The 456,362-nt window shown below is 39.6% G+C and overlaps 3 protein-coding genes, 3 long non-coding RNA genes and 2 pseudogenes across 29 annotated transcripts, besides 37 other annotated features; 5 read left to right on the forward strand and 3 right to left on the reverse strand.

The window, feature by feature from the left end:
* Positions 22,573–23,165, forward strand: RPL11P2 (ribosomal protein L11 pseudogene 2; annotated as a pseudogene).
* Positions 26,937–28,990, forward strand: LOC402229 (SURP and G-patch domain containing 1 pseudogene; annotated as a pseudogene).
* LOC105379172 (uncharacterized) lies at positions 52,587–101,244 on the forward strand. Of its 3 annotated transcripts, none has more exons than XR_007058928.1 (5): positions 52,587–53,008; positions 55,761–55,890; positions 60,932–61,077; positions 69,014–69,090; positions 100,955–101,244. It is a non-coding gene; the product is annotated as an uncharacterized LOC105379172 (long non-coding RNA). The 3 variants fall into 3 exon arrangements; XR_948781.2 differs by having other exon boundaries at positions 52,587–52,710; positions 100,955–101,242; XR_948780.1 differs by lacking the exon at positions 100,955–101,244 and adding an exon at positions 84,794–84,832 and having other exon boundaries at positions 52,587–52,710.
* Positions 97,160–97,718: an enhancer, noted in NCBI's record as "NANOG hESC enhancer chr5:130400159-130400717 (GRCh37/hg19 assembly coordinates)". NCBI's record gives its function as "activates a minimal SCP1, AML or CMV promoter by ChIP-STARR-seq in naive H9 embryonic stem cells {active_cell/tissue: H9 hESC(naive)}" and the evidence as "EXISTENCE:reporter gene assay evidence [ECO:0000049][PMID:30033119]".
* Positions 144,687–145,187: an enhancer, noted in NCBI's record as "H3K4me1 hESC enhancer chr5:130447686-130448186 (GRCh37/hg19 assembly coordinates)". NCBI's record gives its function as "activates a minimal SCP1, AML or CMV promoter by ChIP-STARR-seq in naive H9 embryonic stem cells {active_cell/tissue: H9 hESC(naive)}" and the evidence as "EXISTENCE:reporter gene assay evidence [ECO:0000049][PMID:30033119]".
* Positions 188,690–188,984: a silencer, noted in NCBI's record as "tiled region #1831; K562 Repressive non-DNase unmatched - State 18:Pol2". NCBI's record gives its function as "represses a minimal TATA promoter and a strong SV40 promoter by Sharpr-MPRA in K562 cells {active_cell/tissue: K562}" and the evidence as "EXISTENCE:reporter gene assay evidence [ECO:0000049][PMID:27701403]".
* On the reverse strand, positions 191,721–197,950 carry HINT1 (histidine triad nucleotide binding protein 1). 8 transcript variants are annotated; one of them, NR_134494.2, is made up of 5 exons: positions 197,789–197,950; positions 195,266–195,370; positions 195,056–195,171; positions 193,350–193,578; positions 191,721–192,305 (listed from the first exon to the last, which is right to left on the reverse strand). NR_134494.2 is itself a non-coding variant. In NM_005340.7 (3 exons), the coding sequence occupies exons 1-3, from the start codon at positions 197,897–197,899 to the stop codon at positions 192,141–192,143; spliced, it is 381 nt and encodes a 126-aa protein (NP_005331.1). In that variant the 5' UTR covers positions 197,900–197,950; the 3' UTR covers positions 191,721–192,140. The 8 variants fall into 8 exon arrangements, 3 of the variants coding, with proteins under 3 accessions (NP_005331.1, NP_001424878.1, NP_001424879.1); NR_073488.2 differs by having other exon boundaries at positions 197,754–197,950; NR_024610.3 differs by lacking the exon at positions 195,056–195,171 and having other exon boundaries at positions 193,350–193,538.
* Positions 196,679–197,339: an enhancer, noted in NCBI's record as "H3K27ac hESC enhancer chr5:130499678-130500338 (GRCh37/hg19 assembly coordinates)". NCBI's record gives its function as "activates a minimal SCP1, AML or CMV promoter by ChIP-STARR-seq in primed H9 embryonic stem cells {active_cell/tissue: H9 hESC(primed)}" and the evidence as "EXISTENCE:reporter gene assay evidence [ECO:0000049][PMID:30033119]".
* Positions 196,679–198,059: a biological region, named in NCBI's record as "H3K27ac hESC enhancers GRCh37_chr5:130499678-130500338 and GRCh37_chr5:130500339-130500998".
* Positions 197,130–197,769: a silencer, noted in NCBI's record as "silent region_16300". NCBI's record gives its function as "represses an Ori minimal core promoter by ATAC-STARR-seq in GM12878 lymphoblastoid cells {active_cell/tissue: GM12878}" and the evidence as "EXISTENCE:reporter gene assay evidence [ECO:0000049][PMID:35858748]".
* Positions 197,340–197,999: an enhancer, noted in NCBI's record as "H3K27ac hESC enhancer chr5:130500339-130500998 (GRCh37/hg19 assembly coordinates)". NCBI's record gives its function as "activates a minimal SCP1, AML or CMV promoter by ChIP-STARR-seq in primed H9 embryonic stem cells {active_cell/tissue: H9 hESC(primed)}" and the evidence as "EXISTENCE:reporter gene assay evidence [ECO:0000049][PMID:30033119]".
* Positions 197,980–198,059: a silencer, noted in NCBI's record as "silent region_16301". NCBI's record gives its function as "represses an Ori minimal core promoter by ATAC-STARR-seq in GM12878 lymphoblastoid cells {active_cell/tissue: GM12878}" and the evidence as "EXISTENCE:reporter gene assay evidence [ECO:0000049][PMID:35858748]".
* Positions 198,070–198,119: a silencer, noted in NCBI's record as "silent region_16302". NCBI's record gives its function as "represses an Ori minimal core promoter by ATAC-STARR-seq in GM12878 lymphoblastoid cells {active_cell/tissue: GM12878}" and the evidence as "EXISTENCE:reporter gene assay evidence [ECO:0000049][PMID:35858748]".
* Positions 198,270–198,319: an enhancer, noted in NCBI's record as "active region_23040". NCBI's record gives its function as "activates an Ori minimal core promoter by ATAC-STARR-seq in GM12878 lymphoblastoid cells {active_cell/tissue: GM12878}" and the evidence as "EXISTENCE:reporter gene assay evidence [ECO:0000049][PMID:35858748]".
* Positions 203,312–203,501: an enhancer, noted in NCBI's record as "active region_23041". NCBI's record gives its function as "activates an Ori minimal core promoter by ATAC-STARR-seq in GM12878 lymphoblastoid cells {active_cell/tissue: GM12878}" and the evidence as "EXISTENCE:reporter gene assay evidence [ECO:0000049][PMID:35858748]".
* On the forward strand, positions 203,638–238,122 carry LYRM7 (LYR motif containing 7). Of its 3 annotated transcripts, NM_181705.4 has the most exons (5): positions 203,638–203,732; positions 212,789–212,861; positions 214,923–214,993; positions 219,722–219,803; positions 232,225–238,122. In NM_181705.4, exons 1-5 carry the CDS (start codon positions 203,715–203,717, stop codon positions 232,293–232,295), a joined length of 315 nt encoding a protein of 104 aa, NP_859056.2. In that variant the 5' UTR covers positions 203,638–203,714; the 3' UTR covers positions 232,296–238,122. The 3 variants fall into 3 exon arrangements, 2 of the variants coding, with proteins under 2 accessions (NP_859056.2, NP_001280664.1); NM_001293735.2 differs by lacking the exon at positions 219,722–219,803; NR_121658.2 differs by lacking the exons at positions 214,923–214,993; positions 219,722–219,803.
* Positions 204,412–204,461: a silencer, noted in NCBI's record as "silent region_16303". NCBI's record gives its function as "represses an Ori minimal core promoter by ATAC-STARR-seq in GM12878 lymphoblastoid cells {active_cell/tissue: GM12878}" and the evidence as "EXISTENCE:reporter gene assay evidence [ECO:0000049][PMID:35858748]".
* Positions 241,962–257,165, reverse strand: LOC124901061 (uncharacterized). 2 transcript variants are annotated; one of them, XR_007058932.1, is made up of 2 exons: positions 257,055–257,165; positions 241,962–242,847 (listed from the first exon to the last, which is right to left on the reverse strand). It is a non-coding gene; the product is annotated as an uncharacterized LOC124901061 (long non-coding RNA). The 2 variants fall into 2 exon arrangements; XR_007058931.1 differs by having other exon boundaries at positions 256,643–257,165.
* CDC42SE2 (CDC42 small effector 2) lies at positions 242,746–427,366 on the forward strand. Of its 11 annotated transcripts, XM_047417396.1 has the most exons (11): positions 242,746–242,857; positions 258,450–258,540; positions 265,616–265,768; positions 287,789–287,923; positions 288,771–288,886; positions 291,589–291,666; positions 348,670–348,838; positions 391,903–392,241; positions 418,237–418,338; positions 423,687–423,802; positions 424,523–427,366. In XM_047417396.1, exons 8-10 carry the CDS (start codon positions 392,188–392,190, stop codon positions 423,783–423,785), a joined length of 255 nt encoding a protein of 84 aa, XP_047273352.1. In that variant the 5' UTR covers positions 242,746–242,857; positions 258,450–258,540; positions 265,616–265,768; positions 287,789–287,923; positions 288,771–288,886; positions 291,589–291,666; positions 348,670–348,838; positions 391,903–392,187; the 3' UTR covers positions 423,786–423,802; positions 424,523–427,366. The 11 variants fall into 11 exon arrangements, with proteins under 11 accessions (XP_047273352.1, XP_047273349.1, XP_047273350.1 ...); XM_047417393.1 differs by lacking the exons at positions 265,616–265,768; positions 291,589–291,666; XM_047417394.1 differs by lacking the exons at positions 242,746–242,857; positions 258,450–258,540; positions 265,616–265,768 and adding an exon at positions 285,713–285,823.
* Positions 245,445–245,584: an enhancer, noted in NCBI's record as "active region_23042". NCBI's record gives its function as "activates an Ori minimal core promoter by ATAC-STARR-seq in GM12878 lymphoblastoid cells {active_cell/tissue: GM12878}" and the evidence as "EXISTENCE:reporter gene assay evidence [ECO:0000049][PMID:35858748]".
* Positions 257,105–257,164: an enhancer, noted in NCBI's record as "active region_23043". NCBI's record gives its function as "activates an Ori minimal core promoter by ATAC-STARR-seq in GM12878 lymphoblastoid cells {active_cell/tissue: GM12878}" and the evidence as "EXISTENCE:reporter gene assay evidence [ECO:0000049][PMID:35858748]".
* Positions 257,525–257,624: an enhancer, noted in NCBI's record as "active region_23044". NCBI's record gives its function as "activates an Ori minimal core promoter by ATAC-STARR-seq in GM12878 lymphoblastoid cells {active_cell/tissue: GM12878}" and the evidence as "EXISTENCE:reporter gene assay evidence [ECO:0000049][PMID:35858748]".
* Positions 296,031–296,080: an enhancer, noted in NCBI's record as "active region_23045". NCBI's record gives its function as "activates an Ori minimal core promoter by ATAC-STARR-seq in GM12878 lymphoblastoid cells {active_cell/tissue: GM12878}" and the evidence as "EXISTENCE:reporter gene assay evidence [ECO:0000049][PMID:35858748]".
* Positions 296,201–296,270: a silencer, noted in NCBI's record as "silent region_16304". NCBI's record gives its function as "represses an Ori minimal core promoter by ATAC-STARR-seq in GM12878 lymphoblastoid cells {active_cell/tissue: GM12878}" and the evidence as "EXISTENCE:reporter gene assay evidence [ECO:0000049][PMID:35858748]".
* Positions 296,281–296,330: a silencer, noted in NCBI's record as "silent region_16305". NCBI's record gives its function as "represses an Ori minimal core promoter by ATAC-STARR-seq in GM12878 lymphoblastoid cells {active_cell/tissue: GM12878}" and the evidence as "EXISTENCE:reporter gene assay evidence [ECO:0000049][PMID:35858748]".
* Positions 296,361–297,010: a silencer, noted in NCBI's record as "silent region_16306". NCBI's record gives its function as "represses an Ori minimal core promoter by ATAC-STARR-seq in GM12878 lymphoblastoid cells {active_cell/tissue: GM12878}" and the evidence as "EXISTENCE:reporter gene assay evidence [ECO:0000049][PMID:35858748]".
* Positions 297,209–298,026: an enhancer, noted in NCBI's record as "H3K27ac hESC enhancer chr5:130600208-130601025 (GRCh37/hg19 assembly coordinates)". NCBI's record gives its function as "activates a minimal SCP1, AML or CMV promoter by ChIP-STARR-seq in naive H9 embryonic stem cells {active_cell/tissue: H9 hESC(naive)}" and the evidence as "EXISTENCE:reporter gene assay evidence [ECO:0000049][PMID:30033119]".
* Positions 305,546–305,625: an enhancer, noted in NCBI's record as "active region_23046". NCBI's record gives its function as "activates an Ori minimal core promoter by ATAC-STARR-seq in GM12878 lymphoblastoid cells {active_cell/tissue: GM12878}" and the evidence as "EXISTENCE:reporter gene assay evidence [ECO:0000049][PMID:35858748]".
* Positions 321,963–322,022: an enhancer, noted in NCBI's record as "active region_23047". NCBI's record gives its function as "activates an Ori minimal core promoter by ATAC-STARR-seq in GM12878 lymphoblastoid cells {active_cell/tissue: GM12878}" and the evidence as "EXISTENCE:reporter gene assay evidence [ECO:0000049][PMID:35858748]".
* Positions 344,475–345,283: an enhancer, noted in NCBI's record as "H3K27ac-H3K4me1 hESC enhancer chr5:130647474-130648282 (GRCh37/hg19 assembly coordinates)". NCBI's record gives its function as "activates a minimal SCP1, AML or CMV promoter by ChIP-STARR-seq in naive H9 embryonic stem cells {active_cell/tissue: H9 hESC(naive)}" and the evidence as "EXISTENCE:reporter gene assay evidence [ECO:0000049][PMID:30033119]".
* Positions 345,024–345,245: a silencer, noted in NCBI's record as "fragment chr5:130648023-130648244 (GRCh37/hg19 assembly coordinates)". NCBI's record gives its function as "represses an EF-1alpha promoter that drives an FKBP-Casp9 reporter gene in an ReSE screen in phorbol 12-myristate 13-acetate-treated (for megakaryocytic differentiation) K562 erythroleukemia cells {active_cell/tissue: K562(+PMA)}" and the evidence as "EXISTENCE:reporter gene assay evidence [ECO:0000049][PMID:32094911]".
* Positions 369,927–371,126: an enhancer, noted in NCBI's record as "BRD4-independent group 4 enhancer chr5:130672926-130674125 (GRCh37/hg19 assembly coordinates)". NCBI's record gives its function as "activates an origin of replication core promoter dependent on BRD2, P300/CBP, MED14 and CDK7 cofactors, and independent of BRD4, by STARR-seq in HCT116 cells {active_cell/tissue: HCT116}" and the evidence as "EXISTENCE:reporter gene assay evidence [ECO:0000049][PMID:35650434]".
* Positions 386,617–386,915: a silencer, noted in NCBI's record as "fragment chr5:130689616-130689914 (GRCh37/hg19 assembly coordinates)". NCBI's record gives its function as "represses an EF-1alpha promoter that drives an FKBP-Casp9 reporter gene in an ReSE screen in phorbol 12-myristate 13-acetate-treated (for megakaryocytic differentiation) K562 erythroleukemia cells {active_cell/tissue: K562(+PMA)}" and the evidence as "EXISTENCE:reporter gene assay evidence [ECO:0000049][PMID:32094911]".
* Positions 390,427–390,476: an enhancer, noted in NCBI's record as "active region_23048". NCBI's record gives its function as "activates an Ori minimal core promoter by ATAC-STARR-seq in GM12878 lymphoblastoid cells {active_cell/tissue: GM12878}" and the evidence as "EXISTENCE:reporter gene assay evidence [ECO:0000049][PMID:35858748]".
* Positions 390,567–390,646: an enhancer, noted in NCBI's record as "active region_23049". NCBI's record gives its function as "activates an Ori minimal core promoter by ATAC-STARR-seq in GM12878 lymphoblastoid cells {active_cell/tissue: GM12878}" and the evidence as "EXISTENCE:reporter gene assay evidence [ECO:0000049][PMID:35858748]".
* Positions 390,667–390,716: an enhancer, noted in NCBI's record as "active region_23050". NCBI's record gives its function as "activates an Ori minimal core promoter by ATAC-STARR-seq in GM12878 lymphoblastoid cells {active_cell/tissue: GM12878}" and the evidence as "EXISTENCE:reporter gene assay evidence [ECO:0000049][PMID:35858748]".
* Positions 390,737–390,826: an enhancer, noted in NCBI's record as "active region_23051". NCBI's record gives its function as "activates an Ori minimal core promoter by ATAC-STARR-seq in GM12878 lymphoblastoid cells {active_cell/tissue: GM12878}" and the evidence as "EXISTENCE:reporter gene assay evidence [ECO:0000049][PMID:35858748]".
* Positions 393,973–394,527: an enhancer, noted in NCBI's record as "H3K27ac-H3K4me1 hESC enhancer chr5:130696972-130697526 (GRCh37/hg19 assembly coordinates)". NCBI's record gives its function as "activates a minimal SCP1, AML or CMV promoter by ChIP-STARR-seq in primed H9 embryonic stem cells {active_cell/tissue: H9 hESC(primed)}" and the evidence as "EXISTENCE:reporter gene assay evidence [ECO:0000049][PMID:30033119]".
* Positions 394,528–395,082: an enhancer, noted in NCBI's record as "H3K27ac-H3K4me1 hESC enhancer chr5:130697527-130698081 (GRCh37/hg19 assembly coordinates)". NCBI's record gives its function as "activates a minimal SCP1, AML or CMV promoter by ChIP-STARR-seq in primed H9 embryonic stem cells {active_cell/tissue: H9 hESC(primed)}" and the evidence as "EXISTENCE:reporter gene assay evidence [ECO:0000049][PMID:30033119]".
* Positions 408,253–408,302: a silencer, noted in NCBI's record as "silent region_16307". NCBI's record gives its function as "represses an Ori minimal core promoter by ATAC-STARR-seq in GM12878 lymphoblastoid cells {active_cell/tissue: GM12878}" and the evidence as "EXISTENCE:reporter gene assay evidence [ECO:0000049][PMID:35858748]".
* Positions 412,478–412,707: an enhancer, noted in NCBI's record as "active region_23052". NCBI's record gives its function as "activates an Ori minimal core promoter by ATAC-STARR-seq in GM12878 lymphoblastoid cells {active_cell/tissue: GM12878}" and the evidence as "EXISTENCE:reporter gene assay evidence [ECO:0000049][PMID:35858748]".
* Positions 412,758–412,807: an enhancer, noted in NCBI's record as "active region_23053". NCBI's record gives its function as "activates an Ori minimal core promoter by ATAC-STARR-seq in GM12878 lymphoblastoid cells {active_cell/tissue: GM12878}" and the evidence as "EXISTENCE:reporter gene assay evidence [ECO:0000049][PMID:35858748]".
* Positions 427,334–455,396, reverse strand: LOC105379173 (uncharacterized). Of its 2 annotated transcripts, none has more exons than XR_007058929.1 (3): positions 454,704–455,396; positions 447,765–449,871; positions 427,334–440,901 (listed from the first exon to the last, which is right to left on the reverse strand). It is a non-coding gene; the product is annotated as an uncharacterized LOC105379173 (long non-coding RNA). The 2 variants fall into 2 exon arrangements; XR_007058930.1 differs by lacking the exon at positions 454,704–455,396 and adding an exon at positions 450,099–450,653.
* Positions 428,717–428,916: an enhancer, noted in NCBI's record as "active region_23054". NCBI's record gives its function as "activates an Ori minimal core promoter by ATAC-STARR-seq in GM12878 lymphoblastoid cells {active_cell/tissue: GM12878}" and the evidence as "EXISTENCE:reporter gene assay evidence [ECO:0000049][PMID:35858748]".
* Positions 441,413–441,594: a silencer, noted in NCBI's record as "fragment chr5:130744412-130744593 (GRCh37/hg19 assembly coordinates)". NCBI's record gives its function as "represses an EF-1alpha promoter that drives an FKBP-Casp9 reporter gene in an ReSE screen in K562 erythroleukemia cells {active_cell/tissue: K562}" and the evidence as "EXISTENCE:reporter gene assay evidence [ECO:0000049][PMID:32094911]".
* Positions 455,397–456,362: the final 966 nt, after the last annotated feature.

Below are 456,362 nucleotides of genomic sequence, written 5' to 3' on the forward strand. Positions count from 1 at the left end.
TATGGAGAAGTACAGAACAGCACTTCCTCATTGGTGTCTCAATTGCAGTTATGAAGCCAAAAAAGCTAGGATTTTGAAGTAAAAGAATTTATATTCTCAATGACATAGCATTATGCTAGAAAATATGTTTCCATATCCTATTCAGGAAATAGCTAGGTACGAACAGTTTCTCACTGTGCTCCAATCTACTGAGCAATAATTTTCTCTAAATAAAAAAAGGAAAACTGCTGTCAGAGTAGGGTGGGGTTTTTTTAACCAAGAGGGAAATAAAAGAGTAAGTAAGGAAGAAAGTAGTCATTCTGCCAGTTTTGCCCACTGGGTTCTAATCCAAAAGCCATACCTTTAAATCTGCTTCTTAATTTGTGAGTTCAACTATTAAAACAAACAAAATAATATTTTCTAAATAGAAGTCAAGCAACAATATTATTTTATTTCCTACCATAATGAGGTTTCACCTGGAAGAGGGGAAAAAAACTCTCTATCCAGTATATTGACTTCTCCATTGTTACTTTTATAAAAAGTATTTTTCTTTTTTAGTAATTGAATGCTTAAATGGTACAGAAAATTATTCTAATTATATTAGCAAATGTTTAGTATTACATACCCTTCAAGTGGGTGCTAAATAAATGCTAGGTTCAAAAACTATTTTTAATGAATAACAGCAAAGATTTATTGACACACATACATTTTCAGGAACATTAAAACTGATACTTTTCAAAAAGCATCTCCTTGGATTTAATCTCACATATGGGAATTTAGCCCAATATAATAAAAGAAAGAAAAATGTATGTATATATACACCAAAATGTGTAATGTTGTAATATTTTTGACCTAGAGGATAAAAAAAATTTTTATTATACTTTAAGTTCTGGGGTACATGTGCAGAACGTGCCGGTTTGTTACACAGGTATACATGTGCCATGGTGATTTGCTGCACCCATCAACCCGTCATCTACATTAGGTATTTCTTCTAATGCTATCCCTCCCCTAGCTCCCCACCCCCCAACAGGTCCTGGTGTGTGATGTTCCCCTCCCTGTGTCTATGTGTTCTCATTGTTCAACTCCCACTATGAGTGAGAACATGCAGTGTTTGGTTTTCTGTTCTTGTGTTAGTTTGTTGAGAATGATTGTTTCCAGCTTCATCCACGTCCCTGCAAAGGACATGAACTCAGAGGATAAAAAAATTAATGTATAAATGACCAGCAGTAGTTGACAGGCTTAGCAGATTATAACGAGTTGACACAGTTAATTAAAAAGATAATAAAGAATGAAGTTTTGTGCCAAATGTATATAAAATAACGCTAATGTTAAATTGTAGAAAACAAAACATTTTATATACTAGAGACTATGGTCTGAATATGTACCGCAAAATTTATATGCTGAAACTTAATTTTCAATGTGATAATATTAGAGGTGGGACCTTTAGGAGGTGATTAAGTCATGACGGTGGAGCCCTCGGGACTGGGTTTAACACTGCTATAAAAGAGGTGCAAAGGAGTTAACCCCCCTTCCCTTTCACCCTGTCATCGCTTCTGCCATGTGAGGACACAGCATTTACGGCACCATCTTAAAAGCAGAGACCAGGGCCCTCACCAGACACCAAACCTGCTGACATTTTAATCTGGGGCTCCCCAACCTCTAAAATTGTAAGAAATAAATTTCCATTATTTATCAATTATCCAGTCTTGGGTGTTTTGTTACAGCACCACAAACACACTAAGATTCTAGATTAACAAATATTTTCAACACATTCTATGGGAGCCCACGCCTCCAATTTCCTATCTAACAGGATATGAGTTTAGTTAAGGGCAACACTGTGTCCAGCTGCTTAGGATGAAGCATGATTGGTCCAGAGCAGCTGTCACTGAGCCATTTATCCTTTGCTACTATTATTTCCCCATCTATGTGACCCAGTTCTAGTCAATGGGAAGTGATATATAAAGGGAAGTTTTCTAAAGACAGGAAATCCTTCTGAGAAAGTGTTTTCCTCCCTGATAAAACAAAAATCCCTTCTGTTACCCATGTCTTTCGATCCCTAATTGGAATTCCAGTGCTATGGTGTGAGGTTTGGAACTGTGGGAACCATCGTAAAATGAGGCAACAAACACAGGAACCAAAAGACAACATGCTAAAGGTGATGGAACAGAAGTAAAAAAGAGTGTGGGTCCTTGATTATATTATTGAACCTCTGCACCACACCGAGAAGGGCAATCTCTGCACTTTTAAGCAAATAATAAATGTGGTTAATCCACCATTAGTTAGGTTTTCAGGTAATTGCAGTCAAACACATATTATCTAATAAATACTCAAATGTACATGAAGACTGGTAAGGATCAGAAAAATTAAAGTAGATGCTTTAAGGTAGCAGAAATATAGCTCATTTTTTTCCTTTCAGAAAATACGGAAAGTATGGGTAGCATGGGAAATTAAAACTATTTGTTCTTCCCAACTCTCCATACATTACTATTAAGAACATTTTTGGCATAGACCCTTTCAAGTACGTATCTAGCAAGGGAACTTAAGTACCACCTGGTTTCCCCTCATTTCAGGAATCAGCCCCAAACTTGAAGGCATAGAGACTGTAAGTTTCCCCACATTGTACAGAGAGTCTAAAATGATTTTGGCAGACATCCCCTCCAAGGTTTACAATAGGTGGAGGAAAATCTCAAGAGGCTAACAGCTCCTTTTAATGTCTGTCCATTAACATTTTTCAGCCTCACTCACATTCCCATCTTTGAAATTTCCTAGAGCCTCCAATTCCTCAGTTTTTCCAGGACTTGTTTCTTGGCTTCTACCTTTTCCAAAACACCTTGCAGGCTGATGTTTCAACCTTCTGACGTGCTAAGTTAGTTACCTGTTGTTTGTTCTTATCTCCCCATTCGTCCTTGGAAACTTACTTTTTAAATCTCTTTTCTATCATTTTAGTGGGTTGTGGGGTGGTAACAGGGATAAATGTATGTGTTTCATGATGTACACAAGGCATTTCATACATTTTCATGGAACTTACTATTGATTGACAAATGGCCTTTCAAAAGGGTTTTACCATTTACCCATGATGAGCTGGCTTTAGGGACCTTAAAATCAAATGTTAACAGAGTAGAAAATCTAATCAAGAATACAAAAAAGGCCAGGCGCGGTTTCTCACACCTGTTCGGAGGCCGAGGTGGGCGGATCATTTGAGGTCAGGAGTTCGAGGCCAGTGTGACCAACATGGAGAAACCCTGTCTCTACTAAAAATACAAAATTAGCTGTGTGTTGTGGTGCATGCCTGTAATCCCCACTACTTGGGAGGATGAGGCAGGAGAATCACTTGAACCTGGGAGGCAGAGGTTGCAGTGAGCCGAGATCACACCGCTGCACTCCAGCCTGGGCAACAAAAGCAAAACTCCATCTCAAAAAAAAAAAAAAAAAATCACTAAAGAGACTTTAGGAGGATAAACTATTAAAAGTCTCCCTTGCTTAGAACACATACTTTCTACCATACTGTCTCCTGTTTGTGGCATTTAAATAATGAAACGATAAACTAATACAGAGATCTGTTAGTCTACTTTGCATTGCTATCAGAGAATACTTGAAGCTGGGTAATTTATAAAGAAAAGAGGTTTAGGCTGGGCAGGGTGGCTCACGCCTGTAATCCCAGCATTTTGGGAGGCTGAGGCGGGTGGATCACCTGAGGTCAGGAGTTCGAGACCAGCCTGGCCAACATGGTGAAACCCCGTCTCTATCAAAAATACAAAAAATTAGCCAGGCATGGTGGCAGGCACCTGTAATCCCAGCTATTCAGGAGGCTGAGGCAAGAGAATCACTTGAACCCGGGAGGCGGAGGTTGCAGTGAGCCGAGATCACACCATTGCACTCCAGCCTGGGCAACGAGAGTGAAACTCCATCTAAGAAACAGAAAGAAAAGAAAAGACAAAAGAAAAGAGAAAGGAAAGGAAAGGAGGAAGGAAGGAAAGAAGGAAGGAAGGAAGGAAGGACGGAAGGAAGGAAGGAAGGAAGGAAGGAAGGAAGGAAGGAAGGAAGGAAGAAGGAAGGAAGGCAGGAAGGAAGGCAGGCAGGCAGGCAAAAGAAAAGAAAAGAGAAAGAAAGAAAGAAAGAAAGAAAAGAGATTTATTTGGTTCATGGTTCTGCAAGCTATACAAGAAGCATGGCGACAGTATCTGATTCTGGTGAGGCCTCAGAAAACTTACAGTCATGGCAGAAGGCAAGCGAGGAGCAGTTGTGTCACATGGTGACAGAGTGAACAAGAGAGAGTGGCAAAGGTGCCATGTTATTTAAACAACCAGCTCCCACATGAACTAATACAACAAGAACTTACTTATTACCACAGGGCAGGCACCAAGCCATTCATGAGGAATCCACTCCCATAACCCAAATACCTCCCGTTAGGCCCCACTTCCAACATTGGGGATCACATTTCAACATGAGATTTGGAGTGAACAAATATCTAAACTATATCAAGAGATAAATAATATTCCCAAAGGAAATCAGATAAAACAGGTAAAAGAATCTCCAAGGGTAAAATCTAAATACACACAAGATAATAAATGGAAAAAAATGCTTTATTGTCCAAAAGTAACTAGACATGACCACAAAAGCAGTATCTATCTCAGACCATTTCTTTCTTTACCACTAAGGAGACTGGAGAGATGTTTTTAGTGGAAATAGATACAGGAGTGAGAAAGGCTGGTCCCAAACTTCTGGTGGTAAACAAAGGACAAGCAAATAAAGACATCCATTCACTCATTCAACAAATATTTATTCAACAACTATCTTATTTATGACAGACACTGTGCTTGACTTTAGGACTACCAGTGTGAACAAAAGGGATATGGTCTGCACCCTTGTCTGGAAAGTCTCTGCTCTCTGCTTTGGTCTGGAGTTCATAGTTCAGGAAGGATGAAAGATAATGAAAAAAACATAAATAATTATTTTGTCTACATTTGCCATAATCCTATTAGAGATAATAGTATGAAGCCGGCATGAGATGCAATAGAGGACCCAGCCTAGACTATGGACTAGAGAAAATATCATGTAAGATGTCACATTTAACCAGTGATTCTCAAAATGTGATTCCTACATTAAAATTTGAGAACCACTAATGTACACTGCAACTTGAAGGGTATGGAGGAGTCAACAGGGAAAGAGGAGGTGAAGAGCCGAGACAGAAGGTGTAAAAGGGATAGGAAAACTTCCATGGGATTTCAGAGGATTAACAGACTAGTTGGTGCGTGCAGAGATCAAGAAAGTTATGTCAATTTCTTCCCATTTTTTTCTTAATTTTAGTTCTTCTATTTGCCCTGTGTAGACCACCAAAACTAGCTTTTCCTTCATGCTAAGGTCAGGGAGTGATCTAACACAATTCTCAAATTTTATATGCATCAGAGTCACTTGTATATCTTCTTAGACCACAGATTCCTGGAGTTTATGATCCTGTAGATTTAAGTAGGGTCTGATAAGTTGCATTTGTAACAATTCCCTGGCTGGGCACAGTGGCTCACCTGTAATCCCAACACTTTGGGAGGCTGAGGTGGGTGGGTTGCTTGAGCCCAGGAGTTTGAGATCAGCCTGGGCAACATGGCAAAATCCTGTCTCTACAAGAAATACAAAAATTAGCCAAGTATGGTAATACTAGTAATACTGCTAGTTAAGGAACCATGCTTTGATAATCACTGCTGTAGCATGTGTTTCTAAAACTGAAATTCTGATTAAGAAGTCTGTGGTGAAGCCCAAGAATCTATATTTTAAACAATGGCTACGGTGATCCTTTTGATAAAGCAAAACTGGAAAACAAAGTTCTAGTTATAATTTCGCTTCTGGAGCCTCTCCTATAAAAACCTCTGCTGTTTGTTATTTTTCCTTCTATATTTAAATTACAAATTACTAATTTATCTACCCATGATGCATTCTCTTCACATTCAACAACAAGTAGAAGCCATTTAACTAAACCCTTGGGTTTTGCGTTTTACTTACTGTATTTTTCATTTCCATTAGTTTTATTCTTTTTCACATTTGCTTGGTCAGGGATTATACTTGGTGAGATTGTCATTAACATCTTTTTCCTTTACACTTATCATACATACTTATTTTATATTCTATTTTCAGTAATTCCAGTATCTGAGGTCTTCAAGGTTCTAATTCTGAAATTGGTTGTTTCTGGGTAACTCTTATTTATACTTGCTTGTTCCTCCACATGTTTGGTAGTTGGTGTGTGTGTGTGTTTGTGTGTGTAGGTGTGTGTGTGCACACATGTGTGTTTGTCTATGTGTGTGTCTGAGAGACAGAGGGAGAAAGAGTTCATTCTTATTGAGAGTTATCTTGTTAGATATCGTTGAAGCCTCAGTTGAAGGTGTGATCCTCTAAAACAGGATTTGTGTTTGTATAACCAGGTTAAACTAAACACTTGGCTTGGGGTTTTCCTGGGCCACATAGGTAAAGTGAATTCTGGTCCCCAATAAGTGTGAGGATCAGCTTACAGTTACAAATTCTCATGAAAGAAGTTTTGCTTATATTTGGGCCATGGCCAAGACAAGCAAGATTCCTTACTATCACCCTTTGTGGAAATTTTTTTCTGGCTCTCTATTTCGCTAAAGATGTCACTTTTCAGAAATCCTGATTTCTCCTCTAGTCTCTGATAAATCCACTGATCTCTCTGTGTTCCTATCCTTGACCTATTAAAACTAAAGCCTCCAGGCCACTAGAAATCTGCAGATTAGCCCAGGGCAGCTGCTGGCTTCAGTGCTGACCAAACGTGAGGATTTATACTTATCATTTTGAACTCAGAATTTCCTTTTCATCCTTGCCAACCCAGCTATGCACCTAAAAATATGTATGTGTGTGTATGAGAGTGGTGCATTTATAAAGCTTTGGGGTATTTATGAACTATCTAGTCTACAACATTGCTGGAAATGGAAGCTCCCCTCACTATATTTTTATATTTTATCCTGAGGCAGAACCCTTTTGATCTCTGAGCCAAGGAAAGAATAACCTTTATCCTCCTCTATCTCTGGCTATGCTTGTAGAAAAAAATTATCAAAATATTCATCTTTGGTACTCTTATTTCAATTTTTTTCCATCTCCTGGCATCTTCTTTTCTTACTCATTCTCCCTTCCACTCTCTCTTCTCTCTAAGCACATGGGTCCTCCCCCTCACAGCAGGACTCTACTGAAGTTCTAGGAGTAACTGTCACTTTCTGTCATCAAAGTTCTACTTCTCCTTGAGTCCTCTTGAAACTTCAAGTTATTGCCCAACTTGCTTAATCATCCAGGTTATTAATGCTCCCAAGAGTACTTTATATATGTAAAGTATATTTCCTACATATTCACAGCACCCCCAGTTGATAGAATTCCAGGCAACTTTTTAAAAGTAAAGGTAACACTAAAGAAATAGCTATTTTCCAGCCAGTGATTTCTCCCCATATTCCATTTAGAAACACAGAGAGGAATCTATTGCCCATGTAAGACCAGCACATACTCATAGCTAATGTGAAAGTTGACAGTCTTTAAGAGTGCACATTTAAATTACAGAAAATGTCAAGAAGAGTTAACAAGAATAAAAATTGAAAGCCACAGAATAAGTTGTAACATATGGCACATTTGTTTAATGTCTTTGTTAATGAAACCAAAAATGTAAGCAGCAAATTAATTACCATGTGCCAATGATACAAAATTAAGATGTGGCATCAGTGGCATGAGGAAAGAATACAGAGGTTCAAAGTTAAAAATATGGGCAGAAAAAGAAAATGGGCTTTCGGATGAGTACAAACAAGCTACCACATCATACGAAACATAACGACCCTTTATAAAAGAAAACCTTAGAACCAAGAGGCAGATAATGGGAGGGGAAAGACAAAAGTGGTCTTAAAGCAGCCATTTGCAATGTGAATGAACTAGAACCAAAGTAACAAAAATGAAAGCCTCTAACAATGACATTGCAGTGTCGATAAAGCACCAAATCACAACGTACCATTATTTTGGACTTTATAATATTTAAGCAGCAAAAGCAGCAACATAATGTAGAGGGAAATTTTCAGAGAAAGCTCTGACCCTACACTTCAGTGAAGGTTTATTTACAGAAGCACAGCTTTCTGAGTGGTTTAGTTTTGTTTTATTCTTATCTTAGAGAACACCCAACAAAGAAAGCAAACACCTTTGAGACTAGGCACTTTGCCCACAGGGAAAACAAAAATCAAGCCTTGCTGCGTGAACCCCAGTACCTTCCTGACCTGACTGGGGCTTTCCTTGCCTCATAATGACAGACAACCCAGTGGGAAAAGCAATACAAAAGCTCTATTCACCTTCACATGCCAATACCTGGGTCTAAGCGGGGTACTTACTGGCCTACCCTGTCACTCACAAAGTTTTCCCCTTCTATCTATCCAAAACTCCCTTTCCCTGTATAGAAAAGCAGGAACCTCTCTCCCACTACCCCACACTCCCAACCTCCAGTCTTTCTCAACTGTAGATCCTCATTTGACCCACAGAAAACAAAAATAATTTGAATGATTCTTTTCTCAGTTCTCCCAAGGAGAGTACTAACTAATAACATTCCAAAAGCATAAGAGAGAAATTAACTCATTACATACAATGACTGCTGTTGGACATTAGAGCTACATTCTCAAGGTTCTCGTGTCTTTTTTGTATTATTTGTTCTTCTGCATGATTCCTAATTTCCAGGACAATCACCAAGAAACAAGCCTAGCCTTGGCTCCTGCAGCCCACACATTGTTTCCCCAGTTACTCACACCAGCTCCACCTCCCCACACCTGGCCTTGTAAAGTCAGAATCACTCTGAGGGATAAGCATACAGCCAAACTAGAGTATTCAAGCAGCTTAAAGCTATCCTACAGAACAGAACTAAATGTTTTTTGTTTTTTGTTTTTTTCATTCAAATGTCAAGAAGTCTTTGAGGACTGACTGGGATTCTGAAATGAAGACAAGTCTCTTCCTTGGGTAGCATGCCAACTGGTTGTGCAGCAGCACAGTGGTACAGGGAAAAGATCATGGGCTTTAGAGTCAGCCAGAACTCGTCTTACTCTACAGCTTTGCCTCTTGCTTTTTATGTGACTCTGGACACTTCCTATAATTTTACAAATCTTAGTTTCCTCTTCAAAAAAACATGGAAATATTAATCCTATCTCACTAGTTTGTTTTGAATAAAAAATAAAATGGAATTATACACAGCAGCAATAGTATTGCACACATCATACACAAAAGAAGTATTACACAAATCAATATGTAGCAGACAGAGCAGAAATAGTAGTGTACATAAAAATGAGTGCTAGCTCCATGCTTTCTAGAGAAACAAAGCATGCCCACCTGGGAGAGGTGTGCAACAGTGCAAAGCAATTACTGGTAAGTGTCCAGTGATAAATGATGTAGTCAGCAAATATGTTATTCTAAGTACAATTATGGATCTAGGAAGTACATTCTATTGTTGATAAGAACCAAATGATAAATGGTCTACTTAGCAATATTCTTTCAGAGGAAGAAAAGAGAAACTCAATGTGGCCTGGAATGGACTAGAAAAGTAGTTGTGGGAAAGACCAGAGCTTGAAGGGTAGGCATTATTTGTTCTGTTTCTGATTTTGTTTTATTTTTATTTTATTTTTTAATCAACATGCCATGAAATTTAACTTTTTTCAGTGTACAGTTCTATGAATTTTAACTCAGGTATAGATTTGTATAAACATCACCACAATCAGGACACTGAATAGTTCCATCACCCCAAAACATCCACATTCCTGCTTCTCTAACTCCTGGAAATCACTGATATGTTTTCTATCACTACAGCTTTTCAAGGTTACCATATAAATGAAATCATACAGCATGTAACCTTTTGAGACTGGCTTCTATTTCATAGTGTAATGCCTTTGATTCATCTGTCTTATTGCAGGTACCAGCATATCATCCCATTCTACCGCTGAGACGTATTGCATTCTATACCTTCTATGGACATACCACAATTCTATGGACATACCACAATTTGGCTATCTATTCACCCAATGAAGTCCTTTAGGTCATTTTCAGGTTTTGGCTATTATAAGTAGAGTAGCCATAAACATTTGTGTGCAGGTTTTGTATGGACTAGGCACTTGGCTTGCATTGTTGTTTACCTCCCTTGGGCAGGCATGTTATTTTCTTTAGGAAGAATGGAACTAGCATTTATTATTATGTAAAATACTATTTTGTTATATATACTATGTATTGTTGTGTATTGTTTTCATGTCTCTGGACAAATACCTAGGAGTGGGACTGCCAGGTCATATGGTAAGTTACTGTTTAACTTCATAAGAAACTGCCCAACTGTTTTCCAGATTGGTTGTACCATTTTACATTCCCACCAGCAATGCATGAGATTTCCAGTTGTTCTGTTAAGTCAGCACTTAGTACTGTCAGTATAGATTTAACTTTAGCCATTTTAACAGCTGTGTAGTGGTACTGTACCATGGTTTTAATTTGCATTTCCCTAATGTTTAGTGATGTTGAACATCTTTGCATGTGCTTGTTCACCACATGGATACCCTCTTTGGAGCATATTTTTATCTTTTAAAATTTTTCTTTTATGACTTTTATTTTCTTTCCTAATTATAAAACTAATTTTGTTTGTTTTTTGAGACAGGATCTCTCTCTCTGTCACCCAGGCTGGAATGCAGTAGTGCAATCACGGCTCACTGCAGCCTCAACCTCCTGGTTCAAGGGATTCTCCATGAGCCACTGAATACAGCCCCTAATTATAAAACTAATGATTTTAAAGGGGATGTTTAAAATATAGAACATTTTTCAATACAAAAAGAATTCTGTCATTTCTATTGCCATCTTCTGTCCCAGCCAGTGACAAAACAAAATGAATAATTTGGTGTGTTTCTTCCCAACTTCTGTAATGTATCATTGCAAATGTAAATATGGGCCTAGATTTGTGATGGAGTGTTTTTCAGCAAAATCAGAATTATATAGTAAATACAGTTTTGATGCATGAAAGTAGTAAATTCATCACTATATATATCTTTTTGGAATACAGCAAATTTTCAAGTTCAGAAAAGAAGGAATATATAAAGAATCAGGTATCAAATGACAACTTACTTTCAAAACAGGTAATTCCATTTTACTCCTAGTAATGTAATGGTGTCCCTGTATATTACTCAAATAACAAATTATGCTACAATAACAAATAAATCCTGAAATCTCAGCAACTCCATGTAATAAAAGTTTCCTTCTCACTCATATCACAGACACTGTAATATGTACTGCTCTCCTTTAACAGTGACTCAGGGACAAGTTATGTTTCCATTTTGCAATACGCTATCTTACACTTTTTCTTTTTCAGCTGCCTGGAGGAGCAAAGGAAAGGTTTATAATACTCTAACTGCTTTCAATCAGAAATGGCACATTATTTCTTCCCACTTTCCCATTGGTGAGAATAAATCCTGTGACTCACATATAGGTGCCTGGGGTTGAAATGCGGAGGAGCACACAGCAATCAGGGTGCACAAACCCGTCTGCCACTGCCTGAAATGATGGTAGAGGCGTAATATCTGACTAATTCTAATGGTGACAGAGGCATTCCAGAGAGACAAAGTTCATTCTAGCAAAGAAATATGTATATAGTTTTATTAAGCAATGATTAAAATTTTGCGTCCACTTAAAAGACATTCCCATGAAGGAGATAAATGCAAGTTATTTAAAATTCTAATTTAAAACATATTTTTTAAAAGCCGAATTATCTTAGGTCAGACGTATCACAGTATTTTCATCTTTTGTTGTATGATTGATTTTTGCAAACTCTCTTTCATTTTAGTTGCAGCTCCCTTAAGAATAATAGACTTCTGTTGTCCTCATGGCTATCCCAACCACAAGCATTCCCTTCCAATTGTATATACACATATAATCACATGACCTTGTCTAGCCAACATTAAGAATTTGCCATTCCTTCATGCCCTATTTCCTTCAGCCACAATAGTGGTTAAGTACCAACCAGTTGTTAGTATTCTTTAACTGATTTAAGAATTAATCTCATCAGATTTTGAATGTTCACAACACAAATGGCTGTGATGGATATGCTAATTATCTTGATTTGATCATTGTACATAGTAGACACATATAAAAACATCACTCTGTATCCCATGAATATGTACAATTATTGCTGAATTAGTCCTCACACTGCTACAAAAAACTACCTGAGATTGGGTAATTTATAAAGGAAAGAGGTTTAATTGACTCACAGTTCAGCAAGGCTAGGGAGGCCTCAGGAAACTTACAGTCATGGCAGAAGGGGAAGCAAACACATCCTTCTTCACATGGTGGCAGGAGAGAGAAGTGCTGAGCAAAGTGGGAAAAGCCCCTTATAAAACCATCAGATCTCATGAGAATTCACTGACTATCAGGAGAACAGCATGGGGGAAACTGCCCCCATGATCCAATCATTTTCCACCAGGTCCCTCCTATGACACATAGGGATTCTGGGAACTACAATTCAAGATGAGATTTGGGTGGGGATACACCAAACTATATCATTCTGTCCCTGGCCACTCCCAAATCTCATGACCTCACATTTCAAAGCACAATCATGCCTTCCCAACAGTCCCCCAAAGTCTTAACTCAACCCAGCATTAACTCAAACATCCAATTCCAAACTCTCATCTGAGACAAGGCAAGTACCATCTGCTTATGAACCAGTAAAATCAAACACAAGTTAGTTACTTCCTAGATACAATGAATGGGGGTACAGGCATTGGGTAAATACACCCGTTCCAAATGGGAGAAGTTGACCAAAACAAAGGGGCTGCAGGTCCTATGCAAACCCAAAATCCAACAGGGCAGTCATTAAACCTTAAAGTTCCAAAATGATCTCTTTTGACTCCATGTCTCACATCCATGTCACACTGATGCAAGTGGTAGCCTCCCACAGCCTTGGACAGCTCTGCCCCTGTGGTTTTGCAGGGTTCAGCCTCCATCCCGGTTGCTTTCATGGATGGGTGTAGAGTGTGAGTTTTCCAGGCACGCAGTGCAAGCTGTCAATGGATCTACCATTCTGGGGTCTAGAGGATGGTGGCCCTTTTCTCACTGCCCTAGCTACACTAGGCAGTGCCCCAATAAGGACTCTGTGTGGGGGTTCCACTCCCACATTTCCCTTCCACACTGCCCTAGCAGAGGTTTTCCATGAGGACTCTGCCCCTGCAGCAAGCTTCTGCCTGAACATCCAGGCATTTCTATACATCCTCTGAAATCCAGGCGGAGGTTCCCAACCCTCAATTCTTGACCTCTGTGCTTTCACAGGCTCAACACTACATGGAAGCCACCATGTGTTTGGGTTTGCACCCTCTGAAGCAATGGCCCAAGCTGTACCTTGGCCCCTTTTAGCCACAGCTGGATCTGAAGGAGCTGGGATGCAGGGCACCATGTCTCAAGGCTACACAGAGCAGGGGGTGCCTGGGTCTGGTCTATAAAACCATTTTCTCCTCTGGGCATGCGATGAGAGGGGCTGCTGTAAAGGTTTCTGACATGCCTTGGAGACATTTTCCCCATTGTCTTGGTGATTAACATTCAGCTCCCAACTACTTATGCAAATTTCTGCAGCCAGCTTGAATTCCTCCCCAGAAAATGGGTTTTTCTTTTCTACTACATCATCAGGCTGCAAATTTTCCAAACCTTTATGCTCTGCTTCCTCTTGAATGCTTTGCCATTTAGAAATTTCTTTTACCAGATATCCTAAATCATCTCCCTCAAGTTCAAAGTTCCACAGATCTCTAGGGCAGGGGTAAAATGCCACCAGTCTCTTTGCTAAAGCATAGCAAGAGTGGCATTTACTCCAGTTCCCAACAAGTTCCTCATTTCCATCTGAGAGCACCTTAGCCTGTACTTCATTGTCCATATCACTATCAGAATTTTGGTCAAGGACATTCAACAAGTCTCTAGGAAGTTTCAAACTTTCCCACATCTTCCTGTCTTCTGAGCCCTCAAAGTCTCCAGGAAGTTCCAGACTTTCTCATATTTTTCTGTCTTCTTTTGAGTCCTCCAAACTGTTCAAAGCAATAGTGGCAGGAGGCAGACAAATGCCTAGGCAGATAGGGACAGATCCCCAGTGAAAATCCACCTATAAGCCAAAGACTGTTTAAAGCCTGAAACCCTAGCTATAAGTCAAATCCACAGACTGGATTGAGAACCTGTCTTCCCGTTTGACACACTCCTCTGACTGATCCCCACCCTTCACCTATTTTACATATACCTACCCTTTCCTAATTGGTTTTCTACACTGCCATGACCATATTTGAGTTGTGCCTTTGCTTTAGTCTTTTGCTTTAGCCTTGCATACTCACAAACCAGTCAGCACATACTCCCATAGTCTAAGCCCACAAAAGCCCTGGACTCAGCCACACTGGGAGAAAAACCACCTGACTGTGGGGGTGAGGGACAACCCCCATGTCCACTCTCCACTAGAGCTGTTCCGTCACTCAATAAAATTCTTCTCCGCTCCCATCACCCTTCAATTGACAGTGTATCCTCATTCTTCTTGGATGCAGGACAAGAGCTCAGGAACCACTGAACACAGGTACAAGCTATAACAGAGGCAGGCTGGGGCATGCCCAGCCCAGCTACAGGCTGAGCCAGCGCACAAGCCAAACTTAGCCCAGGTCAGGCAAGTGGGCAGGGTGCCTCCTGCAGCAGGTAGCGGGTCTGAGTGAGTCCCAGTGAGGGGCGTCACCAGCCAGAGGTCCCTGGCTGGCAAATTGACTGAGAAAAATCCTACATCAAAACCTCTGCCTGTTACCCAGTTCCAAAGTCACTTCCACATTTTCAGGTATCCTGATAGCAGCAGTCCACTACCTTGGTACCAATTTACTGTATTAGTCTGTTCTTATGCTGCTATAAAGAACTGCCCAAGACTGGGTAATTTATAAAGAAAAGAGGTTTAATTGATTCACAGTTCTGCATGGCTAGGGAGGCCTCAGGAAACTTACAGTCATGGTGGAAGGTGAAGCGGGAACCTTCTTCACAAGTCGGCAGGAGGTAGGGAGTGCCAAGCAAAGGGGGAAGAGCCCCTTATAAAACCATCAGATCTCATGAGAACTCACTCACTATCATGAGAACAGCATGGAGGAAACTGCCCCCATGATCCAATCACTTTCCACTGGGTCCCTCTCACAACATGTAGGGATTATGGGAACTACAATTCAAGATGAGATTTGGGTGGGACACAGCCAAAGCATATCATTTGTCAACTAAAAATAAAAGGGGAAATTTAAACGGCGCCTAGAGCAGGCAGACAGGAGCCTTCTACACATGGTGCCAATTAGACAGAGTGTTTCTCCTTGTAAAAAGAAAGAGGAATTGGTGAAGGTGTGGGTCAGAAATGTTAATTAAATGAGACTTTCTTTCTACAAATGTGAATAGTTCATGTATTGCTATCTTCTAAGTAAAAGACAAAAGACAGGAAGGACTGACCTTTAACTTCCTTTACAGTGTCATATTCCTAAAGAAAACCCATGAAAGTGATATCACCAAAAACAGTGGAGTAGGAACACCAGGGCTTTTTCCCTCCACAAAAGCAATTCATGAGCTGGCAAAAACTGAAATAACTTTACACAATTCTGGAATCAACCAAAAACTTTCAACAACCAGCTGAAGACTGGGTGAAAAAATAAGCTGCTGCTTTGTGGTAAGAGAGTGTCCTAGCATGTTAAATTGCCCACTTGCCATCCCTCACATCTCATGTTGGCAGTAGCCATTCGTGTAGCAGCCCACACTCCTGGCACAGACTCCTAGTACCAGGTGGAGTAACTCAGAACTTGTTCTTAAAGAAATATGATTGCCCATTTTGTCCTGTGTAGTGGCCCCCTAAGGAACTGGCAAAGTGGCTTGCCTTTGTTTAGCCACCTCAGAGTGTTCTCAAGGATGAGTGGCTTTCTGGGTAACATTTGCCAAAAGCATTGAAGGCAAAAGTACTGGCCACAGCAGACTGGAGCAAGGTACAACACTTGGGCCAAGCAATAGACAGACTATAAAGAGAAATCTGAAGTAAGTTCAGAAAAGAGATGTAATGGAAAAAACAAATTGGCCTTCTTGGGCATATTTTATTATCAGGATTTATGGATTATCAGACTTTACTTAGTTGTAATCTAAAATGTGGTGGCCTCCCAATAAATGGTTGTTTAAATGATTGATTAGTGGATCCGTAGATGGATGGAATAAAAATGGTCTACATCCACTGTTTCTTATTTATTAAAAGTTAACTTTTTATCCTTTTCCATATTTTTGTGTTTAATTCATATTTCTATAATAAGACCATAAGACCCTCTTATACTACTTTTAGAATATTAAAACAATCAATAATAGCATTATACATATATATCATTTTTAAACTGTTATGATTTAAAAATCATATTATTTAAGTTATGAAAACATAACTTATTAAAGTTATGATTTCATACTGAAAATATTAATGTCACTGAAATAGTTTAATTATATCAGATTTTTCAGACATTTAAACATAAACTGAATTCACTTGGTATCAATCCAATGCAACTGTTTTTAAACAAACAATAAAACCACTTATGAAGACCTGTTCCTATTCTCCAGATTCCTTATATTCTATTAGACATTATTATCCAGATAGCTTGTTCTTTCTACCAAACTGGATATTGTCCTTTTTTTCAAGTTTTTAATTGATACATAATAATTGTATATATTTAGGGGGTATATAGTTTTATTTAGTTTTGTTTTTTGAGATGAGGTCTTGCTCTGTTGCCCAGGCTAGAGTGCAGTGTTACAATCATAGCTCACTGTAGCCTCAAACTCCTGGACTCAAGCTATCCGCATGCTTCAGCCTCCTAAGTAACTGGAACAACAGGCACATGCCACCATGCCTGGATAATTTATTTTTATTTTTATTTTTTCACAGAGTGGGTCTCACCATGTTGCCCAGGCTGGTCTCAAACTCCTGGCCTAAAGCAATCCTGTCACCTCAGCCTCCCAAAGTAATGGGATTACGAATGTGAGCCACTGCGCACAGCAGTACATAGTGATGTTGTGACACATGTAATGTATAGTGATCAAATCAGGGTAATTAGCATATCTATCATCTCCAAAATTTATCATTTCTTTGTGTTGGCAACATTCAATATCCTCCTAGCTATTTGAAACTATATAATATATTATTGTTAACTATTGTCATCCTACATCTATACAACACTATAACTTATTCCTCCTATCTAGCTATAATTTATATCCTTTAACAAGACTCTCTATTTCCTCCTTCTCCATGCCTTTCCCAGCCTCTAGTATTTTCTGTTTGACCTTTTACTTCTATGAGATCAAAACTTTTTTAGCTTCCATACTGAGTGAAGACATGCAGTATTTAACTTTCTGTTACTAGCTTATTTCACCTAACATAATGTCCTTTATTTCCATCCATGTTGCCATGAATGACAAAATTTCACTCTTTTTATGGTTGAATAGTGTTCCATCGTGTGTGTATGCATTCGTTCATCTGTTGTTGGACACCTAGGTTGATTTCATATCTTGGCTATTCCAAATAGTGCTGTAATAAACATGGAGTGCAGATGTCTCTTTGATATACTGATTTCCTTTCCTTTGGGTAAATGCCCAGAACTAGGATTTCTGGATCATATGGTAGTTCTATTTTTAGTTTTTTTGAGGAACCGCCATACTGTCCTGAAATCTTGGACCATGGCAGAGTGTCACATAGGATGAGTTCAAAGTTTTCATGTGGATTAAACTGGCATGTACTAGATTTTTGAAACACTCAAAGCAATCAGAATGCTGTGAATCTTCCCAAGATGTTGTAAAGGGTCAAAATAATGAGACTAGAAAGAAAACGCATCAAGGCAGGAATAAGGAAAGAAAAATTAAAACTACTCTAGTCCCTCATGCACACTCAGTTCAGACTGTTCAATAAACCAGTTTTATAAGTCTAAATATAAATGTATTTACTCTAGGAAAAATAGATTATTAGTATGATTATCCAATGAATTGCCATGTAGTACATCTCCTCTTTAGTATTTATCCCACTGGCAACCAGCTTATGATAGAATATAACAAATAAGCAAATAAACTGCCCCTAACCTAGCTATGTTGGCATTATCTTCATTTTTACTTTTAGAAGTCAAATCTAGTGTAGTTCAAATCACGTTTCTCACACCTCACTTTTTCCTCCCCCTCTCTTGGGACTTCAAATTCATCTTCAGGCTTCCCATTTTTATCTTCAAAGACAACCTGAACCCTTCAATCTCTTACCTTTGCTCTCCCCAGTACATGTTAACCTGCTGCACCTTTAAATGTGTTGCCTACTGTTAAATAAATGTAAGAAACATCCTACCACTCAAATTTACCTCCTTATAAGCTCTTCAGAAATCTTTCTTCTAATGGAAATGTTACTACTGTCCATTTTATCTCCTCCAAGTTTGACAATCAAACACATTACAAAATGCAAAAAGAAAAGGCAAAACTTGTACAGCTAGTAATTTGATCTTTTTCTAAATGTGTATATTACAAATTTTACATAAATACTTGCTTAATCAAATAATTTGCTTCCTGGGAAGTGACCTGGTCTTTTACTAGAGGGTTGTAAGTGGCAAAGGAGCCCATAATTGGGACAAGACACCAGGAAATACCAAACCAGGGCCATGTGCCAGGAATACGAGAGCAGCACTTACTCTAAGAGCACACAGACAGCCATAGATCTTGTCGTTGGGCAGAAATCTGAGAAGTGAAGGTACAGGTTTTTCTTAAGAGATTTCAATCATCTGAAGGGTTTTCCAAACAAAATTACATGGTGTACCTATAAATTTTCTAAATTCTCTGTCCCCATTCCCAGAAATGGGAGAGAAGTTGATGGGAAGGCAGAGAGAGAAACTGAACTCTCACTGCTACTATCAATTCTGTGCAGGCCTGAAACAATAAACTTGTCTCCCTAACAGTTCAGAAATCTAGTTGAAAAATGAGCACTTGTAAAGGGAAAGCACCCTGAAATGTTAGGAAGAACTTGCAGTTTTAGAGCCAGAAAGATGTGAATTCCAGTTCTGTCTCCATCCTTCCTTTGATATATGTTCCTTGGCAAGTTGTTAATTTCTCAGAGACTATAATATCTCCCTGGCAGGACTGTGGTAAATAATAAACAAAATACTCTCTGTAAAACATTTAGGTCTATGCCTGGCACACAATAGGTACTGGACAAATGGGGATATCTTGAGTGTCTCTGAATGACCTTTTGAGAGTTCCCCCCTCTGGGCCTAAGTTTTGTTATCTATAAAATGGGTATATTAATATCCCATCACTATGTTGTTACAGGTAATAAACTAGACAATCTGAATGCAATAACTAGTATGATAAAGAGTGTATAAAAGTATTAAGTAAACATCATTTATTTTCCTTGTTAAATCAATTTTTTCAAAATGGTTTTTGATTAATGTGAATTGAGTAGTGAAACTGGAGCTAATGACAGACCAAAAATTGTATAGGAGACAGGCAATTCATCCTCCGACAACTGGGTAACCAGGAGAAAAGACCCAACATTGCAGATCTTTGACACTTGGGAGTCTAAAGCTTACTTTTCTTCCCACAAAAGTTCCAACTAATGGAGAAGTCCTACAAAGAATGGATGGCCAAACAGGAATCACAGTGTCTGCTGTATTAATGGCTGGGCCAGCACCTAATAACTTCCAACACACAGGGCCCAACTGTCAACTGTGAGGAAGAATAAATTTTAAGCCTTGGGACAAAATAATGGTCCTGACTCCTCCCAAATCTTGGTCCAAACTATGGGGAATGCAGTCTGTAGAGCACACCAAATCCACTTACCCAGCCAGCTTCAAGGAAGACAGCATCCTGCCGCATGGGTGATCACCTGGAGAACATTGCAGCTAGAGAGTTGAACTAAGAGGCCAGAGATGGCCAGGCGCGGTGGCTCATAACCGTAATACCAGCACTTTGGGAGGCTGAGGCGGGCAGATCATGAGGTCAGGAGATCGAGACCGTCCTGGCTAACACGGTGAAACCCCATCTCTCCGAAAAATACAAAAAAATTAGCCGGGCGTGGTGGCGGGCGCCTGTAGTCCCAGCTACTCAGGATGCTGAGGCAGGAGAATAGCATGAACCCAAGAGGTGGAGCTTGCAGTGAGCCGAGATCACACCACTGCACTCCAGCCTGGGCAAGTGACAGAGGAGACTCCGTCTCAAAAAAAAAAAAAAAAGAGGCCAGAGATGTGAGCAGGCCCACGGCACCTCAGGTTAAAGAGAGGCAGGTACAGCGCCTCAGGTCAAAGAGAGGCAGGACAGAGCCAGTTTCCCCAGCAAAAGGCATATTGATCACACTCACTAGTAAAATTGCCTGATCAATTAGCTCCACCCCTCCTCCTCCCTGGGGAGAATTGAGCACTGAGGTAGAGAGGAGCAGAAGAGACTCAAACACTCTCCACTCCTGGGAAAAGAAAGCTTGAGGAGAAGATTCCTAGTTGCATAAGGAAGAGGATAAGTGTCCCCTCCTTCCCCTCCCCAGGTCAAAGCTAAAACAAAGGCCAGGCGCAGTGGCTCACACCTATAATCCCAGCACTTTGGGAGGCCGAGGAGGGCAGATCACCTGAGGTCAGGAGTTCGAGACCAGTCTGGTCAACATGGTGAAACCCCGTCTCTGCTAAAAACACAAAAATTAGCAGGGCATGGTGGCGCATGCCTCTAATCCCAGCTACTTGGGAGGCTGAGGCAGGATAATCACTTGAACCTGGGAGGCGGAGGTTGCAGTGAGCCGAGATCAGGCCAATGCACTCCAGCCTGGGCAGCAAAGCAAAGCAGTAATTTGGGAATTAGGCAGATTGAAGAGGGGTCACAAATAGCACCAGAACTAGAGGTTGATTGGGAAGCCACCAAGATGTTTAAGGAAGCTACTGCATGTAGCCAGAGGCAAGGAGATTGCCAGGAGGCTTTGACAGAAGAGCAGGTCAGGGTGGGCCTTCTGCCAAGGCAGGAAGCAGGTCCTTAATATGAGAAACCCAGAGTCTCAGGTAGATAGAGCAAATAAAAGTGTGCCACCAAAGAGGCTTATGAATACAAAATGGGGAAATTAGCACTAAACAAAGGGTCAAGATATCTGGGCAGTCATTGCAGCCATTCTGACTGTACTGCTAACTAGCCATTGACCTCTAAACGTATCATTTTTCATCTCTGGACATCAGTTCCCTCAAATATAAAAATAAGTATCTTCCTTCTCCAACAATAAATGATCATAGAAAAGGAGATGTGCATTGTTTGGTGATGCATTCAATCTGTCCTGTGTCACCTGGATGCAGAAGACATGGGAACTATTGTCTTCTCAACAATGACAATGGAGCACATATTGAACAGAGGATATCTGTTCAAACACCACCCCAAAGTCCCAGAAATGCTGGGTGTGTTCTGCAGCAGGATATGAAAAGTGAAATAAGAAACTTTAAACTATATAAGCAGGCTCGCCTTCTTTTTCATATTTTTCTAGGAAATCAGTGAAACAAGAGAACAGCTCCAAGGACAGAACTTGTATTTGAAAATAATGATAGATGATACATTCTGAACAATTACTTATATGATTTTTTTTCTCTGTCTTCGTTTTCTCTCTCCCAAGCCCACACTTATAAAATATTGCAGTAAAGAAAAGGTCTTCCACTACAAAAAGTGCTTCAGGAAAGAGAGGACATTGTCATTTTTTTCAGGCCCTAAAAATATTGTGTATTGTAGAACTCAGATCCTGGAAAGGAGATTCTAACTTATCTATAAAGCTGAAATCTCCTCTGAAGGAGATTATATACCGCAGGATAGAGCCATATCTTTTCCTTTCTCTGGTAGAGAAAGAAGGCTTCATATTTGAATCTCTAAATTGTACCATTCTGAAAATCCACAAATAAAGAAATGCTTAGGAAAAAAGTGGGCTCCTGCTGACTAATTCTGAAATTGTAAGATTGTTCTCATTTTCATTTCCAGCAACCAAAAGAAGGAACACTTCTGGCCACATTCTCTCTCTATTTAAAGGATATGTGGCCAGTCTATGGGAACACCATGGTGGTAACTATGTGATTCTGAGTACTATGACTAACATACTTCTGAAAGCACAGATTTTTGGGGGCTTTTAGAAGATCCTGACAACATTTTAATATTTTATGGAGATATTAAAAGGGATTTCTCTCTTTCTGTATCACTGTAAAAGGAAGAAACAATTTAAAGCAACCTGGCACTCTTAGGAGCATATAATTCTTGATGGCAGCTCTTGCCTCTGCAGTTGTTTATATTTCACAATGAGGATTATGTCATTACCCTACAGGTAGCCCCATCCAAATACAATCTTATTACTAAAAGATTCTAGAATTTAATGGCTATCCCACAATAGACTGCTTTTCAGACATCAGTAGGATTTTCCAAATATCAAGGATATAATTTGCTGCATTGAAGTTGAATGAACTGCAAATTTTATTTACAGGTTTTTCATATACAGATATTTCTTGCCTGATCAGAGACTGATGTAGAGCTTCTGAAGCTGCCCAAAATATATCCCATTTGATGTTTCCTAAAGTTCTTTTAAGAGAACCTGAGCTCTTCCTGTTCTCTATCATGGCGGATCAAGGTGAAAAGGAGAACCCCATGCAGAAACTTCACATCTGCAAGCTCTGCCTCAACATCTGTGTGGAGGAGAGTGGAGACAGACTAACCCGAGCAGCCAAGGCATTGGAGCAGCTCACAGGGCAGAGTCCTGTGTTTTCCAGAGCTAGATACAATCAGATCCTCTGGCATGCAGAGAAATGAAAAGATTGCTGTCCACTGCACAGTTCAAGGATCCAAGGCAGAAGAAATCCTGGAGAAGGATCTAAAGGTGCAGAAGTATGAGTTAAGAAAAAATAACTTCTCAGATACTAGAAACTTTGGTTTTGGGATCCAGGAACACATCGATTTGGGTATCATATATGACCCAAGCATTGGTATCTACGGCCTGGACTTCTCTGTGGTGCTGGGTAGGCCAGGTTTCAGCATCACAGACAAGAAGCACAGGACAGGCTGCACTGGGGCCAAACACAGACTCAGCAAAGAGGAGATGATGCGTTGCTTCCAGCATAAGTATGATGGGATCATCCTTCCTGACAAATAAACCCGTTTCCATCAAAAAGGCCAATAAAAAGTTTTTGGTGGAAAAAAAAGAGAACCAGAAAGCTCAGCCTTCCTTAGACTTTATTTGCTGGGCACAGAAAATCATGCGCAGCCTTGCCAACCTTCTAAGGAATCAGAGAAAGCCTCATCCCACTGACTCATGACATTTAGAAATAATCTGCCAATGTAGACCTGGTTTCCGGTTTGAGGCCTGAGTCCACTATCATGGTCTTGCATCTGCTGTATTGACTCAGACTATGTAACCACAGTTCAGCCTCGACTTCCCTACTAGAACCTTCAGTTCCTTACCTGGGGGTGATGAGAGGATGGGCAAAGGGGAGTGCTCCCTAGGTTCTCATTCTCCATCTGTCCACTGGGTCCTGTTGCAAGGGGGTAAACCCTGGGAATCCCATTGTCTTTGCCCTCCAGACTCCTGATGTTGCTCCCTAACACTGACCTGTTGATCATCCTCCCTAACAGGGATTAATTCTCATGGACAACTCCAAACTCCCACTTGAGGCAAGAGGCAAAATTGCTATAGATTAGTGCCTTTTGGAGATTTAATTACTAGTTTTTCCAGATATTTTCCTGAAGATGATAAAGAGTCAAAATAGCTGAGCAAGGTGGCTCATGCCTGCAATATCAGCACTTTGGGAGGCTGAGGTGGGAAGATCACTTGAGCCCAGGAAGTCAAGGCTGCAGTGAGCCATGATCACACCACTGCACTACAGCCTGGGCAATACAGCAGGACACTGTCTCAAAAACAAAAAACAAACAAACCAAAAAAAAAAAAAGAGTGGCAGAGTGGCTAAATAGATTGTTTTGCTTTAATTCTCCTTCTTGACAAAGTTCGTTGATGAGTGAATGACTGAAGTTAAAAGTTCACAGGGAAGCAAAAGGAAAAACGAATGAAGTAATCTGGGTAATCAACTGCTGAATAATTTAGAAAAGATATTACATGCTGACAAAATGGGAAGTCTGAGCATATCACTTGTTTGCCTTTTGCTGCAATTAAACTTGTGGTATAATGCCAAATCAAGTGTTGTAAGATTTGAGAATGATACATTTAATTCCATGTGCTTAAACCTTTCTTTTTTTTTTTTTTTTGAGACGGAGTCTTGCTCTGTCCACCCAGGCTGGAATGCAGTGGCACAATCTCAGCTCACTGGAACCTCTGCCTCCCAGGTTCAAGCAATTCTCCTGCCTCAGTCTCCCAAATAGCTGAGATTACAGGCACGCGCCACCATGCCCGGCTAATTTTTGTATTTTTTCCTAGAGATGTGGTTTCACCATGTTGGCCAAGGTGGTCTCAAACTCCTGACCTTGTGATCTGCCCACCTCGGCCTCCCAAAGTGCTGGGATTACAGGCATGAGCCACGGCACCCAGCCAAAATTTTTAAAAATATGAACGGAAGAATAAAGTTACCCATTCAATTAGATTTATCAAAGACATTATGCCTTCAAACTGAATAACAAAAAAATAATTGCACGTTATTTTATCATAATTTGAAATTAAAATGGACATCTATGCCAGAATACTAAATAGTACATTTGTTTCAATGTCATTACATTTTTTTGAATATTATTTTTGCAGAGTAAAAGGATAAGGCAAAGTGTAGTTATTTCAACTGTTATGGTGCCCTCCTCTCAGAGCCATGGCTATACAGGAAGTTATTATTCTATTCTCCCTATTTTGTGTGTGTTTAAAAATTTACATAATAAAGGAAAAAGTTTTTAAATTTCTTGTGAGACACAGATGAGTCAGACCTCTTCACTTTAATTCTCAACAGATGCAGCCTTCCATCTCTCTCTAAAAGCATTCAGTTTCCTGGAACATTTAACATCACCTTCAAAGAATGCTAAGAGCTCTGAACTGCTCTTTCTGTGTCTTATCCCCTCATTCTCTCTAACACCCTGCGTCTTCCACTGACAGCCTGGGATGGCAAACAGACTCTACAATCATCGTGTCTGTGGTCTCAGTTCAACTTTTTACCAGTCTATATGGCGAAATGGCTGCTTGCCACATCCAGCTGTAAGAAAAGGCAGGCCCTTCTCCATCGTTGTTTAGCCACTAGAGAAAAAAATGCAGAGATGGTGCTTGCAGGCTTAAAGGGGTTTCAGGGAAGTCTCTTTTATCAGCTGAGCTACACAATGATCCCACAAAAAGAGCCAGGTTTTATATCAACCTCTTCTTTTGATCTTCTGTGACCTAGAGACTCACATAACAATAGTGTGCTCTGGCCCCAGACTCTCCAGATTGAATGAACCCTTTCTTTTCTCTTAGTTCCCACTTTGTCTTACTTTTCTTTTTTAACAGCTTTATTGAGATATAATTTATATATCATACAATGCACCCATTTAAAGTGACTAATCCAATGGTTCCTAATATGTTCACAGAGTTGTGCAACCATCACCACAATCAAGTCACTGATTCCCTTCTACTTTGTAAGTATCTCCCTTTACATTATAAGAGATTCTCCCTTTGAATTATAAATCCCAGAGTGCACGATGCCCCCTCCCTGTGTCTATGCCTCCCCTATAGCATCTAGCTCCAGATGTCAATATCAGTCATTCTAGATGCTTGTAGTATTATCACTCCCCACTTCTGCCCTTGTTCTACCTCTCTATCCTATGTTCAAATTTATAGAAAAAAGACAAATGTAGGCAGAAGAAAAATAATGTAAATACCATCATCAAACTGCTAATCAAAAAACTCTCTTCTTCTAGCCATGTCCCAATTATTAAGGTTTTGTTCTAAAAATAAAAATTAAAAAAACACTAAACAATTTTGGCTAATATCGTAAAATATGTGTTTCTGCAATGAGGCTGATATGACAGATATCACAAACCAAATATCTTATGCAGCTGTACCAAGTAAGAGCCCTACCAGAACTTGTTTCTGACTCTTGGATCCCTCAGTCCAGTCAAGGACATAAAAGAGATTGGAGACACTGGTAGGTTGAGAATATGGTGACAAGATCTCTTTGGAGAGGGCTCTCCTCTCCTCATCTCTAATACTTTAGAGGATGGGTTAAGGTATGCTGCCTTCTATCGCCAAACCTAGTTGGGGAGTCTCAGGGAACCCCTGCAACAGCTTGGAAATGTGCTCCCTGCTATTGGAGACATGAAAGACTGGTGCCTGACTTGGCCTGATGAAGCTCAAGTGGTCTGGGGACTAGGAAGTCTGGAAGCTCATTAACTGCTTGGATGGAGAAGCCAAGAGACCACTACGGCATCAGGACCGAGCCGAATGATGCTTTGTGTTTCACAACAGGTGTGTGTCAGGAAGGAGAGAGTGTCAGGGAGAGGTTATCCTCCTTCGCAGTCAACAGGACTATTTACAGGAAGGAAGAGCAGAAAGAGGCTGAGGTGTGTGGTGGATGCCCAGGAAGCAATCCATCTAAGTCCAGGGAGCTGCATAAGAGAAGCACCCAAGAGAGAAGCGTCGGCTTCATCATCTCCAGACCCACCCTGGAGCATCAGCTTTAACCATCCATATGTCCAGAGAAGCCGAAGCTTCCTAGCCAAGCAGTGCCCTCCCCTATACCTCTGCTCTCTCCTACCCTTAACACTGGCAGTTCCAAAATAGCAGTTTCTGAGATAGGAAGGAGGTGAGATGAGAGAGAGCCAGGAACTCACCCTGTCCCTACAGCAGGGAGCAGCCTGGAGCAGGTACAATCTGGGAAACAGGAGAAGAGGCGACCAAGGTCAGATCTTTGTTATCCCATGGTCAGGACATTCTAATTACTGAATTGTGAGTGTGTTCATGTCCTAAAGTGACTATAGGATTGTCACATGAGACTGAGTAGAGAGACTGTGGGACTGGATGAGTCTCAAGATGGACAACCGGGACGTTGCAGGAAAGGCTAACCGGTGGTTTGGGGTTTCTCCCCCTAAATCTGGAAAAATGAACATGAACATCCTTCACCAGGAACAGCTCATCGCTCAGAAGAAAGGGGAAATTGGATCCAAAATGCAACAGAAAGCCAAGCAGAATGAGGTGGCCAGCCCACAGCCCCCATATCCCGGCGAAATCACAAATGCACACAACTCTTCCTCCGTTTCAAACAAGTTTGCCAACGACGGTAGCTTCTTGCAGCAGTTTCTGAAGTTGCAGATGGCACAGACGAGCACAGATGCCCCTCACCCCCAACGCCAGGGCGCCCAGTGCCCCTCCCGGCACGCCTACCTCCTGCGCCGGGAAGAGGTCCCTCCTCATCAGCAGGCGGATAGGCCTAGGGCTGGCCAACCCGCCAGGCCGGTGAAGAGCTACTCTACTCGCACGCCAAGCAGCTGCCTGTGGCGCACCGCCCGAGTGTCTTCCAGTCCCACGACGAGGGTGAGGAGGAGGACTAGAAGCAGTGGCTGGAGATCAAAGTTTCACCCCCAGAGGGAGTCGAGACTCGGAAAGTGATAGAGAAATTGGCCCCTTTGTGGCAGAAGCAGGCCCCGAGTTAGAAAAAGTGATTACGGAGGACTACAAGGATAACCTGGCGTTTCCATTTTTGCACGGTAAGAATAGCAGGCAATTCCTCTACCACAGAAAGGAAGTGGCTGAGATAAGAAAGGAAGAGCAGAAGTCGCAGGCAGCCTCTCAGAAAGTTTCACCCCCAGAGGACGAAGAGGTCAAGAACCTTGCAGAAAAGTTGGCCGAGTTCATAGCGCGCGGGGATCCCGAGATGGAAACCATCGCCCTCCAGAAAAACCGCGAAAACCAGGCGTTCAGCTTTCTGTACGAGCCAGCCCAACAGCCAAGCGTCCAACTGCTACTGACAGAAGCTGGAGGAGTTCCAGAAAGCCAAGGCCGGCTCCACAGGCACCCGACCCCGGCCTGAAGCGCAGGTCTCCTCCTGAGGCCCGACAACCACCTGCCCCGCCTCGTCCTCGCCTGTGTCCCCCCCGTCATCCCCGCTCCAGGCGCCCCCGGGGAGCCAGCCTCCGCAGCCACCGTCAAGAGGAAGCCGAAGAGCCGGTGGAGGCCTGAAGAGAACAAAGTAGAGCTCTCACCTGCTGAGCTGGTGCAGAGGGACGTGGATGCCTCTCCCTCACCTCTGTCAGTTCAGGACCTCAAGGGGCTCGGCTATGAGAACGGGAAGTCCGTGGGTCTAGCGGGCCTCACGGAGCTATCGTGCTCCCAGAAGCAGCAGCTGAAGGACCAGCAGGAGATGCATCAGATGTACGACATGATCATGCAGCACAAGTGGGCCATGCAGGATATGCAGCTGCTGTGGGAGAAGGCGGTGCAGCAGCACCAGCACGGCTACCACAGCGACGAGGAGGTGAGCAGCGAGCTGCGCACCTGGGAGCACCAGCTGCAGCGCATGGAGATGAACAAGACGAGGGAATGGGCCGAGCAGCTGACGAAGATGAGCCGAGGCAAGCACTTCATCGGAGACTTCCTACCTCCAGACAAGCTGGAGAAGTTTATGGAGACTTTCAAGGCCCTGAAGGAGGGTCGCGAGCCTGACTACTCGGAGTACAAGGAGTTCAAGCTCACCGAGGAGAACGTGCTGATGAAGATGGGCTGGAAGGAGGGTGAGGGCCTCAGCGAGCCAGGGCATCAAGAACCCGGTCAACAAGGGCACCACCGCAGTGGCTGGTGCCGGCTTCGGCATTGACCCGCCAGCCGCTGTCTCCAAGGAAGACGGCGAGAACTAGGCCTTCCTCAAGAGGATGATGCCGGCCTACCGCTTCCGGCCCAACCCCCCGGAACAACCCCAGACGGTCTTACTACTGAGTGTTCTGGAAACACGTACTTTCTGAATGACCAACCGTCCCTGGACTGTAGCATGTTCCGACCTGTATTTCTGCCCACCCCTCCCGTTGTCACGAGTGCCGTGCTGTGTCATAAAGTCCCAGTGCTCATCCAAAAAAAAAAAAAAAATAGAATGAGTAGAGAAATCATGGGACTTCTAGAGTTTTCCTCCAGGGAGAGGAAATTATCATCACCAAATGAAGTTTAAACACACAGTGGTAAGATTATTTTTATTTAAGCTGTGTGGTTATCACCACACTTGTTCAGCATACCAGTTGTATAGATATTGTAAGAATGATTACATGTTTTCAGTCTTCTTAATGATAAATATCACTGTGTTGGACATTTATTATGTACAAGGCAGTATGGTAAACACATATTGTACCAATCAACATCCCAGAAAAAAAAAAAAAAAAACAAGGAGACATGGTTAAATTGGGATTTTCTTAAGAAAGTTTAATAAAGGGATTATTTGCAAAGATGTGGCAGGTTGTAGAGATGATGCTCTGCCCTGGAGCTAGTAATGGCAGGGCTGTTACCTGTCCTTAAGCCTGAAGGGAAGAGGGTAGGGAGTAGTTTTCCAGAACACAGAAGGAGAGTCTCCTAGAAAGCTTCTGGGGAGGAATAGTGACAGCCTAAGGCAATGCTGCAGGGCAAGCATTCAGAATAAATCCCCAGCCTCACTCTCAGCCCTCCCTCTCATCTTCTGTCTGGGCACCCTATTGGCTAAACCAAAAAAAAAAAAGCAAAGGACAAGGGAGCCTCTAGTGGTCCATGCAGGTCAGCCTCCTTGGGAGGGAGACCAAGGAGTAGCAGGTGGACAGTGGATCTGAAGGAAAAAATGACAATATCTAGTATAAATACATATCATTTAATTTGCACAAGAACACTCATTATTCACATTCTGCAGATGAGGAAATTGAGGTCTAGAGACTAAGTAACTAGTTCAAGGTCAGATAGTTAAGTTAAGGAGTCAAATTAGCATCTAGCTCTCTCCAGAGCCTATATTCAAAATCATTGGTGTACTTTCAATGTCTTATCCTCTAAACATAGAGTCTTTATAAATATTACTATTTTAACTGTCAGTTAAATCATGTTTGCACTGATGTGGTGACCAAGGAAATATTGGCCACAGAACAGAATAGCTAGCAAGTCTTTGGAACAACATAGTTGTTTAGCTGGGCTTTTTTTTTTTTTTTTTTTTTTTTTTTTGAGACGGAGTCTCACTCTGTCGCCCAGGCCGGACTGCGTACTGCAGTGGCGCAATCTCGGCTCACTGCAAGCTCCGCTTCCCGGGTTCACGCCATTCTCCTGCCTCAGCCTCCCGAGTAGCTGGGACTACAGGCGCCCGCCACCACGCCCGGCTAATTTTTTGTATTTTTAGTAGAGACGGGGTTTCACCTTGTTAGCCAGGATGGTCTCGATCTCCTGACCTCATGATCCACCCGCCTCGGCCTCCCAAAGTGCTGGGATTACAGGCGTGAGCCACCGCGCCCGGCCTTTTTTTAATTTTTAACCAAAGTGCTCAAATCTGGGAAAAATCTCACAGATGAACTGGAAAGGGAGAGTGATCATTAGAACCTAATTTAGGAATAAATCCTTGGAATTTTTCAATCTTTCTTTGGTAAATGTTTCTTATGTGCTCCCCCATCTGACAAAGCCTATAGATGTAGATTGAGCATTATTTTTCTTTAGAAAGAAAGCACTTTAAACTTCCAGGTGCTGGAATTAGATATGCTGGATATCACATCAAACCAGATGGCAGCAAAGGTGGCATGATCAGCACAAATGTAAAACATGCAGTTTAATTCTTACAAAAAAAATCCTTCCTGCCAGGTGATTCAAAACCAGCCATGACATGAAACTTTTTTTTTTTTTGAGAAGACAGAGTTCCTTTAATCAGGGAATCAATATCCATAATTTTCATTCAAAATGGTATTATGTTAAAGCAGGTTTTAATTCAAAAACTCTTCTGTATACTTATTTATATGTACATGTTTTTATACTAAGTAAAATTTTTCCTCATATTTTTATAATGCTACACACACAAACTACATGTGCTGTACATTTAAATTTTTACATACATAAATTTATTATAACATAAAAAGTAAAAGTGATGAATATTGTTTAAAACAACTAATATACTATTTTTAATTTGGGGGTTACATAGAGTCTCAAATATTTAATTGTGATTTTAAAAGATCTAGTAAAGACTTCTAAAGCTAAAACACAATTTGAATTTAAAAAAGAATGATTATTCTTACACAATTATAAATATTTGCAGTAAATATTTTCATCACAATGCTGTTTTGACCCCATTTTTCAAGTATTAGAATATATTCCTTTGATCAAGTGAAGAAAACTGAATCATTATAAATGACTAGCTGAAAGTAAATCCTGTTCTTGTGTTTATTTAGCAGATTAAAGATTTGTCCTAGGGAAGATGGCTGGCTTCAGTTCCAAACATAAAAGTCAGGTGTGTGCACACCAACACATATGTACTTATACTGTAGCTCCACAGCCCTGAAATGTTATTGCCAGATGTTTTTCTATGCATTTTTAGTGATACATTGATTTCCTTAAAAGAATAATTTGGTATCATCCAGGTGTGCCAATAAGATTAAGACACTGCTGTTCTAGAAGGAGGCCAACAGTATTTCTTTAATGTAGCTCTTACATGGAAGCAAACATTAGGCATGCAAAAGAACAATCTCTACCTCCTCCCCACTTTATCACACCTAGGTGTCCTAGTTCTGGAAGTCAGAATTCTGAAATGGATCTATGAGGCTAAAACCCAAATGTCAGCAGAGCTGTGTTTCTTCTTGTTATTTTAGGGGAGTAAATCTATTTCAATGTTTTTTTCCAGTTTTTCTGTATTCCTTGGCTCAAGGCCTCTTCCTTGAGCCCCTCTGCCTTCTTTCTCTGTTGTCACATCACCTTCTCTGTCTGTGATACTTCCACTTCCCTCTTACAAAGACCCTTGTGATTACATTGGGTTTGGCTCATCCAGATAATCCAGAATAACCTCCTTATCTCAAGAGTTTCAACTTAATCACACCTGCAAAGTCTTCTCTTGCCACCTAAGGAAATATATTCCCAGGCTTGAGGGATTAAGATTTGGACATCTTTGGTGGGCCATTATTGTGTCTACCACGGGGTAAATTTAAAAAGTATTTGGGAGGATTCGTTAATTTATGAAGATGGTGTGGGATGAGTGAGGGAGACAGTAAATTCTCCCAGGTATATAATTTACTTAATTTTAAGAATAGTGGTGGTCATCCACTAAGGTGAAGCATATTAGAAAAAAATCATTCAGCTGTGAAGATTATAATGTTGGGGCATGTAAACTGTATGTGACAACTACAAAACATTTAAGATTACATATGTGGCTTCTGTTTTGTGGCTCATATTAGATTTCTGCTGGTCAGAGCTACTATAAAAAGTCCTATTTCAAATACACTTGGCCTGTGAAAATTCAAAGCCTCTTCATGAACTCTTCGAATTCCCAAATATTACATAATCATGGGACTTTCTCCAAATATCTGCTCTATACACAACATAAAATTTGTGCTCTGTATTAGCCCAAATCTCTCTATTTTGCTCTATATTAGCACAACATAAAATTCAGAACCTTTATCCATTATTTAAAGAAAAAGATATGTATGTGTAGAAACATTATTGGCGATATCTGAGTCATAGAATCACACCATAAGATCTGCCTTCTCTTTTGCTACCCATTTTTCTCCCTTAATTCTTTGTTCATTCTTTCTTCTTTCTTTTCAGAAACAAAACAATTTCTCTCTTTTTCTCCTGCTTAGTAGTTCAGTAAGCGTCTTATTTTGTTGGAGCATGCTTTTGAGATTTGTCTCTCTTCCTGCAATCAGGCAGTTTTCTCCTAAGATAAGGTCTAGTGAATAAAATTTTCTTCATCTTTTACACTTGCAATCAAAGATGTAAGTCACTGGAGTGATTTCTTAGTGTACTCACAGCTCTGATTTTAGTGAGAGGTGTAGAGTCACATCTATTTACTCCTCTCTGCTATTACAAAATGTGGTAACCCCTAGTGGGACTTTGGGGAGCACAGTGTAAAAACCATTGTTCTGTTCTCCTGGCTCCAGAGACACCCTACTATCCTAATTTTTCATTTCTGACAAGTCCTCCTCAGTGAAGGTTGAAGGCTTCTCAACTTCCAAATATCTCTAAAATGCTGGCTTCCTGTTGCTCTCCTCAATCTTCCTTGTGTGTTTTCATCCAACAGTGTTTCAACTCTGCTCCCTAAAGGCTACATTCATTCAACAGTGTTTCAACTCTGCTCTCTAAAGTCTACCTCCATTCAAATGTAAACCTCCAACACAATTCCCATAAAGGCTTAAGGTTCAAATAGCAGCACACTTGCTAGGTATTTCCTGTTGGCTTGAGTTTCCACAGGCACCTCAACTTCTTAATAAAGACAATTTCAGAAGAGCATCTCAGTTTTGAACCTGGCATGCCAATCCTGGGGTCTGACTTGAGTGCTGAAATTGCCTTATCTGGTTTAGATGCAGTGTTACTGAATTGATTACCGAGTCTGGGAAATCCCGTGAAGTCCCACTGCAAGCTGGAGACCCAGGAAAGCCAGCAGTGTAGTTCAAAGGCCTGAGAACGAGAGCTAATACTGTACATTCTAGTCTGAGTCTGGAGGAGCACTGAAGCAGAAGATTTATGTCTCAACTCCAGCAGTCAGGCAGAGAGATTGGATACTAAACTTATACTGAATTATAATGTAGCATATTTATATCTATTTTTTTAATTCCTCCAGGCATCAATTAACTTGTGTCCTGGAGAAAAATTACAGTGAAAACCACAGGATACCCTTCAGTAACACATAAAAAAAATTAATGGGTTTAAAACAGTACAAATAACCTAGATTTCAAGATCTAGAGAAAACAAGTAATTTGCATACATGTGGTTCCTTGCAAGCAAAAATTGAGACAATTAAGAAAAATAACTGAATATGAAAAAATTAAGTTCTACACAGCTACAATCTAATTTCCAACAGTATATCAAAGGAATAATTAAGACATGCTTCTTATTTTTAGAAATGTTTTAAAGGGTAAGCTCATCTGGGGCTCATAAGAACATTTTCTTAATTTTTAATGAAACAAATACAAATATCTAAACACTGAAGAACATTGTGCCAAAGGCTTGAGTTTGCAGTATTAGTAAAAATTTGTGCATACCCTTCTAAGCAACAAGAAAAGACATTGCACATTATTACAGAGTGCCTGTCTTCCAATCTGCTTAAAAGGCTTCTCAGACCTTACAAAGTGTTGGCTTTTAAGTGCATAAAACTTGGAGAGGGGCTTGAAATCACAGACAGATAAGAATAAATTTCCTAAAGATGGATTTATCCATGTCTCCTATTTCATAAATTTGACCAGTCAGAGATTCACCTGGCCAGTGGCCAGCTGTTCCAGCCATCCACGATGAGGCTCCAGGCATGCAAGGGAAGAAGCCATCTTGAATGTCCAGTGAAAATTGCTGAGATAAGCACAATCAGTGTACAGAACTGTGAAACAGTAATTAAATGTTTTGATTCACCACACTTTTTGCTAGTTTGTTACATAGCAGTAGATAACTGAAACACTGTATATAGCCTATCTTTGGAAGAGTATATACAACTTTCAATCCCATCTAATTATTCTTTACCAACAACCATGAAAGATATAGTTTGAGGGAACATATTTGGAAAGATTTAAATAAGGCATGACATTTCTCCATTCAACATTTAAAGAATTTGAAAGATAGCCTACTGACAAGTTATCAGTTGGCCCAACAGGACACCCAAATGAATTAGATGGGCAAAAAGTCAACATGTACATTCCTCTTAATATTTATGATAATAAGGTAACTGAAGATGCTTCCTTCGACAAAATCATAAGGAACCATCAGATCTCCAACTGAGAAATATTGATCGGTAATTGGAGTTTGGCTCCATCAAACCTAGTACAAAAAGCAAACAAGATCTGCTGATCAAATTCACCTCTCCAAAATAGAAGCTGTTTTTTATATGAAAAGAGATCCAGTTAATTATCTCATCTTCTAGCCAAGTAGTTGACAGGGAAACCACTGGGCTGATGGTCTGATTTTGGTCTTGTTGTATTTGCTAGTGAAAAGAGTTCATTAAGTGGATGGGAATTTTGAGTTACCTCAACAACTATCATTGCTCAGCAAAAAAAATGAATTAGAATATTACCTAACATCAATTCTAAAGAAGCCACTCTGTAAAACCATAGGATCTTACTTCTGTAACTGTTTCTTCTGTGGCTTAGTTCTGGTGTTTGGGGAGTAGGAAGGATAACTCTTAAAGATCCCCCCAAGAATGGTGTTACATAAGTGTTTAAGGAGCTGTGAACTTTCAGTGCTGCACAGAAAACTGAAGAAGTACCCAATTATTTTTAAAATTGGAGGGTTGTCAGTGGGATTAGTACTATTAGTGCTCAACATCACTAATTTCTGTTGTCTCCTCAAGGACTCAGTTTTAGAAAGGCATGCAAAAATAACTAATTTGGATTCCTTGACCATGGTAGGGGTTCTCTATGCATGAAATCCTTAATTTGTAGAATTATAGGGATGTTTGGGGTCTGTTATATTTAGTAGGCTATTATTTGCCTTGTAGGCTAGCATGGATTTTTTAGTAACAAACTAACATTTTCAAATAATGTGAGATTTAACTAAGGAAAGTGAGTGTATTCCAACTAACTTGAATGTTACACTGGTTTCATCACACTGAAGTATTTCATTACATACTGACCTGTCAGAAGTAACAGTATGCAGAGAATTTACAAAATTTATACCATTAAATTTAAGACATTTCTGTTTTACTTTCAACCAAGAGCCCTAAGGACTAAAGCATCATCTGATATTAATTTTCTATTGGTTTCAGAATCTGCCACAGAAATGATAGGTTAAAACACTGGGAAAACATCATAGGCCAGCACAGTTAGGCTCACTATCAAGGCTCTACTTCATTTATTTGAGATAAACATGACAATGTATTTTTCCTCTGTCTTTTCTATGCAAAAGGAAATCAATTTTCTTTACAAAATTGGGAATGTGCTGTACCAAAATAAAAGATGTAAGTATATATGGAAATTGAGTATGTAACACCAAGATGGCATTTCAAACTAATGAAGGAAATGGACAGTTATTTTCTTTTTCTTTTTTCTTTTTAATGTTTTTAATTGACAAAAATGTATGTATTTGTGATATACATAATGTTTTGATATATGTATACATTGTAGAATGGTTAAATCAAGCTAATTAGATTTGTTCTTTAAATGGTTGTTTCAAACAGCTAGCTGTTAAGAAAAAAAAAAGCAAAGCTAGACCTACCACTCAATAAATTCTAGACAAATTAAATATTTAAATATTAAATTATGAAATTTAAAAAGACTCAAGGAAAATACGGAAGACTTTTTTTTTATTTAATTTTTCATAGGGGAGGAAGATGGCTGAACAGAAGCTCCCACCAATTGTCCTCCCAACAGGAACACCAAATTGAACAACTATCCACACAAAAAAAAGCATCTTCATGAGAAGCAAAATCAGGTGAGCAATCACAGTATCTGGTTCTAACTTCATATTACTGAAAGAGGCATTGACGAGGGTAGGAAAGACAGTCTTGAATCACCAGTGCCACCCCTCTTCCATCCCTCAGGAGTTGCCTCCTTGTACAAGAGAGAATCTGTGTGCTTGGGGGAGAGAGAGTGCAGTGATTGTGCGACTTTGCATTGGAACTCAGCACTGCCCTATCACTGTGGAAAGCAACACTGTGCAGAACTCAGTTGGCACTCACAGAGGGAACATTTAGACCAGCCCATGCCAGAGGGGAATTACCCATCCCAGAGGTTGAAACCTGTGTTCCATTCCTGGGCAAATGCTAATGTTATGCTGGGCTTGCAGCCGTTAAACTTAGGGGCACGTGACCTAGTGAGCCACCAGCCAGACTAGCCAAGGAAGTGCTTGCACCACCTCTCCCCCAACCCTAGCCAGCACACCTCGCAGCTCCAGGAGGAGATCCTTCCTTGCACTTGAGAACAGGAGAGGGAAGAGTACAGAGGACTTTACCTTGCAACTTGGGTACCTGTGCAGCCTCAGTAGGATAGGGCACCAGGCAGAGTCCCAAGGCCCCCATCCTAGGCCCTAGCTCCCAGACATTTCTAGACACATCCTGGGCCAGAAGGGAATCCACTGCCTTGAAGGGAAGGATCTAGTCTTTGCAGGTTTCATTTCCTGCTGACTACAGAGCCCTTGGTCAAAGCAAATGCAACAAAACCAAAAATAAATAAATGGAACCTAATTAAACTAAAAAGTTTTGCACAGCAAAAGAAATAATCAGCAGAGTAAACAGACAACCCAGAGTGGGAGAAAATATTCACAAACTATGCATCTGACAAAGGACTAATATCCAGAATCTACATAGAACTCAAACAAATCAGCAAGAAATAAACAAATAATCTCATCAAAAAGTGGGCAAAGGACATAAATAGACAATTCTCGAAATAAAATACACCAACAGCCAACAAACATATGGGAAAAAATGCTCAACATCACTAATTATAAGGGAAATGCAAATTAAAACCACAATGCAGTATCACCATATTCCTGCAAGAATGGTCATAATTTAAAAATCAAGAAATAATAGATGTTGGTGTGGATGTGGTAAAAAGGAAACACTTTTACACTGCTAGTGGGAATGTAAACTAGTACAACCACTATGGAAACTATGGTGATAAAGAACTAAAAATAGAGCTACCAATCATCCAGCAATCCCACTACTGAGTACCCAGAGGAAAATGATTACATGAAAAAGACACTGCACTTACCTGTTTATAGCAGCACAATTCACACTTATAAAAATATGGAACCAACTTAAATGCCCATCAACCAACGAGTGGATAAAGAAAATGTGGTACATATACACCTTGGGATACTATTCAGCCATAAAACTGAATGAAATAATAGCCTTTGTAGCAACCTGGATGGAGCTGGAGGCCATTTTCTAACTGAAGTAACTCAGGAATGGAAAACCAAATATCATATGTTCTAACTTATAAGTGGAAGCTAAGCTATGAGAATGCAAAGGCATAAGAATGATATAATGGACTTTAGGGACTCGGGGAGAAGGGTTGGGGTTGGTGAGGCATAAAAAACTACATATTGGCTACAGTGTACACTATTTGGATGACAGGTACACCAAAATCTCAGAAATCACCACTAAAGAACTTATCCTAAGATAAGATACTATAACTAAAAACCACCTATATGCCCAAAACTTGAAAGTTTTAAAAAAGAGCCCTTGGTCACTGAATAATCAGCAATGGTAGGCAGTAATCATCATGGGCTGGAGTAAGACTCAAAGATGTGCTGGCTTCAGGTGTGACCCAGCACATTCCCAGCTGCGGTGGCTCAGGGAGAGACTCTTTTTGCTTTCGGAAAGAAACAGTAAGAGTGAAGGAAACTTTGTCTTGAGCTTAGGTACCAGCTTGGCCACAGTGAGGTAGAACAACAAGCAGCCTCTTGGGGCTCCCAATTCTAAGCTGTGACTCTTGGACAAGATTTCTGGACCTGCCCTGGGACAGAGGGGAGCACAATCCCCTTGAAGGGAGAGACACAGGCCTGGCAGCATTGACCGCAAGCTGACAGAAGAACCCTTGGGCCATGAGTGAACCATCAGCAATAGCCAGGGAGTACTCACCACAGGACTGGGGTGGTGATGGCCATGGAGAGAGATTCCTCTGGTTATGGAAAGGGGAGGGAAGAGTGAGAAGAACTTTGTCTTGCAGTATGGGTGCCAGCACAGCTTCAGTAGAAGAGAGCACCAGGTAGATTCCTAAGGTTTCCAACTCCAGGCCCTTGTCACAGACGTCATCACTGGACCTGCCCAGAGATAGGGGGAGCTTGCTGTCCTGAATGGAAGCACGCAAGCCTGGCTAGATTTGCCACCTACTGGTTGTAGAGTCTTAGGGCTTTTAGCAAACATAGGCAGTAGCCAGGCAGTGGATACCATGGGCACTGGGCAAGACCCACTGCTTTGCTGGTTTCACATCTGACCCAGTTCAGTCCCAATTGTGGTGGCTACAGTTGTGCTTGTGTCACCCCTCCTCCAGCTCCAGACAGCTTAGCACAGGAAAGAGATTCTGTTTGTTTAGGAGAAAGTAAGGGAAGAGAAGAGTCTCTGCCTGGTAAATCAGAGAATTCATCCAGATCTTATCCAAGACCACCAAGGCTCTTCCTCTAAAAGTCTGCAAGAGCTACAGTATTACTGGGCTTGGGGTGCCCCCTAATGCAGATATGGCTGTAGTGACCAAAAACTTAGATCATAACACCCAAATCCCTTCAAATACCTGGAAAGCCTTCCAAAGAATGACAGGTACAAACAAGGCCAGACTGTGAAGACTACAATAAATACCTAATTTTCAATTCCAAGAAACTGGTGAATATTCACGAGCATGAAGGCCATCCAGGAAAACATGACCTCACCAAACATAAGTCACCGGGGATCGATCATGGAAAGACAGAGATATGTGCCTTTCAGACAAAGAACTCAAAATAGCTGTTTTGAGAAACCTCAGTGAAATTCAAGATAACACAAAGAAGAAATTCACAATCCTATCAGATAAATTTAACAAAGAGATTGGAATAAATTAAAATAATCAAGCAGAAATTTCATAATTGAAAAGTGCAATTGACATACTGAAGAATGCATCAGAGTCTCTTAACAACAGAATTGATCAAGCAGAACTAGTGAGCTTGAAGACAGACTATTTGAAAATGCAGTCAGAGAAGACAAAAGAAAAAAGAATAAAAAACAATGAAGCACACCTATAAGATCTGGCAAATAGCCTTAAAAAGGGCAAAGATAAGAGTTATTGGCCTTAAAAAGAAGGTAGAGAAAGAGATAGGGGTAGAAAGCTGATTCAAAGGGTTAACAACAAGACTTCCCAAACCTAGAGAAAGATATTAATATTCAAGTACAAGGAGGTTATAGAACACCAAGCAGAGTCAACCTAAATAAGACTACCTCAAGGCATCATATAATCAAACTCTCAAAAGTCAAGGATAAAGAAAGGATGCTAAAAGCAGCAAGAGAAAAGAAACAACAAACAATGGAGCCCCAGTACATCTGGCAGCCGACTTTTCGGTGGAACCTTTACAGGCCGAGAGAAGGTGAGTGGAATGACATATTTAAAGTGCTGAAGGAAAACACTTTTATCCTAGAATAGTATATCCAGTGAAAATCTCCTTCCTTCAAACATGAAGGAGAAATAAAGACTTTCCCTGACAAACAAAAGCTTAAGGATTTAATCATCAGACCTGTCCCACAAGAAATCTTAAAGGGGGGCCGGGCGTGGTGGCAGGTGCTTGTAGTCCCAGCTACTCAGGAGGCTGAGGCAGGAGAATGGCATGAACCCGGGAGGCGGAGCTTGCAGTGAGCCCAGATCGCGCCACTGCACTCCAGCCTGGGCGACAGAGCGAAACTCTGTCTCAAAAAAAAAAAAAAAAAAAAAGAAAGAAAGAAATCTTAAAGGGAGTTCTTCAATCTGAAAGAAAAGGACGTTAATGGCAATAGGAAATCATCAAAAGATAGAAAAGTCACTGGTAATATTAAGCACACAGAAAAACACTAATGTTATAACACTAATTGCAGTGTATAAACTACTAATATCTTGGATAGAAAGACTAAAAGATAAACTGATCAAAATAATAACTACAACAGCTTCAACTTTTCAATACATGGACAGTATAATAAGATATGAATAGAAATAATAAAAAGTTAAAAAGCTGCGGGACAAAGTTGAAGTGTAGAGTTTTTACTTATTAGTTTTCTCCTTGCTTGTTTGCAGGTTTGCTTGTTTGTTTTTGCAGTTTTCAGTTGTTATCAGTTTAAAATAATGAGTTGCAGATTATTATTTGCCAGCCACAGGGTAACCTCAAATAGAAACATACAACAAATATACAAAAAAGGGCAAGAAATTAAAATATGCCACCTGAGAAAATCACCTTCACTGAAAGGAAGACAGGAAGGAAAGAAGGAAGAGAAGACCACAAAACAACCAGAAAACAAATTTTAAAAGGCAAGTATACATCCTTACTTATCAATAATAAGATTGAATATAACTAAACTAAACTCTCCAATAAAAAGACATAGAGTGGGCACCGGTGGGAGGTAGGCGCGGGGCTCGGAGTGCGGCAGGCGGGCGGACCGGCGGAGGCAGTATCGCACCGGCGGCGACGGAGGGCTCAGGGGTAGTCGGTTGGGTGGGGGCCCGCTGAACTGACAAGCGGCATTTCAGCTCCTTTCTTCCACCAGTCGGAACCCCAGAGCAGGGACCCGCCCAGCCGGTGTCACCATGACCAAGGCAGTAGCAAGGGGGGGAACCTCCGCGACAAGCTGGACTGCAACGAACTGGACCTGTGTCTCAGCGACCTGAATGAAGTCCCAGTGAAGGAGCTGGCTGCCCTTCCAGAGGCCACCATCCTGTGGAGTCCTGCCCAACTTATGTGGCTTCCATAAAATGGCAACAGTCCAGGCTCCTTGCCTCAATTTTAGAGTATTAACTCCCTAATTGCTAGTAAGCAAGGAGGTGGATCTCTGCAAACCTACACTGTCTATGACTGCTGTAGTTGTACTTGGTGTGACTAAATACCTCAAAGGCAACCTGTTTTTGCGGGTTTTGAAGTGTCAGCTTCATAAGACACTGAGGTTTAGAATTGTTTGATTCTAGACCATAACTGAAGGGAATAAATGGAAACAGAGGAAATGAAGGGAAACAAGTAGCTTCACGGACCTGAAAAGTGGTGTATCACCCAATGACTAGCACAAACAAGGATCGCACTATCCATTCTCTTGTCTGCTAGATTAAGCATTGTCTTGCCTCCTTTGCTTCATCTTTTCACAACAGCTGGATGGAGGGATCAGAAATGACTGTGTCATGGTGCTCATTCACTGAAAACTCCCAGTTGCAAGCTCCTTGCCTCCCCCGGAGGGAGCAAGAACCTGTCATAGTTCAGAGACAGAGAGGGCAGGGTCCAGCCTTTTAGCCCTAGTGACCTGTTTGGATGGGACTGACACTCATGACTGTCCTGATATTGGAAGAAAGGACTTTGTTAATCTTCTCCCCTATAGCTCTGCTGTGTAGGTCTACACCTTACTCAGAATCACTACACATTCCTTTAGTCTTCCTCCAAGCTCCAGAGCCACTGGTACAAATGCTTTATTGAAACTAAATACATAATACATATAATGAGATCAAGACAACATAGAAGTCCTCATAGTCGTCATATCCCATTACTTGGCCAGTTGAGGCAGCTCAGTGGCTGAGCCCAGTCAAGCCAACCCACAGCTTCATTCACAACTTCAAGATTTGATGCTAATTCTTTTGGATTTCTACAGTTATTAAATATATGTCTGAGAAAAAAAAGACATAGAGTGGCTGAAGAGATTTTTTTAACACCCAACAATCTATTGCCCACAGGAAAAACACTTCACCTACAAAGACACAGATAGACTGAAAATTAAGAGATGGAAAAAGATATTTCATGCAAGTGGAAACCAAAAAAGAGGAGGAGTATCTACACTTACTTTAGACAAAAATAAATCTCAAAACAAATCTATAAAAGAGACAAAGAAGGTGATACTATAATGACAAAGGGGTCAATCAGCAAGAACATATAACAATTATAAATATATATGCACCTAACATTAGAGCACCCAGATATATAAAGAAAATATTACTGGAGCTAAAAATAGAGGAAGAACCCAATACAATAATTAGCTGCAGACTTTCAGCATTGGGCAGATCATCCAGACAGAAAATCGACAAAGAAACTTCAGACTTAATCTGCACTATAGACCAAATGGAATTAATAGATATTTACAGAATATTTTATCCAATGACTGAAGAATACAAATTGTACTCCTCAGCACATGAATCACCCTCAAGAATAAACTCTGTATTAGGCCACAAAACAACTCTTTAAAAAATTTAAAAAAAATAATAATATCGAGTATCTTCCCTGACCACAATGGAATAAAACTAAAAATCAATAACAAGAGGAATTTTGGAAACTATACAAACACATGGAAATTAAACAATATGTCCCTGAATGACCAGTGGGTCAATTAAGAAGTTGGGGGAAATTTAAGAATTTCTTAAATCAAATAATAATGGAAACACAACATACCAAAATCTACAAGATACAGCAAAAGCAGGGCTAAGAGGAAAGTTTACAGCTATAAACATCCACATCCAAAGAGTAAAAAAAAAAAAATTCAAATAAGCAACCTAATGATGCATCTTAAAGAACTAGAAAAGCAAGAGCAAACCAAACTCAAAGTTAGTAGAAGAAAAGAAATAATAAATATCAGAGCAGAAATAAATTGAAATGAAAAAAATACAAAAGGTCAACGAAAGGAGTTGGCTTTTTGAAAAGATAAACAAAATTGACAAACCTTTAGCCAGACAAACTAAGAAAAAAAAAGACCCAAATAAAGAAAATCAGGGATTAAAAAAGGAGACATTATAACCAGTATGCAGAAATCCAGAAGATCATTAGAGGCTACTATGAATAACTATATGCCAATAAATTGGAAAACCTCAGCAAAAATGATGAATTTCTAGACACATGCAATCTACCAAAATTGAACCATGAAGAAATCCAAAACAAGAACATACCAATAACAAACGACAAGATCAAAGCTATATTAAAAACCTCCCAACAAAGAAAAGCCCAGGTCCCAATTGCATTGCTACTGAGTTTTATCAAACATTTAAAGAAGAACTAATATCAATCCTACTCAAACTAATCCAAAAAATACAGGAGGAGGAAATACTTGAAAACTTATTGTCTAAAGTCAGTATTACCCTGATACCAAAATCAGACAAAGACACATCAAAAAAAAAAAAGAAAACTACAGGCCAGTATGTCTGACGAACATTGATGCAAAAATCCTCAAAAAAATCCAAGCACACCAAATTCAACAACATATTAAAATGATTGTTTGTCATTACCAGGTGGGGCTTATACCTGGGATGCAAAGATGGTTCAACATATGCAAATCAATCAATGTGATACATCAGATCAACAGGATGAAGGACAAAAACCATATGATCATTTACATTGATGCTGAAAAACATTTAGCATTTGATAAAATTCAACATCCCTTCATGATAAAAACCCTCAAAAAACTGAGTAGAAAAGAAACATACCTTAATACAATCAAAGCCATATATATCATACTGAATGGGGGAAAAACTGAAAGCCTTTCCTCTAGATCTAGAACATGACAAGGATGTCCACTTTCACCACTGTCATTCAACATAGTACTGGAAGTCCTAGGTAAAGCAATTAGACAAGAGAAAGAAGGGCATCCAAATTGCAAAGGAAGAAGTCAAATTATCCTTGTTTGCAGATGACAGGATCTTATATTTGGAAAAAACTAAAGACTCCACCAAAAATCTCTTAGAACTGACAACAAATTCAGTAAAGTTGTGGAATACAAAATCAACATACAAAAATCAGTAGCATTTCTATATGCTAACAGTGAACAATCTGAAAAAAGAAATTGAGGAATTAATCCCATTTTTAAAATAGCTACAAATAAAATTAAGCACCTAGGAGTCAATTTAACCAAATAAGTTAAATATCTCCACAATGAAAACTATAAAATATTGATGAAAGAAATTGAAGAGGACATAAAAAATTGTTCATGAATTGGAAAAATCAATATTTTTAAAATGTCCATCCTACTCAAAGCAATCTACAGATTCAATGCAATCGCTATCAAAATACCAATGATAGTCTTCACAGAAATAGAAAAAACAATCCTAAAATGCAGATGGAACCAAAAAAGACCTAGCATGGCTAATGCTATCCTGAGTAAAAAGAACAAAACTGGAAGGATCACATGACCTGATTTCAAATTACATTACAATGCTATAGTAACCAAAACAGCATGCTAATCACATAAAAACAAACATATAGACGAATAGAACAGAGAGCCCAAAAACAAATCCATACATCTACAGTGAACTCATTTTTAACAAAGGTGCCAAGAACATTCATTGGCAGAAAGAGAATCTCTTCAATAAATAATGCTGGGAAAACTGCATATCCATATGCAGAAGACTGAAACTAAAACCTCTGTCTCATAATATACAAAACTCAAATCAAAATAGATTAAAGACTTAAGTCTAAGACTTCAAACTATGAAACTGCTAAAGGAAAACTTGGGGGCCTGGCACAGTGGCTCACACCTGTAATCCCAGCACATTAGGAGGCCAACGCAGGCGGATCACTTGAGGTCGGGAGTTCAAGACCAATCTGACCAACATGGCAAAACTCAATCTCTGCTAAAAATACAGAAGTTAGCCAAGCATAGTGGCACATGCCTGTAATCCCAGCTACTCAGGAGGCTGAGGCACAAGAATCACTTGAACCTGGGAGGCAGATGTTGCAGTGAGCTGAGATCATGCCACTGCACTCCAGCCTGGGCAACAAAGTGAGACTCTGGCAAGAAAAAAAAAAGGCCACCAGGTTATATTAGAGCAAGAAAAGAGAAAAAAGAAAACATTGGAAAAACTCTTCAGGACATTGGGGTGGACAAAGATTACTTGAGCAATACCTCACAAGCACAGGCAACCAAAGCAAAATAGACAAATGGAATCACAACAAATTAAAAAGCTTCCTCACAGCAAAGGATAAAATCAACTAAGTGAAGAGATGACCCACAGAATGTGATAAAATCTTTGCACACTATCCATCTGAGAAGGGATTAATAATCAGAATGTATAAGGAGCTCAAACAACTCTATAGGAAGAAATCTAATAATCTGACTTGAAAATGGGCAAATAACTGAGTAGCCATTTCTCAGAAGAAGACATATAAAGGGCAAACAAGCATATGGAAAGGTACTCAACACCACTGATTGTCAGAAAAATGTAAATCAAAACTACAATGAGATCATTTCACCCAAGTTAAAATGGCTTTTATCCAAAAGATAGGTGATAACAAATGCTGATGAAGATGTGGAGAAAAGGGAACCCTCATACACACTGTTGGTAGGAATGTAAATTGGCACAACCACTATGGAGAACAGATTGGAGGGTCCTCAAAAAACTAAAAATGGAACTACCATATGCTATTTCACTGCTAGGTATATACCCAAAAGAAAGGAAATCGGTGTATCAAAGAGATATCTTCACTCCCTTGTTTACTGCTGCACTATTCACAATAGTCAAGATTTGGAAACAACCTATTTGTCCATAAACAGATGAATGGATAGGAAAAATGTAGAACATATATACAATGAAGTACTATTCAGTCATAAAAAGAATGAGATCCTGTCATTTACGACACCATGGATGGAACCACAGGTCATTATGTTAAGTGAAATAAACCAAGCACAAAAAGAGAAACTTTATATGATCTCACTTATTTGTAGGAACTAAAAATTCAAACATCTGAACTTACAGAGATAGAAAATAGAATGACGGTTACCAGAGGCTGGGAATCGTGGTGGGGGAGGAGTGGGGATGGTTAATGGGTACAAAAATATAATTAGATAGAATGAATAAGATCTAGTATTTGATAGTGCAACAGGGTGCTTACAGTCAACGATAATTTATTGTACATTTTTAAATAACTGAAAGATTATAACTGGATTCTTTGTAACCAAAGAAATCATAATTGTTTCAGGTGATGGATATCTTATTTATCTTGATGTTATTATGCATTGTATGCCTGTATCAAAATATCTCATGTACCTCAGAAATATACACACCTATGTATATATGTAAAATAAAAAATTAAAATATCTAAAAAAGCAAAATAAATTAAAAAACTATTTTCACATAGAGCTAAGGTTTTTCTAATCAAAGCTCAAAACCAGAAAGGAAAAAATTCTACTAAATAAAAACATTTTTATTAATTTTTTTTATTTCCATAGGTTATTGGGGAACAGGTTGTGTTTACTTACATGAGTAAGTTCTTTAGTGGTGATTTGTGAGATTTTGGTACAACCATCACCTGAGCAGTATACACTGCACCCAATTTGTGGTTTTTTATTCCTCACCCCCTTCCCCCTCTTTCCCACTGAGTCCCCAAAGTCCATTGTATCTTTCTTATGCCTTTGCATCCTCATAGCTTAGCTCCCACATATGAGTGAGTACTATGATGTTTATTTTTCCATTCCTTACTTACTTCACTTAGAATAACAGTCTCCAGTCTCATCCAGGTCGCTGCGAATGCCATTAATTCATTTCTTTTCATGGCTGGGTAGTATTCCTTTGTGTGTGTGTGTGTGTGTGTGTGTGTGTGTGTGTGTGTGTGTGTGTGTGTGTGTATGAAACTGTGACATATATATGTGACATATATAGGTATATACCCAAAATATATATAGGTATATACTCATATATATGTGATATATATATATTTGTGACATATATATGTCACAGTTTCTTTATACACCCATTGATTAGTGGGCATTTGGGTTGGTTCCACGTTTTTGTAATTGCAAATTGTGCTGCTATAAACATGCATGTGCAAATGTCTTTTTCATATAATGACTTTTTTTCCTCTGGGTAGATACCCAGTAGTGGCATTGTTGTATCAAATGGATATATTTTTACTTCTTTAAGGAATCTCCACATTGTTTTCCATAGTGATTGTACTACTTTACATTCCCACCAGCAGTGTAGAAGTGTTCCCTGTTCATCACATCCACGCCAACATCTATTTTTTTTATTTTTTTATTATGGCCATTCTTGGAGTAGTAAGGTGGTATCTCACTGTGGTTTTGATTTGCATTTCCATGATCATTAGTGATGTTGAGCATTTTCTCATATGTTTGTTGGCCATTTGTATATCTTGTTTTGAGAATTGTTTATTCATGTTCTTAGCCCACTTTTTGATGGGATTGTTTGGTTTTTTCTTGTTAATTTGTTTGAGTTCATCATAGATTCTGGATATTAGTTATTTGTCAGATAGATTGTAAAGATTTTCTCCCACTCTGTGGGTTGTCTGTTTACTCAGCTGACTGTTCCTTTTGCTCTGCAAAAGCTCTTTAGTTTAATTAAGTCCCAGCTATTTATCTTTGTTTTTATTGCATTTGCTATGGGTTCCTGGTCATGAAATCCTTGCCTAAGCCAATGTCTAGATGGGTTTTTCCAATGTTATCTTCTAGAATTTTTACAGTTTGAGGTCTTAGATTTAAGTCCTTGATCCATCTTGAGTTGATTTTTGTACAAGGTGAGAGATGAGAATCCAATTTCATTCTCCTACATGTGGCTTGCCAATTATCCCACCCCCATTTGTTGAATAGGGTGTCTTTTTCCCCACTTTGTATTTTTGTTTGCTTTGTCAAAGATCAGTTGGCTGTAAGTATTTGGGTTTATTTCTGAGTTCTCTATTCTGTTCCATTGTTCTATGTGCCTATTTTTATGCAGGTACCATGCTGTTTTGGTGACTATGGCCTTAGAGTATAGTTTGAAATCAGGTAATGTGATGCCTCCAGTTCTGCTTTAGCTAGTCCAGATTTTCTTTAGCTATGAGACTCTTTTTTAGTTCCATATGAATTTTAGGGTTTTTTTTCTAATTCTGTGAAGAATGAAGGTGATATTTTGATGGGAATTGCTTGAAAATTGCAAAATTGTAAAAGGGGTTGAGTTCTTGATTTGGTTGCTGTTGGTGTATAGAAGAGCTACTGATTTATGTACATTAATTCTGTATCCAGAAACTTTGCTGAATTTTTTTTTATCAGTTCTAGGGGCTTTCTGGAGGAGTCTTTAGGGTTTTCTAGGTAAACAATCATATCATCAGCAAACAGCGACAGTTTGACTTCCTCTATACCGATTTGGATGCCCTTTATTTGTTTCTCTTTCCTGATTGCTCAGGCTAGAATTTCCAATACTGTGTTGAAGAAGAGTGGTAAGAGTGAACATCCTTGTCTTGTTCCAGTTCTCAGAGGAAATTCTTTCAACTTTTCCCTATTCGGTATTATGTTGGCTGTGGGTTTGTCATAGACAGCTTTTATTACATTGAGGTATGTCCCTTGTATGCAGATTTTGCTGAGAATTTTACTCATGATGGGATGATGGATTTTGTCGAATGCTTTTTCTGCTTCTATTGAAATGGTCATGTGATTTTTTTTTTATTCAGTTTATGTGGTGTATCACATTTATTGACTTGCATATGTTAAACCATCCCTGTGTCCCTGGTGTGAAACCCACTTGATCATGGTGGATTATCTTTTTGATATGTTATTGGATTTGGTGAGCTAGCATTTTATTAAGGATTTTAGCATCTATGTTCATCAGGGAAATTGGTCTGTAGTTTTATTTTTTGGTTATGTTTTTTCCTGGTTTTGGTATTAGGGTTATACTAGCTTCATAGAATGATTTAGGTAGGGTTCCCTCTGTCTTTATCTTTGGCATAGTGTCAATAGGATTGGTACCAATTCTTCTTTGAATGTCTGGTAGAATTCTGCTGTTAATCCATCTGGGTCTGGACTTTTTTATGTTGGTAATTTTTTTATTACCATTTAATCTCACTGCTTGTTATTGGTCTGTTCAGAGAATCTGATTCTTCCTGACTTAAGCTACGACAGTTGTATCTTTCCAGGAATTATCCATCTCCTCTAGGATTTCTAGTTTATGCACATAAGGGTTGAATGATGTTTTGTATTTCTGTGGTGTCAGTTGTAATATCTCTCATTTCATTTCTAACTGAGCTTATTTGAAGTTTCTCTCTTTTCTTGGTTAATCTTGCTAATGGTCTATCAATTTTATTTATCTTTTCAAAGAACCAGCTTTTTGTTTCACTTTTGTATTTTTGTTCGTTTGTTTCAATTTCATTTAGTTCTGCTCTGATCTTAGTTATTTCCTTTATTCCGCTGGGTTTGGGTTTGGTTTGTTCTTGTTTCTTTAGTTCCTTGAGGTATGACTTTAGATTGTCTGTGCTCCTTCAGACTTTTTGATGAAGGTGTTTCGGGCTATGAACTTACCCCTTAGTACCACCTTTTCTGTATCACAGAGGTTTTGATAGGTTGTGTCGCCATGGTCATTCAATTCAAAGAATTTTTTAATTTCCCTCCTGATTTTGTTTTTGACCCAATGATCAGAAGCAGGTTACTTAATTTCCATGTATTTGCATGGTTTTGAAGGTTCCTTTTGTAGTTGATTCTCAGTTTTATTCCACTGTGGTCTGACAGAGTGCTTGATATAATTTTAATTTTCTCAAATTTATTGAGGCTTGTTTTGCAGCCTCTCATATGATCTACCTTGGAGAAAGTTCCATGTGCTGTTGAATAGAACGTATATTCTGCAGTTGTTCAGTAGAATGTTCTGTAAATATCTGTTAAGTCCATTTATTCCAGGGTATAGTTTAAATCCACTGTTTCTTTGTTGACTTTGTGTCTTGATGACCTGTCTAGTGGTGTCAGTGTAGTATTGAAGTCCCCCACTATTATTGTGTTGCCATCTATCTCATTTTTAGGTCTATTATTAATTGTTTTATACATTTGGGAGTGCCAGTGTTAGGTGCATATATATTAAGGGTTGTGATATTTTCCTGTTGGACAAGGCCTTTTATCATTACATAATGACCCTTTGTCTTTTTTAACTGTTGTTGCTTTAAACTTTGTTTTGTCTGATAAAAGAATAGCTACTCCTGCTCGTTTTTGGTGTCCATTTGCATGGAATGTCTTTTTCCATCCCTTTTTCTTAAGTTTATGTGAGTCCTTATGTGTTAGATGTGTCTCTTGAAGGAAGCAGATGGTTGGTTGGTGAATTCTTTTCCATTCTGCAATATGTGTCTTTTAAGTGGAGCATTTAGGCCATTTACATTCAACACTGGTATTGAGATGTGAAGTACCGTTCCATTCATCATGCTATTTGTTGCCCATATACCTTGGTTTCTTGTTTTGGGGGGGTTCTATTAATTGTATTTTTGTTTTATAGGTCCTGTGAGATTTATGCTTTAAAGAAGATCTGTTTTGGTGTGTTTCCAGGATTTGTTTTAAGATTTAGAGTTCCTTTTAGGAGTTCTTGTAGTGCTGGCTTGGTAGTGGCGAATTCTCTCAGCATTTGTTTGTCTAAGAAAGACTATATCTTTCCTTCGTTTATGAAGCTTAGTTTCACTTGGTACAAAATTCTTGGCTGAGAATTGTTTCATTCGAGGAGGCTGAAGATAGGGCCCCAATTCCTTCTAACTAGTAAGATTTTTGCTGAGAAATCTGCTGTTAAACTGATAGGTTTTCCTTTATAGGTTATTGGGTGTTTTTGCCTGACAGCTCTTAAGATTCTTTTTTTCATCTTACCTTTAGATAACCTGATGACAATGTGCCTAGGTGATGATCTTTTTGTGATGAATTTCCAGATGTTGAGCTCCCTGTATTTGGATGTCTAGTTCTCTAGCTAGGCCAGGGAAACTTTCCTCAATTATTCCCCGAATGTATTTTCCAAACTTTTAGATTTCTCATCTTTCTCAGGAACACTGATTATTCTTAGGTTTGGTCATTTAAAATATTCCCAGATTTCTTGGAGGTCTTGTTCATATTTTCTTATTCTTTTTCCTTTGTCTTTGTTGAATTGGGTTACTTTGAAAACCTTGTCTTCAAGCTCTGAAGTTCTTTCTTCTGCTTATTCATTTCTATTGCTGAGACTTTCCAGAGCATTTTGCATTTCTGTAAGTGCGTCCATTGTTTCCTGAAATTTTGATTGTTTTTTATTTATGCTATCTATTTCATTAACTATTTCTCCCTTCACTTCTTGTATCGTTTTTTGGATTTCCTTACATTGGGCTTCCCCTTTCTCTGGTGCCTTCCTGATTTGCTTAATAACTAACCTTCTGAATTTTTTTTCAGGTAGAGCAGGGATTTCTTCTTGGTTTGGATCCATTGCTGGTGAGCTAGTGTCATTTTTGGGTGGTGGTAAAGAACCCTGTTTTGTCATATTACCAGAGCTGATTTTCTGGCTCCTTCTCATTTGGGTAGGCTTTGTCAGGGGGAAGGTCTAGGGCTCAAGGTTCCTTTCGTCCCACAGGGTGTTTCCTTGATGTAGTGCTCTTCCCCTTTTTCTAGAGATCTGGCTTCCTGAGAGCCAAGCTGTAGAGATTGTTATCTCTCTACTGGATCTAGCCTCCCAGCAAGTCTACCAGGCTCTGGGCTGGTACTGGGGGTTGTCTGCACAGAGTCCTGTGATGTGAAACACCTGTGGGTCTCTCAGCCATGGATCCTGGCACTTGCTCCAGGTGGATGTGGCAGGGGGTATAATGGACTCTGTGAGGGTCCTTAGTTTTGATTAGTGGACTATTTTTGTGCTGGTTGGCCTCCTGCCAGGAGGTGGCACTTTCAAGAGAGCATCAGCTGTGGTAGTACAGGAGGAAGGGGCAGTGGGCAGGGCCCTAGAACTCCCAAGAGTATATGCCCTTTGTCTTCAATTACCAGGGTGGTGAGGGAAGGACCATTAGGTGGCAACAGGACTAGGCGTGTCTGAGCTCAGACTCTACTGGGTGGGTCTTGCTGCAGTTGCTGTGGAGGATGGAGGTGTGGTTCCTAAGTCAATAGAGTTATGTTCTTAGGAGGATTATGACTGCCTCTGCAGTGTCATGCGGGTTGTCAGGGAAGTGGGGGAAAAGCTGGCAGTCACAGGCCTCACCCAACCCAGCTCCCAAGCAACCCAAAGGGCCAGTCTCACTCCCACCATGCCCACCCCCACAACAGCACCAAGTCTGTTTCCAGGTAGTGGGCAAACAGGAAGTTACCCCAGGCTACCCACCTCCCAGCTGCAAAAGTAAGTAGGGCATTCCTTCTTCCCCTGCCTGTGGAGTCTGTACGCCAGATTCACCCCCTCCCCAGAGTTCTGGCCAGGAGACTTCTCGATTGGTTCAAATTGTTACAAAGTTCAGCTGGAGGTTTCCTTCTCCCTGTGGCCTTTTCCCAGTGCCTCTGGCAGCCCTCCTCAAGGACACCTGTGAGGCGAGGCAGAAAGGGCCTTCTAGGGGATCCAGCAAGCCCGCAGGGATTTTCCTGCTGCTTCCTGTACCCCTGTATTTCTCTCAGTTCTCTAAACTGACCCAGCTCCAAGTAAGGTAAGAATCTTCTCCTGTCATCTAGACCTTCAGGGTTCCCCAGTGGGGGTGTGTGTTTGGGGGCAGACGATCTCCCTTTCCCACTTCCACAGTTTGGGCACTCACAGTATTTGGGGTGTTTCCTGGGTCCTTTAGGAGCAGTCGGCTTCCTTCAGAGGCTCTGTAGGTTCTCTTGGCTTTCCTAACGTATTCCTGCAATCGTTCTGAAGCAAAAGTTCATGATGTGAGCCTCCACACACTGTTTTGTCCGTTCAAGTGGCTGCAATCTAGTCCTGCCTCCTGTTTGCCATAATCTCCAGCTGTATCTCAAAACTTTTTATATAGTGTTATAAAGAGTTTTTAATGGTCAAAAAAACTTAATCAAAGTTGAAAGACAAATGACATATTGAGAAAAAAATCTTCAACCAATAAAGGATACATTTCTTCAATATATAAAGTGATTTCATAAATCTATAACGAAAAACACCAAGGACCCAATTTTTAACATGGGTGAAAGATATGAGCAAACCTTTGTCTCTCTCTCTCTCACTCTCTCTCTGTCTGTCTCTCACACACACATGTGCGTGCACACGCATGCATATGTATAAATATGCATAATTAAAGATATATAAATTAAAATAAGAGTAATACACCTTTTAACCTATCTGACAAAGACTTAACATTTTCTAATACACACTGTTAGTGAAGGAATAAACAAATAGCCATTCATATATTGTTGATTAGAGTATAAATTATTACAGACATCTTAGAAGTCAATTTGTTACTATCAAATTTGCAAATACAATTGATTCTCATTCTCAGTACTTATGATCTGTAAAGTCTCCAGAAACATTGAATTGGCAAATATTAAATCATTGCTCCTAGCAGAAATACTGAATAAATCGCCCCTAGGGCTAGATTTCTGCTAGTGTCTGGTCACCACCATTTTATCAACTCACTGGTCAATATACAGCCTTCTTTTACATGTGTTTCTGTTTAAAGCACCTTATTGAATATACATTGTTGACTCATTAACACTGAACTCATGGCCAACAGGAGTGGAACTCATGCCTGAACTAAGTTTATCTAATGCATCTATTTTCTCCACAAGGCACATCAGAGACTTCCTATGACTGGGAACACTAGGCCACACTCTACCACTATGCTTGGGGCCACTTTAAACAGTAAAATCACCTCCAAAACACAAAAATGAGGAAAACATGGCACTAAATAGACCCTGAAAAGGACTCTTGTTTCCAGTATAAGAGCTGGAACAAGAAGGTAGAGCAAGCCCAGCTGCAAACAAGCACATCGAGCAACTCAAATATGTTGCTGCTCTGTGCATATCCACAGATGACCATGAGAGCACAGCAAGTATTGGCTTGTATCCATTAATTTATGGTAAATTTCTGTTAGAACATCCACACTTTAAGACTACAAAGTGGGACCAAGGGCCCAGGGTGGGGAGCTCACTTTCCATTCTTCTGCACTGTTTGGATTAAAAGAATAATCTAATGGGAACTGAATTGTTGACATGGCATTTGCGCAACACAACAACTCTATTCTCTCCTTGGCTGAAAAGAGAACTAAGAACAGAACTTTCCCATGATTAAAAGATTGCAAAGAAGGGGAGAAAGCAGAAAATTTGAGTAAGCAGGAAATGAAGGAGGAAAATCAAGAGTTTGCAGAAGCCAGGTGAATTAACTGCGTCATGTGATGCTGCTAAGTCAAATAAAATACAGAGTGAAAATTAACCACAGGATTTAGCAATGTGGAAGTTACAGATGCCTTTATTGAGATCAGTTTTAGTGGAGTGATGGAAACAAGAAAACCTGGATTGTAGTAAGATTAAGGGAGAATGGAAGGAGAACTGGAAATAATAAAAATAGGCAATGCTTTCAATTTGCCAAGAAAAGCAAAGAAATGGTGTGGCAGTAACAGGGAAAGTGAAATCAAGAAAAGAGTTTTATTCAGATGTGAGGAATAATATGTTTATAAGCCGATGAGAATGATCCATAAAGAGAAAAATAAAAATTGTGTGAGAGTAGGCAGAATGTCTAGAACAACTAAATGAAGACCAGTGACACAATAAACAATAAACAAGTAACTACCAAGCCTTAAAACAATTTGATGTCTAATTTTTGCTTGTTCTTCTCCTAGCACAGTCCTTTAGGAAGACCACAGAATTGAGGAGACAGGATCATTACCTCGAATCTGAGGAATATGAAACTGTTTCCTGATGGAGCAAGAGCACAGTCCAACAGAAAAAACTAGAAATATATTCTGTAACAAGCTTAATAAGATGCAAACAAGGACATTAAAAATATGTTAGGCTCTTTCCAATTACGATGAGATACACGAATTTACCTGAGTAGGTACGATTTATTGTAAGGACAAGAGAAAGAAGATGAGACAGAAAACATTTTCAAACGGTACACAGCTGGACTGTTGGAAAACTGAATTTTTTTTTAAGATCACAGAAGTTGTAGTGTCTTATCCATCCATTCTCATCCTCTGCTTAGTACTTCCACTACGGCACACCTGTGGCAGCTTATCTCCTGTCTGTTTCCCCTATACTGTGTCTACTTCCCCTGCCATGGTTAATATCCTCTCTCCAGTCTCCTTCTTGCTATCACATGAGGCATCCTTATTCCTTTCCTTCTGGGAGTTCCCTTTACCCAGCCCCTTGAATGCATGTGTGTGTCTATAAGTGTGTGCCATTCAGACTTTTAAAGTGCAATTGAGTAATCCTTACATGACTCCTTTTATCAAGCCCTTGAACCTGCTTGCCTCAGTAACCATGGCAAGTCCAGATGGCTGCCTTAGGATCAGATGTAAACCTTGGAGAAACCAGCTGTGGCCAGTATGTCAAGTTTAAGCAGACAAATGAAGGTGACCTGTGGGTAAGAAAATGTATATGGACTGTTCTTTAAGTAAGGTTGGGGGTATGACAGCTTGGGATTGTTGGAGAGAGTTAGACACTAACAATGTCACATGGAGAATTACTGCTAGGAAGAGCAGGGGAAAGAAAGCAGTCAAAATTCTCCTTAGGCTGACTCTGGCACACTGCCTAAGAGTTAGCCCTGCTCTGGAAGGAACAGAAAAAAAAAAAAGAAAAAAGAAAGTCTCCTTCACTATAACAAGCAATGGAAGACTCACATTTATTAATAGAGAAAATAGTTGTATATAATACTCTCTTTTAAAAGTAGAATGATTTCATAAGTCTCATGAAGGCCTGCTTTGTACAAATTGGTGGTAACAAGCTCTAGACTGCTATTTTTTTAAATCATTTTGTGTGTATGCATTTTTCATAAGCAATCTGAATTTTGGAAATTTGGAGGATATATATACATGTCGCAATAGTGGTGGTTCACAGTTCATCAAGAATACATCTGCTAAGTATGCTTGAACCCTTTTCAGATTTTAAGGCCCCTGGAACCAGCCCCAGGGAGTAGATCCAAGGTGGCGTATCCTCAGGAAGAGAAAAAATAATACTCCAATCTGCCCTTTGGAGAAAAGAGAAAGCTAAGAAAGAGGCTGGAGACAAAAAAGTTACAACAGAGGTAGAAAAAAAAATTAGAGAATCTAGAGAGAGAAACAATGATAAAAATGTAGGGCAAGATAAGAAAATAAAATGAAAGGGGCAGAAACTGAAAAAGAGAGTACATTAATAACCTATTCAGAAAATATTTAAAATCCTGATAATAGCTCATGAGGGGAAAGCATTTGCATAGACCTCTTAGTAAAGTATGAAGTAAAATAATTTTTGTAAGGAAAATTTGGAAGCACCGGTCAAAAATTTAAATTATATTTGCATATATCCAAAACTTTCAGAACTCTCCATGAGTGAAGATTAGAATGGGTTGCAAATGTGGAAAAAGTAGAATGTGTGATTTAAACAGTACAGAACTTTCTGTCTTTCTCATCTACTGGTCTGGAGGTAAGAAAGCCAAGACTGCCCTGGTGGTTCTGGCCCATGATGTCCTGAAAGATCTAGGTCATTATCAGCTCTTCCCTAAGATACAACTCTCATGCTTATGGTCCAAGGAACTACTCACATTTCAGGCAGCAGGACAGAGGAACAAATGAAGAAAAGAGGAGCAGCGTGCACGTGCCATTTGTCTCTGAAAAAAAATGTTTCTCGAAATTGGTACAAAATACTTCCGTTAGCAATCCACTGTCCATAATTTAGTTATGTGGCCATAAAAAGAAACAAAGCAGGCTGGGAAATGAAGTCTTCATTCTGGACAACTATATGCCCCACTAAAAGTTCTAAAAGAGTAGAAAAGGGGGAAAAATATTAGGAACAGCCAGCTATCTCTGCCTCAAGCTGTTTCCTACAGAATTATACATACCAAGTGCCAACATTCATGTTCAAGCATATTTACTATGTGGGATAGGGAATGTTTGCTTCCTATTCTGTGTGCTCCTGCAATGTTTGTGTATGATAAAATAAATACTTATTACTTCCACAGTTTTTAAAATAAATCAATTAAGTAAATAATTTTAAAATAAATAATACTTTATTAATAAATCATTTTATTTTTATTCTTAATACTTATTGAAAATTTTTAAATTTAGTAGTCTAATGCTCTCTGGAATTTTAGTGATCAGGCATCATGAACTTTTTGCTCAGTCTTCTTTGTGGGGATTGTCCAATCTTATTCATGCTACTAGATTACATTTATATCATTAACCCACTCAGAAGACTGAATGGATGGACTTAGAAATAATAATGATATAGCTGTAAAATTAATTTACTTCATTTTAGCAAGTTCAAGTGCTTTAAATTTAATGTATAAACTAAATTCTAAAATACAAGAAATAAAAATAGTTTAGCTTTAAACCTACTTTCTGCTTAAAATAGTTGTAGTGGCATGAAGATACAAATATACCATTAATTTGAACTAAGAATCTCTTTGGGAAACAGAACTCAAAAACATTTGTAGCAATCCTTCAAGTCATGACTTTATGTAGCTTTGTAACGAGCTTTGTTTTCTATCCAAGTAAATGAAACCATTACAGCTGACCCTTGAACAACAGGGATTTGAACTGCATGGGTCCACTTATGCATGAATTTTTAAAATAAATATATTGGAAAAATTTTTGGAGATGTGTGACAATTTGAAAAAACTTGCAGATGAACCATGTAGTCAAAAGTATCAAAAAAAAAAGTTAAGTATGTTGTGAATGCATAAAATATATGTAAATAGTAGTCTATTTTATCATTTACTACCATAAAATGTATACAAATGTATTACAGAAAGTTAAAATTTATCAAAACTAATGCACAGAAACATTTACATACCATACATGGCACCATTCGTTGTAGTGAGAAATGTAAACAAATGTAAAGCTGCAGTATTCAATCATAACTGCATAAAATTAACTATAGTACATACTACATATACTACTGTAATAATTTTGTAGCCATCTTCAGTTGCTGCTACGGTGAGTTCAAGTGTCGTGAGGATCCGCTTAAAGTGCAGTGTGACACTGATATCTCCAAATGAGCAGTTTGTCTCTCTGGTAAATTGCTGTCACAGTAAAAAGCGATCTCTTGTGGTTCTCACATATTTTTCATCATGTTTAGTGCAATACTGTAAACGTTGAATAACACCATCAAACCCATACAAAGTGCTACTAGTGATGCTGGAAGTGGTCCCAAGAAACAGAGAAAAGTCATGACATTACAAGAAAAGGTTGAATCGCTTGATGTGTATTGTAGATTGAGGTCTGCAGCTGCAGTTGCCCACCATTTCAGACAAAGGAGTCAACTTGTAAGCAGATGACATAAACTTATGGGATCAATAAAAGCAGTATAGTACTGGAAATGTATTTTTATCTTCCTTATGATTTTCTTTTCTCTAGTTTACTTTATTCTAAGAATACAGTATATAATACATGTAACATAAAAATATGTGTTAATTGACTGTTTCTGTTGTTGGTAAAACTGCTAGTCAACGGTAGGCTATTAGTAGTTAAGTTTTGGGGGAGTCAAAAGTTATACGCAGATTTTCAACTGTGTGGGAGTTAGCACCCATAACCCTCCCCTCCATCCGCCATTGTTCAAGAGCAGACTGTAATAGCTAAATTCATATGAATTAAGAACATACTAATCAACACTTCACAAAAATTACTTACTGAGGTGAAGCAGAATAGTTGTTATGCCAACCATTATTTAATCTTTCTGATTTAGGTGCTGAATGTAATTAAATAATACCAGTAGTTGGCATTTCATATCATCTTCCTTTGTTCTCCATCAAAGCACTTTATAAATATTTATTTCTATAATATCATTATAACTTAAAGTAGTTTATTATTCCTTCTTATTTAGAAAGATGAGGAAACAGGCCCCAAGAGACAGCAAGTTTTCAAATGTTGTATTGCTTTTTATTCATATCTGGGATAACAATTCCCAGAGCTAGTGACCAAGGTGACTTAATTTACTTTCAAAGACTTCCAATGAAGGAATAGCTTCGAAATTAGAAGGATCTGGCAAAAAGTTCATGATTCTGCAGTCCCCTTATAGCCATTAGTATCACATGCCTATTGTTCTCTGTGAAGAGGCATTTCCAAAGAAGGGTCTTTATTACTATGAAGTTATCCCATGGTCCCAGTCATCCTCACTTTGGGGGTTTTAGTAAAATTTCCATTTTAATTATTTTTTATGCATAACTCTCACATACAAAACTTTTCCTTTTGAGGATAAATACATTAATATATCACTTGATGGATAATTATTTTTACATTTTGTTATACATGTAAAACAAAGAAAGCAGAATAACACTACTTAAGGTAAAGAAGAAAAGTCATTCTCTGCATTTGTCTTGATTGTTTCATAGAGCTTTCATGAAGTACACCGATGTCACCAATCTCTAACATAAATAGTAATGCTTTCCACGCTTAACAAGGGACATAAGTTTTCCCAAAACAGTCAGTGCTTTGGCTGACCTAGAGAGAAAAATTATATACTTCCTGGTATAAAAAAGATATAAAAACAGATCTTTAGAGGGATCTACATACAGTCTTATCAGAACATTATTATCTACAGCAGAACTGCTATGAGATGGGCACATCCTGATCCCTGAAGAATAATCTCCTAAAGAACGTGTTACAAAACAATGACTTCTGCTGAGAAATTCAATAGCATGCCCTCTGGGATTCACATTTTTTAAATGTGCTCTAGCAAGTTGGAAAAAAGCCTTACAAATCATTGAATACCTTCAACCATAACAAAATAAAAACAGGACATGATTTAGTGTATCAAATGTATGAACTGTTATTAGAAATGAGATAAAAATTATAATAGAAATTACTGTATTTTCCTTTCTTAACAACAACATGCATGTAGCCTAAGTAATACACAAATGTCATAAATTTGAAATCTGCAGTTATAGACAAGCATTAAAAATTGATGAACCCAAAGCTATTGAAATAAAAAAAAATTTAAAGAAAAATATATGGAGATGAAAGGCCCCAACTTCTTGTTGAATTTTCAGCTTGATACTTCGGAAAAAAATTAAAATAGTTTGATTAAACCTTAATAGATTCTTACAAGGTTATATCACTAAGTATTTTTTGTTTTGCTTTTTTTGTCTTATAAGTGAACAGATTAGGTTCTTCTTATTTTAAGAGTAAATTTCAAGTCCCAACTTAATAAATAATAAATGTTTGTTAAATGGTGGAAAAGTAAAGATCAAAGAAGTGAAGTAACTTGTCCAAAGTCAGCTAGTTAAAAGGCAGAAAATTCCACATTTGAGCACAGCTCTATATGAAGTTATTTCTGTTTTTAATCCACTATATGAAACTGCTGACAAGGTTTACTTTTCTCAGCAAATAAGTCTGAAGAAATAGCAAAGTCTCCATTTCTCATTTATTGCTGCTCTGTTTCCACCTCCATATTTCTACCCCACAAAGTCAGCCCTTCTTTTCTTTCTTTAGTGGGAATACACATTTTGAAACTGAAAAGAGATGGTATGTGGGGATGTACGGAGAACTTGTTGGAGTCTCTGTTGTGGACAACGCTTTATGTGGTTTCAAGCTTCACATACAAAAAAAAAGAAGGAAAGTGGCAGCACCCAAAAAAGGTATGAAAACATCCAGAAGAAATTTTAAAATAATTTCTATGATAAATTCTTTTTGAAAACTATCTTCAAGACTATTAAGATAATATAAAGAGGTACAAATAAAAATGAGATATTAAATGCAACCCTAAAAAGTATTTAATTCACCCAAAAAGTGGCAGAAGAGGAGGAAGAGAGAAATAAAAAGCAGATGGGACAAATAGAAACCAAACTTGTCAACAATTGTGTTAAATGTAAAAGTTCTAATTATAACAATTAAAAGACAGAGACTGTCAGACTGGATAAAAATTCAAGACCCAATTATGTTTTTTATAGTAAGCACAATATCTTTTTTTTTGGAATTTTTTTTATTATACTTTAAGTTTTAGGGTACGTGTGCACAGCATGCAGTTTAGTTACATATGTATACATGTGCCATGTTGGTGGGCTACACCCAGTAACTCGTCATTTAACATTAGGTATATCTCCTAATACTATCCCTCCCCACCTCCCGACCCCACAACAGGCCCTGGTGTGTGATGGTCCCCTTCCTGTGTCCACGGGTTCTCTTTGTTCAATTCCCACCTATGAGTGAGAACATGCGGTGTTTGGTTTTTTGTCCTTGCGATAGTTTGCTGAGAATGATGGTTTCCAGCTTCATCCATGTCCCTACAAAGGACATGAACTCATCATTTTTTATGGCTGCATAGTATTCCATGGTGTATATGTGCCACATTTTCTTAATCCAGTCTATCATTGTTGGACATTTGGCTTTGTTCCAACTCTTTGCTATTGTGAATAGTGCCACAATAAACATATGGGTGCATGTGTCTTCATAGCAGCATGTTTTCTAATCCTTTGGGTATATACCCAGTAATGGGATGGCTGGATCAAATGGTATTTCTAGTTCTAGATCCCTGAGGAATCGCCACACTGACTTCCACAATGGTTGAACTAGTTTACATTCCCACCAACAGTGTAAAAGTGTTCCTATTTCTCCACATCCTCTCCAGCACCTGTTGTTTCCTGACTTTTTAATGATCTCAATTCTAACTGGTGTGAGATGGTATCTCATTGTGGTTTTGATTTGCATTTCTCTGAAGGCCAGTGATGATGAGCATTTTTTCATGTGTCTTTTGGCTGCATAAATGTCTTCTTTTGAGAAGTGTCTGTTCATATCCTTCGCCCACTTTTTGATGGGGTTGTTTGTTTTTTTCTTGTAAATTTGTTTGAGTTCATTGTAGATTCTGGATATTAGCCCTTTGTCAGATGAATAGATTGCAAAAATTTTCTCCCATTCTGTAGGTTGCCTGTTCACTCTGATGGCAGTTTCTTTTTCTGTGCAGAAGCTCTTTAACTAGATGCCATTTGTCAATTTTTTGGCTTTTGTTGCCATTGCTTTTGGTGTTTTAGACATGAAGTCCTTGCCCATGCCTATGTCCTGAATGGTATTGCCTAGGTTTTCTTCTAGGGTTTTTATGGTTTTACATCTAACATTGAAGTCTTTAACCCATCTTGAATTAATTTTTGTATAAGGTGTAAGGAAGGGATCCAGTTTCAGCTTTCTACATATGGCTAGTCAGTTTTCCCAGCACCATTTATTAAATAGGGAATCCTTTCCCCATTTCCTGTTTTTGTCAGGTTTGTCAAAGATCAGATAGTTGTAGATATGCAGCATTATTTCTGAGGGCTCTCTTCTGTTCCATTGGTCTTTATCTCTGTTTTGGTACCAGTACCATGCTGTTTTGGTTACTGTAGGCTGGTAGTACAGTTTGAAGTCAGGTAGCGTGATGCCTCCAGCTTTGTTCTTTTGGCTTAGGATTGACTTGGCAATGTGGGCTCTTTTTTGGTTCCATATGAACTTTAAAATAGTTTTTTCCAGATCTGTGAAGAAAGTCATTGGTAGCTTGATGGGGATGGCATTGAATGTATAAATTGCCTTGGGCAGTATGGCCATTTTCACAGTATTGATTCTTCCTACCCATGAGCATGGAATGTTCTTCCATTTGTTTGTATCCTCTTTTATTTCATTGAGCAGTGGTTTGTAGTTCTCTTTAAAGAGGTCCTTCACGTCCCTTGTAAGTTGGATTCCTAGGTATTTTATTCTCTTTGAAGCAATTGTGAATGGGATTTCACTCATGATTTGGCTGTCTGTTTGTCTGTTCTTGGTGTATAAGAATGCTTGTTATTTTTGCGCATTGATTTTGTATCCTGAGACTTTGCTGAAGTTGCTTATCAGCTTAAGGAGATTTTGGGCTGAGACAATGGGATTTTCTAGATATACAGTCATGTCATCTGCAAACAGGGACAATTTGACTTCCTCTTTTCCTAATTGAATACCCTTTATTTCCTTCTCCTACCTGATTGCCCTGACCAGAACTTCCAACACTATGTTGAATAGGAGTGGTGAGAGAGGGCATCCCTGTCTTGTGCCCGTTTTCAAAGGGAATGCTTCCAGTTTTTATCCATTCAGTATGATATTGGCTGTGGGTTTGTCATAGATAGCTCTTACTATTTTGAGATACGTCCCACCAATACCTAATTTATTGAGAGTTTTTAGCATGAACGGTTGTTGAATTTTGTCAAAGGCCTTTTCTGCATCTATTGAGATAATCATGTGGTTTTTGTCTTTGGTTCTGTTTATATGCTGGATTACGTTTATTGATTTGTGTATGTTGAACCAGCCTTGCATCCCAGGGATGAAGCCGACTTGATCATGGTGGATAAGCTTTTTGATGTGCTGCTGGATTAGGTTTGCCAGTATTCTATTGAGGATTTTTGCATTGATGTTCATCAGGGATATTGGTCTGAAATTCTCTTTTTTTCTTGTATCTCTGTCAGGCTTTGGTATCAGGAGGTTGCTAGCCTCATAAAATGAGTTAGGGAGGATTCCCTCTTTTTCTATTGATTGGAATAGTTTCAGAAGGAATGGTACCAGCTCCTCCTTGTACCTCTGGTAGAATTCGGCTGTGAATGTATCTGGTCCTGGACTTTTTTTGGTTGGTAAGCTATTAATTATTGCCTCAATTTCAGAGGCTCTAATTGGTCTATTCAGAGATTCAATTTCTTCCCGGTTTAGTCTTGGGAGGGTGTATGTGTCCAGAAATTTATCCACTTCTTCTAGACTTTCTAGTTTATTTGCATAGAGGTATTTATAGTATTCTCTGATGGTAGTTTGTATTTCTGTGGGATCGGTGGTGATATCCCTTTATCACTTTTTATTGCCTCTATTTGATCCTTCTCTCTTTTCTTCTTTATTAGTCTTGCTAGCGGTCTATCAATTTTGTTGATCTTTTCAAAAAACCAGCTCCTGGATTCATTGATTTTTTGAAGGGTTTTTTGTGTCTCTATTTCCTTCAGTTCTGCTCTGATCTTAGTTATTTCTTGCCTTCTGCTAGCTTTTGAATGTGTTTGATCTTGCTTCTCTAGTTCTTTTAATTGTGATGTTAGGGTGTCAATTTTAGATCTTTCCTGCTTTCTGTTGTGGGCATTTAGTGCTATAAATTCCCCTCTACACACTGCTTTAAATGTGTCCCAGAGATTCTGGTGTGTTGTGTCTTTGTTCTCGTTGGTTTCAAAGAACATCTTTATTTCTGCCTTCATTTCGTTATGTACCCAGTAGTCATTCAGGAGCAGGTTGTTCAGTTTCCATGTAGTTGAGTGGTTTTGAGTGAGTTTCTTAATCCTGAGTTCTAGTTTGATTGCACTGTGGTCTGAGAGACAGTTTGTTATAATTTCTATTCTTTTCCATTTGCTGAGGAGTGCTTTACTTCCAACTATGTGGTCAATTTTGGAATAGGTGTGGTGTGGTGCTGAAAAGAATGTATATTCTGTTGATTTGGGGTGGAGAGTTCTGTAGATGTCTATTAGGTCCGCTTGGTGCAGAGCTGAGTTCAATTCCTGGATATCCTTGTTAACTTTCTGTCTTGTCGATCTGTCTAATGTTGACAGTGGGGTGTTAAAGTCTCCCATTATTATTGTGTGGGAATCTAAGTCTCTTTTTAGGTCTCTAAGGACTTGCTTTATGAATCTGGGTACTTCTGTATTGGGTGCATATATATTTAGGATAGTTAGCTCTTCTTGTTGAATTGATCCCTTTACCATTATGTAATGGCCTTCTTTGTCTCTTTTGATCTTTGTTGGTTTAAAGTCTGTTTTATCAGAGACTAGGATTGCAACCCCTGCCTTTTTTTCTTTTCATTTGCTTGGTAGATCTTCCTCCATCCCTTTATTTTGAGCCTATGTGTGTCTCTGCACATGAGATGGGTTTCCTGAATACAGCACACTGATGGATCTTGACTCTTTATCCAGTTTGCCAGTCTGTGTCTTTTAATTGGAGCATTTAGCCCATTTACATTTAAGGTTAATATTGTTATGTGTGAATTTGATCCTGTCATTGTGATGTTAGCGGGTTATTTTGCTTGTTAGTTGATGCAGTTTCTTCCTAGCCTCAATGGTCTTTACAATTTGGCATGTTTTTGCAGTGGCTGGTACCGGTTGTTCCTTTCCATGTTTAGTGCTTCCTTCAGGAGCTCTTTTAGGGCAGGCCTGGTGGTGACAAAATCTCTCAGCATTTGCTTGTGTGTAAAGTATTTTATTTCTCCTTCACTTATGAAGCTTAGTTTGGCTGGATATGAAATTCTGGGTTGAAAATTCTTTTCTTTAAGAATGTTGAATATTGGCCCCCACTCTCTTCTGGCTTGTAGAGTTTCTGCCGAGAGATCAGCTGTTAGTCTGATGGGATTCCCTTTATGTGTTACCCGACCTTTCTCTCTGGCTGCCCTTAACATTTTTTCCTTCATTTCAACTTTGGTGAATCTGACAATTATGTGTCTTGGAGTTGCTCTTCTCGAGGAGTATCTTTGTGGTATTCTATGTATTTCCTGAATCCGAATGTTGGCCTGCCTTGCTAGATTGGGGAAGTTTTCCTGGATAATATCCTACAGAGTGTTTTCCAACTTGGTTCCATTCTCCCCGTCACTTTCAGGTACACCAATCAGACATAGATTTGGTCTTTTCCATAGTCCCATATTTCTTGGAGGCTTTGTTCGTTTCTTTTTATTCTTTTTTCTCTAAACTTCTCTTCTCTCTTCATTTCATTCATTTGATCTTCCATCGCTGATACCCTTTCTTCCAGTTGATTGCATCAGCTACTGAGGCTTGTGCATTCGACACGTAGTTCTCGTGCCATGGTTTTCAGCTCCATCAGGTCCTTTAAGGACTTCTCTGTCTCTGTTATTCTAGTTAGCCATTCGTCTTAATTTTTTTTGAAGGTTTTTAACTCTCTGCCATTGGTTAGAACTTCCTTCTTTAGCTCTGAGTAGTTTGATTGTCTGAAGTCTTCTTCTCTCAACTTGTCAAAGTCATTCTCCGCCCAGCTTTGTTCCATTGCTGGTGAGGAGCTGCATTCCTTTGGAGGAGGAGAAGCACTCTGATTTTTAGAGTTTCCAGTTTTTCTGCTCTGTTTTTTCCCCATCTTTGCGGTTTTATCTACCTTTGATCTTTGATGATGGTGACGTACAGATGGGGTTTTGGTGTGGATGTCCTTTCTGTTTGTTAGTTTTCTTTCTGACAGCCGGGACCCTCAGCTGCAGGTCTGTTGGAGTTTGCTGGAGGTCCACTCCAGACGCTGTTTGCCTGGGTATCAGCAGCAGAGGCTGCAGAAGAGCAGATATTGGTGAACAGCAGATGTTGCTGCCTGATCATTCCTCTGGAAGTTTTGTTTCAGAGGAGTACCTGGCCGTGTGAGGTGTCAGTCTGCCCCTACTAGGGGGTGTCTCCCAGTAGGCTACTCAGGAGTCAGGGACCCACTTGAGGCAGCAGTCTGTCCGTTCTCAGATCTCCAGCTGCATGCTGGGAGAACCACTACTCTCTTCAAAGCTGTCAGACAGGGACATTTAAGTCTGCAGAGGATTCTGCTGCCTTTTGTTTGGCTATGCCCTGCCCCCAGAGGTGGAGTCTACAGAGGCAGGCCTCCTTGAGCTGTGGTGGGCTCCACGCAGTTCGAGCCTCCCAGCCACTTTGTTTACCTACTCAAGCCTCAGCAATTGTGGGCGCCTCTCCCCCAGCCTGGCTGCCGCCTTACAGTTTGATCTCAGACTGCTGTGCTAGCAATGAGTGAGGCTCCGTGGGAATAGGACCCTCCAAGCCAGGCACAGGATATAATCTTCTGGTGTGCCGTTTTCTAAGACCGTTGGAAAAGCGCAGTATTAGGGTGGGAGTGACCCGATTTTCCAGGTGCTGTATGTCACCCCTTTCTTTGACTAGGAAAGGGAATTCCCTGACCCCTTGCGCTTCCTGGGTGAGGCGATGCCTCACCCTGCTTCGACTCATGTTCAGTGCACTGCACCCACTGTCCTGCACCCACTTTTTGACACTCCCCAGTGAGATGAACCTGGTACCTCAGTTGGAAATGCAGAAATCACTTGTCTTCTGCATCACTCATGCTGGGAGCTGTAGATTGGAGCTGTTCCTGTTCGGCCATCTTGGCTCCACCCCACAATTTCAAAATAAAGATATACATAGGTTGAAATTTTAAAAGGAAAAAAACTATTTGCCCTCCCATGACTATGCATAATAAAGCTAATGTGGCCATATAAATAAGAAGTAAGGATCCAGGTGGGTATTTAAAGTAAATATTATCAGAGACAGAAAGACCTAACAAAAGGGCGAATTAATCAAAGTAATGCAAAAATACTAAATGTGCTTGTATTTAATATTAAAGCTCCCAAAAATATAAGGCAAAAAAATGGTAAAACTAAAGGAAACCATAGACAAGTTCTCGTTCATAGTTGGAAAATTTAATGTCTCTCTCCTATTAATAGAAAGAACCAGTGAACCAAAAAGAAATCAGTAAAGATACAGAATATCAGAACAATATTACCAATTAAATTGCCCTAACTTTTATGGAACACTGCATCCAAGAAGAACAGAATGCACATGAAACAGTCACCAAAATAGACCGTGTAATGGGCCACATAACAGGCCTCAGTAAATTTAAAAGGTTTGAAATTATACAGAATATGTCCTCTGATTACAATGGTATTAAATTAGAAATCAATAAGAAACCTAGAAAATCTCCCAAATGTTTGAAACTTAAAATACACTAATAAATAACACATGGCTCAAAAATAAAGCACAAAAGAAATTAGAAAATATTTTGAACTCACTGAAAACAGAACATGTTAAAATTTTTATGATACAGCAAAACTACTTCTTGGAGGGAAATTTATAGCTTTAAATGTCTATGCTTTTTAAAAGAGTAAAGATATAGGCCGGACGCGCTGGCTCACATCTATAATCCCAGCACTTTGGGAGGCCGAGGCAGGTGGATCACGAGGTCAGGAATTCAAGACCAGCCTGGCCAAGATGGTGAAACCCCATCTCTACTAAAAATACAAAAAATTAGCTGGGTGTGGTGGTGGGTGCCTGTAATCCCAGCTACTTGGGAGGCTGAGGCAGGAGAATCGCTTGAACCTGGGAGGCAGAAGTGGCAGTGAGCGGAGATTGTGCCACTGCACTCCAGCCTGGGTGACAGAGTGAGACTCTGTCTCAAAAAAAAAAAATGAAGATATAAAATCAGTTTCTTCTGATTCTAATTTAAGTAAGAAGGTTTGGTGTTTGGTGAGGGCCTGTTATCTGCTTCCAATATGGCAACTGGTTGCTGCATCCTGTGGAGGGGGCATACTTTGTCTACTCACATAGCAAAAGGGACAGAAGGGCCAAAAAAAAGGGCATAGGTAGTTCTCTCAAGCCCTTTAATAAGGGTAATAATCCATTCATGAGAGCTCATGACTTAATCACTTCCCCCAAAGACTCCACCTCTTAATACTATTGCATTAGGGATTGAGTTTCAACATAAATTTTGAAGAGACACAAAACATTCAAACCATTGCGGCATCTAAGTAAAGCCTATAGATAATATTATACGTAACACTAAAGTAATAATTTTTTTCCTTAGATCAAAACAAGGCAAGGATCTCTGCTCTCGACCCATCTATTCAATATTGAACTAGAGGTCCCAGATGGTGCAATAAGGTAAGGAAAAAAAAAAAACAGGCAGAAAGATTCAAAAGATAGATATAAACTGTCTTTATTCTCAGATGACATGGTTGTGTTTGACAAAAATTATAAATAATTTACAAGAATACAGCTAAAAGTAATAAACAAATTTAGTAATGTGGCACAACATAAAGTCACTATCCAAAAATAACTACATTTATTTACCTATATACTAGTAATTAACCATTTGAAAATGAAATGAAATTTTAAGCTGGGCACCAGTAGCTCATGCCTGTAATCCCAGCACTTTGGGAGGCCGAAGTGAGTGGGTCACTTGAGGTCAGGAGTTTGAGACCAGCCTGGCCAACATAATGAAACCCCATCTCTACTAAAAATAAAAAAATTAGCCAGGTATGATGGTGCATGCCTGTACTCCCAGCTACTAGGGAGGCTGAGGCAGGAGAAACCTTTAACCCAGGAGGCAGAGGTTACAGTGAGCCAAGATCAAACCACTGTACTCCAACCTGGATGCAGTGAGATTCCCTCTCAAAATAAATAAATTAAATTTTAAACTTTACAAAAGCATCAACTATTTAGAAATATACTTAGCTATAAAACGTTACTGACAGAAACTAGAGAAAACCTAAATAAATGAATAAATACTATGTTCATGAAGCAGAAGACTCAATATTAATGTCAGTTCTCCCCAAACTTATCTTCAGATTCAATGAAATAACAATTAAAATCTATAGAAGTTTTTTTAATTGGTGAGATAATTTTAAAATTTATCTGAAGAGACAAAGGATGAAAATAGCTAAAATTCCCTTTAGTGGGAAAAAAAGAAGAAAAATGGAGAACTTATGCTACCTGACTTTAAGACTTCTTATAAAGCAACTGTAATCAAGAGGAAAATAGCACTGGAAAAAGGAGATAAATGGAACTGAATAGATAGTACAGAAATAGAGCCTTGGTTTTAGTAAGAGCAGTATAGCTAATAATAAAGAGGGGTAAAGGAACCCCTCTTTAATAAATGGTACGGAACAACTGAATTTCCCTTTGGAATAAAATAATTTTGATACCTACTTCACACCATACTCCAAATCAAAGATTGATAATGGACTCATATACAAACACTACAACAATAAAGCTATTAGAAGAAAATATAGGAGAAAAACTTTAAAAGCTTGGGTTAGGCGCAGGTTTCTTGGCAAGTGCACAGAAATTACAAATCATAATAGAAAAAGAATTTATTTTTATAATTTATCTAAATTATATCTAAAACCTAAGAAGTTTTGCTCTTCACAAAACTTCGTCAAGAAATAAATATAAAGCCATGTCTGTGCGATACAATATTCATAATACATAAAACTGACAAAGTATTTATAGCAGAATATACAAAGAACATCTGTATCACCTAACAAAAAGACAAACAACCCAATTTAAAAATTAAAACACTTAAACACATCACAAAAAAAGATATGTAAATGTTGTGTGGCCAATAATTTGTAGAAAAAGTGTTCAATATCATTTGTCATCAGAGAAATTCAAGTTAAAACCATAATGAGATATCACTTCATGCTCATCAGATTGGCTAAAATGAAAAAAAAAGTGCCAAATGTTGAAAAGGACATGGAGCAACTGGAACTCTCATTCATTGCTAGTGAAGTATAAAATGCTACAACAACTTTAAAAAATCACTTGCCGTTTTCTTAAAATGTTAAACATAAATTTACCCGATGATCCAGGACTCATATTTTCCTTCTAACTGTTCCACTCCTATTTACCCAAGAGAAATGAAAGCATATATGCACAAAATCACTTGTACATGAATGTTCACAGCAGCTTTATTAATAATAGCCAAAAACTGGAAACAACCCAGATGATCGTCACCAAGTAAATGTACAAGGCAAGGATCCCTGCTCTCGACCCGTCTATTCAATATTGAACTAGAGGTCCCAGATAGTGCAATAAGGTAAGAAAAAAAAACAGGCAGAAAGATTCAAAAGATAGATATAAACTGTCTTTATTTTCAGATGACATGGTTGTGTTTGACAAAAATTCTAAAGAATTTACAAGAATACTACTAAAAGTAATAAACAAATTTAGTAATGTGGCAGAACATACAACAACTATGGTACACTCATATAATGGGATACTTCTTAGCAATGAAATGGCATGAATTACTGACATGCATTAAAACATGGATAAGCCAGGTGCAGTTGTTCATACCTGTAATCCCAGCATTTTGGGAGGCTGAGGCAGGTGGATTACTTGAGGCCAGGAATTCGAGACCAGCCTGGCCAACATGGTGAAACCCTGTCTTTCCTAAAAATACAAACATTACCCAGATGTGGTGGCACATGCCTGTAATCTCAGCTACTTGGGAGGCTGAAGCACGAGAATCACTTGAACCCAGGAGGTAGGTGGAGGTTGCAGTGAGCTGAGATCATGCCACTGCACTCAAGGCTGGGTAACAGAGCAAGAATTTATCTCAAAAAATAAAAAAGGAAACATTATGAAATTATTATGCTTAATGAAATAAGCAAACACACAAAAAAAGTATATCTGTATGATTCCAGCTAGAGTATATGAATTCTAGAATAAGCAAAACTAATCTTCGGGGATATAAATCAGTTTTTGCTCCTGGGGAGGTTGACTGGGAAAGGTAAAAGGAATTTTCCAAGATGGAAATGTTCTGTTTATTGATATGCATTCATCAAAGAGGATTAAATGGTACATGTAACATCTGAGCATTTCATTTTATATTATCTTTATCTCAGTTGAAAATGGGGAAAAAAACTATTTTCAGGAATAAATTAACCATGAACTCCAAGCCTTTTTCTGCTACCATTCTGATTTTTTTATATGCAGCACTATATTTTAGCCCATATTACCTGAGAAGAAAAAAAGACTATTTCCTTATGAATATTGTATAATGCAGCTAATATTCAGATGTGTTTTCATACACATCTAAATGCAACTATAACACTAAGACTATTTTGCAGTAAACAGTTCCAAAAACTGAAGGTTTCAATTGAAAAATTTGTAGGTTTCAATTCAAATTTTCAATTGAAAAATTGAAAGCTATGCCTTTCTTAACTGACATGACTCTTTCCTGCAATCACAAAAAAGAAGGCTAATATAATGTGATAAATTGAAAACATTATACAACAAACTATACATAATAAAAAGGTATTTTAGTAATAATATTTTAAATCTCCTAATGTATACAATTCAATTCAATGCAATAATTCTTTGATTTCAAATAGGTTCATAGCCACATCCAGGCAAATTAATCAGGTGACATTTTATTGGCCTGATATCTTAATGGCTCTGGTTTAGTACAACAGCAACAAACACTGCTGGAACGGTTCTTCAGGATCTATTAAAATCAGGAAAGACAAATTCAGTTAATTGGCATGCCAGCATTAATTTGCCCAAAAGGCCTATTACTTCCTCAATTTTTGTCTTAGTCTTGGCCTCATGTCTTTCTGTCCCAAGATATTTTCAGAGCAAAGCTCCTACAGAATTAAAGAGCTAGAATTCTTTTGTTCTACATCAGGCATACTCAGGAATGCCATCAACTGGTTAGATGGCTAATGATCAGGTTGCACCCTTATCATAGCTTGGTCTATGATCAAGCAATCAACAGAACCATGACCTGTATAGAATGCAATCCCATGTTTTGAGAAAAGTGGTAAGAAATGATCTTAAAGGCAAATTAAGTATCACCCTTTTATTCATCTTGCTCATATCAGTTTCAAAAGGATACCAAGCCCCCAAAAGACAATTATTCTTACATTGTAACATCAATGTCTCAATGTATTTTAGTATAATAAGCATGTGTTAACTAAGATTCACTAAAAGTAAGAGATGATTTTTATAAGAGATGTTGATAAGGTGCTATTCTCTGAATCCTATGTTCCAAGGGCCATTTACTATAGAACATAAAAGATTCAAGAAATGAATTGTTATGCCCTGAATATTTTGTCTCTCTCCAAAATTTGTGTGTTGAAACCTAATGATCAACGTGATGGTCTTAAAAGGTGGGGCCTTTGGGAGGTGATTAGGTCATGAAGACTGAGTCTTCTTGAATGGGATTAGTGCCCTTACCTGAGAGGACTCAGGCTATTATCAAAAAGACCAAATATAACAAATGTTAGGAAGTTTGTGGAAAAAGAAAACCCTTGTATACTGTTGGTGGAAATGTAAATTAGTACAGCCATTATGGAAAACATTAAGAAAGTTCCCCAAAAAAATTAAAAATAGAACTCCTATATTATCCAGCAATTCCACTTCTGGCTATGCATCCAAAGGAAATTAAACCAGGATATCAAAGAGATATCTGCACTCTCACATTCACTGCAGCATTATTCAAAATTGCCAAGATTTGGACTCAACCTAAATGTTCATGAATGGATAAATGGATAAAGAAAATGTGATAGATATATATACAAAGGAATACTATTCAGCCTTTAAAAAGAAGGGAAACCTGTAATTTGTTATAATATAGATAGACCTGAAACAGTTATGCTAAGTGAAATAAGCCAGGCACAGAAAGACAAACACTGCGTGATCTCACTTTTGTGTGGAATCTAAAAAAGTCAAACTCATGAAAGCAGAGAGTAAAACAGTGGTTGCCAGGAGCTGGAGAAGGGGGTGTGGAATGGGGAAATGTTGATTGAAGGGCACAAAGTTTCAGTTAGGAGGAATTAAGTTCTGGAGATCTATTATACAGCACAGTGACTGTAGTTAATAATAATGTACACTTGAAAATTGCTAAGTGTAGATTTTAAATGTTCTCACAACAAAAAAATGATAAGCATGTGAGGTGATTCATATGTTAATAGCTTGGTTTAACCATTCCACAATGTATACATATATGAAAACACCACATTGTATACCATAAATACATATGGTAAATCATGAGCTCAGGAGATTGAGACTATCCTGGCTAAGACGGTGAAACCCTGTCTCTACTAAAAAATACAAAAAATTAGCCAGGTGTGGTGGTGGATGCCTGTAGTCCCAGCTACTTGGGAGGCTGAGGCAGGAGAATGGCGTGAACAGGAGGCAGAGCTTGCAGTGAGCTCAGATTGCGCCACTGCACTCCAGCCTGGGTGACAGAGTGAGACTCTGTCTCAAAAAAAAAAAAGAGGCCTCAGAGAGCTGCCTTGCCCTTTCTACCATGTGAGGACACAGCAAAAAGTCATCAGTCTGCAACCCAGAAGAGGGCCTTCACCAGAACCCAGTCATGACGGCACCTTGATCTTGAACTTCCCAACCTCTAAGACTAGGAGAAATAATTTTTTGTTGTTTATAAGCCACCCAGACTATGGTATTTTGTAATAGCAGCCCAAATGGACTAAGACAAAATGTAATGTACTAGGCCCACTTTCCTTATTTATTACCAGTGGAGGTTTTGTTCATTGAAAGAGTCATGCTTAAGAATATGCACAGAAAATAACTGTTTGATCCTTCTAATTAACATAATCTCAGTCACTGTTATCCCAACTGCACCAGTGTCACTAGTTTGTCTCTAAACTGGCTATGAGACCTCACATAGACCATACACCTGCTTTAAGCATCTTGCTCCTAGGTTGTCCTAAATTGCACCATTTCTAGATATTGAACATCAAGCAAGTATTTAATTTGCATTAACTACCAAGCAGCTCATTTTATAAAAGGGCAAAAATTTTAAGTGCCCAGAATGAAGTTTTCAGAAAATAAAGTTTTCATTCTGCATAATAGTTGGGCAATTTACTTATTTATGATAATCCAGATTGCCTTAGAAATATTTTTTCTTCCCCAAGTACACACAAACCTTAGACAGTGCACAGTGACCTAGACAGGCACAATCAAGGTCATGATGTTGCAACAAGTAGAAACCTAGGATGCCAAGGCATTCACCTCACACACTCTCATTGATTCATTTATTCACCCAGCTGTCATTTATTGAACATTTGCAATGAGCTCGGAGTTTTTTGCTTTTTGTCCATGTGCCTCATGTTCAATTGCACATCCACAAAGGGAATTGCCTGCATGATTCACAGTAGCCTCTTTTCCTTCCTATATTTGCTTAAGAGTTTTAATTCCTGTAAGTGAAAAACTACCACCAGTTCCAAAGTCTTCTCTGTTTCAACTATGAAGTCCAGTGAAATGCAAGACAAATAGGAGGCTCATACTTTAGTTAAACATCTGAACATTCTGCAGATGAGCATGCACATGAAGCAATACTCTCCCCTCTGCTATCCCATTGTAAACTCCTAAGTGTAACATGAAGCTACACACAGAGGTGTCATTGCTGTTCTGTTTTATCACAGTACATTTTGGAATGTTTATTGACTAACAAATTGTTATATCGAACAATAAAATAATTTTGCTAAAAACTATTTGCAAGAAAGTGGGAAGTCAATCCACAGGATGGCAGAAAATATTTCTAAATCATAGAGCTGATAAGAGACTTGTATTAAGAATATATAAAAAATATTTACAACTCAATAATAAAAAAAACCTAAAAAAAACCTAATGTTAAAATGATCAAATGATTTGAATAGACAGTTTTCCAAAAAAGATACATAAATAGCCAATAAGCACATGAAAAGATACTCAACATCATTTGCCATTAAGAAATGCAAATCAAAACCATGAGACACTACTCCACACCCACAAGGATGGCAATAATGTTTTTAAACTGGCAAATAACAAATGTTAGCAAGGATGTGGAGAACTTGGAACACTCATATGTTGCTGGTAGGAATGTGAAATGATGCAGCTACCGGAAAACAGTCTGGCTACTCCTCAGAAAGTTAAACATAGAGTTGCCATATGATCCAGCAACTTCACGTCTAGATGGATCCCAAAGAGAAATGAAAACATATGTCTTTATGAAAACTTGTACATGAGTATTCGTAGCAGCATTATTCATAATAGCCAAAAGAAGAAAAAATCCAAATTAGAACTCAGGATTAAGAAACTCACTCAAAATCACACAACTACATGGAAATTAACCAAGTGAATGACTCCTGGGTAAATAATGAAATGAAGGCAGAAGTCAAAAAGTTCTTTGAAACCAATGAGAACAAAGAGACAACGTACCAGAATTCCTAGGATGCAGCTAAAGCAATGTTAAGAGGGAAATTTACAGCACTAAATGCCCACATCAGAAAGCTAGAAAGATCTCAAATAGACACCCTAACATCACTACTAAAAGAACTAGAGAAGCAAGAGCAAATAAATCCAAAAGCTAGCAGAAGACAAGAAATAACTAAGACCAGAGCAGAATTGAAAGAGAGAAAGACACAAACAAAAAACCTTCAAAAAAATCAATGAATACAGGAGCTGGTTTTTTTGAAAAAAAAAATAATAAAATAGACCACAAGCTAGACTAATAAAGTAGAAGAGAAGAATCAAATAGACACAATAAAAAATGATAAAGGGGATATCACCACTGACACCACAGAAATACCAACTACCATCAGAGAATACTATAAACACCTCTGTGCAAATAACTAGAAAATCTAGAAGAAATGGATAAATTCCTGGACACATACACCCTCCCAAAACTAAACCAGGAAGAAGCTGAATCCTTGAATAGACCAATAATGATTTCTGAAATTGAGGCATTAATCAATAGCCTACCAACCAAAAAAAGCCCAGGACCAAATGGATACATAGCCAAATTTACCAGAGGCACAAAGAGGAGCTGGTACCCTTCTGAAACTATTCTGAACACGTGAAAATGAGGGACTCCTTCCTAACTCATTTTATGAGGCCAACATCATCCTGATACCAAAACTTGCAGAAAAAAAAAAGAAGAAGAAGAAAACTTCAGGCCAATATTCCTGATGAACATTGATGCAAAAATCCTCAAAAAAATACTGGCAAACTGAATCCAGCAGCACATCAAAAAGCTTATCCACCACAATCAAGTCGGCTTCATCCCTGGGATGCAAGGCTGCTTTAACATAGGCAAATCAGTAAACATAATCCATCACATAAACAGGACCAATGACAAAAACCACACATGATTATCTCAGATGCAGAAAAGGGCCTTCAATAAAATTCAACATCCCTTCCTGTTAATTCTCGATGAACTAGGTATTGATGGAACATATCTCAAAATAATAAGAACTATGACACCCACAGCCAATATCATAACTGAATGGGCAAAAGCTGGAAGCATTCCCTTTGCAAATGGGCACAAGACAAGGATGCCCTCTCTCACCACTCCTATTCAACAAGTATTGGAAGTTCTAGCCAGGGCAATCAGGCAAGAGAAAGAAATAAATGGTATTCAAATAGGAAGAGAGGAAATCAAATTGTCTCTGTTTGCAGGCGACATGATCCTATATTTAGAAAACCCCATCATCTCAGCCCAAAAGCTCCTTAAGCTGATCAGCAACTTCAGCAAAATCTCAGGATATAAAATCAATGTACAAAAAGCAAGCATTCCTATATACCCACAATAGACAAGCATACAGCCAAATAATGAATGAACTCACATTCACAATTGCTACAAAGAGAATAAACCTAGCAATACAGCTAACAAGGGACATGAAGGACCTCTTCAAGGAGAATTACAAACCACTGCTCAAGGAAATAAGACACAAACAAATTAAGGAGCATTCCATCCTCATGGATAGGGAGAATCAATATCATGAAAATGGCCCTACTGCCTGAATTAGTCCATTTTCATGCTGCTGATAAAGACATACCCGAGACTGGGAAGAAAAAGAAGTTTAATTGAGCTTACATTTCCACATGGCTGGGGAGGCCTCCGAATCATACAGTACAATACATGAGGCCTTGAATCAAACAATTCAAGTTGAGATTTGGGTGGTGGCACAGACAAACCATATCATTCCACCCCTGGCCCCTCCAAATCTTATGTCTTCACATTTCAAAACCAATCATCCCTTCCCAACAGTCCCATTTCAGCATTAACCCAAGAGTCCACAGTCCAAAGTCTCATCTGAGACAAGGCAAGCTGCTTCTGCCTATGAGCCTGTAAAATCAAAAGCAAGCTAGTTACTTCCTAGATACAATGGGGGTACAGGTATTGGGAAAATACAGCCATTCCAAATGGGAGAAATTGGCCAAAGCAAAGAGGCTACAGGGCCCAAGCAAGTCCAAAATCCAGCGGGGCCATCAAATTTTTAAGCTTCAAAGCAATCTCCTTTGACTTCAGGTCTCACATCCAAGTCACACTGATGCAAAAGGTGGGTTCCCATGGTCTTGGGCAGCTCCACTCCTGTGGCTTTGCAGGGTATAGTCTCCCTCCTGGCTGATTTCCCTGGCTGGCATTGAGTGTCTGTGACTTTTCCAGGTGCACAATGCAAGCTGTCAGTGGATCTACAATTCTGGGGTCTGGAGAAAGGTGGCCCTCTACTCACAGCTCCACTAGGCAAAGTCCCAGTAGAGACTCTGTGTGGGGGTTCTGATCCCACATTTTCCTCCTCCATTTCCCTAACAGAGGTTCTCCATGATGACCCTGCCCCTGCAGCAAAATTTTGCCTGGGAATCCAGGCGTTTCCATACATCTTCTGAAATCTAGGCAGAGGTTCCCAAACCTCAGTTCTTGACTTCTGTGCACCTGCAGGCTCAACACCACATAGAAGCTGCCAAGGCTTGGGTCTTGCACCCTCTGAAGCCACAGCCTGAGCTGTAGATTGTCGCCTTTCAACCACAGCTGGAGCAGCTGGGACACAAGGCACCAAGACCCTAGGCTGCACACAGCAGAGGGACCCTGGGCCCAGCCCACTAAACTGCTTTTTCCTCCTAGACCTCCAGGCCTGTGATGGGAGGGGCTGCTGTGAAGGTCTTTGACATGGCCTGGAGATGATTTCCCATGGTCTTGGGGATTAACATTAGGCTCCTCGTCACTTATGCAAATTTCTGCAGCTGGCTTGAATTTCTCCCCAGAAAATGGGTTTTTCTTTTCTATCACATTGTCAGGCTGCAAATTTTCCAAACTCTTATTCTCTGTTTCCCTTTTAAAACTAAATGCTTTTAACAGCACCCAAGTCACTTCTTGAGTGCTTTGCTGCTTAGGATTTTTTTCCATCGGATACCCTAAATCATCTCTCTCAAGTTTAAAATTCCACAAATCTCTAGGGCAGGAGCAAAATGCCACCAGTCTCTTTGCTAAAATATAACAAGAGTCACTTTTGCTCCAGTTCACAAAAAGTTCCTCATGTCCATCTGAGACCACCTCAGCCCGGACTTTATTGTCCATATTACTATCAGCATTTTGGGCAAAGCCATTCAACAAGTCTCTAGGAAGTTCCAAACTTTCCCACATTTTCCTGTCTTCTTCTGATCCCTCCAAACTGTTCCAACCTCTGCCTATTACCCAGTTCCAAAGTCGCTTCCACATTTTCAGGTAGCTTTTCAGCAGTGCCCTACTCTACTGGTAACAATTTACTGTATTAGTCTGTTTTCACACTGCTGATAAAGGCATTCCCAAGACTGGGAAGAAAAAGAAGTTTAATTGGACTTACACCTCCACATGGCTGGGGAGGCCTCAGAATCATGGGGGGAGGCAAAAGACACTTCTGACATGGTGGTGGCAAGAGAAAAAGGGGGAAGAAGCAAAAGTGGAAACCCCTGATAAACCCATTAGCTCTCATGAGACTTATTTACTATCACAAGAATAGCATGGGAAAGACTGGCCCCCATGATTCAATTACCTCCCCCCCCCGGTCCCTCCTACAACACTTGGGAATTCTGGGAGATACAATTCAAGTTGAGATTTGAGTCAAGGCACAGCCAAACCATATCACTGCCCAAAGTAATGTATAGATTCAGTGCTATTCCCATCAAACTACCACTGAGATTCTTCACAGAATTAGAAAAAAATACTTTAAAATGTATATGGAACCAAAAAAGAGCCCATAGAGCCAAGTCAATCCTAAGCAAAAATAACAAAGCTGGAGGCATCATGCTACCTGACTTCAAACTACACTATGAGGCTACAGTAAACAAAACAGCGTGGTACTGGTACCAAAACAGACATATAGACCAACAGAACAGAATAGAGACCTCAGAAATAACAACACACATCTGCAACCATCTGATCTTTGACATACCTGACAGAAACATGCAATGGGGAAAGGATTTCCTATTTAATAAATGATGGTGGGAAAACTGGCTAACCATATACAGAAAATTGAAACTGGACCCCTTCCTTACACCTTATACAAAAATTAACTCAAGATGGATTAAAGACTTAAATGTAAAACCCAAAACCGTAAAAACCCTAGAAGAAAATCTAGGCAATACAATTCAGGACATAGACATGGGCAAAGATTTTGTGATGAAAACACCAAAAGCAATTGCAACAAAAGCAAAAATTGACAAATGAGATCTAATTAAACTAAAGAGCTTCTGCACAGCAAAAGAAACTATCATCAGAGTGAACAGGCAAACTACAAAATGGGAGAAAATTATTGCAATTGATCCATCTAAATTTATAAGGAACTTAAACACATTTACAAGAATTAAACAACCCCATCAAAAGGTGGGTGAAGGATACCAACAGACACTTCTCAAAAGAAGACATTTATATGGCCAAGAAACATATGAAAAAAGGTCAACATCGCTGATCATTAGAGAAATGCAAATCAAAACAACAATGAGGTACCATCTTACGCCAGTCAGAATGGTGATTATTACAAAGTCAAGAAGCAACAGATGCTGGCGAGGCTGTGGAGAAATAGGAATGCTTTTACACTTTTGGAGGGAATGTAAATTAGTTCAACCATTGTAGAAGACAGTGTGGTGATTCCTCAAGGATCTAGAACCAGAAATACCATTTGACCCAGCAATCCCATTACTGGGTATATACCCAAAGGAATAGAAATCATTCTACTATAAAGATACATGCAAGGGCCAGGCATGGTGGCCCACGCCTGTAATCCCAACACTTTGGGAGGCTGAGGATGGCAGATCACCTGAGGTCAGGAGTTCAAGACCAGCCTGGCCAACATGATGAAACCCCCATCTCTACTAAAAGTACAGAGTTACCAGGGCGAGGTGGCATGCAACTGTAGTCCCAGCTTCTCAGGAGGCTGAGGCAGGAAAATTGATTGAACTTGGGAGGTGGAGGTTGCAGTGAGCCAAGATTGTGCCACTGCACTCCAGCCTGGGTGACAGAGATAGACTGCATCTCCAAAAATAAAATAAAGATACCTATACACATATGTTTATTGCAGCACTATTTACAATAGCAAAGACATGGAATCAACCCAAATGCCCATCAATGATAAACTGGATAAAGAAATTGTGGTGCATATACATCATGGAATACTATACAGCCATAAAAAGGAATGAGATCATGGCCTTTGCAGGTACATGGATGAAGCTGGAAGCCATCATCCTCAGCAAACTAACACAGGAACCAAAAACCAAATACTGTATGTTCTCACTCTTAAATGATAGTTGAAAAATGAGAACACATAAACACAGGAAGGGAAACCACACACATTGGGGTGTGTCGGGGGTGGAGAGGCAAGGACAAATAGCTAATGCATGCAGGGCTTAATAACTAGGTGGCAGGTTGATAGGTGCAGCAAACCACCATTGCACACGTTTACCTATGTAACAAACCTGCATGTTCTGAACATGTGTCCCAGAACTTAAAGTAAAATAAAATTTAAATTTTAAAAATGTTAACCCTCTTTACTGATGACCTAAACATTAAAGATGACATAAACAGAATAAGTGTTCTTGATATACTTATGTATTTAATAATTTTCTCAGCTGACATTTGTTTCTAATGTCATGTGCACTGGCTGAATTATGTTTTCCAAAAATTCATATCTACCCAGATGCTCTAAATGTGTGAAGTTATTTGGAAATAGGGTCTTCCTAGATGTAATCCAGTTAATGTGAGGTCATGCTGGATCAAAGCCCTCAATTCAATATGACTAACGTTACATTGTTATCTTACACAAAGAGGGCAATCTGGACATAGAGACATAGATGTGCAGGGGATATGGCCATTTGGAGATGGAGACAGAGATTGGAGTGTTGCACCTACTAGCTATGGAAACCCAAAGACTACAGGCAACCACTATAAGCTAGAAGATACCATCAGGATTCTTCTCCAGAGACTTCAGAGGAAACATGGCCCTGCCAATACTTTAATCTTAGACTTCTAGCCTCCAGATCTATGAAAGAATACATTTCTAGGTTTTTTCAAAGCCACCCACTTTGTAGTAATTTGCTACAGGAGCCCTTGAAAATTAATATACTGTGTAACCTAAGAAATGTATCTTTTTCAAGTAGGTTATACTACTGTCAACACTTTCATTAAAAATTACCTGCAATTATAGGCCAATAACAGGCTCTGAAATTGAGGCAATAATTAATAGCCTACCAACCAAAAAAAGGCCAGGACCAGAGGGATTCACAGCCAAATTCTACCAGAGGTACAAGGAGGAGCTGGTACCATTCCTTCTGAAACTATTCCAATCGATAGAAAAAGAGGGAATCCTCCCTAGCTCATTTTATGAGGCCAGCATCATCCTGATACCAAAGCCTGGCAGAGAGACAACAAAAAAAGAGAATTGTAGACCAATATCCCTGATGAACATCGATGCAAAAATCCTCAGTAAAATACTGGCAAACCAAATCCAGCAGCACATCAAAAAGCTTATGCACCATGATCAAGTGGGCTTCATTGCTGGGATGCAAGCCTGGTTCAACATATATAAATCAATAAACATTATCCATCATATAAACAGAACCAAAGACAAAAACCACATGATTATCTCAATAGATGCAGAAAAGGCCTTCAACAAAATTCCACAGCCCTTCATGCTAAAAACTCTCAATAAATTAGGTATTGATGGGACATATCTCAAAATAATAAGAGCTATTTATGACAAACCCACAGCCAATATCATACTGAATGGGCAAAAACTGGAAGCATTCCCTTTGAAAACAGGCACAAGACAAGGATGCCCTCTCTCACTACTCCTATTCAACATAGTGTTGGAAGTTCTGGTCAGGGCAATCAGGCAGGAGAAAGAAATAAAGGGTATTCAATTAGGAAATGAGGAACTCAAATTGTCCCTGTTTGCAGATGACATGATTGTATATTTAGAAAACCCCATCATCTCAGCCCCAAATCTCCTTAAGCTGATAAGCAACTTCAGCAAAGTCTCAGGATACAAAATCAATGTGCAAAAATCACAAGCATTTCTATACACCAATAACAGACAAACAGAGAGCCAAATCATGAGTGAACTCCCATTCACAATTGCTTCAAAGAGAATAAAATACCTAGGAATCCCACTTACAAGGAAGGCGAAGGACCTCTTCAAGGACCAAGAGTTCTCCTCTTCAAGGAGAACTACAAATCACTGCTAAACGAAACAAAAGAGGACACAAACAAATGGAAGAACATTCCATGCTCATGGATAGAAGAATCAATATCCTGAAAATGGCCATACTGCCCAAGGTAATTTATAGATGCAATGCCATCCCCATCAAGCTACCAATGACTTTCTTCACAGAATTGGAAAAAACTACTTTAAAGTTCATATGGAATCAAAAAAGAGCCCACATTGCCAAGATAATCCTAAGCAAAAAGAACAAGCTGGAGACATCACACTACCTGACTTCAAACTATGCTACAAGGCTATAGTAACCAAAACAGCATGGTACTGGTACCAAAACAGAGATAGAGACCAATGGAACAGAACAGAGCCCTCAGAAATAATACCACACTTATAAAACCATCTGATCTTTGACAAACCTGACAAAAACAAGAAATGGGGAAAGGATTCCCTATTTAATAAATGGTGCTGGGAAAACAGGTTAGCCATATGTAGAAAGCTGAAACTGGATCCCTTCCTTACACTTTATACGAAAATTAATTCAAGATAGATTAAAGACTTACATGTTAGACCTAAAGCCACAAAAACCCTAGAAGAACACCTAGGCAATACCATTCAGGACATGGGCATGGGCAAGGACTTCATGTCTAAAACACCAAAAGCAATGGCAACAAAAGCCAAAATTGACAAATGGGATCTAATTAAACTAAAGAGCTTCTGCACGGCAAAAGAAACCGCCATCAGAGTAAACAGGCAACCTACAGAATGGGAGAAAATTTTTGCAATCTACTCATCTGACAAAGGGCTAATATCCAGAATCTGCAAAGAACTTAAACAAATTTAAAAGAAAAAATCAAACAACCCCATCAAAAAGTGGGCGAAGGATATGAACAGACACTTCTCAAAAGAAGACATTTATGCAGCCAAAAGACACATGAAAAAATGCTCATTATCATTGGCCATCAGAGAAATGCAAATCAAAACCACAATGAGATACCATCTCACACCAGTTAGAATGGCGATCCTTAAAAAGTCAAGAAACAACAGGTGCTGGAGAGGATGTGGAGAAATAGGAATGCTTTTCAACTGTTGGTGGGACTGTAAACTAGTTCAACTATTGTGGAAGTCAGTGTGGCGATTCCTCAAGGTTCTAGAACTAGAAATACCATTTGACCCAGCCATCCCATTACTGGGTATATATGCAAAGGATTATAAAACATGCTGCTATAAAGACACATGCACACATATGTTTATTGTGGCACTATTCAGAATAGCAAAGACTTGGAACCAACCCAAATGTCCAACAATGATAGACTGGATTAAGAAAATGTAGCACATATACACCATGGAATACTATGCAGCCATAAAAAATGATGAGTTCATGTCCTTTGTAGGGACATGGATGAAGCTGGAAACCATCATTCTCAGCAAACTATCACAAGGACAGAAAACCAAACACCGCATGTTCTCACTCATAGGTGGGAATTGAACAATGAGAACACTTGGACACAGGAAGGGGAACATCACACACCAGGGCTTGTTGTGGGGTGGGGACAGGAGGGAGGGATAGCATTAGGAGATATACTTAATGTAAATGATGAGTTAATGGGTGCAGCACACCAACATGGCACATGTATACATATGTAACAAACCTGCACGTTGTGCACGTGTACCCTAGAACTTAAAGTATAATGATAATTTAAAAAAAAAACAGGCAAATGACAAAAAAAAATTACCTGCAATTTTTATAAAGTTGAATTATGCAGTTAAGAGATTTGAAATTTCTGACACCTTTGATTAACTCATGGCCAGACACTGTGGCTCATGCATCTAATCCCAGTGCTTTGGGAGACTGAGGGCAGGAGGATCACTTGACGCCAGGAGTTCAAGACCAGCCTAGGCAACATAGCAAGATCCTGTTTCTACAAAATAATAATAATAATAATTAGCCAAATGTGGTGACATGCGCCTGTAGTTCTAGCTATTCCAGAAGCTGAGGTGGAAAGATCGCTTGAGCCCAGGAGCTTGAAGCTGCTGAGAACTGTGATTGCACCACTGCACCCCAGCCTACACAACAGAGCAAGACCCTGTCTTTTTTAATGGTTTTAATTTATTCCTCTCTTTAGATCAAATTTTTAACTGAGAAAATATGCTCTCTACAGGTGCTGATTTACCCAGTAAACTCAAACAAATTTTTCGAAAAGAAAGATATTGTCAATTCTAAATTTTTCCTTTTGAAATGTATAAATGTTTCAGGCAAATATTTTTATAAGTCTTGTCCTCTTTGTATCATTCAGGATAATTTTCTTCAAAAAATATTTTTACAAGCCAAAACTCATCTAATAAGATCCTAATTATGATTACGTTGAACATTTTACCAAATGTAGATATTACAATTATAGGCTTTCTCAATTTAATTTGAATAGTGCACAAAATAATAATTTGCTGAATTAAAAATAAAAGCTCCTAGATGTCAGCAAAAATGGCAAGTAAGGAATTCTGAAATCTCCTCTTTCATATAACCTGCACATTGTGCACATGTAGCTAAAACTTAAAGTATAATAATAATAAATAAATAAATTTTAAAAAAAAATGGGAACAAATGGGGGAAAAAAACCAGAGCTATGAAAATTAACCAAAAGCTTGCAGCAATCTGAGAAGTGCTCATTCAGGAAAAAAAGACTGAATCTCAATATGAATAATAAGCTTTGTGATGTTTCACCTTACTGTAATACCCTCACTTGCTGTCTTGAAAATAACCACACACATTTCTACCACCAGAGGAAACATAGAAGATCTCATTAATTTACAAAGAATTGTACATTTTAGTCTATCTGGTGGTTGCCTGGAAAACTAGCTCAATGGGTTTGAATTTACCTCACTAATTTGGAACTCATCCAGTGCTAAACACACTATAGAGGGCATTGGTTGAAAACATTTACAGACAGTTCTAAATTAAGATGGTTCAATAGAATTTTTTTTCCTTCATGATGGTGCAAAAGCAATACACATTCAGTAGAAACTCTACTTTGATCTCCTATACAACCATTCTTTTTTTCACTTTCAGTACAGTATTCAATAAATTACATGAGATATTCACACTGTATTACAAAGTAGGCTTTGTGTTAGATGATTTTGCCCAACCACAAGCTAATATAAGTGTTCTAAACATATTTAAAGTAGCCTAGGCTAAGCTATGACATTCAGTAGGTTAGGTGTATTAAATACATTTTTTGACATGATATTTTCAACTTACAATGGGTTTGTCAGAGCATAAACCCATCATAAATTGAGAAGCATCTGAACAAAGCAAATGTTTTAGTCACATCTGCCTGAGGCAATGATAAACAGTCAGGGCAAGCAATAGACTAATCAAAAAGCTTGAAGTAAAAGGCTTGAGAATGTGATGCTTCGGGGAATAAGGGCTTTGGAAAGCTTTGACATATTCCTGGAAATCTAGAAGGTCACACATATGTCAAGGATTGTACATATGCTCAAGAAAGACCTAAGAAGGTCCAAGCCGGCCGGGCGCGGTGGCTCACGCCTGTAATCCCAGCACTTTGGGAGGCCGAGGCGGGCGGATCACGAGGTCAGCAGATCGAGACCATCCCGGCTAAAACGGTGAAACCCCGTCTCTACTAAAAATACAAAAAATTAGCTGGGCATAGTGGCGGGCGCCTGTAGTCCCAGCTACTTGGGAGGCTGAGGCAGGAGAATGGCGTGAACCCGGGAGGCGGAGCTTGCAGTGAGCCGAGATCCCGCCACTGCACTCCAGCCTGGGCGACAGAGCGAGACTCCGTCTCAAAAAAAAAAAAAAAAAAAAAAAAGAAGGTCCAAGCCTTTTACCTATCCTGACTTCAAAACAGAAGTGTCAACTGCCTGGCAGAGTGCTATAGATTTGTCCCAAAGCATATATGAAACAACTCTGGAAAGACTAGGTTTTTTTGTTCTAGAAATTTAAGGTAATCTCTCTCAAATTATTCACTCACCACTAAGTTAACAGAACAAAGACTCAGTGACCACCCATAACAAAGAATATACACTTTAAAATATTAGTTTGGAAAATTCACTAAACAAACAAAAACAGTCTTTCAACAACAACAAATCATAAGGAAAAGAGACAATCAGATATGCAGAGATACTGCATTATAGGATTCAAAATGTCCACTTCTCAGCAAGAGAATAACCCATATACAGAATGAAAATAACTCATAGAAATTGTCCCCAAGGAAGCCCAGACATAGAACTTGCTAGAGAAAGACCTTAAAATTGACTATTTTAAATATATTCAAAGAGCTAAAGGACTCCCATGTCTAGAAATAAAGGAAGCACAGAATGATGTCCAAAACAAAAGAGAATATAAATAAATAGATGAAAATTATGTTTTAAAAAGAACCAATTAAATATTCTGTAATTGAAAAGTGCAATAAATAAAATGAAAATTTTACTAGACAGGCTCAGCAGCAGATTTTATCAGGCAAGAGAAAGAATCTGTGAATTCAGGAATAGATTAGTAGAGATGATCCAGTCTGAGGAATAGAAAGAAAAATAAATAAAATTGAACAGCACCTAAGGGACCAATGGAGTAAAAATCAAGCATACAAAAATATGCATTATGGGAGTCCTAAAGAGAGAGGAAAGAGAGAAAGGAGCAATGAGATTGAAGAAATAATGGCCAAAACCTTTACAAATTGGAGAAAATACATGAATCTACAAATCCAAGTAGCTCAACAAAGTTCATGTAGAATAAATCCAAAGAGACTCATGCTCAGATACTTTATAATCAAACTGTTGAAAACCAAAGACAAAGAGGAAAATCTTTAAAGCAGCAAGAGAAAAGCAATCTGTCACATACAAAGTATCCACAATGAGATTATCATCAGGTTTCTCAGTAGAAATCTTACAGGCCTGAAAGTAGTGGGATGATATAGTCAACATGCTGAAAGAAAAAAAATGCTGTCAACCTAGAATACTATATCTGGCAAAGCAGTCCTTCATGAATGAGGGAAAAATTAAGACTTTCCCAGTTAAACAAAAACTCAGAAAATTCATTACCACTAGACCTGTCCTATAAGTAATGCTAAAGAAAGTCTTTTAAGTTAAAATGAAAGAACACTAAACAGTAACTTAAAGCCATATGGAACTATAAAGTTCTCTGGTAAAGGTAAGTACATGAAAAAATATACAAACCAATATTATTGTAATTTTGGTTTGTAATTCTACTTCCTATTCTCCTACAGCATTTCAATGACAAAAACATTAAAATTGTAGATCTATGTTAATGGGTATTCAACATATAAAAATGCAATGTATTAGTCTGTTCTCATGCTGCTAATAAAAATATACCCAAGACTGGGTAACTTATAAAGGAAAGAGGTTTAATTAACTCACAGTTCCACATGGCTTTGGAAGCCTCACAATCACAATGAAAGGCAAATGGGAGCAAAGTCATGTCTTACATGGCAACAGGCAAGAGAACATGTTCAGGGGAACTCCCCTTTATAAAACCATCAGATCTCATGAGACTTATTCACTATCATGAGAACAGCACAAGAAACCCTGCCCTCATGATTCCATTACCTCCCACTGAGTCCCTCCCATGCCACATAGGGATTATTACAATCCACCTAGGGATTAGTACAATTCTGGGTGGGGACACAGAGTCAAACTATATCATGGAGTTCAAGACCATCCTGGCTAACATGGTGAAACCCCGTCTCTACTAAAAATACAAAAAAAAAAAAATTAGCTGGGCATGGTGGCAGACACCTGTAGTCCCAGCTACTCAGAAAGGCTGAGGCAGGAGAATGGCATGAACCTGGGAGGCGGAGCTTGCAGTGAGCTGAGATCGTGCCACTGCACTCCAGCCTGGGCAACAGAGTGAGACTCCATCTCAAAAAAAAAAAAAACTGGGAGGGCTATAAAACAGTAGATTTTCTTCATGTGGTTGAAATTAAGTTGGTATCAGTTTGATATTGACTGTTATAACTTTAGAATAATATGTGTAATCCTTATGAAAACCATGAAAAAATCTGTAGAATTTACAAAAAAGGAAATGAGAATGAAATCTAACATGTCACTATAAAACATCAAGTAAACTCAAAAGAAAGCAGTAATAGGGGAAATGAGAAGCAAAAAAGCTACAAGATATGCAGAAAACAAATAACAAAATAGCAATAGTAAAGTCATTCTCTATCAGTAATTACTTTAAATATAAATGAACTAAACTCCCCAATCAAAAGACATAGACTGGCAGAATGAATTTTAAATTAAAAAAAAAAAAACAGGGTCCATCTAGATGGTTTCTATAAGACACTCATTTTAAATCTACGTACATACATGGGTTGAAAGTAAAAGAATGGAAAAAGATATTCCATATGATTAGTAACGGAAAGAGATCTGGTGTGGCTATATTAATCTCAAACAAAATAAACTTTAAGTTGAAAACTGTTACAAAGGTAAAGAAGAAAATTATGTGATGATAAATTGGTCAATTCACCAAGAAGATATAACAATTACAGTCACGTGTCACTCAACAAAGGGGATACATCCTAAGAAATGCATCATTAGAGGATTTCATCCTGTGAACGGCATTCAAAGTGTAACTGTACTTACACAAACCTAGAAAGTATAGCCTACTACATACCTAAGCTATATGGTACGGCCCATTGCTCCTAGGCTGCCAATATATACAGCATATTATTGTACTCAATACTGCAGGCAATTGTAACACAATGGTAAGTATTTGTGTATCTAAACATAGAAAAGGTCAAGTAAAAAATGCTGTATTATAACCTTATGGGGCCACCGCCATAGATTCAGTAGATTGTTGACCAAAACATTGTTATGCAGCACATGACAGTATAACCATATAGGCACCAAACATCAGACCCCATAAATATGTGAAGAATGGAAAAAATTGAAGGGAGAAAAAGACAGCTCTAAAATAATAGGAGGAGACTTCAATTCCTTACTTTTAATAGTGGATAGAATAACAAGAAAGAAGATCAGTAAGGAAACAGAGGACTTAAATTTGAACACTATAGACTAATTGGACCTACCAGATATATATATAGAAAATTCCATCCAACAGCAGAATATGCATTTTATCAAGAGCACATGGAACATTCTCCAGTATAGACCATGTTAGACCACAAAACAAATCTTAAAATATTTTAAAAGATGGAAATCATACAACATATCTCTTCTGATCATAATGAAATGAAACAAAATCCACGGCAGGAAAAAAAAACTTAAAAAATCATATATATGTGGAAATTAACACATTGTTAAACAACCAATGGGTCTGTCTTAGTCCATTTATGTAGCTGTATCAAAAATACATACCATAGGCTGTGTAGCCTACACAACAAATACCCCTGTAGGCTGGGGAGTTCAATATCAAGACATCAGTATACTCAGTGTCTGGTAAGGGCCCACTTCCTGTTTAATAGATGGCCACCTCCTTGCTTCTCATAGTAAAAGACTTAAAGACCGAAGAATAATCCTCTTGCAATAGATGCTCTGCCTTCCAGGTCCATTGGAGTGGCAACCTCACCCTCACTACTTGAAAGGAGGGCCCTGCAGTGGCTCTCTGCCTGAGCCCCATCCCCAAAACAGTTATCTGCCAGAGCCCCACAGCTCTCCTGGTCTGGGGTCCCACACCCGTGGCTCCAGGCAGCCTCATCCTTTGAAACCTAGGTTGAAGCAACCATGCCACTGGGCCTGTGCACTGTGGCCTATGATGGGAATGGCAGCCTTGATGATCTCTGAATCACCTGCAGGGTCATTTTTCCATTGTCTTAAAGAATAGCATCTGACTTGTGTTGAGATGGCTTATTTATAATAATTTCCTTATCAAACAGTCACTTGGACACTCTGTTAGTGTTCTAATTTTTTGCAATATGATTAGGTGGAGGATTTTCCAAGTCTTTGAGTTCTGCTTTCTTTTTCCTTAAAAATTCTGTCTTTAAGTCATTTATTTCTTCTTGAATTTTACAAAAGTAGTCATGAAAAGCCAAGCCCCACCTTTAACCCTTTGCTTAGAAATATCTTGAGCTAAATATCCAATTTTATTGCTCACAAGTTCTACCTTCCACAAAACGCCAAGAGACAAACATAATTCTGCCAAATTCTTTGTCACATTATATCAAGTATTACTTTTCCTCCAGTTTCCAATGACATGTTCCTTATTTCCATCAAGACCTAATCTGAATGGCCTTTACCGTCCATGTTTCTACCAACGTTCAGTTTATCATACTTAGGGATTTGTTGGGAAGGACAATTTATGCATGTAGTCTTTTTTGACCCCTCACTCATCTGCAAAATAATGGGCCTTGGGCCTGGAATATTTCCTTATCAAGAGATAAAGGGTCCATTCATTCTGTCATAGGCATATTGCCTTGTGTGGGAATATCTTTCCCTGTTTCAAGCTCAATGTACACTCCTTTGTTTTGCTGAAGTACGTACATCAATGGCCCTAAAGCATGCCTACAGCTTTCAGTATTTCAGACAGCACAGGGGAGGAGAGGGGTCCTTCTACTGTAGCACAAGAAAGGTATACGTAGGCCAATTGCCCTGTGTCGGCTACTGGGGTGACCCACTAGCCATGACAGACCAGTGCATACTATGAGAGCTGATCTTCCTCTGTCTTTTCTCTGTGTGAGTGAAGTATTGTTCCATCCAGTAATTTATTGTGTTGTGTTTTCCTTGGTGACTCTGATACCAAGTTGCAGTGGGCAGAAGTGTTGGGACTTCTATTCCTGGTGGCTGGTATTTTGATGACTTTTGCCATCCTCCATGTAATTGGAGTCCTTCCTTGGCTTTGGTAATCAGTGCCCAGTGCTCTGACAGTATTCTGTAAGAAGATTGAGGCTTTCCTTCCAGCTCTTCTCTTTTCTTTCTGCACTCTAACTAGAATCACCCTTAACATCCATATTGCTAAAATGCTCCTTAAAAACTCTTCCACCCTCTACTGTTACCCAATTCCAAAGCCGCCTCCACATTTTTAGGTATTTATTACAGCAGCACCCTACTTCTTAATATTACTCTTTGTCTTAGTCCATTCAACTGCTATAACAAAAACCGCACCATATTGAGTGGTTTATACAGCAAATGTTTATTTCTCACAGTTCTGGAGACTGAGGAGTCCAAGATAAAGGAGCTGGCATATTTGAGTCTAGTGAGGGCTTGCTTCCTGGATAATAGAAAACCATCCTTTTTCTGTGTCCTCAAATGGCAGAAAAAGGCAAAAGAATTATCTAGGGTCACAGGAGTTGGAGGCTGCATAGCACACTATTTTTTGACAAGGGCACCAAGAAGATAAAATGGAGAAAGGACAGCCTCCTCAATAATTGCTGTTGGGAAACTGGATATCCACATGTAAAATAATAAAAATGGGCCATTATCTTTCACTATATACAAAAAAAACTTAAAATTTGTTAAAGAGATAGATGTATAACCTGAAACTATAAAACTCCTACAAGAAAACAGAGGGAAGAATCTCCTGGGCCTTGGTCTTGGCAATATATTTTTTGGATAGGACAACCAAAAGCAGAGGCAACAAAACCAAAATTGAACAAATGGGGTCCATATCAAACTAAAAACTCTCCATAGTAAAGGAAAAGAACCAGTAAAATAAAAAGGTAGCCTATGAATTGGAAGAAAATATTTGCAAACCATATACCTGGTAAGAAGTCAACATCCAAAATATATAAGGAACTCAAAAAACTCAATAGCAAAAAAGAAAATTATAATTCAATCAAAATATGGGGAAAAGACCTGAATAGACATATCTCCAAAGAAGACATAAAAATGGCCAATAAGCATATGAAAATGTGCAAATGTGCTCAATGTCACTAATCATCAGGGGAATGCAAATCAAAACCACCAGATATGACCTCATACCTGTTAAGATGGATGTTATCAAAAAGACAAGAGACAGTAAGTGTTGGTGAGGATATTTTTTTAAAGTGAACCCCGGTACACTGTTGTTGGAAATGTAAATTAGTAAAGCCTCTATAAAAAATAAGGCCGAGGCGGGCAGAGCACTTGAGTTCAGGGATTTGAGACCAGCCTGGCCAACATAGTGAAACCCCATCTCTACTAAAAATACAAAAATTAGCCAGGTGTAATGGCGCATGCCTGTAATCCCAGTTACTCAGGAGGCTGAGGCAGGAGAATTGCTTGAACCTGGGAGGCGGAGGTTGCAGTGAGCCAAGATTGTGCCACTGCACTCCAGTCTAGGCAACAGAATAAAGGTTCCTCAAAGACTAAAAATAGAACTACCATATGACCCAGCAATCCCTCTTCTGGGTATATAACTAAAGGAAATGAAATCAGCACTTCACAGAGATATCTGTGCTCCCACATTCATTGCAGCATTGTTCACAATCACCAAGATATAGGAAAGACCTAGGTGTCCATCAACAGATAACTGGATAAAGAAATTGTGAGATATAAATATATATAAATATTCTTACATTGTATGTTCATATATGTGACTATTATTCAGTCTTTAAAAAGGAGATTCTACCATACACAGAGTGAAAAGTATTATATGGTCTCTTTTATATGCAGCATCTATAAAGAAGTCAAACACATAGAAACAGAGAGTATAATGGTGGCTACCAGAAGCAGGTGGGGAGGGAAGGAAAATTGAGGAGAGATTGCTCAGATGGTGCAAAATTGCAATTATGTAGGATAATTCTAGAGGTCTAATTTACAGCATGAGGTCCATAGTTAATAATAATGAATTGTATACTGAAATTTACTAAGAGAGTAGATTTTAGGTGATCTTACCACACATACACACACAAAAATGTAACTGTATGAGATGATGAGTAGGTCAATTGGCGTGACACTTAACTATGTATACGTATATCAGAACATCATGTTCTATACCTTAAATATATATAGTAAGAATAAAATTTAAAGATAAAAATTGTTTTAATGGTTTAAAGGGAAATAAAAAGGATTATAAGAAAGCAGTATGAACAATTATACACCAACAAATTAGGTAACCTAGATGAAATGGCCAAATTCTAGGGAGTTATGTCACAACATGGTGGAGTAGGAAGCTTTGGATCCTCTTTACCCCAAAAAACACACCAATTTTTTTTAAGAAACAGGGGCTCACTATGTCACCCAGGCTGGTCTCAAACTCCTGGGCTCAAGTGATCCTTCCACCTCAGTTTCCTGAGTAGCTGGGACTACAGGATGTGTCACCATGTCCAGTTAATTTTGTTTATTTTTTTGTAGAGACAAGGTCTCACTATGCTGCCCAGGCTGGTCTCAAACTCCTGGACTTCAGCTGTCCTCCCACCTCAGCTTCTCAAAATGCTGGATCACTGGCACAGGCAACAAATGAAAAATAGATAAGTTGGACTTCATGAGAATGTTTACATTATATGCATCAAACGATAGTATCAGCAGAGTAGAAAGGGCAACCCACATAATGGAAGAATATATTTGCAAATCGTATATCTGATAAGATAATTAATATCTGTAATATATGGAGAACTCCTACAACTCAACAACAAAAAACCAAAAACATTTGCAAATAGGTAAAGGATGTAAAATAAGCAAAGGGCTTGAATAGATATTTCTCCATATACAAATGGCCAAAAAGCACATGAAAAGAAGTTCAACATCACTAATCATCAGAGAAATGCAAATCAAAACTATTATGAGATACCACCTTATACCCATTAGGATAACTACTATCAAAACACAGAAAAGATGCCAGGCACCAGGGCTCACACCTGTAATCCCAGCATTTTGGGAGGCTGAAGCAGGCGGATCACTTAAGGTCAGCAGTTCCAGACTAGCCTAGCCAACATGGTGAAACCCTGTCTTTCTTCCAAAAATATAAAAAAACATTTAGCTGCATGTGGTGGCCCGTGCCTGCAATCTCAGCTACCGGAAGGCTGAGGCAGGAGAATCGCTTGAACCTGGGAGGTGGAGGCTGCAGTGAGCCAAGATCATGCCACTGCACTCCAGCCTGGGTGACAGAGCAAGACTCTGTCTCAAAAAAAATAAAATAAAATAACAGAAAATAGTACGTATTGGCAAGGATATGGAGAAATTAGAACACTTATACACTGTTACTGGGAATGCAAAATGGTACAGCCACTGTAGGAAAAAAGTATGGTGGTTCCACAAGCAATTAAAAATAGAACTACAATATGATCTATCAATTTTCAAAGAATTAAAAGCAGGGCCTCAAACAGATATTTGCATACTCATATTCACAGCAACATTATTCACAATAGCCTAAATGTAGAAGCAACCCAGATGTCTATCAGTGGATGAATGGATAAGAAAACTGTGGTGTGTGTACATATAATGGATTATTATTGAGCCTTAAAAAGGAAGGAAATTTTGACACATGCTACAACATGGATGAACCTTGAGGACCTTATGTTGAGTGCAATAAACCAGTCACAAAAAGACAAATACTGCATGACTCCACTTATATGACGTACTTAGAGTAGCCAAAATCTTAGAGACAGAAAGTAGAAGGGTGGTTGCCAAGAACTAGGCTGAAGGAATGGGAAGTTATTGTTAATGGGTATAGAATTCAGTTTTAGGAGATGAAAAGAGTTATGAAGATGGATGGTGGTGATGGTTGCACAACATTACGAATGCATTTAATATCACTGAACTATACATTTAAAAGTGGTTAAGATAATAAATTAGGTATTATATATATTTTACCACAATTGAAAAAAATTTAAAATGACCATATGATCTAGCCATTCCATTTCTGAGTATATGCGCAAAGTAATCGAAAGCAGGGTCTCAAACAGTTATTTGCACACCCATGTTCATAGCAGCCTTATTCACAAAAGCCAAAAGGTGGAAGCAATCCAAGTGTCCATTGATAGATCCGTGGGCAACAAACTGTGGTGTGTACATAGAATGAAATATTATTCGGTCTTAAAAAGGCAGGAAATTTTGACATGTGCTACAATATGAATGAATCTTGAAGATATTATGCTGACTGAAAGAATCCAGTCACAAAAGGACAAATATATTATTCCACTCTTATGAGGTAATCAAATTAGAGCAGACAAATTCATAGGGACAGAGGTAGAAGGATGATTTTCAGGGGCTAGGGGTGAAAAAGAGAATGGTGAATTATTGTTTAATGGATACAAAGTTCCAGTTTAGGAAGCTTTTTAAAAAGTTCTGGAGATGGATGGTGGTGATGGTTGCACAACAATGTGAATGTCCTTACTGCCACTGAACTGTACACTTACAAATGATTAAAATGGTAAACTTATGGTATTTTATCACAGTTTTTTAAAATCAGTCATATTCTTGGGTGCTACAACAAAGATATGAAACATAATCATCTGCTGAGTCTTCCAGTATCCCCACTCCAGCATGCCAACTTCCCTGAGTCTCCTAATCCCTTCCTCTGTCATCTGCCACAGAAGTCATGGCATTTCATCTTTGTTCAGCATGGGCCCATGTTCAGCATGGGCCATCGCTTTTTCCATGTATCCTAATGGCAAGTTTTCACCATCTCTGAGGACTTTGCAAGGAAAGCAAACTTTGATCTTGGGAGAGTACTTCCAAATCAATAAACTCTTTCTTATCCAATTTTATGTTCTGTTCCCTTGATCAAGCACCTGTCAAATCCAGGCCTATATATGTTCCCCAGTTCTTCCTGGTACATGTTACCTAGGTCTTGCAGCTCCTTTGAGATATGTCCATTTCCTCCTTTATCAGTCCCAGCACATCCCTAGCTGAGGTGTACTGAGAGTTGAGTTAAAGATTCAGTGGCTAGAAAGGCAGGTAGGGGCAGATCCTGACAGGGGCAGATCTTCTTTGTCTTTCAAAGGAGAAGACTTCACATTGTTTTCTAACACAGGGGGGTGTTAGCTTTTACTAGAAATGGGTGGACCTCTTCTGTAGATTCAAAAGGTTCAAAAGTGTCTGGGGAGTCGAAATCTTTGAGAACAGTCATGCAAATATCTCCATCCTACAGTTCAGGTTCTGAGGTCTTCCAAAACAGAGGCCTGACCTTGGCATAACATACCTGCCTTGATGGGGCATTTAATCTTCTTTGAAGTTCAGCAATCAGACTATTACTAAGTCCCAGCTTGGCCCTCAGCTTTGTTTGCTTTGCCTTTGTAGGAGATGAGAGCTTTTTGTCTGCACCTGAAGAGGCACCCTGTCTTTCACACCTGGCTTTCAAGTGTGTATTACTTACACTCAGTGGTTCCTTTTCTTCCTGAAGAGCATCTGTGGTTCTTAGCAATAAGCAAGCAATCAATTTTTCCTTATATCTGCAAAATTTATCTAAAACTCTTAAATACTTGATACAGTGCATCTGCAAGTGCATTCCCTTCTGACAAACCTTCCCAATTCACCACTGATGAGTTGTAGCAAGTACCATGGGCTGTCTGTGCTCCACTCACCACCAATATGGGGTCCTCTTTACCAGACAGGCAGTGAGTCATCCAGTTTCAAAACCCCATCTGGTTTTTCAGACAACTCTTGCTAGCAACCACCACAAGTTAGGTTTTCTAGAAGTAGATGCTGAGATAGAGTTTGGGGTATAAGATGTTTAGAAGGGATAAATACCTGTGAAGGAAGGGTTGAGAGACCAAATGAGGCAGAAGTTGAACTGTGATGCAGGCCTGACAAAGGCTTGGTCAACATGGTAAAGATCTCTGGAGCAAATATTACCAGTCAGAATGCAGCACTGATATGGTTCGGATTTGTGGTCCCTGCCCAAATCTCATGTCAAATTGTAATCCCCAGTGTTGGAGGGGCCTGGTGGGAGATCACAGGGGCAGATTTTCCCCTTGCTGTTCTTGTGGTGTTGAGTGAGTTATCACAAGATCTGCTTGTTTAAAAGTGCAAAGTACCCCTGCTTCTCTCTCTTCCTTCTTCTCCAGCCATGTAAGACATGCCTGCTTCCCCTTCCCCTTCTGTCATGATTGTGAGTTTCCTGAGGCCTCCCCAGGCATGCTTCCTGTACAGCTTGCAGAGCTGTGGTCAATTAAACCTTTTTTCTTAAAAATTACTCAGTTTCAGCCATTTCTTTATAGCAGTGCGAGAACAGACTAATACAGAAAATTGTTACTGGGAGTGAGGCATTGCTATAAAGATAACTGAAAATGTGGAAGCAGCTTTGGAACTGGGTAATGGGCAGAGGTTGGAACAGTTTGGAGAGCTCAGAAGAAGACAGGAAGATGAGGGAAAGTTTGGAACTTCCTAGAGACTTGCTAAATTGTTGTGACCAAAAGTGCTGATAGTGATATGGACAATGAAGTCCAGGCTGAGGGGGTCTCAGATGAAGATGAGGAACTTATTGGGAACTGGAGCAAAAGTCACTTTTGTTATGCATTAGCAAAGAGACTGGCAGCATTGTACCCTACCCTAGGGATCCATGGAATATTGAACTTGAGAGTGATGATTGAAGGTATCTGGCAAAAGAAATTTCTAAGCAGCAAAGCATTCAGGAAGTAGCCTGGCTGCTTCTAACAGCATTTGGTCATATGCATGAGCAAAGAGATGATCTGAAACTAGAACTAATATTTAAAAGAAAAACATAGCATAAAAGTTTAGAAAATTTGCAGCCTGACCATGTGGTAGAAAAGAAAAACCCACCTTCTGGAGAAAAATTCAAGCCAGCTGCAAAAATTTGCATAAAGAGGAGCTGAATGTTAATAGCCAAGACACTGGGGAAAATGCCTCAAAGGTATTTCAGAGACCTTCCTGGCAGCCCCTACCATCACAGGCCCAGAGGCCTAGGAGGGAAGAATGGTTTTGTGGACTGAGTCCAGGGCCCTGCTGCCCTGAGTTAGGGTCCTAACCTCAGGACACTGCTCCCTGCATCCCAGTTGCTCCAGCTCCAGCTATGGCTAAAAGGGTCCCAAATATGTCTCAGGCCACTGTTCCAGAGGATGCAAACTATCAGCTTTGGCTGCTTCCACATGGTGTTAAACCTGCAGGTGTGCAGAGGGCAAGAGTTGAGGTTTGTGAGCCTCCACCTAGATTTCAGAGGATGTATGGAAATGCATGTCCAGGCAGAAGTCTGCTGCAGGAGCAAAGCTCTCATGGAGAACCTCTACTAGGGCAATGTGCAGGGGAAATGTGTGGTTGGAGACCCCACTCAGAGTCCCCACTGGAGCACTGCCTAGTGGAACTGCAAGAAGAGGGTCACCGTCCTCCAGACCCCAGAATTGTAGATCCGTGAGAAGCTTTCTCTGTGCACCTGGAAAAGCTACAGGGACTCAACACCAGCCATGATTGTGAGTTTCCTGGGGCTTCCCAAGCCATGCTTCCTTTATAGTCTGTGAAGCTGTGAGTCAATTAAACCCCTTTTCTTATAAGTAAACTGGTTTCTGGTATTTCTTTACAGCAGTATGAAAACAAACTAATACAGGGACCTCCCCCATTAGGGTGAAATGGCCAGGACTTTATTCCCCCACCTCAGTCAGTCACCAGACACAGGCTGGCTTGGAAAAGATATGACCTTCGACAATGCAGTTCACTGCAGCTCAAGCAAATCCCAAAGAAGCTGACAGCTGGAGGTTTCTGTTGACTGCACTCCACCAGCTAGAAAGCAAATCCTTCCTGAAAGGTAGATTTTGGCAATGTATATCCATGTCCACCACCACAAGTATTAATTTTTTAAATTTTATTAAAAAATGAAAAGCCTGAGACAAATACTAAACTACACTGGATGCAAGACAGCATATTGAAATTGTGAATCTTCCAGAAAAACTTGGACATGTGGTCACCATAGTTCTAAATAAACCAATTTCTGGTTCTAGGTCCTCTACCCTGTCCCTCACCATGCAGAAGAAGCTGGACTTATGCAAACATGCTTTATATCCTTTCCAGCCTTGCCAGATATATGGGAGGACACCTGACCCAAAAGAATGTTAAACCAAAAATTGCCAACAAAATACAATGTGTCCTGGGAGTCCTGGGACAAGAATTGAGATCAGCTCATCAATTTCTCTTCCTCAGGAATTTTAACCAAGGAAATAACAAAGGAAAGGTGAGGTCAACAAAATGAAGCAGAAGTGAGATGATCTAATGTAGAAATTGAGCAAGAAAACCACGACAGACCATGTTCAAACAGAAATTACGAGGGAAACAAAACTATGAGTAAGCAGAAGTTAGGAGGAAGATTTAAAAAATTAGAGCAGAGGATCAAGGAGATATTTCTTATCAAAATAGAAGCAGATGGGCAAAGGCTAAATGAGTCAAATTAAGGGCAGGACACTCCTATTGCTTTGACTGTAGACCCAACTTCCCATTCCTGTTCTTCCAGAGGCCCAGCTGCTTATTTCTAAGTGTGCATGAATCTTTCACCTCCAAGTATATTGATTCCCTCATCAAAAAGGTTACAAACTAGTGCTTCCCAAGCTTCTGTTGCAAAGTAATTCTCTGGCATTTGCATTAAAACCAAAGATCTCTGTTCAACCTCTCCATTTTTATTTAGAATAAATTTATGGTGTCATGAGGAAGTTTCATCTTGCTAATATTGCCAAATTCTATACTCTTATTTCTCATTCCCAAAACAGAAAATAACTCCAACTCTTTCAAAAGAGCTCATTTAGTGGCAATTCTTCCTATTTCATCTGTTACGGCTAGTGAGTTCTGCGCTTACTGAAGCATCTCCTGACCCTAGAGACAATTGCAACCATGGCAAGAATACCAACAATGTTATGCTAGATCCCACGGCAAAAGGGTAACAAAATTGGATTTTATGACTCTTTATCATTGAATCACCCTCAACAACACCAATTCTGGGAAGTTCTGATAATACATTTCTGACTGCCTGACCTCATAATGTACAATAGATTCCCTTTCTAGTAAAAGGACCCAGCACCAGATTTCCCTATTTGAATTATATTTCTACACTGTCCTTACAAAAATATCATTCTCGGCCGGGCGCGGTGGCTCACATCTGTAATCCCAGCACTTTGGGAGGCCGAGGTGAGCAAATCATGAGGTCAGGAGATCGAGACTATCCTGGCTAACATGGTGAAATCCCGTCTTTACTAAAAATACAAAAAAAATTAGCCAGGCGTGGTGGTGGGCGTGACTCGGGAGGCTGAGACAGGAGAATGGCGTGAACCCAGGAGGCAGAGCTTGCAGTGAGCCGAGATCGCGCCACTGCACTCCAGCCTGGGCAACTGAGCAAGACTCCATCTCAAAAAAAAAAAAAAAAAAATATATATATATATATATATATATATATTCTCAACTATTTCAGGTCTAAGGAGCCATCTACTGTTTTAAGAACAAACTGCAATTAATGATCATTTCTCAAACCATAAAAGGCCCAATCAACTAAATTACATTCTCTCTCTCTCTGTCTCTCTTTCTCTGTCTTCCCCTTCCTTGGCCCCCTGCCTTGTTGTGGTGGTAGTGGTGATGGTGATAATAATGGCTCTTTGTTCTCAAGAAATTATGCTGTGCCAAATTCAAGACAGTGTTTTTATTGTGGTTGTGTACATACGAAAAATGCCTTATAGTTGTTTATTGAATTTTGAATTTTTTATACACAAGAGTCATTCCCTGTTGGAAATGAGAAGCAAGTTTTCTCTTTGTTGCTTTTAACTGAAGAATATATTATAAGCTCTTTCTCTAGATACATTCTGAAACTGTAAAAAACACTTTCAAAATAAAGGTCAGCCATGTCGTCTGTGCAATGTTAATTGCTAAGTGCTGAACTAGCACTGTAGTCAGTCTTTGAAGTGGAGCCTGGCTGGGTTGACAGCCTAGGGTGGCTGCCCCATGCTTTCAGAGCAACACAGGATGTTGCTTGGTCTCTTCAGAAAGAGGCTGCCAGGAAATGAAGTTTCACATGAGAAACTTGCTGCTCTAATGCATTTCAGGCTATTCTTTTCCATTTGAAAGCCTAGGTGCAATGAGTGAAGAAATCTTTTCTTAAAAACTCCAAATAGGTCTTGAAGTACATGCATGTTCACTGAGGTAGTGATTTCCTCTCCTTCTAGTATCTTGTGCCCATATACAAGAAAAAGAATATGTGTAGTTAGTAAATTTTTAAAAATCATCTCATGTTTATTCCTGATGGAAGATTGAAAAAGCTAAGGAAAGAAGAGATGCCTTGGGCTCATGTTAAATGCACTCTGGAAGAACAAAATGTAAAACCACTGATTTTCAATTAAAAGATAATGATTCCAGTGGGTGGTTGCAGTTAAGATGAAGTAAGATGCACCCTGCCTCATTCAATGAAGCAACTAAAAACCCTGCACAGAAGGCAGGGAGCAGTTATCTAGGGACTCTAAAAAGTAAATAATAGCAGACTGGTTTGAGAGACAAAACAGAACTCAATGTAAGATCAATCCACTGGTGAGTTTTGTCCTCCTCTCCCGCTATTTTCTGGCCTTAGATTCAAAAGCATCCCAAAACCCAGAACTCCACAGTAGGTGCAAATAGAAAGAGCTGCAAGAGAAGTCCTCTCATTCTGGTCCAAAAAGCAGAAAAGGGAGCCTTTAAGGATCAGAGTGAAGAAAATCCCTTGGGGTGTTCTTTTCTGTTCTCTCTTATTGCTGCCCCCAGGCAATCCCCTGGAGCAACAGACATAGAGGCAGTGGCAGCTGTGCAAGCACCTGAAACTCTAAGGGAAGAGAGCTCTTCTCTCTGGCCAGGACTTGGGTCCCAAAAGCATGGGGGAAATATATGTTGCTTTTTTTTTTTCCCCCATCTTCCCATGCCTTGGCTGTGGAAGCAGAGACAGTCACAAGAAGTGAACATAGGAGCAGAAAAACTACATAATTTTCCCAGCCACAACCCTACACTACTTACGCCTGTAATTTCAGGACTTTGGGAGGCCAAGGCTGGTGGATCACCTGAGGTCAATAGTTGGAGACCAGCCTGGCCAACATGGTGAAACCCCGTCTCTACTAAAAATACAAAAATTGGTCAGGTGTGGTGGCGTGCACCTGTAATCCCAGCTACTTGGGGAGGTTAAGGCAAGAGAATCACTTGAATCCAGGAAGTGGAGGTTGCAGTGAGCCGAGATCACGCCACTACACTCCAGCCTGGGCAACAGAGTGAGACGCGAAAGAAAGAGAGAGAACAGATTATTGGCGAACATGTATGCAACTCCGCCATGTAACTATGTTAACTAATTTTAATGTACTTGATTTAACAGTTTCTAGGGGGAGTGATTATAGATTTGTCCTCTGAGTAATTCTTCTATATTTTTGCCTTATGTATTTTTTTTTTTTTTTTTTGAGACAGAATCTCGCTTTGTCGCCCAGGCTGGAGTGCAGTGGCGCAATCTCAGCTCACTGCAAGCTCCGCCTCCCGGGTTCATGCCGTTCTCCTGCCTCAGCCTCCCGAGTAGCTGGGACTACAGGCGCCCGCCACTACGCCCGGCTAATTTTTTTTTTGTATTTTTAGTACAGATGGCGTTTCACCGTGTTAGCCAGGATGGTCTCGATCTCCTGACCTCGTGATCCACCCGCCTTGGCCTCCCAAAGTGCTGGGATTACAGGCGTGAGCCACCGCGCCTGGCCTGCCTTATGTATGTTAAGATTATATTTCTAGGCACATATAGGTTGTGTAATTGCTACATCATCCAGGTAAAATATTATTTTTTCATTATATTTTGACCCTTTTTACCTCTGCAAAGTTTGCTCCAGTTTGGATATTTGAAAGGACTCACCAGACTTCCCAGAATACAGATGGCTCCTGACTTACAATGGTTCAACTTAATATTTTTTTTTACTTTATGGATGGTGTGAAAGTGATACACTTTCAGTAGAAACTGTACTTTGAGTACCCATACTGTTTCTTACTTTAAATACAGTATTTAATAAGTTACATGAGATTTTTAACACTTTCTTACAAAAAGGCTTCATATTAGATTATTTTGCCCAACTGTAGGTGTTAGTAAGTTTCTTTCTTTCAATACAGTATTCTGTTTCTTACTTTCAATACAGTGTTTAATGTTACATGAGATTTTTAACACTTTCTTATAAAATAGGCTTCATATTAGATTATTTTGCCCAACTGTAGGCATTAGTAAGTGTTCTGAGTACATTTAAGGTAGGCTAGACTAAGCTATGATGTTTGGTAGGTTAGGTATAGTAAATGCATTTTCAACATAGAATATTTTAAACTTAAAATAGGTTTATTGGGACATAACCCTATCATAAATTGAGGAGCATCTATATATGCCTGTAGGCCTTTTAAAGACAAAGAACACAGTGTAGCAAGAGAAAGTGATTGCAGGCAAGCTCCTCAGGGCCCAACTTTAACCACCAAGATGTGTGCAAGGAATTTTAGTTTCAGAAGAACTCAAAGAGAAGTTTTCAGTAGGGGGGCTTTAAGTCCTTCTGGCCACAATCAAACCAGCTTGTCACACCAGTTAAGCCAGCTGGAATTCATTGGTAAAGAAACTGACCTTGAGAGTCGCTACAGGAGTTTTGGACCTTAAACGACACATCACAAATTCCACTGCCCTTATCTTGACCAAAAGTCAAAAACCAGACAGCCAATCATCCCCAGAGATAAACATGATGGTTTTCCTTTCCAGCTGTAAATTAATTCTATCTCCACAATCTCTGATACAGATTTTGCCTGAAAGTCTGTTTGGTGTGAAATTAATATTGCTCTACCACGTTAGTCGTAGTTTGTTTTTTCCAAGTATGCCTTTTTTCATTTCTTCACTCTCAAACTTTCTGTGTCATTACAGTTGTGCCTCTTATAAATGGCATATAGCTAGATATCATATAAATCAGTCTCAGTTTCTGTTCTTTAACTGATAAATCCAATCTGTGAATATCACTATATTAGAATATTCCTATCAATATTTTTCTGGTTTGTATCCAGCATTGTTGTCTTTGCTCCTTTTTCTTCTTTCTGCCTTATATCACTTTAATAGAGGGTTTTTTCCTTTGTCTCTCTCCTTGCCATTTTTACACTTTTCTGCTTTAAAAATTGCATATACTCTTTCTATTTAGTTGCTGATATTCCTAAAGTTTACTTACATACTTCATTTAACAAAGCATACCATCTATCAAAAACTATAAAGACCTAAGAAATCAAGAGACCTCTCCTCTCACATGTAATTGTTATAGACAATTTGTATTTTAGTTCCACTTTATTTTCAAATCCTCCAAAATTAATCATTATTATTGTTATTTAGAGTCAATACTTATTAGTACTAGGTTAGACCATATTAGTTTTTTTCTGAGATGGAGTCTTGCTCTGTTGCCCAAGCTGGAGTGCAGTGGTGCAATCTTGGCTCATTGCAACCTCTGCCACCAGGGTCAAGTGATTCTCCTGCCTCAGCCTCCCAAGTAGCTGGGACTACAGGAAGCCCCCATCACACCTGGCTAATTTTTGTATTTTTAGTAGAGACAGGGTCTCACCATGCTGACCAAACTGGTCTCGAACTCCTGACCTCAAGTGATCCATCCTCCTCGGCCTCCCAAAGTGCTGGGATTACAGGCGTAAGCCACTGCGCCTGGCCTAATTGCTATTTTTATATTTGTTTTTTTTTATTATACTTTAAGTTTTAGGGTACATGTGCACATTGTGCAGGTTAGTTACATATGTATACATGTGCCATGCTGGTGCGCTGCACCCACTAACTCGTCATCTAGCATTAGGTATATCTCCCAATGCTATCCCTCCCCCCTCCCCCCACCCCACCACAGTCCCCAGAGTGTGATATTCCCCTTCCTGTGTCCATGTGATCTCATTGTTCAATTCCCACCTATGAGTGAGAATATGCGGTGTTTGGTTTTTTGTTCTTGCGATAGTTTACTGAGAATGATGGTTTCCAATTTCATCCATGTCCCTACAAAGGACATGAACTCATCATTTTTTATGGCTGCATAGTATTCCATGGTGTATATGTGCCACATTTTCTTAATCCAGTCTATCATTGTTGGACATTTGGGTTGGTTCCAAGTCTTTGCTATTGTGAATAATGCCGCAATAAACATACGTGTGCATGTGTCTTTATAGCAGCATGATTTATAGTCATTTGGGTATATACCCAGTAATGGGATGGCTGGGTCAAATGGTATTTCCAGTTCAAGATCCCTGAGGAATCGCCACACTGACTTCCACAATGGTTGAACTAGTTTACAGTCCCACCAACAGTGTAAAAGTGTTCCTATTTCTCCACATCCTCTCCAGCACCTGTTGTTTCCTGACTTTTTAATGATCACCATTCTAACTGGTGTGAGATGGTATCTCATTGTGGTTTTGATTTGCATTTCTCTGATGGCCAGTGATGATGAGCATTTTTTCATGTGTCTTTTGGCTGCATAAATGTCTTCTTTTGAGAAGTGTCTGTTCATGTCCTTCGCCCACTTTTTGATGGGGTTGTTTGTTTTTTTCTTGTAAATTTGTTTGAGTTCATTGTAGATTCTGGATATTAGCCCTTTGTCAGATGAGTAGGTTGCGAAAATTTTCTCCCATGTTGTAGGTTGCCTGTTCACTCTGATGGTAGTTTCTTTTGCTGTGCAGAAGCTCTTTAGTTTAATTAGATCCCATTTGTCCATTTTGGCTTTTGTTGCCATTGCTTTTGGTGTTTTGGACATGAAGTCCTTGCCCACGCATCGTCTCAGCCCAAAATCTCCTTAAGCTGATAAGCAACTTCAGCAAAGTCTCAGGATACAAAATCAATGTACAAAAATCACAAGCATTCTTATACACCAACAACAGACAAACAGAGAGCCAAATCATGAGTAAACTCCCATTCACAATTGCTTCAAAGAGAATAAAATACCTAGGAATCCAACTTACAAGGGATGTGAAGGACCTCTTCAAGGAGAACTACAAACCACTGCTCAAGGAAATAAAAGAGGATACAAACAAATGGAGGAACATTCCATGCTCATGGGTAGGAAGAATCAATATCGTGAAAATGGCCATACTGCCCAAGGTAATTTACAGATTCAATGCCATCCCCATCAAGCTACCAATGACTTTCTTCACAGAATTGGAAAAAACTACTTTAAAGCTATTTTTATATTTCAAAATTAGCCAAATATCAACAATTTTAAGTGACTCCACTTAATATTTACTTTGCATTTTACATCCCACTCCTTCCTTCTGTACTCAGTGCCCCACTTAAGAGTTATTTTTTGTTAGGGTCAGTGAATGTATTATTTTTTGTTAGAGTCAGTGAGCAGTAAAGCCTTTCAGATTTCATCTAAAAATAGCTTTATTTTCACTTTATTCTTAGATGATATTTTAGATAGGTTAACAGTTATCTCCCTTCAGTCTTTTGAAGATATTATTTCATTGCTGTCTAGCCTCTACTGTTGCTGAGTATTGATAGGCTGTCAAATTGCCATTACTTTATAAATAATGTGTCGTTTCTCTCTCATTGCTTTTAAGATTTTTCATTTTGTCATTGGTGTTCTGCAGTTTCTCTGATACATCAAAGCATGAGTTTATTTTTTATTTTACACAGAATTAGTTGTGTTTATTCAAGAAAAGTTTCATATCTTTCATCAATTTTGAGAAATTGTCAGTCATTATTACTTTGAATAATGCTTCTTCCTTATTCTTTCTATCACCTCTTTCTGGATCTTCTCACTCTACGCTCACATTTCTCATTCTTTTTTTTTCCCCTTCAACCCTAAATGCTATATTCTATTTAGTTTCCTTAGCTGTCTCTGATGCTACATCTAATCTGCTCTTTAATCCAAATTATTGCATTTTTAATTTCTATGACTATATATTTTTATTTCTAGAAGATCTAGCTAAGGCAAGGCATGGTGGCTCACGCCTGTAATCCCAGAATTTTGGGAGGCCAAGGTGGGTGGATTGCTTGAGTCCAAGAGTTCAAGACCAGCCTGGCCAACATGGCGAAATCCCATCTCTACTAAAAATACAAAAATTAGCTGGGTGTGGTGGTGTGCACCTGTAGTCCTAGCTACTCAAGGGGCTGAGGCATGAGGATCACCGGAGCCTTTTGAGATTGAGGGTGCTGTAAGCTGTGATCACACCACTGCACTTCAGCCTTGGGTAACAGAATGAGACCCTATTCCCATTTCCCCCAAAAAAGATCTATCTAGTTATTTTTCACAATATTTATTTTCTATTTTTCACAATATTTATTTTCTTACCCTTTGCTTCAATTTATTTGTATACCAATAATCATATAAAACATGCTTATTTATTTCATGTGGTATGTTAGTCCAATTGCATCGCTATAAAGGAATACCTGAGACGGGGCAATTTATAAAGAAAGAGGTTTATTTGGCGCACGGTCCTTCAGGCCATACAATAAGCATGGCACCTGCATCTGCTCGGCTTCTGGTGAGGTCTCAGGAAATTTTTAGCCATGGCAGAAGGAAAAAGGAGCTGGCATGTCACATGGTGGAAGAGGGAGCAAGAGAGAGAGGAGGAGGTGCCAGGCTCTTTTAAACAACAAGCTCTCACATAAACTAATAGAGTGAGAACTCACTCATTACCATGGGGAGGGCACCAAGCCATTCATGAGGGATCCACCCCCATAAACCAAACACCTCCCATTAGGCCCCACTTCCAACGTTGGGGATCACATTTCAACATGAGATTTGAAGGGGACAAATATCCAAACTATCTCATGTGGTTTGTAATTTTTGACTGAGAATTCAACTATAAACTTTTTAAAATAAAAGCTTTATGTATCTTTCGTAAAAATATTTCCTCAAAAGTGTTTTACAACCATTTCTTCCAGATGCTCCAGAGAGTTCACTAATCTAGGATTGTTTTTATATTAATTTGTTGGCTCAGGTCTCCCACACCACATAAGAACTATAAATTCTGACTAAACCTGGGCATAGTATAGAAATAAGGCTCAGAATTATCACAGGAGTCTTTTTTCTATACAGATCCCGAACCAGATAAAAGCTTTCTTGCAGCTTTATTGAAATACTGGGCAGCTTTTCTTCTCCCTTTTCCAAGAGAGACTGATATTTCTAAGTCCTTGTTTTATGGAGAGATCTAAGGGTTAGGCCCCAGCTTTGTGAGGTTCTAACAACACATCTTCTGTCCAGGAGGGTGTGATAAAATTGTAGCCTCTCATTTCCAAAGCCTGTATTTGGGTCCTCCAACCACATGGGTAGCCAGAGAGACAGCTCCTGCACTTTTCATTCCAACTATCTTTTCCCTATTCATTTCCTTGGGAATTATATTTATTTGTTTTTAGCTTTGCTATGGATTTAATTTTTTATTGTAGTTTTTCAAACATTTCTATGTGATTGTAGTGAGTCCATGCTAGTATAATCAGCCAATTTAGTCCTACAGCTGTCTTCCTATCTGCTAGTTTGAATTTTTTACAATGTCAAACATCACCTATACCAACCCCTTACATTTATAGGCTCAGCAATTGAAGCTCAAAAAAGTTAAGTGTCTTGCCAAATCATACCAAAATTTAGTAACAGAAACCAAATAAACCTACACATCTAGGTTTTTTTCCTCATCCTACAAATTTAGTACTTATTGTCATGTAGATTAAAAGACCAAGTTTCTATCCAGATGTTTCAAGGTAATATATTGAAGAAGTTGAGCACGTTGGGAAGCTATATTAATTTATACATATCACTAGCATGCCAAGTAACATATTATCTCTGTAGGGCAACTGACCGCACCTTGAAAATGAAAATAGATAATGAGGCTTGGTTTGTAACCAACTTTTCAATAATTTTGATTTTCTTAACACTAAATATGAGATCCTTTGTTTAATTTTTTTCAACTTCTATTATCACTTTCAGTTTCTATTTAGTGTGAAAGCTAAGAAGAAAAAAAGACAACCCTTTTTCATCAAGCATAATCATTCTATGAAATAAAATGCTCTCATAGAATATCATGTTAATTTTGCTTAAACCTACAAATAGGTTTTAGAACATCTGTTCACCATAATTAGGTTGACTGAATATCAAAATTACCAAATTTCTTTCCATTCTTTTATTCTATACCCATGAATGTACTAAGGCTTTCAGGACAAAAATGCGAGAGAGGGGTGGTTTTTTGTTGTTGCTGTTTTTATACTTTACACTTTTATTTTTTTACCCAGACAGAATATATAAAGTCATACATTGGTGGTGACTCTTCATTCATTCATTTGATAACTCTGTATTACATTTTCTACTATATATCATTTGTTTTATAATCTGCCAATGTTAGAAATCACTTTCGTCTTTAGTCACAATTAGATGGACACTTCAGACTCTAAGAGCCGGAAACAGGTATACCATCCCTTTATATCCTCTCCGACACAATGCCAAAAAAATACTCAAATGTTTGCTTGCCCTCTGCTATAGGTAGGACTGCTTACTGCCAGAGTTCTCTGGGTCCCCAACCTAGAAGAGCTCAACTGGTTATAAAAACAATGAGAGAGATTTGCTTAAAATCTTAGTCAAGCCATGTGGTCACAACCAGGTAAAGGGCTTCAGGGACACAAGGCATTTTGGCAATGTTAATTTTTGTTAGGTTAGGTTAGGTTAATGTTATGTCTCCTTGGGCAGACATGATGAGTCTATGTTCTAATCCTATTACAACATTTAGTAAAAGTTTAATGGTTATATCCTATCACAAATTTGTTACCTAATTTGAGGCACTAATGGATAGGGCTCTTTTATTTTCTTATTTTTCAATAGATCAAAGTCAAGCCAGTACAACATACAAAAAAAAATGCTAGGATTCAGCAAGATTTATATTTCTCCATTTTAGTGTTGTTTATCTTCTGGGAAAGGGACACACAAACCTTGGTTTAATAAGTTACAATAATAGGCAAATTAAAAATAATAAACAACAGTCACAGTCTGTTAATTATACCTGCTTCAGGGAAAACAGTAGAATTATTTCATGAGTGACTAAAAATCTTTAAGCTCTTATGAAGGATTTGACAAAAGATTCTCATAACCAGGGTAATCATAATTTATCATCACAACCAGGGGGCTGTGGGAGTGAAGGGAGTTTGTGCTGGGAACACTGGCATAAACTAGGACTATTCTGATCAAACCAGGACATAATCACTTTACTGTGCATTAAAACAAATAACTGGGGTTACGATAGAGGCCCTGCCCTCACAAAATTCAAAGGCATAGGTCATTAGATGTCACCATGGTGCAATATGGTAAGTAATAAGATAAAGGAATTGTAGAGAAGGGGCTAAGGACCCAAAAACCCTGTGTTGGGGGTCAGGGGTAATAAAAGAAAACCATGTGTCATCCAATAGTTCCAGAACCCTGTTTATTATCAGAATCACTTAGGGAACTTATTGGAGAATACAGATTCCTGCCTGCCCCCATCCCCTGCCAGAGTCTCATTTAATGGGGGAATGGTATCCCAGGGAGAGGAAATAGCATATACAGAGAGTCTGAGGGAAATGAACACCTATCCAATTCTGGGACTTGAAGGCATCAATTATAGTCTCAAAGCCTCGTTTACTCTTCATATTTATGTCCTAATAGCATACACAACCATAATGTGGATACTCTGGATGTTACTAATATTAACAGGCAAGTGATTAAACGCTAGACTAGTAGTCAAATGATAATTCTTATTCTGAATTGTCCATAGACTACTGCTTTTATGTTAAGGATTTTATTTTCTTTTCCTTTAAAGCAGGCCTGTTGACTTACAAATTCCAGTCTGACATGTAAAAAGCTTTGAACTTATCAATCCAGTTCTCATAACAAGAAAAAAGCTGAACAAACTGAAAACTAACAACTCTTCTTTGATCCGAGAATTGAGCAAACAGGTCAAACTGCTGCTTGGAAAAGAGGAGAGACAGACAGGCATATACAGAGAATCACAGCTTAGCAGGAGCAAAAGCCTGCAGCTGGAGCCAATATCACCAGGAACACTTTAAACTAAAACTGACAAATTGCTCGAGACTCAACTGTAGACTAGCTTGAGAGTTAAAACTCCAAGGGAACCCAGGCTTAGGGAGAGCCCAACACATGAGAAGGGGAAAAGTATCCATTTTTAAATATGCCCAGAGCTCTCTGTTCTCCTTAACAAGGTCTACCCTCAAAGAAAATTTACCAGAGCCTGACTGGGGTTTTACCAGAGCCTAGCCAACCTGGGAGAAGGGAAATAACATCCAGCCCTCTCCAGCCTTTCATGTGAGTTGGTTTAATGAACCAACTCAGGTTCGTTAAAAGACTGAGGCCTAATCACAGGCCTATAGAATGCCTTCCCCTCACAACCTTACCACCACATTAATAGGGCTCCTCTATAAAACAGAGGATTACCACTAAAAAACACTGCATGCCTCAGCTTCTGTATAAAGAGTCTCTAGGAAAACCCAAAGACAAGAGGGAACACAAAAACAGGGACACCAGAGGAAATTGTAGCCCCTGACACCATAGCCACAGCAAACAATAAATACAGCCTAACTCTGTCTTGCTCTGTTACCCAGGCTGGACTTCAGTGGCTCAATCATAGCTCACTGCAGCCTCCAACTCCTGGGCTCTCAAGCAAGCCTCCCACTTCAGCTCCCAAGTAGCTGGGACTACAAGTGAGCACCACCATGCCTGGCTAATTGTTTTTAATTTTTTGTAAACATGGGGTCTCATTATATTGTCTAGACTGGTCTTGAACTCCTGGCCTCAAGTGATCCTCCCACTGCAGCCTCCCAAAGCACTGGGAGTACAGGCATGAGCCACTGCACCCAGCCTGTTTTTCTTATTCTTAGTTGATCTAACAGTTAACCGTTTATTCAAAATAATAGCAGCAACAATGCATTCAATGACTATAGCTTACAGATAAGTGAAATGAATAGCAGCAAAAAAATTATGAAGGACAGTAGAGAGGAATTGGTATACTCTATCATAAAGTACTTGCACTATTCATGGAGCAGTACAGTATTATTTGAAAGTGGAATTGGATTAGTTGTAAACATACACCGCAAACTGTAGGGCAACCGCTAAAAAAAGTATTAAAGAAGTATAATTGATATGCTAAAACAAGAGAGAAAATAAAATCATATAAAATGTTCAATTAAAACCAGAGAAGGCAGAAAAAGAGTGAAAGGGGGAAAAAAAGAAACAAAGAACAAGGAAATAGAGAACAGTTAAAATGTGGTCAGAGATTAATCCAACTATATCAAAAATCACTTCACATTTGAGTGGTCTAAATATACTACTTGAAAGAGAGACTGGCAAAGTGGATGGGAAAAGACCCAACTACAGATTGTCTACAGGAGCAGACCTGTAATAAACAATTAAAGTAAATCACTTCTCCATCAGTTGATTTCCTACCTGGTTTAAATAATATCTGTTGGTATTCACCTGAAAAAAAGGTCTAACATTAAAAATATATAAAATTCCAAAATTAATGCATAAAAATAATATCGTTTTTGTTTTTGGAACAAAAAGAGAAACATACTAAATATAAACATATTAAATTTATGATAAATCCAATGCAATCAAAAATAAGAAAAAGATGAATAGTTGCTATGTGGAGTTGCGATAATTCAGACCAGTTGGCAAGATGGGTTTGAATATCCCTATGCTATTTTTCAAAGATTACAACTCCTTTATAAGTCTTTATAATGTAAAAGAGTTTGTAATTCTCTATTTAAATAATCCAACAAAAGGTATTCACTAAAATGTCACATGAAAGGATGATTAAGGCAAATTTTTTCCTGTTAACGCCACTCCAAAAAAGGACTGATATTATAAGAGGGGAAAATTGATTAAAAAAAATGTTTATTTGCAAAAGTCTGTACTGTTGTCCAAGAGCGTGACTTTTAATTCTCTGCCACTGACTTATCTGGTGATTTACTGATTTGATACGTACATTAGCAGAAACTGAATTTTCATATTCTAGCACCCAAACCACATCTACTTTTCCCAAGCCAAAAGGACAGCATCACAGATTTCGTAAATCAAACAGATGGAATGCTACCCAGGAGAACATAGCCACATGAGCACATAAGCACAAGGAGTTTGGCAATAACATATGACAAAGCAAAGTTAAAAAAAAAAAAAGAGAGAGAAAGAGAGAGAAATCATCCAGCACACATTCACTATTTGTCTAAAACAAGTTTTCTATATCCTTTTAGTACAGAATCAATACAGAGTCATATGAAATCTCTAGCAGCAAATATCATGCTGGGTTTCAAGCAAATACTGCATCATGAGATCTGAACTGATAATGTCAGACTCATCCTTCCTGGGGAAAAAAAAAATGAAAAGTTCCCAAAAGTTGTATCCATCAGCTGAGTTAAGAATTGGCCTTTGCCTTCTTTCTTCTTCATTCCTCCGCCTCAATTCATTCCTTTTAGGAATATGTGGGTCATAAAATTTGTGTTAATAACTTCAAGCTGAAAGAAACTGATCTGTGATTCAGACCTATATTATAATTACGGTAGTTTAAGGCATAAATAAATCCCAATCTACATGATGAAAGTGCATATATTCATTCTTTCTAGAGCTAAGGAATAGGAATGCATGTGGTGGCTGTCCCTACCCTTTCAGATTTTACTGTGTAAAATTTTACTGCTTTAATTCATCCAGATTTTTATGATCACTCATTTCAGGCTTTGGCATACCATGAAAGTTACACATAATTCCCTGAACAGTAGTGTAAGTCCAGCCTGATTCCCACACATTAGTGGACTAGGATACTTCTGTGGGAGGCTGCTGATCTAAGTGTTAGAGAAAAACATGTAAGTAATTAATTTCAATAAAGTGTTAAAAGTTCAAGGACATTATAATCAAAACCAACAGACTTTCCTATCCCAGCCCACTAAGGAACTTTGGTATGTCTCTTCCCCCACCACCACTCAACCCTATTGTGCAGAAATAAGTCATCAGTGAGCACAGGAAACTAAGGAATCTGACAGGGATTCAAAATCCATGGAAGCAGGGGGGCTGTGAGAGAACTGGAGGGTGAGAAGAATGGGAAAATAACTAGCTTTAAAAGTGGTCCTGTGAATTTTGAATTGGATCTCCATTAATTATCTTTGAGAGGCATAAGTAAAGGTTTGAATTAATTTTAATTACATACTTTTGACTGATGAACTCTTTCTTTCTTCCCTTTTTTTTTTTCTTTTAGATAGGATCTGACTCTGTCACCCAAGCTGGAGTGCAGTGGGGCAATTATGGCTCACAGTAGCCTCAATCTCCCAGGCTCAAGTGACCCTTCCACCACAGCCTGCCAAGTAGCTGGGACCACAGGCGTGTGTCACCACACCTAGCTAATTTTTTTTATTTTTTGTAGAGATGGGGGTCCCACCAAGTTGCCGAGGCTGATCTCAAACTCCTGGGTTCAAGTGATCCTCCCACCTCAGCCTCCCAAAGTGCTGAAATTACAGGCATGAGCCACCATGCCCAGCCTGATCAACTCTTTCTTTGAATGTGGCAGCATGCTGAGACTGGGCAACATGGAGCCTTTGGAATTTACTCACATTACAAGAGAAATGTATTTGGACATTGTCTAGGACATGGTAAAGAGAAAGGGTGGAGAGGAAAAGTCAAGAGGTATAGGCCAGGGTTTAACCATGAGCAGTAGTAGCTCTCAGTCACCAGGTTTCTTTTTCTCACTTTCTCTCTACAAAACCTCATATTTTAGTGGATATGTTCTGGGGACACTATCAGGCTAGGAAGAAGCAAAGCCACCTAGAAGGAAGGATAGTGGCCCTGTTAAGTGTAGGAGGGACTAACTGTGCATATTTGATTGTCCTAATATATCTCAACCAAAGCATGTGTAAGCCTGGCACAATACAGTCAGATTTTGTTCTTCTTATGAAAAAATAACCATTCTCTGTAAACTACCAGAAACTTTACCTGGCCTCATAGGAGAGATAAGAAGAAGCTAAAGTTCTGTGCCTAGAGGAAGCAAAAACTACTAAAATAGGATCCTGGGCATCAGTCTCAGCTGCATTTAATGGTACCAGGAAACTGAAATAATCCTCTTTCTTCTTTCTTTGACAAGTTTTAGCAGCCCTACACCTTTCTGAAATTTGCCCTTCCCACTTTTTTAGAAATGTATTTATCATGTGCAATATAATGTTTTAGAGTATATATACATTGTGGAATAGTTAAATCTAACTAATTAACAACTGCATTACTTCACATAGTTATCATTTTCATGATGAGAATGCTTAACATCCAATATTTTTGCATTTTTCGAGAATGCAATATATGTTCATTAACTATAGTCACTATGCTGTACAACAGATCTCTTGAATGTATTCCTTCTATCTAATTATATTAATATATCCTTTAACATCTCCCCATCCTCCACTCCACTTAAGCACGACAGCCTTGGGTAACCACCATTCTGCTCTCTAGTACTATGAGTCCAACTTTTTTAGATTCTACATATGAGTGAGATCATGTGGTATTTGTCTTTCTATGTCTGGCTTATTTCACTTCGTGTAATGTTCTGTGGGTTCATACATGTTGTCACAAATGACAGAATTTTCTTCTTTTTATAGTGGAATAGTATTTCAGAGTATGTATATACCACATTTTCTTTCTCCATTTATCTGTTGATGAACAAAAGTTGATTCTCTACCTTGGCTATTGTGAATAGTGCGGCCATAAACATGGAAGTGTTGATACTCTTCAACGTACTGACTTTATTGCCTTAGTCATTTCTTTGAATAAGCTTTCTACCCCTTGCTCTTGCTCAACTCCTTCTTGAGTACCAATAATTCTTAGATTTGCTCTTTTGAGGTGAATTTCTATATCTCACAGGCAATCTTCATTCCTTTTCATTCTATTTTCTCCTCTGACTGCATTTTCAAATAGTTCACTTATTCTTTCTTCTATTTGATCCATTCCGTTAGTTTTTTAAATTATTTCAACCCCTTTGTTAAATTTCTCCAATAAAATTCTGAATTGTTTTTCTGTGTTATCCTGGAGATCACTGAGTTTCCTTAAAACTATTTGAATGCTTAGTCATAGAGTTCAAATATTGCCATCTCTTTAGATTCAGTCGTGGGTACCTTGCTTTGTCTGTTTGAGGAAGTCATGGTTCCTTATTTGCTGCTGTTTCTTGTGGATATACATCTATGTATTTGCATTGAATGATTAGTTATTTATTCCAGTCTTCTCTATATGGCTCATGTTGGGGTATATTGGGGATTTTTTGTTTTGTTTGTTTGTTTTAACATATTTGCTTAGAGTCTTTATATTTTACCTCGTGATTTGTTTTATTTTATTATTTATTTATTTATTTATTTATTTCTGCTAGGTCGCTGCTTCTTTTTCAGCACTAGATAGCACATTAAACCCAAGTTTGCCTCAGTTCTAGTATACAATCAGAATGCTGCCCATCCAAAATGGGGGAGATTGCAAATTGGTTATCCCAGTAGTGTAGGAAGGCTGGCTAAGGGTCTCTGCCCAGGCAACCTGTGAAATGAACCTCCTACAACATGTTGCTGCTAACAGTCACTCTGATTTGTCATCTCCTTTGGCCAAGTTACAGAGCAGAGTTTCTACAGCTGGGGTTGGTAGCCCCACTCCCTACTTTGTCTCTGGCTGTCCTCAGGGATATTTCTCCCTTCAGGCACTCCCACTGATTCCCATGGATTGAGACAGGAGAAGATCTCCTGCCAAGGAACCCAGGTGGTGAGGGAGCTCATTGTTCATCTCAATCTTACTTTGTCCAACGTAGAAACCACGAGTCAGGAAAAATTTTTCCGAGTGCTGGTGCCAGGTAGGTTGGGGAGACAGGCACTGCAGATACGGAACTCCAATTCTCTTACCATCTGCTCAGTTTTTTTACCTCTCGGTGGCCCCAGGAACTGTTTCCTCATATTAAATTCTGGGCTATTGCTGGTGATACACTCAGCTATGTATATTTGTTTTGGTTTTCTCAGGGGCAGTGAATCCAGCTTGCTTCTATGCCATCATTATAGAATCAGGAGCTCTTTATTTCATGTCCTTTAGATAGATAGACATTGCTCCCCAGTAGCAAGATTTCTGGATCTTATCATAATTTTATTTTTAATATTTTGAGGAATCACCATATTGTTTTCCATAGCTGCTGCACCTTTTTACGTTCCTACCAACAGTGTGGAGGGGTTCCATTTTCTCCACATCCTTGCCAAAACTTGTTATCTTTTGTCTTTTTTATCATAGCCATTCTAACAGGAATTAGGTGATATCTCATTGTGGCTTCAACTTGCATTTCCCTGATGATTAGTTATGTTGAGCATTTTTTCATGTACCTGTTGGCCATTTGTGTATCTTCTTTTGAGAAATGTCTTTTCAGGTCTTTTGCCCATTTTTAAATCAACTTACCTGTTTTCTTGCTATAGAGTTTGAGATTTTTATATATTTTGAATATTAACTCCTTGGCAGATTTATCATTTACAAATATTTTCTCCCATTCTCCCTGCTGATTCTTTACTGTGCAGAAGCTTTTTAGCTTGACGTAATCCCATTTGTCTGTTTTTGCTTTGGTTGCTTATGTTTATGCAGTAATACCCGAAAAATCATTACCCAGATCAATGTCATGGAGTTTTTCCCCTATGTTTTCTTCTAGTATCATTGTTTCAGGTCTTAGCTTTTAACCCTTTAATTCATTTTGAGTTTATTTTTTATATAGTGTGAGATACTGGTCCAATATCATTCTTCTACATGTGGACATGTAGTTTTCCCAACACCATTTAATGAAGAGACTGTCCTTTCACATCATGTGTTTTTCCCCATTGTGTGTTCTTGACACCTTTGTAACTCAGGGAAGTGGGCATGCTGGAGTGGATATAATGAAGGTAATTGGAAGATCCACCAGATGATTATGTTAAATATCTTTATTGCTAGCACATAAGAATATGATTAATTTTTGACTGTGGTAAAATATGCATGACATAAATTTTAACATTTTAATCCTTTGTAAGTGTAAAGTTCAGTGGCAGTAAGTAAATTCACATAGTTGTGCCACCATCATTACCCATCTGCAGAACTTTTTTATCTTCCCAATCTGAAACTGTGTACCTATTAAAAAAATAACTCACTAGTCTCTTTCCCATCCTCATTCTCTGAGAACCCTCCTTCTACCTCTGTCTCTATGAATTGGACTGCTCTAATTTGATTACCTCATGAGAGTAGAATGATATAATATTTGTCCTTTGTGACTAGATTATTTCAATCTTCATAATATCTTCAAGATTCATCCACGTTGTAGCATGTGTCAGAATTTCTGTCCTTTTTAAGGCTGAATAATATTTCATTGTATGTAATATCACATTTTGTTGCCCATTTATCTTGGGGTTTCTTTGTTTTGTTCTTTTTTTGACATATTTGCTTAGAGAGTCTTTATACTGATGGACAGTCAGATTGCTTTTGCCTTTTGGCTTTTGTGAATAATGCTGCTATGAACACGAGTATACAAATATCTGTTTGAGACCCTGCTTTAAATTCTTTTTGGTATATACTCAGAAATGAAATTGCTGTATCATATGGTAATTCCATTGTTTAATTTTTCTTTAAATCTTTAATCATGATAAAATGTAATGTAACGGGGGTGGAGCCAAGATGGCCGAATAGGAACAACTCCAGTCTACAGCTCCCAGCGTGAGTGACACAGAAGACGGGTGATTTCTGCATTTCCAACTGAGGAACCAGGTTGATCTCACTGGGGAGTGTTGGACAGTGGGTGCAGGACAGTGGGTGCAGCACACCGTGTGTGAGCCAAAGCAGGGTGAGCCATCGCCTCACCCGGGAAGTGCTAGGGGTCAGGGAATTCCCTTTCCTAGTCAAAGAAAGGGATGACAGACAGCACCTGGAAAATCAGGTCACTCCCACCCTAATACTGCGCTTTACCAACAGGCTTCACAAACGGCACACCAGGAGATTATATCCTGCACATGGCTCAGAGGGTCCTACGCCCACGGAGCCTCACTCATTGCTAGCACAGCAGTCTGAGATCAAACTGCAAGGCAGCAGCCAGGCTGCGGGAGGGGCGCCCGCCATTGCCAAGGCTTGAGTATGTAAACAAAGCAGCCTGGAAGCTCAAACTAGGTGGAGCCCACCACAGCTCAAGGAGGCCTGCCTGCCTCTGTAGGCTCCACCTCTGGGGGCAGGGCACAGACAAACAAAAGGCAGCAGTAACCTCTGCAGACTTAAATGTCCCTGTCTGACAGGTCTGAAGAGAGTAGTGGTTCTCCCAGCATGCAGCTGGAGATCTGAGAGCGGGCAGACTGCCTCCTCAAGTGGGTCCCTGAACCCCGAGTAGCCTAACTGGTAGGCACCCCCCAAGTAGGGGCAGAATGACACCTCACACAGCCAGGTACTCCTCTGAGACAAAATTTCCAGAGGAATGATCAGGCAGCATCATTTGCGGTTCACCAATATCTGCTGTTCTGCAGCCACCGCTGCTGATACCCAGGCAAACAGAGTCTGGAGTGTACCTCCAGCAAACTCCAACAGACCTGCAACTGAGGGTCCTGTTAGAAGGAAAACTAACAAACAGAAAGGACATGCACACCAAAAACCCATCTGTACGTCACCATCACCAAAGACCAAAGGTAGATAAAACCACAAAGATGGGGAAAAAACAGAGCAGAAAAACTGGAAACTCTAAAAATCAGAGTGCTTCTCCTCCTCCAAAGGAATGCAGCTCCTCACCAGCAATGGAACAAAGTTGGATGGAAAATGACTTTGACAAGTTGAGAGAAGACGGCTTCAGAAGATCAAACTACTCCGAGCTAAAGAAGGAAGTTCGAACCAATGGCAAAGAAGTTAAAAACCTTGAAAAAAAATTAGACGAATAGCTAACTAGAATAACCAATGCAGAGAAGTCCTTTAAGGACCTGATGGAGCTGAAAACCACAGCACAAGAACTATGTGATGAATGCACAAGCCTCAGTAGCCAATGAGGTCAACTGGAAGAAAGGGTATCAGCGATGGAAGATGAAATGAATGAAATGAAGCGAGAAGGGAAGTTTAGAGAAAAAATAATAAAAAGAAACAAACAAAGCCTCCAAGAAATATGGGACTATGTGAAAAGACCAAATCTACGTCTGATTGGTGTACCTGAAAGTGATGTGGAGAATGGAACCAAGTTGGAAAACACTCTGTAGGATATTATCCAGGAGAACTTCCCCAATCTAGCAAGGCAGGCCAACATTCAAATTCAGGAAACACAGATAACGCCAAAAAGATACTCCTCAAGAAGAGCAACTCCAAGACACATAATTGTCAGAGTCACCAAAGTTGAAATGAAGGAAAAAATGTTAAGGGCAGCCAGAGAGAAAGGTCGGGTTACCCACAAAGGGAAGCCCATCAGACTAACAGCTGATCTCTCGGCAGAAACTCTACAAGCCAGAAGAGAGTGGGGGCCAATATTCAACATTCTTAAAGAAAAGAATTTTCAACCCAGAATTTCATATCCGGCCAAACTAAGCTTCATAAGTGAAGGAGAAATAAAATACTTTACAGACAAGCAAATGCTGAGAGATTTCGTCACCACCAGGCCTGCCCTAAAAGAGCTCCTGAAGGAAGCACTAAACATGGAAAGGAACAAACGGTACCAGCCACTGCAAAAACATGCCAAATTGTAAAGACCATCGAGGCTAGGAAGAAACTGCATCAACTAATGAGCAAAATAACCAGCTAACATCATAATGACAGGATCAAATTCACACATAAAAATATTAACTTTAAATGTAAATGGACTAAATGCTCCAATTAAAAGACACAGACTGGCAAATTGGATAAAGAGTCAAGACCCATCAGTGTGCTGTATTCAGGAAACCCATCTCACATGCAGAGACACACATAGGCTCAAAATAAAGGGATGGAGGAAGATCTACCAAGCAAATGGAAAAGAAAAAAAGGCAGGGGTTGCAATCCTAGTCTCTGATAAAACAGACTTTAAACCAACAAAGATCAAAAGAGACAAAGAAGGCCATTACATAATGGTAAAGGGATCGATTCAACAAGAAGAGCTAACCTAAATATACATGCACCCAATACAGGAGCACCCAGATTCATAAAGCAAGTCCTTAGAGACCTACAAAGAGACTTAGACTCCCACACAATAATAATGGGAGAATTTAACACCCCACTGTCAACATTAGACAGATCAACAAGACAGAGAGTCAACAAGGATACCCAGGAATTGAACTCAGCTCTGCACCAAGCGGACCTAATAGACATCTACAGAACTCTCCACACCAAATCAACAGAATATACATTCTTTTCAGCACCACACCACACCTATTCCAAAATTGACCACATAGTTGGAAGTAAAGCACTCCTCAGCAAATGTAAAAGAACAGAAATTATAACAAACTGTCTCTCAGACCACAGTGCAATCAAACTAGAACTCAGGATTAAGAAACTCACTCAAAACTGCTCAACTACAAGGAAACTGAACAACCTGCTCCTGAATGACTACTGGGTACATAATGAAATGAAGGCAGAGATAAAGATGTTCTTTGAAACCAACGAGAACAAAGACACAACATACCAGAATCTCTGGGACACATTCAAAGTAGTGTGTAGAGGGAAATTTATAGCACTAAATGCCCACAACAGAAAGCAGGAAAGATCTAAAATTGACACCCTAACATCACAATTAAAAGAACTAGACAAGCAAGAGCAAACACATTCAAAAGCACGCAGAAGGCAAGAAATAACTAAGATTAGAGCAGAACTGAAGGAAATAAAGACACAAAAAATCCTTCAAAAAATCAATGAATCCAGGAGCTGGTTTTTTGAAAAGATCAACAAAATTGATAGACTGCTAGCAAGACTAACAAAGAAGAAAAGAAAGAAGAATCAAATAGACGCAATAAAAAATGATACAGGGGATACCACCACCGATCCCACAGAAATACAAACTACCATTAGAGAATACTATAAACACTTCTATGCAAATAAAATAGAAAATCTAGAAGAAGTGGATAAATTCCTTGACACATACACCCTCCCAAGATTAAACCAGGAAGAAGTTGAATCTCCGAATAGACCAATAACAGGCTCTGAAATTGAGGCAATAATTAATAGCTTACCAACCAAAAAAAGTCCAGGTTCAGATGGATTCACAGCCGAATTCTACCAGAGGTACAAGGAGGAGCTGGTACCATTCCTTCTGAAACTATTCCAATCAATACAAAAAGAGGGAATCCTCCCTAACTCATTTTATGAGGCCAGCATCATCCTGATATCAAACCCTGGCAGAGATACAACAAAAAAAAAAAGTGAATTTTAGACCAATATCCTTGATGAACATTGATGCAAAAATCCTCAATAAAATACTGGCAAACTGAATCCGCACCACATCAAAAAGCTTATCCACCATGAACAAGTGGGCTTCATCCCTGGGATGCAAGGCTGGTTCAACGTACACAAATCAGTAAACGTAATCCAGCATATAAACAGAACCAAAGACAAAAACCACATGACTATCTCAATAGATGCAGAAAAGGCCTTTGACAAAATTCAACAATGCTTCATGCTAAAAACTCTCAATAAATTAGGTATTGATGGGATGTATCTCAAAATAATAAGAGCTATCTGTGACAAACCCACAGCCAATATCATACTGAATGGACAAAAACTGGAAGCATTCCCTTTGAAAACTGGCACAAGACAGGGATGCCCTCTCTCACCACTCCTATTCAACATAGTGTTGGAAGTTCTGGCCAGGGCAATCCGGCAGGAGAAGGAAATAAAGGGCATTCAATCAGGAAAAGAGGAACTCAAATTGTCCCTGTTTGCAGATGACATGATTGTATATCTAGAAAACCCCATCATCTCAGCCCAAAATCTCCTTAAGCTGATAAGCAACTTCAGCAAAGTCTCAGGATACAAAATCAATGTGCAAAAATCACAAGCATTCCTATACACCAAGAACAGACAAACAGAGAGCCAAATCATGAGTGAACTCCCATTCACAATTGCTTCAAAGAGAATAAAAGACCTAGGAATCCAACTTACAAGGGACTTGAAGGACCTCCTCAAGGAGAACTACAAACCACTTCTCAATGAAATGAAAGAGGACACAAACAAATGGAAGAACATTCCATGCTCATGGGTAGGAAGAATCAATATCGTGAAAATAGCCATACTGCCCAAGGTAATTTATAGATTCAATGCCATCCCCATCAAGCTACCAATGATTTTCTTCACAGAATTGGAAAAAACTACTTTAAAGTTCATATGGAACCAAAAAAGAGCCCACATTGCCAAGTCAATCCTAAGCCAAAAGAACAAAGCTGGAGGCATCACGCTACCTGACTTCAAACTATACTACAAGGCTACAGTAACCAAGACAGCATGGTACTGGTACCAAAACAGACATATAGACAAATGAACAGAACAGAGCCCTCAGAATTAATGCCGCACATCTACAACTATCTGATCTTTGACAAACCTGACAAAAACAAGCAATGGGGAAAGGATTCCCTATTTAATAAATGGTACTGGGAAAACTGGCTGGCCATAGAAAGCTGAAACTGGATCCCTTCCTTACACCTTATACAAAAATTAATTCAAGATGGATTAAAGACTTACATGTTAGACCTAAAACCATAAAAACCCTAGAAGAAAACCTAGGCAATACCATTCAGGACATAGGCACGGGCAAGGACTTCATGTCTAAAACACCAAAAGCAATGGCAACAAAAGCCAAAATTGACAAATGGGATCTAATTAAACTAAAGAGCTTCTGCACAGCAAAAGAAACCACCATCAGAGTGAACAGGCAATCTACAGAATGGGAGAAAATTTTTGCAACCTACTCATCTGACAAAGGGCTAATATCCAGAATCTACAATGAATTCAAACAAATTTACAAGAAAAAAACAAACAACCCCATCAAAAAGTGGGCAAAGGATATGAACAGACACTTCTCAAAAGAAGACATTTATGCAGCCAAAAGACCCATGAAAAAATGCTCATCATCACTGGCCATCAGAGAAATGCAAATCAAAACCACAATGAGATACCATCTCACACCAGTCAGAATGGTGATCATTAAAAAGTCAGGAAACAACAGGTGCTGGAGAGGATGTGGAGAAATAGGAACACTTTTACACTGTTGGTGGGACTGTAAACTAGTTCAACCATTGTGGAAGTCAGTGTGGCGATTCCTCAGGGATCTTGAACTAGAAATACCATTTGACCCAGCCATCCCATTACTGGGTATATACCCAAAGGATTATAAATCATGCTGTTATAAGGACACATGCACATGTATGTTTATTGAGGCACTATTCACAATAGCAAAGACTTGGAACCAACCCAGATGTCCAACAACAATAGACTGGATTAAGAAAATGTGGCACATATACACCATGGAATACTATGCAGCCATAAAAAATGATGATTTCATGTCCTTTGTAGGGACATGGGTGAAGCTGGAAACCATCATTCTCAGCAAACTATCCCAAGGACAAAAAACCAAACACTGCATGTTCTCATTCATAGGTGGGAATTGAACAATGAGAACACATGGACACAGGAAGGGGAACATCACACCCCGGGGACTGTTGTGGGGTGTGGGGAGGGGGGAGGGGTGTGGGGAGGGGGGAGGGATAGCATTAGGAGATATACCTAATGCTAAATGACGAGTTAATGGGTGCAGCACACCGACATGGCACATGTATACATATGTAACAAACCTGCACGTTGTGCACATGTACCCTAAAACTTAAAGTATAATAATAATAAAATTTTAAAAATGTAATGTAACACGTAATTGACCATCTTAACCATTTTTAAGTTCACAGTTCAATAATTTAAATACATTCATAATGTGCAACCATCACTATCATCCATCTTCATAACTCTCCTTGTCTTGTAAAACTAAAACCCCATACTCATTAACAATAACTCCCATTCCTCTTCTGCCCCAGCTCCTGGAAATCATCCTTCTACTTTCTCTGTCTCTGATTTTGACTACCTTAAGTTCATCATGTAAGTGGAATGATACAGCATTTTTCCATTTGTGACTGATTTATTTCACTTAATATGTCCTCAAAGTTCCTCCATGTTGTAGCAAATGTCAGAATTTCCTTCCTTTTTCAGGCTGAATAATATTCCATGTATATATCACATTTTGCTTCTCTGTTCATCCACTGATGGATACTTAAGTTGCTTCCATCTTTTAGCTGAATGTTTGTTATGAAGTGAGTGTACAAATTATCTGTTTGAGGCCGTACTTTCAGTTCTTTTGAGTATACACCCAGAAGTGAAATTGCTGGATCATGTAGTCATTTGAGTTTTAATTTCTTGAGAAACCACCAAGCTGTCTCTACAGTGGCTGTATCAATTTATATTTCAACCAGCAGTGCACCTGAGTTCCAATTTGCTTAATCTGTGGCCTCAGCCTCCCAAGTAGCTGGGACCACAGGCACATGCCACCATATCTGGCTAATTTTTTTTCATTCGTAAAGATGGGGTCTCCCTATGTTATCTAGGCTTGTCTCAAACTCCTGGGCTTAAGCAATCCTCCCACCTTGGCCACCCAAAATGCTGGGGTTCAGGCATGAGCCACAGTGCCCAGCCTTAAACTTTTTTAATGGATTAGTCTCTTATATCATGTAGAAAACACAAAGTGGAGTAACAAACTGTTGTTACAATAATACTAGCTTTTATAATTGCCCATGTCCTTGGCTTTTAAGTTTGAATATCATGTGTCTTAGTGTGGTTCTCTAGTAAATTTTTCATTTTAGTTACTGTAATTTTCATCACCAGAATTTCTTTTGGTTTCTTTTTAGACGTTTTCTCTTTATTTATATTTCTATTTTGTTCATACATCATTTTCCTGACTTTCTCCACATATTCCTTAATTCTTTGAACATTCTTTAAGACAAATATTTTAAAGTATTTCTCTAGTAGATTTGCCAAATCAAGTCTTTTTATTGGTCAGTTTCTGTTTATTTTTTTCTTTCCTTTGAGTGAGCCATATTTTCCTGTTTCTTTGTACGCCATGTGACTTTTTGGTTGAAAACTGGACATTTGAATCTAATATTGTGGTAATTCTGGAAATTATACTGTATCTTTTCCCCAGGGCTTGCTGCCTTTTGTTGTTTTTATTATTGTTGTAGGCTATCTCTGTGCCAAGGATTAAACTTGTGAGGTATAAACTTCACTGAGGTGCAAACTTAAGGTCTTCTCAATTCTTTTCTGAGCCTGCACCTTTCTCTGGGCACGTGCAGTCACTTTCTAATTCTCTCTGTATATGCAATTGCTTTTTAATGTCCTAGTCTTTAATGTGTAGCTCCCGAACAAAGAAAAAAAATAAGCAGGGAAAAGGTACCAGCCCTTTAAATTCCCTGGAAGTTGCTTCAGCCAGAGAGGGAGAGGCTTGCAACAATGTGGGGTGAGAGGAATGCAACCACAATGACTGCCTGCCTCTTTATCTGCACCTGTCTGATCAGAAGCAGCAATCAGCAATCAGAGCACAGATCCCCAACATGTGGAGCACGGGGTCCTTTTTGCCCACTCTGGCTCTTGCAAGTTGTGTGCAGGTTCCTTCAGAAACACATGCATGCCTGCCTGCCATGTAGCTGAGGGGTAGAGAATGAGTAGTTGCAACCTTACTAAGCCAAAATTGACACAAATTAACTACAATTTACTATTTAAGCCTTCCCCAGAAAGTTGCAAGCCTTCAATAGACTTCAGACTTCCGAAATAGTTGCATCAGATGATTCTGCCAGTACAATTGTTGGTAGGTAGAGAGACAGATTCCTGGTGCATCCTACTCAGCCATCTTCCCAGAACCCTCAGATTTCATGTATTTTCTGTTACATTTCCAGTTGTTGCCAAAATTCTTTTTTAATTTTACTTTTATGTTCTGGGAGACATGTGCAGAATGTGCAGGTTTTTTACATAGGTATACATGTGCCATGGTGGTTGGCTGCACCTATCAACCCATCATGTAAGTTTTAAGCCCTGCATGCATTAAGTATCTGTCCTAATGCTCTCCCTCCCCTTGCCCCCCACCCCTGACAGGCCCCGGTGTGTGATGTTCCCCTCCCTGTGTCCATGTGTTCTCATTGTTCAACTCCCACTTATGAGTGAGAACATGCAGTGTTTGGTTTTCTGTTCCTGTGTTAGTTTGGTGAGAATGATGGCTTCCAGCTTCATCCATGTCCCTGCAAAGGACATGAACTCAACCTTTTTTAGGGCTGCATAATATTCCGTGGTATATATGTGCCACATTTTCTTTATCCAGTCTATCATTGACGGGCATTTGAGTTGGTTCCAAGTCTTTGCTATTGTAAATACTGTTGCAGTAAACATACGTGTGCATGTGTATTTATAGTAGAATGATTTATACTCCTTTGGGTATATACCCAGTAATGGGATTGCCGGGTCAAATGGTATTTCTGGTTCTAGATCCTTGAGGAATCACCACACTGTCTTCCACAATGGTTGAACTAATTTACACTCCCACCAACAGTGTAAACACATTCCTATTTCTCCACAGCCTCACCAGCATCTGTGATTTCCTGACTTTTTAATAATCACCATTCTGACTGGCATGAGATGGCATCTCATTGTGTTTTTTATTTGCATTTCTCTAATGACCAGTGATGATGAGCTTTTTTTCATGTTTATTGGCCGCATAAATGTCTTCTTTTGAGAAGTATCTGTTCATATCCTTTGCCCACTTTTTGATGGGGTTATTTTTCTCTTGTAAATTTGTTTAAGTTCCTTGTAGAATCTGGATATTATCCCTTTATCAGAGGGATAGATTGCAAAATTTTTCTCCCATTCTGTAGGTTGCCTGTTCTTTTTATTTTTATTTTGTTTTAATTTTTTTTTGAGACAGGGTCTCACTCTGTTGCCCAGGCTAGAGTGCAGTGGTGTGAAAGCAGCTCACTGCAGCCTCAACCTCCTGGTGATCCTCCCACCTCAGCCTCCCAAGTAGCTGGGACTACAGGCACACACCGCTACACTTGGCTAATTTTTCAAATTTCTTTAGAGACAAAGTCTCACCATGTTTCCCAGGCTGGTCTTGAACTCCTGAGCTCAGCCGATCGTCCCACCTCAGCCTCTGAAAGTGCTGGGATTACAATTGTGAGCCACTGTGCCCAGCCCTTAATATATTTTTATTTTAGAAAGCAAAAATGAAAACTTAATTTTAATATTCATTTCCATTTTGCTTTTAGGAAAAAAAAGCTAACAGATTTTACAGAACCTTTTAAATTTTTTCTTAAAAAGAAATGAAAAGCACACTACATTACCATTCATGTTCTTTCTACTTTTAAACTTTGTCAGACTTTGATGTTTTAAACCTTTCATAAGCAAAAGTGAGTCATAGCACTATAATCAAGTTAATACCTGACTCCTTCTTGATATCAAGGGGTTTCTCTTGTGCAATTAGCTTCACCTGAAGTGGAGTCAGTAGGTGGGAATGGAGGTGTACAGCTCTTTGTTCACTCTGATTAACAAGTTCCACTTCCCAACAGTTTCTTGAGAAACCCAGTAAATTATCAAGACCAGTCAAAGTTCTAGTCCATTCACATCAACATTAGTGGAATTCCTGCGCTCTAACCAAAAGAAACATATCAAATGATCTACAAGCATTTAAGGAAAGAGCCTCTACTGTCAACCACTCTTTTAAAGACCAACAGGATCAAGTGAAATGACAAAGCCAGCTCTTAGTCTCAGACATCATCAAATGGGGCTAGACATACAAATAGTACTTAATGGTTGATCCTCCCTCTCTCTCCTTTCCTGCTTCTGTCACTCTCCCGCCTACCATCTTTCTCAATCTGTGTAAGTTTCCTATGGCTACTGTAACAAGTTACCACAAAGTTAGTGGCTTAAAACAACACAAATGTACTATGTTACAGAAGATCAAAGTGGGTCTCACTGGTCTATAATCAATGTGTCATCAAGGCTGCATTCCTCCCAGAGCCTCTGTGGAGAATCTGTTTCCTTGCCTTTTCCCACTTCCAGATGTCATCTGGATTCTTTGGCTTGCAGCCTTTTCTGCATCTTTGAATAAATGATCACAACACTTTGACCACTGCTTTCATCATCACATCTCCTTCTCTGACTCTGACAGACTCCTTGAACTCTCTCTTCTATTTTCAAGGACCCTTGTGATTACATTGGGCCCACCCAGATATCCAGAATAATCTCCCCATTATTAGCAACTGTAATTTCATCTACAACTATAATATCCTTTTCCATGTAATTTAACATGGTCACAGGTTCCGGAAATTAGCATGTAGACATATTTGAGGGGCCATTATTCTTCCTACCACATCATCTTTCTCCCTCTTAAGCCATTACAAGGCAAAAGTACTTTTTCAGGTCAAAAATAAGTCTAGGATTATGAAAATGTTCTAAAATTACATAGTGGTAAGAATGGCACAACCTTGTGAAAATCCTAAAAAAAAAAAAACACACAAAAAACCCACTGGGTTGTATACTTTAAAAGGGTAAATTTTATGTTGTGTGAATTATATTTCAATAGCATATATCTCAAAAAATACATTTTAAGTTGACTAAGTTCTATCCATCTTGCTGTTTGCTGTTCTATTGCTTTACCTATAGCAAGAACTAATACTCACAGTTACTCCTTCTCTAACTTCATCCAATTCAACTCTCTCCTGAGTTGGAATAAGATTATTGAATCCAAAAGTATCAAATTCTAGAAAGATTAAAGAAGAAGCAGATAAGCAATAATATAGTGTGTCTTGGAACTCCAGGGAGGTTTCAGCTAACTGACGCTTTCAGACCCAGGATCAAACTCAGTCATGCTCTAGCAGACCTTCTCATTGGGCTCTACGTAATTTAGAATAATCCCCAAGTAAATGAAACACATATTTGAAAATGTCTTGGGAAGGTATATGGAAAAGTTTGAATGGTACATGGTAGTAAATATACTGAAGGAGGAAAAAGATACAGTTACCTATCAGCTGCAGCCATACCCCAAAATAAGCAAGTGAAAGTCCTATGTAGCCAGGAAGAATCTCAGGTGGGTTTAATGACACCAAATCATCAAGAAGATACAAGGAGGAAGAGAAGGAGAGGGAGAGGGAGGAGGAGGAGAAAAGGAGCCCAGGAGTTCTTTATCTGAGACCACAGACTTAAATCACATAGACTCAACTGGTAGGCTTTATTCTGACAACAGAACCTGAGCATAGATGGGAATGTTGATGCAAGTATCCCAGGGATGGCGGGGAGGGAGAGATAAATATGATGTAGATAAGAGGTTTAGAAAACTTATTGCTATACACCTCAAAAATCTATACGTAGAATATGTGTGGTAATTTGGAGCAAGCTCTCCCAGCTTCATGTGTCTGGCATCAACTTGGTTAGAAGGAAGAAAATATTACAAATATGTAGGGAGCATAACAACAGAGAAGGTGCAGTGACAGACAACACTGAAAACTGAACCCTTGGACTGCCATCCATGTTGGGGTATCCACAGTAAAACAACCAACCAGTTACCCTGGCTGTCTCCCTTATCTGTCTACTCACCTTAGGGAAAATTCAAAACTGATGTTGAGGAAAATGGTATTTGTATCTATTAAAACTACTTTTATTCACTCTGAAAAGTGCCTTTATTCTTCAGAAAATCTCATAACATTTATTAATCCTCCCACACTGCTGTCATAAAAGACAAGCCTGAGACGAGCTTTTTTTTTTTTTTTTTTTTTTGCTTTGAGTTTGCATTTCAAAGAATATGATGATGGAAAGGAGATTTTAAGAATTTACAATGAACTCGGTAAGTTATTTACTGCTGAACTTTTCCTTCACTCTCACCAAGGGAGCACATTTATTATGTTTTCTCTGTGCATTTACATTTCTGAGAAGCCTCCAGAAATGGAAGTGGAGAATTAGTATATTTACTCTGCAGCCAGGAAGACTCTTCATTTTTCAAAAGCTCATAATACCAATGGAATACTTGAGTCAAATGTATTTCTTGGCTAGAGGTTGTGTCAGTCTAGCTTGATTTTTCAAACTGTGATCAATCCATTTCCACATTGCTCCTTCAGCTGGAGCAATTGCTCATTGTACTTTGCCCCTGAAATCTCCGAAAACATAGGTTACAAATTTTCTAGTTTTAGATGGGGTGGGAAAACTCTTTGATGTTTTTGAGGTGAAAATTACCCATCAAAGAAGTGGAGTTAAGTATATACTCCAGAAAAAAATTATATCCTAGTAAAAAATTATATCCTTTTTAGAAAAACAAAAACCAAAGTTCCTGTAATTTAATGAACACATTTTATTTATTTCAAACTAATTTTATCCCAGTCTCTCATAAATCCAAGGAAATGTTAAGACAATCAAACCAAAATTATCAGTAGGTTTATCACCCAAGTTGTGACTTACCCAAAACAAATTAGGAAACCCCAAATTGCTTCTGCATACAATATTTCTGCCCTATTCCACCTCCCCACCCAAAAAGAAAAGCTCACACACATGGTGTCAATTTGTTAGTCTTTCTGGATTGTAATAAAGCTTCATACAGTAAAATCCTATTATGGGATAACTTGCTGTCCTACAGATTTGAGGGACAACATGAAATATATAAGTCATTTCTTTCCCAAACACAAGTAGTTGGGTTTTAATGCAATTAGCCTAAGCTGTAAACTGTCAGGAAAATAAAATAATAATCAGTTTCTCAAATAGGTTATCCAAAAGCAGGATTTCTCAACCTTGGCACTATTAACATTTGGGGCCAGATAATGCTACATTGTGGGGGCTGTCCCGTGCATGGTGGGATGTTTAGCAGCATCCTTGGCTCCCACCCACTAGATGCCAATAAAACCTCCTCAAGTTGTGATAACCAAAAATGCATTCAGACATTACTATAAATCCTCCAAAGAGCAAAATCACCCTCTGTTCAGAAGCAGTGATCTAAAGTAATTCAAATATTAGGTCATTGATTAGGATCATCAACCCTACTGCTCTTCTTCCTTTGCCTACATGAATAACTGGAAGTACATTTTCTCATAGAGTAGTTTAAGTGTTAAAGTATATTTTTGCAAAATGGGTTCCTAGACCTACGCAGAGCCCAATTCCACACCCAATGGCAATTTCACAGGGCAAACACCTTCTAGATTGACGGTAAAATTGCTTTGCTCGGCCGGGCACAGTAGCTCCCGCCCATAATCCCAGCACTTTGGGAGGCCAAGGCCTGTGGATCACAAGGTCAGGCATTCCAGACCAGCCTGGCCAACATAGTGAAACCCCGTCTCTACTAAAAATACAAAAAATTAGCCAGGCATGGTGGCGGGTGCCTGTAATCCCAGCTGCTCAGGAGGCTGAGGCAGGAGAATTGCTTGAACCCGGGAGGCAGAGGTTGCAGTGAGCTGAGAATGCGCCACCGCGCTCCAGCATGAGCGACAATGCAAGACTCCATCTCAAAAAAAAAAAAATTGCTTTGCCTACAAATTGTTCAGTAATTCTTTCCTTTTCTCATGTAAGCCCACCTTTTCTATCAGGACAATTAACAAGCCTTTCTCCCTGTGATGCCTTTCAGAACCTTGGGCACCTCTTGCAAATCTCACCCCATACTGTTTCTTGGGCCAACACTGGTTGCCTTACTTTGTAAGCTGTACAGTTCCCCTCAGTTGATTAATATTCAAATTTTCTTGGGAGACAGTTTTTCAGTAAAGGGTCTATTAGACACATCATGTGTTACAGTTTAGAGTTTTCTTTTGGTTAGTTTGGTGCTTTTGTAAAATATCTGTATCCTTTTCATTCATGATATACATGTATATATATGTTATCAACCTAATAAAACAACAGAGAGAGTGGCTCTAAAATTAGCTTATTCAGGAATAAATGACAAATTGCAATCCAGGAATACACATGCCATGGTGAACCATGGAGGGAGCACAGACCTCTAAGGAGGCAAAGGACGGCAACGGTTTTCAAAGGCAAAATGAGGAAGGTTAGGTACATTATTTTGAAATAATTATCTTTGGCTACAGGGATCAATAACAAGGGTGGCATCAGTTCAAGGCTGACTAGACAGTTGTTGGGCAGATGCACTTCCAGAAGTAGTCGTTGTATAAAGTTGCAGTGGCCTTTGTGCAAGGTTGTGATTTTCAGAGAGTCTTTCTAATAGTTTTCATCATAGGAATGTGTGTGTGAGAGCCCCTCCTTTATGGCCTTCTGACTTCATTTTGTTAGGGTTTGGCATAAGTGACTTCATTTTGATTCTAACGACTTTCATTGTGTGCGTGTGTGTGTGTGTGTGAATATATATCCTGAGATTGCAAAAAGATGTTTTTCTCAGATCTCCCTAAGCCTTTTTTTAACCTTTTTAGCTATTCCTTTCTTTTTTTCTTACAAATAACTGCAATCTATACTAGTACTTTTTCTGAATTTCAGTTTTGCTATGATTATTTTTTTGTTTTCCCTTTCACTAGAATTGTCAGAGGTGTGTAAACCAGAGCAACTCCATCTTGAATAGGGGCTGGGTAAAAAAGGCTGAAATGTACTGGACTGCATCCCTGTCTCTACTGAAAATACAAAAATTAGCTGGCATGGTGGTGGGTCCCTGTAATCCCAGCTACTCAGGAGGCTGAGGCATGAGAATCACTTGAACCCGGGAGGCAGAGGTTTCAGTGAGCCTGTTTCCCACCCCTCTGTTTCAAGCTCAGTGTATGCTCCTTGGCTCTGCTTAAGCATGTGTGTCAATGGCTCTCAAGCATACCCCCATCTTTCAGTGTTTCAGAGTCCACAGGGGCGAAAAAGGGGTCATTCTACTGTGACACAAGAGAGCTGTATGTAGGGCAACTGCCCTCTGTCAGCTGCCAGGGGACCTGTTAGCCATGGGAAGCAATATATACTATTGGAGCTGATCTTGCTCAATGTCTTCTCTGTGTGAGTAAAAGCACTGTCCCATCCAGTGCTTGACTGTGTTGTTTTCCTTGGTGATTCCAATGCCAAGTTGGACTTCTCTTCCTGGTGGTTGACACGGTGATGATCTTTGCTATCCTTCATGTAGTTGGTGTCCTCCCTGGCATTAGTAACTAGTGCATGGTGTTGTGCTCTGTACAAAATGAAAGAAGGAATCCTGGGGTGTGATTCAGCTGAAAGAATATGTCCAACATGGATGATCTAGAACTTCAAGGTTTATCTTCAAACAAACATACAGGTGTAGGGAAATAGGGCTTAAAGGAACCCTAGCAGCAGAGCTGTTATCAAACCTGGTCAGAAGAGATGAGGGAAGAAGGGTACTAGAACCCAAAAGGAGAAAGAGTTCAATAGAGAAGGCCAGCTTGAGAGATGCAAGGATCTTAATTGAAGGAAACAGCCCTTGTAGTGAAGAAGCCAGGAGAATATCAGCCTAACCTCAAACTTTTTCTCCCATCCCCAGATGGGTGTTCTTCACACCCTACTGGAAGCCAGAGAGCCTAGGAACCCTGTTTAATTAATCATACTACAGATCAGCCTCCTAGGCTGATCCACAAGATGAATCTCTAGGAGAAAACAGAAGACATTGGTATATATATATATGATATATATATCAGATATATATCATATATATCTGATATATATATCATATATGTATCTATATATATATCATTTATATATATATCCTAGTTGGCCTCCTTGCTTTTAACCTTCTTCCACCCCCACCTCTTTACAGCAATCAGAATGATTCTTCAAAATTAAATTTACTACCCTGATTAAAATGGACTGCCCTTCAGCCTGTCTCATTCCACTTAGAATTCCATAATGAACAATTTTCGTATCTTGCCCTTCAAGATTCTCTCTAAATAATTTGGATCCCACGCATCACTCCACCTCACCTAGTTTCACTTTTCCCTTTGCTCGCTATGCTCTAGTCATATTCATCTGTCAGTTTCTAGAAAATGCCAACATTTCCACCCTTAAATTAAGCCTTTATACTTGCTGATGCATCTTCTTGGGAAGCTCTTCCTTAACTTTTCATGCATCTAGCTTTCCTATGGCCATCAAGTTTCTGCATAAATATGTCACCTCCTCAGAAAAGACTTCCATGATCGCCCAATTGCAATGCTTGGTTATTTCACTAATAACACAGTGGAATGTGCAATTATGTTATTTATTCACTTTTCTACTTGTCTATTGTTTGTCTTGCCTATTAGAACATAAGATCCAGCCAGGCGTAGTGGCTCATGCCTGTAATCCCAGCACTTTGGGAGGCCGAGGTGGACAGATCACCTGAGGTCAGGAATTCAAGACCAGCCTGACCAACATGGCAAAACCCTGTCTCTACTAAAAATAAAAAATTAGCTGGGCGTAGTGGTGCACACCTGTAATCCCAGCTACTCAGGAGGCTGAGGCCGGAGAATCGCTTGAACCTGGGAGGCAGAGGTTGCAGTGAGCCGAGATCGTGCCATTGCACTCCAGCCTGGGCAACAAGAGTAAAACTCCATCTCAAAAAAAAAAACAAACAACAAAAAAAACGTAAGATCCACAAATCTAAGGAATCTTCCTAACTTGTTCACCAGTGCATCCCCAGTTACTACCATAGTGCATAAAGTAGGTATTCAGAAACCATTTGTTAAAGGAATGAGTGATTTCTAGTCAAAAGGGTCATCTTTAGTAACCCACCTTCATCTTTAATCAATCATTTATTGATGTTACTAATTTCTTAACGAGGTGCCTCTGTCACCATTGTGGTACTGATATTAAGTAGTCATCTGTTTAAAACTAACAAAGATTCATTAGAAGTCATGGTGCCCTGGAAATTCTCAAAGACTGGAAAATGTAATACAGTTCTACAGGGGGTGTTTTTTGAGGGAAAGACTGAGTAAACCTAAGACTTCTGCTTGAGCATTAAAGAAGAAATAGAAGCAAGTCTCAGAAACATTGATCTTCAGTGAACCTCCTAAGAAAAAGAACAGAGGAATATTCTCAGGCTCAGAATACCTACCTGAGAACACAGAAATAGTGTATATATTCTTTGGTTATTGTGAAAGCCCAGCCTCACACTAAACCACAATCACATTGTCAGGAAAAGGCTTTTATCATTCCTCTGACTCACAAAAAAAAAAAAAGCGTGCAAAGGGGAAAAGGAAGTCTTCTTTCTACTGCAGTATAGAAAACCAATTATAGAAAGTTGTGTAATTAGAGCTTCTACAGAGTCAACTTGTTTGGCCAACAATCACATAGATCCTAAGCAGTGGATGGTGATGAAAATTTGGCCAAGGGGAAATATCTTAACCATGTACACAACTAACTGATTAGTAGTAGAATGAAGGTCTTCAGACAAATTCTCCATTTCACTTTTTAACCACATCACAATAAAACAATCTTAAAATAAAATGAATAACTTCTTAATATTTCATCATGCTTACTCCATACAAATGTACAAGCCTACATGGTACATATTGTCAATAAAGAGGATACAGAGTTGGCCGGGTGTGGTGGCTCATGCCTATATTCCCAGCACTTTGGGAGGCCAAGGCGGGTAGATCACCTAAAGTCAGGAGTTTGAGATCAGCCTGGCCAACATGGTGAAACACCGTCTCTACTAAAAATACAAAATTAGCCAGGCATGGTGGCAGGTGCCTGTAATCCCAGCTACTTGGGAGGCTGAGGCAGAGAATCACTTGAACCCAGGAGGCAGAAGTTGCAGTGAGCTGAGATTGCACCACTGCACTCCTGCCTGGGCAAAAAGAGTGAAACTCCGTCTTAAAAAAAAAAAAAGGATACAGAATAAATCAGTTTTCCTCTCACTTCCATTACGTATAGAAAGTTATTTAATAGACCCTTTAAGTATTCTGTTGACTTGTTTGTGTGCCAATCTGGGCAGATAAACTCTTAGCTCCGAACCCCAAGGTAATCCTAATTATGCCAAGCCTTTGAATACCTCTAAGAATGTGGCATCCCATACTGCAGCTGACAGTTCTAATGATAACCATCCAATACAGGTCAGTGAATATTTTTCAAAGCCTCTTGACCCAGTGCAGAGGAATGCTTAGTGCCTTCAAGGCAGAGGCATTTCCCAAAAGTCTGGAAAGAAAACTGGAAACCTTTGGTTTTCCATTTATTCCAGACAATGAAAGCAAATCCTGAAATCTTTTTATCTCTCTGCAAATGTCTACAATATTCACAACATATTCAGAGACTTGAGATTCATAAGGATGTAGGACTACATATACCCTTTGGGCACTCCAACAGAAATTTCCTGACTAACTTTCCCAGCCTCGAATTTCTTCCAGAGGGAGAGATGATCTCTTCTTCCTGACTTGATTACAGTCCAGTGTAAGCATTTGGGAAGAACATAATGCCATTCCTAAAGTTTTCAGTGGTCAAAAGTCAGCTTGTCCCAGCTCTTCATTCATTCTCCATTTACTAAATCATTAATTCAGTTGGCTAGTCAGCAGGCACTTACTGAGAGCTGCTTTATCTGAATGAGGTTAGGGATATAGAAAATAATGGGCAGCCTCCATTTAAATAGGAGAATTATAAACATCACACATGCAGCAAGGCCATAGAGAAGCATAGACATTGCTGTTGGTGCAGCCAATAGAGAGATCGCTACAAATGGAGTAGACAAGGAAGATTTTATTGAAGAAAAAAAAAAGATACCAGGGCTTAGCTTGGACAGGTGATAAATGCATGGATACAGAGAAAAAACAAAACAGATAAATAAAGTATGGAAGTGTACTAAGGCATGAATGCACTGCTAAACCTACTGCAGAGGGTCCTGATAAGGGTGTAATGGAAGACAGCATTGGAAATGTGTGCTAGAACCAGACTGTCGAAATCCTTGAATGCCAATTTGGGCTTAATCTTCTAAATAACAGAGAAGTTCTAATGTTCTTGAGTAGAAGAATAATAGAATTATAACATATTAGAACTAAGGTTCTCAAAAATATTAAAAATAAAAAATAGAACTAACCACATGATTAAGCAATCCCATTTCTGGCTATATATCCAAAGAAATGAAATCAGTATGTGGAAGAGATATATGTACTCCCATATTTATTGCAGCATTATTTACAGCAGCCAAAATATGGAATCAATCTGTGTCCATTACCAGATGAATGGATTTTAAAAAATGTGCTATATATGTACACAATTGAATAGTATTCAGCCTTACAAAAGAAGAAAATCATGTCACTTATAACAACATGGATGAACCTGGAGGACAATATGCTAAGTGAAATAAGCCAGGCACAGAAAAACAAATACTGCATGAACTCACTTATATGTAAAATCTAAAAAAGTTGAACTCATAGAAGCAGTGTGGGATGGTGTACCAGGGGCTGCAGGGAGGAGGGGAGTGGGGAGATGTTAGTCAAAGGATACAAAATTTCAATTAGATAGGAAGAATAAGTTCACGAAATCTATTGTACAACTTGGTGACTGTAGTTAATAACAAGTATTGTAGTCTTGGAAATTGCTAAAACATATTTTAACTGTTCTCATCACAAAAAAAAAAGGTGATAAGTATGTGAGGTAATGCATATGTTAATTAGCTCAATTCAGTCATTCCACAAATTATACATATTTCAAAACAACATGTTGTGCATGATAAATATATACAATTTTTTGTCAGTTAAAATCTTTTAAACAAAAAAATCAACTGGAATTGCACAATATTAAACGTAATAATATCTTTGAACTGGAAATGCCTTTAGAGATCTAAGTAGCACCTTTCAAAGACGAATATGGAAATAATGCCTGGCTAGATTAGAAGACAGAGAGTCTAGGGGTGAGAAGCTAAGTGACAGATGATAAGGGTTTAAACTTAGAGTGATGACTTCAGAAGTCAAGAGGAAGAGTCTAATATGGGAGATGTTATGAAGTACGAACTGACAGACTGATCACGATGTAAAAGGAAGAGAGAGGAATCTACAGTAACATCAGTTTCAACCCTTGGTGAACACAGCGATGATAGTACTCACCATTTTAAAAAAAAAAAAAGTCTTTTTGTGAGTAGGGGTGTAATGATGACAGTTTATGGTCAAGTTCAGCTGAGGTGAACAGAGGATCCAAGTGCATTTCCACCAAGTGGTTGGAGATTTATGACTAGGATTCAGAAGTGTTCAAAGCTAAGGATGTGGATTTGGAAGTCATTTGTATAGAGGAAGTTTCTGCCAATATTGAAACTATGGTCCTACAACAGCTTCTGGCTTCTGAGAAGTCACAGATATTGTGTCTCTTTTATGTGGACACACAAGAAAATCATGCCCTATGTTTTTGTTATCCCAAGAGAGAGAAGAGTAGGCTGAGCATACTCCACAACTAGTATTTTTCATCAAAGAACACAATAAATATAATAAAGTCGATCTGTGTAATGTAAAACAATAAGGACTTCTTCTTATTTGTCTTTGCATTTCCCATGGCTTGCACATAGTAATTGGTTCCCAAAATACTTGTTGATTGAATTCAGATGAAAGCTAGCTTTTAAGATAATTAACATAACTAAAATAGTTATTGAGAACAGTTTACAATGCTCAGTTTTTATCCTATGTAAGTACTGTTGGGAAATAGTAGAAAGCCCAAAGAAACTGGAAAAGGTTGGGTTGTGTATTTCTCAAAATGGAAGGAAAAAGATGAAAATTCTTCCTTTTGTACCCTAATTAATCATTAGCAAAAATTTTGAAACCAAAATATCAACTTTTAATCATTATCATCATTGTTAATCTTCCCAAGCAGTACTTAGATTTGTGCCATAAAATTTAACATCTGCTTATATATTCTTTTCTTTATCCTCAAAATTATAGAAACAAAATTTTAGAACTGGAAAAACCTCACTGCATGATAAAAATTTAGGATGCTAATAGTTGTTCAACATCCGGTATATCTTAGCTCCTGGCCTGAAACTGCACATTTGTGAAGTCTATATTCCTTGCTTGTTTGAAATCTTCCAGGTTAGCAGAATGTTCAGTACATGGTTTTACTGAAGCCTCAAACTCCTGGGCTCAAGCAGTCCTCCCACCTCAGCCTCCTGAATAGCTGAGACTACAGGCACATGCCACCATGCCAGACTATTTTATTTTTTATTTTTTGTAGGGACAGGGGTCTTTCCATATTGCCCAGGCTGATCTCAAACTCCTGCTCTCAAGCAATCATCCCACCTCAGCCCCCAAAAGCACCAGGATTACAGGCATGGGCCACCACACCTAGCCCAATACAATGATATTTAACAAGCACTTTTTGATTTGTACACAGGTCTGCCAAGCAAGAATTTTATTTTATTTTATTTTATTTTATTTTTATTTTTAGACAGAGTCTCACTCTGTCACCCAGGCTGAAATGCAGTGGCACCGTCTTGGCTCATTGTAACCTCCACCTCTCAAGTTCAAACAATTCTCATGCCTCAGCCTCCCCAGTAGCTGGGATTACAGGTGCGCGACCACGCCAACCTAACTTTTGTATTTTTAATAAAGATAGCATTTCACCATGTTGGCCAGGCAAAAGTGATCTGCCTGCCTTGGTCTCCCAAAGTGATGGCATTACAGGTGTGAGCCACCATGCCTGGCCTGCCAAGCAAGACTTTAAACATACAAATGCCTTCCCTCAAAAAACAAAAAAACAAAAACTATATCTTGCTCAAATTAAGAGCTACAAAGCTTTTTTTGACATTAATCAAGTGATAGAAAAATAATGGTGTCAGTGAAGGTCCTAGGCTTTATGGAATAAGGTAGCAAGGTAAATGCTATCTTTTTTTTTTTTATGAGACGGAGTCTCGCTCTGTCGCCCAGGCTGGAGTGCAGTGGTGCAGTCTTGGCTCACTGCAACCTCCGCCACCCGGGTTCAAGCAATTCTCCTGCCTAAGCCTCCCAAGTAGCTGGGACTACAGGCGCGCACTACCACACCTGGCTAATTTTTGTATTTTTAGTAGAGATGGGGTTTCACCATGTTGGCTAGGATGGTCTCGATCTCCTAACCTCGTGATTTGCCCGCCTCTGCCTCCCAAAGTGCTGGGATTACAGGCGTGAGCCACCACACCTGGCCGTAAATGTTATCTTTCAAATAAAGCAAATAGTAAGTGAGTAAGCTTAAAACTAGTCATTTGGGCATTTTGCCCACGTATCCTCATTTATTATACATATTTTTGCATTTTTTTAGTTTACCAGTGTCCTCCCAGAGACCTACCTATAGATTAGTCTAGAAGTCAGACTATAGGGGTAGTTTCAACAAGATGTCTTGATCCCTGTGTAAGGGACATGTGTAAACCTTGTATACATCTCTTTGTAATTTCACTTCTACATTTAAGGAGTGAACAGACCAGCATCAGCATCAAGTTCCTGGTTTCCCAGAAGGATACTTCTGAGTCACAACAGCAAAACCAGCAGTTGTCCCAAGCACAAGGCTAGGATTCTCTCACCTTCCTCAGAGGAATCCATCAGACAAAATGAAAGGCAGTTATATAAACATTCAGAGTAAACATTCAATTGTCCTTCTGATTATGTTGAACACACACACACATACACACATGCACACACAAAGTGGTCAGAGGGCATGGAAGCTTTTCAGGAAAGACTTGTAAATTTAACAAGCACAACTTCAAACAAAGCGTTTCATATTAGACTGCAGAATCCAGTGAAGAATCTGCAGGATTAGTGTTAATTTAATAAATAGTGCTGCTCTGCCCCTCTGTGGGAATACTGAGAAGTGCATGAGAAGATGCACAGAATTCAGAATCAACTAATACAGATACCATTAGTTAGAGAAAGAGGCTAAGTACAAATAAAATCCAGAGGCTTCTCTTCTAATACGAAATCCATGCCAAATATTTATATTTTCTGAGTATAGTGTCACTAGATGCAAAACGATAAGATATAAATGACTTGGAACGTGATTTGCAAATGTCAGTTTTAAATTCATCTACTTTTAAAGTTGAATTCAATGTATCTATATACTTATTTTCTATTTCTTCCACGTGAAATGTCACTCGGTGGTGTATAAAACATGGTTACAAGTTTAAAAGTGAAACACAGGGATAACAGTGATAATTAACATTGATTGAGTGATTGCTATATATCAGGCACCAGGCAAATATTAATTCTTTTAATCTTCATACACAACACTCTGAGGGAGACAGGAAACCTCATGGTATACAGGACACCTCAAAGACCTTTAGGTAAATACATAAGCCCAAGACCACTTCTCAAGTGAGAGTCAGAATCCAAGTCCAAGTATCCTACCTCCCAGTGCAGCATTTATTTCACTTACACAAAGATGTTTGGTTCACAGCCCTGAAGAGAAACCATTTACCAGACTAACCTTGATTAAGAAATGTCTATCAAAACTGAATAAACAGAAAGTATTGCAACTGCATCTGACAATTACATGTTTTCTTCCTACTGTTTTTAATATTGAAAGAAAAAGATGCTGACAAAATTATGAAAAAAAAGCATGACAATTATTTATTCCATTATATATTAAGCAGGCTCACTTTAAAATAAGTTGATTAGCATTAAAGTCTTATCTGAAGGCCCACAATGAACTTGAAATGATTCTACTTTCCCGAAGTTTATATATTTTCCCCCATGATCAAACATAATTAAATCCTGTTTCTAAAATCTAGACATCCATATGAGAGTTCCCAAGGAGTTCCTATGGCTTGGTCTTCACAAGGCATCTACTTTCTGCCTGGTTCCTATTTGTTTGCTTATTTATTTGTTTTTGGATTTTGTTTTGTTTAGTTTTTTTTTTTTGCTTTGGTTTTTGTTTTGTCTAGTGTTTTTGTTTTTGTTTGGTTTTGTTTCTTTTGTCACTATGGAGCTATAACACCAACCATCATTTAGATTTGTAACCTTCAATCTTGTGAAAACGTTTTGAAAACTCCAGGCTAAATTTTTATTTCTTCAGTAAGCTCCTGGAAATCAAGATACTTTATATTTTCAAAAATAAAATTCCTACCCCCAAACTGACTGTGCTCATGGCAGTTTACAACTACTACCAGGAATGAACAAATAAAAGGACTAGGATCAAGTTAACACCGACTTGATAGAACACAGTTTCAAACTTACAAGTGGGTTACAAAAAGTTAATTGGCAAGTCAAATGAATGGAAATTGTGATGGGTTTTCCCATTCATTTACTTATTTTTTTTCTATTTACATTATGGCTTACAAAATAATAAATAATTTTTTTTTTGAGACAGAGTTTTGCTGTTGTTGCCAGGCTGGAGTGCAATGGCACAATCTGGGCTCACCACAACCTCCACCTCCCAGCTTCAAGCGGTTCTCCTGCCTCAGCCTCCCTAGTAGCTGAGATTACAGGCATGTGCCACCATGCCCGGCTAATTTTGTATTTTTAGTACAGACAGGATTTCTCCATGTTGGTGAGGTTGGTCTCAAACTCCCAACCCCAGGTGATCCGCCCGCCTCGGCATCCCAAAGTGCTGGGATTACAGGCATCAGCCACCACGCCCAGCAATAATAAATAAATTTGCAAAAGCTTTTTTTTTTTCTTTCCCATACTGGGTCTTACTCTGTTACCCATGCTGGAGTGCAGTGGCAGGATCTCGACCCACTGCAGCCTCAACCACCTGTGCTCAAGCAATCCTCTCGCCTCAGCCTCCCGAGTAGAGATTGCAGGCACCTGCCACCACGCCCAGCTAATTTTTGTATTTTTAGCAGAGACGAGATTTCGCCATATTTGCCAGGTTGCTCTCGAACTCCTGACCTCAAGTGACCCACACGCCTCAGCCTCCCAGAGTGCTGGGATTACGGGAGCCACCGCGTCTGGCTAATTTTTTATTTTTTTTTTGGAGATGGGTTCTCATTATGTTGCCCAGGCTGGTCTCCAACCCCTTGGCCTCAAGCGATCCACCCACCTCGGCTTCCCAAAGTGCTAAGATTACAGGCCTGACCACCGCGCCCCGCTGGGTTTTCGCATTTAAAAGCTAATAGTAATAGCATTTACTTTTAGTAAAGCTTGTTGTTGTCATAAAATGTTTAATCATTAGACCCCTGCAAGATAGGCGCCTCCCCCGGGCCCCACACCTTGAGGTCCTGCTCTGAACCTGCTCCTGCTCACCCCTCTGCCTGTGCCTGGAGCTAGGAAATCACAGGGACGTGGGACACGCCCACCCAGAGTCGGCCACTTCTACAGGTACCTGCGCTGCCTAGCGTGCAGGGCGCCTAAGCAGGGAGGTGTCTGGTAGAGAGATGGAAGAAGCATGGTCAAGAGAGTTGCAGTGTCCGCACGCTGTGCACGAGCCCCCTCGCTATGAGGTGCTGGGCAGAGCTGCCACTGGAACAGAAGGAAAAAGGGGGTGGCCCGTGGACTTAGAGCTGCATTGGGAGCCAGCCCTCCCTGCAGAGCCACATTCTGACAGAAATCCCCTATGAGTCTGAAAAATCTGAACCTAGCCTTCCAGATCCTTACTAAGGTATATGAGCAAGGAAGGAAGCCAGAACAGAATGTTTTAATCAAATGTTAGCTAGATTTTTTAAAAAGAAAGGATCAAACAAAACTTGGCAAAATACAGAACCAGGCAACACACATTAGAAGCACTGTTAATAGCTAATATATGAAAATCTGTTCAACCTGGGGAAAATGGAATACAAATTAGTCAATAGGAAGCCCTTGGCCAGGCACGGTGGCTCACGCCTGTAATCCCAGCACTTTAGGAGGCTGCAGCAGGCTGATCTCTTGAGCTCAGGAGTTCGAGACCAGCCTGGGCAATATGGTGAGGCCCTGTCTCTACTAAATATGCAAAAACAAAACAAAACAAAAAAGCCGGGCATGGTGGTGCACACCTGTGGTCCCAGCTACTTGGGAGGCTGAGGTGGGAGGATCACCTGAGCCTGGGGGGCGGAGGTTGCAGTTAGCAAGATCACTGCTACTGCACTCCAGCCTAGGTGACAGAGTGAGACTCCATCTCAAAAAAAAAAAAAAAAAAGAAAGAAAGAAAAATCACAATGAGATACCACCTCACACCCACTAGAATGGCTGGAACTGAGAAGACAGACAATAACAAGTGTTCGTGAGGACACAGAGAAATTGAAACCCTCATATCTTGCTGATGAGAATGTAAAATGGTATAGCCACTATGGAAAATTTGACAGTTTCTCAAAAAATTTATATAGAGTTACTATGTACTACAATTCCACTCCTAGAGAAATAGAAACATATATCCACAAAAAAACTTATCCACAAATATTCATAGCAGCATTTTCATAGCAGCCAAAAAGTGGGAACAACCCAGATGTCCATTAACTGATGAATAGATAAACAAAATATGATATATCCTTTCAATGGAATATTATTCAGTCCTAAAAAGGAATGAAGTACTGATATAAGCTACAACATGGATGAACCTTGAAAATGTATGCTAAGTGAAAGAAGCTGGAAACAAAAGACCTTATGCTGTATGATTCTGCTTATGTGAAATGTCCAAAGTAGGCAACCCTGTAGAGACAGAAAGTAGATTAGTATTGCTTAGTGCTAGGAGACTAGCAGTTGGGAGAAAGTAGAGTGACTGCTAAGGGGTACATGGTTTCTTTTTGGAGTAAAGAAAGTATTCTAAAATTCGAGTGTGGCAATGATGGCACATCTCTGTGAACATACTAAAGACCAATGAATTGTATACTTTAAGCAGGTGGATTTTATGGTATGTGAATTATATTTCAAGAAAGCTATAATTTTTTAAAATGCATTATTGGTAATGGTACTGGACAACTGATTTCTCATATACCCATGGAAATACACAGCCTTTCAAGAGGGCAGTTTCTCTTTGAAAAGGTAAAATATACATATGCTTTGATATAGAAATTACAATTCTAGATAGCTCTCCTATTTGCACATATCTACACATAATTACAAAAATGTGTATAAAGATGGTAGTTGCAGGATGTTGTAATAGTTAAATATAGAAATCAACCCAAAGGCTCATCAGTAGGAGAGTGATTAAATAGATTATGGTACTTTCATGCTATTGTTAAAGAATGAAATTTTGTGTCTTGTTTTGAAAAATAAATATATGTAACAAACCTGCATATGTACCTCCTAAATCTAAAAGTTGAAATTATTTTTTAAAAATAATTTTAAAATTAAAAAATAAAATAAATATTTTAGAGACACAAAATTTTTAAACTTGGTTCAACTGGCAAGAAGAAAAGGCTATCTACAATTCTGAGTCTAGATATTTTCCATTGCCTGGGAAGATAATTTACATAATGTATATATCAATGTATTATTTATAAGATGACTGAGATCATATTAATGGGTAAATTATCACAAAGTTAGTGAAAATTTTTAATCTCCTGAACAAATACAATTCCATGGAGCAAATTACAATTTCCTACAAAAAGTCTACTCTGTATTTACTTAAGTTTATAGGTTATAACCTTTAATAGCTGCTATCACACATTGAAATTTCAAAGAAACAGGCCAGGTGTGGTGACTCATGCCTATAATCTCAGCACTTTAGGAGTACTAAGTGGGAGGATCACTTGAGCCGGGGAATTTGAGACCAGCTAGGGCAACATAGTGAGACCTCATCTCTACAAGGTCTACTTTTTAAAATAATAGTTTTAAAAAATTAGCCAGGCATGGTGGTGCACATGTCTGGTCCTAGCTACTAAGGAGGCTGAGGCAGGAAAATCGTTTGAGTCTAAGAGGTTAAAGCTGCGGTGAGTGGTGATTGTACCCTGCACTGCAGTTTGGGCAACAGGGTGAGGTCCCATCTCAAAAAATGAAAAATGAAAAAACTAAATTAAACTACTAACCTTAAAGAATTTTTGGATGCAAATCTTGTCCATTATGTTCTTAGGATCACCAAATATAAGCATACTTTATCTTCCTTCATTTCCTTCCTTTTGGAAATTAACTTGATAAACAGCTTCATCCTTTTATTTTCTTCAAGATTTCTTATTATATACCATTGAGACTTGAAAACTATGGTTCTCTTTACTCTCATTTTAACCAAAGGTGAACTTTTGTTTATAATTTTTTATTTCCACCTAATGTGGTATCATGCAACAATTTTTTTTTTGAGACAGAGTCTCGCTCTGTTGCCCAGGCTGGAGTGCAGTGGCACAATCTAGGCTCACGGCAACCTCCACCTCCCGGGTTCAAGCAATTCTCCTCCCTCAGCCTCCCAAGTAGCTGGGATTACAGGTGCGTGCAACCACTCCTGATTAATTTTTGTATTTTTAGTAGAAATGGGGTTTTGCCATGTTGGCAAGGCTGGTCTCGAACTCCTGACCTCAGGTGATCTGCTCGCCTTGGCCTCCGAAAGTGCTGGGATTACAGGCATGAGCCACCATGCCCGGCCTCATGCAACAATTTATTTAAATTCTAACTAATCAGTATCTTCAAAACACAGTATTAAGTGAAAAACATGTGTGTGCTTAGATCTATGGAAGGGAAAGAAATTAAGAAGATACATAACTGGATTACATTTTTACTCATATATACCCAAATTGTTTGACTTTTTATAATGTATATTAACTCACAAATTTTTTATATAATCTAAATAAGTAAATACGATGTAGCTGAATAGATTATCCTGAGAGCAGCGTTCCATGTGACTCAGGAAGAATAAGCAAAAGGACTCACTCACCCTGTCTGGAAATGACTGTCTTTTAACTCTCCAGATTTTTCATATTTTTAATGATAATACTTCCTCACCCAAATAAATATTCATCTGTAGAAATTAATGCAGTTAAAAAGAAAAGATGACATGGACAACTAAGGAAGAATGGTGCAATTTTTTTGGAGAAAAGTGTAATGGTGTAAAAGGGTATGTATTGATGAAGTTGAGCTCCCTCTCTCTTTTTCTGGTTTTCCCAAAAGCTCCCCCTTCTCTTCTGAGCCAGAGACTACCTAACATTCCAAGTTCCACCACAGGCAATAAGATTCTCATAAGTAGTGAAGGGTGTGCATGTCTTTTTATAAGACACTTATAGAGTAGTTACAATCAACACTTTCCTCCTAACTTTAAAATAATAAATTTTATTCACTGGATGTCACAAAAACTGACATCCCACCCTTAGCCTAACTCTACAGCATTCAGCTAAGCAAGTTTGCATACACAATCTAAAAAGAGACTAACGTTCCTAAAAGCCTTGCATTCCAAGAAAAGCCATGAATGCTAGAACATTCTAGCTTCCTTTAACAAAACAGAGGCACATCTTATATTTTTTCTAAATCAAAACTGACTCAAATGTCGTCTAACTAGAATTGTGGATTGCCATTTTTGTAAGCTATAAATAGTTTGTTCTTTCGATTTAGTGAGCGAGTATTTCTGAAAGCTAGACTCCCTTGCAAACAATGCAAGAGGTGGTGGGGAGGGGGAGATACACACAATATACTTTTACATAATAAGCAATATTCTTTTTTATATATATACTTTAAGTTCTCGGGTACATGTGCACAACGTGCAGGTTTGTTACATAGATATACATGTGCCATGTTGGTTTGCTGCACCCATCAACTCGTCATTTACATTAGGTATTTCTCCTAATGTTATCCCTCCCCCAGCCCCCCACCCTGCAACAGGCCCTGGTGTGTGATGTTCCCCGCCCTCTGTACATTTGTTATTGTTCAACTCCCACTTATGAGTGAGAACATGCAGTGTTTGGTATTCTGTCCCTGTGATATTTTGCTGAGAATGATGGTTTCCAGCTTCATCCATGTCCCTGCAAAGGACATGAACTCATCCTTTTTTAGGGCTGCATAGTATTCGATGGAGTATATGTGCCACATTTTCTTTATCTAGTCTATTATTGATGGACATTTGGGTTGGTTCCAAGTCTTTACTATTGTGAATAGTGCCATAATAAACATATGTGTGCATGTGTCTTTATGGTGGCATGATTTATAATCCCTTGGGTATATACCTCATAATGGGTAAAACGGTATTTCTAGTTTTAGATCCTTGAGGAATCGCCACACTGTCTTCCACAATGGTTGAACTAATTTACACTCCCAACAGTGTAAAAGTGTTCCTATTTCTCCACATCCTCTCCAGCATCTGTTGTTTCCACACCATTCTAACTGTCATGAGATGGAACTTAATTGTGGTTTTGATTTGCATTTCTCTGATGACTAGTGATGATGAGCACTTTTTCATATGTCTGTTGGCTGCAAAAATGTCTTCTTTTGAGAAGTGTCTGTTCATATCCTTTGCCCACTTTTTGATGGGATTGTTTTTTTCTTGTAAATATGTTTAAGTTCTTTGTAGATTCTGGATATTAGCCCTATGTCAGATGGGTAGATTGCAAAAATTTTCTCCCATTCTGTAGGTTGCCTGTTCACACTGATGATAGTTTATTTTGTTGTGCAGAAGCTCTTTAGTTTAATTAGATCCCATTTGCCTATTTTGGCTTTTGTTGCCATTGCTCTTGGTATTTTAGTCATGAAGTCTTTGCCCATGCCTGTGTCCTGAATGGTATTGCCTAGGTTTTCTTCTAGGGTTTTCATGGTTTTTAGGTCTTACATTTAAGTCTTTAATCCATCTTGAGTTAATTGTTGTATAAGGTGTAAGGAAGGGATCCAGTTATAGCTTTCTACGTATGGCTACCCAGTTTTCCTGGTACCATTTATTAAATAGGGAATCCTTTCCCCATTGCTTGTTTTTGTCAGGTTTGTCAAAGATCAGATGGTTGTAGATGTGTGGTTTTATTTCTGAGGCCTCTGTTCTGTTCCATTGGTCTGTATATCTGTTTTCGTACCAGTACCATGCTCTTTTCGTTACTGTAGCCTTGTAGAATAGTTGGAAGTCAGGTAGCATGATGCCTCCAACTTTGTTCTTTTTGCTAAGGATTGTCTTGGCTATGCGGGGTCTTTGTTGGTTCCATATGAAACTTAAAGTAGTTTTTCCCAATTCTGTGAAGAAAGTCAGTGGTATCTTGATGGGGATAGCATTGAATCTATACATTACCTTGGGCAATATGGCCATTTTCACATTATTGATTCCTCCTATCCATGAGCATGGAATGTTCTTCCATTTGTTTGTGTCCTCTTTTATTTCATTGAGCAGTGGTTTGTAGTTATCCTTGAAAAGGTCCTTCACATCCCTTGTAAGTTGGATTCCTGGGTATTTTATTCTCTTTGTAGTAATTGTGAATGGGAGTTCACTAATGATTTTGCTCTCTGTTTGTCAGATCTTGATGTATAGGAATGCTTGTGATTTTTGCAGATTGATTTTGAGACTTTGCAGATTATCCTGAGACTTTGCAGAAGTTGCTTATCAGCTTAAGGAGATTTGGGGCTGAGGCAATCGGGTTTTCTAAATATATAATCATGTCACCTGCAAACAGGGACAATTTGACTTCCTCTTTTCCTAATTGAATACCCTTTATTTCTTTCTCTTGCCTGATTGCCCTGGCCAGAACTTCCAATCCTATGTTGAATAGGAGTGGTGAGAGAGGGCATCCTTGTCTTGTGCCGGTTTTCAAAGGGAAGGCTTCCAGTTTTTGCCCATTCTGTATGATATTGGCTATGGGTTTGTCATAAATACCTTATTATTTTGAGATACATTCCATCAATACCTAGTTTATTGAGAGTTTTTAGCATGAAGGGCTGTTGAATTTTGTCAAAGGCCTTTTCTGCATCTATTGAGATAATCAAGTGGTTTTTGTCCTTGGTTCTGTTTATGTGATGGATTATGTTAATTAATTTGTGTATGTTGAATCAGACTTGCATCACAGGGATGAAGCCGACTTCATCATGGTGGATAAGCTTTTTGATGTGCTGCTGGATTCGGATTGCCAGTATTTTATTGAGGATTTTCACATCACTGTTCATCGGGCATATTGGTCTAAAATTCTCTTTTTTCGTTGTGTCTCTTCCAGGCTTTGGTATCAGGATGATGCTTACCTCGTAAAATGAGTTAGGGAGGATTCCCTCTTTTTGTATTGATTGGAAGAGTTTCAGAAGGAATGGTACCAGCTCCTCTTTGTAGCTCTGGTAGAATTCAGCTGTGAATTCATCTGGTCCTGGACTTGTTTTGGGTGGTGGGCTATCAATTATTGCCTCAATTTCAGAACCTGTTATTGGTCTATTCAGAGATTCAACTTCTTCCTGGTATAGTCTTGGAAGGGTGTATGTGTCCAGGAATTTATCCATTTCTTCTAGATATCCTAGTTTATTTGCATAGAGGTGTTAATAGTATTCTCTGATGGTAGTTTGTATTTCTGTGGGATCGGTGGTGATATCATCTTTATCATTTTTTATTGCATCTATTTGATTCTTCTCTCTCTTCATTAGTCTTGCTAGCAGTCTATCAATTTTGTTGATCTTTTAAAAAAACCAGCTCCTGGATTCATTGATTTTTTGAAGGGTTTTTTGAGTCTCTATTTCCTTCAGTTCTGCTCTAATCTTAGTTATTTCTTGCCTTCTGCTCGCTTTTTAATTTGTTTGTTCTTGCTTCTCTAGTTCTTTTAATTGCAATGTTAAGGTGTTGATTTCCGATCTTTCCTGCTTTCTCTTGTGGGCATTTAGTGCTATAAATTTCCCTCTTCACACTGCTTTGAATGTGTCCCAGAGATTCTGGTATGTTGTGTCTTTTTTCTCATCATTTTCAAAGAACATCTTTATTTCTGCCTTCCTCTCGTTATGTACCCAGTAGTCATTCGGGAGCAGGTTGTTCAGTTTCCATGTTGTTGTGCAGTTTTGAGTGAGTTTCTTAATCCTGCATTCTAATTTGATTGCACTGTAGTCTGAGAGACAGTTTGTTGTCATTTCTGTTCTTTTACATTTGCTGAGGAGTGTTTTACTTCCAGTTATGTGGTCAATTTTAGAATAAGTGTGATGGTGCTGAGAAGAATGTATATTCTGTTGATTTGGGGTGGAGAGTTCTATAGATGTCTATTAGGTCCACTTGGTCCATAGCTGAGTTCAAGTCCTGAATACCCTTGTTAAATTTCTGTCTCGATCTAATATTGACAATGGGATGTTAAAGTCTCCCATTATTATTGTGTGGGAGTCTAAGTCTCTTTGTAGTCTCTAAGGGCTTGCTTTATGAATCTGGGTGCTCCTGTATTGGGTGCATATATATTTAGGATAGTTAGCTCTTCTTGTTGAATTGATCCCTTTACCATTATGTAATGGCCTTCTTTGTCTCTTTTGATCTTTGTTGGTTTAAAGTCTGTTTTATCAGAGACTAGGATTGCAACCCCTGCTTTTTTTTGCTTTCCATTTGCTTGGTAAATATTCCTCCATCCCTTCATTTTGAGCCTATGTGGGTCTTTGCATGTGAGATGGGTCTCCTGAATACAGCACACTGATGGGTCTTGACTCTTTATCCAGTTTGCCAGTCTGTATCTTTTAATTGGAACATTTAGCCCATTTACATTTAAGGTTAATATTTTTATGTGTGAATTTGATCCTGTCATTATGGTGCTAGCTGTTTATTTTGCCCATTAATTGATGCAGTTTCTTCATAGTGTCGATGGTCTTGACAATTTGGCATGTTTTTGCAGTGGCTGGTACCGGTTGTTCCTTTCCATGTTTAGTGCTTCCTTCAGGAGCTCTTCTAAAGGCAGGCCTGGTGGTGACAAAATCTCTCAGCATTTGCTTGTCTGTAAAGGATTTTATTTCTCCTTCACTTATGAAGCTTAGTTTGGCTGGATATGAAATTCTGGGTTGAAAATTCTTTTCTTGACCAGGCACAATGGCTCACGCCTGTAATTCCAGCACTTTGGGAGGCCGAGGCAGGCGGATCACAAGGTCAGGAGATCGAGACCATCCTGGCTTACACAGTGAAACCCCATCTCTACTAAAAATACAAAAAAAAAAAAAAATTAGCCGGGCCTGGTGGCAGGTGCCTGTAGTCCCAGCTACTTGTGTGAGGCAGAGAATGGCGTGAACCCTGGAGGTGGAGCTTGCAGTGAGTCGAGACCGTGCCACTGCACTCAGCCTGGGCAACAGAGCAAGACTCCATCTCAAAAAAAAAAAAAAAAGAAAGAAAGAAAAGAAAATCTTTTCTTTAAGAATGTTGGAATATTGGCCCCCACTCTCTTCTGACTTGTAGGGTTTCTGCAGAGAGATCTACTGTTAAGCCTGATGGGCTATCCTTTGTGGGTAAGCCAACCTTTCTCTCTGGCTGCTCTTAACATTTTTTCCTTCATTTCAACCTTGGTGAATTTGACAATTATGTGTCCTGGGGGCTCTTCTTGAAGAGTATCTTTGTGGTGTTCTCTGTATTTCCTGAATTATAATGTTGGCCTGACTTGCTGGGTTGGGGAATTTCTCCTAGATAATATCCTGAAGAGTGTTTTCTTACTTGGTTCCATTCTCCCCATCAGTTTCAGGTACACCAATCAAACGTAAATTTGGTCTTTTCACATAGTCCCATATTTCTTGGAGGCTTTGTTTGTTTCTTTTCACTCTTTTTTCTCTAATCTTGTCTTCTCACTTTATTTCATTACTTTGATCTTCAGTCACTGATATTCTTTCTCCTGTTTGATCGATTCGGCTATTGATGCTTATGTATGCTTCACGAAGTTCTCATACTGTGGTTTTCAGCTCCATCAGGTCATTTAAGGTCTTCTCTACACTGGTTATTTTAGTTAGCCATTCGTCTAACCTTTTTTCAAGGTTTTTAGCTACCTTGCAATGGGTTCAAACATCCTCCTTTAGCTCGGAGAACTTTGTTATTACCAACCTTCTGAAGCCTACTTCTGTCAACTCATCAAACTCATTCTCTGTCCAGTTTTCTTCCCTTGCTGGTGAGGAGTTGTGTTCCTTTGGAGGAGAAGAGGCATTTTGGTTTTTGGAATTTTCAGCCTTTCTGCCCTGGTTTCTCCCCATGTTTGTGGTTTTATCTACCTTTGGTCTTTGATGTTGGTGACCAACGGATGGGGTTTTGGTGTGGATGTCCTTTTTGTTGATGTTGATGCTATTCCTTTCTGTATGTTAGTTTTCCTTCTAGCAGAGAGGCCCCTCACCTGCAGGTCTGTTGGAGGTTGCCGGAGGTCCACTCCAGACGCTGTTTGCCTGGGTATCACCAGCAGAGGCTGCAGAACAGCAAATATTGCTGCCTGATCCTTCCTCTGGAAGCTTCGTCCCAGAGGGGCACCCACCTCTATGAGGTGTCTGTTGGCCCCTACTGGGAGGTGTCTCCCAGTCAGGCTACACTGGGGTCAGGGACCCACTTGAGGAGGCAGTCTTTCCATTATCAGATCTCAAACACCATGCTGGTCCTCTTCATAGCTGTCGGACAGGGATGTTTAAGTCTGCAGAAACTGTCTGCTGCCTTTTGTTCAGATACGTCCTGCTCCCAGAGGTGAAATCTAGAGAGGCTGTAGGCCTTGCTGAGCTGCAGTGGGCTCCGCCCAGTTTAAGCTTCCCTGCCGCTTTGTTTATACTGTGAGCATAGAACTGCCTACTCAAGCCTCAGCAATGGCAGACGCCCCTCCCCCTGCCAAGTTCCCGCTTCCCAGGACAATCTCAGACTGCTGTGCTAGCAGCGAGCAAGGCTCCTTGGGCGTGGGACCTGCCAAGCCAGGCACAGGAGGGAATCTCCTGGTCTGCTGGTTGTGAAGACCATGAAAAATTTGCAGTATTTGGGCAGAAGTGTACGGTTCCTCCAGGTACCGTCACTCATGGCTTCCCTTGGCTAGTAAAGGGAAATCCCCAGACCACTTGCACTTCCCAGGTGAGGCAATGCCCCACCCTGCTTTGGCTCACCCTCCATGGGCTGCACTCACTGTCCAACCAGTCCCAGTGAGATGAACCAGGTACCTGTTGCGGGAAGTCAGGGACCCCGAATGGAGGGACCGGCTGGAGCCACGGCAGAGGAACATAAATTGTGAAGATTTCATTTTAATATGGACATATATCAGTTCCCAAGTAATACTTTTATAATTTATTATGCCTGTCTTTACTTCAATCTCTGAACATAAATTGTGAAGATTTCATTTTAATATGGATATTTATCAATTCCCAAATAATACTTTTATAATTTCTTATACCTGTCTTTACTTTAATCTTTTAATCCCATTATCTTTGTAAGCTGAGAATGTATGTCATCTCAGGACCACTATTGTGTTAACTGTACAAACTGATCGTAAAACATGTGTGTTTGAACAATATGAAATCAGTGCACCTTGAAAAAGAACAAAATAACAGCGATTTTAGGGAACAAGGAAAGACAACAATAAGGTCTGACTGCCTGCAGTGTCAGGCGGAATAGAGCCATATTTTTCTCTTGCAGAGAGCCTATAAATGGATGTGCAAGTAGGGAAGATATCACTAAATTCTTTTCCTAGACAGGAATATTAATAATTAATACCCTGGGAAACGAATGCATTCCTGGAGGAAGGTCTATAAACAGCCACTCTGGGAGTGTCTGTCTTATGTGGTTGAGATAAGGACTGAAATACACCCTGGTCTCCTGCAGTACCCTCAGGCTTATTAGGGTGGGGAAAAAACCCCACCCTGGTAAATTTGAGGTCAGACCAGTTCTCTGCTCTTGAACCCTGTCCTCTGTTGTTTAAGATGTTTATCAAGACAATACATGCACAGCTGAACATAGACCCTTATCAGTAGTTCTGAATTTGCCCCCATACTGTTTGCTCAGAAGAATATGATATTTGTTCTCCTTTTTGCCCTTTGAAGCATGTGATCTTGTGACCTACTTCCTGTTCTTTCATCCCCTCTCCTTTTGAAATCCTTAATAAAACTTGCTGGCTTTAAGGCTCAGGTGGGCATCACGGTCCTACCGATATGTGATGTCACCCCTGAAGGCCCAGCTGTAAAATTCCTCTCTTTGTACTCTTTCTCTTTATTTCTCAGCCGGCTAACCCTTATGGAAAATAGAAAGAACCTATGTTGAAATATTGGGGGCAGGTTCCCCCGATAGGTACCTCATTTGGAAATGCAGAAATCACCCGTCTTCTGCATCAATCTCACTGGGAGCTGTAGTCTAGAGCTATTCCTATTCAGCCTTCTTGGAAGCGACATCCCCTGAAGAATGATCATAATATTCTTACATGTAGGACTTTCTGCCCAAAACCTGCTTATTAGACAGGAAGCAATGTTTTTTTTGTTGTTTTTTTTTTTTTTTTTTTTTTTGGCCTAGAATCTCACTCTGTCTCCCAGGCTGGAATGCAGTGGTGCAATCTCTGCTCACTGCAACCTCCACCTCCCAGGCTCAAGTGATTCTCCTACCTCAGCCTCCCTAGTAGCAGGGATTACAGGCACCCACCACCAAACCCGGCTAATTTTTGTATTTTTACTAGAAACGGGGTTTCGCCCTATTGGCCAGGCTGGTTTTGAACTCCTGACCTCAAATGATCCACCTGCCTAGGCCTCCCAAAGTGCTTGGATTACAGGCATGAGCCACTGCATCTGGCCACAGGAAGCATTGTCTATTCCCTAAGGTGATATAACACATTGGTAGAATAAGTGGTGAGAATATCAAAATAAATCTATTTTGAATAAATGGTCAAATATACTAGGCTCATCAAAAAGCTTATCCACCACAATCAAGTAGGCTGTATCCCTGGGATGCAAGGCTGGTTCAACAATAAATGTGATTCATCACATAAACAGAAGTAAAGACAAAAACCACAATTATCTCAATGGATGCAGAAAAGGCCTTTAATAAAAGTCAACATCCCTTCATGTTAAAAACAATTCTCAATAAACTAGGTATTAAAGGAACACACCTCAAAATAATAAGAGCCATATACAACAAACCCACAGCCAACATCATACTGAATGGGCAAAAGCTGGAAGCATTCACCTTGAAGCTGGCACAAGGCAAGGATGCCCTCTCTCACCACTCCTATTCAACATAGCATTGGAAGTCCTGGCTGGGGCAATCAGGCAAGAGAAAGAAATAAAGGCATCCAAATAAGAAGAGAGGAAGTCAAGCTATCCTCGTTTGCAGATGACATGATCGTATATCTAGAAAACCCCATAGTCTCAGCCCAAAACCTCCTCAAGCTGATAAACAACTTCAGCAAAGTCTCAGGATGCAAAAATCAATGTGCAAAAATCACTAGCATTCCTATATACAAACAACAGTCAAACCAAGAGCCAAATCATGAATGAACTCCCATTCACAATTGCTACAAAAAGAATAAAATACCTAGGAATACAGCTAACTAGGGAAGTGAAAGATCTCTACAAGCAGAACTACAAACCACTGCTCAAAGAAATCAGTGATGACACAAACAAATGGAAAAAATGTCATGCTCATGGATAGGAAGAATCAATATTGTTAAAATAGCCATATTACCTAAAGCAACTTATAGATTCGATGCTATTCCTATTAAACTACCACTGATATTCTTCACAGAAAAACCATTTCAAAATTCATATGGAACTAAAAAAGGGTCCAAATAGCCAAGGCAATCCTAAGCAAAAAGAACAAAGCTGGAGGCATCATGCTACCCAACTTTAAACTATATTACACACTATAGTAACCAAAACAGCATGGTACTGGTACAAAAACGGACACATGGACCAATGGAACAGAACAAAGAGCCCAGAAATAAGACCACCCACCTACAACTATTAGATCTTCAACAAAGTTGACAAAAACAAGCAATTAGGAAAGGATTCCCTATTCAATAAATGGTGCTGGGATAACTGGCTATCCATATACAGAAGATAGAAACTGAACCATTTCCTTACACCTTGATGTGGTTTGGCTGTGTCCCCACCTAAATCTTATCTTGAATTGTAACTCCCACAATTCCCACGTGTGTGGAAGGGACCCAGTCGGAGGTAATTGAATCATGAGGGCGGATCTTTCCCGTGCTGTTTTCGTGATCGTGAATAAGTCTCATGAGAGCTGATGGTTTTAAAAATGGGAGTTTCCGTCTCTTCTCTTGGCTGCCGCCATGTGAGACATGGCTTTCACCTTCTGCCATGATTGTGAGGCCTCCCCAGCCATGTAGAACTATAAGTCCATTAAACATCTTTCTTATGTCAATTGCCCAGTCTTGGGTATGTCTTTATTAGCAGTGTGAAAATGAAATAATACAGTAAATTGTTACCACTATGGTGGAGCATTGCTGAAAAGAGACCTGAAACTGTGGAAGCAACTTTGGAACTGGGTAACAGGCAGAGGTTGGAACAGCTTGGAGGGCTCAGAAGAAGACAGAAAAATGTGGCAAAGTTTGGAACTTCCTAGAGACTTCCAATACTGTGTTGAATAGGAGTGGTGAGAGAGGGCAGCCTTGCCTTTTGCCAGCTTTCAAGGCGAATGCTTCCAGCTTTTGCCCATTCAGTATGATGTTGGCTGTGGGTTTGTTGTATATGGCTCTTATAATTTTGAGGTGTGTTCCTTTAATACCTTTGCCCAAATGGCTTTGCCCAAAATGCCGACAATGATATGGACAATAAAGTCCAGGCTAAGATGGTCTCAGATGGAAATGAGGAAATTTTTGCGAAGTGGAGCAAAGGCGACACTTGTTACGTTTTAGGAAAGAGACTGGTGGCATTTTTCTCCTGCCCTAGAGATTTGTGGGACTTTCAACTTGAGGGAAATGATTTAGGGTATCTGGCAGAAGAAATTTCTAAGCAGCAAAGCATTCAAGAAGTGACTTGGGTGCTGTTAAAGGCATTCAGTTTTATAAGGGAAGCAGAGCATAAAAGTTCAGAAAATTTGTAGCCTGATAATGTGATAGATAAGAAAATCCCATTTTCTGAGGAGAAATTAAAGCTGGCTGCAGAAATTGGCATAAGTAGCAAGAAGACAAATGTTCATCCCCAAGACAACGGGGAAAATATCTCCAGGGCATGTCAGAGGTCTTCACAGCAGCCCTTCCCATCACAGGCCTGGAGGCCTAGGAGTTAAAAATGGTTTCTGTGGGCCAGGACTAGGGTCCCTCTGCTGAGTGCAGTATAGGGACTTGGTGCCCTGTGTCCCAGCCACTCCAGCCATGGCTGAAAGGGGCCAACATAGAGCTTGGGCTGTGGCTTCAGAGGTGCAAACCCCAAACCTTCACAGATTGCATGTGGCGTTGAGCCTGCGGGTACACAGAAGGCAAGAATTGAGGTTTGGTAACCACCACCTAGATTTCAGAGGCTGTATAGAAATGCCTGAAAGTCCCATTCACAATTGCTTCAAAGAGAATAAAATACCTAGGAATCCAACTTACAAGGGATGTGAAGGACCTCTTCAAGGACCTCTTCAAGGAGAACTACAAACAACTGCTCAACGAAATAAAAGAGGCCACAAACAAATGGAAGAACATTCCATTCTCATGGATAGGAAGAATCAATATCGTGAAAATGGCCATACTGCCCAAGGTAATGTATAGATTCAATGCCATCCCCATCAAGCTACCAATGACTTTCTTCACAGAATTGGAAAAAACTACTTCAAAATTCATATGGAACCAAAAAAGACCCCGCATTGCCAAGACAATCCTAAGCAAAAAGAACAAAGCGGGCAACCCACTCAGGTCCTTTTCCACATGGTGGAAGCTTTGTTCTTTCACTCTTTGCAATAAATTTTGCTGCTGCTCACTCTTTAAAAAAAAAAAAAAAAAAAAAAAAAAGCTGGAGGCATCATGCTATCTGACTTCAAACTATACTACAAGGCTTCAGTAACCAAAACAGCATGGTAGTGTTCTACCAATAGAACAGAACAGAGCCCTCAGAAATAATACCACACATCTTCAACCATCTGATCTTTGACAAACCTGACAAAAACAAGAAATGGGGAAAGGAGTCCCTATTTAATAAATTGTGCTGGGAAAACTGGCTAGCCATATGTAGAAAGCTGAAACTGGATGCCTTCCTTACACCTTATACAAAAATTAACTCAAGATGGATTAAAGACTTAAATGTTAGACCTAAAACCATAAAAACCCTAGAAGAAAACCTAGGCAATACCATTCAGGACATAGGCATGGGCAAGGACTTCATGACTAAAACACCAAAAGCAATGGCAACAAAAGCCAAAATTGATAAATGGGATCTAATTAAACTAAAGAGCTTCTGCACAGCAAAAGAAACCACCATCAGAGTGAACAGGCAACCTACAGAATGGGAGAAAATTTTTGCAATCTATCCATCTGACAAAGAGCTAATATCCAGAATCTACAAGGAACTTAAACAAAAAAAAACTAGTTCAACCATTGTGGAAGACAGTGTGGCAATTCCTCAAGGATCTAGAACTAGAAATACCATTTGACCCAGTGATCCCATTACTGGGTATGTACCCAAAGGATTATAAATCATGCTACCATAAAGACACATGCACATATATGTTTATTACTGCACTATTCACAATAGGAAAGACTTGAAACCAACCCAAATGTCCATCAATGATAGACTGGATTAAGAAAATGTGGCACATATACACCATGGAATACTATGCAGCCATAAAAAATGATGAGTTCATGTCCTTTGTAGGGACATGGATCAAGCTGGAAACCATCATTCTGAGCAAACTATAGCAAGGACAGAAAACCAAACACCACAAGTTCTCAGTCATATGTGGGAGCTGAACAATGAGAACACTTGAACACAGAGTGGGGAACATCACACACCAGGGCCTGTCATGGGGTGGGGGTAGGGGGGAGGGATAGCATTAGGAGATATACCTAATGTAAATGACGAGTTAACGGGTGCAGCACACCAACATGGCACATGTATACATATGTAACAAACCTGCACGTTGTGCACATGTACCCTAGAACTTAAAGTATAATAAAAAAAAATAAAAATAAACTAAAGAATTTCCACACAGCAAAGGAAACTATCAACAGAGTAAACAGACAACCTACAGAATGGGAGAAAATTTTTCCAAACTATGCATTCAACAAAGGTCTAATATCCAGTGTCTATAAGGAACTTAAATTTACAAGGAAAAATTAAAAACCTCATTAAAAAGTGGGCAAAGGACATGAGCACACTTTTCAAAAGAAGACATTCAAGCAGCTAACAATCATATGACAAAAAGCTCAACATCACTGATCATTAAAGTAAGGCAAGTCAAAACCACAATGAGATACCATCTCATACCAGTCACAATGGCTACTATTAAAAAGTCAAAAAATAACAGATTATGTCAAGGCTGTGGAGAGAAAGGAACATTATACACTGTTGATGGGAGTGTAAATTAGTTCAACTATTGTGGAAGACACTGTGGCGATTTCTCAACGATCTAAAGACAAAACTTCCATTCGACCCAGTAATCCCATTATGGGCATATACCTAAAGGAATATAAATCATTCTATTGTAAAAACACATGCGTGCATATGTTCATTGTAGCACTGTTCATGATAGCAAAGACACAGAATCAATCTAAATGCCCATCAATGATAGACTGAATAAAGAAAATATGGTATATATACACCATAAATACTATGCAGCCATAAAAAAGAACAAGATCATGTCCTTTACAGGGACATGGATGGAGCTGAAGGGCATTATCCCGAGCAAACAAACAGAGGAACAGAAAACCAAATACTGCATGTTCTCACTTATAAGTGGGAGCTAAATGATGAGAACACATGGACACATAAATGGGAACAACACACATTGGGGCTTATTGAAGGGTGGGAGGAGAGAGAGAATCAGGAAAAATAACAAATGGGTACTAGGCTTAATACATGGGTGATGAAATAATCTGTACAACAAACCCCCCTGACACAAGTTTACCTATGTAACAAAACTGCACATGTACCCCTGAACTTAAAAGTTAAAAGAGAGATTGAAAAAAAAGTGTATATGTATATATACACATATATATACATACATATACATATATACACAAATACACACACACACACACACACACACACACACACACACACACATATATATATATATATATATATATATAAAATGCTATTCAAAAGTACTTTTTTTTTTTTTTTTGAGACAGAGTCTCACTGTCGCCCAGGCTGGAGTGCAGTGGCATGATCCCGGCTCACTGCAGGCTCCGCCCCCTGGGGTTCACGCCATTCTCCTGCCTCAGCCTCCCACATAGCTAGGACTAGAGGTGCCCACCACCTCGCCCGGCTAATTTTTTGTATTTTTAGTAGAGAAGGGGTTTCACCGTGTTAGCCAGGATGGTCTCGATCTCCTGACCTCGTGATCCGCCCGCCTCGGCCTCCCAAAGTGCTGGGATTACAGGCGTGAGCCACCATGCCCGGCCCAAAAGTACATTTTTTTAAACATGCTAGGCTGGGCGTGGCTAACGTCTGTAATCTCAGTACTTTGGGAGGCCAAGGTGGTTGAATTGCTTGAGCCCAGGAGTTCAAAACCAGCCTGGGCAACATGGTGAAACCCCATCTCTACTAAAAAGACCAAAAAATTAGCTGGGCATGGTGGCACGTGCTTGTGTTCCCAGCTACCTGGGAGGCTGAGGTAGGAAGTTTCACTAGAGCCCAGAAGGCTGAGGCTGTTTTGAGCTGTGATCAGGCCACTGCACTCCAGCCTGGATGAGAGAGACTCTGTCTGAAAGAAAAAAAAAAAATGTGCTGGGTGGTACATGCTGTATAATCAGCAAAAGATGCACGGGAACACACTTGCAAAGCTTACTAAAATGACTGGCAAAAGTACTGAGTCATAAGCAATATTCAGGGAGAGAAAGAAGCTCTCTTGCTCCAACATTGTCATATATCCCCTAAAGAGAAAAGGAAAAAGTGAACATGTCCAGCTGGCTACTTGTGCAGTCTCCAGTGAGCCTTAGAAAATTAGGTGGCCATTCTGCATATCTCCTGGTACATCCTTCTGGGTCCTGCAGACTTGCCAGCTAGTCCTGCACACCTGCCTTCCTGAGGTTTTCCCTCTATTTAATTTCTCACTAATACCTTATAAAATGCTACATTTATTGACTTCCTCTCTGCAGAAAAACAGAGATTAATTCCAACATCCTATCAAATCCATGAGTTTCTTTAATGTGTCACCTAAATCAAATTTAATGAGTCCCCAAAGTGCATGACTGATATTTATGAATAGCAGTCACCAAATGTATAATTGTGTCATGTAAGTGGCCTACTATAGCTTCTAACTGTATGCTGCACTTAAGAAAAGCATACACATCAAAAGTTTTCTGGAAAATTAATGCTCGTACAAGCTGTGAATAAAGTAAGGCCTTCTTTGCTCTACTTGAGCCATATCTTTATGAATTCCTAACTAATTCTCCCAATTTGCAGTTCCCAATTTGAAGCAGCAATTCTCTTCCCTCATTAGTCATTCAGAGAAACGAATGCAGTCCACAAAACCTCCCAGGATGAGTCCCTTCAGCCAGAGACTGACAATTTAGAAAAGCAAAATTACTGTGAACAAGTGAAAAGACACCTATGCCCTACAAATCCCCTTGAGATAAGAAGAAAGATTCTCTCTCAAGGCATAGATACCCTCTCCTCCATGATAAGGGCACCAGCAAGCATGGAGCAGAGCATTAGAAGACTATACTCCCATAAAAGGAGACAGGCATTCTCTTCTTATTCCCCTCCCACAAGATCAGCCCCAAAAATGTTGAGAAGGAAGACTGAGAAATTCCTGATGAGGGAAATGCTTTGAAATGGTATGTGCAGGGTATGGTGGCTTTGGCCTGGGACAAAGGGCAGTCCAGCAAGAAAGTACAGAAGAGGAGGGGAAACGTTGGAGCTCTGTTTTGGCTTCTCCTTCCTGGCTATCTTGAAACAAATAGTGCCTATTCTCATGCCTGAAGTGACTCAGATCCACTGGTGTGCTGGAGCTGGTATAGTGACCCTCAGTAGCCAATTGTTAAATTTTCAGGAATTTTGCAAGCTAGTTGTTAAGACAGGCATTATTAAAAATTAAATTATATAGTTATTATTGGCCAGGTGCAGTGGCTCACACCTGTAATCCCAGCACTTTGGGAGGCCGAGGCAGGCAGATCACTTGAGGTCAAGAGTTTGAGACCAACCTGGCCAACACGGTGAAATCCCATCTCTACTAGAAATCAGAAATTAGCCAGGCATGGTGGCACACACCTGTAATCCCAGCTACTCAGGAGGCTGAGGCAGGAGAATCACTTGAACCTGGGAGGCAGAGGTTGCAGGGAGCTGAAGTCACGCCACTGCACTCCAGCGTGGGCAACAGAGAGAGAAGCTGTCTCAAAAAAAAAAAAAAGTTATTATTAAATGTCATATTACATACAAAGGTATTTGTGTTTCTAGCACCATTATTCACAATAGCCAAAAGGTGGAAGCAATCAAGTGTCGGTGGACAGGTGAATGGATAAGCAAAATGTGGTATATACATACAATGCAATATTATTTAATCGAAAAATTAAGGAAATTCTGATACATGCTCTAACATGGATGAACCTTGAGAACATTATACAAAGTGAAAAAAGACAGTCACAAAAATACAAATACTGTATGATTCCACTTATATGAGATACCTAGAGTAGTCAAATTCATAGAGGCAGAAAGTAGAGAGTAGTTGCTACGGGGTAGGGGAAGGAGAAAAATAGGCAGTTAGTGTTTGTTTTTGTTTTTGTTTTTGATTTTTTTATTATACTTTAAGTTTTAGGGTACATGTGCACAACGTGCAGGTTTGTTACATATGTATACATGTGCCATGTTGGTGTGCTGCACCCATTAACTCATCATTTAACATTAGGTATATCTCCTAATGCTATCCCTCCCCCCTCCCCCCACCACACAACAGGCCCCGGTGTGTGATGTTCCCCTTCCTGTGTCCATGTGTTCTCATTGTTCAATTCCCACCTATGAGTGAGAACATGCAGTGTTTGGTTTTTGGTCCTTGCGATAGTGTGCTGAGAATGATGGTTTCCAGCTTCATCTATGTCCCTACAAAGGACATGAACTCATCATTTTTTATGGCTGCATAGTATTCCATGTGTCATATGTGCCACATTTTCTTAATCCAGTCTATCATTGTTGGGCATTTGAGTTGGTTCCAAGTCTTTGCTATTCTGAATAGTGCTGCAATAAACATACATGTGCATGTGTCTTTATAACAGCATGATTTATAATCCTTTGGGTATATACCCAATCATGGGATTGCTGGGTCAAATGGTATTTCTAGTTCAAGATCCCTGAGGAATCGCCGCACTGACTTCCACAATGGTTGAACTAGTTTACAGTCCCACCAACAGTGTAAAAGTGTTCCTATTTCTCCACATCCTCTCCAGCACCTGTTGTTTCCTGACTTTTTAATGGTCGCCATTCTGACTGGTGTGAGATGGTATCTCATTGTGGTTTTGATTTGCATTTCTCTGATGGCCAGTGATGCTGAGCATTTTTTCATGTGTCTTTTGGCTGCATAAATGTCTTCTTTTGAGAAGTGTCTGTTCATATCCTTTGCCCACTTTTTGATGGGGTTGTTTGTTTTTTTCTTGTAGATTTGTTTGAGTTCATTGTAGATTCTGGATATTAGCCCTTTGTCAGATGAGTAGATTGCAAAAATTTTCTCCCATTCTGTAGGTTGTCTGTTCACTCTGATGGTGGTTTCTTTTACTGTGCAGAAGCTCTTTAGTTTAATTAGATCCCATTTGTCAATTTTGGCTTTTGTTGCCATTGCTTTTGGTGTTTTAGACATGAAGTCCTTGCCCATGCCTATGTCCTGAATGGTATTGCCTAGGTTTTCTTCTAGGGTTTTTACGTTTTTAGGTCTAACATGTAAGTCTTTAATCCATCTTGAATTAATTTTTGTATAAGGTGTAAGGAAGGGATCCAGTTTCAGCTTTCCACATGGCTAGCCAGTTTTCCCAGAACCACTTATTAAATAGGGAATCCTTTCCCCATTTCTTGTTTTTGTCAGGTTTGTCGAAGATCAGATGGTTATAGATGTGTGGTATTATTTCTGAGGGCTCTGCTCTTTTCTATTGGTCTATATCTCTATTTGGTACCAGTACCATGCTGTTTTGGTTACTGTAGCCTTGTGGTATAGTTTGAAATCAGGTAGCATGATGCCTCCAGTTTTGTTCTTTTGGCTTAGGATTGACTTGGCAATGCAGGCTCTTTTTTGGTTCCATATGAACTTTAAAGTAGTTTTTTCCAGTTCTGTGAAGAAAGTCATTGGTAGCTTGATGGGGATGGCATTGAATCTATACATTACCTTGGGCAGTATGGCTATTTTCACAATATTGATTCCTCCTATCCATGAGCATGGAATGTTCTTCCATTTGTTTGTATCCTCTTTTATTTCTTCGAGCAGTGGTTTGTAGTTCTCCTTGAAGAGGTCCTTCACGTCCCTTGTAAGTTGGATTCCTAGGTCTTTTATTCTCTTTGAAGCAATTGTGAATGGGAGTTCACTCATGATTTGGCTCTCTGTTTGTCTGTTCTTGGTGTATAGGAATGCTTGTGATTTTTGCACATTGATTTTGTATCCTGAGACTTTGCTGAAGTTGCCTATCAGCTTAAGGAGATTTTGGGCTGAGAGGATGGGATTTTCTAGATATACAATCATGTCATCTGCAAACAGGGACAATTTGAGTTCCTCTTTTCCTGATTGAATACCCTTTATTTCCTTCTCCTGCCTGATTGCTCTGGCCAGAACTTCCAACACTATGTTGAATAGGAGTGGTGAGAGAGGGCATCCCTGTCTTGTGCCTGTTTTCAAAGGGAATGCTTCCAGTTTTTGCCCATTCAGTATGATATTGGCTATGGGTTTGTCATAGATAGCTCTTATTATTTTGAGATACGTCCCATCAATACCTAATTTATTGAGAGTTTTTAGCATGAAGCGTTGTTGACTTTTGTCAAAGGCCTTTTCTGCATCTATTGAGATAATCATATGGTTTTTGTCATTGGTTCTGTTTATATGCTGGATTACTTTTATTGATTTTCTTATGTTGAACCAGCCTTGCATCGCAGGCATGAAGCCCACTTGATCATGGTGGATAAGCTTCCTGATATGCTGCTGGATTTGGTTTGCCAGTATTTTACTGAGGATTTTTGCATCGATGTTCATCAGGGATATTGGTCTAAAATTCTCTTTTTTTTGTTGTGTCTCTGCCAGGCTTTGGTATCAGGATGATGCTGGCCTCCTAAAATGAGTTAGGGAGGATTCCCTCTTTTTCTATTGATTGGAATAGTTTCAGAAGGAATGGTACCATCTCCTCCTTGTACCTCTGGTAGAATTCGGCTGTGAATCCACCTGGTCCTGGACTTTTTTTGGTTGGTAAGCTATTAATTATTGCCTCAATTTCAGAGCCTGTTATTCGTCTATTCAGAGATTCAACTTCTTCCTGATTTAGTCTTAGGAGGGTGTATGTGTTGAGGAATTTATCCATTTCTTCTAGATTTTCTAGTGTATTTGCGTAGAAGTGTATATAGTATTCTCTGATGGTAGTTTGTATTTCTATGGGATTGGTGGTGAGATCCCCTTTATCATTTTTTATTGTGTGTATTTGATTCTTCTCTCCTTCCTTCTTTATTAGTCTTGCTAGCGGTCTATCAATTTTGTTGATCTTTTCAAAAAACCAGCTCCTGGATTCATTGATTTTTTGAAGGGTTTTTTGTGTCTCTATTTCCTTCAGTTCTGCTCTGATCTTAGTTATTTCTTGCCTTCTGCTCGCTTTTGAATGTGTTTGATCTTGCTTCTCTGGTTCTTTTAATTGTGATGTTAGGGTGTCAATTTTAGATCTTTCCTGCTTTCTGTTGTGGGTATTTAGTGCTATAAATTTCCCTCTACACACTGCTTTGAATGTGTCCCAGAGATTCTGGTATGTTGTGTTTTTGTTCTCATTGGTTTCAAAGAACATCTTTATTTCTGCCTTCATTTCGTTATGTACCCAGTAGTCATTCAGGAGCAGGTTGTTCAGTTTCCATGTAGTTGAGCGGTTTTGAGTGAGTTTCTTAATCCTGAGTTCTAGTTTGGTTGCACTGTGGTCTGAGAGACAGTTTCTTATAATTTCTGTTCTTTTACATTTGCTTAGGAGTGCTTTACTACTAACTAAGTGGTCAATTTTGGAATAAGTGAGATGTGGTGCTGAGAAGAATGTATATTCTGTTGATTTGGGATGGAGAGTTCTGTAGATATCTATTAGGTCCACCTGGTGCAGCGCTGAGTTCAATTCCTGGATATCCTTGTTAACTTTCTGTCTCATTGATCTAATGTTGACAGTGGGGTGTTAAAGTCTCCCATTATTATTGTGTGGGAGTCTAAGTCTCTTTCTAGGTCTCTAAGGACTTGCTTTATGAATCTGAGTGCTCCTGTATTGGGTGCATATATATTTAGGATAGTTAGCTCTTCTTGTTGAATTGATCCCTTTACCATTATGTAATGGCCTTCTTTGTCTCTTTTGATCTCTGTTGGTTTAAACTCTGTTTTATCAGAGACTAGGATTGCAATCCCTGCCTTTTTTTATTTTCCATTTGCTTGGTAGATCTTCCTTCATCCCTTTATTTTGAGCCTATGTGTGTCTCTGCATGTGAGATGGGTTTCCTGAATACAGCACACTGATGGGTCTTGACTCTTTATCCAATTTGCCAGTCTGCATCTTTTAATTGGAACATTTAGCCCATTTACATTTAAGGTTAATATTTTTATGTGTGAATTTGATCCTGTCATTATGATGTTAGCTGGTTATTTTGCTCATTAGTTGATGCAGTTTCTTCCTAGCCTCAATGGTCTTTACAATTTGGCATGTTTTTGCAGTGGCTGTTACTGGTTGCTCCTTTCCATGTTTAGTGCTTCCTTCAGGAGCTCCTTTAGGGCAGGCCTGGTGGTGACAAAATCTCTCAGCATTTGCTTGTGTGTAAAGTATTTTATTTCTCCTTCACTTATGAAGCTTAGTTTGGCTGGATATGAAATTCTGGGTTGAAAATTCTTTTCTTTAAGAATGTTGAATATTGGCCCCCACTTTCTTCTGGCTTGTAGAGTTTCTGCCGAGAGATCAGCTGTTAGTCTGATGGGCTTCCCTTTGTGGGTAACCCGACCTTTCTCTCTGGCTGCCCTTAACATTTTTTCCTTCATTTCAACTTTGGTGAGTCTAACAATTATGTGTCTTGGAGTTGCTCTTCTCAAGGAGTATTTTTGTGGCATTCTCTGCATTTTCTGAATTTGAATGTTGGCCTGCCTTGCTAGATTGGGGAAGTTCTCCTGGATAATATCCTGCAGAGTGTTTTCCAACTTGGTTCCATTCTCCCCGTCACTTTCAGATACACCAATCAGATGTAGATTTGGTCTTTTCACATAGTCCCACATTTCTTGGAGGCTTTTTTTGTTTCTGCTTTTCTCTAAACTTCTCTTCTCACTTCATTTCATTCATTTCATCTTCCACCACTGATACCCTTTCTTCCAGTTGATCGAGTTGGCAACTGAGGCTTGTGCATTTATCACGTAGTTCTTATGCCTTGGTTTTCAGCTCCATCAGGTCCTTTAAGGACTTCTCTGCATTGGTTATTCTAGTTAGCCATTCGTCTAATTTTTTTTCTAGGTGTTTAACTTCTTTGCCATGGGTTTGAACTTCCTCCATTAGCTCAGTGTAGTTTGATCGTCTGAAGCCTTCTTCTCTCAACTCATCAAAGTCATTCTCCATCCAGCTTTGTTCCGTTGCTGGTGAGGAGCTGCATTCCTTTGGAGGAAGAGAGGCACTCTGATTTTTAGAGTTTCCTGTTTTTCTGCTCTGTTTTTTCCCCATCTTTGTGGTTTTATCTACCTTTGGTCTTTGATGATGGTGAAGTACAGATGGGGTTTTGGTGTGGATGTCCTTTCTGTTTGTTAGTTTTCCTTCTAACAGTCAGGACCCTCAGCTGCAGGTCTGTTGGAGTTTGCTGGAGGTCCACTCCAGACCCTGTTTGCCTGGGTATAAGCAGCGGAGGCTCCAGAACAGCAGATATTGGTGAACAGCAGATGCTGCCTGATCGTTCCTCTGGAAGTTTTGTCTCAGAGGAGTACCGGCCGTGTGAGGTGTCAGTCTGCCCCTACTGGGGGTTGCCTCCCAGTTAGGCTACTCGGGGGTCAGGGACCCACTTGAGGAGGCATTCTGTCCATTCTCAGATGTCCGGCTGTGTGCTGGGAGAACCACTACTCTCTTCAAGGCTGTCAGACAGGGACATTTAAGTCTGCAGAGGTTACTGCTGTCTTTTTGTTTGTCTGTGCCCTGCCCCCAGAGGTGGAGTCTACAGAGGCAGGCAGGCCTCCTTGAGCTGTGGTGGGCTCCACCCAGTTCAAGCTTCTGGGCTGCTTTGTTTACCTACTCAAGACTCGGCAATGGCGGGTGCCCCTCCCCCAGCCTGGCTGCCGCCTTGCAGTTTGATCTCAGACTGCTGTGCTAGCAATGAGCAAGGCTCTGTGGGCGTAGGACCCTCCTAGCCATGTGTGGGATATAATCTCCTGGTGTGCCATTTGCTAAGACCGTTGCAAAAGCACAGTATTAGGGTGGGAGTGACCTGATTTTCCAGGTGCCATCTGTCATCCCTTTCTCCTGACCCCTTGTGCTTCCCGGGTGAGGCAATGCCTCGCCCTGCTTCGGCTCATGCTCAGTGCGCTGCACCCACTGTCCTGCACCCACTTTCCGACACTCCCCAGTGAGATGAACCCAGTACCTCAGTTGGAAGTGCAGAAATCTCCCATCTTCTGCGTTGGTCACACTGGGAGCTGTAGACTGAATGGCAGTTAATGTTTAATGGGTACAGAGTTTCAGTTTTGCAAGATGAAAAAGTTCTGGAGCTCTGTTTCACAGCAATGTGAATATACTTTAAACTATAGAACTATAGAATTGTATACTAATAAATGGTTAAGATGATAAATTTTATACTGTGTGTATGTTACAACAATTTAAAGTTTTCTTAAAATTAAAAAATAAAAAGGAAATAAAATCTAAATTCCTGGTTTTGGTAATACATAATTAAGTGAGATATTACCGGCTGCGTGCAGTAGCTCACACCTTTGAGCTGAGGCGGGCAGATCACTTGAGTCCAGGAGTTTGAGACCAGCCTGGGCAACTTGGCAAAACCCCATCTCAACAAAAAATACAAGAAATTAGCTGGACATGGTGGAGCACACCTGTAGTTCTAGCTACTCAGGAGGATGAGGCAGCAGGATTGCCTGAGCCCCAGAGGTGGAGGGTGCAATGAGCCATGCATGATGACACCACTGCACCCCAGCCTGGATGACAAAGCATATTCAGACCCTGTCTCAAAAAAAAAAAAAAAGTTACCATTGTGGAAAGCTGGAGAATGGGTACTTACCATTGTGGGAAGCTGGAGAATGGGTACTATGAATGTTGTCGGAATCAAAACAGGATCACTAATGTTAAGAAAACCCCGACAAATAGAACCAAGGAAGGCCATGAAGAGATGTTCTCATGCTTGTATGCTTGATAACAAATCTACAACAAAAAACACAACCTTGCACAAAGGCCATCACAACCTTACATAAAAAAAATTTTCTGCAATAATATCCTGCCCAGCAACTGCCTGTCCAACCTCAAACTAGTGTCACCCTTGGTATTTATCTTTTTAACCAAGGATAATTATTTCAAAACAATTATGAAATCCTCCTCATTTTTTCCTTTAAAAACCTTTGTCTTCCTTTACTGGCCCCCCAAAATATGCAAGTAATTTACTATGGCATGTGCATGACCATTTTAATGCTCTATTCCCAAATAAATTTCTTTCAGAGAGCATCTTTCTGTTTGTTATTTAGGTTGACAGTGCACAGAATCTCCCTGTGCTGTGCTGTAACTTCTTATGAGTGTATAATTAGTTCCAAAGTAAAAGTTCTTTAAAGTGATAAATACTCAAACATAATCACTTTCTAATTATTTTACTACAACTTTGCTATTATCTACATTCTTGACGTTATTTCTATCTATTGTGTTTGCATGGTGGATATATTGTGTAATGGTGTGCTACTGTACATCTCCTCTCAACTTCGCTTTCAGTTGGCAGGTTGAAATCAGCCACAGTGGGAGTATGTATACCGCAGAAATCAGTAGACACTACAAGTCTGATCTTCCTCCTATGTAGCAGCCAGTTGTTAAGACTTTACCTGTGGCCCAGGTGCCCTCATGATTAAAATCAGGTTAGCACTGAAGTTCTTCCTTGTGAGGGGATGAGAAATAAGTGGGGACTAACTGATCTTTGGCAGTTGCTTAGAACGTTTAGAATTGAGGAATTACAATCTATAGATTCGAAGTCAATCAAAATCCAAGCAAGTTATTTTGTGGTTATCAACAAACTGATTCTGATGTTTATATGGAGACAAGAAAGACCCAGAATAGCCAACATGATATTGAAGAAGAAAAGTCAGCAGGCTAACAGTATCCAACTTCATTCAGGATTTACTATAAAGCTACATTAGTCAAGATAGTGTGCTATTGGAGAAAGAATAGACAGATCCATGGAATGGAGTGGAGAGCCCAGAAAAAGATTCACATAAATATAGTCAGCTGGTATTTTTTTCTTTGCTCACCTCTTCTACCTCTTCAACTGATCTTTGACAAAGAAGTAAAGGCAATACAACAAAGAAAAGAAATTATTTTCAACAAATGGTGCTGTAACAACTGGACATCCACATGCAAAAAAAACAAAAAAAGAGTTTACACTCAGACCTTTCATCACTCACAAAAAATAACTCAAATTGGATTACAGATGAAAATGTAAAACACAAAACTATATAACCTCTGGAATATAACACAAGAGAAAATCTAGATGACTTTGGGTTTGATAATGACATTTTAGCTACAACATCAAAGGCACAATCCTTGAAAGAAATAATTGATAAGCTGGACTTCATTAAAATTAAAAATTTCTACTCTGTGAAAGACACTGTGAAGAGAATATAATGACAAACCACAGACTGGGAAAAATATTTGTAAAAGACATATCTGACAAGGGATTGTTATCCAGAATATACAGAGAACTCTTAAAACTCAACAAGAAAACAAACAACCCAATTAAAAATGGGCAAAAGGGCCAGGTGCAGTGGCTCCCACCTGTAATCCCAGCACTTTGTGAGGCCGAGACGGGCGGATCACCTGAGGTCAAGAGTTCGAGACCAGCCTGGCCAACATGGTGAAACACCATCTCTACTAAAAATACAAAAATTAGCCAGGTGTACTGGTGCGTGCCTGTAATCCCAGCTACTCAGGAGGCTGAGGCAGGAGAATCGCTTGAACCCAGGAGGCGTAGTTTGCAGTAAGCTGAGATCATGTCACTGCACTCCAGCCTCGGCGACAGAGCGAGATTCCATCTCAAAAAAAAAAAGAAAAAGAAAAGAAAATGGGCAAAAGGGCCAGGCGCAGTGGCTCATGCCTGTAATCCCAGCACTTTGGGAGGCCGAGGCAGGCGGATCACCTGAGGTCAGGAGTTCAAGACCAGCCTGGCCAACATGGTGAAACACTGTCTCTACTAAAAATACAAAAATTAACTGAGCGTGGTGGCAGGCGCCTGTAACTCTAGCTACTCAGGAGGCTGAGGCAGGAGAAATGCTTGAACCTGGGAGGTGGAGGTTGCAGTGAGCCGAGATTGCGCCACTGCATTGCAGCCTGGGTGACAGAGGGACACTCCATCTCAAAAAAAAAAAAAAAAAAAAAAAAAAGCCACTAACTATGAGAATGGCCAAAAATCAAAACACCTACACCACCAAATGCTGGTGAGGATGAGGAGCATCAGGAACTCTCATTCATTGCTGCTGAGAATACAAAATGGTACAGCCCCTTTGGAGGACAACTTGGCAGTTTCTTACAAAACTAAACCTACTTTTACAAAAAACAATGCAGCAATCATGCTCCTAGGTGCTTACTTAAATCATTTGAAAACTTATGCCCACAGAAAAACCTGCACATAGATTTTTATAGCAGCTTTATTCATAATTGACAAAATCTGGAAGCAAACCAAGATGTCCTTCAGGAGGTGAATGAATAAATAAAATGTGATACATCCAGACAATGGAATATTATTCAGTGCTAAAAAGAAATGAGCATCAAAACACAAAAAGACCTGGAAGAATTTTAAATGCATATTGCTAAGTGAAAGAAGCCAACTGAAAAGGGTATATCATTTTTAACTCCAGTTACTTGACATTCTGGAAAAGGCAAAACTATGTATGGAGACAGTAAAAAGATGAGTGGTTGCCAAGAGTTAGTGGGGAGGAAGGAATGAAAAAGTAGAGCCTAGAGGATTTTTAGGACAGTGAAACTGTTCTGTATGATACTATAACATGTCATTATATTTTGTCAAAACCCATACAACACCAGCAGTAAACTGTAACATTAAACTATGGACTTTGGGTGGTAATGATGTGTCAATGTAGCTTCATGGATTATAAGAAAGTACCAATTTGGTGCAGAATGTTGATAGTGGTGGAGGATGTACATAAAGTCCAGGAGAGGTATGTAGGAACTGTCTGTACTTTCCAGTCAATTTTGCTGTGAATCTAAAACTGCTCTAAAAAATAAAGGTTATTTTTTAAAAATTCATATAGAAATGCCAGTCAAGTAATCTTTAAAGGCTATATTTTAAAATTCATATAGAAATGCAAGTCAAGTAATCTTTAAAGGTTATTTTTTAAAATTCATATAGAAATGCAAGTAATCTTTAAAAAGAACAACGTTGGAGGACTCACACTTCTCAGTTTCAAAACTTAAGACTACAGGAATTAAGACATTGTGGTATGGACATAAGTATAAACACACAGGTCAACAAAATAGAAAGGAGATTCCACAATTAAAGCCTCGCATTTATAAAGTCAGTTGATTTTGACAAGGGTGCCAAGACAATAGGGAAAAAATAGTCTTTTCAAATGATACTGAAACAACTGGACAGCCACATGCAAAACAATGAAGTCAAACCTCAAGCAACATACAAAGACTTAACTCATAATGGATCAAAGATGTACATTTAAGACTTAAGATTATAAAAGGTTTTGAAGAAAATATAGGTATAAAACTCTGTGATCTTAAACTCTGTGATTAAGCAATGGTTTCTTAGATATGATACCAAAAGCTGGTGAGATTGTAAAGTGGCTCAGCCACTTTGGGAAGGTTTAGCAGTTCCTCAAAACGTTAAATGCAGAGTAACCATATGACCAATTGAGTAACCATAAAAGCAAGTCCACTCCTAGGCATACAACTAAGAGAAATGAAAACATATATCCACACAAAAAATTGCCCACGAATGTTCATAGCATCATACATAATAGCTGAATGTGAAACAACCCAAAAGTCCCTCAACTGATGAATAGATAAACAAAATGTGGCATATCTAAACAACAGAATATTATTTAGCAAGAAAAAAGAATGAAGTTACTGATATCACATCATGGATGCTAAATGAAAGAAGCCAGTCACAAAAGACCATATATCCTGCATTATTTCATTTATATAAAATATTCAGGATAGACAAATCCATTAAAACAGAACCATCATTCTCAGCAAACTAACACAGGAACAGAAAACCAGACACCACATGTTCTCACTGATAAGTGGGAGTTGAACAATGAGAACATATGGGCACAGGGAGGGGAACATCACACACTGGGTTGAGGGCAAGGGGAGGGATGGCATTAGGAAAAATACCTAATGTAGATGATGGGTTGATGGATGCAGAAATCACCATGGCACATGTATACCTACGTAACAAACCTGCATGTTCTGCACATGTATCCCGGAACTTGAAGTATAATAAAAAAAATTTTTTTTAAAACAGAAAACAGATTAGTGATTGCCTAGGGCTGGGGATAGGTGGGTTTGAGAGGAAATGGGGAGTGACTCTCTATGGGTAAGTTGCAGAAATCTCTAAACTTCATTTTATCCCTAAATACTTAGTCACGCATCCCCTAAGAATAAAGACATTCTCCTATAAAACCACAACCAATTATCTACCCAGGAAAATTAACAAATAAATAATGTCATCTAATACACAATTTATATTCAAATATCCCTAACTGTCCCAGAAATGTCTTTTATTAGCTTGTATAGCTGTTTTTTAATCCAAGATTTGATCATTATTAGTACATTGCATTACATTAAGTCTCTTTTGCCTCTTTTAATCTAGAACAGTTCTCACACCTTTTGGTAGTAGTGTTTGTTGTTTATGAGGTTGGTATTGGTGGTGATACTGATATTTCTCATGATATTGACTTTTTGTTTTAAGAGTTCAGCCCAATGTTCTTATAAAATGCCCCACATTCTGGATTTGAAGGTTTATTAATATCTGACTGTTTCCCCATTACTAGATTCAGATTAAACATTCCTGGCAAGAATAATACCTAGATGATGTTGTGTATTTTATTGTACCACCATTAGTGATGCTGTTTTTGTTAACATATTTAATGTGCTATCAGACCTCTTCATCATAAATGAAGTATATCTTTCCCCTTTGCAATTAATAAATTACTTGGAAGTGATACTTTGAGACCATGTCCCCCCAATTTTTCACCCAATGGTATTAGCATGCATTGATAGTCCTTGCCTGAATCAATTTTTATGTTGTGAGTTGAAAAATAGTTATTTTTTGCAAATCAAAACCACAATGAGATATCATCTCACTCCAGTTAGAATGGCGATCAATAAAAAGTCAGGAAACAACAGATGCTGTAGAGGATGTGGAGAAATAGGAATGCTTTTACAGTGTTGGTAGGAGTGTAAATTAGTTCAACCATTGTGGAAGACAGTGTGGCGATTCCTCAAGGATCTAGAACTAGAAATACCATTTGACCAAGTGATCCCATTACTGGGTATATGCCCAAAGGATTATAAATCATGCTAATATAAAGACACATGCACACGTATGTTTATTGTGGCACTATTCACAATAGCAAAGACTTGGAACCAACCCAAATGTCCATCAATGATAGACTGGATTAAGAAAATGCAGCACATATACACCATGGAATACTATGCAGCCATAAAAAAAGAATGGGTTCATGTCTTTTGCAGGGACATGGATGAAGCTGGAAACCATCATCCTCAGCAAACTATCACAAGGACAGAAAACCAAACACCACATGGTCTCACTCATAGGTGGGAATTGAACAATGATGGACAGAGGGCAGGGAACATCACACACCGGGGCCTGTCGGAGGGGGGTCTGGGGGAGGGATAGCATTAGGAGAAATACCTAATGCAAATGATGGTTGATGGGTGCAGCAAACCAACATGGCACATGTATACCTATGTAACAAACCTGCACATTGTGCACATGTACCCTTGAACTTAAAGTATAATTTTAAAAAAAAGAAGAGAAAAATAGTTATTTTTTTTCATTTGATCATTTCTTCTATGTTTACTAGTTGGAACTTTATTTTTTAAAAAAAGCATTTCTCTCTTTCATACCAATATAGATTTACAGATTTATGTCTTTGTGTATTATGACCATTATTAATTTCTTTCTCTTTTTGAGACAGGGTCTCACTCTGTCACCCAGTCTAGAGTGCAGTGGTCCGATTTCGGCTCACTACAACCTCCGCCTCTTGGGCTCAAGCCATCCTCCGGCCTCAGCTCCCCAAGTAGCTGGGATTACAGGCGTATGCCAGCACGCCTGGCTAATTTTTGTATTTTTAGTACAGACAGGGTTTTACCATGTTACCCAGGCTGGTGTCAAACTCCTGAGGTCAAGCAATCCACCCACTTCAGCTTCCCAAAGTGCTGGGATTAAAAGCCACTGTGCCCAGGCCATTATTAATCATTATTATGCTCATGTTGTCCCGAATTTGGCCAAAGGGAACCCCTTCAACCTAACTCCTATGTCTTTTTGACATAACCTCTCAGTCTTTGAGCACTTCCACTTCCCAGGCTACAACCACAGCAAGACACTCCATACTCACCTTGAACTTTCCCTGCCCCACACCTGCAATCAGCCATTTCTTTCACAGAAACCTGATGCCTTCTAGTAGAGAACGGTATTTAAAAACCAAGAGCTGAGTGTTATGTAGCATTTATTGTGACTAGGCCTTGACAGTAAAGAGAGCTAGATTTTCTTTTTTCAAAAAAAGTCATCAGCATAGACATACTTCTGAACTTTACAGGGGTTCTTTATCAACTTTTCCATCCCACGTGTTTATCTCCCTTCTTCCATAATGAAAACCTTGATTCCCATTCAAACCAATATCTTTACTCATACTATACAGACAAAAAATAATTTCACCATTACAACAACAACAAGTTTATGAGATAAAATTCAAAATTTCTTTGCATTTGTTCCTTGTCCTTAGAATTTGTCCTAGTAAGGATACAGGGTCAGTGTGCTGTGTTCAGAAGAAACTTGGATTATATTTTCTGTGTGTTTATGTTTTTAATATTTATCCACTGTTTACTTCATTTGGTTCTCTTCGTGTTTGATTTTAGGGTCTGCTTTTCTATCTTCTTTATTTACTTTTAGATTATTAACTCCTGGATATTTCCAGTCTTTCTTCATCCCTATCCATAATAGAAGGCTCATGCCTGTAGTCCAAGCACTTTGGGAGGCTGAGGCAAGCAGATCACTTGAGGTCAGGAGTTCAAGACCAGCCTGGCCAACATGGTGAAACCCTGTCTCTACTAAAAATACAAAAATTAGCCAGGCATGGTGGCACACACCTGTAATCCCAGCTACTCAGGAGGCTGAGGCACAAGAATCACTTGAACCTGAGAGGTGGAGGCTGCAATGAGCCAAGGTCATGCCACTGCACTCCAGCCTGGGCGACAGAGTGAGCCTCTGTCTCAAAAATAATAATAATAATAGTAATAATAATAATAATAATAAGAGAAGGTGCTAGTTTTGCCTGGCAATTTTTCTTTTTAAAGTTCTAAGGATGGTCCCAAAGTACCATTTAGGATCTCTTCGGATCTTCTAATATACAATTATAAAGAAAGAGGGAGAGAAATAAATGCAAGAGGTGCATGGAAGGAAGTTAATAAGGTATGAGAGAGTTCCCTTTCCATTTAAAGAGAGAGGCACAGGCATAGCTGTAGTATATAAGACAAGTAATTAAGAAAGGATCTTCAAGCAACCAAAAATAGCTTCCACACAAGAGAAAAGGACACTTCAGCTGAAAAGGGAGGCTCAGTAGGTTGGGAATTTGAGGTAGTCTGAGTCAGCCAAATTCTCCAACTTAGCTCATTCTAAATATTTAGATACTGCTCTTTCTTGATCAACATCCTGGCTTCCTCATAAGAGACTATATATAAGTCCATGAATTAAACCAATAAAATTTGGCAACCCTGAGGATCAAACACTGTGTCTGGCCTACAGTTGCTTCAGTTCTTCAGCTGCAAGAGCCTATGTCTTGCTAAATCTCTTACAGATCTTTGTAGCAGAGCCACAGAAGTTCCCTGGGTTTCTCTGATAACTTGAGCTAATAATTTAGAAATCTTGCCTTTTTTTTTTCTCCCCCAGGCTGTAGTACAATGGCCCCAACTCAGCTGACTGCAACCTCTGCCGCCCAGGTTCAAGTGATTCTCGTGCCTCAGCCTCCCGAGTAGCTGGGACTACAGGCACCCACTATCAAACCCAGCTAATTTTTGTATTTTTAGTAGAAACTGGGTTTCGCTATATTGGCCAGGCTGTCTCGAACTCCTGACCTCAAGTGATCCACCCACCTCGGCCTCCCAAAGTGCTGGGATTACAGGTGTGAGACACGGCACCCAGCCTTGTTATTACTTTTTAAGATGTTCAGCAATATTAGAAGCAGTCACAACACCTGCACAACCCTCAAATTCCATGCCTACCCTTTATGTGATCCTATGGCAATAGGATTTGGAAACCCAAAGCCTTGCCTTCAATTGGCATGTCACTGCAGGTGATCAAATAAATGATTTAATTAGCTATTTTGAGCCAAGTGTGATGGCATGGGCCTATCATCCCAACTACTTGGGAGGCTGAGTTGGAAGGGTCACTTGAGCCTGGGAGTTCAAGGCTGCAGTGAGCTATAATCCCCACTGCACTCCAGCCTGGGTGACAGAGGGAGACCTTGTCGCAAAAAAAAAAAAAAAAAAAAAAAAAAAACATATTTTGTTACTATTTGCCAAGGGCTGTGAAAATCCAATTCCTTAATGTTAGCTGGGTTCTCCTTGCCTCCATCCCAAACCAGGCCAATTAACCAACCCCAAGCTCTCCACCTACCCTTTCCCTATTGCCTGCAATCGCTTCTGCTAAGAATTTCTCCATCGGCTAATTTCTTGAAACTAATGAATGGCTCACAGATAAACTGGGAAAATAGGCAGGAATAAAGAGAAGCTATGCAGATAACTTCACAAACAAAAATAGAACCAGAGGCCAGGCATGGTGGCTCACACCTGTAATCCCAGCATTTTGGGAGGCCGAGGCAGGTGGATCACCTGAGATCAGGAGTTCGAGACCAGCCTGACCAACATGGAGAAACCCCATCTCTACTAAAAATACAAAATTAGCTGGGCATGGTGGCACATGCCTGTAATCCCAGCTACTCAGGAGGTTGAGGCAAGAGAATCACTTGAACCTGGGAGGCGGAGGTTGCAGTGAGCCAATATCGCACCATTGCACTCCAGTGTGGGCAACAAGAGCGAAACTCTGTCTCAAAACAAACAAACAAACAAAAACCAAAACATAGAACCAGAGAGCCAGTCTACTGGTATGCTGCTACCACTGCCACTGAACACAGGAACTGCAGTTTGCACTGTTGTCATCCCTGGTATTCAACATTGGATCCAAGGGTTGGCAACACAGACACTGTTGTGCTTGCCAACTTGATGCTGCTGCCACTGACACCAGAAAGAAATCTCCATTGTCCTTGTTTCTTTGTGTCATTAGTTTCAAATTCAAAATCCCAGATGAGTGCATCTGATTGGCAGAGCCTAGGTCAAGGGCCTACATCCTAGCTGGCAGAGGAGCTAGAATACTAGGTGTCTGTTCATTTCAGCTTCTCCTTTCGGAGGCAATGAATCCCTCAAATAGGAAGGGAGTTCAAAAGCTGGATGTTGATAATTACAAATGTCCATTACACATATGCTCTGTGCAAATGCCGCAGGATATAACATGTACACAGAGTTGTTTTTAGCAATACTTTTTTTTTTTTTTTGAGATGAGCTCTAGTTCTGTCACCAGGCTGGAGTCCAGTGGTGCCATCTCGGCTCGCTGCAACCTCTGCCTCCCGGGTTCAAGAGATTCTCCTGCCTCAGCCTCCCAAGTAGCTGGGATTATAGGCACGCATCTCCACACTCAGCTAGTTTTTATATTTTTAGTAGAGACAGGGTTTCACCATGTTGGCCAGCATGGTCTCGATCTCATGACCTCGTGATCTGCCCACGTCGGCCTCCCAAAGTGCTGGGATTACAGGCGTAAGCCACTGTGCCCGGCCAGCAATACTATTTTTAATACATATAACACAGTGCCTGTCTCATAGTGAGCATTAAACAAATAGCAACTCTTATTAATGTTATCATAATACTTTCATAATTACTATCATAATACTATCATAATCATGGTCATCACTATTACAAAACGTCAACCTACAGGGATCAATGAAAAAGGATTAAATAAGGTAACAAAAGTCTCAGGTAAACTGTAGGGACCAATGACAAAGAGGACTAGATGGCCCCTCCGGATCCCATGGCACTACATAACACCCTCCAGAAATTAAGTACCACCCCAGGGATGGGAGGGGAAAAACTCCAAATTGACTAAAAGTAAGTACCTTTCACCATAATGGATCAGAGACTCAAAACAGAAAAGTTGTTACAGAAAAACAAAAAGAGATATATTTATTACACATTTGAATGGCAGGCTGATATTTGTAACCACTATACCAATTTTCAGTTGTACTGTACTGGTCAAGCAAGATGCCTATTGGACCCTTTCAGGAAAGCTTCAGAGGACTTGCCACACGCCCTGTCCCTTTCTGTAAGTTTTTTTTTCTTTTTTTCTTTTCTTTTTTCTTTTTTTTTGAGACGGAGCCTCCCTCTGTCGCCCAGGCTGAAGTGCAATGGCACAATCTTGGCTCACTGCAACCTCTGCCTCCTGGGTTCAAGCGATTCTCCTGCGTCAGCCTCCAAAGTAGCTGGGATTACAGGCACCCAGCGTCATGCCTGGCTAATTTTTTTTGTTTTATTTTGTTTTTGTAGAGACAGGGTTTCACAGTGTTGGCCAGGCTGGTCTTAAACTCCTGACCTCAGGTGATCCGCCCGCCTCGGCCCTCCCAAAGTGCTGGGATTACAGGCATAAGCCACCGCGCCTGGTCCCTTTATATAAGCCTTTAAGAGGTCTGTACACACTGGCCACCATACCAGATTGCCTCACCGCAGTGAACACTGATCAGTCATTTGCAGGCTATCTATAGCTTATGAGGTGTTCTGGCCCCTGAGGTTTATGCCTCAGGAGCCCCTGTCCTCTCTTAGAAAGTATGAACTCAAGTCACACAAAGACACGGAAACAATTAGTCTTAATGGCAGGAGAGAAAGTAGCTGAGTCAACAGCATAATGGTGGTAGGGTAGACTCTTTAATGGCTCTATCTTCCTCCCATCCTAGTATGCATGCCCCTTTGCAATGTGACGTTTCTCCTTCTCACGTGCAAACATGAGGTCTATTTCTCAAAACCTTTCAACCTAGGCTGGCCTTTTAACTTGCTGTGACCAACAGAATGTGGTGGAAGTGATATTATGCAAGTTCTGAAGCCTAGGCCTCAAGAGATATTCCAGTATTTCTTTGACCTCTTGGATTGCTGCTCTGAGAATAGTAATCTGTGTAGAAGCTTAAGGTGAAAGACAACATGGAAACTGAGACAGAATAGGGACAGGGTTTGGCTTTAGCTCACCCCAAGAGCATCCTTTCATGATTCCCACTGATCACAAAATCCACACCACTACTTCACTGACACTATTTCCGCTAATAGTCGTATACAGAAAATAGCCAGTCTATATTGTTCTTTTGTGCACTCCTAATGTTTAACCATGCCTTTTACTTAAAGAATTCCAGAAACTGGTTTAGATCTAAAATCGAACAAAGGTTGCAGAGTGTCTCACCTGGGAAAGGAATGCTGAACAATAATTGATGTACAGCCTCGTTGCCGCTGGCCAGACCACCAGGTGGCCCATTACTCAATATAAGCACTGCAACTAGATATGGGAACCTGTATACCCTGCCCCTACATGTTCTGCCCAGCCCAGCCTTCATACCCTACCCCTGATGTCAATTCCCACACTTTGCCTGATAAAAAAAAAATTCCCTACAGGCTTTTTTCAGAGTCAGCTGGAGGATCCTTGCGCCTCTGTTGTTTCCCTTGTTTTCTCTCTCTTTTTTTTTTTTTTTTTTTTTTTTTTTGAGATGGAGTTTCGCTCTTGTTGCCCAGGCTGGAGTGCAATGGTGCAATCTCAGCTCACCGCAACCTCCGCCTTCTGGGTTCAAGCAATTCTCCTGCCTCAGCCTCCTGAGTAGCTGGGAAGCTGGGATTACAGGCATGCGCCACCACGCCAGGCTAATTATGTATTTTTAGCAGGGGGTTTCTCCATTTTGGTCAGGCTGGTCTTGAACTCCCGACCTCAGGTGATCCACCCACCTCGGCCTCCCAAAGTGCTGGAATTACAGGCGTGAGCCACCGCGCCCAGCCTTTCCCTTGTTTTCAAGCACAAGCCCAGAAAAAAAAGGCTTGTCTGGGAAATCTGCTTGTTCCCCTGTTAATTTCCATTACATGGGGAGCCAAAGAGCCTGTGGTGTGTAACTAAACCATGCCAACTGTCCCAGCTAAATCCGTCCCCCTGCAACCCCCTAGCTGAATGTAGCTGCATGAGTGAGCCCAGGTGAAATAAGTAGAACTGCCCAAATGACCCACAAAATCATAAGGAATAATAAATGGTAATTAATTTAAACTAAGTTTGGGATTGTTTATTACTGTGTGACCTCAATGTAAGGAAACAAGAGACTGAGGGGCCCTAGAGAGAGGACTCCAGAGACCCCAGCTGACTACAAGTACCAACCATGATACATCTGAGTGGGGTCATCTTGGACTTTCTAACCCTCAACAGAACACAGCGGCATGAATAAGATCAGGCAAAACAGCACAGAAACCACCTAGTTGGTCTATAGAATCTTGAGGAATAATAAATAGTGACTTCTCTCTCTCGCTCCCATATTTTGTCTATTGGCAAATTGTGCTGGCTCTATTTTCAAAATACACGCTGAATAGGATCACTACTCATCAGCTCTAACGCTACCTACTGGACCAAGCCATCATCTATAATGTGGGTTATAAAATGGTCTCCTAACAAGTCTTTTTGGAATGATTAAAACATCTTCTATCTTGATTGTGGTCAAATTCATCAAGCTGTACACTTTTTATGGGTAGATTTTATTGTATTAATAACTAATGCTTCAAAAGTCCTGACTTAAAAAAGTAACATGAAACCACTCAAGCTTTCAAGTCATTTTCAAAGCACAATAAATCCATGTTAAACCAACTGCATATTTTTTAAGACAAGTGCAAAATAACCTTTGGTATGAAATAAAGGGGCAAAACCAGCTATAGAAACATCAAATTTTACTCTAAATAAGCAAATGCATGTACAAGTCACACTCTTTCTGAGAAGCTGATAGAACATAATTATAATAAACATAGGGAGAAAACTTAATAAGCTGATATAGGCAGAAATCTCTTTATTAAATGATCCTGTATATCATAGGAAGCAATTCAAGGAGCAGCTACTATCATCAGCCAGTGCTCTCAGTTTGCTTTACGGTTGAATGAAAAGGCTGATATGCAGACTTTGAATAAGTTGTTGACATATTTGCAATACATATTTGAAAGAGAAGGACTTAACCAACTTTTGTTCTCTTTAACTAAAGAGCTTTTGACCAGGCATGGTGGTTCACGCCTGTAATCCCAGCACTTTGGAAGGCTGAGGGGGGAGGATCACTTGAGTCCGGTAGTTGGAGACCAGCCTGAGCAACAAAGCAAAATCCCATCTCCATAAAAAATAGAAAAACAGCCAGGTGAAGCTACTCAGGAGGCTGAGGTAGGAGGATTACTTGAGCCCGGGAGGTCAAGGCTGCAGTGAAAGGTCATTGTGCCATTGCACTCCAGCCCGGGTAACAGAGTGAGACCGTGTCTCAAAAAAAAATGAAAAAGAGTGAGGAAGGCTTTTGAAAATTTACTTATTATTTTGCAAGCCATAATGTAAATAGAAAAAAAATGTAATCAGTATGATAAAGCACCAGAAATGAGTGCAGCAAAGAAGGAGCTTTGCTTGGAATTACAGTTGCACCCACTATTCACAGAAATAGGGGATGGTCAACAAAATGCCTCCTGGTCTTGACTCAGTGTTGGAGAAACGAGTAAATATAGCCAAATTGCAACTACCTAATCAGTCCTTTCAGCACCTTGGCAAGGTCTAAGAATGCCTGGCTGCTTTTCCAGTCACGAACACTGGCTATCAGTGATGGGGGATATACTGTGACCTACCTGTCAGTATCAACTCTAGATTTATTCCTTTCTAGTTTAATTCTGGGCAGCAAGATACCCAACCCGTCTTATATCTTGGGATGACCAATAATACCTAAGCAGAAGGTCTTGAAGGACCTCCGTAAAAGCTCTTTTTAAAAGGGCCATAATGCTGACATGACTTTTTGCCATTTTGCTTCCCTCTCTTTCTTTTTGATGGGGGAATCTGAGAGCTGGAGCTGCATCAATCCATGCATCATGAAGTGACCTTGAGGATATAAAGGATGGTAGAGAAGAAAGATAGGAGCCTGAATTCTTGCTGATACACGAAGGTGACAAAAGAGCCCTGGGCCGGGCGCGGTGGCTCACGCCTGTAGTCCCAGCACTTTGGGAGGCCGAGGCGGGCGGATCACGAGGTCAGGAGATCGAGACCATCCTGGCTAACACGGTGAAACCCCGTCTCTACTAAAAATACAAAAAATTAGCCGGGCGTGGTGGCGGGCGCCTGTAGTCCCAGCTACTCGGGAGGCTGAGGCAGGAGAATGGCGTGAACCCGGGAGGCGGAGCTTGCAGTGAGCCGAGATCGCACCACTGCACTCCAGCCTGGGCGACAGAGCGAGACTCCGTCTCAAAAAAAAAAAAAAAAAAAAAAAAGAGCCCTGGATTGCCACCTTAGGGGGTTCTATAACTAGAAAGAAAAAAATAAGCCTTATTATCCCATCTAAATCTGCTTTTTTTGTTTTTGTTATTATGTAGGCTAATTCTAACCTACATAAATGAAAAATACGCTTTTTTTTTTTTTTTGGTAGACAGGGTCTCGCTCTACCACGCAGGTTGGAGTGCAGTGGCATGATCTTGGCTCAGTGCAACCTCTGCCTCCCAGGATAAAGCAGTCCTCCCACCTCAGTCTCCCAGCACCTCAGCCTCCCAAGCAGCTGGAACTACAGGTGCACGCCACCATACCAGCTAATTTTTTTTTCTATTTTTTGTAGAGACGAGGTTTAGTCATGTTGCCCAGGCTGGTCTTGAACTCCTGGGCTCAAGTGATCTTCCCACCTTGGTCTCCCAAACTGTTGAGGTTACAGGCGTGAGCCCACACCTGGCAAGAATACACATATATTAAAATAAAGATTAAAGATCACTCTGATTTTCTCAGTGGCTTACTCAAGGAAATTATTTCAATGATAAACTAAGTTCCTCAAATGACCTGAACTTATCACTTCAGTTCTAAAATATAACATTTAATATTAAAGATAAGAGTCAATTCTCACATAGCCTCCTCAGATCAGTTCAATCAAGATGTGGTATTGGCTGGGTGCATGGCCCACACCTGTAATCCCAGCACTTTGGGAGGCCGAGGTGAGCAGATCACCTGAGGTCAGGAGTTTGAGACTAGCCTGGCCAACATGGTGAAACCCTGTCTCTACTAAAAATGAAAAAAAAAAAAAAAAAAAATTAGCTGGGAGTGGTGGTGCATGCCTGTAACCTCAGCTACTTGGGAAGCTGAGCCACAAGAATCACCTGAACCTGGGAGGCAGAGGTTGCAGTGAGCCAAAATCACATCACTGCACTCCAGCCTGGGCAGCAGAGACTCTGGCTCAAAAAAAAAAAAAAAGTGGTGCTATGGTCCCCACAGGAACTGGCTTACACTCTACTTAAAAGCCCAATTGTTATCTCCAAGTTCTAACCCCTCTTTACCCAGGCAATCTCAACCTCTGAGCTATTTCTAAGAGCAGAACAATCAAATAGGCTGCTATGATTGTTAAAATCCCAAGCCACCTCATATAAAGAAGTTTCATCACTCCTGAATCATAGGTCTTGTATTAATTACAATAAATACTCCTAAGTATTATTACCCAAACCCTGAAATCTCAGTGGCTTAACAAATAAAATTCAATGTGGGTCAGGAGTGTGGCAAATACTCCCCGATGCAGTCATTTGGAGACTCAAGCTCATTCCATCAAACATCTCAATCTCCTCTGTTGAATCCTTTCTGCATCTTGTCAACTAAAGAAAAGAAAAAGCAAAGAAGAGTGCATGGGAGATATTTCAGGGTCTTGGAAATGACATACATCAGTTCCTCACACATTTCATTAACCAGACAATAGGTATATGGCCCCACACAGCTGAAAGGATGCAGGGAAATGCAGTCTAGCTGTATGCTAAAAAAGAAAAAAAAATTAAGACAACAGGGTATTTTGGTTAGCATTGCTGTTACAAATTACCCCAAAACTTGGTGACTTTATTATCACTCCATTTCTGTGGATCAGGAATTTGGGAGATTCGACAGGTGTTTGTACTGTGGGGTCTTTCTCATGAGGTTGCAGTCAGATGCTAATCAGGACTGCAGTCATCTTGAAGGCTCAACTGGGGCTGGGGAGGGTCTGCTTCCAAGATGGTTTATTTGCATAGCTGACATATTGCTGGCTGTTGGCAGGCCTGAGTTCCTCTCAACATAACGCCTTTCCAGTGGGCTGCTTGAGGGTCCCTGGCCATAGCAGCTGGCTTTCCCAAGTAACTTAGTCTGTTCTGGCTGCTAGGAAAGAATACCATAGCAGCCTGGGCAACATGGTGAAAACCCATCTCTACAAAAAACACAAAAATTACCCAGTGTGATGGTATGAACCTGTAGTTCCAGGTACTCAGGTGGGAGGATCACCTGAGCCCAGGGAGGTCGAGGCTGCAGGGAGCCATGATCATGGCACTGCACTCCAGCCTGGGTGACAGAGTAAGAAAAACCCTGTTTCGGGGGAAAAAAAAAGAATACTATAGACTTGGGTGGCTCATAAACAACAGCAATTTATTTCTCACAGTTCTAGAGGATGGGAAGTCTAAGATCAAGGCACTGGCAGATTCAGTATCTGGTGAGCCCACTTCCTGGTTTGTAAGGACTTTATTCTCATTGGGTTCCCACATGGTGAAAGGGGCAGGAGCTCTCCAAAGTCTCTTTCATAAGGGCACTCATCCCACTTATAAAAGCTCTGGCCTCATCATTTAATCTCCTAACAAAGACCCCACCTCCTAATACCATCACATTGGAGGTTAGAATTTCAACATACGAATTTTGGGAAACATAAATATTCAGTCAATAGCAGTGAGCAATCCAAGAGACTACAGTGTAAGTCATAATGCCTTTTGTGATGCAGCCTCAGAAATCACACTATCATTTGTACCATACTGTTTATTACGGACCAGTTCAGATTCGATGAGAAACACAAGGGTGCAAATACCAGAAGTGAAGATCCTTGTGGGCTATCCTGGAGACTGGCTACCACATGAGGTTTGGTGAATATATGCCACAAGACAGTTTTGGGCAGAGAGGTCACAGACAGAACCAGCAAGACAACTTGGTGGTTGTCTATCTGATTTATTAACACCAGCTTAACTAAATCAGTGGGAAAGACAATATGCATGATAAAAGCCCAGCCAACCCTCTTATACATAATACAAATGCATCTCATTATTTCATTCTTTACTGTGGCACAAATCCCTCCAAAACTCCTCCCTACACCTTCCCTCAACATAAAATAAAAAGTCATAAAAGTACTAGGAAAGGCCGGGCGCAGTGGCTCACGCCTGTAATCCCAACATTTTGGGAGGCCGAGGCGGGTGGATCACCTGAGGTCAGGAGTTCGAAACCAGCCTGACGAACAAGGAGAAACCCCGTCTCTACTAAAAATACAAAATGGTGGCACATGCCTGTAATCCCAGCTACTCAGGAGGCTGAGGCAGGAGAACTGCTTGAACCTGGGAGGCAGAGGTCACAGTGAGTTGAGACTGCACCATTGCACTCCAGCCTGGGCAACAAGAGCGAGACTCAGCCTCAAAAAAAAAGTACTAGGAAAAAAAGAATAATATTTTAAAATCCTCTTAGGGTGGGAAAGGCTTATGAAATAAATTTAAGATGGATGTATTAACCATATAAACATTTTAAACACCATAAACAAAGTAAGGAGACAAATGACAAATTGGGAAAAAATTATGTGTTGCACATAAAAAGCCAATTTCCCTCCTCTCCCCACCTCCAAAAAAAAAAAAAAAAACTATTTTAAAAAATCACTAACAGGAAATAAAATTTTAAGAAAAACAACTCAATTAAATGTGTCAAAACCCTACAGCAATCTTTTTAGAGATTAAAAATGGAAGGATGGGCACAGTGGCTCACACCTGTAATCACACCTGTAATCCCAGAACTTTGGGAGGCCAAGGTGGGTGATCACCTGAGGTCAGGAGTTCGAGACCAGCCTGGCCAACATGGTGAAACCCCATCTCTACTAAAAATACAAAAATTAGCTAGGCATGGTGGTGTGCGCCTGTAGTCCCAGCTACTTGGGAGGCCAAGGCAGAATTGCTTGAACCTGGGAGGCAGAAATTGCAGTGAGCCAAGATCGTGCCACTGTATTCCAGCTTGGATGACAGGATGACTATCTCACAAAAAAAAAAAAAAGGAAAAAACCTGTAAGTATGAAGAGAATGAGAGAAGAAACAAAAAAAAATTATTAAATTTTGGAAGCTGGAAAGTGCCTACACAAAGGAAAGCAAAGAAGCAAAGCTATTAACCTTGTATTAAATAGAACCTTAGAGGCCGGGAGTGGTGGCTCACACCTGTTAATCTCAGCACTTTGGGAGGCCAAGGCAGGCGGATCACCTGAGCTCAGGAGTTCGAGACCAGCCTAGCCAACATAGTGAAACCCCATCTCTACCAAAAATACAAAAATTAGCCGGGCATGGTGGCACACGCCAGTAATCCCAGCTACTCGGGAGGCTGGGTGAGGCAGAATCACTTGAACCTGGGAGGTGGAGATTGCATTGAGCTGAGATCGCACCACTGCACTGCAGCCTGGGCAAAACAGCGAGACACTGTCTCAAAAAAAAAAAAAATTTAAAAAAACAGAACCTTAGAAAGGCCAGGGTACATGGTGAGACTAAAAACAAAAGGTTGGTTGTCGGTCTACATGAAAACCCAGACCCTGACAAGTTCCCTTTCCTACTCTATATGACGTAGCCAGATTCGTGCACAACTTAAATACGTTTATTAATGTGTGCATACACATTTAGAACAGTGGGGTTTCAATTGGAAAAATGAATTCTAGGTAAAATGTTTTCAAGTCTTTATAATATTCAGATGGGGTTTAAACAGCAAGGAAATACCAATGTATGGCTTTACATGGTCATCAAAGATTGTGTGACAAACCTACTTTCATCCCTTCCAAATTACGCCCAGAGTCCAGGGGCAATGTGGGCTGAACATAAAGCACTGTTTCTAAACCCAAAATGGTCAATTTCCTATGTTCTTAGAAAATGTGAGAATTAGCTTAAAAATCTAAGTTGGACCTATTTTAGCCTGGAAAGATATTTCGAAGTTAAAGCTAAATTTATAAACTCTCATTATTTGTCTTCAAAGACTAGTAACACCATTAAAACAATGCGATGTTCATATGTTGAGTCCTCCTTGGGAAGAAAAAGCAAGAAACATCCAAAATTATAAACCCACCTTCACATATTCCAACAAATATGTTTTTAAAATAACAAATCAAACGCAACACTCAGAGAGACTATAAGCCATGCAACAATGTCTTTTATTATGTATGCGGTTTTAAAATTATTTCTTGAATCTCTCCATACACAGGCAAAAATAAGTGTGTTACTTAACATACTGGAAATTGCCTAACTTAATCATTGCCTAAAGAAGAGAAAATTATCCCCAAAACGTGCTTAACCAGGAGGCCAATGCATTTGCCGACCTCCAAGAACATGGAGATGAACGTGATAGACAGACTGTCCACCATCTGAACCTTCATTCACCACCATTCGATAACCCTTATTCAGGCCCAGATCAGCAGCACATTTCTTGCCAACAATCATTAAGTGTCCAAGAAGCTGGAAAAGGAAAAAAAGTTTCTTAGGCACAGGCAATTTATTACTTCTTGCCATTAAATAACAAACTGTCAAGCTGAAATATCAAATCTTAAAACTCTCATTGAAACACAACCCTTTGAGCAAATATTTGGAAACTCTTAATCCCAACAGAGCATAATCTACAACTGGAGACTCATTAAGATTAGGTATTTATCATTACTAATTTCAAGAAACAAATTAGAAATAAAATCTGCTGTTCAATTAAACTTTTTTTTTTAAGAGATGGGGTCTTGCTCTGTCACTCAGACTGGAGTGCAGTGGCACGATCTCAGCTCACTGCAGCCTCGACCTCCCAGGTTGAAGTGATCCTCCTGCCTCACCCACCCAAGGAGCTGGGACTACAAGCACATGCCACCACACCCGGCTAATTTTTGTATTTTTTTGTTGAGATGGGGCTTCTCCAATGTTGTCCAGGCTGGTCTCGAACTCCTGCGCTTGGGCAATCTGCCCACCTTAACTTCCAAAGTGCTGGGATTACAGGCACAAGGCACTATGCCCAACCAAAAAAAAAACTTAATTATATTCCAAGTGCTGTTTTAAGTTTTCTTAATAAAGCAAGACATCTTGCTTTCTTTATGACTTCCTTATGACCATTATGGATTTTCCTTTGAACACTACCAGATCTATTGCATTGTCGGGACTTGCAGGATCCTGTGGCAAATACCTAGTCTCGCTCTGTGTCATCCTGTTTGTTTTTTGGTTCTATCTACAGTCAATTTGTCTCTATTTACACATGGAGTCTATTTGTATGTTGCCAGCTTTCTTCCCTAATAAAAGTTAAAGGGGAGAAGGTTGCCAAGAGAAAAGAACTTTAACTCCCATTTCACTGCTTATGCTTTCCCATTATGAGAGAAAAAAGTTGGGAGGGTTAACTTCAACATTCTAAAAAGCTCTCAGGAAAGGGAACTCCTTTAATTCCTTTGGCAAGAAAAGAGGGAAGGGAGAGAGTCTTACATTTCTATTCCCATTACCTTATTAAGCCCCAGGACAGTGGACTCTGCTTACCTTACTCATGCAGTAAGGTCCATTGTACAGATGGACAATGGACAAAAATTGTAAGTTGGGGAAATTATGATTTTTCAACTTTACAATGGTGTGGCGATATGCATTCAGGAGAAACCATACTTCGAATTCTGATCCTTTTCCAGACTGGTGATATGCAGTAAAATACTCTTACATGAGATATTCAACACTCTGTTACAGAATAGGCTCTGTATTAGATGATTTTGCCCAACTGTAGGTTAACGTTAAGTGTTCCGAGCAAGCTTAAGTTAGACTAGGCTAGGCTATAATGTTCAGTAAGTTAGGTGTCTTACACGCATTTTCAACAGACATACAATATTTTCAACTTATGATGGGTTTATCAGCATGTAAGCCCATCTTAAGTTGATGAGCATCTATATAAAATTTTGTACAGCAGATACCTATATTGGTCACAACATTTAATTATGAATTAGCACGGTTTTAAAGCTGGTTCAGTAAACGTTTCCTGGCCAACAACTGTCTTCTAAGTAAAAGAGATGACCTTAAAACACTAATTTAGAATGTTAACTGAGTAAAAATTAACATTTTATTGTCCTTACAGAAAAGAGCTGCATTTGAGTAAGAAGCTCTGACCTTAAAATGCCATGACTGTCTAATTATACTAAATGTTAAAAATTTGTATTCTGGGGCTGGGCGTGGTGGCTGACACCTGTAATCCCAGCACTTTGGAAGGCTGAGGCGGGTGGATCACGTGAGGTTGGGAGTTCGAGACTAACCTGACCAACATGGAGAAACCCCATCTCTACTAAAAATACAAATAAGCCAGGCGTGATGGCATGCCTGTAATCCCAGCTACTCAGGAGGGCAGGGGAATCGCTTGTACCCAGGAGGCAGAGGTTGCGGTGAGCCGAGATCGTGCCATTGCACTCCAGCCTGGGCAACAAGAACGAAACTCCGTCTCAAAAAAAAAAAAAAAAGAAAAAAATGTATTCTGAGGGTTTAATGTTATTGCATATAAGACGGTATTTTACCATTAAGTACTCGCTCTAATCTTTGAACTCTGTGATTTGTACAAATATATTGAATTAAAAATTAATGCCTTGAAGTTTCTAAGTTTCAGAAATAATGTCTCACTTTAAAAAGGTATCCCCAAGTAAATACAACTGACCCTTGCACAACATGGGTTTGACCCGTGCAGGTCTACTCATATGCAAATTTTCTTCTGCCTCTGCCACCCCTGAGACAGCTACAGCTAGACCAACCCCTCGTCTTCCTCAGCCTACTCAACATGAAGATGACAGGGATGAAGACCTTTATGATTCACTCGACTTAATAAATAGTAAATATATTTTCTCTTCCTTATGATTTTCTTAATAACCTTTTCTCTAGCTTACTTTAAGAATATAATAGGCCAGGAACGGTGGCTCACGCGTGTAATCCCAGCACTTTGGGAGGCCGAGGCGGGCGGATCACGAGGTCAGGAAATCGAAACTATCCTGACTAACATGGTGAAAGCCGTCTCTACTAAAAATACAAAAAATTAGCCAGCCTTGGTGGCGGGCGCCTGTTGTCCCACTACTCGGGAGGCTGAGGCAGGAGAATGGTGTGAACCAGGGAGGTGGAGCTTGCAGTGAGCCGAGTGCCACTGCACTGCAGCCTGGGCGACAGAGCAAGACTCTGTCTCAAAAAAAAAAAAAAAAGGTAATAGCAAGTGTTGATAAGGATACGGAGAAGCTGGAACGCTCATTCATTGCTGGTGGGATACAAAATGATGCAGTAACTTTGGAAAACAGCTGGGCAGTTGAAGTCCTAATGGTTTTTCTGGTTTTTCCTTAGTAATGACCTTAGGAAGATGAAAATGTGACAGCACTTTAAGGACAAAATTAATCTCACAATTTAAAAAGCAAGAAAATAAATCATGTTAGAAATGTACTTACACTTTCATCATCATCTTCTGCCACAGAAATCTGGGATATATGTTTCTTGGGTATCACCAGAAAATGTGTTGGTGCTTGAGGGGAAATGTCATGGAAAGCAAGGCACTAGGGAAAAGAGAAATAAATAAATAAATCAAACTTTTAGTATATTGGTAGGATAAAACTTATTTCAACAAGTATTTACTGAGCAGTAACTACATGGAGGGCACTAGATGCTAAGAAAACAGAAGTGTACACATTACGAATGGTGCCGTGGTCCTTTCCATGGAAGTCTTTTTTTTTTTGAGATGGAATCTCACTCTGTCACCCAGGCTGTAGTGCAATGGCATGATCTCAGCTCACTGCAACCTCCGCCTCCTGGGTTCAAGTGATTCTCTTGCCTCGGCCTCCCAAGTAGCTGGGATTACAGGCACGTGCCATCATGCCCAGCTAATTTTTGTGTTTTTGTAGAGACGGGGTTTCACCATGTTGTCCAGGCTGGTCTCGAACTCCTGACCTCAGGTGATCCACCTGCCTCGGCCTCCCAGAGTGCTGGGATTACAGGCGTGAGCTACTGCACCCGGACTCCATGGAAGTCTTATGGGAAGACCAACTTTAAAAGTATAATCACCAAAGGTCATACATGTTACAAAGGAAAAATATGAATGATCATTACAGGAAAAGCCTGATTTAGATTAAGTGTTTAAGAACAACTCTGAGGCAGTGACATTTAAACTGGGAGCCAATGAATGCATAAAAATTGGCCATGCTAATCCTTGCCTGCCTCTCCAGATCTCCTGCAGGTCTTCACATGGAACTGGCCTTCTGAGCTCTCTGCCCTCAGAGCTTTTTCAATGATCCTCTCCCCCTCCAAACCCCAACTTCCGTCTAATTTAAACTGCTAGTCATTCCGCCATTCCATTCCCAGCACATACATGATTTCTGGGAGAAAAAAGAAAAAACAGAAAAAAACCTCTGATTGCCCTCCCCGTCCCATTACTCCCAGGTCAGAGTCCTAGTTGTGCAATTTCCTGGTTTTTTTTTTTTCTTTATGATAGCAATCAGTTTTGTAACTACATATTTGTCTGATACTTGATTAATATCTATTCTCACTTTACTCAACTATTTAAGAAATATACCTATCCTTTTGTGTAAAGCTGAAGAGTATATATATGATATTCTTTAGCATTTAGACTAATTATTTAAAACAGTGTCTGTAAATACACATATGACATGAATATTTTCGAATCTCTTGCTCACTGCTGAAGTGAAAGCTGTTTTAATAAAACCCATCCACACTTATTTGTCTCAGGAGTAATTCTACTGGGTACTCCCTACAAAATGCTGATTCATTTAGAATGCTTCCTGCCGTTCTACAGTTGGACTTCGGTGGTTCAAATGTAAATTTTTCAAGAACCATTTCTCAAAGGCAACTGCGAACTTTAAAAAGAAATATTTTTTCTAAAACCAAAGAATTTCCCCTGAGTAGAGACAAAGTATTTTTTTTTTTAATTTACCTAGAGGAACCTAATTAAATTTTTGATAACGTTTTGAATCTAACCGACATTAGTAGAATAAATGTTTTTCTTAGATTTTATATTTCCTAAATTTAACAAAACTGTTTACAAAATTTGTTCTATCTAAATCAGCCAATCTGCCCAGCTTTATCTGAGATCCAATCCCAAAAATACAACTGGCCACTAAATAATTTACACAAGATATCTCAAAGTCACATCAACTGGGATTTCACCTACAAGAAGTCAACAAAAACTACAGTCTTAGTCTCTTGGCATAAAATTACTTCCTGTTGAATACAAAAAGAATCATTCAGCTGTTTGTAAGTCCAAAATGTTCAGCGGGAGAGGTCAACGGAAAGCAAATCCCAGACGCGGGCCCACTTCTTATCTCAGGAGATCGCCTCGCTAGCCCAGGGTAGGCCTTGGGGTGGAGATAGGGATAGGGGTAGGGGTGAGGGTGGCAAGCCGCACCCCGCGGAGGAAGCCGGCAGGCCCAGACGGCCCGCGCACCTCCCAGCGCCCCTGGGGCCCTCGAGCACAATGCCTTGCTGAGCAGCGCCCAGGAACGCCGGGCCCTGGCAGGCCGGCTGTGCGCGGGAGATCGCGGAGATTGGGCCTGAGTCAGGGCGCGATCGGGTTTCTCTCTGTCAGGCAGAGCGCTGGCGAGATTTCGAGATTCCTGATACAGGCAAGGTCCGAGGCAGCCGGGGAACCGGCGGGCTTCCACGCGGGGGCCCCAGTGCGCCCCGACACGCGCCCAGGCCCCGCGGTGCGGCACTCAGGGCGCCCGGCGGCCTGGCCCGCGCCCGGGGCAGATAACGAGTAACCGGAGCGCCGGCACGCGCCGGCAGGCCGCCTCGGAGTGCCCGGGCCCTGTCCGCTGGCTGGGGGCCCGCTGGACCAGGGCAGCCAGGTCCCCTCCCGTCGCCGCTACACTCGCGACCCCTCCTCTCCCTCCGCGAGAAACCCGAGGATCCGCGGACGATACCCACCTCAGCAGGCGAGAGAGGTGGTGCCCAGTACCTACCCGGTCATCCTCAAAAATGATTTTGGCTGGTATTTCCTTGCGGATGATCTTCCCAAAGATCGTGTCGCCACCAGGCCGAGCGACCTGAGCCTTGGCAATCTCATCTGCCATCTCGGCCTCTCTCCCGCGCGGCGGCCAGAGGAGAGGCTCGGAAGAAGGGAGGAACCCGCAGAGCGTGCGGCGCGAGAGGGCGCAGCCAAGCCTGCGCAGGTGCCCCGGCTCTGGCGCCCCACCTAATCTTGCGCGTGCGCACTGGCGACCTGGGCTGCGAGTGCGGCCAGCGCGCTAGAGCGCCTCAGGGACCTCCGGCTTGGGGAAGTTCCTGGTCTTGAGCTCCAAGGAGATTCCTAAGTCGTTTTTCTATCCTCCTTTCTTGTCTCCTGGGGAATGCAGTTACTGGTATAAACCCTTCGTCTGCCTATGGATGCTTGTAGGGAAAGTTGGATACTGTAACTGACAAGATTTGATAATTTAAGTGGTGCTGGCTGCAACTTAGCACTTAGATTATTTAAGGTCTTGCTGCTGCAGCAGATTTTAAGTCCTCTCTTCAACAGAGTTTTTTTCTCTCTCTACCAGTGGTTCTCAATCTTGACTACACATTAAGATCACTTGGGGAGCTTTTAAAAATCCCCGTGAACCTGGCTGCAGCCCAGATCCATTAAATAAGAATCTTTGGAGATGAGCCCCAGGCATCAGTAGTTTGTAAACCTCCCTAGACTGCTCTGCAAAGAATTTTTCCCAGCAGCAATCAACATAATGTATTAATAAAATGACCCACTTTAAAAAAAAAAACCTTCCTTAATCCCACATCCCCCTCCGTATCTTTGCTCGTTTTATAAAGAAGTTTTCTACATACCATGTCTGCTTTCTTATCTTTCATTTTTGAGTCCATTTCCCTCTTGTCAAGGTCACTAAGGACATCCATTTATAAAATCCTATAGACAATTACAGTTATCATACCAGACCTCTAAGTGTACGTATTAAGAAAAAGTATACCTCCTCAATGCCTTTTTTTTTTTTAGATAGATTCTTGCTCTGTCGCCCAGGCTCGACTGCAGTGGCACAATCTCGGCTCATTGCAACCTCTGCCTCCCGAGTTCGAGTGATTCTCATGCCTCAGCCTCCCAAGTAGCTAGGACTACAGGCGCGCACCACCACACCTGGCTAATTTTTGTATTTTTAGTAGAGACAGGGTTTCCCCATGCTGGCCAGGCTGTTCTCAAACTTCTGACCTCAGGTGTTCCACCCGCCTCAGCCTCCCAAAGTGCTGGGATTACAGATGTGAGCTCAGCTGCCTTTTATGATTACATTACTACCCTTGTCTTGGCAAAATTATTGAATGTGGTTGCCTTTAATCTCAAAAGTGTCCATTTGGTACTTTTGCTATCAAAGACATTACTGGGACAATTCGTAAAATCTAAATAATGCCTATAAATTAGATAATAGTTTTGAAGTCATGTTAATTTCCTTTCATAACCACAGAAAAATTGTCAAAATCAGTTGATCTGGGGTGGGGCCCTACAAGTTAGGTTTCTAACTTTCCAGGTGATACAGTTGCTGCTGGCCCGGGAACCATACTTTAAGAACTACTGATACAAGGGAATGTCTTTGTAGGAAAAACCCACTGAAGTATTTAAGGCTATGGGTATCATGTCCGCAACTTACTTTCAAATAGTTCAGAGAAAAAGTGTCTGTCTATAGGTAATTAGAGAAATAGAAAAGGATAAAGCAATTACAATAAAATGTTAACATTTGGAGAATCTGACTGAAAGGCATATGCAAATTCTATGTATTATTCTTGCAACTTTTATGTGTCTGAAATTGTCAAAATAAAAAAATGTGTGCTGGTTTGGATAATAAATAACATGGTCAGCTTTCATTCCATCTGAAGGCTTTACCATCTATAGAGTAGTGACTCTCAAGTATTTGTCTCTTGACCTACCTCTTCCCTTAATTCCAGACTGGTCTGTGACATACATTACAGCCTATTGACCACCTCCACTTAGATGGCTACCAGGCACTGCAATTTTATTTTGACTCCCTCCACAACAAACAAACCAAAACCTCCTTTTGCAGGATTCTGTATCTGCTGTACCACCATTCACCCAGTCACTCCAGCCAAAAAGCCTTGAAATCATCCTTAAACCTTCTCTCTGTACTTTCAACACACATCACCAAGGATCTAATCACTTATCTCCTCTATCTCCACTACTCTAATCCAAGCTACTAACATCTCTTTCCTGGAGTACTTTGAAAGGCTCCTAGTTGGATAACCTATCTGCTTCCATTGTAGTTAATTTGCCACACAGCACCCAAAATGATCTTTATAAAATATAAATCATAATGTCACTCTCCTGCTGGTAATATGCTAGTGTATAACATCACAGAATAAAATCCAACATCCTTACCTTGGCTTATAGGGCCCTGTGTGATCAGGCCCATTGCTGCTGCTTCTACCTCATTTCTTTCCATTTCAACCTTATTGACTGGCATCACGCAAACTCAGTGTGCTAGGCAGAAGATGCCCATGTCCTAATCCCTGGAGCCTGTGAATATGTTACTTTACATGGTAAGTGGGATTTTGTAGATGTGATTAAGTTAAGGATCTTGGAATAGGGAGGTTCCTGCATTATCTAGGTGGGCCCAAAGTAATCACAACAGCCCTTGTAAGTGAAAGAGAGACACAGAAGAGTGAGAGTAAGAGAAGGAGATGTGACCACAGAGGCAGAGGTGAGAGTCTGAGATTTGAAAATGCTCGGCCGGGTGTGGTGACTCACGACTGTAATCCCAGCACTTTGGGAGGCCGAGGTGGGCTATCATGAGGTCAGGCGTTTGAGACCAGCCTGGCCAACATGGTGAAACCCTGTCTCTACTAAAAATACCAAAAATAGTTGGGCATGGTGGCAGGAGCCTGTAATCCCAGCTACTCGGGAGGCTGAGGCAGGAGAATCGTTTGAACCTGTGAGGCGGAGGTTGCAGTGAGCCGAGATCATGCCATTGCAGCCTTGGCAACAGGGTAAGACTCTGTCTCGAAAAAAAAAAAAAAGCTCCATTATTGGCTTTGAAAATGGAAGGAGTTGGGCCAGGTGCGGTGGCTCACGCCTGTAATCCCAGCACTTTGGGAGGCCAAGGCAGGCGGATCACGAGGTCAGGAGATTGAGACCATCCTGGCTAACATGGTCAAACCCCGTCTTTACTAAAAATATAAAAAATTCGCTGGGCGTGGTGGCAGGCGCCTGTAGTCCCAGATAATCAGGAGGCCGAGGCAGGAGAACGGCGTGAACACGGGAGGCGGAGCTTGCAGTGAGCTGAGATCAGGGAGGCGGAGCTTGCAGTGAGCTGAGATCATGCCACTGCACTCCAGCCTGGGCGACAGTAGGAGACTCCTTCTCAAAAAAAAAAAAAAAAAAAAAAAAAAAAGGAAAAGAAAATGGAAGGAGCCAAAAACAGGTAGCATTTTGTAAGTCAGAAGTCCAAATTGAGTTTCACTGAGCTAAAATCAAGTGTTGGCAAGGGTGCATTCCTTCTGGATGCTCTAGGGAAGAAATCATTTCCTCACCGTTTCCAATTTCTAGAGGAGGCTTGCTTGGTTTGTGGCCCCTTCCTCCATCTTCCTCCATCTTCAAAGCCAGCAGCAGAACATCTTCAAACTTCTCCCTGACTCTGCTTCCTTCTTTCACTTATAAGGATCCTTGTGATTACACTGAGTCCAGCACACAATCCAGGATAATCTTCCCATCTCAAAATACTTAATTTAATGACATCTTCAAAGCCTCTTGTCATATATAACATAGTCAGAGGTTCCGGAATCTCAACAGTTATCTTCTGGAGGCCATTATTCTGCCTACTACATAGCTCTGTGAACTTACATGATGAACATGCTGGAATTTCCTGTTCAGTTCTGCGACTTATACTTTGAGATGCAAACTTTAAAAAGACAATGAAATTTCAGAACCTTCCAAATTTATTAAGCCAAGGGGGCAAAGTTAAGCCTTGAAAACTGAGTCATGTAATACAGCTGTTTTTCTTCTCTGGTGCATGACTATTGTTGCTTCCCGACCTTTGTGTTGAGATGTTATACATTAATCAGACTCCCTATTCTTCGTTTCAAACCTGGACTACATAATATTAGAGCTGTAGACCCTTGTGATTGTTACTTTTTTACGATAGAATATTAAGCAACCACCTTAGAGTGTAATCAATACTAGCCAATCAGATCTTAAATCTGGATGTTATCCATTGTTTGGAAAATGTTGTAATTCTGTTTGGCATCTCCATTTTGTCTTATATAAACCATCTTCAATTTTCCTTACGCTGGAAGCACTGATCAGCATTCTTTGGTGTCTACATGTTCCCATATGACTGCCCTTACACTTTACAGTTGAATAAACCTTTTTAACTGGATCCTTAGCCTTTTGATTATTTTGGGGTGACAAGACAAACCAGGCCATGTTCCCAGAACAACTAGAATAGTGAAGAGCCCACCTCATATGTGGAACAGTTAAAGGAGACATGCAGATTTATTTAAGAAAAGAGGAGCCACAGAACTGAACTGATTCTGTCATTATAGAACTGTTTTAAAGTATCAGCAGATGAGGGACTTTGGTTAACTGAATTCAGGACAGTAGCTAGCAAGAAATCATCACAATAAGTTATGAATTTTCAGGAAGCTGCACTATGAGTCTACACTGAAAATGGGGGAGCGGGGACGGGGTATCTTTTAAATCACCGTCAGCATTCAGAAAACACAATGCAAGGTCCAAGATCATCTAGTTTATTGTTTCTCAGATAAAAGACAATATCCAGTATACTTGGTTTAATCGCTTCATTACGTTAAATGTTCTGCAAATCGAATGCATCTTAATTTTAAAAAATCGATTATCTTGTTATTCTCAGAATGACTTGCAATAATTCCTTAGAATAACATAGATCACAGAGAAAGAAAAGGGCCTTGGAAATCCATTGGTCCAGATCTTTCATTTTTAATAAGAAGTCAATTTTACCTAAAAGTTAACCTGAAAGGCTACACGGGTAGGGAAGGAGAACAATTATGCAATAGGAACAATAGGAAAAGGTTGTGGCGCGTTAGTAACGTGACTACAGAGTTTTTTCTTGATGCTTGCAAGGTCATAAGTTGAAACGCACTTAAATACTTATGATTGTTTCTAATTATGATGCTGCTGATTAATTACCCATTTCTGACCTCTTTATCAGCAAAACCAAGGAGTAGAGAGAGCTGAATAGGCAAAATGTAAAGGGTAAAACTAGGCTTTACGGTCAGGCATAGCGGATTTGCATCCCAGATCTCCATTTACTAAATGTGCGAACTTCAGCGAGTAATTTAACCTCACCTTCTATGGAAATAAATGAGAGAATATACGCATAAAATTTTTAGGAGTCAGTGTTCCAATCAATGCCCGCTGCAGCTGTTAGGACTTGGCTTTTATTTATGCACATTTCCAAAGAGATAGTCGCAACTGGGAAACGTTAAAATAAAGGTTCTTTTACAGACGATCCTATACCCTAAACAGGAGGTAACAAAACGCGGGTGCCGACGCCATCCACTATATACAAACCTAGTCCGCCTAGCAGACGATCCCTGCGCCGGAAGTGACTGTGCCCCTAACTAACATGGCGTCCAGGTGATTTCCGTTCTCTTCTGGCCAGTAATTGGGCTCTGCGGCTCCTCGCGATTTTACCAGTTCCCATCCGTTTAGCAAACGCCTTTAGCAAACGCCCGTTTAGCAAACGCCTCCTCCGTCCTTTGGAGGAGGGCGGGGCTAAAAGGGAGATGCTGCCTAGTGATTCGTTGTGGCGCATTAGTAACGCGACTACAGGGGGCTGGAAACAGTTCAGTCTTTGATTGGTTGCTGAGAGGCGGGGCTACTCGACTGCTCTGGAGGTAGCGGCCGCGGTGAGGAGAGCCATGGGACGGGCAGTCAAGGTGACAGGGCCCGGGAAGGGGTGGGTACGATGCCGTCGGGGAGGGTATGTTCGCGTCCTTGAGAAAACTGTCTGGAGTCTCTGGAGGCTGGGGCTCCTGACCCTTTATGGAGGATGTGGCTGTTACCCCAGAGAAGCCAGATGACCAACTCCTAGGGGCAGTTGAGGGTTTGTGCACGTGCGGAGGAGAGCGGGAGGCACCAGTGTGGTTCCTACTTCTTGGTACTAACTTGGTACTCAGTGTTTATCCATGATACAAATCTGCGACTTGAGTTCTGCCCTCGTTTCATCTTCAGACCGAGTATTTGTCTGAGGGACCCATTTCATATCCCTGGGAAGTATAGGAGACGCCAAAGGCTGACCTGAGCAACAGCAGTTCAATGAGGTGAAAGTTTATTCAGATAAACAGAAGGTGCACAGAAGTCTAGCAGCCAAGGAAACCGAACCCCAGCAAAGTTACTTGTCAAAAGTAACAGCAAGACAGAGCAGGGACTGGTGAGACCTGAGCTCACTGAATGAGCTTGGGATGTGATGGCTGTGCTCGGATTATACCTCTCTGAGTACCTACCTGGTCTCAGATTCATTTCTCACGCCCAAGCATGATGCACGTTCCTGCCCGGCGCACAATTCTCATTGGCAGCCATCCTTTAACGTTTAACATCAGCATGGCCAATTGGGATCTGTAGTTGTCACTGGCTGAAACATAAACATGAGGAAATAGCCTGCTATAATATGGTGAAGAAAAGCAGTGTTTATGTCTAGTCAATAATATGGGAACCACCAAGCAGCCTTCATGTACTTTTGTACATAATGTCACAGCACCAATAGAAACAGAATTGCTCAGGGTTATTCATTCAAAAATTTATTTGAATGTCCATAATAGCTATTATTATAGCCAACAACCAACATTTAGCCTATATTGTCTAAGCATAGTGGATGCAACAATAAGCTGAACATCCTTGCCTTCATAAAGAAATCTAGCAGGTGGGGAGACCTTAAACAGTTATTTAATTACAGTTGTAATAAATGCTTTGATTTGAAACTGCAGTGTTTTGTGAGCATATAACTAGGATTTCACATACGATCTCTCAAGGGGCTGGGTGCAGAGGCTCACACCTGTAATCCCAGCACTTTGGGAGACCGAGGCGAGAGGATCACATGAGGTCGAGAGTTCGAGACCAGCCTAGGCAACATGGTGAAACCCTATCTCTACTAAAGATACAAAAATTAGCTGGGCATAGGGGCGGGTGCCTGTAATCCCGCTACTCGGGAGGCTGAGGCACAAGAGTTTCTCGAACCTGGGAGGTGGAGGTTGCAGTGAGCCGAGACTGCGCCACTACACTCTAGCCTGGGTGACAGAGCAAGACTTCATCTCAAAAAATAAGTAAATAAATAAATAATCTCTCAAGGAAGTTCAGACCTGACGTTTGATTAGAAATTAGCTAGAGAAGAGAAAAAAGCATTCTAGAAAAGGCAACTAGCACATGGAAAGTCCTTGAAGTGGGGATTTGGTTGGAAAACTTGGATACAAATGGAATTAAGTAGGATTCATTCCAAAAACACTTTTGGTAGAGCCTACAATATATAGAAGGCACTTATGCTACATGTGGGAAGATACAAAGGTGACCAGTCCAACAAGGGTGACAACAAGATCCTACGTCCAAAAAAAAATAGGAAAGTGAAACCTAGCACAGAAATTATAACCCTTAAAATTAATCCATTATTCAAGAAAATTGAGGCAAAAAGGCTGTTACTTGTCCAAGCTTACATTAAGTGACAATCTCAGATTCAAACTCATCTGACTATAAAGAATCCACTTTTCATCTACACTGCCTGAATTGTCCAATCAGTATAAGTAAATGAGGAAGAGAATACAGTCTGTGACCTGGCTTTCTGCATTTTAATAAAAGTTTATCTGCTCCAAGGTAATGTTAACTCCAATAGTGCTATGGCAATAATGATAACATTTTCTTACACTAGTCCTCTTAAATTAGGGATGCTAATTTGTTGTACTAATGTTGTACTTTAAATAGCATGTAAAACCATTATGTTTACTTACTTCTCATTTTTTTAATCCCATGCAACATGTCTTCTCTGCTCTTGCAATATTAAAATCCCTGGGATTCTACGATGCTTGCAAAGCCCGTATTTTTACCAAGGCAATCCAGGCTTTTACTATCAAGCACCTCAGAGTTATTCCAGCCTCTACACATTACTCAATTCCAAAGCCACTTCCACATTTTTAGATACAGGCATACCTAGGTGATGCTGCAGGTTTGGTTCAAGCCCACGGCGACGAAGTGTATATTGCAGTAAAGCGAGTAATACAAGTTTTTTGGTCCCAGTGCATATAAAAGTTATGTTTACACTATAATGTAGTCTATTAAGTGTGCAGTAGCATTATGTCTTTAGAAAGTACATATGTTGGCTGGGAAAGGTGGCTCACGCCTGTAATCCCAGCACTTTGGGAGGCCCAGGTGGGCGGATCACAAGGTCAAGAGTTCGAGACCCATCTGGCCAACGCAGTGAAACCCCGTCTCTACTAAAAATACAAAAATTAGCTAGGCTTGGTGGCACTTGTCTGTAATCCCAGCTACGCTACTCAGGAGGCTGAGGCAGCAGAATCCCTTGAACCCAGGAGGCAGAGGCTGCAGTGAGCCGAGATCGCACCATTGCACTCCAGCCTGGGCAACAAGAGCAAAACTCCATCTCAAAAAATAAAAAATAAGGAAGTACATACCTTAAATAAAAAAATACTTTTTTGCTATAAAATGCTAACAATTATTTGAGCTTTCAGAAAGTTGTAATCTTTTTGCTGATGAAAGATCTTGCCTCGATGTTGATGGCTGCTAATTGATCAGATTGGTGGTTGCTAAAGGTTAAGATGACTGTGACAATTTCTTAAAATAGGACTACAGTAAAGTTGACCACATTGATTGACTCTTTCACACACAAAAGATTTATCTGTAGCATGCAATGCTGTTTGATAGCATTTTACCCACAGTAGAGCATCTTTCAAATTGGATTCAATCCTCTCAACCCCAGCCACTACTTTATCAACTGAGTTCATATAATATTCTAAATCCTTTGTTGTTATTTCAACAATGTTTACAGCATCTTCACCAGGGGTGAAGTGATGTGAGTGATGATCTTCATAAACTCAAGAATCCACTTTCTTTGCTCATTCATGAGAAGCAACTCCTCATGCATTTAAGTTTTATCGAGATTGCAGCAATTCAGTCACATCTTAAGGCTCCACTTCTTATCCTAGTTTCACTTGCACTTTCCACGTATCTGCAGTTAATTCCTCCACTGAAGTCTTGAACCCCTCGAAGTCATCCATGAGTGTTCAAATAAGTTTCTTCCAAATGCCTGTTATTGTTGCTATTTTGGCCTCCTCTCTTGAATTCTCTGAATGGCATCTGGAATGGTGAATCCTTCCCAGGAGGTTTTCAATTTACTTTGCCTAAATTCATCAGAGGAATCACTGTCTATGGCAGCTATAGCCTTATGAGTCTTTTAAATAAGACTTAGAAGTCTGGCTCACACCTCTAATCCCAGCACTATGGGAGGCTGAGGTGGGCAGATTGCTTGAGTCAGGAGTTCAAGACCAGCCTGGGCAACATGGCAAAACCTGTCTCTACAAAAAGTACAAAAATTAGCTCAATGTGTGGCATGCGCCTGTGCTCCCAGCAACTTTGGAGGCTGAGGTGGGAGGATCGCTTGAGCCCAGAAGATCGAGACTTCAGTAAGCCATGATCGTACCACTGCACTCGAGCCTGGGTGACAGAACAAGGCCCTGTCTCAAAAAAAAAGGACTTAAAAGCCAAAATTACTACTTGGCCTTGACCTGCGGGGCTGCAAAATGGATGTTGTATTGGCAGTCATGAAAACAATATTAATTTCCTTTTACATCTCCATCAGAGCTCTTGGGTGATGAGGTGTGTTGTCAGTGAGCAGTAATATTTTGAAAGGAATCTTTTTTTTTCTGAGCAGATCTCAACAGTGGGCTTAAAATATCCGCGAACCATGCTTTAAACAGATGCACTTTGTTGATTTGTAGAGCACAGGTAGAGTAGACTTAGCATAATTCTTAAGGGTCCTAGGATTTTGGAATGACAAATTATTGGCTTCAACTCAAAGTCACCAGCTTCAATCTCTTTTTTTTTTTTTTTTTTGGTGATGGAGTTTCGCTATTGTTGGCCAGGGCAGAGTGCAGTGGCGCAATCTCGGCTCACCACAACCCCTGCCTCCCAGGTTCAAGCAATTCCCCTGCCTCAGCCTCCCGAGTAGCTGGGATTGCAGGCATGCACCACCATGCCCGGCTAATTTTGTATTTTTAGTAGAGATGGGGTTTCTCCATGTTGGTCAGGCTGGTCTCAAACTCCTGACCTCAGGTGATCTGCCTGCCTTGACCTCCCAAAGTGCTAGGATTACAGGCATGAGCAACATGAGCAACCACGCTCGGCCTTTTTTGGGTGTGTTTGTTTGTTTTGTTTTGTTTTGTTTTGTTTTGAGACAGGGTCTCACTCTGTCACCCAGCCTGCAGTGCAGTGGTGTCATCTTGGCTCGCCGCAACCTCTGCCTCCCAAGCTCAAGAGATCCTCCCACCTCAGCCTCCCGAGTAGCTAGGACTACAAGCACCCTCCACCACGCCTGGCTAATTTTTTTATTTTTTGTAGATACAGGGTTTGGCCATGTTGCCCAGGCTGGTTTTGTTTTGTTTTGTTTTGTTTTGTTTGAGATGGAATCTCGATGTCACCCAGGCTGGAGTGCAGTGGCACCATCTCGGCTCACTGCAACCTCCACCTCCCAGGTTCAAGCAATTCTCCTGCCTCAACCTCCCAAGTAGCTGGGATTACAGGTGCCCACCACCACACCAGCTAATTTTTTGTATTTTTTAGTAGAGACAGGGTTTCACCATGTTGGCCAGGCTGGTCTTGAACTCCTGTGCTCAAGCGATCCACCCACCTCAGCTTCCCAAAGGGCTGAGATTACAGGCGTGAGCCACTGCATCAGCCTGCGTTAGCTTATTAAGAGCTAATTAAGCTCTTATTAATAAGGATATTTCACATTTTACTTCCCCGTTCATGAGTTCATGGACATTTAGGTTATTTCTACTTTTTCACTATTATGAATAATACTACCATGAACATTAGCATACATGTTTTTGTGTGAACATGTTTTCATTTGTCTTGAGTATATACCTAGTAGTAGAATTTCTGGGTCATAAGATAACTGTAGGTTTAACTTTTTTTAGCAACTGCCAAACTGTTTCCCAAAGCAACTGTACCATTTTAAATGCCAAACAATGTATAAGAGTTCCTATTTTTCCATGTCCTTGTCAACTCTTTTTATTGACTGTCTTTTTTACAGTAGCCATTCTACTGGGATGAAATGGTATCTCATTGAGGTTTAGATTTGTGTTTCCAGATGGCACATGACATTGAACATCTTTTTATGGCTTATTGGCCATTTATGGGTTTTTTTTTTTTTGGAAGAAATATCTATTCAAATTCTTTGACTTTTTATTTTTCTTAATTTTATTTTAGATTCAGAGAGTACATATGCAGGTTTATTACATGGGTAAATTACATAATGGTGAGGTTTGGGCTTCTAGTGAACCCATCACCCAAATAATGAATATTGTACCCAATAGGTAATTTTTCCACCCTCAACCCCTTCCTATCCTCCTCCCTTTTGGCGTCTCCCTTTTGGCGTTCTATCCACAAAGGCGTACCCTTTGCTTAGCACCTACTTATAAGTCAAAATATGCAGTATTTGATTTTCTGTTTCTGAGTTATTTCATTTAGGATAATGGTCTCCAGCAGCTGCTGCAAAGGACATGATTTCATTCTTTTTTAGTATTCTATGATGTATATATACACCACATTTTCTCATTTGTGTCCTATAAAGCAAACAGCTGCCCTCACAGTTCTACTAGCACCTAGTACTTTAACATCTTTGATGTTATTATTGCTATAAAAATTACCCACAGCTGAGCCCTTTAAGTACATTATATGATTGTCTTTTTTCCCATTTCTTCATCTTTAAATTAATAACTGCCTTTTAAAAATTATTACTTTTTAAAAATATCCTTTAATAGATATCCTAGATATCTGTTCCCAAATTCTAGGCAAAACCAGTCTACCAGTTTCATTTTTCCTTGCAATAACTTTCCTGGAGCAATTCAGTCTTTTGCTATAGTCCTGCCTAGTTGCTTTCTAGTCTGGCTGCACAAATGTTGACTAGCATTTGTCCTTCCCCATGGTCTTTGCCTCTCCCATGTTAGACTACCTGTCTCCTGGGTTCCCATGTCTTTTCCTTTTGTGATTCATTTCCTTATTTTGGTGGAGGATATTCTTCTGTAGCTTTCCAATAAAGTGTGTATGACAGATAAGAGACTTTGCATTTCTGAAAATATGTATTTGCCCTTGTCTTTGAGTGATAGTTTGAGTATCTATGGTGTTCTAAAGCAGACATTTTTTCAAAACTTGAATATGTTATTCCATTGTCTTCTTACAGTGGTGCTATTTAGAAATCAGGTACCATTCTGATTTTTTCCATCCTTTACATGTGAAATGTTGATTCTCTGAGATTGTTCTCATTATCAGCATTGCACTGAACTTAACATCATGCTGTGCTGTGTTATGAGTTTTATGTTGGGCACTTGGTGGAACCCTTTCTATCTTGTAATTCGTGTGCCTTACTTGGTGAAATTTTTTTTCTTCCCTTTTACCCAAATATTAAGTGAAAATTTTAAAATTTCTTCCCTCCCTTTTCTCTTTTCTCTCTTGTTGGCCCTTCTGCTAATCTAGCTGTTGGGCCTTCTCCCTTAATTTTCTTATCTTTCCTCTCCTCAATTTCTGTTTCTGAACTTTTATTCTACATTCTGGGCAATTTTTCTCAACTTAATCCTTACTTTCACCTGTTTGATAGCCAAGAGCTTTTGGGAGTTTTTGGAATGTTCCTTTTTAAATTTACTGTAGCTTTTCATTGATGTTATTCCATCTCTGCGATAACATGTTTCTGAGGAAGTTTTTTATGGCAGCTTGGTTTTTATTTTTAAATTTTTTTGCTCTGTTTCTTATTTCTGTTTTCATGTCTGCCTTTGATGTTATAGGTTTTCTAATATACGTAAAACACTTAAAATGGTGTCTAGCACACAGTATGCTTAGTAAATGTTAGACAGTATTTGCAGAACAGACTGGAGGACAGGAGGGTGTGGTGGCAAAGTGACAAACCTTTGTAAGTAGTCTAAGAGATGGGGAGTGCCTGAACATAAGTGATTTTGTTGAGAGAGGATAAAAGAAAGATTACAGAGACATTTCTAAAGTTTCCACGACAAGAGTAAGGTATAATAAAAGGATGACCTACTGATTTCTGGCTTCAGAAACTTGGTGGCCTCCAATAAGTAAAATAGAGAAGAGTGGAGGAAGAGCAATATTGAGAGAACAATATTGAGTACCTTTTTGGACTTGAGAAGTGTGAAGTGACCTCAGCATATCACTAAAGCCTCTTCACAATCTGTCTTTTACCAAAATGCCAGGCTCTTTTCTCTCTTTTTATTTTTTTCAATACAGACTCAGAATATTCATAAGTCTCAACATTTCACTTATCTTTTATGAAATAGCAATTAAAAGGGCCAGACGTAGTGGCTCACACCTGTAATCCCAGCACTTTGGGAGGCCAAGTCAGCGGACCACGAGGTCAGGAGTTTGAAACCAGCCCAGCCAACATGGTGAAACCCCGTGTCTACTAAAGATAACAAAAAATTAGCTGGGCGTGGTGGCACACGCCTGTAATCTCAGCTACTTGGGAGGCTGAGGCAGGAGAATCGCTTGAACTCGGGAGGTGGAGGTTGCAGTGAGCCGAGATTGTGTCATTGCACTCCAGCCTGGGTGACAAGGTGAGACTCCGTCTCAAAAAAAAAAAAAAAAAAAAAAAGGGAATAGCAATTAAATTTGTCTAAATTGTTTAAAACATCTTCCTTCTGTGGCCTCTTTTAAGATGCAATAAATTCATAATTTTGCATATGTGTGTGTATGATATTGAGCAGATTAAAACTTCAATAGGTTAAGAAAAATGAGAACAGATACATACCAGACTGGTAAAGTAGCAGACTGGTTTTTAGCATGAGGATTATTAACTTTTTAACCATCCTTATATTGTTTTATTTATTTCAAAGAACTTTGTATTATTTTTGTAAATAAGGCTAAAAATGTTTTTAATGTAGAGATAAATAATCAAAGGAAAGTTATTTTGGCAAGTCCTGGTTTTCACCAACTATTTTTAAAAATAGTCTATGAAACAAACAGAAAAGGAATACTGTTTAATCCTTATAATACGATTTGTGTGAAATGTGAAATGTTTTCCTTTTGAGGTCTGAATTCTGATTTTCTTTTTCTTTTTCTTTTCTTTTTTTTTTTTTTTTTCTTTTTTTTTTTTTGAGACAGGGTCTTGCTCTGTCACCCAGGCTGGAGTGTAGTAGTGCAGTCAGAGCTCATTGTAGCCTCAACTTCCTAGACTCAAGCAATCCTCCCACTTCAGCCGCCCAAGTAGCTAGGACCACAGGTGCACACCACCATGGCCTGACTAATTTTAAAAAAATATTTTGGCCGGGTGCAGTGGCTCACTCATGTAATCCTAGCACTTTGGGAGGCCAAGGCGGGTGGATCACCTGAGGTCAGGAGCTCAAGACCAGCCTGGACAACATGGTGAAACCTTGTCTCTACTAAAAATACAAAAATTAGCCAGGCTTGGTGGCAGGTGCCTGTAATCCCAGCTACTCGGGAGGCTGAGGCAGGAGAATTGCTTGAACCCAGGAGGCGGAGGTTGTGGTGAGCCAAGATCACACCACTGCACTCCAGCCTGGGTGACAGAGTGAGACTGCAAGTCAAAAAAAAATTTTTTTTTTGTAGAGATGGGGGTCTCACCATATCGCCCAGGGTCTCGAACTCCTGGGCTAAAGCGATCCTGCTACCTCAACTTCCCAAAGTGCTGGGATTACAGGCATGAGCCACTGTGCCCAACCTTGAATTCTGATTTTCTTAACAGGTTTTACAGCTCTTTAAAACACTGCACAGGACCAGACAACAAGTTTTTAAAAATGATGCCAGAGCATTAGAAGGTAAGTATGTTCTTTACCCCTTTGGAGCCAGTCTACTTTTTAGATAACTACTAATCTCTCTGAGAAACCCTGTGTGGTCAAGACCCATTTTAGGGAATGACCTTCACTACCTCTCTCTGATATCTTTTATAAAGATTAGCTTATATTACACTTATTTGAGAAATATCTACTTAAAGAAAAATTTTTAAAGATCAAGTCTTCATAAAGAGTTGGTCAAAAAAAAAGGCGAGGGACCAGAATTTCAGTGTTTATCATTGCTTGCCTTATATTCAAGCCATTGAACTTTCTGTTACATAATCAAATTTTCACAGTCTCTAGGACCAGATATTACCATGTTGTTAATGTCTTATATCAGTCTAAAAGAGCAGCTGTGAAAGAGAATCCATCCCAAATGATTCTAAATTCAGTATCTCCCTGTTTTAAGTAGTTTCTATCTTATCTGGAAGTCACAGGCTCTGAAACTTAGGTTCTGTGTTATTCATGTTCAGTTCCACTCCTCATACATTTATGAACCTCCTTAAGAGTGCACCTAGGTAAAGTGTCCCCACTGTTTCCAGGGATTTAAGTTTTTGTAACTCATCAAAAATAATTTCTGAACAAATAAGATATATGTATTGTATTATATGTACTTTACATGAATTCCTGATTTAATTCTTGTAACATTTCTGTAAGATAGTTGCTATTATAATTCCTATTTTTACAAATGAGAAAATTGACAAAATGTGAAAATATCTGTCCCACATCATACTGAGTAAAAGGTGGACCTGGGATTTAGTCTAAGCAGTCTGATTCAAAAGTCCAAACTCTAAACCACCTTACGTATTGAAATATATGCAACATAGGCTGGGCTCAGTGGCTCACTCCTGTAATCCCAGCACTTTGGGAGGCAGAGGCAGGCAAATTACTTGAGGTCAGGAGTTAGAGACCAGCCTGGCCAACATGGTGAAACCCCACCTCTACTAAAAATACAAAAATTAGCCGGGCATGGTGGCACACACCTGTAATCCCTTGAGGGAGGAGAATTGCTTGAACCCAGAGGCGGAGGTTGCAGTGAGCCGAGATCATGCCACTGCACTCCAGCCTGGGCGACAAAGCAAGACTCCATCTGAAAAAAAAAAAAAAAAAAAAAAAAAAAATATATATATATATACACACACACACACATATATATAACATATATGTTATATATATATTAACATATATATGTATATATAATATATACATATATATTATATATACATATATATGTTTATATATATATAACATATATATGTATATATATATAAAACATATATATGTATATATATATAACATATATATGTATATATACACACACACAACATAGAAGGAAGTTTTTATGGTAATTATCAACATGGAATATTTTTGTTGCTTTAAATTTTTCAAGTGGAATAGTTATAAGAACAGCTAACAATTTGTTGCATATTTGCTAAGCACTTTATACGGATTGTTCCATTAAACGCTCACAGCAGCACAATAAGACCAGTGAGATTCTACCAAAGTATGCTGCTATAATGATATCAAATTCTCAGTGGTATATGTAAACAAAAGTTTTATTTGTCACTCACTTTATATGTCAGCCAAGACACTTAAAATTTTACATATATGTACACATATATCCTGTTTGCTGCCAATCTCTGTGTATGTGTGTATGTAGTTTAACATACTTGTATGTATTGAATTTTACCATCTTAAAAAAGCATTTTAATAGAAATCCTTAGATTTGTAAAAATAAAACATTAAATTAGATTTATTATAATTCAGTAGCTATAGGTATACAAATGAATTTGAGAGTAAAAATCAGTGGAAGAAAAAATATTAGAGTGCCAAAGGTTTATAGTAGGTTTACCTACAAACTTGTCACCCTGTCAAAAGCTCTCCAAGAGACTTCATTAATAAATTTCTTATTCTTATGCTTTGTTTTTCATGAGGGCAATTTCTATAGTAGAGAAGTAGCCATTCATAGTGAATAATGTGTCAATTATTGAGATAGGAATTATAGATTACAAAAGCGAATAACTATATGTATTTTTCTCTTTGTAGCAGCCAGAATAAAGATAAATGAAGAATTCAAAAATAATAAAAGTGAAACTTCTTCTAAGAAAATAGAAGAGGTACAGTAATTTTTTCAATTATAGTAAAACTTATACAATTATCTTGTCAAAGAGGAAATGATGAAGATAGAGGGGTTATGTAAAATAAAAACCATTACTTGATAGTTAAGGCCATCACAACTGTAGATAACCTTCACTTATTTGGTATGGCTCACCTCCTCAGGCTCATCTGCCGACACCAAAATACAGCAAGGTACCCCATCAACAGAACATGGAAATAGCCATGATCAAAGCCAGAACAGCTGAACAAACCCAGAAACCTACAGAAATTCTATCTTCACTTAAAGCAAGTGACTGGAACTAAAGAGAATGAGTGTTGTAGTAACTCAGAACTACAGAGGAAACTTCTACTCTTAACTGAACTAAGCGGTTAGATATTTATTTTTAATCCCATCTTGGCAATGACAAACAGCCGCAGTATGAACTATTCTTGCTTTGCTTTCTGTATTTGCATTTTGGTCACTTGCTCTAGTTGAAGACACTGTACAGACACTACTTTCTCAGCTCCCTAATACTCCTAGTAGAAGTTTATTGAAAAAAATGCACAATTTTTCTTTTCCTATATATTATGTATTCTGGCATATACATATTATCTCTGTCCTCAGCTTCCTATGTCTAACTATATAAAGGTAAGGAAAGGACCCTTAGGAAGAAAACAAAACAAAAAAATGGAAAATAATTTGCAAGATAGTTATGGTTCCAAGAATTGATTTGGTTCCAAGAATTGATATGGTTCCAAGAATTGATTCCTTTAAAAAGAATCCTTTTTAAAGGAAGGTACAAACTAGAGAAATTTTCTATGTTCATAGAATTTCCAGATGTTTAAAAAAAACTGATAAAAAATGCATTTATATTTAGTGGAGAAAATGCTATTTTTGAAATAGTAAATACCTTTAATAATGGAGCTCATGAGACAAAATGAGATAGCCTAAGTATTCCCTCTCTATAAAATAAACAAAAAGGGAAAGATTTTGCTGAAACATGATAGGGCAAATAGGGAATATGTAATTTTTATTCATGGCAGAAATTAAAATGACCATATAATCAACTCATGACTTGAAGGGAAGTTAAAAGGTATATGAGGAAGTTTGTACTGTTTGCTATTCAGTAGACTAATTCATAACATATGATAATTTTTTAATTTTGAAATTATGATTAAAGACTTTTAAATTGAGGTCTGTTTATATCAAGTAAACTGGGAAAATGAACTACAATCTCCCAAATTCATTTTACTTACAGAGCATTAATTTAACATTAAGCAATCTAGAAATTCCATATTTGTTATATACAAATGTATATTTTGTACTTTCTGCAACTGAAAAATATTAAGATTTTAGTAATTTTAAAATAATTGCTTTGTTATTAGAGGGTTGATACAGTCTTGGCACTAAAAGGAATCTCAGGCATCCTCTCTAGACCAGCAGTTCTCAAACGTGGTCATCTCAAAGAACCTTTACACTCTTACAAATTGAGGACCCCAAAAAGCTTTGTTTATATCATTATTTACCATATTAGAAATGTAAACTGAGAATTTTTAAAAATATATATTGATTAATTCATTTTAAAATAACAATTTTATTATATGTTAAAAAGTAACATGATATTTATGAAAAATAACTATTTTTAAAAATGTAGTGAGAAGAGTGGTATTGGTTTTTTTGTTTTTGTTTTGTTTTTGTTTTTGTTTTGAGATGGAGTTTCGCTCTTGTTGCCCAGGCTGGAGTGCAGTGGCATGATCCCAGGTCACTGCAACCTCCACCTCTGGGTTCAAGCAATTCTCATGCCTCATCCTCCTGAGTAGCTGGGATTACAGGTGCATGCTACCACACCCAGCTAATTTTTGTATTTTTAGTAGACGGGTTTCACCATGTTGGCCAGGCTAGTCTTGAACTCCTGACCTCAGGTGATCCACCCACCTCAGCCTCCCAAAGTGCTGGGATTACAGGCGTGAGCCACTGTGCCCAGCCCCCTGCAATATGTTTTTTAGGTTGAAGTATATGAAGAAAATTCAGCCTTACACAGATTTGTAGTTGGAAAAGAGTAAAACAATTAGATAATTGTGATTTTTTCTTTTCTTTATTTTTTTGGGTAGAGAGGAGGTCTTGCTTTGTTGCCCAGGCTGGTTTCAAACTCCTGGCTTCAAGCGACCCTCCTGCCTTAGCCTCCCAAAGTTCTGGGATTACAGGCATAAGCCACGTAATTGTGAATATTTTTTAATACTACGCCTTGACATGAGGTAATTTCTTTTTTTTTGAGACGGAGTCTCACTCTGTCACCCAGTTAAAGGTTAGTTCCAATGTGCAACTCTGTTATCTGTCAGACAAATGGAATTTTTTTTGGCGGGGGGGGGGTTCCAGGATTCATGCAGACCACCTCCTCCTCATCTTCTCTGGACCCGCCTAATCCCTTATTCCTCAACTAGCCTTGTTTCCAGCCTTATATCTAGGACTTGACTCAGTTTATGTACCTCCAGTGGCTGAGGAGACCCATTATTTTCTCCTTCTCTGCCCTGCTAAGCCCCTTCCCAGGTGTCAGGAGATGAGGCTTTGCTCTCCCACAGCTCTCTCCATGGCAGTTAATTCCAGCTCCCTCCTTTTGATGCTCAGACCAAAAACCTTGGTGCTTTCTTGACTGCTATTCTTCTCTCACACTTATATCCAATCTGATAGCAAATCCTGTTGACTTAAATATCAAAATATTAATATATACAGAACTCAACTACTTCTTATCCTCCCTGTAATTATCTCCGAGTCCAAGCCACCATCATCTCTCTTGTTATAACAGCCTCTTAATGGGCCTCCTGCTTCTAGCCGCACTCCCTACAGCCTATTCTCAGTACTTTTAAAAACAGAATAAACCTTAAAAAAAGAAAAAAAAAGGCATATCTCAGCACTCTACTACTCACAACCCCATGACTCTTCATCTCATTCAAGAAAAATCTAAAGTGCTTAACATGACCTACAAGACTGTCATCTGACCTTTGTTACCTTGCCACCTCAACTTGAACCACATCCCCCTCATTCTTCCAATCTCAGCCCCTTCTTTGAGGGTCCTTGAATTTACCAAAAAGTTTCCTCACTTAGGGTTTTTATGCTGTTGCCTCTTCTTGGGATATTCTCTTCCATGCCCTCAAAGCTTCGTTTAGGTAGACCAGTGAACTTTAATTGATATTTCCCTGTGAATGGATTTTTTACCCATGCATGATTTTGTAACATCACGCAGTGATGATTTAGAAAATGCAGGTTCATTAAATACTACAGATCTTCCAGATATTGACATAGTTCATTACATATTTTTAAATTATATCTATCAATACTAATATCCATCTCATCAGAAAAATCTTTAAGGCTGGGCATGGTGGCTCACACCTGTAATCCCAACACTTTTGGAGGCTGAAGTGGGAGGGTCACTTGAGCCCAGGAGTTCAAGGCTGCAGTGAGTTATGATTACACCACTGCACTCCAGCCTGGGTGACAAAGCAAGACCTTGTCTCAAAAACAAAGCAAGAAAAAAATATTTAAGTATTGTGAAGCTATCAAGCTTACCCTGGCAGATACAAGTTCTCCAGAATTCTGATATTTGCTTGAAAGCTTCAGTTTTGTCATTGTCAGCAAATACTGTCAGTTGTTTTCTTTGAAGTGACACACTCTACTTTTCTAAGAAAATAAGAAAATATCTGCCAAATAGCTAAGTCTAAATAATCTTAATTTGTCAGTGGTTCTGTAAAGGTAAAAAATGGTATTTTGATGGAGAAAGCTCTACTGCTGACAACTCAAACCATGCAGAAGGCTGTAGTGTTTTGAAAGTAATTTTGACCTCACAGATCCCTGAAAGGGTCTCAGGGTCTCTCAAGTACATATTATTTGATGAGGTCTGAAACTCAAAGAGAGTAGGTGATTAACCCAAGGCCATACACTTAATGACACAGCCAAAGTTGGAGTTCAAGTGTTCTGAACATCTAATTCTATAAAAGAAAGATTCAACTGCCCTCCCAAAAATGTGCATTTTAAACACACTTAAAAATACACATTGTAACAAAAAATACTCTAAATCTGTTTTGGAAGAAAATATAGAATTGATAGATAAAAGTTAAAACTATATGCATATCTGAGCTTTCTATACTAGTTGGAATGGTTATAAAAAGTTAAAAGCAGTACCGTAGTCCCCCTTTATCATTGGGGAATACATTTTAAGATCCTCAGTGGATGCCTCAAATCTCTGATAGTACCAAATCCTATATACTATGTTTTTATTATATATACTTTCCTATGATAAAGTTTAATTTATAAATTAGACACAGTACTCTTGTGCTTTGGAGCCATTATTAAGTAAAATAAGAGTTACTTGAATATAAGCACTGCAGTGTGGCAACAGTCAATCTTGATAACCGAGATGGCTACTAAGTGACCACAGGTGGACAGTGTATACAATATGGATATGCTGGACAAATAAATGATTCACATCCCAGACAGGCTGGAGCAGATGGCATGAGATTTCATCATGCTACTCAGAGTGACATGTGATTAAAAACTTATACATTATTTATTTTGGGAATTTTCTATTTAATATTTTCAGACCACAGTTGACCACGGATAACTGAAACTGCAGATAAGGAGAAACTACTGTATTACTTGAAAAGAAATTATAGTAAAACTATCGTTTTCAAAAACAGTACATTCATATGAAACACCTAAAGGACTTACTCTATTTGTTTGGTTTTCTTAACAGCTAATGAAAATAGGTTCTGATGTTGAATTATTACTCAGAACATCTGTTATACAAGGTATTCACACAGACCACAATACACTGAGTAAGTAAAATTAAAGAAAAATGGTTTCTAACTGCAATGTGTTTTAAAATATTGAATAATTATAGCACATGTAATGCTGAGTGATAAAACAGCTTGATTTTGCCAGACAATATGGTATATAGCATATATATTTTACAAGGTTATAGTCTATAAGACTGAATTATGAAACTTTGTTTTGCCACATTTGTTTCAATTTTTATTTTTTATTTTTATCTTCTTATATTTCAACACTAATTATGAAGACAGTACAACTATATATTTTTATCATATTTATTTACAGTTCTTAATTTTTCTGGCATCATTTATCACTTACCTAGACTATTTCTTTACCTTTTACTCTATAATGAGTTTTGTTTTTTGTTTTTTTGTTTTTGTTTTTTTTTTGGGTTTTTTGAGATGGAGTCTCACTCTGTCGCCCAGGCTGGAGTGCAGTAGTGCGATCTTGGCTCGCTGCAACCTCCACCTCCTGGGTTCAAGCATTTCTCATGCCTCAGCCTCCCAACTAGCTAGGACTACAGGCACACACCACCCATGCCCAGCTAATTTTTGTATTTTTAATAGAAACAGGGTTTTACTTTGTTGGCCAGGCTGGTCTCAAACTCCTGACCTCAGGTGATCCACCTGCTTCAGCCCCCCAAAGTGCTGGTATTACATGCATGAGCCATTGCACCTGGCCTATAATTAGTTATTTTAATTCAGAAGATTTAGGATTATAGGAAATGGAAATATAGTTGAGGATCCTCCATCATATCTCGAGACTCCAGATGGTGCTTCAGCAAAATCTCATTTCACATAATATTTTGTTTTTATTCTCTAAAGTATCTTTGGGGACAGTAACAACAAAAAGATGACATTCAAAATTGTTGGCCAGGTGCAGTGGCTCATTCCTGTAATCCCAGCACTTTGGGAGGCCAAGGCAGGAGTCTAGATTGAGCCCAGGAGTTCAAGACCAGCCTGGGCAACATGAAAAAACCCCGCCTCTACAAAAAATACAAAAGTTATCAGGATGCAGTGGTGCACACCTGTAATTCCAGCTAGTAGGGAGGCTGAGGTGGGAGGATCACTTCAGCCCAGGAGGTTGAGGCCTTAATGAGCCGCGAGTATGCCACTGTACTCCAGCCTGGGCGACAGAGTAAGACCCTGCCTCAAAAAATATATATATTGAAAGGCTTTGTTTTTTAAGCAGACTATGGAAGTATAACATACAAACAAAAAAGTACTCAATTTGTAATTGTATAGCTCAGTGAATTTTCATAAAATGAAATACCCATGTAACCAACATGTAAAACAAGCCACATGTAAAAAAAAAAAAAAAAAAAAATTGGCCTTTCTGATGGATATGTGGTGGTATCACATTGTGATTTTAATTTATATTTCTCTGGTAACTAATGAATGATGAGGACCTTTTCAGTTGTTTAGTGGACATTTGGATATTCTTTTTTATGAAGTGCCTGTTTGAGTCTTTTGTCCATTTTTCTAAGGGGTTGTCTGCCTTTTTATTGTTGATCTAAAGGATTTCTTTGTATGTTCTGAATATAGAAATTTGGTGGGTATATGTATTACAAGAATCTTCTACTTTGTGGCTTTCCTTTTCACTTTGGTAATGTTATCTTTCTGTGAGAAGTTCTTAATGTAGTCATATTTATGGATTTCTTAATAATTAGTGCTTTTTAATTCTATTAAAGAAATCTTTGACTAGCTCAAGCAAGATCGTGAAGAGATTCTCCTGTGCTTTCTTCCAAAAGCTTTATTGTAGGCTGGGTGCAGTGGCTCACACCTGTAATCCCTGCACTTTGGGAGGCCGAGGCGGGTGGATCACTTGAGGTCAGGAGTTCAAGACGAGCCTGGGCAACATGGTGAAACCCCATTTTCACTAAAAATACAAAAACTAGCCAGGCATGGTGGCGCATGCCTGTAATTCCAGCTACTCAGGAAGTAAGGGAGGAGAATCACTTGAATGTGGGAGGCAGAGGCTGCAGTGAGCCAAGATCATGCCACCACACTCCAGCCTGGGCAACAGAGTGAGACTCCATCTCAAAAACAAAAACAAAGGCCAGGCGTGGTGGCTCAACGCCTGTAATCCCAGCACTTTGGGAGGCCGAGGCGGGCGGATCACGAGGTCAGGAGATCGAGACCATCCTGGCTAACACAGTGAAACCCCATCTCTACTAAAAATACAAAAAATTAGCCAGGCATGGTGGTGGGCACCTATGGTCCCAGCTATTCTGGAGGCTGAGGCAGGAGAATGGCATGAACCCGGGAGGCGGAGCTTGCAGTGAGTCAAGATCGAGCCACTGCCCTGCAGCCTGGGCAACAGAGCAAGACTCCGTCTCCCAAAAAAAAAAAAAAAAAAAAAAAAAAAGCTATATTGTTTGATCTTTTCCATTTGGTTGTTTATATCAACTAGAGTTGGTTTGTATATGGTATGAGATGGGAGGGTCAAGATTTATTTTTTTACATGTGACTATCCAGTTGATCCAGCAACACTTATTGAAAAGACCACTCTTCCCCCTACTACTCTACAGGATCACCTTTGTCATAAAATCTAAGAACTATATATGTGTGCATCTGTTTCTGGACTTTATAATCTCTTCAATCTGTTTTTCTGTCCTGCATCATATACCTTCATGTCTTGATTTTTACAGCCTTATAATAGATCTTCCTACCTGGTAGTATAAGTCCAAAGGGCTTTTAAAGTTACTTTTAATTAATGGGGACTTATCAGAAATTATTAGATCTTGGGCTGGGCACTGTGGTTCACACCTGTAATCCCAGCACTTTGGGAGGCTGAGGTGGGCAAATCACCTGAGCTCAGGAGTTTGAGACTAGCCAGGGCAACATAGTAAAACCCTGTCTCTACCAGAAATACGAAAAATTCACCAGGCATGGTAATGTGCACCCATGGCCCCAGCTACTAGGGAGGCTGAGGTGGGAGGATCACTTGAGCCTGAGAGGCGGATATTGCAATGACCCGAGATCGCACCACTGCACCTCAGCCTGGGTGACAGAGCCAGACCCTGTCTCACAAAAAAAAAAAAAAGAAAAGAAAAAAAAAGAAATTATTAGATCTGAGTTATGGTTTTTTCGTTTTGTTTTGTTTAGTTTAGATGGAGTCTTGCTCTGTCTCCTACGCTGGAGTGCAGTGGTGTGATCTCGTCTCACTGCAACCTCTGCCTCCCGGGTTCAAGCAATTCTCCTGCCTCAGCCTCCTGGGTAGCTGATATTACAAGCGTGTACCGCCACACCCAGCTAATTTTTGTATTTTTAGTAGAGACGGAGTTTCACCATGTTGGTCAGGCTGGTTTCAAACTCTTGATCTTGTGATCCGCCTGCCTTGGCCTCCCAAAGTGCTGGGATTACAGGCATGAGCCACCGTGCCCTTTTTTTTTTTTTTCTTTGAAACGGATTTTCGCTCTCGTCACCTAGGCTGGTGTACAGTGGCATGATTTCCGCTCACTGCAACCTCCACCTCCCAGGTTCAAGTGATTCTCCTGCCTCAGCCCCTCAAGTAGCTGGGATTACAGGAGCTTGCCACCACGCCCAGCTAATTTTTGTATTTTTAGTAGAGACAAGGTTTCACCATGTTGGCCAGGCTGGTCTGGAACTCCTGACCTCAGGTGATCCACCTGCCTCAGCCTCCCAAAATGCTGGGTTTACAGGTGTGAGCCACTGCACCTGGCTGATCTAAGTTATGTTTATAAGGGCAGAAAACATAGTTAATCCTAAACTTAAGATGTGTAGTCATCAGCTTTTATCTTAATAATGATCTTTAGAGTTTCTGTGTAGTATAGCCAACATTTTATACAGGTAATCACAGATATATATTATTTTTATCATATGAATAAAGTTTTAGGTTATTTTAAATAACTAAATTTAGTATCTATTTCAAATGCCTTGTTTTAGATATAACACTATTGAATATTATTTAGATTTCTTTTTATCCTTTGGTTTTATGTATACTTTAATTTTCCCACAGAATTAAATATTTTGACTCTTTTATGAGTATTAATACATATTGCCTTAATAATAGCCTCATTCTTTCTGTGTGTGTGTGTATATATATGTATACACACATATATATACATATATATATGTATAGGTCCAAAATGTAAGAAATTTGATTCCTTAATCTCTCTTTCTAAAAGTTACTTTAAGCAAAATTCCTTCAAATATTTTAGCAGTGTCTATACTGTCACGTAGAAATGACAAGAATAAAAATTCTGCTTCTTGTTTAGAAAATGGAAAGTTGTGATTATGTGTTTCTAAAAAATATAATGTCTCAAAATGAAAAATAATAGAAATTGAAAGTAATAAAATGAAACTTCATTTGGAAGAGTAATCACCTTGTATGCGTGAATTCTAAATCAATCTCTCTTTTTCTTCCATTCAAATAATATCTACAGTGGAAATTAAATTTTGAATCCCAGCAGGAACTCTTTATCTTAAATAATTTCTCATTTTTAATTTTTTTTAAAAATCACTTCCAGACATCTCTTAAAAGGAGACACACAAATGGCCAACAAGTATATGAAAAAATACGCAACATCACTTATCAGGGAAATGAAAATTAAAACCACAATGAAATATCATCTCACCCCAGAGAGAATGACTATTGTCAAAAAGACAGAAAATAACAAATGCTGACAAGGATGTGGAGAAAGGAGAACTCTTATACACTGTTGGTGGGAATGTAAATTAGGATAGCCATTATAGAAAACAGTATAGAGGTTCCTCAAAAACTAAACATAGAACTATTGCATGATCTAGTAATTCCTCTACTGAGTATGTATCCAAAGGAAAGGAAATCACTGTATCCAAGAAATAGCTGCATTCTCATGTTTATCTTGGCACTATTCACAATAACCAAGATACGGAATCAACCTAAGAATCCAGTGACAGTTGATTAAAAAAAATGTGGTGCATACACACACACACACACACACACACACACACACACACACACACACACACAATGCAATATTATTCAGCCATAAAAACAAGGAAATCTTGTCATTTGTGACAACATACATGAACCTGGAAGACATTATGTTAAGTGAAATAAGCCAGGCACAGAACGACAAATATTGCATGTTCTCACTCATGTGGAACCTAAAAAAGTTCAACTTATAGAAACAGAGTGCAGATAGTGGTTACTAGAGGCCAGGAAGGGTCAGAGGGGGATAGCTAGAGGTTGGTTAATGGGTCCAAAATTACAATTAGCTAGGAGGAATAAGTTCTAGTGTTCTATAGCACTGTAGGGTAACTATAATTAACAATTTATTGTATGTTTTCAAATAGCTAGAAGAGCAAATTTTGAATATTCCTAACACAAAGAAATGATCAATAAGGTCATAGATATGCTAATTACCCTGATTTGATCATCACACATATACATGCATTGAACTATCACTGTACCCCTTAAATATGCATATATAGTATGTATCAATTAAAAATAATAAAAGGAAAACATTTACTTCCTTTATCCTTGCCGGTGAATTCAAGGTTCTTTATTACAAGCATAATTTTATCATTTGAAATAATTCCTTATTTTTAAAATCTTTAAAAAATATTTTGGAAACTATTTTTCTTTCCAAATATTTTCTGCTCTATTTTTTGTATTATCTCAGGTGCCTGAATTTGTACAAATCATAATTTTTTATTCATATCATTCATCATTGGTCTAGCATAGCCTTTAACTATGAGTTAGAAAAATACTCAGGTTATTCATTATTCTATACTTGCTGTTTTATTATTAACATTTGTCAAAACCCTCTTTCTAATGTGGATATTAGTCGCCTGGTTTCAGTGTTGGCCTTTGACAAACATATATATTTTCATTCGTACAAATTTATGATAAAGATGGTCCCAAGAAAACCCAGGACTTCGGGTCATTATTTTTTACGGTACTTAGTTTTTTAATAGGATCCATATTTTTTAACTTCCTCTCTGGCATATATGTAAGAAAAAATAGGGATGTACTTCTAAACGAACGATACAGTTAAAAAAACAAAAAGCTCCAAGAAGCTGTTCTTTAGATGTATTTTAAACTTCTGCCTTTTGGTTTATTTAGATTTGTCATTGTCTAAAACTATCTTATGGTTTGTGTTCTAAGACATGTTAATGTGACTCAACAAACATTGAATCGCTGTTATGCTAGACGCCAGGGATAGAACAATGGGCAAGACAGATCTGGTTCCTATCCAGTGGAACTTAGAGTGCTGTGTAAAAGACAGGCAATTAAATGTACAGCTACAGTTCTTGGAATGCCAGGATAGGAGGCAGAGACTGCTGAGACACATAAGCAGAGCTACAGATCCAAACTTGATGAGTTAGGGACAGGTTCTGGGAAGAAAACACTTTTGTGTTACAGTTTCCCTAATTTGAAGTCATCATTTATATAATATACATAATGTGCTTGAAATATTTAGAAGTATTTCTGGAACTTCAGTGTGAAATATTTTAATGTCCTTTAAATTATTTGGATTCCAAATATCTCTGTGATTGTCACACTATTATAAACTATGCTATCCATAATAATTTATTTTAAAATCTTTACCTAAATTTGTACTTTGGTCCAAAATTGAGATAAAGACTTTATTTCAAGGAATTGCTTTTTGGCCGGGTGCGGTGGGTCACGCCTATAATCCCAGCACTTGGTGGGAGGCTGAGGCACGTGGATCAACTGAGGTCAGAAGTTCAAGACCAGCCTGATCAACATGGAGAAACCTCATCTCTACTAAAAATACAAAATTAGCCGGGCATGGTGGCACATGCTTGTAGTCCCAGCTACTCAGGAGGCTGAGGCAGGAGAATCGCTTGAACCCGGGAGGCGGAGGTTGCAGTGAGCCGAGATTGCGCCATTGCACTCCAGCCTGGGCAACAAGAGCAAAACTCCGTCTCAAAAAAAAAAAGAAATTGCTTTTTATTGATATATCTAATATGACCAGAGTAGATAAGGCGTTTCAGGGGCCTGAAGTACAGGAAATAAACCATGATCTCAATGCAGTTCCTTTTTAAAGATCTGGCAACATCAACAAACTAAGGCTGTTATAGTACTCAGTATCTAATGTGGAAAGCAAAGTCAGGGATTTTACAATCTATAAGACAAAATTATAATAAAAACAGTATATAGCATATAAATATAGTTGGAGTGCATTTGACCTAATTAAAGTGTTAACAGTTAATGAATACAGAAGAATTCAGTTGTAAAATATCTTTTGATGCCAAAGATTATCCAATAAGGTGAATTGGGTAAAGAAGTAAAATAGTGGATATTTGACAGGTTTTCTGGGAATTTACTACTCTTCAAATAACGCTGCTTTGTTTCAAGACTTCCAATCTGCCTGAATTCTAAATCCCTAAGACAGAACCTAGAGAATTTAAGTTCCTCTGTTTCCTTTGTAGCTCAGGCACAGGCGTTTGATTAGGTGAAGCACACTCACTTGTATTCAGCACAGAATCTGTTTTGCTGGCAGGAGTAGCATCAGTGGTTTCAGGATCAAGTTCCTCATGGAGAAGAGAAGTAGCATTGGTATGGTGGCAAGAGCAGACATAGTAAGGTTGAGTTTCTGGCAACATCCGAAGTGTAGCATCTTGTGTTCCATGAGGGTAAAAATGGCAGCATTTTTTTCTGGCACCCCACGAGAGAGCAGCAGTTTTTATCATTAGCCTATTTCTGTGGTATGGCTTTGGTCATTGTTTCTGGAAGCTTAGTCTCAAGCCTGCCTGGTTCTGGACAATTTGAAACAACCTGTTTAATGCCTTTCCAGCTTCTAAGCAGCCAGAGGCTGCTTCTGTGACTAGTAACAAAGACCAACAGTTAAAGCTTTTATAGTCCACTTCCTGGTGATATGAGTTAGGCAAAATAAAATTGGCCGGGATCGCTGGCTCACACCTGTTATCCCGGCACTTTGGGAGGCTGAGGTGGGCAGATCACCTGAGGTCAGGAGTTTGAGACCAGCCCCCTGGCCAACATGGTGAAACCCCGTCTCTACTGAAAAATATAAAAATTAGCCAGGCATGGTGGTGGGCGCCTGTAATCCCAGCTACTCGGGAGGCTGAGGCAGGAGAATTGCTTGAACATGGGAGGCAGAGGTTGCAGTGAGCCGAGATCACAGCCACTGCACTCCAGCCTGGGCGACAGACAGAGCAAGGTTCTGTCTCAAAAAATAATAATAATGATAAATAAAATTGAAAAAGAGGTTGAATGCAGATTAAGCTAGCCCACAAAGCAGAGATAGAAAAAAGTATTACTTTGCTAAAAGGCACAATTCTGTCTACAGCCTAGAGTCTAATTGATTAAGAGTCCCATAATTTAGAGCCTTGGAGAGTTAAAAATGCTAATTGTTCTTATCCACTAAAACTAAAGCCAGTACAAGCAGGGAAATTCTGAGCTGTAACATGAAATAAGATCGATGCCTCAAGACTTTCTCATTCTTCCAGACAAAGATTAGATATATGATTCATTTACTGACTGGAACTTACTATTCTTCATTGCTTTAAGAAGTGGCCCCTAAGGTAAGGGTTAAGGAGATGGGCAGAACGTAGAGGCTGCTACCAAAGGATGACAGTCTTCATCCTTATTTTTCTGTGGCTACTTGTGCATGGAAATGACTGGAAACCAATTTGAAGCTTATAAAGTTTTTGAGTGAATTGTATTGCCAAGAAACTCCAGGCCTGGCTAGCTCTTTTCACCTCTTAAGGCCACCCCTGGGCCCCTAAACTCCTATCACCAGGAAGTAGACTATGAAAGCTTTTAAAGCCCCAAAGAAGGGCATCTTCCCCAGTATCTCCACCTTAGAACAATGAGGCTCAGCAGGACCTAATGGAAACACTAGCACTGTAACCAAACATCCTTGATTTCAGTCTAGATGAGACCTGAGGGGACAGGTAGTGAGTGGATGTATGCTACAGATGGAAAGAAGGATTTATATGCATTTTGCATAGCCAAAGGGGTTGTGCTTGTTGCCTCTCCAGTATCTATTCTCCTGTTCTTTTTTTTTTTTTTTTTTGGAGATAGAGTGTCCTTCTGTCGCTCAGGCTGGAGTGCAGTGGCACGATCTTGGCTCACTGCAACCTCAGCCTCCCGGGTTCAAGCGATTCTCATGCCTCACACCTCCTGAATAGCTGGGACTACCGCTCGGGCAATCCAACCACCTCGGCCTCCTAAAGTACTAGGAGTATAGGTGTGAACCACCGTGCTTGGCTTCTCCTGTTCTTTTTTACTAACTGAGAAATTGTGTTCAGGGTGCAATGTACCAAGCAAAAAAAAAGTTATTTTCCAGACCATGTGACACCTTTCTGGTCTATATAAACCGTGTCTATTCGGTGTTACTTCCAAGAAAGTCATTGTTTTCCTGTTTAAAAGGAGCAGGCTGAGCTGGCACTCTCCTTTTGCCCTTTTCTCTCTTCTTCCCATCTGGAGTGCAGATGTGATATGACAAGCAGCAGTGAAGACAAAACCACTCATGGAAGGTAGCAGAACAGGAAGAGAGAAAGAGCCTGGGTCCTTAGTATCACTAAGGACAAGCACTAGCCCAGAACTGCCTTAATCTGTATTTCTTTTTTTTTTTTTCCGAGATGGAGTCTAGCTCTGTCGCCCAGGCTGAAGTACAGTGGCACGATCTCGGCTCACTGCAACCTCTGCCTTTGGGTTCAAGCGATTCTCCTGCCTCAGCCTCCCTGGTAGCTGGTGCCTGCCACCACGCCCAGCTAATTTTTGTATTTTTAGTAGAGACAGGGTTTCACTGTGTTGGCCAGGCTGGTCTCGAACTCCTGACTTTGTGATCCGCCCACCTCGGCCTCCCAAAGTGCTGTGATTACAAGCATGAGCCACCATGCCTGTCCTTTAATCTGTATTTATTGATAATGTGAGAAAAATTAAATCTCTTACTTATTTAAACCAGCTTTTGGACTTTGGTTATTCAGAACTGAACATACTCTAAAGTGATATGGGTATATTTAACCATTTATTTTTCCATTCTCCCATAAAAGTCTTGTTCCACTTTTGTAACACATGACATTATACTATAATTTGTTGTTTATCTAGCTATCTTTTCCATTAGATTGTGAGTTTCTGGAAGCTGAAGAGACTATTATATATTCACCTTCATATCTTAATTTCTTGATGTAATGTCTAGCATGAAATAGGCACATATAGGTTTGATAAGTGAAACAAATTATTGCCATTGTTAACAAGTTAAAATGCACACTACAATTTATTCTCTGATGAAATCTCCATAGGTTTGGTAAAAGCAAGTGAGATATAAACAATGGTTAAATAATACTTATTTAACTGGTTTTCATTTCAGTAAGCCAAATTTATCATCTGGCTAATAAGAGCACTATTCTTAGTCAGACCAGTTCTTTCTTAATTAAGTGAAATATTCAGTTTGCCTTTTGGGTTGAATTTGTTTTAGTGTTGTCTTCTGTCTTTTTTTTTTTTTTTTTTTTTTGAGAGAGAGAGTCTGTCTCCCAGGCTGGAGTGCAGTAGCATAATTATTGCTCACTGTAATCTCAAACTCCTGGGCTCAAGCAATCCTCCTGCCTCAGCCTCTTGAGTAGCTAGGAATACAGGTGTGCACCACCATGCCTAGCTAATTTTTAAACAATTTTTTGTAGAGACAGAGTCTCGCTGTGTTTCCCAAGCTGGTCTCAAACTCCTGGCCTCAAGCAATCTTCCCACCTCAGCTTCCCAAAGTGCCAGAATTACAGGCATGAGCCGCTGCATCTGGCCACTGTGTGTGTGTGTGTGTGTGTGTGTGTGTGTGTGTGTGTAAATATATATATTTTTAAAACCTTTTTATTTTGAAATAATTCAGATTTACAAAAAAAGTGCAAAAGTTGAAGGGTATGAGAATTTCCTTTACCCAGATTCTACAAATGCTAACATTTTACCATATTTGCCTTATTGTGTTTCCCTCATTTTTTTTTCCTGAACTTTCTGAGAGTAAGTTGCAGACATAATGCCTATTTACCCCAAATGAACATTTTTAGAATTATGACAGCCCATTTGGGTCTAGATCTCCTGGAGAAATACCTTAGAGTATATTTTTTTAAGATACTTCAGTGTGTATTTCCTAAATATACAAGGACATTCTCTAATGTAACTGCAATATAATGACCAAAACCAGGGTATTAATATTGATGCAATGCTATCATTTAATCTTTCCATTTGTCCTAATAATGTATTTTATGGCAAAAGGAAAAAAAATTCCCTGTGGACCAGTATCCTATTGGGGATCACACATTGCATGTAGTCATCATGTCTCTTTAGGTATCCTTAATCTAGAGCAGTCCTTCAGTCTTTCTTCGTCTTTCATGTCCATGATGTTTTGAAAAGTATAGGCAGGTTATTTTGTAGAAGGTCGTGCAAGCATTTTTTGATTGATAGCTCATCTAGGTTCAGCTCTTCTGGAGAAAAGAAGAAGAAATCAATGTATCTCCTCAAAAATTTGGAATTTTTTTTTTTTGAGGTGGACTGCCACTGTGTCCCCCAGGCTGGAGTGCAGTGGCACCATCTCGGCTCACTCACTGCAACCTCCGCCTCCCATGTTCAAGCGATTCTTGTGCCTCATTCTCCTGAGTAGCTGGGATTACAGGCATGCACCACCACACCCAGCTGATTTTTTTTTTTTTTTTCAGTAGAGATGGGGTTTCACCATGTTAGTCAGGCTAGTTTCCAACTCTAGACCTCAAATGATCATCCCTCCTTAGCCTCCCAAAGTTCTAGGATTACAGCCGTGAGTCACCACACCCGGCCAAAAATTTGTATCTTAAGAGCTTTATCTTAACTCCAGCAAGATGTCTTACCTAGGACTCAACAGGTTTTTGTTGTTGTTTTATGATATTTCTCAATGTGGGCACTATTGGCATTTTTGACAGGACAGTTCTTCACTATGCCAGACTGTTCCACCCATTACAGAAGGTTTAGCATCCCTGGCTCCTGCCCACTAAATTCCAGTAGCATTCTCCAGTTGATATGACCACACAAAACACCCTCTTTTAAGAACAATTGTTATTTAAAATTTAGAATCTTTAAATTAGGAGACCAGTCTTGCTTTTCATATAGTAGATAGTATAAGCAAAATTTCCAGTTGTTTTCATTATCAGTAATTGGTAATTAAATGACCAATAATAGAAGTTTTAGCTGAATTCTCTTCAGTTATTTGATTTGCTATATTTAATGATAAAGGGTTAAGTGGATCATATATGTTTTTATATAATCTGAAATGAGAATGCTATTAATTCTAATTAGAGTCAAGGATGCCACCTTAGATATCAACTGAAATAAAATATCCCTGGAAGATTTATCTTAAAACTGGATATTTTACTATTTTAAATTTTAGGGGGAAATGAGTGTCCTTGCATTTAATTCTAATTTTAGTGATGTTAATTATTCTCTTTTTTTTTTTTCTTTCAGAACTGGTCCCTAGGAAAGACCTTCTTGTAGAAAATGTGCCATATTGTGATGCACCAACTCAGAAGCAATGAGTTTTCTAGAATACAACAAGTCTTTGTACTTTTTAACTTTAAAATCTACAACTCTGGCAAAAGTCCTGGAAATGCAGACATTTTCCCTGAACTGGCATATTGAAAATGAATGAATTACAGAATAGCTTCATATTTAAATTTCATGTTAAAAGGTCATTACTGAGAACTAAAGAACATAATTAAGTATTTCTAAAGGAAATTAGATAAGAAAACATTTCATTTTCATTGAAAATCAAATTTCATAAAGCAAAGTAAATGCTTAGGGAGATATATTCAATCTTTGACCTTGATGAGTATTTGATCTTACCATAGCTATTTGAGAATGTGGTGCTTTTACAAATTGGTGAGTTTTCCTGCCATGTGAAATGCAATTATTACATTTAAATTGTTAGATTAAAATGATATTTAGTCCTGAAAAATATTAAATTGGTCAAAAAAATCACAGTGTATGCCAGCTCTCTACAGAAAGTGGCCTTTGTTTTCTAAAGCACTGGGATTATTTCTGTAGCTAATATATAATTGTACAGTTTCTTTTTAGAGATAGAGAGTATCTCTGTGTTCTTATGAAGACATTTTTTATCAGTTTTCTGAAAATAGATGAATAAAATATTATAGTCACCTAGGGTCACTATGGAATAAAGAAATCCTAGTTTAAAGAGGAAATAGTGGCCCTTGATCAAACTATTTAATATGGCCTTAGTAGAATTAGCTGTATTTAGACAAAGTTAGACTTTAGTGTGAAATGTAATCGGTGGCTACATTCTCATCGTTTTAATTAATGAAACTTAAATGGCTTCTCTTCTTCCACATGTCCTGTCCTTGACAAGATGGGCAGTATCACAAAAGGTCCTGGCATTCTACCATCTAACACTAGGAACTGTAAAATACTGTTTAATATTCTTCTTGTTTCTCTTTTATCTGTGTATCTTTGCCATTCTATTTTCTCAGTGAATAGTATGTTTTCTCCCATTCACTGATAAATTCTCTCATTTGATGATGATACAGGGTTTTTAATTTTTGCAAGATTCTCAATGCAAGCATTGTTATGTATCTAGAAATTATACCTAGAGAAAAATGAAAGTCGTTTCAAATTTGAAATTTGCCCTTTTAAGAGAATGCTGAATGTCATCGCAGTATATAATCACTATATAAATGTGCTGACTTACAGTTATTTTAGTGTCTATATGACATATTTTGAGGAAAGTTGGCTGACGTTATTTAAATTTAATATATATTCTATATTTTAGTGTTATTGAATATTTTATCACTGAGCTTTTTTCTTTAACCTGAATTCCCTGTTCCATTTTTCATTCATATTAATTTAAATAACTCCAGATTTCTTTCTTATAGTCATTATTAGTAGCAGATGAGATTAATAATTCACATGTTTATTAAAGATAGTGGCTTAGAAATTTTAAGATATATTGATATAGGCCCGGGCGCTGTGGCTCACACCTGTAATCCCGCACTTTGGGAGGCTGAGGCGGGCAGATCACAAGGTCAGGAGTTCGAGACCAGCCTGGCCAATGTGGTGAAACCCCATCTCTACTAAAAACACAAAAATTAGCCAGGTATGGTGGCGGGCGCCTGTAGTCCCAGCTACTCGGGAGGCTGAGGCAGGAAAATCACTTGAACCCGGGAGGTGGAGGTTGCAGTGAACTGAGATTGTGCCACTGCACTCCAGCCTGGGGGACAGAGTGAGACTCTGTCTCAAAAAAAAAAAAGAAAAAAAAAGGAAAAAGGAAAAAAAAAAGATATATTGATACAGATAGGTAGATATGATATTGTACTTTCATGCCATAAGACTACACAATAAAGTTCCTGAAAGTTCCTGGCTGGGCGCAGTGGCTCACGCCTGTAATCCCAGCACTTTGGGAGGCCGAGGCAGGCAGATCACCTGAGGTCAGGAGTTCTAGACCAGCCTGACCAACATGGGGAAACCCTGTCTCTACTAAAAAAAATACAGAATTAGCCAGGTGTGGTGGCACATGTCTGTAATCCCAGCTACTCGGGAGACTGAGGCAGGAGAATTGCTTGAACCCAGGAGACGGAGGTTGCAGTGAGCCGAGATCGCACCATTGCACTCCAGCCTAGGCAACAAGAGTGAAACTCCGTCTCAAAAATAAATAAATAAATAAAGTTCCTGTGAAGTATATAAACATGTCAACAACAGGCTTGACTGTCACAAAATTCTGAAAGATGTCGCACTCTATTCTTATATAGCATATGCTAATTTATTTATTTATTTTTTGAGATTGAGTTCTGCTGTGTCACCCAGGTTGGAGTGCAGTGGCATGGTCATGGTCCACTAAAGCCTTGACCCCTGGGGCTCAGCAGTTATGCCAACTAAGCCTCCCAAATAGCTGAGACTAGAGGTATGCGCCACCACACCTAGCTATTTTTTTTATTTTTAGTAAGGACAAGGTCTCATTATGTTGGCCAGGCTGGTCTCAAATTCCTGAGCTCAGTTGATCCTCCCACCTCAGCCTCCCAAAGTGCTGGGATTACAGGTGTAAGCCACTGCACCCTGCCTATTCTTATAATCATATATTTATATTTCAAATGGATTTTAACTGGTTATTTAATAGTTTAATTAGATAAAGTAATTCATGGCTGGGTGTGGTGGCTCACGCCTGTAATCCCAGCACTTTGGCAGGCTGAGGCAGGTGGATTACCTGAGGTCGGAAGTTCGAGACCAGCCCAACCAACGTGGAGAAACCCCATCTCTATTAAAAATGCAAAATTAGCAGGACATGGTGATACACACCTGTAATCCCAGCTAGTCAGGAGGCTGAGGCAGGAGAATTACTTGAGCCAGGGAAGCAGAGGTTGTGGTGAGCTAAGATTGTGCCACTGCACTCCAGCCTGAGAGAACAAGACTCCGTCTCAAAAAAAGAAAAAAAGAAAACTTTTTTACACATGGGTATCTCACCATGTTGCCCAGGCTGGAGTGCAGTAGCTATTCATAGGCACAGTCATAGCACACTGCAGCCTAGAATTTCTGACCTCAAGCAATCATCCTGCCTCAGCCTCCTAAGTAGCTAGGACTACAGGTGCATACCACCATAACCAGCTTTAATTAAATGTTTTTTATTTGGTTATTTTTTTTAAGTTTTCTGTATTCACACAAGGGGTTGCCCAAATATAATTTTGCTTTGACTATTGAGATCTAGTGAAAGTGGGGTATATGAATTCTAATTGCAAATATCCAGGCTCAGAGGCCCAGCAGGACTTTCTAACACAATCTTTTAGCGGAAGTTAGAAATGGTATATAGCAGGAGAGTCAGATTTGAGAAGCATATGTAGATTCGAAGCTGGGGGAATATGGCAGGTAGTTTGTACAACATCTAATTCAGAACATTAAAATTAAGATTTTAGTCAAACTGTGTTTAAGTTAGTTCTTATTTTCCTGTAGATGCATCTCACAGCATCAGTACAATACCAAAAAAGCACACAAGAATAAGAATATGTGGAATTTCTATACCTATTGACAAAGCACATAATTTAACCATAAACACAAAGCCATAGGTCAACAAAGAAATGAAGATTCCAGTTCTGAAGGTGAGTTTTCTGAAGCCAAAGTGGATACATGCAAAATTAATATAGTTTTACTGTATATCAGTTGTCACCAATCAGAAATGGAAAACAGATCCTATTTATAATTGCAAACAAAACTGTAAAATAGACTTTTTAAAGTCTGGGAATAGACTTCTAAAATAAGCTATAACACTTAAAAAGGAGAGATATACTATGTTCCTAGATAGGACAATTGAAAATTCTGGAGATGACAGTTTTTCAAAAATCTATTGAGGCCAGGTGCAGTGGCCCATGCCTGTAGTTCCAGTACTTTGGGAGGCCTAGGTGGGTGGATCACCTGAGGTTGGGAGTTTGAGACCAGCCTGACCAACATGGAGAAACCCCGTCTCTACTAAAAATACAAAATTAGCCAGGCGTGGTGGTGCATGCCTGTAATCCCAGCTACTCGGGAGGCTGAGGCGTGAGAATCGCTTGAACCCGGTAGGCAGATGTTGCAGTGAGCCGAGATCGCACCATTGCACTCCAGCCTAGGCAACAAGAGCGAAACTCCATCTCAAAAATAGAAAAAACATTTATCGAAATCCCAACAAGTTGACAAATATATCCACATAAAAATATAAAACTTCTGTATTCTGTGAAAGCTACTATAAATAAAGTTTAGAGAAAGTTATTTGCCACCTATGTCATGATTGAAATAGTTAATTGATCCTGTGAATCAGTTAGCAAAACATAACTCAATGGAAAGATAGGCAAATGATACAAATAAGAAATTCACAAAAGAAGAAATACTAAGTCTCTAGTGATGAGAGAAATGTAAATTAAAATGAAACATGTTTGTTCATCAAGTTGTCACAAGTTAGACAATCATATCCAATATTTTTAAAGGTTGTAAGACTATAAGGAAATAGCCACTGTCATATCATTTTTAAAGGAATATAAATTATAGGGCCTTTTGTTTCTTTGGGTTTTTTTTTTTTAGAGACAAGATCTCTCCGTGTTGTCTAGGCTGGACTCAAACTTCTGGACTCAAGCAATCCTCGCAACATCATTAATAGCTGAGAGTAGAGACTTGAGCCACCACACCTGACTATAGGGCCTTTTTGAAAGGAAAATTGACATCATCAAAATTTTAAATATATTCAGTCTATTTCTCAAAAACTCAAAGAATACTAATAAATGTGTACTCAGGTATATGTACAGAAATTGCTGTAACATTATAATTTTAAACAATTTAAAACAGACTGAGTTTCCAAAGTTAGGGTACAATGAAAGAAAAGGTGGCTTATTTATACTCTGGAATATTTTCCAAGAGTTGAAAAGGATGAGGATACACACACACACACACACACACACACACACACACACACACACACACAGTTTGGGTATCCCTAATCCAGAAATTCAAATGCTCCAAAGTCCAAAACTTTCTGACCCACCAACATGACTGATGCTCAAAGGAAATGGCCACTGGAAGATTTCAGATTTTCAGATTTGGAGTGCTCAACCAGTAAGTATATAATGCAAATAATCCAAAATACAAAAAAAAAAAAAAAGAAATCTGAAACACTTCTGATCCCAAGCATTTCAGAAAACGGATGTTCATTTGTGTGTGTGTGTGTGTGTAAGCAGGTGTTGCTAGAAATTCACTTATATACAAGAAAACTTTTTGTGTACATATTTGCATATATATGTACAAATGGGTAGAAACGATACATGATTAATCTTAATCGGGAAGGAAAAGAGATTTAGGGAAGGAAGCAGTAAGTGAGAACTTTTATTCTATTTACTCCTGCACGTTTAAATATTGTTTACAGTGAGTATATCAACATGTAAGTGTTAAAAGACAATAAGCTACTAGTGATTTTTAATATAAAATTAACTATAAAATATTTTAAATATTAGCAAATAATATAGCACACTCATGAACCTAATTCCCACATTTGATAGTTGTTACATTTTGCCATGTTTGTTTAAAGGTCTAAGTCATAAAATCTTATAAAGCTAAACCCCACCCTTCTCTTTCTCCTCTCTCTCCAGGATAATTACTGTTTTATAGTTTGTGGATATCATTCCCTTACTTGTGTTTATACTTTTACCAAGTGTGTATGTATTCAAAAAACAGTTGTTTTGTGATTTTAAAATGTAAATGAATGGCGTTATGCTCCATGTATTCTGCAACTTTTCATCATACATTAGGTTTTGGCGATTTAGCCATAATTTGGCATGAATTCAGGTCTTTTAAGTTTTATTCCATTGTAAGAATAAACAAGTTTGTTCATTCATGTCTCCATTGATGAGTGATAGTATTGTCTCCAGTTTTTTTATGTTGCAAACCAATTTGCAAAAAACTCTGGCACATAGATTTTTACACCCAAGAAAAAGTTTACCTGGACATACACCAAGGAGCAGAACTGTTGAGTCCTAGCGTATGTGCATATTCAGCTTTTCCAGAAATTTCTAAATTGCTCTTTAAAATAGTTGTACCAGTTTACATTCCAATCGACAGTGTGTGAAAGGTCCCATTTCCCCACATCCTCACTGTTATGTATGATTTTTCTCATTGTCAAACTAATGGATATAAAATGGTATATTGTTTTAATTTGCATTTCTTAATTACTGGGGAGGCAGATCATCTTGTCATATGTTTATTGGCCATTATGGTTTCCCATTATGAATGTGTGTCTCTATCTTTTGTCCTCTTTTCTCTGTTGGGTTGTCTGGCTTTTTCTAACCAATCCTTTATATATTCTGGATACTAGTCCTTTGTTAATTATCTTTTTCCAATATGTGGCTTGTCTTTTAGTTTATGATAAACTTGACTGGGCTAAGGGATGCCCATATAGCTGGTAAATATTATTTCTGTGGTGTCTGTGAGGGTGTTTCTAGAAGAGATTAGCATTTCACTTGGTAGTCTCAGTAAAGAATGTCACTCTCACCAATGTGGGTGGGCATCATCCAAGTTTTTGAAGTCCAGACTAGAATCAAACGGATGAGGAAGGTCAAATTTGCTCTCTCTGCTTGAACTAAGACATCTATCTACTGATATCACTGCTCCTGGTTCTCAGGCTTTCAGGCTAAGACCAGGACTTACACTGTCAGCTCCCAGTTCTCAGGCCTTTGGACTCAAGCTAAATTATGCCACCAGTTTTCCTGGTTCTTCAACTTGCACATGGAAGACTGTTAAACTTCTTAGCGTCTATAACTGTGTGAGCCAATAGCTTTAATGGATTTCCTCTATCAGTCAATACATAGGTATAAATATACATATATCCTATTGATTCTCTTTCTCTGGAGACCTTGACTAATAACTATGTTGAAAACAGAGTAGGTTTGTTAAGACAGAGGAGTTCTGGACATGTCTTGATTGAGATGTTTATCAGATATCGAAGTGGAGATGTTAAAAGGACATTGGATATAACATCTGGAGTTCAGTACGTGATCTGAGCTGGAGATATAAATTTCAGATTTATTAGCATAGATAAAATACTTAAAATCATGACATTGGGTGATATCATCAACAATCTATTATAGATAAGAAGAAAGGTCAAAAATTAGGTCCTGGGGTGCTCTGATGTTAACAGATTAAGGGAACAAGGAGCAACAAACACAAGAGACAGAAAAGGTAAGGTAAGGATGAATGAAAGATAGGATTAAAACGAGGAGAATATAGAGCAAAAGTTGGCAAACTATAGCTCACAGAGACCAAATCTGACTTGCTGCCTTTTATTTGTTTACATATTGTCTATGGCTGTTTTCACACTGTAGTCAGTACAGGCAGAGCTGAGTAATTGCAAAAGAGATTATAAGGTCCTCAAAGTTTAGAGTTGCTATCTGGCCCTTTACAGAAAAAGTTGGCTAATCTCTGGTATAGAGTCCTGGAAACCAAGTTTCATTGAAGAGGAAATGATACCCTTTGCCAAATGCTACTGAGAGGCCAAGTAAGATTTAGATTAAAACTTGCCTGTTGGATTTAGCAACATGGAGGTAACTGATGACTTTGGCAAGACAGTTTCAGTGAAACAACTGGAGAGACTCTGAAGGCTCATGTTGATTTTCCCCCAAATTAATCTCTACATTGACTGTAATTGCAATTAAAATTCCAGTAAGATTTAAGGAACTAGTAAAACTCAAAAATGTATGAGGAATAATAAAGGTCCATAAATAGCTAAATCAGTCATAACAAAGATTAAAATTAGGTCTCCATATCCAAAAAAACTTTAATCCATACCTCATACCATACCCAAAAATTAAATAAAAATCAATATTTAGAACTAAATGTAAAACCTATGTGAACCCCCAAAATTTGAGACAGGTCTCAGTTAATTTAAAAAGTTTATTTTGCCAAGGTTGAGGATGCATGCTCATGACACAGCCTCAGGAAGTCCTGATGCTATGTGCCCAAGGTAGTCAGGACAAAACTTGGTTTTATACATTTTAGGGAGACATGAGACATCAATCCATGAGAGACAAAGGCAGCATTCTTTTGAGTTTCTGATTAGCCTTTCCAAAAGAGGCAATCAGATATGCATTTATCTGAGTGAGCAGAGGGATGACTTTGAATAGGATGGGAGGCAGGTTTGCCCTAAGCAGTTCCCAGCTTGAATTTTCGCTTTAGCTTAGTGATTTTGGAGGCCTAAGATATTTTCCTTTCACACCTAAAACTACAAAACTGCTTGAAGTAAACGAGAAAAATCTTTGTGACCTTTTTTAGGAAAAGATTTTTTAGATACAATGCTAAAAGCATAATATATTTTTAAAAAACTGAACTTCATAAAAATCTTTTGCTCTGTAAAAGTAACTATTAAGAGAATGAAAATGCAAGCCACAGACTTTGAGAAAATATTTATAAATTGTGTATCTGATAACTTTTACCCACAATATATAAAGAACTTTCAATAATAAGAAAACAACCCAATTTTAAAAATAGATAAATATTTGAACAGACACTTCCTCCAAAAAGATACTTAAGTGGAAAATAAGCATATGAAAAGTTGTTCAACATCATTAGTCACTGGAAATTAAAAATTACAATGAAATACTACTATATACCTATTAGAATGGCCAATATTAGAATGGCTGACCATACCAAATGTTGGCAAGTCTTATGCCTCAGCCTCCTTAGTAGCTGGGATTACAGGCATATGTCACCACACCTGGCTAATTTTTGTATTTTTAGTAGAGATGGGTTTCACCATATTGTCCAGACTCATCTCAAACTCCTGACCTCAAGTGATCCATCTGCCTCGGCCTCCCAAAGTGCTCAGATTACACGCATGAGCCACCACGCCCGGCCTGGAATTTTCATAAATTGGTGATGGGAATGTAAAATAGCAGAACAACTTTGGAAAACTGTTCACCTTCTTTCCTTTTTTTTTTTTTTCTTCTGAGACAGAGTCTTGCTTTGTCACCCAGGCTGGAGTGCAGTGGCACAATCTCAGGTCACTGCAACCTCCACCTTCCGGGTTTAAGCAATTCTCCTAACTCAGCCTCTTGAGTAGTTGGGATTACAGGTGCATGCCACCACACCAGGCTAATTTTTATTTTTATTTTTATTTTTTGTATTTTTAGTAGAGACAGAGTTTCGCCATGTTGGCCAGGCTGGTCTCAAACTCCTGACCTCATGATCTGCCCACCTTGGCCTCCTAAAGTGCTGGGATTACAGGCGTAAGTCACCGTGCCCGGCTGTTCAGTTTCTTAAAAAGTTAAACACATACCTCACATATAATCCAAATTTTCTACTCCTAGTATTTACCTAAGAAAAATGAAATAATTTTCTATACAAAGATTTATTTATAGTAGCTTTATTTGAAATGGCCAGAAACTGGAAACAACCCAAATATCATCAACAGATGAAGGGATAAATTGTGATATATCCATACAAATCCAAACCATGGAATACTTCTGAGGAATAAAAAGAAACGGCAGTAGCTACATGCAATGTCATGGATGAATCTCAAGATATTTATCCTGAGTGAAAGAAACCAGACCAAAAAAGAAAGGTGTATGTATATTGTATGACTCCCATTTATATGAAATTTTAGAAACTACAAACTAATTCATAGTGTTACTGGCAGGTGCCCTGGATTCTTGCAATCCCCCAGTATAGAAATCAAGAGAGATCACCAAACATAGCAGCAAAGGAAACTTTATTCAGCTTGTGCACAAGAAGCCAGCACCATGAAAGCAAAAGGAATGGGCTGCCTCCTGAGGGTAGCGTGTGGATTAGTTTTAATGAGTCTCTCTCTAGGGAAGGGTTGGGTCAGGGCATGTATGGGAGGGTTTTTTCTAGCACTTGCACAGTGGCTCTACATGCTTCTTCATACATCCTATGTAGCATTAGCATTTTAAATCTTCATGCCCTGGGTGTGATTGTTAGCACTGAAATGAGGAAGGGGTAACTGTAGGTTGGAGATGATGTCTAACTGCACATGCAGAGCCCTGGGGAAGTCCCTAGCTCCCTGAGGGAGGAAGTTGTTTTTAACAGTTTCTTAGGCGTTTTGTTACTAATTGGCTGAGAGGTAAGCTAGCACTTAAGCTTAAGGGGCTTTTGTTCTTTTCCTCCAGACCACATTAAAACGGAACCAACCCGCCTATCTGTCTCAACAGTGACAGAAAGCAGAACAGTGGTTTCCAAGAGATGAGGGCAGGGGGACAGGTGGGTGAGAGGAATTAAAAATGAGCATGAGGAAATTTGGAGAGGATGTTATAGTTTGGATATTTGCTACCCTCAAATCTCATGTTGAAATGTAATCCCATTGTTGGAGGTGGGGACTGGTAGGAGGTGTTTGGATCACAGGCATGGATCCCTCATGCATGGCTTAGCACCATCACCTTGGTGATGAGTGTGTTCTCGCTCTGGTAGTTCATGAGAGACCTAGTTGTTTAAAACAGCTTGGCACGTCTCCCCATCTCTGTTGCTCCTGCTCTTGCCCTGTGATAAGCCGGCTCCCTCTTCATCTTCTTTCATGAGGCCTCATCAGAAGTGGAGCAGATGCTGGTGTCATGCTTGCACAGCCTGCAGAATGGTGAGCCAATTAAACCTCTTTTCTTTATGAATTACCCAGCCTCAGGTATTCCCTTATAGCAACACAAACAGACTGATACAGAGGTGCTGGAGGCAATTTATTTTAACATATTTGTCAATCTCCTTAAATTTAGTTCCACCTTGCTTTTAACCACTTCCTTCTGTTAGTCATTAACTTTTCACTTTACACTAAATGCTTACTAAAATATAATTACACATTCAACATTTTCTTTGTTCACCACTGCTTCTTGAATCCTTCTTCCTTTTTGAATTCAATTTCCTCCTTCTTGAAGTACATTCTTAATAGTTCTTTCAGTGAAACTGTCCCTAAAAATATTTATCTTCACCCTTACTCCTGAATAATAGTTTGGTATAGAATTCCACATAGGCTTTATTTTCCTTTAACACTTCACAGATAATATTGCATTATCTTTTACCCTCTCATTTTGCTGCTGAAAAGTCTATTATCTCTTTGCAAATCCTTTTGGCTAATCCACCTTTTCTTTATGATTGCTTGTAAGATTTTTGTCTTTTCTTTGGTATTCTAGGTAGAGGTTTTATTTTTATTTATCCCACTCAACACTTGGTCTACTTCATCTTACTGAGGATTTATGTTGTGCATCAATTCTAGAAATTTCTCATCCATTTTCAAATACTACCTCACAAAAACTCTCTAGTCTTTTTTTGTGTGTGTGAGATGGATTCTCACTCTGTTGCCCAGGCTGGAGTGCAGAGGCGGGATCTCAGCTCACTGCAACCTCTGCCTCCCAGTTCAAGTGATTCCCCTGCCTCAGCCTCCTGAGTAGCTGGGACTACAGGTGTGCACCATCACGCCCAGCTAATTTGTGTATTTTTAGTAGAGATGAGGTTTTGCCATGTAGGCTAGGCCATCTTGAATTCCTGATCTCAAGTGATCCGCCCTCCTCGGCCTCCCAAAGTGCTGGGATTACAGATGTGAGCCACCGCGCCCTGCCATCTCTATTCTTTCATACAAGAATTCTTGTTAGACACCTCTCATTGTGCTTCATTCTGGTTAATTTACTTAATTTCACAAATTTGGTACCTGCTGTAATTCACTACTCTCCTCAGTTGTGTCTAATCAGCTGTTTATCCACCCCATGTATTTCTCATTTAATTTCATAAATCTCATTTAATTTTATTTTTTAATTGCTACATTATTAGAAATAAGTTGTTAGGAAAATTCATTGTTCCTTTTTCGCAGTGATTTGTTTAATTTTGGTTCCTCATTTATTTCACCATTTAAAGATTCTAATTTTATACTTTCTTTCAGAATGTCCTAACCTATCAAGTACTACATGGTCAATACTCCTCTTTGTTCACCTCACATTCTTTCCTCATGTGTCTTGTCATTTTTTATTGTGGGTACATCTTGAATGGCAATTGTTAATTCTATGAAGATACATTGAGTTGTGGATTGTGGGAACGTCCCTCCAAATAGATTTTGTGCATGCCTTTGCTAGGCACCCTGAGGGTATCTTGGAGATTTCCATACCACACAAATCATTTAAAATTAAATTGCCTGGTGCAGTGGCTCATGCCTGTAATCCCAGAACTTTTGGAGGACGAGGCAGGAGGATTGCTTGAGCCCAGGATTTCAAGACCAGCCTGGGCAACATGGCAAAACCCCATGTCTACAAAAAAAATTTAAAAATGAGCCGGGCTCGGTGGCACGTGACTGTAATCTCCGCTACTGGGGGGCTGAGGTGGGAGGATCATTTGAGCCCAGGGAGGTGGAGGCTGCAGTGAGCCATGATGGCACCACTGGACTTCACAGTGAGCCATGATGGCACCACTGGACTTCAGCCTGGGTGACAGAGTGAGACCCTAGCTCAAAAAAATAAATAAAAAGTAAAGTAAAATAAATTTATTTAATTAAATTTAAATAATTTAAATCACCACATGTGTGGCAGGGTTTTTTTCTGTTTTTTTGTTTTTTTGTTTTGAGACGGAGTGTCACTCTGTCACCCAGGCTGGAGTGCAGTGGCGCGATCTTGGCTCACTGCAACCTCTGCCTCTTGGGTTCAAGCGATTCTCCTGTCTCAGCCTCCTGAGTAGCTGGGACTACAGGAGCCTGCCACCACGCCCAGCTAATTTTTGTATTTTTAGCAGAGACGGGGTTTTACTGTATTGGTCAGGCTGGTCTCGAACTCCTGACCTCAGGTGATCCATCCGCCTTGGCCTCCCAAAGTGCTGGGATTACAGGCGTGAGCTACTGTGCCCTCCATGGTGTGGCAATTTTTATCTCTCACCAGTGATTTTTTTCCCCTACCCAAAGTCCCTGGAACCTTGCTGTCCTTAGGCTTATGGGTAGAGTTTCTCATTCCCCTTTCATGGCACTTACAGGTCCTAGCTTTACACCAAGCCAAAAACTTAGTTCTACTCTCTGCTACACTCACCACTTACGGATATGTGTAGCTGTTAGGGTTTATTTCTAAGTTCCCTAATTACCTCCAGGACTACATCAGTGTCAGTGTACAGTTACACACCACTTTGGCTTTCAGATCTCTTTTCTTTCTGGCATATGGGGATTTCCTTTCTTGTGAGTTCAGCCATGTAGTACGTGCCAGAATACAAAGAAATAACAAAAGATTAGTGGGGTCATGTTAAAAGGACACGGAGGTCAGATTGAAGGAAGACTTGCTGATCAAACAAGGGACAATTTATGCATCAAAAATAATAATGACCATGATAGACCAGCACATTGTATAAAAAAAAATAATAATCCGGCTGGGCATGGTGGCTCACACCTATAATCCCAGCACTTTGGAAGGCCAAGGTGGGTGGATCACCTGAGGTCAGGAGTTCAAGACCAGCCTGACCAATATGGTGAAACCCCGTCTCTACTAAAAATGCAAAATTAGCCAGGCATGGTGGTACATGCCTGTAATCCCAGCTACTACACGGGAGGCTGAGGCAGGAGAATCACTTGAACCCAGGAGGCAGAGGTTGCAGTGGGCCGAGCTCGTGCCATTGCACTCCAGCCTGGGCAACAAGAGCGAAACTCCCATCTCAAAAAAATATAATAATAATAATCCATTAGTTCATAAAGATAGAGAGAGAGGGAAAAGGGGGGAAAGCTCTTTTTTGTTCTCCAACTTTTAACTTTACTCTAGCTTTGAAGTTTTTCAAAATAAAATATTGGAGGAAATTAAAATTAAATCTCATACATAATTTTGTTGTGGGTAGGGTTCTATTAACTTAGTCTACATGTTGCCAAACTCAGAATTCCAGATACCAATTATTTTTTTCTTTTTATTTTCTTTATTATTGTTATTATTATTTTGAGACAGGGCATTGCTCTATCACTCAGGGTGGAGTGCAGTGGCACAGTCGTGGCTCACTGCGGCCTTAACCTCCTGGGCTCAAGTGATCCTCCTGCCTCAGCCTCCCAAGTAGCTGGGACTACAGGTGCACACCACCACACCTGGGTAATTTTTCTTTTAGTTTTGTAGAGACAGGGTCTCACTATGTTGCCTAGTCTGGTCTTGAACTCCTGACCTCAAGTGATTCTCCCACTTCAGCCTCCTAAAGTTCTGGGATTACAGGCATGAACCACTGCACCCAGCCTGGATACTGATTCTTTTTGAAGAAAGCAAGTTTCTAATATGTCTTTCTGGCAATTCATTGTTAATATCTCTAGTCTTCTGAGGATAAGAAATCTTACTCAATGAAACCTGATTTGGGCCTTTAGGGCTTTTTTTTCTGCTATAATCTTTTCCCCAATTTCGACTGAATGCAATCTCTCCATTTATTCAACCAAGATTAACTGAATACTTGACCAGGGTCAGTCTCAAAGATAGGTGCTAGTGATTCAAAGACAAGACAGTTTAGGGTGGAAGACCAGCAAGGAAGTAGGCAATTGCAATGAAACTAGTGCTAATTAGCAACTAAATACAGTGTTTTAAAAATATAAAAATAATGTATTAGAACAAGCTTTGTAAAATATAATAAAAACACAGTATGATGTATTTTTAGTGTCTTAAAGAAATAACCAGGTATGAAATAAATCACACCTAACACCATTTTAAAAAATGTCAGTTGGAGATCAGTGTGGTGACATGTGCCTGTAGTCCTAGCTACTCAGGAGGCTGATTCCTTGAGCCCAGGGAGTTCAAGTCCACAGTGAGCTGTGATCACATCTGAGAATAGTCACTGCATTCCAGCCTGGGCAACACAGTGAGACCATATCTCCAGAAGAAAAAAAATTAAAAATATATAAATTGGAAAGAGAAACACAGGATTTTGTTTGTGAGGGAGGAGTACTTTGAGGGATGTTAGGCTTCCTGCCACAAACTGCTCTATGTAGCCTTTTTTTTCCCCTCTTATCTTTTACTCTGGCAATGGAACAGTAAAAAATCTACTATTTTAGATAGGATTCCCAGAGAAACAGACTGATGTAGAGATTTATACACAGGAGCTTTAAATTAGGGAGTCCTCTCAGGAAGGGAGGGAAGCAAGATTGGAGGAAGTAGTTGAATTTCAGTGCAGCTGCAGTGGGGGCCTGGAGCTGAAATAGCCTTCAGAATTGTTCTGAATTGAGGCAAGGGGACCAGGCTTTTGTTCCCTGGCATTGAGGGCAGGCCTGCCCCAGGGAAGAGACGTAACCTTGGTGAGACCATTCCCATCAGTGGGGCAACTCTTAGAAAGAGCCATAGCTGTCAGCTTCTGCAGCCAACACTCTCAGGAGCTAGGGAAATAAATGCCTGTTTCTGAAGGGGACATCTGGATAGTGCACAGAATTCACTATACCAAATAAGGCTTTTCCATAATTAGCTCAAATTGCTGAAGCAGGAGAAGCAAAACTGTAAAGCTGAGTGTTTCTCTTCTGGTCAGTAAGGACCTCAGGGACAGTCTGTTACCTACTCAAACCAAAAGAAAAATGACAAATCCATTCAAAAAGAACTAATTCCAAGCTGAGATTCAAGGTGAGTTCATTAAATAAATGTCAGTTTAGCATCACCCGGAGAAAAGTCCACCAAAGAGGGAGAAGGAGACTGAATTCTAGTCACAGCTGTGTCGCTGAAAATAGGTCTCTGAACAAAGCATTGATCATTCCTGGGCTTCTGTTTCTTTTCCTGTAAAATGAGAAGTCTGGACTAGATGATGCATTAGTTAGAATTATTTTAATTGCAAGTAACAGATACTCGTTTTAGCTAGCGTTAAAAAGAAAAGAGAGAGAGAAAAGAATGGAGGAATTGGTTTAAAGAATAAACCTGTGTCTTGTAGACCTACGTGTTGGAGCTGGGCTGACAGAACCATCTGGAATGCTATGAGCAGTCTAGGGATGCCCTTCACCCCTTACCTCTGCTCTTTTGTCATTCTTCACTATTGCTGCAGTCCACCTTAGTCTGTTTTTTAGTTTACATGATGAAAACAGCTACTGACAGTCGCTCCTGAGTTTTCAACTCCTCTGCTCAGTAGAGCAGCCACACTCAAGCTAAAATCTCTTTATCTGAATTCTGTGTTGTCTGAGAACAGAGTTCATTGGCCTTGTTTAAATCAAGAGAACGACCTCTCATTCAAAAACCTGTGTCTAGAAAAGGAACTCAGTGGAGAAGTTTCCAGAAAAGATTTAGAGGAATGTTTGGCAACCAAGATGTTCACTGTGTTATCTATACAATCCTCTATTTTATTAAAGAATTAACTACTTAAGTAATAAGATTTAATTACTTTCTCACTGCTCTTGAAGTGATGCTTTAAACTGTCTTTTAAAAATTATGATGGTTAATTAAGATATATAAATTGCTATTGGAAATGTGACAATAAATGAGGGAAGCTGAAGTAGAAAACTCTCAGCAAAATTCATTTATAAATTCGCTTTTCTGTTTAGACCCGTAACAAAACTGATAGTGTTCACCTGGTAATAACACATCAAGAAGTACACAAAGAACATTTTCAGAGGAGGAAAATGCTCAGTGTTTAAACCACTTGGTAGTTTTTCCTGACTCCTGATTGGTTTATGGCTTAGGCCAATTTCTGACATTCCCTTAAAATAAAAGTCATAGTCTAGGCCCAGCACAGTAGCTCACGCCTGTAATCCCAGCACCTCACGCCTGTAATCCCAGCACTTTGGGAGGCAGAGGTGAGTGGACCACTTGAGCTCAGGAGTTTGAGACCAGCCTGGGCAGTATAGAGAGACCTGTCTCTGCAAAACAAAATACAAAAAATATTAGCCGGGCATGGTGGTGTGTGCCTGTAGTCCCAGATACTTGGGAGGCGGAGATGGAAGGATTGCCTGAGCCCAGGAGGTCCAGGCTGCAATGAGCTGTGGTCACACCACTGCACTCTAGCCTGGACAACAGAATGAGAACCTGTCTCAAAAAAAAAAAAAAAAAAAAACATTATAGACTATAACTAAAAGTGTAACTGTCATAAGGGTTTGTGAAAAGATTGACAGAAAGAGGCCATTGACACAGGGTGAGGATACAGGGATACAGTTTCCTTTAATTTAGCTAGAGGACACAGCTCATCTACACACAGAGCAATGGATGTCACAGTGTTTCCAATCCTGGGTGCAAACATCCCTAACCTTCAGGTCCCCACAAAGATGTCAAGCTGCCAATAAAATGACCTGGGTGTGGGGGATTGTCCAGTCAACTCCTTCAAGAAATCTATTCCCTTCCATCCATAAAGGGAAGTTTATACTACATTAATCCTTCCAAACCATCCTGAAGACTCTCACCACACGACTACCTGAGGAAGGCTTCACTGGAGAAGTTGATATTGATTCACTCAGTCTTACCATAGATACTTAAAAAAGAGCCAAGGTAGCTTAGACTGGGTGAATCAATATCAATTCCATTGAATAATCATCAAGCAGGATCAGGCCAGGGGGCTGCCTGAGATCTATTCTTGTACCAGATTTTCACTGATGCAAGGAAATAGACAAATGCATAATTATTTGATAATTTTGGTGGCAGACTACAGCAGGACTTTGACCAAATCTAGTCTTCCACCTGTTTTTGTAAATAAAGTTTGATTGGAATATAAGTATGCCCATTATTTTCATATTGTCTATGGCTACTTTCTTTGGCTACTTTCTTGCTACAGCAACACGGTTGAGTAGTTGTGACAGAGACTATATGGCCCACAAAGCCTAAATTATTTACTATCTATCTCTTTACATAAAAAGTCTGCTGATCCCTGGTCTAGAAACAAAGAAATTAATTTTCCTATGCTATCTGTATTGGCAATTTAGAGCATTCCAAATTTGGCACATAATTATACATAATTCTGCTTTTAAAGGCTTATGTTTTCTGAAAGTGCCTCTCATATAGGCTTGTCTCAAAAGCATGATTTAGAAAAGTTATCTTTTCAACAAACAGTACTGAGTGAATAGGACATCAACATGGGAAAAAATATTGGACCATGTCTCACAAAAATCCATTTTGAATGGTATGTAGATCTAAACATAAAAGAGAAAACAATAAAACTTTTAAAGGAAAACATGGGAAAATATCTTCATGACTTTGGGGTAGGCAAAGAGTTCCCATCTATGACACAAAAAAGCATTAACTATAAGGGAAAAAATTGATCAGTTGAACTACATTAAACTTAATAACCTCTGTTTGCCAAAGACACCAATAAGAAAATGAATAGGCAAGCTCTAGAATGGAAAAAGATATTTGTGATACATATATCTGATTTGTGTCCAGAATATGTAAATACTTCCAACAAATAACATACAAAGACATACATTAGAAAAATGAGGCTGGGCACAGTGGCTTACACCTGTAATCTCAGCACTTTGAGAGGCCGAGGCGGGTGGATTGCTTAAGCTGAGGAGTTGGAGACCAGCCTGGGCAACATGGCGAAACCCTGTCCCTACAAAAATTGCAAAAATTAGCCAAGGCAGGGTGGTGCATGCCTGTAGTCCCAGCTACTTGGGAGGCTGAGGTAGGAGGATCACTTGAGTCGGGGAGGTCAAGGCTGCAATGAGACATGAATCATACCACTGCACTCCAGGCTGGGCAAAAGGAAGACCCTGTCTCAAAAAAAAAAAAAAAAAAAAGAGGAAGAAGAAGGAAAGAAAAAGAAAAATGAGCATAAGACTTGAGTAGACACCTCACAGAAGGGGATATCTAATTGGCCAATAAACCCATGAGAAGGTGTTCAATGATATTAATCATCATGAGAATGGAAAATAAAACTACAATGCAATATCACTACATGCCCCCCAAAATGACTAAAATAACAAATAATACCAAGGGTTAGCAAGGATATGGAGCACTTGGAATTTTCACATGCTGCTGATAGGAATACAAATTGGTACAACTTTGGAACTATGTTTGCTAGTATATACTAAAGCTGGACATATACATATCCTATGACTCAGCACTTGCACTCTGAGGTATGGAATGATGTCCACTGAAAGACATGCACAAAAATGTTCACAACGTTACTATTTGTATTAGCCCAAACGAAACAACTCACATGACTAATACGTAGAAAGAGTAAATGATATATTCATACCATGAGATACTATACAGCAATGAGAATGAAAGTTTGAAAACAGGTAAAATTGATATATAATGTTATAAATCAAGATAGCGGTTATCCTTGTTGTTGGGGAGGAAATCACCTGATGGGGACAGGAGGGGGATCCCCTTCTGGGATGCTGATAATGTTCTGGTTTTTCATCTGGGTGCTGGTTAGATATAGATGTTCAGTTTATGAAAATTTGTTGGTTGTGTGCTTATGATTTGTGTGCTTTTTGTATATTTGTTACACTTTAATTAAAATGTTTATATTTTTAAAAGGCTAAAGCCAATCTATGTCTTAGAAGCCAAGATAGTGGATAAATTTGAAAAAAGACAGATAATGATTACGAAAAAGAACAAGGAATTACTAGGGTGCTAGCAATAGTCTATATTTTGATCTAAGTGGAGGTTATGCAATTGTGAGCATTCACTGAGCTCATACACTTGTGATTTGTCTGCTTTTATTTGTTATAAGAAAATGTTGTACTAAAAATGTTATGCTATGAGAAAATTTTTATTTTAAAATAAAATGTAATTTATGTTAGGTTGTTATACCTTGTGATCTTGACATAGTGACTTCAACATATTACATAGTTGGGGAAAAGCATTTTTGTTATTGATAATGGTATAGATTGCACAAGTAAGTGATAAGCCTACAATCCTCTAATATTTAAAGATTTAAAAATCATCAATAACCATTTAAGTCATGGCAGCTTATATATAAGCCCACATTTGTTGCTTATTCTCAATGTACCTCAATATCCTTTTCAGAATAATAAAATTCTGACCCTTTAAACTCAAAATAAAGTCTGGCCATTTTTTCTAGGAACTGTAAGGCTTTAATACTTCCCTCTATGATAGTGAACAAGTAAGATTGAAAAACACAATTCAATGAGATGAGTCATTAACTATTGTACTCAGAACTTGGGCTGCTATAACATCACTTACAAAAACATCATGTTGTGGCTTTGATACACAATGCAGAAAAAGAGGCGAGGCATGGTGGCCCATTCCTATAATCCCAACGCTTTGGGAGGAAGAGACAGCCAAATCGCTTGAGCTCAGGAGTTCAAGACCAGCCTGAGAAACATGGCAAAACCCCATCTTTACTACAAATTTAAAAATTAGCTGGGTGTGGTGGAATGTGCCTGTAGTCCTGGCTAGTTAGGAGGCTAAGATGGGAGAATCACTTGAGCCCAGGGGGCAGAGGTTGCAGTGAGCCATGATTGCACCACTGCACTCCAGCCTGGGCAACAGAGCAAGAACCTGTCTCAAACAAACAAACAAAAAAAGTTGTGGGTTGCCACAGCAACTGTAATATAGATATCTTTTGGAATAAGATTTTGATTACTTCTGCTTGTAATCACTCTAATTCCTCTATATTTCATGCCAATATGTTTGATCAGGGATTACTGAGAAACACTGAATTTTTATACATGTAGGTTGTCAGCGCATAATGCTGTGGTCATATGCTTACATTTAATTATGCCATTGTTTTAAGAATAACCCTGTTTTAAAAATACTTTTGACCTTTATCTCAGATTTTTGTTTGTTTGTTTGTTTTTGAGATGGAGGCTCTGTCCCCCAGGCTGGAGTGCCGTGGCACCATCTCGGCTCACTGCAACCTCCGTCTCCCGGTTCAAGCGATTCTCCTGCCTCAGCCTCCCGAGTAGCTGGGACTACAGGCGTCTGCCACCAGGCCCGGCTAATTTTTTGTGTTTTTAGTAGAGAAGGGGTTTCACCGTGTTAGCCAGGATGGTCTCGATCTCCTGACCTCGTGATCCGCCCACCTCAGCTTCCCAAAGTGCTAGGATTACAGGCATGAGCCAGCGCTCCTGGCCAGAAAATATTTCTAAGCAAGCAGCATATAACACTTATTTTCATCTGCAGCATCATAGTTAGCTAAGTGACTTTAGGGTACCTTGATAGAATATTCCATTATAGATGTAGAAAACAAGCTAGAATGACAGAAGATAGTACATTGTTTGCGATCACAAAATAAATCAAGGCAGAACTGTTACTGGAATTGTACTCAGGATGAGCCATTCACCAGGTATTGTTTTCCTGACAAGTATGCTATGATGCTATGGCCTGATTACTAGAGCACAGTTCAGTAGAATGTGCGTGTGTCTATGCACATTTGACCACATTTCCAAGTCCTACATACTCTTCTGTGTGTCTGCCAAACCAAAACGTCTATAGGAGTACCTCACCAGAAACCTTTTTTTTTTTTTTTTTTGAGATGGAGTTTCACCCTGCCGCCTAGGCTAAAGTGCGGTGGCGCGATCTTGGCTCACTGCAGCCTCCACCTCCTGGGTTCAAGCAATTATCCTGCCTCAGCCTCTCAAGTAGCTGGGACTACAGGCACCCACCACCACACTCGGCTAATATTTTGTATTATTAATAGAGATGGGGTTTCACCATGTTGACCAGGCTGGTCTCAAACTCCTGACCTCATGCGAGCCACCCGCCTTGGCCTCCCAGAGTGCTAAGATTACAGACGCCCAGCCTCACCAGAGACTTTAAATCAAACTTGTCCAACCCGCAGCCCACGGCCACATGCAGCACAGGATGACTTTGAATACCGCCCAACACAAATTCATAAACTTTCATAAAACATTATGAGATTTTTTTGCGATTTTTTTTTTTTAGCTCATCAGCTATCATTAGTGTTAGCGTATTTTACGTGTGGCTCAAGACAATTCTTATTCTTCCAATGTGGCCCAGGGAAGCCAAAAGATTGGACACCCCTGCTTTAAATGTTCTGCTCATCTATTCTGCCTTCCAGTCAAATCAAAATTCATCAACACCCTTCTGTATGCAAAGCAGCACAGCATTAGCTACTATACAAAATACCAAAAAAAAAGTGAGAAATGTGACCCCACCCTCAGAATTCACAATGTAATATTCTCTTGTGTGAGCACATTACCAGTGAAAAAAAAAACAAAACAAAATAAGTGGCTCTAGAATACCCATTCTTTTTTTTCCAAAAAGTTAAGCTTTCTTGCACTACTTCTATTTCAGGATGGAGAAGCTTCATGCCTAACAGAGTATCTGACTTATTTGTTTCATTTTTTTTCTCCTCAACAAACGATTTCTAACACTTACTTACAAAATTGAATTCTTCTTTCTCATTTTTTCACCTTCATTTACAGCAGTTTTTCCTCTCCCTTTTCCCACTTCCCATTAGCTCTTTTCCATAGGTGAATTGCACAAATTTAATATTTTGTTAATTGTTAAATGTTGGTATTGAGAAGAATATAGCAAGTTACCATTGATTCATATGTATACCTGAAGTCAGAAATCATTTAAATATGAAGAATATTTAGTCAATATAATTTTAGCATAATTAAACAATTAGCAATGTGAATAAGAAATCACTCCCAAACCTTTCAGACAGCTCTGACTCATCATTACATAATGCTCACATGGGTGAGTGTTTCAGAAATTGTTTGAATTCATAAGAAAGAGCAGCTAAGTGTTTCTACTTTAATATATCTGTGATGACAAGAAATTTTCACTCAAATTTTACTAATTTGGGATGGAATCTCATAATGCAAAGATGAAATGGATTTTTCACAAGCACACAGGAAGTCAGTAAGGAGTTCTTGGCCATCCAAAAGTCTCTAAGTCCTGAGATAGATTTTTATATACTGGTTAAAAGCATAGGCTTTTGCTACAAGACTGCCTGGGCTGACCCCCAGCTTCCTCTGTCCCTCAGTTTCCTCATCTATAAAGGGAGAATGAATAATAGTCCCTACCTGAAATTAATTAATATATTTGAACTACTTAGAACAGCACCTGGCACATTATAAGCACTGAACATGTTAGCTATTCTTTGCATTATTTGATAATGACATTGAACCAAAGAAACTAAGACTTTACTAAATGAAATTTTAAACAAACATAAAATGAATGGAGGTGGAGACTCTCCCATGCTGCTGCACTTGCTTTTGTATTTCTACTGCATGTATGTTGTCAGCTGAGTTCCCTACAATCTTGTTTTGGCCTCAGATGGCACACTATCTGCTCCTTATGCAGTTGTTTTATCTCAGCGTCTTCTTTAACAGTGAGATATGCATTGGTGTGGACACAGAAGAGGATGTGAGTGGAGGGCATGGCACCCTTCACTTCTCAATACCATTCCCAGTGATTCCCATAGAAAGACAGACACAATGACAATATCATTTGCTACCTTAATCCTGCCACTTACTCCAGCCTTTGCTTCTGACTCTGCTCCTGCTGCCAAGCTTTCAGCTTTGTCCTAGATTCAAGTCTCCAGCCCTCTCACCCTGAAAGGTATAATAAATGCTGACTGGCTTCTTAGCTAATGTAATTAAATCATTGGCACCCCATCCATTTTCTTAAAATAGCAGATTACTTTCTCCCCTACTTCCAAGCACTGTTTCTTAGCTAATTTGACTCATCATCATCCTATCCATTTACTTAAAAATAGAAAATTGTTTTCTCCCCTTTTTTCACTTCCTTTCCAATCCTATATGGAACTCAAGTGACTATAAAACATAATTGTTTCTTTCTTTCCTCTAGTCCCACCAGACATTTTAATCTAATATGGAGCATCTTCAGACCATCAGGAATGCCCCTTATCTGGCTTTCCCCTAAAAATACCTGGAGCGTGTTTTCAGTCGTCTGGCCCTTGACCTTCGCTTTTGGGATAAGGCATGTTTCTGCAGGATGAGTACTGGGAAGATGTCTGGGGGGGCACAGCTGCCAAGTTTGAAGCTGTCTTATCATTGATTCAACAAACACTGTTGCTTTCTTGTGATCAATATCACAACTCAGATCAAAAAATGCGATTTTCTACATAAAATAAAAACTCCACCCAAATTACTTGTTACCATATATGAACTATTTCTGTTCTGTTTTAAAGCCTATTTCAGTTCTGTTTATTTACTAGATCCTAATTCCTCTCACCCAGTAAAGGACATTGCTCCAATAGTTCCTGCTCCCTAGCCCAGTTTTTAACCCTTCACTAAATCATTTCCATCAGCCTACTACAATGCCATTATTTGTAGCATCTTTAATAAAATGAACAAAAAACCCTTTTTGACTACTTTCCCCTCTATCTACTGCCCAATTTTTTAATAGCTAAACTTCTTAATAGCCATCTGTAAATTCTGTCCTCAACTTTTCCTTTACCACTCTGTCTTGAACTGGCCCCAATAAGGCTTTTGCCCACATGACTCCACCAAAACTATTATCAAAGCCAGCAAGTGTCCTCCATGTTGATCATTCCAAGGGTCAATCCTGAGTCCTCATCTTACCTGACCAGCAGCATTTTATGACACGGATCATTCCCTCCTCCTGGTTGCACCCTCTACACTTGGTTGCCAGGACAGCATACCCTCTTGGTTTTCTTCTGTTTCTTCTCAGTATCTGGCTGATTTGGCCTTTACTGTCTAACCTCTCAGTGTTGGAATGCCCAGGCTCTGTCCTGAGCCTGTTTTTCTTCTCTCTCCACACTCACTTTCTTAAAAATCTCATCTGTTTCCTGGGCCATAAATGCCACCTCTAATCTGAAAACTCATAAATGTATTTCTCCAACTCAAGCCTCTCTCTTGAACTCCTGACTCACATATCTAACTATCTAGTCAACATCTCCACTCGAATATCTACTGGGTATCTCAAACTGAATAGATCTCATAGAGAATTCCAGATCTTACTTTTCTAACCTACCTCATCTGCAGCCTTCATGGTAACTGCATCCTTTCATCTGCTCAGGTCAAAAGTCTTAGAGTTAGCTATGAATCTTCTCTCTCTGCCACATCTCACATCCAGTCTGTCAAGAGTTCCTGTTGGGTTCTCCCTTCAAATATATGCAGTATCTGACCACCCACCACTTCCTTGGTTACTGCCCTGTTCTGAACCACCATCCTTTCTCACCTGGCCTAACCCAATAACCTCCTCCCTATCTCTCTTCCTCTAACTTAAACTCCATAGTCCATTCTCAAAACAGCAGCCAGAGTGAGCTTCATAAATGTAAGACAGCTGCTATCATTCATCTGTTCAAAGTCCTGCAATAACTTCCCATTTTACTCAGAACGAAAGTCAAAATTCTTACAAGAGGCTCAACATTGCCTCTTTTAAGAGTGAAGCGTGCTGAATGGCCACAGAGAAAAGGGTGACCGCAGCAGATGCAGGAGCCAAAGCAGAAGGTCAGGCAAGGGAGTAGGACAAGGCAGCAGGACAAGCAGAAGCAGCATCTGGGTAGAGTGAAGGCATCAGGCCAGCAGCAGCCCATGTGGGGGTGCCCAGCAGGGGACCTAGAGGCAGAAGCAGCAGACTGGAAGACAGGGAATGGGGGGTCCACATGAAGCAGCTATGGTGGGCATGGCAGGCAGAGAGGGTAAGCAGTGGCCGCCGTGTGAACAGTGGCTTAGGTGGAGCCCTGAGCCAAGCTCAGAGGATAGCAGCAGCCTGGTTGAAATCGAAGTGGTGGCCCAGAGCCAGGGGAAGCCCAGAGCAAAGCAAAGGAACATTACACACAGTGGCTTCTCTTGATTCATGACACTATGTAACAACCTCTAAAAACCCTGGAGAGGTGTCCATAGGAGAGAACCTTGAAAGAAGTCTAGAGTGGTACAGTTATTTGTGTGAGAGCTTTCAAACTAACGGGATTTCAGGCCTAAATATTAAGGTGATTTTATGCGTACCTACAAGCCAGGGAGTTATAGGGACATTCAGAGCTACATACTTGTTTATGACTGTCCTAAAAGAAACTGTCTCATACAGTAGCAAGGTCAAGATTTCTGAAAAACAAACACAGAGGCTAATCCTGTGGGTGATTGAATTACAAGGCAATTTGAATTTACAACCCCACAGGATCACTTTTGTTCAAGTACAACACTGATTGGGAAGAAGTGGGACTTTGGAAATTGGCATGAGGAGTCTATAGAAAGATTTGAATGAAGCTTGGTCATTGACCTCTATGTTCCGCCAAGGCTCCTTTGCTTGCCCTACTTCCCTGCCTGAGAAAGTCAGTCTCCCCTTGCATGAAGAACCTGGAAGAGTGACTTTGTAAGAGACAAATCCTCCTCAGGACCTATCCCTACTATCTCTCATTGTTTCTAGACCTACAACCAGATTTAAATCACAGCAGGCCTCAGGAGGTCAGTTACCAAGTGTGACCTATGAGAAGGAACTAAACACACCAAAAAAAAAGGTAAGATCTTACCAATTGTGATTGATAAAAATGTGTGGAGCATGTTTGGCATCCCAAGAGTGTTGGATCAGGGTGGAAGGAATTTAAAATAGGATCAGGCCGAATTTATTGTTATGGGTACATGAAGCAGAGATTCTTGATTTGATGTGTTAGCTCAAGAAACTGAAAGTGGCTTTAACCATTTCCATGGCTGTTCACTGAAACCTGGAACCGAAGGATAATTGGTCCTGGGGTAGCAAGGATCAACTGGCCCTGTTTAATTGCCAAAGACAGGATGGGTATGGTTGACACAATTGGTGGCGAAGCGAAGTAGTAACCAGAAACGATTGTCTTGCAGAGATCTTTGGTGTTAGCTAATTGCTCATGGTTGTCTCAAGTCTGAATTAGGTGGACAGTCTACTGAAGTCTCACTTTAGTATAGCAATTTAGTATCATTTGTATGTAGTATGATTTGAATAAGCAGGAAAGCTCTAGGTTTGATAAGCAGAAGTCTGCCTTTAATTACACAATAGTCTTGGCCCCTTAACAAATTCCTACACTTGAACCAATTCACAAATTTAGAGACCCTTGAATAAAGAGGAGGCCAAGTTCCTGAAGGAATAATCCTGATACATAGCCAAAAGTTTATGTCATAAATCTCCCTCCTCACCTTCCCTAAAGGGGCCTGCAGTCATTCATTTACCAGGGTGATATGCATTGGGGAAAGTGGAATAGCCAAACTTTGTAGAGATTACAGAACACTGGCTTTAAACTGGCACTAATTCCTAGAGGACCAAAGCACCGCTATGGTCCACCAGCCAGAGTAGGGGCTTATGAATGAAGATCAGGTGATTATTGAAGTTTTGGCTGTGATTGGCTTCACAGCAAGTTCAGTAGGTTGTTGAACTCACCCTGTGGTTATTTATCCAATTCTGGCATGTTTAGTTGGAATAGACTTACTCAGCAGCTACCAGTACCCCTGCATTGGTTTCCTTACTCTTGGAGTGAAGGTTATTATAGTAGAAAGGCCAAATGAAAGCTACCACAACTGCCTCTACTTACCAAATAAATGCTCTCACTGGTTTGCTTCCCTGATCAGACCCTAACTCATACAATTACTAAGTAAGACTATTTTAGAGCTTATCTGAGTTACTAATATGATTCTAGCTACATATAGTTAGGCATAAATATAAAATAAAGAAGACCAATGACCTGGTCAGTTCAGCAGCTGGCCAGTCCAGAGGGAACACCATCACATCATTAATATTCATGACATTTTAAAAGAAATTACAAGGCTGGGTGATGACTCACGCCTGTAATCTTAGCACTTTGGGAGGCCAAAGTGGGAGGATCGCTTGAACCCAGGAGTTCAAGTTTACAGTGAGCTATGATTATGCCAATGCACTCCAGCAGCCTGGGAGACAGAGTAAAACCCTGTCTCTAAAATAATACTATAATAATTACAAGATGCAGTCTTATAAGGAAGAAAGACTTTACATCTGTTAAATTTAAATTATGTATTTGGTTGGCGAGGTACAGTGGCTCACGCCTGTAATCTCAGCACTTTGGGAGACTGAGGCAGGTGGATCACTTGAGGTCAGGAGTTCTAGACCACCCTGGCCAACGTGGTGAAACCCCGTCTCTACTAAAATACAAACTAATAAATAAATAAATTCTGTATTTGGTAGATCATGATTCAATGTCAGATTGAGTGGATTTGTTTTATAAAACTAAAATTGAACATTAATTTATAGAATTTTATTTTATTTTTGACACATTTAATCATCCTTTGGCAACATTTCTTACCAAGTATAAAAACGAAAAGTTCTGTTTATTTGCATTATTGAAATCCAGTGGCTTTCAAATATGGGATAGTTCAATAACTTCCAGAATTCTAGAATTGGAGGTGATATAAAGAAGTTTAAAAAAGGAAATTTGGCCAGGTGCAGTGGCTCACGCCTGTAATCTGAGCACTTTGGGAGGCCAAGGTGGGCAGATCTCTTGAGTGCAGGAGTTTGAGACCTGCCTGGGCAACATGGCAAAATCCTGTCTCTACAAAAAAATACAAAAATCATCCGGAGGCTGGGCGTACTGGCTCATGCCTGTAATCCCAGCACTTTGGGAGGCCAAGGCAGGCAGATCACTTGAGATTAGGAGTTAGAGACCAGCGTGGCCCTGTCCATGGTTAGTAGAGACCTTGGCGAAACTCCATCTCTACTAAAAATACAAAAAATAGCCAGGCATGGTGGTGTGCACCTGTAATCCCAGCTACTTGAGAGGCTGAGACATGAGAATCGCTTGAACCTGGGAGGTGGAGGTTGCAGTGAGCTGAGATTGCACCACTGCACTCCAGCCTGGGAGACAGAGCAAGACCCTGTTTAAAAAAAAAAAATTATCCAGGTGTGGTGGTAGGTACCTGTAGTCCCAGCTACTCAGGAGGCTGTGGTAGGAGGATAGCTTGAGCCCAGGAAGTTGAGGCTACAGTGAGCTGTGATTGTGCCACTGCACTCCAGCCTGAACAACAGAGCAAGACCTTGTCTCAAGAAAGAAAGAGAGACAGAGAGAGAGAGAAAATGAAGAGTAAACACAGAGCAACTCTGGTCCTGATGGCTTTCAATTTCCCATGAAGTCCATTGGAATTCTGGCTTCAGTCTTTGACTTCTGTGAGATTTATATCCTTTATGTGAGTTACTCAAGGCTCTGTTCCCTGCAATAAAAGACACATGACTCTAAAAGTAATTAAAATTACATTATTTTTTCCTATAGTGCAAATACCAGCAGCTTTAGCTCCTTACCGTCTTTTAGGGTGTATATCCTCATCATGGACAGAATGTTTGTGTCCCCCTCAAATCACATGTTGAGGCCCTAATTCCCAGTGTGGCTCTATTTGGTAAGGGGCCGCTGAGGAAGTGATTGAGGTTATGTGACCATAAGGATGGGTTTATAAGAAGAAACAACAGAGAGTTTGCTAACTTGCTCCCTTGAGCACATGCACCAAGGAAGGCCATGTGAGGACACAGCAAGAAGGCAGCTGTCTGCAAGCCAGGAAGACAGCTCTCACCAGAAACTAAATTGGCTAGAATCTTGATCTTGGACTTCTAGCTTCTAGAACTCTGAGAAAATTAATTTCTGCTGTTTAAGCCATCCAGTGTGTGGTATTTTGTTGGGGCAGCTGGAGCAGACTAATACAATCCTGAGGTTCTTTCAGAAGTATATCCTGAAGTTTCTGAAGTCCCAGAATGCTACTGTGTGGAGCAAAATCAACTCATTCTCATGGAGAGAACCAGGCTCTCATTCCTAGAAATTTAAAAAACTACATAGACTTATAATTACCTTATGGGGTGTGTGTGTGTGTGTGTATGTGTGTTTTTAGAGATCGGGTTCTTGCTATGTTGTCCAGACTGATCTCAAACTCATGGACTTAAGTGATCCTCCCACCCCAGCCTCCCAAAGTTCTAGGATTACAGGCATGAGCCGCTGCACCCAGCCTATTTTTCTTTTATTTAATATAAACTGAACATTAATTAACCCTATACAATTTCTTCCTGTAGCCTGTAATTTAATTTACTATGTAATTTTATTTTTGTTATTATTATTATTATTATTTTAATTGAGAAGGGAGTCTCACTGTGTTGCCTGAAATGGTCTTGAGCTCTTGGGCTCAAGCAATTCTCCCGCCTCAGCCTCCCAAGTAGCTGAGACTATGGGCAGGTGCCAATGCACCTGGCTAATTTACTCAGTAATTGTTTTTTTAGCAATTTAAGAAAACTTGGAGCTCTGACCTAAAGTAGGTTGTTTGTTTGTTTTTAAATAAAGAAGAGAGAAAGGCCGGGCATAGTGGTTCATGCCTATAATCCCAGCACTTTGGGAGGCCAAGGTGAGTGGATCTCCTGAGCCCAGGAGTTTGAGACCAGCCTAGGCAACATGGGGAAACCCCATCTCTATTAAGAATACAAAAATTAGCCACGCATGGTGGCACGAGCCTGTAGTCCCAGCTACTCAGGGAGCTGAGGTGGGAAGATCACTTGAGCCTGGCATATAGAGGTTGCAGTGAGTCAAGATTACGCCACTGCACTCCAGCCTGGGTGAGAGAGCAAGACCTTGTCTCAAAAAAAGAAAAAAGAAAACTGTAACAGGTATCTATCTATGTACACAGAGCCAAGATTTAACACTATCATTTTACCATGTTTTCTTTGAATATCCTTTCTTTTCATTTAAGAAATAAAACCTTTCCAATATCATTTATAAGCATGGTATTGATTTTATTTAATGATCTAGTACCCAGAAGCACTAGAAGGTTGCTGAGCATCCTACTTGTTCTAATGACAATTCTGTCGCCTCCTTTTAATTTCGCATAATTTCCTTTGGGCTTGTCCTATTGCTGAATCTAAGGCTTCCAGTACAATGTTCACTGGAAAGCATTAAGGGCAGGCATCTTTGTCCTGTACTTGTCTTCAAAGGAAATTTTTCTACTGTTTCACCACTCATAATGATGTTTGTTGCAGTTTACTGGATACCTATTTCAATTATTAACCAATTTTTGAAAATGTAAACCACTTAAGTATTTCAAACAGGAAAGTTAGCTCGGGGAATTAATTACAAAATTATTGAAAAGGCGAAGGGGCAAAAAAGTGAAAAATGGTGTCACTCCAAGCCCAGGAAGTCTGTGCTTCTGAGCAGCTGCAGCACAGCTATTTCTGCTGCTAGAGGCTGCTGCAGAAGAAAACAAATGGATTCTCTCCCTTTGCCACCTTTTAAATCCCCACCATTGTCTCCTACTGACAGAATTGAACCAAACCACAGCAAGGGAACATGGGAAATGTAGTTGTCAGCCTTCCAGCCCTCCAGTGATAGAGAAGAGAAAATGCAAATGCAGGAAAGAAACCGAAAACTAAAAGTCAAATAAATTTCACAGTATTCTCCTTCACATTAGGGAGTTTCTGTCTATTCGTAGTCTTCCAAGGGGTTTATCGTTTGTTTACGTTTTCTGCACCTATTGAGACGTTAATATAGCTTTGCTTTTTAAATCTCTTAACGAGAATAATGAATTATATTACAGATTTTCTCATTGTTAAACCTGTTTTGCATTTCTGCTATAAAGCCTACTTGATCATGATACATCTATAAACATACATACACACACATGTATGTATATGTTTTCTATATGTGTATTTACATGCTTGATTTTATTTCCTAACATTTTGTTTAGGGATTTTACGTAAATGTTTATCAGCAGTATTGACCTTTAGTTTTTCTTTCTCCTTGCTGTCTTTGTGTAATTTTGTATCAAAGTTATACCAGTTATACCAGTTTGTGTCTTCTCCCTCCTTTTTAATTCTCTGGAAGATTAATTGTTATTTGAAGTTTGGCTTTTTAAAAATCTCCTATAAAACACTAAACCTAGTACTTTAAATGAGGACTTGTTTTAGATTAATGATTGTATTTTCATTCATATTTTTCTTTTTGAATCTGTTTCTGGAATTAATATTTTTCTAGAACATTATCTTTTTTTAAGATTTTCAAATTCAGTGGCATAAAACTATTAGAAGTATTTTAAAATAAATTTTAATATCCCAACTCTATCAGATCATTTTTGTTGCATAACAAATCATGCAAAAGCAACAAAAAAAACATGTATTGTTTGTTATGATTCTGTGAGTTGGCTGAATGGTTTCTTTCGGTCTGGGCCAGTTTGGTTGGGACTGAATGGTCTAATCTAACACGACCTTTCTCATATCTCTGGTGTTTGGCCGGCTGGTTAATCTAAAGAGGCCTATCTGAAATTATCTTGTCTTTTACTTGTGAGTTTAATCAGTTCACATTAATTGTGATTTCTGATGTATTTTAATTTATTACTACCAGTCTTACCTTTGCTTTTTGTTTCTTCCTTTTTGCCTTCTGTTGAAATCATTAACTTTTCTTCACCCTTTCTCTATTTTAGAATTGTTATACTTTTTTTTCTTTTTTCTTTTTTCTTTTTTTTGGAAATGGAGTCTCACTCTGTCGCCCAGGCTGGAGTGTGGTGGCACGATCTCCACTCACTGCAACCTCCACCTCCCAGGTTCAAGCGATTCTCCTGCCTCAGCCTCCCAAGCAGCTGGGATTACAGGTGCGCACCATGACCCCTGGCTAACTTGTATTTTTAGTAGAGACAGGGTTTCACCACGTTGGCCAGGCTGGTCTCAAACTCCTGACTTCAAGTGATCCACCCGCCTTGGCCTCCCAAAGTGCTGGGATTGCAGGTGTGAGCCACCACGCCCACCCTAGAATTACTGTACATTTGTTACCTATTTTTTTTTTCTTTTGAGACAGGGTCTTACTCCAGTAGCCCAGGCTGGAGGGCAGTGGCTTGATCTCGGCTTACTGCAGCCTTGACTTCCCGAACTCAGGTGATCCTCCCACCTCAGCCTCCCTAGTAGCTGGGACTACAGGCGTTCACCACTGTGTCCTGCTAATTTTTGTGTTTTTTGTGGAGACGGGGTTTCTCCATGTTGCCCAGGCTGGTCTTGAACTCCTGAGCTCAAGTGATCTGCCCATGTCGGCCTCCCCAAAGTGCTAGGATTACAGGTTTGAACCACCACACCCTGCCTATACCTATTCTTTTAGTGGTTACCTTAAAATGTTATCCTGGGCACAGTGGCTCACGCCTGTAATCCCAGCACTTTGGGAGGCTGAGGCGGGTGGATTACCTAAGATCAGGGATTTGAGACCAGCCTGACCAACATGATGAAACCCCATCTCTACTAAAAATACCAAACATTAGCCAGGTGTGTTGGCGGGCGCCTGTAATCCCAGGTACTTGGGAGGCTGAGGCAGGAGAATTGCTTAAACACAGGAGGCGGAGGTTGCAGTGAGCCGAGATCATGCCACTGCACTCCAGCCTGGGAAACAAAAACAAGACTCGGTCTCAAAAAAAAAAAAAAAAAAAAACAAAACAGAAATATTATCCCGTCTTTAAAATAGCTCAAGTTTAAAATGTGTTTACCCTCTTTTTGACTAATCCTCATCATGCTTTTTCTGCCTAATTCCCATCATCTTCCATATTATTGTTCTCTGATATTTTAATTTATTTTTAATTATTTTATGTTTTGACTAGGCTGCACACAGTAAAAAAAAAAAGAAAAAAATTTTTTGAAAGCTACAAAAAGGTGTACAGTGGAAAGGCTTCTTCCCATCTCTGTCCCTTGCTTCCAAGATCACCTTCTCAGAGGCAACCATTAGTACCAGCTCCTTGAATATCCCACCAAAGGTAATGTGTGCATATACAAACACATACGGGTCTGTATATATTTTTTCCTTTCTCGTATAAGGGATAGCATAAGACCCACACTGTTCTACATGTTGTTTTTCCATCTAAAAATATTTCTTGGAGATTATTTCCTATCAGTACATATATAACTATAATTCTTTATAATTTATATAAATATTTATGATAATACAATAGTTTTAAAATTCTTAAAATGGCCATTGTATGCATGTAGCATAATATATTTAATCAGTCACCTACTATGGATATTTATGTTGTTTAATGTCTTTGCTACTAAAAACAATTTTTTTGTTTTGGGACAGATTCTCACTGTCACCCAGGCAGGAGTGCAGTGATGCGATCTTGGCTCACCGCAACCTCCGCCTCCTGGGTTCAAGTGATTCTCCTGCCTCAGTCTCCCAAGCAGCTGGGATTATAGGCATGTGCCACCACACCCAGCTAATTTTTGTATTTTTAGTAGAGATGGGGTTTCACCCTGTTGGCCAAGCTGGTCTCGAACTGACCTCAGGTGATCCTCCCTGCCCCTGGCCTCCCAAAGTGCTGGGATTACAGGTGTAAGCTGCCATGCCGGCCTAAAAACAATATTTTAGTGAATATATTTGTATAGACCTCATTCTGCACACTATATGTATATTTGTAGTATAAATTCCTTAAAGGGCCTGCATCAAAGGGCATGTATGTTTTAATTTCAATCAATTCTCCAAATTTCTTTCATTATCGTCTTATATTCTGCCTCATTAAAACTTCCCATGTACCCCTCTCCATACTTTTTCTGCTTTTATTGGTGGATGTTGATACTCAGGGCAACCTTGAAAGCCTCATGTTGAAGAGGACAAAGTCACCATCAACCTATAGGTCCCTAAATGACTTCATGGATCAGACCTCCATCCCTACCTTTTCCTCTTTCCTTACCTGCTCTTACCACTAGGAAATCTGGCACTAGATTATTATATGTGCAAGAAAAAAAAATTCTGTTGTATTAAGTAAATGAAATGACGAAGTTTATTTGATGCAGCAACTAGCATTTCCCTATCTAGTCACCTTACAAACTCACTGAATAAATTTTTACAAATAATTGTTTTAAAAAAGATTTCTCTATATCCTTGCCAATGATTAGAAACATTTGTTGTTTGCAAATCAGATAGGTAAAGAATTCATCTTATTGAAGTTTTAAGTTGCATTTCTCTTATCTTATTAGGGTTTTCTGGATAAACAGAATCAATAGGAGATAGATAGATAGATAAATACATAGATAGATAGATAGGCCGGGCGCAGTGGCTCACTCCTGTAATCCCAGCACTTTGGGAGGCCCAGGCAGGTGGATCACAAGGTCAGGAGTTCAAGATCAGCCTGGCCAAGATGGTGAAACCCTGTCTGTATTAAAAATACAAAAATTAGCTGGGTGCAGTGGCGGGCGCCTGTAATCCCAGCTACTCGGGAGGCTGAGGCAGGAGAATTGCTTGAACCTGGGCGGCAGAGGTTGCAGTGTGCCAAGATCGTGCCACTGCACTCCAGCCTGGGTGACAGAGTGAGACTCTGTCTCAAAAAAAAAAAAGAAAAAAAAAGAAAAATAGATAGATAGATAAAGAGAAGATTTGTTATGGGAATTGGCTCATGCAATAATTATGGAGGCCAAAAAGTTCTTGCCTTCTAGAAGCTAAAGAACCAGAAAAGCTGGTGGTCCAATGTCCAAGGGCAGCAGAAGATGGATATTCTAGTTTAGAAGAAATAATTTGTCTTTTCTCTACCTTTTTGTTCCAATGGGCCCCTCAGCAGATTGCATGCTTGGTGAGGGCAAATTTTTTTTTTTTTTTTTTGAGACAGTCTCACTCTGTCGCCCGGCTATAGTGCAGTGGCACGATCTCGACTCACTGCAACCTCTGCCACCCAGGTTCAAGTGATTCTCCTGCCTCAGCCTCCTGAGCAGCTGGGATTACAGGCACCCGCCACCACACCTGGCTAAATTTTTTGTAGTTTTAGTAGAGAAGCGGTTTCACCTTGTTGGCCATGCTGTTCTCAAACTCCTGACCTCGTGATCTGCCTGCCTCAGCCTCCCAAAGTGCTGGGATTACAGGCGTGAGCCACCGCGCCTGGCCAGTGAGGGCAAATAGTCTTCACTCAGTTTACTGATTCAAATGCTCAGTTTACTGATTCAAATGCTAATCTCTTCCAGAAATACTCTCACAGACACATCCAGACATTTTTTTTTTTTTTTTGAGATAGAGTCTCGCTCTGTAGCCAGGCTGGAGTGCAGTGGCATGATCTCGGCTCACTGCAACCTCTGCCTCCTGGGTTCAAGTGATTCTCCTGCCTCAGCCTCCCGAGTAGCTGAGACTACAGGTGTACACCACCACACCCAGCTAATTTTTGTATTTTTAGTAGAGACGGGGTTTCACCATGTTGGCCAGGATGGTCTCGATCTCTTGACCTTGTGATCCACCCACCTCAGCCTCCAAAAATGCTGGGATTACAGGTGTGAGCCACTGTGCCTGGCCTATTTTTGTTTGTTTTTGTTTTTTTTAGACAGAGTCTCACTGTGTCACTCAGGCTGGAGTGCAATGGCATGGTCTCGGCTCACTGCAATCTCCACCTCCCGAGTTCAAGCAATTCTCCTGCCTCAACCTCCCGAGTAGCTGGGACTACAGGCACGTGCCACCACACCCGGCTAATTTTTGTATATTTAGTAGAAATGGGGTTTCACTATGTTGGCCGGGCTGCTCTCGAACTCCTGACCTGGTGGATCCGCCTGCCTCAGCGTCCCAAAGTGCTGGGATTACAGGTGTGAGCCACCGCACCCGGCCCCATCCAGAAATAATTTTACCAGCTATCTGGCGTCCCTTAGGCCAGTCATGTTAACACATATAACTAACCATCACACTTATTATGACTTAAGTTAAAAACCGTTTTTTATATGTGTTCATATATTAAGAACCATTGTTATTTCCTTCTTTGTGAACTGTCACTTCACATCGTATGTCCTTTCCTTTATAGAATTGTTAGCTTTTTTTCTTGTGTTTATCATATTAATTGCAAGTATTTTTTCTCAGATTGTCATTTGTCTTTTAACTTTGCTTATGGGTCTGTTTGGCTTTTTTCCCTTCAGGAATTTTTGCATAATTTGATGTGTAATAAGTTTAGCAATAGCTTCTTTTATAGTTTCTGCATTTTTTGTCAGATTTAGAAGGGCCTTCATCACTTCACGATTTTTAATAAATATTCTTCCATATTTTCTTGAAGTATTTTCATAGTTTAATTTTTTACATTTAAATCTTCGATCCACTTAGGTTTTATTTTAGTTTGGGGTTTGAGGTAGATAGAGGTTAAGTTTACTTATTATTATTATTATTTTTTTGAGACGGAGTCTTGCTCTGTCGCCCAGGCTGGAGTGCAGTGGCATGATCTTGGCTCACTGCAGTCTCCGCTTCCTAGGTTCAAGTTGATTCTCATGCCTCAGCCTCCCGAGTAGCTGGGACTACAGGAGTGCACCATCAAGGCCAGCTAAGTTTGTATTTTTAGTAGAGATGGGGTTTCACCATGTTGCCCAGGCTGGTCTTGAACTCCTGACTTCAAGTGATCTGCCCACCTCGGCCTCTCATGCTGAGATTATAGGCGTGAACCATCACACTCAACCGATTAAATTTACTTCTTTCCCTAATAGCTACCAGTTGTTCTAATGTACTAATTGCTTAATCTGTCTTTTCCACAAGACTTAAGTCTGACCTTTACTATAAACTAAATTTCAATATATGTTACTACAATTTCTGTACTTTCTATTATTTCACTTATTTGTCTGTTTTTCTACCTGCCCAAACCACATTACCCTAATTATCTTTATAAAATGTTTTAATAGCTTATAGACAGAGTTCCCATTCATTACTCCTCTATTTCATATTTTTTCCCAACTATTCTGGCTTATTTTTCCACATAAACTTTAAAATAAGCTCATCTAGTTCTCAAAAAATAAAATTGTTTGTGGGAGACAGCAGGGATCACCTCATTTTAAACCAAATTTAGTCATTTTATTGTTGTTTAATTAAGTCAATATTTAAAAATCCTTTGATCATCATTGTTTTTTGCATCCCACTCTTCCTTAATTCATTTCTCTTTCTATTAAGAAAGTTCTTTCTGAAAAAGTCTAAGAGGCAGACTGCCTCAATCAGCTTGTCTGAAATCTTTTTACTTCTCTTTCACTCTTGAATGATAGATTCACTTGATACAGAATTCTATGCTGATGTTTGTTTTCCCCCTTCGGCACCTTGAAATAATTATTCTTTGTTTTCTGATTTCTGTAGTTGCTACTGATGTATCTGTTTTCAGTGAAATTGTTCTTCTGGGTTGCCTTTCTGATTTTTCTTTATATCTGAGGTATTTTGCAACGTCCATATTTTCTCAAGGTTTCCTTAAGAGTTTCTTTCTTTTTTAGGAATTTTGTAGTATCACTGTGATGTGTTTGGACATACATACATCACATTTTTTTTGCTTTCATTTTATTTTTATTTATCTTTGAGACAGGGTTTCACACTGTCACCAGGCTGGAGTGCAGTGGCACGAGCATAGCTTACTGCAGCCTCAAATTCCTGGGCTCAGGCAATCCTCCTGCTCAGCCTCCTGAATAGCTAGGACTATGTAGGATTGTAGGCGCTCACCACCATGGCCCAGCTAATATTTTTCTTTTTTGTAGACACAGAGTCTCGCTATATTGCCCAGGCTTCTTCCAAACTCCTAGCCTCAAGTGATGATCCTCCTGCCTTGGCCCCCCAAAGCACTGGAATTACAGGTGTGAGCCATTGCACATTGCCTTATTTTACTTGTATTTATTCTTTTCTATTCTCAGTGTGTTCCTCTATTTGGGAATTTACTTCTTTCATAATCTTTGGAAAATTATCAGCCATTATGTTTTATATATAGGCTGTCTTGCATTCTTACTACTCTTTGTGAACCACTATCAGACATATATTGGGCCTATCAGTTTATTCTTCATGTTTCAGAACCTCTCAATAGTATTTTTCATCCTTTCCCACTGCATGATGCATCTAAATAAATTCTCGGGGGTGAGGGCAAGGGGAGGGAGAGCACTAGGACGAATACCTAATGCATGTGGGGCTTAAAACCTAGATGACGGGGGCGGGGCACCGTGGCTCATGCCTGTAATCCCAGCACTTTGGGAGACCGAGGCGGATGGATCGCGAGGTCAGGAGATCGAGACCATCCCGGCTAACACGGTGAAAACCCGTCTCTACTAAAACTACGAAAACAAAAAATTAGCCGGGCGTGGTGGCGGGCGCCTGTAGTACCAGCTACTCAGGAGGCTGAGGCAGGAGAATGGTGTGAACCCGGGAGGCAGAGCTTACAGTGAGCCAAGATCGTGCCACTGCACTCCAGCCTGAGCGACAAAGCCAGACTCGTCTAAAAAAAAAAAAAAAAAAAGTGATGGGTTGTTGGGTGCAGCAAAGCCCATGGTACATATATACCTATATAACAAACCTGCACAATCTGCACATGTATCCCGGAACTTAAAGTAAAAAAATAATAATAAAAAAGAAAAGAAAAGAAAACCTTAAAAAATATTATTTTTCTCTAGCTTCCATTTTACTATTTTTTTTTCTTCAGGTGTGTATAATCTGTACTCTAATAAGTAGCTCATTGAATTTTTCAATTCAAATAACATTTTTTAATTTCTAGAAATTTTATGTTTTTCAAAATCAAAATTGTCTGTTGTCTTTCATACGCATTATCCTATAATTTTGATTCTTGTCTTTTCTTTAATCTTTTTATCTTTAAAAATTATTATTACACCGGGCACGGCTGTAGTCCCAGCACTTTGGGAGGCTGAGGCGGGTGGATCACGAGGTCAGGAGTTTGAGACCAGCCTGACCAACATGGTGAAACCCCGTCTCTACTTAAAATACAAAAATTAGCTGGGCATGGTGGCGCTCGCCTGTAATCCCAGCTACTCAGGAGGCTGAGGCAGGAGAACCGCTTCTACCCAGGAGACAGACGGAGGTTGAAGTGAGCCGAGATTGCACCACTGCACTCCAGCCTGGGCGACAGAGACAGACTCTGTCTCAAAAAAAAATAAAATAAAAATAAGAAAGAAAGAAAGAAATATATATATATTAAAAACATTATTATTTTTTCAAAATTTTTAAAATCTTTTTAATAACTTGAAAGATAATTATTTTTCAGAAACATTTTCTGACTGGGCGTGGCAGCTTATGCATGTAATTCCAGCTACTCAGGAGGCTAAGATGGGAGTATCACTTGAGCCCAGGATGTCAAGGCTGCAGGGAGCCATGATCACACCACTGCACTCCAGCCGGGGCAACAGAGCGAGACCTTGTATCAAAAAAGAAAAAAAGAAATATTTTTCTATAACTCAAGGCCTTAAGGTTGCTTATCCTCCTGTTTATTGTGTTTGGAGGGACTGTAATCTAATTTTATATGTTTTGTTGTTTTTTTATTGTGTATTTTGAGTGACTTTGCCATTTTTTATTGTGAACCTAGCTTCAGTGTAAAATTCATGGACCACTGTTGAAAGAACAACCTTATAGAGCAGTTTTGTGTTTGCTTCTGCCAGGCACCCTAGGTATTTTTCACTGGGGTCCTGCATCAGTTTTAATATTAATGCCTCAGCTTGGACTTCCCTCACCATAGGGGTAGAATAAATTCAGATTCCTCATCTGGAAGAAGCTTAACTTTAAGTCTGGTTTCTCATTTGGGGAAGGGGATCTCTATCCCAAACAGAGTCCAGCTTAGAGCGAGCTTCCTTGACTCTTATCTGACAGTTTTTCTATTCCTCTTTCCTAGAGGGGAACTCCTTCATTAGATCATTGCTTTCTTAAGGAAGTATCAGTTTTATATCCCTGCTTTAGAAGGGTCAAGACTATATTTTATGTTCTCCTTTGATTGTTAAACCCCACCCTCTGGCTATTGGGGTGAACATTTGTATCCAGTAATCTATCTTAGTATCAGTTCATACACTTTCCACTCTAGAAATCAGTTATCAGCAATTTCTGGCACCAGGGAATTTTCTGTCTTTCTTATAGGCTCAGTTACAGACTTTAACTATTTCTCCATGTTTTATGCAACAGTTTTCTAAATTTAAAAATTCATGAATTTTTGTTATGTTTTGTCTTAGCTCAGAATCTAAACTACATTTCCATTCTAGTCATTCATTCATAAATATAGCAGTATTGGGTTTCTCTCCTAACATTTCTCTGTATGTTTATTTTTGTTTGGCTACCTGTCAAACTACATTTAATATCTACTGTCCATTTGTTTTAGAACCTTATAAAAGATATCAGAAAAGTGCATTTATAATATTAAGGTGAAACCAAACATAACTCTTAGCCTTCTGCTTTGAGCTTCAGGTAGATTTTATTCAGAACTTAAGCAAGTTTCTTTGTTAAACAAACAAACAAACAAAACACAAACGCGTCGGGGTATATTAAGCAAGTTTCTCCAAGAGTAAACATCCTTGCATTGTGAGATCATCACAGAATAAGTGACCTACACCTTTGTTCACCATGATTTGATGTTGCAGCCTCTGGTTTATAAAGTTTTGAGTAGCAATTCCCCAGTTTTAATAAAATCATGGTAAAAATATATGTTATATTCCCAATTGCTTTTAAACATAAAAGGGCTTATGGTGAATTTGTCCCAAAGCTTAGTTCTGGAAAACAGTGTGCTCATATCAGTGATTTTGGAAACACTCTTTTGTCAGAAAATGAAAAATATATGCCATAATCTAATTCATTTTTGGTTTCATTGCTGGGGACCAGTGTTTATCGATGATACATTTCTGGTGTATGGTGGATAACTTTAGTTTCCTGAATTTCCTTCAGATGGTTTTATGGGTTTTGTTTTTGTTTTTGTTTTTGTTTTTGTTTTTGTTTTTGTTTTTTGAGACGGAGTCTTGCTCTGTCGCCCAGGCTGGAGTGCAGTGGCGCGATCTCGGCTCACTGCAAGCTCCGCCTCCTGGGTTCACGCCATTCTCCTGCCTCAGCCTCCTGAGTAGCTGGGACTACAGGCGTCCACCACCACGCCCAGCTAGTTTTTTGTATTTTTAGTAGAGAAGGGGTTTCACCATGTTAGCCAGGATGGTCTCGATCTCCTGACCTCGGCCTCCCAAAGTGCTGGGATTACAGGCGTGAGCCACCACGCCCAGCGGTTTTATGTTTTTTTCATGGTTATAAAGTCATGGCCTTATTTTGCTTGGTGCTTTCTTTATAAGCTGTCATAATAATTTATTAAACACTGAACCTATCCGGGCATTATTCTAAAGTAAGCTTGTTTTTCCTTATGCTATACCTCAGGCCTCAAAGTTATATATTTTTACCTTTCTTTTTTCTATTAATTATCATCACTATTTCTTTAGACTTCATCACATCCCACAGGATTTAAGGTTGCTAATATGACCTTAACTTTGTATAAAAGTCAACAAGTTACAATTGCCCTTTTACTCTTAATTCATGTTTAGGTCATTTTCTCTGATCTCAGAAAGTGAATTGTCTTTCCCCTTTATTGAGCACACCCCCTTTGCCTACACCCCTTGATTCACCCCCTTCTCACCTCCCAGACTTTCTTCCATTATTGATTTCTTCTCTTTTATCTTCAATCTCTTCATATACACAAACACTCAAACTCTCATAATTCCTGCATCTTCTTCAAGCGTTTCTTCAAATGTCATCTTCTCAGTGAAGTCTACCTTGACCACCACCTTATTTAAAATTTTAACCCCTGTCCACTTCCTAGTCCTTTTGCCTGCCTTTTTCCTCTTTCTTTAATCTCTGGTACTATATATATTATGCAATCTTCTATATAATAGATTACATATATGCAAGATTGTATATATAAAAATCTTTTATTTTTCACTATCTTGCCACTTGACAAATGGTAAAAATTCAATAAGCATTTGTTGAATGAATGAATAATAGTATTGCTATTCATTTGCCCCACCTAATGAAAGCCTGGTATCTTATCAGATATCTGAATTTTATTTTGGCTTGATACTCTTCCAGGCATACATCACACAACTATTATTTACTTGCCGGTATGCATTTGTTTCATCTAAGTTATTATTTCCACAGCGAAATCTAAAGGACGGGTAGTAGTTGTCCTTTACCAAACCAAAACATGAGAAAATGTTCAGAAAACAGAACTGAATTCTGGATTCTTTTTTCCTTCTGCTTCAGTACTACCTTCTTACAAGTGGTGACGTTTGTAGTAAATTGAACAAAAGCGAGTCCTTTCATCTCTGACATTCTGCTTGCTTATTATAATCAGAATAAGTGGCCTTCTGAAGTCAACAGCTGAGAATCATAAGAAGTCATTTGTTTATATATTCTCTCTAGAAAAAGTTTTCATGTTTGCAAGAAGGTTATCCATTTCTTCTTAAAATTTTATGACTCCTTTTTTTCATGCAATCTTTTTATTCATCAAATGGGTCTGGTGTCATTTTAGCTGAATTAAATAGTTCAAAATTATATAATTAAAAAATTCATTTCTATCACATCTGTCCACAAGTTCTGGCAGCCACCACCTATACGACAGGAGCTACTTAATATGTATGCTCTTGTTTGATCATTTTTTAACGTAACCAAAAATTTCAGGCAGCCAGGATTCAAAGGTTAGGTGGCTATGTTGGTCTAAGAACCTCTTACTGGATGCTGGCCAACACTCCAAGATTCTTTCTAGTTGCAGTAGTCTTCATTTTTCTAGGGTAAGTAATGGTGCCTGAACTATACACTGAGAAAAGCCTCCCAGAAGGTTCAAGGGAGGTGGTGTATCAGTCATACTGGTCATGTCAACATTGTGAACAAAGGGCACAGGGCACTGATTTTTGGTTAGGAAATTATCTAAGCCTAGTTCTTACAATCATGCAAATTACTAGTAAAGGATCCCAGAACTGTTGAGAACTTCCTGGAGCAATAAGCACTTACTCATCCTTAGTCCTTTTAGGGACAGTGGACCTCTAAAATGAAATCTTTGAGTAATCTTATGACTCATTTTTTGTATTTTTCTTTCCTTTTGAATTTCACTGCAGTCCTAATGGAACAAATAAGTCCATTTGTGCAGATGAGTTCAGCAAGCATAGTCCCTCTCACACAGGCAGCCTCATGGGTATGCAATATGTGCAGTTGCACAGGACCCTGCACTAGGCTTAATGTTTTGCTATTGCCAAGTTGATATTCTTAATAATTTTTGGCCGGGCGCGGTGGCTCACGCCTGTAATCCCAGCACTTTGGGAGGCCAAGGTGGGTGGATCACGAGGTCAGGAGCTCGAGACCATCCTGGCTAAAGTGTGAAACTGTGAAACCCCATCTCTACTAAAAATACAAAAAATTAGCCGGGCGTGGTGGTGGGCACCTGTAGTCCCAGCTACTCGGGAGGCTAAGGCAGGAGAAAGGCATGAACCCGGAAGGTGGAGGTTGCTGTGAGCCGAGATCGCGCCACTGCACTCCAGCCTGGGTGACAGAGCGAGACTCCGTCTCAAAAAAAATAAAGTAAAATAATTTTTAAACAAGCAGCCCTGCATTTTTCATTTTGCACAGGGCCCTACAAATTATGTAGCCAATCCTGGTCTCAGAATTTGGTCATTCCTAAAACAATGATTATTGGTGAAAATAGAGAAGTTCTGTTTTCAATACAAATTTAAAGTTGCTTGTAAAGTAACTTCTGATTTAGCCCAGCAGACTCATAATCTCAGTCTGTGAGAAAGCGGATGAATTGTCTGAGCTGAAATTCCTGCTGCCCAGGCTCATATCTGCAGTTTATACCTTTAAGGGAGCCATAGTTAGATCCCAGCAACAGCAATGGAACCCAGAAGACAATAGAATGGCTGTCAAATTAGAATTCAGTAAACTCTCACTTTTTTCAGTGAAGATCCTGAAGTTGAAAGCAAAAGAATGGAAAAACTTTGACCATGCAAATACTAATCATAAGAAAGCTGATGTAGCTTTAATAATTTCAGGCTTTAAAACAAAAAGTAGTACTAGAGATAGAAAACCATTCCACAATGATAAAATACCCAGGTCCAATTCACCAGAAAGACAGAATAATTCTAAATTTGTATGGACTTCATAAAGTGGCCCCAACATCTAAAAAGCAAAAATAAATGTAACTACAAATACGATTAGACAAAATTATAATCATAGTGGGTGATATGAATCTACTTTTTTCAATACTGATAGAATAAGAAGACCCAAAATACCAGAAAAGATAAAGAAGATTTGAACAATATGGTTAGCAAACTTGACTTAATGGACATATGGGGAACACTGTAACTTCAACTGCAGAAAACATGTTCAATTTTAAGCACACAAAAAACATCTTCAGGCCGGGCACAGTGGCTCACACCTGTAATCCCAGCGCTTTGGGAAGCCAAGGTAGGTGGATCACTTGAGGCCAGGAGTTCGAGACCAGCCTAGCCAACAGGGTGAAACCCTGTCTCTACAAAAAATAGAAAAATTAGCTGGGCATGGTGGCACATGCCTGTACTCCCAGCTACTCGGGAGGTTGAGGCAAGAGAATCGCTTGAACCCGGGAGGCAGAAGTTGCAGTGAGCTGAGATCATGCCACAGTACCGCAGCCTGGGCAACAGAGTGAGACCCTATCTCAAAATAAAAAAAAGAGGGGCTGCTGAGGAATATGCTCCAAGACCTGTTGGGTTAGGTCACAGCAACAAGGCCCACCAGCCCTCAAAAATTAAAAATATGCAGATCACTCTGAAGGGGGGTGGATTCACTGCAAAAACAAACAAACTTGAAAATGTGTATTTTTTATGGCTGAAGTTGGGGGACTCAGAATTACTGCGGGAAAATTACTGGGGGGAATCATGATAAGGGACAGCAGGAGCTGTTCCTGAAGTATACAAAGAAAATGTAATGGCAAAGCTAAGATAGTGGTTACCAGTGGCTGCTCAGAATTGCAGCTGGCCTTATGGGAGCAAATCCACAAACCAACCAATAGACTGGTGGGAAAACCCAGAATGGAATCAGAAAATAATTATGAAAACAGGAAAGAAAAGACAAAGATAATGTCTGGGAGCTGGTCCCCAACTTCTCCCAAGGAGGAGGCAACAAACATTCTTGAATTTTCTAGATACCAGCTCTTACAAGTGGTTATTTTCGGGTTTTGGTGTGTTTGCTTTCTAATTTATTTATTTTTAGTCTGTGCTGTGCCTACTGTTCTTTTGTCAGTCACCATAATTGATACTGTTCTGGGTACTGACATACTGATTGGGTTTATTCAATGTAACCCTTGTTGGTGATTGCTATAACAATTGACCAGGTTCATAGTCAAGAACAGCCTGTTCTTACCAAGATTGTACATTGAAACAATGTGTCATACCAAGAAGAAGAAAAAAAAATACTTAGTCTTCTCACATAATGTTTAACATACCAGTTGTCACACACTGCTGTCCCCTGGTCTAGTTAAAGGGTTCTGAAGGCTGATAGAAGTTAACAGTGTTTGGTGGCTTACCATGGTTCACTGGGACTTAAACAGGTGAGTAATTAATGTTATTCTCATAATGTAATGGTGCCTAAATTCTCCTGCATATTAGAATCACCTGGAGAGCTTCTTTAAAAATCCCAGTGTCAGATGAATTTTCTTAATCATATTACTTGAAGTTACTTGAGCCTTTACCTTCTTTTTTCTTCCTGTTTCTACTTTTATTAAAAGTAACATTCCTTGAACATCAGAATTTATGACATTTATGTTTTATCTTTAACCATAAACTTGACTTTTATTTTAGTCTATTGTTTTAGTCTATATAGTCTATTTTACAGTCTATGACAGCTAAATGAATTCAATACTTCACATTTTGTCCTTTTGCTGCAGTTTCTCCATCTCTCACTTGGCTGAAAGTAAATCCTCAAGTAGTTTGTTCAAGAAGAACTCACAGGGGTTATATTGCCTGAATTCTTTCATATTGAGAATTGTACTTCTATTACTTTTATACCTGAAAAACAATTTAACTGGACATAAAATTGTTGAGTCATGCTTTCTTTCCCTGAGGACTTTGGGTTCCTTGAGGATATTATTTTATTGACTTCTAGTCAGGGCTATAAAAAAATCAGGCTGGGTGTGGTGGCTCACGCCTGCAATCCCAGCGCTTTGGGAGGCTGCAGCAGGCAGATTACCTGAGGTCAGGAGTTCAAGACCAGCCTGGCCAACATGGTGAAACCCCTTCTCTACTAAAAATATAAAAATTAGCTGGGAGTGGTGGTGGGCACCTGTAATCCCAGCTACTCAGAAGGCTGAGGCAAGAGAATTGTTTGAATCCAGAAGGCAGAGGTTGCAGTGAGCCAAGATCACCATTGCACTCCAGCCTGGGTGACAAGAGTGAAGCTCTGTCCCAAAAAAATAAAATAAAATAAAAAGAAGAAATCACAGACACAATTTTTGTGACTTAAATTTTTGCCAGGTTTTTTTGGTTTTTGACATTCAATAACTTTTTTGCTAGGATATGTTTCATGTAGGTTGGTCCATAATAGAGTTAGGTTACCTTTTATCTGGATAAATAATTTTTCTTGATTTACGTCTTTAAATACGTATGATGGTTCTTTTTCAGGGTGGGTGAGGGTCCATGTTTGTGAGGACACCAATTATGCATATGTTGGATCTCTTTTCTTATCTTCCATACCTATATTTTTCACTCAAATCCTTTTTTTTTTTTTTTTTTGAGACAGAGTTTGGAGTGCAATGGCGTGATCTCAGCTCACCACAATCTCTGCCTCCGGGGTTCAAGAGATTCTCCTACCTCAGCCTCCTGAGTAGCTGGGACTACAGGCATGTGCCACCATGCCTGGCTAATTTTTGTATTTTTAGTAGAGATAGGGTTTCTCCATGTTGGCCAGTCTGGTCTCAAACTCCCAACCTCAGGTGGTCTGCCTGCCTCAGTCCCCCAAAGTGCTGGGATTACAAGCGTGCGCCCCCATGCCCAGTGCACCAATCCTCTTAAATACTTGCTTTAATTCCATTTCATTTTGTAGATTTTCCTCAATCTTTTGTTCTATGTCTCTTGCTAGGTTTTTAGTAGTACCTTTTATTGAGACAAATAGTATTTAGTATTTTTGCAAAAACACTAAACAAAATATTAGCAAATCAAATCCAACAATGTATTTTAAAAAGGTAATATCCTACAACCAATAGTTTAATATTAGAAAATGTATGTATATAATTTGTCACATCAACAGATTAAAATAGAAATGCTGTATGATCATATTAAAAATGTAAAACAGCCGGGCGAGGTGGCTCATGCCTGTAATCTTAGCACTTTGGGAGGCCGAGGCGAGTGGATCACGAGGTCAGGAGTTCAAGACCAGTTTGGCCATCATGGGGAAACCCTGTCTCTACTAAAAATACAAAAAACTTAGCTGGGCATGGTGGTGGGCGCCTGTGATCCCAGCTACTTGGGAGGCTGAGGCAAGAGAATCACTTGAACCCGGGAGGTGGAAGCTGCAGTGAGCTGAGAATGCACCACCGCACTCCACCCTTGATGACGCAGCAAGACTCCGTCTCAGAAAAAAAAAATGTAAAACAATTATTTATTTATTTATTTGTATAGATAGAGTTTCACTCTCACTCAGGCTGGAGTGCAGTGGCGGGATCATAGCTCATTGTAACCTGGAACTCCTGGGCTCAAGTGATACTCTCGCCTCAGCCTCATAAGTAGCTGGGATTATAAGCACAACAAGCCCAGCTAATTTTTAATTTTCTTTTTGTAGAGACAGGTCCTTTCTTTGTTTTCCCAGCCTGGTCTTGAAATCCAGGCTCCAAGTGATCTTCCTGCCTTGGCCTCCCAAAGTCTGGGGATTACAGCCATGAGCCACCATGCCCAGCCATAAAACAAGTATTTTACAAAATTTGATAGCTATTCATAATTTTAAAAATTATTTACAATTTTTTAAATAATTAAAAAATTTTAGTACATTAGAAATAGATGGAAACTTCCTTAACTTGATTAAGAGTATCTATACTAGAAAATCTAAAGAAACATCCTTCTAAATGGGAAAATATTAAAAGCATTCCTTTTTTTTATTTTTTTATTATTATTTTTTGAGATGGAGTCTCACTCTGTTGCCCAGGTTGGAATACAGTGGCGCGATCCCAGCTCACTACAACCTCTGCCTCCCAGGTTCAAGCGATTCTCCTGCCTCAGCCTCCTGAGTAGCTGGGACTGCAGGCGCATGCCACCATGCTTGGCTAATTTTTGTATTTTTAGTAGAGACGGGGTTTCACCGTGTTGGTCAGGCTGGTCTCAGACTCCTGACCTTGTGATCCGCCCATCTGGCCTCCCAAAGTGCTGGGATCATAGGCATGAGCCACCATGCCCGGCAGAAGCATTCCCTTTTAAAACAGGAATGAGATGAAGATTCCCCTGTCATTTTTTCTGTTTAATCTTCATTGGTGGTCCTAACAAGTACAGAGGCATAAGGATTGGCAAGGAGGAAATAAAACTGTATTTGTGGTTGATATGATTCTTTACCTAGAAAACCCCAAATAATCTTCAAATTAACAAGATATCTGATGTGAAACAAAAGTCAATTGCATTACTACATATTAGCAACAAACAACTAGAAAACATAAAGAGAATAAACTGTTTACAGTAATATCAGAGAATATCAACTATCTAGGAATAAATCTAACAGAAGTTAGCCAAGACCTCTTTACGGAAAATTATTATAAAACGTTGTTAAGAAACACGAAAAAGTTCTGAATAAATGGAGAGCTGTACCTGTGTTAATGTGTAGGAAGACTTATTATTATGAATGTATCAATTGTCCCCAAATTTATCAAAATACCCAATGTAATTCCAATTAAAATTCCTACAAGAGCTTTAATGGAACTTGATAAGATTACTCTAAAATATATATATTGAAGATTAATAAGTGTCCATGAATAGCCAGGTTACATCTTTTTTTTTTTTTTTTTTTTTGATACAGACTCTTGCTCTGTTGCCCAGGCTGGAGTGCAGTGGTGCAGTCTTGGCTCACTGCAACCTCTGCCTCCTGGGTTCAAGTGATTCTCCTGCCTCAGCCTCCCGAGTAGCTGGGACTACAGGCATACACCACCACGCCTGGCTGTTTTTTGTATTTTTAGTAGAGATTGGGTTTCACCATGTTAACTAGGCTGATCACAAACTCCTGACCTCAGGCAATCTGCCCACCTCAGCCTTCCAAAGCTCTGGGATTACAGGCGTGAGCCACCACGACCGGCCAGGTTATTTCTAAAGAAGTATCAGGGAGAGAGGATTTGTCCCAGTAACTATTAATATTTATTATGAAACTAAAATTAATAAGATGGTGTGGGATTGGTGCAGCAAAAAATAAATTAACCAATGAAACAGAATGGATATCTTAGAAACTGACCCACACATAAATGTTTGATATATGATAAAGATGCCATGTCAGAAAAATGAGGAAAGGAGGATCTGTTTAATAAATATAGCAGGAAGAAACTGGATTCCTACCTGGCACTATATACAAAATCTCCTCCATTTGATTTGATGACTTTACTGTCAAAAACAAAAGTTAAAAACTCTTTGTAATTAACATCTCCTAGACAATATTAAAATTGAGAACTTTTGTTCGACAGCTTTATTGATCAGAAAAATGCAAATAAGGACTGCAGAGATTAGCTGGGTGTGGTGGTGCATGCCTGTAGTCCTAGGTACTCAGGAGGCTGAGGCGGGAGGATCACTTGAATCCAGGAGTTCGAGGTTGCAGTGAGCTATGATTGTACCACTGCACTCCAGTCTGGACAACAGAGTGAGATGCTGTCTCTAAAAAAAAAGAGCATAGGGAGATATCATTTTACGTTTATTCAAAAGGCAGCAACTTAAGGAGTCTGTGCTAAGTGTTGGGAAGGCTGTGGATCCATTGCTTATGAAAATGAAAGTTGGTTCTGGGGCATAATGGGTACTAAACAACAACAAAAACAGAAAATGCAAATTGGCAAATTGTGTCATTATCACTCCAAATTGAATATTCATATACCCTATGAGTCAACAATTCTACTGTTAGGTATACATCAAGAGAAACTCTTGCACATATACAACAGGCACCAGGTAAAAGGACAATCATAGCTCCACTTTTTACAAAAGCAAAAACTTGGAAACAACCCAGATGCATGCCCATCTACAGGAGAGTGGATAAATAATCTGTGGTACATTTCAACAGAAAATATTATACAACAATCAAAATAAGTAATTTACAGAGACAGCAACAATGTGAACTTATATTGACACATGTTAGTTGAAAAGAATAGGTTCTACACTATTACATAGAGGAAACAACAATTTCAGAATGAGCTATCAAGCCACAGAAATACATGGAGGAAACTTAAATACATATTGCTAAGTGAAATAGGTAAATCTGAAAATCATATTGTTATTCCAAATATATGACATTCTGGAAAAGGCAAAACTGTGGAGACAGTAAAAAGATCAATGGTTGCCAGGGACTGTGGAGCCAGGGTAGGGGGAGGTGGGAAGGTGAAAAAGAAATGAATAGGTGGAGCATAGGAGATTTTCAGGGCTGTGAAACCATTCTGGATGATACTATGTCATTACACATTTGTCAAAACCCACAAAACATATAATAAAAAGAGTGAACCCTCATGTAAAAACTATGAACTTTAGTTAACAAAACTATAGCTTGGGCCAGGCGTGGTGGCTCTATCTGTAATCTCAGCACTTTGGGAGGTTGAGGTAGGAGGATTGCTTGAGCTCAGGAGTTAGAGCCCAGCCTGGTAAACAGAGCAAGATCCCAGGGTCTCTTAAAAAATACTATGGTAATATTGGCTCAGCAATTACAACAAATATACCACATGAATCCAGCATGTCAACAAAAGGGGGAATTGGAGGGACGGACAGAGAGGGAAGTAGGGTTATATGAGAACTCTCTGTACTTTCCACTCTGTCAACCTAAAACTGCTTTTAAAAATTTCATTAATTTTAAATTTTTTAAATGTATTTTAAAAGAATATATAGATACAATAAAACTATATAAAAACAAAGCTAAGAAATGATTAGCAATAACAAATAAATGACTTAACATTTTGTGTATCTGTTTTATTCAATTACAATTTATCTGTTAACAGAATATGAAAGTAGAACTGAAATGCTTTTGTAGTGCGCAAAAGAATATGTTGGGCAGGTCTTGACTGGAGTAGAAGGGCATAATAATCCTCTTTGAATTCTTTCTCTTCTACACCAAGAAATCACTGTGGAGATAATTCTTTTTACTAAAGGTAATCATTTTCAAGAAAACTTTCATCTTTTCCCCATTTAGAAAATTCCCTGATATCAGCTTGTCAAACAGCCAAAATGTTAACATCAAGTAAGTTAATTTCCTTTCTCTTTTAAGTCATCAGCCTCTTCTAACAGGTTCTTATATTTTTATCTTTGCATTTAACATGCTTTTTAGTAAGATAGAATATGCAATTTTATATTGTGAGAGAAAGCAAAACTAAAAAAAGAAAAAAAATTGTCTGGAAAACAGTACATGAATAGCAGACTGCCACATGGAAATAACATTGCCCAGGTTGAATCCCATATGTGTGCAATTACTCTTCTAAGGAGATAACTCCAGCTAGTATAAAACTGTTCCAATTAATAAAAAATAAACCAGGGGCTGGGTATGGTGGCTTGTGCCTGTAATTGCGGAATTTTGGGATTCCGAAGAGGGTGGATCACTTGAGCCCAGGAATTCGGGACCAGCCTAGACACATAGTGAGACCTCGTCTCTACAAAAAAATAAAAATTAACTGAGCATGGTGGCACACGCCTCTGATCCTAGCTACTTGGGAGGCTGAGTTGGCAGGAGGATCGCTTGAGCCTAGGAGGTCAAGGCTGAAGTGAGCCATGATTGTGCCACTGCACTACAGCCTGAGCAACAGAGCAAGACCCTGTCTCAAAAAAGTAAGAAGAAAAAAAGAGAGAAAGAAAAAGAGAATGAGTGGAAGGAAGGAAGGAAGGAAGGAAGGAAGGAAGGAAGGAAGGAAGGAAGGAATCATGTAGGTACTATAATTTCAGGTTCTCACATACTATCCTTTATGAATGAAGGTTACAAGAAGCTTATCAAGGATAATTAATTAAAGTAAAGCAAGACTATTTTAAAGTTCAAAGGTTTTGTATGATACATTAAGCATATGTTCATATATTTGAACTTTACTCTTAAAGCAACATCTACTCTTAAAGCAACATCATTAGTACCTTTTGTCCTCCTGCCTGGCTCATTATCATATTCTAAATAAAGTCAAACTCCTTATCGGCCAGTTGCGGTGGCTCACGCCTGTAATCCCAGCACTTTGGGAGGCCGAGGCGGGTGGATTGCCTGAGGTCAGGAGTTCAAGACCAGGCTGGCCTACATGGTGAAACCCCGTCTCTACTAAAAATACAAAAAAAATTAGCCGGGCGTGGTGGCGTGTGCCTATAATCCCAGCTACTCGGGAGGCTGAGCAGGGGAATTGCTTGAACCAGGGAGGTGGAGGTTGCAGTGAGCTGAGACCACGTCACTGCACTCCAGCCTGGGTGACAGAGCGAGACTTCGTCTCAAAAACAACAACAACAAAAAACTCCTTATCATGATCTAGTGCCTCTTTTTGCAGGTCCAGCATCATCTGGGCCCACATGCACCCTTCCTCTAGCCCTGAACTCATTCTCTAGTTCCCTAAAGGCATCAGCCTCTCATATCTTCCTGATTTTATACATGTTATTCTTCTACGCACAGAGAATTTCAACTTTCCCTCCATTCTCGGGTAATTCCTCTCAAGCATCTGCTCTTTTAGGAATCCTTTCTGGACCCACACAGGTTAAGTCAAATTTCCTCCACTAGATCTATCTCTGTGATAATACTTCTAAACTGCGCAACTTCCTCTTCGCACAAGGGTAATGCTGGAGCCGGAAGCTGTGGTGGCAGTTTCTTGATTCAGCAGCTTCCTGACTAGAGATAGAGCCAGAGCAGAAGATGGGCAGAGTCTGCATGTGGCTGCAGGACCTCTGTCAGAGAATGAAACACTCATCGCATGGTAAGGCTGGTCTGAGAGCAAGGTCAAGATAAAGAGCCATATCCTAAAAAAAAAGAGAAGCAGCCAAAAGCTGTTTGGGTGTACGGGAGGTGAGCTTGGGAATACCTCAGTGGCGAAGGGATGTCAGAGGTAGTATGAGGTGAAAAGAGCTGTTGGAATACATAACAGTGCTAAATTGCTGGATTGTCTTCCACCATTCTTCATCACCATCCCAACAGCTTAAGGATAGAGATTTCTATCACGAAATCCCTACTACCTACTATAGCCACTCAATAGGTGGACAGCAAAAATCTGTTGCATTGAATTGATCCTATTAACTCTCCCTTAAAGACCATTCTTTAGAACTTCTTACAGGCCTGGCACAGTGACTCATGCCTGTAATCCCAGCACTTTGGGAGGCCGAGGCGGGTTGATCACCTGAGGTCAGGAGTTTGAGACCAGCCTGACCAACTTGGCGAAACCCTATCTCTATTAAAAATACAAAAATTAGCTGGGCATGGTGGCACATGCCTGTAATCCCAGCTACTCAAGAGGCTGAGGCAGGAGAATCGCTTGAACCCAGGAGGCGGAGGTTGTAGTGAGCTGAGATTGCACCATTGCACTCCAGCCTGGGCAACAAGAGTGAAACTCTGTCTAAAAATAAAAAAAAATTAAAAAAAGAACTTCTTACAAAGGATACTTTTCTAGGAAACTTTTCTTCCTCACTATGAAGGATTGTCTTTTGACAAATACTTGCGTTAGGTTTTTTTGGGAATCTCTCATAGTCACTTTCAGTGTTCCACCTTGCATTATGCATGTTCGGATGTGTCCTATATTTTCTGAGTCCACTTTAGGAGAAACACCACTGTCTGAATCATCTCTGAAGATTTCACAGGGCTTTCTGTTCAGTGGAAACACCACAGATTTTTTCTTCTTTTTATTATACTTTAAGTTCTAGGGTACATGTGCACAACGTGCGGGTTTGTTACATAGGTATACATGTGCCACGTTGGTTTGCTGCACCCATCAACTCGTCATTTACATTAGGTATTTCTCCTAATGCTATCCCTTCCCCAGCCCCGCACCTCCCCCCAGCAGGCCCTGGGGCACACCACAGATTTTTTCACATGTGTATAGAAATAATAAGTCTTGGTTGGGCACGGTGGCTCACTCTTGTAATCCCAGCACTTTGGGAGCCTGACGCGGGTGGATCACTTGAGGTTAGGAGTTCAAGACCAGCCTGGCCAACATGGCGAAACTCCATCTCTACTAAAAATAAAAAAATTAGCTGGCCCTGGTAGCCAGCGCCTGTAATCCCAGCCACTCGGGAGGCTGAGGCAGGAGAACTGCTTGACCCCAGGAGGCGGAGGTTGCAGTGAGCTGAGATGGCGCCACTGCACTCCAGCCTAGGCAACAGAGTGAGACTCCATCTCGAAAAAAAAAAAAGAGAGACAGAAAGAAAAAGAAAGAAAAGAAAAGAAATAGTAAGTCTTTAGGTGGCTGCTGTGCATTGCTCCTATTACCCACCATTTCTGATTTGCTTTAGTCTTCATTCTTGCATAATGGGTAGGTTAACTTAGAAAGAAAAAAGCTTATGTAGAACCAAAAGTCTAGTCCAATGTTTTTAAAGGAAAAGCAAATGACATGAATATATAATCATCTACTGAAGTTACTTTAAAAAGCAATGAAGCCAACATGCTTTCTACAGTGCAAGATAGATTTTTGTTTTAACCTAGTTATCATGGTTGCCAAGTATTACTTTAACTATGTAGCTTCGATTTGTCATATGTTTTGGAAATGAAATTAGAAATCTGTGTACCACTTACACCCTGATCCTCTGATTGAAGTGTGACTCATTATAACCAAGAACTGATGGGTAAAAAAAAAAATCTTCTAAGTTTGCTGTGTGCCAGAATGGGAAATATGTGTATGTGTGTGCTCATATATTTATAATTATCGCTTATCATTTATTTATGTTTATTTTAGAATTGACAAAGAGTAAAGGAGAATTTGCTGAAATACTTATTTAAAGTCTAGTACTAAGCTGTCGGGTACCATAGTCACTAGCTACACATTGCTACTGAGCACCTGAAACATGGCTATTCTGAATTGAGATGTGCTGTAAGTATAAAAAATTCTGAATTTGAAGTCTTAGTTTAAAAAATGTAAAATATATCATTAATACATTTTATATTAATTGCATGTTGAAATGACAATATTTTAAATAAATTATATTATTAAAATTACATTTTTTTAATGTAGTGACTTGAAAATTTAAAATTACATATGTGGCTTGAGTTATATTTCTGTAGGACAGCATTGGTCTATTGTATGCCATAATTTAGTTACTTTTACTATAAAAAGATTGCGAGAGAGCCGGGCGCAGTGGCTCATGCCCGTAATCCCAGCACTTTGGGAGGCCCAGGCCAGATCACGAGGTTAAGAGTTCAAGAGCAGCCTGGCCAACATGATGAAACCCCATCTCTACTAAGAATACAAAAATTAGCAGGGCGTGGTGGCATGTGCCTGTAATCCCAGCTACTCGGGAGGCTGAGGCAAGAGAATTGCTTGAACCCAGGAGGCAGAGGCTGCAGTGAGCCGAGATCATGCCACCGCACTCCAGCCTGGGTGACAGAGCAAGACTCCGTCTCAGAAAAAAAAAGATTGCAAGGAAGTTGTGAAAAGAATTCCACTATAATAATGGAGGCAACTTATTGATAGTCTACTATGCTGCAGGCATTGAGATTTTATATGAATTATTAAATTTAATTCTTGCCAAATCTTATTAGGTAATTATGCAAGCATTATTATATTTTATGATGAGTAGACTGGGACTCAAATATGTTAAGAAAATTGCCCAAAAGCCCAAGATCAGATAATCTGCAAAACAAACCCATATCCGCCTGACACTAGAGACCATTCTCTTTTTACTAAGGGACTTTGTCTTTCCACTGTCTTTCGTCTTCAGAGAATGGCACCATATGCTACCAGAAATTCTATTACCACCCACAAATGAGAGGACTACCAGCTTGTTACTTCAAAATAATGTCACATTTGCTTTTTTGCCCAAGTGGAAATAACACAGTAAGTCCCCATTTGCTAAATTATCAGGAATTCCAGTCTTTTCCCATGGTTTCCCTCCCCTGTATAATCATAAACAAAAATCCCAGGCTTGTTTGCTAATGCCTGAGAATTGATGCCTTTGTCTTTATGGCTTGACAATGGAGTGGAAACTCAGATACACTCTTGAGGCTAGAGGGTCACCTCAAAGATAGTCTAGAGAAGAGTTGGGTCTGTGACAGTGGCTGTGTTTTCTATTGCTGTGTGACAAATTAATATAAACTTAGTGGGCTGAAACAACATCCATTTATTAGTTCATACTCTCTGTTGGTCAGAAGTTCAGCACAGCATGGCCAGGTTCTCTGCTCACGGTATCAGGCTGAAATCAAGGTGTTTGCAAGTCAGAGTTCTCATCTGGAGGCCTGGGGGAGAATCTGCTCCCAAGCTCTTTCTGTTGTTGGTAGAATTCAGTTCCTTGAGGGTATAGGACTGAGGTTCTGTTTCCTTACTAGCTGTCAGCCAAGGGCCACTTTCTGCTCCTAGAGCCTACTTGCATTCTTTGCCATGTGGGCCCACCCCCATCTTCAAGTCAGCAACAAGCATCACGTTCTTTTCATTCTTTGAATCTTTCTGACTTCTCTTTCTGCCATCAGCCAGAGAAAACTCTTCACTTTCAAAGGCTCATGTAATTAGACCAGGCCCACTCAGATAATCTCCTTATGTTAAGGTCAACTATGACACACAACCTAACATAATCATAGGAATGCTATCTCATCCTATTCATAGGTTCTGGAGATTAGGACCCAGAGTACTGGGGTAAAGGGGTGGTGCATTTTTAGCAATCTGTCCATCACAGTCCTGGGGATTATGTAGGGCATGTACACCAACACAGTGACAGTGGCAGGGAACATAGCATCAGAACACTCCCAGCTACCCAGCCCAGCTAGTGGTGGGGTCAAAAGCAAGAGCTGAATCACTATGAGGCAGTAACACTTGCTGGGGGAGGAGTGTAGATGGGTGTGAAGAATCCTGGTTTGCCATCGTCCAACTTCACTTCCAATTTTTACTCACCATGAACTTTCTTTTTTAAAAAAATTATTATTATTTTAGTAGAGAAGTGTTTTCACCATGTTGGCCAGGCCGGTCTCAAACTCCTGATCTCAAGTGATCTGTCTGCCTCGGCCTCCCAAAATGCTGGGATTAGAGGTATGAGCCACCGTGCCCGGCCTCATGATGAACTTTCTTTATGAAAGCAACATGTATATCTCTGTGCTAGGAGGAAGTGGCAAGATTTCTGTTCCACTTGCTAATTTTTTTTTTTTTTTTTGAGACAGAGTCTTGCTCTGTCACCCAGGCTGGAGTGCAGTGGCACGATCTTGGCTCACTGCAACCTCTGCCTCCCAGGTTCAAGCGATTCTCCTGCCTCAGCTTCCCAAGTAGCCAGGACTACAGGTGCGCACCACCATGCCTGGCTAATTTTTTGTATTTTAGTAGAGATGAGTTTTCACCATGTTGTCCAGGCTGGTTTCAAAGTCCTGAGCTCAGGCAATCCACCTGCCTTGGTCTCCCAGTGTTTTAGGATTACAGGGGTAAGCCACCGCGCTCGGCCCCACCTGCTAAATTTAAGGGCACCAAATCTCCCGGTGCTTTGAGACCATCTAACAAGATATTCCGTTTCTCCTCTTCCTGGATTCCTGGTGAACCAAAGAGATGGGAGACCCCCTGGTGCTTGCTGAATGGCTTCCTAACACACACTGGTGCTAGTTCTGCTCGTTCTTCCGTGCTAAGGGGCTTCCTCAAGATACGGGGAGAAGTATCCTCTCCTCTGCAGCCCTGGTGCTGAGTCTTAATTGCCAGCAGAGTCCACTCCCTCTTGTTATCTGCCTTTTGGACTTCATCTTTCCCCACTCTTGTATGCCAGCCTGCCAATACTCAACTCAAGATCCATTGTGGTTCTTGCTTTCCCTGGGAACACACCTTTAAGATGTCAGTTTCTGAACTTTTGCTCACTAAGCTTTGTGCTTCCTAAATTAGTGCCACATCCCCTTTCTCTTTATTGTTTTTTTTTCTGTGTGAAATCTACCACAAGCTTTATCACCATTATTGTTTACTTGTTAAGTCTCTTTTAGCTGACTCATATTTTTAACTTTAACAAACATATAAAGGAAACTTGTATTACTACCATATATGTAAAATTGGTATTACTTGCCATATATAGATGTTAGCTGTTTAAAAAAAAGAAAAAGGAGTTCTTGGTTACTTAGTCTGTAACTTGACATAGCAGAGTGACCCCAAAGGCTCCCTTCCTCTTATCTTGTTGTCCCCAGAGGCATTTTGTTACAATTCCTAACTTTTTTTTTTGAGGTGAGGGGCTGCAATGCAATTGGATCACAGGCTATGTATTGAAGCTAGCCAAGCTGCATGTACCCTAATTTACCTCTCTCCATCCTTCCACTTCCCATCCCCAGTGAAGTGTATCACCTAAAATCATCTCCCACACCACGAGAGGTGTGCAATACATAGTTTGGGAAACACTGATCTGACTACCTTCTTCACAGAGACCCACCTCGAATTCCTTTCCCTTTGAAAAAACTTTTCTAACTAATTCAGACCTCAGTGATCCCCTCAACCACATTCATAAAGCTACTGTGTCTATTTATTCAAATGTTGATGTGTGACATTTCATTAAAGACAAAGACCATGCTTTATACTGAATTTTTCCACAGCACTCGGTATGCTACCTGGCAAACAGCAGGCATTCAATGAATATTTGTGGTTTGATGAGCAGCAAGGGTCAGCCACAGGTAAGAGTGTAAAGCAAAGTTTGACTTAGCTTGCCTTCCTATCTTTGGCTGCTTCAGTCACAGAAAGGGCCACTGTCCATGATTATTCTGACAGTTGGTTATTTTCTCCTTTCTCAATAAATTCCACAATTCCTGATTTTTCTCAATCTTCCCAAATCACAATTCATGTGCCATATGTCTCATTACCTTATTGACTAATTAGCTAAGATATCTGGGGTTTGCCATTAGATTTTATGATGCTTGCCTGTACCTTATAATTTTTTTGGTATCTTCTATCACACTAAAAACAGACCATGTATACATAATATACACTCAATAGATATACTGTATGTTGTATACATAAACAAATACATGTTGAATAATTTGTTTCTTGGAGTATGCCTGTTATATCTTTAGGAAAAAAATACTAAATTCCAAAAGTAATTTATATAACATTGGTCAAGTGGATTTACTAAGTTTGCTATTAGTTAATGTTCACAGCACAAGTATAGAAAGCTTTGTAGTTCTGACTCAGAAAAATAACAATTAAATCTTCCCTCTGCCTTTCCTCTTTCTTTTGATTCACTTGACTCATTCAGATGTTCCTATAAAGAAGCAATTTAAGTCTCTATAGCTTTACACAGAACTGGTGGTTTCTTCTCTTGTATCCCAAGCAGTTAGTACATACATCTAGTTAGGAATGATCATCTAATTTATCAGCAGACCTAGACACAACTGAGAATGAAAGAAGACACAAATAACTCTTAAGCCAGGACAAGAGATTCCTGATAAATCAGGAAATATGGTCATACTACTTTGAATGTAGTTATCTATTAAATGTGTCTCTTGTCATTCAACTGTAAAGCTGTGTTAAGTTTGAGCCTTATTTCTCTTAGCTTCCTTTGTTGCCTGGAATTGTGTCTGGCACGTTGTGGTGGCAGAAGAAATGTTAGTGCCCCTTTAAAAATGTTCATTTATTTAAACATTATACTATATTGATGTAGAACTCATACCATCCCATTTGGGGCCTTTTATGAGCCATTTTCTCAGTATTACAAATGTAGAACAATGAGCTTAATTATATGCTTGTGTAATGATAATAACTAGCTTTTACCAGCACAGCCTGTTCCAAGGCTAAGGCTAACGATTTTACTTGAGTTCTCTTATATATTTCTCACAACAGACCTCACAGGTAGGTAATATTATTGGTCTTATTAAACTAGAAGAAAAGATAGGTTTAGAAAAAACTTTGTTTAGAGTCACCTAACTAATTATGCAGCAGAATTTGGATTTGAACTCCAGACTCTGACTCCGTACACCATGTCTCCTAAATGTTAGAAAGAACTGCTATAAAATTTTGGAAAAGAGGATTTAAAAAACATTAATAGTGGCTGGGCACGGTGGCTCCCGCCTGTAATCCCAGCGCTTTGGGAGGCTGGGGCGGGCGGATCACCTGAGGTCAGGAGTTCAAGACCAGCCTGGCCGACATGGTGAAACCCTGTCTCTACTAAAAATACAAAAATTAGCCAGGCGTGGTGGTGGGCGCCTGTAATCCCAGCTACTCAGGAGGCTGAAGGAGGAGAGAATCACTTGAACTCAGGAGAGGAAGATTGCAGTGAGCCAAGATTGCACCACTGCACTCCAGCCTGTGTGACAGAGCGAGACGCTCTCTCAAAAAAAAAAAAAAAAAAAAATTAATAGGCCGAGTGCAGTGGCTCACACCTGTAATCTCAGTACTTTGGGAGGCCGAGGCAGGCGGATCCCCTGAGGTCAGGAGTTCGAGACCAGCCTGGCCAACATGGCAAAACCCTGTGTCAACTAAAAATAGAAAAATTAGCCGGGCGTGGTGGCAGGTGCCTGTAATCCCACCTACTTGGGAAGCTGAGGCAGGAGAATCATTTGAACCTGGGAGGCAGAGGTTGCAGTGAGCCAAGATAGTGCTATTGCACTCCAGCCTGGAAAACAAGAGCAAGACTCCATCTCAAAAACAAAACAAAAACAAAAATTAATAGTATACTTTTAGGGAAAATCCATTTGCTTTAAAAATTTTAAGGAAAATTTATTTAAGTAAAAGATTGCAGAATCAGGCCAATGTGGCTGTTATATGAGCTCAAGGCTATTTAGCAGTTGGTTAGAACAACATGTTCCTTCCTGTTGTTTTTGGTGTAATGTTTCCACTTGTTATGGACTAATAGGAATGCAAAACAGTTTCTTCTGGACTATAATAGTTGCATTTACTTTTATCGGTATTTTCACTGTATATTATGTGAATAAATTATGAAGAGTGTCTATTTTTTACCCTTGTCCTTCTTTTGGAATAAGATTTTACTTGGTAACAATTTTAAGGACAGTGCACAGATACATCATAATGACTCTAGAAAAATTTTATTTGGTATTATTGTAATTACAAACTACAGATTAACATTGATGAAACACATTGTCAATTTTTTTATAAACAAAAGTCTATTTAATTTTATAAAAAATCAAATTGTAACATGTAATCTGTAGCTTTAAATTGTTTTAAATCATAAAGGATAAATTAAATGTGTAAAGAGACTGCTATGAATATAACATTGAGCAAATAATTATGCACACATACTCTACAAAAAGTATCATCCAGACCAGACACCGTGGCTTACACCTGTAATCCCAGCACTTTGTGAGGCGAGGAGGGCGGATTGTGTGAGCCTGGGAGTTTCAGACCAGCCTGGGCAACATAGTGAGACCCTGTCTACCAAAAACACAAAAATTAGCTAGGTGTAGTAGTGTGCGTTTGTAGTCCTAGCTCCTTGGGAGGCTGAGGTGGGAGGATCACTTGAGCCCGGAAGACAGAGGTTGCAGAGAGCCGAGATAGCACAGATTAGGCCACTGCACTCCAGCCTGGGTGACAAAGTGAGACCCTGTCTCAAAAAAAAAAAAAAAAAGTGTCATTCAACTGAATGGCATTGTGTCCTTAATTGACTTTTTTTTTTTTTTTAACTGATGAGAAGGGTGCATGAATAGCTATAGCAACTGAAATTAGATCATGGTATTCAATCACGTAATGTTTTGTTACAAAATATGAAAAATCTGAAAATAAATGTTTACATAATGAATACTACCCTTTATAGGTAAATGATAGAAAATTTACTACTTAAGGCATTCACACAAGGTTACTACATTTGTAATTCAAAGGGAGGCTTACAAGCACATATATCAAGTTCGGGAATTTTCTGGTTTTTTTTTTTTGTTCTAGGAAATTTTTAGAATTAATAGTCTTTATGTAACCTTCCTCTACTCTATCATGTTATTCTCATTCAGTGAAATAGGATTGTAGCGTATCATTGGTCAAAAAACTGCATTAAAAGTCAAGTAAATGGTCATCACTGTACTCACAGTAACTGGAAAATCAAAATGCTTATGGTATGATGTAGATAAAGATCTTATGGTTAACTGAAACAGAAACCAAGAGAAAATTTAAAATAAAAAAAATTGGTCATTTTTTGTTGCTTTAGTTTTTTTTAATCTCAGGGAATTTTTAAATTTTTCATTTATTCTAGGGACTTGGGATACATCAGTTGAACAAAACAGACAAAAATCCCAGCTTCTACTAGGGAAGGCAGACACTAAAAGCTAAACATATCAGATAAATACAGGCATACCTCAGTATCCGAGGGGGATTGGCTCTAGGACCACGACCAGTACCAAAATCCTCTCAGGTCTCTAATATAAAATGATATAGTATTTGCACATAACCCACATATATCCTCCTGTATAAATTATCTATAGATTACTTATAATACAATGTAAGTGCTATGTAAATAGCTGTTATATTGTATTGGTTTTTATTTGTATTTTTAAATTGTTGTGTTTTTTTTCCCAAATATTTTCCATCTGTGGTTGGTTGAATCCAGAAACGCAGAAGCCATGGATGCGGAGGGCTGACTCTGAATTATAAAGATTGTTACAAGGTGGGAAGTGTCATGGGATGAAAGGAAAAATAGTAAGGTAGGAAAGATGGAGAATTTTTTTTTTTTTTGGAACACGTGTCACTCTGTCCAGCCCAAGCTGGAGTGCAGTGGCCTGATGATGGCTCACTGTAACGTAACTCCTGGCCTCAGCCTCCAGAGTACCTGGAACTATAGGTACACGCCAACACACCAGGGTAATTTTTTTTTTTTTTTTTTGTAGAGACAGGGTCTCGCTATGTTGCCCACTCTGTTCTATTTTGAAGGTACAACCAACAAGCTTTCTTGACAGATTGAAAGTGAAAATGAGAGTATGAGAGGAGTTATGGATGATATAAAGTTTTTGGCCTGAGTAACTAGAAATCCTCGCCATCAACCTAGAATGGGGAAGACCATACATTACTTACAGGTTCGAGAGCTTACTTCAGTGGCATTACGCTATCCTTTTGAACTTACGATAAAGTTTTGTAGGCATTTTGGTGGACTGCTGGCTGCTAGATAGGGCACTCATGTTTCTGATTTCTGAGATATGTAAAATACACACCCAAAGGAATCACAGAAGTCTAGTACATGTGTAATTTTCACGCATTTCAAACCAGGTGGTTTAGCCAGCCTTAAACCAGTTAATGACTGATTGAACGATTCTGACTTTTACATGAAAAAGCAGTGGTCAGAGGATGGGCTCTCAACCGCTACTGAGAGACCCCTCATCCCACAACCGCTCAGCACCCACCCACCCACCCTCGCCTGTGCGCGTCCACCGCCCCACAACGTGCGCAGACGTCGCTCCTCCGCACGGATGTCCGCGGCCCGGGCCGGGGTGGGAAGGGGCTCCCCCACGCTCCCGCCCAGGTTTGGTCGCCATCTTTCGGAGCGTCCTTTCCCGCGAGTGCTGCAGTCCCGGATCTCAGGCGTCCGTTAGCTACAGAGGCCAATTCCTAACCCGCGCGGCTCGAATCCCGGGGGTCCCATCGCCTGCCGGCCGATTCGCCCATGCCGGAGGTACGGCGGGGGCGGGGCCTGGCGGGGGGCGGGGCCAGCACTGCGGTCGCTGCAGCTGCGCAACGGCGCCCGCCCCTCCGGCCGCTCTAGGGGCGCGCGCCGCCTCTCGCTCCGCCCAACCCGCGCGCGAGCCTGGGCGGGGAGGGGGAGCCAGGAAGCTGCGAGCGCGCTGGGGAGCGCAGCTGCAGGCGTTGGGGCGGCAGGAGCCGCGGAGCCGGCGCTGAGAGGGGCTGCGGCCGGAGCGGGCGGCTGAGACAAAGGCGACGGTGAGTGCAATGCCAGCCCCAGTCGCGCGTCGGCCGCCACGCCTCGCCCTCTCGGTCCCTTGGGCGGGGTCCCGAAGCCCCGAACCCTCGTCCCTGAGGGCTCTGGGGTGAGCGCGGCCCGGCCTTGCCAGCCGCGCGCTGCGGGCTGTGGGCTGAGCCTGCGTCTTCCATTTCAGGTTTGGGCGAGGTCCTCATGCCCTAGGACCCTGCCTTTGGTTTTTCTTCTGTTTCCTCTGAGGAATGGTTACACGCTCAGTTCAGAATTCACGGCAGGCGGACAGCTGAGGCAGCCAACTGACCGCCTGATGTAAAATGGAAAGGCAGACCCCCCCCCTCCCCCCAACTTTTCACGTCTGGAAGTCGGGAGGGTGGTGCGAGGGGCGGGCGGGGAGGGCCCGGGGTCTCTAGGTGAGGGTTTCGGGGAGCAAAGACACCTGGCTCCGGAGCTCCGACTCTTCGCCTGAGGCGCCCGACGCGTTCAGTCCGCGGGTCCTGCCGCGGTTCGCCCCGGGCCCCGGGCTTGAAAGCCCTTGGCTACCTCGTCGCGGGAGCTGAGCTACTCTTACAGGTTGTTTTACCCAGTGCTTGCAGCTTTAAGTTGCGATTTTAGGCAACGGGTGTGGTAGGTAGCGGCTCCTTGATGCCGCATTAACAGCTGAAAAAGCGCCCCGATCCGCTGACTTCACTATGTGTAAGAAACAACATTGGGGATTCCTCTTTAGCTTGCAATTATTTTAAATGATAAGCTTTTTTAGGGGAATTTTGGGGGGTGATGTGCAGTTTACAAAATCTAAATGTTTCGTTGAAGGGCCTGGCTTATAGTACGTGCTCAGTAAAGTATTTGTTGAATGAATGAATCTTGAAATATCAGACAAAGCTTATCTCACATCTAGTAAAATTTAGGCACATACTCCTTGATTATGATTAAGGAAAGAATGTCGGCAAACAGTATGTATTTTTGATATACGTTTTTTAGTTTTTGTCCCACATAACATACTGTTGATGAACAGTCCGTTCTTACTCTCAATATTATGAACATAGAAAATATATATCAAATTTGGATTTTCTCTTTTGGTTTGAGAGAAGTTGGTATACATTTTCTGTTTCTTAAAAACAGGCCTTATTTCTAATCTTTAAAAATAATGGAGAAGATAAAGAGGGAGTGGGATTGTATTTTGAAACCCAGCTTTCTGTTTCATTATGAATAAAGGAGTTTATGTGTTTTTGAGAAGGGACTGTGGTATGGTCTTGCTGCTTTTTGAGCAAGGGAGAACTCTAAATTTAGGGGGGGAAAAGCTAATGTTGCACTAATATAATAAAATGTCACCATTTACTCAACAGATATTCATTAAGCACCTGTTTATGGGCACAGGCAAAATCCGCAATTATCCTTTTCTTAAACTTGAATGCAAAGTTATTTCCTTATTATTGATGTCGCAAGTGGTGACTGTCTTAAACCCCTAGTGGCTATTTCAGTTGGGAAAGATGGCAGGTGAACTGCAGGAAGTGTAAATTCATAACAGCCTTTAAAGGTTAATAAGTAACTTTGTACAGCTAAAATTATTGGGTTAAGCTTTTATATTGTCAGTTTAATAGAATCTGTCTACATTTTAAAATGAAGGGAGGAAGACATTTAATAAGCTAGTGTTTTTATTATCTCCCTGGTCCCTATTAGGAGACTTTGGTACAGTGTATTGAAGGGTAATGTACTTCTGGTCCTGTTTTCTGTAAATAATCTTTGTAATAACATTTTCTGTTTTTAAAAATCCCCAGAGATAAACAGTAGATTCCTTTTCTATAAGAAATGTTTTAAAATAAAGCTTCATTTCAGGAATTTTATTTTGTCCTTGTGTTCACCACTTACAAATAAATGCATATAAACTTGATAGTGCTAAAAAGGGAAGGATTATTAGTAATAATTTGTGGTTCCATATGTGGACTTATCTTTTAGTATTGCAACTGTGATAAAACTACTAATTTAAAAGGATGAGATTTGTAGTTTTGCATTTATTCTGAACATAAGGTTGCGTTGCCTATTTTAATCTATTTATATATGTTTAAAAAGCAGTAATATTTTATTTATTTCAGGAATCCAGACTAATGTGATCCAAAGTCTGTCTTGATTATTATGAAATAATGTAGATATTAATTTTTTTATAGTTAGCTTTTTTGTATTTAAGTGGGCTGTTTTGACTGTTAATGCTTATAATACTTAATACATTGTTAAAGATAATGTTTACATTCAAATAGAAGTTTCAGATTTTGGACTTACCGGCTATTAGCTTTTTTTTTTCTTTTTTTTTTTTTTTTCGAGACGAAGTCTCGCTCTGTCACCCAGGCTAGAGTGCAGCGGTGTGATCTCGGCTTACTGCAACCTCCGCCTTTGGGGCTCGAGCTATTCTCATGCCTCAGCCTCCCATGTAGCTGGGATTACAGACATGCGCCACTATGCCCTATTTTTTGTATTTTCAAAAAGAGACGGGGTTTCTCTGTGTTGGCCAGGCTGGTCTCGAACTCCTGGTCTCAAGTGATCTGCCCGCCTCGGCCTCCCAAAGTGTGCTGTTAGCTTTTTATTGTTGTTTCTAGAAAAAATAAGGAAAGTAATTCTTCAAATTTTAGTGATAGAGAATTGTGATACTTTTTCTTTAAATGTGTATTTCTCGGAAGAAGTTACCTGACAATGTACCACTGATAGTCTGGTGTTGATGACAAACCTACTTGTAAATGGTAATAGTGATGATAAAGAACAAGTAAATAAGGTGTGATGTGTTAAGTAAAAGTGTTTGGCTTTTTTTTTTTTTTTTTTTTTTCGGATAAGCACATCATCAGAATTCTTGACAATCAGCAGCTGCGTTAAAATATATTTTTCCAAGAAATCAGAACTCATAATTTTTTTTTTTTTTTTTTGAAACGGAGTCTTGCTCTGTTGCCAGGCTGGAGTGCAGTGGCGCGATCTCGGCTCACTGCAACCTCCACCTCCCTGGTTCAAGCAATTCTCCTGCCTCAGCCTCCCAAGTAGCTGGGACTACAGGTGTGTGCCACCACACCCGGCTAATTTTTGTATTTTTAGTAGAGACAGGGTTTCACCGTGTTGGCCATCCATGATGGTCTCGGTCTCTTGACCTCGTGATCTGCCCTCCTTGGCCTCCCAAAGTGCTGGGATTACAGGCGTGAGCCACCACGCCAGGCCATAATTTTTTTTTTTGTACCTTAAAAATACTAGTGTTTTCAAAGTATTGTTCCTTCCTTGGAGTAGTTCATAATGTTTTGAGGCTAAATAAATTTCAGGATTATCTTGTGTTATAATTGCTGGAATATTTGAAATGTTGGTGTTTTCTTCATCAGGGTATGTGTGTCTGTTGGGGAGAGGGTAGTTCATTTTTTTGTAAGACCTTTTAGAATGATTTAGAAAGCATTTCTTTTTCCTCAGATGTGATTAATAAAGTGATTAATAATGATACTAACATGGCATATTGCAGCTGTGCTCATATTTGCCTGTGTAGATCATGAGAGTTTTAATTTAAAAAAGTTTATTTAAATACTTCATAACTAATTTCTCACATTATTTTCTGGGATAGGTTGCTGTTATGTTTTAAAGTCCCAGTTGTCTTTTTTAAAATTATGAAAGGGTTTATTTAGGTTCCTCATCTGCTTTAAAATGAGTCTGGGATAGTTTGTTAAGGTTTTATAAGATTTTTGTCAAAATTAAAAATGCGTGTTGGTTTTGATCTGCTGTATTGTTCTTATTCTCAATTTTCATGAAAAATATTTTAACATTTTATTGAATATTTAATGTTAGTAATGTTTTAGTCAGTCTCAGGGGGACATTATAGTTTTCCTGTGTCGTCTTGAGAGGAACTTGAGAGAAGTACATGTACATGCTTATTCTTTTTTTTTTTTTTTTTTTTTTTTTTTGAGACGGAGTCTTGCTTTGCCCCCAGGCTGGAGTGCAATGGCGCAATCTCGGCTCACTGCAACCTCTGTCTCCTGGGTTCAAGTGATTCTCCTGCCTCAGCCTCCTGAGTAGCTGGGATTACAGGTGTCTGCCACCATGCCTGACTAATTTCTATATTTTTAGTAAAGACAGGGTTTCTCCATGGTCATCAGGCTGATCTCAAACTCTTGACCTCAGGTGATCCACCCACCTTGGCCTCCCAAAGTGCTAGGATTACAGGCGTGAGCCACCGTGCCCGGTCAAGCTTATTCTTAATATTTACTTGCTAGTTAGGTGAGGGCATTTTTTTCTTATGTTTTTCATACTACCTGGGAAAACTTGGAATTTAACTTTTCTTTTTTTTTTTCTGAGACGGAGTTTCACTCTTGTTGCCCAGGGTGGAGTGAAATGGTACAATCTTGGCTCACTGCAACCTCCACCTCCCCGGTTCAAACAATTCTCCTGCCTCAGCCTCCCGAGTAGCTGGGATTACAGGCATGCACCACCATGCTCGGCTAATTTTGTATTTTTAGTAGAGACGGGGTTTCTCCATGTTGGTGAGGCTGGTCTCGAACTCCCGACTTCAGGTGATCTGCCTGCCTTAGCCTCCCAAAGTGCTGAGATTGGAAGCATGAGCCACCACACCCGGATTGCTTTTTTTTTTTTTTTTTTTTTGAGACAGAGTCTGTCGCCAGGCTGGAGTGCAGTGGTCCCATCTCGGCTTACTGCAACCTCTGCCTCCTGAGTTCAAGCAACTGTCCTCCCTCAGCCTCTCGAGTAGCAGGGACTACAGGCGTGTGCCACCATGCCTGGCTAATTTTTGTATTTTTAGTAGAGCCGGGGTTTCACCTTGTTGGCCAGGATGGTCTCGATCGCTTGACCTCGTGATCCGCCCACCTTGGCCTTCCAAAGTGCTGGTATTACAAGCGTGAGCCACCGTGCCAGGCGAGGAATTTAGCTTTTAAATTATTAGTTTTATGCATCCTGCTACCTTGGTTCAAAGCTTAAGTATACTTGTATCTTTCTATAATACTAACAAATAATGAGTAGTGCAGGATTTAGCTGAGACTGCTTTGGGCCCTCATCCAAAGGGAGTTCCTGAATTGAAATGCCAAGAAGACTTGGTAATAAGTTGTCTTAATCCTGACACTGTAAAATACCTGTTAATGTATTTTAGTCAAATAGATTATGGTAAAACATACTCCCTCTTTTTCCTAGAAAGTATTAGGTTAATTTCATATTAAATCTAGGTACCTTTGAAATAACTAAATTATGAGCCCTGATATATCTGTTTTCTTGCTTACCCACTTAGAAACTCATGCTGTGATTTCATATTTAATCTGTATGATCGAATTTTTTTATCTTGTACTAAAACATAAAATTATTGGCCGGGCGTGGTGGCTCATTCCTGTAATCCCAGCACTTTGGGTGGCTGAGGTGGGTGGATCACCTAAGGTCAGGAGTTCGAGACCAGCCTGGCCTATGAAACCTTGTCTTTACTAAAAATACAAAAATTAGCCAAGCATGGTGGCACATGCCTGTAATCCCAGCTACTTGGGAGGCTGAGGCAGGAGAATCATGTGAACCCGGGAGACAGAGGCTGCAGTGAGCCGAGATTGCGCCACTGCACTCCTGCCTGGGCAACAGAGCGAGACTCCATCTCAAAAAAAACAAAACAGGCAGGGTGCCCTGGCTCACGCCTGTAATCCTAGCACTTTGGGAGGCCGAGGTGGGTGGATCATCTGAGTTCGGGAATTTGAGACCAACCTGGCCAACATGGTGAAACCCCATCTCTACTAAAAATACAAGAGTTAGCCGGGCGCGGTGGCTCAGGCCTGTAATCCCAGCCACTTGGGAGTCTGAGGCAGGAGAATTACTTGAACCCAGGAGGCAGAGGTTGCAGTGAGCTGGGATGGCACCACTCTACTCCAGCCTGGGCGATGGAGCAAGAGTATCTCAAAAAAACAAAAAAACAAACAAAAAAAAACAACTGGCCGGGCATGGTGGCACATGCCTGTAATCCCAGCACTTTGGGAGGCTGAGGCGGGCAGATCATGAGGTCAGGAGATCAAGACCATCCTGGCTAACACGGTGAAACCCCATCTCTACTAAAAGATACAAAAAATTATCCGGGCGTGGTGGCAGGCACCTGTAGTCCCAGATACTAGGGAGGCTGAGGCAGGAGAATGGCATGGACCCGGGAGGCAGAGCTTGCAGTGAGCTGAGATCACGCCATTGCACTCCAGCCTGGGCGAAAGAGTGAGACTCCGTCTCAAAGAAAAAAATAAAAAAATAAAAACAACAACATAAAATTATTTTTGTTTCATTTGACTTAATAAAACTTTCACTTTTTGTTTAGTAAAGCAAAAATGAATTTTGAGTACATTCAACATTGTGTATGTTTTACACCGTATATATAGAGGGAATTTATGGGTATCTGTGGAACTGAAAGGTTTAATGGGTGGAACTTGGTAAGGTTTAAGCAAAATACAACTTTCACTGTGCCTTCAAAACTCTCCCTGTAGACTAAGTCTTTCTCTGCTTCTAGATGAGCTTTTAGCGTGATCAGATAGCTTTTTAAGTCACTTTTAGGTAACAAAAAGTCTTCTGGTCACTTGTCAATAATAGTTTTATTTTAGTCATTAAAAGGTACAGTATAGTAGTGTTCAAACTCTTGTAGATTTCAGAACTTTTCTTTGGCTCAAAACTGCTTTGAACCTAGAAGCTTGTTTTGGAGGAAGAGTCGTACTTAGTTGGCTTCTCTTTTTACTTTGCCAGGTCTTCTTCAGTATGGTATTCCTACCACTTCAGGATGCAGCTTAGGATTACAGAGAAAAGATATAGGGGGGAAGGTGGGGGAAGGTATAGTTTTATTGTGGCTTATCTGATTGTGATCTGGCATTTTTGCCTTCTGAGTTGGCGAGGTTGTGCAAAGCTGACTCTTTCTTCAGGAGTGCTGGAAGTGGTTGAGGATTCTATGTCTAGGAAGCTCCAGCTATAATTCCTGTGATACAGTTCTCCAGCTCCAATTTAGCCTTCCAGTTTCCTTTATCTTGCAGGTTCACTTTGCCCAGGGTGAGATTTTTCTTTAGTCTTTAAGGTAGTTCTATAACATTTTAACCAGAACTGCCCATGCTTTATTGAGGATATTTCATAGACACAATTTCATTAATTCCACTGGGGTCTCAGCATCCTGTCTTTCCAACTCCTTCCATAAAATGCAGTAGACCCTCCAAATCATCAGATTTCACATCTGAGGATTTAGCCAGCCAAGGATAAAAAGTATTTAAAAAGAAAAAACAGAACAAAAAGGGTAAAAAGCTACAGTATAACAATTATACATGGCATTTATATTTTATTAGGTATACATAGTCTAGAGATGATTTAAAGTATACAGGTGGATGTGCCTAGGTTATATGCAAATACTGTGCCATTTTATGTATGTAAGGGACTTCAGCATCTGGGGATTTGGGCCAGGGTGGGGCAGGGTTCCTGGAACCAATCACCCATGGATACCGAGGGATGGCTGTAAACGTTTCTTCAACAGTACTTCTGTATGTCTGCGATCTGTAATCCATTGCTGCCATCACCTCTTTGCTGTCCCAAGACCACCTCCTTCCATGTCCTCACTGGAGTATTTACCCTGCCTTAAATTTGTGGTCCACTATTATAATTTTGCCTTTTCATACACATTCAACTCCCTTGCGGCATTCTTCTGTTGTAATTCACCTGGCCAAACCCTTACCCCCACACCCTTTGTGTCCAGTTCTCCATCTGTTCCAGCATACATCTGGGAAGTTGAGCATGCTTTGAGGAAAACACACCCAAGCTGACCTGGCTCTCCCTTTAAATTCATGACCACTGACCTAAGGAGGGCCCTTTGTGTTGCTGGTTGTTTTTGTTTTGTTTTGTTTTGTTTTCGCTTTTTGAGATGGAGTCTCACTGTGTCACTCAGGCTAGAGTGCAGTGGCGCGATCTTGGCTCACTGCAACTTCTGCCTCCCAGGTTCAAGTGATTCTCCTGCCTCAGCCTCCCGAGTAGCTGGAATTACAGGCGCCCATCACCATGCCCGGCTGATTTTTGTATTTTTTTTTAATAGAGACAGGGTTTCACCACGTTGGACAGGCTGGTCTCGAACTCTCACTCCTGACCTCAAGTGATCCACCTGCCTTAGCCTCCCAAAATACTGAGATTACAAGCGTGAGCCACTGCACCTGGCCTAATCCTTCTGTAATCCTAGTACGTTTCCTGATTTAATCACCACAGATTACTTTTAATACCTCTCGTCAAACCTCTAGCCTCCCTTTTTTCCTCTTCATTTTCAGCTCATGACCTTGTTTCCTGTATGTTAAAAATGAAAGCGATCAGAATAAAACTTTTATACGTCTCCTTGTATCTTTACCCATACTTTGCCTTTCCTACTATTCTGTCATCATGGTCTCCACTCGTGCTCCTTTCTCCTTTTAAGGACATTGCATTGCTTCAGTATTCATCTCATTCTCCTGCATTCTAATGAGCTGCATCATTTCCCCATTTCTACTGGATTATCCCTATCAGCATATAGATGTATTGAAATATCTCCCATCTTTAAAAAAACACCTTTCCAAATGCCACATCTTCCTTTAGTTACTCCTCTCCAAAAAGGTAAATATTTGTTGTCATCCGCGCTCCCTGTCTTGTTTGGATCCACTACAATCTGCTTTTTTTCTCTTTCATTCTACCATAACAGCTCTTTTTGAGATTATTGAGTGACTTTGTTGGTGGTAAATTCCCTAGTTCTCAAGCCTAATCTCAGTGGATGTAGAAGCAATAGCAGCATTTGATGTGGTTGATAACATCATGTTTGAAATCTTCCCTTTGTTTCTGGCATATTACTGCCTGTTTTCAGTTTCTTTTGTTGGTTCCTTTTCATTGCCCCAACTTCTAAAAAATGAGGCAGTGTTTCAGGGACATATGTTTAGACCTCTTCTATATTTATATTTAGTTTTAGTCCCCTGTGATCTCATTCTGTCTAGCTAGAATTATATACATATATATATATTTTACATTTTTTTATAATTTTTTTTTTTTTTTGAGATAGAGTCTTGCTCTGTTGCCCAGGCTGGAGTGCAGTGGCGTGATCTTGGCTCACTGCAACCTCCGCCTCCTGGGTTCAAGTGATTCTCCTGTCTCAGCCTCCCGAGTACCTGGGACTACAGGCGCCCATCACCACGCCCGGCTTATTTTTGTATTTTTAGTAGAGATTGGGTTTCACCATGATGGCCAGGCTGGTCTCAAACTCTTGACTTCAAGTGATCTGCCCAGCTTGGCCTCCCAAAGTGCTGGGATTATAGGCATGAGCCACTGCGCCCAGCCTTATTTTTTTTTTTAATTAAAAAACTTTTTCTTGGCCAGGCGCGGTGGCTCATGCCTGTAATCCCAGCACTTTGGGAGGCTGAGGCAGGCAGATCACGAGGTCAGGAGATCGAGACCATCCTGGCTAACATGGTGAAACCCCGTCTCTACTAAAAATACAAAAAAAAATTAGCCAGGCGTGGCGGCTGGTGCTTGTAGTCCCAGCGACTAGGGAGGCTGAGGCAGGAGAATGGTGTGAACCCAGGAGGCGGAGCTTGCAGTGAGCCAAGATCGCACCACTGCACTCCAGCCTGGCGACAGAGACTCCGTCTCAAAAAAAAAAAAAAAAGTTTTTTTTTCTTGAGGCAGGGCCTTGCTCATCCTCCAGGCTGGAGTACAGTGGCGTGATCTTAGCTCACTGTGGCCTTGACCTCCCGGGCTCAGGTGATCCTCCTACCTTAGTCTTCCAAGTAGCTGGGACCACAGGTATGTGCCACCACATCCGGCTAGTTTTTTGTATTTTTATAGAGATGGGTTTTCATCATGTTGCCCAGGCTGGTCTTGGGCTCAAGTGATCTGCCTGCCTGGGCCCCCCAAAGTGCTGGGACTACAGGCGTGAGCTACTGCGCCCAGCCTAGAATTATATATTTCAAACTAAAAATGTTATCTTTAGTCTGGATCTGTTTCCTACCTCCAGACTTCTGTATCCATTTGCGTACTCCGCATTTTTAAGTAGATTTCTAATAGGCATCCCAGATTTAATGTCACAACTGAACTCCTTGTCCTCCCTCTTCTCCATCACCCCTCCACCCCAGTAATTGTCCCCATTCCCGTCTTCCTCATCCTATTAAATGTCAACTCCATCTTTCAGTTTCTTTGGCCAAAAACCTAGTAGACATTCTTGACTCTCTTCTTTCTCATACTCCCACATGTGATTCAAATAATTAGCATGAAAACATGTCCCTTATCTATCTTAAAAACTGCCATAAGAATAAATGTAACCACAATTTGCTCTCTTCATCTGCTGCCACCTCTGTAAGCAACCATCGTCTCTTGCATGTATTATTTTAGTAGTCTCTACATGCTGCTTCTGCTGTTTTCTGTTCTCAAACCAGCAACAAGGGCGATCTTTTGAAAATGAAAGTCTGATTATTTTACTCCTGTGTTCAAACCCTTAGTGGCTTTCCATATCGTTTATAAAAACCAGAATACTTAATACCTAAGTATTCAAGAAGTCTTGACCCTTCATCGTCTGTACGTCCTGCTTGTCTGATTTCATGTCTTACCAGTTTCTCCTTGGCTTCTTCCACTCTGGCCACATATAGACCTCCCTGAGGTCTTGAACTTGCCAAGCATAGTGTTGCTTTAGTGCTAGTAGGAATAGAGCTTCGTTTTATTCACTGCAGAATCCCCAGTATTCAGAACAGTGGAGAGCACATAATGGGGACTCAACATTTCCTGAATGAATGACTGTTAATCTTGTCACTCATGTCTTTGGTTACAGCTTATATGAATGTTTCTATAACTAAAAGTATTTGAATTTCACCTAAAACCATGTAGTCCTGTAAGAATTAAGTAGAAACAAATTTAGATGCAAGAGTATGAAGTAAGTTTCAAATCAATTTTTGTGTATGTAAAGTGAAAATACACAGTAAAATGGTAAGGGACAGAGGAGGTAGGAAAGGAAAGGAGATAAACTGATGGAATAAAGAAAAGGAAAACCTGATTTGGTAGTAGGGTGACAGCACCTTAAAAAAACCTATTTTGGGCTTGCGCTATTTTTTTTTAAAGTGATGTTTCTTCAATTCTGAGTGTTGGTGATTTACATGGACTTAGACCCTTCAATTTGGACTATATTGTAATCTTTTTTTTTTTTTTTTGAGACTGAGTCTCGCTCTTTAGCCCAGGCTAGAGTGCGGTGGTGTGATCTCGGCTCACTGCAAACTCCGTCTCCCGGATTCAAGCAATTCTTGTGCCTCAGCCTCCCAAGTAGCTGGGATTACAGGAGTCCACCACCAGGCCAGGCTAATTTTGTTTTTAGTAGGGACCAGGTTTCACCATATTGGCCAGGCTGGTCTCAAACTCCTGACCTCAAGTGATCCACCCACCTGGGCCTTCCAAAGTGCTGGGATTACAGGTGTGAGCCACTGCACCTGGCCGTATAATTTTCTTTTTATCAGGGATGTAGGCTCAAATGAGATTGGGTGCCAAAACTTCATTATTTTTCTTTTCTTTTCTTTTCTTTTCTTGCTAGTTTTTGCTAAACTTCTTTTGTTAAAGAAAGGCAGTTACTGTTACTGAGATAGCTCGATGGTATCCTGTGCATTTTTTTTTGAAAGCTCAAATAGAAGTCTCACAGTTTTAGGGAGGGATTTTTTTTAGTCTACAAAAAGTTATTAGTATGCCTGTCCTCTTAGTACTGTACTGCCTAGTTACTCTCCTTTCAAAAAAAAAAGCGTATATTTATTATATTTCCATGGTAAACTAGCAGCTACAATAATGTACACAACTCTATTGAGTAGTATTTATTAAATGCATATACATATTTGTGTTCCTAAAAATGCTTGTACATACTAAAACTGCAATTTTACTGATAGTTGGGAAATGAAAGTGCAAAAGAAATTAATGACTTGTGAAGTTCTGGTATTTCATTATGTCAAGACAAGATTTTTTTTTTTTTTCCTGAGCTGTAGATCTCATTTGCTGTTGGTTGATTAAGAAAAAAATCTTGGCCAGGTGCGATAGGCTAAGTCTGTAGTCCCAGCACTTTGGGAGGCTGAGGTGAGTGGATTGCTTGAGCTCAGGAGTTCGAGACCAGTCTGGGCAACGAGGCGAAACCCCATCTACAAAAAAAAAAAAAAAATAGAAAAATTAGCCAGGCCTGTACACCCATAGTCCCTCCTACTCAGGAGGCTGAGGTGGGCGGATTGCTTGAGCCTAGAAGGTTGAGGCTGCAGTGAGCCGAGATCTCACCACTGCAGTCTACCCTGGGTGACAGAATGAGACCCTGTTTCAAAAAAAAAAAAAATCTTTTAGATAAGTTGTTAAAATAGGTGGCTTAGAAGTTGGTGAATTAAAGAGATAATGTTTGTGTGCAAGTATAAATTATTCTCGATAAACCAGTGTAAACATTTTCCCATTTTTGTATAATATGCAATAATTTATGTCTTTATTGACTTGTATTGTGGGACTTTCATATCGCCACAATGTGTGTGTGGGTGTGTATATATATCTTTACAGTTTTTGTAATATGCAGATACAATTTAGACTCTCATATAAACATGACCATTAGAATTTTTTTTTTTTTTTTTGAGATGGAGACTTGCTCTGTCACCCAGGTGGGAATGTAGTGGTGCAATTTTGGTTCACTGCAATCTCTGCCTCCTGGCTTCAAGCAATTCTCCTGCTTCAGCCTCCCTAGTAGCTGGGATTACAGGCATGCACCATCATGCCCAGCTAATTTTTTTATTTTTTTTTGTATTTTTAGTAGAGGTGGGGTTTCACCATGTTGGCCAGGCTGGTCTTGAACTCCTGACCTCAGATGATCCGCCCACCTCGGCCTCCCAAACTGCTGGGATTACAGGCGTGAGCCACCGCACTTGGCGACCATTATAATTTTTAAAAAGCCTGTTTACATACCAAATAAAATCATCATGTTGGATGACACACTAGAAGTGTTTCTTTACAATTTTGAAATAATCTATTTTATAGACTAGGTAGTTTTCATTAGAATTTGACATTGACCTAGTTGAATTCATATGTTAGCATTTCACACATAACCATCTTGGATTAATGAGATCCTTGTTTCTGAGCTGGTGTGTAGTCCTACCACTCAGTTTATTTCAGCTGTATTCATAGTTTGATGCCCGCCATCCTACTTTAACTTCATAATGTTCTGTTTAGATTATTAAGTAATCAAAGTGGTCATATTGAGAAAACTGAATACAATTAATAGGTGTGACCCCAGTCTCATAAGGGGTCATTAAAATAATGCATGACATTATGCCTTCATTTATTCCATTCAGTACATTTATCAAACTACTATGTGAAGTTGTTTCTCAACCCATTCAGAATAAGATATAAACTGTACTCACCCAGAAAATACAAACTCAACAGTCTGTACATAATTTGGCCCTAACAGCCTATTATCTCACCTTTGCTCACTACACTCTGGCCAAGTTAGTCTGTTCAGTTTCTCAAACATGCCATTCTTGGCCTTGGCTTAGAGCTTTTACACTGGTTGTTTCCTTTGTTTGAAATGGTGTTTTCCCAGATGTTTTTTAGCCTGGCCCTTTACCTTTCCAATCTCAGCTTAAATATCACCTCCTGCTTCCTCACCACTCAGTTAAAAATAGGTCCTCCCCATCACTGTTTTAATTTCTTCATGCCATTTGTGAGTCCTTGAAATTATGTGTTTTTTAAAATTAATTTTTATGACAGTAGGGACTTCCTTTGTCTTATTCCTTGCTGTCTACAATGCCCGAAACAATACTGGCACCAAAAGGTGTTCAGTAAAAAAAAGTGTTGAGAGGATAAAGCCAGGTACCAATTTCATCTATTCCCCCCACTTTTTTTTTGAAATGGAGTCTTGCTCTGTCTCCCAGGCTGGAGTTCAGTGGCATGATCAGGACTCACTGCAGCCTTTGGTCCTATCAATTCTTGTGCCTCAGCCACCCAAGTAGCTGGGATTCCAGGTGTGTGCCACCACGCTAGCCAATTTTTTATTTTTAGTAGAGATGGGGTTTCTCCTTGTTGGCTAGGCTAGTTGAGAATGTGATCCACATTTGGGAGATCCCGCCTGGGCCTCCCAAAGTGCTGGGATTACAGATGTGTGCCACTGCGCCTGGCCTATTCTTCCTTGTGAGTGATTTTAGTGTATTAATAATTTAAAATGTCAAAAGCCTATTTCTCCTAACCTAGAAAAGAAACTGGATTATTCCGATAAAAGCCTGTTTTAGAAAAGGATGAGAAAATTTAGGAACTGTTGTGATGATTCTTAGATCAGAGTAGTTAAGTGGAGCCAGTGTTGTGCTGGAACTGGTTAGCTGATTGTGCCTCTCTCTCCAGCTCCATGTGTGACATCATGTTAGTAGCTTGAAACTGGCCATGGTGGGACATTTACAGCATGGCAGACTGCAGAAGCTACAAATCAGGGGCCCTTTTCTCAAAGAGGTGGTCAAATATTTATCAGCAGACCACTGGCAGTGGGACCATATGAAATTGTTGTTTTTATAGACAAAAAAAATGCTTGAATATTGGCAGTTCCTTTCCTTTCCTCTCCCCTCCCCTCCCCCCTCCCCTCCCCTCCCCCTCCCCTCCCCTCTCCTCTCCCCTCTCCTCTCTTCTCCCCTCCCTTCTTTTTTTTTTTTAAAGACAGAGTCTGTTTGTTGCCCAGGCTAGAGTGCAGTGGCTTGGTCTTGGCTCACTGCAACCTCTGCCTCCTAGGTTCAAGTGATTCTCCTGCCTCAGCCTCCCGAGTAGGTGAGACTACAGGTGTGCACCACCACGCCCGACTAATTTTTGTATTTTTAGTAGAAACAGGGTTTCATCATGTTGGCCAGACTGGTCTTGAACTCCCAACCTCAAGTGATGCGCATGCCTCGATCTCCCAAAGCTCTGGGATTACAGGCGTAAGCCACCACACCTGGTGAATATTGGCAATTTCTTATGGTTTAGTCTAGTAGAATTACTTATTTTGGTTTAAAGAAATTTCTTTATGGTGGTCAGTGGAGTTATATCAGTGCTTTTACCTTCTTTTTCAAAGTTATGTTCTCTTTACATCTGATGATTACTTCTAGATTCATTTATTGCATAAAATGTGCTATTTATATGTTTGTATATTGTTTAACTGTGTATCTAATAGTTCATTCCAAAGCAGGCACAAAAGATCTTCAGATCCTCTGACAGAGTGTTCTTGGTTTTACTGCTTATGCTAAATAAGATTATTGAAAGGCGTTACTTTTCTGGTCAAGAAAGCAGAACTGATTCAGTTTGTTATATAGCATTTTCTCAGCCCTCCCCCCCCCCCTTTCAGAATAATTTACATAAATACTCCTGAGTTCAATTTTTTTTAACTTTTTTTTCTGCTTTTACTTATTACCCTTTAAGTGCTTGCTTACTTTCTCTGATAATTTACTTTCTTCTACTCTGTGATTTCTTTTACAAATCAATGAAATGGTGTTGTCTTGTTTTCTCAAGTTTTTTCCTGTTACCTTTCCTGTGGTCACCTGGACATTCCAGTCCGTTTTCCACACTCTCCCTCTACCTTCTCCCCCAGTTCTTTAAAGAGACACAAAGTTACAGGCAGCATTTTCTGACTGGAGAAAAATTATTGTTTAAAAATTGAACTCTGAGACTGGGCACAGTGGTTGGCTCACGCTTGTAATCCCGGCACTTTGGGAGGCTGAGGTGGGCGATTGCTTGAGTACAGGAGTTCGAGATCAGCCCAGGCAACAGGGTGAAACCCTATCTCTATAAAAAATACAAAAATTAGCTGGGCATGAGTGTGTTTATGACCCCAGCTCCTTGGGGGCTGAGGTGGGAGGTTGCTTGAGCCTAGGATGTCAAGGCTTCAGTGAGCTGAGCTCACACCACTGCACTCCAGCCTGGATGACAGAGCAAGACCCTGTCTCAAAGAAAAATTGAACTTAGTTGGCTCGGGAGTTTATTGGCATTTTTTGAGCAACAGTTGCTTTGTTAATTCTGAATAACTGGATTTGAACTGGTGCTACTGAATTAAAATATGGGGTCTACATTTCTTACCCTTTAACTGAAATTATTCTCTTTTATGCACACACACAAACTGTATTTAATGTAGAACATCAGAAAGTATATACAAGCTAAGGAAAAAGTTTTAATCCTACCACCCTAAAATATAATAACTAGTCAGTGGTCATGTTTTGATGAACATCCTTCCAGATACCTCAATATGAATATATGTTTTTTCACAAAATCTTACATAGACTCTGACATTTCACTTTAACGAATATTATCATAAAAGTATTACTTTTTATTACTTCAGTTTGAAAGGGTCATATTGGAAAGTGAAAATTCTGTTTGACGAGGATAAAGCTGTAGGTAAAGTTGTGATTAAAAACAATGGTGTTTATAGAGAGTAGAATGTGGTAAGTCAACTGGAGAAAAGAATTACTTTCAGCAGTAATTTTTTTCTTAAGAGCCCTCTTACCATTGCACAATAGCCTGATTGTTTTATACTAGCTGATGAAAACCATTCAGGATTCTATGTACAGCAGAATTATTTTAATAATAGCCCTAGGGTAAAATATGAGCCTGTAGATAAGTTTATATTTTTTAGTCTGTCCAAGTCCGACTGATCCTTTAATAGTAAAATAATTTTGGAAGAAAACTGTGTTTTATTGAAGGCCTTCATCTATCTGTAGTATGACAATTTTATTAGATATTGCTACCCTTTTTATGTGTGAGAATGAGGAGTGAAATAGTTCTTGGAAAAATTTTAGCATGTAAGAATTCTTATGTTAATGTTTCCTTTGATTTTTGTTTTATGAATGTGAAAAATCCTTGTGGAAGAATTGCTCATATATATTGGTATATTGCATTCTTTGGAAATCACCAGTTCCAAATTTGTCAAGTGGTTGTTTGGGTCGTTAAATAGCAATTGTAAAAGCAAATCAAAGATCCTTTAAGGATTTTTCCTTGATCACAGTGATATCCATTACCTGGGGTAGAGTAGACCGCTGATGTCTTGCCTTCATTTTTATTGTTCTTAACCTCGTCCTTTCTGTGTTGTATCACTGCTTGCTCACAAGCTCCTCCAGTCTTTTTCTCTTCAGTAGCTTTTTCTCTTACCCCCTTGTGCTACTTCCTGAATGGTGTATATGTTGCTGAAAACATTTCTCATGTGGTAAAGAAGAGTAAAGAGCAATGTAGTTGATGTGGCCTTTTCTACTGAGAAATGATGCATTTGTGGTCTACAGAAGAGACTTGACAGCCCCTAAAGAAGTGTTTTTTATCTACATTACATGTTTGTGAGTGGATATGCAAGTGCCTCTGTTGGAAGGTAAAGTGAATCTTGAAACAAATTCTAGAAAAGTGTTTAGAATTATTCCATACATTTTGCTGTTGAAAAAATAGTATTTAAAGAAAGTTTCATCTCACAGTGAATTTTTAGCCTCCTCTTTTAAGATTTATTTTGTGAACAGTGACCTTGTTTTTGTAAACTCTACTCTGAAGAAGTTTAGAAATTAGTCACACAGTAAGTGGCAGAACAAGTATTCAAAGTCTTGCCTGATTTTCCATAGTCATTTAGCTTGGAAAGCATTGTAAAGTGGCAGAAAGAATATGGACTTTGAAATTTAGACACACCTCGATTTGATCTCTAACTTTGCTGCATATTTGCTGCGTGGCAAGTTCTTACCGTTGGTGATTTTCATTTTCCTTTTCAGTTAAGTGAGAGTAATACATTTGTTAGGATTAAATGAAGTAATGCACATAAAGCATTTGGCTTGTAGAATAAGATGTTAATAAATGTTTAATTTCCTTTCAACAATACCATATCGTTTTAAAATGTCTTGGGAGCCACTTGGACATTTCACTTGAAAGTTAAGTGCCATCAGGAAACTAGAAACATGTATAACCCAGGTAGTGATCTTTCAGGGAAATTTTAATTTCCCTGTCTAAGGAGGAGAGTAGTTTTTCGGACTGTTTTAAAAATATGTGACTTAAAGGAAAGTTTTAAGGTTAAAAGCTGAAATAGAACTGAGTTAGGATGAGTTAATTATTGCTGACCAAAATTGTAAGAAAGTCCATTTCTACATTTCCTGAGAAATCGAAACATTTGTGTTATATACATAGAGAAGTCACTTTTAAAGGCTAAGAACTGACCATTTGAAAAGTTTATGATTAAGATATGGGGAGAAAGTGTTCATTTTTAAAGTAATAAACAATAGCAAGTTTCTCTTATCAGATTTAAGGTTTAAGGAATGGTGCTTGTTCAGACCTGAGTACAGTGATGACACAGGTACTAAATATGTTGTTGGAGGTAGTATAAATCTGGAACCTGTTTCAAAAGCGCTTTGGCATATTTGTGTGTATTTCCACTTCTGAGAGATTATTCTAAGGAAGTAACCTTTTTTTTTCTTCTTTGGGGGGAGAGGAGGTTATTTTCCTTCCTTAATGACACCCTAATTGAGATAATTCACATAAAAAATCACCTTTTTAAAATTATTATTATTGAGATGGAATCTTGCTCTGTCACCTAGGCTGGAGTGCAGTGGCGCGATCTCGGCTCACTGCAAGCTCCGCCTCCCGGGTTCATGCCATTCTCCTGCCTCAGCCTCCCGAGTAGCTGGGACTACAGGTGCCCGCCACCATGCCTGGCTAATGTTTTTGTATTTTTAGTAGAGACGGGGTTTCACCATATTAGCCAGGATGGTCTTGATCTCCTGACCTCGTGATGCGCCTGCCTTGGCCTCCCAAAGTCCTGGGATTACAAGTGTGAGCCACTGCACCTGGCCCTTTTTTTTTTTTTTTAAGATGGAGGTTCACTCTTGTTGCCCAGGCTGGAGTGCAGTGGTGCAGTCTCGGCTCACCGCAGCCTCCACCTCCCGGGTTCAAGCGATTCTCCTGCCTCAGCCTCCCGAGTAGATGGGATTACAGGCATGTGCCACCATGCCTGGCTAATTTTGTATTTTTAGTAGAGATGGGGTTTCTCCATGTTGTTCAGGCTGGTCTCGAACTCCTGACCTCAGGTGATCTGCCCGCCTTGGCCTCCCAAAGTGCTGGGATTACAGGCATGAGCCACTGCGCCTGGCCAAAATCACCTTTTTTACATAAGTCAGTGTTGTACAACCGTTGCTACTAATTTTATATTTTCATCACCCCAAAACAAAATGAGTAGTCATTTCTGTTCTTCCCTCCCCACATCCTCTGATAGCCGTTTACATATTTTCTCTTTCTAGATTTGCCTCTTTGGACATTTAATGTAAGTGGAATCATGCGATATGTGACCTTTTGTGTCTGGCTTTTTTCATTTAGCATAATGTTTCAAGATTTATTCATATAGCATGTATCAGTACATCATTCTCTTTTTTTTTTTTGAGATGGAGTTTCGCTCTTGTTATCCAGGCTGGAGTGCAGTGGTGTGATCTCGGCCCACTGCAACCTCTGCCTCCTGGGTTCAAGTGATTCTCCTGCCTCAGCCTCCCAAGTAACTGGGATTGCAGGCCTGTGCCACCATGCCTGGCTAATTTTGTATTTTTAATGGAGACGAGGTTTCTCCATGTTGTTCAGGCTGGTCTTGAACTCCCGACCTCAGGTGATCCGCCCATCTCGGCCTGCCAAAGTGCTGGGATTACAGGTGTGAGCCACTGCGCCAGGCCCATCATTCTCTTTTATGGCTGAATATTATTCTGTTGAATGCTTATACAGTATTTTATTTGTCCATTTATCAGTGAATGGACGTTGGGTTGTTTGCACATTTCAGTTATGAATAATGCTGCTATAAATATGAACATTCATGTACAAGTTTTTGCATGGATTTGTTTTAATTTATCTTGGGTATATATACCTAGGAGTAGAGTTGCTGGGTTGTATGGTAACTCTGTGTTTAATATTTTGCAGAACTGCTAGTCTGTTTTCTAAAGTGGCTGCATAGTTTTACGTTTCCATCAGCCGTGTAGGAAATATGTGGCCTTTTGTAATTGGCTTCTTTCACTTAGCATAATATGTTCAAGGTTTATCCATGTTGTGGTATGTATCAGTACTTCATTCCTTTTAATGGCTGAATAATGTCCCATTGCATGGATATAACACATTTATCCTTCAGAAAGCTTTTTATCCAAAAGTATTCAGTGAAGCATTAGTTATAATTTTAAAAAATTGAAAATTACCTTAATTTTTAACAAAAAAGAGTCGTTAAATTAGGTACATCTGCATATATCTTTTATTAGTAATTCATTGTAAAGGATTTCAAAGGAAAACAATTGTTAGAGTGCTAAAGTAGGATACAAAATTGTACGTGTACAACTGTTCAGTGTACCTGGTTTTGGGGGATGGTTATTAATTTCTTTATTTTTAATTTTCTTAGTCTCCTCTGTTGCCCAGGATGGAGTGCAGTAGTGTGATCATACTTGGTGTAACCTCGAACTCCAGGGCTCAAGTAAGCCTCGCACCTCAGCCTCCTGAGTAGTTAGGACTACAGGCACATGTCATCATGCCCAGCTAATTTAAAAATTTTTTTTGGTAGAGATAGGGTCTTGCTCTGTTGCCCAGGTTGGTTGTGAACTCCTGGGCTCAAGCAATCCTGTGCCTTAGCCTCCTAAAGCACTGTGATTACAGATGTAAGCTACTGGGCCCAGCCCCCAATTTAAAAATGTTTCTATATTTTCCACACTTTTTACAATGATCATATATTCCTTTTATAATCAAAGTAAAAGAATAGTTTTTTTAAATGATAATAGAGGTTGCCTATGGTGGTGTGCGCTTTAGTCCCAGCTACATGGGAGGCTGAGGTGAGAGGATTGCTTGAGCCAAAGGACTTGAGTCTAGCCTGGACAACATAATGAGACCCTATCTCTAAAAAAACAAAACCCAGACCAGGCACAGTGGCTCATTCCTGTAATCCCAGCACTTTGGGAGGACAAGGTGGGAGGATTGCTTGAGCCCTGGAGTTTGAGACCAGCTTGGACAACATAAAAAAACCCTGTCTCTGAAAAAAAAAAAAAATTGCCTGGTGAGGTGGTATACACCTTTGTCCCAGCAACTCAGGAGGCTGAGACAGGAAGATCTCTGGAGCCTGGAAGGTTGAGGCTGTAGTGAGCTCGGGTTGTGCTCCAGCCTGGGTGACAGAGTGAGACCCTGTTGCTCCCCCCGCCCCAAAATAAAACCCAAAACCGTAAAACCAACAGTAGCTGTATCTTTGTATGTTACTGATATAAATTTATTCAGCCAAGAAAAGCAGGATCATCAGTGTAAGGAGTGTTAATATTCTATATTGATTCATGATTAGCATATATTATAAATAAAATAATTTCTGACTATGGCTAAGAGAACTTTTAATTTTTCACATGGACCTAAGCATTTCAATTTATAATAGCAGTGTAGAATAATTCTTGTGTATTTGACTTCTGAAATGAGGGAGAGGAAAAATACAGGCAATGCATATTTTAAGCATAATGAACAGTATTGTTTCTTTCAGAGCTCCTTGCAAGAAACAAACTCTATTCTAGGATTTTTAGGCAGAAAGATATCTTATGGTAGGCAATTTGGTACTTACAAAATCATTGCATGGTCTGGAAGAGCTGGAATCAGAGGGTTATCACTAGATTAATATATTCAAGAACATAAGCCCATAGCTGTGACTGAGAGGTCAGGAAACAAACTGGTAAGTAGTCATAGGAACACTGAATCTGGTACCACAGCTTCTTCCAGTTGCCTTTATATCTGGTGAGTAGAGTTAGGCTATCACAATTGTTTCTAAACCTTCTTTGTGTCATTGCTCACCACTTAAATCAGCAACAGAAAGATAGCTTCCATTATCACTTCTGCTTTACAAATCTCATAAGAGGCTGTCTAACTAGCAGAACCTTGTTTGCATTTCCAATACTAACTGTAAAGGAAAGTCTGGGAAATGTAGCTTTTTTTTTTTTTTTTTGGTTGGGGGGACAGGGTCTCACTGTGTCACCCATGCTGGAGTGCAGTGACATGATCTTGGCTCACTGCAGCCTCAACCTCCTGGGCTCAAGCAATCCTCCTGGGCCCAAGCAGTCCTCCCCGGCTCAAGAGGTCCTCCTTAGTAGCTGGGACTATAGGTGCTCATCACCACACCCAGCTAATTAAAAAAATTGTTTTTTGTGGAGATGGGATCTCACTGTATTGCCCAGTCTGGTCTTGAACTCCTGGGCTTAAGTGATCCTCCTGCCTTGGCCTCTCAAAATGCTGGGATTATAGGCATGAGCAAATGCACCTGGCCAGTTTTTTTTTTTTTTTTTTTTTTTAAATAAAGCATTCCTGCCCTTGACGTACAAGAAGGCACGTATAGGGAGTGGTGAGAGGGAATGAATGCCAACTATTTCATGACTAGCCTTCAGAAGCCTCTGTTTACTAGGTAATAAGGCTTTATACTCAGCGTACAGTTGACCCTTGAACAACATGGGTTTGAACCGTGCAATTCCACTTACATGTAGGCTTTCTTTAGCCTCTGCCACCCCTGAGACAGCGAGACCAACCCCTCCTTTTCCTCCTTCTCTTCAGTCTACTCAACTTGAAGATGATAAGGATGAAGACTTTATGATGATCTACTCCACTTAATGAATAGTAATTATATTTTCTCTTCTTTATGATTTTCTTAACATTTTCTTTTCTCTAGCTTAATTTATTGTAATAATACAATATATAATACATATACTAGATACATGTTAATGGACTGTTTCTGTTAATGTAAGGCTCCTGGTCAGCAGTAGGCTATTAACTTTTGGGAGTCAAAAGTTACTTGCAGATTTTTGATGGAGTGAGGGGCTGACAGGTTGCCGGGACCATAATCCCTGTGTAGTTCATGGGTCAACTGTATTTTATTTACTATTTTATTCTATTTTATTTTTTTAGATGGAGTTTTGCTCTGTCGCCCAGGCTGGAGTGCAGTGGCGCAATCTTGGCTGACTGCAACCTCTGCCTCCTGGGTTCAAGCGATTCTCGTGCCTCAGTCTCCCAAGTAGCTGGGATTATAGGGGCCCGCCACCATGCCCAGCTAATTTTTGTATTTTTAGTAGAGACTGGGTTTCACCATGTTGGCCATGCTGGTCTCAAACTCCTGACCTCAGGTAATCCACCCGCCTTGGCCTCCCAAAGTGCTGGGATTACAGGCGTGAGTCACCTCGCCCGGCCTTGGGTCAGCTGTATTTTAAAGGTGGTAAGGTTAACAATATTCAACTTAGATTTGATTTGTTCAGAAATTTTTCTTTTCTTTTAATCTGAACCATTGATGTTCTATTTTCATAATGTGTCAGTTGTAGTGTTTCATTGGAAGTAAATGGATGTTTGTAGAATTTTTTTTCTTTTTCTTTTTTTTTTTTGAGACAGGATCTCACTCTGATGCCCAGGCGAGTGCAGTGGCACGATCATGTCTCACTGCAGCCTCAACTTCCTGCGGTCAGGTGATTCTCCCACCTCAGCCTCCCAAGTCGGTGGGACTATAGGTGTGTGCCACCATGCCCAGCTTTTTTTTCTTTTTTTTTGCATTTTTTTGTAGAGATGGGGCTCCGCCATGTTGCCCAGGCTGGTCTCGAACTACTAGGTTCCAGTGATCCGCCCTCTTCGGCCTCCCAAAGTGTTGGAATTACAGGTGTGAAGCACCATATCCTACCGAAATTTTCTTTGTAGTGTGTTTCTCTTTGGATTGAATAGGTAAAATATTGCCAATAGATGTAAAAGTCTCCATACTTTTTTCCCTAATAGTTGGGCTTTTATAGAATTGAATTAATATGTAATTTTTTTTCTTTTATTATTTGATTATTTTACCTCCATTTATTATTTTGTCAAAAATGGGAGAAGTGGCCGGGCGTGGTGGCTCACACCCATAATCCCAGCACTTTGAGAAACGGAGGCAGGTGGATCGCATGAGCCCAGGAGTTTGAGACCGGCCTGGGCAAAATAGTGAGACTCTATCTCTATCAAAAAAGTAAATAAATAAATTAGCTTGGCATGGTGGTCCCAGCTACTTAGAAGGATTGCTTAAGCCCCGGAGGTTGAGGCTACAGTGGGTCATGATCATCCCACTACACTCCAGCCTGGGTGACAGAGGGAGACCCTGCCTCAAAAAAAAAAAAAATTGTGGTAATGTTTAAAAATAGTATGTGAACTAGTAAATGCAACTTTTCCTCTTATAATGTGGAATCAAGATGTTACACTTTTTAGTTCCTGATAAAATAAAGTTTTGAGAATGCTAGAAGATACTTAAGTGTAATTTTTTTATCTGAAGATATTTCTACCTCCCAAGTTTCATGAAATATCAGCCTATTGAGTAGTTTCAGTATGGTGAGTGTCTCATTAAAAAGCCATATGCTAAATAACTTCCAAATACTGTAATTTCGATTCCTTTTTTTTTAGAGAGAGCCTCACTCTATGGTCCAGGCTGAAGTGCAGTGGTGCAGTCATACCTCACTACAGCCCCAAACCCCTGGCTTCAGATGATCCTTCTGCCTCAGTATCTGAGATAGCTGGGAATATAGGTTTGAGCCACTGGGCCTGGTAGATTCTTCACTAAGTATTTGAGAGCAAATTAGGGATTTTTAGCTTCTGGTACCATTTGTTGCTTGCAACAGAAAGTTAGGTTGACCTGGAAACTTAACTGCTTTAGAGATACCTACTGACTACTTTGGCAAGGACCTGGAAACTTAACTGCTTTAGAGATGCTATTGACTACTTTGGAGGAGCAAGGAATGAGGCTTTGGTATAGACATTTTCAGGCACTGAAATTTAAGGGTTGTTGTTGTTCCTTCTACCCCCACCACTTTTCAAATTGATTACTTTTCTTTGATCAGTATTATTTATTAATAGTATTCTGTGTCAGCAAGTTAGGGTAATTGTTAAATGTTTTGGCTCCTGTATTCTATACATTTTTTTTGTAAAAACTGCTTAATACATTTTAGAGCTGACATTAATGTTTTTCATCATAAGTTTAAAAGGTTGCAAAAGATTTAGTTTCTGGTGTATTGTCTGTTGTATATGTTTTTACATAATGTATTGACTAAGATCTTGACCTTAAAGTGATTTTGGTTATTCACTTTAATGGGAAGTACTGCTATAAAATCTAATTGCTGGTCCTCATAGTCAAACCAGCCAAATGGAGTATGTTTTCTCATCAGAAGTGGTTTTATTTTTAATTCTAAGAAACACATCGGTACCTGCACTCAGTGACTTTCACTTTCTACTTCTAAGACAGGTTGATAAAGCAAGGAGTCATGTCAAGAGTTTGTAGCATAGGCCGGGTGCAGTGGCTCACGCCTGTAATCCCAGCACTTTGGGAGGCCGAGGCGGGTGAATCACGAGGTCAGGAGATCGAGACCATCCTGGCGAACATGGTGAAACCCTGTCTCTACTAAAAAATACAAAAAATTAGCTGGGCGTGGTGGCACGCGCCTGTAGTCCCAGCTACTCTGGAGGCTGAGGCAGGAGAATGGCATGAACCCAGGAGGCAGAGCTTGCAGTGAGCTGAGATCGCACCACTGCACTCCAGCCTGGGTGACAGAGCGAGACTCTGTCTCAAAAAAAAAAAAAAGAGTTTGTAGCATAAGGCATCATTTCTTTCAGTATTTCTTGTTTTGCTCACATGAGACTTTTCCCCAGTCTCTCCCAATTGTCCTTTTGGTGCATTGGAGATTTCTTGAGGTAAGGAACATGTTAAAACTTGAGATGAATAAGAGAAATGACTTTTTTTTTTTCCTTCTTAGAAACAGGGACTCGCTCTGTCACCTAAGCTGTAGTAGAGTGGCACAGTCATAACTCACTACTGCAGCCTCAAACTCCTGGGCTCAAGTAGTCCTTTTGCCTCAGCCTTTTGAGTAGCTAGGATCACAGGTGCGTGCCACCATTCTTGGCTAATTATTTTATTTTACTTTTGTAGAGACAGGGTCTCACTATGTTGCCCAGGCTGGTCTTCACCTCCTGGCCTAAAGTGATCCTCCTGCCTCCACCTCCCAAAGTGCTACGATTATAGGTGTGAGCTACTGTGTCTGGCCTTGACTTTCTTTTATAACATAGAAGAGCTATTGTGAAAGGAAAGATGGAAGAGACAAGGAATCGTGCTTGGATACGTCAATTTTAGAAGAGCACAAAAGGCAGTTGGTGATCTGAAAATTGATTTCCTTAAAATTGTCTAGACCTGTGTACCCCCTGGAAAGTATCAAACCTTATACTGGGTTGAGGACTCTTGAGTTAAGGGAACAGCTTATCTTCTGCCTTAATTGGTATCGTGTATTTATCTTTTGAAGTAAATTATTTCACTTTTTAATTTTACCTTGAAAGTTTTGAGAAACTGTATAACTGGCTGCTTCTTTTTTCTTTCTTTTTTTTTTTTTGTTTTTTTTTTTTTTGAGACAGGGTATGGCTCTGTCGCCCAGGCTGGAGTGCAGTGGCGCGGGGTCAATGGCAGCCTCCACCTCCCAGGGCTCAAATGATCCTCCCATCTCAGACTCCTGAGTAGCAGAGACTACAGGCTGGCACCAGGCTGGCTGGTTAATTTTTGTATTTTTAGTAGAGACGGGATTTGGCCATGTTGCCCAGGCTGATCTCAAACTCCTGGGCTCAAGTGATCTGCACACCTCGTCCTCCCAGAGTGGTAGGATTATAGGCATGAGCCACCATGCCTGGCCATAACTGACTTTTATGATGAAACCAGCGTAGTTTTTATAGTACTTTACAGGCCAGCGAACATAGTAATTAGAACCTCATGGAAGTGATTGCCAAAATATAAAAATTAGAAAAAAAGAAAACTGTATCTTTGTCTTTTACTCCATACCAAGGTAAATTCTTGATTTTTCCCAGAGTTCAAGATAAAAAAGGAAAACCTTAAAAATACTAGGAGAAAACATCGGTCAATATAAAAACTCTTGGGTATGGGGAGGGCTTTCACAAGAAGCCTTATAGAGAAATATTTATAAGTGTGCCTGATTTGTAAGTAAGATTGTTCTGTGGTCTGTAGTTGTTGTTTTTTAATTATTTCTTAATGCTATTTGGTTAGCCATGTCAAATTGTCATATCTTAATCACTTATAAAATGTTTATATAATGAAGGTGAATTATTATGGTCCATGAATTTATGTATATGATTTTTTTTTTAAAAAAGGACTTATTCAGAATGGTGGTTCCCTACCCTGGCAGTACACTAAAATAGTCTGGTGGTACCCTTAACAAAACACAGGTTCCTGGGAACCACTCCTAGGAATTGATTAATTTGTCTGATGTGGGGCTTTGGCATTAATATTGCTTTAGAAGCTCACCAGTTTATTTTACTATCCACTCGGAATTGAAAACTACGTTTTTGAAGGATTTGTTTTCACTTTGATCTTTATTTTGTTTAGTTACTCTTTTTTTTCTCCTTCCCTTGAACTCAGTTTGGTACATTAAAAGACTAAATATAATATTATAGAGTCCAGCATGCTCCTTTTTCTCATTAAAGAAGTAAATCTCCAAATTATTGTTTTATAGCCATAACTTTTTTAAAAATATGAATTCTTCTTTAGAAATAGTTTTCAAAATACATGTAAGATCAAGACTGCCATTTACATCTAAGTAATCTTGCAAGTTTTATATTACCTTTTCCCTCTGCTCTTTAAATACAAATAACCCTTCAAAAATACTGATATAACAAACACCACCCGGGACTCATCAGCCTTTCTGATGGTTTCTTTGGTAAGTTAAGGGTTTATTTGGCACTTCATAATAGACAAGGTTGTACATATGTAGAAGTGGGGAGAAATTAGTTAGGAAACCAGTCTGTTATGTTCTCTTGGAATTAACTCTTGATTATTAAGCATCTTAAAAATGAGTATCTTTGGCTGGGTGTGGTGGCTCACACCTGTAATCCCAGCACATTGGGAGGCAGAGGTGGACGGATCACGAGGTCAAGAGATTGAGACCATCCTGGCTAACATGGTGAAACCCCATCTCTACTAAATAAAAAATTAGCTAGGCATGGTGGCGCATGCCTGTTGTCTCAACTACTCGGGAGGCTGAGGCAGGAGAATCGCTTGAGCCTGGGAGGCGGAGGTTGCAGTGATCCGAGATTGTACCACTGCACTCCAGCCTGGTGACAGAGTAAGACTCTGTCTCACCAAAAAAAAAAAAAAAAAAAAAAAAAGATAATAATAATATCTTCCCAGCTGGACACAGTGGCTCACATCTGTAATCCCAGCACTTTGGGAGGCTGAGGCGGGTGGATCACCTGAAGTCAGGAGTTAGAGACTAGCCTGGCCAACATGGTGAAAACCCATCTCTACTAAAAATACAAAAATTAGCCTGGTATGGTGGCACATGCCTGTAATCCCAGCCACTTGGGAGGCTGAGGCAGGAGAATTGCTTCAACCCAGGAAGCGGAGGTTGCAGTGAGCCGAGACTGCACTCCAGCCCGGGTGACAGAGTGAGACTCCATCTCAAAAAAAAAAAAAAAACAAAAAACAAAAAACTTGGTAATTTAAAAGTACACAGTTAGGGCTGGGTGTGGTGGCTTGTGCCTGTAATCCCAGCACTTTGGGAGGCTGAGGTTGGCAGATCTCAAGTGATAGTTCAAGACCAGTCTGAGAAATATGGCAAAACCCCATCTCTACCAAAAAAATAAAAATAATAATAAAATAAAAATCAGCCTGGCATGGTGGCATACACCTGTAGTCCCAGCTCCTTGGGAGCCTGAGGTGGGAGGATCGCTTGAGCACAGGAGATTGAGGCTGCAGTGAGCTGAGATTGCACCCACTCAGCCTGGGTGACAGTGCGAGACCCTGTCTCAAAAAAAAAAAAAAAAAAAAAAAAAAAACAGAAACAAACTATAATACAGCAAAAGAACATAGTTGTTCATTTGAATGTTGAATGAATGAACAGATAGAGATATTTTGATAATACTACTTGCACATTTGTCAGATTTTAATAATCTAAAAATGAATAATGCTCTGATCTGAATATTTGCGTCTCTCTTCCCCACCCCTCAAATTCATATGTTGAAATTCTAACCCGCAACGTGATGGTAATAGGAGGTGAGGCCTTTGAGAGATGATTAGGCCCTCATGAATGGGATTAGTGCTCTTGTAAAAGAGACCCCAGAGAGTTAGCTCTACCCTTCTACCATGTGAAGATACAGTGAGAAGGTACCGTCTAAGAGAAAGTGGGCCCTCAGCCGGGCACGGTGGCTCACGTCTGTAATCCCAGCACTTTGGGAGGCCAAGGCAGGCAGATCACCTGAGGTCAGGAGTTCAGGACTAGCCTGCCCAACATGGTGAAACCCTGTTTCTACTAAAAATACAAAAATTAGCTGGACGTGGTGGCGGGTGCCTGTAATCCCGGTTACCGGGGCGGCTGAGGCAGGAGAATCGCTTGAACCCGGGAGGCGGAGGTTGCAGTGAGTGGAGATCAGGCCACTGCACTCTAGCCTGGGTGACGAGAGCAAAACTCCGTCTCAAAAAAAAAAAAAAAAAAAGTGGGCCCTCACCAGACTCTGAATCCACCAGTGCCTTGATCTTGGACTTCCCAGCTTCCACAACTATGAGAAACAAATTTTCATTGTGTATAGGCTACCTAGTTTATGGTATTTTGTTATAGCAGCCTGAACAGGCTAAGACAAGTAAGAACTTACTTTTCTTATGTTCTTTATTTTTCTGTAAAGTATTACCTTCTCCCCTTCCCAATGAACAGTTTGTCAACAGTCATTTTACTTTTAGGCCCTGGTGTGCCAGGTCCTGACTGAAATACAGACTGATCGCTCTGCCATAGAGTGACGCAACTTACTGCGTGTCTTAACTCCTTATAAAGGCAACTGGGACAAATTCGATATGTATTGGCTGCTTTAAGATAAGCTAGTTGGCATTTCAGGACCCCCTGTATTTACTGGAAGTAATGTCACACTGAGCCACTCTTCTGGTGAAAATGTACAGCTGGTAGAAGAAATTGTGTGTTAATGATATTGTCAATGCAGGAGGGCCACTACATACAAGGATGCAGAGTCAAGTATACACTGTTTGAAAAGTACGCACAATATTGAGAAAGACCAGAAAACATTATCTTTAAGCGGATAGGCTGAATTAAATTGGGAATTCCTGGCTTCACAGAGTATATCCAATCTGATATACTCTGTGATCCAAATCTGGATCACACAAAAATATAATAATTTTATTTGACATAATATAGAAAATTAATACAAGATAAAGAGGACAAATTACTCATCAGTTTGGGAACTGTGACTTACTTTGCCTTGAAGGAAAGGTATGTTGTCCCTTTTCTGGGATCAAATAAAACCATTCAATTATTGAATAAATACTGCGCACTAGCTATTTGCCAGACACTCAGATACTAGGGATTTAGTTTCGAATGAAAGAGACAAAAGTTCTTGTGTTTATGGAGCCCTACATTCTAGTTGATGTAGACAAGCAACAAATGAGTGAAATATATAGAATGCCAGATAACTTAAAAAAGTACTATGAGGAAAAATAAAGCATGGGAGGGAGATGGTGACTACTAGGGTAGGGAACAGGAGATTGCAGTTATAAATAGGATGGCAAAGAAAGAGTTCAGTGAAAGGATAATAAAAAGCCAGTACATGGCCGGGCGTGGTGGCTCACGCCTGTAATTCCAGCCCTTTGGGAGGCTGAGGCGGGCAGATCACTTGAGGTCAGGAGTTCGAGACCAGCCTGGCCAACATGGCAGAACTCCGTCTCTACTAAAAATAGAAAAATTAGGCTGGGTGCAGTGGTTCACACCTGTAGTCCCAGCACTTTGGGAGGCCGAGGTGGGCGGGTCATGAGGTCAGGAGATCAAGACCATCCTGGCTAACATGGTGAAACCCTGTCTATACTAGAAATACAAAAAATTAGCCAGGCGTGATGGCATGCACCTGTAGTCCCAGCTACTCGGGAGGCTGAAGCAGGACAATCGCTTGAACCTGGGAGGCGGAGGTTGCAGTGAGCCGAGATCATGCCACTGCGCTCCATTCTGGGTGGCAGAGTGAGACTAAGTCTCAAAAAAAAAAAATAGGCATGGAGGTGGGCACCTGTAATCCTAGCTACTTGGGAGACTGAGGCATGAGAATCACTTGAACCCAGGAGGTGGAGGTTGCAGTAAGCTGAGTTGATGCCATTGCACTCCAGCCTGGGTGACAGATTGAGACTTTGAAAAAAAAAAAACCAAACCAAAACAAAAAACCAAAACAACAAAAAAAGATAGCTATTACAGCATCATCGTGATAAAGATAAGTATTGGCAGTGACCTTAATGTCTATCTGTAGAGGATTGGTTAAATATATTATGGTGCATCCATATAATGGAATATTGTACTGCAAATGAAAAACAAGTTCTACATATACAGAATGGTCTCCAAGACACATGTGAAGTGGTTAACAAAAGGTTCAGAATGTGTAGAGTATGCTACCATTTAAATGCGTCACATACATAAGTATATATAGTATTTTTATAAATGCATGGAATCTTACTGGAAAAACATAGAATAAACTAGTAATAATGTTTCTCTCTGGAGCGGGGAACAGGATGATTTGTGGACAGAAGAGTGAGGGTGAAACACTTTTTTTTTTTTTTTTGAGACAGAGTCTTGCTCTGTCACCCAGGCTGGAGTGCAGTGGCACGATCTCGGCTCACTGCAAGCTCCACCTCCCGGGTTCACGCCATTCTCCTGCCTCAGCCTCCCAAGTAGCTGGGACTACAGGCGCCCGCCACCGTGCCCGGCTAAGTTTTTGTATTTTGTTTAGTAGAGATGGTGTTTCACCGTGTTAGCCAGGGTGGTCTCGACCTCCTGACCTCATGATCTGCCTGCCTCAGCCTCCCAAAGTGCTGGGATTACAGGCGTGAGCCACCGCACCCGGCCAACACATTTCTTTTTATCCAGTTTTACTATGGGTATGTACTATCTGGTCAAAATATGTACAATATAAAATACGAACACGACTGTCCTGTAACACATGGGAAAACAGACACACTTTTATTAAACTTGGTGGCCTAGATAACTGTCTAGCCTAGATACTGAATAAGTGGGATATTTAATAGAAACGTGGATTCCGTTTTGATGAGCTGGAGACCATGTAGACAGTGACCACACTGAAGCAAGGCCAAAATCCTGTTTTGATTGGGTAATGGATTATAGTGAACATGATTATAACACTTAGATTTGTGTGACTTTTTTTGCTCTCCTCATCAAATGGAGGCTGTATTCATTTCCTGGGTTTGCCACAACAAGGTATCACAAACTAGGTGGCTTAAGACAACAGAAATGTGTTGTCTCACAGTTCTGAAGGTTAGAAGTCCAAAATCAGGGTGTCAACAGCGCTGTGTTCCCCATGAAACCTGGAGGGGAAACCTTTCTTGCTTTACCTTAGCTTCAGATGGTTTGCTGGCAGTCGTTGGCTTGCAGCTGCTTTACTCCAGTCTCTTGCCTTTGTCATCACATGGCCTTCTCCTTCTGTGTCTCTGTTTTCATACTGTTGGCTTCTTAAAAGGACAACAATCATATTGGATTAGGGGCCCACTCTACTCCAGTATGATCTCATTTTAACTAGTAACATCTGCAACGTAAGGTCACATTCAGAGGTACTGGGGGGGTTAGGATTTCAACATATCTTTTTGGGAGAGGAGTGGGCAAATTCAACCCATAACAGAGGCTTTACAGTTTGATTATGTTGCTTCTCTATAGTAGTCTTTCATATATGAAAATGTGTTTTGTAAAGTTGTATGGAAACATAATGTTTTGCAAGTTCTTTTTCTTTCTTTCTTTCTTTTTTTTATTGAAGATTATTATAAAAGATTTCCTTGTGGGGAGAAAAGACCACTCCACCTCTCTTAATAACTCCAACCTAAGATTGCAGCATATTTATTAAAACTAAAATTTTGATGAAAGTAGAATGTTTTCTCTAAGTTGTAAAATAAAAGTATGGAGATATAAATAGTAGTGAGTTAAAGATGACAGTAACTAATTTAGACATTTTTTGTGCTTTTTATAAAAGTCATAGGAAAAGGATGACTTCAGATTAAATACTTTATATTCTTTTTTTTTTTTTTTTGCATTTTTGTTCTTTCTCGTGCAAAAATGGCTTCTTTCCAGATCACTTTGACCTGAAGATACAATAAAATATGACAGCAGAGAGAATGAGGCTGTTATTTAGTTCCATTCTTCTCCATTGTTTTTCTTGTACCCATAACTGTTATAATTACATAAGGCGTTAAGAAACCTTTAACTCTTTCTCATCTTTCCCTCTTTCTCATGTATACATGAGAAAACAAATATTTGTTAGTGTACAAAGTCTTTTTAAAAGTTACTGCATCCTGGCCGGGTGCGGTGGCTCACCCCTGTAATCCCAGCACTTTGGGAGGCCGAGGCGGGTGGATCACGAGGTCAGGAGATCGAGACCATCCTGGCTAACATGATGAAACCTCGTCTCTACTAAAAATACAAAAAAACTAGCTGGGCGTGGTGGCGGGTGCCTGTAGTCCCAGCTACTTGGGAGGCTGAGGCAGGAGAATGGCGTGAACCCGGGAGGCGGAGCTTGCAGTGAGTCAAGATTGTGCCACTGCACTCCAGCCTGGGTGACAGAGCAAGACTCCATTTCAAAAATAAATAAATAAATAAGTAAATAAAAATTAAAAATTATAAAAATTATAAAAGTTACCACATCCTAAAAAAGCCTTTTTGATGTCATTTTACCCTTTGAGAAATAATCGATCGACAAATCAGCATCTTGGTTTCTTTTGGCTTTTCACACAGGGTCAAATAAAAACTAGGAGACTCTCCCTATTTCCAATCTTAATGACAGTTTTTCATTTTTTTCTTTAAAAAGTTAATACACGAAAACGTAATGTATTTAGCTATTTTTATGAGTAGTTTCACTGAGTTATTTGTAAAATAGGCAGTTAAATCTAATTTTTTAGGAAGTTATGCTTCCTGTTAGAGTGGGTTAGAGTAATGTGCTTTCATTCAGCTGCTGTCTAGTCATCTTTAAATTTTTTTTTTTTTTTGAGTTTTACTCTTGTTGCCCAGGCTGGAGTGCAATGGAAAAATCTCGGCTCAGCGCAACCTCTGCCTCCTGGGTTCAAGCGGTTCTCCTGCCTCAGCCTCCTGAGTAGTTGGGATTACAGGCAGGCACCACCATGCCTGGCTAATTTTTATTTTTTTTTTAAGTAGAGATGGGGTTTCTCCATGTTGGTGAGTCTGGTCTTGAACTCCCGAACTCAGGTGATCCGATCTCAGGTGATCCACCCGCCTTGGCCTCCCAATGTGCTCGGATTACAGGCATGAGCCACCGCGCCCGGCATCTTTAAAATATTTTATGAATTTAGGTACCATAGAATCTTAGAATTGATTTGAACTGTGGATATTATTTAGTATGACGTCACAAATATAGGAATTCTTTTAGGGTCCCTGATACTTAACCTCTAGTGACTGTGAATTCACCACTTTCTAGGCATCCCAGTATCTTTTTGGGGGCAGTTAGACTTGTAGATAGTTCTTTCTTTTTTTTAAACCAAAAATTGCCTTCCTGAAACTTCTGCATAGTGGCTTTGTTACCACCATCTTTGGTACCCCATAACAAGTTGGCTTCCTCTTTCCCATGCTATGCTAAGACCTACAAATCTTTGAAGGCTGTCATATCTTCCCCTTGTGCTTTTTGCTAAGCTAAATCTGACACCCAGAATTGAATGCCATTTTGCCACATTTCTGAATCTGAAATTCTGGGACTAAGTTTCTCCCATTATTTGGAGGTGCAGCCAGGATTAATAACCTCTGTAATATAAATGCCCTGAAAGGAAGGTACAAGGTATATTGGAAGAGGGCCTGAATAGACTTGGGGGATTGGGGAATGATTCCTGAAGGAAATGATAGCCATATCAAGTTCTGAAGAGTATGCCAGACAGAAAGAAGTGAACAGTAAGTGTGATGTCCTGTAGGCAACAGAAAGAAATTGAGAATGGTTGGATGGCACAGTCATGGGGTATCAAATGGAAGAGGTAGTAAATGAGGTTGAAGAGAAATGTGGGGACCAAATGGTAAAGGCCCTGAGAAGTCATACGAGGAGACTTTCCTGAGGATAATAGTCATTAAAGGGGGTTTTACGTCAGGAATAACATGATCAGACATTCATTTTAGAAGTATCATTCTAGCCAAAATGGGGAACAAATTGGAGGGACTAAGAGTGGTTACCAGGGGTCAGTTAGCAGCTATTATGGTATTCGTTGAGAGATGATGGTGGTGCCTAGAACTCTACTGGTGACTTAGTGTTGGGGAGAAACAGATTGGACAAATAGAACATGGCCGTTTGGCTGTGGGGGATGAGATGGAAAGGCAAAAGTTAAGGATAACATGCTTGTTTCTGGCTTCGTAAACTGGGTAGATGAGAGGGAATTTAATGAAAATAAATTGAATAGGATTGGGGTGGGTAATGGTAAGAAAGAAGCAGAGTTGAGTTAAGAAGCAGGGTTCAGTAAAGTTTGAAGCAGAGGTAGCACATCCTGTGGAGCTGCACTACATGCAGCTGGGTGTGAGGCTAAATTAAAAGACAACTAGGCTGGAGAGCTTTGGGCTGGAGACAGCTGTGGGCTGGAAATGTAGATTTGGCGATCAGCATTGATGCTAATCGAACTCAGGGGAGTGATTGAAATAACCTAGGGGAGCATTTGTAGAGTGAAAGATGAGGGCATAGGACAAAACCCTTAAGAACTATTAATGTAATGTTAGTTTTTGAGCCTTTGGTATTTTGACTGGATTGTCTGAGAACCAGCAAAAAGGAGGGAATCAGGGCTGTTCTGATATAGGTATTTAGTAGAAACCCACCTAAATTATTTGATTCGAAGAGTAAAGTTCTCAAATGGTCTATCCTACCCAGCCTGTCACAGTATCTGACATTTATGCTGTTAGTTTCTCTACTTTGGCTTAAGGTGTTGTCTCTCTTGGAGTTTCCTGTTAAAGTGTTGTTATCCTTAGAGAACTAGAATATTAATCCCATTGTTGGTGATCGTGGTAGTGTTTTTAGGGTCACTAGCTTTTATTCTGGAATTCAGTGAAAGGATGGATGGGAATTTGAGAAAAATAAGATTTGAAAAACATGCCATTACTGAGGAGTTTAGGACCACAGAACCTGGACTTGCAGCATTGAGGTTGCCAAGCACCTGGATAAGGGGAGTGAGAACAAGTGAGAGCAAGAGAGAGGTTGGAAAAGGGGGACAGTGAGTTGGATAAGAAAGAGAAAATGTCACTAAAAAGGGAATAAGAGAACAAAGAACTAAATAAAGGAAAAATCTTGACAGTATTTTAGTTATAAATTAGGGTGACCATATAATTTATCATCGAAACTGGAACATATCAAGATAGAGAATGGCCATTAATAATTATGTTGTAGGCCTGGCGCAGTGGCTCACGCCTGTAATCCCAGCACTTTGGGAGGCCGAGGCGGGCGGATCATGAGGTCAGGAGATTGAGACCATCCTGGCTTACACATTGAAACCTGTCTCTACTAAAAATACAAAAAATTAGCCAGGCGTGGTGGCGGGTGCCTGTAGTCCCAGCTCCTCGGGAGGCTGAGGCAGGAGAATGGCGTGAACCTGGGAGGTGGAGCTTGCTGTGAGCCGAGATCGCGCCACTGCACTCCAGCCTGGGTGACAGAGCGAGACTCCGTCTCAAAAAAAAAAAAAAAAAATTATGTTTAAAAATTGGCATAAATTGTGACTATCACAAGCAAAGAAGGATGAATGGTCATTCTAGTTATAATGTGCATATTGCATAATAAAATAGTTTCCGTTTTTTAGCTATGATATGTCAAGCATTGTAATAAGTAAACACTTTATACATCTTACTACATTCTTACAATAATTCTCTGAGGTGGCATTGTCTTCGTTTTATAGTTAGTGAAACCAAATCTCAGGGAGGTAACCTCCCAACAATTCTCTGTGGCAGTCAGAATTGGAAACTATATTTATTTGACCATACACAAAATACACATAAACTCTTAAATACTGTATTGTACACTACCGTTGCTGTGGGTGTGTATATGTGTTTTAAAATGTCCTCTGAGACTGGCAAGGGTAGGGGGAAGAAGGAGAGAGGAGAGATGGGGTTAAAGGACACAAAATTACAACTAGATAGGAGGAATACGTTCTAGTGTTCTATGGCCCGGGAGGATGACTATAGTTAATAACATATAGCTTCAAATAGCTAAAAGGAGAATTATTGAATGTTCCCAACACAAAGAAATGATAAATGTTTGAAATGGTGGGTATGCCAATTACCCCGACCACTATACATTTTATTTACTGAAACATCACTATGTACCCCATAAATATGTAGAATTATATTTCAATTAAAAAATTTTAAAAGGGCTGGGTGCGGTGGCTCATGTCTGTAATCCCAGCACTTTGGGAGGCCGAGGCAGGCAGATCACGAGGTCAGGAGTTCGAGACCAGCCTGATCAACATGGTGATACCCTGTCTCTACTAAAAATATAAAAATTAGCCGGGCGTGGTGGCGCGTGCCTGTAATTCCAGCTACTCGGGAGGCTGAGGCAGGAGAATCACTTGAACCTGGGAGATGGAGGTTGCAGTGAGCCAAGATCACGCCACTGCACTCTAGTTTGGGAGACAGAGCAAGACTCCGTCTCAAAAAAAAAAAAAAATTAAAAAAGTTAAAAGTCCTCTGACTAAAAAACAACTCTGACTTGCTAATTGCTAGCATAATGTATCATCATAATATTAAGCCCCCTTCCCTTTCTGATACCCCTATTTTTTGAGGCATGGAGAGAGGGGAATAACCTGTCTGAAATCAGTACACTTAGTAAGTGGCAGAGCCAGATTTCAAACCCTGAAGACAGTTTGATAGCAGCACCTCCTTTTTCTTTTTTTATCTTATTTTATTTTATTTTGTTTTTGAGACAGGGTCTTACTCTCTTGCCCAGACTGCAATGCGGTGACGAGATCTTGGCTCACTGCAACCTCTGCCTCCCCGGCTCAAGCGATTCTCCTGCCTCAGCCTCCTAAGTAGCTGGGATTACAGGCACGCGCCACTACTGCCCGGCTAAGTTTTGGTTGCTTTTTTTTTTTGAGACGGAGTTTTGCTTTTGTTGCCCAGGCTGGAGTGCAATGGTGCGATGTCAGCTCACTGCAACCTCCGCCTCCCGGGTTCAAGAGATTCTCCTGCCTCAGCCTCCCCAGTAGCTGGGATTATAGGCATGCACCACCACGCCTGGCTATTTTTGTATTTTTAGTAGAAACAGGGTTTCTCCATGTTGGTGAGGCTGGTCACGAACTCCCGACCTCGGGTGATCCGCCTGCCTCGGCCTCCCAAAGTGCCAGGATTACAGGTGTGAGCCACCGTGCCCAGCCTAATTTTTGTGTTTTTAATAGAGACGGGGGTTTCACCATGTTGGCCGGGCTGGTCTTGAACTCCTGACCTCAAGTGATCCACCCACCTCAGCCTCCCGAAGTTCTGGGATTACAGGCCTGAGCCACCGTGTCCAACCAGCACCTCTTTTCTTAACTGCTATTCTATACTGCCTCCTTCAGCCATATTCTTTGTCTGGACATGTTTTCATTTCTCTTAGGAGTGGGTTTGTTGGGGAGCATGGTAAATGTATATATACCTTTATAAGAAAGTTGCGAAATTATTTACAAAGTGGTTGTATCATTATGACTTACCAGGAGTAGTCCGTTTTTGTTGCCTCATGACTCTTTTTTTTTTTTTTAAGACAAGCAGATTCTGAAATTCCAGCAATTAGAAATAGCTTCTTTCCCCTTTAACGTTTTTGCCTCATTTACACCTACCCTCACCTGTACCCACTTCTGTAACTCAACTACATCTTACACTTTTATGGTCTTGGAATGTTAACAGCACCAGCAAATAATAGCAAGAATCAAACAAAAATGTGTTGAGTCTTAGTGTCGCCACTGGCTACATTATTGCCCAGATGACTTTTCACTTAAACTGTTTAAGTGAATGATTATATGCATTTCTTTACAGTGTATTCACAGAGGAAATAAATGACAGTGATTTATTGCAGTGCTAATAGACATTGTACTAATTAAGTGATTTTAAGTCAAGTTTCTTTACCTTTCTGGGCCTGTAAAGTGAGGAAATTGAACTAGATTTCTTACAGGTCTATATTTGTCCCTGACAGATCTGTATTTCTTTGAGAAGAAGAAAGGAATTGGTATTTGACATTAAATGATCATGCATAAAAATGGGACATATATTTAAGTACTTATTTTTCATTCAATGTCAGAGTGATTTAATAGGGTCAAGGCCTGATAATTTAAGCTACTGTTTCTTGAGGAAAAGTGGAAAGTACTCAAAATGTTACTGGAAGACCTATGCCTTTGGCTTCTTGTAGTTTATCAGCTGAAATTTAAGACTTTTGAATTGTAGTGGATTGGGCACTTAAAAATCGATTTTATTTTTAACTTATAAGAAGATCTGAGGTTTGGAAGGAATCTTAAATAAAGTTTGTCTAAATCATCTATCAGTAGGACTTTTGAATCATGATCCTAACATCCTGACCTCTGATAACAGATACCCTAAGGCAGGACATTCCACTTTTAGGCAGCAGTGACAACAGAAAGATGTACTAATAGGTAGAACATACAGCCTGTACTCATTCATTGGAGTTGTGCCATTTGGGATGATGCAAAACTAGCATAATTTTTCTTTGTGACTGCCCTAAAAGTATTTAGACACAGCATGGATAACTTAATTTCTTTAAAAATGCATTCTTGTCTTCATAGCAATATGATGGAACTGAGACTGATTATCTTGGAGACTAGAAATCTCTGCATAGAGATGGAGTGTACACTTTGGCTTCTGTCTAAAATAATTTTCTTTTTTTTTTTTGGGACAGTCTTGCTCTCTTGCCCAGGCTGGAGTGCAGTGGCATGATCACAGCTCACTGCAACCTTGACCTTCCCGGCCCAAGGAATCCTTGCACCTCAGCCTTCCAAGTAGCTGGGACCACAGGCATGCACCACCATGCCAGGCTAATTTATTATTATTTTTAATTTTTAAATTTTGTATTTTTTGTAGAAATGGGGTCTCTCTACATTGCCCAGGCTTGTCTTGAACTCCTGGGCCCAAACAATCCTCCCGCCCTGGCCTCCCAAAGTGCTGGCATTACAGGCATGAGACACTGTACCCGGCCTAAAATAAAACTTAATGGTTAAATTTAGCTAAGGAAATAATTCATTTTTCTCCGTCTCTTCAGTATAAATGACAGGTAGATAGGGATAGAGGTGGCATTTAATATGATACAAAAAGCACCAAGGCATACCAGTGCTTAGCAGTTAGATTGGATCTGTTTTCATGACTTTTTCATGAATTCTAAGCAGAATATGAAGTCCATTTTAGTAACGGTATCCACATGACACTCATTGAATGATTATAGTAAAATGTCTTTTTGGTCAACAATGAAATGACAGTATTTTAAATCTAATTTCTACCAAATTTAATGGAGGACTGAGGTACTCTGGACTATAATTGAATTAACAATGTTGAAATCCACCACATTTCCTTTTTCCCATGCCAAATTATATTATACTAGGTTAGTTAGAGTACTGTTTTTGGCATATGCTTTCTTTGTGATTAGTAATCGTGTTTCTGATCCTTAGCATTGAGATATACTTTTGGAAGAGCTATTTTCTGAAGAGAAAGATTGTGGCCATAATTTTCAAATTTAATGCATTAAAAGGATCTTGCTTTTCATTTTAACCAGGCTTGCTACCAGTTATTAATATTTAAACATAAAATTAAATGCATATATTTCAAGTGTTCAGCTTGATAAATTTTGGCATGTGTATATTCCTGTGAAATCATAACCACACTGAAGATACTGGAAATATACCCCAAAAGTTTCTTCTCAGCCCTTTGTAGGCCCTCCTTTTGCCCACCCACCCACATTCCTAGGAGATTAGCTGATCTGCTTTTCCACCACTAGAGATTAGTTTCTATTTTCTAGAATTTTGTATAAATTATACAGTATATACTCTTTGTGTGGCTTCTTTGACTCAGCATAATTATTTTGAGATTAATCCATGTTGATGGGTGTATAAAATCATTCTTTTTTATTGAGAGTAGTGTATACCACAGGTTTATCCATTCTCCAGTTGATGAATTGTTTCCAGTTTTTGTCTCTATGTTAAAAGAAAAACTTTAGACAATGTAAATGTGGCAGAATTTATTTGAGCAAAGAATGGTACATGAATTGGGCAGCACTCAGAACCAGAAAAGGTTCAGAGAGCTCTGCTGTGCAACCTGGGCAGTAAGTATAGACAGAAAAGAGAAGCAAGTACGTATATAGATTGATTAGTTAACAGTTCCTCCTTTGCCTTATTTGAACATGGTCTGATCAGTTGGCAGCTTGTGATTGGCTGAAGCTTGGCTGCTTGTGATTTGCTGAGATTCATCTGTTTATTGTCTTCTTTTGAGAAATGTCTGTTGGGTCCTTTGCCCGTTTTTTGATTAAGTTGTTTTCTTGCTATTCAGTTTGAGTTCCTTATATATTTTGGATATTAGCCCTTTATCAGATAAATGGTTTTTAAATATTTTCTCTCAATCTGTGGATTGTCTCTTCAATCCATTAATTGTTTCCTTTGCTGTGCAGAAGCTTTTTAGTTGATGCAGTCCTGTTTTATTTTTGCCTTTGTTGCCTGTATATTTGGGGTTATATCTAAAAAAACTAAAAATTGCTCAGACCAATGTCATGTAACTATTTTCCTATGTTTTCTTCTAGTAGTTTGACAGTTTCAGGTCTTACATTTAAGTTTTTAATCCATTCTGAGTTGATTTTTGTGTATGGTGTGAGATAATGGTCCACTTTTATTCTTTTCCTTGTGGATATCCAGTTTTCCTAGCACCATTTACAGTAGTTTCACCTTATCTGTGGTTTTGCATTCTGCAGTTTGAGTTAATCTTGGTCAACCATGATCTGAAAATAGTGTATGGAAAATTCCACAAAATAAACAATTCTTACGTTTTAAATTATGTGTCATCCTGAGTAGTGTGATGAAATCTTGTGCCGTCCTGCCTTGTCCTGCCTGGGAAATCATCCTTTGTCCAGCATATCCATGCTGTATATGCTACCTGCTCATTAGTCACTTAATAGCTGTCTAGTTTATCAGATTGAATAAACATAGTATATCTAGGGTTCCTATCTGCAGGGGGTCTTGGAACGTATCCCTCACAGATAAGGGGAGACTGCTGTATTGAAGAGACTGTCCTTTCTCTGTTTTGTGTTCTTGGTAACTTTGTTGAAAGCCAGTTGACCATAATTTGTAGGTTTATTTCTGGGCTTTCTATCCTGTTCTGTTGGTCAGTATTTCCGTTTTTATGCCAGTATGTTCTGTATTGATTACTATAGTTTGTAGTAGATTTTGAAGCTAGGTAGTGTGATGCCTCCAGCTTTGTTTTGCTCAAGATTGCTTTGTCTGTTTGACGTCTTTTGTGGTTTTATATGAATTTTAGGATTATTTTTTCTATTTCTGTGAAAAACAGCATTGGAATTTTGATAGAGATTGCATTGAATCTGTAAATTGCTTTGGGTATTGTAGGCATTTTAACAACATTAAAGATTCCAATCCCTGAACATGGGATACCATTATATTTATTTGTATTGTCTACAGTTTCTTTCATCAGTGTTTTATAGTTTTCAGCCTACAGATCTTTCACCTCCTTGGTTAAATTTAATCCTAAATATATATACTTTTTGGAGGCTATTGTGAATAGAATTGATTTCTTAATTTTTTTTCCAGATTATTAGTTGTTAGTGTAAAGAAATGCTACTGATTTTTGTCTGTTGATTTTGTACCCTGCAACTTTACTTCGTTTATCAGTTCTAACAGTTTTTTGGTGGAGGCTTTAGGGTTTTCTACACATAAGATCATGTCATCAGCAAACAGATACAATTTCTCTTCTTCCTTTTTTTTTAATTTTTTTATTATTATTATACTTTAAGTTTTAGGGTACATGTGCACATTGTGCAGGTTAGTTACATATGTATACATGTGCCATGCTGGTATGCTGCACCCACTAACTCGTCATCTAGCATTAGGTATATCTTCCAGTGCTATCCCTCCCCCCTCCCCCCACCCGACAACAGTCCCCAGAGTGTGATGTTCCCCTTCCTGTGTCCATGTGATCTCATTGTTCAGTTCCCACCTATGAGTGAGAATATGCGGTGTTTGGTTTTTTGTTCTTGCGATAGTTTACTGAGAATGATGGTTTCCAATTTCATCCATGTCCCTACAAAGGACATGAACTCATCATTTTTTATGGCTGCATAGTATTCCGTGGTGTATATGTGCCACATTTTCTTAATCCAGTCTATCATTGTTGGACATTTGGCTTGGTTCCAAGTCTTTGCTATTGTGAATAATGCCGCAGTAAACATACGTGTGCATGTGTCTTTATAGCAGCATGATTTATAATCCTTTGGGTATATACCCAGTAATGGGACGGCTGGGTCAAATGGTATTTCTAGTTCTAGATCCCTGAGGAATTGCCACACTGACTTCCACAATGGTTGAACTAGTTTACAGTCCCACCAACAGTGTAAAAGTGTTCCTATTTCTCCACATCCTCTCCAGCACCTGTTGTTTCCTGACTTTTTAATGATTACCATTCTAACTGGTGTGAGATGGTATGTCATTGTGGTTTTGATTTGCATTTCTCTGATGGCCAGTGATGATGAGCATTTTTTCATGTGTCTTTTGGCTGCATGAATGTCTTCTTTTGAAAAGTGTCTGCTCATATCCTTCGCCCACTTTTTGATGGGGTTGTTTGTTTTTTGCTTGTAAATTTGTTTGAGTTCCCTGTAGATTCTGGATATTAGCCCTTTGTCAGATGAGTAGGTTGCGAAAATTTTCTCCCATTGTGTAGGTTGCCTGTTCACTCTGATGGTAGTTTCTTTTGCTGTGCAGAAGCTCTTTAGTTTAATTAGAGGTCAAACGTTTAAGTCTTTAATCCATCTTGAATTGATTTTTGTATAAGGTGTAAGGAAGGGATCCAGTTTCAGCTTTCTACATAAGGCTAGCCAGTTTTCCCAGCACCATTTATTAAATAGGGAATCCTTTCCCCATTGCTTGTTTTTCTCAGGTTTGTCAAAGATCAGATAGTTGTAGATATGCGGCGTTATTTCTGAGGGCTCTGTTGTGTTCCATTGATCTATATCTCTGTTTTGGTACCAGTACCATGCTGTTTTGGTTACTGTAGCCTTGTAGTATAGTTTGAAGTCAGGTAGTGTGATGCCTCCAGCTTTGTTCTTTTGGCTTAGGATTGACTTGGTGATGCAGGCTCTTTTTTGGTTCCATATGAACTTGAAAGTAGTTTTTTCCAATTCTGTGAAGAAAGGCATTGGTAGCTTGATGGGGATGGCATTGAATCTGTAAATTACCTTGGGCAGTATGGCCATTTTCACGATATTGATTCTTCCTACCCATGAGCATGGAGTGTTCTTCCATTTGTTTGTATCCTCTTTTATTTCCTTGAGCAGTGGTTTGTAGTTCTCCTTGAAGAGGTCCTTCACATCCCTTGTAAGTTGGATTCCTAGGTATTTTATTCTCTTTGAAGCAATTGTGAATGGGAGTTCACTCATGATTTGGCTCTCTGTTTGTCTGTTGTTGGTGTATAAGAATGCTTGTGATTTTTGTACATTGATTTTGTATCCTGAGACTTTGTTGAAGTTGCTTATCAGCTTAGGGAGATTTTGGGCTGAGATGATGGGGTTTTCTAGCTATACAATCATGTCATCTGCAAACAGGGACAATTTGACTTCCTCTTTTCCTAATTGAATACCCTTTATTTCCTTCTCCTGCCTAATTGCCCTGGCCAGAACTTCCAACACTATGTTGAATAGGAGTGGTGAGAGAGGGCATCCCTGTCTTGTGCCAGTTTTCAAAGGGAATGCTTCCAGTTTTTGCCCATTCAGTATGATATTGGCTGTGGGTTTGTCATAGATAGCTCTTATTCTTTTGAAATACATCCCATCAATACCTAATTTATTGAGAGTTTTTAGCAAGAAGTGTTATTGAATTTTGTCAAAGGCCTTTTCTGCATCTATTGAGATAATCATGTGGTTTTTGTCTTTGGCTCTCTTTATATGCTGGATTACATTTATTGATTTGCGTATATTGAACCAGCCTTGCATCCCAGGGATGAAGCCCACTTGATCATGGTGGATAAGCTTTTTGATGTGCTGCTGGATTCGTTTTGCCAGTATTTTATTGAGGATTTTTGCATCAATATTCATCAAGGATATTGGTCTAAAATTCTCTTTTTTGGTTGTGTCTCTGCGCGGCGTTGGTATCAGAATGATGCTGGCCTCATAAAATGAGTTAGGGAGGATTCCCTCTTTTTCTATTGATTGGAATAGTTTCAGAAGGAATGGTACCAGTTCCTCCTTGTACCTCTGGTAGAATTCGGCTGTGAATCCATCTGGTCCTGGACTCTTTTTGTTTGGTAAGCTATTGATTATTGCCACAATTTCAGCTCCTGTTATTGGTCTATTCAGAGATTCAACTTCTTCCTGGTTTAGTCTTGGGAGAGTGTATGTGTCCAGGAATTTATCCATTTCTTCTAGATTTTCTAGTTTATTTGCGTAGAGGTGTTTGTAGTATTCTCTGATGGTAGTTTGTATTTCTGTGGGATCGGTGGTGATATCCCCATTATCATTTTTTATTGGGTCTATTTGATTCTTCTCTCTTTTTTTCTTTATTAGTCTTGCTAGCGGTCTATCAATTTTGTTGATCCTTTCAAAAAACCAGCTCCTGGATTCATTAATTTTTTGAAGGGTTTTTTGTGTCTCTATTTCCTTCAGTTCTGCTCTGATCTTAGTTATTTCTTGCCTTCTTCTAGCTTTTGAATGTGTTTGCTCTTGCTTGTCTAGTTCTTTTAATTGTGATGTTAGGGTGTCAATTTTGGATCTTTCCTGCTTTCTGTTGTGGGCATTTAGTGCTATAAATTTCCTTCTACACACTGCTTTGAATGTGTCCCAGAGATTCTGGTATGTTGTGTCTTTGTTCTCGTTGGTTTCAAAGAACATCTTTATTTCTGCCTTCATTTTGTTATGTACCCAGTAGTCATTCAGGAGCAGGTTGTTCAGTTTCCATGTAGTTGAGCGGTTTTGAGTGAGATTCTTAATCCTGAGTTCTAGTTTGATTGCACTGTGGTCTGAGAGATAGTTTGTTATAATTTCTGTTCTTTTACATTTGCTGAGGAGAGCTTTACTTCCTAGTATGTGGTCCATTTTGGAATAGGTGTGGTGTGGTGCTGAAAAAAATGTATATTCTGTTGATTTGGGGTGGAGAGTTCTGTAGATGTCTATTAGGTCTGCTTGGTGCAGAGCTGAGTTCAATTCCTGGATATCCTTGTTGACTTTCTGTCTCATTGATCTGTCTAATGTTGACAGTGGGGTGTTAAAATCTCCCATTATTAATGTGTGGGAGTCTAAGTCTCTTTGTAGGTCACTCAGGACTTGCTTTATGAATCTGGGTGCTCCTGTATTGGGTGCATATATATTTAGGATAGTTAGCTCTTCTTGTTGAATTGATCCCTTTACCATTATGTAATGGCCTTGTCTCTTTTGATTTTTGATGGTTTAAAGTCTGTTTTATCAGAGACTAGGATTGCAACCCCTGCCTTTTTTTGTTTTCCATTTGTTTGGTAGAGCTTCCTCCATCCTTTTATTTTGAGCGTATGTGTGTCTCTGCACGTGAGATGGGTTTCCTGAATACAGCACACTGATGGGTCTTGACTCTTTATCCAATTTGCCAGTCTGTCTTTTAATTGGAGCATTTAGTCCATTTACATTTAAAGTTAATATTGTTATGTGTGAATTTGATCCTGTCATTATGATGTTAGCTGGTTATTTTGCTCGTTAGTTGATGCAGTTTCTTCCTAGTCTGGATGGTCTTTACATTTTGGCATGATTTTGCAGCGGCTGGTACCAGTTTTTCCTTTCCATGTTTAGTGCTTCCTTCAGGAGCTCTTTTAGGGCAGGCCTGGTGGTGACAAAAATCTCTCAGCATTTGCTTGTCTGTAAAGGATTTTATTTCTCCTTCACTTATGAAGCTTAGTTTGGCTGGATATGCAATTCTGGGTTGAAAATTCTTTTCTTTAAGAATGTTGAATATTGGCCCACACTCTCTTCTGGCTTGTAGGGTTTCTGCCGAGAGATCCGCTGTTAGTCTGATGGGCTTCCCTTTGTGGGTAACCCGACTTTTCTCTCTGGCTGCCCTTAATATTTTTTCCTTGATTTCAACTTTGGTGAATCTGACAATTATGTGTCTTGGAGTTGCTCTTCTCAAGGAGTATCTTTGTGGCGTTCTCTGTATTTCCTGAATCTGAACGTTGGCCTGCCTTGCTAGATTGGGGAAGTTCTCCTGGATAATATCCTGCAGAGTGTTTTCCAACTTGGTTCCATTCTCCCCATCACTTTCAGGTATACCAATCAGACGTAGATTTGGTCTTTTCACATAGTCCCATATTTCTTGAAGACTTTGCTCGTTTCTTTTTATTCTTTTTTCTCTGAACTTCCCTTCTCACTTCATTTCATTCATCTCATCTTCCATCGCTGATACCCTTTCTTCCAGTTGATCACATCGGCTCCTGAGGCTTCTGCATTCTTCCCGTAGTTCTTGAGCTTTGGTTTTCAGCTCCATCAGCTCCTTTAAGCACTTCTCTGTATTGGTTATTCTAGTTATACATTCTTCTAAATTTTTTTTCAAAGTTTTCAACTTCTTTGCCTTTGGTTTGAATGTCCTCCAGTAGCTCAGAGTAATTTGATCGTCTGAAGCCTTCTTCACTCAGCTCGTCAAAGTCATTCCCTGTCCAGCTTTGTTCTGTTGCTGGTGAGGAACTGCATTCCTTTGGAGGAGGAGAGGCGCTCTGCTTTTTAGAGTTTCCAGTTTTTCCGTTCTGTTTTTTCCCCATCTTTGTGGTTTTATCTACTTTTGGTCTTTGATGATGGTGATGTACAGATGGGTTTTTGGTGTGGATGTCCTTTTTGTTTGTTAGTTTTCCTTCTAACAGACAGGACCCTCAGCTGCCGGTCTGTTGGAGTACCTTGCTGTGTGAGGTGTCAGTGTGCCCCTGCTGGGGGGTGCCTCCCAGTTAGGCTTCTCGGGGGTTAGGGGTCAGGGACCCACTTGAGGAGGCAGTCTGCCCGTTCTCAGGTCTCCAGCTGCGTGCTGGGAGTGCCAGTGCTCTCTTCAAAGCTGTCAGACAGGGACATTTAAGTCTGCAGAGGTTACTGCTTTTTGTTTGTCTGTGCCCTGCCCCAAGAGGTGGAGCCTACAGAGGCAGGCAGGCCTCCTTGAGCTGTGGTGGGCTCCACCCAGTTTGAGCTTCCAGGCTGCTTTGTTTACCTAAGCAAGCCTGGGCAATGGTGGGTGCCCCTCCCCCAGCCTGGCTGCTGCCTTGCAGTTTGATCTCAGTCTGCTGTGCTAGCAATCAGCGATACTCCGTGGGCGTAGGACCCTCCGAGCCAGGCGCGGGATATAATCTCGTGGTGCGCTGTTTTTTAAGCCCCTCGGAAAAGCACAGTATTTGGGTGGGAGTGACCCGATTTTCCAGGTGCCGTCCGTCACCCCTTTCTTTGACTAGGAAAGGGAACTCCCTGACCCCTTGCACTTCCCGAGTGAGGCAATGCCTCGCCCTACTTTGGCTTGCAAACGGTGTGCGCACCCACTGACCTGCGCCCACGATCTGGCTCTCCCTAGTGAGATGAACCCAGTACCTCAGATGGAAATGCAGAAATCACCCGTCTTCTGTGTCGCTCACGCTGGGATCTGTAGACGGGAGCTGTTCCTATTCGGCCATCTTGGCTCCTCCTCCCTTTTCTTTTTCTTTTCTTTTCTTTTTTTTTTTTAGACGGAGTCTTGCTCTGTCACCCAGGCTGTAGTGCAGTGGCGTGATCTTGGCTCACTGAAAGCTCTGCCTCCCGGGTTCACACCATTCTGCTGCCTCAGCCTCCCTTGTAGCTGGGACTACAGGTGCCTGCCACGACGCCCGGCTGATTTTTTGTATTTTTAGTGGAGGCGGGGTTTTGCCATGTTAGCCAGGATGGTCTCCATCTCCTGACCTCGTGATCTGCCTGCCTCGGCCTCCCAAAGTGCTGGGATTACAGGCATGAGCCACCGCGCCTGGCCCCTCTCTTCTTCCTTTTCTGTTTGGATGCCTTTTATTTCTGAGGCTTATCTTTCATTCTGTTAACAGTGTCTTGCAAATAGCAGAAATTAGTATTTGAATGAAATTATTACTTTGTCTTTTTTAAGTGGATTGTGCTTTTGTGTTTTAGTTTACTAATCTTTGCCCAAGATAAGGCCACAAAGATTTTATGGAAGTTTTATGGTTTTACCTTTAGGTCTGTGATTGATTTTGAGTTAATTTTGGCATGCGGTATGAATATTCAGTTGTTCCAGCTTCATTTGTTGAGAAAGCTATCCTTTCTCTGCTGGATTGCCTTTGTACCCTTATGGAAAATAAGTTGACTACATGTGTGTAGTTGTATTTCTGGACTCTCAGTTTTGTTTTATTGACCTGTTAAGTCTCTCTGCCTACTAGTACAGTGTTTTTGTAGCTTTATAATAAACCTTGAATTCTGGTTGTATAAGGCTTCCAAAATTTTTGCCCTTTTTAAAAGCCGTTTTGATTGATCTAGCTCTTTGCCATTTCCATATGATTTTATTTAATTAATTTATTTTATTTATTTTGAGGCAGAGTCTCACTCTGTCACCCTGGCCGTAGTGCAGTGGCATGATCTTGGCTCACTGCAACCTCTGTCTCCTGGGTTCAAGCGATCCTCCTGCCTCGGCCTTCCGAGTAGCTGGGATTACAGGTGTGCACCACCATGCCCGACTAAACTGTAGGATTTTAGAATAAACATGCCAGTTTATTCTACAAAAAGGTCAGCTGGGATTCTTATTAGAATTGTGTTGACTATATTGATCAAATTGGGGAGAATTGACATGTTAACATCATTGACTTCATTGATCTATGAACATAATATTATTCTCTATTTGTTTTTGCACATAATTTGATAATTTCTTCATAATTCATACTTTTACACTACAAATGAAATTATTTTTTAAATGATTGTCCTTTTTTTTTTTTTTTGGAGACAGGATCTGGCTCTGTTGCCGGGGTTGGAGTTCAGTGGCACAATCATAGCTCACTGTAACCTCGAACTCTTGGGCTCAAGTAATCCTCCCACCACAGCCTCCTGAGTAGCTAGGACTACAGGCATGCTCCACCATGCCTGGTTAACTTAAAACATTTTTTTTGTTGTTGTTGAGACAGGGTCTCCCTGTGTTTCCCAGGCTGGTCTTAAAATCCTGGCCTCAAGCAATCATCCCACCCTGGCCTCCCAGAGTGCTGGGATTATACATATGAGCCACCGTGCCTGGCTTCTGATTATTCTTTGTACAAGTGTTCTATAGAAATAGAATTGATTTTTGAGTATTAATCTTGGTTTTTGAGTATTGATCCTGCAACCTTCCTAGACTTATTTATTCTATTAATAGTAGTCTTGGTTTTCCTAATTTCGTTATCAGAGTTAGCATAGCCTCTTAGTTCACTGTCAGTTTAGAGTTGAAGAAATGTGTAAGTTTATAAAATTAATATCAATGTCTTGCCAGGAATGAGATTAAGCAACCCCAATGGTTTTCATTTTTCCTTTAATGAAATTCATTTTTCCTTTAATGAAGTACCAGTATTCTTCATAATATGGAACCTTGACACTTCAAGCTACCATTATTTAAGGTGTTAAATTTATAGGCAATTTCAGCAAAGTAATTGATTATGAAGGATGAATTGCTGTTTGTTTTTATGACTGGAATTCTAAGAATCTGTTCAAGTTATGTGTTTTGGAGGAAGAGCCAGTTGCCTTGGTGATGGCTTTGGGAGACAAGGAAGAGTATGTGGGACTTTATGTTTGTGGCTTGAGCGGAATATATGGATTATGGTGTGATTTGTTGAGATGACGAAGACTGAGGAAGCAGTGTATCTAGTATTGTCAATTCAGGTTGGACACGTTAGATTTTAGGCGTGTTTTGTCTACTGTGTTAAGGCTTATAGGTTTATTTGGACGCTTTTAGATGAACTATATCTTAGGTTAAAAACAGACCTGAGGTCACACAGCTAGTCATTTGCAGAATTTGAACTTCAGCTTCTGACTCTTAAGTCCATGTTTGTTATCCCCTTATGCTATATTATATCCTCAAGGCAGAGAAACATGCTTGGCTGTGACAATACTAAAATGTTCCCTGGGAGCTATTAGAAATACGTAGCAGAGTTTGCAAGCTCAGATGTCTGCAGGGTACAGACAAGTAATTGTGAGCCAGGTTGTAACATAAAGGAGAGTGGCGACTTCTGTGGAGAACTGCAGAGTCCCATCCACAGGGTTAGTTAGCTGCTAATCAGCTCCAGAAGATTGTTTCCATATGGGAATGTGGGGCCAGTATTGCCAGATATTCTGATTTTTCAAGAGAGGTCCAAAATCTGGATTTTCATGTAAAGTCCTGATTTATAAATGTAGGCAGTTATCCTTTAACCATGCAGACCAACCTAGTGTGGGTCCACCAAAGGTATCTGTCTGCTGGATTCTGCCCGGTGGGTAGATATAATGTGGAAGCAACAATAAATTTATATGGTGGGAAAAGTGTGTTAACTGTGTATAATAAGCACGTTATGGTGTTGAAATGCAGGTTGCTTAGGTTAAACATGGTGCTTAGTGAGCCTAGTGTTTGAGTTCAGTCTTTATATGGATCAGTTAATTATAGATGGGGGAGGGGGAATTGCTCTCTGTAGCTTTTTGCCTCCTAATTGCATGCTTTCATTTGCAGATAGGGCCAGATTTGAGTGTGTGAATTTTTGAGTGAAACCTGGAACCCAAATGAGAAGAAATCTGCAAGGAATAACTACTGACAGTGAATCTGCGGTCATCTGTATGCATAATATGGAATGTTCTTAACCCAGAAGTAGCTGAATGTGTTACTCCATTGCTGAGGAGTGGTAAGTCTGATAATCTCCACTGATAATTAAATAACCTAAACCCTTTCCATAAAAAGAGGATGACTACTTCTACATTCTTAGCATTTGCTGACATTAATTTTTATATTACAGAGGAGGACAGCAGTGCAGTTTAAGGGAATTCTTTATCCCTAACATCATGTTTAATGTCTGATTTCAGAGTTTGGCTTGCTTCTTCCAGTTAGGCACATCCTTTCCTTTGCCTAGGCATTTTTCTCTATTATTTGTTCTTCAGTCCGAGGCCTGAAATACTGTATTTGAAATATTCAGCCAGCGCTGAAATGATGGTCATGATAGTTACCAGCATCCATTTTAATCTTAGTTGTGGTAGGTCTCATTCTCTTTGGGAGTGATTGTTTTAGGAATGGACATGAGAAACAGTTTTGTCCAATGAGAGACAAAAGGGACATCTGCAAGAGGCTTTTGGGGAAATCTTTCTTGCTTTTGTGAAAAGGAAGAAAATAGATGGTCCCTCTTCTCCGCAGAGCTGATATTACGTAGATGTGATGTGTGGAAGTGCTGGAGCCATCTTTTTAGTAGCCTGAAGGTGGTGCCTTATGTGAAGGAGGGAGAACCAAGGGAACTGGAGAAAAGTAGAACTAGAGTTCCATTTACCATGCCTATAGCCTCTCTATCTGAATTTTCTTATTGTTTAAGCAGTTTTGCCTTGAGATTTCCTGTTATTTGCTATAGAAATTATCTAGATTTATTTGGTTTCTTCCTTTTTTGATTACTCAAAGCCATGTTTTTTAGTGTCGCACACATTTCTACTTGATCATGTTCTTTGTAGCCCCTTACAAGCTTTATGAAGTCAAGGGGTATGTTTATATTCCTATTGTATCTGACTCTAATACTTCTTAATGATGTCATCAATACATGTTTGCTTAACTGAATTACTTGATAAGTATTTGAAAAACCAATCCGTAGAATCTAATAATTACAGAGATTTTTTTTTTTAAATTCACATCCTTTTCTTTACCCACACTGCTTCCCTCTAGGATTATGAGTGAAGTTTGTTTTTTCTTTAAGACTTCCAGTATGTAACACATGTTCAAGTGGTTAGTTCTACTCCAGACAATGTTGCCTTTTGTTTTTGTCCAACTTTACCGTCAGAACCAGGTTCTCTCCTTTATGTTTGAGTATTGGCTTTCAATCTAATAAATGGAATTTCACTTTCTTCTTCATTATAAAAACAGAATAGTTTGCCTTCTATTTTCTGTGATAATTATAGGAATGAGGGACGTCAATAGTAAGAAGCATAATTCAGGAATAATTTGTATTTGGCTTTGGAATGCACATTCACAGAAAGATTCCCTAAAGTGTGCATCCCCACTCTGTTCTTAGGACTGTGTGTTTTGGGGGAGGTGGAGGGAAGTTTGGCGGTGATGTAGTAAGAGGGATCTTGGGCCATAGGATGGATGATCTAGTTGCTTATGTTTTAAAGCTCTGTGAAACAAATCATTTTTTTTTTTTGACCTGGCTCTAGATATAAATGTTTCTTTCTATCTTTTCTTTTAAATCTTGTTATTATAATCTTGAAAAAGTATGGAATGAGAACCTCTTTTTCTTCTTGAAAATCTGTGGTGTTACTTTCAGTTATGGTAAAAGGAAAAAGATAAAACCTGTGTTATGATTTTACCAGGTAATCTGGTAGTATATTTTGAATCCTTCAAAAAGAGATTTACATTCAGGGAAGAATTCACTTTTTTTTTTTCTTGATCGATTCTGATGAAAATCTGGGAGAATACCTTTTTTTCCTACTTCTTTTTTTGAGACAGGGTCTCACTCTGTTGCCCAGGCTGGAGTGTGATCTTGGCTCTTTGCCTAGGCCTATGTGTTTGAGCCCAAGATGCCAGGAACCTCTGCCTCCTGGGCTCAAGCGATCCTCCTGTCTCAGCCTCCCAAGTAGCTGGGACTACAGGTGTGCACCACCATGCCCAGCCAATTTATATTTTTTGTAGAGACAGGGTTTCACCATGTTGTCCAGGCTGGTCTTGAACTCCTGGGCTCAAGAGGTCTACCTGCGTTGGCCTCCCAAAGTGCGGGAACTGAAGGTGTGAGCCACCATGCCCAACCAGGAGAATAACTTTTTAAGAAGATAGAGAAAGTTGTATGATGCACTTTACCCATCAATTTAAATGCAGTAGTACCATTATTTAGTAATACAGGAAATTTAAATCATTAAGGTCAACTTTAATGTGCTGTATTTCATATATATTTTGTAGGAATGGAACATGTTTCCTACCTAAGACAGTCATGGCAGGCATGCACCTTAAGCTAGATCAAGCAGAGTGAATCTTAGGATATTTGCTAGGAATGCTGAGATGAAGGCACTTATTTTTATGAATTTCAACCTGAAAACATAGTTATTGAATTCCTGGCAGCTATCTTTTGACCATGAAAGGAAATTTAGTTGATTAAGAAGCCAACACTGAGTGAGTAGAGCAGAGAAAAGCCATGCCCTAGTTACTCCATTTGAGCTGCTGGATCAACCCTTCCCTGAAGCTGCTGTACCTCTAGACTTACAGTTGCATGAGCCACTAAATTTCATGTTTAATCCAATTGGCTTTGGATTTTGTCTTACATTTTTGTGAAAACTTTCTAGCTGATACATCTTTCTCAACCCTCAATTATACATCTGCATAATGAGAACTCAAGGGACTTAATAAAACTTGAATTGTGAGTTAGGTAAGGATGCCTCTGACACAGATGTGCAGGTTGGCAGATAATGCATTCTTTTTTTTCTTTTTTCTTTTTGAGACAGAGTCTCACTCTGTTGCACCGGCTGGAGTGCAGTGGCACAATCTCGGCTCATTGCAACCTCCGCCTCCAGGGTTCAAGCGATTCTCCTGCTTCAGCCTCCTGAGTAGCCGGGATTACAGGTGCCCGCCACCACTCCTGGCCAAGTTTTTTTGTATTTTTAGTAGAGACGGGGTTTCACCATGTTGACCAGGCTGGTTTCGAACTCCAGACCTCAAATGATCCACCTGCTTTAGCCTCCCAAAGTGCTGGGATGAGTTGGGGGTGTAAGGTAGGAGAAAGGTCGATATGACTTTTCCCCCCACCCTCAGTGCCTCACTTCATTCTGGTTTTCCAAGCCTGTAGTTCACCACTAATTTTGAGTTCTTGTATGGAATGGAATTCGAAACCACTTACTTCAGCTGCAGTTGTTTTCTTACCCTAGGGCCATAGAAAGTAGTTTGGAGTATAGTTTCTGCCTCTGTGAAGAAATTTTCTTGGTCTTCTCAACAAGGATAAATTTATATTGATATCTAATATAGTTAGGCTGTTGTACCCCCATAGACAGAGCTTGCACTCTGTATACTGGCTTCCTTTGCCCCTTAGCAAGCACCACTACTCTTTCCTTTGACATGCAGTATTGTTTCTCAAAAAGTAGATCTCTTATAGCAGAATCACCCAGGACCCAAAAGAATACTTAGAAACTGACCATCGTAATTCAGTATCTGAAAAATATTGTTCTCTTCCAGTCTGTAACATCCCGATAAAATTTTTAAAAGGATTTTTAAAGATTAGTTGAATCTAAAATTTATAAGGAAAAAAATAAGGAAGATTATCCAGAAAAATTCTTTAAAAGAATGAGCATTTAGGCCAGGCACGGTGGCTCACGCCTGTAATCCCAGCACTTTGGGAGGCCGAGGCAGGCGGATCACGAGGTCAGGAGATTGAGACCATCCTGGCTAAAGCAGTGAAACCCCGTCTCTACTAAAAATACAAAAAATTAGCTGGGCGTGGTGGCGGGTGCCTGTAGTTCCAGCTACTCGGGAGGCCAAGGCAGAAGAATGGCGTGAACCCGGGAGGCAGAAGTTGCAGTGAGCGGAGATCGCGCCACTGCACTCCAGCCTGGGGGACAGAGCAAGACTCCGTCTTAAAGAAAAAAAAAAAAAAAAAAAAAAAAAAAGAACATTTAAAAAAGGAACTAGGCTGGGCGTGGTGGCTAACACCTGTAACCCGAACACTTTGGGAGGCCAAGGCAGGTGGATCACTTGAGGTTAGGGGTTTGAGACCAGCCTGGCCAACATAATGAAACCCTGTCTCTACTAAAAATAGAAAAAAAAAAATTAAGTCAGGCGTGGTGGTGCATGCCTGTAATCCCAGCTACTCAGGAGGCTGAGGCAGGAGAATAGCTTGAATCTGGGAGGTGGAGGTTGCATTGAGCTGAGATTGTGCCACTGTACTCCAGCCTGCGTGACAGAGCGAGACTCTGTCTCAAAAAATAAGTAAATAAGATTAAAAAAAAAAAAGAATTAGTTCTTCTAGATATTAAAAATGTATTCTGGCCGGGTGGCAGTGGCTTATGCCTGTAATCCCAGCACTTTGGGAGGCCGAGGAGGGTGGATCATTTGAGGTCAGGAGTTTGAGACCAGCCTGGTCAACATGGTGAAACCCCATATCTGCTAAAAATACAAAAATTAGCCAGGCATGGTGGCGCATGCTTGTAATCTCAGCTACTTGGGAGGCTGAGGCAGGAGAATCACTTGAACCCGGAGGCGGAGGATGCAGTGAGCTGAGATTGCGCCACTGCACTCCAGCCTGGGCGACAGAGCGAGACTCTGTCTCAAAAAAAAATGTATTCTAAAATTACAGCAATTAATACATTATAATTCTGGTAGATAGATCAGTGGTACAGAATAAAAAGAGTCCCAAATTCATATGGAAATTTAGAATATGATGAAAGCACGTATCGGATCAGTGGAGAAAATTATTTTTTTTCTTTCTGGCAATATTATAGCTGGGTAGCCATCAGAAAAAATCAGATCCTTATCTTCAGAGGAAGAAAATGAATTTTTCCTCTTTATATTCTTGGAGTTAGGGAAGCCTTCTTAGAAAACGTGTTTTGAAAGAAATGTAGGTATTCTAATGCCTTATTAGAGGGAGTATAAGTTGGCACATTCCTTTAGGAGATTGGAAAACATCTGCCAAATTTAAAATGCCTACTGAACATTTAAATGTACATGCTCTTTAATACATCAGTTTCACTTCTTGGAATTTATCTTATGGTTAAATTCTGTAGCTTTTGGGTTTAGTTCATCGTATTCTCACTTGTGTGAATATACAGGGTTAGTTTTTGCAGTACTGTAATAGTGAAGTATTAGAAACAACTCAACTTCCGTCTGTGAAAGATGACCTATATCAGTATGATACAAATGCAGCCTTTAAAACTTAAAAGAGGCAGTTTTTTAAAAGTTACTGATATTAGCTGGGTGTAGTGGCACATGCTGATAGTCCTAGTTATTTGGGAGGCTGATAGGGAAGGATTGTTTGAACTCAGGAGTTCAAATCCAGCCTGGGTAACATAGATCTCATCTCTTTAAAATGGTACTGATATTGCCTGATTTCTAAGATAAAGTGTTAAGTGAAAAAGGTGCCCGTGATGTATAATGCTACATAAAAATATTTCAAAAAAGAATATACATATATGCTGGTATATTCATAAAGTATCTGTGAAAGGCTACACAAGAAGCTAATATTAGGGGCTGTATTGAGGGAAGACAACTGGGTGGGTAGGATAATGGTGGGAAACTTAATTCTATCTTCCCCCCCGCCAAAATCATCAAGCGTCGTACTGGGTAAAAGGAAAAAAGGGATTCACCTAATTTTCATCTTTTTCAATTTGTTAGAATCTCCAAGGGTGAGGTCACCCCCAATCTACATTAGAAATGTTTTTTTTGTTTTGTTTTTTGTTTTGAGACGGAGTCTCGCTGTGTCGCCCAGGCTGGAGTGCGGTGACGCGATGTCGGCTCACTGCAAGCTCCGCCTCCCGGGTTCATGCCATTCTCCTACCTCAGCCTCCCAAGTAGCTGGGACTACAGGCACCCGCCACCACGCCTGGCTAATTTTTTGTATTTTTAGTAGAGACGGGGTTTCACCGTGTTAGCCAGGATGGTCTCGATCTCCTGACCTCGTGATTCACCTGCCTCGGGCTCCCAAAGTGCTGGGATTACAGGCATGAGCCACCACGCCTGGCAGAAAAAAATTTTTTTTATAGTAGTGGTAAAAGACACATAAAATTTATCATCTTATCCATTTCTGAGTGTACAGTTGAGTAGTGTTAAGTATGTTCACATTGCTGTGCAGCCAATCTCTAGAACTTTTTCACTTTGCAAAACTGAAACTCTGTACCCATTAGATAACAAATTTTCATTTCTCCCTATTGCCATCCCCCAGTACCCACATACTTTATGATTCTATGAATTTGACTACTTTAGATTCCTCATGTAAATGGAATCATACAGTATTTATGTTTTTGTGACTGGCTTATTTCACTTAGTATAGTGTTCGTAAGGCTCATCCATTTTATAGCATGACAGGATTTCCTTCCTTTTTATTTTTATTTTTTATTTTTAAAAGAGATTAGATCTTGCTTTATTGCCCAGGCTGGACTTGAAGTCGTGGGCTCAAGTAGTACTCTGGCATCAGTCTTGTAAGTAGCTGGAAGTACAGGCATGTGCCACTGCCCTTCCTTTTTAAGGCTCGATAATATTCCATTGTATGTTTGTTTATCTGTTCTTCTGTTGGTGGACATTTGGGTTGCTTCTACCTCTTGGCTGTTGTGCTACCTCTTGGCTAGTATGAATGTGGGTGGGCAAATATGTCTTCAGGGCTCTGCCTTCAGTTTTTCCAAATATATCCCAGAAGTAGATAGTATTTCTGTTTTTAATATTTTGGGGACCTGTCATAATGTGTTCTCTATAGCAGTTGCACCATTTTACGGTATCACCAACAGTGCACAAAGATTTCCTCTTCACATCCATGTCAGCATTTATTTTCTGTGTGTGGTTTTTGTTTTGTTTTGTTTTCTTTCATAGTAGCCATCCTAAGGGGTGTGAGGTGATCCCAAATATTTTTTTTTCTTCTTTCTTTTGAGACAGGCTTTCACTCTGTTGCCCAGGCTCGAGTATAATGGACAATCGTGACTCACTGCACCCTCAACCTTCTGGGCTGAAGCAGTCCTTCCACATTAGCCCTCCAGGTAGCTGGGACCACAGGCATGTGCCACCACACCTGGCTTTTTTTTTTTTTTTAGTAGAGACAGTGTCTCTCTATGTTGCCCAGTGTCATCTCAAACTCCTGGGCTCGAGCAATCCTTCCACCTTGGCATTCAAGTGTTGGGATTACAGGCATGAGCCACTGTGCCCGACCCCCAATCTATATTTTTAACAAGTATTTTAATTATATATTTCTTCTATATTTAAAAAGCTTATGAAGTTATGAAGTACATTTAAGTTAATGATTTCAGTTTTATTACTAAAAAATACAACTAGTAGCCACTTTTTAGAATTGTATCTGAATGTGCTTTGTTTCTGTAACTTGAAGTGCATGTTTTATAATGAGATCCTCAAGGGATTGTACCTCTCTCTCTCTGGTTTTTTTTTTTTTTTTTTTTTTTTTTGTATTTAAATGTGAGTCACCTAGGGAACAGACTAGGATATGTGTACTTAACCCTAGGTAATTTTGCTAACCTTAATTCTTTTCTCTGACACAGTTAAAATTCTAAGGTTCTGCATGTTAGAATTCCAGTAGTGTACCAACATCTAAAATAATGTGTTTTAATGAAAAACTCTGTGTCATTTTACTTTACATGAGAGGATTTGATCTGTTTGTTTACTTTTAATTGAAAATAGGTTTATCTTTATGGTCTTGACAGTTGTGTGTTAACTTTTCTCACAAGATGAATTTAATCATAAATTGTTCAAGAGCAAGATCAGTTGTTAAGAATTTTATCCAGAGACAAAAGTACATGAGATTCTAGTAAAAAATGGAAAGGAATGTAAATTGTCTTTAAATTTTTTCCTGCTTTTTCAAGAAAATTTTAGGGGTGTGAGTGTTCTACAACAAAATTAATAGCTTATAAAGTATTTTACATTTTGAGTAAATTACTTGCAGTTCTTGTTTTTCTGACTTGAAGTTTCTGAAATTATTCTGAAATTGTTATTGCAGAGTACCTATTTTTTCTTCCAAGTATTTATTCTTTAGAAGTATTATTTCTAAAATCACATCACTGTATGAATATCCAGCTGTAGCCTGTGACTACATTATGAGTATTAGAAGTCATTTTTTAATAACTTTTGCCAGACCTGAAGGTTCATTACTGTGCAGCTCTCTCCTTCATGGCTGTTTTTATTTGGATATTTAAGGGTGAGCTGCTGTCTTCATTATATTTGGTGTGTGACTTGGTAGAGAAGGGCACAAGTAGTGGTATGGCTTGGGAAGGGTGGGAGTTTAATCCTCATTGTGAGTTTTGAGAAAAGATAATGAAATCCTTTATATCCCTTTCCGTAGACCTGCATTTCAAAGACTTACATTTTAATAAGAATTAGTTGTGCAGCTGCAACCCTGGCAACAAGGCCTAGGAGAAAAGAATTGGGGCAGCATTCCAGAAATCAGGGCAGGCACTGGTCTCATGTGGGACTGAGCTAATGAAACATAAAAATATAAAGCATGTAGTAAAAATAAGACCAATACTTTCTTTGGCATGGTAGATACTGACATTTTTCCACACATTTTTTTTAAAAAGTCCAAAAGCTCATAAGCTGCACATTCAATAAGAGTAGCTATATTATCTTCTCCTTTAGTATAAAAAAATACCCCAGATACTCTTGGAAGTTAATATTTCTGTGAATTATATCCAAAATGTAATTGTTCTTGGCCCACTCTTGGTGAAGTCCAGACGTTTTCAAAACATGGGGTACGAAATTTGTCAGATAAAGTTTAGAAACAAGGTTTTAGGTTTTAAACTTTAAAAATCAAATGCTCATATCAGTTTTAATGTAAATTTCTCATAGTTACTGGACTCTTTAGATGCCCTTAAATAATAAAATTTGTTAAATATATTCTCTGAATACTGTGACAATGGCTACATAATCTATTATCTAACCATAATTTAATTATTACCTGGTTGTTACGTGTTTAGGTTGTGTTGGAGTTTTCCCTCTTATAATAAGAAATATTGCAAGAAAACATTTTTGTGTGTATAGGTATTTTGCTTTCTTTTGGACTAGTCAGGATTACTTTTGGATTTCCAGAAGTGATAATGATGCATTAAATGTGAAAATTTTGAATACTTTCTAAAAGCACTACCAATCTACACAGCTACTATAGTGTGTATGCAGTTGCTAGTTTCTCTGCTTCTTTATCAACATTGAATATTTGAATAGATATGAAATGGTAGTTGAATTTTTTAATTTTTCACTTTTTAAATTAGAAACTTGGAATATTTTAAAAGCAGCTTACCAGCTTCCCCTTTGTGGATTTTAAAATTTGCGTCCTTTTCCCATTTATCTATTGGAGATCCATTAAGTGGTTTTTTTTTTTTTTGAAGTAGTAGTCCTAAGAATCTCTCAAAATTGAGTGTGGTAAACTTCCTATTCATTCTGTACACTCATAGCAAATGGTATAATATGTGCCAGGCTCTATTTTAGCCTGAACAAAACAGCTGATGTAGTTGCAAACTCCTAGAGCTAAAGGGACTCTTAAATATCATGTTCATTTTTTACCCAAGGAAACTGAGGTCCCATCTCATGTTATATGATCAGTAATTAACCTTAGAGAATGGTGGCTGAACTGGAATTAAAGTTCTGTCAGCAATGTTGCCTCCCTACTATTCCATATATCTCTTCTTTCCTCTTCCTAATATGATAATCAGATTTCCCTTTCACTACATACTGCTTCTTCTATTGTATTTGTAGATTCCCATTGGTTTAAGCAAATCAGCCTAATCCTAGTCTTGGTTCAAGGAACCTGTTGGCTCATGCCATTACTTTGGTCACAATAATTGGTTCAGGAGTGACCAAGTCAGCAAAAATTGATCCAGTTAGAGGGTAGTCTTGAATTTTCATTACTGTTAACGTCTGAGTATTTTAAAATTTTCTTAATGTTTTTACGTTTTAATCTGAGTTAGTAATATATTTAGTTTACAAACGAGATTTTTTTTTTTTTTTTGAGACGGAGTCTCGCTCTGTCCCCCAGGCTGGAGTGCAGTGGCGCAATCTCAGCTCACTGCAAGCTCTGCCTCCCGGGTTCACACCATTCTCCTGCCTCAGCCTCCAGAGTAGCTGGGACTAAGGGCGCCTGCCACTGCGCCTGCTAATTTTTTGTATTTTTAATAGAGACGGGGTTTCACTGTGTTAGCCAGGATGGTCTCGATCTCCTGACCTCGTGACCAAATGAGATTTTTAAAACCATCTTTTTGTCATTAATTTCTAGTTTTATCCCATTATTGTAAGATAATGCAATGTGTATGGTTATTGATCTTGTGTTTTGGGCCATGCTTTTTGGGCTATTATATGACCTATCTGTGTATATGCTATGTGCTTATGCAAATAATATGTATTCTCTGATTTTATTGCTTGGATCTTCAATATATCTGCTTATACTGTTTTTGATCAGTTGAGTGTTAATATTTCCAACTGCAATTGATTTTAGCTTTTTCTCCCTCCATTTTCTACAGTTGTTTCTGACATATATTGAGACTTTGTTTGATGTGGATGTGTTCATGATGATTATGTGGTTTTGTTCTACTATTTTTATAAATATGTAATATCTCACTTTGTCCTTCTTGATATTTTTTACCTTAAATTTTGTTATATTTATTTTTTATTATGTTTATTTTTTTAGGGAGACAGAATCTGCCTATGTTGGCTAGGCTGGTCTTGAACTCCTGGACTCAATCATTCTGCCTTGGCCTCCCAAAGTGCTGGAATACAGGCATGAGACCATGGTTGGCCTGCCTTAAATTTTATTAAGATTGCTATGTTAGCTTTGTTGTGGTTCATATTTGTTTGGTTTATCCTTTCTTAAGTATTACTCATATTGCTCTGTCATTTTTTAACCTGGCATAAAAAATGTTTTATACTAATTTGTCTTTAAATTGGCAAGTTCAACTCATTTACATTATTGTAATTACTGTTCTAATTGGGTTTAATTTTCATCCCTTTCCCTTTTGACTAACTCCATTCCTGCTTTTCATTGGGTAAGTTGAAATTTTTTCTATTTTTGTTCTTATGATGATTGCCCTTTAGACCCATTCCTCAGTTTACTTCTGTATATTTCTTACTTTTAAAATGGCTTTTTCTTCCCCTAAATATGACAGATACTCTAGCATTCTCATACGTTCTTTTAATGTGTCTCCTGACTCCCCATCCCCAGTGAGTATATTGCTGGTATTTTAGATCACTTTTTATGGCTACTAAGGCATTTGACTACTTTTACTTTCTTTATCTCTTGGAGTGCTTTCTTTATCTCTTGGAGTACCTCCTATATTTCTTTTTCTTTTGAGTATTCTTCCAAATGTGCAGTTAGTGGGCTTTATGTGACCCTCTGAGGCTTTGTATGTTGAAAATATTTTTGTCTTAACATCATATTGGAATGATGTTTTGGATGTAAAATTCTAAGTTTAAAGTTACTTTAATTCAAAACTTTTAAAATACAGGTCAAGAGTCCCTTTCCTGGTATTCTAAAACCAAATAATCAAAGGGTTTTTCATAATTTATTTGACTACAACACACAAACCAAACTGGTATGAGGCTACTTACGGATTTTATTCATCTCATTTAGTGTTAATGTTTATAGATTTTGCTTCAAGATATTAATGAGTTAAATTATGGGTTAGTGCCTTAGATGCTGTTGTGGATGTTACATAATATGTGATATACATACAAACACCATATTATCTTTATATACTCTGAAAAATCATTGTTTTGGTCTGTTTTGTGCTGCTATAACAAGATACCACAGACTGGGTAATTTATAATGAACCAGAAGTGTATTGGCTCATGGTTTGGGAGGCTGGGAAGTCCAAGATCAACGGGCCAACATGTTGCTGTGGCAGAAGGCAGAAGGGAGAGAGAGAACATGAGTGAGAAGATAGAACTCCCCTTTTTATAATGAACCCATTGAAATGGGGCACATAGTCTTAAATATGATGACAGCATTAATCTTTTGGGGATTTGGTTTCCAATGCATGTTTTTTTGGGGGATACATTCAAACCATAGCAATTCTGAATTCTGAAAAAACCCCTGCTGCAAGGATTATGGATAAAGGATTGTGGATTTACACTACCCCATCCTGTGTCCAGTGTCACTTTTTGTGATATCTAATATTAATCTTATTCTTTTACTTTTGGCATTACTGTGTTCTTTTTTTTCCAGCCTTTGAGATTTTTTTCTTTGATAATCTTAAATTTTCTAGGAATGGGCTCTTCTGTTATTTGGCTGTTTGAGGCTTTACATTCTTCACTTCTTTTATCTTTAATTCTGGGAAGTTATTATTTCTTGAAATGTTTATTCTTCCCTAGAAATGTTTCATTTCCCTCCCTCTTTCTGGAACTCTGTTACCTGGATATTGTCTGTTTTACATATTCAGTATTTCTACTTGATCCTTTTTCATGGTTTCCTGTTTTGGCTTCATATACTTATATCTTCCATTGACTTTCTAGGGACACATTCTTGGATCATTCATTCCAGTAATACTGCTTCAGATGGCATAAGTTGTTTAGTGAGTCATCCTTCTTTCACAGTAGTTTATGTTATAGATGTGTCTATTTGTCTGTGTCCCTTGCGGGGTATTAGTCACTTAGTCTAATAATATCTGTTAGGGAATTTATGTCCAGGTGAGTTTAAGGAAAGGAAGGACTTGGGACCCAGGTCAAATAGCCGCCACCTGGCACCATTGAAGTGCTGTCAAGTTCTGTTGGCTGCTACTGCATCAGGCAAATTCTGATTGGGATTTGTTTTTACACTCATATAAATAAATAATACTGGATACTGGAAAGAGGTTATCTCCTTAGATTATAACTCACTACCAGCCCTGTAGCTCCCCTGCCCCTTGTACAAGGTGGGGGCACAGAGAGGGGCGGGAAGAGTGAATGCCAAGAGGATGGCTTATTAGTCTGTGTCTGCTTTCCTGAGCTTTCCTCTCTAAGGCTTCTGTGCCACCCTGATTTTAAACTGCTGACAAAGACATCTAGGCTGTTGCTGCCAATTTCTGTGGCTAAGGGGCAATCAAGGGGGAGGGAAAGGCAAAATCTTAAAGAGCTTTTAGCATATCTCTCTTTTAAGTCCTACCTCTGCTTCCCTTTGCTTCAGGCTCCAGGTTACCAGTTTCCTTTCAGAAAAGTTAAGTACAGCTTTTGGTATCACCAGCAGTTTTTGTTCCCTTTTGTTGTTGCTGCCATTATTGTTCTTGGAATCCAGATTTACTTCTGTTTTTTTCTTCCCTACGGTTGATTTTGTTGGAAGGGACCAGAAGTCCATGACAGTTGTTCCTCTTGGTAAGAATTGGATGACTTCATTTGATCCAAGAAAGATAGTTAAACAAGATTTCCTCGAAGCACATAAAAATCTTTAATTGAAGAGTATAGGCATACAAAATATACACAAGCTATATGAAAATAATCATAAGAATTAAGAGTTCCAGGCTGGGCGCGGTAGCTCACACCTGTAATCCTAGCACTGTGGGAGGCCTAGGTGGGCGGATCCCCTGAGGTCAGGAGTTCAAGACCAACCTGGCCCACATGGTGAAACCCCATCTCTACTAAAAATACAAAAATTAACTGGGCATGGTGGTGGGCCCCTGTAATCCCAGCTACTTGGGAGGCTGAGGCAGGAGAATTGCTTGAACTCGGGAGGCAGAGGTTGTAGTGAGCTGAGATTGTGCCATTGCCCTCCAGCCTGGGCAACAAGAGTGAAACTCCATCTCAAAAAAAAAAAAAAAAAAAAAAAAAAAAAAAAAAAAAAAAAAAGAAGAAGCGCTCCAGTTATCTATCACTGTATAACAAACTACCTCAAAATTCAGTGGCTTAACCAACAATTATTCTATTATATCTCTCAATCATGAAGGTCAGGAATTTGGGCAAGTCTTGGCAATTCTTCTCTTAAATGTAGCATCATCAGCTAATGGTATTCAGCTAATAGGTGGGCAGGACTGGAGGATTCTAAGCAGCTTTATTTACACGTCCGGTGATTTGGCTAGGAAGGCTGGAAGGCTAAGCTCAGTTGGGCCTATGTCTGCGCCATGGTCTTTCCAGCATGACGGTTTTAGGGTAGTTGGAATCTGAGCAGAAGCTATAAAGCTTTTTATGACGTTCTAAGATCCAAGCCTTGTTCTGTAGTCAAACAAGTCTTACTAAGGTCACCTGAATTTAATGTAGAGGAATTTGGAGGAATAACCAAGAATAACTAATACCACACAAGGTTATTAGAGTTTTTTTTTCTGTTCCTGATTGTTGCTTTTAGGAGAATGTCATTAGTTCTTGGCTTCTTAGGGAATCTTTTCCTTATCCCTCCCATCTGAAGGGGATTCCCTGTAGTAGAGGGATATCATGTACTTCTTTTTCAGTTCACTTTTATAATAATATTTTTCCCCATGACAGTGGTTCCCAACTGGGGGAATCACTCTCCAGGGGCATTTGGCAGTGTCTGGAGACATTTTTGGTTGTCACAACAGGTGGAAAGGGGTACTGTTCGTGTCTAGTGGATAGAGGCCAAGGATGCTGCTAAATATCCCACAATGCACAGGACAGTGCCTGCAAGAAAGTACTATCTGGGCTGGGTGCAGTGGCTCATTCCTGTAATTCCAGTAATCCCAGCACTTTGGGAAGCCAAAGCAAGAGGAGCACTTGAGTCCAGGAGTTCGAGACTAGCCTGGGAAACATATAGACCCTGCCTTTACAAAAAAAAAAAAAAAAAAAATTTAAGTAGCTTGGCTTGGTGGTGCATGCCTGTAGTCATAGCTACTCTAGAGGCTGAGGCGAGAGAATTGTTTGAGCCCAGGAGGTCGAGGCTGCAGGGAGCCGTGATTGCACCATTGCCCTGCAGCCTGGGTAACAGAGCGAGACCCTCTCTCAAAAAAAATAAAATTATCTAAATGAAAATGTCAGTAGCACTGAGGTTGAGAAATCCTGCTTTAGAGCAATCCTGGAAAGTTGGTATAATTCTCATAAATGAAAACTTTGATTCAGAGAGGCTATTGAATGTCACTTATCTAATCAGTTGTGAAATCTATTTTGAACACAGGTTTTGCCAATGTCAAATTCACGGAAATTCTACGTACTATATATTTTTTATGTTGGAATTAATGTATTAAGTATTTATTTGTAAATACTGAGACAAGTTACCAAGTCAAATGCAACAGAGAATGTTAATTCACATTCTACCTCAATAATGCTTATAAGAATCAACATAATTATAATTTAAAATAACATTGAAATAGATTAAACTAACATTTCCCTATATTCTTAAAAAAGAATAGAGAGAAAATGCTCTGTCTTAAATTACTGTGTCTGAGCTGTGGGTTCATCATTTCCAAAGTAAGGATAATACCGCTTAGGATTACAAAAATTAAATGAGATTATATTTGTCAAAGTATATAGTGAAATATATGATTAACATTCAATTTTTTTTCCACATCATGGCTTTATAATCTAGTTGGACTTTTCTTTATAATCTAGGGAAATTTTCTATCTGTGATTTTTTAAAATGTAGAACATACAAAAAGAACAGAGAATCCAAGAATACTGAATCTCTTATTTGACCCACTGTGATTTGTGTAGGTTTATGGACCAGAAAGGAGAAATAGTTCATGTTCTTTGACAACTGGTTAGTATTTTCTGTTTATGAAATCTTCCACATCATAACATCATTATCAAAGCTTTCTATTATTACAGGCTCTTTTTTGAGTATGAAAATAAAGATCATTTCAAATACCACATTTAAAAACATTTTTCTCCAATATTGTTCACGATTCTGACTGTACAGGGTTATACAAAAACCTTGAACATTTATTTATTTATTTTTTATTGTTATACTTTAAGTTTTAGGGTACATGTGCACAACGTGCAAGTTTGTTACATATGTATACATGTGCTGTGTTGGTGTGCTGCACCCATTAACTTATAATTTAGCATTAGGTATATCTCCTAATGCTATCCCTCCCCACTCCCCCCACTCCACAACAGTCCCCGGTGTGTGATGTTCCCCTTCCTGTGTCCATGTGTTCTCATTGTTCAATTCCCACCTATGAGTGAGAACATGCGGTGTTTGGTTTTTTGTCCTTGCGATAGTTTGCTGAGAATGATGGTTTCCAGCTTCATCCATGTCCCTACAAAGGACATGAACTCCTCCTGTTTTATGGCTGCATAGTATTCCACGGTGTATATGTGCCACATTTTCTTAATCCAGTCTATCATTGTTGGACATTTGGCTTGGTTCCAAGTCTTTGCTATTGTGAATAGTGCCACAATAAACATACATGTGCATGTGCCTTTATAGCAGCATGATTTATAATCCTTTGGGTATATACCCAGTAATGGGATGGCTGGATCAAATGGTATTTCTAGTTCTAGATCCCTGAGGAATTGCCACACCAACTTCCACAATGGTTGAACTAGTTTACAGTCCCACCAACAGTGTAAAAGTGTTCCTATTTCTCCACATCCTCTCCAGCACCTGTTGTTTCCTGACTTTTTAATGATCACCATTCTAACTGGTGTGAGATGGTATGTCATTGTGGTTTTGATTTGCATTTTTCTGATGGCCAGTGATGATGAGCATTTTTTCATGTGTTTTTTGGCTGCATAAATGTCTTCTTTTGAAAAGTGTCTGTTCATATCCTTTGCCCACTTTTTGATGGGGTTGTTTGTTTTTTTCTTGTAAATTTGTTTGACTTCATTGTAGATTCTGGATATTAGCCCTGTGTCAGATGAGTAGGTTGCAAAAATTTTCTCCCATTCTGTAGGTTGCCTGTTCACTCTGATGGTGGTTTCTTTTGCTGTGCAGAAGCTCTTTAGTTTAATTAGATCCCATTTATCAATTTTGGCTTTTGTTGCCATTGCTTTTGGTGTTTTAGACATGAAGTCCTTGCCCGTGCCTATACCTGAATGGTATTGCCTAGGTTTTCTTCTAGGGTTTTTATGGTTTTAGGTCTAACCTGTAAGTCTTTAATCCATCTTGAATTAATTTTTGTATAAGGTGTAAGGAAGGGATTCAGTTTCAGCTTTCTACGTATGGGTAGCCAGTTTTGCCAGCACCATTTATTAAATAGGGAATCCTTTCCCCATTTCTTCTTTTTGTCAGGTTTGTCAAAGATCAGAGAGTTGTAGATGTGCGGCATTATTTCTGAGGGCTCTGCTCTGTTCCATTGGTCTATATCTCTGTTTTGGTACCAGTACCATGCTGTTTGGTTACTGTAGCCTTGTAGTATAGTTTGAAGTCAGGTAGCATGATGCCTCCAGCTTTGTTCTTTTGGCTTAGGATTGACTTGGCGATGCAGGCTCTCTTTTGGTTCCATATGAACTTGAAAGTAGTTTTTTCCAATTCTGTGAAGAAAGGCATTGGTAGATTGATGGGGATGGCATTGAATCTATATATTACCTTGGGCAGTATGGCCATTTTCATGATACTGATTTTTCCTACCCATGAGCATGGAATGTTCTTCCATTTGTTTGTATCCTCTTTTATTTCATTGAGCAATGGTTTGTAGTTCTCCTTGAAGAGGTCCTTCACATCCCTTGTAAGTTGGATTCCTAGGTATTTTATTCTCTTTGAAGCAATTGTGAATGGGTGTTCACTCATGATTTGGCTCTCTGTCTGTTATTGATGTATAAGAATGCTTGTGATTTTTGCACATTGATTTTGTATCGTGAGACTTTGCTGAAGTTGCTTATCAGCTTAAGGAGATTTTGGGCTGAGATGATGGGGTTTTCTAGATATACAATCATGTCATCTGCAAACAGGGACAATTTGACTTCCTCTTTTCCTGATTGAATACCCTTTATTCCCTTCTCCTGCCTGATTGCCCTTGCCAGAACTTCCAACACTATGTTGAATAGGAGTGTTGAGAGAGGGCATCCCTGTCTTGTGCCAGTTTTCAAAGGGAATGCTTCCAGTTTTTATCCATTCAGTATGATATTGGCTGTGGGTTTGTCATAGATAGCTCTTATTATTTTGAGATATGTCCCATCAACACCTAATTTATTGAGAGTTTTTAGCATGAAGGGTTGTTGAATTTTGTCAAAGGTCTTTTCTGCATCTGTTGAGATAATCATGTGGTTTTTGTCTTTGGTTCTTTTTGTATGCTGGATTACGTTTATTGATTTGCATATGTTGAACCAGCCTTGCATCCCAGGGAGGAAGCCCACTTGATCATGGTTGATAAGCTTTTTGATGTGTTGCTGGATTTGGTTTGCCAGTATTTTATTGAGAATTTTTGCATCAATGTTCATCAAGGATATTGGTCTAAAATTCTCTTTTTTGGTTGTGTCTCTGCCCGGCTTTGGTATCAGGATGATGCTGGCCTCCCTAAAATGAGTTAGGGAGGATTCCCTCTTTTTCTATTGATTGGAATAGTTTCAGAAGGAATGGTAACAGTTCCTCCTTGTACCTCTGGTAGAATTTGGCTGTGAATCTATGTGGTCCTGGACTTTTTTTGGTTGGTAGGCTATTAATTGTTGCCTCAATTTCAGATCCTGTTATTGTTCTATTCAGAGATTCAACTTCTTCCTGGTTTAGTCTTGGGAGAGTGTATGTGTCAAGGAATTTATCCATTTCTTCTAGATTTTCTAGTTTATTTGCGTAGAGGTGTTTATAGTATTCTCTGATGGTAGTTTGTATTTCTGTGGGATGGGTGGTGATATCCCCTTTATCATTTTTTATTGGGTCTATTTGATTCTTCTCTCTTTTCTTCTTTATTAGTCTTGCTAGCGGTCTATCAATTTTGTTGATCTTTTCAAAAACACCAACTCCTGGATTCATTGATTTTTTGAAGGCTTTTTTGTGTCTTTGTTTCCTTCAGTTCTGCTCTGATCTTAGTTATTTCTTGCCTTCTTCTAGCTTTTGAATGTGTTTGCTCTTGCTTCTCTAGTTCTTTTAATTGTGATGTTAGGGTGTCAATTTTAGATCTTTCCTGCTTTCTCTTGTGGGCATTTAGTGCTATAAATTTCCCTCTACACACTGCTTTGAATGTGTCCCAGAGATTCTGGTATGTTGTGTCTTTGTTCTTGTTGGTTTCAAAGAACACCTTTATTTCTGCCTTCATTTCATTATGTACCCAGTAGTTATTCAGGAACAGGTTGTTCAGTTTCCATGTAGTTGAGTGATTTTGAGTGAGTTTCTTAATCCTGAGTTCTAGTTTGATTGCACTGTGGTCTGAGAGACAGTTTGTTATGATTTCTGTTCTTTTCCATTTGCTGAGGAGTGCTTTACTTCCAAGTATGTGGTCAATTTTGGAATAGGTGTGGTGTGGTGCTGAGAAGAATGTATATTCTGTTGATTTGGGGTGGAGAGTTCTGTAGATGTCTATTAGGTCGGCTTGGTGCAGAGCTGAGTTCAATTCCTGGATATCCTTGTTAACTTTCTGTCTCATTGATCTGTCTAATGTTGACAGTAGGATGTTAAAGTCTCCCGTTATTATCGTGTGGGAATCTAAGTCTCTTTGTAGGTCACTTAAGGACTTGCTTTATGAATCTGGGTGCTCCTGTATTGGATGCACATGTATTTAGGATAGTTAGCTCTTCTTGTTGAATTGATCCCTTTACCATTATGTAATGACCTTCTTTGTCTCTTTTGATCTTTGCTGGTTTAAAGTCTGTTTTATCAGAGACTAAGATTGCAACCCCTGCCTTTTTTTGTTTTCCATTTGCTTGGTAGATCTTCCTCCATCCCTTTATTTTGAGCCTGTGTGTTTCTCTGCACATGAGATGGGTCTCCTGAATACAGCACACTGACGGGTCTTGACTCTTTATCCAATTTGCCAGTCTGTGCCTTTTAATTGGAGCATTTAGCCCATTTACATTTAAGGTTAGTATTGTTACGTGTGAGTTTGATCCTGTCGTTATGATGTTAGCTGGTTATTTTGCTCGTTAGTTGATGCAGTTTCTTCCTAGCCTTGATGATCTTTACAATTTGGCATGTTTTTGCAGTGGCTGGTACCAGTTGTTCCTTTCCATGTTTAGTGCTTCCTTCAGGAGCTCTTTTAGGGCAGGCCTGGTGGTGACAAAATCTCTCAGCATTTGCTTGTCTGTAAAGGATTTTATTTCTCCTTCACTTATGAAGCTTAGTTTGGCTGGATATGAAATGCTGAGTTGAAAATTCTTAATTCTTTAAGAATGTTGAATATTGTCCCCCACTCTCTTCTGGCTTATAGAGTTTCTGCCGAGAGATCTGCTGTTAGTCTGATGGGCTTCCCTTTGCGGGTAACCCAACCTTTCTCTCTGGCTGCCCTTAACATTTTTTCCTTCATTTCAACTTTGATGAATCTGACAATTACGTGTCTTGGAGTTGCTCTTCTCGAGGAGTATCTTTGTGGTGTTCTCTGTATTTCCTGAATTTGAATGTTGGCTTGCCTTGCTAGATTGGGGAAGTTCTCCTGGATAATATCCTGCATAGTGTTTTCCAACTTGGTTCCATTCTCCCCGTCACTTTCAGGTACACCATTGAGACGTATATTTGGTCTTTTCACATAGTCCCATATTTCTTGGAGGCTTTGTTCGTTTCTTTTTATTCTTTTTTCTCTAAACTTCTCCTCAAGCTTCATTTCATTCATTTCATCTTCCATCACTGATACCCTTTCTTCCAGTTGATCGCATCGGTTACTGAGGCTTGTGCATTCGTCACATAGTCCTTGTGCTGTGGTTTTCAGCTCCATCAGGTCCTTTAACGACTTCTCTGAGTTGATTATTGTAGTTATCCATTCATCTAATTTTTTTCAAAGTTTTTAACTTCCTTGCCATTCGTTCGAACTTCCTCCGTTAGCACAGAGTAGTTTGATCTTCTGAAGCCTTCCTCTGTCAGCTCGTCAGTCATTCTCTGTCCAGCTTTGTTCCGTTGCTGGTGAGGAGCTGCGTTCCTTTGGAGGAGGAGAGGCGGTCTGATTTTTAGCGTTTCCGGTTTTTCTGCTCTGTTTTTTCCGCATCTTTGTGGTTTTATCTACTTTTGGTCTTTGATGATGGTGACGTACAGATGGGTTTTTGGTGTGGATGTCCTTTCTGTTTGTTAGTTTTCCTTCTAACAGTCAGGACCCTCAACTGCAGGTCTTTTGGAGTTTACTGGAGGTCCACTCCAGACCCTGTTTGCCTGGGTATCACCAGCGGTGGCTGCAGAACAGCGGATATTATTGAACCGCAAATGCTGCTGCCTGATCGTTCGTCTGGAAGTTTTGTCTCAGAGGAGTACCCGGCCACATGAGGTGTCAAGTCTGCCCCTACTGGGGGGTGCCTCCCAGTTAGGCTGCTCGTGGGTCAGGGACCTACTTGAGGAGGCAGTCTGCCCGTTCTCAGATTTGAAGCTGCATGCTGGGAAAACCACTACTCTCTTCAAAGCTGTCAGACAGAGACATTTAAGTCTGCAGAGGTTATTGCTGTCTTTTGTTTGTCTGTGCCCTGCCCCCAGAGGTGGAGTCTACAGAGGCAGGCAGGCCTTCTTGAGCTGTGGTGGGCTCCACCCAGTTCGAGCTTCCAGGCTGCTTTGTTTACCTACTCAAGCCTGAGCAATGGCGGGCACCCCTCCCCCAGCCTCGCTGCTACTTTGCAGTTTGATCTCAGACTGCTGTGCTAGCAATGAGCGAGGCTCCGTGAGGGTAGGACCCTCTGAGCCATGTGTGGGATATAATCTCCTGGTGTGCCGTTTGTGAAGCCCGTTGGAAAAGCACAGCATTAGGGTGGGAGTTACCCGATTTTCCAGGTGCTGTCTGTCACCCTTTTCTTTGACTAGGAAAGGGAATTCCCTGACCCCTTGCACTTCCGGGGTGAGGCGATGCCTCGCCCTGCTTCCGCTCACGCACAGTGCGCTGCACCCACTGTCCGGCACTCCCCAGTGAGATGAACCCGGTATCTCAGTTGGAAATGCAGAAATCACCCATCTTCTGCGTCGCTCACGCTGGGAGTTGCAGACTGGAGCTGTTCCTATTTGGCCATCTTGGCTCCACCCCCTTCATGAACATTTTTTAAAAAGTTATTATTTAGTAACTGTGTTATATATGAACAAGTAATCACCACCAGTTTGTAAAAGACAACCACAGTTATTTTTGTACTGGCCAGTAGGCACCTCTTGTTAACACCAGCACATGGCAGTCCTGTGGTCTGATTCATCCCAAACCCTTCGTAGCATGTCATCAGTGATAGCTGGAGTGATAGCCATGATGAATGCCATCAGTTCCTCAAGTCTACATGGCGGTCCCAACTCTAGTTTTGTATTGTTTTGTTTATATAGCCTCACTAGAAATATAATGGCCTGATAGATGGGAATCTAGGCGGCTAGTGTTTCGTAGGCAGTTCAGAGTTTTGAGCAGAATGCCTGTCTACTACCATGATAGGTATTCATTAAAGAATCTCTGCAACTGTGATAGAAATGAGGTAGAGCCCCATCCTGTTGGCAAATGAAGTTGTAGAGTTGTTGAGACTTCATTTTCTAAGCAATATATGTTTACTCATTTAATCCTCACATAAATCTTTGAGAAAATACTACCATAAGCTCCATTTTGTAGAGCAGCAAACTAGAACATACAAAGATTAAGTAACTTGCCCAAGATCCTAGAGATACTGAGCGGAGGGATCCAGAATTCAAACTTAGGCTGTGTAGTTTCAGAGTCTTACGTTCTAAACCAGTACACCATACTGCCGATCCAAATATGTACCTACATACCAGTGTGCAGTATGAACATATAATATCCATGTGGTACAGGAATCTCAAGCCAAGGAATTAAATTAAAATGTACACTGCAACTTGTGAGCCTGACCTTGTGAATTTCGAAGCAGTAGCAAATGTGAACTGCTCTTTAAGAATGCTTGTTCAGGCCGGGCGTGGTGGCTCACACCTGTAAACCCAGCACTTTGGGAGACCGAGGCGGGTGGATCATGAGGTCAGAAGATCGAGACCATACTGGCCAACATGGTGAAACCCCGTCTCTACTAAAAATAGAAATAAATTAGCTGGGCGTAGTGGTGCACGTCTGTGGTCTCAGCTACTCGGCAGACTGAGGCAGGAGAATTGCCTGAACCCAGGAGGTGGAGGTTGCAGTGAGCTGAGATCGCACCACTGCACTCCAGCGTGGTGACAGAGTGAGACTCTGTCTGAAAAAAAAAAAAAAAAAAAAAAAAAAGAATGCTTTTTCAAACAGAGAGACCTGGACTTGCACAGGAAAAACAGTTTCTATGGTAAGATAATGATAAGGAAACAGTCCAACATGAGAGAGAGTCAGACAAAAAGGGTAATTAGAAGATTATGAATTGACTTAACAGAATAATCAGAAAAACATATCTATTTAAAATGTCTAAATAAACGACTAAGACACTATAGTAGGTCAATTTGTAAAAGAGCCAAATAGAACTTATTAAAATGAAAATTATCATTTGGCCAAGCGCGGTTGCTCATACCTGTAATCCCAGGACTTTGGGAGGCTAAGGCGGGCAGATCATCTCAGGTCAGGAGTTTGAGACCAGCCTGGCCAACATAGTGGAACCCCATCTCTACTAAAAATACAAAAATTAACTGGGCGTGGTGGTGGGCGCCTGTTGTAGTCCCAGCTACTTGTGAGGCTGAGGCAGGAGAATTGCTTGAACCCAGGAGGTGGAGGTTGCAGTGAGCCAAGATTGTACCACTGCACTCTAGCCTGAATGACAGAGCAAGACCCCATCTCAAAAAAAAAAAAAAGAGAGAGAAAATTATGATCATTGAACTAAAAGAGTCATGGAGAAAATTAATAGGTGGGTTAAATAGCAGAATAGAAACAGGTAAAAGTCCTAAATATATAAAAATGAATCTGAAACTAGAGATTCTGTGAAATCAGAGCCAAGTACGAAGACAATCTTCAAAACACCTATCACAAAAAAAGAATTTTGTATTCAAATGACCAAGAATTAGATTGATAGTCTACTTTTCATCAGCAACAATAGAGGTCTTCTGCAAAGAACTGAAGGAAAAGCACTGTCAACCAAGAATTCTATACTTCGCTAAACTGTCGTGCAAGAATAAAGGAAAAAATACAGTAGTCCCATTTTATTCGTGGTTTTGCTTTCTTTGGTTTCAGTTTTTGGCCAACTGTGGTCCAAAAATATTAAATGGAAATTTTTAGAAATAATTCATAACTCTTAAATTGCAGCCATTTTGAGTAGCATGATGAAATTTTGAACCGTCATGCTGTGTCTCATCTGGAACATGTATCATCCCTTTGTGCAGTGTATCTACTCTATATGCTACCCGTCGGTTAATGTGTAGGCAGAAACATAATTTATGTAGAGTTTGGTAATATTTATGGTTTCAGGCATACACTGAGGGCCTTGGAGCATTATCTTTCATGGTTAAGAGGGAACTACTGTATAGATATTCTTTTAACAGCGTATCTGGGTGAAGGATACATGGGAGATTTCTGTTCTGTATTAGTAACTCGGCTGTAAGTTTGAAATTATTCCAAAATTACAATTAAAAACTGCAGTCTTAGACAAACAACTGAGAAGCTTACCACCTTCTCAGTTAACCATTAAAGAGCACATATTACTGAAAAATTGTTTGAGTATCTTTTTTTTTTTTTCCAAGACAGAGTGTCACTCTGTCATCCAGGCTGGAGTGCAGTGGCATGATCTTAGTCCATTGCAGCCTCCAGGTGCAAGCGATTCTTGTGCCTCAGCCTCCCAAATAGCTGGAATTACAGGCATGTACCACCATGTCTGGTTAATTTTTGTCTTTTTAGTAGAGTCGGGTTTGACCATGTTGGCCAGGCTGGTCTCGAACTCCTGATCTCAAGTGATCTGCCTGCCGTAGCCTCCCAAAGTGCTGGTATTACAGGCACGAACCACCATGCGTGGCCTGAGTATGTACTTTCTGAAGAAGGAAGTTGAACTTCAAAGGAAGGATTGAGAGGCAAGAAGCAATAATCAAATCAATTGGCAAATTTGGAAAAATATTAATCATCAGCATCATTGTGTACTTACTGTATACTAAGTGTTTTGTTTAATTTTCACAATAGTCCCATGGTATAGGTACTATTATTTTCCTGGACAACATTTTCCAGTTTGAAAGAGGTCATTCAGACCCCAGTACAATGATGAAAAAGGACCAAACCAAGTAACATCTCTGTGGCATTTGAGAATTCCAAGAGTTAAGGAAAAAAATGTTTAACTCTTCTAGAAGGGAAATACATCACACACAAAGGAAGGAAAATTGGAATGTCATCAGACTTCTCACAACCCTGGAAGTTAGCAGATACTGAAATAGTGTCTTTAAAATCCTGAGGGAAAGATTTTTGTCTTGGTATTCTATATTCAACTAAACGATCAATCAAATATCAAATGTAAGGAATTAAAACATTTTCATTCTGTGTCCCACTTCTTAGGAAGCCAGGGGAGTATGTGTATGATTTTACAACATAAGTGAGAAGGATGAGAAGAGGAAGACATGATTCACAGAAACAGAACATACCAACTTAGAGCAGTTAGGATTGAAGCAAGAGGCTAGGAAGAAACCAAAAGAATATTTGAATCAGTACATCTATTAATATGTTCAGGTATTTGGAAATTACAGGTGTTTTACAGATCTGATATAGGTACATAAAAAAACTAAGCAATTAAAAAAGCTTAGCAGTTATTCAGAGAAAACAAAAGATTATTTAAGAAAAGATAGGACGGCTGAGGTAGGAGAATCGTTTGAACCCAGGAGGTGGAGGTTGCAGTGAGCTGAGATTGTTCCACTGAACTCCAGCCTGGGCAACAGAGCAAGACTCTTGTCTCAATAAAAAAAAAAAAAGATAGCTAATTATACCAAGTAGTCTAAAAATTGATAATTTGAGAAGTAGCAATGGGCATCTTACTTACAATTATAAAAGTTAATACCACGCTGGGCACGGTGGCTCATGCCTGTAATCCCAGCCCTTTGGGAGGCTGAGGTGGGCAGATCAGGAGGTCAGGAGATCGAGACCATCCTGGCCAACATGGTGATACCCCATCTCTACCAAAAATACAAAAATTAGCTGGGTGTCGTGGTGCATGCCTGTAATCCCAGCTACTCGGGAGGCTGAGGCAGGATAATCACTTGAACTGGGGGGGTGGAGGTTGCAGTGAGTTGAGATTGTGCCACTGCACTCCAGCCTGGTGACAGAGTAAGACTCCTTCTCAAAAAAAAAAAAAAAAGGTAAATACCAGAAGAAGCAGCTTGGTAAGTTAAAAACAGTTCCCACTAAGAGATGGAGAGGCACAGGTCAGAGATTTGCCATTTTTAATAGTCTTTTTTTTTTTTTTTTTTTAAGATAGGGTCTCACTTTGTCACTGGGCTGGAGTGCAGTGGCGCCGATCTCAGCCCACTGCAACCTCCGCCTCTCAGGTTCAAGTGATTCTCCTGCCTCTGCCTCCCGAGTAGCTGGGATACAGGCGCCCGCCACTATGCCCAGCTAACTTTTTGTATTTTTAGTAGAGATGGGATTTCACCATATTGGCCAGGCTGGTCTTGAACTCCTGACCTTGTGATTTGCCCGCCTCAGCCTCCCAAAGTGCTGGGATTGCAGGTGTGAGCCACTGCACCTGGTTAATAGTCTTTTATTATTCATTGATTCTTTTTTATTTTTTTTTTGAGATAGATTCTCGCTCTATTACTCAGGTTGGAGTGCAGTGGCACAATCTTGGCTCACTGCAACCTCCGCCTACTGGGTTCAAGTGATTCTTGTGCCTCAGCTTCCCAAGTAGCTGGGACTACAGGCATGTGCCGCCACACCTGGCGAATGTTTGTATTTTTAGTAGGAACGGGGTTTCATTGTGTTGGCCAGGCTGGTCTTAAACTCCTGACCTCAGGTGATCCACCCACTTCAGCTTTCCAATGTGTATATTCACTGATTTTTAAAAAGTCTATGTGCTCATATTATTTTGAATAACAGTAAAGATTTGCTTAAATGTAAGAAGGCATTTTACAGGATGGTTTTATTCAGAAAACTGTACGTAGTAGGACAGAATTTTAGTATGCATTGCTTGATAAACAGTGTATAATGGTCCCACCCACCGAGAAGAGTAACATAGAAATAGATGGGAGGAAAAAGACAGTATATACAAGTTTGCCTATATTGGTTTGAGGTGCCAGGAGACTGCAAGAGATGCTTATTAGCAGGTGGATATAAATGTCTAGTAGACTCAAGAGAGAAGTCAGAATGAAAATACACATTTCAGTCCATCATCTATAATACACTGAAAACCTGCTGTGTTTGTGTCACAGCATCATTATTTCTAACTCTAGGGAGCTAAGGAAGAGTTTAGGGAATATGGATAAAGAGATGGAAAAGGCCCAGGCACGGTGGCTCATGCCTGTAATTCCAGCACCGTGGGAGGCCAGGGCAGGCGGATCTCCTGAGGTCAGGAGTTCAAGACCAGCCTGACCAACATGGAGAAACCCCATCTCTACTAAAAATACAAAATTAGCCAGGTGTGGTGGTGCATGCCTATAATCCTAGCTACTCAGGAAGGCTGAGGCAGGAGAATTGCTGGAACCCAGGAGGCGGAGGTTGTGGTGAGCTGAGATCGCACCATTGCATTCCAGCCTGGGCAACAAGAGCTAAACTCTGTCTCAAAAAAAAAAAAAAGAGAGAGAGAGATGGAAGAGGCAGAGAGAGAAATAAAGAAGAAGAGTGGGAGGAGAAAGAGGAAGATTATTAAAGAGAGGGAAAGATGAACATGGCAGTTACTCTTACACAAGTGGGAGAAGAAATGTGGATATTAAAGAATGGAAGAGTAGTTTTCAACATATTTTACTTTCCTCTTTATATTGCACACTCTTTCATGTTTGAGCCAATATAATATTCTCTCTTATGTCCCCTACCATAATAATGGATACATTTTTTATGTTAAATACTTCAGATTTAAGTGGGAAAAGGAAGATGTTAGAAAAAGCCTGAGTAGGTTGATGTCAAGATGGCTGAGTAGGAACAGCTCCAGTCTGCAGCTCCCAGCATGAGCGACGCAGAAGAAGGGTGATTTCTGCATTTCCAACTGAGGTACCGGGTTCATCTCACTGGGGCTTGTCAGACAGTGGGTGCAGCCCACGGAGCAGGGCGGGGCATCGCCTCACCTGGGAAGCGCAGGGGATCGGGGAATTCCCTTTCCTAGCAAAGGGAAGCCGTGACAGATGGTACCTGGAAAATTGGGACACTCCCACCCTAATACTGCGCTTTCCAACAGCCTTAGCAAAAGGCACACCAGGAGATTATATCCTGCGCCTGACTAAGAGGGTCCCATGCCCACGGAGCCTCGCTCACTGCTAGAACAGCAGTCTGAGATCGAACTGCAAGGTGGCAGCAAGGCTGGGGGAGTGGCATCCACCATTGTTGAGGCTTGAGTAGGTAAAAAGAGCGGCCAGGAAGCTCGAACTGGGTGGAGCCCACCACAGCTCAAGGAGGCCTGCCTGCCTCTGTAGACTCCACCTATGGGGGCAGGGCATAGCTGAACAAAAGGCAGCAGAAACTTCTGCACACTTAAACGTCCCTGTCTGACAGCTCTGAAGAGAGTAGTGGTTCTCCCAGCACGGAGTTTCAGATCTGAGAATGGACAGAATGCCTCCTCAAGTGGGTCCCTGACCCCCGAGTAGCCTAACTGGGAGACACATCCCAGTAGGGGCTGACTGACACCTCATACAGCCAGGTGCCCCTCTGAGACAAAGCTTCCAGAAGAAGGATCAGACAGCAACATTTGCCATTATGCAATATTTGCTGTTCTGCAGCCTCTGCTGGTGATAACCAGGCAAACGATCTGGAGTGGACCTCCAGCAAACTCCAACAGACCTGCAGCTGAGGGTCCTGACTGTTAGAAGGAAAACTAACAAACAGAAAGGACATCCACACCAAAACCCCATCTGTACGTCACCATATCAAAGACCAAAGGTAGATAAAACCACAAATATGGGGAGAAACTAGAGCAGAAAATCTGAAAATTCTAAAAATCAGAGCACCTCTTCTCTTCCAAAGGAATGCAACTCCTTGCCAGCAACGGAACAAAGCTGGACAGAGAATGACTTTGGCAAGTTGAGAGAAGAAGGCTTCAGATGATCGGTAATAATAAACTTCTCCGAGCTAAAGGAGAATGTTCGAACCTATCGCAAAGAAGCTAAAAACCTTGAAAAAAGATGAGACGAATGGCTAACTAGAAAAACAGTGTAGAGAAGTCCTTACATGACCTGATGGAGCTGAAAACCATGGCACAAGAACTACGTGACTCATGCACAAGCTTCAGTAGCTGATTTTATCAAGTAGAAGAAAGGGTATCAGTGATTGAAGATCAAATGAATGAAATGAAGTGAGAAGTTTAGAGAAAAAAGGGTAAAAAGAAATGAACAAAGCCTCCAAGAAATATGGGTCTATGTGAAAAGACCAAATCTACATCTGATTGGTGTACCTGAAAGTGACGGGGAGAATGGAACCAAGCTGGAAAACACTCTGCAGGGTATTATTCAGGAGAACTTCCCCAACCTAGCAAGGCAGGCCAACATTCAAATTCAGGAAATACAGAGAATGCCACAAAGATACTCCTCAAGAAGAGCATCTCCAAGACACATAATTGTCAGATTCACCAAGGTTGAAATGAAGGAAAAAATGTTAAGGGCAGCCAGAGAGAAAGGTCGGGTTACCCACAAAGGGAAGCCCATCAGACTAACAGCAGATCTCTTGGCAGAAACTCTATAAGCCAGAAGAGAGTGGGGGCCAATATTCAACATTCTTAAAGAAAAGAATTTTCAACCCAGAATTTCATATCCAGCCAAACTAAGCTTCATAAGTGAAGGAGAAATAAAATCCTTTACAGACAAGCAAATGCTGAGAGATTTTGTCACCACCAGGCCTCCCTTACAAGAGCTCCTGAAGGAAGCACTCAACATGGAAAGGAGCAACTGGTACCACCAGCCACTGCAAAAACATGCCAAATTATAAAGACTATCAATGCTAGGAAGAAACTGCATCAACTAACGAGCAAAATAACCAGCTAACATCATAATGACAGGATCGAATTCACACATAAAAATGTTTACCTTAAATGTAAATGGGCTAAATGTTCCAATTAAAAGACACAGACTGGCAAATTGGATAAAGAGTCAAGACCCGTCAGTGTGCTGTATTCAGGAGACCCATCTCAAGTGCAGAGACACACATAGGCTCAAAATAAAGGGATGGAGGAAGATCTACCAAGCAAATGGAAAACAAAAAAAAGGAGGGGTTGCAATCCTAGTCTCTGATAAAACAGACTTTAAACCAACAAAGATCAAAAGAGACAAAGAAGGTCATTGCGTAATGGTAAAGGGATCAATTCAACAAAAAGAGCTAACTGTCCTAAATATATGTGCATCTAATACAGGAGTACCCAGATTCATAAAGCAAGTCCTTAGAGACCTACAAAGAGACTTAGATTCCCACACAATAATAATGGCAGACTTTAACACCCGACTGTCAGCATTAGACAGATCAATGAGACAGAAAGTTGACAAGGATATCCAGGAATTGAACTCAGCTCTGCACCAAGCCAACCTAATAGACATCTACAGAACTCTCCACCCCAAATCAACAGAATATACATTCTTCTCAGCACCACATCACACTTACTCCAAAACTGACCACATAGTTGGAAGTAAAGCACTCCTCAGCAAATGTAAAAGAACAGAAATTATAACAAACTGTCTCTCAGACCACAGTGCAATCAAACTAGAACTCAGGATTAAGAAACTCACTCAAAATCACTCAACTACATGGAAACTGAACAACCTGCTCCTGAATGACTAGTGGGTAAATAATGAAATGAAGGCAGAAATAAAGATGTTCTTTGAAACCAGCGAGAACAAAGACACAACAAATCTCCGGGACACATTTAAAGCAGTGTGTAGAGGGAAATTTATAGCACTAAATGCCCACAAGAGAAAGCAGGAAAGATCTAAAATTGACACCCTAACATCACAATTAAAAGAACTAGAGAAGCAAGAGCAAACACATTCAAAAGCTAGAAGAAGGCAAGAAATAACTAAGATCAGAGCTGAACTGAAGGAGATAGAGACACAAAAAAGCCTTCAAAAAATCAATGAATCCAGGAGTTGGTGTTTTTGAAAAGATCAACAAAATTGATAGACCGCTAGCAAGACTAATAAAGAAGAAAAGAGAGAAGAATCAAATAGATGCAATAAAAAATGATAAAGGGGATCTCACCACCCATCCCACAGAAATACAGACTACCATCAGAAAATACTATAAACACCTCTATGCAAATAAACTAGAAAATCTAGAAGAAATGGATAAATTACTCGACACATACACTCTCCCAAGACTAAACCAGGAAGAAGTTGAATCCCTGAATAGACCAATAACAGGCTCTGAAATTGAGGCAATAATCAATAGCCTACCAACCAAAAAAAGTCCAGGACCACATAGATTCACAGCCGAATTCTACCAGAGGTACAAAGAGGAGCTGGTACCATTCCTTCTGAAACTACTCCAATCAATAGAAAAAGAGGGAATCTTCCCCAATTCATTTTATGAGGTCAACATCATCCTGATACTAAAGCCTGGCAGAGACACAACAAAAAAAGAGAATTTTAGACCAATATCCCTGATGAACATCAATGCAAAAATCCTCAATAAAATACTGGCAAACCAAATCCAGCAGCACCTCAAAAAGCTTATGTACCACGATCAAGTGGGCTTTATCCCTGGGATGCAAGGCTGGTTCAACATATGCAAATCAATAAACGTAATCCATCATATAAACAGAACCAAAGACAAAAACATGATTATCTCAATAGATGCAGAAAAGGCCTTTGACAAAATTCAACAACGCTTCATGCTAAAAACTTAACAAACTAGGTATTGATGGGACGTATCTCAAAATAATAAGAGTTATCTATGACACACCCACAGCCAGTATCATACTGAATGGGCAAAAACTGGAAGCATTCCCTTTGAAAACTGGCACAAGACAGGGATGTCCTCTCTCAACACTCCTATTCAACATAGTGTTGGAAGTTCTGGCAAGGGCAATCAGGCAGGAGAAGGGAATAAAGGGCATTCAATTAGGAAAAGAGGAAGTCAAATTGTCCCTGTTTGCAGATGACATGATTGTATATCTAGAAAACCCCATCATCTCAGCCCAAAATCTCCTTAAGCTGATAAGCAACTTCAGCAATGTCTCACGATACAAAATCAATGTGCAAAAATCACAAGCATTCTTATACATCAATAACAGACAGAGAGCCAAATCATGAGTGAACTCCCATTCACACTTGGTACAAAGAGAATAAAATACCTAGGAATCCAACTTACAAGGAATGTGAAGGACCTCTTCAAGGAGAACTACAAACCATTGCTCAATGAAATAAAAGGGGATACAAACAAATGGAAGAACATTCCATGCTCATGGATAGGAGGAATCAATATCATGAAAATGGCCGTACTGCCCAAGGTAATGTATAGATTCAATGCCATCCCCATCAATCTACCAATGACTTTCTTCACAGAATTGGAAAAAACTACTTTAAAGTTCATATGGAACCGAAAAAGAGCCTGCATTGCCTAGTCAATCCTAAGCCAAAAGAACAAAGGTGGAGGCATCACACTATCTGACTTCAAACTATACTACAAGGCTACAGTAACCAAAACAGCATGGTACTGGTACCAAAACAAAGATATAGACCAATGGAATAGAAGAGCCCCCGGAAATAATACCACACATCTACACCCATCTGATCTTTGAGAAACCTGACAAAAACAAGAAATGGGGAAAGGATTCCCTGTTTAATAAATGGTGCTGGGAAAACTGGCTAGCCACATGTAGAAAGCTGAAACTGGATCCCTTCCCTACACCCTATACAAAAATTAATTCAAGATGGATTAAAGACTTAAATGTTAGACCTAAAACCATAAAAACCCTAGAAGAAAACCTAGGTAATACCATTCAGGACATAGGCATGGGCAAGGACTTCATGACTAAAACACCAAAAGCAATGGCAACAAAAGCCAAAATTGACAAATGGGATCTAATCTAACTTTGCAGCCATAAAAAAGGATGAGTTCATATCCTTTGTAGCGACATGGATGAAGCTGGAAACCATCATTCTGAACAAACTATCGCAAGGACAGAAAACCAGACACCGCATGTTCTCACTCATAGGTGGGAATTGAACAATGAGAACACTTGGACACAGGGGAACATCACACACTGGGGCCTGTTGTGGGGTGGGGGGAGGGAGAAGGGATAGCATTAGGAGATATACCTAATGTAAATGATGAGTTAACGAGTGCAGCACACCAACATGGCACATGTATACATATGTAAGAAACCTGCACGTTGTGCTCATGTACACTAGTACTTAAAGTATAATAATAATAAAAATTTCTAGTCAACAGCATGCTGTTAGTACTTAAACTTTTCGAGAATCAACAGTTATATATTGGTTTTCGACTGTGCAGGGAATTGGTGCCCCTAACTGCCATGTCGTTCAAGGGTCAACTGTATATGAGTATGTGTTTTGAGCATGATCCAAAGTAGGCAAAATCCATTGGGAACAACCCATTGTAATGAAGTCACATGATGGAAATTTTATGCAGGTATTAAAATAATGAATATGAAGACTAAGGGAAAAATGTACATAGTGTTAAATAGAGCAGGAGATAAAATTAGGAATAATTCAAATGCATATGCAGTTATTTTTAAGGTATGTGCACAAAAGGACAAATAAAAAATTTAATATACTATTATTCTAGGAAGGTAGGGTTAATGGGTGATTTTCTTAATCTTTTTGCTTTTTTCTAAATGTTTAATGAAACTTGTATAATAAATAGAATTTGTGAAAACAAAAAACTTGATTTAGAACTAATCAAGAATAAGGAGAACATAAATTATTTGTAGAATATCCTGATTAATGTCAACATCATAGATTACAGAGTAATTGAGTTTAAAGTAGATATATTTAAAAAAATCAAATATATTTGTTTAATGTGTACAAGGGCCTTGTGGTAAATCAACTTGACCTAAGATACATTTCCTTCTATGTAGCAAATGAGCAATAATTTGGTAATTTTAAACATTTCAACAAGAAACGTATAATTTAGACATTTTTAAAAAAAGATTAAAATAGCCTTCCTACTCGCTCATGTATACAATTAAATTCCTTGGCAGTTTCTGTGGTATAATTCATAATGATTTTCATATATTATTAAATTTATAAAAATACAAAAAAAAAGAAAAAGCCTGAGTAAACTGTGAAATATTACCTAATCACACCCTACAAAATATTAATGTCAAAATTGAATTACAGAAGTAAAACTTAACAGAACTATAATGGGATGATTGATTCATAATCCTGAGATAAAGAAATGTTTCTTAAGTAAGATAAAACCACTAATCTGTTATGAAAATTGACATTTGACTACATAAGGCTTTAACGCCCTGATATGAACGGTATAAACAAAGTTAAAAGTGATACAACAAAATTTATTTTGTGTGTGTGTGTGTGTGTGTGTGTGTGTGTATATATATATGTATATATAATTTGACTTACGTATAAATATATAATTCTTAGAATAAATGCAGTCCCAATCAGAATCACAGGAGGCTTTTTTTTGGGTAGAAATTAACAAGCTGATTCTAAAATATGTATGAAAATGCAAAGGACCTAGAAAACTAAAAGCAATTTTGAAAAAGAGTATAATTGGAAGACAAATGACTACCTTGCTTCTAAGTCTTATTATAATGGTACTGGCATTGGATTGACAAATAGACAAGTGCAATACAATAATCAGCTTAGAAGTAGACTGAATGTTACTCAATTATTTTATTTTATTTTATTTTATTTTTAGAGAGGGTCTCACTCTGTCGCTCAGGCTGGAGTACAGTGTTACAGTCATGGCTCACTGCAGCCTCAACCTCCCAGGCTCAAGTGATCCTCCTGCCTCAGCCCCTCCAAGTAACTGGGACTACAGGTGTGTGCAACCATGCCCAGCTAATTTTTGTAGTTTTTGTAGAGACGGGACTTTGCTGCCCAGTTGCCCAGGCTGGTCTTGAACTCCTGAGCTCCAGCAATCCACCCTCCTTGGTCTCCCAGAGTGCTGAGATTATAGGCGTGAACCACCAAGCTCAGCCCTGATTTTCCTTTTTTTTTTCCTGAGACGGAGTCTCGCTCTGTTGCCCAGGCTGGAGTGCAGTGGCATGATCTTGGCTCACTGCAAGCTTTGCCTCCCGGGTTCACGCCATTCTCTTGCCTCAGCCTCTGGAGTAGCTGGGACTACAGGTGCCTGCCACCACGCCCAGCAAATTTTTTGTATTTTTAGCAGAGACGGGGTTTCACCATGTTAGCCAGGATGGTCTCGATCTCCTGACCTTGTGATCCGCCCGCCTTGGCCTCCCAAAGTGTTGGGATTACAGGCGTGAGCCACCGTGCCCGGCCTCAGCCCTGATTTTCAATAAAGGTGCTAAATTAATCTGATAAGAAAAGGATATCTTCAGCAAATGAGCTAGAACAACTGGATATCCATATTTTTTTAAAAAATAGCCTTTATACTGTCAAAAACTAAAATTTAATTAAAAACAGATTATAGGTATAAAAATAAAAGCTAAAAAGTCTAGAAAAAGAAACAGATTATCTTTGCAACTTTGGGATATGTGAAAGAATTTTTAGAACCCAAAAAGCACAAATCATAAGAGATAAAACTTATGCATAAGACATTATCAAAGTTAAAAACTTTAACTCTTCGAAAGATGTTGTTCGGTAGACAAAGACCAGGACAAAATATTCACTATGCATATATTGGAGAAAGGATTGACCTAGAATATATGAAGAACATAGTAAGATGACTGAATTTAAAAATGGGCAAAAGGTTGGAACATATTTACCCAAAGAAAATACATGAATGGCCAAGAAGCACATGAAAAGACTTAATATCACCAGTTATCAGAAAAGTGCAAATTTAAACCACAGCAAGATACTACTGTACACCCACTAGGATGACTAGAATTAAAAAGATTGATAGTACAAAGAGTTGGTAGGATAAGGAATAACTGGAACTCTCAATGCAAAGTGGTAAAACTGGTTTAGAAAACTGGTGGGTAGTTTCTTAATAAAGTTAAAATCATACTTAGTATATAACAGCTTTATTTTTAATAGCCAAAAAGCTGGAAAAACATTAATATCCATCAAAAGATGGGTGGGTAAACAGATTGTATAATATCCATATAATGGAAATCTACTTAGCAATAAAAAATAATTTACTAATAGAGACAACATAGGTAAATCTTAAAAACATGCTGAATGAAAGAAGCCAGATGTGAAAAAGAGTGCATGCTGTATAATTATATTTACATGAAACTATAGGAAAGTCTAATCTGTAATCAGTCATTTTAAATATAAGGAAAAAATTAACCCTCATATTTTGATAATTATATGTGCATCCCTACCTCAGTCTTTTATAACTGAGTTCAGGGAACAATGGTTTGGACTTCGATTAACCACAGAGAAGTAGCTGTGTGATAAATACATAGTTTGAAAGATCATCTTAAAATAAGTTAATTTTTTTCAAAACGGTGTTGTACCACACGTGAGTATCAACTGTTTCAGCTAGTTTGAGACGGATTTAGTGCTGCTACAGCTATGAATAAGGTTTATTGATATTTATATTTGGTCATTGATTAATGTTTGCATTTCTGACAGAAACCTCTTTGGCATCTGATGGAACTTCAGACCCCCTTCCCCAGTAATTTTACCAGTTCTTCCAAAGTTTCTAGCAAGGGTGTTCACTCGTACTTAATTCTGTGTTTTGCATTTCCACTTCTGATCTTCCTCAATTCATTATTATCAACTGCTCATTGTTAGTTTTTTTTTGAGACAGGGTCTCACTCTGGTGCCCAGGCTTTACTGCAGTGGCGCGTCTTGGTGTACTGCAGCCTCGACTTCCTGGGCTCTAGTGATCCTCCAAACTCAGCCTTCCAAGTAGCTGATACCACAAGTGCTTGCCACCACACCCAGCTAATTTTTAAAATGTTTTTGTAGTTACGGAATTCTGTCATGTTGTCTAGGTTGGTCTCGAACTCCTGGTCTCAAGCAATCCTTGTGCCTCAGCATCCCAGAATGCTGGGATTACAGGCGTGAATCAACAAGCCTGGCCCAGTATTTATTAATAATTTTTTTTTTTTTTTGGAGACACGGTCTTGTTCTGTTGCCCGGGCTGGAGTGCAGTGGTATGATCCCAGCTCACTGCAATCTCCACCTCCTTAGGTCAAGCAAGTCTTGTGCCTCAGCCACCTGAGTAGCTGGGATTACAGGTGCATGCCACCATGCCCAGCTAATTTTTGTATTTTTAGTAGGGATGGGGTTCTGCTGCATTGGCCATGCTGGTCTTGAACTCCTGGCCTCATGTAATCCTCCCACTTTAGCCTCCCAAAGTGCTAGGATTACAGGTCTGAGCCATCATGCCCGGCCTACTTTTTAAATTGACATTTCATTTAAATTTTTGTCATTTAAGGCTGGGCATGGTGGCTCATGCCCGTAATCCCAGCATTTAGGGAGGCCGAGGCCAGCGGATCACTTGAGGTCAGGCGTTTGAGACCAGCCTAGCCAACATGGTGAAACCCCATCTCTACTAAAAAAAATACAAAAATTAGCTGGGCGTGGTGGTGGGCGCCTATAGTCACAGCATGTACTCAGGAGGCTGAGGCATGAGAATTGTTTGAACCTGGGAGGCTGAAGTTGCAGTGAGCTGAGATTGTGCCACTGCACTCTGGCCTCGGTGACAGAGCAAAACTCTGTCTAAAAAAAAAAAAAATTATCGTTTAAAAATACATACAAATTGCATAGTGGCCAGGCATTGTGGCTCATGCCTCTAATCCCAGCATTTTGGGAGAAGGAGGCAGGCAGATTACTTGAGCCCAGGAGTTTGAGACCAGCCTGGGCAACATAGTGAGACCTTGTCTCTACAAAAAATTTAAAAATTAACTGGACATGATGGCACACACCCGTAGTCCCAGCTACTTGGAAGATTAAGGGTAGGATGGTTTGAGTCTGGGAGGCAGAGGTTGCGGTGAGCTGAGATTGCGACACTGCACTCTAGCCTGGGCAGCAAAGCAAGACCCTGTCTCAAAAAAAATAAAATAAAATAAAATTGCATAGTGGATACATGTATTATTTAACAAATAATTATAAAGCAAATACCTGTGTAGCTACCACCCAGGTCAAGAAGTGGAACACTGTCAGCATTCCAGGAGCCCATAAGCACCTCTTCCTATTTGTAATCCTTGCCCTCAGGCCTAGAGGTAACCATTCTCCTGACTTTAATTATAAGTTTCCTTGCTTTAATTTTATATGTATGTATGCATCTCTAAACAAAATAGTTTAAATTGTTTTTGAAATTCACAGAAATCATTGCATGTATATTGTGTCATGTTTCTTATCTCGCCATGTGAGAATCATCTGTGTTGCCTGAAGCTGTCATTCATTTTGTTTTGTGTAAAACCATAATTCACCTTTTTTCATTTTCTTCATTTTTTTCTAGATAGATTTTAGGCTGTTTCTTCAAAGTTTGCAGCAAATTACCTGTTTTTGCTATAGCAGAATAATGCTATTTTGCCATTTTAATTCTCGTAACAAAAAAGCATCTTATATCAATACAAGGTGAGCATCCAAATCCAAAAATCTGAAATCTGAAATGCTCCAAAGTCCAAAACGTAAAAAAAAATTTAAAATTTAAATTAAATTAAATTGTTTTGTAGAGATGAGGTCTTGCTATGTTGCCTAGGCTAGTCTCGAACTCTTGGCTTCACACAATCCTCATGCTTCAGCTGCGCCAAATGTTGGGACTACAGGTGTGAGCCACTGTGCCCAGCCAGAATTTTTTGAATACTGACATGGTCCAAGGAAATGTTCACTGGAGCATTTTGGATTTCAAATTTTTCAGATTTAGGGTGTTCAGTAGGATAAGTATAAAGCAAGTATTTCAAACTACAAGAAAATCTGAAATCTACATTACTTCTGGTCCCAAGCATTTAGGAAAAGGGATATTCAACCTGTATGCTCTTTATAATATATACTGTACTTTCATATATATTAGCTAACTTAATCCTCATTTCAGACCTGTGAAATGGCAATGCAGTATTTCATTTTATAACTAAGAAAACTGAGGGTAAGCCTGGGCAACATAGTGAGACCCTGTCTCTATAAAAAGTTCAAAAGTTAGCCAAATGTGGTGGCATGTACCTGTAGTCCCAGCTACTTCGGAGGCTGAGGTGGGAGGATCATTTGAACCCGAGAGGTCAAGGCTGCAGTGAGCCAGGATTGCTCCACTCCACTGCAGCCTGGGCAACAGAGCTGAAACTCTGTCTCAAAAAAAAGAAAGAGAGAGAGAAAGAGAAGAGAGAGAAGAGAGGGAGAGAGGGAGGGAGGGAACAGAGTGATAGAGCTTGTCACTTGCCTGAACTAACATTTCTAAAAAATTAGTGCTATAACTGTCACAGATCTTTTATTTCAAAGTCCAAATTCTGAATTTTTTAAGTTTCACACAAACTGAGCGTACTTAATACCTGAACTGAGTTAAGATATTTTAGATTAAAAAAAAAAACCTAGTTACCTGACATGCCCCACTGTCTAGTTTTTCACATCAAAACATTATTATTTTTCTTTGGAAGTTGACCTAAAAAGCATTTGTATTAAATTGCGGGTAGGATGTTGGAGTTTAACTTCATTAAGTTGTCAGCAGCAAAACTTCATGCAGGTAGGAGGCTGGTATCTGTAGCATTTGATTTAGGTGGCAAAAAGGAGGAGGGGAACTGATAGTGGATAATATTTTGAGTACAGAATACTATTGCACTTTTCTACTCATGTCAGTCTCATTTGTAAGCAAATTTAAGGAAGCTCACTAGCTAAGTCGCCTTGGATAAGCTATTTAATGACCAAGTTCCATGATGTTCTCTTTAAAAGTCCCTTCCCTTTCTAAAATCTTATGTCTTATGAATCTATGAGGTTGTTAAAATACTCTCTTGTGCTGTAGACCAGTCTGACCCCTTAGTTATGTGTGGAATTTGCTGAGCTGTATTTAAAGCCAAGTTTATATGTTGATGTTATTGTAAAATGACTCTCCTTCTGTTATCTAAAGATTTCAAAAAGTATAGGTTTTTAAAATGGTCATGTTTTAAGCAGCTTTCAGCTCAAGAAGTGAAAGTAACTATTAGTATAGTTATTAGTGGCAGTGTTGAAGTTTCTTGTGAAGAATTCAATACTTCCTTGAAGGTGTTTATATGTAAATATGTTTTACATATATATACTTTAGAAACCTGTTCTAAAAAAAGGAAATTTGTTTAGAAAAGCAAGAAGATAGAAGATGTATTGATATCACATTCCAAAGCATGTCTGAAACATTTTAAGATCCATATATTTACTTAAATAAAAATCCATGGAATTGCAAACATCTTCTTGGTTTGAAAATATATTTTAGCAGATCCATTATCTAAATGGAAATATGTAGCAATAGAAGTTATTGTACTTTAGGCCAGGTGCGGTGGCTCATGTCTATAATGCCAGCACTTTGGGAGGCTGAAGTGTGAGCTCAGCAGTTTGAGCTCAGCCTGGGCAAAACAGTGAGACCCTGTCTCTACACAAAATAAAAAATTAGCAAAGTGTGGCAGCACACATCTGTAGTCCCAGCTACTTGGGAGGCTAAGGCAGGAGGATCACCTGAGCTCAGAAAGTCAAGGCTGCAGTGATCTGTGATCATGCCACTGCATTCCAGCCTGGGCAACACAGTGAGACCCTATCTGAAAAAAAATTTTTTTTTTAATTTCACAAAGGCTTCTTAATGGGCAAGATTTTTGATCCAGGGTGAAATTAAACTTATTAAATAGCAGCACTGAAATAATGTTCATGAGACTGTATATTTAAGCCTTTTCTCTTATATTCCTGCTAAGAGGATTGGATGGAGGAAATAAGTGATACTATTCTTTGAGCTTATAAAACTTCACAGTATTTACCCAATTCATTGGCCAAAGACTGCCACTTCCTTGATTTAGAGTTTGGGTAAGATAAGGAATGTTCATCTCTGCTTAAATAAACATTCCAGGTTCTGAATTTTAATTAATGGCAAAAATGTAAACTTTTCTTTCTTTTGATATTCCTTGGATGTATGCTTAAATCTTAACATGTTATTTTCCTGTATGTTAGAGGACTTGTCCTCTGGACTGTAGAATCAGGGTCCTGAATTCATGCCTTGTTATACTACCCAGATTTGTGACACTGAGGGTGTGTGCCTTAACTTTACATTACATCTTTATCTGTACAGCTACAAAAATCACCGTCACTTCTGTCTTTCCAGGTTTAGAGTCGTGGCTTTGGAAAAAGCAAAAGGGAGGAATTTAATTTCACTTAATGTTCAGGACTCTGTGATCCTGTAATGTGGTTGTTACTGATCTATAGTTGGCAAAGCTTATAAATGTGTGAGGTCTCTTTCCAGAATTTACAAATAAGTGATTTATATTTCGCCATTTGGGACAAAAATGTTAACATCTCTTTGAACACAGTCAAATTGATACATCTTTAGTCTTTGATCTTTTCATTTCAAGGAAGGCTCATTTTCTTCATTCTACCACTCTACTTTTTAAACTTTATATCCATTTTTCTTGCAAACATTGTCTACACTTGTTGACTCTGCTGCTTTCCTTTCACTCACTTAACCTCCTGTAATCTGATGTCTACCCACACTACTTTACTGAAACTGCTGTTGCCAGCGCCACACTGTGTTTGCTGCACAGTCTAAGGAATAGTCCTCAGTCTTTCCTATCTCAGTGGCAGTTAATACTGCCACCCACTTTCTCCTTGAAACAGGCTCCAGTGACACCACATTTAACGGATTTTCCTCTTCTAATTCTGGTAACACCCAAACCTCCTTAGTAGACTTCTCTTTTTCTACCTATGATTTAAATGCTGTTCTTACTCAGAGGACTCTGTTGAGCACACTTTGCTTGTCATGATACCGTTTTGCCTAGAGATCATTCATTGCTTTAGTCATAATCTGATGATTGCAAAACTTCTCCTTGGCTTCAGATTTATATATCAAACTGTCTATTGGACATCTTAACTTGACTATTGTAGTAGTCTGCAAGTGATATAAACCCACTTCATCATAACTTCAGGCTAAAGAGGGAGATATGTTGCCTTACAAAACCAAACGTCTGGTGCACAGGTGAAACTGATCTTAGGGATGCCTAGAATCAGAGATTGATGTCATCTTGACTTCCCACTTCTCTTTTGCCGCTGCTTGTCAGCATTATTACCTCAAAACCATCTTCCACATGAGGTATAGGATATTATTGACTAAGGACATCCTTAAAGTCAACAGCTTGGCAGTCAGAAATAAAAAATAGGTTTAACTCTTTGTCCAACTGCAGATAGAACATTGCCTGACAAGGATTCTGATAGACTCAGCTTGGTTTGCCACAGTGGGATGTAGAGTATTTTGACTAACATGCGTTCTAGTAATGATGGTAGGAGTGGTGGGAGTGGTAGGGATCTAATAGCTCGATTCACAGAAGAAAGCCAACTTAACCTCTACCCATTTTTCATGTACAGCTCTAATTCCAGTGGATAAGGTAATAAGTTTGTTTATGGTTTTTGATGAACTGCACCTGCTTGATTATCTCCTTAGAATTCATTGCTGTGTCAATTACTGTCTGAGTTGTCTGTGAGAATAAAGGACTCAACTGAAGAAACCTATATGAAAATGGTGATCATTATTTCTTCTTGGAATTAGAAACTTGTATGTGGCAGTCATAATGTTCTAATTAGTGATTTTTAAAAATTAACTCATTAAAATAATCCATACTTTTATAATCATAAAATAGGATGCCCCACGAAGGCAAAGATTTCTGTCTGCTTTTACTACTACACCTAGAACTTGACACTTAAAAAGTTGCTCAAAAAATAATTTGTTGAATCAATATCAGTTTGTTAAAATCTTGATTTTTTTTCAGTGTTTACTTTTTTTGGTAATATTTATTTTAAGAAATAAAAGCTTTCAAGGATAAGTAAAGTTTAACTTTTTTTTACTTTTTCTTTTTTTTCCCTAGACTATCTGTTATAGTCCCTGGGTCAAGACAACAATTTTTATACCTTCGTCGTGGTTCAGAAAGGAGTCTCTGTAGAACCAGAAGCAAAGAAAGGAAACAATCCAAATTTTTCTTTATTAAATCGACTGTGTAAGATACTTGACTTCCAGGAACAAAAACACGGTGAAATAATAAAATTTCATCTTGGCATCACTGGACATCATCGTATTGAGGAGCGTATTTTTGGAACTTCCCGAGTTGAGATTTGGAACCTTCATTGGTGCTCATTTACTGTGGACTGTAAGCATGAGTGAATTCTGGTTGTGTTTCAACTGCTGTATTGCAGAACAGCCTCAGCCTGTAAGTATGAAGTATGTGGACACATCAGGTGGGGTGCTTATTAAACTTTCCACTGGTTCTCAAACTGAGGATTGGGATCCTAGCAGTAATTGCAAAGCAGTTGTAGAGAATACCACAGAGAATAGTTCAGTGGAACTCCGAACATATGTTTAAAAAGAAATAATGTTTTTAAAGTAAATACTGTATGTCAAGAACTCTCCTAGACCATTCATCGTACATGACTGAGAGGAGGTGTTCTTCTGTCAAATAGCTTCTGGAGGAATAGTGAGAGAAAAAGGAGATAGTAACCTGAGGTAAAACAGATAAATCAGCCTTGGAAGTCAGTGGGTGGAAGATGTGACAGCCATATTGCCATCATATTCCTCTCAGCTTACCATCTCATTTTCCTCAGAGCAACCCTCTGAGGAAGATATCATTGTCTTTATTTTTCAGTTGAAACAGGTTCAGTTTTTTGCCCAAAGTCATATAGCTTGTCAGTGGTCTTGACTGACTTCTTGGTATATGCCTTGTTTTTGTGCCCTCTAATATATGCACATATTGTTACCTCTACCAAAATCCTGCCCTCCAGCCTCCAAATTCTGTTTTTTATTAAGACGGAGTTTCACTCTTATTGCCCAGGCTGGAGTGCAATGGCGTGATCTCGGCTCACTGCAACTTCCGCCTCCTGGGTTCAAGTGATTCTCCTGCCTCAGCCTCTTGAGTAGCTGGGATTATAGGCATGTGCCACCACGCCTGGCTAATTTTGTACTTTTAGTAGAGACAGGGTTTCACCATGTTGGTCAGGCTGGTCTCGAACTCCTGACCTCAGGTGATCCACCCGCCTCTGCCTCCCAAAATGCTGGGATTACAGGCGTGAGCCACTGCACCTGGCCTCCTTTTCATTTTTTAAGGTGCCTAAATAAAATGTTACTTACATAAAAATTGCCCCAGCTTTCCCCTGAATGAGATAATACTCATCTGTATTCCCACAGCTCTTTAGTTCATTTTTCTATTATAGCATGGAACCTTTTGCATAGTAAATAACTATTCTACAGTCTCTCCCACAACATTTTGAATTATTTATGGGTCTTCACCATGTTAACTTGGTATCTTCAGGATCAAATATAATATCTTGGAGAGTGTAGGTATACATGATTGATTGTTGGCTGGCTGAACAAATGAATTGATATTTTATTTATATTTGTAACAACGTAAGAGGAAAAATAAGGACTAAATTTTAAAAATATAATTGTACACGTAACTCCCAATCTCAAGTGATTCACCTGCCTCGGCCTCCCAAAGTGCTGGGATTACAGGCATGAGCCACTGTGCCCTACCATATTGTTTTAATTGCTCTACTTACTTAATATGTTTTGCTGTGTCATAGGGGAAATTTTTTCTTAGCTCTTCTTTTCTAACTCTATTGGTGATGTCTTTTTTAAAAGCTGGATTGTGGTTACATGTTTTCTTATTATATTTTTCTTTATTTTTTTTCTTGTTTGAGATATTTCATAATACATATGTAAATCTTAGAGTTTGTTTGTTTGTTTTTTTTTTTGGATTGCATTGAATTTATTTTATTTTATTTATTTATTTATTTTTTTGAGATGGAGTCTCATTCTGTTGCCCAGGCTGGAGTGCAGTGACGTGATATATAATAAAGGGTATATAATAAAGTGAATTCTCTTCAATATATGATAAATGTATACTCACCAATAGCTAAAATAGGAAGACACAGATTAGGTATTTAAATGGCAGGAGCATAAGCCTCTGGAGTTATGAGACATCAGAAATACATTTTCTGCTACACAGAGGATTTGCAACTTGAGTTTCTCTCATACTGAAACGGGAAAAGTTCCCTTGTCCCCCTAGAAGCCATGCGATGGGGGTGTGGCTCGCTTCTTCAGTGCCCTGCTGCTCAAACCTCTAGGGGAGCATACAGACGGGGAGCTGTGGGGTTCTGACCCCACGACAATGTCTAGGGATGAATCTTTATAGCTGAAGTGCCAGAAGGCGTGTGTTACAGGGTGCTTTTTTAGTTTGCCTTGTGTTAACCAGCTCAGTTAGACCCTCTACCTTGTCACAGGGACAGAAGGCTTTCTGTATCCTGGGTTCTTGCTTTGGTGTGCTAGAAGAATTGGATCACACGTGGGCTTGGAGAAGGAGTGCAAAGTTTTATTGAGTGGAAGTAGCTCTCTGTCGATGAGGGAGCCAGAATGGAGATGGTTTTCCCCTGGAGTTGGGCTGCTAGGTGGCCCCAGCTCTCCTTTAACTGCCCCGGCCAAACTCCGCCTCATCCAGCCAGTTGATGGCCTGCTGGCATGCTGGTGTCTGTTGGTGTGCTCTTGTGCAGGCGTGTTCCCTCGACGTCTTTTCACCGTCTAACCGCTTGTGTCTTCTTCCGCTGATGTGCTCCTCTCGACGTTTGGCTGTCTATGTGTCTGCCTGCTAGGGTCTTGGGTTTTTATAGGCCCAGGATGGGGGCACGGCGGGCCAGGGTGGTCTTGGAAAATGCAACATTTGGGCCCAAAAGCAGGAGTGCCTGTCCTCACCTATGTTTGTCCGTGGGGGTGGAGCCCTAGCCATGGACCTGCCTTTCTCTACCCAGCACTTCCCTGTTCCCACTCCCATATCATTTAAAGGGACCACACTCTTCCCTTCCCAGCACTCCCGTATCAGTACAACATTTACATATGTTAGTTGTTTGTTATTGTTTAATGAATACATACTTATGTGAAGTATTCCATAAAAATTCCATGGACATCTGATTTCTTACCTTTTTGATTCCTGAGAAAAATTACATAAAACTTAATGGGGCTTTGTGGTCACCATAATGGAGGAATAGCTTGCTTGTTGGCATCAGGAAACAGATGTAAAGAATCACTAATAATTTTTGTTTCTTTACATTATACAAAGACATATCCTTGGTATTCTAAACAATATCAAGACTGCCTTATCTTAAAGCTGCTTGATCATCTGCTAAAGTTTTCTAAAATATTTACTGAAATAAAGTGCTGCATGCCGACTCTCCCACTTGTTCCCTATCACCCCCTGCTTTTGCACATTCCATGTGTGAAAAAGGAACAACCCAATATTGGGAAGAAAATAGAATGTATTTTTCTGAGTATAGTAGAATAATCATTTTTCTCCTCCTACTCCTTCATTTTAATATAGTACAATGCAGGGTATAATAGAGCCCCAATGTTTTGAGCCGTGGTATTCCAAAACTTAGTAACTTAGTAATGCTGTAGTTGCTGTTGCTAGATATAGCTAAGGTTGTAGATTTTTAACTGGATGGTTGCTGCCCTGCAATTTAATTTTTTAAAAAGATTTGTTAGGGCTGGGCGCAGTGGCTAACACCTGTAATCCTAGCACTTTGAGAGGCCAAGGCAGGGGGATTGCCTGAGCTCAGGAGTTCGAGACCAGCCTGAGCAACATGGTGAAACCCTGTCTCTACTAAAAAAAAAAATTAGCCGGTGTGATGTTATGTGCCTGAAGTCCTAGCTACTCCGGAGGCTGAGGCAGGAGAACTGCTTGAACCCGCAAGGTGGAGGTTGCAGTGAGCTGAGATTGCGCCGCTGTGCTCCAGCCTGGCGACAGGGCAAGACTCTATCTAAAAAAAAAAAAAGATTTATTAGCTGTTGACAGAACTATAGTGAATTCTTCACCAACTTATTGAGCATCAGAATACTGGTCAGCTTCTAAGGTAGCTTTAAAAAACAAGGAACCCTGATTTACAGAAAAAAAAAAAAAAGCCACTTTTCTATTCATATTATTTGCCTTCCCATCTAATGGTTTCCCACATAGCACTGATTTTTTGTAATGCTGCTTGTATCTGGAATGTGTTAATTTGTTTTTGTTTGTTTTGAGACGGAGTTTTGCTCTTGTCGCCTAGGCTGGAGTGCAATGGTGCGATCTTGGCTCACTGCAACCTCTGCCTCCCGGGTTTAAGCAATTCTCCTGCCTCAGCGTCCTGAGTAGCTGGAATTACAGGCACCCTCCACCATGCCCAGCTAATTTTTGTAGTTTCAGTAGAGATGGGGTTTCTCCATGTTAGCCAGGCTGGTCTCGAACTCCTGACCTCAAGTGATCCACCCTCCTCGACCTCCCAAAGTGCTGGGATTATAGCTGTGAGCCACCGCGCCCGGCCTTTTTTTTTTCTCTTACTCTTTTTTTTTTTTTTTTTTGAGAAGGAGTCTCGCTGTGTCTCCCAAGCTGGAGTGCAGTGGTGCGATCTTGGCTCACTGCAACCTCCGCCTCCTAGGTTCAGACAATTCTCCTGCCTCAGCCTCCCGAGTAGCTGGGACTACAGGCATGTGCCACCACACCCGGTTAATTTTTATATTTTAGTAGAGATGGAGTTTCACCTTGTTGGCCAGGCAGATGTCGAACTCCTGACCTCAAATGATCCTCCTGCCTCAGCCTTCCAAAGTGCTGGGAATTGCAGGCATGAGCCACCACACCTGGCCTTGGAATGTGTTATTTTGGACATGTACGCACTTACAGTACATTTGTAACAATAACACTCTGGTATTTCTACAATGAGCCAGGTAGTGGTGAGATAACAGTGAATACAACAGATGTCATCTCTACCATCATCTTGTCTCACTTTAGTGGAGGACATATTTACTGTACAAATAAGTATGTATGGTATCAGGTGGTGATAAGTGCACCGTGGAAAAAGAAAGCAAGAAAAAAGAGGATGACGTTGGAGAAATGGGGATATGAATTTAAATAGTGTGTTCAGGGAAGGCCTCTCAGATTAAGTGCTGTATAGGCACAAGTTTAAGGGAGTAAAATACACAAATACTTGGGGCAAAGCACTTAGAGTGAGTAGTAAGTGCAAGGTTGGGTGTGTGAGTGGAACATCAGAGAAGGCAGAGTGGCTGTGAGGCATGGGGCCAGTGGTGGGAATGAGGTCTAAGAGGTAACCAAGGGCCAGTTCATGTTTGGTCTTCCAGGTCATGAAAAGACTGGTTTTTATTCTTTGTGAAATAGGAAATCATTGAATGGTTTAGAGCAAAAAGCCAAAGTATGTGGAAGAACATACCTATTTTTTCTAGTGGTTTGACTTACTGTATGCTCAGACAGAGAGCACTGACAAACCATACTGCACACTGTAGCCCAGTGAGCCACTTCACTCCTTCATGCACATTTAGCCTCCTCAGCTGTCTGGAGTTGAGTATGGAATATGCTCTGCAATAAGGTTGCTTATTCCCTTTGTGGCTTTTCTTTCTGCCATTTGTTGTTGTTCTGATGTATAGTTTTAACCTATAATAGTCAGGGTGGGGGCATGAGGATATGTGCAAGTGATGGTGCTGGAGTTGCCACAGTGAAACAGAGGAAGTGCAGTGTGCTCAGTGTTTAGATGGTTCAAGGTTACTTCAAGGGAAGTGGTTGAGGAAACGGAGTGGGGATGGATCAGTTAGACAGCTAAGGATTGCTATAAGACCTTAGACATTTTAGAAAACATCAAAGTTAGGCCAGGTGCAGTGGCTTATGCCTGTAATCCCAGCACTTTGGGAGGCCGAGGCGGGCTGATTACCTGAGGTCAGGAGTTCGAGACCAGCCTGGCCAACATGGTGAAACCCTGTCTCTACTAAAAATACAAAAAATAGCTGGGCGTGGTGTCGCATGCCTGTAATCCCAGCTACTCGGGAGGCTGAGGCAGGAGAATTGTTTGAGACTGGGAGGCGAGGGTTGCAGTGAGCCGAGATCGTGCCACTGCACTCCAGCCTGGACTGGGCCACAGAGTGAGACTCTGTCTCAAAAAAAAAAAAGAAAACATCAAAGTTACTACTGCAGCCTCAGAGGATGAACCAACAATTCCCATGAAAGGTGGCTAGAGGGAACTCTAGCTGAGGGCACTCCATGAGGGGATTTATGTAAAACAGAAAAGTGATTGGTCAAATATGATGGATCTCCATAGCTACTATGCAATAATAACCTCGTATGGCACAGATTTGTATAGAACTTCCATTTTCAGGAACCACATTTTATACCCTAAATTAGGTATGAGTATAGTAAAAGTGTCAATTTTTTTCCTTCTTCTGAAAACACAAATGTGCATGTTCCTGATTTAATTTCACACATCACATTATAAAACCATAGTCATCTCAAAATGCTTAAACTAAATGGATTTACTTAATAAAAGAAGAAAATTAGCCTTATCAGGGCCTGGCGTGGTGGCTCACACCTGTATCCCCAGCACTTTGGGAGGCCAAGGCGGGCGGATCACGAGGTCAGAAGATCGAGACCATCCTGGCTAATGTGGTGAAACCCCGTCTCTACTAAAAATACAAAAAATTAGCCGGGTGTGGTGGCGGGTGCCTGTAGTCCCAGCTACTCGGGAGGCTGAGGCAGGAGAATGGTGTGAACCCGGGAAGCGGAGCTTGCAGTGAGTGGAGATTGCGCCACTGCACTCCAGCCTGGAGACAGAGCGAGATTCTGTTAAAAAATAAAGAGAAGAATATTAGCCTTATCAGTTGAGAAATGAAAACCCTACGTTTTAGAAAAACATCATAGAAGACTGATTCAAATGTTTTAACTGTACTACTAAACCTAGAAATTCTAAAGACTAGTATACTGGAACTACCTCCCCTGCCTTAGGACTGACTATTGCTATTTTCTTGTAGATAGTCACTTTGTAATGTAGTGGATGGTATTCACTGTATATTGTACCTCTTCAGCTCCTTTAATATAACTGTGGAGATAGTTTGAATTTGTCTATATGTACTTGAAAACAAACTAGAAAGGCTCTTTTCAAAACTGTGGAACAGACAGGTTCTGGTGTTCCAGTACTGTTGTCTGTGCCCTTAACCAATTAGGAACTGTTGGTAAGCTAGTGTCCATAGCATTCGGCGTGAGTTCAAGATGGGGAAAAGGGATAAGAAGGCAGTAGAAAGCTATTTATGTTTTGAAATTATAATGCTTTTATAAGTTTGTAAATGTCAGAGAAGAAATTTTGCTTTAATGTTTTTCGGTTGAGAATGGAGTTGATCTTTATTCAGTTCAGATTGGAGGGTTTTTTTTGTTTGTTTTTTTGTTTTTTTTACTACATACCTCAAGATGAAGCAAGCCATTTCTTTGTAAACCATGTGGTTGTTGCAATTTTTAGTTACTTAAAATGTGACATCAGCAAAAGTAATAATCTTTAAAAGAAAAATTAAATCTTCTTTCAAACTGTAATATATTTGGTACAAAAATTATAAAACAGGCCAGGTGCAGTGACTTGCACCTATAATCCCAACACTTTGGGAGGCTGAGGCGGGAGCATTGCTAGAGCCTAGGAGTTCGAGATCAGCCTGGGGTGTAACATAGTAGGACCTTGTCTCTACAAAAAATTTTAAAAATTAGCTGTGTGTGGTAGTGTGTGCCTGTAGGCCCAGCTACTCGGGAGGCTGAGGTAGGAGGATTGCTTGAGCTGGGAGGTTGAAGCTGTAGTGAGCCAGGATCGCATCCCTGCACTCCAGCCTGGGCAACAGAGTGAAACCCTGTTTCAAAAAACAAATTTTTTATATATATATATAATTTTATATGCTTATATATATAACAGGTCAAAATATACAATCAAATATATATGTGTGTGTGTGTATATCATATACATATGTGTGTATATATATATCATGTAATGATATATATATGTGTGTGTATATATATCATGTAATGATGCACAACAACAAACAGATATAAGCTCCTACCCAATACAGATGATCTGTTGGTGGACATTTGAGTAGTTTCTAGTTTTAAGTTTTTTTTCTGTTACAAACTGCTGTAAATTCTTGTACATATCTCAGTATATACATGACTTTGAGTATACTTGTTTCTGTAGCATATATATCTAAAAGTGGAAATACTGAATTGTGGGGTGTGGGCATGATCAGTTTCACAAGATAGTGCCAAATTATTTTGCAAAGGGATAACTGCTCCCACATTAATGTGGTATAGTTTCACTTTCACAACATCTTCATTAATGCTTGTTTTTTCACTTTTTAATTTTTGTCAGTCTGATGGGTAAGGTGGGATTTCATGGTATTGTTCTTTTCCGATTGCTAGTGAGGTTAAGCGAAGCACTTCTTCATGTGCTTGTTGCTCGGTATGGTTTCCTCTTGTGTGAAAGACATGCCTGTTCATGTCTTTTGTACATTTTTAAAATTTCTTATTTATTCATAGACTTCCCTCTTACGTTCTGAATACAAATTCTTTGTTGGTTATGTGTGATTTAACAAAGTACCTTTTTTGGCTTATATTTTTGTGCTTAAGAATTTTTTCTTACCTCTCATTCATAAGGATAATTCACCCAAATTTCCCTATAAAAGTGGAATAATTTTGCCTTTTAGAAGCCTGGAGTTGATTCTGTGGATTTTTGGAGAAGGGATTTAATTATATTTATTTTCCATGTGGGGAACCCTCTGTCCCACAGCGACTTCATAAGAAGTCTTTCCTGGACAGGCACGGTGGCTCACACCTGTAATCCCAGCACTTTGGGAGGCCGAGGAGGGTTGATCACGAGGTCAGGAGATCGAGACTGTCCTGGCTAACACGGTGAAACCCTGTCTCTACTAAAAATACAAAAAAATAGCTGGGCGTGGTGGCGGACGCCTGTGGTCCCAGCTACTCAGGAGGCTGAGGCAGGAGAATGGCGTGAACCTGGGAGGCGGAGCTTGCAATGAGCCGAGATTGCGCCACTGCACTCCAGCCTGGGCAATAGAGTGAGACTCCATCTCAAAAAAAAAAAAAAAAAAAAAGAAGTCTTTCCCCTCCCCACTGGTATGCAGTGTACATTATCAGGCTTCCCTACATGCATGAGTCAGACTCTAGATTCTGTTTGACCATTTGTTCATCCTGGTGCCAATACACGATGATACACAATGTCTTCTAGAGTTTGCATTAATACTGTTTTGATATCTGGGAGGGCAGATCCCTTTGTCTTTGTTCACCTTTTGTCGTGTTTTGGCCAGTCTTAGTCCTTGACTATTACAGATCAGTTTTAAAATTAGTTTGTCAGGTTTTCCATAAGGCCTGTTGGGATTTGGATTAGACCTGTATTGAATATAATTCCCATTTGTGAAACTGGTGTATCTTTATTTTTAAGCTATTTCCATAAAAGCTTTTTAAAACTTATATTTTTAAACATATTCAGAAGTAGACAGTAGTATAATGAGCCCTGTGTACCCATCTCTCAGCTTCAACAACTTTAATTCTTGTCTAATCTTCACCTCATTCCATCCACTTTATCCTTTGCTCTATTATTTTGAAGCCAAATCTGAGACATTATATCATTTTGTCCATAAATATTTCAGTATCCCTAAAAGATAAGGACTCTTATTTAACATAACCACAATACCATTATAATACCAAAAATTAATAATTTGAAAGGATTTATTTTACATATAAATGTACAGTATAAAAGTTATGAAACAAATATATTATGAAGCACATATTACTCGTTAAGAAATAGGACATTGCCAGCACCCCAGAAGCCTCCTTGTGTCCTTTCCAATTACACACGTGCCTGTTCCAACACCTGGAGGAACTGCTGTCCTGATTTTTATGGTAATCACTTCCTTGTTGTGTTTTACGATTTTACCATCTATGTATGTATCCCTAAACAGTATAATTTAGTTTGCCTGTTTTAACTTTAAATGGAGTCATTACTGGTTGTAATCTTTTGCGTTTTCTTCTTTCATCCAATGGTATATTTATAAGATTGATTCATATTGATGCAGATAGCTAATTTTTATGTTCATTTTTCTTTAATGTTTTCTTGTTTGGCTGTACCATAATAGATTTTTCCATTACAGTTCTTTTGATAAACCTAGTACGCGACTATTATGCACAATGCTCTTTTGTGCATTTGTGTATGTGTAGCCTGGTAACATGTGCCCAAGTTTTTCTAGGGTATATACCTAGGAGTGACATTACTGGGTCTAACAGCTGAGGAAGTTACCTTTACCAAGCAAAAGCAAATTCTTTTAGACTTGATGTTACCATCTTACATTCCCACCAGCTGTTTGAGTGTTCCATTGTGCCATATCCTCTTCAACACGTGGTATTTTCAGACTTCAAAATTTTTATCATTGGGGGAAGAATGTAGTAACAGTTTTTTGAAGGTTAGCCTTGTATTGTTTTGCATTTTAATATGAGAGTGAACAGTAACTCTGACTTATTAATAGGTTGTGAGCTTCAGGATTATGCACAAATTAGAGATTTATTGAAGTAGTAACCCCAGTTCCACACTTCCACACCCTTTGTCATCAGCATATTCCATTTCTATTACAGTGTAAGACTAATTATTTCAGAGTACAGAAAAAGACACATTTAGATAAACTGAAGCAGATTAAAGTGACTTTATAAGACAACATCTTTGTTTTTATGTTTAATTTCAAGTATGGTTAAGCACTAATTTAATTCAGTGCTTTCTGCTTATTCTGTTTCTAGTAACTCTTACAGAAACAAGTGTAGTCAGTAGCCAACATACATCCATGTCAGCCTATATATGACTTACTAGGAGGGCTTAGTTTTTTAAAAGAGATGAAAAATAAAGAGAAGGTCTAGTATTTTCCTCCCACATTCCAACAGATCATTTTATGTGCCCCCTTTGGGTGAGCACATTCCATGTTGTAGACCATTGATCATAGTAGTCAGAGCATGGAGCTCTGGAGTTCAGAAAAATTATTTTATTATTGTTGTTATGACAAAAATAATTACCATGTAAAGGAAAAGAAAAGAAACTCAGCGAAAAAATTTATGAACAAAAGAGAAAAGAAACTTATGGTTAAATAATTTTTAAAATAAATATGGCAAATGAGCATCAATTATTTTTTTTTCTATATGCCCATTGGAAAATATCATCTTGCCTCATCTAATAGGCAACGTTAAGTGGAGTCACTATGTGTTCCTCTTAACTGGAAGATTTCTTTCATTCAGTGTGAATACTGAAACATTTATTTTACCTTTTTTTTTTTTTTCTCCCCAGCAGAGACAGGGTCTTGCTTTGTTGCCCAGGCTGGTCTCAGGCTTCTGGCCACAAGTGATCTTCCTGCCTCAGCCTCCCAAAGTGCTGGGATTACAGGCATGAGCGACTTAGCCTGGTCAAACATTTCTTTAGTTGTTTGAAAGTCATCTGACTATATCTGTGAAATTATGTTTATTTAGAAAACATAGCCTTTAATTACAAATTCTGTTATTGTGTAAATGATGTGCAAATCTCCATCTTTTCATGAGGTGGCTAATGATTAAAATGGCCAAAGAGTTGCTTCTAAAACACCAATAGCATGAATTTTTTTTTTAAACTGACTTTTGGGGTTTATAAGCCTAGACACAACAAGAATGAAGAGGATTAAGCCTTTGTCTGTCTAGAGTTAGTGAGGATTGGGTTCTGATTCTCACGTGGCCTTGATGTATACAAATAGGAAAGAAAGGAATACTGGTAAGGAACTCAAAATTGCATTATTTTTCAAATCAGTAGTAGGGTGAGACTAGGTAGTGCATTGTTGTAGAAAAATAAAATGTTTTTGCTGATATGTATCTGTGACTAAAGGGAAGTTAGAACTTAAGTAATTATCTGGGATTTAATAATATAATGGTATTTTAATAACTATCTGGGGCTGGTATTTATGATGTTTATAATATATTGAACAGTTTTAGAAGCACTTTTTAAGAATCTGTTCATCTGTGATGTAAACAGATGGTATAAACCATTCAGTTTTCATCCTCTCAAACTTGTTCATATTGAGTAGGAAATATTACAGATATATTTTATTAGCAGTTCTCATGCAAGACAAATTCTAGGTCAGTTCTCAGTTCTCGGGGTACCCTAAAGTTTGGTCTGATCTCTTATCACCTTTGCACATAGTAAAAATTCTTCTGGTTCTTAGATATTTCTGGTATTTATGTTCCATCTACTTTTGTCTATTGAACTTTCTTATAGTTTCTTGAAAAGGTGTTATGCTTACATTCTTGTTTTAGCAGATGGGATATTGTTTGTTTTATATGTGATTTTGTTTTCTTTTGTGAAATGAAAATAATTTTCATCCAATCTTAATTTTAGATCTTAGAGACATCATAGGCAAACGTAGTCAAATGCATGTGGGCATGCGTGCATGCGGATTTGGAAAACTATAATAAGAAGTTAATTAGTAAACTAAGTTAAGATCAGTGAATTAGTGGCAGAGCCTTTTGCATTTTAAGACCAGTTTTCTTTCTAGTATATTTCAGTAAATTTTATCCAAATAGAAATGAACACCCATGTTGGATATAAAGTTGAATTGTGAGACTATGCAGATACAGCACTAGGTGATAAGTTACAGTGAAACAAGCAGTGTTTCAGTATTTCAGAAAGCGTTTCTTGCTACCAAGTGTTAATTATTATCTGCCATTTTTACAGACTTAGTTCAAATGCTTTCATATATATTAACTTAATGAGAAACATGTCTATCATTTTAATTTATTCGTTTCCCCCCCTTATTCCCCATCACTGTTTGTTTTGTTTTGGTTTTGGTTTTATTTGTTCTTGCAGTGTCTACCTGGGTAACAGTTGGGTGATGTCTTCATTGGGATCTTAACATGAACAAATACTTATGCATGTACCTGTTATGTACTTATGCATATATTCAAAAGTCATTAAGATACTGGTGATAGTGTTAGCTGTCTGTGGATCATTTGGGATAAGTAAACAGAATCTCCTCTACATTAAGCAAAAAAAGATATTACTCAATGCCATTTTTTTGGCCTACCTTATGACAGATAAAATTTTTAAGAAACCTAAGGCAAATGTGCTTTCAGGAGTACTTAGCTATAGGAAGTGATCATATTTTTAAGAACTCCAAGGTTCTTAAAAACCAAACAAGTTTTTCCCCTTTTCATGTGAGGGCTGGTTCTCTATTAGAGTTGGTCAGAAAGGCTGGGCGCGGTGGTGGCTCACGCCTGTAATCCCAGCACTTTGGGAGGCTGAGGTGGGTGGATCACGACGTCAGGAGATAAAGACCATCCTGGCTAACACAGTGAAACCCCGTCTCTACTAAAAATAAAAAAAAATTAGCTGGGTGTGGTGGCACGCACCTGTAGTCCCAGCTACTCGGGAGGCACTGAGGCAGAATTGCTTGAACCTGGGAGGCGGAGGTTGCAGTGAGCCGAGATCACGCCACTGCACTCCTGCCTGGGTGACAGAGTGAAACTCTGTCTCAAAAAAAAAAAAAATGTCAGACAGATCCGGATTTGAATTCCAGAGCTGGTACTTATTTATTTACTGTTTGACCTTGGGCAGATTAATTGAATCCCTGCAAATGAGAATAATGACACCTGTCTCATAGGATTCAAGATAGGTAGTGAATTAAAATATATTAAGATAATTTATGTAAAGTGCTTAGCAGAGTGCATGGCATAAGTGAATGCTCTTATTATGGATGTTGAGTTGATAAATTGCAATTTGCTCTCATTTTAAGTAATGGGCTTTTAAAATTTTGCTTTTATCCCCATTGGTTATATTCAAGTACATTTCTTTTTGAAATGAACATGACCATCAAACCTTAAAGAGCTGGTCTCTTACCAGCAATATTTTGTTCTCATTTGATTTGACGTTAGTTACCACAAAGAGAGATATAGTTATCTCAACATAAGAGAGGATGTTGGACTGGGTTTATATGTATATTTTCTTCTTTCCTGAAACCCTACTTCACAAGACATTAAAGGAGTTTAAATAACAAAAAGATAAAACCTACAAAGAAAAAGAGAGTGAAGAGGAGAGAGAACCGTGGATCAGATATAATAAAAAAATAGATGGGATGGTAGAGTGGGAACCTATTTAGCTGAGTGAGCCACTGCCTAACTGCGTACAGAGGGGGATACTGATAAGCAAGCCAGCCAGCCAGCATTCTTCACCTGCCTTCATCTTAGAATGCCTGCAGCTAGATTCGAACTCTTCTGTCTGGACTTCAGCAGGTCCTTTTCTAGAGAGCCTACTGCCATCACAGAAGGGACCTGCTGATAACCTGCAATTGTGGTTTCCCCAAGCAAAAAGTGAGCTCACCATCTGATCACTGTTCATTGAATTTACAGTTGAACATGACCCGTGCACACTAAGCCTCGTTTGGATGGCCTGTGTTCATTAGACAACAGAAAAGCTAAAAGGAATGAACTGAATAAAAGAACTCGGAAGAAATAGATGATACAGGCAATAGGAAAGAACTAAAAAACAAAACAGAAAACATGAATAGGTCTCAGATGATAAGACACTGGATTCACTAAACAAGAACAACATGCCTACAAAGGAAGCGAGAGAGAGAAGGAACAAATCGATAACAAGAAACGATGCTTGGAAATAATATGATAGCTGAAATAAAGTAGTGCATGAGAAGGCTGGAAGATGTAGTTCATTCTTCCAGCAAGTAAAAGAAAAATATAAAGAAATGTAAAGTAGAAGGGAAAATTAAGAAAGTTAGATGATCAACCCAGGAAGTACAAAATCTGCCTAAAGTTACAAAAAAGAGGACAAAAGGCATTGGAGGATAATAAATTATCAAAGTAATACTACAGGAAAATTTCCCTAGTAAATTATCAAAGTAATACTAGGGGAAAATTTCCCTGAACTACAAAACAAAACAAAACAAAAAACAGTAGTCTCTTGGTTGAATGAAAAAGAACCCATACTACTGAGTGAAATTTCAGACTATCTGGACAAGTCACTTAGCTATTTAATCGGTTATACCACGAGATACTTATGGAGGGTATTAGAACAATTAATGATAGTTTCATTAAAAGGTAAGCAAACAACTTTGGGAGGCCAAGGCAGGTGGATCACGAGGTGAGTTCAAGACCAGCCTGGCCAAGACGGTGAAACCCCATTTCTACTAAAATTAGCTGGGTGCGGTTGCAGGTGCCTGTAATCCCAGCTACTTGGGAGGCTGAGGCAGGAGAATCACCTGAACCCGGGTGGCAGAGGTTGCAGGGAGGCGAGATCGTGCCACTGCACTCCAGCCTGGGCAACAGAGTGAGACTGTCTCAAAAAAAAAAAAAAAAAAAAAAGTTAAGCAGACATTGTGTGTAAAATTTGTGACAGAATTTTTTTTTTTAAGCTAAGCAAGCCAGAAGCAATTCCAGTGCAAAGTGTGGTGTAAGAAAAATTAATTATAGTACAGTACTTGGCTCAATTGTAAACACTCTTCACATAGAGTTAATATAAACACTTGATTTTTGTATTTCAATTTTATATAGTAAATGTTTGGGGGGAATTATATGACTTGCTTTGAAACACAGTTGTTCACACAGTGATGTGAAGGAAACAACAGTGGACAAGGAAGACTCCCAGATCTGATTTTAGTTAGCTGTGGGACTTTGGCAAGTAATATCTTCCTAGGTACATTGTACATTGTATACATACAGTGTATAGAAACAATCCCAGATGGACCCATAGTGACAGAAATTTCTAGTGAAAAGTTTTTAACACCAATGATATTAACAATATCATTAATACTTGAAAGCTAGTTCAGATTAGTTTCTCCCCTCCTTTTTTTTTTTTTTTTTAACCTATTTTGTGCTTCAGTTTTCATACTTGGAATATGTGACTTAAACCAGATACTAATTTTAAATAGAAGGAGAAAAAAACTGTTTTCACTTCAGGTTTCTCACTGAGAGATGAGAACAACTAGTTCCTTCAATTTTGCTTTTAGCAATTTGGCCCTTGAAAAGGTCACTATAGATTTGCTTAGAGATTCTTTTTAAAAACATTTGGGGGTCTCCTGCAAACTTCTCATCTGTCAAAAGCTGCAAAATACATACTGAGTAGGAAAAGGTTAGTTACCTACTAAACCCTAAAGGACAGATACCGACAGCACCACACTTAAGATTGAATTGTAAATGCATTACCAGCAACTCACCTATTTATTTATGAATATTTCCAACACAAAATATCTTTCCTTTCTGTACTTTGACTTAGATAATTCTCTGCTTATAATACTAGCTGGTTTTGGTTTCTCTGTGGTGATCTATGGTGTGACTCTCATCTCCTCTGGAGAGAGCTCCTTATATAAGCTCTGTCACCTGAGGGCCACTGCTGGCATTCCAGTGAGTGAGCTAAGCTCTAGAAGCCAGACAAGTAGAATTATTTTTCCCACCGTAGAAGATACAGTACAAGTTCATGTATAGAAGAAGTTTATTATTTTCTCAAGTTTTGACCTAAGTATGAGAATTTGGAATCCAAAGTAGGCTATTCAGTTATTGAAGAGCAGATATTTTTCCAGTCTCTGCAGTATCTAAAACCTTGTTTCTCTTTCATTTGTCCCTTAACATATTAGAGATTTTTTTGTCATATTCTTAGAAACTAGACTTCCACAGGCAGTTTTATCAACTCAGATTACCACCCATGGGAAGGCTGAATTCAGCTTCTTTAACATGAATATCCAGGACCTGGACACTGTTAAGACTCCCATCTTGGCCAGGCATGGTGGCTCATGCCTGTAATCTCAGCACTTTAGGAGGCCAAGGTGGGTGGATTAGTTGAGGTCAGGAGTTCGAGACCAGCCTGACCAACATGGTGAAACCCATCTTTACTAAAAATACAAAAAATTAGATGGGCATGGTGGTGCATGCCTGTAATTCCAGCTACTCGGGAGGCTGAGACACGAGAATCGCTTGAACCCAGGAGGCGGAGGTTGCAGTGAGCTGAGATTGCACCACCGCACTCCAACCTGGGTGACGAATGACTCTTGTCTCAAAAAAAAAAACAAAAAACCTTTATTCAATAGAGAGTACAAAGGTGAACAAATGAGGACTTCTGAGCAGTGGCTGAGACAAGAAGTGAGAGTTTGCCAGAGGATCCCAGATTTGAAGGGAAGGTAAAATGTCATATACTGCTATAGAAGGTACTAGCAAATGAGTTCATGGCTTTAAAGTTCTTGGAACTGTGCCTGGTATCTTATAAGTACTCTTTATTACCCACTTTTACTTTTTAAATATTCAGCTGTTAATCTTTATTTTTTAATTTACCTTTGAGGTTCAGGGGGTACATGTGTAGGTTTATTATATAGGTAAACTGAGTCACAGATTACCTGCTGTACAGATAATTTCATCACCCAGGTAATAGGCATAGTAACCATTAGGTCGTTTTTTGATCCTCTCCCTCCTCCCACCCTCTACTCTCAGATGGGTCCTGGTATCTGTTGTTGCCTTCTTTGTGACCATGTGTACTCAATGTAGCTCCCACTTACAAGTGAGAACATGTGGTATTATGTTCCTGTGTTAGTCTGCTTAGGATGATGGCCTCCAGCTCCATCCATGTTGCTCCAAAGGACATGGTCTAGTTCTTTTTTATGGTTGTGTGGTATTCCATGGTGTATATGTACCACGTTTTCTTTATCCAGTCTACCACTGATGGGCATTTAGGTTGATGCCATGACTTTGCGATTGTGAATAGTGCTGTGATGAACATATGTGTACATGTGTCTTTATGGTAGAATGATTTATATTACTTTGGGTATATACTCAGTAAGGGGGTCCTGGGTCAAATGATACTTCTGTTTTTCACTTCTTTGAGAAATTGCCATACTGCTTTCCACAATGGCTAAACTAATTTACATTCCCACCAGCAGTATATAAGTGTTCCCTTTTCTCTGCAGCCTCACCAGCATCTATTATTATTTGACTATATGTAATTTTTTTTTTTTTTTTTGAGACAGAGTCTCTCTCTGTTGCCCAGGCTGGAGTGATGTGATCTTGACTCACTGCAACGTCTGCCTCCCGGGTTCAAACGATTATTGTGTCTCAGCCTCTCGAGTAGTTGGGACTACAGGGGTGTGCCACCACACCTGGCTAATTTTTTGTATTTTTGTAGAGATGGTGTTTCGCCATGTTGCCCAGGCTGGTCTCGAACTCCTGAGCTCAGGCAGTCCGCCCGCCTCAGCCTCCCAAAGTGCTAGGCTTACAGGCGTGAGCCACCACGCCTGGCCTGACTTTTTAATAATAGTCATTCAGCTGTTAATCTTTAGAGCCAGTGTTTTCTATTAACCATTAAGCCATCAATATCACTTGGAATCTTGTTAGATATGCAAATTGAAGCTCCACTCCAAACTTGCTCAATCTGAAAATCTTCTGTGACTAGAGCTCAGAAACCTGTATTTTAACAAACCTTCCAGGGATTCTGATGTACACTGTAGCTTGAGAACCACTGCTTTACAGGTTCTACCCAATATAAAAACTAAAACAGTGTTACCAGTTAAAACCTCTCTAGAGCACACAGCATTTCTATGAAAGAGAGAAAATTAAATCAGCAGATAAGTATTTTTTATGCAGAAATGTAGACTTCATTAGAATTGGCATTACATTGTTTACATCTTCCAAATATAATAGGTTCTTGAGAAATATTTGGCGATAATATTAGATAAGACAAACAATTTTTAGAGAACTGAGCTGACATTGTTTCTTTAAAAAAGCCTTTTATTCATTCAACAGTCATTTATTGTCTACTGTGTGTCAGGCACAGCTACTGTTACAGAACTCTTAGTAGTGTAGGAAAATCAAACTGTAAGCAAGTAAGTTACAATACAATGTTTTAAGTACTATAATTGAATATGAGCCATGTGCTGTGAATGTTCAGAACAGGAAATATCCAACAGCCTCAACTCGGAATGTTTATGTTTGAGCTGGGTCTCAAAGAATGAGTAGGGAGAGACTTGGGGCAAGGGTGTTTCATATAGTTTGTTGACATTACTACCATAAAAGGTATTTTCATTTTTTGTGTCAATGAATATCCACTAGGAAGATCATTTTCATCAAAAAATGTCAAATCCATTTTTTATATTATTACAACTTTTGTTAGCCTTTTTTTCCATACTGTGAACTAGATTGATTAACTTGGAAGCAGCTCACGCACCCAGGGAATCACTGTCACTGGCATCATAGAAAAAAAATACCCACTTGTTTTAGAAATGCCTGGTTCCTAATTACACTGTCAATATTTCAAAAAACTAATGTAGCTTATTTCAGAGGTTCCCAAACTTCTCTTAACGGTTCTGTAATTTTTTTCATGGTGCCTCTAGGCCAAGAGAAATACCGTACAGACTTGTTTATTAACTAATTTGGTACAAACAACTTAGTAAAGATTTATGTCCCAACAACTTATTTGCCTTTAAAAAATAAGATATAAATTGAAAAATATTTTTATTTAATTCTTAAATAACCAGTTACATACTTATGGTGTGTTTGTGCCTGTTGGGATTATACAACTTCTCAAACTGTGGAATCAGACTGAACACCACCACCTTCTTTTCTAGTTCCATACTGACTTTTGCATAGTGCTTGGGTTTTTTTCACAGTAACCACTGAAAACTCAGCTTCACAAAGATATGCTGTTAAAAAGAATGTATGTTCTAATGTTGAAGTTACAAATTATCTGAAGCTGGTAGTTCACTCAGTGTCAAACACACATTGAGCCTCACTGTGTTTCCCTCAAATAGAAAACCCTGGCACCCCTGGGTTTTGCTGGGATGCCCCAAGACACAATTTGGAAATAGTGGGCTTGTTAGATTTAATTCATAGATTTAGGGATTTAGTTACACAACTCAACTGACTTTCTCTAGGTCATAAAGTTGAGTCAGCATAGCTTTCAACCTTTCATTTACTTTGGCCACATTTGCATAAATGATTGCTATTTTATACCCTGAAAGTTCCAGCTTTTTTCACTGTCCCAGATGGCAAGTATTTTCATTTTCTTTATTCACTCTGTATCTGCTTCTAGAACTACCTCAGGCTGTACCATCTTTTACTCTTACTGTAGGCCTTCTGCTAACCTGATGGGACCTGGCCTTCATTTGCTTCTCAGTGACATGTGTTTGCACACTAAGCTGCCCAGAGAATAGTCTTTGGGAAAGTTTTAACTTTTAAGTGATGATGTAATTACTGTTTTCTAGAAGCTACAGTTGATCCATATGCCAGAAATGTGAGGGAGGTAGATATAGTATGGTTATATACATATTGTTTAGATAAGGATGCAAATAAGGTTCTCACAGTAGCAAATCCTTTGAAATTAACCTGCTTCTCGCCTCCTTGGATATACTCCAAATTGTTTAGTTCATTATCTTTAATAATTATGATGTAATTATGTAAAAAGTTATGGGAAGAGACATTTTGCCTAATGTCCCCTCCACACTAACATAGCAGTTCATTTGGGTCTCTAGTCCTTCACCTTATGCAGAATAAAAGTTAATATTTTAAGGATGCAAGGATTATTCAGATGGTTGACGGTCTTAACAAAGTTTCCTATAAAGAATTTGTTTCCAGGAAACACGGTGACTCTGCTAACGACAACTGTTAATACGTATCAGAGCAGAGTGCACCATTTCCTGTTTTTCTTTGCGGAGGTCTGACTCTGGAATTCCCCTTGTTTGCCCATGACTATTCTTTTTTTTTCTTTTGAAACAGAGTCTCACTCTGGCACCCAGGCTGGAGTGCAGTGGTGTGATCTCGGCTCACTGCAACCTCTCCCCGCCAACCCCCCACCCCAGGTTCAAGTGATTCTTCTGCCTCAGCCTCTCAAGTAGCTGGGATTACAGGTGCCTGCCACCATGCCCAGCTAATTTTTTTTTCTTAAAGAAAATATTTAATTTTCCATAGTTATTGGGGCTACAGGTGGTGTTTGGTTACATGAGTAAGTTCTTTAGTGGTGATTTGTGGATTTTGGTGTACTCATCACCCGAGCAGTGTACACTGCACCATATTTGTAGTCTTTTATAAAACCCTTGCCCCCCTCCCACTCTTCCAGAGCCCCAAGTCCATTTGATCATTCTTATGGCCTAATTTTTGTATTTTTAGTGGAGACAGGGTTTCGCCATGTTGGCCAGGCTGGTCTTGAACTCCTGACCTCAAGTGATCCACCTGCCTCAGCCTCCTGAAGTGCTGGGATTATAGGCATGAGTCACCATGCCCAGCCACCCGTGACTATTATACAGTACCCCAAACAAGTGTGCCATTCTTTAAATGTCCACATTGTGCCTTAAAATACTGCATTTTTATAGTTTAGAATATTTATTTATATTTAAATCCAGGTTTTTGATAGAGTGTTGTAGGAAAGAGTGTAAAGAACACTTCCACCTGTGTCTAGATCCACCTTTCCTGCCTTCTCAGGAACCTTGTAAGGTTGACAATCCATTTTCTTTTTCCTTCTTTTTCTGTACCTCTTTTACTGGATCTTTCCCATTAGAAATTGAGCATAATGAATTCTCTGCCATCTTACAGGGGAAAAATTCAATCTGTTCTCATCTCCTTTTCTCCTTTCAGCCACTGACCTGTCTTCTTCCTGTCCAGAAGGCCAGACTTTTCTCCAGAGTTGTCTCTGTTCTCTTTCTCCATTTTCCACTTCTTAGACCCACCTCAGTCCCCTGCAGCGTGTCTTCTCCTCCTATTACTCCACTGACATAGCACTCACTAAGGTGCCCATTGACTTGATATTGCTGAATCCATTGCACGTATTTGTCTTTAATTGACCTCTCACCACCTTTCAGCTCTGCTCCCTCTTGACACTTGTACACACTGCTGATTTTCCTACTGACTTTCAGGCTGTTTCTTTTTGGCCTTCTTTGATGGCTTCTTCTCTGCCCAACCACAGAAATTTAGTTTGTCTAGGAAATCTCATTAACTTGGCTTTGTTAATGCTGGTGATTCTCAGTCTCTTATCTCCAGTTTGGATTCTCTCAGAACCCAGTGAATTGCACACTCTCTGCTGAAATCTGAAGTCTGTGCATATTTCTTAACTCCTCCCTCTCACTGTTACCAAATCCAGCCTGCAACCAAGTGCTGTTTTTTTTTGTTTTTTTTTTTGTTTTTTTGAGAGAAGTCTCGCTCTTGTCCCCCAGGCCTGAGTGCAATGGCTCGATCTCGGCTCACTGCAACCTCCGCCTCCTGGGTTCAAACGATTCTCCTGTCTCTGCCTCCCAAGTAGCTGGGATTAAGGCACCTGCTACCACGCCTGGCTAATTTTTGTATTTTTGGTAGAGACGGGGTTTCACTGTGTTGGCCAGGCTGGTCTCGAACTCTTGACCTCAGGTGATCCACCCGCCTCGGCCTCCCAAAGTGCTGGGATTACAGGCGTGAGCCACCACATCCGGCCCAAATGCTGTTGATTTTATCCACTGACTACTTCTTGAATCTATCCACTTCTATCTGTGTTATTAGTTGAATCCACATAATCCCTTTTCACCAACATTAATAACTTATTTTGACCTCTTCTAACATGTTTTCCACCTATAGCTATTGTGGAATAGTCTTCTCAAGCTATTTAATCATGTTATTCCTCTGCTTTAAAACACTTTCAATTATTTCCCATTGTTCTTGGGAGGATCACACACTTCAGTCCTTTACAAACTCTATGTGATCTGGTTCTTGCTTATCTTACTATTTTCATCTTAGGTGTTTACCTTTACTATGCTCGCACAACACAGTTGCTCCTTTCAGTTTCTGGACAGCTGAGTTCCCTCAGCCTTGGGGAGCGAAGGACTGAAAGCTTCTTTCATATCTCACAAACTGTTAGATTAGATGCCATGAAGAAACCTTCCAATACTAAGGTGTGACTCCCAGCTCAGTATAGTTCAAGCTGAAAAATACTCACTATTATTTTCACATTCATATATATTAGTTATCTAATAACACAGTATGATAGAAGTAAGCTGAAGTCTTCCCATCCTTTGCTTTTCAGTGTCAGAGTAGCTTCTTGGGAACTAGTTTTGTTATCAGCTTTTGAATATTCTCAGTAATCATGTTTGCTGAATTATTGTTTGTGAGTATGTGTTAATACCCTTCTTTCACAAGCATATCTATTCATTCTTTTTGGGTGAGATGGGTGGTGGCCTGAGCACACTATGGTTTCTGTTCTCCCCCAACACAGTCCTGCAGTAACTCAACAGAATAAATCACTTAATATGGAGGTATAGACCAAGTGGAGCCTTTTGGCAAGCTCTAAACACACCCTTCTGGAGGAAATGATGCAGAATGAGAACTGTTAGGAGTTGCTTCTGCAGGTTCACAGGACAAGGGTTGATCAAGACTCCTCCTAGTGGTCTGGAAGTAGGTACCAGGAAGTATTCTCTGGTACCACCTCCTCCCCTGCTTGAGAGAGCCAAGTGGCTCTCTCTGCATATCAGAAGCAGTTATCTTGACATGTTTACTGCAAACGCCTGGGGAAGAGTCTGGTGTCCTGCAGATGCCACTGTCCTGTGGAACTGTGACAAGAACCTAGAAGCTTCCCTCTCTACCTGTCAGTTAAGTGGCTCACTGGGGAAGAAATCCCAATAATTTGTCCTGCCCACATGCTGAGAAAATTCGTATCCTGTGATGGTAAAGATTACATTTCTGGACCTGCCCAAATAGCTTCCTAATAAGGAAATTTAGTGGAAATGTAATAATATATTATTAAGAAGAGAAAAAGGCACAAAACTGTTAACATCTTTTTTCCCTACTTTATTCCTAAAAAAGATAAGTTAGCATTGTTTAAGGCTAATTCATAGAATTATGCTTTATCATTCCAAACAAAAATAGTATGAAGAGAAGTATGTTGAATGGGGTGGTTGGAAATAGACAAACTGAGTCTGTGAAAAAGATGGGGAACAGAGGAAAAGACCAGTGCATTGCTGGCATGCAGCACTCCAGATCAAAGGATGGTTGTGGGTGTCAAGTCTGCCATTAGGGGCAGGGAGTCTTTGTATGAGGCACCTCTAAGATCATCAGAGGGAGCAGTATGCGAGAAAAAGATAGCAGGAAACCAGTGCATTGTGCTAGGAAATAGAAAAATTAAAACACATAGACAAAAGCCTCTTTTGACTTTATGATACCATTTTAACCTGCAAGTTTTATGATTCTGTGGAACAGGGCCCCAAAAGACAGACAGTTTCTTACCAACTTTCAAAAAAAGGCTTGAAGTAAAACTAAAGTTGTTCAAATAAAGAAATGAGAGTTCTTTGTTCCCTAGTGTTATAGACTTATAATTTATATAGTTAAGTGTTTTTAGGGAAAAGAGTGAAAAACTATAATAATACAACTTTTTCAGAGATTAAAAAATGTTGCAATGACATGTCATAACAGCCTCTGAAAAATAACCATAATGGAAAAAATGAAATTATGTGGCTACTACTGAAAAAATCTAGAGCTGGGGTCAGCAGACTACTACTTTTACAGGCTAAATCTAGCCTGTCACCTGTTTTTGTAAATAAATTTTTACCATAACACAGCTATACTCATTTAATTTCATGTGCTCTGCAGCTGCTTTCATGCTACAATAGCAGAGTTGAGTCAAAGCTACAGTGGAGATTGTATTTGGCCTGCAAGGTTATAATATTTACTATCTAGCTTGGACCTCTGAAGAGGATAAAGCAGAGTTACTTTTCAATGCAGTGAAATTATAAAGAGAAATAAAGGATGAAAATATAAGAAACTTGGAAGATTATAGACACACACATGTTCAAATGTCCACATAGGCAGGAACTCCAGAAATAGCAAAATGAACACATGGAGCAATTATCAAGGAACTAACAGAATAAAACTTTTCTAAGATACAGAAAACCTGTGTTCAGATAACCGTGTGCCACGCAGAATTACTGGAAGGAAAACCCAACAAACTTGGAGATGGTCTAATGTCATTGCTGAATTCTAAGGATGAATAACATAAATATTTCAAAGGAAAAGCGTCAGGGTTTTTTGTGGTTGTTGTTTCTATCTATGACAATATAAACGAGAGGACAGTAAAACAATGTATATGGACTTCTAAAATATATGCATGGGCTCGCCACTTTTGTGGTTTTGTAGAAAGTCATGTTTTCACCCTGAGGAGCTGTCATATGGGACTCTCGTGATAAAATTTTAGGGTTTATCAGGATCATGCCAGCGTTTCAGTAGATAAGGACATAAAAGTGTTATGTTCAAAGGCAGCTAATCCAGCAAGTTTGTAACTCTGCTTGGTTTTGAGGGAAGCTGCAATTTCAGGAGAAGTATACTATTGACAGTAAACTGGGATAAGCAGAGCCCCATAGTAGGACACTAACCCAACGTGGCCAGTGGTCTCTCCCAATAACATTATCATATCTAAGGGATCATGGAAAACAGGACAGATCTAAGATAATCTTCATATCTGGAAAACTCTTAGATAATCAGTGAAACACAGCAGTACAGTCAGGAAATATCTCTAAGGGGTAGATGAGCATATTGGTCAGAACAGGGACACCAGCTGGTGGCTAAAGTTACTGGAAAATGGGGCTCAGCACCCCATGAGAAGTGCTTTTCAAAAATTAGGAAGAGTCAGCCAGGCGTAGTGGTGCGTGCCTGTAATCCCAGCTACTTGGGAGCTGAGGTGCGAGGATTGCTTGAGCCCAGTTAAAAGACCAGCCTGGGTAACATAGCAAGACTCCATCTCAAAAAAAAAAAAAAAAAAAAAATTAAGAAGAGTGAGTAAGACCCAGCCTAGTTAGTCAACAGGTTTAGTTCCCAGCTAGAACAGACCAGAGAAGAGTGAATGGACTAGGACCAAATCTGTCACCCTCTCACCCTCCCACCTCCACCCCCTCCAGCTGAAATGACAGATTCATTTTAGCATAGAAAGGTAATTGGGTATAATCTGAATAATAACCATCAAAATATAATACATCTGTTAATGATGAAAGCCAGAAAGTAATGTTTAAAATCAGACAGTGTATTCAAACCACTGTGTTCTTTGCCAACAATAATAGTGACTGAGGGTAATTTTACATTTGTCTCGTTTTTTAAAAAGAATAAAACTTAAGCAGTTATTAAATATGTGGATGACCAAAGCTAGACCAAATAATCTATTAAGCTCTAAATAATAACCTGTTATTTTGCTTTACTAATCATTTTTGTGCATATATTTGTCTTGGGGATTTCATCATAAGAAGTAATTGTGGCAGTCTAAGAGCTAGGCATTTTTGTGTTCTTGGCAAATTTATTAAACAGTCATAGTATAAAAATCCATCAGAATAAGTTGCTCATAAGATCACTTTCTCAACACATTTGTTCCCCATATTTTAGAAAAGGCGACGGCGGATTGACAGAAGTATGATTGGAGAGCCCACAAACTTTGTGCATACAGCTCATGTTGGATCAGGAGACCTGTTCAGTGGAATGAATTCAGTAAGTATGTTGGTGGGACATGCAGGTAGGGCATTGGGGCATAGTCATATGAAACCTGTGTGACAGGCACAAGCATTTTTAATAGCATTATGCTAAATGAATTTGTGTACAGTGAATGTAAATACATAATATGAGCATAGAAGAGAGAAGCAAACTACTGATGAAAAATTAATCTCTTTGAATTTCCTGGATTAGGTATTTGTTTCTGTTTCTTGTACGCAACTCTTCATAGCTGCCTTTGTCCCGAATAAATACTTTGAAACTTGAAAGGATTTGAGTTCAGAATGGAGGTTAATATCCTATTGATTCTCTTGCTCCCACCAAAGAGACTTGGATATCAGCCTTTTTAATAATAATCTCTTTTTGTTCTTTTAAGTTCAGTTAGTTGCCTTTTGCACACATTTTTATTGCTTTACTTTATAAACCAGTGGTCTCCAACCTTTTTGGCACCAGGGACCAGTTTCGTGGAAGACAGTTTTTCCATGGGGGAAATGGTTTTGGGATGAAACTGTTCTACCACAGTTCATCAGGCATTAGATTCTCATAAGGAGTCCACAACCAAATCCTTGCATGTGCAGTTCGCAATAGGGTTTGTGCTCCTATGAGAATCCCATGCCATCACTGATGTGACAGGAGGCAGAGCTCAGGCGGTGATGCTCACTTGCAGCTGCTCACCTCCTGTTGTGCAGCCCGGTTCCTAACAGGCCACTTCTGGTTTTGGGACCCCTGTTATAAACTATTCATCTTTACCTGGTAATATTAGAATGTTGGTGATTTATTTACTCTAAGTTCTCATGCACTAAGCATAGGATTAGAATTTTCACATATCCCTTTAGGGCAAGGCAGTAAAAATTTGTCACATTTGCCAGTAGGATGTGAAGAACCAGAAATAAGATTTATTCGCTGTCTTTTAATAGAGGTTTCAGTGAGTTTCAGAATAGGCTTTAGATCTACTCAGCTGACCTTTTAGTCCTTAATTTTTGTTGAAGAGAAAACCAGAATGCATTATAATAGAAGCAGCACCAAATGCGGGTTCTTATCAGAGTTGTTCCTCACATTTGCCTTAAAGCAGGCCACTGAGTTTCAACAGACTGACTCTTTTCCCCATGCCTAAAGTAAACAAGTATAAATGATCCCTAAAGTGTTCAAAACCAGAAAGGATTTTATAAACATAAAATTATGATCCACTGTATACCAACTTACTAGACAGCATTAACAAAAGACTTAACAGGGACTTTAAAAATAGGTAGATGGGTATCCTGGATACAGCAACGACGTTTGTCACTGCAGTTACTAGGTAAGCAAAGGAATGACATTTGAACCTTGCCGGAAAGGAAACAGCTTGTTTGTTTTAAATCCGTAGGAAAAGTACTTTGTTTCACTTGACTGCTTTGTGGAAATGCAAGAGGTATCATGTTGCTGTCAAAACAGTCAGTAGTTTTGTTTCCTGCATCAACATAGAGTGAAAAGACTAAATGAGGCCCTATTACTTTTATTAATATGGTTACTATAATAAAGAGAATGGGTAGTTTCAAATTTGTTATATATGATGAATTTTAATTTCTCTCTCATCAACAGATGTTGTCTCTGCCACCTCAGATTTTTAAAAAATCCAACTATAAGGCCAGGCACGGTGGCTCACGCCTGTAATCCCAGTACTTTGGGAGGCTGAGGCAGGTGGATCATCTGAGCTCAGGATTTCAAGACCAGCCTGAGCAATGTAGTGAAACCCTGTCTCTACCAAAAATACAAAAAAATTAGCTGAGTGAAGTAATGTGCACCTGTGGTTCCAGCTGTTTGGGAGGCTGAGCGGGGAGGACTGCTTGAACCTGGGAGGGGGGAGGTTGCAGTGAGCTGAGATCATGCCTCTGAACTCCAGCCTGGGTGACAGAGTGAAACCCCATCTTAAAAAAATAAATCCAACCGTATAGGAGGAATTAAATTTTAGTTCGTGGCATTTAAAATCTTATGTACATTTCGGAATTTCCTTTAAGATTCCTCCTTGAATGAAAAACCTGTCATTGGCTTACTATTTTTTTGCTTCTCATAGTTTAGGTAGAACTTTAGGACTGTACTTTGCAGGGCTTGCACACCTGCCTCTTAATCTTAGATGCAGGATTGAGATGGGACTTTAGCTGTGGTAGAGTTTCTACCTTGCTGTCTCCAGGCAGCCTTCTCTGCTACTGAAGTGGACTTTTTATGAAGTATTTCAGCCCTTTAGAGCTAAATGTGCTTCCCAAATGTGTTCTATAGTTATTTCGTATTTGAGTTTGCTATCTCTAAAGCAATATTCAGCATCCATCCCACTGTCACAGAGCACTGTGTTCTTGCTGCTAGGAATGGTGTTGTTCAATTAGTAACTTTTTTTTTTGAGACAGAGTCTCGCTCTGTCACCCAGGCTGGAGTGCAGTGGTGCAATCTCAGCTCACTGCAACGTCTGCCTCCTAGGTTCAAGCAATCCTGTCTCAGCCTCCTGAGTAACTGGGATTACAGGCTCCTGCCACCATGCCTGGCTAATTTTTTGTATTTTTAGTAGAGCGGGGTTTCACCATGTTGGCGAGGCTGGTCTCAAACTCCGGACCTCCGGTGATCCACCCACCTCGGCCTCCCAAAGTGTTGGGATTACAGCCATGAGCCACCACGCCTGGCTGAGTAACTTTTCTTGAAAGTATCATTGATAGTACTGATTTGATGAGCCTGACTCTGTGAGAAAAATTATGTTCTCCTATGCAATGCAATAATAAATAAGAAGAAACCATAAATAGACATGCTGTTTATTCAAATAAAAGAACTGAGCAGCTAGTATTAGGAATGTGGCTTGACGCATATGAAACAGGCTTGCCTAAACTATATTATTGAATGGTTAGATGACTTGTAATTTCTTTTTTCTTCTAAATATATTATTCTTCTACCTTTACTTAGTGTAAAAGACTCTTTTCTACTACCCTCTTTCCAGAAAAGATTTCCGTTACCCGTTCAGTAATACAACCTTGCGTTAAAATATTGTATATTCACAGTCACAATAATACATTGTCTCAACACTGAAAGATTACTTATTAAAGTTACTTAATAAAGGTTACTTAAGATAAACCAAATCTTTTAAATTGAAGAATTGACTTTTGGAGAAAAATACTTTTTTTTTCTTAGAATCTGCTTGGCATTATTGAATGCACAATGTAAAAACAAACAAAGATTTTGTGTTTGGTTGGTTTTGGGCTTTTTTGATGCAGAGTCTCATTCTGTTGCCCAGGCTGGAGTGCTTACTGCAGCCTTGACCGCCTAGGCTCAATCGATCATCCTGCCTCAGCCTCCCCCAGTAGCTGGGACTACAGGCCTGCACCACCATGCCCAGCTAGTTTTTGTATTTTTTTTGTAGAGATGGGGTTTCGCTATGTTTTCCAGGCTGGTCTCAAACTCCTGGGCTCAAGTTATCTGCCTACTTCGAACTCCCATAGTGTTGGGATTACAGCTGTGAGCCACTGTACCTGGTCATAAAGATGTTTTTTAAGCCAGGCCTAAAATATCTATAAAAGCTAACATGCCATGTTAAGTGGAAAATTACTTGGTATCAGGTTTGTGCCACATAACTTAATGTTAGTTACCATAAAGGGGAAGATGACGAATTTGAACTGGTATCATATGACAGGCCCTAGCCTCTTCACACTGCATTAACTGAGCAAGTTTATGTTTAAAAAACAAACAAACAAAAATATAGATTTCTTCTTACACTCTTACCTGAAGGTAGTCATTTTATTAATCTGACTATTATAGCAATACCTTATAATGTGATGTCATACGAATAAGATGTTCCATGTAAGTAAATTTCCAGGTTAGTAAAAATGTCCCCATTTAAGAGCAAAACACATTTTCTCATTAAGACTCTCTTGATCTAAATAAGCTATGCATTTTCTGTTTTGCCATTATGTTCTTTTACAGTATATATTGAAACCTGACTTACTCAAAAAATGAGTTAGACAAGTCTTACTTTAAATATATTGACTCAGAATCACCAGTGGAAAGCACCTCACCCTTCATGCCTTATGTTACAGTAGGTGCTCAGTAAGTATTTGATAAGCAGGTGACTGATAAATAGATGATGCCCCGGTTCCTTCCAAATTGTGGAAGTGTGCAGGGCCCTTTGAGCTGATTCCATGAAATAAATACTCGACCACATTGCTAGTGCTCTCTCTCCACTAGTTAGGCCATCACCTCCAAAATCATATTGCTTGTGTTCCTTCTTCTAGCAGTCTAGCCTGACTCTCCAATTCTCTGCTTCCAGACTGCTTCTAATTTATATGAACTAAGACTGGAATAATAATGATATGCTAAAAGTACTTCACAGTTTGCAAATGACTTTATGTGCCTTTGTTTCAGCAAAAAGAAAATATCCCAATTTTCATATATCTTGCACTCTATCAGGAAACAGCCCTGCAATGTGGTCGGGAGAGATTACCATCTTAACCCTTTTACAGATAAGAAGCCTGATACTCAGAGAGGATAAATAGTTTACCCAGTTACAATATTAATAAATAAACTGGGACTATATCTGTCTTTGGATTCTTTGATTCTTTTTTATCAGGCTATATTAACATGGTACATTTTTTGACACAGACTTTTAAGATTTATCTTTGGTTGGTCCAATTTTATTCATGCTTATTTTCTTGGTTTTGATTCTTTACTAAGTAATTGAGGTGATTATATATGTGAGATATCTGTAAATTAAGATACTTGAGGTTGAGAAACAAAGTGGAGTTGATCGGCCGGGTGCGGTGGCTCATGCCTGTAATCGCAGCACTTTGGGAGGCCGAAGCAGTCGGATCACTTGAGGTCAGGAGTTCAAGACCAGCCTGGCCAACATGGTGAAACCTAAAAATAGAAAAATTAGCTGAGTGTGGTGATGTGTGCCTGTAATCCCAGCTACTAGGGAGGCTGAGGCAGGAGAATCATTTGAACCTGGGAGGTGGAGGTTGCAGTGAGCTGAGATGACGCCAGTGCACTCCAGCCTGGGCAACAGAGCGAGACTGTCTTAAAAAAAAAGAAAGTGGAGTTGATCTATATATTTTTGACCATTTTTCAAATGTTACCAAGTGCCTTGTGAATTACAAAACTGACTTTTGTAATTTGGAAATAGAGAAAATAGGGGTTTTTGCAAAAAATGTTTCAGTTGCTAGCCTCCCTGTTTGTCCTTATAACTAGAAAATTGTTTGTCTATAAAAAAATTTTTGTCTATAAAAGTACCCTTCTGAAAAAAGCAGCCCAAATAAAATTCTGGGAAAAGAATTACTTAGTTGCACCGGACCTACTTCCTGACTTCCATTTTGTTTTGTTGTATTTTTGTCTTGTTTTAGGTTAGCTCCATTCAGAACCAAATGCAGTCCAAGGGAGGTTATGGAGGTGGAATGCCTGCCAATGTCCAGATGCAGCTCGTGGATACGAAGGCGGGATAGCCCTGGTCCTTTCTCCAGTGAGTACTCAGAGCTGGGGTCTGGACCTGACGGCCAGACATGGCCAGGCCAATAATAGTAAATATATGTATATATATATAATTTTTTAATGGTGAACTTATTGGGAAAGGCAAAATTACTCAGCTAAGTGTAGTTTCTGCACTTGGAATGTAAGTTTTAGGTTCTTTTCCTTATTAAGAACTTTAAATACTTTAAAACATCTGGTTGGGGAGGATTCTGATGACAAGATGCTTCTTATGTGTCCTTTAAACAAGAGTGAAATCATTATTTTGAGTATTGAGGCCGAGCATGGTGGCTCACACCTGTAATCCCAGCACTTTGGGAGGCCTAGGTGGGCTGATCACCTGAGGCCAGGAATTGGAGACTAGCCTGGCCAACATGGTGAAACCCCATCTCTACTAAAAATACAAAAATTAGCTGGGCATGGTGGCGCATGCCTGTAATCGCAGCTACTCAGGAGGCTGAGGCACGAGAATTGCTTGAACCTGGGAGGCAGGGGTTGCAGTCAGCTGAGAATGCGCCACTGCGCTCCAGCCTGGGTGACAGAGCAAGACCCTGTCTCAAAAAAGTACTGATACTAAAGATAATCTCTTGGGTAGTAATTTTACAGTTAAGACTTCATTGTTTATAAACTTTTCAAATTAATTAAAAAGACTACTTTGAAAAAGGATAAACCCTGAAAATGTAGAAATAATTTCAAGTTTTTTTTTGTTTTATAGGGTTATTGTGAATTTCTATATTTTCTCTGTCCACTATTCTGTAATTTTTTTTTGTCCTGTGATTGCTTTTATTTTGAATTACAAAAAAGAAGTGTGATGGCACCTTGTCCACCCTGTCGTGATTATTCCAGTGAGATGTTACTGTTCTGCTCTGAAGAAGATACTGTCAGACGAATCCTGCATTTCCTTCAGCTGGCATGCATGCCTTTGGACTCATGGACAGAGTTCTTTGGATTGTCACTGAATTTTCAATGTTTAATCAGTATGGATCTGATCTTCGCATGATCTTTTTTGTGAATGCTAACACCATTTTGCAGTTTTTTTTTTCTATTTTAAACATTTTTCTTTTCACTGCCGACCCCCTGCCTTACGATTTTATTGGAAAGCAAGGACCTGCTATTATTTGTTAATTTGCCATCATTTATGTATATTTTGGAAGGTATGAGACCCACAAGCACAATGATCATTTTTATTTGTTTGTTTGTTTGAAACTTCAGCAGAATAGATATCTGCATGCTTTATGAAGTTGTTGCTTCGGTAAGAGCCCATGGGATGCCAGAAATTAACATTTCTTTGCTGCCATGGGCTGATGATGCTGCTATTAGATAAAGTTTAGCTGTGGCACCAAGTCACATCATTTTCATAGAAAAAGATTACTTGTAGCTTATTTTAGAAGTATGACCTTTTGGTCTGTTTGATTGATTGATTAGAATTGCAATAAAAGAAAAGCTTGCATTCATAAGGCATTCATTCTGTTGTAAATGTTCAATATATTTATTTTGAGAGCAAGGACCTGTGGTTGTAAACAGGTGTGGTTACAGGTGTGGTTATGTATCTGAGTGTTGCGGTCATACTCTCCTCCAGTCCAATCCTGAGCATCTTCATCTTATTAATTAGCTGTTCGTTTCTTTGTGCACTCATTCTTTTATTTTTACTTCTTTTTAATGTTATGGTATCCAGTTGTTTCCAGTAGCAGTTTCTTGAACTTCTGGCCTGTACTACTAACTGCAGACCTCCAGAGTCACTGGCCTTTCTGTGCTCTACATATTATTTTAGGGGCCACATCAGTTGCCAAGAGCAACATACATACCGACCTGGCTGAATTATTGCCAGTGAAAACAACCTGTACGAAGCCTTTGCTCAGGTTCTAAAATATGTTTGTCCTTGCACGAATTTTGTATATTTCAAATATTTCTGTAAAGGTTTCTTCTTTTCTGTTAGAGTGTGGTGTTAAGCCAGAGTCAGTGGTTTGTGTTCTCATTAAAATGTTTGTTTAAATCCTATGTCCAATTCAAGCCTATCTAACTACATTTGGTAGGATTAACATTTCATATAACAAATGGGGCTTAATTAAAAACTTTAACTTGGAATAAAGGAACAGGGATCACTTTATCTTCTGCCTTCATTTACCTTAGTCCAAGATTCTTGCAAAACAGGCAACTGAACAAACATTAGGTTTATGTAGGTAAAATGTGAAAGCATTTCTCCTCCACTTTTTAAAATTTAATTTACCCAGTACAGCGGGGCACCAGATTACTTGATCTTTGTATTTTGCAGTTTTGAGCCTTTGTGTCAATCCCAAGCACAGAGAGGATCTGCCAAGGAAAAACATTTGCATCTTCGGAGTAGACATTTTGCAGTTTGTTTAATAACAACTTCTAAAGTAAGTTGAATTCATCCATTGTCACTGATTCACCAAGTGGATGTTGCATTGTGGAATTTGCCTGAGTACTGTTGTCATTCTGCTCAGCCAGGCACGGTCAGTTTCTTGGCCAGGGACATTGCTATGTGCTGTGTGCAAGCTCTTTAGAAGAGAGATTGGATTTTCTTGGCATTATCAGCACTCATGCTATTTAGTCTACTTCTATTTTGACTGACTCTTTAAATTAGTACAATTTTTCTACTTGTCATATAACTCCTGGAACAATAGTACGGGAAGCCGTGATCCTTTTCCCTGACTCATGATTTTAGTCTTTTTCCAAATCGCTGTTTTTTTTTTTTTTTTTTTTTTTTTTGCTGCTCCAACGACCAGCATGTGTTGGAGCAGATCTCCATGGTAAGCCAAAAGTGGACTTGTCAGCCTATAACTACTCTGCAGCTGCCACTAACTCTACAGGCACAGTAACTACACTTTATACAGGAGCACATGCCAAAGTGCCTGGGAGGTGCCAATAAAATCAAGAAATAAGAAAACTACAAAAAAAGATACGGTATTAACCTTGGACATAATTTTTTTTAGGGAGGCAGCTTTCCCACTTTTATAAAGGGGGTTGTAAATCTCAAGAGGTCATTTGTTCCCCATAGCAGCATATCTCATTTTTAAATTGAAGCGAATTAAATAGGATTTTACTACTCAACATTCATTATACTGTTAATCTTTGCTGAAATATATGCTAACAAATGTTAAGCAAGGGAAACTGAAGACTTAGTCATGTGGATTGTTAGCAGTGATCTGCATTCTGTAAAAGAGGTACTTTCCCATGATGTAGGCATGAAGTGGTGCCAGTAAGCGTAGAGCGGAAATGTTGACTTTAGTTAACATTGGGTTTAGCATTTCCAGTGCAGCATTATCAGTGGGCCTTTAAAAATACTTCGTAAGTACATTAGCTTTCACTTTGTTGTTAAATTATAGCAGACTCATTATAGAGAACAAGTTTGCCTTGATTTTGTTTAAAATGACTTCTGCTAAGCACCCAGAAGATAAAATTGACATATTTTTATAATATAAGCATACTTTTTTTGTACATTGTGTTCATTCTTGAATAAAATGAGTTCTGTGTTGGCTTGTAGATACTAAAAAGAAAGTATTGATTTTGATTCAATAAATGTTTTCTTTCAATCCTGGTTGGCCTTTCCTTTAAATTTTGTTTAGTTTTTCTTTTCTTTCAAGGAAGGAATTATTTACCAGAATTCAGTTAGAGCACCTTTTTTGCATTCTTATATTTTCAGTCATGATTCCTATCATGCAAAAAACAACTTAAAACTTTTTGATTTAAAAGAGAATTTAAATTTCTATCATTGTAATCTTTAACTTCACAGTTCACCTCTTAATTTAACAAATACCTAGTCAGAATGAAAATTAAATGGATAGAAATAGGACTAATAAAACATTTATGCCTGGTGCAGTGACTCACAACTGTAATCCCAGCTCTTTTGGAGATGGAGGTGGGTGGATAGTTTGAGACCAGCCTGGACAACATGGTGAAACCCTTTCTGTAAGTTTTTATTGCCTATCAACCACATGATTTTTAACAGAGGTATCAGATATCTACACAGCTTTCCATGATGAAGCATCTTGTCCTTATAGTATATGTAGGACTTAATTAAAATGAAATTAAATTAAGAATTCTCCTCATACTTAGCCACATTTCAGGTGCTTAGCAGTGTCATGTAGTGATCAGCTGCTGTATTAGGAAGTTATAGACTATTTCCACCATCACAGTTTGGGGAGTTAGTTTGTAGTTTGCCTCTAAAATGGTTTATGACACTGGTTCCCATAGGGAGTGATTTTGCTCCCCATGGAGACATTAGAGCAATGTCAGGAGACAGTTTTGGTCATCACAGCTTGAGGAGGGGGTGGTGCAGGCTCTGGGGAGTGGAAAGTAGGGATGCTGGTAAATATGCTGTGATGTACAGGACAGCCCCCACCACAAAGATTGATTGGGTCCAAAATGTCCGTGCCACAGCTAAAACCTGTTTTAAGACAAAGAAGATCTCTACGTCTGCATACTCACCAGGTGTAACCTGTTAGGGACTCTTCGTTGCATTAGATCATGTGCACAGGTAAGTGAGGTGTTCTGCTGGTCGAATACTGAGAATAGGTGAGTTAGGTTTTGTTTTATGAGAATTGCCACAAAACATTCTAAAAACAGAAAAGACAAATATTAGGAAAGACTATTTCAAAACTTCTGGTAACTTTTGTCCTTATCCCATATCCAAAGATTCTAAAAAGAAATTGGCTTAAAATGAAGTTCTTTGCAAAATAAAATTCTGACAATCCCAACTATGAAAAAGTATCTGAAGAAACTGATGTTGGTAGACCAAGAGCAATTACATTGTGAGCTTATGTTTTTAAAGGATATGCATAAAATGTTGAAGGAGGGGCACATAACCACAAAAAGAAATATCTATAAAATAATAGAGTATCAGAGTCTAGAAATTGCTAATATTTATGAAGACGCAAACATCTACAAAATTGATAAAGACGAAGGAAATTCTGTGCCCTCGGCTTAAAGTACACTATACACAAACTTAAAAGAAGTCATTGAAACTTTACCTTCTACTTGTCTCCATCTAGAATGGTCCAGTAAGAATGAAACCATTAAATTACTCATCTTCATCTGACTTTTTATGTTGTAGCACCTTAACTTTTGGTTTTCATAGTGTTTCTCAGACTATGAGGGTTTGCCTTTGATACCTTGTCCCAGGATTCCTTGAGCCCTGGAGTTCAAGGTTACAGTGAGCTTGACTTACGATGGTGCCTCTGCACTTCAGCCTGGGTGACAGAGCAAGACCCTGAATCTTTGAAAAAATAAAAGTGTTTTTCAATGAGCTGCTCCATCTATGCAGGAAGGAAAAAAAAAACTTTATTGTAGATATATGCAACCTCTAGGCTCATTTTGACCCCTACCTCATCTTTTTAATGCCCATCATCTTAATGTTGTATCTGGTTTGCCTTTGATGCCTAGAAGAAGAAAAAAATCTTTGCATTTACTAAAGAAAACAGTTACTCCCTGAGTAAGATCAAGTGTTTGATCTGGGACCTTATAAGGAAGTTCTCAAAGAATGGTGATCTTGGTATTGAAGAAAGCTGATTTTCATCTCATTAGAAGGTAATCTTTGCAGAAAAGTAAAGCCGGTGCTTCATTCTAACCCCCAGATTTTCTATTTTGTAAATCCAAGCTATGGAGTTCATTAGAGCTTTTACAACTCACTAGAACTCATGAGTTCAGTAGCTTTAGACAGTTAAATGCAGCTGAGAACCTGCCTTGGGGGCCCAGAAAGAATTCCTAGGCTTATGGGAATGTTTTTTGTTTTGTTTTTCTCCCTTAAAGGAGCAGCAAGCAAGTAACACACTTCTTTCAAAATCTTCAGAGCCTCACCTAGTTACCTATTTCTTAACCATTGCTTTAAGTTATATAAACATATTCATCCTTTTTATGTCTGTGTCTTTCAAATAAATATGTAAGCTGGCAGAGTCCTTTGCCTTAGACACCACGCCTTCCCCCAGAGCCTCCGCTGCTGCTGTGCTCTCCCGCAGGGCTTCATCTGCTGGGCGCTGCTTCCTTAGGGAGTATGTAAAACATTTCAGCTGCTGTTTCTGGGTTTCTGCAAAAAACTGTTTTTACTTTTCAGAAATACTGCAAAGGAAGTAAAAACCACTCTGCTTCTGTCTTTTGGCAAAACCACCCAGATTCCAAATGGGGTAATTTTAAGTTCAATCTCTTTCCAATGTCCATAATGTCCATTGTGTCCTATTATCATTTTTCACAAGTGTATGTAGGTTTTGCTCACCTGATTTTCTCTGGATAGGTACAGCGTAAGTGTACCTAATAAGGGACTCGACTGTCCCTCTCTAAATGCAGCCACATCCAATCTGTGCACAATGGAATTAAGGCCACAGACCATCTAAGCCAATAGCATAGAAGGATCTGTTACTCCTAAAACCAGAAACAGAAACAAGCAGTCCTTTGTCCCTTCTTCCCTCTTTTCAATCTGATATTCCTATAGGAAACTAGTATGATCAGATAGACATTTTAGAAAAGTATCAGCTGGGCATGGTGACGCATGTCTGTAGTCCCAGCTACTTTGGAGGGTGAGGCAGATGGATCACTTGAGCCCAGGACTTGGGTCCATCCTGGGCAACATAGCAAGACCCTATCTCTTTTAAAAAAAGAATCTAAGGGTTGGACACAGTGGTTCACGCCTGTCATCCCAACACTTTGGGAGGCCGAGGTGGGCAAATCACAAGGTCAGGAGTTCGAGACCAGCCTGGCCAACATGGTGAAACCCCATCTCTACTAAAAATACAAAAATTAGCCAGGCTTGGTGGTGCACATCTGTAATCCCAGGTACTCAGGAGGCTGAGGCAGGAGAATCGCTTCAACTCAGGAGGCGGAGGTTGCAGTGAGCCAAGATCGTGCCACTACACTCCAGCCTGGGCGACACAGTGACACTCCGTCTCAACAACAACAAAAGAATCTAGGAAATATTCATTCTACTGTGAAGGACACAGTAGAGGGTCAGGCAGTCCAATCTGTGATTAACGGGAGTTTTACAAAAAGCAAGGAAAATGCTCTTCAGAGGAAAAAGATTTTAAAAAAAAGTCTCTTGAAATTTCAAAAAATTTGTTTTTACATTTATACTTTCTCACTTCACAGCCCTCAAGGACGTTTTGTTCTGAAGACTCTCATATTCAGCTCTGGGAAATAATTATTTCTCTGATTATCCCTTCAACTTTTGAAGATTACCAGATTTCTCAACAGCAATACTGTGGTCTGGAATAAAAGGGGGCACTTCCCTCAGACTTTGGAGAAGACATTATTTTGAACTAGAATTCTGTCTACAGCCATACTCTCAATGAAGTAAGATGGCAGAATAAAGATGATTACACTAGCAATGAATGGCTTTACTTTCCACACACCCATCCTGAAAACACTCTGCAAGAATAGAGAACAAATCCAGTAATAAAATTAAATCTCAGGATTTCTAGGTCTGAAGCCAACCTAGAAGGCATTCTATCCAAATTAGAACAAACAATGAGAGATTTTTAGAACAACTGTTTACAAGAAGCATGATTAAATGGATACCATTCAATAGCAGGAAGATACCATGCATTCAAAACATTTTTTATCGAGCATTATGTGCCCAGGTACTGTTTAGACACTGAGGATACAGCAGTGAACAAATTTCTTAAGCCTCCAAGAGTTTTTATTCTAGTGGGGGGATGCAGAAAGACATTAAGCCAAATAAAGTGAATTATGTAACAGATTAGAAAATGGTAAGTGCTCTGGATAAATAACTGGGGATGTAGGAGAGGAATTGTAGTTTAAAATATCACCGTGCTGAGACAGTGACATTGAAGCTGAGATGTTAGTAATATAGTTAACACATTGTGTTAGGCCTTCTTGCATTGCTATAAAGAAATACCCAAGGCTGGGTGATTTATAAAGAAAAGAGGTTTAATTGCCTCACGCTTCTGCAGGCTTTATAGGAAGCATGGTGCTAGCACCTGCTCAGCTTCTGGGGCATCACATGGCCAGAGCATGAGCAAGAGAGAGAGTTGTGGGGGAGGTGCCACACACTTTTGTTTTTTTTTTGAGATGGAGTCTTGCTCTGCTGCCCAGGCTGGAGTGCAGTGGTGCAATCTCAGCTCACTGCAACCTTCGCTTCTTGAGTTCAAACGATTTTCCTGCCTCAGCACCTGAATAGCTGGAACTATAGGCACGTGCCACCACACCTGGCTAACTTTTGTATTTTTAGTAGAGGCGGGGTTTCACCATGTTGGCCAGGCTGGTCTCCAACTCCTGACCTCAGGTGATCCACCTGCCTCGGCCTCCCAAAGTGCAGGGATTACAGGCATGACCACCGCACCTGGTCAGGTGCCACACACTTTTAAATGACCAGATCTCACAAGAACTCATTATTGCAAAGACAGCACCAAGCCATGAGGGATCTGCCCCAATGACCCAAACACCTCCCATCAAGCCCCACCTCCATCATTGGGAATTACAATTCAACATGAGATTTGGGTGGGGACAAATATCCAAACTGTGTCATACATTTTACCATCAACAAACAAAAAGGAAAGACAATTCTAGATAGGTTTGTCTAAACCAAAAACAGGTCCAAAGATATAACATGATTTTGAGCAATTACTGCGTGTACTCCAAGTGCCTAGAACAGGATGGGCCATGCAGAAGGCACTCAGTAAATATGTTCTGTAAAATTTAAGAAAGGAAATGTCATCTGAGAGGGATGACTTTAGAGACAAATATTGCATTTCATTTAGCGCTCATCACATATCTTGTTTGTACAGTGCATTATAAATATATTTAAACACCTTTTAAGTGAAAGCATAAAATACTATAGCCACAGAACAAAATGTAAATTTTAGAAAACAAAATTCAGAAGATGGTATAGGGTTAAAGGAATGGAGGGGAATATAACTGTCAATCTCCTTTATATACATATTCAGAACTCATGAACTCTCTATACATGTTATGTTTAAAATTATCATTTGAAGTTCTAACAGATGAGATATTTAGATGTAAAAATATAACAAAAACTGGAAGGAGGAGGACAAGGATTCTGTTACAAGCCCCATCTTTTGGTGCATAAAATCATTTGCATAATTCAAAGTTGATGAATCAAGAAATGAAGTTATACTTACGTTATTTAAAGGAAGTAACCCTCAGAAGACTTCAAAAGACAAATGGCTACAAGTGGTTATCCTTAGGAAGTGGGAATGGGGTTTGGGAAGTGGATAAGGAGACTTTTAATTTCATGCCATACTATACTATTTGCATTTCACTCCCTTTATCCTACTAATTTTATTCAGTAATATAAAACAAAATAACAATATGTTTTAAACAAGAAGGATTAGGGGGGTGACATTCAGCAAGATGGCAGATTAGGAAGCTCCAGGCTCGTTTCCCCATGGAAGCACTGTATAGACAATATTCAGACCAAAATATCTTGTAAAAACTCTAGAAACCAGCTAAGAAGCTGCGGCAACCAAGTGAATGTCTAAACAAGAACAAGACATACGCAAAGTTATAGGAAATTTCATGAAATTTTGGTCACTTTTATTCCACCGCTTCCCTGGTGCAGCATGGTATTGTCAAAGGAAACTGCCTCAGTCCCAGTTTCTCCCTTGGGACTAAAGGAAAAAGGTGGAGCTTGCTTGTAACTTTCTAGCTTGTCTGAGGGCTGCTTAAGGGACTAGTTTCTGTCTTTCCTGACTCAGAGTACTGATAGGAACAGTGACATACTTTGGACACATGGTTAGAGGCTGCAAAGCCGAGGGGGAGTGCTCTGGAGAACTAGAATAGCAGGCAGCTCCCAGATCCATGGATGCTTTGGGGCAATAGATGACAAGAAGAGGAATGCAAGTGACACCTAAGTACAATACAAGTAAACACAAGTAATACAAAAATAACACACACACATGGTCCCAGGGAAGACACAGCCCCAGAAGAGACTTGAGAAGACTTGAGCCTTTAAGCTAGGCTGATTAGTGAAGATATTCCCCTGCACAAAGCCAGCTGGTAAAGACTGGGAGAGGCGGATGTTTCTTCAAATAACCACATCTCAAAAAGAGATCACAAGGTGTACACAGAAACAATGAAACACAGTCTATTCAAAGGTACAAAATAAATCTCCAGAAATCAGTCCTAAAGAACACAGACCTCTGACTTACTTGACAAAGTATGTAAACAACTGTCGGGCTGGGTGTGGTGGCTCACACCTGTAATCCCAGCACTTCGGGAGGCTGAGGCTGGTGTATCACTTGAGGCCAGGAGTTCAAGGCAGCCTGGCCAATGTGGTGAAACCCTCTCTCTACTAAAAAATACAAAAATTAGTTGGGCATGGTGGCACGTGACTGTAGTCTCAGCTACTTAGGAGGCTGAGGCAGAAGAATTGCTTGAACCTGGGAGGCAGAGGTTGCAGTAAGCCAAGATTGCGCCACTGCACTCCGGCCTGGGTGACAGAATGAGACTCTGTCTCAAAACAAAACAAAAACACCACAAGTATCTTAAATATGTGCTCAGTAAGCTAAAATAGAACACAACTTAATAAAATTAGGAAAACAATTTATGAGCAAAATGAGAATATTAACAGATAATTTTTTTTTTTTTGAGACAGAGTTTCTGTCGCCCAGGCTGGAGTGCACTGGCGCGATCTCAGCTCACTGCAAGCTCCGCCTCCTGGGTTCAAGCAATTCTCCTGCCTCAGCCTCCCGAGTAGCTGGGATTACAGGCATGTGCCACCGTGCCCAGCTAATTTTTTTTTTGTATTTTTAGTAGAGATGGGGTTTTACCATGTTGGCCAGGATGGTCTCGATCTCTTGACCTCATGATCCCCACCTCGGCCTCCCAAAGTGCTGGGATTACAGGCATGAGCCACCATGCCTGGCTGAGAAATTTTTTTAAAAGCCAGATTCTGGAGCTGAAAAATGCAATTGTTGAATTGAAAAATTCTCTAGAAGACTCGAAGCAGAAGGAATCAGCAAACTTGAAGACATGACATTTGAAGGTGCTGAATCAGGTACAAAAAGAATGAAGAAAAGTGAAGAGTTTCTAAGGGACTTAAGGGACACTATCAAGCCAACCAATATATACATTAAAAGGGTCTCAAACGGAAGAAAGAGAGAAAGGGGAAAAGACCTTATGTGAAAAATATAATGTCTGTAAATTTCCCAGCTTTGAGGAATGAAATGGAAATATAAATATGAGAGGCTCAATTAACAAGTAGGAGACCTACACTGAGAAACATTATAATCAAAAAGCAAAGACAAAGAAGAAATCTTGAAAGCAGCAAGTAAAATGCAATGCAAAATCCTGAACAAAATGCTAGTAAATAGATTTCAACAGCACATTAGAAGGATTACACACCATGACCAAGTGGGATTTATTCCTGGAATACAAGAATGGTTCAATATAGGAAAATCATTCAATATAAAGATACCACCATTTGCAGAATGAAAGAAAAACCCGCATAATCATTTCACGTGATGCAAAAAAAAAAAATCTGACAAAGTTCAACACCCTTTCACAATAAAAACATTCAAACTAGGAGAAGAAAATTACCTCAATGTAATAAATGCCACATATGAAAAGCCCACAGCAGACATCATACTCAATGGTGAAAGACTGTGAGCTTTTCCTCTATGATCAGGAACAAGACATGGTTGTCTACTTTCATGAGTTCTACTGAACAAAATACTGGAAGTCTTAGCCAGAGCAATTAGGCAAGAAAAAGAAATAAAAGGCATCCAGACTAGAAAAGAAGTTGTAAAATGATCTCTCTTCACAGGCAACATAATCTTATATGTAGAAAAATCCTAATTATTCCATTAGTCCTGACAACACCAAAAGCCTGTTAGAACTAATAAACAAATTCAGCAAGGTTGTAAGGTATAAAAATCAACAGGCAAAAAATTAGTTGTGTCATAACAATAAAAAACCTGAAAAGGAAATTAAGAAAACAATTGTTTGCATTAGCATCAGAAATTTAAAAAAAAATACCTAGGAGTACATTTAACCAAGGAGGCAAAAGACATGTATACTGAAAACTAACAGAATGTTACTGAAAGAAACTAAAGATGACATCAGTACATGAAAACACATACTGTGTTCTTGGATCGGAAGACTTACTGTTGTTAAACTGTTGATACTACACAAAGCAATCCACAGACTTAATGCAATTGGTATCAAAATCCTAATGGTGGCTGGGTGTGGCAGCTCATGCCTGTAATCTCAGAATTTGGGGAGGCCAAGGTGGGAGTATCGCATGAGGCCAGCAGTTTGAGACCAGCCTCAGCAACAAAGCGAGATCCCATCTCTACAAACAAAAATAAAAAATATTTAAAAAATCTTAATGGCATTTTTTGCAGGAAAAAACCAACCCATCCTAAAATGCATATGGAATCTCAAGGGACCCTCAAGAGTGAAAATAATCTTGATAAAGAAGAATGTTGGAAGAAAAAAGATTGTAAGTTTCATCCTTTGTAATTTTAAAACTTATTATAAATCTACAGTAATCAAAACAGTGTGGTACTGGTATAAAGACAAACATATAAACTAATATACAGAATAGAGAGTCCAGATATAAATCCTCCCATGTGTGGTCAAATGATGTTTGTCAAGGGTGCAAGGACCACTCCATGGAGAAAGGACAGTTTTGTTTCTTTACCCCCACAAATGGTGCTGGGATTAGATATCCACATGCAAAAGAATGAAGTCTAATTTTTACCTTATACCATATGTAAAAATTAAAACGGATTAAAGACCTAAACATTAGATTGAAAACTATAGAACTCCTAGAAGACAACATAGAGGGAACAATTTCTTGACATTGGATTTAGCAATGATTTCTTGGATATGATACTGAAAACACTGGAAACCAAAGTAAAAATACACAAGTTGGACTACCTCAAAATTTAAAACTTATGTGCATCAAAGAACATAATTAATAGAGTGAAAAGGCAACCTATGGAATGTGAAAATATATTTGCAAATCATATGTCTGATGAGGAGTTAATATCCAGAATACATAAAGAATTCCTACAAGTCAACAACAAAAAACAATCTGATTTAAAAATGGGCAAAGGACTTGAATAGACATTTCTTTGAAGATATATAGTTGGCAAATAAGCACATGAAAAGAGGCTCAACATCATTAATCATTAGGAAAATGCAAATCAAAATCATGAGATACCACCTTACACCAATGAGGATAGTTACTATGCAAACAAAACAACATTACAAGTGGTGTTGAGGTGTGGAGAAATTGGAACCCTTGTGCACTATTGGTGGGAATCCAAAATAATGCAACTGCTATGGAAAACAATAAGGAGTTTCCTCAAAGAATTAAAAATAGTACTACCATATGATTCAGCAATCTCACTTCTGGGTATATAACCAAAATAATTGAGCATAGGGTCTCAAAGAGATATCTGTACACCCATGTTCACAGCAGCATTATTCTCAATAACTAAGAAGTGGAAGCAACCCAAGTGTCCTTGACAGATGAATGGATAAACAAAATGTCGTTCATACATCCAATAAAATATTCAGCCTTAAAAAGAAAGGAAATTTTGACACATGCTACAACATGGATAAACCTTGAGGACAGTATTTCCAGTGAAATAAGCCACAAAGAGACAAGTATGATTCCACTTATATGAGGTATTTAGAGTAGTCACATTCACAGACACAGAAAGTAGAATGATGGTTGCCAAGGGAGAGGGGCAGTGGGGATTGTGGAGTTGTTTAATGGGTATAGAGTTTCAGTTTTGCAAGGTAAAAATGTTTTGGAGATTGGCTGCAAAACGTGAATGTCCTTAATGCTACTGAACTGTATACTTAAAAACGGTTAAGACAAGTACATTTTGTTATGTGCATTTTACCACATTTTAATGCCAAAAAACTCCCAAGCCCAAAAAACAAACCAAGAAAGACTAACACATGTACTGTTGTGGTGGGTTGTAGCCAGAGAGGGAGGTGAAAACCAGTGGGCAGTGATGGAGGGTTGCAGTGATGGAGGGTTGCAACTCCCATGAGAGAAACATGTTTGAGGCATTTATACACATTGAATAAACCCAAATACCAAATGATCTCTCACGTATATGTAATCCATAAAATCTCCTAGGACACTAGAGATAAAGCTGCTAGTCAGCACTGAGATTGTACAAGTGCAAAATGTAAGGAGAAACTTGACCTTGTGCTTGAACTCCTGCTTGTCAAGTTCTTCATTTCTCTGAAACCCTAGAGCTATAACATGCTAAAGCACTAACAAGCTTTAAAAGTAGTTATTTTTCTATCATTACCAAAAATACACAATTTGCATTTAAATTCTATTTGAGCTCATGGCTTCCTTGAGGATCAAAGAAATAGACCAGATGAGGCCAAAGAGCTCTTTCTGTTCCAGGAAGGACAGGACGGGGAAGGTAGAGTTGTGGTCCTGCCTGGGCCTGAGTAGACTCACTTACTACTTGGAGCAGACACTGAATGTGCTTTCTGGCCTTGGACCTCCCCAAAGCCCACAAGGTGTCTGCTGTGGCCTGGACCTTGGGGTAGGTACTGCTGCTAGATTGTTACTGGCATTTGGTAACTGCCTATTTTTAGTACTTATTTTCAAATTAAAAAATGTTTGAAGCCTTTCATTCTGAACCCTGTCCAGCCTACACTATTTGGTTTAAATAATACAACATCTTCCTAAGTTTCTAGGGCACAGAACACAGTGTTGGGTCTGGGCTCCTAATGAGCAAAAGATTTGAGGCTGCAGGCATTTTCCCCTCCAGCCAGGTGACAGCCAGGAAGACGGTCCCTGTAAGTCTAGCAGAGTAGCTTAGACTCCTCTTTTCTGCATCTGCCTCTCTGAGACCTATGTAAATGGCTGTCCCCTTTGAGACAACAGAGATAAGCACTGGCAGCAGGTAACTTACCAGACTTAACCCCAGTTCGTCATTCTGTCCTGTAAGAGTTCCTATGTTTCCCTGTCTTATAACAATTCCCCAAATCCATTTCTTTGGGCAACTATTGCTTCCCCAATCTGTGGGGTTCTGGTGGGCCTGCCAGTCACAGTAACCAGTTCTCTCCTCCCCACAGGTGTGTGCATGAGGGCAGGCTAGGGTGAGGCCTTCCCTGGAATTTCCAGCTTGTAGAGCGGGGTCAGTTCCTGTATGACCCCAGACACTTCACATAACTATAGCCCAGCACGTGAAGAAAACCTGCTGGTAATGGGGAAGGATAAGGCCAACAGACAGCTGAAATGACAAGTGGAGAGCAGGAAGGAGAGCTCAAGTGCCCTGGAGGTGTTGCATCCTGACCCTTGGGTGTTCCAGGGAATACCCAGTTATTAGCTCTTTGGCTTTGAGCAAGATATGTATCATCTCCAACCATCTGTTTCATAATCTATGAAACTGGGAGAGTAAAAGCTCTTTTCTAGGATGGTTGTGAGAATTAGATCACATAAGCAAAGCCCATGCCCATCACAGGACTTGTGTTTACTCAGCTCCTCCTGTGCCGGAACTTGCTGAGCTCCCCTCTCTCCTCCCTTGTTAGGCTGGGGCTGTAAAATAGAAATCTGGAACTAATAAAAGTCTAATGGCCAGGTGTGGTGGCTCACACCTGTAATCCCAGCACTTTGGGAGGCTGAGGCGGGTGGATCACGAGGTCAGGAGATCAAGACCATCCTGGCCAACATGGTGAAACCTCGTCTCTACTAAAAATACAAAAATTAGCTGGGCATGGTGGCGGGTGCCTGTAGTCCCAGCTGGTCAGGCGGCTGAGGCGGGAGAATCGCTTGAACCCGGGAGGCAGAGTTTGCAGTGAGCAAAGATTGTGCCACTGCACTCCAGCCTGGGTGACAGTGCGAGACTCCGTCTCAAAAAAAAAAAAAAAAAAAAGTCTACTGAATAAACCGATAATTGAACCTATTCTGGAAGTTCTACTTTGTGTTTTTTTCTTAAGAAGGAAAATGGAGATGGTAATTATGTGAGCATTTTTACCACCTGTTTCATCAGAAGCCTATGTTGCTGATTTTCTCTTTCACTAGTCCTTACAAATCCCCCATTTTATGAAACACCAAGGGCCTGAGGAACTTTCACAAGAGCAGCCTTCAGCTAGACTGAAGTGCCTGCCTGCCTTCAGATTATTCATTATGTCAGAGAGCTGCAAGAGGTGACTGGCAGACAAGAGAGAAAACTCTCTACTCAGTTCACAAACTGCCAAGCAGAAAGACGAGTGTGCCAATGTAAGGCAGGTCAAAGAACTGCCCTGCATTCTGGATTCTGAGTCAAGGAGATCACTAAGAGGTTTGTTTAATCCTAGACCATGCTGTGTTTGCCTCTCATTGACTTCCTGGCTTGGCTGCAATGGGTTGTCCCCTTCCTTAGCGCCTGGCAGGCTAGGAAAGTCCAATGTCCATGTCACAGGGTTTGGCACGTGGTGTTTTCCACATGCGATGCTACATCAAGATTTGTGTCTGAGGTTTCAGTTGAAATTATCAAATGGCTTTTCTCAAGCCATTCATGATCTGCTCATCCACTATTAAGTCCCTGCTATATGCGATGCACAGCAAGTATGCTCTGTATAAAACACCAGTCATCATCTTAGTGCCCTCAAGCAAACAAGGACCCCGTGTGTTATGGTTTATAGAGCCATGCAGAATTCCTGCTGCCTGAGGAACAAAAACAGCCCAGTCTTGAGGTCTTGAGTAGTTGCTGAAAAATCTGAGCTTTTAACATGGTCTCTTTTAGGGTCTCCAATTCTTATTATGGTCAGGCTCTCACACACCTGCTTTTTAACAAGATCTCACTAAAGGCAACAATTTTTGCTGGCATAGCGTGTTGGGCACAGGTGGTCTCAATTATTGTTTATCCCAAGTACGCATGTAAATGTGAAAAGAGAAAAGTACATCGGGCAATTGAGTCTGACTTTCATTTTTCAGCTGTGTGTCCAAGTCTACTGTAAGGCAATTCTTAATGTACACTTGATTTCCATAATGTTTCCCTTCTATTTTCCCACCTGCTGTTGGCTTTGAACAACCTTACCTGAGCTGAGAATGGCTGCTTCTCTGGCAAGAAGTTTCTAGAATGTGTTTGCTGGGCCAAAGCTTGGACACCTGATCTCTTCAGAGATCTTGTGGATAGACTGATAGAGAAGAAAGAAAATAACTCATGCAGCAATGTATAAAACAGACGAAGAGGTGTTACAATGATCAAAAGGGACAAAGTAAAACATACAGAAGTCTAACTGATTCTGCATCATTGTGAATCAAATTACATACTAACATGAATTTTACAGAGATCCAAAGCCTTTTTGAGCTAAAGCCAAAGAACCAGGAGATCTTTATTTTTTTAACTGCAGTAAAATATACACAACATAAAATTTACCATGTTAACCATTGTTTTTCCTTTTTGAGACTCTGTTGCCCTGGCTGGCATGCAGTGGTGGGATCATAGCTTACTGCAGCCTCTAACTCCAGGGCTCAAGCGATTCTCCCACTTCAGCCAACCAAGTAGCTGGGACTACAGGTGCCCATCACCATGCTCAGTTAATTTTTAAAAGTTTTTATTTGTATAGACAGGAGTCTTGCTCTGTTGCCAGGCGGGTCTTCAACTCCTGGGCTCAAGCAATTCTCTTGCCTCAGCCTCCCAAAGTGCTGGGATTATAGGCATAAGCCATCATGCCTGGTCTTTTTTTTTTTTTTTTTTGAGACCGATTCTCCCTCTGTCTTCCAGGCTAGAGCACAGTAGCGTGATCTTGGCTCACTGCAACCTCTGCCTCCCACGTTCAAGTAAACCTCATACCTCAGCCTCCTGAGTAGCTGGGACTACAGGCGCACGCCACCATGCCCAGCCAAGTTTTGTATTTTCAGTAGAGACAGGATTTCACCATGTTGCCCAGGCTGGTCTTGAACTCTCGGCCTCAAGTGATTCACCCACCTTGGCCTTCCAAAGTACCAGGATTACAAGTGTGAGCCATCAAGCCCAGAAGTCTTAACCATTTTTAAGAGTACGATATCAGTAGTGTTAAGTACTTTCACATGTTGTACAACCACATTCGCATTGCTGTTGAACATTTTCATCTTGCAAAACTATACTAATTAAATAACTCCCCATTTCTCCCTACGCCTGGCAACCACCATTCTACTTTATCTATGAATTTGACTGCTCTAAGTACCTCATAAATTCATATACATGTTCTCATGTATCCATATATATGTGGAATCATACAATATTTGTCTTTCAGTGACTGGCTTATTTTACTTGGCATGTTTGTTCTCAAGGTTCATCTATTTTGTCTTTATTAAAATACCAATGACATTCTTCACAGAAATAGAAAAAAAAAATCCTAAAATTTATATGGAACCACAAAAGACTCAGCACAGCCAAGCTTATCCTAAGCAAAAAGAACAAAACAGAAGGAATCACATTACCTGACTTCAAATTATACTATGGAGGTATAGTAACCAAAAGAACATGGTTCTGGCATAAAAACAGACAAAGACCAATGGAACAGAATAGAGAACACAGAAAGAAGTCCATGCACCTAGAGTGAATTCATTTTCAACAAAGGTGCCAAGAACATACACTGAAGACAGTCTCTTCAATAAATGGTGCTGGGAAAACTGGATTTCCATATTCAGAAGAATGAAATTAGACACCTCTCACCATATAAAAAAATCAAATCAAAATGGATTAAGGATTTAAAACTAAGACCTCAAACTATGAAACGACTACAAGAAAACATTGAGGAAAGTCTCCAGGACATTGGTCTAGGCAAAAATTTCATGAGCAACACCCTACAAGCACAGGCAACCAAAGCAAAAATGGACAAATGGGGCCGGGTGTGGTGGCTCACACCTGTAATCCCAACACTTTGGGAGGCTGAGGTGGGTGGATCACAAGGTCAAGAGATCAAAACCATCCTAGCCAACATGGTGAAACCTTGTCTCTAATAAAAATACAAAAATTAGCTGGGCATGGTGGCGCACACCTGTAGTTCCAGCTACTCTGGAGGCTGAGGCAGGAGAATCACTTGAACCTAGGAGGTGGAGCCTGCAGTGAGCCGAGATCGCGCCACTGCACTCCAGCCTGGCAACCGAGTGAGATTCTGTCTCAATAAAATAAAATAAAATAAAATGGACAAATGGAATCACAACAAGTTAAAAATCTTCTGGGCCGGGCACGGTGGCTCACGCCTGTAATCCCAGCACTTTGGGAGGCCGAGGCGGGTGGATCACGAGGTCAGGAGATTGAGACCATCCTGGCTAACACGGCGAAACCCCGTCTCTACTGAAAAATACAAAAAATTATCCAGGTGTGGTGGCGGGCGCCTGTAGTCCCAGCTACTTGGGAGGCTGATGCAGGAGAATGGCGTGAACCTGGGAGGTGGAGCTTGCAGTGAGCCAAGATCATGCCACTGCACTCCAGCCTGGGCAACAGAGCAAGACTCCATCTCAAAAAAAAAAAAAAATCTTCTGCACTGCAAAGGAAACAATCAGGAAACAATCAACAAAGTGAAGACACAACCCACAAAATGGGAGAAAATATTTGCAAACTACCCATCTGACAAGGGATTAATAACCAGAATATATAGAAGCTCAAACAACTCCATAGGAAAAAATCTAATACAATAAAAAAAATGGGCAAATGGTTTGAATAGAAATTTCTCAAAAGACATACAAATGGCAACAAATCAAAACTACAATGAGAAATCATCTCACCCTCAGTTAAAATGGCTTATATCCAAAAGACAGGCAATAACAAATGCCAAAAATGTGGAGGAAAGGCAACCCTTGTACAATGTTGGTGGGAATGTAAATTAGTGCAACCACTATGGAGAACTATTGGAGGTTCCTCAAAAAACTAAAAATAGAGCTACCATCCAACAGTAGGATCCAACAATCCTACTGCTGGGTATATATACCCAAAACAAAGGAAAGATATCTGCACTCCCATGTTTGTTACAGCACTGCTCATAAAAGCTAAGATTTGGAAGCAACCTAAGTGTCCATCAACAGATGAATGGATAAAGAAAACGTAGCACAGGCCAGGCGCGGTGGCTCATGCCTGTAATCCCAGCACTTCGGGAGGCTGAGGCAGGCAGACAGCTTGAGCTCAGGAGTTTGAGACTAGCCTGGGCAACATGACAAAAACCTTGTCTCTACTAAAAATACAAAAATTAGCTGGGCGTAGTGGCACATGCCTGTGGTCCCAGCTACTCGGGGGACTGAGGTGGGAGGATCACTTGAGCCCAGGAGGTGGAGGTTGCAGTGAGCCAAGACCACGCCACTGCATTCCATCCTGGGTGACAGAGACCCTGCCTCAAAAAAAAAAAAAAAAAAAAAATTGAGTGGCACATATACACAATGGAATACTATTCAGCTATAAAAAAGAATGTGATCCTGCGTGTCATTTGCAACAACATGGTTGGAACTGGAGATCATTACGTTAAGTGAAATAAGTCAGGCACAGAAAGACAAACATCACACGTTCTCACGTGTGTGATCTAAAAATCAAAACAATTGAATTCATGGACATAGAGAGTAGAAGGGTGGTTACCAGAGGTACAAAAACATAGTTAGAATGAGTAAGACTTACTATTTGACAGCACAATAGGGTAACTACAGTCAGTAATATACATTTTTAAATAAAAGTGTGTAATTGGATTGCTTGTAATATAAAAGATAAACGTTTGAGGGAATGGATGCCCCATTCTCCCTCTGATTATTTCATGTTGCATGCCTGTATCAAAACATCTCATGTACCCCATAAATATATATACCTATGTACCCACAAAAGTTAAAAATTAAAAAAATTGGCTGGGTGCAGTGGCTCACACCTGTAATCCCAGCACTTTGGGAGGCCCAGGTGGGCAGATCACCTGAGGTCAGGAGCTCGAGACCAGCCTGGCCAACATGGTGAAACCCCGTCTCTACTAAAAATACAAAAATTAGCTGGGCATGGTGGCACATGCCTGTAATTCCAGCTACTCAGGGAGGCTGAGGCAGAAGAATCAGTTGAATGTGGGAGGCGGAGGTTGCAATGAGCTGAGATCGTGCCACCGCACTCCAGCCTGGGTGACAGAACGAGATTCCATCTCAAAAAAAAAAAATTAAAAATTAAAACAATTGGCTGGGCATGGTGGCTCACGCCTGTAATCCCAGCACTTTGGGAGGCCGAGGTGGGCGGATCACCTGAGGTTGGGAGTTCAAGACTAGCCTGGCCAACATGGAGAAACCCTGTCTCTACTAAAAATACAAAAATCAGCCGAGCATGGTGGTGCATGCCTGTAATCCCAGCTACTCGGGAGGCTCAGGAGAATCACTTGAAACCAGGAGGCGGAGGTTGCAGTGAGCCAAGATCACACCACTGCACTCCAGCCTGGGCAACAAGAGCGAAACTCCGTCTCAAAAAAAAAAAAAAAAAAAAAAAAGAAAAAGAAAAAAAATTAAAACAATTGTAAAAAGGTTCATCCATTTTGCAGCATGTCAGAATTTCTTTCCTTTTCAAGGTTAATAATGTTTCATTCATTGTATGCATCCAGCATTTTATCCATTCATCCACTGATGGGCACTTGGGTTGCTTCCACCTTAGCCATTGCTGATAATATTGCTATGAACAAGGGTGTACAAATATCTCTTTGAGACCCTACTCTCAATTCTTTTGCACATATATACATATATATATATACACATATATGTATATATACACACACACATATATATACACATATATGTATATATACACACACACACATATATATGTACCCAGAAGTGGAACTGCTGGATCATATGGTAATTCCATGTTTAATATTTTGAGGAACTTACATATTATTTTCCAAAGCAGTTGCATTACTTACATTCCCATCAAGAGTGTACATGACTTCTAATATCTCTACATGCTCTCTAACAATTGTTATTTTCAATTTTTTTGACAGTAACCATCCTCATGGGTGTGAGGTGGTATTTTGTTGTGATTTTGACTTGTGGATTAGTGACACTGAACCACTTTTCATGTGCTTGTTGGCCAACTGTTATCTTCTTTGGAGAAATATCTATTCAAATCTTTTACCTTTTTTTTAAAGACAGGGTATCATTCTGTCACCCAGGCTGGAGTGCAGTGGCAAAATCAGGGCTCACTGCAGCCTCATCTCTTGGGCTGAAGCGATCCTCCCACCTCAGCCTCCTGAGTAGCTGGGATTACAGGTATCTGCCACCACGCCTGGCTAATCTTTAAATTTTTTGTGGAGACAGGGTCTCACCATGATGCCCAGGCTGGTCGTGAACTCTTGGGCTCAAGTAATCTTCCTGCCTTAGCCTACCAAAGTGCTGGGATTCTAGTGTGAGCCACAGTGCTCGGCCATTTTTGCTGCCCCCAACCCCTTTTTGGCAGAGTCTCCCTCTGTCACCCAGGCTGAAGTGCAGTGGTGTGATTACGGCTCACTGCAGCCTCAACCTCCCAGGATCAAGTGACGCTCCTGAATGGCCTCCAAAGTAGCTGAGACTGCAGGCACGCGCCTCCATGCCCGGCTAATTTTTAAAATGTTCTGTAGAGATGGGGTCTCTCTATGTTGCCCAGGCTAGTCTCAAACTCCTGAACTCAAGATATCCTCCTGCCTTGGCCTCCCAAAGTATTGGGATTACAGGCATTGCTCGACCTTCTGCCCATTTTAAATTGGGTTTTCTGTTGTTGACAGAGAGATTTTATTTGATAATAATTTAAATAATATTACTTTTAATATTGATAATTTAAAGAAATATTTTTGAAATATGTATTTTAAATGTTATATAAAATGCATTTCAAGTATTCCAGTGTAAAATATACACTGTGCTCTCCCAATCAGAATGGAATGGACTTTATTTGAACCCCTACAGATAACAATATTGTCATTAAAAATTAGGAAACTGAAATTTAGAAAGGATGAGCACCTTATCCAACAGGACACTGAATTTTTCAGTACTACCTTCAGAGATCACTGAACTGTAGCCTGTTTTTGTCTAGGCTTAACTAGGGAAGAAGCCACTTTCGATCTCACGCAAATGGTTAACAGAATCTATTTCCTGTGGCTGGGGAGCTGAGGGCTCTGGCTTCTTGCTGACTATTGGCTGCAGTCCTCCCTTAGCTCCTAGAGGCCTCCTGCAGTTCATGTCCCCATGTGCCTCCTCAACATGTGCACTTCATTAAGCCAAGGAGAGCCTAGAGCTAGTTTGCTAGCAAGATGGAGTCTTATACAGTGTAACATAATCGTGCAGCTACATTACACCACCTTTGCCATTTTCTATTGCTGTGAAGCAACTCACAGGTCTCAATCATAACCAAGGGGATGATACAGTAGAAAATGGCAAAGGGCATGACTACTAGGACACCAGGGTGGCAGACTGTATTTTTCAAAAACAGCCACAGCAATATTCTCTGACATGGTCTTCTAGAACCTTGTTACTTTTTATCAACAATTTCCTCTGCTTCCCTGTCACTGAACCTGGGTGACACACTGTGATACAGCTTGCCTGGCTCTCTCTTTTGCGATACTTGCCCTTGAAACTCAACCTCCATGATCTGAGGCAGGCCAAAACAGCCCATATGGAGAGATCACATGGAGAGGTTCACGTGGTCAGGAATAGAGGCCTCAAACAACAGCCAGCATTAACTCTCAGCTATGAGCTTTCAAATAATTCCTGTCCTGAGCCTGAATCTTTCAGCTAAGGCCTTAATCACTGTGGAGCACAGAAAAGCCAGCTTTTCTAAACCCTGTGCAAATTCCTGAACAATAAACAAGCATAATAAATGGTTGTTTCATGCCACTAAATTTTGGGTTGATTTGTTACACAGCCATAGTAATTGGGACATGTTAATAGAATAAAGGAGCAAGAACCCACAATTATTTCAATACATGCAGAAAAAGCATTTGATAGAGTCTGACATTTATTAATAATTAAAAAGTTCCAGCAAATTATAAATCGAAGGGAACTTTCTTAATCTGACAAAGAGTTAATACATAAAACTTACTGCACACAGTGTATTTATTGTTGACAGTTTTTCTCTATCATCACTTCTATTCATTATATTGGAAGTTCTGGGTAACTGAAAAAATAAAAGGCATAAGAATTAGAAAGGAAGAAATAGAACTGCCTTTAGCTGCAGATTACATGTCTATATAGAAAATCTGAGATTATTATTATTATTAGGATTCAGTGAGTTTGGTAAGACTGTTGGACACTGGAACAACATTAAAAAATCAATTTTATTTCTATTTGACAAAAAATAATCAAAGTCTGGGCACAGTGGCTCGTAAGTGTAATCCCAACACTTTGGAAAGCCAAGGCAGGAGAATCACTTGAGCCTAGGAGTTCAAGACCAGCTTGGGCAAAATTAGTAGACCCCGTCTCTACAAAAACATTAAAAAATTAGCTGGGTCCATGTGGTGTGCACTTGTAGTCCCTTCTACCTTGGAGGAGGTCGAGGCTATAGTCAGCTGTGATTGCACCACTGCACTCCAGCCTGGGCAACAGAGCAAGAAACCATCTCTTAAAAGAGAGAATAATTAACAACTGAAAATTTAGAAGCTACTATTTATAATAGCATCAAACATACTGCTTAAAAATAAATCTTACATAAAAAGTATGAAACTCTTAAACCAAAACAATAAAACAGAGCAATAGAAAATCTAAGTGGAGAAATATACTACATTCATAGATCAGAAGACTAAATTTCAAGATGTTACTCTCCTTCAAAATGATATATAGATTCAAGAAAATCACAATGAAAATTGCAATTGTATGCATATGTGTAAGTGTACTTGTGTGTAAGTTGGTAAGCTGGTTCTAAAATTTTTTGGAAATACAATGATACAAGACATCAAAAAAGGAGAACAGGGTTAGAGAACTTTCTCATTAAGATATTGATATGTGTAATACTAGAGTAATTAAGAGTGTGGTATTGGAAAATGGAGAAATAAACAGGCTAATGAAACAGAATACAGACCCCAGAAATAAACTCAAGTATACTGGACACTCAAGTATATATGGACACTTGATTTACAGCAAAGATGGCAGTGAAGTGCACTAGACAAAATGTCTTTTCAATAAATGGTGCAGGAACAATCTGTAGGTAGAGGAATGAAACCTGACTCCTACCTCATACTACACATAAACATCTATTCCAGATCTGTTTTAGAGCTAAATTTAAAAGGCAAAACATTTAAAATGTAACACAGAATATAATCATGAACTTAGAGTAAGGACTTCTTAAGCAGAACACAAAGGCTGGGTGCAGTGGCTCACGCCTGTAATTCCAACACTTTGGGAGGCTGAGGTGGGTGGATTACTTGAGGTCAGGAGTTTGAGACTAGCCTGGCCAACATGGTGAAACCCTGTCTCTACTAAAAATACAAAAATTAGACGGGAGTGGTGGTGGACATCTATAAATCCAGCTACTCGGGAAGCTGAGGCAGGAGAATCACTTGAACCCAGGAGGCAGAGGCTGCAGTGAGCTGAGATGGCGCCACTGCACTCTAGCCTAGGCTACAGAACAAGGCTCCATTTCAAAAAAAAAAAAGTCAGTAGAAAATGATTTAATAAAAACCCTGCAACACAAAAAGCACTAACTATAAAGGAAAAGAATAATACATTTCTCTAGTTTAAAGTTAAGAACTTCTCAAGAGACACCATTAAGTGTATGACAAAGCAAGTCAGAGAGGGACAAGCTATTTGCCACAGGTATAGCTGACAAAGGAGTCAGATCCAGAATATATAAAGAACACCTCGAAATCGATTTAGAAAAGAATACTTACAAAGGCATTTCATAAAAGAGGAAATGGCCTATAGTAATATGAAAAAGGTGCTCAACCCCACTAATAACTAGGGAAATGCAAACTAAAACCACAATACCATTACATACCAACCAAAATGGCCAAAGTGAAAGAAGAACGCTGAAAATACCAACTGGTCAGAACAGATGAGAACTTGCCAGGGAGTCTTTGTAATACACAGTTGTTCAATATATATTGTTAGACTTCTGATTTTTTTTTTTTAGTGCATATTTTGTACAGGTATGTTTTTCATTCCCATTCAGAGTTGGACCATTTGTATTTTCTGGTAGGTTTCTCTTGTGGTCCCTGAAAAAATCCAATGCTTACTGAGTATTGCAAATCCTATGCCCACATTTACAAACAATATACATATTAGAGTATTGCTAATACCATACTATCATTCACTGTTATCCAAAGATTATCCAACTAGAACCTAAAATTCTATGACATTTCCTGGTTTGGAAATGCTTCAATTTTGTCAAATATTTCACTATTGGCTGCAGAAACATCTGCAATGACGACTAAGAAATTACCTTGCTCTCTCTTTAAAAGGAGACTTCCAAGAGTCATATTGTAGCGTGGCGCCACCTGGTGGTTCCACTGTATCCAACGTATTTTTTTTCTTCTACCATCTCTTCCCCCTTTCAGCCCTTTTCTTGTTTCTCCTCTTCCCAGGTTCATCTGCCACTACATTCCACATTAGACAGCAGCACAGTTAACACTTCGCCATGGCCAATTCCGAACCTATGCAGAGTTTTACAGAATGAGATAAAGCACTTCTCTGTATGTTTATTAGATAATTTTTTCTTTTATGAAGTGCTTCATTAAGGTTTTTGCCCATTTTTCTATTGGGTGTTCCTTTTCTTTGGTATACAGAAGTACTTTACATACCTGGACACCTGTCCTTTGACGGTTATATGAATTAATATATTTCCCAACTCTACAGGCTTTTTGTTTTTGTAAATGGTGTTTTTTGGTGAATGCATTCTAGTATAGTCAAATATATCAATCACTTCATTTAGAGTTACATTTTCTTTTACCTTATTTAAGGAATCCTGGCCAGGCGCCTGTAATCCCAGCACTTTGGGAGGCCGAAGTGGGCAGACCACTTGAGGTCAGGAGTTCAAGAACAGCCTGGCCAACACGGTCAAACCCTGTCGCTACTAAAAAAAATACATACAAAAATCAGTCGGGCGCAGTGGTGCGCACCTGTAATCCCAAGCTGCTTGGGAGGCTGAGGCAGGAGAATCGCTTGAACCTGGAAGGCGGAGGTTGCAGTGAGCCAAGACAGTGCCACTGCACTCCAGCTTGGGTGACAGAGTGAGACTCTGTCTCAAAAAAAAAAAAAAAGAAAAAGAAAAAAGAAATCCTTATTACTTCTGAAATTTTGTTATACAACTTTGTTATTTCTTCTGTAAGTGTTTGGTAGAACTTACCAGTAAAGTCATCCAAGACTGAAGTTTTCTCTGTGGAAAAGCTTTTAAAGAGGATTTAATTTCTTTAATAGAGGACTATGAAGTTTTCCATCTTGTTATAGTTTTGTTAAGCTGTGTTTTCTATGAATTTGTATATTTCATGTACATTTTACTTACTCAAAGTGTCTTAATATCTCTCTAATTTCTTTGTAATTATAGTAATTCTGGCTGAGGTGGGTGGGTCACAAGGTCAGGAGATCAAGACCATCCTGGCTAACACGGTGAAACTCTGTCTCTACTAAAAATACAAAAAGTTAGCCGGGTGTGGTAGCATGCGCCTGTAGTCCCAATTACTCAGGAGGCTGAGGCAGGAGAATTGCTTGAACCTGGGAGGCAGAGGTTGCAGTGAGCCAAGATCACGCAACTGCACTCCAGCCTGGGTGAGAGAGCGAGACTCCTTCTCAAAAAAAAAAAAAAAAAAAAAAAAAAAAAAAAAAAAAAAATATATATATATATATACACACACACACACATATATGTACATAAATATATATTTATATATACGTATATATACATGTATATATACGTATACATATACACATATATATGTATACGTATATATACATGTATATATACGTATATATAAATATATATTTTATATATAAATAAAAAATATATTTTATTTATATATACACATATATAAGTATACATAAATAAAAAATATATATAAATTAAAAAATATATATATATAAATAAAATAATTCTTTGGTTGGGTACAGTGGCTCATGCCTGTAACGCCAGCACTTGGGGAGGCCAAGGTGGGAGGATTGCTTGAGCTCAGGAATTCAAGACCAGCCCAGGGAATATAGTGATATCTCATTTCTCTTTAAAAAAATAAAATAAATAAGTAGCCGGGCACACCTGTAATCTCAGCTACTCAGAAGACCGAGGTGGGAGATCACTTGAGGTTGAGGCTGCAATGAGCTATGACTGTACCACTGCACCCCAGCCTGGGCAACAGAACAAGATCCTGTCCCCACCCCCGCCCACCAAATAATAATTCTTTTCCATCTCCAACACTGGTTAGTTCTGCCATTTTTTCCCTTGATCATTTTCACCAAGGGTTTACCAATTATTTTTTCAAAAAGCAATTCTCGTGCCTCAGCCTCCCGAGTAGCTGGGACTACAGACACTCGCCACCACGCCTGGGTAATCATATCCAAAAGGTTCTGATATTCTTATTTTCATTTCAATTCGGTTCAAAATACTTTCCATTTTCCACTGGATTTGGAGCTACATTTCTTCCAAATTTCATAATTTTTATTTAGTTCTTCTGTAATCAGACTGCCTTCTCTATATGATTTAAGCCCTCTGAAATTTATTAGTAAGTTTCTTTATGGCCTAACATTTATTCAACTTTGATAAATGATCCATGTTCATCTGTAAATAACATATATTTTGCAGTTATTGATACAGTGTTCTATACAGGCCCATTAGATTAAGTTTGTTCACTATGTTGTTCCAATCACTATTTCCTTACTGATTTGGTGGGAAGGGGTGTGTGTGTGTGTGTGTGTGTGTGTGTGTGTGTGTGTGTGTGTGTGCTTCTATCATTTCCTGAGACAGCTGTGTTAAAATCTTATATATAGACTTCTACTTTTGGTCAAGATGGAATACCTGTCACTCTATCCTCCTGCCTGAAGCAACTAAAAAACTGAACAACGTAGGTAAAACAATGTCACTTAAGACACGGGCCATCAGGCACTGAAGAACAGTAACTGCTGACCGAACATGAAACAAAAGAGGTAAGCCCTGCCGCTGCCCCAGAATTTATTTCCTGAACAACATTTCTAGGCCATAATGCAAGGGAGGGGAAACCCAGACCAGAGTCCACCAATTTTTCCAGATTTTAAGAGACAGAGGCAAGAGTCAGGGAGGCTAAAGGGCTACAGTTCAATCTTTCATAAACTCTCCCAAGAATAGACAAAGAGGAAACAACTTCCAGCTCTTTCCACGAGGACATTTTTACATTAACACCAAAATCTGACAAGGGTATGAAAAGAAAGGAAAATTATACACCACCTCTCTCTTGAATACAGATGCTAAAATTCTAAATGAAATATTGCAGCCGGGCGCAGTGGCTCACTCCTGTAATCTCAGCACTTTAGGAGGCTGAGGTGGGCGGATCACGAGGTCAGGAGATCGAGACCATCCGGGCGAACGCGGTGAAATCCTGTCTCTACTAAAAACACAAAAAAATTAGCTGGGCGTGGTGGCAGGAGCCTGTAGTCCCAGCTACTCGGGAGGCTGAGGCAGGAGAATGGTGTGAACCCAGGAGGCGGAGCTTGCAGTGAGCCAAGATCACGCCACTGCACTCCAGCCTGGGCAACAGAGCGAGACTCTGTCTCAAATGAAAAAAAAAAAAAAGAAAGAAATATTGCAAAATAAATCCAGAGATACACAGAAATAACATGACTAAGTAGGAAGTTTATTCTAACAAAACGAATGGTGAGGTAGGAGGGCAGGAGTAGACACGGAGGAATTAACACTATGAAATATATTATTAATTCACTAGACTAACAGGTAAGAGAAAAATAATTTGATCATCTCAATAAATTCAAGAAAAGCATTTGACATAATTCAACAGCATATACTTTCTTAGCAAGGTATAAATAAAACTTCCTTAAACTCATAAATACCACCAAAATCCTACAGCAATCACTATGCTCAACGGTGACATCCGAATGCGTTCTCGCTGAGATCAGGAACAAAGAAAGGAATTCCATTCTGACCACTTTTTGAGACAGGGTCTCACTCTGTCACCCAGGCTGGAATGCAGTAGTGTGATCAAAGCTCACCTCCTAGGCTCAAGTGATCCTTCTACCAACTAAGCCTTTTAAGTAGCTGGGACCACAGCTGTGCACTGGCACACCCAGCTAATTTTTTGTAGAGATGGGGTTTCACCATGTTGTCCAGGATGGTCTCGAACTCCCGGGCTCAAGCAATCCTCCCACCTCGGCCTCCCAAGGTGCTGGGATTACAGGTGTGAGCCACTGGATCTGGCCCACTCTGACCACTTCTATTCAACACTATACTGGGCATTTTGGCCAGTGCAGTAAGACAAGAAAAGAAACCAGCACTTTGGGAGGCCGAGGCGGGCGGATCACGAGGTCAGGAGATCGAGACCACCCTGGCTAACACGGTGAAACTCTGTCTCTACTTAAAAAAAAAAAAATACGAAAAATTAGCCAGGCGCAGTGGTGGGTGCCTGTAGTCCCAGCTACTCGGGAGGCTGAGGCAGGAGAATGGCGTGAACCTGGGAGGCAGAGCTTGCAGTGAGCCGAGATAGCACCACGCAGTCCGGCCTGGGCAAAAGAGCGAGACTCCGTCTCAATAACAACAACAACAACAACAACAAAAGACAAGAAAAGAAAATACAAAATGACTAGAAATAAATAAGTTATTATGAACAGATATGAGTATGCAGAAAATTCCAAGAGAATCCACAAATTGTTAGCATTAATAAATGAACTGAGCAAGAGAGCTAGATATAAGGTCATTATAAAAATCAATAGTTCAATACTGTAGCAACAAATAGTAAACAATTACAGACCTGAATAGACTTCACAAAATGGTCCAAATGGTCAATAAGTATTTGAAAAGATGCCTAGCATTATTAGTCACTATTAAAATTTAAACCACAAGATACCAGTATATACTTACCAGAATGTCTGAAATGAGAAAAATAATAGGCTGACCAGGCTTCTCCAGAGGCACCTTCTGGGAGAGCCAGTTCTTCTCTTCGTCTATCAAGTGCTTCTTGGGGGTGGAAGAAGTTAAAGGAAGTGTATTTCTGGACCAACACATCCTTAACTGCAGGGACTGGATTTCTGACATCAGACATATATAGTAACTTGCATTTGTTTCCTAGAGTTGCTGTAACAGATTACAACAAATCGGGTGGCTTTAAGACAACAGAAATTCATCATCTCACCATTTTGGAGGCCAGAAATCCAAAATCAAGATGTTGGCAAGGCACCATTTCCTCTAGAGGCTCTAGGAGAGAATACCTTCCTTGTCTCTTCTAGCTCCTGGAAGCTGTCAACATTACTCGACTTGTGGCTACATCCCTCTCTGCCATCTTCATGTTGCCTTCTTCTGGTATCTTCCTTTGTTTCTCTTACAAGGGCACTTGTGATGGCATTCAGGCCCCACTCATAATCTCATCTCTAAAATGCTTAATTACATCTGCAGAGACCCTTTTTCCAAATAAAGTAATATTTACAAGTTCTCCAGGGATTAGAGCTTGATATTTTGGGGTAGCCGTTTTTCAATTATACTTATTTTCTACTTAAAAAAAATTTCATTTCACCAGTGCCATCTGATACAAATATAAATATGTGTATTTTTTCTTTTCTTTTTTTTTTTTTTTGAGACAGTTTTGCTCGCTGCCCAGGCTGGAGTGCAATGGTGCAGTCTTGGCTCACTGCAACCTCCGCCTCCTGAGTTCAAGAGATTCTCCTACCTCAGCCTCCAAAGTAGCTGGGATTACACGACCCCGCCACCATGCCCCGCTAGTTTTTGTATTTTTAGTAGAAACGGGGTTTCACCATGTTGGCCAGGCTGGTCCTGAACTCCTGACCTCGTGATCCGCCTGCCTCGGCCTCCCAAAGTGCTGGGATAACAGGCGTGAGCCACCATGCCCGGTGAAGAAATATATTTTCTAAATAAAGAAACTAGTGAGACTGTGGAGAGATGGTCAGGGGGACAGAATGGCCTGGGAAAACCTGGTGAAGAGGGGGTGAACTGGAAGAAGGTAGAAGTCTTAGCTATAATGGGAGTAACATTCTCTGGGTACCGAGGGAAAACTGTGAGGAGATTTTAAAAAAGGAGCTAAAGTAGAATTTCCTTCTACTTTGCCAGGGTCCTGGGATCTAATCCCATAAAAGTGGCTGTATTTACATATACTGCCCAAAAGAGGGGGCAATAGGCATGCTTTCGTAGACCCAGCTGGCTGCCCATTTGAAATCTATTCTTTCCTTCTTCACTGAAGAGTCCTAAATTTGTTAGGAACATCAATTGCTCAGATAAAATAGATAATTTCCAAGGCACCCTTGGAGCTACCAGTCATGCAACAGAGGTCTAACTAATGGGATGTAAGTACAAACATGCAAGTGGAGCTTCTGGAAACTACTGTTTTGTTCTCTTTGCGTAGAAAGAGACACATATTTGCACCTTTTCCTTACCTAAGCCTATCCTTTTCACCCCTACTTTTGCCATCCTTGACAGCATCGTGGAGGAGTTACAGTATCAGCCCCGGACAGTTTTGTCTGTAGACTTTTCTACTGTAAGAAGAAAAAGAAACAGACAACAATAACAAAA

The sequence above is a fragment of the Homo sapiens genome, chromosome 5 (assembly GCF_000001405.40).
Source record: "Homo sapiens chromosome 5, GRCh38.p14 Primary Assembly".
Taxonomy (NCBI): Eukaryota; Metazoa; Chordata; class Mammalia; order Primates; family Hominidae; genus Homo; species Homo sapiens.

Bases quoted from the DNA above. Each gene is read 5' to 3' on its own strand.
- HINT1 (NM_005340.7), bottom strand. From the start codon at position 197,899: ATGGCAGATGAGATTGCCAAGGCTCAGGTCGCTCGGCCTGGTGGCGAC. The intron at 195,371-197,788 runs GTAGGTACTGGG...TCTTTTCCCTAG, and splicing joins TCATTTTTGAGGATGACCGG to TGCCTTGCTTTCCATGACAT. The intron at 192,306-195,265 runs GTAAGTACATTT...TTCCTTTTCCAG, and splicing joins CAGAAGATGATGATGAAAGT to CTTCTTGGACACTTAATGAT.
- LYRM7 (NM_181705.4), top strand. The intron at 212,862-214,922 runs GTAAGTATGTTC...TTCTCTTTGTAG, and splicing joins TGATGCCAGAGCATTAGAAG to CAGCCAGAATAAAGATAAAT. The intron at 219,804-232,224 runs GTAAGTAAAATT...TTTTTCTTTCAG, and splicing joins CACAGACCACAATACACTGA to AACTGGTCCCTAGGAAAGAC.
- CDC42SE2 (XM_047417396.1), top strand. From the start codon at position 392,188: ATGAGTGAATTCTGGTTGTGTTTCAACTGCTGTATTGCAGAACAGCCT. The intron at 392,242-418,236 runs GTAAGTATGAAG...CCCATATTTTAG, and splicing joins TTGCAGAACAGCCTCAGCCT to AAAAGGCGACGGCGGATTGA. The intron at 418,339-423,686 runs GTAAGTATGTTG...GTCTTGTTTTAG, and splicing joins TGTTCAGTGGAATGAATTCA to GTTAGCTCCATTCAGAACCA.